The 576,716-nt window shown below is 44.8% G+C and overlaps 7 protein-coding genes and 1 long non-coding RNA gene across 19 annotated transcripts; 5 read left to right on the top strand and 3 right to left on the bottom strand.

The window, feature by feature from the left end:
• Nucleotides 1-24,537: 24,537 nt before the first annotated feature.
• Nucleotides 24,538-32,970, bottom strand: TYW3 (tRNA-yW synthesizing protein 3 homolog). The gene is made up of 6 exons (XM_077276690.1): nucleotides 32,310-32,970; nucleotides 30,621-30,701; nucleotides 30,127-30,225; nucleotides 27,451-27,522; nucleotides 26,546-26,679; nucleotides 24,538-25,080 (listed from the first exon to the last, which is right to left on the bottom strand). The coding sequence occupies exons 1-6, from the start codon at nucleotides 32,523-32,525 to the stop codon at nucleotides 24,879-24,881; spliced, it is 804 nt and encodes a 267-aa protein (XP_077132805.1). The 5' UTR covers nucleotides 32,526-32,970; the 3' UTR covers nucleotides 24,538-24,878.
• Nucleotides 32,971-33,006: 36 nt separating this feature from the next.
• CRYZ (crystallin zeta) lies at nucleotides 33,007-43,847 on the top strand. 2 transcript variants are annotated; one of them, XM_077276688.1, is made up of 9 exons: nucleotides 33,007-33,111; nucleotides 39,073-39,184; nucleotides 39,728-39,880; nucleotides 40,279-40,442; nucleotides 40,561-40,612; nucleotides 41,364-41,513; nucleotides 41,651-41,752; nucleotides 42,166-42,261; nucleotides 43,054-43,847. In XM_077276688.1, exons 2-9 carry the CDS (start codon nucleotides 39,074-39,076, stop codon nucleotides 43,213-43,215), a joined length of 990 nt encoding a protein of 329 aa, XP_077132803.1. In that variant the 5' UTR covers nucleotides 33,007-33,111; nucleotide 39,073; the 3' UTR covers nucleotides 43,216-43,847. The 2 variants fall into 2 exon arrangements, with proteins under 2 accessions (XP_077132803.1, XP_077132804.1); XM_077276689.1 differs by lacking the exon at nucleotides 33,007-33,111 and adding an exon at nucleotides 33,133-33,360.
• A 1,617-nt stretch (nucleotides 43,848-45,464) lies between these two features.
• LOC143788155 (quinone oxidoreductase-like) lies at nucleotides 45,465-61,166 on the top strand. The gene is made up of 9 exons (XM_077277580.1): nucleotides 45,465-45,886; nucleotides 49,475-49,588; nucleotides 50,139-50,291; nucleotides 52,911-53,074; nucleotides 55,294-55,345; nucleotides 56,358-56,507; nucleotides 56,645-56,746; nucleotides 59,284-59,379; nucleotides 60,256-61,166. The coding sequence occupies exons 2-9, from the start codon at nucleotides 49,481-49,483 to the stop codon at nucleotides 60,415-60,417; spliced, it is 987 nt and encodes a 328-aa protein (XP_077133695.1). The 5' UTR covers nucleotides 45,465-45,886; nucleotides 49,475-49,480; the 3' UTR covers nucleotides 60,418-61,166.
• Nucleotides 61,167-62,767: 1,601 nt separating this feature from the next.
• On the top strand, nucleotides 62,768-114,794 carry ERICH3 (glutamate rich 3). 5 transcript variants are annotated; one of them, XM_077277450.1, is made up of 16 exons: nucleotides 62,770-63,037; nucleotides 82,200-82,293; nucleotides 82,930-83,055; nucleotides 84,554-84,625; nucleotides 87,656-87,781; nucleotides 90,614-90,775; nucleotides 91,673-91,882; nucleotides 92,442-92,622; nucleotides 94,259-94,445; nucleotides 94,575-94,873; nucleotides 98,982-99,203; nucleotides 100,789-100,893; nucleotides 101,714-102,130; nucleotides 109,342-109,464; nucleotides 109,805-113,320; nucleotides 114,301-114,794. In XM_077277450.1, exons 1-15 carry the CDS (start codon nucleotides 63,018-63,020, stop codon nucleotides 113,272-113,274), a joined length of 5,814 nt encoding a protein of 1,937 aa, XP_077133565.1. In that variant the 5' UTR covers nucleotides 62,770-63,017; the 3' UTR covers nucleotides 113,275-113,320; nucleotides 114,301-114,794. The 5 variants fall into 5 exon arrangements, with proteins under 5 accessions (XP_077133567.1, XP_077133568.1, XP_077133565.1 ...); XM_077277449.1 differs by having other exon boundaries at nucleotides 62,771-63,037; nucleotides 109,805-113,308; XM_077277452.1 differs by lacking the exon at nucleotides 87,656-87,781 and having other exon boundaries at nucleotides 62,768-63,037; nucleotides 109,805-113,308.
• Nucleotides 114,795-133,385: 18,591 nt separating this feature from the next.
• On the bottom strand, nucleotides 133,386-135,997 carry LOC143788081 (uncharacterized). Its single transcript, XR_013218549.1, has 5 exons — nucleotides 135,789-135,997; nucleotides 134,930-135,003; nucleotides 134,410-134,444; nucleotides 133,924-134,158; nucleotides 133,386-133,604 (listed from the first exon to the last, which is right to left on the bottom strand). It is a non-coding gene; the product is annotated as an uncharacterized LOC143788081 (long non-coding RNA).
• A 238-nt stretch (nucleotides 135,998-136,235) lies between these two features.
• On the top strand, nucleotides 136,236-203,120 carry LRRC53 (leucine rich repeat containing 53). Of its 2 annotated transcripts, XM_077277327.1 has the most exons (4): nucleotides 136,236-136,455; nucleotides 190,970-191,776; nucleotides 194,562-195,041; nucleotides 200,631-203,120. In XM_077277327.1, exons 3-4 carry the CDS (start codon nucleotides 194,735-194,737, stop codon nucleotides 202,883-202,885), a joined length of 2,562 nt encoding a protein of 853 aa, XP_077133442.1. In that variant the 5' UTR covers nucleotides 136,236-136,455; nucleotides 190,970-191,776; nucleotides 194,562-194,734; the 3' UTR covers nucleotides 202,886-203,120. The 2 variants fall into 2 exon arrangements, with proteins under 2 accessions (XP_077133442.1, XP_077133443.1); XM_077277328.1 differs by lacking the exon at nucleotides 136,236-136,455 and having other exon boundaries at nucleotides 190,937-191,776.
• LOC143788012 (serine/threonine-protein kinase TNNI3K) lies at nucleotides 155,582-335,078 on the bottom strand. Of its 4 annotated transcripts, XM_077277332.1 has the most exons (27): nucleotides 334,855-335,052; nucleotides 332,450-332,613; nucleotides 330,727-330,819; nucleotides 305,723-305,831; nucleotides 295,908-295,993; nucleotides 295,393-295,490; nucleotides 287,760-287,870; nucleotides 285,047-285,145; nucleotides 271,551-271,689; nucleotides 270,568-270,712; nucleotides 270,148-270,252; nucleotides 268,554-268,648; nucleotides 267,615-267,764; nucleotides 267,207-267,293; nucleotides 263,894-263,950; nucleotides 261,506-261,598; nucleotides 261,363-261,420; nucleotides 256,700-256,894; nucleotides 253,499-253,603; nucleotides 231,250-231,302; nucleotides 227,812-227,864; nucleotides 223,922-224,054; nucleotides 209,953-210,062; nucleotides 183,152-183,211; nucleotides 179,531-179,700; nucleotides 157,135-157,214; nucleotides 155,582-155,973 (listed from the first exon to the last, which is right to left on the bottom strand). In XM_077277332.1, exons 1-27 carry the CDS (start codon nucleotides 335,001-335,003, stop codon nucleotides 155,897-155,899), a joined length of 2,874 nt encoding a protein of 957 aa, XP_077133447.1. In that variant the 5' UTR covers nucleotides 335,004-335,052; the 3' UTR covers nucleotides 155,582-155,896. The 4 variants fall into 4 exon arrangements, with proteins under 4 accessions (XP_077133447.1, XP_077133444.1, XP_077133445.1 ...); XM_077277329.1 differs by lacking the exons at nucleotides 330,727-330,819; nucleotides 332,450-332,613; nucleotides 334,855-335,052 and adding an exon at nucleotides 307,430-307,500; XM_077277330.1 differs by lacking the exons at nucleotides 183,152-183,211; nucleotides 330,727-330,819; nucleotides 332,450-332,613; nucleotides 334,855-335,052 and adding an exon at nucleotides 307,430-307,500.
• Nucleotides 335,079-337,061: 1,983 nt separating this feature from the next.
• LRRIQ3 (leucine rich repeats and IQ motif containing 3) lies at nucleotides 337,062-385,662 on the top strand. 3 transcript variants are annotated; one of them, XM_077277334.1, is made up of 9 exons: nucleotides 337,062-337,199; nucleotides 339,332-339,610; nucleotides 342,723-343,046; nucleotides 345,307-345,440; nucleotides 364,802-364,955; nucleotides 366,434-366,523; nucleotides 373,950-374,088; nucleotides 382,240-382,948; nucleotides 385,312-385,662. In XM_077277334.1, the coding sequence occupies exons 2-9, from the start codon at nucleotides 339,356-339,358 to the stop codon at nucleotides 385,514-385,516; spliced, it is 2,010 nt and encodes a 669-aa protein (XP_077133449.1). In that variant the 5' UTR covers nucleotides 337,062-337,199; nucleotides 339,332-339,355; the 3' UTR covers nucleotides 385,517-385,662. The 3 variants fall into 3 exon arrangements, with proteins under 3 accessions (XP_077133449.1, XP_077133450.1, XP_077133448.1); XM_077277335.1 differs by lacking the exon at nucleotides 337,062-337,199 and adding an exon at nucleotides 337,209-337,245; XM_077277333.1 differs by lacking the exon at nucleotides 337,062-337,199 and adding an exon at nucleotides 337,216-337,352.
• Nucleotides 385,663-576,716: the final 191,054 nt, after the last annotated feature.

Here is a 576,716-nt window from a genome sequence, read left to right on the forward strand (position 1 = left end):
ACCAAAATCTCTGAGGAATGCTTCCAGCACCTTGTTGAATCTATGCCACGAAGAATTGAGGCAGTTCTGAAGGCAAAAGGGGGTCCAACCCGTTACTAGCATGGTGTACCTAATAAAGTGGCCGGTGAGTGTATATATATATATATATATATATATATATATATATATATATATATATATATATATATATATATACATATATATATACATATATATATATATATATATATATATATATATATATATATATATATATATATATATATATATACATATATATATACATATATATATATATATATATATATATATATATATATATATATATATAGTACAGTACAGATCAAAAGTTTGGACACACCTTCTCATTTAAAGATTTTTCTGTATTTTCATGACTATGAAAATTGTACATTCACACTGAAGGCATCAAAACTATGAATTGACACATGTGGAATTATATACTTAACAAAAAAGTGTGAAACAACTGAAATTATGTCAGTACATTATGTCATGTATAATTTTGGTCTGTACTATATATATGCAGCACCCCAGAGTCCTGGTCGTTGCAGTACTGATGCTCCGCCGCTAAGGGGGGCTATGGTACGTCTGATGGCACTGAAGGAGTTCACCTGACCAGGTATCACAGACACCAATACACTTCACAGTCTGGCCTCCAGGGGGAGCTAAGGGTGCTATGTATTAGGCCACTCCTCACAGTCTGGTAAAACTGGGGGTTAGATAGGAAGTTAGACAGAAGCTGACTGGGTTGGAACCAGGCAACATCCTGTGGCAGAGGGTGTTGCAGGGGAAGATTCAGGGGGGTCCCTGTCAGGGGTGGGATCCTGACAGAGGCCTAGCGAACAGGAAAGAACGTTACGGGACCGCGCCTGCACTTCATCGCGGCGGTACCCCAAGAAAAGACAAGAAGCGAGGTTTATTGTGCTGAGTCAGAAACGAGATCAACGCAACAAGGAGAAACACCAGTAGGAGTCGTGCTGTAAGACGAGGCAACATCCTACTGAGGCGCGCAGCCGGTGGCCGGAACGCCGAGGAAGTATTGAGCTCCAGGCCTTACTTCAAACCTACGGCAGGACAGTCAGTTATAGGCGGGCTGTCTCACTCAAATCACCTAAGAAGACATAGGGGGCAACAGTTGGAGAGGGGCGACACTAGGGTCCCGGAAGAGCTCCGAGCCTACCCGTCATACGGGTGCGTCCTAGCCATATCATCTGGGGGATGAAGAAGAACATCATAATCGAGTTGATAGGGAACTTCAGAAACAGACACAACAGGGGAGGACCACAACACACAAGCGCTAGAAGGTAGGCACAGATTTCCACCTGCAAAGGGAACTCTGGAGGTGCTATCGGACCGGCCGGACTCCCGCAGCCCGGTTAACCGTATTCCGGACTGAGGATCCTGAAGCCTTCAGTAAAGAGGTAAAGAGACTGCAACCTGGTGTCCTCGTTATTTACTGCGACCTGCACCACACCACAACCTTATCACATTCTCAACTTTCACTGGACGCCCCTCAGCAGGGTCACGGACCGGGCCCAGCCACCGTGACAATCCCAGAACCGAGACGTAGCGGCCCGTTACCGGGTGCCCCTCGGCCCTGCGGCAGTGGGGGCGCTATATATATATATATATATATATATATATATATATATATATATATATATATATATATATATATATAGCAGAGGGGAGTGGTCAACACTGAACAGCTGAGACCATCAAGGCAGGAAAGCTCTAGGAGCTCTCAACTGAACAGATCAACCACTATGCTGTTAGCAGAAACCTGCACTGTTTAATATGAAGGTGCAGTGCTTCTAATCAGTGCAGGAGTACAAGAAATCAGACACCGCAGCCTTCTATCCCCTTTGTGTAGTGGCAAACCTGTGACAGTACCCAACCTTCTATGAGGGACCTCCAGAATCTAAGGGCCGGGTCTATCAGGGTGTGCTGTGTGAAAAGACTTAATCAACCTTACCGTATGGACATCAGATGCTGGTACCCACATCCTCTCTTCAGGACCCGTAACCCTTCCAATGTACCAGATACCGAAGCAACTGACGAACCAAGGGAGAATCAGCATTCTTACCTATCTGAAACTTCAAATTCCCATCGACAAGGATCATGGGTGGAGGTGCTGTTGATGGTTGGAAGGACACAATGTATTTTTTGAGTAGAGACCAGTGAAACACATTACTCGTAAAGAATGATTCATATTAAAAGAGCAAAACAGAGGATGAAATCTGTTTACTCCGAAAAACGGGGACTTACCAGTAGACTCATGACAACGATTATTTAGCTAGAGGTAAGTAACCCAATCCTCCTGATTCTCAGACACAAAACACCTAAGATAAGTGTGAGGTTTACCTGCGGAGACTACTGAGTGAACCCACTGGACCGCAACAACGAACCTCCCACGGACGAGCTGACCAAGTGCACCACCCCCTATACAGGGAGCATTAGGGGCAGGCCCGAGGGAGACTATCGCCACGGCAGCTGGTAAACAAGGACGGGCAAGAAGGCAACTAATAGGGTATAATAAGAACTAACGAGGAGACAGAAGCAGGGGGAGAGTGGTAATGCGCACTGGACGGAGGAGACGAACAGGAGGACTAACCACGAGAGCAGGAACCGGAGGAAGGACACGGAAGACAGACTGGAGACTGGAACACGGACTAGGAGGAAGACGGAGGCAGGCAGGCAGGCTGGCACACTGGAACACGGAAAGGAAGGAAGACACCGGAGGACTGGCAGGCAGGGTACACTGGAGAACAGGCACTAGGAGGGAGCAAGGAGAAGACCAAGATTAGTACAACAACGGAGGTGAGCGGTGAGCAGCCAGACAGAAACGCCGAGAGGACGTGGAGCCAGATTCACTTGAATTAAACAAATTACAATCAGGCACTGCCGACAGGAAGAGGCGGCCTGATAAAGAGAGTAGAGGCATACCTTCCGGGTCAGAGTGCACAGGGCGGTGCAGAAGACACGGCCAGGCTTCAATGAAAGACGTGTGCGCTTGCGCCGAGGAATCCAGAGCGCGCGCGCACCCGAGGAGGAGCGGGAGCCGAGCGCGCAGGGAGAGAAGACCGGAAGCAAGCAGGGACGCGCCGGGACGCCGCAACGAGGTGAGTATGAGGTACATGCGGCGAGGCAGGCGGGACCATAACAATAAGTCTCAAGATTCTGGTTAACATGTTCAGTTTGCCCATTAGATCAAAGGTTAATGAAAATGACACATGGATCCCCAAACGATCGCAAAATGCTTTCCAAAATTTGGAAATAAACTACACCCCCTGAACAGAAACACTATCAGTAGGAATGTTATGTAATTTTACAATCTCTCTGATGAAAATTTGTGCACAGGTTTTGGCGTTGAGTAAAGCAGGTTGCGCAATGAAATGAGACATCTTGCTTAATCTGTCCACCACCACCAAAATTACTGTATTACCTGCAGATACGGGTAGATAAGTGATATCTGCCAATAAATGAGTCCAAGTTCTACTGGGAATCGCCAATGGTTGGAGAGACCCAGACATACGAGTATCTAAAGTTTTTCAAATGCGCACAAACAGGCAGGCAGCTACATACTCCCGAACATCCTGGTGTACACCAGACCACCAAAATTCTGAGTAAGAAGATCTGCGGTGGCTTTACTACCAGGCTGTCCGGCCAAGACCGAATCATGATGTTCACTTAAAACTTTAAGACAGGGATTCACAAGTACGAACAGTTTACCTAATGGACAAGCAGCAGGGGCGTCCCCCTGAGCCTCAACAACCTCTGTCTCAAGATCAGAGCAAATAGATGCAATAACCATCTCATTTTGTAGTATAGGCATCGGTTCACAATTATTTCCACCCCCAGGAAAACAATGAGATAAGGCATCCGCCTTAATGTTCTTGTTCCCAGGCCTATTTGTCACAAAACAGTTAAGTGTGGTGAAGAACAACGACCATCTTGCCTGTCTGGGCATCAGATGCTTCGCAGATTATAAATATAAAAGGTGTTTATGATCAGTGATTACCATGACCAGATGAACTGCCCCCTCCAGAAAATGATACTACTCTTCAAAAGCCCACTTAATTGCCAAGAGTTCCCCATTACCAATGTCATAGTTTCTCTCAGCAGGCGACAGTTTCTTAGAAAAACATGCACACGGACGCCATTTTAGCAGGAGATGCACCCTGCGACAATAATACATAACCCACCTCTGACGCGCCAACTTCAACAATAAATGGCTGAGTGACGTCAGGCTGTATGAGAATCGGTTAGATGCAAACCACTCTTTCAAGATTTCAAATGCCTCCCTGGCCAGACTCGACCATTTGGAAAAGTTTGTCCCTTTCCTGGTCATATCAGTCAGAGGTTGGCCCCTACCAAAAAGTTTTTGATGAACTTACGGTAGGAATTGGTGAAACCCAAAAACCTGTACAATGCTCTTAAGTCCTCAGGATGATCCCAAACCAGTGCCACCCGGATTTCCGCCAGATCCATACATTTCTCTGGTTTGGCAAACAATTTATTGTCTCTGAGTATCTGTAAGACCTGCCTGACCTGTACCTGATGTGACTAGAGGTCAGGTGAATAAATTAACATGTCATCAAGATAGATCACAACAAATCTACCTGCCAGTCTAACTTTAGACCACCACTAATAGCCAGAATACAGCAGTTGGGTTCACCCTTCTGAATGAATTCTGGGTGATGTCCATTCAGTGTCTATAGACCTGCTGGAGGTATCTGAGATTGAACACAATAGAGAGGCGGCACGAGCAAGTGACTGGTGCCGTACATGCCGGTGATCGGTGGCGGTCTCATCAGCTATCAGAACTCATGCTATACTGTCAATGTACCACGCTCAGTGATAATAGAAGGTCTCAGGCTTGGACCATATCCCCTAAATTGTATTTTTTTTCAGTTCCCTCAAAGTAGATTGTAGTAACGACACCGACCCCCTCCACCACCTCCCCGAGCCTCTGTGTCATCAATTGCTCACTTCATCTACACCTTGGCAATTATTGCTCCGCAATGTCGATGCTTAACCCCGTGACATCCATTTCCTCACATTCTGTATTCAAATTACACACGGAGTAATTGAAATCAAAAAGTGACAGGAGCCATCCTCTCAAAAAGTTATGCAAATCCGTCCTCCGAGATCACAGATTATTTTTTCTACGCTTCATTCTTGATATCTGTTATCATTGTCTTGATTTATTTAATGAGAAGATCACATATTAAAAATCCAATAAAACACATTAAAAAGTCCAGAAAATCGACTTTTCTTAGCTCCTTATTTTACAGGTGGCAATAAATACTTTTCTGCATGTTTAAATCGCGTTATTTTTTTCATTGTTATTATTATTATTTTATGATTATTACTTATTATTCTGCTATGTATTATTCTATTATGAATTATTACAATTCATTTTTATTTATTATACTTATTTTAATTATTGCTATTCTTTTTCTATTCTATTATTATTTTGAGCTTTACTTTTATTAATAATTATAATTATAACTATTTAGAATTTATATTAACGTATTAGATTATTATTTTTCTGTTATTGTGGTTGACTATTACTTGATCTATTATTGAGTATTGTTTCTTTGCAGATTATTTTATTATTAATTATTGCCATCATTAATTATTATAGATTATGGTTTATTTATATATCAATAATAATTACAAAATTAATAAATAACTAATAATTAAATATAATATATAACCCCAAATTATTACTATGAATAACAACTGTATGCAATCATTTAGATATTAGATGTGATCATTACTTACAGGTTTATTATGCCATTAGCTCCAAATTAATCTGTATCATTATACAAGAAATAGATATCAATTTAAATAAATCATGTCATATATAATTTACCCTATACCTGATATTATTGTATTATTTTTGTAATACAGAATATTATTAAACCTTTCCTGACATAGGACATATTGGCACGTTCTACATTGGATGCTGGTGTATGGAACAGGCTCAAAGTGTTGGTTGCATTACACAGCCAGCACCTGCGCCTTACAGCAGCAACCGGCGCTACCTCTGATTGCTGCTGTTTAACTACTTACATACCGCCATCAATCTCTATAGAATCTTTAGCGTTAAGTCTCCATTTAAGACCTCCATCGCTGCCATTACTATGCCTAGCCTATGGCTGGGCTTTAAAGGAGACCATCATATTTGCTATGTACTGCAATTCTGCAGCATTACAATGCTTAGTGCAATCGATCAAATATTACTGGTTCAAGTCCCCTATGGGGAATAAAAAAATATATATAATTGATTAAAGAAAAATGCGAAAAAGTATAAAAAGTTTGATTTACACCCCTTTCCCCAATCCAAAAATGAAGAAGTAGAAAAGATAGGCAAACAATCAAGCATATTTGGTATCACCACTAAAGATGAGCGGATGAATTCACCGGATTCTAGTTGGGCGTTCAGGTCATTAGTGCTCGGCCTGAGAATCTCTTACCTTCTGATGTCCCCAACGTGGCATTTGATTTATCAGGGATGGCATGACGTCATCTGTGCGTCACATTGCACAGATGATGTGCTGCCAGCCCTAATCAAGAGCCGCGCCGGGGACGCCAGAAGGTAAGAGATTCACAGGCCTCCCGTCTGGCCACCAAGCACCATTGACCTAGACACTGGACCAGGGTCCCGCAAATCGATCCACTCATCTTTAATATCTGATCTACGAAAACATCAAATTAACCCGTAAAGAAACGCACTAAGATAAAAATAAATGAAAAGCATGAAGTATTGTTTTTTTAATTAAAAATTAGATAAAAAGTAATCAAAATGTTATATCTACCCCAAAATGGTTCCAATGAAAATACCAGGACACCGCGCAAAACACAACCCCCCACTGAGGTCCTATGACGGAAAATAAAGAAGTTACGGGTCTCAGAAGATGGTGACAACCCCCCCCCCCACATTTTTTAAGCACTAAAATAAAAAAACCTTATGAATTTGGTATCACCGTCATCGTATGGACCTGTAGAATCATGTGACCACATCATCCTTACCGCACGATGAACGCTGTAAAAAACAAAACCCAAAAGACAATAGCAGAAATGTAATTATTTTTACCATTTCACCCCACTTGGAATTTGTTTTTCAGTACATTAAATGGTAAAATGTCATAGTAAAATAACTAATTCCGCACAAAAAAACTCTCAAAACACAAACTTCCAATATGTCAAAATAAAAAAAGTGACTCTTGCAAAAAGAGGAGGAAAAAAAGTGAATATTTGGAGGAAAGAATTAATTTAGAAGAATTTTAGATTTATATATATATTTATATTCACACCCTATATACCACATACAGACATACATAGTTATACATTATAATCATTAGTTACATTTCAATTATTGTTATACAATAATAAAATAATGATAAATATAATTATATATTAATGCAAATATTGAGACTACTGTATACATGATATGCGTTATTATATGATGTCATATATGATTACTATTATATGAATATTAATACAATAAACGTGATTAGAATTAAATTAAGCTGCAATAGTTTAGATATTTCAATCAAATTAGATATGTGACTGTATTAAGGTGATGTATCCCTAAACGAGGTTACTATGTATCAAAGCAAACAAGTGAAAAGAACATAGAGCTCCCTCCCACACATCGGTCGTCGCTCTGCGTGAAAGCAATTACTTAGCCGATATCTACGTTACATTCGTTAACTCATCAATATTCCGCGTTGTGAATTTTAACGTTCATCGCTCGATAAAGAAAACAAAAGGCCACATTTTAAAAATGTATTTAATGATGGGAGATGAAAGGTGGCAGCTGCAAAACTAAGTAGTGGACTCTAAATCGTTAAGTAGGAGAAATAGTGAGGAAATCACTGATTGCTTGGAATACAGTAGTGAATATGTTCTTTCGACTGCAAATCAAGCCCCCCGGCTGAAAAAAAAAAAAAAGAAAAAAAGAAAAAAAAAGGACACAATCAAGACTATAATGGCCTCCACTTCACAATCAGACAAGTGATTCTTACTTTAAAAATCCTACCATTGAAGGCTGATTGCTAACCCTGGCCCCATTTCTAATCTGAAGGGCGAGTAATAATTTGGAGAAGGAATTATAACAACTTCCCAACAATTTAGCAAATGGTTATTATTTTATGGGGCAGAGAGAGAGATAGAGAAGCCGTTTCTGCTTGTGAGGCATTTCTCTCTTTATTCCTTTACATACTTAATACCTTCATTTTTGAGATCATGGCATATTAATGAAAAATTCAGGTAAGTGCTTAAAAAAAAATAGGAGAAAGATCTGGACTTGATGGATACAATCCACAAATAAGTAGCCGGTAAAATTGTCATTTTCAGATCAGACAATATTTAGCAATTAAATAGTTTGTCTTTTTTTTTTTTAAACCAAAACATTGCATCTTATTTTCAAAAATGTTGTAATTTACTGTACTATTGCTAGCTATTTAAAAACATTTTTTGCCTTTTTGTTTTGTTTTTTCTTTAAATTTGCATTGTTCTGATTCATGTAGCTGGAAAGTCTTTAAAAAATTTTTCAAAAATGTTAAGTATTTAATTGTAGTTTTATATAAAAGGATGTTGTGTTTTGGAAGAAATGGGTCATATTAGAAGATGATGACGGAACAATGAAGGAAATGATTCATTTTTAAAATGTTACTTAAAATCAACAGAAATATATATTAACTTTATAGCGCTGATTAAGACCCTGATCTATCTATTTTATTTTTTTTTTTATCAGCAACGTAATCATTTTTTAATTTTTGATTTTGAGGATTTTTTTTTTTAAATTGTCAATTTAGCAATTTATAAAAAATTCTTGAAAATAAAAGTGTTAGAAAATGTACATAATAAAAATCTATATTCTGTTTATGCTCATGTAAAATTAATTGCTGAAAAAAAAAAGAAGAAAAAAAGTATTTTCTTTTTTAATTAATTTCTTTTTGTGTTGTGATACGATTGCTTCAAGATTGTTTTTGCTTTTGGCTTTCTGGGGTTAAGAAAAGGAAGCCATGGAAATTAGAGGATTATTAGGAAGCCTTGTGTGACCTTGTTCATGTGTTTCGGCCTCTGACCTTCCTCCAATCCCTCCATATATTTGTGCCAGGAGTACTTAGGTGGAACATTTAGTAAAAAAAAAAAATGGGAAAAGCAAAGAAAACTCATATAAAATTATCAAATCGTTTAATACTTTTTAAGTGCCTCCTTTTTTTCCATTTGTCTATGGATAAAAAGTTGCATTTCAAAAATAAGACCTGAATGGTGACTTTTTGTAAAAGTGTTAGAAAACGAAAAAAAAAGCAGCTGAAAAGCGTGAAATAATAAAAACTTTAAAATAATAATAAATAGAAGTTGTTGGGAAATCAGTTGAGTGTCACAGATCAGAGATCCGTCTCCTGTAACCTCTGGCGATCCTCTGTTATCAGCAGGGGCCGCCATGTTTGGCCATACACAGACAGAAATGGATGGCCGATGATGATGAACTATGGACCACTCTTGCATGCGAGGCTTCCAGTTTAGAAGCATAGAGGGGGGTTCCCAAAGAAGGAACATAGGCCTGAGCAAAACTTCACAACTTAGGAATGCTGCAAACCTTGTGATCCACTACAGCCAATGATTTGCTGCAGCAGCCACGTGTCCGGACATCATAGCAGGAGCAGGAAGAAGAGCGCGGGGGGGAACCAGGAAAAACAGTGTAACCAAAATGGAGAGGGATCACGAAGGTGAGTTTGGCTTTTAAAAAGGCCAGCATCAATAAAGGGATTTGGAAGAAGATAAAAACTTTCTTTTTCTTCACAGTTCACCCCTGATTTTCCTGCACATTTGCACTGGTTTTGGGAATTACACATGTTCTTCAATCATCTCAGCTCAAATCCTTGATATATGGAGGCGGCGGAGGCATTCTGGCAAAGACACATTTCTGAAACCATCAGGAGGCTCCTGGGATAACGGTAGAGATCCTGGACTCTAGGAAAAGTCACCAAATCTTCTGTTACCAGCAAAACCTGCCCAAAACCTTCTGGAAACCAGGGATTCGGGGGGGGGGGGGGGAGGTGGAAGGTTCTTCATTCAGGAAGGCAGGGGATGGTATTAGAGGTGACATGGCTTCAGAAAGGATGTAGATATTGTCAAAAACTACTGTTAATGAAGTCTCCTCCTGGATACTTGCAAAAGTAGGCAAGTAGGAGTTAAGGTGCTGGTGTTAGAGAGGAGTCCCTTCTACAAAGAACATCCCCTCGTTTGCCGAGCTGGGCTCGCCCATCCATGACACAGACAGACCACTGAGTCTCATGGGAAGGGGATTTTAACCTCTTTACAACCTTGGTATAGGTACGTCCATCATCATCTACTCCCCTTTGATGCGGGCTCTGACACTGAGGACACATCTTTCCCGGCACATGACAACTGATTAAATCACCTGTCATGTGCCACTAACAGCCACAGGTGGAATCATGATCCACCCGCGGCTAATAACATGTTAAATAATAACTGACAGTGGCATTTCACACAAGCGCATCGGAAGGGCATCACCCATTGGTACCTCTGTCATGTGATGGGTTGGCATGACAGCGGTACCCCCATGACTGTCATTGCAGAGCTCATATAATGATTTTTGATACACATAGCAGGGCTGAATGCATACCGGGGTTGGTGCACTACTGATGATTGACAGTTCAGGCCACTGACATAGTCAAGCCGCCAGCTGAATACTGTGCCGTCTGATGTAACCAGCAGGCAGATTTGCCTCTGCAGCATCGGAGCAGTGATCCGGCCAACTTCAGAGTAGTGCTGAAAAACTGGACAGCAAACATCTTGCAAGATCATGCTTGAGACTTAAAAATCCCACCCCCCCGTTCTTGACATATTTTAATAGGAGATAAATTGCGAAATTGTTTGTTTTTACAAGACCTTTACAATTTTGCTCATCCTTAATGACTGCCAATAAAACTTTTTACTGACATGAGTGACCATGCGCTCTGATGTGCATCGTTTTCGGGCATATATACCTGCTGGAGGCGGACACTCAGACGTAGTAGACTGGATCTGGGTGTCCATCTCCAGTAGGCGTAAATGCCCGAAAACGATGCACATCAGAGAACACGTTCACTCTGTCGCCACCATTATAGTCTATGGCAACATCGGCGCATATGCCTGAATCCCATTTTGCAGGGGGGTCCGGACCTAAGCCCCGGTGGGACCATCGAGCACGTGACAAAATGCAATATGAAAGCTCCATAAGAAACATAAAAGTACGTTTGAAAATGAGGTCGTAGTGAAATGTTATTTGTTAACTTTTGCATATGGGGTGACTCTCTTCAGGGAACAAACATCCAAAGTTTAAAATGTGCAAATGTTTTTAATTTGGCAAATTTCCAATATTCCATAAACAAACTCAAAACATATCGACTTACATTTTACAGGAGCATAAAGTGCAATGTGTCACAAAAAATAGTCTCAGGATCAGTGAAATATGTTGAAGAATGTGTAGCGTTATTGCCACATAAAGTGACAACTGCCAGATTGTAAAAATGGGGCTAATCACTAAGGGGTTAATAAGATGAGCCGACCCCCAGAATTTCAACAGCAAATCTGCATTTATTTTCCTTAGAACACTCCATAAGTGGGGCAGCTCTGCCTGTCTGCTGGTGATTTCTGTGCCTCCCAGCTATGTTCCCCCATGTGATCTCTCTGCCTTCTGTGATCTGTGCCCCATAGCCATATGTCCCCCTTTTATCCCTGTGACCCCAGCTATGTGTCCCCTGTGATTTCTGTGCCCCCAGCTATGTGCCCCCGTGATCTCTCTGCCCCCTGTGATCTCTGTTCCCTCCAGCTATATGCCCCAGTGATTTCTGTGCCCCCCAGCTATGTGCACCCATGTGATTTTTTGCAGAAGGGTAGTGTGTGTATGTATGTTTTACAGAGGGACTGTGTGCGTGTGTGTATCTGTGTGTATAAGGGGGAGTATTTTGCAAGTCTTCTGTGATGTGATGTTAAATTGCCATTTTGGCACTTTCTGATAAGTGGATTTTCGGTTGCCGTTTCGGCACTTGGTCTCTAAAAGGTTCGCCATAACTGTTCTAGATCATGGAGTAGCCACACCTCAGTGTTCTAGATCATCGAGTCGTCGCACCCCAATGTCCTAGATCATCGAGTCGTCGCACCCCAGTGTCATAGATCATCGAGTCGCCGCACCCCAGTGTTCTAGATCATTGAGTAGCCGCACCCCAGTGTTCTAGATCATCGAGTAGTCGCACCCCAGTATTCTAGAATATCGAATGTCTGCACCCGTGTTCTAAAACATAGAGTAGCCACACCCCAGTGTTCTAGAACAGAGTAGCCGCACCCCAGTGTCCTAGAACATCGAGTCGCCGCACCCCAGTGTTCTAGATCATTGAGTAGTCGCACCCCAGTGTTCTATAACAGTGTAGCCGCACCCCAGTATTCTAGAATATTGAGTGTCTGCACCCATGTTCTAAAACATAGAGTAGCAGCACCCCAGTGTTCTAGAACATTGAGTCGCTGCACCCCAGTGTTCTAGATCGGGTTGCCACACCCCAGTGTCCTAGAACATCGAGTAGCCACAACCCCAGTATTCTAGAACATCGAGTGTCTGCACCCCAGTGTTCTAGAAAATCAACTACCAACATCACTTTGTGACTTAAATTTTTATTTTTCCTTCTTGCTCTAGGACCTTACGTATCGTTCGCACAGGACCACATCCTTAATGTGATACATGCAGAAATACACGTCTCTGATCAGAACAGCTAGTGGCTCAAATGACTGATCATACACATCACTCAACATAGGCAACTTTCAGTTGATTAAAGGGGGTCGTCCGACTTCGAAAATTCCATTTTGTCATAAAAAGTAAATATTGAGTGAAGCTTCATCTGTAACTTTTATCCATTACCCTAAGCAACAGAGATACAAAGAGCGCCTCTCACTGGAGGACCAGAGATGTCTGCGCATTGCAATGCTTCATTTCCCCTGGAAGGGCGCTGTAGGGAAACTGATCACTTGTCACTGGGTTCTCCTACAGATTACAACTGATGGCTGAGGGTCTCACCAGGATAGCCAGAAATCATCCTATTTTCAGGGGGGCCGTTATACCCAAATTGATTGTCCCCAGCTTCCATAAAACACACGCCCACTTGATTAAATGAATGAAGGTTCTTTCTGAGCACGAGAAGAGGCAGCGTTCTCAGACCGGTCGGATGTGAATAAAAATAATCACTAACCCTAGGAAAACCTCTAAATCCTATTATTAGAGTCTCAGAAATATCTACGACCTCGAATGCCAGGAGACATCGCAGACAGCCGGGTCACAGAGGACGCCAGTACGATCCCTTATGGATGAAACCTCCGGGACTTGGCCACATCGGAGTAAGGAAACAACGGCGACTTCCCCCAAAATGGATATAGAGCTAAGAGTAAATCTTCATAATGGGAATAGGACAAATGCCCGAAACTAAGAGCGTAAGTGTCAGAAAGAAACCGCTGCAACTATACGAAGGGTTATTAAAGGGGCAGGCGACCTGTACAGATCGCCGCCCCTGCGATCAGATGATTTGGGGTATATGGGCATCACAGAGAAGGGTCCTCTGCTCGAGAAGACCCCCTCTATGAGCCAGAAATCGCTCTGTACAAATGGCTGCTATTCCGGAAGCCTTCATCTGATTGGCCGCCGTTAATGCTACATTGTATACACGGAGAATGTCCGGACGGCCACTGCTTTCTGCAGCATATTCAGCCACTTACAAGACATGGTTTAAGGTTTATCTATAATATTTTTTTCCCTTTTCTTTTTTAAGAAAAGACTTCTGTCTTGTAAACACCTAAACACGACACTTTTACATTTTTTTTTTGCAACAATTTAAAGAGTCAGGTGTTGATCTTGACCCCCTTATCCAATTGATTTGCCCAATTACAGGTCAAATTGGAGAAAATCTAAACATTTAGAAAGTCAGTTCCTGGGAAATTAGGATCATAATGTATTTATAATGGTCTCGCCAAAAAAACCCTCCAAAAACTGAAACTACAGGAAAGTTTTAACAGATCACAATTCGGTACAAAAAAAAAATAAAATAATTTTATGATTCTGAAATTAGCAAAGAAGCACAAAAAAAAGATTTTTTTTTTTGCACAATTTTTGTTGTTGTTGATCGGAAATGTACTTTAAATTGCTGGGAGATCACAGCAAACTTCTAGGAGGAATGTTTGTTTTCTGCTCTATTATTGGGTTATCCCCCTGTGTTTTGTCATCATGTGTATTTTTTACTTTCAGCTGTAAATTGGATGAGACAAAATAGCAGCAAAGTAACCGCACTAAATGCAGGCGGCGTGCGGAGCGAGAGCGCAGACTGGCACTAATCAGACCAGACTGGAATTAAGTGCAGCAGTTAAACGCTGGTGACAAATAAATTGTGTAAACAGCGACGGCTCATCTGCTCGCACCGGAACAGACGAACGCCGCCGAGCAGTTAGCCTAAATGCCGTAAATTGCTGGTAATAACTCAATGTGCCGGCAATATGCTGCCGGAGAAGAGCCGAACAAGCCAGGAAGACGGGTATGAATAGGAAAAAAGAAAGAAAAAAGAAATGATAGAAAATAAATGGCAGAATAAACTGCAAGTTCAATCACAGAGTGCTCAGAGTCACAGAGAGGCTGATAAAGCACGTTGTGACCTCCTACTGCAGGGCGAGCCAGAGGGGGCCTACTTTTCATTTCTCTTTTTCTTTGTTCTTTTGTTGCTTTAGTGAAAACTATTTAACTTTTTAATTATATATATATATATATATTTAAAAAGTTAAACGTCACCAAAACTACAAAAAAATAAATAAATTAAAAAATAAATTATATATATATATATATATATATATATATATATATATATATATATATATATATATATATATATATTATCATGATTAAATCATATAATATATATATATATATATATATATATATATATATATATATATATATATATATATATATATATATAATTATGATATATATACAATTATGGTTATAATTATATAATTGTATATAAAATTATACATATATAGATATATATATTTTTTAACACAATGTATATATGTGTACATAAAAAGTATAATAGTTATATATAACTGATTATAATAATTCTATATAATTATTTAAGTATACATTCAAAAAATATACACATATATTTAAAAATATCAAATATATATATATATATATATATATATATATATATCTATCATAAAATAGGCCAATATTCAGTTATGTTTTTAATGTAGTTATAATTTTATAATTTGCTATGATCTATGATGTGTGCATATACACACACACACACATACATACAGGCATCTTATGTCAAAGTATCAATATATATGGAATACATATAGAAAAAAAGGATGTAATATACAAGGTGCTTTTTACACACAGATATATATATATATATATATATATATATACATATATTTTTTTTAAATAAATTTTAGCAATACTGATCAGTCTATTTTCACTACTTTAATATTACTGGCACAGATTATATTCAATATTAAATTTTCAAATGTATCCAGAAACTGAAATAAATTGCAGGTAAAACAACAAGCAGTAAAAAGACAAAAAGAAAAATTAAAAAATTCTTGCACAAAAGCATCTCACATTGAACCGGTGATTTCTATTATTTAACGCAGGCAGAAACTAATTTGCAAATACAAGTGTTTTGCACGTGGAAGGAAAAGAAAAAATCATCATGAATTAATTAAATTAATTTGCATAAATCACTGCGCCTTTTAGTTTCTTGGAATTAAACATTTAAACACCGAGCATGGATTTCTATAATTGAATTTTAGGATTATGTTTCTTGAGATGATAATATTTAACAATTTATAAAAAAAAAATTGAAAAATTCTGCAAAAAAAAAAGTTACACCTACCTGAGGATCGATTGTGTAGATGACATAATGGTAAAAACAGGAAAATGGTAAAATTAAGCAAAACTCTAAAAAAAAAATTAAAAAAACAAAATAAAAAAAGTTGCAGTAAATCCAAGTGGTTAATAAAGAGCGTGCGTTTGTTCTTCCTTGGGCTGCTGCGGGAGTTCAGCTCATTGTGTGGATATCAGTGAGATAAATACATTTTCCCGTCGCTTGCCTTTTATACATATAGCTTTATATTTAAAATGCTTCCCAATTCAAGGACCTGCTTAAAATCCCAGCGCTCAGCTGGAGACCGGCTCACAGATAACTCAATTTCAATTTTCATATATTTTTTTTTGCATATTCCTTTTTTTTACTTTGACATTTTAGCAGATCTTATGGTTAACCCTTGAAAGCTCAGGAAAAAAAAGAAAGTATATATAATAAATCAGATTGAATAAATCCAAAAGACATTTTGGGGGTTCATTTATTTTAGATTCAAAATATTTGTCATATATGAGTAATTTTAAGGAGCGTCTTACCTGTGATTAACCCTGTAGGGTAAAATTGTCACCTAACACATGTAGAAGATTAACATAATGGCAGCATGGGGGTGACGGTGTAACTAAACTTACCAGGAAAGAAGGAGTCAATCGTCTATGGATCATAGACTTAAGCAATATACGAGAGGTGTTAATAAATATAATAAATATATATGTTTGGGTTTTTTTTTTTTTTTTACTTAAATGCATATATTTGGGGTTAAAAAATAATTTTTGCAAAAAGGATTACTTAAAAATCTTGCACGGTTTGTCCTTTACAGGCTCAACTTTGATGCGGTCTGTGAGGAGCTCAGAAAAAGACAGATAAGAGAGATACAAGTGTTCTATTAAAGATCATCAGAACGAGCTCTCCGATGGTTTCTCATTTAACTCATTCTGCAACCTGCAGTACAACAAAGAAGGGAATCAATGAAAAATATTCAATGAAAAACAATTGCAAGAGTGATTTTACATGGATTTAAGTAAAAAGAAATAATGGTCCCGAAAGGTGGACAGCCCCTTGGGGGGACCAGAGTGACATCATTTTGAAAAGAAAACAATAAGGCCTGAAAAAAAATAAATAAAATAATAATTGAATATCTGAACTCACATTACAATATAAATGTATACATTAAAATTTTTTTCTTTCTAACAATGCAAAAAATAAAATTACCAAAAATTTCAACTACAATCAGGTTTAAAAATGTCACCTTGTGACAATAATGATCCTAAAAAATAAAGCAATGTAGTGCTCGGCCTTTCGCCTGTCCCTGTGTCTTTCCTCCTTCCAGTTAGGAGGTGATACATTTTGTCTGATCGTCTATATTCTGATTTTTTTAGGGGAAAATGAGGTAAATTTAGAGGCATTTTTTAAGCTAATGGGATAATTTTATAATTAATAAGCGCAATAAGAGAAAAACTAAATATTAATAAGGGCGATACAATTGTAAATGCGATGTGATACATATTATTGATCAGCTTCAATTTTTATAAAAAAAACCATAAAACAATTTTTTTTTTACAAAGTTCACAATTACATTGTAGCAGGAGGAAATCTGACAAAGTCGTCAGCTACTGTTTCCTACAGAACAACCCAGGACACCTCTCCTCCCCCCGGCCCAGACCGCCACGTCTCGTCCAACGCACTTTTTGCTTGGTTACATCTTTATGTATTATTGTTACTTAATGGCCCCTATCTAATCTTCCCGATGTTGAGTCAGGACGAAAATGTATCAAGCAAAAAAAAAAAAAAAAGTCTACGTTAACCAGGGAGCCCTTAACTAAACGGAGAAAGACGAAGCCAAATAAACAAGTGGAACAGACCACGAACGTAATCTGCAAACACTAAATAAATGTTTGTGTTCTGCGAATTTATTGTACAAAAACGGCTGCTAAACAAGAAATATAGAAATATACACAATCTATACGGCCGGGCTTTAGTGGTTCCAGATCCCGCCGAGGAGGAAATCTACTGGCGCATATTTCGGGACGTCGAACGCCCAAGTATCCAAACACACATGCAACTTATTACATGGTCTTAAAGTAACCGTCGTCTTCTGTACTCCGACAGCAGATTACGGCCAACGCTAATTGAACATGTTAATCAAATGTTGAGTTATTAGATTTCATAAGTTCCACTTCAGAAGGGTCAGGACGGCCCCGCTCCCTCCGCAGACATCCACAGCGGAGCGCACGTGATCTATATGATTAGCTCCATACATACATATGGCGCTTGCATTCCTGGCCTATCATTTAGATCCTCAAAAAAGAAAAAAACATGCCGGCTATATTTAAGTTAAACACTTTCCCTCTGTAACGCGACACCGTGGGCTTGTATAGGCATCCGCAATCTTTAATTTCATCAGTATACGCCATAAGACAAACAAGGCCGCCATTAAACGTTTATTACGGGCAGCAAATGAACACGACGGCAACGGTTAATTGTGTCCGGAGGCTGAAAACGTGTTATAGTGTGCCACCTGGTGGTGGACTGCGAGACTGCGGATTAGGAACTTTTTGTACTATATCAATAGTTCCTAAAGTTTGTTGTTTGGGGGTTTGTTTGTTTTATAAATGGGGGATTTATGTAAACTTCAGTTTATGCAACTTTCACTAGCATGCACAGTGGCAGCTCGTCTCCAATGATCTCTTATCTGTCGTTTGAGTTCACTTTTGTAGTCTAAAGTACATGTAGTTCATGAGCAATACTGACGCATTGGTTCCATGGGTACTTAGAGGTGCGTGCCTTATATCAAGGGATGGGGAACATCAAGTAAAATGTGTTTTCGGTTTTAGTGACTAGTAATCTATTTTTGTGCCACAGTGGCAGATACGGCTGGCACCGGCACCTATCCAGCCCCACTCTACAATTTGCAACATCCGCCATTCATGCATGACATATATGCACAGTGCAGCATGGGTGCCGGCCGTGTTATACAGAAGGCACCGGAGTCCAATTGCAGCAGTGTAACCTCTGACTATTGCAAAATTTAAGAAGTTGGAAATGGGGTAAAGTGACCCTACCGATGGCCAACGGCTCCTCGCCACAATATGATTGCAGGGTGCCAATGCCATGATCATGGTAGTTGATGGGTTACTGAAGGCCCCCATTTCTGCCATGTTTGTACACCTATAATATAGGAGTGTAATTGCAGGTTCAACTCCTCTAGGGAAACCAATAAAAACAAAGAGGAAAATAAAAAGTTAAATATTTTGAAAAATTCACAAAAAAAGACCCCATAAATAGATCTAACCATAAACCTAACAATTATTTTATTTAAGAATTTACCAGTCAGTAATGTGCCCATGTATATGAGAACTCATACATTAATCATAATACAGGAGAATACCGAGCCAAACAATTACCAAAAATTCACAATTTATTAAATAAATAAATAATTTACATAATCAAATGTTGATTACATGGGTCAAATATACAAAAACAAGTGAATCAATCCTCAGGTGTGAAAACTGACCGAGGGGTACATCAGGATCTGGGACTTGGGCATACATAAATCATTAATCAGTAATGGCCCAGTGATAGTATGTAACATTGGTAATATCAGATGAAAGTATGACTCCAATTCGCTCCTTTCAGATTTCAGAGTACCATGTCACCACCATGTAGATGGCTCAATGCGCCCATATATCCCATTCTAAATGCAAATAAGTAAATAGAGGTGATAATTACCCATTGATATAGCAAGTTCCCATCCGAACCTCGGTCAGACCCCAACGCGCGTTTCGCGTGCTAACAGCCTCGCTGATATTTATTTATTTTTTAATTTTTTGTAATTTACCATGATTGGTATTTCTGCATGCATAATATCAATCTCATATGGTAAATGCCAAAACAAAATCTAAAATCGAAATAACAGAATTGCTGTTTTTTGTTCCCTTTGCTTTCTAAAAAAATTGGATAAAGAGAGATCAGAAAGTCATATGGACCCCAAAAGGGTAATGATAAAATCTACAGGTCATGCTATAAAAAACAAGCCCTGATACAACGTTATTGACTGAAAAGTAGAAGTTATACTCTTGGAACCCGAGGAGGAAAAATCTAAAGCGAGAAGGTGCCCACTGGGACTGTGTCGCCCAAGGACCCGTCCAACCCTGGAGCTGGCAGAGGTAATGTCTGTGTAATGACCCCGATCACCGCATGTGCAAATCCTTTACACCAAAAATGGCGCACGCCTTTCACAGACCCCCATGGAGACCCAAGTTCACTTCAGGCGGTGGCTCCGGGTGTTACCTGTGTGTCCAAGCTGTAAAATGAGGCCATATTATGGACGGGCAGCAATTACCCAGCAGGTTCACATCTCGGCGGTGGCAGCGGATCGCGTCTCCATAGGACTCCATGTTCTCTCGGCTCTCCGTGGGCAGTAATCGCTGCGGATACCTTTTACTTTTAATGCCAGTGAACTTTTGATATATATAACACCTCACAAAGTCATTAACTCCACACGGCCCAGATCAGCAATTTGTATGTTCTTTAATCCCTTCATTTATAAAACCGTAACTTTGCTGAATTTCCTTTCGATGTCGCCGTGAGAATTACTTGTTTTTGGGGGATTGTATTTTTTATTTTTTAATCGGCAGAGTTTTGGGGATGATATATTGTATTGTACTTTTTTTTTTTTTACAGATGTTTATGTTTTAGTCATCTTGCAGAATAAAAACTATTTTCTAAAATAATTATATATATATTTATTTCGCTGCCATATTCCAAGACAAGGAACATTGTTTATTTTTACAATGAAATCTCTGTGCCAGGGCTGGGTTTTTTTTGTGAGAAAAGCTGTAATTTGCTGTTTGATCACTTTTTATGACCTTTTTTATTGGGGGAAGAGAGAAGAGCAAAAAACAGCAATTCTGGCGGACTTCAGATTTTTCTTTTCAGCAATTCTGGCGGATTTCAGATTTTTCTTTTTACGGTGTTCACCATGGAGGATAAATATCAGGATCATATTACAGCTTCGGTCTTTACACGTGCGGCCATACAACATTTAATAAAACACTTTGTATGGGGGGGGTAAAGTTTTGGTTTCAATTTTTTTTTTTTTAAGTCCTATTGGGGGAGTCGACTAGGTGATCGTTTCTATAACATATTGCAGGACTTCAGGATCAGTGTACAAGGGGCCTCACAGACTCGTCCATGCTGACTTGGGGGCTTCCCTGAGGTTGCCATGGTAAACCACATGGGCGGGCATGAAATTGGGGGACCAATATGACTAACCACACCCCCCCGTGTATTCTGGTGCGGGGCCGGAAGGGGTGAAACCATAGTTGCCATGGATTTCCCAGGACTCCTGGACCAACAGGAGGCCGTACGTATGTAAATCCCACCTAAAAGTGGGCATTATGTAAACCATGCACACGAGTGACCCTTATGTAAACCCTGCCTAAAAGTGGGCATTGCTGGGGGGCAAGTACGGGTTAACCCAAGGCCGGGCTGCTCTACCCCCCCTCATCACTGCTTCCTTTTCCAGTTAGGTGCAGGAAGTACCTCAACAGGAGCGGCCATTTTGAACAGCAGTGTCTTATTTGGTCACCGAGTCAGCCAGACTTCCTAGAAATGCACAGGCCGAGAGGTCTACGGAAATCTTTTACGACCAGTAGGACAATTCTTCGCAGATTATCGCTGCGATTACCCAGCATTCCCTGCTCATCTAACGGCCGCGCTCAGTGTCTGACTACACGTCTGTTTCCATCAGTAACTAAAAAATGTCGGGTTTCTGGATTAGGATGTAGTGTAAGTGATTTACTGGGAACCTGATAAGCTGAGGAGGGCGAGTGTTTACACAAACGTTGCCCCATAGTCGGCGTCTCCGCTTGGTTTATGGACTGGTCAGCGGGGCTGTAGTACTGCAGACACATTACTGCCATCTGGATGAGGCCTTCAGCTTCTGTCTCCATGGTAACCGAGCACAGACATGGCCGCTGTCTCTGAGCCACCATTTTTTCTCCATTTGTCCTACTAACCTTTAAATTTTACCTCAGCAAAACATTGGCGACAGAAAGTACGGACCCGGCCAAATCCTACGAGACGGCTGCCGGCCTACAAAAACCGTGTGGAGTGGTTGTTTGAGCAGATACTGAGGCCTAAGCTGTCGCCATAGAAACCACGATGGCAGCTGCTTCCTCCATGTAAGGCCTCATTCAGATGTTGGTTTATGACAGACCGAGTGCTGACTGTAATTTCTGGACCTGAATTCAGCAGTCTGATAGGTACACGGGAGACTTGTGTTCGGTCAGTCCTAAAGTTATGGCTCGTGATATACTGAGGTCTGAACGACGCCATAAACTGCAGGATCAGACTACACACAAGTGCTGTTTGTAGCCTGTAACCATGGAGACGCATAGGCCTGCACAGAAGCTGCGTACACAGAACGGTAGAAGAAATTTAATGAGGACTACGAACATTTTTTATTTTAATGAAAATATTCTGTCAGTCGGTGCTGGATCTCGAAGTGCCGCTTCAGGCTGCTAATGGCACAGATCGTGATCCTGTCCACATCCAGGCGGGAGCCGCTCCAGGGTGAATGTCGCTCCTAATGGGTTCAGCTGTGGCGATACGTGATCCTCGCCTCTGTGCAATCAGTGGATGAAGGTGACCTGATCTCCCGGACACGGAGCGCAGCCTGCAATTATTTATTTTGCAGAAATGTAATTAGCTCGGCCTGAAAAAGTAAGTGACCCCCCCCCGACATTATCATCTTCTAACCTGAATAAGAGTTACACCAGGTGCCGCAAAACAGGTGGAAATGATCAAGAAATCATCCGAGATTATAGATAGGACGCGGCCGAACATGACGGAGAGGAGTAAACTACAGTTACCGCTTCACAATGTCACCGCCAAGATCAACAGACGGGCGCCCACCGAAAGAAAAGGCCCGGCGATGCCCCCAGGAGGAGTCACGAGGTAATCTAACTCCCCAGTAATATAATATATATATATAGACATTCTGGATTATCGGACAGTATGGAACATTTGCATTTAATGTTTCATCATTGGTTGTTTTATATTTTTTGCAGTAACAGGATCAATATACATTCCATGTACAAAACTATGTGCTCCCTCCACAATCCCCCAGGAGCTTTGCTGACCCACCATCCACAGACATTAATATGGAGTCGTTCCTCTGCAGATATAACGGCTCTCGCTCTCCTAAGAAGGATTTCTACAAGATTGTGGAGGAATATGGGGGAATGTTTGCCCCTTAATCCATAGCATTTGTGGGGTCAGACCCTGATGATGGGGGTCCGGGCTCACAATCTCCATTATAGGATGGGGCTGAGGTCCATGTTCTGTGCGGCCGCTCATGTTCTCCCTCCAAGTCTGTATGGAGCTTGTGCGCTGGGCTCAGTCATGGGGGGCAGATAACGGTCTTTCCCAAACCTGAAGCTACAATTGTCCAAAATGTTTTGGGCTGAAGATGAAGATTTCCCATCACTGTAGCCGAGGGTCCGAGGCCGCCCCCTGATAACAGCCCCTAGCATTATCCTCCTCCACCTTCTGTAGAGGGGGCACAATGCAGTCAGGGGGTAACATCCTCCTGGAATCACCAAACCCAGCCTCCTCCGTCAGCCGCAGATAGAGAAGTGCGATCCATCACTGCACAGAACACGTCTCCTCCAGAGTCCAGTGGTGGTGACTTTACACCACTCCATCCGACGCTCGGCATTGTGCTTGGTGATGTTGAGGGCGCTGGTATCAGTGAGGTCTGCACCACCAGACGTTCTGTCACAGGGTAGTAAAGGCAGAAGGCATGGGTGGGGAAGAGTGGAGGCTATACACCGGGGGTCGTGGGGGGTGTAAGCAAATTTCTGCAATCAGTTCCATGCAGGCAGCGGGTTCTTCCTGCAACATGGATGTCTACAAACTCTCTACAAATTAGGCAAATGCAAATTGCAGAAATTTGAGCACCAAACTTTCCAAATGTGAATGCTGCAAGACTTTTACCAGACTCGTGTGTGTGAACTGCAGTCAAAGTGTGCTCACAAGAATCAAGTAGGAGGGGTGAAGTGAATAAGTGTAATGAAAATCTCGATGGTGCTGATCCGACAGATCAGGCAAAGGCTTTAGTGTGCACAATGGCCAAAGCAGCACAGAAATAAAAGGGATTTCCAGGTAATAATGAATAATGTCAATATATGCAAATGATTTAGATAAAAACTGTAATGCCGAGGTCACTCAAGCATATGTTCTCATGCGACTTTGTGTCAAATTTATCAAGCAATCGTGCACCATTTTAATGCAATTAGTGCAAAATGTGACAGCGCACAGGGCAAGACGAGGATGAACATTACAAATGAAGAATCAGGAATCATGAACAATAAGTGGAGCAACGCCACCTAGTGGCCACAGAGAGTATGTCAGTAAAATCCGTAGCTGGATCTGGCCACAGACTGCAGCACGCGCCTGAAACTAAATGTGCCGACAGTTCTAGGAGATGGGGACACGCGGCCTCCACACACATTTAGGAGCCAGTTACCACTGAAGAAACAAAGGACTGGATAACTAAAAAAAAAAGATTCAGTCTTGTTATAGAAATTTATATGAATAAAAACAAACAATTTTTTTTTTTAATTTTCCTTTTTCCCTTAGAAGAGGCAACCATCCGGCTGCTGGCCGTATCACACACATTTCCTGACAACAGGAGATAAAAAAAAAAAAAAAATTAGATTCACCAGATTTGCGCCCCAATGACGAGCTCAGCTCTGCTACATCTGGCCCACAGCAGCAATGTCACCTGCCTTGTATTGTCCCGTGGACAGCGCCACCTGCTGGGGATGGGATGCATTACTGATAGAGCAGCCCTGCACGGCGGATCCTGGATCGCTCAGTTCTTTGCTCAGTTTATGACTTGTTCCCATATTATCACAAATCCTGCAGCGTCAGATCGTGAAATAACGAGACACTGCTCCCCTCATCGTCTGCAGACTCCTCACACTGGCTGCTGAGCTTGCTTATGTCCCGTCTCCTCCGGCGACTATACACCAGCCGCTCAGACTTCTGGTCACCGTCTGTGCCCCTTACATGGTTCCTCTGGTGTAAAGCCTTCTGGAGGCAGCGGTAAAATCTGCAGAGACAGAGAACACATCAGGGCTGTTTGTGGGATAGAGCACAATGCTGATTCATTCTAACCCATCGCAAGCAGCCATTTGTCATTTCTGCTCTTGATTTTGTTTCTTCCCCTTTTTTTCTTCCCTCTTTTGATTTTTTTTCCTCCCCTTTTTCCAAAAGCAAGAACTTTTTTCTTTTCTCGTCTGAAGCAACATGAAGACTTGTACTTTCTAGGACGAGTTGAAGTGTTAAATAAGACCATTCATTTTAACATATAATGTACTGATTGAAGGTGTAAACAATTACAAATCCGGAAAACACACACAAAAAAAAAAAAAAAAAAAAAAAAATCAGAAAAAAACCCATCCCTTCCTCTTTCCTTGTGTACGAAGACAACAAATGCCCCCAAATTATCTTACTTTCTAGCTGTAATCCTTACCCCATGATCAGTTCCTTATATAATAACAAGGTCACCAGGACACGAATACTGCACCTCCCTATGATTATCGTGCTTTGGTCAGACGCTTGCAACCAAAAAGAGGATTATTTACATCTCATTTAGCAAGTGCCTCGTATGATCAGTGGGATCCAACATCCCAGACCCCATCAATCCTCAGAAGGAGATGGTTGCAGCTGCGTCCATTAAATAAGTTGTCCACTACTTTTACATTGATTGTCTATCCTTAGGACAGGTGATCAAGGTCTGAAAGGCAAGGGTCTGACATCCAGCACCCCGCCGTTACGGTCGCTGGCTGGAAGTACTCCCTTACAGAGTAGCTCCATCTACTTGTAGAGGATGCCGCAGAATACTGCACATCCGCCTCCTAGTCATAACAATAGCAGGCGTATGTGTAATACCAAGCCCCAGCCACTACAAGTAGACAGTGCAGCTCTATAAGGGATTACCAGTAACAGCTGATCGGTAGGGGTGCCAGACCCTGGCTGATCAGACATTGATCACCTAACCTAAGGATAGACCATCAATGTAAAAGTAGCGGACAACCTCTAACTTGAATAGAGCTGCGCTGCAGTTAACTCTGTGCAGCAGGTGGTTGAGGTATTGCTGTCCATCCCGCTGACCACCCCGGCGGCGACTCACGCTCCATCCCGCTGACGACTCACGCTCCATCCCGCTGACCACCCCGGCGACTCACGCTCCATCCCGCTGACCACCCCGGCGACTCACGCTCCATCCCGCTGACCACCCCGGCGACTCACGCTCCATCCCGCTGACCACCCCGGCGACTCACGCTCCATCCCGCTGACCACCCCGGCGACTCACGCTCCATCCCGCTGACCACCCCGGCGACTCACGCTCCATCCCGCTGACCACCCCGGCGACTCACGCTCCATCCCACTGACCACCCCGGCGACTCAAGCTCCATCCCGCTGACCACCCCGGCGACTCACGCTCCATCCCATTGTCCGTCACTCTTCCCCGATATACAATGCATAGATCCCACATCCACATGGAGCAGCACCTGACAATCCTCTTCTTGTTCTCTTCCATCTTCTGATTTGCGGTTTGCACTAAGAAGTCGATGTATTCCTCGCTCACCAGACACTTCGCCTTGTGACTTAAGGGCACCTCCAGACAATGTGTGCTCCGCACGGCCTGCAATACAGGAAGAGATCTCACCCAAATAGGATTGAAAGGCAAAAAAAACTATTACAGCAGCGGCAACAACAGACCTCTCTACACACTTGCATCGCGCAGGGCGAAACCTGGAGCAGATTTTCTCCATCACATGTGAACGCATCTCGGAGTCACAAGATCCTGGGAGATTCAGCTGCTCTGCGATAACTCACCCACTATAGAGACAGGGCTCTTCCGTGCTGCTGCCGGGGTCCCCTCTGGTCTTTTGACTTACAGTGGGGGGTGTCAGGTGACCAAATATCCAGGGCCAAAAGACCATTTATCTGGTCAGCTGGAACGTAACCTCAGTAGCCGGCACCCCCACGACCGGAAGAGAAAGCCAGAAAAATGACAGGGATCACACCAGCAGCAGTATGGTGACAAGGCGTGGGCTGGGTGGGTTAGCTTTATTTTAACACCGCCATGTTCCCATCTCTACAAGTTATTTTGCTAGTGGACAACCCTTTGAAAGGAAAGATCTGAGCAAAAACTGATAATAGTGCTATGTGTTCAGCTGCTCCAACCACGTCATACAGATATCAAAACATAAAATCCAGTGGGGTTTTATGCAACTTGCTGGTGACAAAGGGACGACATTAACCTACATCATGCTGTGATTTAGGGGGGCAGAGCCCGACGATTGGTGTTACCAAATTGCAGCCCCAGCCTAAAGGTGACGTTTTTATTCCCCATCTGATGCTGTATTTCTCCATTCTTCTCCAATACATTACTGCAGAGACAGATACTCACCATTATAATTTTACCTTTCTTGCCGACCGTTATTCCCGAATTCCTGAACCCCGAATCAATGGCGACCCCGTGCTGGAGGAAGTGCGAGACACAGCGTCAATATCAGAAAAGATTTATGCCATAATTTGCATTGGTTGCTGCCTGTAGTGGAGTTTCTCTACCTCTAAGGCCGGCGTCACACTCAGCGTAAGACAATACGGTCCGTTTTTTACGGCCGTAATACGGAGAAATGTTCCCAAAATAGTGGTCCGTATGTCATCCGTAGGCAGGGTGTGTCAGCGTATTTTGCACATGGCATCCTCCGTATGTAATCCGTATGGCATCCGTACTGCGATATTTTCTCGCAGGCTTGCAAAACCGACATCTAATGGATTTATGTGCTCAAATGTTCGGGAAAACATATATATATATATATAGTCTGTATTTATATTTACTACGGCGCGATATCTGTGAAAAGCCTGTAATTCAATTGCCGGCTTTTCATTTCTCCTTCCCAAACTCGACAGGATATGAGACATGGTTTACATACAGTAAACCATCTCATATCCCTTTTTTTTTTGCATATTCCACACTACTAATGTTAGTAGTGTGTATGTGCAAAATTTGGGCGCTGTAGCTGCTAAAATAAAGGGTTAAATCGCGGAAAAATTGGCGTAGGCTCCCGCGCAATTTTCTCCGCCAGAGCAGTAAAGCCAGTGACTGACGGCAGATATTAATAGCCAGGAGAGGGTCCATGGTTATTGGCCCCCCCCTGGCTACAAACATCTGCCCCCAGCCACCCCAGAAAAGGCACATCTGGAAGATGCGCCTATTCTGGCACTTGGCCACTCTTCCCACTCCCGTGTAGCGGTGGGATATGGGGTAATGAAGGGTTAATGCCACCTTGCTATTGTAAGGTGACATTAAGCCAGGTTAATAATGGAGAGGTGTCAATTATGTCACCTATCCATTATTAATCCAATTGTTGGAAAGGGTTAAAAAACACACACACACATTATTAATAAGTATTTTAATGAAATAAACACACAGGTTGTTTTAATATTTTATTTTTATTTTATTGCTCTCTCAATCCACCTAAGACCCTCGCTTGGCAAAATAATAAACCCACAATATACATACCTTCAGATGAACTGTCACGTCCCACGAGGTAATCCATCTGAAGGGGTTAAAATATTTTACAAGCAGGAGCCCTGCTAATGCAGCTGTGCTCGTGCTTGTAAGCCCCGGCGAATGAAGGAAATGTAGGTCAATTACCTATAGTTACCTTCAGTCGCGGTGATGCGCCCCCTGGTGGATGTCCTCATATGACCTGGAGCGTGGGAAAAAGTTCCCAGGCTGCAGTTCGTGAGGACAACCTGCAGGGGGCGCATCACCGCGACTGAAGGTAACTATAGGTAATTGACCTACATTTCCTTCATTCGCCGGGGCTTACAAGCACGAGCACAGCTGCATTAGCAGGGCTCCTGCTTGTAAAATATTTTAACCCCTTCAGATGGATTACCTCGTGGGACGTGACAGTTCATCTGAAGGTATGTATATTGTGGGTTTATTATTTTGCCAAGCGAGGGTCTTAGGTGGATTGAGAGAGCAATAAAATATTAAAACAACCTGTGTGTTTATTTCATTAAAATACTTATTAATAATGTGTGTGTGTTTTTTAACCCTTTCAGACAATTGGATTAATAATGGATAGGTGACATAATTGACGCCTCTCCATTATTAACCTGGCTTAATGTCACCTTACAATAGCAAGGTGGCATTAACCCTTCATTACCCCATATCCCACCGCTACACGGGAGTGGGAAGAGAGTGGCCAAGTGCCAGAATAGGCGCATCTTCCACATGTGCCTTTTCTGGGGTGGCCGGGGGCAGATGTTTGTAGCCAGGGGGGGGCCAATAACCATGGATCCTCTCCTAGCTATTAATATCTGCCCTCAGTCACTGGCTTTACCGCTCTGGCGGAGAAAATTGCGCGGGAGCCCACGCCAATTTTTTCCGCGATTTAACCCTTTATTTTAGCAGCTACAGCGCCCAAATTTTGCACATACACACTACTAACATTAGTAGTGTGGAATATGCAAAAAAAGGGGGTTATGAGATGGTTTACTGTATGTAAACCATGTCTCATATCCTGTCGGGTTTGGGAAGGAGAAATGAAAAGCCGGCAATTGAATTACCGGCTTTTCACTAACACCGCTGCGTATTTCTCGCAAGTCACACTGCTGGTCCGTGTGGAATCCGTATTTTTCTCGCCCCCATAGACTTTCATTGGCGTTTTTTTGTGCAATACGCTGACAAACGCAGCATGCTGCGATTTTGTATGGTCGTAGAAAGCCGTATAATACTGAACCGTAATATACGGCTGATAGGGGCAGCCCCATTGAGAATAATTGTGCCGTTTGTTTGGCGAGTTTTACGGACGTATTTTCTGCACTCTTACGTCTGTAAAACTCGCTAGTGTGACGCCAGCCTAACACAAACCCACAGGTTTATATAAGGTAAATTACAGATGTAGCAGAGCTGTGCTTGTCATAGAAACACTGACTTTTCAGTAAGTTAAAGGGATCGTCAAGGTTGAAGGGCCAGTTCACATGACTGTAGTGGACATTTTCCTGTCTAGTCTGACCAAAGATCTCCTACCCCAAACTACATCTGATCATGTGCACCTGTAATTACCAGTAACTGTGCATCCTGCAGCTCACGACACTGTACATGGAGGACGAAGGGTTCAAATTTCAGCACCGCATCTCCTGTCGCCTTCTGAAGACCTGAAATCTGAGCACAAACAGGGATTAGGTTTATGAACGTATACCTATCTCTTTGGCCCGATTCCAGGACACCTGTCGATCAGCCGGATGCAGCTGTGATCTACCCAAGCTCAGGACTAATCTTATAACAATCAGTGTGCGTACCAGGGGGTCAATATAACAGACACTGAAGAGACCTGCAACACAGTCCCATTAATGTGAATGGAGCTGAGCAGCAGTGCCCTGCAGAGCGAGTATACGAGAGCGCTGCTCCGCAGGGAATCCCGTGATTGAGCTGTAGCACTTACATTAGCATGGTGAAGGCTATGGTAGTTGAACTCCCAGAATCCATGATCGCATATTGCTAGAATGGTCACCAGGACATATACACTCCCTGCCCCGTACCGCACGGCACACACTCACCACATCTTCTCTCATGCAGAAATCATGAGTTACAAAGAGCCACGAGCAGTTCTGCTTCTGAACTGAGGACACATCAGGATTCTGTGGAAATTTAATAGAAAAATGTACAATCAGCAAAATGTAAAGAAAATCGAAAGACAAACAGGAGCTCAATTTATGAACCAATAAAACATGCACGTCACACAACAGCCGATCCCGCAAGAGCAGCCGTCGCACGCCGGCCGGTCCCTCAAGAGCAGCCGTCGCACGCCGGCCGGTCCCTCAAGAGCAGCCGTCGCACGCCGGCCGGTCCCTCAAGAGCAGCCGTCGCACGCCGGCCGGTCCCTCAAGAGCAGCCGTCGCACGCCGGCCGGTCCCTCAAGAGCAGCCGTCGCACGCCGGCCGGTCCCTCAAGAGCAGCCGTCGCACGCCGGCCGGTCCCTCAAGAGCAGCCGTCGCACGCCGGCCGATCTCCCAAGAGCAGCCGTCACACGCCAGCCGATCTCCCAAGAGCAGCCGTCACACGCCAGCCGATCTCCCAAGAGCAGCCGTCACACGCCAGCCGATCTCCCAAGAGCAGCCGTCACACGCCGGCCGGTCCCTCAAGAGCAGCCGTCACACAACAGCCGATCCCGCAAGAGCAGCCGTCACACGCCAGCCGATCCCGCAAGAGCAGCCGTCACACGCCAGCCGGTCCCTCAAGAGCAGCCGTCACACGCCAGCCGGTCCCTCAAGAGCAGCCGTCACACGCCAGCCGGTCCCGCAAGAGCAGCCGTCACACGCCAGCCGGTCCCTCAAGAGCAGCCGTCACACGCCAGCCGGTCCCTCAAGAGCAGCCGTCACACGCCAGCCGGTCCCTCAAGAGCAGCCGTCACACGCCAGCCGGTCCCGCAAGAGCAGCCGTCACACGCCAGCCGATCCCGCAAGAGCAGCCATCACACGCCAGCCGATCCCTCAAGAGCAGCCGTCACACCACCGCCGCTCCCGCAAGAGCAGCCATCACATGATCCTACAAGAGCAGCCGTCACATGACAGCCAGTTCTATCATACAGCTGCTGTCAGATTCTAGCTGCTCTGTTCATTCCTTCAGGAATCACAATTATTGCCTGATGGAAACTTTCTATCTGTAGAACAGAGTGAGGGCAAAGCATGCGACCATAAGAAAGATCACTGGACTGCATCACTCTAGGAAACATCCAGAGATCAGAGTCATCAGAAAAGTTTATAGTTAGAAAAACAGGTCACTGGACGCTAAATTTTCCAGAACAGTCTATTCCGTGGGTCCGCAACCTATCAACAGCCAATAGCTGCAGTTGAGTGCAGTCTCAGTGCTGCGGAATAAAGTGGATTCTGTAGCACTGACTGAACACGGGCAGCTCGCCAAGCCCCCCCCCCCCACCCCCAGCGGGAACAGGTCACAGCCCTCGAGGACAGGACGCAGCATCTGCAGGTCGGGGTGGAAAGTGATAACACCAAGAAAAGGTGATGGAAGACTCCAGCAACAAAGTGACGGCAGCAGACGGGTAAGCGCCATCGCCCCTTCTCTGCAGGGCAGCAGCTCAGTTTCACCTCCGATGTCTGCACTATGTATATAGTGAGGACACATCTGTAAGGAGACGTCCTCCACACAGCTGACAGTACAGATAATGTGTTGGACCTTGGTCATCCTCCTCGGACGCCGCCGGGGTTATAAGATGTCGGCCCTTTCACCTCGTCTCTGAGGAGGATCCTCCCGGAGCAGGAGCTGGTGGTGAAGTAGCAGTTCTGCAGGTTGAGGTCCCGCACCATCTCCTCTATGTCCGCGTCCACACTGCCCTTCTTACTGAGGTCGGCCTTCCGCGAGGCCTGCTGCTTCCAGTGTGTGAACAGTCCCCAGGACGCTGCGGACGGCGGATCCTCCTGGTTACCTGTCGTCACCTCCTCCATACTGTGGGATCCCTGCAGATTAGGTGGAAATCTCCACGACAGATTATTGGGGGCTGACGAGGACCCTGCAGCCGGCCCCAGTCCTGAGTGGGGTCCTACACGACCCCCTACAGCGGTGTCTGTCACAGTCTACTGTGGTCCCGGTAAGAACCGACCAGGGTAACATGAGAGGACTGGGACGGTCACCGGATCCCACACAGCAGGTCTTCATCAAGAGCAGGGTCCATTGATCGGGGGCTTCTATCCCCATATAGGGGGTCACACACGTTTATCCGCTGCTCAGTCCTGAGGGAGCAGCTCGCACACTTCACGCTTCGATCTTCTTTAGAAATGCAAGATCAATCACGTGACGCCCTGGAGGCCGCCATGTTAGCTACGGAAGCCTCAGGTGGGTCAAAATTTCTCCATTCCGCGCATCATTACGTGAACCACGTGACGGCAGCACGCCGAGACTACGTTTCCCTTAAGAAATATGGCGACGCGTCTGTGCGTGCGGTCACCTGACACCAGAGGACACGCCCCCCGGGGCAGAGTATAATGACAGGACCCTGACGGGGACCGGGAGTCTGAGAGGTGACAGCTGGAGGTGAGCGGCGGAGCAGAGACTGAGGGGGAGGCTGAGCTGCTGGGACTTGTGGTGCTATGCACAGCACGCATGGAGCCTTATACTGATAGGACATAGTGTGGACATGTATGTGTAGAACTACAAGTCTCAGCAGTGATTAAGTAGCAGACTGCACATACAGGGCTATATCTCAGCTGAGGGCATGGAGGAAACTCCTGAGATTCTTCTTCCCAGGTCCTGAGAGAAATGGCGGACAGACGGGGCGACCAGGTGCGGAGTAAAGGTCGTGTGTGCGAGCGAGTAACTGATTGATGGACGGCGCCCCGTGACATAGCAGAGCCGAGTGCCCCGTGTGCCCTGGGACATAGCAGAGCCGAGCGCCCCGTGTGCCCTGGGACATAGCAGAGCCGAGCGCCCCGTGTGCCCTGGGACATAGCAGAGCCGAGCGCCCCGTGTGCCCTGGGACATAGCAGAGCCGAGCGCCCCGTGTGCCCTGGGACATAGCAGAGCCGAGCGCCCCGTGTGCCCTGGGACATAGCAGAGCCGAGCGCCCCGTGTGCCCTGGGACGTAGCAGAGCCGAGCGCCCCGTGTGCCCTGGGACGTAGCAGAGCCGAGCGCCCCGTGTGCCCTGGGACGTAGCAGAGCCGAGCGCCCCGTGTGCCCTGGGACGTAGCAGAGCCAAGCGCCCCGTGTGCCCTGGGACGTAGCAGAGCCGTGTGCCCTGGGACGTAGCAGAGCCGAGCGCCCCGTGTGCCCTGGGACGTAGCAGAGCCGTGCGCCCCGTGTGCCCTGGGACGTAGCAGAGCCGAGCGCCCCGTGTGCCCTGGGACGTAGCAGAGCCGTGTGCCCTGGGACATAGCAGAGCGGAGCGCCCCGTGTGCCCTGGGACATAGCAGAGCGGAGCGCCCCGTGTGCCCTGGGACGTAGCAGAGCCGAGCGCCCTGTGTGCCCTGGGACGTAGCAGAGCCGAGCGCCCCGTGTGCCCTGGGACGTAGCAGAGCCGTGCGCCCCGTGTGCCCTGGGACGTAGCAGAGCCGAGCGCCCCGTGTGCCCTGGGACGTAGCAGAGCCGTGTGCCCTGGGACATAGCAGAGCCGAGCGCCCCGTGTGCCCTGGGACATAGCAGAGCCGAGCGCCCCGTGTGCCCTGGGACGTAGCAGAGCCGTGTGCCCTGGGACATAGCAGAGCCGAGCGCCCCGTGTGCCCTGGGACATAGCAGAGCCGAGCGCCCCGTGTGCCCTGGGACGTAGCAGAGCCGAGCGCCCCGTGTGCCCTGGGACGTAGCAGAGCCGAGCGCCCCGTGTGCCCTGGGACGTAGCAGAGCCGAGCGCCCCGTGTGCCCTGGGACGTAGCAGAGCCGAGCGCCCCGTGTGCCCTGGGACGTAGCAGAGCCGAGCGCCCCGTGTGCCCTGGGACGTAGCAGAGCCGAGCGCCCCGTGTGCCCTGGGACGTAGCAGAGCCGAGCGCCCCGTGTGCCCTGGGACGTAGCAGAGCCGAGCGCCCCGTGTGCCCTGGGACGTAGCAGAGCCAAGCGCCCCGTGTGCCCTGGGACGTAGCAGAGCCGTGTGCCCTGGGACGTAGCAGAGCCGAGCGCCCCGTGTGCCCTGGGACGTAGCAGAGCCGTGCGCCCCGTGTGCCCTGGGACGTAGCAGAGCCGAGCGCCCCGTGTGCCCTGGGACGTAGCAGAGCCGTGTGCCCTGGGACATAGCAGAGCCGAGCGCCCCGTGTGCCCTGGGACGTAGCAGAGCGGAGCGCCCCGTGTGCCCTGGGACGTAGCAGAGCCGAGCGCCCCGTGTGCCCTGGGACGTAGCAGAGCCGAGCGCCCCGTGTGCCCTGGGACGTAGCAGAGCCGAGCGCCCCGTGTGCCCTGGGACGTAGCAGAGCCGTGCGCCCCGTGTGCCCTGGGACGTAGCAGAGCCGAGCGCCCCGTGTGCCCTGGGACGTAGCAGAGCCGTGTGCCCTGGGACATAGCAGAGCCGAGCGCCCCGTGTGCCCTGGGACATAGCAGAGCGGAGCGCCCCGTGTGCCCTGGGACGTAGCAGAGCCGAGCGCCCCGTGTGCCCTGGGACGTAGCAGAGCCGAGCGCCCCGTGTGCCCTGGGACATAGCAGAGCCGTGCGCCCCGTGTGCCCTGGGACGTAGCAGAGCCGAGCGCCCCGTGTGCCCTGGGACGTAGCAGAGCCGTGTGCCCTGGGACATAGCAGAGCCGAGCGCCCCGTGTGCCCTGGGACATAGCAGAGCCGAGCGCCCCGTGTGCCCTGGGACGTAGCAGAGCCGTGTGCCCTGGGACATAGCAGAGCCGAGCGCCCCGTGTGCCCTGGGACATAGCAGAGCCGAGCGCCCCGTGTGCCCTGGGACGTAGCAGAGCCGAGCGCCCCGTGTGCCCTGGGACGTAGCAGAGCCGAGCGCCCCGTGTGCCCTGGGACGTAGCAGAGCCGAGCGCCCCGTGTGCCCTGGGACGTAGCAGAGCCGAGCGCCCCGTGTGCCCTGGGACGTAGCAGAGCCGAGCGCCCCGTGTGCCCTGGGACATAGCAGAGCCGAGCGCCCCGTGTGCCCTGGGACATAGCAGAGCCGAGCGCCCCGTGTGCCCTGGGACGTAGCAGAGCCGAGCGCCCCGTGTGCCCTGGGACGTAGCAGAGCCGTGTGCCCTGGGACATAGCAGAGCCGAGCGCCCCGTGTGCCCTGGGACATAGCAGAGCCGAGCGCCCCGTGTGCCCTGGGACATAGCAGAGCCGAGTGCCCCGTGTGCCCTGGGACATAGCAGAGCCGAGCGCCCCGTGTGCCCTGGGACATAGCAGAGCCGAGCGCCCCGTGTGCCCTGGGACATAGCAGAGCCGAGCGCCCCGTGTGCCCTGGGAAGTAGCAGAGCCGAGCGCCCCGTGTGCCCTGGGACGTAGCAGAGCCGTGTGCCCTGGGACATAGCAGAGCCGAGCGCCCCGTGTGCCCTGGGACGTAGCAGAGCCGAGCGCCCCGTGTGCCCTGGGACGTAGCAGAGCCGAGCGCCCCGTGTGCCCTGGGACGTAGCAGAGCCGTGTGCCCTGGGACATAGCAGAGCCGAGCGCCCCGTGTGCCCTGGGACATAGCAGAGCCGAGCGCCCCGTGTGCCCTGGGACGTAGCAGAGCCGTGTGCCCTGGGACATAGCAGAGCCGAGCGCCCCGTGTGCCCTGGGACATAGCAGAGCCGAGCGCCCCGTGTGCCCTGGGACATAGCAGAGCCGAGCGCCCCGTGTGCCCTGGGACATAGCAGAGCCGAGCGCCCCGTGTGCCCTGGGACGTAGCAGAGCCGAGCGCCCCGTGTGCCCTGGGACGTAGCAGAGCCGAGCGCCCCGTGTGCCCTGGGACGTAGCAGAGCCGAGCGCCCCGTGTGCCCTGGGACGTAGCAGAGCCGAGCGCCCCGTGTGCCCTGGGACGTAGCAGAGCCGTGTGCCCTGGGACATAGCAGAGCCGAGCGCCCCGTGTGCCCTGGGACATAGCAGAGCCGAGCGCCCCGTGTGCCCTGGGACATAGCAGAGCCGAGCGCCCCGTGTGCCCTGGGACATAGCAGAGCCGAGCGCCCCGTGTGCCCTGGGACATAGCAGAGCCGAGCGCCCCGTGTGCCCTGGGACATAGCAGAGCCGAGCGCCCCGTGTGCCCTGGGACATAGCAGAGCCGAGCGCCCCGTGTGCCCTGGGACATAGCAGAGCCGAGCGCCCCGTGTGCCCTGGGACATAGCAGAGCCGAGCGCCCCGTGTGCCCTGGGACATAGCAGAGCCGAGCGCCCCGTGTGCCCTGGGACATAGCAGAGCCGAGCGCCCCGTGTGCCCTGGGACGTAGCAGAGCCGAGCGCCCCGTGTGCCCTGGGACGTAGCAGAGCCGAGCGCCCCGTGTGCCCTGGGACGTAGCAGAGCCGAGCGCCCCGTGTGCCCTGGGACGTAGCAGAGCCGAGCGCCCCGTGTGCCCTGGGACGTAGCAGAGCCGTGTGCCCTGGGACATAGCAGAGCCGAGCGCCCCGTGTGCCCTGGGACATAGCAGAGCCGAGCGCCCCGTGTGCCCTGGGACGTAGCAGAGCCGTGTGCCCTGGGACATAGCAGAGCCGAGCGCCCCGTGTGCCCTGGGACATAGCAGAGCCGAGCGCCCCGTGTGCCCTGGGACGTAGCAGAGCCGTGTGCCCTGGAACATAGCGGAGCCGAGTGCCCCGTGTGCCCTGGGACATACTAGAGTCGAGCGCCCCGTGTGCCCTGGGACGTAGCAGAGCCGTGTGCCCTGGGACGTAGCGGAGCTGAGCGCCCCGTGTGTCCTGGGACATACCAGAGTCGAGTGCTCCGTGTGCCCTGGGACGTAGCGGAGCCGTGTGCCCTGGGACGTAGCGGAGCCGAGCGCCCCGTGTGCCCTGGGACATAGCAGAGCCGAGCGCCCCGTGTGCCCTGGGACATAGCAGAGCCGAGCGCCCCGTGTGCCCTGGGACGTAGCAGAGCCGAGCGCCCGTGTGCAGCGCTGCACCCAGTTATCTTCCTCTTAGACAGACTTGTACAGACCGGGGACACTCAGGTGCGGTGACAAACAGCCACATGTATGACAGAGGTGAGCGCAGGCTCAGGGGACGCTCCTGCGGGCTCTTCTGATGCGTCACTTGTTGTGGATTCTGCAGCAATGTCCTCACAAGTCATTCAGATCTGCTTGTAACAAACGTTCCCTTTCTTTAAATGAGGGGGATTAATGCGTCTGTAGCGCAAATGTTTTTTGCAGCAGAAATCTGCCTCATGAAAAGTTACTGGATTTCAAAGCCTCTTTTAGATGAGGAATTTTCAGCCAGAAGACAAAAATAAATTATCCGTGAGATTGCAGTCTGCAGTGTTGTTAGTGTCTTTACGTCCGTACATCAGGGCAGTATATAGGTGGATTTTATAGTGTCGCAGATCACAGGCAGGGGGGTCTTCTCAGATCCAACCCCCTGTTATCTTTGTCATGAACAGCCCTCTACGGCCCCCTATCGTCTGGACAATTACACGATTAACAGGAGGCCGCAGGCTGTTTCCACTAATAGGCCAGTTATCTGGAAATGAACAGTGAGTGTATGGTATATACACCTCCGATTCCAACACATGGGATATGTGTTATATACCCCGGGTACATTCACTGCTAGCTCCACAATAACGCAAGACTACTCGCTTCCACCACCAGTCGTTTGTACCAGCTGACTGGAGGCCTGCTATGTAACGTATGGCTTTCACGAGTGTGGTTTACAGAACAAAAGGAACAGAGATATTACATTTTCATTTTAATCCAGAACTATAGGCAGTATTAATAAAAAAATACGAAAGAGTGTACAAAGGGGACAAAACAATACAACATATACAGTTACATACAATAAAACAGGTTTAACAAAAGAACTTACTACGCCGATCACAGAGATGATTCAGTTTAGCAAAGGAGAACACTTCAATTGGAGAAGTTCAGTGAACGGGATTCATGCATATACAACGTGTATCTCTCTACAGGAACACAGATCATAATATGCCTTGAACTTTTATCATCACCTTTGTTTTGCCAACCCCCCACCCCGTGATGACCTCACGTGGGCCGGGTTGTGGGATGTCCGCAGCCCTTCAAGATTTTATGACATTCCCAATATTAGTAATAACTTCACTCCTCATGATCTCAGAAATTTGAGATCGCCGTCATACTTTTTTATTGGGATTTTACCTTTCCATAGATGGTAAACTTGACATGGCTGACGCCCGTTATCTGGCCACTATTGATTTTGGGCTTATAGGCCAGTGTTGTGAGAAAACATGCATATTCTTCCCCTATTAGCCCTGAAGTTGAATATGTATGTCCCATCACTATCTCATCTATAAACAGTCCAATATTTCTATCCGGAACCAGGCTGACTATTGTAGATATAACTTTTCCCCTCTGAGAGGAGGGGGTGAATGCCCCCCTCATTAGTGGCTCCAGGGATCTTAATATTTTCTATAACATATAGATTTGTCTTTCTGACCAGTATGGCTTCTATGGGAAGACTCATGCGGGTGATTCGGGTCTCGGAGTTTGGGAAACCGGAGGTTCTGAAGCTCCTCACTGATGTCCCGGTGCCTTCACCAGGAGAGAAGCAGGTAAAGATGTCTTTCCTAGAGCAATGTTGAAGTGTGGAGACTTTCTTAAAGTCTATTTCTAGGACTTTGATTTAGCAGATGGGTGGGGGTCCGACTCCTGGCACCTCCACCGAACAGCTGATTAAAGCGCCTTTTTTAGAGTCTGTCCTTGGAATTGCAGCTCCGTCCTATTCACTTCGATAGGAGCTGAGCTGCAGTACCTGAGAGCGGCCACTGAATGGTGCTGTGATGTTTCAGGTCTATTTATTGATCATATTCAGCCCCCCAATTGGAGCTTCAGACAGCTGATGTGTGGTGGGCAACGGACCCCAAAGATCTATTATTTATCACCTCTGCTAAGAATTGGTCTTCACTGTCTAGCTCCTGAATTACCCATTTTAAGAAGTTTGGCCCCCAGAGTTGTCAGTCACCTTGTGCATGAAATGCCCAGACAAAGGAACGTGGCCCCTGATGGAGACCCTCCGATCCTGTCCTTGTCCATTATAGCTTTGACTCTTTTTTTTTTTTTCTTTTTTTTTTTTTTCTTTCGTCATTCCATAAAAGGTTTTAATCCGAGTGCACGCCTGCGGAATTAACCCCGTGGAGACATACATCAGAGCTGGCACCTACGCCCGGAAACCAAACTTGCCCTACATCCCTGGCTCTGACGTATCGGGGGTGGTGGAGGATGTTGGAAGGAACGTGACCGCATTTAAGGTAACTGATTTTCTTAAAGGGGCTTTCTGCTTTGACAGTCTCCCTCGATGATAAGCTGATCACTTTCCAATGCGGATGTGCGCGGTGCTGGACAACCCAACCCTTTTAAAGGATTTTACATGACTCTAATATTGATGTCGTGTATCAGCCCATTAATAACTGGGGGGGGGGTCAAAATCCAGAGACCCCCAAGATGATGATCTCCTGCAAGGACCGCATCTCCTCTAGCGCCACACATAGATATGTCTGTGCCTGGTACTGCACCTCGGCCCCATTCACTGAGGACTGAGCTGCAGCATCGGACATGGCCGCCTGTATGGAGGTGCCGCCTCACGTAGCCCCCATAACCTTTGGGTCCCATTTTATTAATATTTATTTCCCTTTTTCATGTTGTGCAGAAAGGAGATCGCGTGTTCACCACCGGTACAATCACAGGGGGATACGCGGAGTACGCAGTCGCCTCTGAGGAGGCCGTGTACTCCCTTCCCGAGCAGCTGAGCTTCAAGCAAGGAGCTGCCATATCCGTCCCGTATTTCACTGCCTACAGGGCCCTGATCACAAAGTGAGCTCCATAGGTCAAGTATGAAGCGAGAAAACTTCTGAAACTTTCTAAAACTTTTCTAACACCGTATTGTGCAGTCAGTCTGCAGAACTTCACAGCTTTGTCTTTTGTTTCATAGGGCACAAGGCAAACCCGGGGAGGTGGTCCTCGTACATGGTGCCAGTGGTGGGGTGAGTAATGTGATCAGTGAATGTTGGGAGTTCTCCTCTTCTACCGAGGAACTTTAATATTGTATTATCTGTTTTAACTTTCTTCATTTTCTTAAGAAGTATGAGCTGCGATCGTGGTTTCCATAGTGGGTGGGTTTGAGGGGTTAGGATTGCCATGTGGTGCTCTGTGGAAAGAGGACGGGGCTAGAGTATGCACCCAATTGTACACGAGAAAATAGGTGGGAATTCAGAAGAAGGCGTTCAATGGCCTCGTCCCTGGAGGCCTGGGGAAGGGTTTGGGTGGCCTCGTCCCTGGAGGCCTGGGGAAGGGTTTGAGTGGCCTGTTCCCTGGTGGCCTGGGGAAGGGTTTGAGTGGCCTGGTCCCTGGTGGCCTGGGGAAAGGTTTGAATGGCCTCGTCCCTGGTGGCGTGGGGTAGGGTTTGAATGGCCTCGTCCCTGGTGGCCTGGGGTAGGGTTTGAATGGCCTCGTCCCTGGTGACCTGTTTTTGTTGGTCTAGTGCAATGGAATGGGTTACTACTATCCTGGTGGTCTATGGCAATGATGGGTTAATACCAGCATTGGTGGTTTAGGAGCGGTCTAGAGTAGTGAAGACGTTAATGCCAGCGGCCATGATGGTGCAGGGTAGTCGGGGAGTAATGGAGATGTGGATTGTAAGACTTCAGTCCTTCTTTGTCAGGTAAGTGGATGTTTTTTTTCTAGATGTCGGGTGGTCCGTGCTGCTCCGCTTACCTCTCCTTCTCTCCCCTATAGGTGGGGATAGCAGCTTGTCAGATCGCAAGAGCCCATGGATTCAAGGTATTCGGCACCGCCGGCAGCCCCGAGGGGCTAAATCTGGTTTTACAGAATGGAGCCCACAAGGTGTTCAACCACAGGGAGAAGGATTACATCGAGAAGATCCGGGTCAGTGTCCGCATTGTGACCGCCATATACGCTTATGTCAGACGTACAGTACAATACTCCCCCCGGTATAAGTGACGTCCGGGAACAGGATGACCCCATTTATTATGGAGAGATGCATTGTGCTTTCTAATATTTAGGAGGCTGCCGGGGAGGACGGGGTTAATGTCATCCTGGAGATGTTGTCCAATGTGAACCTGAGCAATGACCTGAAACTTCTATCATACGGCGGCCGAGTGATGGTAAGTGCCCCCAGTCCTGACATGTCCGCCCCTCACAGCTTTGAGCAAATAGGATCCGTAATCGGCTGATTTGGGGGCGAGGGGCCGGATGTGTACGGAGACTCACCGCTAATATTTCATAGGGGAAAATCATGCACATGAGCTCTTCAGGGAGGAAACATAAAAGGGTTAGTGCCACGGGATGGAGGTAGTAGTCCTACACCATTGGGTCCATGACATTGGTACTTCTCCATACTGGACTAGTCCTGCTCCAGCGGGGCCGCATCCCCTCTGTAGGGTGAATTATGGGGGCAGCGGCTGTGGGCAGCTCTGATAATTGCTCCTAAAAAGTCCAGAAAATCAGCTTTTCACTGAATGCAACGTTTATTTACCCCACAACATGGTTCTGTCTAATAACAGCTGCGTTCTTCTAGATAATCGGCTGCCGCGGTCCTATCGAGATAAACCCCAGAGACACAATGATGAAGGAGTCCAGCATCACCGGAGTCGCACTATTCAGCTCTACTAAGGTAACGGCAGGAAGCGATCGGCATCAGTATGCATAGCGTCTTCTATCCACGTATGAGAGAAAAGCCAAGATCAGCCTGAAAATGCTGCAAGCACAGATAGTACTGCCTTCCTGTCTCTCCCTGTGAATAATGTAGGTACAGATAGTACTGCTGCTTTGTAAATGAAATAAGCACAGATAGTACTACCTTCCCCTCTCTATGAATAATGTAGATTGTAAAAGATGTAGGCACAGGTCATATTGCATTTGTGTCCCTCTTTGTAAATGATACACACAGATAGTACTGCTTTCCTGTTTCTCCCTCGTAAATAACAGTAGTAGTACAGTATTTGCTCTGGTCGGTACAGACAGTACTACTTCCCTCTTTTTTTCACATAAAGCTGAAATGGTTGTGCCCCGGTGCCTGTTGTAGGCACAGATAGTACTGCCTCCCCGTTGTCCCCCGGCGCCTGTTGTAGGCACAAATAGTACTGCCTCCCCGTTGTCCCCCAGTGCCTGTTGTAGGCAAAGATAGTACTGCATCCCTGTTAAGATTACACATCACTGTAAAGGCTACATTCATATCTGCATCGTGGGCTCCACCGTGAGTCTCCGCTGGTGGGAGGCATAGTCTGCGGCAGTGGATCCGGCCTGTGGTTCTCCGGACCATAAGCTGCTGCCAGAGCAGTCTGGAGGGGGCAGAGGTGACTTTCCTCTGCCCATTGTGATCACATGTTCGTCCATGTACATGGGGCTGGCGGCCATCTGTGTCCTTGTACATGAACTATATTAAAAAAGATGTTTTTGGTTTTAGGCGGATTGGAAGGAGGCCGGAGCCGCGCTCCTAGGGGGCATGGAGAGCGGATGGCTGAGGCCACTGATTGGTCCTGAGTATCCGCTGGAGAAAGCAGCACAGGCCCACGAGGACATCATCCAGAGCAGTGGCGCCACCGGCAAGATGGTGCTTGTGATCTGAGCCCGTTTCTGATTGGCTGTGATTATAGATCCCTGATCACTTATGATTCTTGGGGGAGGGGGTTAACTGATCACTTCCTGGTTCCTCATCACTGGATTTTACATGTTACAGAAAAACCTTTAAAACAAAGGCAGGAGGCTGCAGCCATCACCCCCCACCCCCACCACGATATGTCTATGGCATCTACGGGGGGAGTTTTCTGAGACACTGGTGGCAGAGAAGGGGGTCTGCAATATATCAGAGACACTTTGTATCTCCCTCATCTTTGAATTGGTACAATATCCTTTGGTTGTACCTGGGCTTGTCTGATGCAGCGCTGCCTAAAATCAGCTGAACGGTGGGGTGCTGGGAGTCGGACCACCACTAAGCTTGATACAGATTGCAGAACCAATATCAATTCTCCGGCGCCATGTTTTTCTAGCACTTTAGACTAAGCCCCGCCACCCTCGGGTGCGCTCGTAGCTGCCAGCGTTGGGGACCGGCCTTACAACAAATAAGAATATTTTGTGTGAAATCCCTTTTGTATGTACAGGAGCCGTTCACACTGCAGCAATTACCGGGGACAGGATTATCACAGGATTACATGTCAATCAGCACTATAATAAAAGCACTGGCACAGCAGCTTCCCTCCATGTTTGCACTTTTTGGTGATTCTTCATTATTACTGATAAACAATTCAGGAAAAAATAAAAACTTTCCACAACCATAATAGGAAAAAATACATTATGGCTGCTGCTAGGTAGTGCGGCCAAAGAAACATCTCTGCAAAGAGGCCGGGCAGTGGTGGCCATCTTGTGTGTGGTGCCAGTCCGGGCTGCGGCGGGCCATCCTGTGCGCGGAGTCGGACCGGGCAGCTGTGGCCATCCTGCGCGTGGTGCTGGTCCTAGGACACATGATTCCAGGGACGGCTGCATCTCAGGCTGACATAGATCTTCACCAAACCTCATCTTGGGGCTTTATAAAAGAAGTGAAATCTAAAGTTCTGGAAAAAAAAAGGCTAAAATTTGCAACTTTTTGACTGTAAACTGCGGCATACAAGTTTTTCATGATTCCTTAAAAAAGGGATCTCAATGCTAAAGATTAATAATCTGCACCACATATTTACATGTTATTCCTATTTTTGCATAATAGTAACATTTTTCATGGGAAAAAAATACCATAAAATGCAGGACACGCAGATAATCGCTATGGTAGAATGTGTCGGGACACGCAGAGCATCGCAGCTATGATAGAATGTGTCAGGACACACAGAGCATCGCAGCTATGATAGAACGGTGTCAGGACATGCAGTGTATCGCAGCTAACATACAATGGTGTCAGGACACAGAGCATTGCAGCTACAGTATGATAGAATGGTGTCGGGACACGCAGTGCATCGCAGCTACAGCATGATAGAATGGTGTCAGGACACGCAGTGCATCGCTGCTATGATAGAATGGTGTCAGGACAAGCAGAGCATCACAGCTATGGTAGAACGGTGTCAGGACACGCAGAGCATCACAGCTATGATAGAACGGAGTCAGGACATTCTGAGCATTGCAGTTATGATAGAAAGGAGTCAGGACACAGCATCACAGCTATGGTAGAACGGTGTCAGGACACGCAGAGCATCACAGTTATGATAGAAAGGAGTTAGGACACACAGAGCATCACAGCTATGACAGAAAGGTGTCAGGACACGCAGAGCATCACAGCTATGATAGAAAGGAGTCAGGACACAGCATCACAGCTATGGTAGAACGGTGTCAGGACACGCAGTGCATCGCAGCTATGATGGAATGGTGTCAGGACACGCAGAGCATCACAGTTATAGAAAGGAGTTAGGACACACAGAGCTTCACAGCTATGACAGAAAGGTGTCAGGACATGCAGAGCATCACAGTTATGATAGAAAGGAGTTAGGACACACAGAGCATCACAGCTATGGTAGAACGGTGTCAGGACACGTAGAGCATCGCAGCTATGATAGAAAGGAGTTAGGACACCCAGTGCATCACAGCTATGATAAGAGTCGGGACACGCAGAGCATCACAGCTATGATAGAAAGGAGTCAGGACACACAGAGCATCACAGCTATGATAGAACGGTGTCAGGACACGCAGAGCATCACAGCTATGATAGAACGGAGTCAGGACATGCTGAGCATTGCAGTTATGATAGAAAGGAGTCAGGACACAGCATCACAGCTATGGTAGAACGGTGTCAGGACACGCAGAGCATCACAGTTATGATAGAAAGGAGTTAGGACACACAGAGCATCACAGCTATGATAAGAGTCGGGACACGCAGAGCATCACAGCTATGATAGAAAGGAGTCAGGACACGCAGAGCATCACAGCTATGATAGGAGTCGGGACACACAGAGCATCGCAGCTATGGTAGAACGGATTATAGCCTTCACATTAGCAGCTTCCGCCCGGCTTTTCCCAGTCTATTTGCTGTCTGCAGCTGCACTGCCATCAGTACTCATTTGGAGTACAGAAGATGATAGTGACAGGAGAAATAAATCACCAAAGTCATCTGAGGATTCTACAACCTCTGGGCAGTCCGATGAGCTGGGGAAGGATAGAAGAATTTGCAGAGATACTTCATCCGCCTCCTGGAAAATCTTGGAAAGTTGCCCATTGAAGAAGTGCGCACTTCAGACTGGACGGAAGGAGCAAGAAGAGCGGTGAGTACAGATGTCTCCTCCATGATCGTCTGGAAGAGGCGGCTGGTAAGACACAGCTTCTGCACCCGGACTTTCTTTTCCTCTTTTATGAGTTAGACATCAGAAAAGAAATTGAGGAGAAACACCTAATCACAGGTAAATACCTCTAAACTTAAAGGGGTTCTCAACCTTTGGGGACACATTGTTTCTGCCTAAATGCATGTAATTGGGGCTAAAAATATTTTTTTGCAATTGGGTTTCATTAAAAATTCTGCTCCATTTCTCTTTTATAGACTCTTAGTTTCTCTGCACATTTAACTTTGATGTGGTCTCTAGTCATAAATCTTGGAAAAAAGTTACAAAGTTGCAAACTCTCCATTAGAACATCAGATTGAGCTCACTGATGGATTCTCAGTTAACTCATTCTGCAGCCAGCAATGGTTAGTGCAGCACTGAAAATATAGAAAGCAAATGGTGCAACATTTTTAAAGAAAAGAAAAATACTTTTTAGTACAAATTACTTGCATTTGAGTAAAAATTAAAAAAACAAGCTTGAGTGTCTGTGCAGGGTACTGTAAGTGCACCAATGGGGCAGGAGGGGACGTGGACGCTGGTGTTGAAACCTTACAGCGAGCGTGGGGCTGGATCACACTGCTCTATCTGTAACCTGACGGCATCTTCATACAGCCGTGGAGCAGGTGGGCTCGCCGGGCATTACTATTGGAATATAAGTGTGCACAGAGTAGGACGATGATTGTATACAGGCAGGACAAATGTCAGTAACTGCTATCTCCTGCCTAAGATTTGCACTTGTTCGCAGGGAGGCAAAGAACCAGGTATACAGTACTGAGGGGTGCAGGAGACGTCTTATATCCAGAGAAGAAGGGAAAATACAACGTCTGAGGATTCTCCATTACATTATATCTGGATTTATTTATTTTTGTATTTTGCTTAATTGATGTTGTTTCACTGCTGGTTTTCAATCAAGCAATTGAAAACAAAAATGTTAAATGGTAGCTATCCTCAAAAAATTGCTTAAATCACACTTTTTTTTAGACTCCTACCTACTTCCTGCCCTTTCATGAAGACCTATCAGCAGTTTCCTTATCATCATAGGCAGGATTTTACAATGACATGTAACACTTCTATACAAGACTGATAACACAGGATCCAACATTCACAATAGATGATGTCACAGCTCACCTCCTCCTGTACAATGACTGATAACACCTCTATATACAGTAGATAACACAGGATCCACCATTCACAATAGATGATGTCACAGATCACCTCCTCCTCCTGTACAATGACTGATGACACCTCTATCTACAGTAGATAACACAGGATCCACCATTCACAATAGATGATGTCACAGATCACCTCCTCCTCCTGTACAATGACTGATAACACCTCTATCTACAGTAGATAACACAGGCTCCATCATTCACAATAGGTGATGTCACAGCTCACCTCCTCTTCCTGTACAATAACTGATAACTCCTCTATATACAGTAGATAACACAGGATCCACCATTCACAATAGGTGATGTCACAGCTCACCTCCTCCTCCTGTACAATGACTGATAACACCTCTATATACAGTAGATAACACAGGATCCACCATTCACAATAGGTGATGTCACAGCTCACCTCCTCCTCCTGTACAATGACTGATAACACCTCTATATACAGTAGATAACACAGGATCCACCATTCACAATAGGTGATGTCACAGCTCACCTCCTCCTCCTGTATAATGACTGATACCTCTATATACAGTAGATAACACAGGATCCTCCATTCACAATAGGTGATGTCACAGCTCACCTCCTCCTCCTGTACAATGACTGATAACATCTCTATATACAGTAGATAACACAGGATCCTCCATTCACAATAGGTGATGTCACAGCTCACCTCCTCCTCCTGTACAATGACTGATAACACCTCTATATACAGTAGATAACACAGGATCCACCATTCACAATAGATGATGTCACAGCTCACCTCCTCCTCCTGTACAATGACTGATGACACCTCTATCTACAGTAGATAACACAGGATCCATCATTCACAATAGATGATGTCACAGCTCACCTCCTCCTCCTGTACAATGACTGATAACACCTCTATATACAGTAGATAACACAGGATCCACCATTCACAATAGGTCATGTCACAGCTCACCTCCTCCTCCTCCTGTACAATGACTGATAACACCTCTATATATAGTAGATAACACAGGATCCACCATTCACAATAGGTGATGTCACAGCTCACCTCCTCCTCCTGTACAATGACTGATAACACCTCTATATACAGTAGATAACACAGGATCCACCATTCACAATAGGTGATGTCACAGCTCACCTCCTCCTCCTGTACAATGACTGATAACACCTCTATATACAGTAGATAACACAGGATCCTCCATTCACAATAGGTGATGTCACAGCTCACCTCCTCCTCCTGTACAATGACTGATAACACCTCTTCATACAGCAGATAACACAGGATCCACCATTCACAATAGGTGATGTCACAGCTCACCTCCTCCTGTACAGTGATTGATAACATCTCTATATACAGTAGATAACACAGGATCCTCCATTCACAATAGGTGATGTCACAGATCACCTCCTCCTGTACAATGACTGATACCTCTATATACAGTAGATAACACAGGATCCTCCATTCACAATAGGTGATGTCACAGCTCACCTCCTCCTCCTGTACAATGACTGATAACATCTCTATATACAGTAGATAACACAGGATCCTCCATTCACAATAGGTGATGTCACAGATCACCTCCTCCTCCTGTACAATGACTGATAACACCTCTATATACCGTAGATAACACAGGATCCACCATTCACAATAGATGATGTCACAGCTCACCTCCTCCTCCTGTACAATGACTGATAACACCTCTATATACAGTAGATAACACAGGATCCACCATTCACAATAGGTGATGTCACAGCTCACCTCCTCCTCCTGTATAATGACTGATAACATCTCTATATACAGTAGATAACACAGGATCCACCATTCACAATAGGTGATGTCACAGCTCACTTACCCCACCTCCCTTCACAATGACCTTTCCACACGCTCATTAGATGCTTCAATACAATAGATAGGGTCAGAATGTCATTGCTGCTAATCAACATGTGCATTTCCTGAAACACCAGGACATTATTGACAGAAAAATGAAATCTTGCAGTTTTCACATCGATTTTTAATACAGAAAAATAATATTGCCAAAAATATTTAAAAAATATATTTATTATAAAAATCTGATTTTATCCATTGGGCCATTTTCTGACGATCGCTTCCATTTTTTAAAGATGAGTTAATCCAGGGACATTTTGTTATTCTGGAATCTTCCTGCCGCCCGTCATATGATTTGGATCAGATCTTGCGCCATTAACAGGCTCGCGTGGATTGGGGAGAATCTGGAGTGCAGTGTATGGGACATTTGGTCAATAACGAGAAAGTCCGGGGGGCATTACAGCATACAGTCGGGGTCTGCTCTCGTGCCCTGTGCTCGTGCTGTGTGTGACGCCTGTATTATAGGGGGATACATATATTTATGTGTTTCAGACCAGTATGGCTTCCACAAAGTTCATGCGAGCTATTCGGGTCTCAGAGTTTGGGAAACCGGAGGTTCTGAAGCTCCAAACCGACGTCCCAGTGCCTTCACCGGGAGAGAACCAGGTACACGTTTGCATGGAGCAAAGCTGCAGTTTAGAGCATGGTGGAGAATTGCTTAAAATGCAAGTCCACTCATGAAATAGAAATTTAGGACATTTTTTTTAAAACCCACTTTTCTCTTTTTTGCCTTCATTGACATATTTAGCTCCAAACTGCACAAAATGGTGCACACAATTCAAGAATTTTGTGCAAAATCAAAAAATGCTCTTTTGCCCTTTAAAATGCACTGCGGCTTTAAATGTGTAGGGTCTGCGAAAATGTCGCAAAATTTGTGGTGAAGAAAAAAATTCAGAAAATCATTCCAGAGGAAAATGGTATGCACATAGGCGCCAAAATGTTACATTTGATGAATCGTCTGCAAACGTCTGGAAACCCTGAAACGCGCACACCGCGAATATAAAAAAATAGGCAAACACGTAAAAGCCTTAAAAAAGTGCAAAGCAAAAGAAGAATGTGGCACAAAATCACCAAAAACGAAAAAAAAAAAAGGCGAAAATGTACTAATCAATCAGACTTTTTGCTTTGTATCTTTTTTTCCTGTCTTTCTTTACAGGTTCTGATCCAAGTGCACGCATGCGGAATTAACCCAGTGGAGACTGATATCAGATCTGGCAGCTTTGAATGGAAGCCGAGCTTACCCTACACGCCCGGGTCTGACACCTCGGGGCTGGTGGTGAATGTTGGCACGAAGGTGACGGCATTTAAGGTAATTGAAGTGTTTTTTATATGCTTTTTTATGCTTATTTGGCCATTTGGTGGCGCTATTACTTATACTTTCTCTATTTCCTATTGTGGAGCAGAATAAACATCCCGCTGAATCCGTGATGGTCATTTCCGTAGGAGCATTCGTCATACAAGTGTCGCCATATTTAATGCGCTAAGCCACAGCAGTGTGACTATTCCTGCAGCGATACTGATGGCGATGATCTTTATGATGGCGGGTCAACTTCACTACACAGGCGTTCCACAATGTTATAGTGGGCACGTCACCAGACGATAATGTCAGCGCTGAACATAAGACGCTATGTATTACCGCCATGTAGTGGTAGACACCAAAGCGTTCCCTTTCTTCTCCTTACTGACCCAGACCTCCATGACAACTTCTCCCATACTCAGTAAAAGTATCTAAAAAATTCAATCCTGTGCATTTTTTTCACAAACACGGACCCCATAGGTTTTTCCTCACCATACTTTGAGCCCCTTTGCATGACCTTTGGTGGATGATTCTGGTGTCATTAGATTGGTTAGAAATTAATTGGCGCTGTGATGCGATTGGCTGCTGGGAGCAGAGAAGATTTCCTTAACCCGGCTTCCAAATAGTGTGGTAGTGTCCATAGCATCCAATCAGAGCACAGCTTTAATTGAACCTCAGCAGTATAAGAAATGAAAGCTGCGTTGTGATTGGTTGTTATAGGCAGCAAAGACAGATTTTTTTTGTTACAGCTTTGAGAATTTAGACCTTATTCTTGAGAAACTTAACTTTCCGATCACCACATATTGACCATCCTTGATCCTCATAGTTATCTCTTTACTCCTTGGGCAGCAAGGAAGATACATGAAGTAGCCATGCTTATTGTGTGAATGGGACAGCCGGGATAGGAGTCATCACCGAAGCCAAAAAAGTTGGCCAACGAGAAGATCTGTGCAACCTGAACTCAAGAACATAGTTGCAGAAAGTTTAGTTGATCCCACTGAAGATCTCCTGCCACCTCTACACATTAGGCTCTGACTGATGAAACAGTTTGTGAAATCTCTACCGAAAGAAGGAGAGAGTTTTAAATTACTTGTATGCCAAGTTTCAGGTGTTGGCCGACGCAAAACTGAAGGAAGGTATTTTTATGTGTCCGGATATTCAGAAACACATGAAGGCCGACATGTTCAAAACAAAAATGAAAGCTGTTGAGAAAAAGGCTTGTGATTCTTTTTAAGAAGTTGTGAAGAAATTGCTAAGTGACAACAAAGATCCATTAAGTCCATGGTGGAGAAGATGCTGAAACGTTTCAGAGCCTCGGGTTGTCTAATGAGTCTGAAGTTACATTTTTTTACATTCCCATTTGACGACTTTCCTGAAAACCTCGGAGCTGTTAGCAAAGAGCAATGAGAAAGATTTCACCGGATATCAAGGAGATGGAATGACGACATCAAGGAGATGGAACGACGACATCAAGGAGATGGAATGAAAATATCAAGGCGATGGAATGACTACATCAAGGAGATGGAACGACGACATCAAGGAGATGGAACGACGACATCAAGTAAATAGAACGACGACATCAAGGAGATGGAATGAAAATATCAAGGCGATGGAATGACTACATCAAGGAGATGGAACGACGACATCAAGGAGATGGAACGACGACATCAAGGAGATGGAGCAACATCAAGGAGATGGAACAACGACATCAAGGAGATGGAATGACTACATGAAGAAGATGGAATGAAGATATCAAGGAGATGGAACGATGACATCAAGGAGATGGAACGACGACATCAAGGATATGGAAAGACGACATCAAGGAGATGGAACAACTGCATCAAGGAGATGGAACGACAGCATCAAGGAGATGGAACGGTAACATCAAGGAGATGGAAAGACGACATCAAGGAGATGGAGCGACGACATCAAGGATATGGAAAGACGACATCAAGGAGATGGAACGACTACATCAAGGAGATGGAACGACGGCATCAAGGAGATGGAACGGTAACATCAAGGAGATGGAAAGACGACATCAAGGAGATGGAACGACAACATCAAGGAGATGGAACGACGATACCAAGGTAGATGGAACATGAAGATGATGGGGACTACTGCTAGATGCTTCACACAGGAGATCCACAGGCCTTCTAGAAGAGAAAAGAGATCAAAAGATGAGAAAAGGAAAAGAAGCAATAATTAATTTCAAATAAAGTTGCAGAATGAATGTTAAATAACTTTTTATATATGATACTGTGTAAATTTTTGGCTACAATACAGATTTTTCTTGTTATCTTGTACGTAATTTCCCGAGTCTTTTGTGCAAAAACCATACATGATGGTTTAATTTTTTTGTTTTTGAAATCATGGCATAAAGAAACATAAGAATCAGTCATTGGATTTGAAACCATTTTCATAAACCCAAATCTTGCATACCTGTGTTAGTTCAGTTACATTTGGCATACGGCTGTGGCTGTGCCTGGTTCTGCAGCTTTGTGCCATTTTCTTGAGTAGGACTGAGCCTCAGAACCAGGCACGGCAGGCCGTGCATTGTACAATGCTATCAGTTTTGTCCAGGATGTTGTTTTATTTTTATTATTATAATTTTTTATTTTAAAACTTGTACAGAAAGGAGATCGTGTGTTCACCACAGGAACAATCACAGGAGGATATGCGGAGTACACAGTCGCCTCAGAAGATACGGTCTACCCACTTCCAGAGCAGCTGAACTTCAAGCAAGGAGCGGCCATTGCTATTCCATACTTCACTGCCTACAGGGCTCTATTCCAAAAGTAAGCGCCATAGGTGTCTGCAAGGATCGGCCAAACTAAGGGTAGAAAGGACTCCAATTTCTCACTACAGAACCATGACCAGCAAGCAACACTCTAGACAGGCTGCAATGCACATCACAACCACTGGGCGGCAGTATGCAGACACATATAACATAAACATCTCCCGACATTACTGCTTGAATAGGAATATTGTTATGTGGAGACAAGGAGGGTCGGCAGGCACCCTGGTCCAAGCCAAAGCCAAAACCGCATGGACCAGGGATCGTCCCACTAAACGACGGCTCTCCTTTTAATGTGGGCATAACGCTACTCAGACAACTTAGGGTGAGGATAAAACAATGTGCAATGCTTTATTTAACCACAAAACACACATATTACACATTGGAGAGTCACCGCAAAATACCTAATGATGGTGCACACTATAGAGCATCACCCTTCCGATGACTCGCCGGGATAATAGCAGCTGTTACTTCAGAGCTCCCAGGGTTGACTACCCCACCTGTGGCATGCACACTGAGAGGAAGTAATGACAAGCGTAGGAAGAAGACAGTACATTGAGGTACAGGGCCAGTTGACCCGAGGGTCACAACCTGGCTTCTCCAAAAATCTTCATGGAGCCAGGCAACTGGCAGGTCCCAATCCCGGCTTTCTCCAAATGTATCCATGGTTCAGTGATGGTCACTGGAGCAGATCTGTATTCTTCCAACCAGGGCCTAGGTCCCGTAGGTTGTTTCCTGTAGAATGATAGATCCGTGTCCCTCGTGATGGAACCATGATAAATTGGCATCAGTCCTGTAGGGTCTCCTGGATGTTTGGATGTCTTGGCAGAATCTCTGGCTGTCTCTCAGTCTCTCTGTACAGAGTTATTTAACCTATTTTATACAAGTGTCCTTCATTCAGTATTGACATAAAAAGTAAGAATGTAGATGCGATCAAGTAGCATTACTTGATTATTTCATCCAATTGCATAGTTTTTCCTCCTCTGTTTTCGAAGTCACCAAACTATCTGACCTACCGAATGCATAATTAGCATATCACTAAACATCACTAGTCTTGAAGGATAAGCACAATATGTTATATGAAATGTCAATATTACAGGCTTACACAAGCAGAAGTTTGTTTTCTTGACCAACACATAAATTCAAAGTCAACATACAGATGACAGTCTATTCTTCTTGGTTTGCTAAAAATAGTCGTCTGGTTATTTAAGATACAATGCTGTGTCTCCACATTTTTTGTTTGGGATCTTTTTTTAACCCCTTATTGACCAGTCTATTTCAAGCCCAAATGACCAAGCATTTTATTTCCTTGTCAATTCCTAAAGTCATATTTTTTTCACCATTGTAGCCAAATGGAAACCCCGTTTGTTTTTTTTATTTTGTTTTTTAATGTTTATTTTTTCCATTTTTTTTTTCTAACAGAGCCATTTATTTTTTTAAGGAGGGGTAGGAAATAAAAACAGCAGTTGTGCCATTGTATTTTTGGGGTTTTCTTTTTATAGCATTCAATGTTTTGGTTGAATGACATGATACATTTATTCTTTGAGTCGATAGAGGGGCAGCGATGCCAATATATATATATATATATATATATATATATATATATATATACATATATATATATATATATATATATATATATATAATTTTTATTTATTTATTGTTTTAAATGATTTAAACTTTTGAACAATAAAAGAGTTGTGTTTGTGTCTCTCCAAGACCTGTAACTTTGAAGCGCCATAAACACGAAGTTGTTTTTTGCTGGACGAGTAGTTCATTTCTAATCTTCTGTGGGATACGGATGAACAATCAGTTAGGGCAAATGTGACATCGGTTCTTTTAGTTTGTACTTTCCGGTGTTCACAGTGCGGGATAATTAATGCAATTATTAGAAATGTGGGTTGTTACAAATACGGTGATACCGTGACATTGGTTTTTGTTTTCCTTCTTGTTCTTTTTTTTAAAGCATTTTCTAACACTTTTTATTTTTAACTTTGGACTTTTTGTCATAAGACTTGATTAAAATGTTATTTTCGACATTTATTAATCCCACAAGTAGACTTGTACATGGACCTTTGATCGCTTGCATAACGCACTGCGTTAATTCTGGCAATATAAACCTCACAGGCCTCCTATTGGGCCGAATCAGCCCTGAGCCCCGTAGATGTTGGGGTCATTATCGATTAAGCATCTAAGAAATCTGTCTCTTTTGTTACATAGGACACACGGCAAACCCGGGGAGGTGGTCCTCGTACACGGCGCCAGTGGCGGAGTGAGTAATGTGACCTTGTAGCCTGTGATTAGAGGACGTCCTGTTGTGATAAAAGCTCATTTTAGGGACTTTAAAATGTATCCTGGCAGCGGCAGTCAGTGATCGGCTGCAGCGGTCACAGGGGACGAGCTGTCACTGCAGGAGACCGGAGGGATACAGAGACCAACAGACGAGCAGGGAAGAAACACAGGGAAAAAAAATGTGATAAAATACTTTTTTTCCCCAGGACTTGCAGAAAAAGTGTAAGTTTGTTGCGGATTTTCAACTTTCTACATTGAATTCAATGGGGACAAATCTGTAACAAATCCACAAGAAGAATCCATTTTGCCGGACCGAACACACATTGAAATTCCTTAGGTCGTGTTCCCATGTAGCAAAAACCCTGCATCTTTTATGGTGCAGAAAATTTGCTGCATTTAACAGTTTAAGTAAAGTCAATGTGATGAAAACTCCGGCGCCTGGGGATTATTTTTAGCGTTTTATTCTCTGTAGACTTTTCAAAACACAAATAAAATGTCAATTTTTTTTCACAATGTTTCTAAAAAAAATGCTGTATCTAATGTGCACCAAGGCCGTGTGTGTACAGGACGCATTTTTTTTTGTACTTCAGTTTATTGTATAGCCAAGAAGGCAATCAAAGGGTTAAGTCTGTTAGTAAAAATGTAAAAAAAACAAAACAGTAAAAAATATAAAACTCGGCATCACCACAATTGCCACAAGTCAAACAGAGAAATCTATAAAATAACACAAGGTAACATATTTAGTGCCACCACATACGTGAGACTGTGCCCACCCCGGAGGAGGGTGATAACTGAACCTTGTACCCCCAGACTGTAACCATTAAGCTCGTGCACTACATAAAGTGACTGCAACCATAAAGATGACGGCGCCTCTGCGGAAGAGCGGGAAATGATAAAAAAGAAGTGTCTGCGCGGTTCCGGCAGCGAACAGCGCAGCCATGATGTCGGGTGGTCCGCGCTGCTCCGCTTACCTCTCCTTCTCTCCCCTATAGGTGGGGATTGCGGCTTGTCAGATCGCCAGGGCCCATGGATTCATGGTATTCGGGACCGCCGGCAGCCCCGAGGGGCTAAATCTGGTTTTACAGAATGGAGCCCACAAGGTGTTCAACCACAGGGAGAAGGATTACATCGAGAAGATCCGGGTCAGTGTCCGCATTGTGACCGCCATATACGCTTATGTCAGACGTACAGTACAATACTCCCCCCGGTATAAGTGACGTCCGGGAACAGGATGACCCCATTTATTATGGAGAGATGCATTCTCCTTTCCAATATTTAGGAGGCTGCCGGAGAGGACGGGGTTAATGTCATCCTGGAGATGTTGTCCAATGTGAACCTGAGCAATGACCTGAAACTCCTATCATCCGGCGGCCGAGTGATGGTAAGTGCCATGTATCCTGTCTGCGCACTGGTCTCTTCTGTCATTTCTTTCCCCCCATGCAGCCTTTTCTCCTATTAAAGGTTTTCTAGGTTATCGATGGAATATGTTTAGGATCCGTCGTCTATACCACATTTGTGAGGGTCCAGAACCCCCCATGATCAGCAGCTTCCAGGTCCTGTCTGCCCGCAGTATACAGTGTACGGAGCTGTACCAGCGCGGCTCTGTGCACCCTGTAGTGACCAGAACACATTTACTTCTATAGGAGCTGAGCTGCAGTACCGAGAACGGACACTAGATGGTGTACGGTGCTGTTCAGGCTGTGCCCCATTATACCTGCACAAAGCAAAAAAGAACTAAAGGAGCAAAAGGGAAACTGTAATTACAGCAGTATTTTCCTGAAGACATGTATTTGAGAAATAAAGAGTGTAACGCTGGCCCGGGGGCACAAAATGCTCTCTTCCTGGGCACTGGCAGCTCTCGCTGGGTCTCAGGTTTAAGTTAACAGCTCCACTTCCAGTTTGTGAAACAGGACGTCACTACCAGTGCTGTGTGTGATGAGGGCTGGCAGGTCTCCAGTGCTGTGTGTGATGGGGGCTGGCAGGTCTCCAGTGCTGTGTGTGATGGGGCTGGCAGGTCTCCAGTGCTGTGTGTGATGAGGGCTGGCGGGTCACCAGTGCTGTGTATGATGGGGCTGGCAGGTTAGCAGTGCTGTGTGTGATGGGGCTGGCAGGTCACCAGTGCTGTGTATGATGGGGCTGGCAGATCTCCAGTGCTGTGTGTAGTGGGGGCTGGCAGGTCTCCAGTGCTGTGTGTGGTGGGGGCTGGCAGGTCTCCAGTGCTGTGTGTGATGGGGGCTGGCAGGTTACCAGTGCTGTGTGTGATGGGGGCTGGCAGGTCACCAGTGCTGTGTATGATGGGGCTGGCAGATCTCCAGTGCTGTGTGTAGTGGGGGCTGGCAGGTCTCCAGTGCTGTGTGTGGTGGGGGCTGGCAGGTCTCCAGTGCTGTGTGTGATGGGGGCTGGCAGGTCTCCAGTGCTGTGTGTGATGGGGCTGGCAGGTCTCCAGTGCTGTGTGTGATGAGGGCTGGCGGGTCACCAGTGCTGTGTATGATGGGGCTGGCAGGTCTCCAGTGCTGTGTGTGATGGGGCTGGCAGGTCACCAGTGCTGTGTATGATGGGGCTGGCAGATCTCCAGTGCTGTGTGTAGTGGGGGCTGGCAGGTCTCCAGTGCTGTGTGTGGTGGGGGCTGGCAGGTCTCCAGTGCTTTGTGTGATGGGGGCTGGCAGGTTACCAGTGCTGTGTGTGATGGGGGCTGGCAGGTCACCAGTGCTGTGTGTGGTGGGGGCTGGCAGGTCTCCAGTGCTGTGTGTGATGGGGCTGGCAGGTCACCAGTGCTGTGTGTGATGTGGCTGGCAGATCTCCAGTGCTGTGTGTAGTGGGGGCTGGCAGGTCTCCAGTGCTGTGTGTGGTGGGGGCTGGCAGGTCTCCAGTGCTGTGTGTGATGGGGGCTGGCAGGTTACCAGTGCTGTGTGTGATGGGGGCTGGCAGGTCACCAGTGCTGTGTGTGGTGGGGGCTGGCAGGTCTCCAGTGCTGTGTGTGATGGGGCTGGCAGGTCACCAGTGCTGTGTGTGATGTGGCTGGCAGGTCTCCAGTGCTGTGTGTGATGGGGCTGGCAGGTCACCAGTGCTGTGTGTGATGGGGGCTGGCAGGTCTCCAGTGCTGTGTGTGATGAGGGCTGGCGGGTCACCAGTGCTGTGTGTGATGAGGGCTGGCGGGTCACCAGTGCTGTGTGTGATGGGGCTGGCAGGTCTCCAGTGCTGTGTGTGGTGGGGGCTGGCAGGTTACCATTGCTGTGTGTGATGGGGGCTGGCAGGTCTCCAGTGCTGTGTGTGATGGGGCTGGCAGGTCTCCAGTGCTGTGTGTGATGGGGCTGGCAGGTCTCCAGTGCTGTGTGTGATGGGGGCTGGCAGGTCACCAGTGCTGTGTGTGATGGGGGCTGGCAGGTTACCAGTGGTGTGTGTGATGGGGGCTGGCAGGTCACCAGTGCTGTGTGTGATGGGGGCTGGCAGGTCTCCAGTGCTGTGTGTGATGGGGCTGGCAGGTCTCCAGTGGTGTGTGTGATGGGGGCTGGCAGGTCACCAGTGCTGTGTGTGATGGGGGCTGGCAGGTTACCAGTGCTGTGTGTGATGGGGCTGGCAGGTCTCCAGTGCTGTGCGTGGTGGGGCTGGCAGGTCACCAGTGCTGTGTGTGATGGGGGCTGGCAGGTTACCAGTGCTGTGTGTGATGGGGGCTGGCAGGTCTCCAGTGCTGTGCGTGGTGGGGCTGGCAGGTCTCCAGTGCTGTGTGTGATGGGGGCTGGCTGCTCACACCAATAGCTAAGCCATATACAGAAAGGGTGCGCTCTCTATAGGCAACATGAAAGAAGCTAGGATCAGCAAGCAGCAGCTAAAAACTCCAGAAAATCAGATTTTACTGACTGCAACATTCATCTTCTCCAAAGCACAGTTCTAGCCGTGCGCTGTGTTCTCTTATTCTAGATAGTTGGATCCCGAGGTCCCATCGAGATAAACCCCAGAGACACAATGATGAAGGCGTCCAGCATCACCGGAGTTGGACTTTACCTCTCCTCTAAGGTAACAAAATGGAGCGATATCAGAACGTTGTATGAAATGCAGGGTGACATTATATATCATTATATATATATAATGTTTATATACACGTTATATAGTGTAACAAACTGAGAACGTATCCGAGATCAGGGACAGTTCACTAATCTCTTCCTGTAAATGATGTCAGTTCAGATAGTGCTGCCTCCCTGTCTCTCCCTATTGGTTCATATATTGCTGCCTCCCTGCTGTTTTAGATAGTGCTGCTTCCCTATCTGTCTCTGTAAATTACATTGGTTCAGATAGCGCTGCCTCACTATTTCTCATGTAAATGATGTTGGTTCACAAAGTGCTGCCGCCTCCCTATTGCTCCCTGTAAATGATGTAGGTTCAGATAGTTCTGCCTCCCTTTCGCTTGCTCTCCGTTCAGATCATGCTGCCTCTCTGTCATTGCCTCAGATAGTGCTGCCTCCCTGTCCAGATAGTGCTGCCTGTCTGTCTCTCCCTGTTTGTTCAGATAGTGCTGCCTCCCTCTCTCTCCCTGTAAATTACATTGGTTCAGATAGTGCTGCTTCACTGTCCATTCAGATAGTACTGCCTCCCTGTTTCTGGTGTTCTTCGGTAAATGTTCTCCTGTTTGTTGACTATAGCGTTGTGACCTCAGTTATACAATTATAACTGCGGCTTTTCTAGAATTCACAGTCCTCTTCTAAGCCCCAGTGACCAGCGTGAAAATTGTGAGATTTCTTTTTTAATTTGTGATACAGATTGTGACAGGGAAGTAATTTTTTGTTGTTGTCAAACTTAAAAAAAATGTCTCCAGCACGGCCCCCTCATCATCAGGCCAGTCTAGATGAGTCGGACCCTCAGAGCATTAACAATAAAGATCTTGTTTGGTTTTAGGATGAATGGAAGGAGGCCGGAGCCGCGCTCCTCGGGGGCATGGAGAGCGGATGGCTGAGGCCGCTGATTGGTCCAGAGTATCCGCTGGAGGAAGCAGCTCAGGCCCACGAGGACATCATGCAGAGCAGCGGCGCCACCGGCAAGATGGTGCTTGTGATCTGATTGAGATTATTAATCCCTGATCTGAAAACCTAATCACTGATGATTCCTGAATACAGACTGAGCATGTGGGGGGGTCAGTCACTGCACACTGTATGGAGAAAAGTATGTGCCCCCCACATCCCCCTCCGGGGGCTTTCCTCATCTCCCATCCTACACCATAGATATTAATATGGAATCGCCCCTCTGCAGATATAACGGCTCCGCTCTTCTGGGAAGGATTTGGGGGCAGTCTTGGATGAGGCGGAGGTCCGGGCTCTGTGCGGCCCCTCACGAGGAGGTCTGGACTCTGCAGTTATGGGGTCTGCAGAGCTGTGGTGACTTTTCCGCCCTTGTTGCCCCTCTTTGTAACGTTACGGGGTCTCCACTTTGTGGCTGAGCTGCTGCGGTTCCTTCCACTTCTCAATATTATCAGTCACAGGTGACGGGGGAAGATTCAGGAGGAAGAAATGTCCTGGATGGACTTGTGACCCCGGGGGCTCCTATTACAGGACGCGGCTGTATCTGTGAGCCCTGCACCGCCAGCCGCTCTGTCACATGGTAGTAATGGCGGATGGCATGATGAGGGGCCGGATGTTATACACTGGGGGCAATGGAGGGGCCGAATATAACACAATAGGGGCAATGGAGGGGCCAGAAGTAATACACCAGGGGCAGTGGAAGGGCTGGATGTTATACACCAGGGGTAATGGAGGGGCCGGATATTATACAATAGAGGCAATGGAGGGGCCGGATGTTATACACCAGGGCAATGGAGGGGCCGGATGTTATACACTGGGGGCAATGGAGGGGCCAGAAGTAATACATCAGGGGCAATGGAGGGGCCTGATGTTATACACTGGGGGCAATGGAGGGGCCGGAAGTAATACACCAGGGGCAGTGGAGGGGCCGGATGTTATACACCAGGGGCAGTGGAGGGGCCGGATGTTATACACCGGGGGCAATGGAGGGGCCGGATGTTATACACCGGGGGCAATGGAGGGGCCGGATGTTATACACCAGGGACAGTGGAGGGGCCGGATGATATACACCAGGGGCAGTGGAGGGGCTGGATGTTATACATCAGGGGCAATGGAGGGGCCGGATGTTATACACCAGGGGCAGTGGAGGGGCCTGATGTTATACACTGGGGGCAATGGAGGGGCCGGAAGTAATACACCAGGGGCAGTGGAGGGGCCGGATGTTATACACCAGGGGCAGTGGAGGGGCCGGATGTTATACACCGGGGGCAATGGAGGGGCTGGATGTTATACACCGGGGGCAATGGAGGGGCCGGATGTTATACACCGGGGGCAATGGAGGGGCCGGATGTTATACACCAGGGGCAGTGGAGGGGCTGGATGTTATACACCAGGGACAGTGGAGGGGCCGGATGTTATACACCAGGGGCAGTGGAGGGGCCTGATGTTATACACTGGGGGCAATGGAGGGGCCGGAAGTAATACACCAGGGGCAATGGAGGGGCCGGATGTTATACACCAGGGGCAGTGGAGGGGCCGGATGTTATACACCGGGGGCAGGTTGAGAGGCCGGATGTTATACACCAGGGGCAATGGAGGGGCCGGATGTTATACACCAGGGGCAATGGAGGGGCCGGATGTTATACACCAGGGGCAGTGGAGAGGCCGGATGTTATACACCAGGGGCAATGGAGGGGCCGGATGTTATACACCAGGGGCAGTGGAGAGGCCGGATGTTATACACCAGGGGCAGTGGAGAGGCCGGATGTTATACACCAGGGGCAATGGAGGGGCCGGATGTTATACACCAGGGGCAGTGGAGAGGCCGGATGTTATACACCAGGGGCAGTGGAGAGGCCGGATGTTATACACCAGGGGCAATGGAGGGGCCGGATGTTATACACCAGGGGCAGTGGAGAGGCCGGATGTTATACACCAGGGGCAATGGGGGGAGGGGGGGCGGATGTTATACACCGGGGGCAATGCTATAAACTGAGATATCAGAGTTCAGTGGTCAGGACGTGCGGCTCCGGATGTTTCTCCATATTCTGCAGTGTTTTGTTTTCCTTGGATTAAAGAAATTAAGAAGAATGGAAAACGTTCTAGGAGGTTTTGTGAAAATGAGAAGCCTTAACAGAACTGTGTATTAATGATTTCTCTAATAATGTGCAGATAATCACCAGATAATCACCAGATAGCCGCAACTGAATATTACAAGCTCCTATAGAGTCGGGACGGGGTGAGGGCGGAGGGCGGACCCGCTAATACCGGACACCGGCAGATTTTGGTGGTTTTTTAATGGAAGTGAGAAGTAGATCCAGAAAGAAAGAAAACTATGACGGAAAGTCGGACGTTTCTCCTTTTTGGGGGGGATTTGCTTCCTCCCCGTGTATCCCCGTCCTCCCCGGTGGTCGCATCTCGTTGCAGGGTGTGAGCAGCCCGTTGTTGTGACTACCGGCTCCCGGGGAACAGCTCGTGCGGCGGGAGGCTCCGCCCACAGGCGGCACACGGCTGCTCATTGGACGCCGCCTCCGTGAGTGCGGGAGGGGCCGGGCGAGCTCCTCATGTGTCTGCGCCTAGCAACCGGGGCGCCATCCGTGCCGAGCGCTAGAGCGAGGGCAGGAGCCGGACACACCGCGCACCATGAGCCGCCCGTACCCCGGGTAAGTGAGGAGCCCTGACATGGCCCACACTGTGCGGAACATGGGGGTCTCCTCCTGCAGACGCCATCAGCGCGTTATTCCAAGGTCACTAATGATCTAGTGCGCAGCTCGGAGGAACTACAACACCCAGCATGCCATACAGTGGAGAGCAGCACCTGCGCTGATGAATAGGAAGTTCTGTGACTGTATGATGATGTATGATGGCCGTGATCTGAGGTTAAAGTGACAGCGCCCATCTTTACATGTGGAGAGCCCGTTGGAGCCTGTACCTTTAACTGCGTTCATCCCTTTAAATAGCGCCTTTTGTGGTCACTATTGCTGCAGTGCTGGGTAACTTAGGCTGGTTTCACATTTGTGGTTGTGTCCGCAGCGTTTCTGATGCAGCTGCATGCGTCTTGATTTCCTATCTTTTACATTGTGGACCATGCGTTTCCATGCGTTCGCCCGCGTTTCCATGCGTTGTTCCGCGGTGTGCGGCGGGGCGCGGCTGACGCACCATGTTGGAATTTTTGAGGCGGCAAATTTCTGTCAAATATGCACAGGCATGCGGATGAGTGCGTTAAAAAAATGCATTACTGTCTATGGGAACGCACGCGTACTTCCGTCTCTGCCTGCGCATGTGTTCGCTGTGCTTGTGTACTCCGGACTGCGCATGTCCAAGAGCTGATTTAGACACGTCCTCCTGGAAATATCGAACGCATGCGCATAAAAAGCGCAAACATGCAAAACCGCAGCTTTTTTTGCCGCCATGCGTAAGCTGATGCGGATAAAGCACTGTGTTGCCGTGCATTGTGCTGTGCATTTTGCATTTTGCAGTTGTGGACAAGAAGCTGAGGACTCGACCACAAACGTGAAGCTAGCCGAAATCTCTTAGGCTAGGTTCACATTGCGTTAGGGCAATCCGTTTAGCGATAGCGCTAGCACAATGTTTTTTTAGGGGCCGCGTTAGGGGTCGCGTTAACGTCCCCGCTCTCGCAGATCCCCGATCTGCGAGAGCGGGGAACGGACCTCGGGCGCGCCGCGGACGCTGCAAGCAGCGTCCGAGGCGCGCTACAAAAGACCGGCACATCGCTAGCGCGAGCCGAAAAATGGCACACGCTTGCGATGCGCTAGAGGGAAACTTCACATTGCTGTCAATGGGCACGCTAACGGACCCGTTGCATGGCGTTAATTGCGACATTTTCGCCGTGCAACGCTGTCCGTTAGCGTGCACACATTAACGCAATGTGAACCTGTTACATATAGGTTTTTGCTTTACGTTTTTTTGCTAACCCCCAATTTTTAGGGGCTATGTTGGACCGGTGCGAAGGCAGAAGCTGACAGGCGATCACTGAGGAATCAGGTTATAAAGTTGAATGTTCCCTTTAAGGCGACGTTCCCATGATGAGGTTTTGACGCTGCAGATTTTTAAAAAAATGCAATTATTCTATTTTACTTAATTTGTGCAGAAAATCTACAACATCAAAAACTCCACAAAAGCCTGATCGTGTGAACGGAGCCCGAGATACACTGCAGGATGTATCAGGAAACTGCTTAAATACCAATTCCCTGATCCAGTGAAATGGGAGAAATCGGCTAATACTGACAGTGTAGATGGGAGCGGAGTGTGACCCCTGAACCCAGAGACGTCTGCTCCAACCTGCAGCTCGTGTGTGGTTGTAACACTACAAGTCCCAGCAGCTGGAGGGCCACAGGTTGGAGCGGAGGCGTCCATAACATGGTCGTCGTTCTGTTGGATTTACTATAAGAGGTAATTGCTATATAAGCATTTGCCCTACATACACCGCCTGCTGCTTCTCAGTACTCCTCCCTACCCCAGGACATTTGGGGGGATGTGGATACTGAGACTTTTTGTTGAGTTTTTGGAGCAGAACCGCCGATTTTTTTTAGATTGATTTACAGAGTTTGCGCTAAATTTCTGATCCAAAAAACCCACATTAAATCCATTGAGCTTCAGCAGCGGATTTCTTCTCCAGTAACAAAATAATTCTTCCCAATATTGTTATATTGCTATGATATGTCATCCCTTTCTGATTAGTGGGGGGCTCACAGTCCTTTAGAATAAGGGGCCTCGGCGATGACTTCCATGCGCAGCGGCGCCCCCAGACATCATGTGCCGGAACTGCAGCATGGATCCATTGAAGTCAATGGGAGCGGCTGCATTTCCCTGCACAGCCGCGAGCCTGCAAACTCCTCAGAATAGCGGGGTCCGGAATCCTATTACGATTGTATCCCTTCCATTGTTTATTGCTAGAGCAATCATTATTTAGATTTATTTTATATACTTTTCTGTTTGTACTTTACAGATATTTCTTTTAGGTTTTGTTTTTTAATACAATATGGATGAACGCGCGCCGGGGTTCAGATGTCGCCGATGACCTGTGATGTCTCAGCAATAAAATTTGCGATTTTAATTCATAAGTTGGCAGAAGAGACAAAGTTTAGGTCAAATTTCCAACGTGGAGTAGGAGAAAATTGCGCACTTTGCTTATAGCCGGTGTCGTCTCTTTGTCTTCGTTTTAGGCTGACATCACAAGTTGCATCTTTGGCCTCGGTGCATTTTATCCCCCACTAAGTTCTGAGATTTGGGAAGATCTCACCTCTACATTACAGATATTTTCTGCTTGGACGTTGAGCAACGAAAGACGCGCCACATGTCCGGTTATGCTGTAACATCTGGATGCTGCAGGTTGGACGCTGAGGCTGGCTTCTTAGCCAGTGTGTTATTCTGAGGGGGAGGAGGAAGGAACATCATACTATACAGGGGGGCACAATGGGGACGTAACTGAGCATAGAGGGCACTTAGATGGGCAACATACTGTGTGTGGGGCACAATGAGGGCATTACACTGTGTGGGGGCAACATACTGTGTGTGGGGATTACACTAGGCGGGGGGCACAGGCCCTGTGGAAGCATTATATTGTGTAGGGGGCATTACACTGTGAGAGGGGGCATTGCGGAGCACCATACTGTGTGGAGGCATTCCTCTTTGGGGGGCAATGTGTGGTCATCATACTGTATGTGTGGAGGGCATTTTGGGGGCATTACACTGTGTGAGGGCACTGTGGGGACATTTGTGTAACGGACACTGTGGGTGTGATACTATGTGGGGGCACTGTGTAGCATTACAGTGTGTGTGTGTGTGTGTGTGTGTGTGTGTGTGTGTGTGTGTTTGTGTGGGGGGGGGGGACATCATACTGTGTGTTGGAACTGTGTAGGTGTGATACTGTGTGGGGGACACTGTGGAGGCATTACATTGTGTGGGACACTATGTGGTGGTCACTGTAGGCCATTAGTGTGTTCTAGCACTGTGGGCGCACTACACTGTGTGGGTATGATACGATGTGGGGGACACTGTGGAGGCATTACATATTTTGTGTCGGACACTATGTGCTGATGACTGAAGGCCATTACAGTGTGTGAGGGGACTGCGGGGACATCATACTGTGTGGGGGGGGACTGTGTAGGGGGCATTGTGGGTGCATTTCACTTTGTGGGACACTGCGTGGGCGTCATACTCTGAAGGGACACTGAAGCATTACACAGTGGGAGGCATCTTACTGTGTGGGGTCCCATGTCCTTGTTACCTGTCGTTATAGACTGGGAGGTTTGCGGATGGGTTCCCCTTTAAAAAAAAAAAATACCATAGTGACAGTCTGCAGTCACCGCTATGTATACTGAGCATACACTGAGCTCAATAGTAACTCTGTGTGCAGTGTGCTCCTGAGCTCCCCCTAGTGGTGCCTGCAGGTAGGCAGAATGAGAGACCTTTTTTTGCCTATGCAGAGGATTTGGAGCTCTGACATTTCCACAGATGTATTGAGTCACCTATTTTCAAAGAATTTTGGATCTACAGATGACGACAAGATGATAAAAAGCTTCTGTTCAGCTTATATAATCCGGGAGAGACCATTACCCCCATCGCCAGAGCCGTAGAGCCTGTAGGGAATTGCTGCGGATACTTTCTTCTTGTGTTCTCATTTCTCATATCAGTCTGGAGCCGGAGGATCGATATGTGTTTGTTACATGTGTCGGGTGACACCTCCCTATGTTCCGTGCACTGATATTCCGAGGATCCGTTACCGGTGTACCCACAGATGGTGCAGGTCACCGTACACATTACATTACATCACTTCTGGCGTTTGTTTGAGTTTTCTGCTCTGTGTATAAGTGATGATTAGATCGTCTCCTGTTACCAAAGGAGATAAGCGGCGTCACAACTTCATGATCGCCGCTTATCCTCTTTGCTTTATTGCAGCTTATCAGTTACAAAGCTGCAGACACCAGAGCGTCACAGAACCGGACCGTCCTGCTCTAAGAAGTCCATCAAAGTCTGGAAAAAGAGGAAAAATGGCTCCTTATAGTTCCACTAAGGAACTTCTCCACTTTATGTAGAACAGGCAGATCACGGGGTAACTGGGGGCTGGGACCCTAGGTAGGCAGCTGTGATCAGCAGGTGTTCAGTTCCCCCACAGCGCCTCCGCAGGGAACAGAAGGAATTACAAGGTGGCTATAGAAAGCAATGGGCTTCTGTGTAATGAGCAATCAGGTCGGTCCTCCAGTGTAAGAGAAGCTGCTGCAGCCACTCTCATTTTTTTTTAAATTTATTTATTTTTTTATAAACCATCTTTATTGAACTATAAACAAACAAAGTACAAAAGTTGTACAAAAACATTAGAAAAGATCTGACTGATAAATTTTCACCGTACATTGAACATTAGACGCCACTCTTATTTTTAATCTGTTCGGTCCAGAATCACATTTTCTTTTCTTTTTTTTTTTTTAAATTAAAATAGATAACCCCCTTTAAAGGGTTTGCACAGGATCAGAAAAACATGGCTGCTTTCTACCAAGAACAGCACCGCTATGTCTGTTACTGTGTATGGTTTTATAGCTCAGTTTCCATGACGTGAATGTGGCTGACCTGCAATACCACACACAACCTGAAGACAGGTGGGGGTGCTGTTTTCAAAATAAAGTAGCCATGTTTTTCTAATCTTGGATTTCAGCCTTCCGTGATGTAGGAGCTTCCAATTTTGGTGGCACGAATGTATTGACTGTTCAAGTTCCTGCAGAGCCCTATGGGGGTTAGTGGTGCGGTGCCAGAGCTTCCAGCCTCCGCTCTGATACGTCTCTATATCACAGTGTGTATTGTATATCCGTGATCTCGGTGTTTGCTTTGAGTCATCAGCTTTATGCCGTCGTTACAGCAGCGCCACGTTATATAATGGGGCAGCTCAGGATATAAACATGTAGCCGGGTTACATAAAGCTCCGCAGAACGTACCGGATACCGGAGTACGACGAGGACAGGAATCAAGATTATCACTTTCACCTCTACTATAGAATTTGCGGAAATGTTTTTATTGTCCCCCCCCCCATTTCGTGATATTTTTTATTTTACTATTAGATATGTCTATATGAGGATATATAGGCTCCTCGCCTGTAACATAAGTATATAAATCAGGCTACTATACTGTATCAATATGGGTTGGAGAATCTTCATATTTTGGTATTGTTGGATAGTGCTCGTCAGTACAAGCAATTTTGCAATTTACTGCTTATTAAAATTGTCAGGCGTTTTTGAGATATTTAACATTTTTCTTTTGTTTACAGCTCGTTGCCTTGGAGACCGGCCACCATTGCTACACAGCAGAACATGCGCAGTGCTTACAAGCTCATTTCTATTGGGACTGTAAACACTGTTTGGAACATGGCGCTGTCACCTCCTAATCCTGACCATTCAATGTAATGCTTCTAACAAGCTAGATGGCGGCAGCGGTGGTCGGTCTCCTAGGCAACGCGTTGTAGACAGAAAACAAATATTAATATCTCAAAAACTGATGCAAATTTCAATAAGCAGCAAATTGCATAAGTGCTTGTATTTACAAGCTGTATCCGACAACATCCCTCTATGAAGATGGGAAAAACCCTTTTAAGAACTTTGTAATTTTTTTGTCTTTACGCTTTTGTTTTTGTAGTTATGTGGGACTAGTTGTAATTTTTATTTTATTCATTTTTTTATTTTTTTTATTCATGTAATATACTGAAAAAGTTCCCAGTGCGGTGCAATGCTGCTGGAGTTGTTGGGGCTTTATTATTACAATGTTCACTTTACGGTAAGAGAATTACAAGATACATTGTTGCAGGATGCAGGGGTCAGTTGGGTTATGGCATTATTGCTGGGTGAAACACTTTCCTTGGCTCCGGGTGCTGACAATCCACATGTGCCACAGTCTCCAACTCCATTGCATGTTTTCTATGGAACAGAAATCTCTAGGCGCCAACTTCTAGAGAGAAAGAGGTGGTGCAAATACACAGAGGTTATCTGAGCAGATTGAGCTGCAGTATAAAGCATGGAGGAGAGACAGAAAAGAAGCAGAGCCTCTGTTGTGCCAGGAGTGGCTGGCGGTGATTTACACATGATATTTAGGGCTCTTTTATATTAATACATCAGGGCTCCTCTCCATGAAACACGACAGGGGACACCACTACCTGGAAAGCCGCTCTCCAATGTCACTCGATCGGCCATTAATCAGTAAGGCGATGCCGGTGACATCAGGATGGTAATTATACGTTCTTTTCCCGTACGGCTCTTGTACCTCTTCCAATAGGTTCATTAAACTTGTAGCAAAGGAAGTTCCGGCAAATATAAATATATAATGGACACGTTCATTCTAACTAACCATGGAGACTATATTTAACGACGGCTTTGATGTTTGTTTGTTCTTTTATTATTTGTAAACACTTGTAGACACATTATCGTCTGTAGGCAGCAAATATAAAGTCCAGCGTTTTCTTAATATATTTTTATTGCCTTTTCTGCTGTTTTAAATACAAAAGAAAACTATTATTGTTACCTGGAAACAGTCAACAAGGTGCTGATGACGGACCTGGACGTTTTGCTTTTCCTAATGCTTAATATCTAGTGGTGTCTTGGTATGCATGAGCTGAACGTCTGATAGGCTCTATAGTGTCCTGAATATATGGAGCCCGTCCCTGGGATACAGCAGGTTGTGCCTGTGCGGGGCAGGATCGGCCTTCAATCCTGGCTGAAATAAGTTGTCATATTGGTCTTATCACACAACTTGACGATAGATTTTCCACGTTACTTTTATCCTAAAAATGCGGCTCTTCACCAGATTATATCCGTCTTTCAAACAGCGCTACTTACACACTGTTAGACCAGTTCTGTGACGGTACTTAACAATTAAAGGGGTTGTCCGCTTTGGATGATCCCCTTGAACTAGAATAAACCTCCAACATCTAATAATCGGTGGGAGAATATAACAGTATGTGTTACATTTCTCTGTAGTGCGTCCGCAGGAGAATTGAAGAATTACAGAATTCTCATTCAAAGGGTCCTCAATAGAAAGCTGCTGATAGGCGAGGCTTCGGAAAGGGAGAGAGCTCTCTATTAGCTCAAATACTAGCAAGGAGGATTACAGATGTGAGACTTAGAATTTATCGAATTTTAATTTGAGAACTTTCTCTATAAGGGTACCGTCACACAGTACCATTTACATCGCTACGACGGCACGATTCGTGACGTCGCAGCGTCGTATGATTATCGCTCCAGCGTCGTAGACTGCGGTCACACGTTGCAATCACGGCGCTGGAGCGATGCCGAAGTCCCCAGGTAACCAGGGTAAACATGCAGGGTCGCGCTTAGTAACCTGATGTTTACCGTGGTTACCAGCGTAAAAGTAAAAAAAAACAAACAGTACATACTCACCATCTGATGTCCGTCAGGTCCCTTGCCGTCTGCTTCCTGCTCTGACTGAGATCCGGCCGTACAGTGAGAGCAGATCACAGCGGTGACGTCACCGCTGTGATCTGCTCTCACTTTCCGGCCGGCCCTGCGCTTAGTAACCCGATGTTTACCCTGGTTACCAGCGAACGTATCGCTGGATCGCTGTCACACACAACGATCCAGCGATGACAGCGGGAGATCCAGCGACGAAAGAAAGTTTCAAACGATGTGCTACGACGTACGATTCTCAGCTGGGTGTCTGATCGCAGTAGCGTGTCAGACACTGCGAGATCGTAACAATATCGCTAGAACGTCACGAATCGTGCCGTCGTAGCGATAAAAATGCCACTGTGTGACGGTACCCTAAGGCTAGCTGTGGAAGCGCCGCACAACGGGGGCAGCGGATGCTGTTTTTCAAGGCATCCACTGCCCCATTGTGAGGTGTGTATATACATATTAGTGATTGCACCTGTGCTGGAATGAGACCGGGATCTATATTGTAAATCTCTCCTTGATTGGACCTCTGCCTTGGATACTATACAACGGTGGCTCCATCCTGAACACACAAAACATATTCATTACTTTTTGTTCTGCACTCAACTCTGCGGCAGGAAAGAAGTTTAATTATCTGTAATTATTCTTATTAATTATTGCTCAAAGCTGTCCATTCATTGTATTAGCTAATCCTTCTATAATAAACAATAAACTCATAACCTGTACAAAGAGTACTTTTCCCATATATGAAAAAATAAAACTGCATATTTATAATAGTATAATACTATAATACTTCTCATGTACAAGAACATAACTACTATAATACTGCTCCTATGTACAAGGATATAACTACTATAATACTGCCCCTATGTACAAGAATATAACTGCTATAATACTGCTCCTATGTACAGGAACATACCTACTATAATACTGCCCCATGTACAAGAATATAACTACTACTAGATGGCAGCCCGATTCTAAAGAATCGGGAGTCTAGAATCCATATATACTTTATTTATTCAAATGTAAGAATAATACAATTAATAAATAATAGTAAGAAAGAACAAAAAATGGCTGCACTCACCAGCTCTTGACAATTCTTGTTATTTAAGGTACAGTTACACAGGATCCATGAACATGCTTATGAGGGGAGTGATGAAAGACATCAGACAACAACTTTGCGTGTTGTGGCAAATGCCACAACAACGGTTCTTTGCTTAAGAACAATAATGTAAATAATAAATAATATGTATCAATAACTATGTATATTGGTATGTTCTTTCTTGGCACAAATTGCAGGAAGTAGTATTCTAGGCAATTATATATTAGATGGGCATTTCCTGAAGGAAATACATGGTGCTTGAACAGCGCTACCAGCTTTACAGCAGCACTTTTCACACACGGGACTGGGGGGCGCGCTTACTCTTGCACCCGGGGCCGGGGGCGCGCTTACTTTTGCACCCGGGGGCGCGCTTACTTTTGCACCCGGGGGCGCACTTACTTTTGCACCCGGAGGCGCACTTACTTTTGCACCCGGGGGCGCACTTACTTTTGCACCCGGGGGCGCACTTACTTTTGCACCCGGGGGCGCACTTACTTTTGCACCCGGGGGCGCACTTACTTTTGCACCCGGGGGCGCACTTACTTTTGCACCCGGGGGCGCACTTACTTTTGCACCCGGGGGCGCACTTACTTTTGCACCCGGGGGCGCACTTACTTTTGCACCCGGGGGCGCACTTACTTTTGCACCCGGGGGCGCACTTACTTTTGCACCCGGGGGCGCACTTACTTTTGCACCCGGGGGCGCACTTACTTTTGCACCCGGGGGCGCACTTACTTTTGGGGCCGCACTTACTTTTGCACCCGGGGGCGCACTTACTTTTGCACCCGGGGGCGCACTTACTTTTGCACCCGGGGGCGCACTTACTTTTGCACCCGGGGGCGCACTTACTTTTGCACCCGGGGGCGCACTTACTTTTGCACCCGGGGGCGCACTTACTTTTGGGGCCGCACTTACTTTTGGTGGGCGGGGCTCCTCGGCCTCCGATTTGGTTGGTGGGGCCCCTCGTCCTCCGATTTGGTGGGTGGGGACCCTCGGCCTCCGATTTGGTGGGCGGGGACCGGCGGCCTCCGATTTGGTGGGCGGGGACCCTCGGCCTCCGATTTGGTGGGCGGGGACCTTCGGCCTCCGATTTGGTGGGCGGGGACCCTCGTCCTCCGATTTGGTGGGCGGGGACCCTCGGCCTCCGATGTGGTGGGCGGGGACCCTCGGCCTCCGATTTGGTGGGCGGGGACCCTCGGCCTCCGATTTGGTGGGCGGGGACCCTCGGCCTCCGATTTGGTGGGCGGGGACCCTCGGCCTCCGATTTGGTGGGCGGGGCCCCTCGGCCTCCGATTTGGTGGGCGGGGACCCTCGGCCTCCGATGTGGTGGGCGGGGACCCTCGGCCTCCGATGTGGTGGGCGGGGACCCTCGGCCTCCGATGTGGTGGGCGGGGACCCTCGGCCTCCGATGTGGTGGGCGGGGCCGCTCGGCCTTCGATTTGGTGGGCGGGGCTCCTCGGCCTCCGATTTGGTTGGCGGGGACCCTCGGCCTCCGATTTGGTGGGCGGGGACCCTCGGCCTCCGATTTGGTTGGCGGGGCCCCTCGGCCTCCGATTTGGTGTGTGCTCTGCCTGGGGCCACTGTGCTCTGCCTGGGGCCCCATATGCTGCCTGGGGCCCCTGTGCTCTGCCTGGGGCCCCATATGCTGCCTGGGGCCCCTGTGCTCTGCCTGGGGCCACTGTGCTCTGCCTGGGGCCCCATATGCTGCCTGGGGCCCCTGTGCTCTGCCTGGGGCCCCATATGCTGCCTGGGGCCCCTGTGCTCTGCCTGGGGCCCCTGTGCTCTGCCTGGGGCCCCATGTTCTGCCTGGGTCCCCTGTGCTCTGCCTGGGGCCACTGTGCTCTGCCTGGGGCCCCATGTTCTGCCTGGGGCCACTGTGCTCTGCCTGGGGCCCCATAAGCTGCCTGGGGCCCCAGTGCTCTGCCTGGGACCACTGTGCTCTGCCTGGGGCCCCATATGCTGCCTGGGGCCCCTGTGCTCTGCCTGGGGCCCCTGTGCTCTGCCTGGGGCCCCTGTGCTCTGCCTGGGGCCACTGTGCTCTGCCTGGGGCCCCATATGCTGCCTGGGGCCCCTGTGCTCTGCCTGGGGCCCCATATGCTGCCTGGGGCCCCATATGCTGCCTGGGGCCCCTGTGCTCTGCCTGGGGCCCCTGTGCTCTGCCTGGGGCCCCATATGCTGCCTGGGGCCCCTGTGCTCTGCCTGGGGCCCCATGTTCTGCCTGGGGCCCCTGTGCTCTGCCTGGGGCCACTGTGCTCTGCCTGGGGCCCCATATGCTGCCTGGGGCCCCTGTGCTCTGCCTGGGGCCCCATATGCTGCCTGGGGCCCCTGTGCTCTGCCTGGGGCCACTGTGCTCTGCCTGGGGCCCCATAGGCTGCCTGGGGCCCCTGTGCTCTGCCTGGGACCACTGTGCTCTGCCTGGGGCCCCATATGCTGCCTGGGGCCCCTGTGCTCTGCCTGGGGCCACTGTGCTCTGCCTGGGGCCCCATATGCTGCCTGGGGCCCCTGTGCTCTGCCTGGGTGTAGGACACTGGTGACGTCACTTATCTCCGGACATTAGCTCCGGACATTAGCTCCGGACATTAGCTCCGGACATTAGCTCCGGACAAAGCCACGGAAGTTGGCACAAATTGCAGGAAGTAGTATTCTAGGCAATTATATATTAGAAAAGTGCTAAAACATTAAAAAATGATATAAATGAGGTATCGCTGTAATCGTACTGACCCGAAGAATAAAACTGCTTTATCCATTTTACCAAACGCAGCACGATATAAACGCCCCACCCAAAAGAAGTTCATGAATAGCTGGTTTTTGGTCACTCTGCCTCACAAAAATCAGAATAAAAAGCGATCAAATGTCACGTGCCTGAAAATGTTACCAATAAAAACGTCAACTCGTCCCGCAAAAAACAAGACCTCACATGACTCTGTGGACCAAAATATAGAAAAATGATAGGTCTCAAAATGCTTTTTATTGTAAAAAATATTTTTTGCGTTACCACGTCTTTTATTGTGTGACGGCTACCAGTCATAAAATTCTGCTAAAAAACCCGCTATAAAAGGTAATCAAACCCCCTTTCATCACCCCCTTAGGGAAAAATAAAAAAATGTATTTATTTCCATTTTCCCGCTAGGGTTAGGGTTGGGGCTACTGTTAGGGTTAGAGCAAGGGTTAGGGCTAGGGTTAGGGTTGGGGCTACGGTTAGGGTTAGGGTTTGGATTACATTTACTGTTGGGATTAGGGTTAGGGGTGTGTCAGGGTTAGGGGTGTGGTTAGGGTTATGGTTGGGATTAGGGTTAGGGGTGTGGTTAGGGTTAAGGGTGTGGTTGGGATTAGGGGTGTGTTAGGGTTAGGGTTTCAGTTAGAATTGCGGGTTTCCACTGTTTAGGCACATCAGGGGCTCTCCAAACGCGACATGGCGTCTAATCTCAATTCCAGCCAATTCTGCGTTGAAAAAGTAAAACAGTGCTCCTTCCCTTCCGAGCTCTCCCGTGCGCCCAAACAGGGGTTTACCCCAACATATGGGGTATCAGCGTACTCAGGACACATTGGACAACAACTTTTGGGGTCCAATTTTTCTTGTTACCCTTGGGAAAATAAAAATTTGGGGGGCTAAAAAAACATTTTTGTAGGAAACAAATGATTTTTTATTTTCATGGCTCTGCGTTATAAACTGTATTGAAATACTTGGGGGTTCAAAGTTCTCACAACACATCTAGATAAGTTCCTTGGGGTTCTAGTTTCCAATATGGGGTCACTTGGGGGTTTCTACTGTTTCGGTTTATCAGGGGCTCTGCAAATGCAACGTGACGCCTGCAGACCAATCCATCTGACGCCTGCAGACCATCCAAGTCTGCATTCCAAATGGCGCTCCTTCTTTTCCGAGCTCTGTCATGCGCCCAAACGGTGGTTACCCCCCACATATGGGGTATCGGCATACTCAGGACAAATTGCACAACAACTTTTGGGGTCCAATTTCTGTTACCCCTGGGAAAATACAAAACTGGAGGCTAAAAAAAATTTTTGGGGAAATTTTTTATTTTATTTTCACGGCTCTGCGTCATAAACTGTAGTGAAACACTTGGGGGTTGAAAGCTCTAACAACACATCTAGATAAGATCCTTAGGGGGTCTACTTTCCAAAATGGTGTCACTTGTGGGGGTTTCAATGTTTAGGCACATCAGGGGTCTTCAAATGCAACATGGCGTCCCATCTTAATTCCAGCCAATTTTGCATTGAAAAGTCAAACGGCGCTCCTTCCCTTCCAAGCTCTGCCATGCACCCAAACAGTGGTTTACCCCCATATATGGGGTATCGGCGTACTAAGGACAAATTGCACAACAACTTTTGGGGTACAATTTCTTCTGGTACCCTTGGGAAAATAAAAAATTGGGGGCGAAAAGTTCATTTTTGTGAAAAAATATTATATTTTATTTTTACGGCTCTACATTATAAACTTCTGTGAAGCACTTGGTGGGTCAAAGTGCTCACCACACATCTAGAAAAGTTCCTTAGGGGGTCTACTTTCCAAAATGGTGTCACTTGTGGGGGGTTTCAATGTTTAGGCACATCAGGGGCTCCCCAACGCAACATGGCGTCCCATCTCAATTCCATCCAATTTTGCATTGAAAAGTCAAATGGCGCTCCTTCCCTTCCGAGCTCTGCCATGCGCCCAAACAGTAGTTTACCCCCACATATGGAGTATCGGGGTACTCAGGACAAATTGTACAACAACTTTTGGGGTCCATTTTCTCCTGTTACCCTTGGTAAAATAAAACAAATTGGAGCTGAAGTAAAAATTTTTGTGAAAAAAAATTAAATGTTCATTTTTTTTTTAAACATTCCAAAAATTCCTGTGAAGCACCAGAAGGGTTAATAAACTTCTTGAATGTGGTTTTGAGCACCTTGAGGGGTGCAGTTTTTAGAATGGTGTCACACTTGGTTAATTTCTATCATATAGACCCCTCAAAATGACTTCAAATGTGATGTGGACCCTAAAAACAAAATGGTGTTGTAAAAATGAGAAATTGCTGGTCAACTTTTAACCCTTTTAACTCCCTAACAAAAAAAAATGTTTCCAAAATTGTGCTGATGTAAAGTAGACATGTGGGAAATGTTACTTATTACGTATTTTGTGTGACATATCTCTGTGACTTAAGGGCATAAAAATTCAAAGTTGGAAAATTGCAAAATTTTCTAAATTTTCGCCAAATTTCCATTTATTTCACAAATAAACGCAGGTAATATCAAATAAATTTTACCACTATCATGAAGTACAATATGTCTCGAGAAAACAATGTCAGAATCACCGGGATCCGTTGAAGCGTTCCAGAGTTATAACCTCATAAAGGGACAGTGGTCAGAATTGTAAAAATTGGCCCGGTCCATAACGTGCAAACCACCCTCGGGGCTTAAGGGGTTAACACTGCTTCCTGTTTACTTGTTTATAACTTCTATAATACTACAGATAGAAGTGAGGATTGGATTCAATATTCTTTGCCTTTGTTTGCACGGTGTATTTATCCCCGGACTGCAGAGATTGGGGGATCATGTGCTGACAATGATGGGATTACCTCTGCACTATGAGCCCTGCAGTTCTGGATGGAGAATTACTGCCTTGCATTTCTAGAATTGTGTCTTGTTTAATTAGATACATTGTAAACAGATTGGTAAATTCCCAGCAACCTGCAAACAGGCACCAAGGAAACTCTATACTGTTGCTATAGTGTGAGCGATCCATACACAATGCAGAGCAAACATTGTGTATTATTAAAGGAGAGGATAAGGTCACAGCCACACAGGACTCTGCCACCATCCATGATACACCGCATCCAGCCAGGTCACTGTCAAAGCAGAAGGAAAACCATCTCAGGGGAATGTCATATTCACACTCCATGGTTATTGGAGCAGATGAATGATCTGATCTTTACTGCTGCAGTAATTTAACCCCTTCATGACATGTGCCGTACTAGTACTGCGCATATCGTGTGTCTCTCCCTTTAATATTATCTCCGGTGCTGAACTGTTTTGAACAGCTGACATGTGCCCGCAACAGCGGCAGGTGGAATCGCGATCCACCCGCAGCTATTAACCCGTTAAATGCCGCTGTCAAACTTGACAGCGGCATTTAGCATGCGCTTCCAGCAATCGCACTGGAAATCCGCCCATCAGTGACCCCCCCGTCACATGATCGCGGGTCACCGATGGGTTGGTATGACAACCAGTGGTCTCCAGCAGACCTCTATGGTTGTCAATGCCGGATTGCTTTGAGCGCCGCCCGGTGGTCAGCGCTCATAGCAAGTAATTCTGCTACATTCAGGCAATCTAATCATCGCCTGTATGTAGCAGAGCCGATCGGGTTATAACAGCTTCTAGTCTCCCATGGAGACTAATGAAGCATGCCAAAAGTAAAAAAAAAAACAGTTTTTAAAAATATAAAAGTTAAAATCGCCCGCCTTTCTCCCCATTCAAAATAAAACAATAATAAAAAAAAATCAAACCTACACACAGCAATGAATCCCTGGGGAAGCTGGTGACACTTATGTTGCATTATATGATGCCAGATTTTAAAGTATTGCTTCAATAAATGATGGATGGTAAAGGAACAAAGAGTTGCATTATCACCTTTTTCATACACTTCTTTGATATTGCCCGATCTATCAATATAAAAAAAAGAATTAACCCGATCTCTAAACGGTGTAACGAGGAAAAAAGTAAAAATGGCAGAATTACGTTTTTTTTTGGTCAACACAACATTGCATTAAAATGCAATAACGGGCGATCAAAAGATCGTATCGACACTAACATGGTATCATTAAAAACGTCAGCTCAGCGCACAAAAAAATAAGCCCTCACCCGACCCGAGATCATGAAAAATGGAGAGGCTACAGTTATCGGAACATGGCACAATTTTTTTTTTAACAAACTTTGGATTTTTTTTCACCACTTAAATAAAAAAAAAAAAAAAGAACCTAAATATGTTTGGTGTCTATGAACTCGTAAAGACCTGGGGAATCATAATGGCAGGTCAGTTATAGCATTTAGTGAACATGGTAAAAAAAAAAAAATCCAAAAAACTATTGTGGAATTGCACTTTTTTTGCAATTTCACCGCACCTGGAATTTTTTTTCCTGTTTTTGAGTAGACAATATGGTAAAATCAGTGGTGTACTTCAAAAGTACAACTTATGCTGCAAAAAAGAAGCCCTCACATGGCCATATTGATGGAAAAATAAAAAAGTTATGGTTCTGGGAAGAAGGGAAGCAAAAAACAAACGCAAAGACGAAAAAGGGCTCCGTCTTAAAGGGGTTAAAGGGATCATTCCATTTCACGAAGATGAAACTTAATAATTGTACAATGAAACGTTCAGCAACTTTTCAAGTTTCAGTTCCTTTTTGTTTTTTTTAAATCTCTTATTTTCAGTGAATGGAACATTTTTCATCTAGGGACGTTCGTATTGTGTAGTACAATATCTTTCTAAAAACACCCCTGCGTGCCCCTTCTTAAAAAAAATAAAATAAAATAAAAAAATACCCCTTTACTGATCCACCTCCATACCACTCCTGTTACATCACATCATACAAAGTTTGAGTACGACATTTACCTCCATTTTCTGAATATGAAAATCCTACAAGCCAATGTGGAGTGATGCTAATGCACAGGAGAATCCAGATACCGGCAAATGTATCTGAGAAATGTTACATAATGTTTCCTGTCAAGCTGTACTTAGAAAATATCATTTCCTCTAGCTTTCTAGAAATCGTGATTGCCTAAAATAACCTTCATTGCGTCAATGATAACAAGACAGATAATATCCCACCTCCACATTCCTGGCTCACGATTCTCTGATGGAACTGATGACTCCTGATCTCGGAAGAAACATCAGAATGTACGAAAAGGAGAATTCTGCATGTGCCAGTCTAACGTATGCTATAATACTGCCCCTATGTACAAGAATATAACTACTATAATACTGCCCCTATATACAAGAATATAACTACTATAATACTGCCCCCTATGTACAAGAATATAACTACTATAATACTGCCCCTATGTACTAGAATATAACTACTATAATACTGCCCCTATGTACAAGAATATAACTACTATAATACTGCTCCTATGTACAAGAATATAACTACTATAATACTGCCCCTATGTACAAGAATATAACTACTATAATACTGCTCCTATGTACAAGAATATAACTACTATATTACTGCTCCTATGTACAGGAATATAACTACTATAATACTGCCCCTATGTACAAGAATATAACTACTATAATACTGCTCCCTATGTACAAGAATATAACTACTATAATACTGCTCCTATGTACAAGAATATAACTACTATAATACTGCCCCTATGTACAAGAATATAACTACTATAATACTGCTCCTATGTACAAGAATATAACTATTATAATACTGCCCCTATGTACAAGAATATAACTACTATAATACTGCTCCTATGTACAAGAATATAACTACTATAATACTGCTCCTATGTACAAGAATATAACTACTATAATACTGCCCCTATGTACAAGAATATAACTACTATAATACTGCTCCTATGTACAAGAATATAACTATTATAATACTGCCCCTATGTACAAGAATATAACTACTATAATACTGCTCCTATGTACAAGAATATAACTACTATAATACTGCTCCTATGTACAAGAATATAACTACTATAATACTGCCCCTATATACAAGAATATAACTACTATAATACTGCTCCTATGTACAAGAATATAACTACTATAATACTGCCCCCTATGTACAAGAATATAACTACTATAATACTGCCCCTATGTACAAGAATATAACTACTATAATACTGCTCCTATGTACAAGAATATAACTACTATAATACTGCCCCTATGTACAAGAATATAACTACTATAATACTGCCCCTATGTACAAGAATATAACTACTATAATACTGCTCCTATGTACAAGAATATAACTACTATAATACTGCTCCTATGTACAAGAATATAACTACTATATTACTGCTCCTATGTACAGGAATATAACTACTATAATACTGCCCCTATGTACAAGAATATAACTACTATAATACTGCTCCCTATGTACAAGAATATAACTACTATAATACTGCCCCTATATACTAGAATATAACTACTATAATACTGCTCCTATGTACAGGAATATAACTACTATAATACTGCCCCTATGTACAAGAATATAACTACTATAATACTGCTCCCTATGTACAAGAATATAACTACTATAATACTGCCCCTATGTACAAGAATATAACTACTATAATACTGCTCCTATGTACAAGAATATAACTACTATAATACTGCTCCTATGTACAAGAATATAACTACTATAATACTGCTATGTACAAGAATATAACTATTATAATACTGCTCCCTATGTACAAGAATATAACTACTATAATACTGCCCCCTATGTACAAGAATATAACTACTATAATACTGCTCCCTATGTACAAGAATATAACTACTATAATACTGCCCCCTATGTACAAGAATATAACTACTATAATACTGCTCCTATATACAAGAATATAACTACTATAATACTGCCCCTATGTACAAGAATATAACTACTATAATACTGCTCCTATGTACAAGAATATAACTACTATAATACTGCTCCTATGTACAAGAATATAACTACTATAATACTGCTCCTATGTACAAGAATATAACTACTATAATACTGCTCCTATATACAAGAATATAACTACTATAATACTGCCCCTATGTACAAGAATATAACTACTATAATACTGCCCCTATGTACAAGAATATAACTACTATAATACTGCTCCTATGTACAAGAATATAACTACTATAATACTGCTCCTATATACAAGAATATAACTACTATAATACTGCCCCTATGTACAAGAATATAACTACTATAATACTGCTCCTATCTACAAGAATATAACTACTATAATACTGCTCATATGTACAAGAATATAACTACTATAATACTGCCCCTATGTACAAGAATATAACTACTATAATACTGCCCCCTATGTACAAGAATATAACTACTATAATACTGCTCCTATGTACAAGAATATAACTACTATAATACTGCCCCCTATGTACAAGAATATAACTACTATAATACTGCTCCCTATGTACAAGAATATAACTACTATAATACTGCCCCCTATGTACAAGAATATAACTACTATAATACTGCTCCTATATACAAGAATATAACTACTATAATACTGCTCCTATGATTTAGTGATTTGTGGTTTTCTTCTCTTTACGATTTCTATCTGTTACAGACCTTTGTCCGGTTATAACAGCCTTACAGATAAACATCTAACAGGATATTTTAACAATACCAGGATAAGGAAACAGCTTCAGAGAGCTGGACTGGTAAGAGACTTTTATGTACTAAAATTTAACAATTAATAAAAAAAAAAATTGATGTCTAATTATTGATGATGTGTTGATAATCTGCAGGAGAATTATATAAGATACATAACAGTAATTATAATGTTTTCCTGAGAAAATACTCAATTTGATACAATTCATTGTTTATCAGAGAAAAACGCTTGATGTTTCTGCTGAGCCTGTAGTGATCCATCCTGACATCTGCCGACAGGCGTACACATGAGATCGCTGGTGCTGCAGAAATTGGTGGATTTGAGAAGTTCTACAGATTTCTGTAAAATGTTTTAATAGTACAATATCAGTATAGGTAGTGCCCTGCTGGGATCTTCCTCCCTAATTAGATTCCTATAATATCTAGGTAGTGCCCTGCTGGGATCTTCTTCCCTAATTAGATTACTTTAGGTAGTGCCCTGCTGGGATCTTCTTCCCTAATTAGATTACTTTAGGTAGTGCCCTGCTGGGATCTTCCTCTCAAATTTGGTTATTATAACACATTATTTTCTCTTTTCTTTGTGTGGGGATCGTCTTCATTCCTGCATTTTATGGACTTTGCTGCATACCCCCTAATAACGAGAATCACTTCTGTAATTGTTGCTTTACCCTGATTTTATATTCCAGATCACAAGAAGCGGGAGAATACTGACGGAAAATGAATACCGGATCAATGCCATGAGACGAGACCATCAGAAATACATCCGGGAATGTCTGGCCCAGGCGATATTCCACAAGGTCCTTGATCTGGAGGTGAGCACTTCACCTGCTCCTCGGGGGCGGTCCAATAGCAGCCATGTGTCCGGCCCATTGATGTGCTTGTTTCCACTTTCCAGCACCTCGTCCGACTCCTCCATACAGAGGTCCTTCCACTGTGACCAGTGTCTCTGGGGCGGCGTCTCTGCTGGATTACAATCCTCAGTATAGATTAGGAAGTCCTTAGTACCAGCGCTCAGACAAGTCACACATGAGCGCTGATGGCCAAACCTCCAAGGAACCTCCACCATCAACATGAAAGCTTGGCTGGAAAAACGTTCTAACTTTTTTTTTTAAAATTAAAAGCGAGAAGAAGTCAGTGATTATGTCTGTACTGCGCTCGGCAATATGATGGCGCCATATCAGTACAATAAATAAATGTCACGTTAGTTACAGGCACAGAGATGTCATTTTACTAGTAGGAGCCGAGCTTCGCCGCACACACGGATATTGTCATCGGCAGCCGGGTACCGTCCTCTCCTCGGACACTTTGCAGCTTGTGATGTGAGACAGGAATGAAGCGTAACTTTACTCCGCAGTCAGCGAGCGCTCGGAGAAGCCTCATTATCCCGTCCGTCACTGGGCGATTGTTCTTCCTCTAAATAGGATCTATTATTGGACCCTAGTGAATAATACATTGGTGGAAACCATCGCTCCACGTCGATCTCACTGCACCTGATTTACATCTCAAGAAGATTCGATACTCGGAACTTATGTCAAATTATTCGGAAGGGAACTTAAAGGAGTTGCAGCGATTGTATTCCACATTACCCGACTTTGTAGCGCTGAAGATGCTGGTTACAACAATAGGTTAATGGCGTCTGGGAGGGACCGCGTTGTGACGATGGCGCATTGTGAAGATGGCGCACTGTGACGATGGCGCATTGTGAAGATGGCGCGTTGTGACGATGGCGCATTGTGACGATGGCGCACTGTGACGATGGCGCATTGTGAAGATGGCGCGTTGTGACGATGGCGCGTTGTGACGATGGCGCGTTGACGATGGCGCGTTGTGAGGATGGCGCACTGTGACGATGGCGCGTTGTGACGATGGCGCGTTGTGAAGATGGCACACTGTGAAGATGGCGCGTTGTGACGATGGCGCACTGACGATGGTGCGTTGTGGCGATGGCGCGTTGTGAAGATGGCGCACTGTGAAGATGGCGCACTGTGACGATGTTGCGTTGTGACGATGGCGCACTGTGAAGATGGCGCATTATGACGATGGCGCACTGTGGCGATGGCGCACTGTGACGATGGCGCATTATGACGATGGCGCATTTTACAGTGTTCGGTCTCGATCACAGATCAGATCAGTGCTGCATCCTTGTCTCTTACTGCCACTGGTGGTAGAAAGCGGTATTACATGTAATTTGTAAAATGATTTCCATGCAGCAGTCACAAAATTTCACCGATGTAAAGTTTTTTTGTTTGTTTGTTTGTTTTTGCTACACATGTTAAACTGACATTATTTTATATCTTTTTGTCTTCCAAGCGACGTCACCAAATTGACATAAAGAGAAAACTGGAAACGTTCGCCAGGAAAGAACGAGTGCAAAGACTGAAGGTAATAATCTGTTATATCCCCTGAGCTGCGTAACCTTCTAAGATGATGTGATTATCCGGCAGGATCTCTTGTGCGCCCATGTATTAAGTGCTATACCCAACAATAATTGCTATTGAAGCAACAGCCCAGAAAGTGACACATCGCTGGAATCAGGCTTTAAGCCCCTACACAATGATTTCCAACTTTTGGCCAGCATGGTGCCGAAATGGGAAATGTGCAACTTTTTTTGCTAGATTTATTGCAACAAATGACTTTTGTGGCTTAGTTTACACCAAAAGCTGAAGTAAGCATCCCTCCATAGGTGCAGTCTTACCATGGCGGCAGAGAACAGGAGCACGATACTTTCTGTAGAGCTTCATGGTGACTTTTGATTAAGGCACTCCAGTGTGTTTTTTTTTTTTTTTTTTTATTGCACCGTTGGAGAGGTGCTTTAAATGTAAGTCCCCGGTCCTGTGTCTCATACCTCACCTGCTGCCATCTTCATAATTTTCCAGCATTGCTCCCGTCTGTCTCCCGCTGGAATGGTGCTTTAACCAATTGTAAGTTGTAGTATAAGGATGCAAGCTCAAATTTTCATTTTTTGACCAGTAAAAAAAAAAAAATCCTGAGATTTTTGCTGCTTTCAAGTCTCCTTTTACCTTGAGTTCATGTTGCAGTTGTAGTAATGCCTTGTGTGTTGCAGTCTCTGTCCTTATATCGGTCCCTAACGTTGCAGAGATTGTTTATTAGGGGTTACTCTTGTTTCCCTTCCACAGACCCATAGTAACTATCTGAGCCGCCTCTATAACATTTAGTAAAGACAGGCACAATTTTATGATCTGATTATGAACCGGTAGCATCAATCTGTAGAATAGAAGGAAATGTCTTCATACCCATAAAACATGACAATAAACAGTTGTCATCTAAAATGTCTTATTCTCCTCCCTGTCTGCAGAATGTGGTTACATAACGGGTAATCCCACATACTTCCACTAGGGGGCGCTCTTGCCACGCATTAACCAAAAGTTGCAATTTTTCACTGTTTCACAGTCCTCAGTGGTTGATACATTTTAATGGCTACATGAAAAATGGTAACAAATTCCAGCTTTGGAGACTCCTCAGGTCTCTTCATCAGGCAGAGAGTAATACAAAATCTGAAGAGTCACATATTTATACACAGCAGGGAACATAAATAATGCCATAGAGGAGACGAGTGACGTGAAGCAGAACTATAGGCCCCGTCTCACACAGCGACGCTGCAGCGATACAGACAACGATGCTGATCGCTGCAGCGTCGCTGTGTGGTCGCTGTGTGGTCGCTGTGTGGTCGCTGGGGAGCTGTCACACAGACAGCTCTTTCCAGCGACCAACGATCAGGGGAACGACTTCGGCATCGTTGAAACTGTCTTCAACGATGCCGAAGCCCCCCTGCAGCACCCGGGTAACCAGGGTAAACATCGGGTTACTAAGTGCAGGGCCGCGCTTAGTAACCCGATGTTTACCCTGGTTACCAGCGTAAATGTAAAAAAAACAAACAGTACATACTCACCATCTGTTGCCCGTCAGGTCCCTTGGCGTCTGCTTCCTGCTCTGACTGAGCCGCCGTACAGTGAGAGCAGATCACAGCAGTGACGTCACCGCTGTGCTCTCACTTTACGGCGGCTCAGTCAGTCAGAGCAGGAAGCAGACGACAAGGGACCTGACGGGCAACAGATGGTGAGTATGTACTGTTTGTTTTTTTACATTTACGCTGGTAACCAGGGTAAACATCGGGTTACTAAGCGCGGCCCTGCGCTTAGTAACCCGATGTTTACCCTGGTTACCAGTGAAGACATCGCTGGATCGGTGTCACACACACCAATTCAGCGATGTCAGCGGGACCTCAACGACCAAAAAAAGGTCCAGGCCATTCTGACACGACCAGCGATCTCGCAGCAGGGGCCTGATCGCTGGTACGTGTCACACATAGCGAGATCGCTACTGAGGTCGCTGTTGCGTCACAAAACTAGTGACTCAGCAGCGATCTCGCTATGTGAGACGGGGCCTTAAGTCTCTGCCAGGATTGATCTCGTTTTACATCACCTAAGGAATCTGCTCCTCAGACTATTTGGGGGCATCACAATCATTGACCAGACCTCAATCACAGGACAATAAAATGTTCACACTCCTTATCCATAAACTGTTCCAATATTTATGGCCACAACTGTTTCTCCCTCTCCCATGATGATCGTTCTGCTTCAGGTCACCTGTCTTATCTATTGCATCATTCCTGTGCCCTGTTGTGCATAAAATGTGACTCTTCAGATTTTGTATTAGTCTTTGCCTGATGAAGAGACCGGAGTAGTCTTGAAAGCTGCAAATTGTTACCAAATTGTTACTTAGCCATTAAAAGGTATCAACCACTGAGGACTCCCAAATTGTAATATTTTTCTATCTACTGGCGAACATGGTACAAAGATATAGATTTTTTCCTGTATCAGTTTTCACTGACAACTTTTTCTGAGCAGATAACACAGTTAATGCTGAAAACGTTGCACCTCTGTTGCACCTCTGTTGCACTTGTTACACTTCTGTTGCACTTCTGTTGCACTTCTGTTGCACTTCTGTTGCACTTCTGTTGCACCTCTGTTGCACTTGTTACACTTCTGTTGCACTTCTGTTGCACCTCTGTTGCACTTGTTACACTTCTGTTGCACTTCTGTTGCACCTCTGTTGCACTTGTTGCACTTCTGTTGCACTTCTGTTGCACTTCTGTTGCATTTCTGTTACACTTCTATTGCACTTCTGTTGCATTTCTGTTGCACCTCTGTTGCACTTGTTACACTTCTGATGCACTTCTGTTGCATTTGTTACACTTCTGTTGCACTTCTGTTGCACTTCTATTGCACTTCTGTTGCATTTCTGTTGCACCTCTGTTGCACTTGTTACACTTCTGATGCACTTCTGATGCACTTCTGTTGCATTTCTGTTACACTTCTGTTGCACTTCTGTTGCACTTCTGTTGCACTTCTGTTGCACTTCTGTTGCACTTCTGTTACATTGCTGTTACAGGTGGATCATTCCAAAAGGCCTGAAGGAGACACCTTCCCAGCCTTCTCCCCTCGCCCTCCTACAGGACCTAAGAGTGGCACCAACAGACGTCTGGGGAATCATGAACGTTCTGATTCCTCTGAATCTGTAAGTGAAAACCTGAGTGTAAGCAGTGATCATCGGTGCGGTATCAGCACGTCCCAGATCTTCCCCCGGGTCTGTGAGTGCTCAGTATTTGGGATGTGTTCATTATGAGTGATACATGTGCCCAGCATGTGAATGGTCAGTATTCAGGATGGTGGCGCTTATGTGGCATATATCCACTATGTTAATGGTGCCTGTGTGGCATGTATGACATGCGTGACAAGTATATGTGCAGCATACGCTGAGCATGAGATCAATGCATGTGTCCAGTATATGTGAAGTGTGAATGTGGCACCTGCCCAGTATAAGTCTAGTGGAAGTAGTGTTTATCCGGCATGTGACTTGTGTGTAGTATGTGCCTAGCATTGGATGAGTGACATGTATCCTGTGTGTGTTGCATGTGTGCTGTATATCTCGTGTGTGAACAGTATCTAATGTGCATGTGTCCATCATGTGACTAATGTGCATGTGTCCAGTATGAGTAGTGCATCTATTATGTAAATGGTGTATGTGTCCATCATGTGGCAGAGGTATAGCGCAGTATAATAAGCCCCCATGCACCGCGGCGGGCGCCCTATGACGGCATTGTGTTGTACCACTGCATGCATGACCTCAGTGTTAACTCCAATCTTTCTTCTGAAGTCTCCATGTGATTTATGACCAGATTCATTGCTTCCCGTGCCAGACTATTGCAATTCTCCGTCCCCTGCTCTAGTTATGGAGCAGCGGAGGTTAGAGACAGTCGGCGCCAGTTTATTATTGTTTTTGATTACTCCCATCAGAGCGCGACGATAAAAAGCTTCACAAACAGCAACAATCTCCACGTCCCGGCCTCTTCCCTGATACATTCTAATTCCCCTGACCTCGGCCTGTTCACATTCACAACAATACCCAAATATTTACTGCTCTCCTGCGAGTCCGAAAGGGAACGAACCGCGACGAGTCCGCAACATAATAGTAATAATTGCACAATGTCAACACAGCGATTATTCCAATAAGCAGCATTATACAATAAGACCGCTGACAAGTATTCACATCCCCAACCTACCGCCATAATGTGCCGGGAAGATTTCCATGCCGTCAGATACTATATCGCAATATCACAAAGTCCGTGCACCCCTGGTCAAAATGATTGTTCTTGTGAACAGTGAAGCAAGTTGAAGATTAAATTATTATTATTATTTATTTATATAGCACCATTGATTCCATGGTGCTGTAAATGATCTAAAAGGTCTAAAGTTACAGATGACACATTTCATTTGTACTTTAGAAAAAAAAAATCTTCTACATTTTGAAGAATACAAAAAGGAAAATGTGTCGATGCAAAAGTTTGTGCACCCTGCATGGTTAGTACCTAGTAGCACCCCCTTTTGAAAGTGTCAGAGCTTGTAAACGCTTTTTGTAGCCAGACAAGAGGGATTTTTCTCCATTCTTCCTTGGAGAATTCTTCCAGTTCTGTGAGATTTCTGGGTGTCTTTCATCCTGTGCTATTTTGAGGTCTAGTCACAGATTTTCAATGATGTTCAGATCAGGGGACTGTGAGGGCCATTGTAAAACCTTCATCTTGCACCGTTTAAGGTCTATTGTGGATTGTGACGTGTGTTTAGGATCATTATTCATTTGTAGAAGCCATCCTCTTCCACTTTTCACCTTCAGCTTTTTTACAGATGATGTTATATTTGCATCTAGAATATGCTGAAATTTCATTGAATCCATTCTTCCCTCTACCCGTGAAATGTTCCCCCAGCCATTGGCTGCAACACAACCCCAAAGCATGATTTATCCACCCCCATGCTTAATGGTCGGCGAGTTGTTCTTTTCCTGAAATTCTGTGCCCTTTTTTCTCCATAAATGTCTTTGATCGTTGTGGACAAAGAGTTCTCTTTCAATGTCATTGGTCCACAAGACTTGTTTCCCAAATTCATCAGGCTTGATTAGATGCATACTTCTAATGCTGAATTTTATGTTGAGGACACAGGAGAGGTTTTCTTCTGATGACTCTTCCATGAAGGCCATATTTGTGCAGGTGTCTCTGAACAGTAGAACAATGTACCACAACTCCAGAGTCTGCTAAACCTTTCTGAAGGTATTTTACAGTCAAGCAGGGTTCTGATTTGCTTCTCTAGCAATCCTACAATCGGCTCTCACTGACATTTTGCTTGGTCTTCCACACCTTATCTTGACCTCCACTGTTCCTGATAACTGCCATTTCTTAATTGCATTTTGAACTGAGAAAAAGGCTACTTGAAATCGCTTTGCTATCTTCTTCTAGCTTCTCCTGCTATGTGGCCTCCACCATTTTCATTTTCAGAGTGCTGTGCAGCTGCTTAGAAGAACACATGGCTGCTGTTTTTTAGCACAAGGTCATAGGAGGTTGGGATTTTATAAAATTGGAAATTTTGCATCATCTGACCTTTCCTAACGATGATAGTGAAGAAGCCATAACCCTAACAGGATAATTAAGATCTGAAACCTTGGTCAAAGTTGTTGAGCACAAAAATCTCCAAGGGTGCCCAAACTTCTGCATTGTCCCATTTTCCTTTGTGTAATTTCTAAAATGTAAAAGATGCAAATATATATATATATATATATATATATATATATATATAATGTATATTTTTGCCAAAAATAAAAAGGAAATGTGTCATCTTTAACTTTAGTCCTTTAGATCATTTCATCTTCAACTTGCTTAGCTGCTAACAATAACAGTAATTTTGACCAGGGGTGCCCAGACTTTTACAAGCCACTGTATGTGTGAAAACAAATTGTACATTGAGTATTAATGCTGAATGTGTGTAAATAACAATAATTCATTCTTTCTTTGCAACTGTAAAGTCTTCATCTCTTCGTCCAAACACCGCCCCCGGTAATATGCAGCGTCCCGTCCGCCTCCAGCCGCTGCCAGTGAACTCCTCTTCTGGTAATGTACCCAAAATGTCCACAGCTCCCCGGCAGAAACACTCGGCAGATGAGGACGATCAACGCTGCGCCCGTACGGTGAGATGAGTATGAGATAGTATCTATCCACTCAGGGGCTCACCAGTAATGGCGATCTCGGGGGCCCACTCTTCAGCCACATACAAATATTATTGGCCGTGGATGGAGGATACGATGCGATTTGCTCCTTTTTTGTTATTTCAGCCCATACGTCCATAAAGTAATGAAATGTCCAGTCCAGTTTGTTAAATAAATAACGTTGTCTGCATATAGTGCCCTAAGTGTACTGTGCCAGGCTCTGCTCGTCTGGGGGGGCTCTGCTCGTCTGGGGGGGCTCTGCTCGTCTGGGGGGGCTCTGCTCGTCTGGGGGGGCTCTGCTTATCTAGGGGGCTCTGCTTATCGGGGAGGCTCTGCTTATCTGGGGGGCTCTGCTTATCTGGGGGGCTCTGCTTACCTGGGAGGCTCTGCTTATCTGGGGGGCTCTACTTATCTGGGGGGCTCTGCTTATCTGGGGGGCTCTGCTTATCTGGGGGGCTCTGCTTATCTGGGGGGCTCTGCTTATCTGGGGGGGGCCCTGCTCGTCTGGGGTTGCCATGCTCGTCTGGGGGGCTCTGCTCGTCTGGGGGGCTCTGCTCGTCTGGGGGGCTCTGCTTATCTGGGGGGGCTCTGCTTATCTGGGAGGCTCTGCTCATCTGGGGGGGCCCTGCTTGTCTGGGGGGGCTCTGCTCGTCTGGGGGGGGGGGCCCTGCTCATCTGGGGGGGCCATTCTGGGATTGACCTGTTTCCCACTAGGCCAGTCCGAGCCTGCAGTACTGAATAGATTGAAGTAAGAGATAGATGGCTTTATATTAGATATACTGTATCCAGCTAACATAATAAGCAGATCCACCAACAGCAACTTGCTGATGGTTTCTGAACATTTCTTAGCTTTTTTTTATTTCCCTTTTCTTTTTCCAGACAGACAAGGAGATCCTGAGAATCCTGCACAGCACCGAGCACACCTCAGGGATATCGCCTTATCGACTTCCTATCATTAACAATTTCGTGACGCCGGTTCCACCACCGCCCCAAAAGCACCCGAAACTGACCATGAGCTCAACCTCCAGAGGGAGGCGATACCGGCCCACCACCACCACCACCCCAGATGGGCCTGGCGCCCCTGCCAAGGTGAGAAGAAAATGAGATATCTCCTCTCGTATCTCTGTAGAGGAAATGTAGCACTGACCTCCATGTACTGCACGTTTGGGGGCGATGTATGTAGTGGCCTGAAGAGCTGCGGTCAGTCGCTGCAGCTTAACCCCTTAGATGCTTTGGTCATTTGTGACTTAAGTGGTTACACAGAGGAGGAACACATCTCTATTTTTCTTAAAATGAAAATGAAATCCGAACAAAAATGGTGGAATTTTTTTATTTTTTTTTCACCATTTAATGCTTAGTGCTACTCTTTTATACCTTTGATATTTACCACTGATATACCGCCACTTTTTTTCTCCACAGCAGCTGTTTTTCGAGCGCCCCCCTTTAAAAAAAAAAACAAAAAAAACCTTTAAGAAAAATAAATCAAGAGAATTGTATGACAAGAGCTGAACACGATTATTAAAGTTCCCCGGAGGCGGTTATCAGGGACAGACCCCGGCGTGTGACACGTTATGGTGTTATACGGCGGTGTCAGCTACCGCGGTGATTTACCGGAGAAATCATCTGATTTATTTCCCGTTCTCTCCAGGACACCGTAAAATTTCATAAAACGTCCTTGCACAGTAACGTGAAGATTACCATGGTTTACCGGGGAAAAAACGTGCATTTATCACACGAGGTTGACGACTACAAGGACGAGATAAAAGTCTTCCAGCAACACTGCGGGGGCGAGAACCTCTGCGTCTTTAAAGGAAAACTCCTGGAAGAAGGTGAGGGAAAGCAGAGACCTAAAACATGGGCGCCTTTGTGACCTGACCCCCTGCAAAATTAAAACCATTATGTATGATCATGTGTTAAAGTAATTTGCAAATACGAAAATAATCGGGCAATTTTCATTTATGCTATTTAATTACCATAAATGAAGTGTTCACTATATAGTATGGGTTGTTATAACTGATATGTCCACGTTCTTTACTAGTTTGTGACAGTAACTTAAAAAACTGTATTACAAAAATGTGTTTATCGTAATTTTGTTGCACCATTATTTTTCTTTTTTAGTTTTTAAACTTTTTTTTTTTATATATAAAGTACTGGCATATAGAGCTCTATCTGTATAATGTAGCAGATTAAGAAAATTAAGATTAAGAAAATTAAGATTTTTAGGCAGAGAAAATCCTCTCCTGCACAACGGTGAAGCCTTTAGCTCACTGTTTGAGTTTCTGCCTTTTTATACCACAGTTCCCGAGCTTGAATCCCAGTAGGGACCACTAGGGATCACCTAAGACCGCTAAAATACTTTGTTTTGCAGTTTTAGGTAGCCTAAAGTACTGATTGACTGCTGTGTACAAGCCCGAGCCCAGCACAATCTCAGTAGTCAGTGTAAGGAGATCTGATTCCCTTTAGTTGACATAGTTCCTGTGCTGCTGGTGACCAAGGTTTCGCAGAGATTCTTATCGCTGTGCAAAATTCATGCAGCATCACATTAGTGATAACAATAGTTGTCCGGGAAATCTCGTAACTGTGCTAACGGCATTATAACTGAAGACGACTAATGCAAAATTCATTATTTACCATGTTAAGCCGATAGGTTTCAATATTCTCATGTTTCCTGCTATATAAGTAGGAGCGACAGAAAACAATCTAGTGAAAGAGAGAGGGGAGTCGTCTGTACAGCAGTCGGAAGTTAGTGTGACCAAATGAGCAAATGTTTTTGAAGCCGTACAGGAAATCAGGTAGATTAAAAAAAAAAAAAAAAAAAAGTTCTGATTTCTTAGTAAAGAGTCTTTTATTATATGTACCTCTAAGTAACTTCACAGCTAAAGGGTGCTGTTCTGGTGATAACATTAATGTACATGCATTGTACAATAATTTATAATCCCCTTCTAATATATTAGACAATTATCATTCCAGCAATTTCTAGGATGTGCCTCTGTCCTATATGTCACATTCTGTAGATAGATAAGTGGAAGGGACCTAAAACAAGCTAGTGAGTGGGTGATGGAGTCTCCTGTGCAACAGACAGATGTTCCTGTGGCTAAATGAGTTCATGTTCTCACTAGGTGGTGGTAATACAAACAAAGTGAAGTGGTTTCTTGGAAATCTGAAGTAAGCAGTCCTTAGAGTATTGTTATAGGTCTGCAAGTCATCCAAGTACCTTCATAGCTAAAGGGTGGAATTCTGAAAATTACATTGGAGAAGATTCAAATGACAACCAATGAAACATCACTGAACGACCTGCCCCAATATATTAGGCAATTATTATTCTAGAACATGCCTGTATCCTATATGTCTCTTTTAATGAATTATTAGTGTTTGAAACTGTGGAAATGTGTAAACTGTATAAATAATCTCCTAGCAGATCTGCTGTTACTGTTTTTTTTTTTTTTTTTGCTTGGTTTGTTGCAGACAGCTTCAGTTTGGTCTCTAGACGTCACCGCGGTTTTCCGTTCAGCCTCACGTTTTACATTAATGGGATCCAGGTGGACCGGCTTAGCTCTTGCTGCGAATATAAACATCGCAAGGGAGCGCGGCTCGGGGGCAAAAATGGATATTTTGGATTCATCAATATTGAGGGAGCTTCTCCTTGTTACAGGTATGATCCATAGAGCTCCTGACATCCAAACTCTGCAAATACCAAGGTGGTGCGGATTTGGGCAATTAGGCCAGAATTCTGCTGCATTTGGTTTTGTAAATCTGTTATCTTAATGATGTCCCTTCCTAGGTGCATCATTTCAATGGGCCTGGATAAAAAGCCATCTCCTCCACCAAAGAGTAAGACCAAGGAAAAAGACAAAAAGGACAGTGACGAGGACGATGGTGATGAAGAGCATAGCGACAAAAAAGAACAAGAAGAGGAGGACAGCAAGGAGAAAGAAAAGAGGAGCTCAGCATGTGATGAAGATGGTGACGAGGACGACCAGAAGACTGAGGAAAAGTCAATCATGGACTATGAGGAGGAAGGAGAAGAGAATAAGGACTACAAGACGGATGACTATGAAGCTGATGATGAAGATAAGGATGGTAAATTGTGCAGGAGATGAAATGTTCATGTCATATCTTTACAAGTCTACATATACATGTTTTATTTCACAGTATACACATGCTATTGCCACACAGGTGTCTAAACAGCTTCTTAACCTTTCTGCAACTTTATATAATTTTCAAAAAAAGTTTACTCACTGTGTAAACTCCAGAGCTGCACTCACTCTTCTGCTGGTGCAGCCACTGTGTACATACATTACATTACTGATCCTGAGTTACATCCTGTATTATACTCCAGAGCTGCACTCCCTATTCTGCTGGTTCAGTCACTGTGTACATACATTACATTGCTGATCCTGTACTGATTCTGAGTTACATCCTGTATTATACCCCAGAGCTGCACTCACTATTCTGCTGGTGCAGTCACTGTGTACATACATTACATTACTGATTCTGAGTTACATCCTGTATTATACCCCAGAGCTGTACTCACTATTCTGCTGGTGCAGTCGTGCAGTCACTGTGTACATACATTACATTACTGATTCTGAGTTACATCCTGTATTATACCCCAGAGCTGTACTCACTATTCTGCTGGTGCAGTCACTGTGTACACACATTACATTACTGATCCTGAGTTACCTCCTGTATTATATTCCAGAGCTGCACTCACTATTCTGCTGGTGCAGTCACTGTGTACATACATTACATTACTGATCCTCAGTTACATCCTGTATTATACCCCAGAGCTGCACTCACTATTCTGCTGGTGCAGTCACTGTGTACATACATTACATTACTGATTCTGAGTTACATCCTATATTATACCCCAGAGCTGCACTCACTATTCTGCTGGTGCAGTCACTGTGTACATACATTACATTACTGATCCTGAGTTACCTCCTGTATTCTACTCCAGAGCTGTGCTCACTATTCTGCTGGTGCAGTCACTGTGTACATACATTACATTACTGATCCTGAGTTACATCCTGTATTATACTTCAGAGCTGCACTCACTATTCTGCTGCTGCAGTCATTGTGTACATACATTACATTACTGATCCTGAGTTAGCTCCTGTATTATACTCCAGAGCTGCACTCACTATTCTGCTGGTGCAGTCACTGTGTACATACATTACTGATCCTGAGTTACCTCCTGTATTATACCCCAGAGCTGCACTCACTATTCTGCTGGTGCAGTCACTGTGTACATACATTACATTACTGATCCTGAGTTACATCCTGTATTATACCCCAGAGCTGCACTCACTATTCTGCTGGTGCAGTCACTGTGTACATACATTACATTACTGATCCTGAGTTACATCCTGTATTATACCCCAGAGCTGCACTCACTATTCTGCTGGTGCAGTCACTGTGTACATACATTACATTACTGATCCTGAGTTACATCCTGTATTATACCCCAGAGCTGCACTCACTATTCTGCTGGTGCAGTCACTGTGTACATACATTGCTCTGGAGTAGAATACATATACAATAAAATGGTGCACAAAGGTGGATATATTCCTTAAGGGGGTCTTCGGGGCTTTTAATATTGATAGTCTGATATTCAGGACTTAAGGACTATCTGACACCTGACAAACTCCTTTGTTTTAGCCACCGAATATAAACAATAAATGGCGGCAGAACATTACGCAGTGATATATCGCGTCCTGGCCGATGTCAGGCGCTGCAGCTCATAATTTAGTTATATTAAAAAAAATGATATTAATCTGTAAGACTTCCCCGTATATTCTGCACGGAGCCATTGTAAGTGGCACATTGGGACATTTGTTGGTAGTGGAGGCGCAGTGACGAATAACGTTCCTGTGTAGCTATAGAGGTAGTGGTCAGACATACTGGTCCTCGTGAGGGGCCAAAGGTCCCTGTGCCACATCAGAAAGCAGCATTGATGCCGATGGCGTATAGCAGGAGGGGCCCTATTACTATAGCAGGGGGGGCCCTATTACTATAGCAGGGGGGGCCCTATTACTATAGCAGGGGGGGCCCTGTTACTATAGCAGGGGGGGCCCTGTTACTATAGCAGGGGGGGCCCTATTACTATAGCAGGAGGGGCCCTGTTACTATAGCAGGAGGGGCCCTATTACTGTAGCAGGGGGGGCCCTGTTACTATAGCAGGAGGGGCCCTGTTACTATAGCAGGAGGGGCCCTATTACTATAGCAGGAGGGGCCCTGTTACTATAGCAGGAGGGGCCCTATTACTATAGCAGGGGGGGCCCTATTACTATAGCAGGAGGGGCCCTGTTACTATAGCAGGAGGGGCCCTATGACTATAGCAGGAGGGGCCCTATTACTATAGCAGGAGGGGCCCTATTACTATAGCTGGAGGGGCCCTATTACTATAGCAGGAGGGGCCCTGTTACTATAGCAGGAGGGGCCCTATTACTGTAGCAGGGGGGGCCCTGTTACTATAGCAGGAGGGGCCCTATTACTATAGCAGGAGGGGCCCTGTTACTATAGCAGGAGGGGCCCTATTACTATAGCAGGGGGGGCCCTATTACTATAGCAGGAGGGGCCCTGTTACTATAGCAGGAGGGGCCCTATGACTATAGCAGGAGGGGCCCTATTACTATAGCAGGAGGGGCCCTATTACTATAGCTGGAGGGGCCCTATTACTGTAGCAGAGGGGCCCTATTACTATAGCTGGAGGGGCCCTATTACTATAGCTGGAGGGGCCCTATTACTATAGCTGGAGGGGCCCTATTACTATAGCAGGAGGGGCCCTATGACTATAGCTGGAGGGGCCCTATGACTATAGCAGGAGGGGCCCTATTACCGAGTTTGCATTGGGGGCCCAGGAGCTTAGAGGGGAATTTAAGAAGAACCTCGATAGAGGAGGAAATCCTTCAAAGTGATCGTATCCACCACAGATCTACATGATTGCTTTGCGGATGAGGCCATGGAAGGCCGAGGCTCTAGCACAGTTTGGGGCCATCACTTATTTGAAAGGACGGCAAAAACAGGAGCTGAACTCATCTATACACCGGCCGTACAATAACTGAATTCATTTACTAGAAATATTTCCAAACAAATGGTAAGAAAACATTTTATCACCATTTTGCGATAGTTATTTTACACAGTTTTTAAAGGTGAATGACATTGGGGTCTATTTATGGAGACTGTCTTAACTGTCCCTAGAAACCAATCAGAGCTCAGCTTTCATTTTTTAAGCTGCTGTGGTAGATTGAAAGCCGCTCTATGATTGGTTGTTATGGACAAGAAAGCGCCAGGCTTTATAAATTTACCCTGCTAGGCCTCATTTATCAAAGCTTCAGCCCAGAGAAACCAATCACAGCGCAGCTTTCATTTTACCACAGCAGTTTAAGAAATGAAAGCTGAGCTCTGATTGGTTGCTATGGGCAACTGAGGCACTTTATCTGTTTAGACAATCTTGATAATTTCGGCCCAATTATTTCACGTGTTACCTGTAAAATCGCAATCTCGAAACCACAGAAATTAATGGAAAAACTGTGTAAAGGTTTCTGATGTGGTTTTTGTTCATGCAGCCAAGATATTTTATGGAAATAGATGATGTTGCAAAATAGCATTGACATTATGTGGTGGGTTGTCAGGTGGTCGGACCCCCTCAGATCCTGTAGAAGACTAGTTAGCTAGACTTTTTCTGCACTCCATGCCACCATAAACAGGTAACCAGGAGGGCCTCAACCGTTTTTGTCCCCACCTTTACAAGTATTTAGTAGCGTGGTGGCACCAGCAGGTTGCCCTGTTATAATCCTTGCTACGGGGCCCCCTTCCTCTATATACACTTTCCGCCATTGATGTCACTGATATTCAGCATTAAAGCCTTTAAGGTGCTAATCTAAAATCTCCTTTGCGATCCTACAGTACATCCTAGCCATAGATAAGCCTGAAGATAAGGAGCAAGTGACCTGGCACTAGATAACGATCTTATTAATACGTGAGAGCTGTATATCAGGGTATGGTATATATCGTGTTCTTTTGCGAATATGACAAGAATACTTTTTTAATAATTTCAGTATCTACATATATTAGTCCTTTATTACGGTCCTACATGAGGCAGGTACAGCGCCTTCTGCTGTGAACTCAAATGAGCCTCAAAACATGTAAAATATACGATTTTTTTTTCTTGCTTTTCCTGTAGACTATGATGAAGATTTTGAAGTCGAGGAAAACAAATCTGGTGAGAAATATAACGAAGACGGAAGGTTAGATGATGAAGAGCAGGACATGTCCAAGTCCCCCTCGGATGGTGAGAAAGACGATGTAAACCAGGAATGGAGAAGCGGCGTGCCATCAAACGCCGCGCAAGAGGCTTCTGACAGAGCGGTGGATGAAAGGGACAGCGACCACGAGGATGAACAAGGTTCGTTACCATCTTACTATTTATTCTGTCGCTTGCTCCTCATGATTAATCATCTCCTAAAGTTTGTTTGGTGGGGGGGTAATGGAGATACCTGTAATGGAGTTATAGAAAAAAAAAGGACTTTTTAAGGTAGGGAACCTCTTTCCTCAAAAGAAGCATAGCTGTAGTCCAAAATCTGTGGCAATGATTTTTGATATAATATGCAAATTAGACATTCTGTGCATTGTAGGCGGTCCAGGGCACCATCCCTCAACCTGGCCACCTAGCTCTTCCCTCCGCTTCATTGATTGACAACACTGATGTCCCACTTAAGCTAGCGCTATAGAAAAATGAATCCGTGAGGAGCTGGCTTCATTTGCACCTGTGCTGTCAATGGACTGAGAAATAGTGTTATGGACCGCCCACAATACACCAAGAGCCTAATTTGCATATAACTTCTTTCTTTGAACAATCTTGGAACTACAGCTGTGCGTCTCAGGAAAAGCTTCCCTACATGAAGGTGTGCTCACTATATAGGGCATAATGTACCCCGAAAGACTCCGTGTGACCTCCTGGTATAGGACGTATCCGTGGTGTAAAGACATGAAAAATCAAAACACCAGAATTGCCTCTTTTTTTTTTTTTTGGTCACTCCCACCAAAAATGTAATAAATATCGATCAAAAAGTTGTATGTACCCTAAAATGGTACCAATAAAGTAATCTAGCTGCACAAAAAACAAGTCCCCACGCCGCTCCATGGACGGAAAAATGAAAAAAAATACGTGTCTCAGCAAATGGAGACACACAAACTTTTTTTTTTTTTTTACAAAGTTTAGAATTTGCTTTTACCTCTATCAAACATAAATATATCTATACAATTTTGGTATCACAATAATCCACTGACGCATTTTGACCACATATTGAACACCATAAAAAATAAAACCCCAAAATAATGGCAGAATTGTGTTTTTATTTTTTTGACATTTCTCCCTATCTGTAATTTTTTTTTTCCTGTTATTCAATATACTATATAGTAAAGTGAATGACATCATTCCGAACTGCAACTTCTCCCACAAAAAACAAAACAAAAAACAAGCCCTCGTACCACGATATGGCTGGTAAAAAAATGTGTTGATACTTGGGAAGATAATAGGAAAAAACGAAAAAATGAAATATAAATCGTTTGCAAGGGGGTAAATAATGACAAAGGTTGATCTGAAGAGTCCGGGGGTGCTAGAAGAAGAATGAATGATGTCATCATGACAGTGATGTCAGTTAAAGGGGTTTTCTGCGTAATTCAATCCCTTTATGCAGTACCATGGTATATTGGTGTGATGCAGGAGGCTCGCTCATTTAGAGCCTGTATATCCGTCTGTGCGATGCTACACTGCGCAGCTCTTATTTTGGAGGATGCAGTGTATCGTAGCATCAGTTATCTGTATTCTCATCATTATTACCATATTTATTGCAATCAAGGTTCAGTATTGAAGCATCGAATAATGAAGGGTTCACAGACCGCCAATTTTTCCTTCATTACCTCCTTACGGAAATTCTTTCCTTTGAACTCGGCGGCTTCTTTGATATTGTATTTTCCATATTGAATAGGGAAACATAGCGCAGCTGACGAGGAAATGAACTCGGCTGCGAGAAAAATCCAGAACCTTTATAGAGAACATAGAGTACTGCGACAGAACAGTCGGACGAAGAAAGGTTTGAAATAAAAAATCAAGAAGCAGAATCGGCCGTTAATTGCATTAACTAATTGACTTGGAGTTTGGGGGCCAATCTTTTAATTTTCCTAAATTTCTGATCTAAGATGACTAAATCTGCATGTTCTACAATCAGCATTTCTGTGTGATCAATATTACCTTACTTTAATTATTCAGTTAATTAAATGCCCCATCATAGCTGGAAATGGCACTGAGAATTAGTACTGGTGTAATTCATGCTTCTAATGCATTTACTATACCTCGACATCCTTTCTTTGATTGACTGTTTAAGGTAAGTTACAGTAAAAGAATTATGTTGTGAAGCCGATAGACTGTGATAAGCCAAAAAAGGACCTCATGGGCGGAGCAACACAGCCATGCCCCACCCTCGCAGAGCTTAAACTTGGGAAAAGACAGTGCGCCAGTTCTGCCTTTATTGTTTTTTATTTGTTTTTTTATATATTTTAATGCACTGGTGGTCATGTTTATCTAGTGCACCAATCATATCTTTGGGACGGTCAGGTTGGCTATCTCTGATTCGTAAAGAGTAGATTGGTGGTTGAGCATACTCACGCAGATTGAGATCAGTTGGTATAACAGCCATAAGAACTTAGAGGGTCATACATTTATCGCATATCTTATGGATAGATGATGAATCCATTTAGTGGGAAGACCCCTTAAAGATGGCACTCAAACTTGACCCAAATCAGACATGATTATATATAATGTGGCCAAGATATTCCATGTTACTGATCTTTGACACATTTTGGTGCGTTGGTTGAGCGCACATTAAGATTTGACATTTTTTCTTCCCGTTGTAGATAGGGAACGCAAAGAGTCATTCTCATCTAGCAGTTCAGTAGACCGTTCCTCAAGTGAAGATGACTCCGACCATGACGACAGTCAAGAAAGAAATGGAGACCATGAGAAGGAAATGAACAAAACTAATCCAGACGCGGACAACCATGACTTAGACAAGGACCTTGAGCTGAAAGAACCAGAAGAGGAAGACAAGGACATTCTGGAAACACTTAGTGAGGAACATGAGAATATTGAAGGTCAAGATGATGTAGATGAACCACTGTCAGATAGACCAGAAGGTGATAGAAAATCAGACTCTGTGAGTCCTGACAACGAGCAGGTAAATGATGGTGGAACATTAGGTCATGTGGAGGAGGAGGACAAGTCTGAGGCAGAAGATGACTTGGAGAGTAAGATCACGAGTGATGAGGAGGGTGGTGAGTATAGGAAGAGATCTGCAGTGTGCACCTGACCTGCATGCCACCTGTGCCGTGATACCAGTGTGTCTACCCAGCCAAGCATGCAGAATATCATTCTTTCTCTACTCTTATTTGTAATAAATATAAAATAATTATTGTACTATGGAAAAAGATGTTCAAAGATTTAGAAAACCCATTTTCAAATCTCCTATTAGTGAATTCTGAGTTGACAAATGAGGGACCTTAATAATAATAATCTTTTTTTTTTTTTTTATATATAGCGCTAACATATTCCGCAGCGCTTTACAGTTTGCACACATTATCATCGCTGTCCCCGATGGGGCTCACAACCTAAATTCCCTATCAGTATGTCTTTGGAGTGTGGGAGGAAACCGGAGAACCCGGAGGAAACCCACGCAAACACGGGGAGAACATAGAAACTCCTTGCAGATGTTGTCCTTGGTGGGATTTGAACCCAGGACTCCAGCGTTGCAAGGCTGCAGTGCTAACCACTGTGCCACCGTGCTACCCCAGTGGAATAGGTAGACCACCCTTATTAGCCAAAGCAGAGTGACTACAAAAAAGCAGAACCTTGCGTCACACAGACAATCCACCGATATTAATGAGAATTGTGTGATACTTCATTTCACCTGGGGTGGCGCTGCAGGTAAACTGAACACTTGTTATTAGATCCACCATAGAGCGGATCTCTGAAGGTTCCAGTAGGATAACTCTTTCCCATGGTCAAACCCTGCAACTGTCCAAAAATCTAACCGCACTCGGATGATATCTGAGCGCTGTCTGATCTTCATGGACTGTCAGAATGGAGGTGGTGGAGAAACTTTCTTTTAATTTCTCTACATAATAGAAAAAAAGAGAACGCTCCAACCACACTCTGATCCAAGTCTAATCGGAATATTCCGTCTGGTTTTCAGACTTTTGAGTGGGGTTGGATACAGTCCTAGGAGTGTTACATCCATGTTTTTCAGGGCAATTGGAGGCTTTGGAGTAATTTTTTTTATGTTTTTTTCACTGAATTGAAGCTGCTGGCAAAATTTGGCAAATTCAAATTTCTAAACATTCACTTATCCTTAGACATTAAAGAGAGTTTTTACAATTGAAAAATAAGTGAAAACAACAAAAATGTAATAAAAGTAAAGTAGAAAATTCTAACAATGGAGCTAATGTTAATTCACAGTACGCTTTTCCTTTACTGCAGAGTAGGCAAATATGGTTTATATTTACTGTAGATTGTAAGCTCTTTGGAAAAAATATTCTTTAAGAATGTTTAAGTTTTTTTTTTTTTATTCTCTCAAATAATAAATCTTCCAATTAGGATTCATCACTTCGCATATTCACTGTTTCTGAATTGTTGTGCAGACGTCATGTAATCAGCAGCTTTGTGTTGTTGTTGCTACTTTGTATCGCTTCTCCCTTTCTTTGCTCTTTTGTGTCTTATTGTTCTTGTCTGAATTAGTATAGCATGTACAGAATAAATTATTGAGTGTCGTGCCATTCTCTTGCCATCAGTTTTTCAAGCCTTTAGAAATACCCTGGTTTAGGGAAATAGGGGAAAAAAAAAGAGACAAGTGCGGCGCTTCCTCTGAGCGTAATACGTTTTTACCAACAGTAAAAAAAAATTCTTTTAATTGTGGTTATGCTCACCTTCAATCGGTAAGAAGTGCACATTGAGATTCTCAAGAAATCAATTCTTTAGGCAACTCTTCTCCGCATCTTGTATAATCCAATAAGGTGTGCAGCTCACTGTGGAGAACTATGTGTTAATCCTGCTTCGGATCCACATAGGTGGCGAATGCAAAGGGAAAATAAACTCCAAGCAAATGTGGCGCTAAGCACCTTAGGATTTTTTTTTACTGCATCCACTTCTAGTGATAAAATGATAATAAATGTTCATTTATTTTCTCAAAACAAAAAAAAGGAAAAAATATATATATTTTTTTCTTTTTTTGTTTTGAGAAAATAAATGAACTTTTTTTAACATTTTTTTCACTGGAAGTGGATGCATTCAAAAACTCCTAAGGTGCTTAGCGCCACATTTGTTTGGAGTTTATTTTCCCTTTGACATCAGTTTTTCAAGTAACACATTCAATGTTCTATAAAAAAAAAAGTAAAAATGTTAAAGATTTGCCCAAAATTGCATTCTAGAATTATCAAATTATGCCAATAATAATGTATCAATATGGGATTATATATTTGAGTATAAAATAAATCATTAGTTACAGTGATTCTTGCCAGTCATCTCCTCTCTTGTTAACCCATTAAACCTGAAGTCTGATCTCTGATTCCTTAAAGGGTTAGTCCTAGATTAGGAATAGGTGATAACTACTAAATCGGTGAGGGGCCGACCGATAAAAAAGAAATAAGAATGTACAAAGGGCACCGCCTAAAGCATGACAGGCAAAATCAGAAATGTGGGAGAAAAAAAAAGCATGCCAAAAGAAAGGGATCACCTTAAAAATACACTTATTAAAACATTTCCAGGCAAAAGACAGATCACGTACAAAATTAAAAGCAATGAAAACAGCCAAAGGGCTACATGTGCAAATCGCGACATGCCCATAATGAAGCTAATGTCTAACCTCTAATGCCTGTCTGATGCCCTGGACATAAGATAATATACTAGCGGCACAATAGCAAAGATCGCACATCTGTAAGCTTGTAAAGCTAAGAATTGAGCATGAAATAGAAAGCAAAAAGTCTGAGCATGCAGGCAAAAATATAGAGGAGGGAAAACCTCATGCGTTTCGCCACTAGTGGTGTGGCTTCCTCAGGGGTTACATGAGTTCATCAGAAACAAAAAGGAAACCGGTTGAATAGAAAGAAACAATGTCCAGAGAAAGAACTGTGACACAGGAACATGGGGAAGGATTAGCTGGTGTCCATCCAGACATTGTAGGCGTCCAGCTGTGCTTCCAGTTCTTCTGCCAATAACTGTTCCTTTGTGTTTCTGCCAGGGAACCCCTGAGGAAGCCACAACATGTAGAATTATACCGATCTCTTCTACACATAGTTGAAAATTTATGTGCTGAAATCTGCAGCATGTGAATAGAAAGGGGTTAATCTGAGACGAGTCTGCAACAAAACCCACAACAAAATCTGCAAGTAACAAGCGCAAATTTTAAGGCACTGGAAAAATCCTCATCAAAACTGCAACATTGGTATTTACCATAACGGATGCACAACGCTGAAATATTAATTAATATGAATTCACTAATTACAAAGAAGTTGGTTGGGTTATTGTTGCAAGGATTTGCACTTTGCTAAATTGTCAAAGAGGAAACAAAAAGTTTTTTTTAATTTGTTTTACTGAAACCATTTTGCTATTAAACACAGAATACTGCCTAAATGGCAATTACCTAATATATTGTTATCAGAATTAGCACCTGTGGATGCTCCATTAATAATATGCTGCCTTTTGGCATTTTGCATTTTAAAGTATATAAAAAATGATGCAACTTTGCAAAAAAATAACAAATGAATGGAACTCTCTCCTATTGTTTTGTCTATGCAGCTCTTATGCAGATCATTTTATCTCTGTAGTCACCTTGTGTGTAGTCGGATCCTGCATTTGTCCCTCATTCTTCTACCCTCTGTATAAGGGCAGCAAGAGAATAACCCAGATGTTCAAGATCTGACTACACACCGGATGTATTTGTAGTCTGTAACCATAGTGACACATAGATCAGACAAAACATTAGGAGATTTATGACTTCATTTTTAGTAAATTCATAGACACACAACCCATTGGTGTTAATAGAAACAGTGTAATGCCTCATTTCTCCTGTGGGGGAGCTGCAGGGAAACTGAACACTTACTGGCAGGTTCCTCCACAGATCACAGCTGATCGCTGGGTATTTGGTGAATTACAGCTACAGTTAACCCTTTCAAACAAGCTTCCTACAGCATACTGGATGTATTTATTACATGCGAATGTAGAAGTTTTTTACTCATCCGGAATGGAACACGCTGACCAAATCTTGTGACATTTGCAAGGCATTTCTATTAGGGAACAACCCTTAACTACCAGAATTCTCACACATTTGGATTACCTTCTTTGTGATTCTGAGCTGTTTGCTTTAGGCCGGCAGTCCTATGTAAAGTTTCATTTTTCCAGGTTGAATTAACATCTATGTGGATACCTCCTACTAGCACTTCAGCAAAATGGATTTCATTCTGTGTAAGACTTAAACTGCCCCATAATCATAGGGAGACTAACATCTGCTGGCCGCTTATCTCCTACAGCTTTGATATGTAATGTGAGCACCTGAACATGTGAATGATCACGATATAATGACTTGTCATTCAGCACTGCTCCGTCCATATACTGCTATATAATATATATTATCATGATGTCATTGCTATCTGTGAAGATCTGAGGTGTCATAATCGCCTAGACAGGGTAACTATGCAACTATTTTTTATTCCTTATGTCCATGGTTTATATGGTCAAAATAGATTGCCTCCAGTCCACAAGATCCCCTCCCTGGGACCAGTAATTCCACTGCACCCGTACCAGGCGATACTATCTCCAACCATTGGTTGGCCCACAGATTCAGTATAGTCTGTAGTCACAGTCCACGCTCCTCCAGATGACAGATAACACGACTGTAGCACATGTATCCAACATCAACAGTCCTTAAGATAGTTCCTTAAATCCAGACGACAGATCCCAAGACCGTAGCACGTGTATCCAGCTCCGCCGGCAACCGATCTCCATAGGCCATCCATATAGAGGCACCAGAACCTCATAGATCCTCGCTGGTCGACCTCACTAAACATGTGGCTTATTGTTCTCCATGCATTGGCGGAGGTATTGTCCTCAGGCAGAACCCATCACCTGGGACTGTATGTGAGACCCCCTTGTGGTGACTGCTCCGCCGGGTCTATGATCCCATCCAAACAATGGGACTAGTGGCTGGGAGAACAATAGCTTGAGGCCCCCGAGGCACTAACGAGAGTAATGGAGTGATTGCTTTCCTTGATTACCAATCTTAGGTCTGACCTTAGGTATACATAAGATCCAGCCTGCCTGTCTTCCTCTGCTTACTGTCACTGAATGGAAACCTTGATTCCCAACACTGAGCTGACGAGCAAGCAAATCTCTAATTGAACACTACAATTAGGATCGGCGTAACCGGTGCCCAAGTTGGAAAAAGTCTGCAACCCTTAGAGCCGTGGATTCTGCTCTACGTCCATTTGTTCAATAGTCTTAGAACCAGGCCAGCTCCTCACACTATCTATGGGTTTACATAGGACTGCAAGTAACTGACGATTCTGGCCCGTACAGTCGTTAATCCTTCATAGAGATGTCTGTAAACTAGGACTTATAGAACTGGCAATTATGTGCTTGGAGAAAAGGCTTCTGGCGAGGACGCGGATTTTTGGAGAAGGATAATAGATAAAACTGGAGCGACCGTTTTGTAACCGTCGGCTCTGACCTTGATTTACTAAAAAGTCAATGAAAGCATCTAAGTGCACGAGCGTTGTGTGCGATATCATTCACCGGACACTGCTTACAGTAAGATTCTAAATTATTAAATTATATGGGTTAACATTAAATTAAAGGGGATGAAAATGTTTGGATCTATCTTTTATATTGATCCAATGCATAGAAACCTTATAAAAAGTGATTTTTTTTTTGTCATTGTTAAAAATCTTTTTCCATTTTACGTATACAGCACCTGTGCGGACCTATGAGTTTCCATGGTTACATGCTGTATCCCTGCATGGAGTCTGATTCCTCAGTCCTGTGTTACTCTCTTTCATGTTTTTGAAGTTTACCAACAAGTAAAGGCAGAGTGACGGTAACGAGTCGCTGTAGGATCAGACTACACGAGGTTTGTTTGTAGTCTGGAACCACTGAGACGCATAGCTCTGCGTAGGAGCTGTGTACACAAAACGGTAGGAGATGTTTAGCTAAATGTGGCTTCACTTTTTTTTGGTAGTTCATCGATTCTCTAGAGGAATTGGCATGTTTATGGATTAGCAGGGGTGAGGAACCTCAAGCCCACGGGCCGTTTACGTTCCTCGATGACCTTTTATCCGGCCCCCGGGCAGATTCCTTGGGACCACGGAGCTTGGGCTAGCAGCTGTATTTTGCCGGCCGCTGGACCATTAATTTCTTCATTCTCTGTGAACACGTGCACGCATCATCCACTATTGAACACTGAGGAGCGTGCATCTATAGAATCTGTCCTGACACCTGGGCCAGCGTCAGGACGTAGTTTTTGGGTGGAGTTAGCGCACAATTTGTATGACCCCCAAAGAATGATAAAAATATCCAAATAACCCTTGGCAGAAAAAGATTCCCTACCCCTGCATTACAGGAACAGATCACTGATTTTACTAGAACAGTGTAATGCCTCATTTCTCCTCTGGGGGAGCTGCAGGGAAATGGAACACTTACCGGCAGTTTCTTCCACAGATCACAGCTGATCGCTGGGGATTATGTCCCTCCATTCTCGCTGCCCTTATACCAGAGTAAAAGAGTGAGGGCAACAGGAAGAGAATAACCCAGAAGTTCAAGATCTGACTACACACAGGATGTATTTGTAGTCTGTAACCATAGTGACACATAGATCAGACTAGGAGTGTTATAAGTTAGGAGATTTACATAACTTCATTTGTAGTAAATTCATAGACTCATTAGACACATAACCTTAATAAGCTTAATAGAAAGTGTAATGCCTCATTTCTCCTCTGGGGGAGCTGCAGGGAAACTGAACACTTACCGGCAGTTTCTTCCACAGATCCTAGCTGATCGCTGGGGATCTAAAGGATCAGACACTCTGGAATCAGCGTATTTTAGGGAAACCTTCTTACGGGTTGTGGACAACCCGTCTTGAGTTACTTATTTGTTACCTACATTATTAAATTGACTTTCTCTTCACAGTTCTCTCTATGTGCCCACTGATAACCCTATAGGAGGAGCAGATTCCCGGATCTCCTTTATAAACCAAATCTTGTCACAATTATAAAAAAATACTCAGTCCTATGAATCAGTAGGCTGTCCCGGGGGGAAAGGCGATGATCCTGGAGATTCCCGCGCATGGCTTGTGCATGAATTTGCTTTTGCTTCCTCCCCTGCATGGATGCACGTCCCCCGCAGGGCTGCGTTGATGCTTCTGGCTGCGCGCATTACGTGCATTTACTCTTGACCACTTCTTATCCTTTTTTGCCTCCTGAGAATTTGCTGTTTTTTCTTAAAGACTGCAAATCAGTCCAGGAAAAGATAGCAGAGGCCATTGACCATAAACAGAGTCTGGATTCTGAGCCCGAACCCAGTGACTCCAGTACAGATGAAGAGGACCATTGTAAAGGCAAATTGACAAGTAAGATCCAGTGTTTTTACATTAAGTCTTGGTGTTCTACATCCCCACAGCAATGTCACACAGAGCCCACTTAAAACTGCTATCCAGTACCCCTAAAATACTGCCATACAATGCCTGAAAAGTGATGGTGGTCTTTGGTAGCTAATGGTAAAACCAATGAAGGTTCAGGCCAGTAAGAGCCTACATACTCTAGTCTGGCTTCTAAGGATGTTGTCTTTGGATCTACCCCAATATGGGGCTATTGTTATCCCACAGGGCAGTTGTCCATTATGCTGGTGTGGAGTTGGCTGGAATCTTCCTCATTGATATGTAAAGTAATGATGTGATCTGTATTTTGCAGGCTTGGTGGATGCTACGCTACATGATTCACCTGGAGGAGCTCTTCATCATGAACCAGAGCAACTGGGAAATGACGCAGAACAGATGAAAATGTTGGATTCCTCAACAGATGTAGAGATACTGACTGAAAGTAGATCCAAGGCAGTGGAGGGCGAAAACCCTAAAAATGAACCTGATGAAAGAAATGCGTGTGAAGAGGAATCATATGTTGGCACTGTTGAGGAGATATGTGAACCTGAAAGTGTAACTGCTAAAAAAGAAGATGCACCTGGTGATGGGACTGCTGAGAAAGAAGATGCAACTGTTGATGGGACTGCTGAGAAAGAAGATGCACCTAGTGATGGGACTGCTGAGACAGAAGATGCACCTGGTGAAGAGTTTGCTGAGAAAGAAGATGCAACTGTTGATGGGACTGCTGAAAAAGAAGATGTACCTGGTGATGGGAATGCAGAGAAAGAAGATGCAACTGTTGATGGGACTGCTGAGAAAGAAGGTGCACCTGGTGATGGGACTGCTGAGAAAGAAGATGTAACTGTCGATGGGACTGCTGATAAAGAAGATGTAACTGTCGATGGGACTGCTGATAAAGAAGATGCACCTGGTGATGGGAATGCAGAGAAAGAAGATGCACCCAATGATGGGACTGCCGAGAAAGAAGATGCACCTGAGGATGGGACTGCTGATAAAGAAGATGCACCTGATGATGGGACTGCTGAGAAAGAAGATGCACCCAGTGATGGGACCGCTGAGAAAGAAGATGCACCTGGTGATGGGACTGCTGAGAAAGAAGATGCACCTGAGGATGGGACTGCTGATAAAGAAGATGCACCTGATGATGGGACTGCTGAGAAAGAAGATGCACCCAGTGATGGGACCGCTGAGAAAGAAGATGCACCTGGTGATGGGACTGCTGAGAAAGAAGATGCACCCAATGATGGGACCGCTGAGAAAGAAGATGCACCCAGTGAAGAGACTGCTGAGAAAGAAGATGCACCCGGTGATGGGACTGCTGAGAAAGAAGATGCACCCAGGGAAGAGACTGCTGACAAAGAAGATGCACCCGGTGATGGGACTGCTGAGAAAGAAGATGCACCCAATGATGGGACTGCTGAGAAAGAAGATGCACCCAGTGAAGAGACTGCTGAGAAAGCAGATGCAACTGTTGATGAGACTGCTGGGAAGGAAGATGCACCCAAAGATGGACCTGGTGATGGGACTGCTGAGAAAGATGCACCTGGTGAAGGGACTGCTGAGAAAGAAGATGCACCTGGTGATGGGACTGCTGAAGAAGATGCACCCATTGATGGGATTACTGTGGAAGAAGATGCACCAGGTGAAGGGACTGCTGAGAAAGAAGATGCACCCATTGATGGGATTACTGTGGAAGAAGATGCACCAGGTGAAGGGACTGCTGAGAAAGAAGATGCACCTGGTGAAGGGACTGCTGAAAAAGAAGATGCACCCATTGATGGGATTACTGTGGAAGAAGATGCACCAGGTGAAGGGACTGCTGAGAAAGAAGATGCACCTGGTGAAGGGACTGCTGTGGAAGAAGATGCACTCATTGATGGGACCTCTGAGAAAGAAGATACACCAATTGATGGGACTGATGAAAAAGAAGATGCACCTGGTGATGGGACTGCTGAGAAAGAAGATGCACCTGGTGATGGGACTGCTGAAAAAGATGCACCTGGTGATGGGACTGCTGAGAAAGAAGATCCTCCTGGTGAAGAGACTGCTGAGAAAGAAGATGCACATGGTGATGATACTGCAGAGAATGAAGCTGCACCAAGTAATGGGACTGCTGAGAAAGAAGATGCACCTGCTGATGGGACTGCTGAGAAAGAAGATGCACCCATTGATGGAACTGATGAAAAAGAAGATGCACCTTGTGATGGGACTGCTGGGAAGGAAGATGCACCCCACAATGTGACTACAGAGAACGAAGACGCACCTGGTGAAGGGACTGCAGAGAACGAAGATGCACCTGGTGAAGGGACTGCTGAGAACGAAGATGCACCTGGTGAAGGGACTGCTGAGAACGAAGATGCACCTGGTGAAGGGACTGCTGAGAAAGAAGATGCACCTAGTGAAGGGACTGCAGAGAAAGAAGATGCACCTAGTGATGGGACTGCAGAGAAAGAAGATGCACCTGGTGAAGGGACTGCTGAGAAAGAAGATGCACCTGGTAATTTAGCTGTTGAGAATGAAGTTTCACTTGACAATGCCACTGCCAAGGATGAAGATGCACCTAGTGATGTACCTGCTGAGAATCAAGTTGCATCTGGTAATGCGCCTGCAGAGAATGAATATGCAGCAAATGATGTTGTAACTGAGGATGCAGAAGCACGTAATGATGAGACTGCTGAAAATGAAGATGGACCTAGTGATGTACCTGCTGAGAATGAAGATACACCTGGTGATGGGACTGTTGAACAAGACATTGTAAATAGTGATGGGACAGCTGAGACAGAAGATGCAACAATTGATGAGACTGCTGATAATGTAAAAACATGTAGTGATGTACCTGCAAAGAATGAAGATGCAGCAAATAATATTTTTCCTGAAAATCCTGAAGCGCCTAGTGAAGAGACTGCTGAAAATGAAGATGCTTCTGGTGAGATACCTGCTGAGAATAAAGATGCGCCATGTTGTGTGTCTGTTGAGAATGACGGTGCATCTAGTGATATTGCTGCTGAGAATGAAGATACTCCTAGTAATGGGACTGTTATCCATGATGGTGCAACTAGTGATGAGACTGCTGATAATGTAAAAGCACCTGGTGATGTCCCAACTGAAAATGATGATTTGTCTGTTGGTATCAATGTGGATGATGAAGATGTTTCTGGAGCATTAAACCTTGAAAATTCTCCAAGTTCTTCAGCTGTAGAGAAAGTAGGTCCAACTGGTGCTGAAAATGAAGACACACTAGACGTAGTAAGTCTGGTTGGAGAAGATGCCTCGGGGGGTAATCCAAGTCCTCCAGGTGATGTGAACACCAAGAGCGACAATGAAGTGCAGACTGAACAGGATGATATTAAGCCTTGTGATGATGGTGGAAACATGGATCATGTTGGCGTTGAGCACACGGTCACCTTAGTGGAATCTATAAGTAATGAAGCTGACGATGCGCAACCAACTAGTAGACCTGCTGAAATGAAAAATGAAGAGGGAGCTCCGGAATCTACAGGAATAGAAGACAATAGTACTAAAGAGCTCGATGAAGGTCTTGATTTGACAGCGTCAAGCGAAGAACTTAAAGATAATAAGCCACAAGATCTATCTCAAAAGGAGATGATAGATGAAGTTGAGGAGTTCTCGTCACTATCCCTGAAGGAACCGGAGGAGACATTGCCCAATGAAACGGACATTAGTAAGCACGATGTGGTGGAAGAATCTGGTACTGAAATTCTTCCTGTCTTGGCCGGATCTGGAGAAGAAATGACTAAGGTGGAACAAATCAGGGGATGATCAAAAAAAGAGAAGACGTCAAGGTGTGAAGAAAGTGAGTATTTAGGTATCTACAATCAGCGATGCTGTAGGGTTGTCTCATTTACTGTAGAAGACCCATCCATTATCACATTCCCGGTTAGAGATGTTCCTCTAGGGTCTACTACAATTACACTTGGCCCTCTCAATGGAAGTTAGTTAATAGAAGTTATGGAAAAACTTGAGCAAGTAGCACTCGGCTCTTCCTACAATTCCCCTAGACTTCAATGGCCTTTCTATTGAACCCATTGGACAGGAATTCCCAAGGGTTTCTCAGTGCCTCCCATTTTTTAGATAGAGGAGAACTTCAGAGGGATGGTGAACACCTATGACAAATGCTGAAGATGGGAATAACCCTTTACAGTAGATCTGTCATCGGCACAGTATGAGGACAGGTCCCCTTGCCCGTTAGTCAAACACGTGCCATTTGGCTAAATGATGAAGCAAGCCTAACTATACCATACTCCTTCATTATATTGTCTTACTAATGATCTATTCCTATATAGTGAACAGGATCTGAGTTGCAGTACCTGGGAACGACCACTGTGCTATCCCAGCTCCGTACACTGTTTACAACTGGCCAACACCATAGATAATAACCGCTGATAGTAAGGGAAGTCGGACCCATAGATATCTGATATTGATAACCAGGTCATAAATATAAATGAAGTGGACAACCCCTTTAAAATATTAAAATCCCCCCCCCCCCCCAAAACCAGTAAATTCAATCAATCTTCAGCCACCACTAGTGGGAGCACGGTGCATTCTCTATCCATTCAGCTCTACAATGTAACTGTATGCAGTAAGCTCCCAAGCTCCCTCTAGTGGCGGAAGAAGACTGCCAGAATTTCATCCTTCATCTTCTATTCATGTATAGAATTATATTTGCATAACCAACACCAATCACTTTAAATAGGAAAAAAGCTTTTTATTTATTATGTTTTCTATGTTTTGCTGCCTTATTGTCCTTTAAAAATGTGTCTAAAAATATTATTCATTTATCTGCAGTTACAAGAGCAAAACCATCAGAAATAAGATACAGAAGAACAAGGAATCTTCATTTGGTGTTTTTTTTTTTTTTGTAAACTCCGCTTATACTATGCAGATGGTAAAAGTACAACCAGGAAAAAGTCTATTTTTACTACGTCTTATAGATGGCTCCATTTACAGGGAATCGAAGAAATTCTATATTTAAGTTCAGCTTTCTTTGTATGAAACCTTGGCCTCAAAGCAACGCACTTTCTATATGTTTACAAATCCTCATGTGTTTTTCTATAATGAATCTATATCTGGGTCAAATAAAAAACATAAAAGAATAAATGCATTATTTTTAATGAACAGATATTATAGTCTCTATAATCAGAATAATATTTCCTTGTATTTAAAATGGATAATCCCAAAAGTCAGATAAAGCAGTATGTTTCCAGCAAATATCTGACATTTTACAAAATCAGAAGAAGCAATCCTATATTAAATGGCTCTGATTAAAAGTTGATATTATACTAGTAGATTTGGTGTACACATTTTATTTTGCGCTTTCTTCCTGAAGGATTCATTCGACTCTTAACTGTGGCCATACTACCAATATTAAAAGCTGAACATATTTGAAAATAATATCATTACTTCAACACTTCACCTTGTGGACAAGAACTACTATAATACTGCCCCCTATGTGCAAAAATAAAACTACTATAATACTGCCACTATGTACAAGAATATAACTACTATAATACTGCCCCTATGTACAAGAATATAACTACTATAATACTGCTCCTATGTACAAGAATATAACTACTATAATACTGCCCCCTATGTACAAGAATATAACTACTATAATACTGCTCCTATGTACAAGAATATAACTACTATAATACTGCTCCTATATACAAGAATATAACTACTATAATACTGCCCCTATGTACAAGAATATAACTACTATAATACTGCCCCTATGTACAAGAATATAACTACTATAATACTGCCCCTATGTACAAGAATATAACTACTATAATACTGCTCCTATATACAAGAATATAACTACTATAATACTGCCCCTATGTACATGAATATAACTACTATAATACTGCTCCTATGTACAAGAATATAACTACTATAATACTGCTCCTATGTACAAGAATATAACTACTATAATACTGCCCCTATGTACAAGAATATAACTACTATAATACTGCTCCTATGTACAAGAATATAACTACTATAATACTGCCCCTATGTACAAGAATATAACTACTATAATACTGCCCCTATGTACAAGAATATAACTACTATAATACTGCCCCTATGTACAAGAATATAACTACTATAATACTGCCCCTATGTACAAGAATATAACTACTATAATACTGCCTCTATGTACAAGAATATAACTACTATAATACTGCTCCTATGTGCAAAAATAAAACTACTATGATACTGCACATTTGCACAAGAATAGAACTACTACCGATGGCTGAGCAGTGAAGCCTCAAGATTCAAGCAGTGGGGTCCTTCTGTAAGACTCCGACTGACATGATAACCCATCGGTACCCACAATTACATTATCGACCTGTACATCATAGTTCAGTAAGGAGATAAAGGGAATCTATTAGGAGATTTTTACTATTTAATATGAGAGCAGTATAATATAAAGCAAGAGATTCTGGTTACAATGATGTGTCACTTACAAAGCTTTGTATTGTAGTTTCAATACAATCAGTGCTTTACCAGCAGGAGATTATCACTAGGTCTCAGTGCACAGCAGTCTGGTCTGTGTAATCCCGCCCACAGCACTGGCAGCTTCCTGTGCTCATTGTGCATTGTCTGCACGCTGTCAATCAGTGGTGTGGGCGGGGCTATACACAGCTCAACATTTGAGCACTGCTACATCTACAGCAGATAAAACCGGGATTCTGTCAAAACTGCACCAAGCGGCCCGGTACGTGACACATCGCTGGAATCAGGATTTCTTGTCCTATATTTTGCTGCTCCCGGATTCCATGCAGAAATCTGCTGAAAGATTCCCTTTAAGTGTAAGGAGTCGGGGTGTGGAGTCTTCCTGTGGGTGAGTATCAGGCGCGTGGTCCCAGGAGCTGAGGATACAATATATCTGCTGTGTGGGTGAGAAGAAGATGAAGGTCCCCGATAGTCAGGAGTCACGGTCTGGGCTGCCGACCATTGTGGGCTATGCTGGGGCACAGATGAGAGGCGCCAATACATCACTAGAGAAAACGACGACTCCCTGGATAGTAAATGTTTGCAGCCGTCCGTGGAGTGCACGTTATGCCCCACTATTAGGAGCGGAGGGTAAGTGCGTGCGCCCTGGAATCACAAACCTTCCCTACATCACTGCCATGTGGGATGGTAACACTCACCAGCCACATCCACCCTGTGTAATGCCTGTCAGAGTCCCCACATTGACCGTCACAGAGCGTGGCGCCTCCACCAGTGGTTGTTAAAGATCATGGGGACCCATAGCAAAAGTCATAATTGGGACCCCCATCTTTGTTCCACCCCCTTAAAAATCAAAAAATAAATGTTAGCAGAGTAGCCGGGCTCAGCGCAAAGCCACAGAGGAACGCACCCCCCAACATCTATAGATCGGGAGAGGGATATGTCCTGCGACAGACCGTAATTGTGCCCTTAGTGACACCCCGCAGTGTTCTCACCCACTGCAATACCCCTGTCATGGCGCTCATAGAATACTATGCCCCCAAAATGTCTCCTACACACATTATTATACCAGCATAGTGAATTACCACGTACAGTATGATGCCCCACAGCTCCCCACAAAAGGATGACGTCCAAAGCTTCCCAACTCTGAATGATGGTCTCCACGGTCCCCCTGCACACAGTATGATGACCCCCCACACACACAGTATGATGCCCTCACAGCCCCCACACACACAGTATGATGGCCCCCACAGCCTCCCACACACAGTATGATGACCCCCCACAGCCCCCACACACACAGTATGATGGCCCCACAGCCTCCCACACACAGTATGATGCCCCCACAGCCTCCCACACACAGTATGATGCCACACACAGCTCCCCACAAAAGGGTGACGACCAAAGCTTCCCAACTCTGAATGATGCTCTCCATGGTCCCCCTGCACACAGTATGATGACCCCCCACACACACAGTATGATGCCCTCACAGCCCCCACACACACAGTATAATGACCCCCCACAGCCCCCACACACACAGTATGATGACCCCCAGAGCCTCCCACACACAGTATGCTGGCCCCCACAGCCTCCTACACACACAGTATGATGGCCCCACAGCCTCACACACAGTATGCTGGCCCCACAGCCTCCCACAAACAGTATGATGGCCCCCACAGCCTCCCACACACACATTATGATGCCACACACAGCTCCCCACAAAAGGGTGACGACCAAAGCTTCCCAACTCTGAATGATGGTTTCCACGGTCCCCCTGCACACAGTATGATGACCCCCCACACACACAGTATGATGCCCTCACAGCCCCCACACACACAGTATGATGACCCCCCCACAGCCCCCACACACACAGTATGATGACCCCCAGAGCCTCCCACACACAGTATGCTGGCCCCCACAGCCTCCCACACACACAGTATGATGGCCCCCACAGCCTCACACACAGTATGATGGCCCCACAGCCTCCCACACACACAGTATGATGGCCCCCACAGCCTCCCACACAGTATACTGGCCCCCACAGTCTCCCACACACAGTATGATGGCCCCCACAGCCTCCCACACACACAGTATGATGGCCCCCACAGCCTCCCACACACAGTATACTGGCCCCCACAGTCTCCCACACACAGTATGATGGCCCCCACAGCCTCCCACACACACAGTATGATGGCCCCACAGCCTCCCACACACAGTATGATGGCCCCCACAGCCTCCCACACACAGTATGATGGCCCCCACAGCCTCCCACACACACAGTATGATGGCCCCACAGCCTCCCACACACAGTATGATGGCCCCCACAGCCTCCCACACACACAGTATGATGGCCCCCACAGCCTCCCACACACAGTATACTGGCCCCCACAGTCTCCCACACACAGTATGATGGCCCCCACAGCCTCCCACACACACAGTATGATGGCCCCACAGCCTCCCACACACAGTATGATGGCCCCCACAGCCTCCCACACACAGTATGATGGCCCCCACAGCCTCCCACACACAGTATACTGGCCCCCACAGTCTCCACACACAGTATGACGGCCCCCACAGCCTCCCACACACAGTATGATGCCCCCATAGCCTCCCACACACACAGTATGACGGCCCCCACAGTCTCCCACACGCAGTATGACAGCCTCCCACACACAGTACGACGGCCCCCACAGCCTCCCACACACGCAGTATGATGGCCCCCACAGCCTCCCACACACAGTATACTGGCCCCCACAGTCTCCACACACAGTATGACGGCCCCCACAGCCTCCCACACACAGTATGATGCCCCCACAGCCTCCCACACACACAGTATGACGGCCCCCACAGTCTCCCACACGCAGTATGACAGCCTCCCACACACAGTACGACGGCCCCCACAGCCTCCCACACACGCAGTATGATGGCCCCCACAGCCTCCCACACACGCAGTATGATGGCCCCCACAGCCTCCCACACACGCAGTATGATGGCCCCCACAGCCTCCACCCACAGAGTATGATGGCCTCCACAGCCTCCCACACACAACACCCTAATGCCCCCGCTCCTGAGCCCCCTCCGTCACATTCACACATCCACTTACATCTCCGGCAGATGTCACCACGAGGTTAAATATTGTTCATAAATATTTATTAGAACGTTGGGATGATGAAAAGTGAGAGGAGTAATGTGATGACTGTTACGATTCTAAATCTTCTGGACTTCACTGAGATCTCAGCAATGATTCTCCGAGTGTCTGATGGTCGTGAGTGACAGATCTCAGGACATCTTGTGACCAAATCTGAAAACTGCAGAAACTTCCTATTAGTTCTCATAGAGAAGAACACTGGCGACATCTTGTGCCCAAATGGCATCATTACAATGTGGATAACACCAAAAACAAATACTGTACAAAAGACATAAACGTTTGCTCTTTCCTTGTTTCCAAATTTTTGAATGTGTGATATAAGAAAACTGGAAGTCTTCTTCCGTATAATTTTCTAAAAAACAACTGTTTCTTCCAACGCAATTATCGTCATACGTCATTTTCATTCTCATAATGCAATGCTTTAGTTACAAATCTGTTTCATATGTGTGAACTTTTGTCCTTCTGTTAAGTTTTTTATTTGTTTTTACCCGTCTTATTCATGCATTCAATTATTAATTGTACTTTTATGTTGCACCCCCTTATTTATAAGTTTATCTGCTAATATTATGTTTTTCCTCTGACAATTTTTCATGGGGTGAATTGGAAAAGAAACAGGTATATCGCCAAATGCACATTCATTCTCAGCAGGTAAATCAGTAGGTGCGCTTTAAATTTTAACAGGTCCAACATCAGGTGGACTTTCATTTTCAGCAAATACATCACAAAGTGCAGCTTGATTTTCAGCAGATGCATGTCACGGGTGTGCCAGGTACGACAGACAGTCATTTTGGATCTGGCTGTAGAAGGTCAATGCGCTTGGCTTTTCAAGCAACTTCTTGATTTTTATCTCTGTTATCGAGTGATATCCTTCTCCTTTTAGGACCTAGCAGCAACCTCCACCTTCTGCTGCTTATTGACACACCCTTGCTGGATGAGTCCCTTCAGTAAGGCGCCGGACGCCGGTGTTAGTTTTATTTACCTCTGTCTTCTGCAAGTGCTAGAAGTCGACTAGTTTCTTCTTGGAGCCTCTTGGAGGATTGTTGGTGGGTGCTCTCTGGTGTCGTCTCAAGCTAAGTGTATTCCGTCATCTGTGTTCATGCTTTGTCTTAAACTATAATGGGGGCTGACTAGCTCTCACCCCGCCCCCTCCCTATCCAGGGCCTGTCACTAGGGGCAGCAGGTACATCACTAAGCGCAGCTTGATTTTCAGCAGGTACATCACTAAGCGCAGCTTGATTTTCAGCAGGTACATCACTAAGCGCAGCTTGATTTTCAGCAGATACAGCACTAAGTGCAGCATCATTTTCAGCAGGTACATCACTAAGTGCAGCATCATTTTCAGCAGGTACATCACTAAGCGCAGCATCATTTTCAGCAGGTACATCACTAAGCGCAGCATCATTTTCAGCAGGCATATCACTAAGCGCAGCTTGATTTTCAGCAGGTACATCACTAAGCGCAGCTTCATTTTCAGCAGGTACATCACTAAGCGCAGCATCATTTTCAGCAGGTACATCACTAAGCGCAGCATCATTTTCAGCAGGCATATCACTAAGCGCAGCTTGATTTTCAGCAGGTACATCACTAAGCGCAGCTTCATTTTCAGCAGGTACATCACTAAGCGCAGCTTCATTTTCAGAAGGTACATCACTAAGCGCAGCATCATTTTCAGCAGGTACATCACTAAGCGCAGCTTGATTTTCAGCAGATACATCACTAAGTGCAGCATCATTTTCAGCAGGTACATCACTAAGCGCAGCATCATTTTCAGCAGGTACATCACTAAGCGCAGCTTGATTTTCAGCAGGTACATCACTAAGTGCAGCATCATTTTCAGCAGGTACATCACTAAGAGCAGCTTCATTTTCAGCAGGTACATCACTAAGCGCAGCTTGATTTTCAGCAGGTACATCACTAAGCGCAGCTTCATTTTCAGCAGGTACAACACTAAGCGCAGCATCATTTTCAGCAGGTACATCACTAAGCGCAGCTTCATTTTCAGCAGGTACAACACTAAGCGCAGCATCATTTTCAGCAGATACATCACTAAGTGCAGCATCATTTTCAGCAGGTACATCACTAAGAGCAGCTTCATTTTCAGCAGGTACATCACTAAGCGCAGCTTGATTTTCAGCAGGTACATCACTAAGCGCAGCTTCATTTTCAGCAGGTACATCACTAAGCGCAGCTTCATTTTCAGCAGGTACAACACTAAGCGCAGCATCATTTTCAGCAGGTACATCACTAAGTGCAGCTTCATTTTCAGCAGGTACATCACTAAGAGCAGCTTCATTTTCAGCAGGTACATCACTAAGCGCAGCATCATTTTCATCAGGTACATCAGTAAGCGCAGCTTGATTTTCAGCAGGTACATCACTAAGCGCAGCATCATTTTCAGCAGGTACATCACTAAGCACAGCTTCATTTTCAGCAAATACATCACTAAGAGCAGCTTCATTTTCAGCAGGTACATCACTAAGAGCAGCTTCATTTTCAGCAGGTACATCACTAAGCGCAGCTTCATTTTCAGCAGGTACATCACTAAGCGCAGCTTCATTTTCAGCAGGTACATCACTAAGCGCAGCTTCATTTTCAGAAGGTACATCACTAAGCGCAGCATCATTTTCAGCAGGTACATCACTAAGCGCAGCATCATTTTCAGCAGGTACATCACTAAGCGCAGCTTGATTTTCAGCAGATACATCACTAAGTTCAGCATCATTTTCAGCAGGTACATCACTAAGCGCAGCATCATTTTCAGCAGGTACATCACTAAGCGCAGCTTGATTTTCAGCAGGTACATCACTAAGTGCAGCATCATTTTCAGCAGGTACATCACTAAGAGCAGCTTCATTTTCAGCAGGTACATCACTAAGCGCAGCTTGATTTTCAGCAGGTACATCACTAAGCGCAGCTTCATTTTCAGCAGGTACAACACTAAGCGCAGCATCATTTTCAGCAGGTACATCACTAAGCGCAGCTTCATTTTCAGCAGGTACATCACTAAGCGCAGCATCATTTTCATCAGGTACATCAGTAAGCGCAGCTTGATTTTCAGCAGGTACATCACTAAGCGCAGCATCATTTTCAGCAGGTACATCACTAAGCACAGCTTCATTTTCAACAGGTACATCACTAAGAGCAGCTTCATTTTCAGCAGGTACATCACTAAGAGCAGCTTCATTTTCAGCAGGTACATCACTAAGCGCAGCTTCATTTTCAGCAGGTACATCACTAAGCGCAGCATCATTTTCAGCAGGTACATCACTAAGCGCAGCATCATTTTCAGCAGGCACATCACTAAGCGCAGCATCATTTTCAGCAGGTACATCACTAAGCGCAGCTTGATTTTCAGCAGATACATCACTAAGTGCAGCATCATTTTCAGCAGGTACATCACTAAGCGCAGCTTGATTTTCAGCAGGTACATCACTAAGTGCAGCATCATTTTCAGCAGGTACATCACTAAGAGCAGCTTCATTTTCAGCAGGTACATCACTAAGCGCAGCTTGATTTTCAGCAGGTACATCACTAAGCGCAGCTTCATTTTCAGCAGGTACAACACTAAGCGCAGCATCATTTTCAGCAGGTACATCACTAAGCGCAGCTTCATTTTCAGCAGGTACAACACTAAGCGCAGCATCATTTTCAGCAGATACATCACTAAGTGCAGCATCATTTTCAGCAGGTACATCACTAAGAGCAGCTTCATTTTCAGCAGGTACATCACTAAGCGCAGCTTGATTTTCAGCAGGTACATCACTAAGCGCAGCTTCATTTTCAGCAGGTACAACACTAAGCGCAGCATCATTTTCAGCAGGTACATCACTAAGTGCAGCTTCATTTTCAGCAGGTACATCACTAAGCGCAGCTTCATTTTCAGCAGGTACATCACTAAGCGCAGCATCATTTTCATCAGGTACATCAGTAAGCGCAGCTTGATTTTCAGCAGGTACATCACTAAGCGCAGCATCATTTTCAGCAGGTACATCACTAAGCACAGCTTCATTTTCAGCAGGTACATCACTAAGAGCAGCTTCATTTTCAGCAGGTACATCACTAAGAGCAGCTTCATTTTCAGCAGGTACATCACTAAGCGCAGCTTCATTTTCAGCAGGTACATCACTAAGCGCAGCATCATTTTCAGCAGGTACATCACTAAGCGCAGCATCATTTTCAGCAGGCACATCACTAAGCGCAGCATCATTTTCAGCAGGTACATCACTAAGCGCAGCTTGATTTTCAGCAGATACATCACTAAGTGCAGCATCATTTTCAGCAGGTACATCACTAAGCGCAGCTTGATTTTCAGCAGGTACATCACTAAGTGCAGCATCATTTTCAGCAGGTACATCACTAAGAGCAGCTTCATTTTCAGCAGGTACATCACTAAGCGCAGCTTGATTTTCAGCAGGTACATCACTAAGCGCAGCTTCATTCTCAGCAGGTACAACACTAAGCGCAGCATCATTTTCAGCAGGTACATCACTAAGCGCAGCTTCATTTTCAGCAGGTACAACACTAAGCGCAGCATCATTTTCAGCAGATATATCACTAAGTGCAGCATCATTTTCAGCAGGTACATCACTAAGAGCAGCTTCATTTTCAGCAGGTACATCACTAAGCGCAGCTTGATTTTCAGCAGGTACATCACTAAGCGCAGCTTCATTTTCAGCAGGTACAACACTAAGCGCAGCATCATTTTCAGCAGGTACATCACTAAGTGCAGCTTCATTTTCAGCAGGTACATCACTAAGCGCAGCTTCATTTTCAGCAGGTACATCACTAAGCGCAGCATCATTTTCATCAGGTACATCAGTAAGCGCAGCTTGATTTTCAGCAGGTACATCACTAAGCGCAGCATCATTTTCAGCAGGTACATCACTAAGCACAGCTTCATTTTCAGCAGGTACATCACTAAGAGCAGCTTCATTTTCAGCAGGTACATCACAGAGCAGCTTCATTTTCAGCAGGTACATCACTAAGCGCAGCTTCATTTTCAGCAGGTACATCACTAAGCGCAGCATCATTTTCAGCAGGTACATCACTAAGCGCAGCATCATTTTCAGCAGGCACATCACTAAGCGCAGCATCATTTTCAGCAGGTACATCACTAAGCGCAGCTTCATTTTCAGCAGGTACATCACTAAGCGCAGCATCATTTTCATCAGGTATATCAGTAAGCGCAGCTTGATTTTCAGCAGGTACATCACTAAGCGCAGCATCATTTTCAGCAGGTACATCACTAAGCACAGCTTCATTTTCAGCAGGTACATCACTAAGAGCAGCTTCATTTTCAGCAGGTACATCACTAAGAGCAGCTTCATTTTCAGCAGGTACATCACTAAGCGCAGCTTCATTTTCAGCAGGTACATCACTAAGCGCAGCATCATTTTCAGCAGGTACATCACTAAGCGCAGCATCATTTTCAGCAGGCACATCACTAAGCGCAGCATCATTTTCAGCAGGTACATCACTAAGCGCAGCTTGATTTTCAGCAGATACATCACTAAGTGCAGCATCATTTTCAGCAGGTACATCACTAAGCGCAGCTTGATTTTCAGCAGGTACATCACTAAGTGCAGCATCATTTTCAGCAGGTACATCACTAAGAGCAGCTTCATTTTCAGCAGGTACATCACTAAGCGCAGCTTGATTTTCAGCAGGTACATCACTAAGCGCAGCTTCATTTTCAGCAGGTACATCACTAAGCGCAGCTTCATTTTCAGCAGGTACAACACTAAGCGCAGCATCATTTTCAGCAGGTACATCACTAAGTGCAGCTTCATTTTCAGCAGGTACATCACTAAGCGCAGCTTCATTTTCAGCAGGTACATCACTAAGCGCAGCATCATTTTCATCAGGTACATCAGTAAGCGCAGCTTGATTTTCAGCAGGTACATCACTAAGCGCAGCTTGATTTTCAGCAGGTACATCACTAAGCGCAGCTTCATTTTCAGCAGGTACATCACTAAGCGCAGCTTCATTTTCAGCAGGTACATCACTAAGCGCAGCATCATTTTCATCAGGTACATCAGTAAGCGCAGCTTGATTTTCAGCAGGTACATCACTAAGAGCAGCTTCATTTTCAGCAGGTACATCACTAAGAGCAGCTTCATTTTCAGCAGGTACATCACTAAGCGCAGCTTCATTTTCAGCAGGTACATCACTAAGCGCAGCTTCATTTTCAGCAGGTACATCACTAAGCGCAGCTTCATTTTCAGAAGGTACATCACTAAGCGCAGCATCATTTTCAGCAGGTACATCACTAAGCGCAGCATCATTTTCAGCAGGTACATCACTAAGCGCAGCTTGATTTTCAGCAGATACATCACTAAGTTCAGCATCATTTTCAGCAGGTACATCACTAAGCGCAGCATCATTTTCAGCAGGTACATCACTAAGCGCAGCTTGATTTTCAGCAGGTACATCACTAAGTGCAGCATCATTTTCAGCAGGTACATCACTAAGAGCAGCTTCATTTTCAGCAGGTACATCACTAAGCGCAGCTTGATTTTCAGCAGGTACATCACTAAGCGCAGCTTCATTTTCAGCAGGTACAACACTAAGCGCAGCATCATTTTCAGCAGGTACATCACTAAGCGCAGCTTCATTTTCAGCAGGTACAACACTAAGCGCAGCATCATTTTCAGCAGATACATCACTAAGTGCAGCATCATTTTCAGCAGGTACATCACTAAGAGCAGCTTCATTTTCAGCAGGTACATCACTAAGCGCAGCTTCATTTTCAGCAGGTACATCACTAAGCGCAGCTTCATTTTCAGCAGGTACAACACTAAGCGCAGCATCATTTTCAGCAGGTACATCACTAAGTGCAGCTTCATTTTCAGCAGGTACATCACTAAGCGCAGCTTCATTTTCAGCAGGTACATCACTAAGCGCAGCATCATTTTCATCAGGTACATCAGTAAGCGCAGCTTGATTTTCAGCAGGTACATCACTAAGCGCAGCATCATTTTCAGCAGGTACATCACTAAGCACAGCTTCATTTTCAGCAGGTACATCACTAAGAGCAGCTTCATTTTCAGCAGGTACATCACTAAGCGCAGCTTCATTTTCAGCAGGTACATCACTAAGCGCAGCTTCATTTTCAGCAGGTACATCACTAAGCGCAGCATCATTTTCAGCAGGTACATCACTAAGCGCAGCATCATTTTCAGCAGGCACATCACTAAGCGCAGCATCATTTTCAGCAGGTACATCACTAAGCGCAGCTTGATTTTCAGCAGATACATCACTAAGTGCAGCATCATTTTCAGCAGGTACATCACTAAGCGCAGCTTGATTTTCAGCAGGTACATCACAAAGTGCAGCATCATTTTCAGCAGGTACATCACTAAGAGCAGCTTCATTTTCAGCAGGTACATCACTAAGCGCAGCTTGATTTTCAGCAGGTACATCACTAAGCGCAGCTTCATTTTCAGCAGGTACAACACTAAGCGCAGCATCATTTTCAGCAGGTACATCACTAAGCGCAGCTTCATTTTCAGCAGGTACAACACTAAGCGCAGCATCATTTTCAGCAGATACATCACTAAGTGCAGCATCATTTTCAGCAGGTACATCACTAAGAGCAGCTTCATTTTCAGCAGGTATATCACTAAGCGCAGCTTGATTTTCAGCAGGTACATCACTAAGCGCAGCTTCATTTTCAGCAGGTACAACACTAAGCGCAGCATCATTTTCAGCAGGTACATCACTAAGTGCAGCTTCATTTTCAGCAGGTACATCACTAAACGCAGCTTCATTTTCAGCAGGGACATCACTAAGCGCAGCATCATTTTCATCAGGTACATCAGTAAGCGCAGCTTGATTTTCAGCAGGTACATCACTAAGCGCAGCATCATTTTCAGCAGGTACATCACTAAGCACAGCTTCATTTTCAGCAGGTACATCACTAAGAGCAGCTTCATTTTCAGCAGGTACATCACTAAGAGCAGCTTCATTTTCAGCAGGTACATCACTAAGCGCAGCTTCATTTTCAGCAGGTACATCACTAAGCGCAGCATCATTTTCAGCAGGTACATCACTAAGCGCAGCATCATTTTCAGCAGGCACATCACTAAGCGCAGCATCATTTTCAGCAGGTACATCACTAAGCGCAGCTTGATTTTCAGCAGATACATCACTAAGTGCAGCATCATTTTCAGCAGGTACATCACTAAGCGCAGCTTGATTTTCAGCAGGTACATCACTAAGTGCAGCATCATTTTCAGCAGGTACATCACTAAGAGCAGCTTCATTTTCAGCAGGTACATCACTAAGCGCAGCTTGATTTTCAGCAGGTACATCACTAAGCGCAGCTTCATTTTCAGCAGGTACAACACTAAGCGCAGCATCATTTTCAGCAGGTACATCACTAAGCGCAGCTTCATTTTCAGCAGGTACAACACTAAGCGCAGCATCATTTTCAGCAGATACATCACTAAGTGCAGCATCATTTTCAGCAGGTACATCACTAAGAGCAGCTTCATTTTCAGCAGGTACATCACTAAGCGCAGCTTGATTTTCAGCAGGTACATCACTAAGCGCAGCTTCATTTTCAGCAGGTACAACACTAAGCGCAGCATCATTTTCAGCAGGTACATCACTAAGTGCAGCTTCATTTTCAGCAGGTACATCACTAAGCGCAGCTTCATTTTCAGCAGGTACATCACTAAGCGCAGCATCATTTTCATCAGGTACATCAGTAAGCGCAGCTTGATTTTCAGCAGGTACATCACTAAGCGCAGCATCATTTTCAGCAGGTACATCACTAAGCACAGCTTCATTTTCAGCAGGTACATCACTAAGAGCAGCTTCATTTTCAGCAGGTACATCACTAAGAGCAGCTTCATTTTCAGCAGGTACATCACTAAGCGCAGCTTCATTTTCAGCAGGTACATCACTAAGCGCAGCATCATTTTCAGCAGGTACATCACTAAGCGCAGCATCATTTTCAGCAGGCACATCACTAAGCGCAGCATCATTTTCAGCAGGTACATCACTAAGCGCAGCTTCATTTTCAGCAGGTACATCACTAAGCGCAGCATCATTTTCATCAGGTATATCAGTAAGCGCAGCTTGATTTTCAGCAGGTACATCACTAAGCGCAGCATCATTTTCAGCAGGTACATCACTAAGCACAGCTTCATTTTCAGCAGGTACATCACTAAGAGCAGCTTCATTTTCAGCAGGTACATCACTAAGAGCAGCTTCATTTTCAGCAGGTACATCACTAAGCGCAGCTTCATTTTCAGCAGGTACATCACTAAGCGCAGCATCATTTTCAGCAGGTACATCACTAAGCGCAGCATCATTTTCAGCAGGCACATCACTAAGCGCAGCATCATTTTCAGCAGGTACATCACTAAGCGCAGCTTGATTTTCAGCAGATACATCACTAAGTGCAGCATCATTTTCAGCAGGTACATCACTAAGCGCAGCTTGATTTTCAGCAGGTACATCACTAAGTGCAGCATCATTTTCAGCAGGTACATCACTAAGAGCAGCTTCATTTTCAGCAGGTACATCACTAAGCGCAGCTTGATTTTCAGCAGGTACATCACTAAGCGCAGCTTCATTTTCAGCAGGTACATCACTAAGCGCAGCTTCATTTTCAGCAGGTACAACACTAAGCGCAGCATCATTTTCAGCAGGTACATCATCAAGTGCAGCTTCATTTTCAGCAGGTACATCACTAAGCGCAGCTTCATTTTCAGCAGGTACATCACTAAGCGCAGCATCATTTTCATCAGGTACATCAGTAAGCGCAGCTTGATTTTCAGCAGGTACATCACTAAGCGCAGCATCATTTTCAGCAGGTACATCACTAAGCACAGCTTCATTTTCAGCAGGTACATCACTAAGAGCAGCTTCATTTTCAGCAGGTACATCACTAAGAGCAGCTTCATTTTCAGCAGGTACATCACTAAGCGCAGCTTCATTTTCAGCAGGTACATCACTAAGCGCAGCATCATTTTCAGCAGGTACATCACTAAGCGCAGCATCATTTTCAGCAGGCACATCACTAAGCGCAGCATCATTTTCAGCAGGTACATCACTAAGCGCAGCTTCATTTTCAGCAGGTACATCACTAAGCGCAGCATCATTTTCAGCAGGTACATCACTAAGCGCAGCTTCATTTTCAGCAGGTACACCACTAAGTGCAGCTTGATTTTCAACAGACATATCACGTGGTGACGGTGGGCTCTTTTTTTTTCTTTTTGTATGTTATGGCTCCTGCTTTTGGAAAGAGGGATTAAAGCTGAAATCAGATGCTGGCATTTTTCTATCTACTCTCCTGTTTCAAGTATTATCATTGATACGAAAAATGGTGAATTAAATTGTGTAAGGCATTGTCCCAAATGGTGCAAACTTCAGGGCACAAGCGACAATTAATCAGAACATAATGTACATTAAATGCCCAATATCATTTTGGGATATTGCATGAATCTGAATCGCAATATGACGGTTATGAAAAATAAAAATCTTCTCTTCTTTTAAGCCCTAATCCAGACGTCCATTTTTTCATGTATGAAACAGATTATTTTTCTTCTGTGCTTGATTTGATTTTCAGCCATTGGTTCAGACATTGGTTTTTCTCATGTGTGGGAAAAAAACGTTTCCAAGTTTCTTTTATTCATGACACAGTGAATATCAGACCGCACACAGATTATAGCCATTTTTTTTACTGATTCATTTATTTAAAGTTTGATCCACAAATTTGCATACATTTTTTTTTAAATTATTTTTCGGGGGAAAATCGTTCCACAAAAAATCCCCAAAATCAGACATGAGACAAGTGTATAAACATATTCTATCTGTGAAAAACACACAATAAAATGAGAAAAATGGCCGTCTGCGTGAGGCCTGACAATTTAGTGACAATCCTTATAACATCAGAGTATCTTTTTATTTTTACGTTTTTCGCGGTATTTTAAGGCTTCATTTGTTTACAACTTGTTGCATCTTTTATGTGTTTATTTAGTTGGCAAATTCTGCAATATAAAATTGTTTCAAAGAATGAGTCAAAAATTCAGGGTTTAATGAGATTACCTAAAGGAAGACTTACAAGACTCATTCTAATTAGAGATGCGTTTTATTATTAAAGGGAACCTGTCAGCACATTTTTACAAATGGAAATAGTGGCATTGGTGCATATGTGCTTGTTCCCTGATACAAATTACACCTTTATCATAAATATATATTGTGACTATATGAGAAATCCAGTGTAGAAGACGTATGCAAATCAGGCTTGAAGTGCACTGGGGGCGTGTCTATGTACTTGGCCTGCATCTTTTAAGTTTATTGACACGCCCTAAGTGCACTTCATGCCTCATCTGGGTGTGGCTTCTTCCCTAGATTTCTCATGATTGTCGTCATATCAGGTCTCTACAGAAAAGTGTCATTCTTAATGATGAAAAAAAGCCTATATGGCCATACCACTGCGTCCATAGTAACACCATGCTGACAGGTTCAATTTACACATTATTTTTTCTTATCACGTTGCCATTTTTGTACTCTATTATTTATTTATTTTTTTTACAATTTTTCTTTTCGATTTTGTTATTTATTTAAAACCCATGAAAATGTTGAACAACTTCTTCCATTGCTGCTGAACAAAGGAAGGCAGAACACGGAACGTGTAATCTGAGAAACCCAAGGCAAGGAAATGGCACGACGCTCAATAATGTATTCTGTGCCTGCTGTACTAATTCAGAAACGCTGCGAGAACAATACGACACAAAAGAGCAAAAAAAAAAAAACAGGGAGAAGCGATACAAAGTAGCAACAACAACACAAAGCTGCTGATTACACGACTGCAGAGCAAGTTCTAAACTGTCACCCTGAACACGATAACAAGCGACAAGAACGAATGGATCAGAATTATTACTTTGGGAAACAAAATGAAACATTTTAAAATAATTTTTTATCAAAGCGCTTAGAATCCACAGCAAATATCTACCATTTTCTACACTCTCCTGGAAATGACCCAATATTTTTTATCACATTTTTATTTTCATTTTTTGCTTTTGCGTGACTGTGATAATCAGACAAGTGATATCCATCATTTTGGCAGATAGCACTCGACCACATGTTATCCTACAGGGCCGTGTAAAACCGAAAAGAAAGAGCGCAAAAATAGTGCACACACAGCATATACCATGCATGAAAAAAGGCTTTATTGATACAAAATGCCAAACAGACAGAAAACAACAATTAAAAACCATTAAAACCATGTGTAGAGCGGCATGCACAACAATGGTGAGCAGACTGGAGAAATCTCCTTAATAGTGAAATATTATCAGCCACGTATATTAAAAAATACAACACACCAAGGAAATTGAAGTCAAAGTTACCAGATCACAATAGATCCCATATACACTGCTCAAAAAAATAAAGGAAACACTAAAATCCCACATCCTAGATATCACTGAATGAAATATTCCAGTTGCAAATTTGTATTCATTACATAGTGGAATGCGGTGAGAACAATAAAACCTAACAATTATCACTGTAAATCAAAGTGAATATCCCAAAATGGTATCATAAAAGAACTGGTGCATGATTTTATTCCCAATCTAGGTTCTGCAGGGGTGGAGAGCAGCAGATGGATTTTCTCTTCATTGTACTGTGTTAAGCTCCGCCCCCGAGGATCTGCTCCACCCCCGAGGATCTGCTTTAGGTAAATCACATCATATTAGTATGACTGTTTATTGCTGGTTACAGTAAACAATCATAAAAATGTCACAGTGTCATATATGCAATACCAGACCCATTTATTACCAGGAATTTCACTTTCTGCATGTGTGAAGCATACATTACACCGGTATACACTCAGCATCATTTCTTGCATGCTTTCTCCAGCTATGATTGGGCTTTTAGTTAACTGAATAATTAAAATAAGGTAAGACTTGATCACATAGAAATGTTCATTGTAGAACAAGCAGATTTAGTCATCTTTGATCAGAAATTTAGGAAAAATGGTGAGATTGGCCCCCAAACGCCAGGTCAATTAGTGAACCTAATCAAAAGTGGATTCTACCGCGTGAGTTCTGATTCCAAACCTTTCTCCGTCCGACCGTTCTGTCGCAGTACTCTATGTTCATTTCCTCGTCAGCTGCGCTGTTTCCCTATTCAATATGGAAAATACAATATCAAAGGAGCCGCCGAGTTCAAAGGAAAGAGAGTTTATGTAAGGAGGTAATGAAATAAAAATCCTTCATTATTCGATGTGTCAATACCGAGCCTTGAGGATTGCAATAAATATGGTAAAGAGATGCAAATGGGAAAATCTGTAGAATATACAGACGACCACTGAGGGACACTGGGCAGTGTAACAAATCACCGTGCCAGTAACTTATATAAGCCGTGTTATATAGCCGTATATATCGCACTATTGCTGTACTTTACTCGTCGGACCAGTGCATAGACGGCCTCCATTAAATCTGTATATAGAACATTGAACTGGTTTTATGCCTTTTATTATGGGGTTGGTTGGTTTCGAGACTTTTTTCATTAGCGTTGACTCCTAACAATCTGCAGCAGGAGCCTCTCCCCGTTACCCACCATTAGTTGTCACCAATGGAGGAAGCCACCGGTCGGCTTAGCCATTATTTCATGATGACATGGCTCCTTGGAAATAAATGCAGTGCCATGTGCAATACCGCAATATACCGCGTCCTCCAAGGTAAGGAAGATGCTCGGAGTAGTGTCGTGCCCAGGGTGATAAGATGGAGTCACGAAGCCTGTGGTCTGAATGGACAGGTTATAGGCTGAAGGTCTGCCATGGTGAACAATGGCTGCACAACGGTGTCTCGCAATCATGTGGCTGTTGGCGAACCTTGGGGGACAGAGCTCCGTCCACACTGCATCGTCTGGCTGCATCATTGAGCATCACGGACAGTGGCCCTAATGCACAGGGTAGATGCGTCTCTAACGGTGTGGGTGTAAGTCGTATACGGGGGTGATCCTCCGGATACATTGAAGTCTCACGCGAAAACACCCGACCCCTACACAGTGGATACCTGGATGTAGCAGAGCTGAGTAGCAGAACTGGAGTGGTGGAGACTTGGATGAAGCAGAGCTGAGCAGCAGAACTGGAGTAGTGGAAGCCTGGATGTAGCAGACATGATTAGGAGACCTGGAGTAGTGGAGACCTGGATGTAGCAGAGCTGAGTAGCAGAACTGGAGTAGTGGAAGCCTGGATGTAGCAGACATGATTAGGAGACCTGGAGTAGTGGAGACCTGGATGTAGCAGGGCTGAGTAGCAGAACTGGAGTAGTGGAAGCCTGGATGTAGCAGACATGATTAGGAGACCTGGAGTAGTGGAGACCTGGATGTAGCAGAGCTGAGTAGCAGAACTGGAGTAGTGGAAGCCTGGATGTAGCAGAGCTGAGTAATAGAACTGGAGTAGTGGAAGCCTGGATGTAGCAGAGCTGAGTAGCAGAACTGAAGTATTGGAAGACCTAAGTTAAATGCAAACTCTGATTTCCTGCAGTAAACAATACAGGAAGTGAATTACTATATATCACCTTATATATATACTTTGAAATAAATACTAATAGAGTGTGCAGTGAGCTCCCCCTAGTGGTGACTGCGAGAGGTCAATTTTGTATCAATCACTGTGCGGAGGATTTGGAGCTCTGTATCCGGCACATGATGTTATACAGAGATATTGGGAAATGAACGCTACAATGAACTTTACACCTGAATATTTTGGTGCCTTACAATAAACAACATCACAATGCAAAGATGAGTGTAGAATAGGCAATCTTAGTAATGAAACGCTAAATAGTAAGAAAGTAACTAACTTTGTTGATCCTGGCAGTCGCTGTCACAGCGCCCGTCCCTTTCATCTGCTGCTCTGCCAGAAGCCTCTGGTGCAGCGTTTGATGCCGCACTACTTCTCCATCCCTGGTTTATATCATCTTTTTCATCATCCGAGAGGGAACTTTGACTTTTCTTTCACTTGATCATCTACCCGTCCTCCCTCATTATGTTTCTCATCAGGTTTGTATTCCTCAACTTCAAAATCTTCATCAAAGTCTACGGGAAGAACACACAGAAAAAAAATATATTTTAAAAGACTTGAGGTTCATTTCAGTTGAAAGCATCAGACGCCGTATTGGCCTCTCGTATCAGATTGTAATAAAAGACTAATATATGGAGATGCTGAAGTCACCTGTGAGAAATCCTCTTATCATATTTTTACATCCATGTCACACAATATATACCATAACTCATTGACTCAGCTCTCACTTATTAATATGATCATTAGCGAGTGCCAGGTCACTTACTTCTTATCTTTAGACTGTTGTATTGCTATGCTGTACTGTAGGATAACAAACAAGAGTTAAAATGATTAGAATTATTATTAGAATGTAACATAATACTAATTATCAGTGTGGGATCATGTTTGTTAGTATCGAATTTGGCTAATATGATCCTAGGGTGGACTCACCGCACCCTGATTTACCAAAGGTACTTACACATTTTAACTGCATGGCTAAAAACTGCTAAAGAAAATGTGCTGTAAATTGCTGTGGTTCTATGATTCTGGTTTTTTTTTGCAGGTGGAATATGTAAAATAAAAGGGACTCATTTATCCAAACTTTATAAAAGTAACAGAGACAGCTTTTCATTTGTTTAGACAGAATTCCTAAATCTACGCCATTCTGCTTTATCAGGGAAAAGTAGCAAAAATACTAGTAATATTTTTTCCATAGCGTCAACATATTCCGCAGCACTTTACAATTCAGTGGGACTTGTACAAAGAAGAACAGATATTATAGAGCAGGGGTCCCCAACCTTTCTTACCTTGAGAGCCACATTCCGCTATGAAAGTTGGTCGAGAGCCACAATGCAGATAAAGACATAGTCAAACCAATTTACTAGTAAAAAAAAAAAAGAAACAAATGGAAACTAACATGTAGTTAGTAGTAGAACTTCAACAGTGCAATGAAACTTGAAAATGTCCAACTTAATAGTTCAGTGTGAAATCTGGCACTGCATGTTTTCGGTTTAGCAGGCAAAAGGGAATATCTTGGCAGGATTTATTTTAAATGAATTCTGACATCACAGAATGACTGTTGAAAATAAGTCCTGCCACTTGGAGTATAAGGCCGGGGTCAGACACAACGTAGAAAAATACGGTCCGTATTTTACGGCCGAGATACGCAGAAATGTTCCCTGAACAGTGATCCGTATGTCATCCTTAGGCAAGGTGTGGCTGCGCATTTTGCGCATGTCATCCTCCGTATGGCGAGATTTTCTCGCCGGCTTGCAAAATTGACATGTAATGCATCCATGGGCTCAAATATTGGTGAACATTGACATGCTACGCAGCTACGGAAAAAAAATGCTGCGTTTCCACGTGGAATTTTCCGCAGCATGTGCACAGCGGATTTTGTTTGCCATAGGTTTACATACAACTTTACATGGTACTGTACACTGCATGGAAAACTGCTGCGGATCTGTAGCCAAATCCGCAACGTGTGCACATACCACAGGATAATTTTTCCGTCACTTAAGAGAACCTGTCACCCCCCCAGGGCCTTTTAAGGTAAAAGAGCCACCTTCAGCAGTACTAGGCTGCATTCTGTGAAGGTGGCTGTCATGTTTTTTTTTTATCCCTATTACCCCAGAAATACTGAATTTTATAAATTTCGCGCCATACCTGTTTTGAGTCAGGGAGGTGTTTTCTCTCCGACTCAAGCGCCTTGCATCCATTCATCATGCCCCTCTGGCCCCCGGGAGCCTCTGTCTCCTCATGTCAGCGGCGCCTGCACTGTACAATCATTATTTGGGCATGCGCCATCCACTGATGTACTGATATCGCGCCTGCGTGTAGCAGAGGCCCCAGATCCCGCCCTGCAGTGTGTTATGATTTTTTTCACACTGCGGGGCTGGAAATCTGGTGCCTGCACAGCGAGTCTCTCTGCACCTGACCCCATCTCCCTCCACCTCTTTCCGACATATTACAGGTGCAGAGATCCGCACTGGACAGGCAACAGATTCAGCCCCGCAGGAGGGAGATGGGGACAGCCGCAGAGAGACTTACTGCGCAAGCGCCAGATTCACAGCCCCGCAGTGTGCATAAATCATAACCTACTGTGGGGTGGGATCTGGGGCCTCTGGTACATGCAGGCCTGATCTCCATACATCAGTGGATGTAAGTTCCAGGGCAGCGCGCACGGTGCATGCCCGAAAAATGATTGCACAGCGCAGGCGCCGGTGACGTGAGGAGACAGAGGAGGCGGCGCCCGGGGGACTGAGGGGGATGATGGATGGCAGCGAGGCGCTTGAGTCAGGGGGAGAAAACATACCTCCCTGACTCAATACAGGTATGGCGCGCAATTATATTTGTATTTCTGCATTACTCGTGATAAAAAAAACCATAACAGCCACCTTCAGAGAATGCAGCCTTAGTGCTGCTGAAGGTGGCTCTTTTACCAATAGGTAATGGGGGGGTTGACAGGTTATCTTTAAAATGCTTGTTAGGACACTTATATATACTTATGCTAAGACTTAGCTAAGTGCGTTACTTGAACTAGCCTGCCCTTCTATCCGGATTCCGCAATCAGTGACTGCATTCACACCTGCGCAGAGGCGCGGGTCACTGTGCTCTATAGAAGCTGCAGTAACCAAAGTCTTGCGAGATTTGTGAAGTCTCGCGAGACTTTGTGCGACTTTAACAGATCACAGTGACCCGCTCCACTGCGCAGGAGTGAATGCGGTCGCTGACGCTGGAGGAGCGGCAAATTACGGGGCAGGCATTGCAAGCGTCGGGGCGGCTCCTTTCACACATAGCAGGAGCAGGTGGTGGGCGGGTAATACAGCCGGCAGGGCGGCTCCTTGGGGACTTTTTTCAGTGACCGTCGGCGAGCCACATGCCTGGAGCAGGCGAGCCACATGTGGCTCGCGAGCTACGGGTTGGGGACCCCTGGAGTAACGCATAGTTCAACGCATACCAAGAAGACTGAGGGCCCTGCTCACAAGAACTTACAATCTATGGGGACATCGGGGTAACACAAAAGATAAACATAAAATGCTTGTCGTGTAAGGTGCAGCCATTAGTATAATAAATAGGGGAATTTAAATAACGCATCAAGAACCGGTCACCGAACAGCATCTGTACAAGTACAACTACAAAGTGCTACCAAGAGAGAAGAGAGAACACGGGAGAGTTAGTTAGATTTAGCGAGGTAAGGTCTAAGGCCAGTCTAGCGAAATGTGTTTTAGGGAACTTTTGAAATTGTGCCTACTGGGAATTAACCAGATTGTCTGGCAGTAGTAGGGTGGTAGACAGAGATGAGGAGGAGATGTAGGGTGGTGCAGCACTGTGGAGAGGATGGGTAGGGTGGTAGATAGAGATGAGGAGGATATGTAGGGTGGTGCAGCACTGTGGAGAGGATGGGTAGGGTGGTAGACAGCGATGAGGAGAGGTAGAGTGGTGCAGCATTGTGGAGAGGACGGGTAGGGTGGTAGACAGAGATGAGGAGGAGATGTAGGGTGGTGCAGCACTGTGCAGAGGATGGGTAGGGTGGTAGACAGAGATGAGGAGGAGATGTAGGGTGGTGCAGCACTGTGGAGAGGATGGGTAGGGTGGTAGATAGAGATGAGGATATGTAGGGTGGTGCAGCACTGTGGAGAGGATGGGTAGGGTGGTAGACAGATGAGGAGGAGCTGTAGGGTGGTGCAGCACTGTGGAGAGGATGGGTAGGGTGGTAGAAAGAGATGAGGAGGAGATATAGGGCGGTGCAGCACTGTGGAGAGGACGGGTAGGGTGGTAGAAAGAGATGAGGAGATGTAGGGCGGTGCAGCACTGTGGAGATGGGTAGGGTGGTATAAAGAGATGAGGAGATGTAGGGTGGTGCAGGACTGCGAAGAGGACGGGTAGGGTGGTAGACAAAGATGAGGAGATGTAGGGTGGTGCAGCACTGTGGAGAGGACAGGTAGTGTGGTAGATAGAGACGAGGAGGAGTTGTAGGGTGGTGCAGCACTGTGGAGAGCTTTGTGTGTAAAAGAGATACGTTTATATTGAATTCTATAGTGGATGGGTAACCAGTGCAATGTCTGTCACAGGGCAGAGGCATCGGTGAAGCGGCTGTACCGAAACATGATCCTGGCTGCTGCATTTGTGATAGATTGGAGTGGAGAGACTTTAGTAAGAGGGAGACCAATCATCAGAGAGTTGCAGGAGTCCAGGAGAAAAATAATCAAAGCGACATTAAGATTTTTTGCTGAGTCAAATGTAAGAAGAGGTTGAATTCTAGAGATGTTTTGAGGCGCTGGTCACATGAACGAGTCTTCATACTCGTATATCTAACCCAGTGTGTTTTAACTGGAAAAGGTAAAAAAAAAACATGAAAAAGTGCAGAAAATCAAAAGCGGTTTTCAATATGGTTTTACTGTGTAAATGTTCACTAATATTGTAGGGACAAGCGAGAGATGATTCCTGCCCAGTTTACCACCACCCAACCCAGACATGGTAGCACAGCCGTCTGTGCCCACCTGAGCAGCGGCCCCCTCCTTCCCAGCGCCTTATAGCGGCTGCATGGTTTGTCTCTATGAAACGTTCACCCTTGGATTTCATCAAAATTGTAAATGAATTCTACGTTTTTTCAGTACATAATAATAAGCACATTGTCGGCTGTTATAATATTCCATGTGAACAATCATCATCACTGTAGAATGATTGACACAAAAGCCCAATCTACTCCACAAAGGGGTCACCTCCTCAGATGGGGGTCAGTAAATACAACCAGAGATCCCCAGACCCCCAGACGAGGGAATACTATGCGCGAGTCGAATAGTATTCGAGCATGCCGAAAATGTCCTACTAGCGCTCGAGCATGCTTGCATATCACCTTATCTAAGCGGGTTCACTCATCACTAATGGGGACCTAAAACTTTAATTGGCAGAACAACTAAAGTTACTCGAGCAAACCGCGAATGTATCTTTCTCCCCGCTGTGTTTCTGCAACACTTTTCGTGTGATAAATACACATTTTTTCACCAGTAATCATCCTACATCCCTCTATATATACTAAATGAGTAGAATATATACATTATTGTGCAAGGACGTTTTATGAAATTTCCGGTGTCCTAGTGAGAACTAGAAATAAATCAGATGGTTCCACTGGTAAATCACCGCGGTAGTTGACACCGCTATATAACACCATAACGTGTCACAGTTCGGGTTTTGTCCCAGATCACCGCCTCTGGGGAACTTTAATAATTTTGTTCAGCTCCTATCAAACACTTCTCATAAATTATTTATTTTTAGGAGGATTTTAAGTTTTTCAGAGCTGAGACACATGGCTATAAGATATGTTGTAGCTATGGATGGGTAATTTCTGTTTGTCTGTCTGACTATAAACGAAATACAAATACATTTTTTATTCTATCTCCTTAATGTTGGCTATCTTTACCAATAGAAGTAAAGCTATATGCAATATGGTATATGTAATAAAACTACTATAATACTGCCCCATATGTACAAGAATATAACTACTATAATACTGCCCCTATGTACAAGAATATAACTACTATAATACTGCCCCTATGTACAAGAATATAACTACTATAATACTGCCCCTATGTACAAGAATATAACTACTATAATACTTCCCCTATGTACAAGAATATAACTACTATAATACTGCTCCTATGTACAAGAATATAAATACAATAATACTGCCCCTATGTACAAGAATATAACTACTATAATACTGCCCCTATGTACAAGAATATAACTACTATAATACTGCCCCCTATGTACAAGAATATAACTACTATAATACTGCTCCTATGTACAAGAATATAAATACAATAATACTGCCCCTATGTACAAGAATATAACTACTATAATACTGCCCCTATGTACAAGAATATAACTACTATAATACTGCCCCTATGTACAAGAATATAACTACTATAATACTGCCCCTATGTACAAGAATATAACTACTATAATACTGCCCCTATGTACAAGAATATAACTACTATAATACTGCCCCTATGTACAAGAATATAACTACTATAATACTGCCCCCTATGTACAAGAATATAACTACTATAATACTGCCCCTATGTACAAGAATATAACTACTATAATACTGCTCCTATGTACAAGAATATAACTACTATAATACTGCTCCTATGTACAAGAATATAACTACTATAATACTGCCCCTATGTACAAGAATATAACTACTATAATACTGCTCCTATGTACAAGAATATAACTACTATAATACTGCCCCTATGTACAAGAATATAACTACTATAATACTGCCCCTATGTACAAGAATATAACTACTATAATACTGCTCCTATGTACAAGAATATAACTACTATAATACTGCTCCCTATGTACAAGAATATAACTACTATAATACTGCCCCTATGTACAAGACTATAACTGCTATAATACTGCTCCTATGTAGAAGACTATAACTACTATAATACTGCTCCTACATACAAGAATATAACTACTATAATACTGCTCCTACATACAAGAATATAACTCCTATAATACTGCTTCTATGTACAAGAATATAACTACTATAATACTGCTCCTATGTACAAGAATATAACTACTATAATACTGCCCCTATGTACAAGAATATAACTACTATAATACTGCCCCTATGTACAAGAATATAACTACTATAATACTGCCCCCTATGTACAAGAATATAACTACTATAATACTGCTCCTATGTACAAGAATATAACTCCTATAATACTGCCCCTATGTACAAGAATATAACTACTATAATACTGCTCCTATGTACAAGAATATAACTACTATAATACTGCTCCCTATGTACAAGAATATAACTACTATAATACTGCTCCTATGTACAGGAATATAACTACTATAATACTGCTCCTATGTACAAGAATATAACTACTATAATACTGCTCCTATGAACAAGAATATAACTACTATAATACTGCTTCCTATGTACAAGAATATAACTACTATAATACTGCTCCCTATGTACAAGAATATAACTACTATAATACTGCTCCCTATGTACAAGAATATAACTACTATAATACTGCTCCTATGTACAAGAATATAACTACTATAATACTGCTCCCTATGTACAAGAATATAACTACTATAATACTGCTCCTATGTACAGGAATATAACTACTATAATACTGCTCCTATGTACAAGAATATAACTACTATAATACTGCCCCTATGTACAAGAATATAACTACTATAATACTACTCCTATGTACAAGAATATAACTACTATAATACTACTCCTATGTACAAGAATATAACTACTATAATACTGCCCCTATGTACAAGAATATAACTACTATAATACTGCTCCTATGTACAAGAATATAACTACTATAATACTGCTCCTATGTACAGGAATATAACTACTATAATACTGCTCCTATGTACAAGAATATAACTACTATAATACTGCTCCTATGTACAGGAATATAACTACTATAATACTGCTCCTATGTACAAGAATATAACTACTATAATACTGCCCCTATGTACAAGACTATAACTACTATAATACTGCTCCTATGTACAAGAATATAACTACTATAATACTGCTCCTATGTACAGGATTATAACTACTATAATACTGCTCCCTATGTACAAGAATATAACTACTATAATACTGCCCCCTATGTACAGGAATATAACTAATATAATACTGCCCCTATGTACAAGAATATAACTACTATAATACTACTCCTATGTACAAGAATATAACTACTATAATACTACTCCTATGTACAAGAATATAACTACTATAATACTGCCCCTATGTACAAGATTATAACTACTATAATACTGCTCCTATGTAGAAGACTATAACTACTATAATACTGCTCCTATGTACAAGAATATAACTACTATAATACTTCCCCCTATGTACAAGATTATAACTACTATAATACTGCCACCTATGTACAAGAATATAACTACTATAATACTGCTCCTATGTACAGGAATATAACTACTATAATACTGCTCCTATGTACAAGAATATAACTACAATACTGCTCCCTATGTACAAGAATATAACTACTATAATACTGCCCCCTATGTACAGGAATATAACTAATATAATACTGCCCCTATGTACAAGAATATAACTACTATAATACTACTCCTATGTACAAGAATATAACTACTATAATACTACTCCTATGTACAAGAATATAACTACTATAATACTGCCCCTATGTACAAGATTATAACTACTATAATACTGCTCCTATGTAGAAGACTATAACTACTATAATACTGCTCCTATGTTCAAGAATATAACTACTATAATACTGCCCCCTATGTACAAGAATATAACTACTATAATACTGCTCCTATGTACAAGATTATAACTACTATAATACTGCTCCTATGTAGAAGACTATAACTACTATAATACTGCTCCTATGTACAAGAATATAACTACTATAATACTGCCCCTATGTACAAGAATATAACTACTATAATACTGCTCCTATGTACAAGAATATAACTACTATAATACTGCTCCTATGTACAAGATTATAACTACTATAATACTGCTCCTATGTAGAAGACTATAACTACTATAATACTGCTCCTATGTACAAGATTATAACTACTATAATACTGCTCCTATGTACAAGAATATAACTACTATAATACTGCCCCTATGTACAAGAATATAACTACTATAATACTGCTCCTATGTACAAGAATATAACTACTATAATACTGCTCCTATGTACAGGAATATAACTACTATAATACTGCTCCTATGTAGAAGACTATAACTACTATAATACTGCTCCTATGTACAAGATTATAACTACTATAATACTGCTCCTATGTACAAGAATATAACTACTATAATACTGCCCCTATGTACAAGATTATAACTACTATAATACTGCTCCTATGTAGAAGACTATAACTACTATAATACTGCTCCTACATGTATGTACAAGAATATAACTACTATAATACTGCCCCCTATGTACAAGAATATAACTACTATAATACTGCCCCTATGTACAAGAATATAACTACTATAATACTGCCCCTATGTACAAGAATATAACTACTATAATACTGCTCCTATGTACAAGATTATAACTACTATAATACTGCTCCTATGTAGAAGACTATAACTACTATAATACTGCTCCTATGTACAAGAATATAACTACTATAATACTGCTCCTATGTACAAGAATATAACTACTATAATACTGCCCCTATGTACAAGAATATAACTACTATAATACTGCCCCTATGTACAAGAATATAACTACTATAATACTGCTCCTATGTACAAGAATATAACTACTATAATACTGCCCCTATGTACAAGAATATAACTACTATAATACTGCTCCTATGTACAAGAATATAACTACTATAATACTGCTCCTATGTACAGGAATATAACTAATATAATACTGCCCCTATGTACAAGAATATAACTACTATAATACTGCTCCTTTGTACAAGAATATAACTACTATAATACTGCTCCTATGTACAAGAATATAACTACTATAATACTGCCCCTATGTACAAGAATATAACTACTATAATACTGCCCCTATGTACAAGAATATAACTACTATAATACTGCCCCTATGTACAAGAATATAACTACTATAATACTGACCTCTATGTACAAGAATATAACTACTATAATACTGCCCCTATGTACAAGAATATAACTACTATAATACTGCCCCTATGTACAAGAATATAACTACTATAATACTGACCTCTATGTACAAGAATATAACTACTATAATACTGCCCCTATGTACAAGAATATAACTACTATAATACTGCCCCTATGTACAAGAATATAACTACTATAATACTGCTCCTATGTACAAGAATATAACTACTATAATACTGACCTCTATGTACAAGAATATAACTACTATAATACTGCCCCTATGTACAAGAATATAACTACTATAATACTGCCCCTATGTACAAGAATATAACTACTATAATACTGCTCCTATGTACAAGAATATAACTACTATAATACTGACCTCTATGTACAAGAATATAACTACTATAATACTTCCCCTATGTACAAGAATATAACTACTATAATACTGCTCCTATGTACAAGAATATAACTACTATAATACTGCTCCTATGTACAAGAATATAACTACTATAATACTGACCTCTATGTACAAGAATATAACTACTATAATACTGCCCCTATGTACAAGAATATAACTACTATAATACTGCCCCTATGTACAAGAATATAACTACTATAATACTGCTCCTATGTACAAGATTATAACTACTATAATACTGCCCCTATGTAGAAGACTATAACTACTATAATACTTCCCCCTATGTACAAGATTATAACTACTATAATACTGCTCCTATGTACAGGAATATAACTACTATAATACTGCTCCTTTGTACAATGTCGTTGTCTTTGGTTTCCGTGTGATGGGTCTATACGGACACATTTGAAGCTCTTGCAGTTTCAGGATTGACCTTGCTTGACTTTCCCCCTTGCTACGAGCGCACAGGACACTTTTGACACTTATGTTTTATTTCCTAATTATAATAAACAAGCATTTGCTAGAACTGCCGTCCTGTCACTTTTTATACAATTATATGAAGTGTAATCCATCCCCGGCATATTCATTAGCAGCTGTCACTGTTTCATATCTTGGACGGGGTCCAATCTTCTGTTGTTTGTTTAATATAAAGCTCCAGAAATAATTTCCAACTTTATATAAATTGTTTTCTTTTAGAGTAATTAAAAATTAGATATATGCAGAACAGAAAATGAATGAAGCTCTTAAAGAGCCGCTACACCTGAAGTTGGCGTTCAGTGAAAGTTTGTAACATTATCTCATTTCCACCTCACTTTAGAAACTGAAATCAATGAGCAGATCGGTTAGATGTGTTGGGCAGCTATGTCTATTTGTCCTGACCTTCCCATAGGTGCCGGGAGTCATATAGATGACCAGAGGTTAGCACTTGGGCAGCATGATGGTGCAGTGGTTAGCACTGCTGCTGTCCTGGGTACAGCTCCGACTGAGGACCATGAGATTCCTCCTCTCAGACACATCTTAGAAAATGAAATCAGAGACCTCAAATGAAACCTGCTCTTCCTTTTCATGACCTGTCGGTGGACACTGATAGACATAGTGATGACCTAGCCATCAGGTAATACTATGGTGGCTCAGTGGTTAGCTCCCTTACCTTTCAATACTTGGGTCCTTAGTTCTTCTCTGACTGAGGTCAGCGTAATTCCTCATCACAGGTCTACTTTAGAAATTGCAAATGGACCTGCTCTAGTTTTTCATGACCTGTCGGTGGGCACTGATAGGCATACTGATGACCTAGCCATCAGGTAATTCTCAGGCAGTGCGGTGGCTTAGTGGTTAGCTCGATTACCTTTCAACGCTTGGGTCCTTAGTTCTACTCTGACTGAGGTCAGAGTAATTCCTCCTCACAGGTCTAATTTAGAAATGCGAATGGACCTGCTCTAGTTTTTCCTGATCTTCCCATTGGTGCTGCGAGTGATATCAATGATTTTGCCAAAGGTTATCTTCCGAGCAGCACGGTGGCTCAGTGGAAAGCACTGGTGTTTTGCAGCACGGGAGTCTAGGGTTCAAATCCCACCATGGATGACATCTGCAAGGAGTTTTGTATGTTCGCCCTGTGCTCAGGTGGGCGCGCGCCCCCCCCCCCCATGCTCCAAAGACCTACAGGTAGGGGCCAGTGATGGAAGTGCTGTGCTAAATGATGGTGTTACCTGTATCAAGGAGGTATCAGCTGCTATCCTGTGTTTTTGAGGGTTGGAGGAGCATTTGGATTTAGGGACAAAAGCTTGAAAACTTTTGTTAAGTCCAAAAAGGACTTTTCACAGCTCAGTCACAACTGAGCTGACTATACACTGCTCAAAAAAATAAAGGGAACACTTAACAGATTATAACTCCAAGTAAATCAAACTTCTGTGAAATCAAACTGTCCAGTTAGGAAACCACACTGATTGACAATTATGAATGAATTATTGGCAATTATCAAGATACCCTCAATAAAGGAGTGGTTCTGCATGTGGGGACCACAGACCATATCTCAGTACCAATGCTTTCTGGGTGATGTTTTGGTCACTTTTGAATGTTGGTTGTGCTGTCACACTCGTGGTGGCATGAGACAGACTCTACAACCCACACAAGTGGCTCAGGTAGTGCAGCTCATCCAGGATGGCACATCAATGCGAGCTGCGGCAAGAAGGTTTGCTGTGTCTGTCATCGTAGTGTCCAGAGGCTGTAGGCACTACCAGGAGACAGGCTAGTACACCAGGAGACATAGAGGGGGCAGTAGGAGGGCAACAACCCAGCAGCAGGACCGCTACCTCAGCCTCTGTGCAAGGAGGAACAAGAGGAGTACTTCCAGAGCCCTGCAAAATGACATCCAGCAGGCCAGAAATGTGCATGTGTGTGCACAAACGGTTAGAAACTGACTCCATGAGGATGGTCTGAGTGCCCGACGTCCACAGATGGGGGTTGTGCTCAAAGCCCAACACCATGCAGGACCCTTGGCACTTGCCACAGAACACCAGAATTGGCAAATTCACCACTGGCGTCCTGTGCTCTTCACAGATGAAAGCAGGTTCACACTGAGCACATGTGACAGATGAGACATGACCGCTTTGGCAGTGGGTCAGTAATGGTGTGGGGTGGCATTTCTTTGGAGGGCCGCACAGCCCTCCCTGTGCTCGCCAGAGGTAGCCTGACTGCCATTAGGTACCGAGATGAGATCCTCAGACCCCTTGTGAGACCATATGCTGGTGCGGTTGGCCCTGGGCTCCTCCTAATACAGGATAATGCCAGACCTCATGTGGCTGGAGTGTGTCAGCAGTTCCTGCAAGATAAAGGCATTGAAGCTATGGACTGGCCGCCCATTCCCCAGACCTGAATCCGATTGAGCACATCTGGGACATCATGTCTTGCACCATCCACCAATGTTACGTTGCACCACAGACTGTCCAGGAGTTGGCGGATGCTTTAGTCCAGGTCTGGGAGGAGATCCCTCAGGAGACCATCCACTGCTTCATCAGGAGCATGCCCAGGCGTTGTAGGGAGGTCATACAGACACGTGGAGGCCACACACACTACTGAGCATCATTTCCTTGTGTTGAGGCATTTCCACTGAAGTTGGATCAGCCTGTAATTTGATTTTCCACTTTGATTTTGAGCATCATTCCAACTCCAGACCTCCGTGGGATATTAGTTGTGATTTACGTTGATCATTTTTAGGTTTTACTGTTCTCAACACATTCCACTATATAATGAATAAAGATTTACAACTGGAATATTTCATTCAGGGATATCTAGGATGTGGGATTTTAGTGTTCCCTTTATTTTTTGAGCAGTGTATAACAAGTCAATTTCTTGCTACTTGTATCAGAACATTCACCCAATCAGGATACTTGCCCAATGAAGTAGACAGGCAGGCAGCCCTCCTTGATGCTGCACAGGTAACACCATCATTAGCTACAGCACTTCCATCACTAGCCCCTACCTGTATGTCTTTGGAGCATGGGTGGAAGCCCACCTGAGCACAGGGAGAACATACAAACTCCTTGCAAATGTCATCCATGGTGGGATTTGAACCCTGGACTCCCGTGCTGCAAAACACTTTCCACTGAGCCACCGTGCTGCTCGGAAGATAACCTTTGCCAAAATCATTGATATGACTCGCAGCACCAACGGGAAGATCAGGAAAAACTAGAGCAGGTCCATTTGCAAATTCTAAACTACAACTGAGAGGTAGAATTACTCCGACCTCAGTCAGAATTGAACCAAGGACCCAAGCGTTGAAAGGTAATTGAGCTAACCACTGAGCCACCGTGCTGCTCCCACCTGTCTCCTCTCTTCCACTTCTGGCAATGGCAATGTGCAAGTGTGGCAGCCAATAATTTCCCAGCATTGGTCAGACTGTCGTGTAGTGACCTGTAGGTCAGTGTTCAACAAGTTAATACCACCCCTATTGGAAGCTTCAGGGAAATCTGCACTTTTATCCATATGTAAATTAGGCTACACGTGAACTTGCAGACAGTCCACGACCACCCTCCAGTTCGTGCTGACTGACGCCGAGTCCGGCTGCTTTATTGACAGAGGTTGTTGTCTGTAGATAATGCCACAGAGAATATCCTCCGTCTCTGCTGCCAATCAAATGCCGGGGGCGGCACTGGGTGGGGAACGCTGACGAGAAAACATGTACTGCAAGTGGTAACGCCCAGTGCACTTCTAACGCCCAGTGCACTTGTAAGGCCCAGTGCACTTCTAACGCCCAGTGCACTTGTAAGGCCCAGTGCACTTCTAACGCCCAGTGCACTTGCAGCCTAAATTACATGTAACTTAGGCTACTTTCACACTAGCGTCGTTTGCAATACGTCGCAATGGGTCATTCAGGAGAAAAAAACGCATCCTGCAAAATTGTCTGCAGGATGCGTTTTTTTCCCCATAGACTAACATTACCGACGCATTGTGACGTATTGCCACATGTCGCAACTGTCGTGCGACGGTTGCGTCGTGTTTTGGCGGACCGTCGGCACAAAAAAAGTTACATGTAACTTTTTTTGCGCGTCGTGTCCGCCATTTTCGACTGCTCATGCGCGGCCAAAACTCCGCCCCCTCCTCCCCGGACCTTACAATGGGGCAGCGGAAGCGTCGTAAGACTGCATCCGCTGCCCACTTCGGGCATTTATTTCACAGCATGCGTCGGTACGTCGGCCCGATGCACTGCGACGGGCCCGTACCGACGCTAGTGTGAAAGCAGCCTAAAAGTACATATTTCTCTGCAGTGAAGCAAAGGATCTATTTGATAAGGTATTAATTATTGACAGTGATCTATACCAGTGTTCCTCAACTCCAGTCCTCAAAGCCCACCAACAGGTCATGTTTTCAGGATTTCCTTACCGCCTAGATGCTGTGCTTTGCTGTTCACTGCGCCACCTAAGGGGTTAATCAGCCACGATCAGAGTTCTCTCCCATTATACCTGGTACTGGGATGGTCCAGTAGAAACTTGCCGGGAGCATCATGGCTTGTACAGTTTAGTGGCTTCAAATGTCACCAAATTGCATCTTCCCGGAGCCGGTGAATGACCCATTTTGCAGCTTATCTGCAGGTGTTTTCTTCAGTCCTTTTACAGCTTCAGGACTCAGCTATGAGCAGTGACTCCAGCTGCAGTGTCCATGGGAGTCTTCGGTAGTCTGAAAATAGTTTCATGCTCTCTTAATATTGTAGCTTTCCAATTTGTTTGTTTTTACTATGTTTTACCCTGCAGCTTTGGTTCTTCTGTGATAACAGAATGTAACTGGGGTGAAGATGTCCCAATACACGGGGGTGGAGGTCTGCTGTAAACATGTTACTTATTAATAACATTTGATTCTTATATATTCGGTTCCCTGTGTTTCTCTGCACATTGTCAGCCTGAAGATATCTGATTAATTACTCTTTCTCGATATATTTTGGCATATGTGTGTGTAGGAGGAAGCGTAGGAGAACATATTGTAGTGTTCAGTAGAAGTGTCAAGTAATCACGTCTAATTTTGAAAGCCGCCTCATTATTTATGCAACTTCATCTTTAGGGATTTATAAAATCTTGTCCAAAAACTTACCAGAAAAAAAAACAACTTCAAAAACAGTTTTTGTTTCACAAGCAATAATTTATATGAAACCAACAATGATGGAAAAATAATAAAAACTATTTTTGTAAAAAAGTAAATGGAAAAGAAACTCACATATTTGGTACAGAGGTAAACACAAGTAGTGAAGTTTACTATGGGAGGTGGAGCCGCATATTCATCCCTGTAATGAGCGGCACCACAGGACCGCTCACACAGGACAAGCTGCCGGCGCTGACAGGAAGCATCGCGGGAGCTGGGTGAGTATTTTAATGCAAGCGGGCGGGCGCACAGGGGGTGAGAGGCGGGAGGTGACCACGAACTTTATTTTAAACACACACAAAAAAAAAACCTTGATTTTTCATTCCTTCTCTCCAGCGAATGCTGCTGGGGAGAAGGAATGAATGCCGACTACAGAACCACACGCAGGGGGGACAGCGCTTACTGTAGTGCTGTTTCTCCTGTGGCGGTACATGCACAAGGAGGAGAGTGCACACTGTTCTCCGTGTGCACGACGCTTTGCGGACCATGCTGCCAGAGAAAAACGGACATGTCTCCGTGATTTGCACACAGACACACGGTCCGTGAAAACACAGAGACATGTGCATAGACCCATTCATTTGAATGGGTCTACGTGTGTCAGTGTCTCCGGTACGTGAGAGAACTGTCAGTACACGTACCGGAGCCACTGACGTGTGAAACAGGCCTTATGTGAAATTGTTATGTAATGAGACCGCTGCAGCCAATCTCTGACAGCTGAAGTGGTGTTATTAATAAATACAAAATAACAAGCCGGCATACAGCTTGTATAAGTTTTCCTCTTGGATAAAAATGAAACAAACATTTCTGCCCACCAGGGACAAGGTGCTTCGCAGAGATTGTTATGGACATTGTTTGCACATGCGCCACCATTTCCGGAGCCTAGAGGGCGCTATTGATGTGAGACACGTGGAGCCTCTTCCCGTCTTCCGGACACCTCGAGACATTTGGTTAATTAAATGTGAATGATAATAAGAGACAGGAAAACACAGAATTCTGGGGGCGTTTGTCGCGCGGCTTTCATGTTACGTAATCAATCATGTACAGTAAATGTGTCTGTATAGATAGCTGTGCAGCGGCGGGGGATTCATAAAAGCAAATAAAACACAGGATTCAAATGAGGTTTCTTGTAAAAGAAGGAGTGAGGGTACGTGCCCACCGGACCGACCATGAGGGAAAAACGCCGGAGATTCCGTTACAGAAATTGTGCAGAGTTGATGAACATTTCGCTATTTTTTCGAAAAACAACCTTGGCAAATTTGGGACAGGAAAGGTTGGAGCATATGTGAACTTTGCCCTAAAGTCCAGCAAAGTTTGTGCTCATTGCAGGTGGGTTGTGGGAATTCCTGGGTGGAACCTAAATGTCTGCACACTGACACCAGCGCCATGTCATGCCGGTCCTGGCCCCAGCACTAGGCTTTGCTTCCGGCTTCCTCTGGTTATTACAGTAAGCAAACGTGCACCTCTGATGGACGGCAGCTCAGGTTGGTGCATGCAGCCTGAGTATTCAGGTAGAAAGTGCAGGCAGCCATCATGTGATTCCAGGTGTGTAGGTAAACTTCCCACTCACTTATGCTCCAGCCAGGTACCCGATTGTCTACTCAGGTCAGCTGCTCCTGAGTACTATCCACACATCCGACTCTGCTACAACGGCTTCAGTCACAGACAGCCGTCTAAAACATCCGGCTCAGCTATAAAGTGCCTGATTACCGACTTGGCTCTGCTGTCCCTGAGCGATACCCACACATCCACCTCTGCTACAATAAAGTGCCTGATTGTGTACTCAGCTCTGCTGTTCCTGAGTGCTAGCCACAAATCGAACCCTGGTACAAACGGGTACTTGATTGCCTTTTTTCTTTGCCGATTCAAGGTGCAATTGTGTGCATCAAATTATCGGCCTGCCTACTCGACTCTGCGGATTCAAGGTACTGTCTGCACACTCAGATCTGCTGCTTCTTGCACTTCCAGCTCTGCTGATCCATGTGCTGTCCTTCATCACGTGTTCCACATGCCATCAGATTGGTTCTGCTCAGATGCATGAATGCCTCCTGCGCTGCTTAGAGAACCCACCTCATCCATAACGGTAGGTAATAAGTATGGGCTCAGGCAGCAAACTGAATGTTGCCTTTGATGAAACTATCAGCAAGTAAATGGGGACTGCTCAGATCCTCCTCCCTCTCTGCCCAGTGATCTCTGCACACATCACCGAGCATGCTCATTACACTTTCCATGAGCCATTATCTGACTAGTAGCAGAGTACAGACTACCTAAAGAAGCTACATCGCTGATTTCTGAATCATTTATACCTCAGTTTTTCATGTCCTTTCCCACAATGAGGTCAGACTACTCCGATCCGTTCTAGCAATAATCCATACAGTGTAACACAACCAAGCACATGAATCCCATGAAGTGTGTGTTATTGTCTGTGAGATAATTTGTATCAGCCGCCATCGGCAGGGGACTGGTTTTATGGACGTGCCAGGCAGGGTTTATCGGATCATTACTTTTCTTTATTTCAGACTTCGTCTTCTTTTATTTTACATGGGAAGAGGAGTAAGAACATAATGATCTGCTCTGGATGTCATGTTTAGAACAAGGTAAGTCTGTCCCTCTATGGTACCATCAATACAGTGTATGTGAGAACCTGATCCTACGGAATAGGTCCGGCAGGTAAATCCTGGATCACGTGCAGCATTCGATACCGGCTTAGACAGAAGTGTAGTACACGACTCTCCTCCGCTGGCCTCTAAGTGTCCGCGCACCATCTACATTCACCTCGCACACGAGTATTCGCAGTCAGGAAGGGCTGGACGTACAAAGCTCGATGGGCACAAGTACCCCTCTAAGTGAGGGTCTTACAGGGAATACCGACAGTTTAAATCAGGTTTAGTGTTACATTTATTTTTTCTAAAACACGTTGGCAAAGTTATTTTTCAGATCACAATCTTTTTTCTTTTTTAATAAAAATTAGAAATGTAGCAATTCTTACATTAAAGGGATCCTGTCAGGTCCCCCATGCCTCCAACCCAGCATGGTTCACTTATTTATGAGTAAATTCCCTGCCTAACCAGCCCTGGATAATGCTTTTCTGTACAAATGAGGTTTAAAAAGCAGTTATATTGCCCCTGTTTTCTATGCTAATGATGGCTTTGATTAGTTGATGGCGCGTTAGTCCCCCAGACTAGTCAGCCCTCTTTCTTTAAATAACTAAAAATGGCTATGCAGCGCCCGAGTCCTGGTTGTTGCAGTATTGTCATTCTTCCACCAGGGGGAGTGATGGTACGTCTGATGGTACTGAAGGAGTTCACCTGACCAGGTATCACAGTCACACACTACACTTCGCACTCTGGCCACCAGGGGGAGCAAAAGGTTCTATCTACTAGGCCACTCCTCACACTCGGGTAAAACTGGTGGGTTGGATAGGAAGTTAGGGAGAAGCTACCTGGGTTCGACCCAGAGAGGACCTGTCAGGCAGACAGGGGGAGAAGGAGGAACATCTGAGCTGTAGACAGAGGTCCCTGTCAGGGGTGGGATCCTGACAGAGGCCAAGCACGAGATAGAACGTTACAGAGCTGCGCCTGCACCTCATTGCGGCAGCATCCTAAGAAAGAACAAGAAGCGAAGTAGATTGTGGAGAAGTGAGAACTGAGATCACAGCACAAGGAGATAACACCGGGAGGAGTCCTGCCTTAAGATCGGCAACATCCTTCTGAGGCGCGTAGCCGGTGGCCGGAACACTGAGGGAGTAATAGGCTCTACGCATTACTTCAAACAACGGCAGGACAGTTAATTCCAAGTTGGCTGCCCAACCTTTAACCTAATGTAGACAACGGAGGCAAATTGTGGGAGAGGGGCATCTCTAGGGTCCCTATAAAATAGCTCCAGGCCTACCCCGTCATACGGGTCGTCCTATCCATATCATCTGGGGGACAGAGAGAAAGATCATCAGAAATAAACACGACAGTTGTGAGGACAATCCCGTGGTGCTTAGCAGGGAGTGTTGTGAATTCCGTTCTTGGGCTCCATCCTGTGGTTGCGAATGGTATTTTTGGGAGTTCTGCTCTTGGGCTCCCTCTGGTGGTTTCAAGTGGAACTTAGCAGCTGCGTTCACTAATCGGTTTCCTGGCCTTGTTATTTAACTGGGCTTTTGGCTTTAGTGGATGCCAGCTGTCAATGTATTTCCTGTGGATTCAGTCCTTTCCTGGAAGTTCTCTGTTGGCCAGTCCATTTTCAGCTTAAGATAAGTCTGCTACTTTTTGGGTGTTTCCCTGCTTATGACCTTCTGTTCAGTTCAATTTATGTCTCTTTTATCCAGCTTGTCATTATGAAATATTCCGGCTAGTTGGAAGCTCTGGGGTCGCAGATTTGCCCCTCCACACCGTGAGTCGGTGTGGTGGTTATTTTTGTAAACTCTGCGTGGACTTTTAGTTTTTATACTGACCGCACAGTAGCCTTTTCTATCGCTGTCTATTTAGGTAGTATTGGCCTCCTTTGCTAAAAAATCTAGTTTCATTTCTGAGTTTGTCATTTTCCCTCTCCACTCACAGTCAATATTTGTGGGGGGCTATCTTCCTTTGGGGGTTTCTCTGAGGCGAGATAGCTTTCCGTTTCCATCTTCAGGGGTAGCTAGTTCTTAGGCTGTGCAGAGGCGTCTAGGCAGAGATAGGAACGCTCCACGGCTATTTCTAGTGTTGGTGTTAGGAGTAGGGATTGCGGTCAGTAAAGTTACCACCTCCTCAGAGCTAGTCCTATTTTTGTTTTACCCACCAGGTCATTTCAGTGCTGCTCCTTAGCGAGTTCATGATTGGTTTTGCCCACCAGGTCATCTCAGTACCGCTCCGTACCCACCAGGTCATAACAAGGGAGGTACTACAACACACAGGCGCTAGTAGGAAGGCTACTGATTTCCACCTGGATAAGGGAACTCTGGATGTGTCTTCGGACCGGCCGGACTCTGCCTGCCCTGTGAACGGTACTCTGGACTGTGGACCCTGAAGTCTTTAGTAAAAGGTAAAGAGACTGCAACCTTTGTGTCCTTGTTATTCATCGCACCTTACAACATCCACCATTACCACCTACTCATCAAGGGAAGCCCTGGGGACATACTTCACCTGTGGGAAGTTATACCATCTAGCTGCCATTCCATCACCCCAGCGGACCCCTAGCAGCGTCGGTCACCCTGACCGAATACCACAGGTGGTGTCACGAACACCAGACAAACTACACCTTTAATTGGGCGCCCCTTAGCAGGGCCACGGACCGGGCCGGGCCACCGTGACATCCCCATAACCGAGACAGAGGGTCCCGGTACCGAGTACCCCACTGCCCTGCGCCTGGGGGCGATCCAGCTACGTAGAAGCTGCTATTCGCTATGTCCAATAATGGACCCTTTCCAATCTATTACATGGGGCTCCATAACCACTGAGTTAAAAGGGAAATTTACTTCTGGATTTAAAGGGTAACTATGAGGAAAAAGAGAGAATCTGCAGTTGCATCGCCTCCTCTCCCCTCACCTCTCCTCTCCTCCCTGACTTCTTAGCACTGTGGAGATTTTTGATAAATGAAGTCTGAGCATTTACAGAGGAACGTAGACAGGACCGGGGAACTAACGGCTTCTGGAAGGTGAGGAAGATGCATCTAAGAAATGTCACAAATGTATCTTTTATGTACCTGCTGATGTAACAGGTGAAGTACAGTTTATCACAGGGGAACAAAGGACGTAAAGCAGAAGATGGAGCAATGTTTTATATTTTTAATGCATTAATGATTTAACAAACGTCAAGAAAGTGAGGACTCGGCGGTAGGAGAGCGCGGCTCGTGTGCGGTAACGTTCTGGGGAACGGGTGGTTTGGTGCCAGGTTACATTGGATATAAACTCACAGCCGAATCATGTAATGAAACAAGAGCAAAACAAAGCTATAAAGATGAATTATCCCAGATCAATGAAAACTAAAGCTGACGGCTGTGTGTGAACACTCCCCTCCGGGCTGTCAGGTGGCGGTGCGCTCGCCCTTTTCACCGGGATATCGTCACAGGCAGTACCGGCTCCATCTGTCAGTTACCGTCTTCGAAGCTGCTGCTCCTGCAGCAAGAATGAAATCGCATTGTGCTCATGGGATCAGACACATAACCTGCGAAACGAAGGGAAATAAAGTAAATGCAGCAGAGGCGAAGCATCATGTCCACGACACGCGAGAGACCATCCGTCTCCCATGACCGTGGCTGCTTTACACATCGACTGATGGTGTGAGATGCGAAAATTGGGACTTCTAGTTTCAAGATTATCGGTCTGTCTAAACAGGCTGTCAATCACCCGATGAACAATCGACCATCGTTTGTTTTGTGAAATTATTTTTATGCTTGATTAAAAATCATTGCTCTCGGCAGCACATCACTCTGTGTTCACATGTGCTGCCGAGAACAATGGCATTCTTTGTATCAGTCGTTCTGTGTAACTAGGCTATTAAATGACCGCCGATCCGCTACATGTTATATTTACACAAATGCTCGGACTGGCCCATAGGGGAACAGGGGAATCCCCCGGTGGGCCCCTCTGCAGATCTGGGCCCCCAACCCCACTGTATGGGCAGTACTCGGCATAATTCACTCTGTACAGAAAAAAGCAGCATCTCATTCATTAACCAAACTACCCAGTGTATTATTATATAGAGATATAGGTAGATTTGTGAACAAAGGTAGTATAATATTTGTATCCAGGTGAAAAGTGGCCCCGAAAAGTCAATGTTACTGGTGGACCACTGGCACCCCAGTCCGACACCGTTTATCTCATACTTTGTGCTGCAGACAATCATGGATTTTAAGCAAATTTACAAATCATTTCACCTGACGAACGAGCGTTTTATGTTACAGAGAAGGGTCCAGTCTATGCATTGATTTTATTACCAACTGTGTAATACTTTATTCCCCCTGCGGGGGCGCTGCAGGAAAAATAAATACTTGTGTCCACGTTCTCCCACCAACTGCAACTGATCTCAGCAGAGGGACTCAGGGTCTTTTTATTTTGGGGGAGATCTTAACAGTGATAATGAATACCTTCTAGAAGTCAGTAGTAAGTCCTCATATCTATCTGTATCTATCTATATACACAAGTTTTTAAAATCAATCTTCCAGATAACAGCTCCAGCCGTGTATTTAAGGGTTAAAAGTCCAAGCTTCCGCTAGAAATAACACATTGTACTTGTCTTAAAATAAACGTTCAGATTTTCAGCGTCTTGCAACGAAGAACAACGCGGTGATTATGTGATTACTGGTGGGGAGACATCTGTACTTACCATTCTTGTCTACTGGTGGGTACTGGAAACTTTTCTTCATTTCTTCTAAGGTTAGACCCCGTCCGGGGGCGGCATCTGTGCTGCAAATACCAAGAGGAGATAACAAAAAAGCTAAAATATTATCTTATATGCAAAATTACTTCTCAAAGGCTTTTTAATGGCACGTTCACCTTTCAGCAACATAATCTACATAAAGAGCTGATTTAACTTGTAAATACATTATATGATATGTACTGATCCGGAGTTACCTCCTGTATTATACTCCAGAGCTGCACTCACTATTCTGCTGGTGCAGTCACTGTGTACATACATTACATTACTGATCCTGAGTTACCTCCTGTATTATACTCCAGAGCTGCACTCACTATTCTGCTGGTGCAGTCACTGTGTACATACATTACATTACTGATCCTGAGTTACCTCCTGTATTATACTCCAGAGCTGCACTCACTATTCTGCTGGTGCAGTCACTGTGTACATACATTACATTACTGATCCTGAGTTACATCCTGTATTATACCCCAGAGCTGCACTCACTATTCTGCTAGTGCAGTCACTGTGTACATACATTACATTACTGATCCTGAGTTACATCCTGTATTATACTCCAGAGCTGCACTCACTATTCTGCTAGTGCAGTCACTGTGTACATACATTACATTACTGATCCTGAGTTACATCCTGTATTATACCCCAGAGCTGCACTCACTATTCTGCTGGTGCAGTCACTGTGTACATACATTACATTACTGATCCTGAGTTACATCCTGTATTATACCCCAGAGCTGCACTCACTATTCTGCTGGTGCAGTCACTGTGTACATACATTACTGATCCTGAGTTACCTCCTGTATTATACTCCAGAGCTGCACTCACTATTCTGCTGGTGCAGTCACTGTGTACATACATTACATTACTGATCCTGAGTTACCTCCTGTATTATACCCCAGAGCTGCACTCACTATTCTGCTGGTGCAGTCACTGTGTACATACATTACATTACTGATCCTGAGTTACATCCTGTATTATACCCCAGAGCTGCACTCACTATTCTGCTGCTGCAGTCACTGTGTACATACATTACTGATCCTGAGTTACCTCCTGTATTATACCCCAGAGCTGCACTCACTATTCTGCTGGTGCAGTCACTGTGTACATACATTACATTACTGATCCGGAGTTACCTCCTGTATTATACTCCAGAGCTGCACTCACTATTCTGCTGGTGCAGTCACTGTGTACATACATTACATTACTGATCCTGAGTTACATCCTGTACTATACCCCAGAGCTGCACTCACTATTCTGCTGGTGCAGTCACTGTGTACATACATTACATTACTGATCCTGAGTTACATCCTGTATTATACCCCAGAGCTGCACTCACTATTCTGCTGGTGCAGTCACTGTGTACATACATTACTGATCCTGAGTTACCTCCTGTATTATACTCCAGAGCTGCACTCACTATTCTGCTGGTGCAGTCACTGTGTACATACATTACATTACTGATCCTGAGTTACCTCCTGTATTATACCCCAGAGCTGCACTCACTATTCTGCTGGTGCAGTCACTGTGTACCTACATTACTGATCCTGAGTTACCTCCTGTATTATACTCCAGAGCTGCACTCACTATTCTGCTGGTGCAGTCACTGTGTACATACATTACATTACTGATCCTGAGTTACCTCCTGTATTATACCCCAGAGCTGCGCTCACTATTCTGCTGGTGCAGTCACTGTGTACATACATTACATTACTGATCCTGAGTTACATCCTGTATTATACCCCAGAGCTGCACTCACTATTCTGCTGGTGCAGTCACTGTGTACATACATTACATTACTGATCCTGAGTTACATCCTGTATTATACCCCAGAGCTGCACTCACTATTCTGCTGGTGCAGTCACTGGGTACATACATTACATTACTGATCCTGAGTTACATCCTGTATTATACCCCAGAGCTGCACTCACTATTCTGCTGGTGCAGTCACTGGGTACATACATTACATTACTGATCCTGAGTTACATCCTGTATTATACCCCAGAGCTGCACTCACTATTCTGCTGGTGCAGTCACTGTGTACATACATTACATTACTGATCCTGAGTTACATCCTGTATTATACCCCAGAGCTGCACTCACTATTCTGCTGGTGCAGTCACTGTGTACATACATTACATTACTGATCCAGAGTTACATCCTGTATTATACACCAGAGCTGCACTCACTATTCTGCTGGTGCAGTCACTGTGTACATACATTACATTACTGATCCTGAGTTACATCCTATATTATACCCCAGAGCTGCACTCACTATTCTGCTGGTGCAGTCACTGGGTACATACATTACATTACTGATCCTGAGTTACATCCTGTATTATACCCCAGAGCTGCACTCACTATTCTGCTGGTGCAGTCACTGGGTACATACATTACATTACTGATCCTGAGTTACATCCTGTATTATACCCCAGAGCTGCACTCACTATTCTGCTGGTGCACTCACTGTGTACATACATTACATTACTGATCCTGAGTTACCTCCTGTATTATACCCCAGAGCTGCACTCACTATTCTGCTGGTGCACTCACTGGGTACATACATTACAGTACTGATCCTGCGTCAGGCGTCTTAGGACAGGTCTCATTCCTGTGCATTGAGCAGGACGGCCATTCTGTGATCAGTGCTGCTCTTGTTCTTTTTCGGTGTTGGATATTGCAGTTTATCCCAAATGACCCTAATGAGACTTAAAATCATTCCCAGGCACAATCTGTCGTCAGGAGTGTTGCAGATTGAGAAAGTATAACTTTATATTTTTTATCATACACAACCCTTTGGAAAGTCGGGATTTACTTTTTTCTCTTTTTATTTTCTCCTTTGTACTTTTTTAATTGGTGCCCAATCATGGACATAAAAGTCGGTGTAATTACCGTAACCTGCGAGGATCTGTCAGCAGAAGCAGAAATGTTTTTATTATTTGCAAATCAAAAGGAAAGTAAATTATCATAAGTATCTTAAAATATCTTCAGTGATTAATTAATCAGGCTCAGGAACTTAAGTCACTTGTAATAATGAGCGACAAAGCTAATAATAATGAGCACATCATAGAAAACAGGGAAGGAAATGTCATTGGTTGTAATCGGGTTATAAAAACACTCACAAATCTACCCGGGCTCCGTGCGGGCGTCACTTTCATCTTGTCAGGAGCCTAAATTGGGCTCTGTGGCGATTAGTCCCCGTCTGCGATGTGTTTGTAGTTAATTTATTCGTTTTCCCATTGAGGGTCTTTGTGTATTAATTGCAGTTCTGGGTCCGGACCACTATGATCGGTTCACACTTTGTATAGCTTCATGCAGCTTTTCTGCAGCAAAATCTACAGTGGATTTGATGGAAATTTTGTCCTTTTCATTGTAAGTAGCGAAATGTGCAGAAAGAATTGACCCTCTGTGGATTCAACCGCACATCGATCTTCCCGGCTGCTGCAGATCTTCTGCCTGGTCCGCTGTAAGGCTCAGTACACACACGGAGGTCACGTATCAGAACTCATCTTCACGTTTTGGTTATTATCTGCATGTAACTTGCCGACTCTCTAACCCGCAGCATGCTAATTGTTTGGGTGGGATTCTGTGCAATGCACGGGGTAAAGTCTGCAGCAATTCTCTAACAATATTTGCTGCAAAACCCACACGCCAATTCTGCTGAATATTTGTGGCAATTTTGCCTTGAAAATTGCCCCTGGTTTCCTTGCTCCTGATTTGCAGCAGCCTTAGAAATATATAATAATGTCTGCAGACTGCAGAGAGAAATCAGACGACAGATCCGCTTTAAGTATCTCTGACTCTTGGAGTGATTTAGGGCTTAATATTAGAGGGGGCTTCCAGTATTAGGATTCTGATAAGCTATCCATCAATATCAGGTAGTTGGGGTCCAACACCCGGTGCCCCCACTGATCAGCAGTTACCAGCTCCAGCTGGATATAAACACTACATGGAGCAAAACAGCACAACTCTCGACACCGTGTACTGGCCACTCTTGGGTACTGCATCTCTGCTCCTATTCACTTAGACCCCCTCAAATCACTGCTTACAGAGACCCCACTTTTCTTTGTAGCACAATCACAGTAGCTAAACATGCATGCTCAGCATGAGCGTGCACGTATGCTGTATATGTGGAATCAGTTGCTGCCAGGTTCCTCCCTGGAGAATTAGAGGATTGGGGGTCTCTCCTCTGACATCATCCTTTAGGGAGAGGTAGGGGCCACATTTTGGAACACATATTGGAGACTTAAAGGGGTTGTCCAGTGAAAATAACTTTTCTTCTGTCCACAGGATAGGCGACAAGTTATTGACCCATGGGGGTCCAGCCGATTGGCAGAAGGGGCAGTTTTATCCCCATTAGAATGAAGTGGCAGAGCACCTGTTGGACCGCCGCTCCATCAATTCTTTATGCGGACTGCTGGAAAAAGCGGAGACAAAGAATGGAGCTGCAGTCGAGCATGTGCACTGACTTAGTGCATCATTATGCTGATCGTGCGGCCCCAGTGGTTGGAGCCCCCCAGATGCACTAGTTATCACCTGCTCCATGGATAGGTGTTCTTGTCTTTTCACCGGCGACCCTCTTGGATGGCGTACATGTAACACCCCAAGTAACTGGTTGTTACAGTGATATTGCCTTCCTTTTGTGGAGGACGATATCATGCTTGGAGGCAAGGAGGATTCTCTTTACCAGGTAAGCCACTACATTCAACACATTCTGAATCCAGGCCAGAAGGGGGAGCTCTGAACCCGGATTCAGGGGAGCTTCCATCAGATATATGTATTCTGGTATGGAGGAGGAGCCAGTTAGTCTGTTGGAGGGAGAGATAGTAGAAAGAAATCTGTAGCAGACAGTGCAGATGTGCAGCCAGGACTGAGCTGCCACTCCAAGAAAGAAGGATAACCCGAGGGGTTGAATGTTAGTGAAGCATCAGAGGAAAGGAGCACAGAAGAAGGAAAGGGGCTCCGAGGGGAACTGTGACCGGGCACCCTCAGAGCCGAAGCGCAGGAACCGGGCACCGGGAGCCCGAGGTCGTGTTGTACTCCAGGTCACACGGCAGAACCGGAGGGCTTAGAACTGTATGTGATTTGCCCACACCACACCTGGAGGTGAAGCAGTACTGCAGCGCCCCAGAGTCCTGGTCGTTGCAGTACTGTGGCTCCGCCACTATAGGGAGCTATGGTGCGTCCGATGGCACTGAAGGAGTTCATCTGATCAGGTATCACAGACACCAATACATTTCACAGCCGGGCCTCCGGGGGGAGCTAAGGGTGCTATTCATTAGGCCACTCCCCACCATAGTGGGTAAACTGGGGGTCAGGCAGGAAGTTAGATGAGAAAGCTGACTGGGTTGGAACCAGGCAACACCTTGTGGCAGAGGGTGTTGTAGGGGAAGATACAGTAGGGTCTCTGTCAGGGGTGGGATCCTGACAGAGGCTTGGCAACGAGAACGAACGTAACGGGACCGTGCCTGCTCCGGGTAGTGGCGGTGCCCAAGAAAGGATTAGAAGAGAGATAGATTGTGCTGAGTGAGAAACGGGATCACGCAAAGGAGAAATACCAGTAGGAGTCGTGCTGTAAGACCGAAGCAACATCCTACTGAGGCGCACTACCGGTGGCCGGAACGCCGAGGGAGTAGAATAACATTCAGCTTCAAGCACTACTCCAAACAGCGGCAGGACAGTCAGTCTCAGGCGGGCTGTCTAACTCAAATCACCTATGAAGTCTTGGGAGGCAATTGTGGGAGAGGGGCGTCTCTAGGGTCCCGGAAGAGCTCCAGGCCTACCCGTCAAACGGGTGCCGTTCCTACCCGAACCTCAGGGAGGGACGGAGGATTAGCAGAACATCATCTAGTCGAGTTGTGAGGGAACTTAAGAAACAGACACAACAGTTGTGGGGTACTTTCCGTAAGCACAGCAGGGAAGGACTACAACACATAGCGCTAGGGGGAAGGCACAGATTTCCTCCAGTGAAGAGAACTCTGGAGGTGTCATTGGACCGGCCGGACTTGCGCAGCCTGGTGAGCCGTATTCTGGACTGAGGACTCAGAGATCTTCAGTAAAGAGGTAAAGAGACTGCAACCTGGTGTCCTCGTTATTTACCGCGACCTGCACCCCACAACTGCACCGTTACAACACCACTTATTGCACCGGACGTCCCCCACTGACAGACAGGGCCACGGACCGGGTCTAGCCACCGTGACAACCCCAGGACTGAGACCCAGAGGCCCGGCTCCGGGTACCCCTCGGCCCTGCGGCGGTGTGGGGGCGCTCCAGTACTCTATGAGCCCGGGTCGTGATAGAGACCCTATAAAAAGGCTCGAACTGCCCATCATACAGGTAACTGTCCCAGGACAGGAGAGAGAGGATTTTGCACGGAAGCCACAGGCAGCAAGGACCTCGCATACGAGCGCTAGCAGGAAGGCTTACCTCACCTGAGAGAGGGATCCACTATTGCCTCCAGGCCGGCCGGACGTTATCACCACCTGTTGCTGGTATCCTGGACTGTGGCCTGCTACCACCAGTAACCCAGGTAAAGACGTTACAACCCTGTGTCCTCCATTTGTTTGCCGGCATCCACCACACCATCTGAGCCATACACCTTGGGAGCCCTGGGGACCCCGCTTCACCTGTGGGAAGTGTCACCATCTTGCTGCAGTAACATCACCTCAGAGGACCCCTTCAAGCAGCGTCGGTCACCTCTGACTGAGAGCCACAGGTGGTGCCACGAATACAGACTATATTAAACCCCCTTTAAAGACCTTTCCCCCTTGAGCTTGAGCGCCCAGGGCCACGGACCGGGTCGCAGCAACCGTAACATCCCCTTTAATTGCGACCGGACCCAGTACCAAGTACCCCACTGCCCAGGCGGGCGACTCTCCCTCTGCTTTCCGTGCACTCCCCATCTCACTCCTCTTTCCTGGGAATGAATGTAACAAAACTGGTAAGAATTCTTTGACTTCCCTTACATACGGTGAGGACCCCGCAGGGTCAGTGGTAACGCTCCGTGTGAACAGTGTCTTATTGCACATTCTTGGCTGTATACATGGCGTCTGCACGTAGGACCAGCCTGTATAGCAGCAGCTCCCGGACACGTGGCGCCTTTGTCCTTACCGTATAAATATTTGATGGGCTGCTCCGCTATCAGGTTCCGGGCAGACTCCTTATGGCCGGAGGGCGGGCGTCTTCGCCGTGCACAAGTGTCGCTCTCATCTTCTAGAAGGTTTATCTGCTTTTTCCAGGTAAGACAAACCTTAATCTTGATTCTTCCTTCCCCTCTCAAATAGCAGAACATCATCCGGGCATATAAAGAGAGGAGAGGAGCCGCTCGGCGCGTCCCGCAGGCTCCTCGCTCAGGTCTGGTCCCATCAGTCCTTATAAGCTCGTCAGTCCTTAGGATGTAATCCTCCGGCACATGGAAGGTGAGTCCGGATCTCTGCGCTAATAATCCTATCAATTTGGGGCTCAGATCATTGGAGATATTAACATTTAAAGGGGCATTCCTGTTTTTTTTTTGCCTGTCGAAAAGTTCTGAAACTTTATAGTATAACTTCTACTTGGATATTTCCCAGATGATTGATAGCAGCCAGTGACTGAGTATATTTATGCAGGTGCTGACAACCTGTATGGATCTCATGTATCTCACAGCTGCGGGTTTGTTACAATTGTATGCAGTCTCCGATCTCCTCTGTGTTCTAAACAACATTTCTTACACGCTGATACATTGTAGCAAAGTATCAGAGCAGGAGACGGATTTCGTTTGTGATCACCTTGCAGCCATGGTGGGTTTATTTTGGAGGCGATAACGCATCGTTTTGTGCGATTTTCCAAAATCTGGCAAAATGTCGCGGTTCTGCCGGCAGCAAAAAGAAAACAAGTGAAAAGCAACGGCCTCAGGTTATTGATATTAACAGAAATGATCTCATTCCCTGACAGCAACCAGAGATTGTGAAAATGGGGAGGAATGAAACACAAGGGCGGGAATGTGACGGAGCCTCTAATTACACAGAATGTATATAAAACTAGTGACGACAAACTAAGGGGGCCGTCATAAGGAAACGCAACGCTGCGCACCCCCCGCTCCAGGGAATGGCCGCTACTTCTTAGCAACTCAATATTGCAGCTCATATAGGAGGGTCCCGAGCGAGCGCCCCCTTTATGCCAGTCATATGCGCTAATATAACATTTGTAATGAGGTGGTCATTGTGAGAAACCCCCTTTAAGTAATAAAATGTCAGAACAATTGGTAGCAAAATGTGGCTGGATGGTGTTCTAGGATGGAAAGGGTTGTGCAGTATAATGAGGTCCAGCAAGATAATAGGGTTCATACGGACCAGCAGGATAATGAGGTCTATAGGGACCAGCAAGATTATGGAGTCTATAGGGAGCAGCAGAAAAATGGGGTCTATACAGACCAGCAGAATAATGGGGTCTATATAGAACCGCAGGATAAGGATGTCTATAGGGACCAGCAGAATGATGTGGTATATAGGGACCAGAAGGATAATGGGGTCTATAGGGATCAGTGGGATGATAGAGTCTATGGGATCCAACAAGATAATCCTTTATAACGGGATAATTGAGATAATTAAAGTCAGCAGGATAATAGGCTCTATGGGGGCCAGCAGGAAGATGGGGTCTACGGGGGCCAGCAGGATAATAGGGTCTATGGGGGCCAGCAGGAAGATGGGGTCTACGGGGGCCAGCAGGATAATAGGGTCTATGGGGGCCAGCAGGAAGATGGGGTCTACGGGGGCCAGCAGGATAATAGGGTCTATGGGGGGTCAGCAGGATGATGAGGTCTACAGGGGTCAGCAGATGATGGGGTCTATGGGGGCCAGCAGGATGATGGGGTCTACAGGGGTCAGCAGGATGATGGGGGTCTACAGGGGTCAGCAGGATGATGGGGTTTACGGGGGGTCAGCAGGATGATGAGGTCTACTGGGGTCAGTGGGATGATGGGGCCTATGGGGGCCAGCAGGATAATAGGGTCTACAGGGGTCAGCAGGATGATGGGGATTATGGGGGCCAGCAGGATGATGGGGGTTTATGGGGCCAGCAGGATAATAGTGTCTATGTGGGGTCAGCAGGATGATGAGGTCTACTGGGGTCAGTGGGGTCAGTGGGATGATGGGGTCTATGGGGGCCAGCAGGATAATAGGGTCTACAGGGGTCAGCAGGATGATGGGGTTTATGGGGGTCAGCAGGATGATGGGGTTTATGGGGGCCAGCAGGATGATGGGGTTTATGGGGGCCAGCAGGATAATAGTGTCTACGGGGGCCAGCAGGATAATAGGGTCTACAGGGCGTCAGCAGGATGATGGGGTTTATGGGGGTCAGCAGGATGATGGGGTTTATGGGGGCCAGCAGGATAAGAGTGTCTACGGGGGCCAGCAGGATAATAGGGTCTACAGGGCGTCAGCAGGATGATGAGGTCTACTGGGGTCAGTGGGATGATGGGGTCTATGGGGGCCAGCAGGATAATAGTGTCTACGGGGGCCAGCAGGATGATGGGGTCTATGAAATTAAGCGTCTGCACAATCTCCCGTCCTCCGGATCCAGAGCCCCGTTTTCGGGTTTGCTTCGGGTCTGACGGGTGGGACTAGGAGCCAACTACTTCCTGTATGTAAAGAGAATATAGACTTCTGGAGCGAGTTCGGATAATTGCTCAGTGAAGATTCTGCGCACAGTGTCTGCTCACACGTATCCCGGGTCACTGGCGGGTGTTCAGCTTTGGGCAGGAGGGGTGTCACCCTATTAGGGTCCGGTCGGTTAGTGCGGCTCCGGCGTGGCTCACTGGCTGCCTATAGTGCTGGTTATACACTGTATCCCCCAATTACTGCGGAGCGATGCCATTGTTTGCGTTCAGCTAGAAATTAGCATTTTCACATTTACAGTTCCGCTATGTTAATGCCGATGGCTCCTCCGGGACACTTTCGCTTCCCAGCTCTTGATACTTTTGCAAACGAAATATTTCCACAACATCAAAAGAAAGAGAGAAACAAAGTGCAATAAATGAGAGCGATGCTTTTATTAGGGCGTCCGGAAGGCCGTCTCGCGGCCGCTCCATCAGACCATGTGCGGCTCTTTTGGTTAGGACTGATACTGAGGGCTATTGACTTTAATGCTCCATAAAGCTGATGTGAATATTGCGCTTCTTGCGGCTGCCTCTGCCGATAATGCCGACATTAACCTTGCGGAGCTTCGGAGTAGAGCGGCATTAGTCATGGTTTTACCGTCCTAATGCTCATTGCAGATTTTAATAAAAAAAGCCGAATAATCAACATAAGTTTTCAGAACGTAACGGCACAACAGCGAGACTGCGCAGACCGACGCTGCGCCATATTGTCAGCCAGACCGGACGGGGCCGCAAGAGGCATTATTGGGTCTGCAGGACGTGACATGGTGCCACCGAGACCCGCCACAGATCCCGGCACCGCACACTCAATTCTATGTATCCAAACTCCAAGATCTCTCTTCCTACATTTACATATAATGTAGCAAATACAGGAACCCTCCATTCCAGGGACCAAATGTAACATGTGCTGGAGTTTAACCCCTTACTGACATTTACTGACATAGGACGTACTGGCGCATCTTACGCTACACCGGACAAGTGCTGGAACCATCCATGTTAATATCAGACCCCAGATATTCTGTTAAGTGGCACTATGTCCACCCATTACTCCTAGGAGTAGGAATATACGCCTTAAAAATAAGACTATATGATACATTTGGTGCTTAAAGGGAACCTATTAGCAGATTTTTACGTATAGAAAATTTGGCAATGATGAGGAGCTTCTTCTACCCCAATAAAAATGACACCTATTTTGTAGAGATCCAATGCTCCAATCATGAGAAATCTAGTGTAGAATTCAAATGCAAAACAGGCTGGGAGTGCACAGGGGGCGTGTCATTAAGACGCAGTCAGAGTGCACAGACACGCCCCCAGTGCATTTCCAGGTGATTTCTCATGATTGACTCATCGGATCTCTACAAAATAGGTGTCATTTTGATTGGGGAAGAAGCGGCTACTCAGCCATACTGCTATGTACATACGTAGCAACGTGCTGACAGGATCCCTTTAAGTGTAAAAAAATGGGAAGTGGAGAATTCTTGTGACTGTCAGTGTCGCCACACACGGCAGCGTTCTTGTGTGTTCCAGAACTCCATTGTGATAAACAATCACTTATTTCAATTATCAGTGGGTAAATGTTGATATATTCCAGTGTCAGTATTCGGAATGTCTCCATCCCTCTTCTGGGCACGTCGGCCTGGCTGGATATCACGGACTGCTTAGAATAATCTACAGCACAATCTGCCTCTGACGCGCCACTTTGCCAGAATCCAAAATGACACATCTGCCAGTTGGGAAATTGCTTCATGTTATAATAAAATTATACAAAGTAACGCGGCACTCAGCGGCTGAGACGGCACATTAATATTTACAGCGGGATGTGAAGCCATAATCTCCGGGAATAGATATAATGATGGGGAGATGAGAAAACAATACAAGCACGGCTGCGGAGCTGAACGCAGCCGGAACAGGGGGACGTAGAGAACCCGCCTGTCCCTGGTGCAGGACAACAATAACCACGACACCTCAAGGTGCAGTAATCCGACGTGTCAGCGCCGAGAAGCTAATTTGCATGAGACATCAGAGCTTGATTTCATATTTTTTGTTGTTTTTCTTTTTGTTTTCTTAAAAGAGTTTTTCAGTTTTTCTAGCCTTTTAAAAAAAAAAAAAAAAATAAACTCAGTGGCCACAGGAGCGGAGCCTGCAGCAAACACAGTGGGTGTAGGCTGTGTTATACAGGCAGCATCGTCCTCTTATCTCTGCTGTTTAACCACTTAAATGCTGCTGCAAATCTCTGAGCGCAGCATGTGAATGATTGCGATCGGCACTGGCATCTGTTTGGGCACCCACTGGCCTGTTTGCCATTTGACTGATGGGCTAGCCTGATAGCCATCGGCCTCCTGAAGCCACCCGACAACGCCATCGTTGTGTCCCTGTGCAGGCCGCTCCAGCCCTCAGCGGCCGTCTGGAGAATGATTGGAGCAGCAATGCACATGCTCAACAGCAGCTCCAGCGCTCTGCAGGCCTCTAGACAAAGAATGGAGCAGCAATGCACATGCTCAACAGCTGCTCCAACACTCGGTAGCCCTCTAGAGAATGAATGGAGCCGCAATGCACATGCTCAACAGCAGCTCCAGTGCTCGGCAGCCCTCTAGACAATGAATGGAGCAGCAATGCACATGCTCAACAGCTGCTCCAGCGCTCGGCAGCCCTCTAGAGAATGAATGGAGCAGCAATGCACATGCTCAACAGCAGCTCCAGTGCTCGGCAGCCCTCTAGACAATGAATGGAGCAGCAATGCACATGCTCAACAGCTGCTCCAGCGCTCAGTAGCCCTCTAGAGAATGAATGGAGCCGCAGTGCGCATGCTCAACAGCTGCTCCAGTGCTTGGTAGCCCTCTAGAGAATGAATGGAGCAGCAATACACATGCTCAAGAGCTGCTCCAGTGCTCAGTATCCCTCTAGAGAATGAATGGAGCAGCAATGCACATGCTCAACAGCTGCTCCAACGGTCGGCAGCCCTCTAGAGAATGAATGGAGCAGCAAGGTACATGCTCAACAGCTGCTCCAGTGATTGGTAGCCCTCTAGAGAATGAATGGAACCGCAGTGCGCATGCTCAACAGCTGCTCCAGTGCTCGGCAGCTCTCTAGAGAATGAATGGAGCAGCAATGCACATGCTCAACAGCTGCTCCAGTGATTGGTAGCCCTCTAGAGAATGAATGGAACCGCAGTGCACATGCTCAACAGCTGCTCCAGTGCTCGGCAGCTCTCTAGAGAATGAATGGAGCAGCAATGCACATGCTCAACAGCTGCTCCAGTGATTGGTAGCCCTCTAGAGAATGAATGGAACCGCAGTGCACATGCTCAACAGCTGCTCCAGTGCTCGGCAGCTCTCTAGAGAATGAATGGAGCAGCAATGCACATGCTCAACAGCTGCTCCAGTGATTGGTAGCCCTCTAGAGAATGAATGGAACCGCAGTGCACATGCTCAACAGCTGCTCCAGTGCTCGGCAGCTCTCTAGAGAATGAATGGAGCAGCAATGCACATGCTCAACAGCTGCTTCAGTGCTCGGCAGCTCTCTAGAGAATGAATGGAGCAGCAATGCACATGCTCAACGCTGCTCCAGCGCTCGGCAGCCCTCTAGAGAATGAATGGAGCAGCAATGCACATGCTCAACAGCTGCTCCAGCGCTCGGCAGGCCTCTAGAAAATGAATGGAGCAGCAACGCACATGTTCAACAGCTGCTCCAGTGCTCGGCAGCCCTCTAGAATATTATTGGAGCGGCACTGGCACATCCGCCTGATTCTAACAGGGATACAAGTGCCCCATTCGGGTGATCAGTGCAGATCCCAGCGGTCGGGCCGCCACCGAATTATAAGTTATCATATAGGTGATAAATTCTTCCACCCGGAATCCTCCTTTACGTGTATCTCATTTTCCAAAAGTCGGATTTTTCCTGTTTCAGTCCATTTCGGGACACATCTCTTGGTCATTATTGATGATTTCTTGCCCTGAATATACGCACAGATTTTTCTTTGTCCGGCAGAGTAATGTCTTTGTTGCTGTCGCCCTATAAAATAAGTCTAATGGTCTCCGTTTACGAAGTAATGAAGCCGGCGATGTATATTATTAAGCGGCTGAGGTGCGGAGTTATCTCTCCTTCTCAGGCTCGCACATTGCTTGTTGTGAAGCCGCTCTCCTCCTGCTCCACAAGATTAAAGATTCATTTATTTCCACTGACTAAAATGTAAATCACTCCGACCTGGCGGGGAAGAGCAAAATGAAGCAGCGGAAGAAACACCCCGAGTCAGGGAGCGTGGCGGGAGCGGCCGATGCTCCGCCATTACCACTCGCTACACATAGGGGGTCATAAAAGCCCATAGGTAGGGGTCCCCCTATAGAGAAAGGGGCACAGACTCAGGCGGAGACGACACAGAGGCCAACAAATCTGAACCCATAAGGGTCATTATCAATTTACAGCACAAAACCACTTAGCGACCTGGCGAATTTTAATTTTTAGCGCTTTCATTTTTTCTTCACATTTCGCTTTACAGCACCATAAAATGGACTGGAAAATGGGAAAAAAAACCAAGTGAGGTGGGGGGGCTTGCCATTGTTTTTTGAGTTTTGCTTTTACGGCGTTCAGTATGTGATAGAATTTACCCGGGAGCATGAATCTCCAGATTAATACAATTATCGAGATACCAAACTTGCATATGTTCATTTAATTATTTTATTAATATTATTTATGTGCTGAAACTAAATTCAAAACTTTGTAAAAAGTTAAAGAAAGAGAATCCGATATCCAGCTAGGCGAAAGTCTGGAGAAAAAGGGGCAGCGCAGGGAATATTGAGGCGTCACAGAAACTTCATGGATCCATCAAAAATATGTAACAACGCACGGAATGTTTATTTTTGTACGTCAGTCACCATAGAAACGTCCGACTAAAAGAGCGAAAAACTTGTGTCAGTCTCAAAACTTTTGGCCACGACTCTACATCCCATAATAATCGCCTTCACGGGGTAATTTCCAAAATAGAAATATTCGAAAAGAACAGAACTGAGTCATTAAAGGGTTAAGACGTCCTATTCTAGACACAAAATAAATGAAATCATAAAATAAAATAAATAGAGGACCCCCTTTAAGGCAAAAGTGAAATTTCTCAGGAAACTTTCATAACTTGGATAATTTGAAATAATACGAGACAAATTTATAGAGATTGTTTATGTGTAATGGGAAGAAGCGGAATCATTCTGCCTCATTTTCTGCCTAATTTTCTGTGTAATGAAAATTTCATATCCTTACAAATAGATGTAATATATCCATTGTGAGGGAGTAGACGAGCTCTCGGGATGAAAAGAGAAGAAGGTCGGGAAACTCAATCAGAAGTTCTGGGGCCTACAAAAAGTTTTCAACCAAAAACTGATACTTATATATATATTTTTTTTATTGGGGGGGGGGGGGGGGGGGTAGAGGAGGGTTTGTGTAAGGTTTTCTGCTTTCAGAAGTGTTACAGTGCTTAGGTTGGAGCAGATTCCATAAGGATCCTCCTCAATGACATTTTCCGAAAACCTGAAATGGGAAAAAAAAAAACTAAAAGACCTCTTTAGATGCACAACAAAGTGGATCTCCCATAGAAATGAATAGAAAGAGTTTTCCAAACTGTTTTTAGGATAATTTTTTGCTGTGGTTTTAGAGCAGATCTGCTCCAAAATAAAAAAAATCACATAGAAGACTAAAAGGAAAAAAAAAGTGCATGAAAAAAATGAACATTTCTACAGCGTCTTTAAATGCACAGAAGACAAGTGTCGTCCTGAAATCCCATCCATTCTGCTGGAACTATTGAATGCTGATGATTTTCTGCCCAAAAAAGCATTTACCCTTAATATAAAACATATTCTGCCATGTTGAGCAGAAGTGGGGGCTTGTCTAGCAAAGTATCACCCTGTATCAGGATGCGCTGCCCGCTACTCCATCTGTTATTATGTAACAAATACATAACAGACTCAATTGCTATCTCCACGTCTGCTTCTTTTCATGGGTTAAATAATATTTGGGGTTGTAGCAGAGCCAGAATTTCTGTTTTTTTTTTTTTTAATTATATTTTTGTGTTTATTGTGAAAAATTAGCCAAACATAAAAAAGTGGCTTCACTGTAATCGCACTGACCTGCAGAATAAAGTTTATTGTATTTTGCTTATCCTGCAAAGTGCACGCAGTAAAATAACAATAATAATGAAGAATAATAAAATCACATTGTTGTTGTTTTAATTTCACCCTCTCCATCGCCACAAAAAATTGTAAAAAAAAAGTATCTCAAAAGGGTAAACAAAAGATAAAAATAAGGAAATAAGTAGTATAAAAAATTGCAATCAAGTCAATGGGTGCGTGCCGGTCTGCACTCGGATGTCATCTGTAGCATCAGAGGAGCGCAGAGGGATCTAGTGATCTGGCCAGCTTCTGAGCAGCGTTTGCAAGCTCTATAGCACACAGCTTGTAAGCGCTCTGCACTGCTTGCCTAGGAATCCGGCCACCTCTGATAGATTGCAGAGGTAGCCTGTAATTTGGACACAAGCTACAAACTGCAGAATTAAAGATCCCTCCTTTCCCCGTAGGTTAATTTCAAGGTTGCTTGATTTAACAAACACTTTGAAAACTTTCCCTTCTGTTATGTGGAGACAACTCCTTTAAAGTAAAGTACGGCTGACCGCTGTCCGAAGAGCGTCACTGCCCAAGAAGTTTTTTTCAAAAGTAATATCGCCCCTGCCTTGGTACCTAAAGTCGTGTTCACACCAAGTTTTTTCAGACGTTCCAATAATTTTTTTTTCAAATTTACAGAAGTTTTTCTTTTCCTAAAAAAAGTTTTGAAGAATCTTAGAAGTTTTTTTTTTTATTATTATTTTTAGTTTGGAGAGGTTTCCTTTAGCATTATCTTCAAAATGTGTGATTTGCACTTATTTCGTTCAAACTCTCAAAAAAAAAAACATTTAAAAAGCTACTCACAAACAACAAAGTGGATTTCCCATAGAAGTGAGTGGGAAGAATTTTTTAAGTGTTTTTCTTAACAAGAATTTGGAGAGGATTTGCTCCTCATAGAACCCGACCGGGCAGCTAATATTCGCTTGATACTGAGTAACCTAAAAGGATATGTTACAATTAGAGCTCCCCTGTAATAAGCTGCCGAGAGATCAGAATTCAGCGATGTCGCCTCTTACCCGCCGGCCATGAGCGCGGTCCCGTGTAACCAGCTCCACATGTCACAGTCTCTCCTATTCTTTTTTTTTTTTTATAGTAGAAATACCGAGGGTTTCAGTAAATTACGGATGGTATTTATAATATGAAAGCGCAAAAGACGTTGATGAAAGGCGCTGAAACATTCCTCCCGGCTATCTACGGCGCTGTCTTAACTGCTATTACTATGCTAATGTCTCTATTCTGCTTCTTTATAAGCGCAGGTAACGTATTGTCAAGTGTCTGCTTCATATAATAATACAATTAGATCCACAGAGCCTCCTCCTCCTCCTCCTCCTCTTCTTCTTTATTTTCTGTAGCAGAGAATCCATTCCAATTATCTAGAAACTTCCTAGCTGATTCTCGCACCTTAAAAATAAAAAAATAAAATAAAAAAATAAAATAAAAGTTTTGGGGTCGTTTAAAAACTTTCTGCACTTAGCACTAAATTTGACACATTCAGAAAAAGATTTGGATGAAGTTGGAGAAGTTGTTTTTATTTATTTATTTTTTATTTTACAACTTTACTGACCAGGTAGTGTCTATGAAAGCTGGGAAAAACTGACAGAAAAATGCAAAAGGGAAAAGCGAAAACCTGTGCTGTACACCGATTACATTAAACGGGATGCCTGGTGAACGCAAGTGACCGCTTACAGGTGCTGCTCACAAAATTAGAATATCATCAAAAAGTGAATTTATTTCAGTTCTTCAGTACAAAAAGTGAATCTCATATATTATAGAGTCATTACAAACAGCGTGATCTATTTCACGTGTTTATTTCTGTTAATGTTGATGATTATGGCTTACAGCCAATGAAAACCCAAAAGGCATTATCTCAGTAAATTAGAATACTTTATAACACCAGCTTGAAAAATGATTTTAAAATCTGAAATGTTGTCCTACTGAAATGTATATTCAGTAAATGCACTCAATACTTGGTTGCGGCTCCTTTTGCATCAATTACTGCATCAATGCGGCGTGGCATGGAGGCGATCAGCCTGTGGCACTGCTGAGGGGTTATGGAAGCCCAGGTTGCTTTGATAGCAGCCTTCAGCTCGTCTGCATTGTTGGGTCTGGTGTCTCTCATCTTCCTCTTGACAATACTCCATAGATTCTCTATGAGGTTAAGGTCAGGCGAGTTTGCTGCCAATCAAGCCCAGTGATACTGTTGTTTTTACCCCAGGTATTGGTACTTTTTGCAGTGTGGACAGGGGCCAAGTCCTGCTGGAGAATGAAATTTCCATCTCCAAAAAGCTTGTCGGCAGAGGGAAGCATGAAGTGCTCTAAAATTTCCTGGTAGACGGGTGCGCTGACTTTGGTCTTGATAAAACCCAGTGGACCTCACCAGCAGATGACATGGCTCCCCAAACCATCACTGATTGTGGAGACTTCACACTAGACCTCCAGCAGCTTGGATTGTGGCCTCTCCACTATTCCTCCAGACTCTGGGACCTTGATTTCCAAATGAAATGCAAAATTTACTTTCATCTGAACACAACACCTCGGACCACTGACAACAGTCCAGTTCTTTTTCTCCTTGGCCCAGGTAAGATGCTTCTGGCGTTGTCTATTGGTCATGAGTGGTCTGACACAAGGAATGCGACACTTGTAGCCCATGTCCTGGACACGTCTGTGTGTGGAGGCTCTTGGAGCAATAACTCCAGCAGCAGTCCACTCCTTGTGAATCTTCCCCACATTATTGAATGGCCTTTTCTTTCCAGGCTGTGGTTATCCCGATTGCTTGTGCACCTTTTTCTACCACACTTTTTCTTTCCACTCAACTTTCCATTAATATGCTTGGATCCAGCCCTCTGTGAACAGCCGGCTTCTTCAGCAATGCTCTTTTGTGGCTTCCCCTCCTTGTGGAGTGTGTCAATGACGCCTTCTGGACATCTGGCAGGTCAGCAGTCTTCCCCATGAGTGTGGAGCTACTGAAACAGACTAAGGGACCTTTATAAACACTTAGGAGCCTTTTCAGGTGTTTTATGTTAATTATTCTAAGATAATGACTTTTGGATTTTCATTGGCTGTAAGCCATAATCACCAACATTAACAGAAATAAACACGTGAAATAGATCACTCTGTAATGACTCTATAGAATATATGAGATTCACTTTTTGTATTGAAGAACTGAAATAAATTCACTTTTTATTATTATTATTATTATTATTATTTATTATTATTTATTGTTATAGCGCCATTTATTCCATGGCGCTTTACAAGTGAGGAGGGGTATACATAATAAAAACAAGTACAATAATCTTGAACAATACAAGTCATAACTGGTACAGGAGGAGTGAGGACCCTGCCCGCGAGGGCTCACAATCTACAAGGGATGGGTGAGAATACAGTAGGTGAGGGTAGAGCTGATCGTGCAGCGGTTGGTTGATCGGTGGTTACTGCAGGTTGTAGGCTTGTCGGAAGAGGTGGGTCTTCAGATTCTTTTTGAAGGTTTCGATGGTGGGCGAGAGTCTGATGTGTTGTGGTAGAGGGTTCCAGAGTAGGGGTGATACGCAAGAGAAATCTTGTATGCGATTGTGGGAAGAGGAGATAAGAGGGGAGTAGAGAAGGAGATCTTGTGAGGATCGGAGGTTGCGTGTAGGAAAGTACCGGGAGATGAGGTCACAGATGTAAGGAGGAGACAGGTTGTGGATGGCTTTGTACGTCATGGTTAGGGTTTTGTACTTTTTGATGATATTCTAATTTTGTGAGACGCACTTTGTACCTACAGGGTAGGCGATAACTTGCTGATCGTTGGGTGTCCCACTGCTGGGACCAGCAGCAATCAGCAAAATGGGATTTTTTCCCCCATTATAAAACGGAGTTGTAGTTCAGATGTCTGACAACTGTTCCATTCATTCCCTATGGACTTGTCGGAAAAAAAAGCAGGGAATGAATGTAGTGGAGGTGGAACATATGGAGCATATTCCCTGCTGTTCCATTCTGCCGATTGTCGTGGGTCCCAGTAGTGAGATCTCCACCAATCAATAACTTATCATCGACCCTATGGATAGGTGATAACTTGTTATTGTTTTGGCTTATGTAATTGTTCACGGGGGATTGTGACACGAGTAAAAGCCCTGGCAGAGCCGCCATCAGACAGCACCGCCATTGGGGTGTAACGGGGAATGCTGGATGTTGAAACGCTCTCAATGGTGAGGACAGAACACTACACTGGGAACCCAAACACAAAGCCACGAAAAGGAAAAACAGTCCATGGAGTTGTGCGCATGACGGCTTCCACCAGGAGACTCATCGCTGGGAACAGTTCCACGTGATTGCGTCTAGATCCACCCAGGCCGCTCAACCAACCATTCCACCAGACTCAACCATCGCCCTCCATCTCCTGCAGAGACATTACTACACCCACTGGTTGCTCCTCGACAAGCGACCATCTGGGTGTACGACGTGGACATGTCCTCAATCAACTCTTTGTGTCTCCACATCTCTACATCACGGACGTGACTCTCCCCGCTCTCAGCAGCTACGGAACGGTCCTTCTCTCTTCTGGTGGTGACCTCTCGCTCCAGTCCCATGCTCAGACATCTTGTGTGAGGGGCAGTGTGGTGTAACACTGCAGCCAAATGTTAACTATAAGGCTGTCCACAAACGTATGCATGGCGACCAGACGAGGACTGATCGGTATAATAGAGCACCTTTAGCCCGAGATATTTCTGTGCCCAGAAGCCTCTACAATTAGAAGTGTTCCCCCTCTCAGTCTCTACGTGTGGTCTGTGCTAAACATTGTACTTCCATATGTAAAAAAAAAAGTACTGACAGGCTCCCTTTAAGGAGGGTCTGTCATCAGGCCAGAAGTGGACTGTTTTTGCTCTTATTTTATTCCCACTGATCCACTCAGTAATCTGTTTTTGGTTTTATATAAATCCGCCATGCGGTTTCAGAGTTATGGGCCTTTTAATTTAGTGCTGATTTTTATGGACTTTCAACGGTGACATGGCGCACATGATCCTCGGGGGCGTGTCTAGCTTAATCTGCATAATTATTTTGTGAGCCACGCCCCTCATGACCATCAAAGTTAGCACTAAATAAAAAGGCCCAGATCTCTGGAACCGTAAGGCGGATTTATAAAAGACAAAAAGCGGATTACTCAGGGGAGCAGCGGGAATAAAATACATGGAAACACTGGATACTTTTGATCTGGTCACAGGTTCTCTTTAAATCCTTTTTAGGTGTATGGGCCGCATTATTAGGGGCCTGTAGCAGCTCCATGTACTTACATCCATGTCAGGAGATATATGAACTACAAAAAAAATACAGATAAAATAATAGGACTGAGAATTATAGCAAAAAAAAGAGAAAAATCTGATAATGCAGCGGCACAAAACAAAACCTAAAATGACACACAGATAAAGCGTCTAGACAGAGAGAACTATGGGGCGACGGAGATGGCGAGGAATGAGGATCCGTGTTGTGCTGTCACGCGAGGGGCTGATAAATTAGTACAGTAATCATCCCGGTGTCAGTCCGCTCTGTTCTGGCATAAAGGGCTTTTTTTTTTTTAGAGAGAGATGAAAACAGGAACCGTCTGGGGAATTTCATTTTTAATTATGTGGCGAGAATAAACAGAAGCAACAGAAAGTACAACGTGAATAATTGATATTATATGAAAACCAAAACACTGCAGGTAGGAATTATTAACGGGATTATTCATCGAAAATTGAGTGACCCCCGAGACGTTACCTCCATATAACCCTGCGCCTCCTCTACATACAGCGCAGCCTTACATTTCACACTGGTTGTTTGATCTTTCTCGTGGTTGACTGTAGCAAAAATGAGTAGTAATCAAAAAATAATAAGATCATGTATTAAATAATCCCTGCAAATATAATGTGTACACACACACACACACACACATATAAATATACACACACATATACATCAAGCTGCTATGTAACATTTAGGAAATCTGTAATTTTGTATTGTTTATTGATATTTTTAGTACTTTGCTTTTTTTTTACTTGCAGTACCATGCCAGGCCACATGGTGCGCTGTGTGGAAGAACCAATGTGCATTATCTGTACATTATCATATACAATAATGATGCTCAGAATAACTCAATAGTCGCAGACTAGAACTTTACACTTTGCGGTCTACAAAGCCCCAGAGTAATTGACTTATTGCGATGTGTTCCGTTAATGTGACAATATATTAGTCAATGCATTGTATGGGCAGGATGTTTTATTGGGGCTCTGTACTGCTGCTGCCGACTGAATCGGATGATTGCAGGCTGCACGATACACATGGCTGCCATGATTGGAGAATGGGGCGAGTGTTCTTAATGGGGAGAGGGGAGCCGGTCGCTGTCAGACACCTCCCCTGACAATAAATGCCATATGAAAAATAATGATTGGTTTCATCCTAACTATCAGCGATCATATGGTGCGCTCCCATCGATGCACATGTAAATGTGTCACCCCATATACCACATGTGACCGCTGCAGCCAATCACTGCTGAGACCAGCGATCGGCTATGACACTGTAGAAGGATTGTCCACGGAACCCAACGTCGCAGTCCACTCACCTCTGAGGGCAGCCCGAGTAAGCCCTCGAATTTAAGGCATACTCTAACTCAAAGCGAGTACGAAGAGCCGCAACATGGCTACGACCAGGGCCACCACGGGCAACCAGGCAATCCGATGAGGCCGACGGGGAAAGGGAACCGCTGCTGTTACTGGATCCTGGGGACATCAACTGCGATCAGAAGAAAGGAGAATGAATTATTTCTGGAGCCCCATAAAGGGGAGGATTTCCGACTCCTCGGGATGTTTCCTGAAGTTCCGCTCATTTTACAAAATGTAACAATTCCAACATTGGCTGAACTTTTACATCACATTTCACTCATGGCGTTTTTTTCTGCACAGATTTATCGCAAAACCTGAATGATTTCTTAATCCCTGCAAAGTCAATCAGATTCCTGGAGTCTCACGCACACGCCGCTTATTTTTCCTTGCAGTTTTGATGCAGATTTAAATCTGCAGGATGTTGATTCTTTCTGCGTTTTTTCCTGAAGTTTTCAATTACCCTAATGAATGGGGAAAAATCTGTAACAAAAGCTAAAAAAAAAATGTGAAAAAAGTGACAAAAATGTAACAAAAATGCGGCTAAAATGTGCTTATTTTACGCTGCGTTTTTCCTGCCCAGAAATGCAGAAATAGTGTAGAAGACTCTGCTGGAAATACTTTACATGGACACAGACCCTAAGAGTTGTGCAGTCTTATGTCCGACTTTCTTTTATGTTTTCTATTCTCCGATTTTTGGAGCACAAATTTTCAAACATCTAAAGCTTCCAATGCTCATCCTGCAACAAAAGAAGTAATAGAAAATGGATCCCTTTAAGGGCATTAATGCTGCGCTGAGCACAGATGAGTCCCGGCCTCGGGCCGTACGGCTGACGCTCTGCGCCGGATAGAATAATGATCAGAACGGCGGCAGAGTCCCGTTATCTAACGATCAGCCGCCCAAAATACACAAAACACCACAAGATCCGGACAACAAGAAGGAGACTACAATCTACCCGGAAAGAAGAGGCGGCCGTGAAAAACGAGGGGGGAAATTAAAGAGATTTTTCAGTTCACCTAATTTGACCGTGAAGCAATCTGTGGCGCCATTAATTTACCGCGGCTGCTCTCGTCGCTCTTCATACAAGTGGCGGCCGTTCATTTTTATGGCTGAGCTCCGTTCACACCAGGGACATCGCGCGATGAGGGTTATAAATGACAGCCGGCTGCAATAATGTATCTCCATGCTGCTGTCAATCAGGTGAATCCTCCTGCTAGGTTCTTTTATTGTTTCCTTACGCGGCAGCATGTTACTCCATTAGTTTGGTCAATATGTTACTCTTTTAATTTCTTAAATGTTGCTATTTTCATTTGAGAAAAAGAGGTAATATAAACTTTTATATATATTTGTTATTTTTGTAAATATTTTTTACAAATATTTTATTGGTTCCTTTAGGGGATTTGAACTTGTGATCTCTTGATGACGTAAACTATGCAGTGAAATACTTCAGTATCGCAGTGTATAGTAAACGTCAAGGTCTCCTATGAATTGGGCTTGGTCCGAATAATATCATTGCAGACACAGAGCTTTTCTGAAGGTCCCCGGCTGTAATGGCAGCCTCCCCTCGGCACCTGCGACTCTGTAAGGGACCGATGGGCTCCGGTCTGATAGCTGCCATGTTGGAGGTCTTTTAAATGCCATTGTCACGCTTGACAGGAGCACTCAAGAGGTTAAATTGATGTGATCAGAGCCGGCTATAGTGATGGTGTGAGTAGGGTTAAAGCCAGAAACATGTAATCTTTAGACCTGGTGTAAATGCCGCTGTTCTCCTGAATCCGGCGATGTTTTTCTTTTCTCCCTGCGCCTTGCCGTTCCTGAGATATGGCCCCTTTTTACCTGTATATAAATCTAGCCTTATTCCAAGTAGGCGTGGTCCCAAAGGAGAAAATATAAGAACCACGCCTACTTGGCTAACAAGAGGAGATTTATATATAGGAAAGAGGAGGGCATATCTCAGGAATGGAGAGGCGCAGGAAGAAAAGGAAAACATCTCCGGAATCAGGAGAACAGCGGCATTTACACCAGGTAAGAAGAATTCGATATTTATGGCGAGTGACGGATTATCTTGCCTCCATATTGCTGAGTATTATGGGCTCGTCCGACCCTCGGCCATGTAAGGACACCGATACTGAGTAGTTGTAGCTAATGAGATGACATTATCAGGTATCACATATAATTCCTCTTCCCTTGTACAATGGATGCCACAAGGAGCAGCGCACCTCCAGCCGCCATGTATAATGACAGCGTCTAGTACAATGGCGGCTGCAGCATAGTCACAGCACTGGTTAATATCCCGCTGCCGCACCGCCGTCCTGCGACTTGATATATGTGGCTTGTGCAGAGACCTCAGACTATATTCATCACACGGCGCAGACACTAACAAAACACACAATCCCCTGCAAACAGCGAATCTCCACCTGATTATTTATCTGCCGTGACATCGCGCTGCTGCTGGATTTTCTTAAGCCTCTTCTGCTGTCAATTTTGAGATGTTTTAAAACAAACAACTTTCGATAATGCAGATAATACAGGACGGAAGAAAATAATTTTTTTTTCACTGGTTACATAGGAATTTACCCTAAAAAAGTCTGTGTATAAAATAACAGGACCCGTAGTGATGGCCTATGGTGACCTCAAAGCCGATGTCTAACCTGAAACACAGTTTTTTTTGTGAAGTCTAAAATTCTATAATAATAAATTTCTTAAAATATCTTCATAGCAATGAGATAGAACTTCCTGGACAGACATGATGATCACATTGTGAGTGCCTGCAGCCGCCACCAGGGGGAGCTCAGGAGCCAACTGTGTATACACAAAACTCAACATCAGAACAGTGCGCAGAGAGCTCCCCCTAGTGGTGGCTGGAAACAGGCAGCAGTTTATCATTTAACAGGATTTTTTTAGACAGTTATTCCTGCATCGCTATAAAGATTTATTTAATAGAAATAATAATCACTAGAACATATTGGATCTGAAAAAAAGGGGTAGCTCCACCTATAAATGTATATCTTATAGACGTATGGGGGGAGGGAGAGTAAAAAAAAAAAAATCATTACAGTCCCTTGCCCCATACCAGTCCTGGTGCAGTAGGACTCCCGGTGGATCACTTTGCTCCTGCAGCTGCGGTCTTTAGCGCCCCCAATGGTGGGAGTGAAAAAGACTATAAAGCGGAGATAAGATTGGAGCCAAAGGAGTAAGCGAGCCAACAGAGGGCCGGTCAGTGAGCGGATAGGACAGCGTTCTCAGGGGAACAAGAGCAAACACGTTCCCGGCCGGCAGCGCAGGGCGGCAGGCAGCGCAGGGCGGCAGGCACATGAGACTCCACTGCGCTGCTGCCTGGGCATGTGCAGAACGATCTTCATCTACCTAGTGGGGCTCAGTGTATCTAATACTGAACATCCACCAACAGCTTCCGCCATGACCCATCGTGTAGGACAGAATGGGAATCGCCATCTCCCACGATACGATGGGACTGGAGTAACTACCTCTGGCCTCTCATTACAGCCTTTGTGTTAAAAACTTTTTATTAAAAGTTTATAAACTTTATGGAACTTTGGGAGAGGTTTAGGAGGCGCACAGTTACCTCGATGTTGCAGAGACATTCTTCTAACTTGGACACAACTTCTGAGAACTCCGGCCGTCCCTGCAAATGATAAGAAGTGCAACAAATAACGATCACCACAAGAATGGTCACAGATCGTCACTTCAAGGGTCAAGGACAGAATGTAAAGGGATCTGTAATTGTAACCATTGTGAAAACTATTTGCCCAACAGACATCATTATTGGCCCCAGGTGGTCTCTATAGGGGATCTGTGAGCACAAAATGACTGGAAACCAAACACAGGAGCTCGACCTTCACGCCGGAGAATCATCGCTCCTTAATCTAGAAGGGTCAAGCGTCACACCCTGATTTTGGGGGGTCCACTCACAATCTCCATTATAGGATGGGGCGGAGGTCCAGGCCCTGTGAAGCGGCTCATGTTCCCCCCACCATGTTTGTATGGACCTCATACACTGGGCACAGTCATGGGGGGCACAAAAGGGTCTTCCCCAAACTGTTCCCACACAGCTGAAGCTACAATTGTCCACAATGTCTTGTGCTGAAGATTTCCCATCACTGGAGCTGGGGGTCCGAGGCCGCCCCCTGATAACAGCCCCTAGCATTATCCTCCTCCACCATCTGTACAGGGGGCACAATGCAGTCAGGGGGTAACGTCCTCCTGGAATCACCAAACCCAGGCCCCTCCGTCAGACGCAGATAGAGAAGTGCGATCCGTCACTGCACAGAACACGTCTCCTCCAGAGTCCAGTGGTGGTGACTTTACACCACTCCATCCGACGCTCGGCATTGTGCTTGGTGATGTACGGCTCTGTCATGGAAAGGTAGTTATATTATAAAGGGCTAGAACTGCATCGGGTGAAGCAAAGTACATCATTTGATGAAGCTCCCAGTATGTGACATGTTGGTAGAAGCGGCGTCGCCCTTTAAACCGTTTCCGCTTTCAGCCACCATAATTCTAGGACACAGAAGCGTCTCGTCCTTCCACGGACGGAGCAGGGATGAGATTACATGATGTAGTGCTCTCGCCAACGCCGCGCCATGAATAAGGAGTCCTCACAGATCCATTTGTAAAGCGGAGAGACGTGGCCGGGTCCTCCGAGCGTTAATCCATCATTAGCGGCGTCTCACTAATGGCCGCGGTGACAGCCGTACTTGTGTCCCCATTGTGTGTTGCAGGTGCCATCGTCCTCCTGCTCGGCGCCTCCCTTTATTTAGTGGAGAGCTGTCCTTCTTCCTGTGCGGTTTGCTCAGAAGAGGCGACTGTCTGTCAAGGCCTCGCGTATATAATAGGTAAGAGTCCTCGCCGGCGTGGAGATCGCCGATGGCACCGGAGAGCTCTGGGCTCGGCACCGGTAATGAATCATCAAATGTCACAAATCAGGAGCGAAACGCAGCGGTAGAATAAATACTTATCCCCCCAAAGCCAAGGAAAGCCAGAACTGGACCCTCACTATAGGAGGTTTCTTTATTAGCACCGCAATAGTCAGTAATGAAAATATTTCCAATTTATATGAAGCTGGAAAGTTATAAAAAAAAAAAAACAATTCCTTTAACACCACACAAAAATCCAAAAAGTCTAATAATCCAGAGTTTATTTTCAGGACAGAAATGCAACATAATGAGGATTGCAGAATGAGATTTGCGGTTTTATTTATTATTTTGGACACTTCTGGACTTTTTTCGGGATGTTCTTTATTCCTGTGAATCAGTTATATTCTATTCAATATTCAAATAGTTTTTTGTTCGGATCTTCATTCATAAGTAAAATTGAGAATTTACTCTAATTAACCATCTTCTTCATTCTCAAAAACTGAGTGATTTTTTTTATACTATAGTTTACAGTTCCTTACCAAGGTTACCGGTCACCGCTGCAGTCTATATCAGAGGTGGCTGATTTCCTAGACAAGGAGGGAATGCTTGAAAACCGATTGCTATTCTGCTTCCAAGCATTGCTCTGAAGCTGGTAAGATCTGTGGCCAACATCAATGTCCCTGAACTTCTTCAATGCTACAGAGGTAAAGTTACCTCTGACAGCTGAATGAGAGAGCGCAGAGTTTGGGCTGCTGGTCTATATATACTGCCTGCCAAAACTCAGTGTCTCCGAGGAATATAAACTGGTTGTGAGGTTTGTCTCTCCCAGTAATATAGGCTGGATGTGAGGTCTGTGTGTTTCTCCCAGTAATATAGGATGGATGTGAGGTCTGTGTGTCTCTCCCAGTAATATAGGCTGGATGTGAGCTCTGTGCGTCTCTCCCAGTAATATAGGCTGGATGTGATCTCAGTGTGTCTCTCCCAGTAATATAGGCTGGATGTGAGGTCTGTGTGTTTCTCCCAGTAATATAGGATGGATGTGAGGTCTGTGTGTCTCTCCCAGTAATATAGGCTGGATGTGAGCTCTGTGCGTCTCTCCCAGTAATATAGGCTGGATGTGATCTCAGTGTGTCTCTCCCAGTAATATAGGCTGGATGTGAGGTCTGTGTGTTTCTCCCAGTAATATAGGATGGATGTGAGGTCTGTGTGTCTCTCCCAGTAATATAGGCTGGATGTGAGGTCTGTGTGTCTCTCCCAGTAATATAGACTGGATGTGAGGTCTGTGTGTCTCTCCCAGTAATATAGGCTGGATGTGAGGTCTGTGTGTCTCTCCCAGTAATATAGGCTGGATGTGAGGTCTGTGTGTCTCTCCCAGTAATATAGGCTGGATGTGAGCTCTGTGCGTCTCTCCCAGTAATATAGGCTGGATGTGATCTCAGTGTGTCTCTCCCAGTAATATAGGCTGGATGTGAGCTCTGTGTAACAACCCTGCCGGCATCACTGCATGGTCTTCCATTCCCCACCTGCCTGTTACATCAACTCACTCACCCAGTGCCATGCTGTGAGATCTGTCTGCTGCCGGCTCCATGCCATGTGCTTCATGGCGGCTTGCTCTGTGTACACTTCCTGGCTGTGTGCATAGGGGGGCGGCGCCAGCCACTCCGGATTCTCCTCCCTTGGGTGTTCCTGGCCAATAGCCTTGAGGCCTCTGATACTTCAGGCATCCTCACCCATTGGAGGACGCCTGAGCAAACTATTCCCCTCAGTTAGCACTTGCTACTGAGCTGCCAGGTCGTGTCTGTTCCGGTCTCAGAGGGCTGCAACTAGCAGGCCTTCATCTGTGTTCTGTTTGTGTATCCATGTCTGTTCTTGTCTTAACTCTGGTCTATGTCCGTTCCTGTTCCTTCTTTGTCATTTGTCATTTCCCACTCTGCTGTGTGTACCTCCGCCTTATCTCTCTGCTCTGCTTGCCACTATCAGTGGTTCTGCATCTCTCTGCTCAGTTCTTCCACAACCTGTGGATCTGTGCCTCTCAGCTTTCCTCGCCACAACCTGTGGTTCTGCACTCTCTTGCTCTTGGTGTTACCTCCTGCGGTTCTGGCTCTTGGCTCCGCCTCCAGCATCTCCGCTCCTGGCTCCGCCTCCAGTGTCTCCGCTCTTGGCTCCGCCTCCAGCGTCTCCGCTCTTGGCTCCGCCCCCTGCGGCTCCGTGTTTGGCTCTGCCTTCTCTTCTCTTAGCTCTGCCTTCTTCTTCTCTACTCTTAGCTCCACCTCCTGCTCTTACTCCGCCTCCTGTGATTCTGCTTTGCATCCACTCTTGCTCTACCTTTATTCTGTATTCTGCAACTTGCCGTACGGGTCTCTACCTGTTTCTTTATGTTCTCCAGTCTGAACAGGTTCTTACCTGTTTCCATACATCCACCTGAATACCGGTTCCTACCAGAGTATCAGCCCTGTCTGCCTGTATCTCCGTCAAGCCAGTCTGCCATACCCGTCTGTCCGCCAGTGTCTGCCTGTGTCTTGTCCCCGGTGGGATCAGCATCCACAGTCTGACTCCACCCTGGAGTGGTACCTGGTAGCTTCCTATTGCACAAGTCTGTCCTCACCATCAGAGGCTCCAGTGAACACCTAGGAAGCTACTTAGTTACGCCCCTTCCAGGGAAGTTCGGTCTGTGGTCCAGTGGGGCCGCACCCCCAGGCGCCCGCGCCAACCAGTCTCGGCTCGGCGCGAGCGTTACACTCTGTGTGCCTCTCCCAGTAACTTTCTTCCTTTTCTGGAGCCTGCTTTCTCTGCTCTTCCTGACACTGTACATACTTTCTTCCCTATAAACACTGAGTAGATTTGTACATAACCCCTTCCTGCTGCTATTTTTTTTTACTCTGAGAGGAGGTGAAGGGAGAGCAGAGAGAGTCATCAGAACCAGATTTGTAACATTTTTGCAGAGCACTCAGCTAGATAACTGACTGAGAGACAAAATTCTAGAAAATTATTAATGAAGACTCGAGAATGTGGCTAACTGGACATTTAGGAAAGAAATTCTGCATGACAATGCACTTGGCCTTTGATACTTTCTTTATTAGCCAGATAGAAAAGTCACTGTACAGTATGACTCCAGGACTCATAGCGGCCAAGTATCATACGTCCGTTGATTTGAATGGAGTGCAATTACTGCAGTGAGCACCGGGGATAATGACCACCGGGGATAACAACCACCGGGGATAACAACCACCGGGGATAACAACCACCGGGAATAACGACTACCGGGGATAACAATCACTGAGGATAACGACTACCGGAGATGACGACCACCGGGGATAACAACCACCGGGGATAACAACCACTGGGGATAACGACCACTGGGGATAACGACTACCGGAGATGACGACTACTGGGGATAACAACCACTGGGGATAACAACCACCGGGGATAACAACCACCGGGGATAACAACCACCGGGGATAATGACCACTGGGGATAACGACCACCGGGGATAACGACCACCGGGGATAATGACCACCGGGGATAACGACCACCGAGGATAACAACCACTGGGGATAATGACTACCGGGGATAAGGCCTACTGGGGATAACTACCACTGGGGATAATGACCACCGGGGATAATGACCACCAGAGGATAACAACCACCGGAGATAACGACCACTGGGGATAACAATCACTGAGGATAACGACTACCGGAGATGACGACTACTGGGGATAACAACCACCGGGGATAACGACCACCGGGGATAACGAACACTGGGGATAACGAACACCGGGGTCAATGACTACTGGGGATAACGACCACTGGGGATAACGACCACCAGGGATAACGACCACTGGGGATAACGACCACCGGGGATAACTGGGGCCATTGGCGTCGTGGGACGATGAACCCCACAATAAGGGCCGGTTGTGACTCCTATTTCTGTGTGTCCTCCAGCCCCATCACTGACTGTGCTCCTCGGAGGAGGGGGCAGGGATAGATGCCGGCTCTGCTCCATGGGTTAGTTTGTATCGGGATAGTTTCCAGGTCAGCATACGGATATACTCGTGCTCGCTCATGGTTCAGGGTCGTGCATTACTACGTGCAGGTGACAGATCACATTGTGCAGATTGCCTCCCGCATTGTCCGCACGGTCCGCATTATGGCTGCAGGCGGCACGTTCCGCAGAGCGACGCTTCGTAGCGATTACATATGGACATTCAGTGTTTTCGGGAGAGCGCGGCTTCCATTTAATGACTTATATCCGTGTCTTTAAAAACCAATCTGCAGCATCGTTAGTACAGTTGGTGCGGCGGCTTATATGACTGGCGTCTGGCGCATTATGGCCGATGCTGGATTTTTAATGCCAGTCTATTTTTTTTTGCCTTTGTCTAAATGAACATACTGAGGAGAGGCGATTTCTATCTGATTACAAGTAATTTTCTTCACTACCATTAACTCCTTTCATAAAACACATATGCCAGGAACGAAGGCTAAAAACATCTGAGGAGGACAATTGTGGGCGCTTCTAAAAGGGGATGGATGCAATTAAATAAAAACAGAACTAGCGCCACTCTTGTATTTAGTCCGTGTTGGGTATTGCAACTTAGCCCAATTATAAGAAATGACTTAGTTTCTTTAAGAAAGTACCGTACCTTTTACTTTAAAGGGGTTGCAGAGGACTTTTATATCAGTCCCCTTCTTGCCAGTCATCTGTTGGCAGGTTCAGCAGCAGATGAATGTGCACAGTGCACAAAGCCAGCACAGCGCCACCCACCGTGTAGTGGCCACTCCAGGTACTGCAGCTCAGATCTCATTCTTTTTCAATAACCCTTTCATGACCGGGTAATTTTTCTGTTTTCGTTTTTTTCCTCCCTGTATTTTTAATAACTTTTTTTCATTTTTCAATTGATATAGCTGCTTGTTTTTGTGGGACGAGCTGTAGTTTTGCACGACATCATTCATTTTACCATGAAAAATGGGAGAAAAGACACAAGTGCGGTGAAAAAGAGATAAAAAATACATTTCCGACATGGTATAATTTTGGGTTTTATTTTTACTGTATTCATGGTCCAGTAAACATGACCTGATAACAGAATTCTTCAGGTCAGTATGATCATTGCGATACCAAACTTACAGGATTTTTTATTTTAAGTAAGTGGTGTAAAACATTACAGAAATTTGTAAAAATAAAAATGGATTTTGTGTCACCATATTCTGAGACCTGTAATGTTTTCATTTTTCTGTTCATGCATCAGTGTGAGGGCACTTTTTTATTTTTTTTATTTTTTTTTTTAACATTTTTCTTTTAGCGCTTTTGGGAGACTTGAATTTGTGATCACTTGATCGCTTGTGCTATATACTGCAGTACTACACTATAGCAGTATATTGCTAAAATGTCTGGCCTTCACAGGAGTACCAACACGCAGCCAATGGAGCCTTCAGCAGGCCCTTGGCAGCCATGGTAAATCACTATCGAGCTCTTTGTACTGCACGCCTTAAATGCCATCGTCACAGATAGACAGCAGCACTTAAGGCGTTAACTGCCTGCTCCAGATGGCGGATGATGACTGATACTCTTCCAGCATCTCCTCGATACACAAGGCTCAGTCAATAGACAGGCACCTGGCATAGGATGTTGTCTGTCAGGAAGGTGCTGATATCAGAGTTCTGCACAACTCGTCTAATCTCATGCAGCTCCCTTAATGTGCTCATTAACAGCAGCACTTAAGGCGTCAACTGCCTGCTCCACATGGCAAATGATGGATGTTACTTATCAAGCATCTCCTCGTTACAGGAGGCTCAGTCCATAGACAGGCACCTGGCATAGGATGTTGTCTGTCAGGAAGGTGCTGATATCAGAGTCCGGCACAACTCGTCTAATCTCATGCAGCTCCTTTAATGTGCTCATTAGTATTTTACATTTTTTAAGTTTTTTTTATTTCCTTTGTATCTTTTGCTTCTTGCCCTTTTGCTCTACATTTATTTGTAATAGAACATAGGACCCTGAGCAATAACCAAAGCAGGGGCTTCTCATAGTCTCATCCTCCATAATACCAACCTCCTCCCATATTGTGCCCAAATAACAACTCCTCTAGTCTACATAATACTACAATTCCATTCCCTAAAAGTTACCACCATAAACGAAATAATACTGGGTGTTTTTTTACTTTGCTCTAGGAGTTGTCCCAAGTGATCCCACAGGAATATCTCCAGGGTTTCCACGTGGATTTGCTATGTCACATTTCAGACCTATGCCATGGTATGATCCATTGGTTTGGCAGAACAATGAACATACAAGCTATATATATTTTTGGCTTGAATAACCATGTGATTGTTCGAGCTGTTGAAGACTCCACCAGTAGAAATCCATTTCTGAAACTTTATGGAATATGAAGAGATGTTGAGTATTTGTGGCAGGGGTGGCGGGGGTTGGAGAGGCAGCAATCACACATGAGTCAATGTGGTTGTAGAGCTGATAATTATCTGTATAGGTGGAGCAGCTTGAGCAGAACTTAATTACCTCTCCCTATGATATTACAGCTTTTCCTGGCAGCACCAAGCTCCTGACTATCACAGATGGCAACGTATCGGTCATCGGCGTCCACAACTTCTCTCATCTCGTAGACCTCACATTGCTTAAATTAAGTGGTAACAAAATCTAAAAGATCCAAAATGGAGCCTTCACCAATCTCACCAAACTGCAGACCTTAGCATTGGACAACAATCAGATCTCGTCCACGTCCATCACTAATGGAACCTTCTTCTCCCTTCAGAATCTCGAAACTCTGCAGCTGAACAGTAATGACCTCGGCAGCATCCATGGGACTTGGTTTGGGAGCACAAAACATCTCTTCAGACTGGAGATCAACAAGAACCAGATTACAAACCTGACACACGACAGTTTGGCATCCAACGCTCTTCACCGTCTACAGCACTTAGACCTTTCCAGCAATTTTATCAATTTTATCCACGAAGGGACTTTTCGAAGCCTCCTGCAACTCAAGCAACTGGACCTGTCCAAGAACAGGCTGACCAAACTGCCGGACGTCTTCTCTTTATTGCCCAGTCTCACCTTCTTAAACTTGGGCAATAACCATTGGAACTGTAGCTGTGAACTTTACGGGTTGGCTGATTTTTTAAGGAATTACACATATTCCACAAGACGAGTCCTGAAGGGTAGAAACGGTCTTCAGTGTAGTTCCTCCAGTAACCCGGCAGTCACATCTCTGCTGCAGCTAACGGATCGGAACTGTGGAACCAAATCTTATAACATCACAGTCCTCACAAGGGAGAAGAACAGAGGACCCTCCAGAGAAGGTCTGCTGATATCAATCCTGGTCATCACAGGTAGGGCCACTCACAAAATGTCGCCTTGTGAAAAGATCATTAGTGATTTATTACAGATAATATTGAGTAAAAGGAACATTAGTAAAGCGAATAAGGTCATAGCCTTAGATTGGCCAAATCTGACACTTATGGGGGAACCTGCCGATCTAATGCACATGGAGGACTGGGAATCGGGCACGTTTAATTTTGTGTTCTTTAAGGGTTTATGACAAGATCTTATGTCATGTCCTATCCAGAGGGTAATGGATAAGTTACTGATCGCTGAGGATCTGACCGCTGTGACCCTAGAAATGTGGCTCTGCAAAGCTCTGTCCGAATAGTGTGCACCTCCGCTCCATTCATTCTCTACGGGACTACCGAAGATAACCGATGGGTTTTTCTGAACTTAGCAACTTATTGCTTATGCACAACTGGGGGTCTGACTCCAAGAGACCCCATAGATCCTGAAAATGGGGCTTTGAAATGGTCAGAGAATAAATGGAGGGGTGGCTGCACATGAGATCCTGAGAGCAAGACTCTGAAAAAACCTGTTGGAACGGAGCAGTGGCCGCTCCACTCATTGTCTATGGTGTGGCTGATGATAACCGAGTGCTACACTCATTGTCTATGGCACGGCTGAAGATAACCGAGTGCTACACTTTGCTATCTCTGACCATTCCAACAGGACAACTTAGGGTCCTGCTCTCTGGGGTCCCAGTGATTGAACACCCAATGATCTGTAACTAAAAAAACTCTTTAAAACTCTAGGTGTCTTTTAGAGGCTTACACCACTTTCCGCACATGCACGCTCAGCCGAGTCGAATGTACATGTACGGTACAGACCAAAAGTTTGGACACACCTTCTCATTTAAAGATTGTTCTGTATTTTCATGACTATGAAAGTTGTACATTCACACTGAAGGCATCAAAACTATGAATTAACACATGTGGAATTATATACTTAAAAAAAGGGTGAAACAACTGAAATTATGTCTTATATTCTAGGTTCTTCAAAGTAGCCACCTTTTGCTTTGCTGACTGCTTTGCACACTCTTGGCATTCTCTTGATCAGCTTCAAGAAGTAGTCACCAGGAATGGTTTTCACTTCACAGGTGTGCCCTGTCAGGTTTAATAAGTGGAATTTCTTGCCTTATAAATGGGGTTGGGACCATCAGTTGTGTTGTGCAGACGTCTGGTGGATACACAGCTGATAGTCCTACTGAATAGACTGTTAGTATTTGTATTATGGCAAGAAAAAAGCAGCTAAGTAAAGAAAAACGAGTGGCCATCATTACTTTAAGAAATGAAGGTCAGTCAGTCCGAAAAATTAGGAAAACTTTGAAAGTGTCCCCAAGTGCAGAGGCAAAAACCATCAAGCGCTACAAAGAAACTGGCTCACATGAGGACCGCCCCAGAAAAGGAAGACCAAGAGTCACCTCTGCTTCTGAGGATAAGTTTATCCGAGTCACCAGCCTCAGAAATCGCAGGTTAACAGCAGCTCAGATTAGAGACCAGGTCAATGCCACACAGAGTTCTAGCAGCAGACACATCTCTACAACAACTGTTAAGAGGAGACTTTGTGCAGCAGGCCTACATGGTAAAATAGCTGCTAGGAAACCACTGCTAAGGACAGGCAACAAGCAGAAGAGACTTGTTTGGGCTAAAGAACACAAGGAATGGACATTAGCCCAGTGGAAATCTGTGCTTTGGTCTGATGAGTCCAAATTTGAGATCTTTGGTTCCAACCACCGTGTCTTTGTGCGAAGCAGAAAAGGTGAACGGATGGATTCTACATGCCTGGTTCCCACCGTGAAGCATGGCGGAGGAGGTGTGATGGTGTGGGGGTGCTATGCTGGTGACACTGTTGGGGATTTATTCTAAATTGAAGGCATACTGAACCAGCATGGCTACCACAGCATCTTGCAGCAGCATGCTATTCCATCCGGTTTGCGTTTAGTTGGACCATCATTTATTTTTCCACAGGACAATGACCCCAAACACACCTCCAGGCTGTGTAAGGGCTATTTGACCAAGAAGGAGAGTGATGGGGTGCTACGCCAGATGACCTGGCCTCCACAGTCACCAGACCTGAACCCAATCGAGATGGTTTGGGGTGAGCTGGACCGCAGAGTGAAGGCAAAAGGGCCAACAAGTGCTAAGCATCTCTGGGAACTACTTCAAGATTATTGGAAGACCATTCCCAGTGACTACTTCTTGAAGCTCATCAAGAGAATGCCAAGAGTGTGCAAAGCAGTCATCAAAGCAAAAGGTGGCTACTTTGAAGAACCCAGAATATAAGACATATTTTCAGTTGTTTCACACTTTTTTGTTAAGTATATAATTCCACATGTGATAATTCATAGTTTTGATGCCTTCAGTGTGAATGTACAATTTTCATAGTCATGAAAATACAGAAAAATCTTTAAATGAGAAGGTGTGTCCAAACTTTTGGTCTGTACTGTATATGGAAAGGCCAATCATAGGATCTTTAAAAGGGAAGTTCCCAGTACGTTACGGCTTATGTGGAAGACGGCAAAATCTTTTAATAAGAGGTGAAGTTGCTTGTCTTTACGAGACATTTGCAATTTTACCCATTTAACAAGATGAGAGAACTTGGAAAGAACAAGGAGAGAGACCCTCTGCGGAACTTGCTGAATGCCTTCCCTCTTGGCGCCATCATAGCGGCCATGATATTTGTTCCTCGTCTTTGGCCTCTGTTTCTTGATTGCCCCACAATTGTCTGTGATTTTTTTGTGCTACAGTTTGGCTGTTGCTCGTGTTAATCCCGTCCCTCATTGATTTGCAGGATTCATTGCGGTCACGCTCCTCATCATCCTCATTGCAAAATGTGCCCTAAAGCCGAACAAGTCGAATGAACGGGGTCCAACAAGGTGCTCATGCGAAGGAGCCCAACAGTTCCCAAGAATACGAGGCCCCGTCTGTAAAATCGACTTCACCCCAGAAGATCTCCGTGATGTCATGTCCTCTGTGGATTCTGCCAGGAACGGTAAACCACATATGGGATGTAATGTGCAGAAATCAGGCAAGTGTGTGAGCGGCGGTGGCGGCACGGAGAGCCTGCCAGGACGGTATTACATCTGCTTCCACTGTCGGCTGGTGCAGTGGCGTCCTCCCTCCCCTGCAGCCATGTTTGACACTAATGAAGTCGGCTGCATTTCAAACAGCATTCAAAGGATTCCCGATAATCCGCACGACTCTGTGCGCGCTGCTCCGCGGGAAGGCGCCAACACAACTGTCTTACAGGAGTTGTCAAGATTTAATAAAGGTAAAGCTTTCTGAGAGATAACCCTTTAAGATTTTTATATTTCTGCCTTTGTACTGAAATCCGAGTGTCAAAAGAGCCGCGATCCAGGGCGGCCGCTGCGCTCCTCTTAAACCGACGGGGTTGAGAGAACACAAATTAGTGTCAATGGCCAAAGACGAATCTACGAGGAATTAGCTAAAATGTAGGAAAATAACAGATAATTTTTGGATTATTTCTGGATTCTCACGACTGGCACACACCTGACAGCGCCGGCCAAACACTATAAGGATGATGCCCATAACGTACCGCCATACACTGCTTATATAATATCGCTAAGTAGGTCTCATATACAGTGGTGGGTAAAAGTCTGGGCACCCCTGGTCAAAATTACTGTTATTGTGAACAGTTAGGGAAATTGTAGATGGAATGAGCTCTATAAGGCTAAAGATACAGATGACACATTTCCTTTGTATTTTAGGCCAAAAATATATATATATTTTCATCTTTTACAGTTTAAAAATTACAAAAAGGAAAATGGGCGAATGCAAACATTTGGGCACCCTGCATGGTTAGTACCTAGTAGCACCCCCTTTTGCAAATGTCACAGCTTGTAAACACTTTTTGTAGCCAGACAATAGACTTTCAACTCATCTCTGATGGATTTTCATCTGTTCTTCCTTGGAGAATTCCTCCCATTCTGTGAGATTCCTGGGCCGTCTTCCATTCTCTGCTATTTTGAGGTCTAGCCACAGATTATCAATGACATTCAGATCAGGGGACTGTGAGGGCCATTGTAAAACCTTCAGTTTGCGCCTTTTCAGGTCATCTATTGTGGATTGTAACGTGTGTTTAGGATCATAATCCATTTGTAGAAGCCATCCTCTTCATCTTTTCATTTCCAGCTTTTGTACAGATGGTTTTCAGTTTGCATCAAGAATTTGTTGACATTTCATTGAATCCATTCTTCCCTCTACCCATGAAATGTTCCTTATGCCATTGGCTGCAACACAAACCTAAAGCATGATTGATCCTCCCCCCATGCTTAATGGTTGGCAAGATGTTCTTTTCCTGAAATTCTGTGCCCTTTTTTCTCCACACATACCTTTTATCATTGTAGCCAAAGAGATCTCTTTTAACCTCATTGGTCCACAGGACTTGATTCCAAAATGCACCAGGCTTGTTTAGATGTTGTTTTGTATACTCATGATGATTTTTAAGGGGAGGACACAGGAGAGGTTTTCTTCTGATGACTCTTCCATGAAGGCCATATTTGTGCAGGAGTCTCTGTAAAGTAGAACAATGTACCACAACTCCAGAGTCTGCTGAATCTTTCTGAAGATCTTTAGCTGTGAAGTGGGGGTTCCGATTTGCCTATCTTGACCTCCACTGTTCCTGGTAACTGGCATTAATTACATTTCAAACTGAGGAAAGGGCAACTTGAAAACGCTTTCCTATCCTATTTTAGCCTTCTCCTTCTTTGTGGCCTCCATCATTTTAATATTCAGAGTGCTCTGCAGCTGCTTAGAAGAACCTATGGCTGTTGTTTTTTGCGCAGGGTTAGAGGAGGCCGGGTTTTTATAAAGATGGGAAGTTTGCATCACCCGGCCTTTCGTACCGATGATGGTGAACAAGCCATAACCCTAAGGCTAATTAAGGTCTGAAACCTTGGTTAAAGCTATCTGAGCACACAGATCAGCAAGGGTGCACAAACTTTTGCATCGGACAGTTTTCTTTTTGTATTTTTAAAATAAGACAAATATATATATATATATATATATATATATATATATATATATATATATATATATATATTTACCTAAAATACAAAGGAAATGTGTCATCTTTAACTCTAGACCTTTTAGAGATCATTTCATCTTCAACTTGCTTAACTGTTCACAATAACAGTAATTGCAAACTTGCACATGCCACTGTATGACTGCCATAATCTGCTCAAGTAATACAGGGATTACATAAGACTGACAAATAGCAGGTAGAACTAGCACCACAGCAGCCATGGTGCTGTAATCTAGCCCTTTTTTTACTGAGAAAATAACCAAAACTCTTTTTGGTTTTGATTACTATAACATGCTAGTAATCAGTCATCCAATCTCAAAACGCTTCTATTTTCAATCAACAGCATCCTTAATGCAGTAGCAAAGCCTATCTTTCTATTCAGCTGCTACACTGAAGTCTCAACCCTGTGCCAGGCACTGCACTGGTTACCCACTTATTATAAAATACAATATAAAACGTATTATTCTCAACTACACAGCTCTCCACACTGCTGCTCTGCCTTACATCTCCACATCTCTGTCTACCACCCTACCTGTCCTCTCCACAGTGCTGCACCACCCTACATCTCCTCCTCATCTCTATCTACCACCCTTCCTGTCCTCTCCACAGTGCTGCACCACCCTACATCTCCTCATCTGTCTACCACCCTACCTGTCCTCTCCACAGTGCTGCACCACCCTACATCTCCTCATCTCTATCTTCCATCCTACCCATCCTCTCCACAGTGCTGAACTAGACATAGCTGAACTAGAGCGGGTGCAGAGAAGAGCGACCAAGGTTATTAGAGGACTGGGGGGTCTGCAATACCAAGATAGGTTATTACACTTGGGGCTATTTAGTTTGGAAAAACAAAAACGAAGGCTAAGGGGCGATCTTATGTTAATGTATAAATATATGAGGGGACAGTACAAAGACCTTTCTGATGATCTTTTTAATCATAGACCGGTGACAGGGACAAGGGGGCATCCTCTACGTCTGGAGGAAAGAAGGTTTAAGCATAATAACAGACGCGGATTCTTTACTGTAAGAGCAGTGAGACTATGGAACTCTCTGCTGTATGATGTTGTAATGAGTGATTCATTGCTTACATTTAAGAGGGGACTGGATACCTTTCTGGAAAAGTATAATATTACAGGTTATATATATTAGATTCCTTAATAGGACGTTGATCCAGGGAACTAGTCTGATTGCCGTATGTGGGGTCGGGAAGGAATTTTTTTCCCCATGGTGGAGCTTACTCTTTGCCACATGGGTTTTTTTGCCTTCCTCTGGATCAACATGTTAGGGCATGTTAGGTTAGGCTATGGGTTGAACTAGATGGACTTAAAGTCTTCCTTCAACCTTAACTATGTAACTATCCTACATCTCCTTCCTCATCTCTGTCTACCAGTCCTCTCCACGTTGCTGCACCCCCTACATCTCCGTTAACCACCCTACCTGTCCTCTCCACGGTGCTACGCCACCCTACATCTCATCATCTTGATCTATCACCTTACCCGTCCTCTCCACAGTGCTGCGCCACCCTACATCTCCTCATCTTCGTCTACCACCCTATCTGTCCTCTCCAGTGCTGCACCATCCTATATCTCCTTCCTCATCTGTCTACCACCTATCTGTCCTCTCCACAGTGCTGCGCCACCCTACATCTCCTTCCTCATCTCTGTCTACCACTCTTACCTCTCCTCTCCACAGTGCTGCACCACCCTACATCTCCTCATCTTCGTCTACCACCTATCTGTCCTCTCCACAGTGCGGCACCACCCTACATCTCCTTCCTCATCTCTGTCTACCACTCTTACCTCTCCTCTCCACAGTGCTGCACCACCCTACATCTCCTCATCTTCGTCTACCACCTATCTGTCCTCTCCACAGTGCTGCGCCACCCTACATCTCCTTCCTCATCTGTCTACCACCTATCTGTCCTCTCCACAGTGCTGCGCCACCCTACATCTCTCCTTCATCATCTCCGTTAACCACTCTTACCTCTCCTCTCCACAGTGCTGCACCACCCTACATCTCCTCATCTTTGTCTACCACCTATCTGTCCTCTCCACAGTGCTGCGCCACCCTACATCTCCTTCCTCATCTCTGTCTACCACTCTTACCTCTCCTCTCCACAGTGCTGCACCACCCTACATCTCCTCATCTTCGTCTACCACCTATCTGTCCTCTCCACAGTGCGGCACCACCCTACATCTCCTTCCTCATCTCTGTGTTCCACCCTGCCCGTCCTCTCCACAGTGCTGTATTACACTACCATCCTCCCAATGCCATGGATAAATCATGCTTTGGGGGTTGTGTTGCAGCCAATGGCATAAGGAACATTTCATGGGTAGAGGGAAGAATGGATTCAATGAAATTTCGACAAATTCTTGATGCAGACATAAAACCATCTGTAAAAAAAGCTGAAGGTGAAAGAGGCCCATGATCCAATGCAATGACATCACAGCTGACTATTTTAATTTTTCCTTCCAGATACAACTTCTGCCAGCGACTAGTAATGACCATTTTTAATTTCTTTCCGTGCGGCTGCAAATCACGAGCTGCCGAGTGACCTGCTACAATCCATTGTTCCGGTGTGTGTCCTGCCCTCTGCGCTGCCCTCATTAGGAAAGCTGTTACACTTTACAAGCAATTTAGCAAAGTTTAACCTAACACCTGCGAGACGGAGCGAGTGTATTAAAGAGTATTCTTCTCCCTCGCTTCACACGCCTGATAATATCATGATATGGAAACATCGCTGCTCGTCTTCTGCCTGTAAGGGAACAAGACAGACAGTAGCACTGCACTCGGGACAGATTTCCGCAGATTCAGGGATCCAGTATCTGGTGAACACACGTCGCCTCCATCATCTGTGTCTGGTGACCACCTATCCCCTCTATTAACGGTATCTAGTGACAGCCCGCCATCTCCATCATCAGTATATAGTGACCACCTGTTGCCTCCACCTTCAATATCTGGTAACCGCCCGTCGCCTCCATCATCAGTATCTGGTAACCGCCTGTCTCAGTATCTGGTGACTGTCAGTCACCTCCATCATCAGTATCTGGTAACCGCCTGTCTCAGTATCTGATGACAGTCTGTCACCTCCATCATCAGTATCTGGTAATCACCCATCCCTTCCATCATTATCTGGTGGCTGCCTGTCGCCTCCATCATCAGTATCTGGCAGCCAGCCATTGCCTCCATCACTTCTTTTTGTCACTTGTACACAGGTTATGGAGGATCTTGGCAGGAAGTTGCATCAAGCATCTTGGAGAACTGACCCCAGATCTCCTGTGTATGAGGCTTGTGCGGATCCTTCTGTCTCTTCATGTGATCCCAGACAGACAGGATGATGTGAGATCAGAGCTCTGATTTTAAATCTCAGGGTTCTGAGTTGATGGCACTGCTGGACATCTGATTTCGCAGGGAAGTAACATGATGTGTCCTTCATCTGCTGCACTAAGTTTCTTGGCCAACCATTGCATCTACACTCAGTGTTGCCTATTCCTTGGTGTTTCTTCAGTAGAGCATGAACAGCACATCATGAAATCTTTGGGACAGACCTTGCTGATGCAGTATAACTGCCTTCTGTCTTGTTGCTGTGCTCAGTCTTGCAACCTCACCATTGTAGCAGAGTTTGTTGACCTCCAAGGTTTAGGCCTCCTACACAGCTGATTCAGTTAATAACAGTGTTTGCTATAGTGTTAAACCATTAACACTTCTATATTTGAGAGCTTCTTACTTTGCAGCTCTATTCTTCACCTGCATAAAAATGTAGCACTGTCCTGTGACTGATTATCCACCATCTAACGTCCATGTTTTCCCTCATAGGTGAGACGAAGATAAGAAGATCCTTTCACCTTAAACCTGATATGATGAGACTCAAATCCGATACCATTCCTAAAGCGAATCTGTGTTCCAACTTTCCAGAGACATCACAGAGAAATATAGTTCCTTACAAGCAAAGTGCTGATGTCATGAGTCGTTTAACAACAAAGGGATCGGTGGAAATGAAGATGCACGCTGCGAGACCGCCGCTGTGCGCCCATCGATCACAAAGAGGTGGCCCCAGCGTTCTTCTGAATGAGAGAAAAGATATTTCTTCGCAGACAGACAATGGCCTTATCTGTAAATACATGGAATGTGATAAATTAGAGGAACCCAGAAGACAAATAACTGAACCGGAGACACAAAATGTAAAATTTGAGGATCAGAAAATTCAAACTCTTGTCACTGAAGAAAATGGTTTTGTGAATAATGACAGCGTGCTTCTGTCAGCCAGGATACGGAAAGTGAATATTCCGAAGAGTGTTGGTTTTTATATACCACACATTCGGCACAAGTCAGACATAGCGGTAAACATACCTCAACCACGGCAGGAACAGATCTGCCGTCCGCACCTCGGGAGCAAGTATCTACTGACTATAAATCACAAGGACTATGAAGCCAGACAGACGAGCTACACTGGCACCTTGGTGGATACCTTCAAAGATGTATACATCAACAGCAACACGATGTACACAAGGCAAAAACAAGACTACCTAAGGGTGAAAGTTAATCTGCATCCATTTCGGAAAGTAAGAGTCCACCCTCAGCAAACTATGGAGGCCATGAAAAGAGGCAAAAATTCTAAAAGTTTCCCACCACAGTCATCCAGGGAGAAATCAAGACCAAGAAATTCATCTTCGTCTACTGCCGAGACAAAGGCGATGAGCCAAGTGGCAGATAAACCATCTCACGTTGACCACCCAATGAAAGTAGGGACTGTCTCGAAAGATTGTCCAAGTTCAAAAGCTAAAGATGCTCCTGATAAAAAGGAGAAAGCGGAAAAACTCAATAATACGGATGATACATCTGGTAAAGAAGCCATGACACCCCTTACAGAAAGGGATCGTAGTCTTGAAGGTCTACCCAATGGGACAGTTGAAGGCTCCTCATCAATTGTTGATGAAGATCAAGGTTCAAAAAGAGCCTTCAACTCATACGAGTCTTTAAAATCTAACGGAAACCTTTCGACAGACCACAGTCGGGATCATAGCAAGCTTAAAGATGAGAAGATTCAGGGAGAGAGCGAGGAGTTAACCGAAAGTGAGCTGCAGGCACAGTTGGAAAGTCGAGATAACACCAGTGCTCTCTGCGGAAATGTGCCTGATCCAACGCCGTCAAATGTCACCGGTAATTCTGGAGGAACAGGCTCTCTGTCATGTGGAAATAACATTAACTGTGAAATAGATATTGCTGGTTCATCATTGCCGGGTAATAAGGTCAATGGCCATTTAGAGGGCAATAGAAAAGATGAAATTCCTGAAGTGGGTCATTTACCCGGACCTGATAATTCAATTAACACCACCACAATCAATGAAGCCACAGATAGAGAGAAGAAGGAGGCCGCTGACAGCTCTCCTGCCGATTCCCAGGCAGGCAAAGCAAGGCGTCTTGAAGGAAGCGAAAAGGAACATGAACAATTCGAAGGAAATGAGAAGGTTACGGATCATGTGGACCACGGAAAAATATTGTCTGCATCTTGTTTACAAAGCACCCCCGGAAGAGATGATCCACCATTAAGCACAGTCATTGACCTTCAGTGTAGCATTAGTCAGCAGGTGGAGAAGACACCACGCCACGATCATAAACCTGATCCACAAGATGTAGTGTCAGAACAGAACCTGCCCCTCAAGTCTCATCCATCACGAGAAGCCGGGTCTTCTGTAACCAATGACATCCCTTTAACTCCATGGCAAAATAACGAGGCTTCAGAAGGTTCGGAGGCTCATACACCAGCGTTACCCCCGCCGCTAAACAGGCAAAATAATGCAAATAACAATCACTCCAAAGCCGGTGCGGAGAGCGGGAGGAAACGGCTCAGCCTGTCCGACAGCTCCAAAGTCATCATAGTCGTCGAAAGTCTAAACAAAACAATCAACATACAAAAATATCTGAGCGAACGCAGCACGAGACACCAAACCTGGCAGACGGCAAATCCCTCCAGCAGCGAAAGCGGCAGCCAGAAGAAGAAAATCTGCCTGATCCTCCCGGAGAAATCTGGAACCGGAGTCCCAAAATCAGCCAGCAAAAAAATTAAGTGACTTCTGTTACAAGATATCCAAAAACATTCTGGAGAAGTAGTCGTCCCGAGTCTCCATGACTGACCCGTTACTAATAATTAGGTTACAAGCGTTGCCTCAACGTCTTAAAATTACAAACTGCTTCTAAAAACAATCAATGGACCTCTGAAGAATGGACAGAGTGTTAATAGTCTACTCCTCATTGCCTCGGTTATCGGCCACTTCTGGAGTAAGAGTGGTCGGTTTCCTAGACAAGACGTGCTCATGTAACCTGTTTGGTACACATTTTGCGAGCGCTGCTCTGAAGTTGGCCAGATTTGCTGGATCCCTCGAGCGTTAGGACTAGTGATGAGCGAACGTGCTTGGATAACGTGGATTGGAGCATGCTCAGGAGTTATCTGAGTGTCCGGGGCGTGCTCGGTAGTATGTTCGATTTCCTGCGGCTGCATGTCTCGTGGCGGGTAGACATGCCTGTTTGTTAGGCAACTGCAGAGACTTGGACATATTATCCGGCACGCCCCCGATACTCTGATTACACCCGAGCATGCTCGGATCCACGCTGTCCGAGTACGGTCGCTCATCACTATTTAGGACCCCAGCGCTCGCCCGATGATTGACAGACCAAGCTGCCTCTGCCCGCAGCATCTGAGGGAGGGCACAGCCGGACCAGCGGGGCGACCATGCCATCTTTAGTGGATCACCGTCACTGGGCAAGTGGGAAGGACATTACAACAACCCTATAAGATGTTTTGGCAAATGAATAAAAGCCAACATTTCCTAACGGGATTGTGGGGAATGTGAGTAAATGGAGGGGTCCTAGGCATCCTCATCTCTGGGCCAAAGTAGGGGGCAGTTACCAGGAGAGCCTCTCTCTGGAGGACCCGTCCTGTCCTGCGTTACACAGATATCCCACTGATATAAAAGGACACGGTGTAATGCTTCACTTCCCCTATGGAGGCGCTGCAGGGAAATTGAACACATATTGCAAAGTTTTCCAGCAGATTACAGCTGACCGCTGGTGGTCCCATCAAGGAAAACGTTGTGATCAGCTTATTATGGGGGGAACCTTCTGATGAGTACCGAATGTCTAAGGCAGAGAATCACTCTAAGCAACGATACATGGACTGAGGGTGAATGACTGTACATCTAGGCTCAGGGTTGGATCGGCCGCGCAGCAGAACCGGTGATCATCTGCTGGACCAAAGGGTTAACAGAGGTGGCCCCATATAGGAGAACCTGAACTGAGGCTGAAGGGTTCGTCCTAGGCCCGAGCACCCATCCTGTACGCCGTATGTCTGCCCCAGCACAGAGCCAGCTTGGAGAGGATCCAACATACGATGGGGAAACCGCTGCGGTATGGCTGCGGCTTTATCAGCGAGCGCGTCTCGAGGTGATCAGACCACGTGATCAGGACAACCCCAGTGATGGCTCTCATTGTGGAGCTTCCTGGTGAGGAGGCACGGTCACCTCGAGATGTAATAAACTAATAAAAACACATCTGATTCCCTATCGTGTACTGGATCCTCGGCAGCGCAGGTTTTATACTCACATTCATCTCCACGTTTGCTTACTATCATTTTGGCGGATCCTTTGCACAAAAGCTAATAAAGGGTTATGACTTTCACAACCCCCCAGGTGAGAAAATCCTGTTTTACTCTTTACTCTGTAAGTCTACGTTCACATTTGCGGTCTGCGCCGCAGCGTCGGGCGCCGCAGCGTCATGTGCCCCTATATTTAACATGGGGGCGCATGGACATGCGTTGCACTTGCGTTTTGCGCCGCATACGTCACTGCGGCGCACGCGTCCGGGCAGAGCGCGCAGCAAGTTGCATTTTTGCTGCGTCCAAAATCAACCAAAAAAAGGACGCATGCGGCGCAAAACGCAGCGTTGTGCATGCGTTTTGCTGCGTTTTTGTTTGCGTTGTGCGTTGCGGCGCCGACGCTGCGGTGCACAACGCAAATGTGGACGTAGCCTAACCCGGATAAGACTCTATTGCACTTATTGTCATTCCAGTTTTTATCTAAATATTAGTACAAGGCCAGACAGCCCCAGAGTACTGTGGTACCGGCTCTGCCAGCACCATATGTATGGAGACTCTCTCTGGTTTAACACCATATGTAAAAATACTACCTCTCTACCAGCACTAAATGTAGAGAGATTACCTCTGTACTAACATCAGAGACTACCTCTCTCCCAGCACTACATGTACAGAGATTACCTCTGTACTATCATACAGAAATAGAGACTACCTCTCTACCAGCACTATATGAGCAGAGACAACCTCTGTACTGACACCAAAGGTATGAAGACTACCTCCATACCGGGACCATATTTTTGGGAGCACAGGTTTGTACTGACACTATATGTACAGAGAATACCTCCCTACCAGCACCATATGTACAGATACTATCTCTGTACCTACATCATATATACAGAGCATTCCTCAGTATCTCAGGTGGGCCCAAGGTACCCCCATGTAGCATAGGTGCTATAATAAGGGGCATTGTGAAGGTCACCCAGCTTTCCCAGAAACAGACTTTTAACAACTGGACAGAAAAGAGAAAAGTAAAAGGCAGATGTTTGCTGATCATGCTTAAAGAGGTTGGCAAATGCTTTCTGCAATGTAAAATAACACGATTAAATAGTACTCGCCCTCCCCCCACCATCATGATTTCTACCTCTGTTTTTGACTGCAGCGTTAACATCATGTTGACAATGTGCATCACCGCTGCAGCCAATCACAGAGACAGAAGCATCAGTGGAGAATGAGGAGTGTGACTACTAAATGTTTGGGGTCCACTTTAATAAGAATTAAAGGGGTTTCCCCAATCATTTGCTATAATATAATCCACGGATGACGTCACGCCAAAGGTCATGAGAACATCGGGCGCAGTGCAGGGTCCAGGCACCAGGGATACAGAGAAGGAACAGGAGGAATGCAAATGAAGACCTTTGTCAAGTAAAACTGGATAAACAGGACAACCCCTTTAAGGTGGAGTCGCTCTTAAAGGGACACTAAACCTTAAGTGCATATTAATTACATTTGCCATGCAGCTATTTTTCCCAGTTATCAGCCATCACATTATCACTGTTACCATAACTTATCTCTAGAGTCTCCATAAACACACGTATTCTTGGCAGACACAGCTCTTCCTATTACCAGCAGCAGTTTTAGGTTTAGCGGCTTATTTCGGATTATACCGTATGATCAGTTCATTGATAAATATGGTAATTTAAAGGAGAAGTCAATAGCAATTATTAAAACAAAAACTTCTTATTTTTTATATTTTGCATATTTTATTCTGAAAAAAATGATAAATGATGAAAAAGTGATGAGTAAATTCACCAGACGACCACTAGGTGGAGACATTTCATCTCTTATTATCAATCATTTTTATTATTTTATTTATTTATTTTTTTTGCAAAAAGCAATCACTCCAGACACAAAGACACAAGAAAGCAATCCTTATCTGCTGCTTAAAGATGATTTTATTTTTGTGGATGCGCCTTGTTATCAATGTCACAAATAGGTTAATTGTGGTGCATAAATTACAACATTGTGAACAAAATCCAATGCCGATCTCCAAAACTTCAGTTTCTGTAAAATGGAGGTGGTAATTAACAGAGGAAACCAGATACAAAAATGATCTGCCCCTGCTCAGTGTCCTGCTGATAAGACCCCCAGCAATCAGCAGCGATCAGCAGGTAACCTGGCAGTAAGTGTCTGATATTCCTGCAGCACCACCGCAGGTGAAATGAGGAATTACATATAAAAGGTATGGACAATGCTTAGACATTATGGGTCAGAACTGGGAACATCTTACATATTAATCAGGGGCGTAACTACTGCGGTCGCAGCATTGACCACTGCGACCAGGCCCGGAGGGTGAGAGGCCCGCTGACGCCAGCAAATACTTCACCCGGATGGGACGCACACTCAGCTGTAGTGTATTGCAGCGCATAGACCCATCAAATCCGTGTGCGGCAATACAGGCTGCCGACCAATCAGAGACCAGCAGCTGACGTCGGCCTGCACGTGACCGAGGAGCATGCCAGGGACGTCATGCGCTACAGCTGCCGGGTTCAGCAGAGGACGCAGGGGAGCGGAGGTAAGGTGAGTGTTTCAAATCAGTAAGTACAGGGTGGTCATACTACTACATGGAGGACTATGAGCTGCGCATTATACTACATGGAGGACTATGGGCTGCGCATTATACTACATGGAGGACTATGGGCTGTGCATTATACTACATGGAGGACTATGAGCTGCGCATTATACTACATGGAGGACTATGGGCTGTGCATTATACTACATGGAGGACTATGGGCTGTGCATTATACTACATGGAGGACTATGAGCTGTGCATTATACTACATGGATGACTATGAGCTGCGCATTATACTACATGGAGGACTATGAGCTGCGCATTATACTACATGGAGGACTATGGGCTGTGCATTATACCGTATGAATGACTATGGGCTGTGCATTACACTACATGGAGGACTATGGGCTGTGCAGTATGCTACATGGAGGACTATGGGCTGTGCATTATACTACATGGAGGACTATGAGCTGCGCATTATACTACATGGAGGACTATGGGCTGTGCATTATACCGTATGAATGACTATGGGCTGTGCATTACACTACATGGAGGACTATGAGCTGCGCATTATACTACATGGAGGACTATGAGCTGCGCATTATACTACATGGAGGACTATGAGCTGCGCATTATACTACATGGAGGACTATGGGCTGTGCATTATACCGTATGAATGACTATGGGCTGTGCATTACACTACATGGAGGACTATGGGCTGTGCAGTATGCTACATGGAGGACTATGGGCTGTGCATTATACTACATGGAGGACTATGAGCTGTGCATTATACTACATGGAGGACTATGGGCTGTGCATTATACTACATGAATGACTATGGGATGTGCATTATACTACAAGGATGACTATGGGCTGTGAAGTATATGCTACATGGATGACTATGGGCTGTGCATTACACTACATGGAGGACTATGAGCTATGCATTATACTACATAGAGGACTATGGGCTGTCCATTATACTACATGGATGACTATGGGCTGTGCATTATACTACATGGAGGACTATGAGCTGTGCATTATACTACATGTATGACTATGGGCTGTGCATTATACTACATGGAGGACTATGAGCTGTGCATTTTACTACATGGATGACTATAGGCTGTGCATTATACTACATGGAGGGCTATGTGCTGTGCATTATACTACATGTATGACTATGGGCTGTGCATTATACTACATGGATGACTATGGGCTGCGCATTATACTACATGTATGACTATGGGCTGCGCATTATACTACATGGATGACTATGGGCTGCGCATTATACTACATGGATGACTATCAGCTGCACATTATACTACATGAATGACTATGGGTTGTGCATTATACTACATGGATGACTATGGGCTGCGCATTATACTACATGGATGACTATTGGCTGCACATTATACTACATGAATGACTATGGGTTGTGCATTATACTACATGTATGACTATGGGCTGTGCATTATACTACATGGATGACTATGGGCTGCGCATTATACTACATGTATGACTATGGGCTGCGCATTATACTACATGGATGACTATGGGCTGCGCATTATACTACATGGATGACTATCAGCTGCACATTATACTACATGAATGACTATGGGTTGTGCATTATACTACATGGATGACTATGGGCTGCGCATTATACTACATGGATGACTATTGGCTGCACATTATACTACATGAATGACCATGGGTTGTGCATTATATTACATGAATGATGATGGGTTGTGCATTATACTACATGGATGACTATGGCTGTGTATTATACTGCATGGATGATTATGGGCAGTGCATTATACTACATGGAAGACTATGGGATGCATTGTACTATATGGAGGACTATTGGGAGTGCATCATACTATATGGAGGACTAAGGTGGGTGCATTATACTACATGGAGGACTATGGGATGCATTTTACTATATGAAGGACTATGGTGCTTTATACTGTACGGAGGACTATGGGGGTGCATTATCCTATATGAAGACTATGGGGTGCATTATACCATAGGGAGGACTATGGGCTGAGCATTATACTTTATGGAGGACTGTAGGCTGTGCATTTTACTATATGGATGACTATGGAGGGTGCAATATATATGAAGGACTATGGGGGTGCTTTATACTATATGAAGGACTATGAGTTGTGCGTTTTATTATATGGAGGACTATGGGGAGTGCATTATACTATATGGAGGACTGTAGACTGCATTTTACTACATGGATGACTATGGAGGGTGCAATATATTATATGAAGGACTATTGGGGTGCATTATACTATATGAAGGACTATGAGTTGTGCTTTATACTATATGGAGAACTATGGGGAGTGCATTATACTGTATGGAGGACCGTAGGCTGTGCATTTTACTATATGGATAACTATGGAGGGTGCAATATATTATATGAAGGACTATGAGTTGTGCTTTATACTATATGGAGGACTATGGGGAGTGCAATATACTGTATGGAGGACTGTAGACTGTGCATTTTACTACATGAATGACTATGGAGGATGAAAAATATTATATGAAGGACTATGGGGGTGCATTATACCATATGGATGACTTTGAGTGGTGCGTTATACTATATGGAGGAATATGGAGAGCGCATTGTGCTTCTGCTATGGGGCCCCATGATTTTTATGAATGCCCCTGATGAGTATAATGGTTTATTTTTTTCTGTACATAAAAGAACAGCGGCTGAATGGGGGACATATACCAGGGTGAGGGATATATATACCAAGATGGGGCCAGGGTGATATATATAAAATCAGGTTGGGGCCAATCCAAATCTTGCACTGGGGCCCATCAGACTCTAGTTAGCTAACTGGTATTAACTTAGAGTGTCTTGTGCAGAAGTAAAAAGCCCCTTAAAGGGGTTGTGCAGATCTTCTCTGCAGCCTGATCTCACATTAGGTGGAGAAACAACAACTGCGGCTATAAAGAAAAAGAAAGTCACTCACTTCAGGGCAGGCGTTCCATCCTCTCATCAGCAGCGAGGATATCGTCTTGGGTATGGAATATCCTATAGGTGGTCTGATATGATGATACGCCATGTCCGCCGCTGCGGCAGCTGCAGGAAGACCCCGGAGAGAAGCGTCAGAACTGATGTACGTGGAGATATGGGGACATTACACCTCCCCTCCATTGCACGGCTACTCACAAATATCATTACCGGTCTTTTCGGACCAGGCTGAAACAGGAGAACATTTTATACTCAAGAAGTGGAGGGTGAAAGGATTATTAGAAAAATATTAGGTTATTCCGGGAGCCCAGGAACTAAGTACTTCAGCCTCGTAGTGAATAAAGGGAAGATGCACATCCTCGACCTCCGCACCTCATTGTCTATGGGACGGTAGGAGATAAGTACAGCGCTGCACCAGTCCCATAGACAATGAATGATGAGGACGGGGGTAATCAGTGCCGGAGCAGCGGCAGTGTGCAGGATGGAGGATGTGTCTCTATCTGATCATGAAGAACATAGGCCAAAAGGGCAAGCGGAGCCGGTATCACCTGATGGCGGACTACAACATGCAGAAACATCACCGCCACTGCAGATTCGGTGCCGCTAATCCCTGGATTTCCAGTCAATCCTTTTTGTAGAAAAAATAAGGTTGAGATAGTTTCCATACAGGACCAAAATGTGGCGTCGTTACATGTAAATAATCCGCTCTCATCACTTCAATTTAGCATTGTTGCAGTGTTGCAATTTTTTATTTTAATTATTTAGATAAACAGAGAGAAAGAAAAGAACAAATGTGATCAGAAGATGATCTGTCAGAACAAGTGTGAACAGGAGCCGCTGCTGTGACTGTAGTATACACACGCCAGAGACCCCGGCCGCCGCTGTGTGCGCCAGAGACCCCGGCCGCCGCTGTGTGTGACAGAGACCCCGGCCGCCCCTGTGTGTGCCAGAGACCCCGGCCGCCCTGTGTGCGCCAGAGACCCCGGCCGCCCCTGTGTGTGCCAGAGACCCCGGCCGCCCTGTGTGCGCCAGAGACCCCGGCCACCCCTGTGTGTGCCAGAGACCCCAGCCGCCCTGTGTGCGCCAGAGACCCCGGCCGCCCTGTGTGCGCCAGAGACCCCGGCCGCCCCTGTGTGTGTCAGAGACCCCGGCCGCCCTTGTGTGTGCCAGTGACCCCGGCCGTCCCTGCTGTATGCTCCACAGACCCCGGCCGCCCCTGGGTGCGCCAGAGACCCCGGCCCCCCTGTGTGTGTCAGAGACCCCGGCCACCCCTGTGTGTGCCACAGACCCCAGCCGCCCCTGTGTGCGCCAGAGACCCCGGCCCCCTGTGTGCGCCAGAGACCCCGGCCACCCCTGTGTGTGCCAGAGACCCCGGCCGCCCCTGTGTGTGTCAGAGACCCCGGCCGCCCCTGTGTGTGCCAGAGACCCCGGCCGTCCCTGCTGTATGCTCCACAGACCCCGGCCCCCCTGTGTGTGTCAGAGACCCCGGCCACCCCTGTGTGTGCCACAGACCCCAGCCGCCCCTGTGTGCGCCAGAGACCCCGGCCCCCTGTGTGCGCCAGAGACCCCGGCCACCCCTGTGTGTGCCAGAGACCCCGGCCGCCCCTGTGTGTGTCAGAGACCCCGGCCGCCCCTGTGTGTGCCAGAGACCCCGGCCGTCCCTGCTGTATGCTCCACAGACCCCGGCCCCCCTGTGTGTGTCAGAGACCCCGGCCACCCCTGTGTGTGCCACAGACCCCAGCCGCCCCTGTGTGCGCCAGAGACCCCGGCCCCCTGTGTGCGCCAGAGACCCCGGCCCCCTGTGTGCGCCAGAGACCCCGGCCGTCCCTGCTGTATGCTCCACAGACCCCGGCCGCCCCTGTGTGCGCCAGAGACCCCGGCCCCCTGTGTGCGCCAGAGACCCCGGCCCCCCTGTGTGCCCTGAGATGTGGGAAAACAGTGAATATATGAATTTGAAGCTGCAAGGCTGCCATATACTCTGTGCTTACAAAATTGAGTCAATTTTTGCAGTTTAACTTTCACAAGTTGATTGTTTGCATACATCTCGGTGCACAGAGCCGCCGCTGCGCTGCCTGATACCTGCACGCTCCCGCACTGCACCTTCTACCTGGCCATGCTTGCTTCATGCTTCAAAACAATACTTAGACTTGGGAACTTACAGTAAGTAAACGAACAATGACAGCCTGATACAGAGGGGCGAGGACCCTGCCACCACGGGCTTACGTTCTACAGGATGGTGGGGAAGGAGACAATACGTTGAGGGTTGCAGGAGCTCCGGTGTTAGGCTGCTTTCACATTAGCGTTGTACGACGCACGTCGCAATGCGTCGTTTTGGTGAAAAAACGCATCCTGCAAAGTTGTCTGCAGGATGCGTTTTTTCCCCATAGGCTTTCATTAGCGACGCATTGCCACACGTCGCAACCGTCGTGCGACGGTTGCGTCGTGTTGTGGCGGACCGTCGGCACCAAAAAAGTTACATGTAACGTTTTTTGATGCGTCGTGTCTGCCATTTCCGACCGCACATGCACAACCGGAACTCCGCCCCCTCCTCCCCGGACATCACAATGGGGCAGCGGATGCGTTGAAAAACTGCATCCGCTGCCCCTGTTGTGCTGCGCTTTCACAGTATGTGTCGGTACGTCGGCCCGACGCCCTGCGACGTGCGTCGTACAACGCTAGTGTGAAAGTAGCCTTAGTGAGGCGGTAGCTCCGGTATTGGTGAGGCGGTAGCTCCGGTAGTGGTGAGGAGGCAGCGGGGTCAGTGCAGGCTGTAGGCTTTCCTGAGAGATGGGTTTTCAGGTTCCGTCTGAAGGATCCGAATGTGGTTGATAGTCAGACGTGTTGGGGCAGAGAATTCCAGAGGATGGGGGATATTCGGAGAAGTCTTGGAGGCGGTTGGGTGAGGAGCGGATAAGTGTGGAGGAGAGAAGGAGGTCTTGGGAGGACCGGAGATTACGTGAGGGAAGATATCGGGAGATTAGTTCAGAGATATATGGAGGAGACAGGTTATGGATGGCTTTGTAGGTCAGTATTAGTAATTTGAACTGGATACGCTGAGGGAATGGGAGCCAGTGAAGAGATTTGCAGAGGGGGAAGTGGAGGAGTAGCGAGGAGAGAGATGAATTAGTCGGGCAGCAGAGTTAAGGATGCACAGGAGAGGTGCAAGGGTGTTAGCAGGGAGGCCACAGAAAAGGATGTTGCAGTAGTCAAGGCGGGAGATGATGAGGGCATGCACAAGCATTTTAGTAGATTGACGGTTGAGGAAAGGACGGATTCTGGAAATATTTTTGAGCTGGAGGTGACAGGAGGTGGACAGAGCTTGGATGTGCGGTTTGAAGGACAGGGCAGAGTCAAGGGTTACTCCGAGGCAGCGGACTTCCGGTACGGGGAAAGTGTGATGTCATTAATTGCGATAGATAGGTCAGGTATGGAAGATCTGTGAGATGGAGGAAAGATGATGAGTTCAGATTTGTCCACATTGAGTTTGAGGAAGTGAGAGGAGAAGAAGGAGGATATGGCTGATAAGCACTCTGGGATTCTGGACAGAAGAGAGGTGACATCTGGGCCAGAAAGGTAGATCCGAGTGTCATCATCATAAAGGTGGTACTGGAATCCATGGGACTTTATGAGTTGTCCCAGGCCAAGGGTATAGATTGAGAAGAGTAAGGGTCCTAGAACAGAGCCTTGGGGGACTCCAACAGAGAGAGGGTGGAATGAGGAGGTAGTGTGGGAGTGGGAGACGCTGAATGTGCGGTTGGTAAGGTATGAGGAGATCCAGGATAGGGCGAGGTCTTTGATGCCAAAGCAGGAGAGGATCTGTAGTAGGAAGCAGTGGTCAACTGTGTCGAAAACAGAGGACAGGTCTAGGAGGAGGAGTACAGAGTATTGTCTGTTAATATTAATAAGTTACAATGTTACTCAAAAGTATCAAAGGAACCAACAAACAGGGATAAAATTAGAGGCGGAAAGTCCAGGTGACCCGCTCAGTGCTGCGCCAGCGTCTTCAGCAGGACGATCTTTGGTTTTCTTTGCAGCACCCATCGGAGGTAGTCACCGTCTGCTTAGTTTGCTGCGCTGCTCCCATCAGTCTAAACGTCGTTCAGACATCAGTATTTTTCAAGCACGAAAAAAATGGTGCTTGCGTCATTAGTATTCTATATGTTGGAATAAATAAATTCCAAGGCTTCTCCAAGTCTTCGCAATGTTAAATACGTGCAGCTCACAGGCGGTACTGATCCATCCGCATGCTGTCCGAGGTTTTTATGGACCCATAGACTTGTGGTGGCGCTGCCAGGAAAAAAATGGACGTGAACAGCCCCATAGACTATAATGGGTACGAGTGGTATCCGTGAAAAATATGGATAGAGCCAAGTCTATGTGTGCGCTCTTCCTGTGGAGACATCATTACACCCGGCCCCCAGGACAGCACCTTACACCCGGCCCCCAGGACAGCACCTTGCATCCGGCCCCCAGGACAGCACCTTACACCCGCCCCCGGGACAGCACCTTACACCCATCCCCCAGGACAGCACCTTACACCCGGCCCCCAGGACAGCACCTTACACCCAACCCCCAGGACAGCACCTTACACTCATCCCCCAGGACAGCACCTTACACCCGGCCCCCAGGACAGCACCTTACACCCGGCCCCCAGGACAGCACCTTACACCCATCCCCCAGGACAGCACCTTACACCCGGCCCCCAGGACAGCACCTTACACCCGGCCACCAGGACAGCACCTTACACCCAGCCCACATGACGGCACCTTACACCCAACCCCCAGGACAGCACCTTACACCCAGCCCCAGGACAGCACCTTACACCCAGCCCCCGGGACAGCACCTTACACCCATCCCCCGGGACAGCACCTTACACCCGGCCCCCAGGACAGCACCTTACACCTAGCCCCAGGATAGCACCTTACATGTCCTCCTTTGGAGATTATCCTCTGGACCCCATATTTCTCTTGCGGAGCATACCAGGCACTTACTACCTTCTTTTTCTATTAACCCAGGTTGGGTCTCCGCGAGTGCGGCTGTCTTATAATCTCTGATTTTACTCCTCTCGCAGACAGTGGTGAACACATGAGCTGTCTAGAAAGTCTCACACCTCTCCTCAGCCGCGATAGACATTGTCTTTATCATTTCTTTACCTACTTACAGTATTTACAAATAACTCTGAATTACTCCGTTCTGGGGTCTCTACATATTTAGGGGATCCGGTCTGGAGTCTCAAATAATTTAGGTATTTGGTTTGACATCTGAATTAATTTGGGGATCTGGAATCTGAAATAATGTAAAGGTCTGGAGTCTAAATATAATTTGGCATCTGGTCTGGAGCCTACACAGGTGACATGGGTGCTGAGAAAGTGATCAAGGATAAGGTCCCTGGAAGTCTGGGGGTAGTAAACGCATTAATGGTAATGTCTGTGGTGTTCAAGAAAAGTAACTGGACTGATTATAAGGTCCTTGCTGATTTACGATAGTGGTTGGGTAACGGTAATGGTCCTAGTGGGTAGCAAATGCATTAATAATAAAGTCCCTGGTGGTCTAGGGTAGCAAATGCATTAATAATAAAGTCCTTCGTGGTCTACGGTAACAACTGGGTAATAGTTATGTTCCTGATGATCTGGAGTAGTAAATGTATTAATAATAACTGCCCTGGTGGTCTTACATAGTAACTAGGTAATGGTTATAGTGAAGGATAGTAAATGCATTAATGCTAATGGTCTTGATAGTCTTTGGTAATAACTGTGTAATGGTTACATCCCTGGTGGTCTAGGGTAGTGGCCGGGTAATAATTATGTCTCTGGTGGTTTCGGTTAGTAAATACGTTAATGATAAAGTCCCTGATGGTCAGGAGCATTGACTGGGTAATGGTTATAGCCTATGGTGGTAAACGCATTAAAGGTAATGTCCCTGGTTGTCTAGGGTAATAACCGGATGATACTTATGTCTTTGATTGTCTAAAGATGTAAATTTAATGATACAATTCCCGGGGGTCTAGGGTAACGAATACAGTAAGTACGGTAACTAGTTGGCATCTAGAGGAGCACAGAGGCTGTGCGGGGAAGGACAGGCGAGGAGCGGGGAAGGACAGGCGAGGATCGGGGAAGGACAGGCGAGGATCGGGGAAGGACAGGCGAGGATCGGGGAAGGACAGGCGAGGATCGGGGAAGGACAGGCGAGGAGCGGGGAAGGACAGGCGAGGAGCGGGGAAGGACAGGCGAGGATCGGGGAAGGACAGGCGAGGAGCGGGGAAGGACAGGCGAGGAGCGGGGAAGGACAGGCGAGGATCGGGGAAGGACAGGCGAGGATCGGGGAAGGACAGGCGAGGTGCGGGGAAGGACAGGCGAGGTGCGGGGAAGGACAGGCGAGGATCGGGGAAGGACAGGCGAGGATCGGGGAAGGACAGGCGAGGATCGGGGAAGGACAGGCGAGGATCGGGGAAGGACAGGCGAGGATCGGGGAAGGACAGGCGAGGATCGGGGAAGGACAGGCGAGGATCGGGGAAGGACAGGCGAGGATCGGGGAAGGACAGGCGAGGATCGGGGAAGGACAGGCGAGGATCAGGGACGGGCAAATATTAGATTTTTTTTAACCCCTTCCCAGTCATACAGATCCAGCATAAAGCATAATGGCAGACGCTATTTTGTGGGAATTGTCCAAATTGAATCGAATCGCAAAACAGTAACGGTTCACATTTTTTGTAAAATTCAAAGCTAATTAATTATTTCATTAGCGCCACTTCTGATGTAACAGTGATTGGCGCCCGATAACCCCTTTAATATTTCCTAGACAGGACACAGACATTGTGGGAGATTTCCCTTTAAGATGGTGCCGTCCTGGTTTTAATTAACTCAATCATGACTAAGTTATCCATCGTCTTCTTTGCACTAAAATTAACTATGCAGAGAAAATTGCTAACGACGCCTCATTTGCATCTATTAGGAGGCGAAAAACGTGCACGAGGCTGTAAGGAGAGGAGAGAGCGGCCGGTAACGTGGCCCTGGAAGCAGCACAGCCCGGTATACAGGCGGCGGTCCCGCCGGCATAGTAATACCCAGCACTGGTCACAGTCGGATCTGCACCATTCACTTCTATGGAGCCGAGCGCTAACACCACGCAGCCAGACCAGGCTTCTCTAACCTCGGACAAACCCCTTTAATTGAAAATGGTTGCGAAACATTTTCAAACTGGAAAATCCCTTTAAATTAGCCAATCTTTAAATTGCCCCAATCTAAGCAGTTATGTTAAAATTATCCTCCAAAATTATATTCTAGCTCAAGATTAATTCTCCTGCACACGAGAACCCTAGAGATCCCGAGCGTAGATCCGAGCAAGGCCACCTCAGGGGCTCCGGCAGGCTGCAGGGTGGGGTGTTGGCTGCTGGACTTCTCCCTCTACAGAAGCTGCGCTGCAGCAGCAGAGGTTACAATGCAGTCCTGCTCCTTAAAGGGGATGGATTTTATGGACACCTTTGAGAACATGATTGTTTTTTATCTTATCCCATCTATTTTGGGCTAATAATTATTTTTGCAATTGGGTTTCATTAAATAAATGTGCACATTTTCCTTCCATAGCCTCAGCTGCTGGCTGTTGAAGAGTTTTTAAGAATCCACCAGCGAGCTTATTTCTGGGGGGTTTTAATGGCTTTTTTCTTCGCTCTTCGAGGCTGATTTATCACCGTATCAAGTTTGGCTGAACAACAAATCTGGTCTGTGATCACAAGTCGGGCGGACGGAGGAGTCGGAAAAAGATGCGAGTTACGGCCTCCCTGTAACAATGAGCTCACTGACAGTGTCACTGTAAACTCATTCCGCAGCCAACAAGAAACATCTACAAAAAGGGAAATAGTGCAACATTTTTAATAAATCCCAATAATAAATCCTTATATATTGGGTTAAAAATCACTTTTAAGTAAAAAATAAATAACTGTATCGCATTGATGGTGTTCATGTCCTTCAAAAGAGGTCGCTGGAAAGCAAAAAGTGAGAGAATATCTGAATGAAGGCAGCAAGGGTAAAGGTACAAGAGCCACAACCCTTGTACACCACATTGCACCCGAGGACTGGCGGAGGCATTATGTCGATGATACACAATGGCTTTAAATAAAGGGAAAGGCCTTCTGATCTTTTTTTTTTTGCTAATTTTTTTTTTTTTTATAAATTCCCATACAAATGGAAGATGTATTAATAATGTTCCATTAAAGCACCAAATCCATCAATGCAAAATAAGGCTCGCTAAAAGCTTCCAATTACTGCACCCAAATTAGTGTGGTATAAATATAGCGGCCCCATCGATAGCTGTCATCAGATAGTGATGCTAATTAGCGAGATATAAGATACACCGCACACTCCCTCTTAATTGCCCCCATGCTACTTGTCCGTGAGTGATTCCCAGCAAGGGCCCATTACAAGTTCACCGTGACCTCGCCGGGATGGATCTGATGGATTGTAAAATGAAACATTTATTACAGACATAAAATTCACATCAAAGAAGAGGTAACATGGCGGATAATGTATACTGCAGATAGTAGGCATACCACTGAGGCGGGATAGATGGGCAGGTAGCACTGCGTGAGACAAAGGATCACGCTACTGATGTATAAAGGCTTTAGCGGTCCTATTGGCTCAGTGCCCATTAATGCCTTTAACTTGGGGGTGCCTTAAAAATATTTATTTAAGGAGAACCTCCACCTGGTTTAAAATGTCCAATGTTTGTTCCTATTTAATTCCTGCCATTACCCTGAGTATTCCACTTTTCGTTTCTTACAAATCCGCCATACGGTTCCAGAAATATGGCTTTTTTTGTTTTAGTGTTATTTATTATGGTCTTTTTCATGGCTTACAAGAATCTCTTGGGCGTGTCTTTAGGCTGCTCTGCATAATTATCCTGCGAGCACCGCCCCTGAGGATAGACCATAAAAAGCAATCATTGAAAAAGGACCTTATCTCTGGAACTGTACATCGGATTTTTAAAAAACAAAAAGTAAAACACTCACGGGAACAGTGGGAATAAAATAAGAGCACAAACTGGCCACTTTTGACCTGGTGGCCGCTTCTCTTTTAGCAGCTACCAGGGTTCTCATAGGGGAATTAAAAAAATATTAACACAAAATGAAAATCTCTAACAAAAACACATTCTAGTTCCCCCCTACCAAAATACTGCAAGATCAAAAATAACTATCTACAGTCAACCATGGGACGTGGGCTACGGTAGTGAGTTAGTTGGCATCCCTGCCGGGGGAGAGGAGCAGGGACGCTGGCGCTACACTACCCATGGCGGTAATGTATGGGTCACAAGAGGGTTGGCTTGGTCTGAAGTCTGATGCTGACTTATTGTTGGGGCCTGAGCAGGAATTGTAGAGTTTTGACTTCTAAACAGATTTTGTGTTGGGGTTCAAGGTCAGAAAATAAGTTTTAGGGGTTGCATATAGTAAGGAGGGGTCTGGTTTGGGGTCTGTACATAAAGAGGAGCTGGTCTGGAGTCTGCAGTAATGGGCGCTCTAGTACATTGTATTTTATTATGTGTGAACGGATCAAATGAACTATGTCTCTAAAATATCAGAGGTTCGGGTCCTATGAAAGGGTGGGCAGTGCGGTAAAAGTTTGTTGCTTTATTGCAAACTTTGGAAACTTATAAAAAGTTGGAAAGTATGAAGAGACATGACAGTGGGCATAGGATCATGATGACGAATATCTCAGGATAGAAATATGCGAGAGCCGACAGCAGACCTGGGCTTCTCCTCCATCACATATTTGATTTGTCGCATACACACATGCGGATGGGCCGTAATGGCAGCTGGGGTGTTGTGACGGTCTATGTCAGCCACGGTATGATTCCTATGGAGTCCATCCTGCGGATTGATGACTTAAGGATCAGTATTTTAACGATACTCTCAAATACCACAGTATTGCCGTGTACTGAATAGCCGATCAAGTGATCGTTGGTTGAAGTTCCCCTAAGGGACTGATAAAAGTGCAAAACAAACAAAAACAAAAACCATAAAAAAAAAACCAAAATATGAAAGTCTAAATCACCCTCTTTTCCACCAATGTAAATAGCAAAAAATAAAAAAAAAGTGCTGACGAAACACAAAAGTGCAAAGATAAAAATGGGGTTAAGATAAAACCATCCTACAGACATCTGCGTTAGCCGCCTGCAGCGGAGGTTGAGGGTCCTGTATGTAGGAACGTGTCCCCTTTAATATATGACTGGCGTACATCTGCACTCCCTTTAATCCCTTTGTAACTGTTCCATTATTTATTCTCTTTCTTCCCCTCAGATCGATACATTTATAAACTTGCGCGACGTCGTGGTCCTGTGATCAGACGATATTGCTCTCATGGAAGTTCATTTGCTAATTGGCGCCATCCTTTTATCAGAGAGAAAATCCTCCGCGTGTCATCGAACGCTTTCATCTTTAAGATTCTTTTTTTTGCATCCTGTTTTTTTTCCTTATACACATTCATATCTTCTCACCCAAATCTCAATTTTTCCTTTTAACTTTCCATCTACAAAAAATCTCCCCAAAACTTTGTATCCCACATTGCCGGACAATGATTGGATAAAAATCAATTGCTATGTGAAACTAAAGATTTTTTTTTTGCATTTTTTATTTATGCAAATTTGTCCTCAAATTCAATTTCAGATGCCGGTTTGAAAAATCTCCGGTCGCTGAATCGGCCGCGTCTCTATTTAGCCTTCACTTTGCGGCTTTGACCTTCTTTTTCTAATAATAATCCGAGTTCAAAAAAAATATTTTTTAGTCGTTGTTCATCACAAATATTTAAAATTGGTAAGAAAGGGAAAGACTGAAGAAAGGAACGTGGAATCGCTCGTCTCTACCCCTGCCGGACTATGAAAGGGAAGAGAAGAAAAAAGTGGAGAGAAAGCTTCTTTTCTATTACACAGGGAATCTAATTTATTAGCTGCCTATATTGAATCAAATATCAATCATCCATTGAATTATGGAAACATTACCGACTAAATCACAGTCACCAAATAGGAATAGAATGGAAAATGTATTCATGTGACCGCATCACGAAATCTCATCAAAAGAAATCAGACCGGGGGATACTGAAGGTTTATCGCTTGTGAGACAGTCAGCAAAGGTCAGGAACGAGAGCAGACGCGGTACCAGCCGAACAAACGAAAGGGAGCGACAAAAACTAGTGAAGACGTTCAATGAGCTGCCGATGCCTGAGAGGCGATGTACACCTTTACACACAATTTATAGTTTCTTGTTAATATTCTTTCCAATAGCAAAACCTTCTAAATAGTCTTCATAAAAAAATATATCATTTTGCTGCTGCTGAGTGACAGTAAATCTAACTGAGCGCTCTGCAAAACTGATACAAGTCACTCAGAACTCCTGCAGGCTGGATGTGAGGTCTGTGTGTCTCTCCCAGTAATATAGGATGGATGTGAGCTGTGTGTGTCTCTCCCAGTAATATAGGATGGATGTGAGCTGTGTGTGTCTCTCCCAGTAATATAGGCTGGATGTGAGCTCTGTGTGTCTCTCCCAGTAATACAGGCTGGATGTGAGCTCTGTGTGTCTCTCCCAGTAATACAGGCTGGATGTGAGGTCTGTGTGTCTCTCCCAGTAATATAGGCTGGATGTGAGCTCTGTGTGTCTCTCCCAGTAATACAGGCTGGATGTGAGCTCTGTGTGTCTCTCCCAGTAATACAGGCTGGATGTGAGCTCTGTGTGTCTCTCCCAGTAATATAGGCTGGATGTGAGGTCTGTGTGTCTCTCCCAGTAATATAGGCTGGATGTGAGCTCTGTGTGTTTCTCCCAGTAATACAGGCTGGATGTGAGCTCTGTGTGTCTCTCCCAGTAATATAGGCTGGATGTGAGCTCTGTGTGTCTCTCCCAGTAATATAGGCTGGATGTGAGGTCTGTGTGTCTCTCCCAGTAATATAGGCTGGATGTGAGGTCTGTGTGTCTCTCCCAGTAATATAGGCTGGATGTGAGCTCTGTGTGTCTCTCCCAGTAATATAGGCTGGATGTGAGCTCTGTGTGTTTCTCCCAGTAATACAGGCTGGATGTGAGGTCTGTGTGTCTCTCCCAGTAATATAGGCTGGATGTGAGCTCTGTGTGTCTCTCCCAGTAATATAGGCTGGATGTGAGGTCTGTGTGTCTCTCCCAGTAATATAGGCTGGATGTGAGGTCTGTGTGTCTCTCCTAGTAATATAGGCTGGATGTGAGCTCTGTGTGTCTCTCCCAGTAATATAGGCTGGATGTGAGGTCTGTGTGTCTCTCCTAGTAATATAGGCTGGATGTGAGGTCTGTGTGTCTCTCCTAGTAATATAGGCTGGATGTGAGCTCTGTGTGTCTCTCCCAGTAATATAGGCTGGATGTGAGATCTGTGTGTCTCTCCTAGTAATATAGGCTGGATGTGAGCTCTGTGTGTCTCTCCTAGTAATATAGGCTGGATGTGAGCGCTGTGTGTCTCTCCTAGTAATATAGGCTGGATGTGAGGTCTGTGTGTCTCTCCTAGTAATATAGGCTGGATGTGAGGTCTGTGTGTCTCTCCTAGTAATATAGGCTGGATGTGAGCTCTGTGTGTCTCTCCTAGTAATATAGGCTGGATGTGAGCGCTGTGTGTCTCTCCTAGTAATATAGGCTGGATGTGAGGCCTGTGTGTCTCTCCTAGTAATATAGGCTGGATGTGAGCTCTGTGTGTCTCTCCTAGTAATATAGGCTGGATGTGAGCTCTGTGTGTTTTTCCCAGTAAACAGCACCATATAACCAAACTTCCAATGCTCCTGGGTTGGTCTTAGGCGGTAAAGCGTGGGTGATTGGTCTTCATTGCACTCTGTGTAAACACTTGTTCAGGGCATCCTCTTATTAAACTTAAAAAAAGTATCTTAACATCTCAGGAAATTCATCATAAAAATAAAAAGCCAACTGTATATGGAAGAGCGTGGGTGTATGTAATTAAGCATAGAAATTGTAGGTTAAAATATGGTAAGCATATAATTATGGCAGAGTGCCAATCAGCCCTCCATTGGATTAAATGTGCAGAGAAACTTTTTTTTTTGTAAGTATAAATATGTATGCAAATGTATCTCATCCAAAATATTGATACTGTTCTCCTCTGTGAAGCGCATGATCGCTCATTTGCATCGTCTCGGAAATTACTTTTTAATGTTTAATAGATAGTAGAGTAAAAGTAAAGCTAAAAACAACAATACCTCGACATACCCCCCTCCATACGATGGCATTTTGCAGAGTTCCTGACATTTTTGTTCTAGAATTTATTCCTAACATAACATGGCAGATCTTGACACATGGAATCGGCTGACTGATATCTGGCATGAACCCGCAGACTGGCAGGGAGGTTGGTCAGGGGCGCAGAGGGTCAAAACAATTCTAAACAAAATCTAATTCAAATTCTAAGAAATCCTAATTTTTTGGGGATTCGATTTGCGTGAATCTGGTAAAAGTTGTCTCAGTCTCGTGAGCAGCTCGTCGCTCTGCAGTCTCCTTTCTTCCTGGCTGCTTGGAGGATGGGCACATCTCTGAGTGAAGTCCTTTAAGTAACAGAGAGGGAGGGGAGCAGATAGCTGCTATATAGAAATCAATGGTCTGGGATGTTAGGAGTTAACTCCTCTCCTGTAATTTATCTCTATGCACACTGCAGGCTCTGGTGGCCGACCTCCATGGGTACCAGCTGTGCACTATGTAAGATAATAGCTCTCACAGGAGGAGAATCAATTACAAACGTTCTTATTTACATGCTGTCTTACGGAAGTAATTTAATAACAAAACATTTGTTATAACAAATTGTTAAAACAACAAAAAAATCATACTTGTCTTCTCCAGTGGACCAAGACTGGTGAGATCAGCAGAGTGCTTTATCCACACTTACGGTTTACTTTAACTGAAAATTACACTTTCATTTTGGGGTAAAATTCCAATGTAATGTTGGTATCTAGCACTTCCATCAGACACCTACCTGGTTTTAGATGAGCAAAAGGGATTTCTCCAGTGAGCAGCTCCCAGAGACACAAGGCATAGCTGAAAACGTCAGCCTTGATGGTATACCGGGTGGACTGACTGAAGACTTCTGGAGCCATCCATCGCAAGTTCTATGGATATATAATGCTACATTATTTCTATTCAGGGATACTTGGGTCTTCTGCTCTACAAAGGCACGGAGTCAGCTACTCTACTGTATATAGAGGTGTTATCAGTCATTATACAGGAGGAGGAGGTGGTGAGCTGTGATATCATCTATTGTGAATGGTGGATCCTGTGTGATCTACTGTATATAGAGGTGTTATCAGTCATTGTACAGGAGGAGGAGGTGAACTGTGACATCACCTATTGTGAATGGTGGATCCTGTGTGATCTACTGTATATAGAGGTGTTATCAGTCATTGTACAGGAGGAGGAGGTGAGCTGTGACATCACCTATTGTGAATGGTGGATCCTGTGTTATCTACTGTATATAGAGGTGTTATCAGTCATTGTACAGGAGGAGGAGGTGAGCTGTGACATCACCTATTGTGAATGGTGGATCCTGTGTTATCTACTGTATATAGAGGTGTTATCAGTCATTGTACAGGAGGAGGAGGAGGTGAGCTGTGACATCACCTATTGTGAATGGTGGATCCTGTGTTATCTACTGTATATAGAGGTGTTATCAGTCATTGTACAGGAGGAGGAGGTGAGCTGTGACATCATCTATTGTGAATGGTGGATCCTGTGTTATCTACTGTATATAGAGGTGTTATCAGTCATTGTACAGGAGGAGGAGGTGAGCTGTGACATCACCTATTGTGAATGGTGGATCCTGTGTTATCTACTGTATATAGAGGTGTTATCAGTCATTGTACAGGAGGAGGAGGTGAGCTGTGACATCACCTATTATGAATGGTGGATCCTGTGTTATCTACTGTATATAGAGGTGTTATCAGTCATTGTACAGGAGGAGGAGGAGGTGAGCTGTGACATCACCTATTATGAATGGTGGATCCTGTGTTATCTACTGTATATAGAGGTGTTATCAGTCATTGTACAGGAGGAGGAGGAGGTGAGCTGTGCCATCATCTATTGTGAATGGTGGATCCTGTGTTATCTACTGTATATAGAGGTGTTATCAGTCATTGTACAGGAGGGGGAGGAGGTGAGCTGTGACATAATATATTGTGAATGGTGGATCCTGTGTTATCAGCTGTACATTATATAGAGCTGCTATCTGTCATGGCAGTCATTCCTGTTGTGATAATGAGACTGCTGAAAAGTTATCTGTACAGAATATGAAACAGAAGTCTAATATATGGCCTAGTGATCAGTGTTAAAATTGCAGATTTTATACATATAGTAATGCAGAAAATTCAAAACACACAAAAACAAACAAAATGGCACTAGCAATCAGAACAATACATATAACAGAAAAACTTGAATTAAATAATCCAGCATTTTCTGGTGACACATTCCCTTTAAGGACGTGTTTACCTCTCTGGGGAAAGTAAGGCTCTTAACATAACATGTTCCTATTTAAGCTGCGGATTTCAGGAACAAGCGGCAGCTATTGGGCCAAATATGGGATTAGCATCCCGAAGAAACGCTTCCATTATTACCAGCCGCTCCTCATCATTATTCCTGCGATTGTCAGCGGGTTCTGCCCGCGATTAGCGGCAGCTGCTAAGGCGACAATACGGCTTGGCTCTTGCCATGAGATTTATGTAACAAGCAGGACGTGAAACGACAACGACAAAATCTGCGAACACGAGGCGCAGACTGGAGACCCCGCGCTGCCGAGAATTCCGGGAATGTTTTTATACCTAAAAGGGGTTCACCAAATAAGGGGTTAAAATGCTAAAAACATCAACTCTCAGTCCTCCGCGGTGGTTTCTGGTTCTTCTGACACTGAGGCTCATGCTGCCAAGTGGAGGAAAAGGGCCGTGAACGTTCTTGTCATCAATGAGATAAGTCGCCAAACAATGGCCACAGCATCGGAGGAATCTAATGCCAGCATGGAGGACCGGGGATTCTGGGGGGAAGGAGCGGGGATTCTTGGGGGAAGGAGAGGGGATTCTGGGGGGAAGGAGTGGGGATTCTGGGGGGAAGGAGAGGGGATTCTGGGGGGGGAAGGAGAGGGGATTCTGGGGGGAAGGAGTGGGGATTCTGGGGGGAAGGAGAGGGGATTCTGGGGGGAAGGAGTGGGGATTCTGGGGGGAAGGAGCGGGCATCCTGGGGGGAAGGAGAGGGGATTCTGGGGGGGGAAGGAGAGGGGATTCTTGGTGGAAGCAGCAGGGATTCTGGGGGGAAGAAGCGGGGATATAGGGGGGAAGGAGCGGGGATTCTGGGGGAAGGAGCGGGGATATTGGGGGGAAGGAGCGGGGATTCTGGGGGGAAGGAGCGGGGATTCTGGGGGGGAAGAAGCGGTGATATTGGGGGGAAGGAGCGGGGATTTTGGGGGGGAAGGAGCAGGGATTCTGGCGGGAAGGACCACGGATTCTGGGGGGAAGGACCGGGGATTCTGGGGGGAAGGACCGGGGATTCTGGGGGGAAGGAACGGGGATTCTGGGGGGAAGGAACGGGGATTCTCGGGGAAAGGTCTGGGATTCTGGGGAAAGGACCGGGGATTCTAAGGAAGTACTGAGGGACTCTGGAAGAGGACAAGGAATTCCTTGAGAGGACCAGAAAATTTGAGAAATGACCTGGCATTCTGGGAGATGACTGTTGATTCTGGGAAATGATTGGGGATTCTGGGGGGAGGACTGGTGATTTGGGGGGGGGGGGGAGGTCAGAGGATTCTGAGGTAGGACAGAATTCTGGGGGAGGGCCGGGGATTCTGGGGCGAACCAGGGGAGCTGTGGAGGATCGGGGAATCGGTAATTTCATCGGATGCAGTGTACAAACAGTTGAGGAATTATGATTGAAATGAGTAAAATAAATATTATTTTAACACCTTCTAAGCCAAAAACAGAAGACAGAAAAGTGTCAGCCAACGGGGAACTATTTTGATCGAGTCATGCATATCAGATCTCAAAAACTTTAGATACACCAGAAATTGGTAATACATTTGATTAGCGATGGATAGAGGTGAGAGAATAGATTCACAGAGCCCTGGTCCAGCGGCCAATGCCAGTATATTATGGCCACTGGACCAGAGCGAACCTCCCGGGAGAACCTCCTCCTACCAGAGCAGCACGGGATGTTGGCAAACATTGTAAACCTTAGATTTTTATTGATAGATTTTTATAGTGATGGGGTTTATGGTGTTATGTGAAAATACGAAAAAATTATCCTTTCTTCCCCATAAAAGCACCGCTTGTGTCTGTGGGCTGTGATTAGAGATTAGCTTCATGCACAGAAATCTCCAGTGTCAGACACGCGCTAAGGACAAGGGGACCAGTTTTTGGAGTAACGGACGAACCTTTCCACTCAACTCCTAATTTTGTAAAACCTCTTTAACCCTTTTAAGCCTAAGACTAAATGTTCACTCTTTGGAGTTGCAAACTCTAATGGTGAATATTATTTTGATTAGATTAAACTTTGCTCAATTTTTGTATTTTCTTTCACAGATATCTATTTATATTCATTTTTTTATTTAAAGGGACCACTGCAGGCAATCAGAGGTCGCTGATCAGCTGCAGCCTTCGCACTTCCGTCAAAGAGGACGACCATTCTTAAGACATCCTGAAAGGCTGCAGCCAATCATGGGATCAGTGGGAGCCATCCGTAAAACTCTGAACTATCAACGTATAAAATTATTGAGGCTTCTAGGGGCTGATAGCAGCAAAGTCACAATGTAACGCTGCGATGGAGGAGAATTCCACCATCCTAACATAACCGCACAGCAGGGAACGGGTAAAAGCAGAGAAGGTGCCGCACCCCGGGCTGCTTGGTCATGTTGTCTTCGTCCATTGACTGAAGAAATCTCGATTCTGCAAGAAAAAAATAAATTACAAAGAATAAAAATTGCTTTTTTATATGAAATCCTGAACATCTGATGAAGAACAAAGTTACAAAAATGAATGGAAAGTCAGTGAAGCGTGAAAACCGCTCAGTCCTCATATTTCACCCACTTTACTGATACCAAAAGAAATGTCTGCGGAGCGCGGAGATGTTTTCACGAACAAGACATCTTATCACAAGAAAGGTCGGGGTCTTATGTCTACATGGAGCCAAGGTGAAGAACAACAAGCTCGGATTATTGACCGATGAGAAATTCCCGGATTGGTTGAGGTGACAAACAAACACTGCGCCGCTCTGCTATTCCGTCACCACAAAGCGCGCAAATCTACATGTCACAGCACACGGAGAAACAGTCCAGAGGAGCCAGTAGAGCTGTGCTTGATTTCTCCTACTCCAGCACTGACTAAAAGCACTTCACCTTCAGATTAAATGGTGTAAATTTATTTTAGCAGTGCAGGGGTCAAACGGCTCTGTTGACAGCTCCTAGAAGCTTTCCTGCATTAAGGCTCTCAGCTGTTCACTGTTAGCCACTCCCATCCTTTATATTATCTGGATCCTGACTATCACTCATTGTCAGAGGTAGCTTATGCTGCATGGCTGGAGGTTGTTAGTGGTTTTTATTGGAGAAGGCGATTGGTGGATTTAGCTGTGACTTTTGCTAGCTATTGATTCTGTGACAATTCCCTTTCTTCTCCTATTTTGGTTTATCACATCCTCCACTTCACGGTATTTACCTTTGTTATATGTGTGACAATATTTGTATGATTGGCATTTTCCTTTATCCCTGTTCATGTTACCTTGTTAGTCTGGTTGGTGTACTACAGTACACTTCTACTCCCCTCTTCCCTGGGTGGGGGAAGGGTACAGACTGATGGCGGATTCAGGAGCTAAGGCAAGGTACGTGAACCCTGGCTTCTTCACCATCAAAAATAAACAGGGGAATAGGGCGAGCTAAGGAAGTTGCCCCTGTCACGGGACACCTGACAACAGAGTTGTGACAGCAGAATTGCCCCTGAAGTATAATATTTGGCCCCTCACCTCCTGTGTATAGCACCTGTGTATAGCATCTAACCCCTTGTCTCCCTGTGTATAACATCTGGCCCCATTGCCCGGGTATATAAAATCTGGACCCTCACCCCACTGTGAATAATATCCAGACCTATTGCCCCCCCCAGTGAATAAAATATGGCCCCATTGCCCCCACTGTATAACTTCCAGTCCCAGTATAGAACATCCAGCCCTATTGCCCTTGGTGTATAACATCCAGCCCTATTACCCCCAGTGTATAACATTCAGACCCACTGGCCCTGGTATATAACCTCTGGGTCCGTGACCCCCAGTGTTTACCATGCAGACCCATTCCTCCCCTAGAATATAATATGTGACCCAGTTGTCCACAGTTTAGAACATCTGGCCCAGTTGGCCCCTGGAGTATAACATCTATAACTCGTGCTGCTGCAAATTAGGGTCTACTGTGAAGTGAAGGTTTCTCGAATGTTCTTTTTTTTCAATGTCACTTCTGTACTAATTAATGATTTCATGTATATTATATACGAGATGGTAGCCCGATTCTAACGCATCGGGTATTCTAGAATATGTATGTAGTTTATGAAGATTTTACAATAATACATTGAATACACAGGATTTGGCTGGCCACGACCAATTAGCGAAGCGTGGTTCAAATCCCGCGCCAACTCGCGGCCGGACTGCGCCTGTCGCTGATTGTTCGCGGCTGGCCACGTAGTATATTGCACAGCCACGTAGTATACTGTATAACAGCCCACATAATAAATAGCACAGCCACGTAGTACATAGCACAGCCGCGTAGTATATAGCACAGCCACGTAGTATATAGCACAGCCCACGGAGTATACAGTACAGCCACGGAGTATATAGCACAGCCTACAGTGTATAACAGCCCACGTAGCATATAACACAGCCCACGTAGTATATAGCACAGCCACGTAGTATATAACAGCCACGTAGTATATAACAGCCACGTAGTATATAACAGCCCACGTAGTATATTGCACAGCCCACATAGTGTATTGCACAGACCACATAGTATATTGCACAGCCCACGTAGTATATTGCACAGCCCACGTAGTATATTGCACAGCCCACGTAGTATATAGCACAGCCCACGTAGTATATTGTACGGCCCAAATAGTATATTGCACAGCCCACGTACTATATTGCACAGCCCACGTATTATATTGCACAGCCCACGTATTATATTGCACAGCCCACGTAGTATATTGCACAGCCCACGTAGTATATTGCACAGCCCACATAGTATATAGCACAGCCCACGTAGTAAATAGCCATATGGGCATCATATCCCTGTTAAAAAAAGAATTAAAATAAAAAATAGTTCTATACTCACCTTCTGTTGGCCCCCGGATCCAGGCAAAGTGTTTACCGACGCTCCTCGCGCGCTCCGGTCCCAAGAGTGCATTGCGGTCTCGCGAGATTATGACATAGCGGTCTCGCGAGACCGCTACGTCATCATCTCGCGAGATCGCAATGCATGGAGCGGTCACAGGAGGGTAGCGAGGAGCGGGAAAGGCCTGTTCCTGATCCGGGGGGCCGACGGACGGTGAGTATATATCTATTCTTTATTTTTTTTAATTATTTTTAACATTAGATCTTTTTACTATTGATGCCGCATAGGCAGCATCAATAGTAAAAAGTTGGTCACACAGGGTTAATAGCAGCGGTAACGGAGTGCGTTATACCGCGGCATAGCGCGGTCCGCTAACGCTGCCATTAACCCTGTGTGAGCGCTGACTGGAGGGGAGTGTGGAGCGGGCACTGACTGCGGGGAGGAAGGAGCGGCCATTTTGCCGCAGGACTGTGCCCGTCGCTGATTGGTTGCGGCAAAACAGCCACGACCAATCAGCGACTTGGGATTTCCGTGACAGACAGAAAGACAGACAGACAGAAAGACGGAAGTGACCCTTAGACAATTATATAGTAGATGCAGAAAAATGACATATGCCAATGATAAATATAAGCGCTGCCTACTATTCTTGTGATGTGTGACCTCTGCCCTCTATTATAGGGAAATATAACACAATTCTGGCTTCCTGCAGTCACCACTAGGGGGCACACACACACAGCAGATGTTACATTGACTAATGTTCTAGCTCCCTCTAGTGGCGGCTGCAGAGACACAGACTTTTACATCTGCAGTAGAGTCACGGAGTCCTCACCTCTACAAAGACACAACCTCCGAGGCAGCGCGAGAGTTACACTAAATCTACACATTTAGGAACAGGAACGCTGCTGTGACGAATCATAGAGAATAGTGTCAGCAATCGGTGCGGTGTTTATTATCTATGTGGTTCTCACCTCCAAAGTCAGCGACCACAGCGTGACCATCTTCATACAGCAAGATGTTGTGACTGAAAGGGAGAAAATGGAAAACCAAATATTAATAATATATATATTAACATAGTTCTAAAACAAAGTAACAGTAATTTCACAGAGATCTGAGGCAGTTACAGTATATCAAATCCTGTAAGCAGCATGCAGCTCTGGGGTATAATACAGGATGTAACTCAGGATCAGTAATGTAATGTATGTACACAGTGACTGCACCAGCAGAATAGTGAGTGCAGCTCTGGGGTATAATACAGGATGTAACTCAGGATCAGTAATGTAATGTATGTACACAGTGACTGCACCAGCAGAATAGTGAGTGCAGCTCTGGGGTATAATACAGGATGTAACTCAGGATCAGTAATGTAATGTATGTACACAGTGACTGCACCAGCAGAATAGTGAGTGCAGCTCTGGGGTATAATACAGGATGTAACTCAGGATCAGTAATGTAATGTATGTACACAGTGACTGCACCAGCTGAATAGTGAGTGCAGCTCTGGAGTATAATACAGGATGTAACTCAGGATCAGTAATGTATGTACACAGTGACTGCACCAGCAGAATAGTGAGTGCAGCTCTGGAGTATAATACAGGATGTAACTCAGGATCAGTAATGTAATGTATGTACACAGTGACTGCACCAGCAGAATAGTGAGTGCAGCTCTGGGGTATAATACAGAATGTAACTCAGGATCAGTAATGTAATGTATGTACACAGTGACTGCACCAGCAGAATAGTGAGTGCAGCTCTGGGGTATAATACAGGATGTAACTCAGGATCAGTAATGTAATGTATGTACACAGTGACTGCACCAGCTGAATAGTGAGTGCAGCTCTGGGGTATAATACAGGAGGTAACTCAGGATCAGTAATGTAATGTATGTACACAGTGACTGCACCAGCAGAATAGTGAGTGCAGCTCTGGGGTATAATACAGGATGTAACTCAGGATCAGTAATGTAATGTATGTACACAGTGACTGCACCAGCAGAATAGTGAGTGCAGCTCTGGAGTATAATACAGAATGTAATTCAGGATCAGTAATGTAATGTATGTACACAGTGACTGCACCAGCAGAATAGTGAGTGCAGCTCTGGGGTATAATACAGGAGGTAACTCAGGATCAGTAATGTATGTACACAGTGACATCACCAGCAGAATAGTGAGTGCAGCTCTGGAGTATAATACAGGATGTAAATCAGGCTCAGTAATGTATGTACAGTCATGGCCAAAAGTATTGACACCCCTGCAATTCTGTCAGATAATGCTCAGTTTCTTCCTGAAAATGATTGCAAACACAAATTCTTTGGTATTATTATCTTCATTTAATTTGTCTTAACTGAAAAAACACAAAAGAGAATGAAGCAAAAAGCAAAACATTGATCATTTCACACAAAACTCCAAAAATGGGCCAGACAAAAGTATTGGCACCCTCAGCCTAATAGTTGGTTGCACAACCTTTAGCCAAAATAACTGCGACCAACCGCTTCCGGTAACCATCAATGAGTTTCTTACAATGCTCTGCTGGAATTTTAGACCATTCTTCTTTGGCAAACTGCTCCAGGTCCCTTATATTTGAAGGGTGCCTTCTCCAAACTGCCATTTTTAGATCTCTCCACAGGTGTTCTATGGGATTCAGGTCTGGACTCATTGCTGGCCACCTTAGAAGTCTCCAGTGCATTCTCTCAAACCATTTTCTAGTGCTTTTTGAAGTGTGTTTTGGGTCATTGTCCAGCTGGAAGACCCATGACCTCTGATGGAGACCCAGCTTTCTCACACTGGGCCCTACATTATGCTGCAAAATTTGTTGGTAGTCTTCAGACATCATAATGCCAGGCACACGGTCAAGCAGTCCAGTGCCAGAGGCAGCAAAGCAACCCCAAAACATCAGGGAACCTCCGCCATGTTTGACTGTAGGGACCGTGTTCTTTTCTTTGAATGCCTCTTTTTTTCTCCTGTAAACTCTATGTTGATGCCTTTGCCCAAAAAGCTCTACTTTTGTCTCATCTGACCAGAGAACATTCTTCCAAAACGTTTTAGGCTTTTTCAGGTAAGTTTTGGCAAACTCCAGCCTGTCTTTTTTATGTCTCGGGGTAAGAAGTGGGGTCTTCCTGGGTCTCCTACCATACAGTCCCTTTTCATTCAGATGCCAACGGATAGTAAGGGTTGACACTGTTGTACCCTCGGACTGCAGGGCAGCTTGAACTTGTTTGGATGTTAGTCGAGGTTCTTTATCCAACATCCGCACAATCTTGCGTTGAAATCTCTTGTCAATTTCTCTTTTCCGTCCACATCTAGGGAGGTTAGCCACAGTGCCATGGGCTTTACACTTCTTGATGACACTGCGCACGGTAGACACAGTGACATTCAGGTCTTTGGAGATGGACTTGTAGCCTTGAGATTGCTCATGCTTCCTCACAATTTGGTTTCTCAAGTCCTCAGACAGTTCTTTGGTCTTCTTTCTTTTCTCCATGCTTAATGTGGTACACACAAGGACACAGGACAGAGGTTGAGTCAACTTTAATCCATGTCAACTGGCTGCAAGTGTGATTTAGTTATTGCCAACACCTGTTAGGTGCCACAGGTAAGTTACAGGTGCTTTTAATTACACAAATTAGAGAAGCATCACATGATTTTTCGAACAGTGCCAATACTTTTGTCCACCCCCTTTTTTATGTTTGGTGTGGAATTATATCCAATTTGGCTTTAGAACAATTCTTTTTGTGTTTTTTCATTTAAGACAAATTAAATGAAGATAATAATACCAAAGAATTTGTGTTTGCAATCATTTTCAGGAAGAAACTGAGTATTATCTGACAGAATTGCAGGGGTGTGAATACTTTTGGCCATGACTGTACACAGTGACTGCACCAGCAGAATAGTGAGTGCAGCTCTGGGGTATAATACAGGATGTAACTCAGGATCAGTAATGTAATGTAATGTATGTACACAGCGACTGCACCAGCAGAATAGTGAGTGCAGCTCTGGAGTATAATACAGGATGTAACTCAGGCTCAGTAATGTATGTACACAGTGACTGCACCAGCAGAATAGTGAGTGCAGCTCTGGGGTATAATACAGGATGTAGCTCAGGATCAGTAATGTAATGTATGTACACAGTGACTGCACCAGCAGAGTAGTGAGTGCAGCTCTGGAGTATAATACAGGATGTAACTCAGGATCAGTAATGTAATGTAATGTATGTACACAGCGACTGCACCAGCAGAATAGTGAGTGCAGCTCTGGAGTATAATACAGGATGTAACTCAGGCTCAGTAATGTATGTACACAGTGACTGCACCAGCAGAATAGTGAGTGCAGCTCTGGGGTATAATACAGGATGTAGCTCAGGATCAGTAATGTAATGTATGTACACAGTGACTGCACCAGCAGAGTAGTGAGTGCAGCTCTGGAGTATAATACAGGATGTAACTCAGGATCAGTAATGTAATATATGTACACAGTGACTGCACCAGCAGAATAGTGAGTGCAGCTCTGGGGTATAATACAGGATATATCTCAGGATCAGTAATGTAATGTATGTACACAGTGACTGCACCAGCAGAATAGTGAGTGCAGCTCTGGGGTATAATACAGGATGTAACTCAGGATCAGTAATGTAATGTATGTACACAGTGACTGCACCAGCAGAATAGTGAGTGCAGCTCTGGAGTATAATACAGGATGTAACTCAGGATCAGTAATGTATGTACACAGTGACTGCACCAGCAGAATAGTGAGTGCAGCTCTGGGGTATAATACAGGATGTAACTCAGGATCAGTAATGTAATGTATGTACACAGTGACTGCACCAGCAGAATAGTGAGTGCAGCTCTGGAGTATAATACAGGATGTAACTCAGGATCAGTAATGTAATGTATGTACACAGTGACTGCACCAGCAGAATAGAGAGTGCAGCTCTGAGTTATAATACAGGATGTAACTCAGGATCAGCAATGTAATGCATGTACACAGTGACTGCACCAGCAGACTAGTGAGTGCAGCTCTGGAGTATAATACAGGATGTAACTCAGGATCAGTAATGTAATGTATGTACACAGTGACTGCACCAGGAAAATAGTGAGTGCAGCTCTGGAGTATAATACAGGATGTAACTCAGGATCAGTAATGTAATGTATGTACACAGTGACTGCACCAGCAGAATAGTGAGTGCAGCTCTGGAGTATAATACAGGATGTAACTCAGGATCAGTAATGTATGTACACAGTGACTGCACCAGCAGAATAGTGAGTGCAGCTCTGGGGTATAATACAGGATGTAACTCAGGATCAGTAATGTAATGTATGTACACAGTGACTGCACCAGCAGAATAGTGAGTGCAGCTCTGGAGTATAATACAGGATGTAACTCAGGATCAGTAATGTAATGTATGTACACAGTGACTGCACCAGCAGAATAGAGAGTGCAGCTCTGAGGTATAATACAGGATGTAACTCAGGATCAGTAATGTAATGTATGTACACAGTGACTGCACCAGCAGAATAGTGAGTGCAGCTCTGGAGTATAATACAGGATGTAACTCAGGATCAGTAATGTATGTACACAGTGACTGCACCAGCAGAATAGAGAGTGCAGCTCTGGGGTATAGAGGATGTAACTCAGGATCAGTAATGTAATGTATGTACACAGTGACTGCACCAGCAGAATAGTGAGTGCAGCTCTGGGGTATAATACAGGATGTAACTCAGGATCAGTAATGTAATGTATGTACACAGTGACTGCACCAGCAGAATAGTGAGTGCAGCTCTGGAGTATAATACAGGATGTAACTCAGGATCAGTAATGTAATGTATGTACACAGTGACTGCACCAGCAGAATAGTGAGTGCAGCTCTGGGGTATAGAGGATGTAACTCAGGATCAGTAATGTAATGTATGTACACAGTGACTGCACCAGCAGAATAGTGAGTGTAGCTCTGGGGTATAATACAGGATGTAACTCAGGATCAGTAATGTAATGTATGTACACAGTGACTGCACCAGCAGAATAGTGAGTGCAGCTCTGGAGTATAATACAGGATGTAACTCAGGATCAGTAATGTAATGTATGTACACAGTGACTGCACCAGCAGACTAGTGAGTGCAGCTCTGGAGTATAATACAGGATGTAACTCAGGATCAGTAATGTAATGTATGTACACAGTGACTGCACCAGGAAAATAGTGAGAGCAGCTCTGGAGTATAATACAGAATGTAACTCAGGATCAGTAATGTAATGTATGTACACAGTGACTGCACCAGCAGAATAGTGAGTGCAGCTCTGGAGTATAATACAGGATGTAACTCAGGATTAGTAATGTATGTACACAGTGACTGCACCAGCAGAATAGTGAGTGCAGCTCTGGGGTATAATACAGGATGTAACTCAGGATCAGTAATGTAATGTATGTACACAGTGACTGCACCAGCAGAATAGAGAGTGCAGCTCTGAGGTATAATACAGGATGTAACTCAGGATCAGCAATGTAATGTATGTACACAGTGACTGCACCAGCAGAATAGTGAGTGCAGCTCTGGAGTATAATACAGGATGTAACTCAGGATCAGTAATGTAATGTATGTACACAGTGACTGCACCAGCAGAATAGAGAGTGCAGCTCTGAGGTATAATACAGGATGTAACTCAGGATCAGCAATGTAATGTATGTACACAGTGACTGCACCAGCAGAATAGTGAGTGCAGCTCTGGAGCATAATACAGGATGTAACTCAGGATCAGTAACGTAATCCCCATAGTAAGTTTTGAAATAAACACACAGCAAAAGTAAAATCTTTTACTTGAAATAAACCAGAACACCATGTTTTTTTTTATTATTAAATAAATGTGTAAACAGGAGGGACACAGCAGGTGCAGAATACAACTCTCATCGTTGTCTCCTGGTCGCGCTGATCTCAGGGAGACAAAGCGACAATGATGAGAGCGGCCTTCAGCAGCCGGTGCCAGGGATCAGCGTGAATTGCACCGCTTTTCCCAGGCACCGGTACATCACACTTGGATGTGACACATGGACGGCACACGGATACACGGATCTCACCAGTACTGTTTTTTTCCTGTACAGGAATCACCAGGACGTGTGTGAAGGAGGCATAAAACAGTGTTTTTTGGGGGGAATCTTTGTGTTGGTTCTTCTGTCCACAGTATAAACCTTTTTTTGTGAGTACTTCAGAAATATTTACCAATAAGATCCATAGAGAAGATCAATAACTGCATCACGGAGGCTTAATGGACCTGAGCAGCCACCGCAGCCGCGTCGTCTCATCTAACGATAATGTGATAGATCAGTAGCTCCAGCAGTTTTATAAATGGTCGTCATAGCAATTAATTATCTGATAACCGGCCACGAATAAATTCAAAGCAAAAGTTCAATGTGTTCAAAAGAGTAAGGAGAGAACAGGAGGACGGACGGAGACGATCACAGGAACCATCAGCAGAATTTCCACTGAGAAGCCTGAAGGCCCAAACAGGGACGTACGGGAGACGGCGTATTCACCAAGAACCCGCCGGTAAGTAACGAAACATTGTATCGATACTGAATCCATGACTCACAGTTTATTCCAGCCACGTTACTTTAGCCCATTACATCCAGACGTCCTGTCTCATGCCATAAATGTGCTTTTTTTCTTCAGCTGGTGTAAATGCTGCTGTTCTCCTGAATCCGGCGATGTTTTTCTTTTGTTCCTGCTCCTCTCCGTTCCTGAGATATGACCCCATCTTCCCTGTATATAAATCTACTCTTATTAGTCAAGTGGGTGTGGTCATCGGATCTTCTCTGCACACGTGTGCAGCCCCGTTGGCTAAAACACTAAATTTTATAAACAAAAAGAGGAGGCCGTACCTCAGGAACGGAGAAGAGCAGTAACAAAAGAAGAACATCGCCGGATTCAGGAGAACTGAGGCTTTCTTCATTTTTATGGTAAGAGTCAGCTCCTCTCTAAGTTAAAGAAATAAGATGAATATTGGAGGAGAAGAATTTACAGCAAAAGCAAAATGAGAACTGCGATGCAAAAGATTGCTCTGAGATCTGCGCTCAATTTTACCCTCATTCCTTGTTGTACAGCACCTCTGTATAGAGTCGCCTGCTAAGCTGCCGAGTCCTAGAAGCTGCCGAGTCCTAGAAGCTGCCATTGCCTGCCACCCTGCATCATTAACTGTGTGTATTGTTCCCAGGAGCCCGACTTCTGCCCATCAGTCCTTTACTGAAACTGGAAAACGCCAAACGAAACGGCAGAAAAAATAATAATAATGGCAAAACGTCCTCGCTTCATTGAATATTATGGTTCAGATTAAAATAAGATATTTATATAGAAATGTATGTAGAAATCCACATATGCTAGGAAATTAACCACGTCCCCTACCTCCTCCTCCTCACTGTCCTGTACCTGGCTGTAGAGAACTGCCTGCAGCAGGAGCCTCCCCCCACTGCCCTGTCTCCAGTAGGACAAACTGATGTAAAGTCCCTCCTCGGTGGATACACAAATTACCAAACCTTTAACAGATTGCCAGCTAAAATGGAACAGATCATCAGGATTTTTCTTCTTCAGGACTTCTACAAGATTCTTTATTTTAGAAACATGAAAAAACGACTTAAGGCTGCGAAACAGCAGTGGCGGGATTGTGCGCCATTATTTTCCATCATTTAGACCTCTTTCACACGTCTGATATTTCCGGTACTGGAGTAAACAGCAGCGGTACTATCCATGTCCATGTGTAACATCCATGTGCCATCCGTGTGCACCATCAGTGTGACACATACAGGCATCTGGGAAAGCAGTACAGTTAGCGCTGTCCCCAGGTGCTGAATTCAACTCTCATCATTGTCGCCTGGTGTCCCTGCGATCAGCACAACCAGGCGACGCTGATGACAGTTGTGGTCAGCACAGTCCGCCTGGGAATAGCATTAACTACAACTCTCATCATTGTCGCCTGGTGTCCCTGCGATCAGCACAACCAGGCAACGCTGATGACAGTTGTAGTCAGCACAGTCCGCCTGGGAATAGCATTAACTACAACTCTCATCATTGTCGCCTGGTGTCCCTGCGATCAGCACAACCAGGCAACGCTGATGACAGTTGTAGTCAGCACAGTCCGCCTGGGAATAGCATTAACTATAACTCTCATCATTGTCGCCTGGTCTCCCTGCAATCAGCACAACCATGTGACGCTGATGATAGTTGTAATCAGCACCCGCTGTTTTTGTATCACGCGTATTTAATTATTTTCCTAACCAGCTGAGGGAAAGCTGACAAGCTGGGGGCTGGTGTTATTATTCTAGGAAGGGGCCAATGGGCTGGGAACCTTTATGCCTATTATTAACAGCTCATAGCTGTTTGCTTAGCCTTTACTGGTTAGAAAAAGGGGGGAGCTCCTCAAAAAATGATGTGTGGCCCCCCTTATCTTTACTAACCAGCAAAGGCTAAACAGACAGCTGAGGTCTCATGATGCTCCCCATCAGTAATGTGACCCCCTTACCACGCCATCTGGAGCACATAGACTTGAGTGCGAGAAAACTGACGTGTCATCAGCGTCGCCTGGTCTTGCTGGTCGCAGGGAGACCAGGTGACATTGAAGAGAGCTGCCTTCAGCACCCGGCGACTGGGAACAGCGACAACTGTACAGCTTTTCCCAGCTGCCGGCACGTGTCACACTGACGACACATGGATGTGATTGGTGGGTCATCAGTGCACATGTGCGGGACGTATTACGGCCCGTGCTTCCGACAAACAATGGACATGTCTTCATGTTTTGCACACGGTCCATGAAAACACACTGACCTGTGCACCGATGGGTCTACGTGTGTACGTGTCTGCGGTACGTGTGAAAACGGTCACCACACGTACCCGACACATTGATGTCTGAAGGAGGCCTAATGCTAAGTCTGGCGGTTTTTTAAGGTTCTGTGAAATTCATATTTCTTTACGAAAAGTCAGCGGTGACCTCAAATTATCAAACCAACGCCAACGTGTTACAATTCTAGGCTCATTGAGCAACTTTTTTTTTACCCTGAATCTTACAGTAAAATCACAATGAGACGGGTGATAAACATCTGATTATCGGGGTCCGTAAGGAGCTGCGCAGGGCTTAGCGCTGGGGCGACAGGACAGGTAGGCGGAGATGATTATTTTTTTCTACACTACATTTATCGCGATCTCGAGTCCGGAGACAACATTCGATAATCATTTGGATGGAAATTCGTGCCAAAATTTGGGCGAACTGCTGGATTCAAATTTCGGAAGAATCGTTCATCACTACCAACAATGGCCAAGTGCAAACCCCTCTGCTCCATCCCTTGTCTGTGGCTCTGTCGTTAGCAGCCGGCACACAACCACCGCCCGTCATCAAAAGTGACAGAACGGAAACCAAAAGCTGCGTCTCCCGGAGCAGAAATCTGCATCTCCCCATCCTCCGCCATCTCCATACACAGCGGAGCGGTCAGACGCCGCCAAACTGCAGCCGCATTCAGCCGCCGGGGAAACGTTTGCAGGGGAGGGGGGCAGGGTTAAATTTATCTAAATGAATGGGGTGTAAAATGCGAATTTCTACATGATAAAAAAAAACAAAAAACCAAAAAGACAAAATCCTTCTGGTTTAAGCAGAACGGCCTTATCTGAAATCAGATTATGCAAATGACTTTGTGCGCGAGCGTTTCCAGCGCTGCGATATGTAAAATGATTCGTTTTATTACGAGCCTTTGAAGTCATGGAAACAGAAATCTTAATAAACGGAAAAAGATTTTAGGCATCGGCCGCATCAGACCGCAGACAGTGGCAGCGGATGTGAGGGAGCGGGCTTTGTGTTACCGCGCACGGGCGATGCCGATGTCGGCTAGTAGACGTATTTGCATGTAAAGCATTAGGAACAATTCCTAACAAAAATTTCTTGCTAAATTGTAGAGAACAAAATGGTGGAAAAAAAAAAAATATATATACTACCTTGGTCGCTATCATGTCCCACCGCGGCAGCGCTCCGTCCGGTGATCCAAGTGTCAGTGCATCCTCCTATCAACTTCACTCGGCATCGGGTCATTTGTCGTCTTCACTTTGTTGCCGAAATGGACTCAGACGTCATGACGTGCGTCGCCAGAGGCGTTGACTAGTCCTTGGGTGCCGCACTTCGTGTTATTGTGGCGTCATGATGCAACACTTTTTCGGTCTCACGTATTCATTACAAACAAAGCGAGGACACGGAGCACCGGATGGGAGGCTGCACTTTAACTCCCTAACGACGTGGGTATTTTTCCTTTTTTGCGCTTACTTTTTCCCTCTCCTTCCTCCAAGAGCCGAAACTTTATAATTTGGCCATTTACATCGCAGAACAACGGCTCGTTTATTTCTGTGACAATTTGTAGTTTAAAAATGACGCCAATCATTTTACCAAATAATGTGCCGTAAAACGGGTAAAAAAAATTGCAAGTGCAGTGAAAAAAATAGCCATTCCGCCATTGTTATTCCCCAGGTGAGTGTGATTATGGAAAATGCAAACTCTTATTGTATTTTTTTTTTTTTTTTATATATATCTATCTATATCTATATCTATATATAGAAAAAAATTGGAACAGCATCCAGTGTTACCTCCAAGTGTGCAGCGCTTTCCTGGCCACTGAACCAGTGGTCCCCAAACATAAAATCAAAAAAAAGGAAAACAGCACAAAAAATTACTAAAGAAAAGTCATAGTTACTCACCGTTAACGGTGTTTCTCGGAGCCCATGACAGCACTACGGAGAGAGGGGATCCGCCCTTCAGGGACAGGAAACCTACAGATAAAAGGGCGGTACCTCTCCCTCGCATCAGTTGGTTTACAGAGCATCAGAGGACCTCCAGGTTAGTTGCAACAGAGAGAACATTATTTTATAACATTTCTTAATAGAGGAACCCCGTGCCTAAACTATAGTATATACATCATATAAATTATATAAATTATATTTTAGAAAAAGTGCTCACCGCACTCGTGATGGGAGGGAATAAGCAGGTGCTGTCATGGGCTCCGAGAAACACCGTTAACGGTGAGTAACTATGACTTTCTCGGTCTCCCATGACAGCACTACGGAGAGAATTGCAGAGATTAAGCTTAGGGAGGGACCACCGCCTCAAGGACCCTTCGTCCGAAGGTTAAGTCAGATACAGAGGCTAGATTTAGTCTATAGTGCCTAAAAAAGGTTGATGGTGATGACCAGGTGGCCGCCTTACAGATTTGCTCTATTGATACCTCTGACCTCTCAGCCCATGAGGTAGCTACTGCTCTTGTGGAATGCGCTTTTATACCATCCGGGATTATATTCCCCGAAGATGAATATGCCAAGGCTATTGCCTCCTTAATCCATCTGGCTAAGGTCCCCTTGGACGCCCGGAATCCTTTTCTGGGACCCTGAAAACAGATAAACAAAGAGCCTTCCTTCCTAAACTCCCTGGTGGAATCTAGGTATTGGACTAGGCATCTTCTAACGTCTAGATTATGGAAGTTTAGTTCTTTCTCGTTTTTTGGGTTTGGACAGAAAGATGGCAGGGATACTTCTTGTGACCTATGAAATTTTGATGCCATTTTTGGCAAATAAGCTGGGTCGGGTCTAAGAGTGACTCTATCATCCAAGATCTTAGTGAAAGGTGGATTAGAGGAAAGGGCTTGAATGTCACTTATCCTGCGTGCAGATGTTAAAGCAACTAAGAGAATAGTTTTGAGTGATAATGTTTTTATCGGAATCGTCTGTATAGGTTCAAATGGAGGGCCCGTTAATGCTGAAAGGACTAAATTTAGGTCCCATGAGGGTGTTTTTTGAATAACTAAGGGTTTTGATCTTGTAACCGCCTTAATAAATCTTATTACCCATGGGTTAGCAGCAATGTTTTGGTTATATAAGGCTCCTAAAGCTGCTATTTGTACCTTCAGGGTACTGACTGCCAGCCCCTGCTCCAGACCTTTTTGTAGGAACTCCAGAATTTTAGGAATTGAAGGCCTGTCCTGGATCTTTACCTTGGAGACAGATAGGAATTTCCTCCATGTCTTCCCGTAAATTTTAGTGGTGATGGGCTTTCTACTTTTTAAGAGTGTAGCCACTAAGTTATCTGAGAAACCTCTTTGTCTTAATAGTCCCCGTTCAAAAACCAGGCTGTCAAATGGAGGTTCGACTCCTGTGGGTGGAAGATTGGACCTTGATGTAGAAGGTCTGGCATGTCCGGTAGAACCCACGGGTCTGATATCGATAGTATCCTTAGCCAGGAAAACCATGCTCTTTTTGGCCAGAATGGGGCAATCAGGATCATTTTTGTTTTGTCCTCTCTGACTTTCCGAATGACTGCTGGAATCAGAATGGTTGGCGGAAAGGCGTATGTCAGTTTGTGTGTCCATGGAATCAGAAAAGCATCCAGAGCCTGGGGATTCCCTTCTGGGCTTAGAGAACAAAATTTGCCTACTTTTTTGTTTTTGCAATTGGCGAACAGGTCTATTGTTGGTGTCCCCCACATTTTTGTGATCTGATTGTAGATGGATTGGTTTAGGGACCACTCGCCTTGTTTTAACTGAGTCCGGCTCAGGTAATCTGCCCTTTCGTTGTTTGAACCCTGGATGTGTAGTGCCGAGAGGGATAGTAAGTTTTCTTCCGCCAGTTTGATAATTTTGGCTGAAGAACTCATCAGTGAACGAGACCTTGTTCCCCCCTGGTGGTTTATATAGGCTACAGTCACTTTGTTGTCCGAAAGAACTCGGACATGGTGTCCCTGAATATCGGCTAGGAAAAAAAGAAGAGCATGATATACCGCCCAAAGTTCTTTTTGGTTTGAGGATGCCAATAGTATTTGATCTGACCAATTTCCCTGGGCTATTTTGTCCCCCAGGTGGGCCCCCCACCCTTTGGGGCTCGCATCGGTTGTTATTATCCGAGAGATGTTTGGTACCCAAGGGACTCCCTTTGACAGGTTTTGGTCTTTTCCCCACCAGAGAAGGGAATGAATAACTGATGAATCTAGGGTGAGCCGGCTTTCCAATTTGTTTTTTAGTAACAATTGCCATTCCAGGATATGCCACTGAAGCTCTCTTGTATGAAATTGCGCAAAGGGTATCGCTGGTAGGCATGAGGACAGAGAGCCCAGAAGCGACATTACTCTCCTTAGAGTCATTGAGGGATTGTGTAACGTTCGCGCTATCATGGACAATATGTTGTCTTTTTTGGGACCCGGAAGCCGGCATTCTTGGACCCGAGAGTCCAATGTCAGTCCTAGGAACTCTTGTACTTGACAGGGTTCCAATTTCGATTTTTTTTATGTTTATAAGCCATCCCAAGTCCGTCAGGATGGTCATCACTTGGTCTCTCTTTTCTCTGCAACTTTGTGCTGAGTTGCTTGCGATAAGAAAGTCGTCCAGGTAAGGGACTATTAGTATATCTTGTTCCCTCACGTGGGCCATCATTTCCGCTATTATTTTCGTAAATATACGTGGGGCTATTGAAATCCCGAATGGAAGAGCTTTGTATTGAAAAAACCTTATTTGGCCCTTTATGGAGACTGCCATCCGGAGGAATTTTTGGGATTGATTGTGGATGGGCACATGATAGTATGCGTCGGTTAGATCTATTACGACCATGTAGCAGTTCGGGAAGAGAATCTTTATAGTGGACCTTATCGTCTCCATTTTGAATTTGTGATTTACGACGTATCTGTTTAGGTTTTTTAGATTTATGATTGTCCGAAAGGACCCGTCGGGCTTTGGTACTAAAAATAGAGGGGAGAAAAAACCTTCCCCTATCTCCTGAGGAGATATTTCCCGAATCACTGATTTTTGTAGTAGGGACATAATTTCCTCCTCTAATGCAGTTTGTTCTGCAGCCGAAGATCTTGTTTTTGTTGTTACATAATTCCGGGGAGGGAAAGAGACAAAATCTATTTTTAGACCATACCGTATGATATTTAAGATCCAGATGTTGTTGGAAATTTTTTCCCAGGCGGGAAGGAATGATGTCAGCCTTCCTCCCACCGGAGGGTAAATGTCATTTGGAGAACTTTATCACGGGAGGTGTTGCCAAAGAGGTAACCCTTATCCCTTCTCCTTCCTTCTTCCCACTTATTCTGCTCTCTGGGGGGTCTACGGCGAAAAAATCTGCGGCTCCGAAAAGACTGTTTAAATGGAGTCGGACCCAGATTTGGAAACCCCTTCTTCTTATCTCCCGCCTTTTGGAGAATGTCATCCAGGGTTTCTCCAAATAAAAAATTGCCCTCACATGGGATAGAACATAATTTTAATTTTGTTTGTAGATCCCCCGGCCAGCTCTTTAGCCACAAGGTTCTTCTGGCAGCGTTGGAAAGAGCAGCGGCCTTAGATGTTAGGCGTACAGAGTCCGCCGAGGAGTCCGCCAGGAACGCTGCTGCTGCTCTCATTGCAGGGAACGAATCCAGCAATTGTTTTCTGGGTAACCCGTCTTTGATCTGACTTTCCAGCTGGTCGATCCACACCATAAGGGATCTTGAGGTGCAAGTAGCTGCAACTGCAGGTCTCAGGCTACCCCCAGCTGATTCCCATGCCCCCTTGAGGAAAGTGTCCGCTTTTTTATCTAATGGGTCTTTGAGGGTACCCATGTCCTCGAATGGCAGCGCAAATTTTTTCGAGGCTTTGGCCACTGCAACATCTAGTTTTGGTGCCTTATCCCAGAAAGAGGAAGCCTCATCCTCGAAGGGATATTTTCTTTTAAGGGAGGGTACCGAGGAATTTCTTCTATCTGGTTTCTCCCATTCCCTTTTAATTAATGTTTGGACATTAGGATTTAGGGGAAAAGTCCTTCTCTTTTTTTGTCCCAGACCTCCAAACATCACATCTTGGGCCGTTTTGTCGGGTTTGGGTTCCTCTACCCCCATAGTAGCCCTAACTGCTCTCACTAAGGAATCCACTTCTTCTAGTGGGAAGCAATGTCGGCCAGACTCTTCCTCAGAAGAGGATAGGGGGGATTTTGAATCGTCCGAATCAGCATTTTCGGATGACGATCGGGCCGAGTGGGAATGTACTGATTCCTTCACCCTCTTCACCTCTTTTTTGGAGGATAGAAGGGCATTCTGAACCTCAGACCTGATTACATTTTTAAGTTCAGAGGCGAAGTCGGGGGTCTCCTCACATAGTAAGCTCTGGATGCATGACTTGCAAAGCTTTTTCTCCCAGGTTACTGGTAAAGCTTTGTCACAGGTAGGGCAGACCCTATTTTTCCTTTTCTCCAGGCTCTTCTTACCCTAGTAAGGGAGAAGAGGGAGCCCCATTATAAAATATGTACATTCACGAAGGTCACTCACCACTCGGATATGGAGGCAGGTACCGGTTCTGGAGGGGGCGGGCCTGTTAAGGAAGGCGCTTGAGACGGAGTATCAGTCTTCGTAGCTGATCTGCTACGCCGTGTGGAACGGCTGCTGGATCCACTCCTGGTGCTCTTTGTGCGGCGCTGCTGTCCTGGCTGCAGCTCCTGTGGATCGCTGTCCTCCATGGTTACAGGAAGAAAGTGCGACCCCCATGTGCGCACAATCTCCCTTTTTGAAACCGGCGCCAATCCCCCGGCGTCTGCCGCACTTCCGGTTCCTGCGCTCCCAGGGAGAAGATATTACTGCGCATGCGCGCGCGATGACCCGGAAGTCCTGCCGCATTTCCGGAGCGGTGGCCATCTTTGTGCACCCGGAGTGTGCGCTTGTCGGCGCAGGAGCTCCGGTGATCCAGCGCCCCTCCTCATTTGATTCGGCGGCGTTCTCCCCTCGCTCACCCTGAAGGACCCCTCGGTCCCAGCGGTGGCGGCTTCGGGAGCCGGACAAGCCGCGGCAGGAGCCTCCTCGCTGCCGGTACTCGACCGCCCGGTCCCGGTCCCGGTCCATCGGTCTTCATGCAGGTACCGTCCGAAGAGAGGTTCCCTGTCAGGGACAGGAAACCAACTGATGCGAGGGAGAGGTACCGCCCTTTTATCTGTAGGTTTCCTGTCCCTGAAGGGCGGATCCCCTCTCTCCGTAGTGCTGTCATGGGAGACCGAGAAAAGTGAATTTTAATGCCTGAATGGCGTGGCGACGTTTCGGATATACTATCCTTTCTCAAGCTTGAGAAAGGATAGTATATCCGAAACTTCGCCACGCCATTCAGGCATTAAAATTCACTTTTTCTTTAGTTATTTTTTGTGCTGTTTTCCTTTTTTTTGAGATATATATATATTTATTAGTAGTTGAAAAATATAGAACTTTGAAAAAATAAAAATATTTGTATCGCCATATTCTGAGACCTGTTACTTTTTAATTTTGAGAGGCAGGAGCTGCGTGCGGGATTATTTTTGGGCTTAGAGCTGTACCATTTTATTGATAATTTTTGGGGTAGATAATGTGTTTGTATGTATATATATCTGCGCTGCAGGTATAGTCCAGGACACAATTCACCAAATAGTAATAGAAGGGTGCCGTATGTTTACCTTTCTGGTGTAGTCACAGCGTTATTAATAGAAGCACTTGTCCGAAGGTCCTGTTGGTTTTCAGATGGTTACATAAAAATGTCCATCGATTCACGATATTTCCAAGACACAGGAAGTGGGGTATTAACCTGTCCCGGCCGGTGACAGTCCCCTATTCCATTATAGATAATCCACTAGCTTTAGTTAGAAGCAGCACATGCTTGCTGTAATAGCTTACCGGCGAGGTGCAGTAAAACTGCAGGACCTCGCGTGACGTCACAAGCACGTGATGTATCACGTGATCGGCTTTCAAAGAAGGTACGGAGCGCACCACAGACCAAGATTCATCCGACGCGTTTCGGAGTCAGCAGACTCCTTCCTCAGGGATAGATAATGTGTTTGCATTACTTTTTACTGAATTGGTGAGTTGTGCAGTCATTAAAAAAATGGCAATTCTGGCGTTTTGATTTTTTCCATTTGGATTTTAACGTACAGGTTAAATAATTTTCAATTTCGGTAGATCAGGCTTTGATTTTTCCAGCGATAAGAAATATATATATATATTTTTTTCTTTATTACCTTATATTTTTGATCACAGCGATCGGCTGTAATCTGTAGATGAACCTGAAGACAAGTGGTACATTTTCTAGCAGTGCCTCCGCAGGCGAGATGAAGCATTACATGGCGCCATAAAGACAATGTCTATGTAATGCAGGCACTTGATGGGTCTTTCTGAAAGAGACACTTTTTGCAGCTGATCTCTTTTACAGCCATTTCATGTGTAGCGAGTCATTAATAGAGTATATTAATAAATTCAAAGGGGATGACTAAGATTAGAAAGACAATTTAGCATTTTTTCCCAAAACACCGCCACCTCGTTCCACAGGTTGTGTGTGGTACTGCAGCTCTGCGCTGATTATTTCAAAGAAGCGGAGCGGCAATTCCACACACAGAACTTGCTGCTGTATGCCGGGTCCTTACAACAAAGGATACGTTTAGTCAGCGGGTTGAGAGGCCCCCCATATGGCTACTTTTGGATCGCTGGTTTTACAAGGACCATCATGCGATGAATCCAGTATGGAAAGCATGGAGGAACAAACACACCATAAGCTGGCGCTTTCGGGGTGTTACCGAGTGGTCCTGCAGACATTTGTAGAGAGGCGGTCCGGCTCTGATTGGTCCAATCTCCTTTGCTACATGTTGGAAAGAACCTGTGAAGACTCCGCTCTGTAGACAATGTATCGCTAGAGATGAGCAAATCTTTTGAAAATTTAATTCTTTGTAAATATTTGATAAGCGGCAAATTGCGGTTGTGCCGACACACACTATGTGTATTGTTTATTCAGTGTGTTAAGGTTTTCTATCCCAATCTCTATTGGTGAGCTCTGACGTCCTCTCATTATCCAGGTTTGCTACAACTTGGCTGCTGCATTTCCTGCCTTGGCTTTTATACAGGCTATGATGGTCCTTCCTATACCGTGTTTGTTATTTGACAGTCGCATGGTATTATGTAGACTCCTGAGATGACTGCGCCTTCTCTGACCCTTGCAACTCTTTGTGTAAAATGGCGGTGGGAATTTTTTTTTACCAGTTGGCGCAAATCTCACAGATTTGCTCATCTCTGATTGCTAAGCAAGAAGCGGATGAGATTTGGTCTGAGCGTCATGGAAAGGTTTCGGAAAAAGAATCCACCACCTGCCCCTCTAGGTGACAAACCCCGGCCCCATAACAGGAGGGCTCCCAATCTTTGCTCTCCTCCATCTTCACCATTGGTCCCAGGTACCTTTAGATCCATTGTAATAAAATGTCTTCTGCACATAAATATATCCTTTAATCCATATTAATGCCTCCTATCGCTGCTTACTGCAAATGTAATGGTGAAGTTCTCCCTCCCACCACAAATGAAGAAATATCTCCAGTAAGACGCTTTTTATGCTGCGAAACCTTATGGGGACATAAAGCGATTCACACGTGGAGGCTTATTACTCGAGAGCGTCCCATTGCGAGTGCTACTGCTTAGCCAGTGCAGATTCTACAGCAGACGATAAAACAAATGTGCTTCCTAAGCTCGGGAAACAATAAAGCCTATAAAATACTAAATGATACAGCAAATAAAGCAGAGACGGAATGAAAAAAAAACCTAATTGTTCATACAGTCGGAATTGATCCGTGCAGAATCAGAAGGTTAGAAACATTCAAGAGAAAATAAAAAAAAATGAAGTATTTAAGCTACGGACGCATAACAAATGGAAATGGGAAATTGTGTTGGTATCTGCTGCACACAGATGAAGAAGATCTCGGAATTGTTATTAAGCAAAATGGTTACATTCTGTAATAAGCGGAAAGCACTGCCGGAATATAAAGGACCGTTCTAGTTACAATTCAGATTAACATCAATGGTGCAGCAAGTTCTAGGGTAAAGACATAAAAATATAAAATATAGGGATTTCACTCAACACAAATTTCATGTTTTGGAAAAATCTTTGTTTTCTGTTCATTGTGGCCTCCTGTTCACCATTACATTTATCTAATAGTCGGTGAAACCTGAAAAATATAGAAATTATCTTTACACTAAAGAGAATATTAATATTGTACCCACAATTACTGCTAGCTAAAAAATATACCTACTATAATACTGCCCCTATGTACAAGAATATAACTGCTATAATACTGCCCCTATGTACAAGAATATAACTACTATAATACTGCCCCTATGTACAAGAATATAACTACTATAATACTGCCCCTATGTACAAGAATATAACTACTATAATACTGCTCCTATGTACAAGAATATAACTACTATAATACTGCCCCTATATACAAGAATATAACTACTATAATACTGCCCCTATGTACAAGAATATAACTACTATAATACTGCCCCCTATATACAAGAATATAACTACTGTAATACTGCCCCTATGTACAAGAATATAACTACTATAATACTGCCCCTATATACAAGAATATAACTACTATAATACTGCTCCTATGTACAAGAATATAACTACTATAATACTGCCCCTATGTACAAGAATATAACTACTATAATACTGCCCCTATGTACAAGAATATAACTACTATAATACTGCTCCTATGTACAAGAATATAACTACTATAGTACTGCTCCTATGTACAAGAATATAACTACTATAATACTGCTCCTATGTACAAGAATATAACTACTATAATACTGCTCCCTATGTACAAGAATATAACTACTATAACACTGCTCATATATACAAGAATATAACTACTATAATACTGCTCCTATGTATAAGAATATAACATCTAAATTAGGGTCTTGTTATATTCCCATGGTGCATTGCCAGTAGAGTGCCATATACATCTGTTCTCCTTAAGGATATCCAGTACCTTTCAGCGGGGCGAGTCCTGCTCTGTACCGATGGGTTCAACCCTCCCGAAACAGCTGTCTGCAGGTCGCTTACAAATCTGCCTGGGTCATGCTGCAAGGCTCTGTACATGGACTGATTTATGGAGCAGCTTTCTCCACTAGGGGGCAGTAGTGAGACTGGGAGAGAGCTCACTTTCATGCTGCCATCACTGACATTGTGTCGCCCTAGTGTTAGCAATAGCGCCATCTGCAGTCCGTAAGATGAAAAATGCAGTGTAGATGGAGCCAATGCACGTGAAGGGGTAACTGCCAATAAAGGGTCCGCGTTTATACTCATTGTGGCTATAAATGACCCGGCGTCCCACTTCTGCACATTCATTATAGACGTTGTATCCCGGACACTGTGCTCATCCAGATGCAGAATGCCGCCGCCACTTTCCATCATGCAGCGCCATAGATTGGAATCAGATATGGAAACTTAACAAGATATTAACTTTTAATTAAGGCGATGTTTAACCCTCGCCACTTGAGCTTTCCGTTTAGAAATAATTACGCATATCATGTGTAGGAGAAAACCCAATTCTAAGTGGTACAATGTAATTAAGCAACACGAAGTAATACGGAGCCTGCGTAATTATCACAGGGACGGGGCGTGGGGCGCGCTGTGCTTACATAATGTGACACACCTGATAATGGCCTTTTTTTATTTATATTTTTTCAGAAGTGAATCTTCTCAAACTCCTACAGAATTAGGGAAACAGCGCCACTCTGTACACAGGCTGTGAGCGGTATTGCAGCTCAGCACCATTCACTTCAATGAAGCTGAGCTGCAATTTCAGACACAACCCATAGACAGGTGTTGATGCCCTTTCTCTGAGGTGGCTATTTTTAGGCTGGGGGGCCAATATCCTTGGCCCCTTAACATCCTTAGAATACCAGCCCCCAGCTGTCTGCTTTAGCTTGGCTAGTTGTCAAAAATGGGGGAACCCCCATGTCGTTTTAAAAACCAGTGTGGGGACCCCTCTATTCTTGATACAACTCTCAGCATTCTCCCTTGGCCGCGGTGATTGCCAGCAGAGCAGGGACAATGATGAGAGTTGTCTTCAGCACCCGGCGCCGGGTAACAGCTCTAACTGCACCGCTGCTTCTCAGGTGCCGGTACATGTCACATTGATATCATCCATGTGTCATCAGTGTGCCCGTGTGCGGGACGTTTTGCGACTTGTGCTGCTTTTAAAAAACGGACATGTCAGAGTATTTTACACACGGACACACGGTCCATGGAGACACACTGACATGAGTGCAGACTCATTCACTTGAGTAGGTCGCTGTGTGTAAGTGTTTCCGCACGTACAGGAGACACTGATGTCTGAAAGTGGCCTAACATAGACTCTTATTTTTCCGCTTTTTTTTAATTTTCTTTCCTTGGTTTCGTCTGTTTTTCTTTCTCCTTTGACAACGTGGCTGTAAGTTTTCCCCGTGTTTCGTCAGGATGTTGTTTTCTCCTAATTCAAAATTTGCAACATTTCAAACTGTGACAATTTTTTGGAGCAAATTTTCCTCTAATAAAAGGACAAAATTATTATTTTTTCTTGCGCAGTTGAAGACTAACGTGCAACATTTTTGAAGGATCACAAAACTTTTTGTTCTAAAAAAAGAGGTGCAAGAAAGAAAAATAATTTTGCATTTTAAATTTGGTAAACTTTTAAAGCCAAAAGTTGAAGAATTCTTTAAATTGTGTCGATTTGTGCAAGAAAACAAAAAAAAAAAAAAAGAAAAAAAAAAAAGAGATTGTGCACTCCACCAGTGTACTGGAGCACAATTGCGCAAACATTTTGCGTCATTATGAAATAACACAAATGATTAATTAGACTGATCTGTCAGCAGATTTTTACACGTGGGCGAAGTGACAAGGCCGATACCTTTTTTCCTTATTTTGGAGAGATCAGATTTACTGGTCATGAGAAATATAGAGTTGAAATCATATGCAAATCAGACAGTAAGTGCACTTGGGGCGTGTCAATGCACTTGGAAGTAGCACTTCGATCATAAGGACACGCCCCCAGTGCATTTACAACCTGATTTGCATAAGACTTCTAATCTAGATTTCACATGATCGGATCTCTACATAAAAAAGCGATCAGCTATGTCACTTGTAACCATATACCGACAGATTCCCTCTAAAGTCCAAACCAGCCGAAGTCTGCAGGTGTTAATTGTGGGCTCAGCTCTGCTACATCTGTATTACCGCTCCATAGCCGTGATACTCACATGGAGTAATATAAACATTAATAACTCTGTATATCAGGTCTGCAAAGATTATATTATCCATATAAACTCTGTTGGGGGAGGGGACGTGAGATCCTCACATATGGCGCCATACAATGAATCTCATATTTATGACACTTCACAGCCTATAAACAATCATAGAGAAAGCATTGCCCCTGGCTACCTGTTCAGATCCCGGTGGATGATGGGGTAGGTCAGGTTGTGAAGATATTCCATGCCTTTGGCGACATCCACAGCAATAATCAGCTTCGATTGCAAGTCAAGATTCCTGCAGCAAAAATGCAGTAAAAACAATTACATTCCATATAGAATGTCCTCGGACTTACCCTATCTATAGGTAAATAACATGAGCGCAGAATATAAGCATAAATGGGGTGTGAGGAAGTATCTGCCCCCTTCTGGCTGCTCACTTCTATTACACACTCACATTTCTAAGTTACTTAGGCTAGTTTCACACTAGCATTAACTGCATTACGTCGCAAATCCGTTTTTTTGCCGAAAAAACGGATGCGTCAAAAAAGTGAAAAACGGTGACAAACGTATGCCACGCATCCAGCATTTCGACGGATCCGTCGCAAATCCGCTAAACGTTTCCGTCGAAAATACTGGATGCGTTGCATACGTTGCATCCGTTTTTACCATCCGTTGCATCCGTTTTTACGACGGATCCGTTTTTAAAATGGGAGGCTCCCAAATTTGATTGGCTACTGGAAAATATGGAAAACTATATAATTACTGTTTTTACAGCCCATCTTTGAGGGTTTTAGTTTTGTGGCAGCGATGGAAGGTGTTCTTGTGAGGATTGCACTTAAATACGTGGCACTTATATACGTGGCACTGAAATATGTGGCACTGAAATATGTGGCACTTAAATACGTGGCACTTAAATACGTGGCACTTAAATACGTGGCACTTAAATACGTGGCACTTAAATACGTGGCACTTATATACGTGGCACTTATATACGTGGCACTTATATACGTGGCACTTATATACGTGGCACTTAAATACGTGCCACGTATATAAGTGCCACGTATTTCAGTGCCACGTATTTCAGTGCCACATATTTCAGTGCCACGTATATAAGTGCCACGTATTTAAGTGCCACGTATTTAAGTGCCACGTATTTAAGTGCCACGTATATAAGTGCCACATATATAAGTGCCACGTATATAAGTGCCACGTATATACGTGGCCATATATGTGGGGTTGAAGGCCCAGGCCAGGTTTATATAGATTTGGGGGTGTCTGGCCATTTGGCAACAAAATCCAGCTTCTGAGCATGCTCAGTGTAAAAAAACGTATTGCAGCGCTGCATTGCGTCGTACGACGTGTCCCGACGCATCCGTCGCTCATAGGCTTCCATTGTAGCCAACGACGCATGCCGCAGGATGCGTCGCGACACGTTTTTTAGGCGGAGACAAAAAACGCTACAAGCAACGTTTTTTGCCGACGACGTATCGCCAAATTTCGACGCATCCGTCGTAAAACGTACACGACGTATGTCAATCCGTCGCAATACGTCGCCAATACAAGTCTATGGGGAAAAAACGCATCCAGCAAAAACTTTTGCTGGATGCGTTTTTTCGGAAAAAAGACGTTTTGAGACGTAATGCAGTTAACGCTAGTGTGAAAGTAGCCTAAGCTCAAGTTTTCTGCTATTGCGTTCCAAATCCTCTGTTTTCCTTCAGCTGGCATGAAAGTAAAATGTTTACTTTTTACTTTTTTTCCGAGAGTAACTAGACTTTTTTTAAATTTATACTGAAAGAGCTGCCTAGTTCATGCTCTTTTACAGGCTGCTTTGAACTGCTGCTCTAACAAGAATCTGTAAAGACACAATTTACAGACACAATTCCTATCCGAGCATAGAGGAAAGGCGCAGAGAAGCTTAGGCAGCAAGAGTGCTTGTAAATGGTGTTTCACAGATTCTTGCTAGAGCAGCAGTTCAAAGCAACTTGTAAAAGAGCATGAACTAGGCAGGTAAAACAGCATTTTCACCATCGTATTGGGGAGAGAAGGAAGCAAAATAAGGTTAAAAACTCTTTGTTAAAGTTTTATCAAACCTTGTACAATGTTCATTTACTATGATATCGGCATGCATTTATTAATATGTTTCCATCAGTTTGATGGTGCTAACTGGGCCCAAGAATTGAGCAAAAAGTAGCAAGTTGGAGTGTTTCAAACTGAAAGGGATGAAGTTTATGTAACCCCCCACCCCAAAGTAGGTACTACTGGTAAGGTCGGGGCTGGGACAAGACTTAGAAATCCCTGTTACTCGAGCAGAAATGTTGCTAAGTATTTATTTAGCCAATTAGACACAATTAATAAAGCAACTTTCAAAAAAAGTTGCAAACTTTTTGTGCACTTTCAAGTAAAGATCAAAGATACAAATCTAGAGTAATCTAATGTATCAAAATGTTGCATAAGATCTGATTGCATTTGTTGCAGCACTGCTCACAGCAAAACAGCCTTTAAAAAGTTACATTTCCCTCTTTACCTGCAAAATAAAACCTAGAAAAACTTCAGGCGCGCATAAAATGTCCCTAGGGAGAGGATTGGAGGACATATGCGCAAAAAGTTTGTAGTTTTTTAAAAAGTTGCAATTGATGAATCATGTGAAAATATCTGAGAACCCCAAACCTCACCCTGCAAATTAAAAGAATAATAAGGTGCAAATGAAAAACGTGAAAAACGGTAAAACAAGACAAAAAAGGCATAAAAGAAATAATGAATTGGGCTCAATATTTTGGAGTAAAACACACACACAAAAAAAGTGCAAATATATTGATACACGTGGGCTGATTTATAACAAGATTTTTTGCGACTGGCATATTGCAGCCAGTCTTAGTGACGGGACCGCTGGAGTTAAATGCGACAAACTCATTAAGAGCCACTGCCAGAAATGTGACTTTAGTCAATGACGGGAGAACATTTCAGGGGAAATTTAGGCTTCTTCCGGGATCTACATCACACCAAATGTGTCCGGTGTTGCCCTGCTCCTTCCCAGTTATGACAACTTTTCAAAATGTTTTCAAAGCTGGTATAAAAATAGCAAAAGTTGCAAATGGTTGTGAAATTTTGATTTGTGCAACATTAACTCTGTTTTATGATAACATTTTAGGGCAAACTATTTGCTGAATCGTGGCATCCAGGTCTTAAATTTTACAAAGGTATAAGGTACAATTGTGTCTGCCTCCACCCACCACTAGAGGGAGCTGAAGAGCTAATTGTATACAGATTTATTATGGAGCCCAATGGGACGTGTGTGACTGCACACGAAGCTGCAGAAATCATCCGCTCTTGGTCTCCTGGAAGGCGTCATAGTCATGGCTGAATTTTTTTTACCATCGTCCATATAAATTACCTTTTTTGCTCATGCAGAAGTGAAAACAAAGACCCTCCTGAGACGTATTGAGTAACAATTGCAAACTGACTGGGGTCATCCAGACAAGCCCCCACAAACTGGATGACGCAGGGGTGATTGAGGCGACACAGAATGGAGACCTCCCGGCAGAACATGTCCACGTCAGATTTGGAACAGTAGGTGTTGGCTCTGTATCTAAGAGAAACGAGGGAAGAATAAGAAGGAAAGAACCAAAATGAATAGACGAAAGGTAAATAATAAAATCCCATCACCACCAAATGGCAGAAATTAATTCTTATAGAAAAAGTGTTGAGAAATAGACCTTTGTTTAGTCTAAACTCGTATTTTAGACATATATTATACAATTTGGTGATATTTTTGCTAATTTTTCATATCACTATTTACATTAAAAAAAATAATATCACAGCTCACCTCCTCCTCCTGTACAATGACTGATAACACCTCTATATACAGTAGATAACACAGGATCCACCATTCACAATAGGTGATGTCACAGCTCATCTCCTCCTCCTGTACAATGACTGATAACACCTCTATATACAGTAGATAACACAGGATCCACCATTCACAATAGGTGATGTCACAGCTCACCTCCTCCTCCTGTACAATGACTGATAACACCTCTATATACAGTAGATAACACAGGATCCACCATTCACAATAGGTGATGTCACAGCTCACCTCCTCCTCCTGTACAATGACAGATAACACCCCTATATACAGCTAATAATACAGGATCCACCATTCACAATAGGTGATGTCACAGCTCACCTCCTCCTCCTGTACAATGACTGATAACACCTCTATATACAGTAGATAACACAGGATCCACCATTCACAATAGGTGATGTCACAGCTCACCTCCTCCTTCTCCTGTACAATGACAGATAACACCCCTATATACAGCTAATAATACAGGATCCACCATTCACAATAGGTGATGTCACAGCTCACCTCCTCCTCCTGTACAATGACTGATAACACCTTTATATGCAGTAGATAACACAGGATCCACCATTCACAATAGGTGATGTCACAGCTCACCTCCTCCTCCTGTATAATGACTGATACCTCTATATACAGTAGATAACACAGGATCCACCATTCACAATAGGTGATGTCACAGCTCACCTCCTCCTCCTGTATAATGACTGATACCTCTATATACAGTAGATAACACAGGATCCACCATTCACAATAGGTGATGTCACAGCTCACCTCCTCCTCCTGTATAATGACTGATACCTCTATATACAGTAGATAACACAGGATCCACCATTCACAATAGGTGATGTCACAGCTCACCTCCTCCTCCTGTATAATGACTGATAACACCTCTATATGCAGTAGATAACACAGGATCCACCATTCACAATAGGTGAAGTCACAGCTCACCTCCTTCTCCTGTACAATAACTGATAACACCTCTATATACAGGAGATAACACAGGATCCACCATTCACAATAGGTGATGTCACAGCTCACCTCCTCCCCCTGTACAATGACTGATAACACCTCTATATACAGTAGATAACACAGGATCCATCATTCACAATAGGTGATGTCACAGCTCACCTCCTCCTCCTGTACAATGACTGATAACACCTCTATATACAGTAGATAACACAGGATCCACCATTCACAATAGGTGATGTCACAGCTCACCTCCTCCTGTACAATACAATGACTGATAACACCTCTATATACAGCTGATAACACAGGATCCACCATTCACAATAGGTGATATCACAGCTCACCTCCTCCTCCTGTATAATGACTGATAACACCTCTATATACAGTAGATAACACAGGATCCACCATTCACAATAGGTGATGTCACAGCTCACCTCCTCCTGTACAATGACTGATAACACCTCTATATACAGCAGATAACACAGGACCCACCATTCACAATAGGTGATGTCACAGCTCACCTCCTCCTCCTGTACAATGACTGATAACACCTCTATATACAGTAGATAACACAGGATCCACCATTCACAATAGGTGATGTCACAGCTCACCTCCTCCTCCTGTACAATGACTGATAACACCTCTATATACAGTAGATAACACAGGATCCACCATTCACAATAGGTGATGTCACAGCTCACCTCTTCCTCCTCCTGTATAATGACAGATAACACCCCTATATACAGCTAATAATACAGGATCCACCATTCACAATAGGTGATGTCACAGCTCACCTCCTCCTCCTGTACAATGACTGATAACACCTCTATATACAGTAGATAACACAGGATCCACCATTCACAATAGGTGATGTCACAGCTCACCTCCTCCTGTACAATGACTGATAACACCTCTATATACAGCTGATAACACAGGATCCACCATTCACAATACAGGTCCTTCTCAAAAAATTAGCATATAGTGTTAAATTTCATTATTTACCATAATGTAATGATTACAATTAAACTTTCATATATTATAGATTCATTATCCACCAACTGAAATTTGTCAGGTCTTTTATTGTTTTAATACTGATGATTTTGGCATACAACTCCTGATAACCCAAAAAACCTGTCTCAATAAATTAGCATATTTCACCCGTCCAATCAAATAAAAGTGTTTTTTAATAACAAACAAAGAAACCATCAAATAATAATGTTCAGTTATGCACTCAATACTTGGTCGGGAATCCTTTGGCAGAAATGACTGCTTCAATGCGGCGTGGCATGGAGGCAATCAGCCTGTGACACTGCTGAGATGTTATGGAGGCCCAGGATGCTTCAATAGCGGCCTTAAGCTCATCCAGAGTGTTGGGTCTTGCGTCTCTCAACTTTCTCTTCACAATATCCCACAGATTCTCTATGGGGTTCAGGTCAGGAGAGTTGGCAGGCCAATTGAGCACAGTAATACCATGGTCAGTAAACCATTTACCAGTGGTTTTGGCACTGTGAGCAGGTGCCAGGTCGTGCTGAAAAATGAAATCTTCATCTCCATAAAGCATTTCAGCCGATGGAAGCATGAAGTGCTCCAAAATCTCCTGATAGCTAGCTGCATTGACCCTGCCCTTGATGAAACACAGTGGACCAACACCAGCAGCTGACATGGCACCCCACACCATCACTGACTGTGGGTACTTGACACTGGACTTCAGGCATTTTGGCATTTCCTTCTCCCCAGTCTTCCTCCAGACTCTGGCACCTTGATTTCCGAATGACATGCAAAATTTGCTTTCATCAGAAAAAAGTACTTGGGACCACTTAGCAACAGTCCAGTGCTGCTTCTCTGTAGCCCAAAAGTGGCTTTACCTGGGGAATGCGGCACCTGTAGCCCATTTCCTGCACACGCCTGTGCACGGTGGCTCTGGATGTTTCCACACCAGACTCAGTCCACTGCTTCCTCAGGTTCCCCAAGGTCTGGAATCGGTCCTTCTCCACAATCTTCCTCAGGGTCCGGTCACCTCTTCTCGTTGTACAGCGTTTTCTGCCACATTGTTTCCTTCCAACAGACTTGCCATTGAGGTGCCTTGATACAGCACTCTGGGAACAGCCTATTTGTTGAGAAATTTCTTTCTGGGTCTTACCCTCTTGCTTGAGGGTGTCAATGATGGCCTTCTTGACATCTGTCAGGTCGCTAGTCTTACCCATGATGGGGGTTTTGAGTAATGAACCAGGCAGGGAGTTTTTAAAAGCCTCAGGTATCTTTTGCATGTGTTTAGAGTTAATTAGTTGATTCAGAAGATTAGGGGAATAGGTCGTTTAGAGAACCTTTTCTTGATATGCTAATTTATTGAGACAGGTTTTTGGGGTTTTCAGGAGTTGTATGCCAAAATCATCAGTATTAAAACAATAAAAGACCTGACAAATTTCAGTTGGTGGATAATGAATCTATAATATATGAAAGTTTAATTGTAATCATTACATTATGGTAAATAATGAAATTTAACACTATATGCTAATTTTTTGAGAAGGACCTGTAGGTGATGTCACAGCTCACCTCCTCCTCCTGTACAATGATTGGTAACACCTCTATATACAGTAGATAACACAGGATCCACCATTCACAATAGGTGATGTCACAGCTCACCTCCTCCTCCTGTACAATGACTGATAACACCTCTATATACAGTAGATGAGATCCACCATTCACAATAGGTGATGTCACAGCTCACCTCCTCCTCCTGTACAATGACTGATAATACCTCTATATACAGTAGATAACACAGGATCCACCATTCACAATAGCGGTCACAGCTCACCTCCTCCTCCCACACTGCACAGTGGTCTCCGCACAGGTCGCTGGGCATGCCCACAACACTTCCCACATAATCACTTACAATCCACATAACTATCTTAAAGCAGATCTAGTAATATTGTTAGCAGAAGCTCTGGCAACATGATGGACTCCCCCATAATTATGTATGGAAAAAAAATCCCTTAAAATCAGGAACTAACAGATTAGAAAAAATCATCTGGGTTATGAAACCGTCCAATAATCCGTCATATCTGATAATCCATCGCTTGTGTCACTGCTGCACGGAGACGGCTGCATTGTAGCAACAATAAGAATATAATTTAGATGAAGAACTTTTATAATGAAGAAATATCATTTTCCGCTCGTTTCCTTCGTTAGCCGTAATGTGGGATTGTAATAAACTTCTGAGACTTTTCACCTCTTAACGGCGACGATTTTATTTCTGCATCTTCCTTTGTATACTTTTCCGAACGACCCTGCGAAAATATCAAAGAATTGTTAACTGCTGCGGCTAAATAATTAACGGTGCTTCAGGGGCCGCGGCCGCGACGCTTCTCACACCTGAGCCAATTATTTCGTGAAATTCAATTTCTGACATCTGAAGGTGAAAGTGTGAGGGCAGGCCGGCACGCAGGAGGAGGACGTCGGCCTTCTCTGCAAGAAAATAACAAAAAAATAAGATAAAGTAGCAAAACGCCTGTGAATGAAAATGAAGCGATTATCTGATTGCTACATGGAATACAAAGGAGAAGCGTTAAAGGGGACAGACCCTGCATGCGCCCCCCAGGAGAAAACTGACATGGGGGTCTTGTGTTGGCGTCTAGTCCAGTGGGCAAATAAGCAGCACTATGGTGTATAGGAGCCATCATTTCTGACTGCAGGGTCCAGGGAGGTGAGAGTTAACTGTGGAGGAGACCTTGGTAGCCCACTACAGTGCCAGGTGAAAATGTGAGAAAGATTATCTAGTTTGTATTTCCATTGTCTTCAGTTTTTAGATGGAGAAGTTACAAAGAGAAGTTCCCCATGACAACACTTCTCGCTTCTGAGCTCTGACTGCTTAGGGTTAAGATATACTTGCAGCAGCCAATAGGATATCTTCACCCCTGGAGGTCCCAGGCAGTAGATTTTGTCATCATGATTCTTATCATGATTTTACCTCTCTATAGTGATGAAGCATGGCATGGATAGCATCATCCATCTGACTGATATTAAGCTAGAGGGGTTAGAGTGGTCTTATGGTGACGAAAGTGAATGCATCATGTTTGTCACAATGCAGAAAATGTATCTCCTATAAATTTCAGATAGATGAAAATCCAATATTAATCACCGTCTACTAGATCCAAAACATCTGGGGACCGATGCTTTGAACAGAGGAGGCTCTGGCCTCAGTACTGTACTTCTCCTCATCTGAATAAACAAATTCCAGTCCTGGTGTCTAGTTGTCATAGCAGATCTCCTGCTGTAATTACCTGGTCACTGCAGGAGGTCTCTACTTCATTGGAGGTTGACATATCAGCTTTCTCTCTTCCCCAGTTACAACTAGTTTCTTACTGCCCCTGTTATAATTAATCCCATATGATCGATGTGAGGGTGATATGTCCCCTCTCTGGAGAGGTCTTTATGGATTTACATTTTTTTTTCCTTGATCATCATCTCATGGAGAATATTCAAAAAAGTCACCTAAATCGAGCGACCAGATCGAGGCTTCCGTAAGGAGAAACAGAAAGAAAAATCCCCCGGCAGTGAAGGGGTTAACCAGGCTTCATAGTTTGTCATTGTAACTATTGGACTGGTTCCATATTTATTTACTTCTCAGGAGGAAGGAGCTGAATTATTCCAGAAAACAGCCCTTTATATAAAAAAAGCATTTTTCCCTTTAAACGCGGATATCTGAGCGCTCTCTGCAGATTGGAACTTTGCCCATGTTATATCTATCAATGTGCTTTTTGGGGGCGATTTATTTTTTAAGTGCATCTGTTGCGGTTGCAGGGAACATTTAATGACAATCTGTTTGGAATGGGCTGATATAATATTTATGCCGCGGAGGATTAAAAGCATTTGTCGATGAAGAGACCTTCTTGGAAGATTAATCCGGAGGAAACTTCCCTTCACCTGAATACTGTAAACCTAGAATCAACTGCAAGGAATTAACCATTTATTTCCATATATAGAAAGATTAGTACTCGGGGATACAAAGATCAATGATAGAAACAAACCTGGTGCATAAATCAGAGGGTGAGTACAAGTGTGTTTGGGTTTTGGGATTTAAAGGGTAACTCCGATTTGTACCATCATTTCATTTTTCAGGTTTAAAATGATAGGTTGATTCATTCTATATATTATCTTTATGTGTTCGGAGCTCAGTTTTACGGCTGTACAGCTTTAAATCCTCTACACAGACATATGATTGAAATATACAATTTTCCACCACTAGGGGGAGCTCACACAACATGGATTAGCGGGACAGCTGTATACATTAATATGTAGTGAGCTCCCTCTAGTGGTGGCTGAAGGAAGTCAAAGTAATATAGCATTACAGCTGTGTGAAAGGAAGGAGGCGATTCGAAGCTCCGTAGCAATAAAATGAAGCCAGACCCAAATAAATATTATAATATTAATTAGCAAAGATGTTTGGTCCAGAAACAAAACAATATTCACGGTTGGAGATGTGATCAGCTGTGATCTGTGGGGAAATCTGATGGTAAGTGTTCAGTTTCCCTGCAGCGCCACCACAGGCGAGATGAAGAATTACATGATGTCCATTCACATCAATGGGCTGTGTGCAATTCAGGACTGGACTGGTCCTATAGAGCGAAAGATGCTCCTGCAACCACTCTGATCAAAAGAGGAGGATCCTGCGGACCCCCACAATATTCTTCAGGATTACTCAGAATATATCAAAATTGTTTTTCTAAACTTAGGATAGTCCCAAGAACTTTCTTCCAATACCTTTTGTCATGCTTTTAATCTTCCCCAGAGGAGATGGGACAGACACGTAGGAGCCATCTAAGAGACATAGAGAATGTTACCACCCATCAGATATACGGGAAATGCAATAATAACTTTATCTTTCTACACAGAACCTGCAGTGGAGCCGACCTCCCTCTACACAGAACCTGCTGTGGAGCCGACCTCCCTCTACACAGAACCTGCAGTGGAGCCGACCTCCCTCTACACAGAACCCACCGTGGAACTGGCATCCCTCTACACAGAACCTGCTGTGGAGCCGCCATCCCTCTTCACAGAACCCGCCGTGGAGCCGCCATCCCTCTACACAGAACCCACAGTGGAGCCGCCATCCCTCTACACAGAACCCACCGTGGAACTGGCATCCCTCTACACAGAACCTGCTGTGGAGCCGCCATCCCTCTACACAGAACCCGCCGTGGAGCCGCCATCCCTCTACACAGAACCCGGCCGTGGAGCCGACATCCCTCTACACAGAACCCACCGTGGATCCGACCTTCCTCTACCCAGAACCCGCCGTGGATACGACCTAACTCTACCCAGAATCCGCTGTGGAGCTGACCTCCCTCTACACAGAACCCGCCGTGGACTGACATCCCTCTACACAGAACCCGTCGTGGAGCCGACATCCTTCTACACAGAACCCGCCGTGGAGCCGACATCCCTCTACACAGAACCCGGCCGTGGAGCCGACATCCCTCTACACAGAACCACATCCCTCTACACAGAACCCGCCGTGGAGCCGACATCCCTCTACACAGGACCGGCCGTGGAGCCGACAGCCAACAAAGGTTCTGTCTCAATATTAAAGCATTTAGCACATTCACTAGCACCATCCCTAGTCCCATCTCTCTTACCACATCGCTCCTCATCCAGGTGATCACTTCGTCCTCCATCTGCTTCCATTGGGTCTCTTCCCCCTCTCCAACTATTTTTCCAGGCTCTGGTGGCTGCACACTGCCTGAGTATTCGGGCGGGTGGTGTTTATGACCCTTCACCATCATACTGAGCTTATAACTGACTCAGCTCTGCCACATCTGTCGCAGCACTGTCATTGGACTACAATGCAATCTCAGCTCTGCTACACTGCAGTCAGCTCTGCTATGCTGTTATGCCAATGTCACAGCTCCGCTCAGCTCAACTCTGCCACATCAGAGAGTAATTTCCAGTTCTACCTTTGAACCTCAGCGAGTCTACTCTGCACCCTCGAAGTCTACAACTCTGCTACACCTGCCGTTTCCCAGCTCCTATTTGACCGACGGCTCCTTTGTCTGAGGTCACACAGCAGAGAGGCCGTCAGTGAAGCAGGCGGCACTGGGCGGGGCTAGAGCTGGAGTGGCGGAGGCTTCAGATCTACCATAGCTCTTCAGCCTCATTTGCATATCAATCCCAACGCTGATTTCTCAGTCATGGAGGAACAGACCGGCCATGTACAGACATCGCTGGACTTGCCTGTGAAAGAGCTACATGTACATATTAATAGTTTGAGGGGTAAAACCCTGCTGACAGGTTCCCTTTAAGTGTATAATTTATGACTAGGAATATTAATATTAACCCTTTATCTTTCTACTAGATGGTGGCCCGATTCTAACACATCGGGTATTCTAGAATATGTATGTATGTATGTACGTCGCACTGTGAGTGGGGGGTTAAAATCCGCGCCAATATCGCTCATTGGTCACGCCCGGCTGGCCGATCAGCGAAGCGTGGTTCAAATCTGATGCCAATTCACGGCAGGACTGCGCCTGTCACTGATTGGTCGTGGCCGGCCGGGCACAACCAATGACAGAAGCGGTGTGTAAATCCCGCGTCAATTCGTGGCTGGACTGCGTCTGTTGCCGATTTGTCGCTGGATGTTGGGGTTCGGGGTGCAGGATATAGTAAAGCCACGTAGTAAATAGCACAGCCATGTAGTATATAGCACAGCCACGTAGTATATAGCAGCCACGTAGAATATAACACAGCCCACGCAGTAAATAACACTGCCCACGTAGTATATAACACTGCCCACGTAGTATATAGCACTGTGGGCACCATATCTCTTTTAAAAAATAGAATTAAAATAAAACATAGTTATATACTCACCCTCCGGTGTCCACCGAAGTTGTCCCGACGCGTGCGAGGCTGCCGCCAGGTTCCGTTCCCAGTGAAATTACCCAGATGACTTAGCGGTCTCTTAGCGGTCTTAGCGGTTTAACGGACTGCTAAAACGCTATGTGGGCGGTGGGCGCTGACTGGGGGGGGGAAGAGTATGGAGGGGGCACTGACTGCAGGGGAGTAGGGAGCGGCCATTTCACTGCCGGACTGTGCCAGTCGCTGATTGGTCGCGGCTGAGATTTCCGTGACAGACAGACAAACAGAGAGACAGACAAACAGATGGGAGTGCCCCTTAGATAATTTTACATATATATATATATATATATATATATATATATATATACACATACACACACACACACACACACACACATTATATATTACAGATTAACAAATCTTTTAAAATTCTAATTCACCAGCTTTGTGGAATTTTTCCCGAAAATTAAAAATTTGCAGCAAATTGCAAGTACTTCAAAGCCTGCGATTGCCCAGAAAACACGTAACACTCTGACGTCTGCTAGGACTGTATCACACACACCGTAAAGAGCCTTAGTAATGACCGTGTGACCTCAACCTATAAGGCTAAGGGTAACGGTTTATCATTGCTGCGCTGTCACACTCTCTGTATAGTTTATTCAGTGTTTTATGACTTTCTCTTCCTATCTGTATGGCTGAGCTGTGACGTCCTCTCACTATCCAGATTCACCACCATTTGGCTGCTGCATTCCCTGCCTCGGCTTTTATACAGGACACGATAATCCCTCCTGATTGGCTGCATTATTCTATGTGACGTGAAATCTACAAGGTATTATGGGGAAGCCTCCGCGTCTGTGCCTGACGTCATCTTTGTGGTGATTTGCAAATTGCTCGAATTCGATGGGTCCAGAAAATTTCCCAACAATTCGACATGAGATCGATCTGCTTCGATTGGCTCATCTCTACTAAATACATTTATACATACACGGACAGAAAAGTTCCTCTGATATTTAAATAAAATAACAAAAGTAAAACGGAAAAAACTTTAAAATTTCTTTACATAAAAAAACAAAAAAAAAATCTTCCTAACTTTTGTTAAACAGCAGTCACCCATCGTCATGCATGGACTCTGCTTACAGAAGGGCGTTACCGTCCCCCCAGGAGCCTGCGGCCATCTCTGAGCTCCGGCTGGACTGTAATGAAACATCTGAATGTTAGCTACCTCCGCCGGGCTGCGAGTATTCGTTACAGGGGGACTCCTCCTGCGGGCGCTTGTAATGCTTCAGCAGGGTAACGATGCCGTCATGACCTGGAGAAGGAGCACACAAAACTTGAGATCTGGAGTAAAACTGAACGAAAACATCATAAAAGTGAACTGGTTCTACGTGCGACATTGTGATCTGTGCCACAAATGGTGCCGAGAACCAAGGAGCAATATTGTCACGGAATGTTGCTATTAAACGATACTTTGTATCACAGGCGATAACTCGCGTGACCTCGCGGTATTTGGTGCCGTCACAGCTCCCACTTACAAATTCTGTGTCTGGTGTAAAATTAAACTCATAGTTCAAAGATATAAAATTGGTTACAAAATTGGAATTTCGTTACGTGCAGTTACGGGGGCTGTTACCTTTCTCGTAAGCCCACATTAGACACGTCTGCTCGTCTTTTTCCCCGCTCGATCTGCTGGGATCGCTGGCGACTAGATTCATGTCGGCTCCGTTGTCGAGCAGGAACTGAACCAGGCGGATGTGTCCGTGGAAGCACGCGCAGTGCAATCCTGCAAGAGAGGCGATACATGAGCACAATACAAGTGCAGCCAATAATCATAAAGCCGCGAGTGATATTCTTCCCGGGGAAATATGTTATGCCGAAAATTACCAAGTGCTGAAAGGACAAGATGATTTCATTTTATTACAACCAACAGGCTGGTGCTTATCCTGCCAGCCGAGAAGAATGATCAGCTCCAAACAAAAATGAATCCATAAGAAAGAGAGGAGAGAAGAACTGGAAGCGCTGGGAGTGCGGAAAGGACGGGAGCATCCGTCATTCCAAGACGTTAACGTTTCTTAATCTAAATTAATTGCTACCCGGTGCCAGATGGGTAACCCTTAAACTACCTCTCCGCCGTCACTCAGAAAACTCTCCTGTATTCTGCAAAGTATTTCACGAGAAGCAGCGTTACGACACTTCCTAACTGTAACCATGGTCAGCCATATTGGAGGCTGCGGGGAACGTCTTAGGACACCGGGTCACCCAGCTCGTTCCACTTCTACCAGTCTTATGTCTGGGAAAGGAAAGGCAAATTTTCATCCAAACTTTCTCCTTTGCTCTTGACCCCGTTTTAGTGCTCAAATCACCGCCCCGGCGCAGGAAGGAGAGGATAGAGATGGCGGGAAAGGCTGCTCAGCGCAGGGGCGGACATATCAATGGTGCAACCTGTGCAGCCGTCCGGGGCCCAAGAGGGGCGGGGGCCACTATCTCCTCCCAGGCAGGTGGAATTGTGCACTATGAGGAGTCCCATCTATTGTCCGTGCACAGGGGGTCTCCTTCTGCCTCCTCGTCTTACCTGTGTGTCCGTCTCTTCCCTGGTGATTGATGTTTAGGACATTTTGATCAAGAAGGAATTTAATCAGCTCCAGATTTTTGCCGTACGTGCAGGCGCTGTGGGGAAGCCCAGAAAATATCATCACGATGCAACGAAACAAGCCCAAAGCATCTCATGGTATCACAATCCATCGCATCAAAGCCTCGCACCGGTTCACACCAGCGCTGGAGGCGGCACAGACTGCACCACAAACACAGCAGCGTGCGGCTCTATGGCGGACACCATGGCGGCACACAATGGGCTTCCACCCTGTGACGGTTCCGGCACTAACCGTAATATTATTGTTCTGCCCCAATGACGGAGCAAAAAAAAAAAAAATGGAATTAAGAAAACGCAGGTGTGAACTTCTCCCCAGGATGTGACTATCTAGTTATGGGGCTGTAGGTTCTGCTCAGGATCGCAGAGCGGATAGAGGGGAGCATCGCTAATCTCCCGCCATCTCCAGCGGTTGGCAAAACTCCCATAGACTTTAATGGAAAGAGCAAAATGCTCGGCCAAATATATCGTGTATAATGTATCACATGTCAGATGCAATAAGTGTATTATGTATCACACATTATAATGTTCGGCATATTCTGTATTACAATGTATCACACATTATGTACAGTATAATATATAACATATCAGATACAATAATTATGTGATGTAATATACCAGATATATTCATGTGTGATACATTTGTACAGTATGGTTTATGTTACTCTGTATCACACATTATGTACATTATAATGTATAACGTATCAGATACAATAAGTATCACACATGATTATATCTAGTGTATTAGATGGGTACAGCTTGGTTTATGTTACTCTGTATCACACGAATGTATCTACTACGGCATATTAGATGGGTACAGTTTGGTTTACGTTACTCTGTATCACATGATTATATCTAGTGTATTAGATATTATGTACAGTTTGGTATACGTTACTCTGTATCACATGAATGTATCTAGTACGGTATATTAGATGTGTACAGTTTAGTTTACGTTACTCTGTATCACATGAATGTATCTAGTGTATTAGATATTATGTACAGTTCGGTTTATGTTACTCTATCACACGAATGTATCTAGTACGGTATATTAGATGGGTACAGTCCGGTTTACGTCACTCTGTATCACATACCAACAAAACCGCAGCAACTAGGCGATAAAATACCCAAGGAATCAATTGATATTTCATACAAAATTCACTTTATTAGAAGAAAATGGATCAAGACAGGAGACATGAGGAAGCAAGGCTTACATCGTTACACACATGTTTGGAAACGCTAGTACGGTATATTAGATGGGTACAGTCCGGTTTACGTCACTCTGTATCACATGAATGTATCTAGTACGGTATATTAGATGGGTACAGTATGGTTTACGTTACTCTTATCACATGAATGTATCTAGTGTATTAGCTATTATGTACAGTTTGGTATACGTTACTCTGTATCACATGAATGTATCTAGTACAGTATATTAGATATTATGTACAGTTACTCTGTTACTCTGTATCACACATTACCATCCACACCATATTATATATTATCTGTGACTTCCTATTACCTATGGAACGCCGTTTCGCTGAAGATGTTCTCCTTGCTCAGACTCTCTGAACCGGACAGCTCAATCAATTCTTTCACGACCTGAAATTTTCCATTGTAACAGGCGCTGTGAGAAAGAGAGAACCGTCATCCAGCGGCGGCCCCTTGTGCAGTGTACAGGGCCCCGGCTCAGGTCGGCTTCATCCTCCTGGACGCATCTACCCAGAGGAGAGGTGGGAGACACCAGATATTTTATGCTTTCTGGTCAAACTGACTGAGCAGAGGACCCGTCTGTGACCCCATAACCCATAATCCGCACTAGACCCCTCTAAATCATTCCATAGATGTGGGGTCTCCGGTCTGACTCAGATCTTGGGACCCCTTTTGTAGACTGTGCCCCTACAGCCGGTGGGGCCCATGACCGGTGGTCCTGTATACTCACAGGTGTAGGGCCGTGTCCCCGTATATATTCACCACGTGAGGCTGCACATCGGCGTTATCCTGCAGAAGATATCTGACAATTTCATGGTGTCCGAACCGTGAGCAGAAATGCAGCGGAACGTGATCTTCATTATCCTGGGCGTTGACTGTGGAAAAGATGCTTCATTACCCCAAGGTCTAAGTCTCATCTGTAGAACAGACACTTTCCGTCTGAATTTTTCTCTTTATAAAATAAGAAAAATACTTGGAAACAAGCAACAAGCAGCTGTTGACAGATCCCTTATAATATGGAAGTGACAGGCTGCAATTCACTTCACAACCACTGGGCGGCAGCATAGAGACACATATAGCGTCAACATCTCCCTACAGAGTATCACAAAATTATGTTTGTTTTTTTTATTTCTCAAAGCCGATTACCTCTCCTAAGATGAGTGGTGCAAGATAAAGGACAGGCCTGTATAATGAGCGTTCCCAGCAGCCCCTGGTCCCTCCTGCTCTCCTAATGCTATAAGTATTCCAATATTTAAGGATGTTATCAGACAATATGGAATTTATTATGTAAATAAACTGAACTGATAATAAATATAAGACAAAAAACACCTGGAAAAAAATCCATCAAAAGCAACTCGCCTGCTTGTTGATGGTTTCCATGTACCAGACAGTAAAAAAAAAAAAAGAAAAAAAAAAAGAACTTCGGTCGTCAGCAAATATTTGTAAGAATTTAGGGCTGACTACATGTGGCCAATGTTAATGAGGGGCAGAACGGGACTTTCAGGAGTGTTTCCACCGAGTGAATCCATAAAGAATAAGATATTAAAGGTCTAATAGATTCATGTCCGACCACTGGAAACAAACCCTACATGGAGCAGCGACCACAACCTGCCGGAGTGACCACTCAGCGGAGAATGGAGGGCGGTGGCCGCACATTTATATGGCCGTCTCTATAGATCCCATATAGGAAAATGCAAAGAGCTGAAGTGTTACCATCTGCCTTCACGCCTTCTTCCATCAGTAATTGTGTGATGGTGAGATATCCTTTGGCTGAGGCCAGGTGCAGGGGTCTGTCCCCCACCTCTCCGCTCATATTAACATCTGCCCCAAACTTCAAGAGGAGACGAGTGACCTGTCACATATCAAGAAAAAACAGACACATTACATTACAATTATTAAAAAGAGATAGAGGTTTGTATCCGGAGTTACATCTTGTATTATACCCCAGAGCTGAACTCACTATTCTGCTGGTGCAGTCACTGTGTACATACATTACATTACTGATCCTGAGTTACATCCTGTATTATACTCCAGAGCTGCACTCACTATTCTGCTGCTGCAGTCACTGTGTACTTACATTACATTACTGATCCTGAGTTACATCCTGTATTATACTCCAGAGCTGCACTCACTATTCTGCTGGTGCAGTCACTGTGTACATACATTACATTACTGATCCTGAGTTACATCCTGTATTATACTCCAGAGCTGCACTCACTATTCTGCTCGTGCAGTCACTGTGTACATACATTACATTACTGATCCGGAGTTACATCCTGTATTATACTCCAGAGCTGCACTCACTATTCTGCTCGTGCAGTCACTGTGTACATACATTACATTACTGATCCTGAGTTACATCCTGTATTATATTCCAGAGCTGCACTCACTATTCTGCTGGTGCAGTCACTGTGTACATACATTACATTACTGATCCTGAGTTACATCCTGTATTATACTCCAGAGCTGCACTCACTATTCTGCTCGTGCAGTCACTGTGTACATACATTACATTACTGATCCTGAGTTACATCCTGTATTATACCACAGAGCTGCACTCACTACTCTGCTGGTGCAGTCACTGTGTACATACATTACATTACTGATCCGGAGTTACATCCTGTATTATACTCCAGAGCTGCACTCACTATTCTGCTCGTGCAGTCACTGTGTACATACATTACATTACTGATCCTGAGTTACATCCTGTATTATATTCCAGAGCTGCACTCACTATTCTGCTGGTGCAGTCACTGTGTACATACATTACATTACTGATCCTGAGTTACATCCTGTATTATACTCCAGAGCTGCACTCACTATTCTGCTCGTGCAGTCACTGTGTACATACATTACATTACTGATCCTGAGTTACCTCCTGTATTATACTCCAGAGCTGCACTCACTATTCTGCTGGTGCAGTCACTGTGTAAATACATTACATTACTGATCATGTTACATCCTGTATTATACCCCAGAGCTGCACTCACTATTCTGCTGGTGCAGTCACTGTGTACATGCATTACATTACTGATCCTGAGTTACATCCTGTATTATACTCCAGAGCTGCACTCACTATTCTGCTGGTGCAGTCACTGTGTACATACATTACATTACTGATCCTGAGTTACATCCTGTATTATACCCCAGAGCTGCACTCACTATTCTGCTGGTGCAGTCACTGTGTACATACAATACATTACTGATCCTGAGTTACCTCCTGTATTATACCCCAGAGCTGCACTCACTATTCTGCTGGTGCAGTCACTGTGTACATACATTACATTACTGATCCTGAGTTACATCCTGTATTATACCCCAGAGCTGCACTCACTATTCTGCTGGTGCAGTCACTGTGTACATACATTACATTACTGATCCTGAGTTACCTCCTGTATTATACCCCAGAGCTGCACTCACTATTCTGCTGGTGCAGTCACTGTGTACATACATTACTGATCCTGAGTTACCTCCTGTATTATACTCCAGAGCTGCACTCACTATTCTGCTGGTGCAGTCACTGTGTACATACATTACTGATCCTGAGTTACCTCCTGTATTATACTCCAGAGCTGCACTCACTATTCTGCTGGTGCAGTCACTGTGTACATACATTACATTACTGATCCTGAGTTACCTCCTGTATTATACCCCAGAGCTGCACTCACTATTATGCTGGTGCAGTCACTGTGTACATACATTACTGATCCTGAGTTACCTCCTGTATTATACCCCAGAGCTGCACTCACTATTCTGCTGGTGCAGTCACTGTGTACATACATTACTGATCCTGAGTTACCTCCTGTATTATACTCCAGAGCTGCACTCACTATTCTGCTGGTGCAGTCACTGTGTACATACATTACTGATCCTGAGTTACCTCCTGTATTATACTCCAGAGCTGCACTCACTATTCTGCTGGTGCAGTCACTGTGTACATACATTACTGATCCTGAGTTACCTCCTGTATTATACTCCAGAGCTGCACTCACTATTCTGCTGGTGCAGTCACTGTGTACATACATTACATTACTGATCCTGAGTTACATCCTGTATTATACCCCAGAGCTGCGCTCACTATTCTGCTGGTGCAGTCACTGTGTACATACATTACATTACTGATCCTGAGTTACATCCTGTATTATACCCCAGAGCTGCGCTCACTATTCTGCTGGTGCAGTCACTGTGTACATACATTACATTACTGATCCGGAGTTACATCCTGTATTATACTCCAGAGCTGCACTCACTATTCTGCTGGTGCAGTCACTGTGTACATACATTACATTACTGATCCTGAGTTACATCCTGTATTATACCCCAGAGCTGCGCTCACTATTCTGCTGGTGCAGTCACTGTGTACATACATTACATTACTGATCCTGAGTTACATCCTGTATTATACCCCAGAGCTGCGCTCACTATTCTGCTGGTGCAGTCACTGTGTACATACATTACATTACTGATCCTGAGTTACATCCTGTATTATACTCCAGAGCTGCACTCACTATTCTGCTGGTGCAGTCACTGTGTACATACATTACATTACTGATCCTGAGTTACATCCTGTATTATACCCCAGAGCTGCGCTCACTATTCTGCTGGTGCAGTCACTGTGTACATACATTACATTACTGATCCTGAGTTACATCCTGTATTATACTCCAGAGCTGCACTCACTATTCTGCTGGTGCAGTCACTGTGTACATACATTACATTACTGATCCTGAGTTACATCCTGTATTATACCCCAGAGCTGCACTCACTATTCTGCTGGTGCAGTCACTGTGTACATACATTACATTACTGATCCTGAGTTACCTCCTGTATCATACCCCAGAGCTGCACTCACTATTCTGCTGGTGCAGTCACTGTGTACATACATTACATTACTGATCCTGAGTTACCTCCTGTATTATACCCCAGAGCTGCACTCACTATTCTGCTGGTGCAGTCACTGTGTACATACATTACATTACTGATCCTGAGTTACCTCCTGTATTATACCCCAGAGCTGCACTCACTATTCTGCTGGTGCAGTCACTGTGTACATACATTACATTACTGATCCTGAGTTACATCCTGTATTATACTCCAGAGCTGCACTCACTATTCTGCTGGTGCAGTCACTGTGTACATACATTACTGATCCTGAGTTACATCCTGTATTATACCCCAGAGCTGCACTCACTATTCTGCTGGTGCAGTCACTGTGTACATACATTACATTACTGATCCTGAGTTACCTCCTGTATTATACCCCAGAGCTGCACTCACTATTCTGCTGGTGCAGTCACTGTGTACATACATTACTGATCCTGAGTTACCTCCTGTATTATACTCCAGAGCTGCACTCACTATTCTGCTGGTGCAGTCACTGTGTACATACATTACTGATCCTGAGTTACCTCCTGTATTATACTCCAGAGCTGCACTCACTATTCTGCTGGTGCAGTCACTGTGTACATACATTACATTACTGATCCTGAGTTACCTCCTGTATTATACCCCAGAGCTGCACTCACTATTCTGCTGGTGCAGTCACTGTGTACATACATTACTGATCCTGAGTTACCTCCTGTATTATACCCCAGAGCTGCACTCACTATTCTGCTGGTGCAGTCACTGTGTACATACATTACTGATCCTGAGTTACCTCCTGTATTATACTCCAGAGCTGCACTCACTATTCTGCTGGTGCAGTCACTGTGTACATACATTACTGATCCTGAGTTACCTCCTGTATTATACTCCAGAGCTGCACTCACTATTCTGCTGGTGCAGTCACTGTGTACATTACATTACTGATCCTGAGTTACCTCCTGTATTATACTCCAGAGCTGCACTCACTATTCTGCTGGTGCAGTCACTGTGTACATACATTACATTACTGATCCTGAGTTACATCCTGTATTATACTCCAGAGCTGCACTCACTATTCTGCTGGTGCAGTCACTGTGTACATACATTACATTACTGATCCTGAGTTACATCCTGTATTATACCCCAGAGCTGCGCTCACTATTCTGCTGGTGCAGTCACTGTGTACATACATTACATTACTGATCCTGAGTTACATCCTGTATTATACCCCAGAGCTGCGCTCACTATTCTGCTGGTGCAGTCACTGTGTACATACATTACCCCCTGACGAAGGAACTTGTTGGGTCCGAAACACGTGTCGGGGAGCACATTATCAAATTTTGTGGCGGTTCTGGAGACAATTCCCTAGCTTCATATGTAAGTAGTATTGGATCATATGCTCATTTAGCACCCTCTCTGTGAAATATTTTGTCTTTGCACATTGTAATTGCACTAGTTGACACTATTTGCACTTTTGCACCGTTTTTTCCTTATATGCTACAAGCACATGGTTGCTTATATATATTTTTTAAAAATTATCTTTTTATATATTCTCACTTTTTATAACTTTTTATATATCTTTTTATGGTGCATGTGATCCCTACTCTATTTATCTATTTATTTCTATGATAGGGATATCCAGTATATATTTATAAACCAGCCCTTAAGCAATGATATATTGTATTATACACAAAACATGTATTTATAAAAGCAACATCCTTTTTGATATGTGCCCGTGAAAAAAATTAAAAAAGTATACATATATATATATATGATTATTTCACACTTTTTATACTGTTTTTATATTGTACCTCTATTCTTACCATTAACCCCTTCACCCCCAAGGGTGGTTTGCACGTTAATGACCGGGCCAATTTTTACAATTCTGACCACTGTCCCTTTATGAGGCTATAACTCTGGAACGCTTTGACGGATCTTGGCGATTCTGACAATGTTTTCTCGTGACATATTGTACTTCATGTTAGTGGTAAAATTTATTCGATATAACTTGCGTTTATTTGTGAAAAAAATGGAAATTTGGCGAAAATTTTGAAAATTTTGCAATTTTCCAACTTTGAATTTTTATGCCCTTAAATCACAGACATATGTCACGCAAAATACTTAATAAGTAACATTTCCCACATGTCTACTTTACATCAGTACAATTTTGGAACCAAAATTTTTTTTTGTGACGGAGTTATAAGGGTTAAAAGTTGACCAGCAATTTCTCATTTTTACAACACCATTTTTTTTTTAGGGACCACATCTCATTTGAAGTCATTTTGAGGGGTCTATATGATAGAAAATACTCAAGTGTGACACCATTGTAAAAACTGCACCCCTCAAGGTGCTCAAAACCACATTCAAGAAGTTTATTAACCCTTCAGGTGTTTCACAGGAATTTTTGGAATGTTTAAATAAAAATGAACATTTAACTTTTTTTCACACAAAATTTATTTCAGCTCCAATTTGTTTTATTTTACCAAGGGTAACAGGAGAAAATGGACCCCCAAAGTTGTTGTACAATTTGTCCTGAGTACGCTGATACCCCATATGTGGGGGTAAACCACTGTTTGGGCGTATGGCAGAGCTCGGAAGGAAAGGAGCGCCATTTGACTTTTCAATGCAAAATTGACTGGAATTGAGATGGGACGCCATGTTGCGTTTGGAGAGCCCCTGATGTGCCTAAACACTGAAACCCCCTACAAGTGACACCATTTTGGAAAGTAGACCCCCTAAGGAACTTATCTTGATGTGTGGTGAGCACTTTGACCCACCAAGTGCTTCACAGAAGTTTATAATGCAGAGCCGTAAAAATAAAAAATCATATTTTTTCACAAAAATGATCTTTTCGCCCCCAATTTTTTATTTTCCCAAGGGTAAGAGAAGAAATTGGACCCCAAAAAATGTTGGCCAATTTGTCCTGAGTACGCTGATACCCCATATGTGGGTGTAAACCATTGTTTGGGCGCATGGCAGAGCTTGGAAGGGAAGGAGCGCCATTTGACTTTTCAATGCAAAATTAACTGGAATTGAGATGGGACGCCATGTTGCGTTTGGAGAGCCCCTGATGTGCCTAAACATTGAAACTCCCTACAAGTGACACCATTTTGGAAAGTAGACCCCTTAAGGAACTTATCTAGATGTGTTTTGAGAGCTTTGAACCCCCAAGTGTTTCACTACAGATTATAACGCAGAGCCGTGAAAATAATTTTTATTTTTTTTCTCAAAAATGATTTTTTAGCACCCAGCTTTGTATTTTTACAAGGGTAACAGAATAAATTGGACCCCAAAATTTGTTTTCCAATTTGTCCTGAGTACGCTGATACCCCATATGTGGGGGGGAACCACTGTTTGGGCGCATGACAGAGCTCGGAAGGGAAGGAGCGCCATTTGGAATGCAGACTTAAATGGATTGGTCAGTAGCCGTCACGTTGCATTTGCAGAGCCCCTGATGTACCCAAACAGTACAAACCCCCCACAAGTGACCCCATATTGGAAACTAGACCTCCCAAGGAACTTATCTAGATGTGTTTTGAGAACTTTGAACCCCCAAGTGTTTCACTAAAGTTTATAGCGCAAAGCCGTGAAAATAAAAATTCCTTTTTTTTTTCACAAAAATGATTTTTTAGCCCCCAGTTTTGTATTTTCACAAGGGTAACAGGATAAATTAGACCCCAAAAGTTGTTGTCCAATTTGTCCTGAGTACGCTGATACCCCATATGTGGGGGAGAACCACTGTTTGGGTGCATGACAGAGCTCGGAAGGGAAGGAGCGCCATTTGGAATGCAGCCTTAAATGGATTGGTCTGCAGGCGTCACGTTGCATTTGCAGAGCCCCTGATGTACCCAAACAGTACAAACCCCCCACAAGTGACCCCATATTGGAAACTAGACCTCCCAAGGAAATTATCTAGATGTGTTGTGAGAACTTTGAACCCCCAAGTGTTTCACTACAGTTTATAACGCAGAGCCGTGAAAATAAAACATCTTTTTTTTCCCATAAAAATGATTTTTAGCCCCCCAAATTTTTATTTTCCTAAGGATAACAAGAGAACTTGGACCCCAGAAGTTGTTGTTCAATTTGTCCCGAGTACGCTGATAACACATATGTTGGGGTAAACCCCTTTTTGGGCGCACGGGAGAGCTCGGAAGGGAAGGAGCACTGTTTTACTTTTTCAACGCAGAATTGGCTGGAATTGAGATTGGACGCCATGTCGCGCTTGGAGAGCCCCTGATGTGCCTGGACAGTGGAAACTCCCCAATTCTACCTGAAACCCTAACCCAAACACACCCCTAACCCTAATCCCAACGGTAACCCTAACCACACCCCTAGCCCTGACACACCCATAATTCTAATCCCAACCCTAATCCAAACGTAAATGTAATCCAAACCCTAACCCTAACTTTAGCCCCAACCCTAACTTTAGCCCCAAACCTAACTTTACCTCCAACCCTAGCCCTAACCCTAACCCTAACCCTACCCCTAACCCTAACCCTAAACGTGACTGAAATACGTGGCACTGAAATACGTGGCACTGAAATACGTGGCACTGAAATACGTGGCACTGAAATACGTGATACGTGGCACTTAAATACGTGGCACTGAAACACGTGGCACTGAAATACGTGATACGTGGCACTAAAATACGTGGCACTGAAATACGTGGCACTGAAATACGTGGCACTTAAATACGTGGCACTGAAATATGTGATACGTGGCACTGAAATACGTGGCACTGAAATACGTGGCACTGAAATACGTGGCACTGAAATACGTGGCACTTAAATACGTGGCACTGAAATATGTGATACGTGGCACTTAAATACGTGGCACTGAAACACGTGGCACTGAAATACGTGATACGTGGCACTGAAATACGTGGCACTGAATACGTGTCACTGAAATACGTGGCACTGAAATACGTGCAACTGAAATACATGGTACTAAAATATGTGACACTGAAATACGTGATACGTGGCACTGAAATACGTGATACGTGGCACTGAAATACGTGGCACTGAAACACGTGGCACTGAAATACGTGATACGTGGCACTGAAATACGTGGCACTGAAATACGTGGCACTGAAATACGTGGCACTGAAATACGTGGCACTGAAATACGTGGCACTATGACTGTCAGAAAATGTTCATTAAACGGTTAGGGGTGAGGTTAGGGGTAGAGTTAGGGTTAGGGTTTGGATCCCTTTATCACCTTGATGGTGGTGGGTGGCTTTTCAGTGTGTTTTCTGTTTTTTTTCGATAAAAATGCATGCGTTTTTAACGCAAACAAACGCATGTGCTTAAAAACGCAAGAAAATACTGCAGGTTGTATTTCTGAAAATGAACGCATGCAGAAAAAAACCGCATGCGTTTGAAAACGCGACCAAACGCGTACAAAAAAACCGCATGCGTTTTCAATGTTAAATATAGGGAAAAAACGCATGCGTTTTTTTGTGCAAAAAACGCTGCAGACAAAAACGCAAGTGTGAAACCAGCGACGCTTTTTATAGCAAAAAAGTTTTTGCGTCTCCACATTTTGAGACCTATAATTTTTCCACATTTTGCTCCACAGAGTCATGTGAGGTCTTGTTTTTTGCGGGACGAGTTGACGTTTTTATTGGTAACATTTTCGGACACGTGACCATTTTTGATCGCTTTTTATTCCGATTTTTGTGAGGCAGAATGACCAAAAACCTGCTATTCATGAATTTCTTTTGGGAGAGGCGTTTATACCGTTCCGCGTTTGGTAAAATTGATAAAGCAGTTTTATTCGTCGGGTCAGTACGATTACAGCGATATCTCATTTATATCATTTTTTTATGTTTTGGCGCTTTTACACGATAAAAACTAAAATATAGAAAAAATAATTATTTTGGTATCGCTTTATTCTCAGGACTATAACTTTTTTATTTTTTTGCTGATGATGCTATATGGCGGCTTGTTTTTTGCGGGACAAGATGACGTTTTCAGCGGTATCATGGATATTTATATCAGTCTTTTTGATCGCGTGTTATTCCACTTTTTGTTCGGCGGTATGGTAATAAAGCGTTGTTTTTTGCCTCGTTTTTTTTTTTTTTTTCTTACGGTGTTTACTGAAGGGGTTAACTAGTGGGGCAGTTTTATAGGTCGGGTCGTTACGGACGCGGCGATACTAAATATGTGTACTTTTATTGTTTTGTTTTTTTTATTTAGATAAAGAAATGTATTTATGTGAATAATATATATATTTTTTTTATTATTTATTTAGGATTTTTTTTTTTTTTTTACACATGTGGAAAATTTTTTTTTTTACTTTTTTACTTTGTCCCAGGGGGGGACATCACAGATCATTGATCTGGCAGTGTGCACAGCACTCTGCCAGATCGACGATCTGCTGTGCAGGGCTGCAGGCTTACCAAGTGTCTGCTCTGAGCAGACACTCGGTAAGCCACCTCCTTCCCTGCAGGACCCGGATGCCGCGGCCATCTTGGATCCGGGACCTGCAGCCAGGAAGGAGGTAGGAGACCCTCGCCGCAACGCGATCACATCGCGTTGCTCCGGGGGTCTCAGGGAAGCCCGCAGGGAGCCCCCTCCCTGCGCGATGCTTCCCTATACCGCCGGTACACTGCGATCATGTTTGATCGCGGTGTGCCGGGGGTTAATGTGCCGGGGGCGGTCCATGACCGCTCCTGGCACATAGTGCCGGATGTCAGCTGCGATATGCAGCTGACACCCGGCCGCGATCGGCCGCGCTCCCCCCGTGAGCGCGGCCGATCGCGTATGACGTACTATCCCGTCGGTGGTCATACGGGCCCACCCCACCTCGACGGGATAGTACGTCTGATGTCAGGAAGGGGTTAAATAAAATATATATATATCAATAACATTTCTCTGCTATTCCTTCCACTGACTGGGTCCATATTTGGTGCATGTTATTCTTTGTATTACTAGTGGGTTCACTATATTTCTCTACACAGATGGTGACCAGTCTTTATTTTATTTTATTTCAGCTATATTTGATGAGATATTAGAATATATATCAGTTTATTATATAGACTGGTTCTCTCCACGTCTGTGTTGATTCTGGTGCAGTCACTGTGTACATACATTACATTACTGATCCTGAGTTACATCCTGTATTATACTCCAGAGCTGCACTCACTATTCTGCTGGTGCAGTCACTGTGTACATACATTACATTACTGATCCTGAGTTACATCCTGTATTATACCCCAGAGCTGCACTCACTATTCTGCTGGTGCAGTCACTGTGTACATACATTACATTACTGATCCTGAGTTACATCCTTTATTATACTCCAGAGCTGCACTCACTATTCTGCTGGTGCAGTCACTGTGTACATACATTACTGATCCTGAGTTACATCCTGTATTATACCCCAGAGCTGCGCTCACTATTCTGCTGGTGCAGTCACTGTGTACATACATTACATTACTGATCCTGAGTTACCTCCTGTATTATACCCCAGAGCTGCACTCACTATTCTGCTGGTGCAGTCACGGTGTACATACATTACATTACTGATCCTGAGTTACCTCCTGTATTATACCCCAGAGCTGCACTCACTATTCTGCTGGTGCAGTCACTGTGTACATACATTACTGATCCTGAGTTACATCCTGTATTATACCCCAGAGCTGCGCTCACTATTCTGCTGGTGCAGTCACTGTGTACATACATTACATTACTGATCCTGAGTTACCTCCTGTATTATACCCCAGAGCTGCACTCACTATTCTGCTGGTGCAGTCACGGTGTACATACATTACATTACTGATCCTGAGTTACCTCCTGTATTATACTCCAGAGCTGCACTCACTATTCTGCTGGTGCAGTCACTGTGTACATACATTACATTACTGATCCTGAGTTACATCCTGTATTATACTCCAGAGCTGCACTCACTATTCTGCTGGTGCAGTCACTGTGTACATACATTACATTACTGATCCTGAGTTACCTCCTGTATTATACTCCAGAGCTGCGCTCACTATTCTGCTGGTGCAGTCACTGTGTACATACATTACTTTACTGATCCTGAGTTACCTCCTGTATTTTAGTCCAGAGCTGCACTCACTATTCTGCTGGTGCAGTCACTGTGTACATACATTACATTACTGATCCTGAGTTACCTCCTGTATTATACTCCAGAGCTGCGCTCACTATTCTGCTGGTGCAGTCACTGTGTACATACATTACATTACTGATCCTGAGTTACATCCTGTATTATTCTTATACCTTTTTCGTTGTTCTGTCGTTTCTCCTGGACAGTTTGTTGCGATTCCTCCTTTTTAGAAGGATTTGTCCACATGCTCTGGTCAGTACTTATTACCATACACCTTAACCAGTAACGCCCAGTTGCCAATTTACTCAATGTTTTTCATGCTGGATAATAGAAGAATGGCAGGACACGGAGGTTTCTTAGGTAGTTTGAATAACATGTTGCAGAGTAAGAATCTTCTATAATAGAAATGTTAATCGTTTACTTTTATCAATTAACTATATGCAAAGTGAACGATCAAAAGAGAAATGTAAATCCCATCAATCTCGGTGGCTGCATTTCTGCCATGTAGTTGTGGATTTGGTCAGGATTCCTGGTGTCCTCAACGGGGAGAAATCCCGGCAGATACCGACCATCATGTAATGTCATCAGGAGGCGTCTGATCGGCTCCAAATCTATTCTACAGCCGGACAACAACCCCCAACGTCCAGCCAATGTCACTAATAACCAGGAGTCCTGGGGGGGATGATCCGGACCCCTGATCCCACATCATCCCGTCTGTCTGGGATCACATGAAGAGACAGAAGGATCCGCACAAGAATCAAACACAGGAGATCTGGGGTCAGGTGTCCAAGATGTTTGGAACAACCTCCTGCCGAGATCCTCCATAACCTGTGTACAAGTGACCAGAAGAAATGATGGAGGTGACGGGCAGTCACCAGATACTGATGATGGAGGTGATGGGCGGTCACCAGATACTGATGATGGAGGTGATGGGCAGTCACCAGATACTGATGATGGAGGTGATGGGCGGTCACCAGATACTGATGATGGAGGTGAAGGGCGGTCACCAGATACTGATGATGGAGGTGATGGGCAGTCACCAGATACTGATGATGGAGGTGATGGGCGGTCAGCAGATACTGATGATGGAGGTGATGGGCGGTCAGCAGATACTGATGATGGAGGTGATGGGCGGTCACCAGATAATGATGATGGAGGTGAAGGGCAGTCACCAGATACTGATGATGGAGGTGATGGGCAGTCACCAGATACTGATGATGGAGGTGATGGGCGGTCAGCAGATACTGATGATGGAGGTGATGGGCGGTCACCAGATACTGATGATGGAGGTGATGGGCGGTCAGCAGATACTGATGATGGAGGTGATGGGCGGTCACCAGATACTGATGATGGAGGTGATGGGCGGTCACCAGATACTGATAATGGAGGGACGGGCAGTCACCAGATACTGATGATGGAGGTGATGGGCGGTCACCAGATACTGATGATGGAGGTGATGGGCGGTCACCAGATACTGATGATGGAGGGACGGGCAGTCACCAGATACTGATGATGGAGGTGATGGGCGGTCACCAGATACTGATGATGGAGGTGATGGGCGGTCACCAGATAATGATGATGGAGGTGATGGGCGGTCACCAGATACTGATGATGGAGGTGATGGGCAGTCACCAGATACTGATGATGGAGGTGATGGGCAGTCACCAGATACTGATGATGGAGGTGATGGGCGGTCAGCAGATACTGATGATGGAGGTGATGGGCGGTCACCAGATACTGATGATGGAGGTGATGGGCAGTCACCAGATACTGATGATGGAGGTGATGGGCAGTCACCAGATACTGATGATGGAGGTGATGGGCGGTCAGCAGATACTGATGATGGAGGTGATGGGCGGTCACCAGATACTGATGATGGAGGTGAAGGGCAGTCACCAGATACTGATGATGGAGGTGATGGGCGGTCACCAGATACTGATGATGGAGGTGATGGGCAGTCACCAGATAGTGATGATGGAGGTGATGGGCGGTCACCAGATAGTGATGGGATTTACATTTCTCTTTCTTCATTCAGTTTGCATTTGATATAAACTATGAACACTTCTATTTTTGCAGCATTTTCCTCCCGTGTATATAACGTTGGCGCCTCCTGTCCTCCGCTGTGTATGCAGGCGAGGGACAGTCCGTGTGTCGGTGGGACGGTATTGTTCAGTCCTCACTCTTGGAAGAACCATGACATATTTTCGGCCCCGGACTCCATAGTCTGATATAACACATTCAGCTCTGCTACATGCCGACACTCCGTTACGTCTCACCTGCTCGTGGCCGTTGTACGCGGCGATGTGTAACGGGGTGAAGAACACGGCGTCCTGAACGTTGACGTACGCCCCGTGTTGTAGTAAGATGTCCACAGCCTGAGTGCAAAACATTAAACATTTCATGTATGAGAAGGAACGACGCGAGGGCGATCGGAGGTCATCAGCGGATCCACTACGGACAGCGCAGAACCGCAGGAGACCGATGTATACAAGGTGGAGAGGGGAGAATATGTCCTGCCTGGGACTGGACCGTGTGGACTCGAGGGGAGCAGCGACCCCTGCAGGCCTGCACCTGGTATTACAGCGCTGCGCTGCAGAGCGTCGCCCGAGCTGCTTCCCACATCATATACCTTTTATGTTTTATATTTCTGCACTATCAAACAATTATTATTTTGGTGATAATATGATAGAGTCTTTTTCTACATTGCAGAAAATTATTACACTCTCATGACTCATTTTATCCAAGTTGGTTGACTACCGAACGGAAAGGTGTCTCACTCCATTGAAGTCTATGGGAGTCACTGAAATAAAACCATGCAGGGAGTGTGGATACCGATAACTTGCAGAATGGGCAGGTAGGGGGAAGAAACACCAATTATTGAGACCCCCACCTACAGATGTGCCCAATAGCGGCCACTTCATGCCAATCACGGCTCAGTAAAGTCATAAGTGAACCCTTGATTATACATTACAATTTTGGGGGGCAAAGGAGACCGCCTTCCTTCTTACATTTCAATAAATTTGCTTAAGAATCCTAATTTCTTACAATGTAATTCAATGCATTGTCAAGACATGCTGGAAAGACCCTCGACATGCTGGAAAGACCCTCGACAGGCTGCAGTTCACATCTGAACCACCAGGTGGCCACACAGACACATATAGCAGAAACATCTCCAGACAGAGTATCAGAATCATGATTTTTTTTTTTTATTGCAGGTCATTGGACTACACAGAACTGAGAAGAATTTCAAGGGTAAAACTATTTTCTGCGAATAGATTGGCAGGACGCTGCTCCGGCGGCCTCATCACTGGTCCATGGCCACCGGACTAGAACTCTGTGAACCGCACCCTACCGGTCTCTTCTTCTGATTTGTAGGCCCGACACAATGTCATGATTACAAAAGTGCCGCACACATGAGACTGCTCCGAGGCTGCTGGTCAGAATTGGCACTGGAGATGCCGGCAGGTGGGAGGCGGATTGCAGGGCTCCGGTGAGGCGGCCATGGGCTACTGAGACCCCACTGGAGAAAGGTCCTGCCAGTCTAGTAACTCATCTCTAATATTTTTAGAAACCCCCTTGCTCTACCATCGTGACTTTATGATGAACAATGCAGAATCCATAGTGGTGGACATTAACCCTTTATCTTGACCCAATCCTTGGGCAACATTTGGCTTTAGAGCTTTACTGGGACATTTCATTTCTTACATAATATGATTAATAACTTTTTTATTTCTTAACTGAAGCAGCCGGGGATCCAGTTTCTAAAAATCCCTGGTGATCGCCAGATTCAATCAGCAGGTGAAGTTGTGCGATTCCCCTACAGTGGCCACTACAGGACAAATGTAGAACTGCATCCCTCCCATTAACATGAATCAAGTCCTTATGGACAGGCTGAGTCCTCCAGAGCAGAAGACCCTCTTACCTAAGGGCCTGACATTGGAGACACCCATCATAACATCCAGGAATCATAACATGGACACAAATACGACATTTATTCTTTTCTAATGATGCAAAAACCTGATATTAGCCCAGATAACTGCAGACAAATCACAGACGCCCCCAACCCACATAGGAGTCCTTGAGGGATTTATGTCGAGACCACAAGACATCGACAAATAATTGAGACGGTGAAATATATTGAAGTCTAGTGAAGCCTTTTAGAAGAGAATGGAAAAGCGGTGACCTCGGCATTTGCTTTTAAATAGAAGTCTATATCAATTTCTCTGGATGGGAAAACATTCGGGGTCCGGGTCAGAGTCGGGGTCTTGTTTACATCCACATGATTTAATACAAGGGTCTGAGACTGAGGGTATCTCCGAAGAACACGCTGTGTGCTGACAAATGAGAGGCTTCTCTGGAAGCTTCTTTAGGGGGAAAAAAAAAATAAAAAAAAATCAGCAGACCTCTCACCTCTCCGCACGCCTTCATCCCCAGCACTAAACACCTACAATTATTATTGTTATGAACCAATTAAACTTCACGGATACAATGGAGCCGCGGCTCACACGCCGGGCGCTGTTCACATTGATTTTTCTGCAAAGTGCTTCATGAAATAAGAAGAAAAATGAAAAAATAAAAAATCAGAAGAGGAGAAGGTCTAAATTGTGCTGCAATTTTTGAAAAAAAGAAAAACTCCACTGCAGACTATCGCACCAATGCTGAACTGCAGAGAAGTGACGCTGAATGACCCAGACATCACGCGTCCACCTCACAGAGTGACTACATCACAACTGCATTGTACCCCAGAACCCCCCCCCCCAAAAAAAAAAAATAGAAACAAAATCCTCCTTATTTTCAAAAACTCTACTCATCCTTATAGAAATCTCCGTAGTTTATAGACGTAGAAATTCTCTGCTCTCCTGATCCTCATATAACAACGATTCACGACGATCAGTCTGGTGACAGCAGCGGCCGAACCCAACTGATCAAACAACCACCTCTCATAAGAAAGTAATCAACTATGGTCCATTAAATAATTACTGCACTCACTTCATGATTCCCTGCGATTGTTGCAATGTGAAGAGCGGTGAGAGCGCCGTAGCCGACCTGCTGAATATCTGCTCCGCCATGGAGCAACGCGGTAAGAAGCTCAGAGCTGTCCTAAAAGGTGGAACACATGTCATTAGGTTCCTGGGAAGGAGAAAGCAACATTCATATTACATTTATTATAGTACTTATATTCTTGTACATAGGGGCAGTATTATAGTAGGTATATTCTTATACATAGGGGCAGTATTATAGTAGTTATATTCTTGTACATAGGGGCAGTATTATAGCAGTTATATTCTTGTACATAGGGGCAGTAATATAGTAGTTATATTCTTGTATATAGGGTCAGTATTATAGTAGTTATATTCTTGTACATAGGAGCAGCATTATAGTAGTTATATTCTTGTACATAGGGGCAGTATTATAGTAGTTATATTCTTGTATATAGGGTCAGTATTATAGTAGTTATATTCTTGTACATAGGAGCAGTATTATAGTAGTTATATTCTTGTACATAGGGGAAGTATTATAGTAGTTATATTCTTGTACATAGGGGCAGTATTATAGTAGTTATATTCTTGTACATAGGAGCAGTATTATAGTAGTTATATTCTTGTACATAGGGGCAGTATTATAGTAGTTATATTCTTGTACATAGGAGCAGTATTATAGTAGTTATATTCTTGTACATAGGAGCAGTATTATAGTAGTTATATTCTTGTACATAGGGGCAGTATTATAGTAGTTATATTCTTGTACATAGGAGCAGTATTATAGTAGTTATATTCTTGTACATAGGGGCAGTATTATAGTAGTTATATTCTTGTACATAGGAGCAGTATTATAGTAGTTATATTCTTGTACATAGGGGCAGTATTATAGTAGTTATATTCTTGTACATAGGAGCAGTATTATAGTAGTTATATTCTTGTATATAGGGTCAGTATTATAGTAGTTATATTCTTGTACATAGGGGCAGTATTATAGTAGTTATATTCTTGTACATAGGAGCAGTATTATAGTAGTTATATTCTTATACATAGGAGCAGTATTATAGTAGTTATATTCTTGTACTTAGGGGCAGTATTATAGTAGTTATATTCTTGTATATAGGGGCAGTATTATAGTAGTTATATTCTTATACATTGGAGCAGTATTATAGTAGTTATATTCTTATACATAGGAGCAGTATTATAGTAGTTATATTCTTGTATATAGGGTCAGTATTATAGTAGTTATATTCTTGTACATAGGAGCAGTATTATAGTAGTTATATTCTTGTACATAGGAGCAGTATTATAGTAGTGATATTCTTGTACATAGGGGCAGTATTATAGTAGTGATATTCTGGTACATAGGGGCAGTATTATAGTAGTTATATTCTTGTACATAGGAGCAGTATTATAGTAGTTATATTCTTGTATATAGGGTCAGTATTATAGTAGTTATATTCTTGTACATAGGAGCAGTATTATAGTAGTTATATTCTTGTACATAAGAGCAGTATTATAGTAGTTATATTCTTGTACATAGGGGCAGTATTATAGTAGTTATATTCTTGTACATAGGAGCAGTATTATAGTAGTTATATTCTTGTATATAGGGTCAGTATTATAGTAGTTATATTCTTGTACATAGGGGCAGTATTATAGTAGTTATATTCTTGTATATAAGGTCAGTATTATAGTAGTTATATTCTTGTACATAGGGGGCAGTATTATAGTAGTTATATTCTTGTACTTAGGGGCAGTATTATAGTAGTTATATTCTTGTATATAGGGGCAGTATTATAGTAGTTATATTCTTATACATTGGAGCAGTATTATAGTAGTTATATTCTTATACATAGGAGCAGTATTATAGTAGTTATATTCTTGTACATAGGAGCAGTATTATAGTAGTTATATTCTTGTACATAGGGGCAGTATTATAGTAGTTATATTCTTGTACATAGGGGCAGTAATATAGTAGTTATATTCTTGTACATAGGAGCAGTATTATAGTAGTTATATTCTTGTACATAGGGGGCAGTATTATAGTAGTTATATTCTTGTACATAGGGGTAGTATTATAGTAGTTATATTCTTGTATATAGGGTCAGTATTATAGTAGTTATATTCTTGTACTTAGGGGCAGTATTATAGTAGTTCTATTCTTGTATATAGGGGCAGTATTATAGTAGTTATATTCTTGTACATAGGAGCAGTATTATAGTAGTTATATTCTTGTATATAGGGTCAGTATTATAGTAGTTATATTCTTGTACTTAGGGGCAGTATTATAGTAGTTCTATTCTTGTATATAGGGGCAGTATTATAGTAGTTATATTCTTGTACATAGGAGCAGTATTATAGTAGTTATATTCTTGTACATAGGGGCAGTAATATAGTAGTTATATTCTTGTACATAGGAGCAGTATTATAGTAGTTATATTCTTGTACATAGGGGCAGTATTATAGTAGTTATATTCTTGTACATAGGGGCAGTATTATAGTAGTTATATTCTTGTACATAGGGGGCAGTATTATAGTAGTTATATTCTTGTACATAGGGGTAGTATTATAGTAGTTATATTCTTGTATATAGGGTCAGTATTATAGTAGTTATATTCTTGTACTTAGGGGCAGTATTATAGTAGTTCTATTCTTGTATATAGGGGCAGTATTATAGTAGTTATATTCTTGTACATAGGAGCAGTATTATAGTAGTTATATTCTTGTACATAGGGGCAGTAATATAGTAGTTATATTCTTGTACATAGGAGCAGTATTATAGTAGTTATATTCTTGTACATAGGGGCAGTATTATAGTAGTTATATTCTTGTACATAGGGGCAGTAATATAGTAGTTATATTCTTGTACATAGGAGCAGTATTATAGTAGTTATATTCTTGTACATAGGAGCAGTATTATAGTAGTTATATTCTTGTACATAGGGGCAGTATTATAGTAGTGATATTCTGGTACATAGGGGCAGTATTATAGTAGTTATATTCTTGTACATAGGAGCAGTATTATAGTAGTTATATTCTTGTATATAGGGTCAGTATTATAGTAGTTATATTCTTGTACATAGGAGCAGTATTATAGTAGTTATATTCTTGTACATAGGAGCAGTATTATAGTAGTTATATTCTTGTACATAGGGGCAGTATTATAGTAGTTATATTCTTGTACATAGGAGCAGTATTATAGTAGTTATATTCTTGTATATAGGGTCAGTATTATAGTAGTTATATTCTTGTACATAGGGGCAGTATTATAGTAGTTATATTCTTGTACATAGGAGCAGTATTATAGTAGTTATATTCTTATACATAGGAGCAGTATTATAGTAGTTATATTCTTGTATATAGGGTCAGTATTATAGTAGTTATATTCTTGTTCATAGGGGGCAGTATTATAGTAGTTATATTCTTGTACATAGGGGCAGTATTATAGTAGTTATATTCTTGTACATAGGAGCAGTATTATAGTAGTTATATTCTTATACATAGGAGCAGTATTATAGTAGTTATATTCTTGTACATAGGGGGCAGTATTATAGTAGTTATATTCTTGTACTTAGGGGCAGTATTATAGTAGTTATATTCTTGTATATAGGGGCAGTATTATAGTAGTTATATTCTTATACATTGGAGCAGTATTATAGTAGTTATATTCTTATACATAGGAGCAGTATTATAGTAGTTATATTCTTGTATATAGGGTCAGTATTATAGTAGTTATATTCTTGTACTTAGGGGCAGTATTATAGTAGTTATATTCTTGTACATAGGGGCAGTAATATAGTAGTTATATTCTTGTATATAGGGTCAGTATTATAGTAGTTATATTCTTGTACATAGGGGCAGTATTATAGTAGTTATATTCTTGTACATAGGAGCAGTATTATAGTAGTTATATTCTTGTACATAGGGGCAGTATTATAGTAGTTATATTCTTGTACATAGGGGCAGTATTATAGTAGTTATATTCATGTACATAGGGGCAGTATTATAGTAGTTATATTCTTGTATATAGGGTCAGTATTATAGTAGTTATATTCTTGTATATAGGGTCAGTATTATAGTAGTTATATTCTTGTACTTAGGGGCAGTATTATAGTAGTTATATTCTTGTATATAGGGGCAGTATTATAGTAGTTATATTCTTGTATATAGGGGCAGTATTATAGTAGTTATATTCTTGTACATAGGAGCAGTATTATAGTAGTTATATTCTTGTACATAGGGGCAGTAATATAGTAGTTATATTCTTGTACATAGGAGCAGTATTATAGCAGTTATATTCTTGTACATAGGAGCAGTATTATAGTAGTTATATTCTTGTACATAGGGGCAGTATTATAGTAGTGATATTCTGGTACATAGGGGCAGTATTATAGTAGTTATATTCTTGTACATAGGGGCAGTAATATAGTAGTTATATTCTTGTACATAGGAGCAGTATTATAGTAGTTATATTCTTGTAAATAGGGGCAGTATTATAGTAGTTATATTCTTGTACATAGGAGCAGTATTATAGTAGTTATATTCTTGTACATAGGGGCAGTATTATAGTAGTTATATTCTTGTACATAGGAGCAGTATTATAGTAGTTATATTCTTGTTCAAAGGAGCAGTATTATAGTAGTTATATTCTTGTACATAGGAGCAGTATTATAGTAGTTATATTCTTGTACATAGGGGCAGTATTATAGTAGTTATATTCTTGTACATAGGAGCAGTATTATAGTAGTTATATTCTTGTACAAAGGAGCAGTATTATAGTAGTTATATTCTTGTACATAGGAGCAGTATTATAGTAGTTATGTTCTTGTACATAGGAGCAGTATTATAGTAGTTATATTCTTGTACATAGGGGCAGTAATATAGTAGTTATATTCTTGTACATAGGAGCAGTATTATAGTAGTTATATTCTTGAACATAGGGAGCAGTATTATAGTAGTTATATTCTTGTATATAGGGGCAGTATTATAGTAGTTATATTCTTGTACATAGGAGCAGTATTATAGTAGTTATATTCTTGTACATAGGGGCAGTATTATAGTAGTTATATTCTTGTACATAGGAGCAGTATTATAGTAGTTATATTCTTGTACATAGGGGCAGTATTATAGTAGTTATATTCTTGTACATAGGAGCAGTATTATAGTAGTTATGTTCTTGTACATAGGGGCAGTATTATAGTAGTTATATTCTTGTACATAGGAGCAGTATTATAGTAGTTATATTCTTGTACATAGGGGCAGTATTATAGTAGTTATATTCTGTACATAGGAGCAGTATTATAGTAGTTATATTCTTGTACATAGGGGCAGTATTATAGTAGTTATATTCTTGTACATAGGAGCAGTATTAAAGTAGTTATATTCTTGTACATAGGGGCAGTATTATAGTAGTTATATTCTTGTACATAGGAGCAGTATTATAGTAGTTATATTCTTGTACATAGGGGGCAGTATTATAGTAGTTATATTCTTGTACATAGGAGCAGTATTATAGTAGTTATATTCTTGTACATAGGGGCAGTATTATAGTAGTTATATTCTTGTACATAGGGGCAGTATTATAGTAGTTATATTCTTGTACATAGGGGCAGTATTATAGTAGTTATATTCTTGTACATAGGAGCAGTATTATAGTAGTTATATTCTTGTACATAGGGGCAGTATTATAGTAGTTATATTCTTGTACATAGGGGCAGTATTATAGTAGTTATATTCATGTACATAGGGGCAGTATTATAGTAGTTATATTCTTGTACATAGGGGCAGTATTATAGTAGTTATATTCATGTACATAGGGGCAGTATTATAGTAGTTATATTCTTGTACATAGGGGCAGTATTATAGCAGTTATAGTCTTGTACATAGGGAGCAGTATTATAGTAGTTATATTCTTGTACATAGGGGGCAGTATTATAGTAGTTATATTCTTGTACATAGGGGGCAGTATTATAGTAGTTATATTCTTGTACATAGGAGCAGTATTATAGTAGTTATATTCTTGTACATAGGAGCAGTATTAAGGTAGTTATATTCTTGTACATAGGAGCAGTATTATAGTAGTTATATTCTTGTACATAGGAGCAGTATTATAGTAGTTATATTCTTGTACATAGGGGGCAGTATTATAGTAGTTATAGTCTTGTCCTGGCTTCATATTCACCACTAGGTGGCGATTTTCTTATCTATTTCATGACCATTATTTTTCAGCAGTCTCTTTTTTTCTGCTTTATCCCAGCACAATCCTCTTGTTTGCAGTGAGTTGTAAACATAAGACACTGGATTAACTGGATTTTGATTAAATATCAAAACTAGTGAGTGGAACCTCATTTAATAGACAGGATGCAGTTTTGTTAAACTTTTCTTTGTTGATGCATTGACCTGCCATTTACTTAATTGCGGGGGAATTAGGCTGTCTAAGAAACATTTAAACTGTCAGAGATGCGGCAGCGGCGGCTCTGTAGTCAGATGTGATGGTGATAAGGGAGAAGCTGCTGTAATTGGTTTATGGGCGCAGTGATGCATGCGGTGTCAGGGAGGCAGCCGTGGTCCCCCGGGAGAGGAGCCATATCAATGTACCCGGAATGTTATTTAACCATAAGGATCAGACAAAAATCCAAAAATATTGGATACATTTAAAGAGAAATCATCATCTGATACTTCATGGAGAAAGTATAGAGGGGGAGAGGATCTCAAGTCATCTCTGGATAAAAAAAAAAAAATCTGAGATTGTGGAGGAAAAGCTTGCAATGTCTCCTATTACAGTGAAGGGTGAATATTAACATTTATTGTAATTAATTGGTTAATGTAATTTTCTTAGGACCTGTCACTTGCCATAAATATATAATATTTCTAGCCTGGCTTAATTGCCGCTGTTCTCCTGAATCCGGCGATGTTTTTCTTTTCTTCCTGCTCCTCTCCGTTCCTGAGATATGGCCTTTTATTTCACTATATATAAATCCACTCTTTTTAGACAAGTGGGCGTGTTCCCCCATAATCGCTGAGGACCACGCCTATTTGGTTAAACATAATAGATTTTAAACATATCTTAGGAATGGAGATGCGCGTGAAGGAAAGAAAAACATCGCCGGATTCAGGTTATCAGCGACATTTCCACCAGGTACAATAACTACATATTTATGGCGAGTAACGAGTCTTGGTAATACTGGGAGTCAGTGCTGATATTCCTGGCGATGTACGACCGAGGCCGTAGCAAGAAAACCCTGGTGAGCTATAGGCGCCCAAGGAGTAAAGCAGTTTTCCAGGATTAAGTAAAGATCGTTCCTTCCTCGGCTTCATGTTTAGTTGGCTGCTGAGATATCACAAATCAACTGAACCGCTGCAGCCAATCACTGACCTCAGCAGTACACCATTAGAGTCTAGAACCAGGTTCAAATTAATCACTTGTGGTCTACGACCAGGTTTATTACAATAATCCCTGCTGGTGTTGGGCATGGGGTAATGACAAGGTGCAATGGGCGCCGCCGCACTGCTACAGTGCGAGGAGCAAGCGGCTCCAGGGAGAATATAAGTTCTTGTTCTCCCGCATTTCTGCACAGATCGCAACTGTATCCGCAGGTAAATACAGTATTCATTACTCACAGTTTCCCTTTCAGTGTTACCTTGTATGCCGCCATATGGAGCGCGGTGAAGCCATTCTTCGTCAGCCTCGATGGCCGTAACCCTTTCAGCATCAGAGTCCTAACATGCGATTTATTACCTGCAGATAAAGCAGAGCTGAATCCACCGACATTGCAGCATTCTGAACATCTGCGGAGCCTTATAAGAAGCATCATATATTGGTATGGGGCCTACAAAGTAGTAGGGAAGGGAGCGCGCCAGAAAGAGCTCACTGGATTTAAAGGGATATTGCACTATTTCCATCTTTTGGTTCTATGGCTGTTCAGCAGTGTTTCCTGGCTTGTGGCTCTCCAGGTATTGCTAAACCACAAATGCGACCATGTTCCAACATCCTGCGGCCGTCACGTCCCGATGACATTTGTAGTTTTGCAACAGTTCGTGAACCAACAATAGGGGAGCAGAGGAGCAAAGCTAAAGTACAATCTACCATGTCATGCGCAGGTATCATTTCTTACACGGAAGTTGTGTATTCCAGAGTCTGAAGTCGTGTACTCACCGCCGCAGATGCTGCACAAGTGCAGGAGAGACAGGCCGCTCTCTGTGCGATAGTTTAAATTCACTTTGCCAAAGGCTTCGTCTGAGCTGCGGAAAAGATTTTACAGCTGATCACATCGGCGTCATCGCTGCCGCTACTTTATGTAGGTTTGTGACTTTTAATCAGACAAGTACAAAAAAAGAGACGTGCTGATAGGATTAAAGTGATTGACGGCACAATAATAACGGAGAAGTGAACTTAATAAGTAGTTTTACAGCTTCCATATGTGTTACTCCTAGTCGTACAGCAGAGATGTAGCAGAGCTGAGATTGATCAATGAAATCAATGAGAATTATGGAAACACCCTAGAATGAACAATCCACTGTCCCCAATGTACAAGAATATAACTACTATAATACTGCTCCTATATACAAGAATATAACTACTATAATACTGCCCCTATGTACAAGAATATAACTTCTATAATACTGCTCCTATGTACAAGAATATAACTACTATAATACTGCCCCTATGTACAAGAATATAACTTCTATAATACTGCTCCTATGTACAAGAATATAACTACTATAATACTGCTCCTATGTACAAGAATATAACTTCTATAATACTGCTCCTATGTACAAGAATATAACTACTATAATACTGCCCCTATGTACAAGAATATAACTACTATAGTACTGCTCCTATGTACAAGAATATAACTTCTATAATACTGCTCCTATGTACAAGAATATAACTACTATAATACTGCCCCTATGTACAAGAATATAACTACTATAATACTGCTCCTATATACAAGATTATAACTACTATAATACTGCTCCTATGTACAAGAATATAACTACTATAATACTGCTCCTATATACAAGAATATAACTACTATAATACTGCTCCTATGTACAAGAATATAACTACTATAATACTGCTCCTATGTACAAGAATATAACTACTATAATACTGCTCCTATCTACAAGAATATAACTACTATAATACTGCCCCTATGTACAAGAATATAACTACTATAATACTGCTCCTATGTACAAGAATATAACTACTATAATACTGCTCCTATGTACAAGAATATAACTACTATAATACTGCTCCTATGTACAAGAATATAACTACTATAATACTGCTCCTATGTACAAGAATATAACTACTATAATACTGCCCCTATGTACAAGAATATAACTACTATAATACTGCCCCCTATGTACAAGAATATAACTACTATAATACTGCTCCTATGTACAAGAATATAACTACTATAATACTGCCCCTATGTACAAGAATATAACTACTATAATACTGCCCCTATGTACAAGAATATAACTACTATAATACTGCTCCTATGTATAAGAATATAACTACTATAATACTGCTCCTATGTACATGAATATAACTACTATAATACTGCTCCTATGTACAAGAATATAACTACTATAATACTGCTCCTATATACAAGAATATAACTACTATAATACTGCCCCTATGTACAAGAATATAACTACTATAATACTGCCCCTATGTACAAGAATATACCGTATTTTTCCGACTATAAGACGCACTTTTTTTCCTCCAAATTTGGGAGGAAAGTGTGGGTGCGTCTTATAGTACGGATATAGCATGTGGGGAGGGGGGCAGCAGCGAGTGGGATGGCACTGTTATCCTAATTCAGGATGTCCCACTGCCCGGAATCAGCTGCTGTGGAAACCACATGGCCCCGCTGATTAAGTGCAGTGAATATTTATTAGCTGCTCCCCACCCACCGATCAGCTGAGCGGTGAGCCGGGAGCAGCAAATGAATGCTGCACTTAAGCAGCGACACACAGTTTCCCCAGCACTGATTCCGGGGAGAATCTGTGTGTCCGGGGGAGGAGGCAGCAGCAGGGGCCAGGAGATCGCTGCGTACCTGCCTGTGCTGGACGAGTGCTGTGCAGGAGGACCTGTGTGATGTCAGAAGTGGGCGGGCTGGAGCATCACATGGCAGCCCAGAGCCCTCCCTCTTCTGACATCATCACAGGTCCTTCAGACTCCCACCTAGAATCTGCAGCTTCCTCTTATGTCCTGCGCTGTGGAAAGGCAACAACAACAGGGAGGGCTCTGTGTGTGTGCAGCCATGGGATGCTCCAGCTTTTACCTCACCACAGTGTGGCTGGCTGCCACAATTAAGAGGTCAGTCTTTACAAAACACAATAAAGCACTCTGCCACTCCTTTGGTGAACTATAACTCCCAGCATGTCATAGGATCTGCAGGACATGCTGGGAGTTATAGTTCTCCCATGGGATTTTAAAGCAGCACTCCAGTGTTATTTTGCAGTGCTGGAGTGGTGCTTTCACTATAAGCCCTGTGCACCCATTCTTAGGGCTCATTTCCACATGCGAGGCACACGTCCGTATCTCGCATGTGGAAACCAAGCTGTGGAGCAGGCACTCCAGAGCGGAGCGTGCGGCCGCATAGGAACACATGGAGCTGCACAGCTCCGCTCTAAAGTGCCGGCGCCAGAGCTTGGTTTCCACATGCGAGATACGGACGTGTGCCTCGCATGTGGAAATGAGCCCTTATACTCACCCTCCAGCGTCTTCATATCGTACTTCACAGACACCACACTGGTCCCGCAGCTTCCAACATAATAACATACTATTATATATAATAACACCACATATAATAGTATGTTATTTATGTTATTAAATATTTTACCACATCTTTTTTGCTTCAAATATTTTTTTCCCTATTTTCCACCTCTAAAACCTGGGTGCGCCTTATAGTCCGGTGTGTCCTATAGTCCGAAAAATACGGTAACTACTATAATACTGCCCCCTATGTACAAGAATATAACTACTATAATACTGCTCCTATGTACAAGAATATAACTACTATAATACTGCTCCTATGTACAAGAATATAACTACTATAATACTGCCCCTATATAGAAGAATATAACTACTACAATACTGCTCCTATGTACAAGAATATAACTACTATAATACTGCTCCTATGTACAAGAATATAACTACTATAATACTGCCCCTATGTACAAGAATATAACTACTATAATACTGTCCCCTATGTACAAGAATATAACTACTATAATACTGCCCCTATGTACAAGAATATAACTACTATAATACTGCTCCTATGTACAAGAATATAACTACTATAATACTGCCCCTATATACAAGAATATAACTACTGTAATACTGCTCCTATGTACAAGAATATAACTACTATAATACTGCCAATATGTACAAGAATATAACTACTATAATACTGCCCCTATGTACAAGAATATAACTACTATAATACTGCTCCTATGTACAAGATTATAACTACTATAATACTGCCCGCCTATGTACAAGAATATAACTACTATAATACTGCCCCTATGTACAAGAATGTAACTACTATAATACTGCTCCTATGTACAAGAACATAACTATTATAATACTGCCCCTATGTACAAGAATATAACTACTATAATACTGCTCCAATGTACAAGAATATAACTACTATAATACTGTCCCTATGTACAAGAATATAACTACTATAATACTGCTCCTATGTACAAGAATATAACTACTATAATACTGCCCCTATGTACAAGAACATAACTACTATAATACTGCCCCTATGTACAAGAATATAACTACTATAATACTGCTCCAATGTACAAGAATATAACTACTATAATACTGCTCCTATGTACAAGAATATAACTACTATAATACTGTCCCCTCTGGAGAAGAATGTGTAACTGTATTAACATTATTTTTATTTAGCACATATAAGTTATTCATTTGATGTATCACTTTGTGACTATGGTGTTTCCTCTCTGTTTTCTGTCCGGGTCTGAGGCTTTGTTATGACTCCTCTCTCCATGTTTGGATAATTAATTCATCATACACAGTAGCGCAGTTCATGTCACATTTTCTATAAGTGACATTTTCCACAAAAAGACAAATGTACCAACAAACCCTCCTGGGACAGGACATTATCACAGAACCAGTGGCTTCAGGATCCTTCCTCCTTTCCAGCATACATATGTATTCACTTCCCATCACACATACGGCAGTGACTACCCACATCAGCCGGCGGCTGCCATTTCCAAAATTACGCAGTCAAAGTTGAGGAGTTAACCATTTATTGCCTCTGAGTATTTGATCTATCTACATCTAATGACAGAATGTGCGTGAACCAGGAGGTCCAGGATGAACAGATGAACATTGTAGTTCCACATAGATTAGAGGTTAGAAAACTTCAGCTTTTTCCATTCAGAAAAAAATTTATTATCCTGTACCCAGATGGTGACTGGAAATGCAGCAAGTTTTTCAAGGGTGTCAAGTTGCAAAGCCATACCCGGCCATTGACCAGGAGTGGCGCTGTTTCTGCATATTAACCCTGTAAAATAGAATAACTAGACGGATAGTCCGCCTCCATGACTTTAAGATTCTCCATCTAACTGTATTAATGCTAATGTAAGTTCTGAACAATAAAAGTTGCAGTTTCTGCGAGACATTGTGTGGAGAATTCATGGTGAACCTTTAATAAATTTCTTTGCAATATTTATCTGCTTGCCAAGAAGGATTGTTTAGATAATGTTAAATCACAATCTGCATCAGCGCTAATGGAAATAATATCTCACTGACATAATTACAATGTAATTAACCATGACATTCCGCAAATCTCTCCTCGCATATCGCCCCGCGCTTGTAAATTCTGTGCAGAAAAGACAAATACAAGCAATAAATAATCAATTTGCCAAATCTCAAGAATTGTCTTTATTTGTGTTCTTAGACGGTCGCCTTATTTCTGCCAGAAACATAATTACTGAAAGCTGAGAGCAAAGGTTCATATACAGATCACAAATAGAAATATTCTACAAAATGAGTGTGCAGTCACCGTGTACATACATTACATTACTGATCCTGAGTTACATCCTGTATTATACTCCAGAGCTGCACTCACTATTCTGCTGGTGGAGTCACTGTGTACATACATTACATTACTGATCCTGAGTTACATCCTGTATTATACTCCAGAGCTGCACTCACTATTCTGCTGGTGGAGTCACTGTGTACATACATTACATTACTGATCCTGAGTTACCTCCTGTATTATATCCCAGAGCTGCACTCACTATTCTGCTGGTGCAGTCACTGTGTACATACATTACAGATCCTGAGTTACCTCCTGTATTATACTCCAGAGCTGCACCCACTATTCTGCTGGTGCAGTCACTGTGTACATACATTACATTACTGATCCTGAGTTACATCCTGTATTATACCCCAGAGCTGCACTCACTATTCTGCTGGTGCAGTCACTGTGTACATACATTACATTACTGATCCTGAGTTACATCCTGTATTATACCCCAGAGCTGCACTCACTATTCTGCTGGTGGATTCACTGTGTACATACATTACATTACTGATCCTGAGTTACATCCTGTATTATACCCCAGAGCTGCACTCACTATTCTGCTGGTGCAGTCACTGTGTGCATACATTACATTACTGATCCTGAGTTACATCCTGTATTATATTCCAGAGCTGCACTCACTATTCTGCTGGTGCAGTCACCGTGTACATACATTACATTACTGATCCTGAGTTACATCCTGTATTATACTCCAGAGCTGCACTCACTATTCTGCTGGTGCAGTCACTGTGTACATACATTACATTACTGATCCTGAGTTACATCCTGTATTATACTCCAGAGCTGCACTCACTATTCTGCTGGTGCAGTCACCGTGTACATACATTACAGATCCTGAGTTACCTCCTGTATTATACTCCAGAGCTGCACCCACTATTCTGCTGGTGCAGTCACCGTGTACATACATTACAGATCCTGAGTTACCTCCTGTATTATACCCCAGAGCTGCACTCACTATTCTGCTGGTGCAGTCACTGTGTACATACATTACTGATCCTGAGTTACATCCTGTATTATACCCCAGAGCTGCACTCACTATTCTGCTGGTGCAGTCACTGTGTACATACATTACATTACTGATCCTGAGTTACATCCTGTATTATACTCCAGAGCTGCACTCACTATTCTGCTGGTGCAGTCACTGTGTACATACATTACATTACTGATCCTGAGTTACCTCCTGTATTATACCCCAGAGCTGCGCTCACTATTCTGCTGGTGCAGTCACTGTGTACATACATTACATTACGGATCCTGAGTTACATCTTGTATTATACTCCAGAGCTGCACTCACTATTCTGCTGGTGCAGTCACTGTGTACATACATTACATTACGGATCCTGAGTTACATCTTGTATTATACTCCAGAGCTGCACTCACTATTCTGCTGTATACAGACTGCAGAGCTACCCCATTACCGATAAAGTGCATAGATGTAAACCAGCTCACCTGTAATGGCTCAATGTGCAGGAGTTTTGTCCTGACCAGGTGAGAGGCAACAGAGAAGAAAATTGTGGATGTTTCCAGCTCCAGTTCAAATGGCTGTTTTATTGAAAAATTAAGATTAAAATATCCTTTACATGGAACAGAAGGCCATGGGGTCAAGGGTATAATGGACATAATGCAACAGGTTTCAGAATCTCTCCGGCGTCCCTTGACAAATAACGTCAGAGTGCATCTGAAAAGCATTGCATTATGTTCATCATGACCTTCCCTCCCATGGAAAGCATATTCTAATCTTAGTTTTTCAGTAAAAGAACCATTTTAACAGGAGCTGGGAACATCCCCTCTTTTCTTCTCAGCTACCCCAATACTGATTGTCAGAGATAAAAATTAAAATCGTTACAGACATCTTGAGAGAAGGGAGAAAAGTGCTTGCAATTTAGCAAGGTACATTCAACTGACCCCCTATGCAGCCTACATCCTTTGGAAACAGGTAACTAAGGAAAATCCTAATAGCTAGAAGATGTTAGGTCAATCAGTTTGAATACGTAGGAATCTGGAGAAGGGCAGATTTATGATCGGTAGAAATAAGATCTAACTAGAAAATGTAAAATCTCTTTGTCTACACAGACATTATGAAGTGAGGTTTTTATGAACTGCGTTGATATAATAGATAGGCAAGTCCTATTTTCAGAAACGTGATGAAATGGGAAATGGAAAACACGGTTTCACATCGCTGTGCGATGGCCGGCATAACGCCAAATGGAGATCTGCCAGATAGACGACAATATTTATGGCATGTCTCCCATCTATGAACAGATAAATTTGTGATAGGAAACATGACGGTGATGTCTTTCACCATGGATCTTCAAGGGCAAAGATGTCAAAAAAGCGGAGAATCTCAATGTTTTAAGACTAAGATGCATCCTATAGCTTTCTGTACGCTACCTGTAACGGGTGTCCAATTGTCCTGTATAAATGATTGGTGGTGGCAGCTAGTAGTCTTTTTGGTTATTACGGAGTTGAGAGTGACCGTACCGGTGTATATGGATATAAATATATATCCCATGCGTTGGCATCAAAGGTGTATATACCATACGCTTACTGTGATTTCCTCAATAACCGATCCAGCAGTGGAAGCATCCACAGCGGCGGCCATCACTCGTCAGACTATTACGTAATTGTCCTGAGGATTGGAGGCGGTGGAGTGCGTTCCTCTAACCAAGTGATAACACTGATGTGGCTTTGTTGATCATCCTGGCTGTGTATTCTTGACACTGACGCTCCATTACTTACCCCTCCGCTCCGGGCAGCACCGTGCACAGAATATTCTCTGTATCAGCACTGAGGAGCAGGGGAAGTGCAGATACGAGGAGAGGTGACAGTATTTGGGCGCAGGACATACACTACTGTTCCAAAGTTTAAGGTCACTTAGAAATGTCCTTATTTTTGACAGAAAAGCACAGTTTTTTTTCCAATGAAGCTAATATTAAATGATTCAGAAATACACTCTATACATTGTTAATGTGGTAAATGACTTTTCTAGCTGCAAACGTCTGGATTGTAATGCAATATCTTCATAGGTTATAGAGGTCCATTTCCACCAACCATCACTCCAGTGTTCTTATGGTACTTTGTGTTTGCTAACTGTGTACGAAGGCTAGTGGATGGTTAGAATACCCTTGAAAACCCTTGGGCAAGTATGTTAGCACAGCTGAAAACAGTTTGGCTGATTAGAGAACCTATAAACCTGACCTTCCTTTGAGCTAGTTGAGAATCTGGAGCATTACATTTGTTGGTTTCATTAAAGTCTCAAAATGGCCGGAAAAAAAGAACTTTCATGTGAAACTCGACAGTCTATTCTTGTTCTTAGAAATGAAGTCTATTCCATGCGAGAAATTGCCAAGAAACTGAAGATTTCCTACAACGGTGTGTACTACTCCCTTCAGAGGAGAGCACAAACAGGCTCTAACCAGAGTAGAAAGAGAAGTGGGAGGCCGCGCTGCACAACTGAGCAACAAGACAAGTACATTAGAGTCTGTAGTCTGAGAAATCGACACCTCACAGGTCCTCAACTGGCAACTTCATTAAATAGTACACACAAAACGCCAGTGTCAACGACTACAGTGAAGAGGCGACTCTGGGATGCTGGCCTTCAGGGCAGAGTGGCAAAGAAAAAGCCATATCTGAGACTGACTAATAAAGGGAAAAGATTAATATGGGCAAAAGAACACAGACATTGGACAGAGGAAGATTGGAAAAAAGTGTTATGGACAGATGAAACCAAGTTTGAGATGTTTGAATCACACAGAATAACATTTGTGAGACGCAGAACAACTGAAAAGATGTTGGAAGAGCACCTGACGCCATCTGTCAAGCATGGTGGAGGTAATGTGATGGTTTGGGGTTTCTTTGCTGCTGGTAAAGTGGGAGATTTGTACAAGGTAAAAGGAATATTGAATAAGGAAGGCTATCACTCCATTTTGCAGCACCATGCCATACCCTGTGGACCGCGCTAGATTGGAGCCAATTTCATCCTACAACAGGACAATGACACAAAGCCACCTCCAAATTATACAAGAACTATTTAGGGAAGAAGCAGCAGCTGGTATCTACCTGTAATGGAGTGGCCAGCGCAGTCACCAGATCTCAGCCCCATTGAGCTGTTGTGGGAGCAGCTGGACCGTATGGTGCAAAAAAAGTGCCCATCAAGCCAAACCAACTTGTGGAGGGGCTTCTGGAAGCATGGGGGGAAATGTCTCCAGATTACCTCAGCAAATTAACTGCTAGAATGCCAAAGAGGTCTGCAATGCTGGAATTGCTGCAAAGGAGCAAAGATTGAAGGAGAAAATTATTATTTCAAATAAAAATCATTTTTCGAACCTCGTCAATGTCTGGACTAGATTTTACATTCATTTGGCAACTCATTGGATTAATAAAAGTATGAGTTACCATGGAAACACAACATTGTCTGGGTGACCCGAAACTTTGGAACCATAGTGTATTTGCTGCTTTTTAGGGAATCTTTCAGATTTATTTTTTTCCAGGGTCGACACAATAATTTGGAATAGTTGGGAAATCTGTGAAGCCGATTGTCCATTCTGGTTACATTTCCTCAACATCCGCCGCCTGCAGCCTGTGAATGAGGAGCTCCATTACTTCTAGAAGAGCAGATCATCTCCCCATGGGATGATCACAGCTTCACAAAACTCAGGATGCCCCCTGTGGGTGTGAGATGAGACATTGGGAGGCAAGAACCGATATTAATAACCACACGCTGTGTACAACACTGTGGAATATGTTGGCGCCACTGTGTATGATGAATAGGGTTGCTGGCAGTCCCATGTAAAGCCAATACCTCATGGTGAGGGGCTGTGTGAAAACAAACTCTGCTACATCTGATAGTGGAGATTTCACAGAAGGACTTTACCTGAAAACCATTTGTAGCTCCGTCTGCTCCAGCTCCTTCAGGTGAAGGTCGTCCTCCAGCCGCTCCACAATCACCTGATACGACTCGCTCACTTTTTTCTTCCACTCATCTATAATAAGCCGGACATTATAATGGTTAATAAGCCCCTCGTTATCTCTGGATGCAGTTGTGAGGTGAAGGTAATGTGCCCGGGTCACCTCGAAAAATGGGGGATTGGGAACCTGATTTTCAGGAGTTCCCCTTTTCCTGTCCATTAGTTTGAATATATTTTCCGTGCAATATGGAGTCCGGACTTCTTTATATTACAGCGTCTACGGTGGTTCATGTGCCACCATGTGCTGCCCCCCGACAGCGTTTATTGGCAGGACCATCCTGGGGATCAGTCATGGCGCTGGATCCTATACAGGAGCAGCCAAAAGATTTCAGATTGACTCAACTATTTACACTTTAATGAAAAATCCATGAAGTTTCTGTAACGCCTCAATATTCCCAGCGCTGCACCTTATTCTCCAGACTCCTGCCCCTCATTCTCCGCGCTCCCGCCCCTCACTCTCCGCCCTCCCGCCCCTCACTCTCCGCGCTCCCGCCCCTCACTCTCCGCGCTCCCGCCCCTCACTCTCCGCGCTCCCGCCCCTTACTCTCCGCGCTCCCGCCCCTTACTCTCCGCGCTCCCGCCCCTTACTCTCCGCGCTCCCGCCCCTTACTCTCCGCGCTCCCGCCCCTTACTCTCCGCGCTCCCGCCCCTCACTCTCCGCGCTCCCGCCCCTCACTCTCCGCGCTCCCGCCCCTCACTCTCTGTGCTCCCGCCCCTCACTCTCTGTGCTCCCGCCCCTCACTCTCTGTGCTCCCGCCCCTCACTCTCCATGCTCCCGCCCCTTACTCTCTCCCGCCCCTTACTCTCTCCCGCCCCTTACTCTCTCCCGCCCCTTACTCTCTCCCGCCCCTTACTCTCTCCCGCCCCTTACTCTCCGCCCTCCCGCCCCTTACTCTCCGCCCTCCCGCCCCTTACTCTCCGCCCTCCCGCCCCTCACTCTCCGCCCTCCCGCCCCTCACTCTCCGCGCTCCCGCCCCTCACTCTCCGCGCTCCCGCCCCTTACTCTCCATGCTCCCGCCCCTTACTCTCCATGCTCCTGCCCCTTACTCTCTGCGCTCCTGCTCCAAGTTTTACTCTGCGCCACTTAGTTATCACTTTTGCTGTGTGACCTGGTCTTCATCAAAATATCTGTCCCCCGACCTCTGCTGTGGGTCCCTGAACTTCCTGCAAAGTTATTTTCACCTTAAAAATAAGGGTCGGCGCCAGGAATATTGAGGTTTCACAGAAATTTCATGTATTTGACAATAAAAGTGTAAAAACTTCTGAGACGCTTGAAGCTGTAAACTTTGTAAAGAAAATAAAACTTGGGTCAGTCTCAAAACTTTTGGCCACGACTGCAGACATCTCATTTCTGTAGAGCGGTGAGCCCAGTGTAGGACTGCTTCACCAATATTAGTGGGGTTTTTGCACAGATCAGATTTTTTTCCGAAATATGACTCAGGCGACGTCCCAATTATTCCTCCCCTGGCATCTGTGACAGCGGGGTACATGAGTTATCAGTGCCCAATAGTGGCCATCCGCAATAATCCACGGTGGGGTCACACGGTGTCCATACACTGTAATAGTAAGCGTCCCTGCCACCCACTAGGGACATATAGGATCCTATACATTACCTGTGCAGGTCTGGCTCGGCCTAGATTTATAATTCCCCATAACTTTATAGGACGTTTCCTCTGTAGCAGCCGCGGATCCCAGGAATACGAGTCGCAGATATCACAACTGCTGAACACAAAGCAATGACGGCCCCCAGCTAAAAATATCCCTCCTGCCCATGGAATGCCAGACAACAATGCCAGGAGAGGAGCTAATCAGTCCGCAGATGTAGCAGAGCCGGCCGTGTGCACAGCAATGACTGGCAGGCAGAGGATGGCACTTATGATCTGTCTGCAACTTTCTCATCTGCTTAGGGTGCGGGGCATCAGGGGCATCAAGGATTTTGCAGATGTTTTCTGGAGTCAGAAAGTTGCAAATTTTGGAGCAAGCTATTTTTTGGTGCAAAAAAAAAAGTAACTTTTTGCTATATTATTTTGTTTTGGGCACTTTTCAACAGTGGATATGTTTATTTATATGAGGTTTTAGATTGGTTTATGAATTGTTACTTAAAAAAAAAGTTGCAAAGTCACTGTAAGAAACCAAAACCCAACATTGGGAACTGACAACGATCTAAGAACAGATGCAGGCGTTTCTGGGTTGAGGCAGGAAGGTGCAGATACAATGGCTTAACCAAAAAAAATCAAAATCGGAACTGTTGGTTTATAGTTTTGATTTAATACCCAAGTATTATAGCAGTATTATTATAACACCAGCACACCCAAGTGTCAGTATTCCTGGGAAGATCCCAAATTTAGCATCTCAAATAAATGCACCCATCATGTGCCATGTAAAATAATGGTGTTTTCTTAGAAGGCATAAGGGCCTTGTCACCACTTACACAAAATTTCCACAGTTCCTATGTGATTATCATAAACATTATTAAAAGGGTATTTAGTATTAGACAAAAACATTATATATTAAAAAAAAAAAAAAAAAGAAAACTGCGCCGCCCATGTCCAATGGTTGTGTGTGGTATTGCAGGTCACCCTCATTCACTTCAATGCAGTTTGGCTGCAGTAACAGTCACAAGCCATGGACGGGTGTAGAGCAGATTCGGAAAGAGGTGGCCTTGCTTTTGTAATCCTGGACTACCCCTTTAAAGAGTCAGAACTAAGTTATTATTCTGGGAAATAAAGGAGAAACACATAGAAACATCTTAAGATAATATTTATCTGCAGCCCTATGTAAATCACGAATGACACATTAAGGACTCGCTAGACATTTAACCAGATGACATTTCCGCTACATCTGTATGTAAAATCTGCAGCTACTCAGAAAATCAGTCAAAAGCCCGATATTCGCTCGTTCAATATAGGATTTTATTTAGGGTGATAAATATCCGTCCGGTGACACTTTAGAGGCAGAATATCCAGACTTTTCATCAGCCGCCACAATTAATCTATACATCATTCGGCGTAATAACTGACCTACTTTACATGCGTTTAATGACAAAAACTGAAATACGGCCGAGCGAGGCGTCAGATTTTCAATCAGGAGCTGGAGCTGTTTATATGTGCGAGCGAACGATAAATCACACAGCTGGAGATGCGTTATTGTATCATTACTGTATTAATAATAGTTATTTGCCGGCTGGATTCAGGTACAATGAATGCCTGGTGTCTGCAATAACAAATGCATTTATTCCAGGCAGAGCATATTTTAATGTCTGTCCAACATTATATTTACATATGTTTAGAAGATGGAAAGAGATAATGTTCTGCTCGATAAATAAAATGCGACAGACAGGGACATAAAGAAAATCGAGCACCAAGAAAATCAAGCACAGCTACACGAAATTACTATAATACTGCCCCCTATGCACAAGAATATAACTACTATAATACTGCCCCTATGTACAAGAATATAACTACTATAATACTGCCCCCTATGTACAAGAATACAACTACTATAGTACTGCCCCTATGTACAAGAATATAACTACTATAATACTGCCCCCTATGCACAAGAATATAACTACTATAATACTGCCCCTATGTACAAGAATATAACTACTATAATACTGCTCCTATGTACAAGAATATAACTACTATAATACTGCCCCTATGTACAAGAATATAACTACTATAATACTGCCCCTATGTACAAGAATATAACTACTATAATACTGCTCCTATGTACAAGAATATAACTACTATAACACTGCCCCTATGTACAAGAATACAACTACTATAGTACTGCTCCTATGTACAAGAATATAACTTCTATAATACTGCCCCTATGTACAAGAATATAACTTCTATAATACTGCCCCTATGTACAAGAATATAACTACTATAATACCGCCCCTATGTACAAGAATATAACTACTATAATACTGCCCCTATGTACAAGAATAGAACTACTATAATACTGCCCCCTATGTACAAGAATATAACTACTATAATACTGCCCCCTATGTACAAGAATATAACTACTATAATACTGCCCCTATGTACAAGAATACAACTACTATAGTACTGCTCCCTATGTACAAGAATATAACTACTAAAATACTGCTCCTATGTACAAGAATATAACTACTATAATACTGCCCCCTATGTACAAGAATATAACTACTATAATACTGCCCCTATGTACAGGAATATAACTACTATAATACTGCCCCTATGTACAGGAATATAACTACTATAATACTGCCCCTATGTACAAGAATATAACTACTATAATACTGCTCCTATGTACAAGAATATAACTACTATAATACTGCTCCTATGTACAAGAATATAACTACTATAATACTGCCCCCTATGTACAAGAATATAACTACTATAATACTGCCCCTATGTACAGGAATATAACTACTATAATACTGCCCCTATGTACAGGAATATAACTACTATAATACTGCCCCTATGTACAAGAATATAACTACTATAATACTGCTCCTATGTACAGGAATATAACTACTATAATACTGCCCCTATGTACAAGAATATAACTACTATAATACTGCCCCTATGTACAAGAATATAACTACTATAATACTGCCCCTAAGTACAAGAGTATAACTACTATAATACTGCCAATATGTACAAGAGTATAACTACTATAATACTGCCCCGTTGCATTATTATGTAGCTATAGTATTTCCTATGATGTACGTGAGTATAGCACATTCTGTCATTTCTCTTTCGGATACAGATATAATGGTGTAATAAGTAATTTACACTCGCCGGCTCTTTGTTTAGGTATAATTTCCATGAAATGATGAATTTATTTCTCTGGCGATTAGCCAAGTGAGAGATCTAAGCTTTGCCCACAGGGGAATTGTGTTGTATGAAGTGATAATGTTCATAAGTCAGACATTATACTTTATCTAATGTCCGCAGCCGGGATGGAGAAGCCGTATTAGAATCTAATGAAGGAAATTGATCGTTACTTTTTATGAGATTTAATAATTAGCCAATTTTACGACCGTTTCCGCTCCACATTTCTGTTAGTTTTATGTTTATATTAACACAAAAGCTTTAAAACTGAAATGTTCCTGGATGAAGCATTATGGTGAAGTGTTTCAGCGCCGGGTGGAATTAATTTTGCCATTTTGAATGGGCATAATGGACCCCAAAGATCCCGTACTGTAAAAACAAGCCTGGATTTTTATTACTTGTGATCGTGCCTCCTGGCGAGGGGGTAGCACCCACGGGAAGGGATCAAATGAAGTTCACGAATCCGGACTTTCTCATCTGTCAGCAGCGGATTTGAGGTCTCCAGTGTAAACCACCCGGGTATATAAAACCATCAGTGTGTGCTCCATGTAGGAACGTTATGTCACATAAGAGACTGCAAGACAAGCTCTACGATAATGGCGCCGCCTCGAAATGTGAAAATTACAGCGATTTAAGAGTTGGTAAAAACAATGTAAACTTTCTTTTTTCAGTAAAACATGGCTTTATTTTTCTCCAGAAGCAGCGTCACACTTGGCCAGAAGTTGTCTGGAGGACCCAACACATCCAATCAGCACAAACCATTGGTACCAATGGCTGCATGTAATACTTTATATCACCTGTGGGGGAGCTGCAGAAAAATTGAACCTTTGTAACAGATCCTCTCCCAGATCGCAGCTGATCAATAACAGAAGGGGACCAACTGAAGCAGAGGACCCTGTTATCTCCTACTCACAGGACAAAAGATGTATGGTCACTGGTGATGTGACCCATAGGTGTCTGACCACTTGTACCCTAACTTAACCCCAAAACAGGCGTACCAAAGTCCCCTTTGTAAGCGCAGCGGTGTGAGCAGGGCTTCTTTCTCTTCCTTTATCAGTCCCACAGAAGTGAATGGACCAGCATTCACATACTCTGATGATTAATGGGGGTCTGAGTAATCATAGACGTATTTACAGGGAAAACACCTTTTAGACCCTCTACCAGTGACTAGGCATTAGTGATGAGCGAGCATGCTCGTGTGCTAATCAAGTGTCATCGGCGTGCTCGTGTGCTAACCGAGTGTCATCGGCGTGCTCGTGTGCTAACCGAGTGTCTTCGGTGAGCTCGTGTGCTAACCGAGTGTCATCGGCGTGCTCGAAAACTATGTTCATTTCCTAACAGACAGGCAATCCCTGCATGTGTTACAGCTGTCAAACAGACGCGGGACTTGAACATAGTTTTAGAGCACACCGAAGACACTTTGTTAGCACACGAGCACGTCGCAGACACTCTGTTAGCACGCAATCACGCCGCAGACACTCTGTTAGCACACGAGCAGACACTCGGTTAGCACACGAGAACACCGCAGACACTCAGCACGCCGCAAACACTTGGTTAGGGTACAAGCACACTGAAGACACTGCTAGCACATGAGCAAACCTAAGACACTTGGTTAGCACGCGAGTGCAGCCCCCCAGGTATCCGGTTGTTGCAGTGATGTTGCCTTCCTTTCGGGGAGGGTGATTCTTTCTATCAGGTAAGGCACTCACATTCAACACATCTGAATCTAGGCCAGGAAGGGGAGCTCAGGACCCAGATTCAGGGGAGCTTCCTTAGACTTTATGTATCCTGGTCTGGAGGAGGAGTCAGCCAGTTGTAGAGGAGTGAGTAGAGGAGGATGTCTGGAAAAGACGGAGGGGTTGCACAGCCGCGTAGGAGCTGCGACCCCTGGAAAGAGTGAGAATTTGAAGGAGTCGAATAGTGGAGGATCTTAGAGCGAAGAAGCACAGAGGAGGGAGAGGCTCAGGAGGGGAACAGCGGAAGGACACCCTAGGAGCCAGAGCGCAGAAACTGGTTACCGGGAGCCCGAGGTCGTGTTGTTCTCCCGAACCGGAGGGCATAGGACTGTACGTCAATTGCCCGCATCAAGTCTGAGGTGAAGTAGTATATGAACATAAGGATGAATGACCTCGGGGAGATCAAAACATCCAACACCGCGGAGACACCATCACGTGTTTCTCAATGCAGTGATCCAGAACACTGCCCCCATCCCTTATGGGAAATATGCAAATGCATGTAGAAAAGCCGCGGAGACACCATCACGTGTTTCTCAACGCAAGCAATGAATAGCCAGGCCTTTCTCCGGGAAGGAACAACCATGGGAAGGGCAGCATCCAATAAAGGAAAACCACCTATGCCAAAACATGGTATCCATCCACAGACAGCTTGAATGGAAGAAAAGATCATGTCCATAAAGATGGGAGCAAAACCCAAAAATAATAAGATATTCACAAAAAGGTAAAGCTTTTATTCAATATAGCACAGCAAAAAACACTGACACATGAACAACACAATTTAAAATCAATTAAAATGCAAAATGCAACACACAAAAAACAAAGCAGTCATCTCCTAATATGGGGAAGATGACAGACCACATCCCTGCCCTCTCCAACAGATGGTAATAAATATAAAGTGCAATAGACTGGACTGAGGTGTAACAGCCCAGGCCCCTAATGATTGAGAATGCAGACAGTCAAATAAATGTTGCCAATAAATAAGATAAATAGATATCTATGTATATATTGGGCCTTAAGCATATAACTAAAAGCACAACACTGAGAGCGAAACCCGCCTGTTAGAAATTATATAACAAGACCAACCTGTATCACAGTACCACCTTACTTACAGAATGGGTCAAGGAGGAAGGTATTTTCCTTGCAACAGGATAGACAAAGATACACAAAATGGTGATCCGAGCCTAGGTGGAAGTATGCATATGCCCTGTGGATCCCAAACTGGACATGGTAAGTAGGTTGTGCAGGCACCAATAGAGGACAAAGCAATCAATTGTAAATCATGGGAGAAGGAAAGGGGATGTGGGGTGCAAACCCACGCGTATCGCCGCAACGGTGGCGGCTTCCTCAGGGAAAAAATAGCATGCTGTAGTAGTGGCTGTGCAGATCTTATATACAAATTAGTAATGGAATAAATGGTGTTCACCTGTGTAAAGCAATCGCAGAGGAACACGAGGAGTCAGCTGGCGGCCGCCATATTGTTGTATGCAGTGTATAACCGATAAAGTTTTCTTTGTTGTGCCAGTAGCCGGGCCTGCGCATGCGCGGTGCAGGCACCGGCCACCGCACAGACAAAGTGTATTTACGGACCAAGGAGGCAGAGAAATAAATAAATAAAGCGCTAAGACGCCAAATAGAAGTCAAAGTGTGTGTGTATATAGGTGATGAACATCCATATGTAAACGGGCAAGGTAAAGTTGGAACGCCGACAAATGCGCATGCATTGCAGTTTACGGAAAGGCACTTCACTTCAGTCCACATGAATGGGGAATCTGAGCATGCGTAGTGGGAGCAATACAAAGTAGAGATGAAAAAGATGCCCCATTAGCGCAACTGTCCAGTAAGAAGTGTGGATAGTGGTGGTGAGGAACCAAAATAAACTTACTGGGCACACATAACATGGTGCCAAATTAGTAAGTATATTTATTAATCAGCAAAATACAAAGTGCACAAATGGTGCTATATAGAAGCTGATGTGATCAAACACCCGCACGAATACACTAGTAATATATTACAGTATAGAGCACTTATATGCCCATTATCTCTGATTACTGACGGAATCCAAGCATACACACTGGCTATCCCTTGGCTGAATATGTTCTGACCTAGTCATAATGGAATTTAAAAATAAAAATATACACAAAAAATGAAAATAATAAATGATGGATAATAGATCGATAACTCAAAAGAGTGTCACCGCACCTACACAAAAAAGGGGGGGGGGGTATTTGCCCCTCATCAGTGTGGACATGAACATAAGGGGGCAGTGTTCTGGATCACTGCGTTGAGAAACACATGATGGTGTCTCCGCGGTGTTGGATGTTTTGATCTCCCCGAGGTCATTCACCCTTATGTTTATAGCCTTTTCACCAGGCACTGCTCCTAATAGCCAGTTTCCTACTCCACACTGATGAGGGGCAAATACCCCGAAACAGCTGTCTGTGGATGGATACCATGTTTTGGCATAGGTGGTTTTCCTTTATTGGATGCTGCCCTTCCCGTGGTCGTTCCTTCCCGGTGAAAGACCTGGCTATTCATTGCTTGCGTTGAGAAACACATGATGGTGTCTCCGTGACTTTTCTACATGAGGTGAAGTAGTAAACTGAGAGCCCGGGTCATGATAGAGACCCTATAAACAGGATCGCACTGCCTATCGTACAGACAACTGTCTTAGCACAGGAGAGAGAGGACTTTGCAACCAAGCTTAAAAGAAGTAGGGACTTCGCCAACTAAAGTTGCGCAGGTAGGAAAGGCTTACGGACCTCACCTGGAAGTGGGATCTCCTATTGCCTCCAAGCCGGCCGGACCACAGCTACCCTGGACCTGGTACCCTGGACTGAGGACTGCTATCATCAGTAAACCAGGTAAAGACTGCAAACCTGTGTCCTCATTCTTTGCCATACCATCCATCACACCATTGGTGCCCTACACTTGGGAAGCCCTGGGGACCCAGCTTCACCTGTGGGAAGCATCACCATCTTGCTGCATACCATCACCCCAGAGGACCCCTTTAAGCAGCGTCGGTCCCCACTGACCAAACACCACAGGTGGCATCACAAACATAGACATTACAAATCCCCTTAAAGACCTTCCCCTTTAGTTGGGCGCCCAGGGCCACAGCCACTGTGACATCCCCTTTCAGACCGGACCTGGTACCGAGTACCCCGCGGCTCTGGTGGGTGACTCATGAGCACGCCACAGACACTCACGTTAGCACACGAGCACGCCGCAGTCAGTTAGCACGCCGCAGACACTGTGTTAGTACGCTGAAGACACTTGGTCAACACGCGAGCACGTCTCATTCACTCAGCACACGAGCACGCCACAGACACTTGGTTAGCACACAAGCACGCCACAGACACTTGTTTAGCACACAAGCACGCCACAGACACTTGGTTAGCACGCTGAAGACACCCGGTTAACACACGATCACGTCTCACTCGGTTAGCACACGAGCACGCCGCAGACAGTCCGTTAGCACACGAGCACGCCGCAGACAGTCCGTTAGCACACGAGCACGCCGCAGACAGTCCGTTAGCACACGAGCACGCCGCAGACAGTCCGTTAGCACACGAGCACGCCGCAGACAGTCCGTTAGCACACGAGCACGCCGCAGACAGTCCGTTAGCACACGAGCACGCCGCAGACAGTCCGTTAGCACACGAGCACGCCGCAGACAGTCCGTTAGCACACGAGCACGCCGCAGACAGTCCGTTAGCACACGAGCACGCCGCAGACAGTCCGTTAGCACACGAGCACGCCGCAGACAGTCCGTTAGCACACGAGCACGCCGCAGACAGTCCGTTAGCACACGAGCACGCCGCAGACAGTCCGTTAGCACACGAGCACGCCGCAGACAGTCCGTTAGCACACGAGCACGCCGCAGACAGTCCGTTAGCACACGAGCACGCCGCAGACAGTCCGTTAGCACACGAGCACGCCGCAGACAGTCCGTTAGCACACGAGCACGCCGCAGACAGTCCGTTAGCACACGAGCACGCCGCAGACAGTCCGTTAGCACACGAGCACGCCGCAGACAGTCCGTTAGCACACGAGCACGCCGCAGACAGTCCGTTAGCACACGAGCACGCCGCAGACAGTCCGTTAGCACACGAGCACGCCGCAGACAGTCCGTTAGCACACGAGCACGCCGCAGACAGTCCGTTAGCACACGAGCACGCCGCAGACAGTCCGTTAGCACACGAGCACGCCGCAGACAGTCCGTTAGCACACGAGCACGCCGCAGACAGTCCGTTAGCACACGAGCACGCCGCAGACAGTCCGTTAGCACACGAGCACGCCGCAGACAGTCCGTTAGCACACGAGCACGCCGCAGACAGTCCGTTAGCACACGAGCACGCCGCAGACAGTCCGTTAGCACACGAGCACGCCGCAGACAGTCCGTTAGCACACGAGCACGCCGCAGACAGTCCGTTAGCACACGAGCACGCCGCAGACAGTCCGTTAGCACACGAGCACGCCGCAGACAGTCCGTTAGCACACGAGCACGCCGCAGACAGTCCGTTAGCACACGAGCACGCCGCAGACAGTCCGTTAGCACACGAGCACACCGCAGACACTCAGATAACACATGAGCACACTGAAGACTCGGTTAACATGCGAGCACGCCGCAGACACTCGGTTAGCACGCTTGCTCATCACGAATAGGCATTCAGTGACTTAAGGAGGAATATATTTGATAAACCATGTTCCAGCCGCTCATTACAATTTGTTACACTTGTTCAATTTTTATCAGGAATTTCAAATCTAATCATCATGTAAGATATAAAAAATAAAAATTCCACTATGAAAAATGAAATTCTTAAAAATCTGGAATTTTGGGGGCTGAACATAAATTGAAGGAAATCTGCTCTTATTTATTTTTCCAGTAAGAGTCACCATCATATCTGAGGTTTAATTTTCTGGATGATTTTATTCCTATTAAATATCGGACGCGAGAATCAATCGAGGCAGTATAGCTGTGAGGACTGGAACATCGTCGCCCTTTCCTTACTCTCCTGCCATTAACTTGATTAAAAATAAAATTAATTACCTGCCGTCCGGCCATTAGAATTATCAGTGCTGTACTTGCACAGACCACTAATCTGCACAAACACCTTTCTAATGAAAGCCCGGGTGCCATCCTGCTGGTAATCCATCACCCGATATTAGACTGACATGACAGCGCAGACAATTCTACACCAATTACTACTTTTTTTTTTTCTCTGCAAAATCCATTACAGAAGTTCAGGCCGACACAAAGGCTCGGAGACGGCAGATTAATTCCTACACTACTTTCTTAAGATCTCGGCTCTCCAGCAAATGTACGATACCAGTCCGCACGTGTATAGACCAATATCTAGGTGTTCACCAAAAACGTGCAGGACCCCACCCCGGGAACATCAGATTGCAAGCTCCGCGGCCGCGATTTCCATTTGATTAACCCCTTTCCACCATGCACAATTTTTATTTTTGCACTTTAGTTTTATTTTATTAGTTTTATTTTAGTTTGTAATGTTTTGATCGATTTATGGACGTGTCAATATCAAATGTGTTCATTTATTTATCGCTTTATTTTTTAAAGGGGGGAAATGGGGAGTTGTGAACTTTTATGTTTTTATAAACTTTTTTGTTTTGTCTACTTAGGCAACTTGACCTGCGATCATCTGATCACTTGTTGTACACAGTACCAATGTCCTACTGTGGCTCGGCTTCTCCGGAGTACCAATATGGCCGCCTATTGGCTCCGTACGATCACCTCCAGCCTCCTTACACCAGCAAGATCTGCGCAAGGAGAACTCCTGCCCCTTAAAGGGGTTTTTCAAGATTAACTTTGGTATTTTTACACTAGTCAAGACTATGTGGTTCAAAAACAAAGCAATCTGTCCATCTGCTGCCACCCCCGGTCTTTGTCGACAGGCTGCAGTGGTCACGTCACAACTACAGCATAGATATGACCACTGCAACCAGTCCCTGGGAATGCTTTGTTTGACTGCAGTGGTCACGTGCTATAGTCATGACGTTCTTGAAGCCTGGAAACAAATACTGGGCCAGAACCAGGTTCCCCAGGCAAAATGAAAAATTCATCAGTGGTTTATAGCAATAGCAAACCCCCCCCACAAACAACAAATCAAGTGATACTCCCCTATTAGCACCCACCTGGATCCAGTGCAGTCCGCTCTGTGGTCTGTGCTTACACAGGAACAGAAGAAGTCACCTTTCCACCAGCAAGACCGCTGCAGCCAATGACAAAATGGCCACGAATCGCACTGTGTATATGTGGAATTGTTCTATCCCAGAAGTGAGGGTTGTAGACAAGCAGCAGAAGGGTCATGGGAAATTCTCATCAATCAAAACATCTACTAAGAGTTTGTAATTTTGCACTAGACTTGTGTTTTCTCCTACACCCCTTAAACATATTCTAAATGGTTAAAAATTATGGAATTCTCCAGCATCAAAATAATTATTTTTAGAAGTCACTGACCTCACGTGAAACTACTTTTCTGTTCTGAGACAGCCGAACATATCCTGAAAATCGTTAGGTCCCTTTCTATGTACTCTTTTTTTTTTTCATTTACTAGTCATGTTTTACAATTTTGTCTGTCTCAAAATGTTTTTGAGCACCTTAGGCTACTTTCAGACTAGCGTCGTGCACTGCACGTCGCTATGCGTCGTTTTGTAGAAAAAACGCATCCTGCAAAAGTGCTTGCAGGATGCATTTTTTCTCCATTGACTTGCATTAGCGACGCAGTGCGACGGTTGCGTCAGACTGTCGCCACCAAAAAACATTGCTTGTAACATTTTTTGGTGCGTCGTTCCCGTCTTTTCCAACCGCGCATGCGTGGCCAGAACTCCGCCCCCTCCTCCCCGCACCTCACAATGTTGAAAAACAGCATCCGCTGCCCCCGTTGTGTGGCGCATTCACTGCTAGCGTCGGTACATCGCAATGACGCAATTCGTCGTGCGTCGTCCGACGCTAGTGTGAAAGTAGCCTTAGGATGCCTCGTGACATCACGTTATGATGGCATTTCATGACTTGTCACAGTTGTGTGATTTTGTTTACTAAAATGTTCAAATAAAGAATTATTTAAAATAATCTTTTACAGAAGTTAGTAGTTACTTTAAGTTAATGAAATAGCACAAAATTTGAAGCTATAATACAGGATGGATGTGATCTGTGTGTCTCTCCCAGTAATATAGGCTGGATGTGAGCTCTGTGTGTCTGTCCCAGTAATATAGGCTGGATGTGAGCTCTGTGTGTCTCTCCCAGTAATATAGGCTGGATGTGAGGTCTCTGTGTGTCTCTCCCAGCAATATAGGCTGGATGTGAGCTCTGTGTGTCTGTCCCTGTAATACAGGTTGGATGTGAGGTCTTTGTTTCTCTCCCAGTAATATAGGCTGGATGTGAGGTCTGTGTGTCTCTCCCAGTAATATAGGCTGGATGTGAGATCTGTGTGTCTCTCCCAGCAATATAGGCTGGATGTGAGCTCTGTGTGTCTGTCCCTGTAATACAGGTTGGATGTGAGGTCTTTGTTTCTCTCCCAGTAATATAGGCTGGATGTGAGGTCTGTGTGTCTCTCCCAGTAATATAGGCTGGATGTGAGCTCTGTGTGTCTGTCCCTGTAATACAGGTTGGATGTGAGGTCTTTGTTTCTCTCCCAGTAATATAGGCTGGATGTGAGCTCTGTGTGCCCCTCCCAGTAATATAGGCTGGATGTGAGCTCTGTGTGTCTCTCCCAGTAATATAGACTGGATGTGAGCTCTGTGTGTCTGTCCCAGTAATATGGGCTGGATGTGAGGTCTGTGTGTCTGTCCCAGTAATATGGGCTGGATGTGAGCTCTGTGTGTCTCTCCCAGTAATATAGGCTGGATGTGAGGTCTGTGTGTCTCTCCCAGTAATACAGACTGGATGTGAGGTCTGTGTGTCTCTCTCAGTAATATAGACTGGATGTGAGCTCTGTGTGTCTCTCCCAGTAATATAGGCTGGATGTGAGCTCTGTGTGTCCCTCCCAGTAATATAGACTGGATGTGAGCTCTGTGTGTCTGTCCCAGTAATATGGGCTGGATGTGAGGTCTGTGTGTCTGTCCCAGTAATATGGGCTGGATGTGAGCTCTGTGTGTTTCTCCCAGTAATATAGGCTGGATGTGAGGTCTGTGTGTCTGATCCCCATAATATAGGCTGGATGTGAGGTCTGTGTGTCTCCCAGTAATATAGGCTGGATGTGAGGTCTGTGTGTCTCTCCCAGTAATATAGGCTGGATGTGAGGTCTGTGTGTCTCTCCCAGTAATATGGGCTGGATGTGAGGTCTGTGTCTCTCCCAGTAATATAGGCTGGATGTGAGGTCTGTGTGTCTGTCCCAGTAATATGGGCTGGATGTGAGCTCTGTGTGTTTCTCCCAGTAATATAGGCTGGATGTGAGGTCTGTGTGTCTGATCCCCATAATATAGGCTGGATGTGAGGTCTGTGTGTCTCCCAGTAATATAGGCTGGATGTGAGATCTGTTTGTCTCTCCCAGTAATATAGGCTGGATGTGAGGTCTGTGTGCCTCTCCCAGTAATATAGGCTGGATGTGAGGTCTGTGTGCCTCTCCCAGTAATATAGGCTGGATGTGAGGTGTGTGCCTCTCCCAGTAATATAGGCTGGATGTGAAGTCAGTGTCTCTCCCAGTAATATAGACTGGATGTGAGGTCTGTGTGCCTCTCCCAGTAATATAGGCTGGATGTGAGGTCTGTGTGCCTCTCCCAGTAATATAGGCTGGATGTGAGGTCTGTGTGTCTTTCCCAGTAACAGTCTGGATGTGAGCTCTGTGTGTATTAAAGGTGCTGCTGTATTCATTAGCTTACATATCAGTACAGTGTCTATCTTGCACGCATTTCATCTTCAAGTACTTTCCTCATCATCTGCAACCCGTTTTATCCGCCCTCCCTGATACTGTAGATGCTTTCTTCCATGTTCAAACTGAGGAGATCTGTGTACCCCCCCCCCCCCCCTTTGCTGTTTCTTCTAACAACAAAACAAGGGAAGGCAGAGAGAGCTGTGAGAACCGGGAGCTCTGATGGATTTCGTAACATTTTTGCAGAACAGTTATCAATATACAGAACTTGCAGACACTTTGGAAAAAGGCTGGAAATAAGAAAACTTTCTGACTAATCTTAAATTAACTCTGCACTTAGGAAGAAAATGAACAATTAAAAAAATAAATTAAAATAGGTGAATCTCACCTTTATTAGGGTCTGGTATGTGTATGACAGGGAATCAGATTGTGGGCGGCCCCAAAATGATAACTTTTTCTGTATAGATACAAGAGGCAAAAACATTGTTACCAAATGGTATCTTATATCACAAAACGGGCTGAGGATACAGAATCTGTCAAAGCACATGCTGCCACAGGCCGGCTCAGTGAGCAAGGCGCTTAGGTACCAATAGTCTGGCGTTGACTAATGGGAGAGTTGTGGGAATGCTCTGGACATTGTGCAGAGAAGGGGAGAGAGTGAGCTGTGACCATCACCAACTGATTTCCTTGTGGGGATGCTCTGTGATCTGTGCAGAGGTCACTGTGCAGGGAGGAGGAGGAGAAGGTGAGCTGTGACATCATATATTGAAAATTGGAGATCCTGCATCATCTTGTTATAGATGTGATCCTGTCTGTGATGATAATGAGATGACTGTGAGGAGTGCGGTCTACCGAACAGAACTTTTTCTTTAACACATTCCCCTTAAGTGTTGTAATACCAGACCCAACCTGTGGATAGAAGGGGCACTGTCTAATAATAAAAATACCTGTGATTTTCTAATCTTGTATATTATTTCTTATCGTCGGTTTCCCAGAATGTTCTTGTTGTTCAGTTTCTAAGGCTCTTTCCCCCAGGCTCGCCAGAGGACACAGCCGAAATGTGTGTATAAGAAGTGCAGAGGTGGCAGACGTCATCCCGGTGTCTTCATCCATTAGATGATAATTGTGCAGCCGACACGGACACTGATCCCGAGGTGGATTTATTGTCAGAGGCACAAACAGATAAAAACAGCGTAAGTAACCAGCGCCATGAAAGACACGAGATGTGATGGAAGATCCCGCATAAAACCATACAGAAAGAAAAAAAGATCAACGTCCAAAAGTGCAGGATACATGTTACCAATAAAATAATAAATAGCTGGAAAAAAAAAAAAATACAAAAATGCAGATATTTATAATATTCTTCTAATGTTTTCAAACCCCACCTCCCAAAATTACATTGACCACCCCCTAAACCGTTATGGCCGTCCGAAGTCTGGGCCACCGCTTTCGTCACGGCCGTCCGCAACCTGGGTCGCCCTCCCGTCACAGCCATCGGCAGCCTGGGTCACCCCTCCCTTCACGGCCATCCGTAACCTGGGTCGCCCTCCCGTCACGGCCATCGGCAGCCTGGGTCACCCCTCCCTTTACGGCCGTCGGCAGCCTGGGTCGCCCTCCCGTCACGGCCGTCGGCAGCCTGGGTCGCCCTCCCGTCACGGCCGTCGGCAGCCTGGGTCGCCCTCCCGTCACGGCCGTCGGCAGCCTGAGTCGCCCTCCCGTCACGGCCGTCGGCAGCCTGGGTCGCCCTCCCGTCACGGCCGTCGGCAGCCTGGGTCGCCCTCCCGTCACGGCCGTCGGCAGCCTGGGTCGCCCTCCCGTCACGGCCGTCGGCAGCCTGGGTCGCCCTCCCGTCACGGCCGTCGGCAGCCTGGGTCGCCCTCCCGTCACGGCCGTCGGCAGCCTGGGTCGCCCTCCCGTCACGGCCGTCGGCAGCCTGGGTCGCCCTCCCGTCACGGCCGTCGGCAGCCTGGGTCGCCCTCCCGTCACGGCCGTCGGCAGCCTGGGTCGCCCTCCCGTCACGGCCGTCGGCAGCCTGGGTCGCCCTCCCGTCACGGCCGTCGGCAGCCTGGGTCGCCCTCCCGTCACGGCCGTCGGCAGCCTGGGTCGCCCTCCCGTCACGGCCGTCGGCAGCCTGGGTCGCCCTCCCGTCACAGCCGTCGGCAGCCTGGGTCGCCCTCCCGTCACAGCCGTCGGCAGCCTGGGTCGCCCTCCCGTCACAGCCGTCGGCAGCCTGGGTCGCCCTCCCGTCACAGCCGTCGGCAGCCTGGGTCGCCCTCCCGTCACAGCCGTCGGCAGCCTGGGTCGCCCTCCCGTCACAGCCGTCGGCAGCCTGGGTCGCCCTCCCGTCACAGCCGTCGGCAGCCTGGGTCGCCCTCCCGTCACAGCCGTCGGCAGCCTGGGTCGCCCTCCCGTCACAGCCGTCGGCAGCCTGGGTCGCCCTCCCGTCACAGCCGTCGGCAGCCTGGGTCGCCCTCCCGTCACAGCCGTCGGCAGCCTGGGTCGCCCTCCCGTCACAGCCGTCGGCAGCCTGGGTCGCCCTCCCGTCACAGCCGTCGGCAGCCTGGGTCGCCCTCCCGTCACAGCCGTCGGCAGCCTGGGTCGCCCTCCCGTCACAGCCGTCGGCAGCCTGGGTCGCCCTCCCGTCACAGCCGTCGGCAGCCTGGGTCGCCCTCCCGTCACAGCCGTCGGCAGCCTGGGTCGCCCTCCCGTCACAGCCGTCGGCAGCCTGGGTCGCCCTCCCGTCACAGCCGTCGGCAGCCTGGGTCGCCCTCCCGTCACAGCCGTCGGCAGCCTGGGTCGCCCTCCCGTCACAGCCGTCGGCAGCCTGGGTCGCCCTCCCGTCACAGCCGTCGGCAGCCTGGGTCGCCCTCCCGTCACAGCCGTCGGCAGCCTGGGTCGCCCTCCCGTCACAGCCGTCGGCAGCCTGGGTCGCCCTCCCGTCACAGCCGTCGGCAGCCTGGGTCGCCCTCCCGTCACAGCCGTCGGCAGCCTGGGTCGCCCTCCCGTCACGGCCGTCAGCAGCCTGGGTCACCCCTCCCTTCACGGCCATCCGTAACCTGGGTCGCCCTCCCGTCACGGCCTGGAGAAAACTGTGGACAATTTTGGAGATACTATTTGGATACTAACACGGCATGCAAAACCATGTCACCTGTAAAGGGATGTACACGGGGTGCAGCGCGGCCGCACAGTTTGCACATCAGATTTGTCCACGGTAAATCTATCCAAAACTCTGCTTGTATCACATCGATTTTCGGGAAGATATAGGTGCGGACTTGTTGCAGATGTCAGATGCAAAGGGTGAGCTCGTAACAAGCGTGCGGCCAATCTGCATGTAACACGCGGAGCTCTGCAGCACCTTACAATGGACGTCGTATGTGATGATGTGAGCCGCTGCCGCCGGGCCCTGAATGCCGCTATCCCCGGGTTTGGGCGGTGAACACTCCCCTCCAGCAGCGGAGTAATTAGTGCTGCAGTCACATTACGGAATGGTGATGGTTATCACAGCCGGACGTGCCGTCTACATTTCTGACTTGGTAATTATTGAGAATTATCACTCCATCCTCCGCCGGCGGCCTCACTCCTGCCTTATATACAGGCACTATTTAGATAAACTTGGCACACACACGTGATGAGATGCTTGTGAGAATATTTAATTTTAAGGAGAGTACATACACTAGACGTTTCGGTCATAGACCTTCATCAATGTACCTCTCTTAGAGATACGTTTGTTTACTGGATTTTAAGGAGATTTTAACCCCCTCTGAGTGTCAGGATCAGCTTAGAAATAAACCATATATGGCGCCAGAGGAGTATGGTCCTGGACGGGCATCCACCGCTCGTCTAGTGTATGTACTCTCCTTAAAATTAAATATTCTCACAAGCATCTCATCACGTGTGTGTGCCAAGTTTATCTAAATAGTATATGGTTTGGGCACCTACTTGTGCACCACCATCAATAGTAGTGCCTACGGCTATCTTTCACATATTATATACAGGCACGTCTGCTATGGGAAGACGCCACGTCGGGCTCCATTGTCCTATGGAAACCCACATAGCGGTGTTGACGGCATGTGGACTGGTTAGGATACATCATTAATACGCTACCATTAATCCCGATGTCCTGGGTCGCGGTCCCAGCTGCTCCACACAGGACGGCGTATCTTATGTCTGGCTGTTACTGGCACATTGCCTGAAGGAGACCGTCTGACCGCTATTTTTAATAGCTAAGCCGCCAATAGGTCGGAGAAGGGGTCTGGCTTAGCTATTACAATCGTACGCTGCTACAGTCAGAAGAGAACGGTGACCGGCGGATTGAAGCAACGGGGCTAACGAGAGAATGTTCATAGGTTATCAAATAAATGTCCTTTTTAAGTTGGAAAGATACTATGTAACCCCACATAAAACACAGATTGGCATCAATACAAAGCCGCGTGATACAATGTATGAAAAAGTCTACAATCCCGGGACAGACATAGTAACATACAAGGCACAAGTCTCCATCTTGGACATTTTTTGCACGGTGGTGTGTATATAATATATCATAAGAGAAATCTGCTCCTTTCACCACTTATGAGCCACTTCTTACCACCTTCCCAGCGCCGCCTGAATTCATCATTCACTTAAAAATTCTTCTAAAATCTGCCTTGGTTCAAACAAGACAAACAGACTGCCAACTCACCGGGACATCAGAATAGAGCTGCCTATTAAAGTCTATGGAGAGGAGGAAGAAACTGATAGAGAGAGAAGCCAAAAGACACAGTAAAAAGCAGCAGCTGGGATGACACAGCACTGAGCAGAGTAGCTGAGAATCCAGCTCTGGGGCAAGACTAAAAAAAAAAAATAAACAACTTGCATACCTATGCTGCTACTTACTGGCAAGTTTTTTTTCTTATCTCTATTCAGAACTTGATACACAGCTACAGTGCTCAGTACTGTTGTGTAATGCCCTCTGTGCAACAGAAACTGTATAGTAAGTGTTTCTCACCTTAGAGCTGAATTCACAGCAACACTGCTCAGTACTGCTAAAGATACAGGAATCCCTAATTTCTGTGTGCTGTGTATTGGAGACATCATAACAGCTTGTCTATACCCACTAGCTCAGAGACAAGTGAAAATGAAATATGCAGTCTGAAAAGGGGAATAATGGAGAAAAATGCAGGCTACAAGTCAGATAATGGCCAGAAAAGGAGTTATTCCTCATGTACAGATTATTCTGAGCAGTCGCCTACTAGTACCTTTAAGTCCATTTCAACAACAGACACGACGTTTAATTAGCGGCTTCTCTTTGCCGCTGAATCTGGATTTCTTCATGAAGGAGCCGTCTGAAGTTTAACATTTCATTAATGTTTTTGTAAGCCAACATCTCCTCGATGGAAACTCTCCTGACGCCTCCTAGATCCACCGCCGCCTTGCCGCTCATAGCCTCCAGCATCTCCACCGAGGCCCGAGCAGACTCCTGCATCGTCGCAAAACACGGAAAAATGCGGGCGTTCCATAAACTGAAAGACTTCTTATCGCCAGAGAAAAGCTCTTCACAAACTTTTATCCCCCAGAGCTGGAAGCGCAGAACGAGGCTGGATCGGAATATCTGAAGCGCGTTCAGATCCGTCAGGGAAGCCACGCTCTTCTTCAAGTCATCCTCAATCCCAAACAGGACGGTAGCAAACATCACTCGGCCGTCAATCTTGAGACTGAAGGAACTCACGAAAGACTTGTCTGGGACGACACATCTGAGGTTTATGGACGAGCCGCTGATAACGCAGGATCCCCCCACGGACACGTCGGGGCCCAGCCTGGAATATTCGATGACTGCTCCAGGTGAGACTCTGCACTTGGCATCTAATCGGCTGTGGATGACGCACGCCTTCTCGCTAACATCTCCATCATGATCCGGAACAATGCTAAAAACCTTCGACTGTAACCCAAGTTCTGCCCGGAGCGAAGCGTCGGAGGTGAAGTGGTGGACGTATTCCTGCAAGGTCCCGATGTGGTAGAACTTGGACTTGTTGAGGGCGATGACCGTGAATTCCGTACCTCTAAGTAGATGGAAGATTTTTCTTCTCACTTCCGTGAGCTGGGATTCGATCTTGGACACGTTGGCCGTGTTCTCGGTGTAGTCCAAGGTCGCGTCGGGTCCCAGGGCTTGCAGAAAATCTCCGTAGGCATCGATTTCACAAGTAACAACTCCTAATTCTTCGAAGAACTGGAGAAACAACGCCATGGTGCCGTGATCCATGTAATACAGGCTGTCCGTATAAACCACCTCAGACGTGGACTCGGGACCGGAAATGGCCCCTGCCTGGCGCATTGTCTCAATGCTGGGCTTGTGGAGGTACGATCGGCACGTCCGGTACTGCAAGTCTGCATATTCAGAGGGGGGATTCTCCAGCACAAACACCCCATGCGTCATTCCTATTTCCAGGGTGGACGGGTGAGCGAGCGCGGTGATGCCTGGTCTATCGAAGGTGACCGCCAGCCCGCCACTGCTGTACAGCTCTATGTCGTCTGCGCACGTCACCAGCACGCCCGGCTTCATACAGGAGGGGAAATCTATGTAGATGGCCAGCTTCAGGTCCAGCATCTGGTACACAGGGTCACCGCACGGCAATGCTGTGAAGATCTTGCCCAGAGCACTCGCATTCGGCAATCGTTGGCTGTAGCCGCCTATATTATGGGGAAAAAAGGAAAGACAAAGTATATAAACAACTTGTAGCAAGTCCGTCTGCAGAACGAAAGAGGTGCCGGACAGAGACGAGCATTTGTACCGGATAGAGGAGGAGGGGGACCAGAGGAGAAGGTCGACAGAGGAGGAGGAGGGGGGGGGGGGGGGCGGAGGGGAAGGTCGAAAGAGGAGGAGGAGGGGGCCCAGAGGTGAAGGTCGAAAGAGGAGGAGGAGGGGGCCCAGAGGTGAAGGTCGAAAGAGGAGGAGGAGGGGGCCTAGAAGAGAAGGTCGAAAGAGGAGGAGGAGGGGGGCCTAGAAGAGAAGGTCGAAAGAGGAGGAGGAGGAGGAGGAGGGGGCCCAGAGGAGAAGGTCGAAAGAGGAGGAGGAGGAGGAGGAGGGGGCCCAGAGGAGAAGGTCGAAAGAGGAGGAGGAGGGGGCCCAGAGGAGAAGGTCGAAAGAGGAGGAGGAGGAGGGGGCCCAGAGGAGAAGGTCGAAAGAGGAGGAGGAGGAGGAAGGGGCCCAGAGGAGAAGGTCGAAAGAGGAGGAGGAGGGGGGCCTAGAAGAGAAGGTCGAAAGAGGAGGAGGAGGGGGGCCTAGAAGAGAAGGTCGAAAGAGGAGGAGGAGGGGGGCCTAGAAGAGAAGGTCGAAAGAGGAGGAGGAGGGGGGCCTAGAAGAGAAGGTCGAAAGAGGAGGAGGAGGAGGGGGGCCTAGAAGAGAAGGTCGAAAGAGGAGGAGGAGGAGGGGGGCCTAGAAGAGAAGGTCGAAAGAGGAGGAGGAGGAGGGGGGCCTAGAAGAGAAGGTCGAAAGAGGAGGAGGAGGGGGGCCTAGAAGAGAAGGTCGAAAGAGGAGGAGGAGGGGGCCCAGAGGAGAAGGTTGAAAGAGGAGGAGGAGGGGACCCAGAGGAGAAGGTCGAAAGAGGAGGAGGAGGAGGGGGCCCAGAGGAGAAGGTCGAAAGAGGAGGAGGAGGAGGAGGAGGAGGAGGGGGCCCAGAGGAGAAGGTCGAAAGAGGAGGAGGAGGGGGCCCAGAGGAGAAGGTCGAAAGAGGAGGAGGAGGAGGGGGCCCAGAGGAGAAGGTCGAAAGAGGAGGAGGAGGAGGGGGCCCAGAGGAGAAGGTCGAAAGAGGAGGAGGATGAGGAGGGGGCCCAGAGGAGAAGGTCGAAAGAGGAGGAGGAGGGGGCCCAGAGGAGAAGGTCAAAAGAGGAGGAGGAGGAGGGGGCCCAGAGGAGAAGGTCAAAAGAGGAGGAGGAGGAGGGGGCCCAGAGGAGAAGGTCAAAAGAGGAGGAGGAGGAGGGGGCCCAGAGGAGAAGGTCAAAAGAGGTGGAGGAGGGGGCCCAGAGGAGAAGGTCAAAAGAGGAGGAGGAGGAGGGGGCCCAGAGGAGAAGGTCAAAAGAGGAGGAGGAGGGGGGGGCCCAGAGGAGAAGGTCGAAAGAGGAGGAGGAGGGGGGCCTAGAGGAGAAGGTCGAAAGAGGAGGAGGAGGGGGGACTAGAGGAGAAGGTCGAAAGAGGAGGAGGAGGGGGGCCTAGAGGAAAAGGTCGAAAGAGGAGGAGGGGGCCCAGAGGAGCAGGTCAAAAGAAGAGGAGGGGGCCCAGAGGACAAGGTCAAAAGAAGAGGAGGGGGACCAGAGGGGAAAGTCGACACAGGAGGAGGGGTGTTGTGAATTTGCTTTTTGCTCCCTCTAGTGGTTACTAGTTTTTTGACTCTGGTTTTTCTGTCATTCCTTTTATCCGCACCTGGGTCGTTAGTTAGGGGTGTTGCTATATAAGCTCCCTGGACCTTCAGTTCTATGCCTGGCAACGTAGTTATCAGAGCTAGTCTGCTGTGCTCTTGTCTACTGATCCTGGTTCCAGTTATATCAGCTAAGTCTGCCTTTTGCTTTTTGCTATTTGTTTTGGTTTTGTATTTTTGTCCAGCTTGTTCCAAATCTGTGTCCTGACCTTTGCTGGAGGCTCTGGGGGGCTGGTGTTCTCCCCCCGGACCGTTGGACGGTTCGGGGGTTCTTGAGTTTCCAGTGTGGATTTTGATGGGGTTTTTGTTGACCATATGGGTTACCTTTCTTTATTCTGCTATTGGTAAGCGGGCCTCTCTGTGCTGGACCTGGTTCATTTCTGTGTTTGTCATTTCCTCTTACCTCACCGTCATTATTTGTGGGGGGCTTCTATCCAGCTTTGGGGTCCCCTTCTCTGGAGGCAAGAAAGGTCTTTGTTTTCCTCTACTAGGGGTAGCTAGATTCTCCGGCTGGCGCGTGTCATCTAGAATCAACATAGGAATGATTCCCGGCTACTTCTAGTGTTGGCGTTAGGAGTAGATATATGGTCAACCCAGTTACCACTGCCCTATGAGCTGGATTTTTGTATTCTGCAGACTTCTACGTTCCTCTGAGACCCTCGCCATTGGGGTCATAACAGAGGGGGCCCAGAGGACGAGGATGGGGTTTGGTAACAGTTTAGCTTACTCCCCTCTCCCTATTGAGAACACATGTACACTAGGCCTGACCATGTCTGGAGTATGTGAGGGTGCAGGGGGAACGTCTCTCAGGTGAACCAGCCTGCAGCCAATGTCTACCTATGTTATATCGGCAGCTCTCCTATAGACATTTCCCCACAGATCGGCAGCGGTACATGTGGATAGATGTGAATCACTTAGCAGACATTGACCCCAACAGAGACCATTACACAAACTCTTCTTGACACGGGGAAGGATGTTTGGATAATTGAGAATCATTAGTAGAGCCGCCGCATGTAAGCGCATTGATTATGTCTAATTAGTTACAACACGATGAGTGGAGATTATCCATCGATTATCCCGGCTGCTAATTATTCCTCGTATAATGGGAAAATTATCAGAGAAAAGCTGCGACGTACCGGCATGGATGAGGATCACCGTATAGGAGGAGAGCACGCCGGGGTACAGCTGCTGCAGCCGGTGCAGGGCGCACAGCGTCGAGCCCCCGTTACCTGCATTTACAAAGAAAAAAAAGAGCAAAATTATTAAATTACAATAATCCAGAAAAAAAGGTAACGAGCACGAATACTGTAATATGTAAAGCAGCACAGATCGATTCTATTGACTTATTGAATAAATTCTTCCATTTCCCACAAAATGACAATCCTGGACTCTGTAGTGCGCCGCTCCTCTTGGAGACGTATGAACGAACATCAGGGTGTTGCCGGATGAGGATGCGTCCCTACACTGTGCGCACGGTCAGACACACGCTCACGGGCTACAGAAATGGCCCCCAGGAGTCAACAGCAGAGGACGTCAGAGGTTGTGATCAGCAGGGGGCCAGGTGTATCCCCCATGTGTGCCAGAAAAATGGTTCCCCAATGTGCGCTGAAAAAGAGTTCCTCGTATGTGCAAGCCAGACTACCACCCCCCGCATGCGCCAGTGACACGGACGCCTGTGTGCAGCAGACGATTATTAGATTTGGGATTTGCATTCGGTCCCGGGCGAATATTTACAATTTGGCAGAAACTTTAGTAAAATTTGGGTCAGATAATATGGCAGCTGATCACACAGGTCCGGACCCCTCGCTGACTGCGGTAGAGAAGTCTGCGCAGCCCCCAGCCCCCCGCTGAGCCGCCTGCAGCTGCACAGCGGCGGGGGACGAGCGGCGTCACTATCTATCAGACAACAGGAGGAGCAGATTAGTCAGATGTTACACTCATCGCATTTTGGATGAAGGCGAGAAAACTGCAAAGATTTTAGAAGTTTAAAAGGGAAATTGTCATCTCAGCCTCAGCGATGTGAGGGGCCGCACCGGGGAGACCGGACAGAGGTCATGTCGCGCTGCACCTGTTCGGTCATCTGTGCGGGGGCAGCACTGAGCAGCCACAACTGTCCCATTAATGCAAATAATAGTTTATTATGGCAAGAAGAAAAAATTCAGTAACAAATACAGCAAGTAAATAAAAACTAAAGTAATAAAAACCTCCTCTCGGAAGATTCCGGCAGGTAGGAGGAGGTCCGCAGGGCTCCGGTCCAGCAGCCATAGACCAGAGCCGTGCAGGGTCTTTGTCTGGGGGGGTCTGGATGGACAGCAGTCAGCTGACAGACCGACATGCCTTGCACCCCTCAACTTTCATGTCTTTAAACCAAAACCTATGTACATCGTCAGCTGGCAGGAGGCAATGCACAGGATAAATACGAGGCCGATATAACACGGCCTCAGCACATCCCATGCAGTTCTCTGTCCAATAATCCAGAATATCTGCTAAACTGTCAGAGGATTCCAGATTAGAGGACTTCTGCAGTGTGGATGCCGGCAGAGAGGAGCGGTGCGGCCCGTCCCTGCCGGCAGAGAGGAGCGGTGCGGCCCGCCCCTGTCGGGCGACATGCTCATTAGGGGGCAGCACCCGGTGGGCAACACCGCGGCTGTTTGGGAAGTTAAGTGTTGTGGGGAGAAGATTAGAGGGGACGCCGGCACTTCTCCCGCTAACAATAAGGTGGAGGAACTGACGGATATTTATAGGCTCAGATCAAACACTAATTGGCAGTCCGTGTGCTCGGCGGAGACACAAAGCCACAGATGGGAGCGCTGCTCCAGGTGTAAGGCTACCAATTATAACGATAGCTGAAGAGCTCACCTATTTTAGGTCCCGGCGGATCAGAGAAAACGTGATAACGAACTCCGAGAGGAAGTTCTCTCCTCGCCAGTTTATCAGCGATCTGCCGGTGATAAGCTCGCTCCTGCTGTCTGTCAGCTGCGGTAATGACAACCACATCCCAGAACTCCCCGGCCGGCGCCTCTCTACCTGTACGGGGGAGCAGAAACAAAATCAGAGCACAATTACCTGGGATAGGAGAGGCGATTCATCCCGAGAGCGCTGCACACCGACACCGTGCCTCAAGTAGGAGAGTCCATCTACCACACACTCCTAGGGAGGGAAATGAGACAACACCTCTGGCACCAAGAAACTGAGGCCCCAGGACAAAATCTAACAACATAATGACACCTTTCTATCATAGCTGTGATGCTCTGTGTGTCCTGACATCTTTCTATCATAGCTGTGATGCTCTGCGTGTCCTGACTCCGTTCTATCACAGCTGTGATGCTCTGCGTGTCCTGACTCCGTTCTATCACAGCTGCGATGCTCTGCGTGTCCTGACTCCGTTCTATCACAGCTGCGATGCTCTGCGTGTCCTGACTCCGTTCTATCACAGCTGCGATGCTCTGCGTGTCCTGACTCCGTTCTATCATAGCTGCGATGCTCTGCGTATCCTGACTTCGTTCTATCATAGCTGCGATGCTCTGCGTGTCCTGACTTCGTTCTATCATAGCTGTGATGCTCTGCATGTCCTGACTTCGTTCTATCATAGCTGTGATGCTCTGCGTGTCCTGACTTCGTTCTATCATAGCTGTGATGCTCTGCGGGTCCTGACTTCGTTCTATCATAGCTGTGATGCTCTGCGGGTCCTGACTTCGTTCTATCATAGCTGTGATGCTCTGCGTGTCCTAACTCCTTTCTATCATAGCTGTGATGCTCTGTGTGTCCTGACTCCGTTCTATCATAGCTGTGATGCTCGGCGTATCCTGACTCCGTTCTATCATAGCTGTGATGCTCTGCGTGTCCTGACTCCTTTCTATCATAGCTGTGATGCTCTGTGTGTCCTGACTCCGTTCTATCATAGCTGTGATGCTCGGCGTGTCCTGACTCCTATTATAGCTGTGATGCTCTGTGTGTCCTGACTCCGTTCTATCATAGCTGTGATGCTCTGCGTGTCCTGACCCCTTTCTATCATAGCTGTGATGCTCTGCGTATCCTGACTCCGTTCTATCATAGCTGTGATGCTCTGTGTGTCCTGACTCTGTTCTATCATAGCTGTGATGCTCTGCGTATCCTGACTCCGTTCTATCATAGCTGTGATGCTCTGCGTGTCCTGACCCCTTTCTATCATAGCTGTGATGCTCTGCGTGTCCTGACTCTGTTCTATCATAGCTGTGATGCTCTGCGTATCCTGACTCCGTTCTATCATAGCTGTGATGCTCTGCGTGTCCTGACCCCTTTCTATCATAGCTGTGATGCTCTGTGTGTCCTGACTCTGTTCTATCATAGCTGTGATGCTCTGCGTGTCCTGACTCTGTTCTATCATAGCTGTGATGCTCTGCGTGTCCTGACCCCTTTCTATCATAGCTGTGATGCTCTGCGTTTCATAACCTTATTAAAAACTTAAGTTTGTTTTTTTGTGTTGGTTTTTTTGAGACCTGTAACTGTTTCACTTTTCTGTCGATGGCGCCGTGTGATAATTTATTTTCTTTCGCTCGGAGCTGTAAGTTTTCATTGATCAGTTCTGGGCTACATGTGGCGTTTTGGCGTCTGCGCTCCGGCCGATGACGGGTTGGATTAGGACACAGTAGCCTTATCCTGGGACGACTGAAGGAGGTGGAAGAAAACCTGTTCATTAACACCTGGGCCTGGCGGTGGAGGCAGCGCATGGGGCGATTAGTGTTAACTCCTTACTGCCAGGTGAGGAGGAGTCACGTCACTGATCGGCTGCAGCCTTCTCCAGGCACCTGAACGACGCAGCCAATCACAGGCCTTATCCTCTGGGAGATAGGCTGCGGCGGTGGTGTACGGCGGATACACGTGCGCTCTGCGGCTCCGCGGGGGCCGGATCACATGCCTGACTCTGATACATACAATACACAGAACAGACCCTATGACAACACTTCCTGGCACAGCACATGGGTGGGAACAGTTCTGTATTTTCATCGCAAATAAGAAAAAAAAGTCACTGAAAATAGTGGAAAAAAAGCAAAAAAGTTAGAGATTCTTTCAGAAATAATAAAGTAGATCCGGTCAGTGTCGGTCGTGGCCATTGTGTCAGAACTCTGCTTTCTGTCAGTGAATGGACACCAGGTGCAAATAATGGCTGCGTCCATCACAGCAGAGACCCTGACAGCTCAGGTCACGTGACCCCAAAGTAAGACCAAGAAGTGAGGCTACAGAGCGCACTACAAGTCCCAGCATGCTGACTGCACAGCGCACACCTACCTCTCAGGGCGCTGTACCGCGCCAGCCTCCGCCGGGTCTCCCCCTGCAGACCGCCGGCTCCCGGCTCACACATCCCGGAGCCGGTGCAGGGACAGGTGACTCCAGCCTCTGACGTCAGCGGACACGTGTCCTCCGCAGCCGCCATGATTGTTCAGGGCGAGGACCGAGCACGTCTCAGCTAGGAAGGTCCGTGTGACGTCATTGAGAGGGCGGGGCTCCCGTGTGAGGGGCGTGGCCTGCGTCCCATATAGACCCCTCCCTCACTCGGGTCAGGTCGTTTCTTTCTGCTTTTCTCTCATATAAGGATGAAAATAAAAACAACAACTTCCTGAAGCTGCAGCAGCGCGATCATAAGAGAAAACGTCAAAATCAACTGGATTATACAACTATAAAAAAAATTGCAAATGAAAGAAAAAATGTCCTGAAGCCGCTACAGTCTGTGTTTCGTAATTCTACAACTAGTGTTTCTAGGCGACGTTCACACGAGGAGGTTCTGGTGACGTTTTTACACTGCGTAGCTTATTGTACTTAATGGTGCGGACACAGCGCGGAACGGCACGAAAACCACCAAGGGGTTAATTACCGGCATCAAATCATGAGAGATCGACACAATGCGTCTTTGGGGAGTGTTTGAGGCTCATTATTTTTGGAAAAATGCAAATAATTTACTTAATTGGTGCAGAAAATGTGTAACATCGAAACCTCGTGGTGTGAACGCAGCCTTATTAGAGATCCAGCAGACGGGATCCGTAGAGATCTGATTCTGCTTTCATTGTGCTCAGCGGACACTCACCTGCGGGTCGTGGCCCCAATCCGCCACGTGTCGACTTCTTTGGCAGATTTGCTGCGTTTTCTGTGGCGATTTTCCCATAGACTTGTATTAGATGCCGAATATCTGCAGGTAAACACACGTGGGGTTTTAAGTGCGTTACTGCGTCGTAATCGCATCGTAATCTGCACCGATGTCAATAAAGTTTTGTCAAAGCCAAATACCCACAAGTAACAAGAACAAAGTAGCCGAATATAAAACACTAGACTGTGGCCCGATTCTAATGCATCGGGTATTCTAGAATATGCATGTCCCCGTAGTATATGGACAATGATGATTCCAGAATTCGCGGCAGACTGTGCCCGTCGCTGATTGGTCGAGGCAACCTTTATGACATCATCGTCGCCATGGCAACCATTATGACATCTACGTCGATACTGTGCCCGTCGCTGATTGGTCGAGGCCCAGGTGGCCTCGACCAATCAGAGACGCGGGATTTCCAGGACAGACAGAAAAACCCTTAGACAATTATATATATAGATGAACGACCAACAAGAGTCAAAAATGCAATAATAAATCATGTAAAAAAACACAATGAACAAAATGCAATAATAACATATGAAAAAAATCACACTGAAAAAATGCAATAATAACGTATGTAAAAAAACACAAATGAAATACTGCAATAATAACATATGTAAAAAAACACAATGAAAAGAATGCAATAATAACGTAAAAAACACAAATGAAAAAATGCAATAATAACATATGTAAAAAAACACAATGAAAAGAATGCAATAATAACGTAAAAAAATGAAAAAATGCAATAATAACATATGTAAAAAAACACAAATGAAATACTGCAATAATAACATATGTAAAAAAACACAATGAAAAGAATGCAATAATAACGTAAAAAAACACAAATGAAAAAATGCAATAATAACATATGTAAAAAAACACAATGAAAAGAATGCAATAATAACGTAAAAAAATGAAAAAATGCAATAACATATTTAAAAAACACAAATGAAAATATGTAATAATAATATATGTAAAAAAAATGAAAAAATGCAATAATAACGTTAAAAAAATGAAAATATGCAATAACATATGTAAAAAAAACACAATGAAAAAATGCAATAATAACATATGTAAAAAACAAAACAAATGAAAAAATGGAATGAAAGAATGAATGTAGCCCCATATAGGAAGAGAAAATCTGCAACATCAAAATCTGGTGTGAGCGCGGCCTTATAATTAATGACCGATTGCATGAAATGATAACCTGATGTAACAGCAGCACAGCCTCATACAACCTGTTACTGGGAAGCAATCATCACAATATCACCTATTGTTTAAATCTAATTTTTGCTTTAAATGCATTTTTTTTAATATTTTGGGTGATTTTTCCCCATGTGATAGATCTGGCTTTGCTGTGTGACAGTGTAGAGGCAGCGCAGGCCTGGTGGCTCTGGCCCTTTAAGGCTTGTTGTGGTTTCTATGGCAACAGAATGTAGCACGCAGTCCTGTATCTGAACATTCCATTGTGAGACAAGCGTCTGAGCGCAGGTAATTGTGGGCGATTCTCAAGAAGCCGCCACCTGGGAATAGCCGGGTATATACTGTATACCTGCCTGTATATAATGGGCGCTGCCAGCAGCTGGCACCCTGATTAACCCTTCATCTCCCTCCAGGACAGAGGCAGCCTGGAAAAAAGTCTGAGTAAGGGCTTATTCACACCACTGCATACTGTCCATACAGCTCATGGGTATTAATGCTGCAAATTCCTCCTTGTCGTGGCTTTTCTTTCATTAAATCTGATTTTTCATTGTATTTTTGTGCTTTTTAACATTCCGCATGCTCTCGGGATGGCTTTTTTTGGCACTTTTCCGTTAAATTTCTTTATAGAGCTTGAGAAACTCCTGTAAAAACAAGTTACAATGTAAAGTAAAAAATGTGAAAAAACCCATAGTATTTTTACAGGTGCATGGAGGAGTCCCAAGGTCTAATTTTTGGGGGGTTGCCCATGAATGTGTGGCCCTTCATATATGCTGCTGTTGTACAATTCCCATAGACTTGAATGGAGCAGTGCAGCGGCCTCTATATACAGTAATTCTAATGTAAAAGTGATGTCCACACAGCGAAAACAATATTGCTTGATATTTACACTAACATATACAGCAATTGCTTAAATAGCAATCTCCTCATTCAGAATTCTTTCCAAATAATGTACCTCCTTAGGGGGTCTCCTGGGGCAGATTTACATTCTTTCTGAGTTTTTGCTGCAGATTTCGATCAAACTAATAATTAGGGAAAAATCTGTACCAAAAACGTGCATATTTTACGCTGCATTTTTTTCTGCCAAGCGATAATAATAATAATTATAATATCGTAATAATAGTTATATTTATATAGCGCCAACATATTCTGCAGCGATACAGAAATGTCTGCACTAAATATTTAACGCGCACATACCCTTAGTTTAAACTGTAACTTATTTATGGGCCAGGGGTCTCTATATAGAAAATGGGTAACCGGTAATGTAGGGCACCCTCCATTGTCATTACTATATTATTTCAGCCCACAAATTATGCCATATAATGCCAAAACAGTAGTCATATAGTGTTAATATGATACTGCTAGAAAGTGCAATGAAGTCCTGCTATATAGTGTCAAGATAATACTGCAATATACAAGTATATAATACCTCTAAAAGGTGACATCATAATGCTGCCATATGGTTACGTTGTAGTGCTATAAAGTGCCAATATATTTCAGCCAAATACAGAGCGTAATATTGTTACATAGTATTTACATAATATTGTTATAAAGTCCCAAGATAATATTGCCTAACAGAGTTACATAATACTGTTGTTTACTGTCAAAATAATGCTGCCATATAGAGTTTACATAATACAGTGTCAAGATATTATTGCCATATAGATACATAAAACTACTGTAAAGTGCCGAGACAATACTGCCACATAAAGTTACATCATTCTTTTTCGTGCAAAGATAATACTGCCATAGAGTGATTATATTATACTGTTATAGGGTGCCGTGTCACTCACATATACCCAGTACTATACAGTACATTACCCAGATAATAATGCGTTATCGTGGCCATATAATAATGCCATATAGATACATAAAACTACTGTAAAGTGCCGAGACAATACTGCCACATAAAGTTACATCATTTGGTTTCGTTCAAAGATAATACTGCCATAGAGCGATTATATTATACTGTTATAGGGTGCCGTGTCACTCACAAATACCCAGTACCATACAGTACATTACCCAGATAATAATGCGTTATCGTGGCCATATAATAATGCCATATAGATACAAAAAACTACTATAAAGCGCTAAGACAATACTGCCACATAAAGTTACATCATTCTGTTTCGTGCAAAGATAATACTGCCATAGAGCGATTTTATTATACTGTTATAGGGTGCCATGTCACTCACATATACCCAGTACCATACAGTGCATTACCCATATAATAATGCCATTTAGTCCCCACATAATGCTGCACCTCAATCCCCAAATAAACCCCACCCCACTAACTAATCCTACATCGTTTTTGTTTGGTGCCCCCTGTGAAGGGGTACCTTGACAACTGCCCAGTTTGCCCCCCTCTAGCGCCGGCCCGGCTGCCCTTTGTGGCTATGTCTGACCTTCTGGATCTTTTACAGGATCCCGACCGATGATCTGACAACATGGAGGAACGATATCTGGTGTCGGCCTCGGAGGACATGTTACTTGCACATGGGCGCTCCCTGGATAATTGTCGGACCGCGGAGCTCGAGAAACTTGTGATTTTAGATTTAAGTAAGCAGCTGTTAAGGCAGGTGAAGGTCCTGGACTCCTGCTCGGCCCTCAGGTCCTGCACCCTGGCTAATAACTACCTGACGGACGTCGCAGTGCTGAGGAGCTGCGTGCAGATGGTGACCTTAGACCTGCACGGGAACCAGGTAAGGCGTCTTATAGCCGTTGTAAATATTTTTCAAAATGATGTTTAAATACAACGTTGTTACTTTCTTTTATAAACAGCGCCCCCCTTCTTCATTGGCCGTTCTTGGTATTGCAGCTCGGTCTCATTCATGTGTTTAATTTCTATTGAAAATGTCTCTTTATTTAAAGGGGCCGTCCCATAACCAACATTTATCAGCTATCCACAGTACAGCCGATAACTGTATCGGTCTGGAGCCGTACTGAGCATGTGCAGCCGCTGCTTCCGTCACGTCTGTAGGAATGGAGGTTGCAGGCGCTCACTATCGCTCCATTCACACAGTGCACTTTGGGCCTCACGTTCTCATGGCCTCACCGGGGGTCTTAGCCATCAGATCCCCCGGAATCACATATTTATCATCTAGTCTGAGGATAGGTGAAAAATGTTGTTTATGGGATCAACCCTTTAAGGGTAAAGTCATCTTAAAGGGATGCTTGAGATTGGAAAAATCTTTTCGACTTTCTCCCAAAATAGTCCATAGGCCAAGCTCAGATTCGCATCTTCTGTACCACTTATGTTGTATTATATATTTTTTAAATGATTTCAACACTCCAATTAATTAATATGAATGATAGAGATATTGATTGGTTTTGTTATATAATATACAGTATATATGTATTTTCAATGGAGTCCACAGAAAGCTAATTGAAAACTTGTCCAGCCACAAGTTAATTGTCCAGATAGTCAGTACCTAGTTATTTACATTCAGTGTACACTTTACATTTATCTTCAAAGATGAGAACCAGGGGAATATCATGTAAATGCTAATTAGACACATACTTGTTAAGCCCCCAGGGGTGCCAGGTGGTGTTCTTATCCATTTGGCCTGAAGGCTTCAGTACACATACCATGATATAGATCAAAAGCCTTTAACAGATAAAGGGAGGTATTGCCTGAGACAGGGGACACAGACAGACAGAGGGAGACAGATTTGGATGAGAGAGGACACTGAGAGAGCAGGCTGATTTGACTCCTACCATTTCCAATGTAATGTATGACTTATGACTTTATTGATTATTTGCTATTTTGAGTGACTGTTTATATTTATTATCTTTATTAAGTAAATTCATTTTAGTTTATTCAATTGTCGTGTGAGCATTTATTTATTCATCACAATTCTTTGAACCTTAACAGAACGCCACTTAATATTTAAAGGGGAATACACGTTGACAGTTTCCAGAGGCATCATTACTCCGACTACTCCTATTCTTAGGTTAATCAGATATTGCACTTTAGCCTCATTGAAGTGTTAAAATACAATGTGACCAATTTATTAAAGAGGAAATGCATCCTAAAAACGGGGGTTTTAGAAATAAAAAAAAACCATGGTTAATTACTTCCAGAAACAGCGCCACTCTGGTCCACAGGTTGTGGCTGATATTGCAGCTTAAGCTCAATAAAATGTAAAAACGCTACAGAGCCATGTTTTACCTAAAGGTGAGTGACTTGTTGTAGATGGCAGACCGGACAGTGTGTTTTTTTTTCTACAAATAGCGCCACTCTTCTTTATAGGCAGTGCCTGGTATTACACGTCAGACTCGTTGACGAATGTTGCAGACCGCTCATTGACAAGAATGACCATATTGTTTTACTCTTGTAGAAGCCCTTAAAGAGGACCGGTTACCCGGTCACAAGTGTCCAGTTTTTTGCTATTTTATTCCTTCGGCTCCCCTGAGACTTTGTGTTTTTCTTTTTATTTATACAGATCATAGAAATATGGTCATTTTTACTTAGCGCTAATTTTTATGGTCTTTACCATATTCTCTGGCTGTCAGACACATTTTTTTTTCTATCAAATACATTACAATACGTATAGAAAACAAAAAAAACCCTACACAATTTAGGTATCAATACGTCCGTAATAAACTGGAAAAAAAGTCACAGCAGGTGATTTTATATGAAAGGCGCATAGTGAAAATATTAAAAAAAATAATAAAAAGTACAAAAATAAAAACATAACAAAAATTCATTTTTTTATTTATACAACTACAAAAAATAATCTAAATTGCACAGTAATTTATTTGTACCCCCAAAACAGCGGCAAAAAAAGAAAATAATCAGTCTTGCATAAAACAAGACCTGGTATTCCCACATTGATGAAAAATAGATGAAAAACATTGACTGGTTGTTAAGGGATTAAAAGAATTGACGTCAAAGGAGCAACAATGTGTCAATTTCCTCACATGTAAAGCGCTATGGAATCAATGGCGCTATAATAATAAATAATAATAATAATTTCCAGTAACCGCGCCCCGGACTACGTAAACTTTCCTGACTCTGGACCCATGAGAAACGTTGCACTGATTCCAGGAGGGTCACCTGTACTTTTTAGAATAGTCAGAAATACCCATACAATGGCCAAAATATGACCCAAAGAGTCGCCCAGGACAAATAGCACAGCGCAAGATACAAGAACCTATTATAAACAACCTATAATTAAAATGAGGAAGTTGTGGAGACCCGAGAACTTTCCTCTAACTTTCCTCTAACTTTTGGATTTGCGACTCACTTAGAAAACAGATGATGAAAAGAGTTCGCAGCGTCTCATTTATTTTTAGTGAAGTAACCCGGGAAGCTTCCTGTTGAAGTACAATAAGGACAATTTAATTGCAAGAGCATAATTTATCTTCTCGCCACTTTCTCCCAGCTGACAGTGCTTTTAATCAGGTCTATAAGTGCCATCAGGTGACCGCGCTGTCCATTGTTGCATGAACAAATGAATGTTAAAAATAAAGTCATTTAAATATACAGGGAATCTGGGGAAAATGGTTTTTCGTGATGAGCATCGCCAAAAATATCTTTTTTTAAAATGTAGAAAATTAAATGTAATTAACTTTAACATAATTCGTCATTGTCAAGAATACTTTGGGCAGGACAATATGATAAAGAAACAAAAGTAATGTGAGCATTCCTAATTAGGTAGTCCACACCATCCACCATATGCATCCACATACTTTTCTTGGTTCACCAGTTCCTCAGGGGCGGAGCTTCGTTATTGTAACAGAGGACAGAGCAGAAGAGTGAGGGTTGGATTACATCTCATTTAAATACCAATTTCACACTGTTTCTTTCAGATTCAGAATCTTCCAGATCTGGAGTTTTGGAGGCAATTAAGGAGCTTGAAGCTGCTGTATCTGCATGACAACCGCATCAGAAGTGTGGATAACATCGAATCCCTGTCCTCCTGTCCAAATCTCACTGGACTGACTCTGTATGACACGCCGCTGAGCCTGCAGAAGAGTTACAGGCATATAGTCGTCAATAGCATATGGTCGTTAAAAGCCCTGGATAACTTTGTTGTTTCCGATGAAGAAATCATTGAAGATTGGAAACTCGGGGGAAGGTTCAAGGCTCTTAACCCTGAATTATACATCAACATGTCACCTGTACCCAGCAAGGTAATGTGAGATAGAGATGTCACGGCCTTAGAAAAGAAGTATATACGGTATACAGCGCATCACGACTTCTAAGGAACCTAGGGTCCACCATGAGAAATCATTTGAGGGTCCATTCTGAAGTTTTGCAGAACAGGTGCACATCCACTTTTAAGTGCAGTGTCCATTCTTTTGTTATCATGACACACACAGGTCAGAACGCCCAATGGTTATTATATTAGGAGCCCCAAAAAGTGATAAAGCCAAGATGAAAATGGGGTTGTCTGCCCCAATAACTCATGGTCTCCTCCCGAATGTGTGGATAAGCCCCAATATAATGATCGACCAATAGGAAATCACTTTTGCTAATAAGTGATTGATCACATGGGCACATATAATGTTAAAGGTGAAGGTACACTGTCACGTAAGAAGATATTATCATGGTCCCACCGGCTGTTAGAGCAAAGTTGCCTTCAAACATTATCATTTGGAGGTTCCCTTATCTTCGAGCTTTATTAATTGGTTCCTTTGAACCAATCTGGGATTTTTATAATGATTGTTAGTCTTAAAACAGACAATATTTGATCTATGGTTCCGACTCCTGGCACCACTGCCGATCAGAAGAATGATGGAGACAAGGACTCACTGCCCACATTGTCTACTTCTTATACGGCCAGTAGCACCTAAAACCTTTGAATTCATCTTACGGTTCTAATTCTCCCCGATCAAATCTTGATAGCCTATCGGTCAGGAAGTGAATCCATAAAAAGTCCTGGATTGATATTGCTTTCAATAAGAGACTGGTCAACACAGCTGCGAAACGAGCAATCGAAGTTAGTATGGAGTATGGGGGGTATTGGTTCTAGCAGTTAAAGGGGGGGCTAAGCTGAGAAGACCCTACCGGATTCCAGGAATGGCAGACCAAAGTCTTCTTGTATACTGTAATACAATAGTATTGTAGTATATAGCCTAAGGGGTCACATGTTCAAGTCCCCAAAGGGGACTAAAAAATTAGGGTAAAAGAAAAATATAAAAATACAAATTCTTCACTTATTTTTTCCCTTTAAAAATAAAGAAATGAAAAATATTTGTTTTTGCCAAATACTTAAGTCTGATTTATCAAAATATCAAATTAATTAACCAATACGGAAAAAATAAAAAGCCATGGGTCTCAGAAAAAAATAATCAAAAGCCACTTTTCTTTTCTTTTTTCTTTTTTAATATCAAATTTTTATTTTACCACTTGAATAAAAAATAAAAAATATACAAGTTTGGAATTGTTGTAATCATACAGAAGTGAATAATGAATTATGTTATCAGGTTATTTTTTCTGAATAATGAATACAAAAAAAGCCAAAACACAACAGTAGCGGTGAGACCCGGGTGTTTGCCACTCCCACAGTTGGGAAATGATTAAAAAAAAAAAAATGGAGTGTTGACAAAAATATCTACAATGTTATAAATCTTTTTAAATAAAAAACAAAGATAAAAGCACAACGCGTTTCGGCTGCTAACATCCTTCCTCAGGTGCCTATATAGTCTCATCACTGAAGGGGTAAATGGCACGTATGTGGAGGTATGTGGAGAGTCCCCATTCCCGGGTGCGGGCGTCATTAACCCCTTCAGTGCTGAGACCATTTAGGCACCTGAGGAAGGCTGTTAGCAGCCGAAACGCGTTGTATTTGTTATCTTTGTTTTTAATAGTGGTGTCATTCAAAGTATAAATCGTCTTACAGAAAAATGAGCCCTCATCATACGGCTGGGAAGATGGAAGAATAAAAACGTTATGGGACTTGTAAGAAGGGGAGGAAATAAGAAAAGTAAAAAATGAAAAAGTGTCCGATTGGGAAAGGGATTAAACCTCAGAATCTAGAACCTTCGCTGTAATCTTTGCAATGCAAATGTAAAGAATAAGTCTGCATCTCATCTGCTGAGAACTCGCATGATAAATCCAGCAGTGAAGATTCTTCTCCCTCTTTCCGGCATTTCCTTTAAGATGCCGGAAGCTGGTGGCGCGTGCGTTACGTCTTGGGCCTCCGGCAATCGAGTTCGTCCTTTCGGGAATCCTTGTGGCCTTCCTTTATGGCCCACGTACCGGAGGCTCAGGCTGTAACACATTAATGAGACGATACTTTGTTTATTGGAAGGCGAAGTTACGAACGTTCCGTCTCCGCGGCGAATCTTCAATGTTTCATGCGTGATCCTGAAACGAGCGCCTGTGCGCGGCATCGCTCCTTTTTTAGGAATCGCGTGCGCCATTGATTGTGCTCTCCTTATGTTGCAGGTTTTCAGCCTGGAGAATGAAATGAAAGCGGTGGACAAAATCATTAGAGAAATCGATCGCATTCTGGCGACTTGTTCCCCGGTGCTAATTGTCCAGAAATGGATCCGCGAATATTTACTGCGTCGGAGGATGGGGTGCGTGCCGCACGGTCACTCTCGGTTTACGTTTGTTTTGAGCAAAATTGGCAACAAAAAAAAAAGAAAATCATGTTTGAGAAAGTGGTTTATGTTCCCATAAAGTGTGTGGCCCCAGCGTGCCGTGAACATGCTGCTATGTAACAGTAATAGGCTCCATAAAGCGCCCGCACCTCTCTGAGCTCCGATCTTCAGGGTGAAATAAACGCTTAAGTAGCAAAGTCTGGAGGGCAGAGAAAAGAGGCCTCTCCAATGTTCGGTGGACTGAGAAGAAAATGCAGCCGCGGCGTTCAGAGGCTCGATGCACAATATCCTCCCATAAAATAAGGTGACCGGCCAGAGAGCATGGCCGCAACCTGCAGACACTACATGGAGGTCATAATATTCACAAGATGACAGTCCAGCCACTACCACCCAGCGTCTGCTACATGTAATGGCACCGAGGAGACCTAGAGAGTGCAGCTCTGGGGTATAATACAGGAGGTAACTCAGGATCAGTAATGTAATGTATGTACACAGTGACTGCACCAGCAGAATAGTGAGGGCAGCTCTGGGGTATAATACAGGATGTAACTCAGGATCAGTAATGTAATGTATGTACACAGTGACTGCACCAGCAGAATAGTGAGTGCAGCTCTGGAGTATAATACAGGAGGTAACTCAGGCTCAGTAATGTAATGTATGTACACAGTGACCGCACCAGCAGAATAGTGAGTGCAGCTCTGGGGTATAATACAGGAGGTAACTCAGGATCAGTAATGTAATCTATGTACACAGTGACTGCACCAGCAGAATAGTGAGTGCAGCTCTGGGGTATAATACAGGAGGTAACTCAGGATCAGTAATGTACTGTATGTACACAGTGACTGCACCAGCAGAATAGTCAGTGCAGCTCTGGAGTATAATACAGGAGGTAACTCAGGATCAGTAATGTATGTACACAGTGACTGCACCAGCAGAATAGTGAGTGCAGCTCTGGGGTATAATACAGGAGGTAACTCAGGATCAGTAATGTAATGTATGTACACAGTGAATGCACCAGCAGAATAGTGAGTGCAGCTCTGGAGTATAATACAGGATGTAACTCAGGATCAGTAATGTAATGTATGTACACAGTGACTGCACCAGCAGAATAGTGAGTGCAGCTCTGGGGTATAATACAGGATGCAACTCAGGATCAGTAATGTAATGTATGTACACAGTGACTGCACCAGCAGAATAGTGAGTGCAGCTCTGGAGTATAATACAGGATGTAACTCAGGATCAGTAATGTAATGTATGTACACAGTGACTGCACCAGCAGAATAGTGAGCACAGCTCTGGAGTATAATACAGGATGTAACTCAGGATCAGTAATGTAATGTATGTACACAGTGACTGCACCAGCAGAATAGTGAGTGTAGCTCTGGAGTATAATACAGGATTTAACTCAGGATCAGTAATGTAATGTATGTACACAGTGACTGCACCAGCAGAATAGTGAGTGCAGCTCTGGAGTATAATACAGGATGTAACTCAGGATCAGTAATGTAATGTATGTACACAGTGACTGCACCAGCAGAATAGTGAGCACAGCTCTGGAGTATAATACAGGATGTAACTCAGGATCAGTAATGTAATGTATGTACACAGTGACTGCACCAGCAGAATAGTGAGTGTAGCTCTGGAGTATAATACAGGATTTAACTCAGGATCAGTAATGTAATGTATGTACACAGTGACTGCACCAGCAGAATAGTGTGCACAGCTCTGGCGTATAATACAGGATGTAACTCAGGATCAGTAATGTAAAGTATGTACACAGTGACTTCACCAGCAGAATAGTGAGTGCAGCTCTGGAGTATAATGCAGGATGTAACTCAGGATCAGTAATGTAATGTATGTACATGGAGCGCCCCCACACCGCCGCAGGGCCGAGGGGTACCCGGAGCCGGGCCTCTGAGTCTCAGTTCTGGGGTTGTCACGGTGGCTAGACCCGGTCCGTGGCCCTGACTGTCAATGGGGAACGTCCAGTGTAATAAGTGGTGATAATGGTGCAGTTGTGGGGTGCAGGTTGCGATAAATAACGAGGACACCAGGTTGCAGTCTCTTTACCTCTTTACTGAAGATCTCTGGGTCCTCAGTCCAGAATACGGTTCACCAGGCTGCGCAAGTCCGGCCGGTCCAATGGCACCTTCAGAGTTCTCTTCACAGGAGGAAATCTGTGCCTTCCTGCTTGCGCTATGTGTTGCGGTCCTTCCCTGCTGTGCTTACGGAAAGTCCCCACAACTGTTGTGTCTGTTTCTTAAGTTCCCTCACAACTCGATTAGATGATGTTCTGCTAATCCTCCGTCCCTCCCTGATGTTCTGGTTGGGACGGCACCCGTTTGACGGGTAGGCTCGGAGCTCTTCCGGGACCCTAGAGTCGCCCCTCTCCACAAGTTGCCCCCCAAGACTGCATAGGTGATTTAAGTTAGACAGCCCGCCTTAGACTGACTGTCCTGCCGCTGTTTAGAGTAATGCTTGAAGCTGAATGTTATAATACTCTCTCGGCGTTCCGGCCACCGGTAGTGCGCCTCAGTGGGATGTTTGTTGTGAATTTGGATTCTGGGCTCCCCCGGTGGCTACTGGTGGAATTGAACTTGTGACATCATCTTCCCTGTTCACCTGTTCTGATTAGATCTGGGTGTCGCTATATAACCTGGCTTCTCTGTTAGATGCTTGCCGGTCAACAATGTTATCAGAAGCCTCTCTGTGCTTGTTCCTGTTCCCAGACATCTACTAGATAAGTTGGACATTCGTCCATGTTTTGTTTTTGTATTTTGGTTCCAGTTCACAGCTGCAGTTTCGTTACTGTGTCTGGAAAGCTCTTGTTGATCAGGAATTGCCACTCTGGTATTATGAGTTAATGCCAGAGTCCTAAAGTAATTTCTGGATGTGTTTTGTTAGGGTTTTCTACTGACCATGAAAGTATGCTTTCTGTCTTCTGCTATCTAGAAAGCGGACCTCAAATTTGCTAAAACTATTTTCCTGCTGCGTTTGTTGTTTCATCTCATATCACCGCCAATATATGTGGGGGGCTTCTGTCTCCTTTTTGGGTATTTCTCTAGAGGTGAGTCAGGTCTTATATTTCCCTCTGCTAGCATTATTTAGTTCTCCGGCCGGCGCTGGGCATATAGGGATAAAAAGTAGGACATGCTACCTGGCTACTTCTAGATGATGCGGTAGGTTTAGTTCATGGTCAGTATAGTTACATCTTCCAAGAGCTTGTTCCTATTGAGGCTTATGCTAGTTCTCTGGCCATGGAGATCATGACAGTTTGACCGGCCCACTAAAGGGTTAAAATCCTTGGCTGAGAAAGGAGAGAAATAAGAAGTCTGCTGAAAATTTTTTTTTTTTTTCTTCTTTTTTTTTTTTCTCTAGTAGTTAGTGTGCTCTTAATTGGATCACTTGCCAGTCTGTCTATGCTGCAGTCTTTCTTTTTTTTCTCTCTCCTTCTAATCTTTGAATGGCTCTATGTTCACCTGTCTATAATGGATCTACAGAGTGTAACTGCAGGTTTGAATAATCTCGCCACGAAAGTACAAAGTTTGCAAGATTTTGTTGTTCATGCTCCGGTATCAGAGCCGAGAATTCCTTTGCCGGAATTCTTCTCAGGGAATAGATCTAGCTTTCAGAATTTTAGAAATAATTGTAAGTTATTTTTGTCCCTGAAATCTCGTTCTGCTGGAGACCCTGCACAGCAGGTTGGGATTGTGATTTCCTTGCTCCGCGGCGACCCTCAAGATTGGGCTTTTGCATTGGCACCAGGGGATCCTGCGTTGCGCAATGTGGATGCGTTTTTTCTGGCCTTGGGCTTGCTGTATGAGGAACCTCATTTGGAACTTCAGGCAGAAAGAACTTTGATGTCCCTATCGCAGGGGCAAGATGAAGCTGAAATTTACTGCCAAAAATTCCGTAAATGGTCTGTGCTTACTCAGTGGAATGAGTGTGCCTTGGCGGCTACTTTCAGAGAGGGTCTTTCTGATGCCATTAAGGATGTTATGGTGGGGTTCCCTGTGCCTGCAAGTCTGAATGAGTCCATGACAATGGCCATTCAGATCGATAGGCGTCTGCGGGAGCGCAAACCAGTGCACCATCTGGCGGTGTCTACTGAGAAAACGCCAGAAAACATGCAGTGTGATAGAATTCTGTCCAGAAGCGAGCGGCAGAATTTTAGACGGAAAAATGGGTTGTGTTTCTATTGTGGTGATTCTACTCATGTTATATCAGCATGCTCTAAGCGTACTAAAAAGCTTGATAAATCCGTTCCCATTGGCACTTTACAGTCTAAATTTATTTTGTCTGTGACCCTGATTTGCTCTTTGTCATCTATTACTACGGACGCCTATATCGACTCTGGCGCCGCTTTGAGTCTTATGGATTGGTCCTTTGCCAATCGTTGTGGGTATGATTTAGAGCCTTTGGAGACTCTTATTCCTCTGAAGGGGATTGACTCCACCCCATTGGCTAATAATAAACCACAATACTGGACACAAGTGACTATGTGTATTAATCCGGATCACCAGGAGACTATTCGTTTTCTAGTGCTGTATAATCTACATGATGATTTGGTGCTGGGATTGCCATGGCTGCAGTCTCACAACCCAGTCCTTGACTGGAGAGCTATGTCTGTATTGAGCTGGGGATGTAAGGGGACTCATGGGGACGTACCTTTGGTGTCCATTTCATCATCTATTCCCTCTGAAATTCCTGAGTTCCTGTCTGACTATCGTGACGTCTTTGAAGAATCCAAGCTGGGTTCACTACCTCCGCACCGTGAGTGCGATTGTGCTATAGATTTAATTCCGGGTAGTAAATACCCAAAGGGTCGTTTATTTAACCCCTTCACCCCCAAGGGTGGTTTGCACGTTAATGACCGGGCCAATTTTTACAATTCTGACCACTGTCCCTTTAGGAGGTTATAACTCTGGAACGCTTCAACGGATCTTGGCGATTCTGACATTGTTTTCTTGTGACATATTGTACTTCATGATAGTGGTAAAATTTCTTCGATATAACTTGCGTTTATTTGTGAAAAAAATGGAAATTTGGCGAAAATTTTGAAAATTTTGCAATTTTCCAACTTTGAATTTTTATGCCCTTAAATCACAGACATATGTCACGCAAAATACTTAATAAGTAACATTTCCCACATGTCTACTTTACATCAGCACAATTTTGGAACCAAAATTTTTTTTTGTTAGGGAGTTATAAGGGTTAAAAGTTGACCAGAAATTTCTCATTTTTACAACACCATTTTTTTTTAGGGACCACATCTCATTTGAAGTCATTTTGAGGGGTCTGTATGATAGAAAATACCCAAGTGTGACACCATTCTAAAAACTGCACCCCTCAAGGTGCTCAAAACCACACTCAAGAAGTTTATTAACCCTTCAGGTGTTTCACAGGAATTTTTGGAATGTTTAAATAAAAATGAACATTTAATTTTTTTTCACACAAAATTTATTTCAGCTCCAATTTGTTTTATTTTACCAAGGGTAACAGGAGAAAATAGACTGCAAAAGTTGTTGTACAATTTGTCCTGAGTACGCTGATACCCCATATGTGGGTGTAAACCATTGTTTGGGCGCATGGCAGAGCTTGGAAGGGAAGGAGCGCCATTTGACTTTTCAATGCAAAATTTACTGGAATTGAGATGGGACGCCATGTTGCGTTTGGAGAGCCCCTGATGTGCCTAAACATTGAAACCCCCTACAAGTGACACCATTTTGGAAAGTAGACCCCCTAAGTAACTTATCTAGATGTGTGGTGAGCACTTTGACCCACCAAGTGCTTCACAGAAGTTTATAATGCAGAGCCGTAAAAATAAAAAATCATATTTTTTCACAAAAATGATCTTTTCGCCCCCAATTTTTTATTTTCCCAAGGGTAAGAGAAGAAATTGGTCCCCAAAAAATGTTGTGCAATTTGTCCTGAGTACGCAGATACCCCATATGTTGGGGTAAACCACTGTTTGGGCGCATGGCAGAGCTTGGAAGGGAAGGAGCGCCATTTGACTTTTCAATGCAAAATTGACTGGAATTGAGATGGGACGCCATGTTGCGTTTGGAGAGCCCCTGATGTGCCTAAACATTGAAACCCCCTACAAGTGACACCATTTTGGAAAGTAGACCCCCTAAGGAACTTATCTAGATGTGTGGTGAGCACTTTGACCCACCAAGTGCTTCACAGAAGTTTATAATGCAGAGCCGTAAAAATAAAAAATCATATTTTTTCACAAAAATGATCTTTTCGCCCCCAATTTTTTATTTTCCCAAGGGTAAGAGAAGAAATTGGTCCCCAAAAAATGTTGTGCAATTTGTCCTGAGTACGCAGATACCCCATATGTTGGGGTAAACCACTGTTTGGGCGCATGGCAGAGCTCGGAAGTGAAGGAGCGCCATTTGACTTTTCAATGCAAAATTGACTGGAATTGAGATGGGACGCCATGTTGCGTTTGGAGAGCCCCTGATGTGCCTAAACATTGAAACCTCCTACAAGTGACACCATTTTGGAAAGTAGACCCCCTAAGGAACTTATCTAGATGTGTGGTGAGCACTTTGACCCACCAAGTGCTTCACAGAAGTTTATAATGCAGAGCCGTAAAAATAAAAAATCATATTTTTTCACAAAAATGATCTTTTCGCCCCCAATTTTTTATTTTCCCAAGGGTAAGAGAAGAAATTGGTCCCCAAAAAATGTTGTGCAATTTGTCCTGAGTACGCAGATACCCCATATGTTGGGGTAAACCACTGTTTGGGCGCATGGCAGAGCTTGGAAGGGAAGGAGCGCCATTTGACTTTTCAATGCAAAATTGACTGGAATTGAGATGGGACGCCATGTTGCGTTTGGAGAGCCCCTGATGTGCCTAAACATTGAAACCCCCCACAAATGACACCATTTTGGAAATTAGACCCCCTAAGGAACTTATCTAGATGTGTTTTGAGAGCTTTGCACCCCCAAGTGTTTCACTACAGATTATAACGCAGAGCCGTGAAAATAAAAATTCTTTTTTTTTTTCACAAAAATGATTTTTTAGCCCCCAGCTTTTGTATTTTTACAAGAGTAACAGAATAAACTGGACCCCAAAAGTTGTTGTCCAATTTGTCCTGAGTACGCTGATACCCCCTATGTGGGGGGTAACCACTGTTTGGGCGCATGACAGAGCTCGGAAGGGAAGGAGCGCCATTTGGAATGCAGACTTAAATGGATTGGTCTGCAGGCGTCACGTTGCATTTGCAGAGCCCCTGATGTACCCAAACAGTACAAACCCCCCACAAGTGACCCCATATTGGAAACTAGACCTCCCAAGGAACTTATCTAGATGTGTTGTGAGAACTTTGAACCCCCAAGTGTTTCACTACAGTTTGTAACGCAAAGCCGTGAAAATAAAAATTCTTTTTTTTTTCACAAAAATGATTTTTTAGCCCCCAGCTTTGTATTTTTACAAGGGTAACAGAATAAATTGGACCCTACAAGTTGTTGTCCAATTTGTCCTGAGTACGCTGATACCCCCTATGTGGGGGGTAACCACTGTTTGGGCACATGACAGAGCTCGGAAGGGAAGGAGCGCCATTTGGAATGCAGACTTAAATGGATTGGTCTGCAGGCGTCACGTTGCATTTGCAGAGCCCCTGATGTACCCAAACAGTACAAACCCCCCACAAGTGACCCCATATTGGAAACTAGACCCCCCAAGGAACTTATCTAGATGTGTTGTGAGAACTTTGAACCCCCAAGTGTTTCACTACAGTTTGTAACGCAAAGCCGTGAAAATAAAAATTCTTTTTTTTTTCACAAAAATGATTTTTTAGCCCCCAGCTTTGTATTTTTACAAGGGTAACAGAATAAATTGGACCCTACAAGTTGTTGTCCAATTTGTCCTGAGTACGCTGATACCCCCTATGTGGGGGGTAACCACTGTTTGGGCACATGACAGAGCTCGGAAGGGAAGGAGCGCCATTTGGAATGCAGACTTAAATGGATTGGTCTGCAGGCGTCACGTTGCATTTGCAGAGCCCCTGATGTACCCAAACAGTACAAACCCCCCACAAGTGACCCCATATTGGAAACTAGACCTCCCAAGGAACTTATCTAGATGTGTTGTGAGAACTTTGAACCCCCAAGTGTTTCACTACAGTTTACAACGCAGAGCCGTGAAAATAAAACATATTTTTTTCCCACAAAAATGATTTTTAGCCCCCCAAATTTTTATTTTCCCAAGGATAACAAGAGAACTTGGACCGCAGAAGTTGTTGTTCAATTTGTCCCGAGTACGCTGATAACCCATATGTTGGGGTAAACCCCTTTTTGGACGCACGGGAGAGCTCGGAAGGGAAGGAGCACTGTTTTACTTTTTCAACGCAGAATTGGCTGGAATTGAGATCGGACGCCATGTCACGTTTGGAGAGCCCCTGATGTGCCTGAACAGTGGAAACTCCCCAATTCTACCTGAAACCCTAACCCAAACACACCCCTAACCCTAATCCCAACGGTAACCCTAACCCTACCCCTAACCTCACCTCTAACCGTTTAATGAACATTTTCTGACAGTCATAAGTGCCACGTATTTAAGTGCCACGTATTTAAGTGCCACATATTTAAGTGCCACGTATTTAAGTGCCACGTGTTTCAGTGCCACGTGTTTCAGTGCCACGTGTTTCAGTGCCACGATATTTCAGTGCCACGTATTTCAGTGCCACGTACTATAAATACTATAACTATGTGGTTATACGTGGCACTGAAATATCGTGGCACGTAAATACGTGGCACTTAAGTACGTGGCACTTAAATACGTGGCACGTAAATACGTGGCACTTAAGTACGTGGCACTTAAGTACGTGGCACTTAAGTACGTGGCACTTAAGTACGTGGCACTTATATACGTGGCACTTATATACGTGGCACTTATATACGTGGCACTTATATACGTGGCCACTGAAATATCGTGGCACTTATATACGTATATAAACGTATATTTTAGTGCCACGTATTTCAGGTTAGGGGTAGGGTTAGGGGTAGGGTTTTTTTTTTTTGTTTGTTTTCTTGTGTTTTTCTATAAAAACGCATGCGTCTAAAAACGCATGCGTTTTACCACGTTTACATGCGTTTTTTCACACATGCGTTTTTTAAAAAAACGCATGCAGATAAAAACGCAAGTGTGAAACCAGCCTAAAAGACGCTTTTTATAGCAAAAAAGTTTTTGCGTCTCCACATTTTGAGACCTATAATTTTTCCACATTTTGGTCCACAGAGTCATGTGAGGTCTTGTTTTTTGTGGGACGAGTTGACGTTTTTATTGGTAACATTTTCGGACACGTGACCATTTTTGATCACTTTTTATTCCGATTTTTGTGAGGCAGAATGACCAAAAACCAGCTATTCATGAATTTCTTTTGGGAGAGGCGTTTATACCGTTCCGCGTTTGGTAAAATTGATAAAGCAGTTTTATTCGTCGGGTCAGTACGATTACAGCGATATCTCATTTATATAATTTTTTTATGTTTTGGCGCTTTTATACGATAAAAACTATTTTATAGAAAAAATAATTATTTTGGTATCGCTTTATTCTCAGGACTATAACTTTTTTATTTTTTTGCTGATGATGCTGTATGGCGGCTCGTTTTTTGCGGGACAAGATGACGTTTTCAGCGGTACCATGGTTATTTATATCCGTCTTTTTGATCGCGTGTTATTCCACTTTTTGTTCGGCGGTATGGTAATAAAGCGTTGTTTTTTGCCTCGTTTTTTTTTTTTTTTTCTTACGGTGTTTACTGAAGGGGTTAACTAGTGGGGCAGTTTTATAGGTTGGGTCGTTACGGACGCGGCGATACTAAATATGTGTACTTTTATTGTTTTTTTTATTTTATTTAGATAAAGAAATGTATTTATGGGAATAATATTTTTTTTTTTTTTCATTATTTTGGAATATTTTTTTTTTTTTTTTTTTACACATTTGAAAAATTTTTTTTTAACTTTTTTACTTTGCCCCAGGGGGGGACAATACAGATCGGTGATCTGCCAGTTTGCATAGCACTCTGACAGATCACCGATCTGAGGAAAGTGCAGGCTGCTTCACAGTGCCTGCTCTGAGCAGGCGTCTGTGAAGCCACCTCCCTCCCTGCAGGACCCGGATCCGCGGCCATCTTGGATCCGGGTCTGGGAGCTGCAGGGAGGGAGGTAAGACCCTCGCAGCAACGCGATCACATCGCGTTGCTGCGGGGGGCTCAGGGAAGCCCGCAGGGAGCCCCCTCCCTGCGCGATGCTTCCCTGCACCGCCGGCACATCGCGATCATGTTTGATCGCGGTGTGCCGGGGGTTAATGTGCCGGGGGCGGTCCGTGACCGCTCCTGGCACATAGTGCCGGATGTCAGCTGTGATAATCAGCTGACACCCGGCCGCGATCGGCGGCGCTCCCCCCGTGAGCGCCGCTGATCGCGTATGACGTACTATCCCGTCGGCGGTCATACGGGCCCACCCCACCTCGACGGGATAGTACGTCGGATGTCAGGAAGGGGTTAATCTGTCTGTGCCTGAACATACTGCTATGCGAGAATATATAAAGGAGTCCTTGGAAAAGGGACATATTCGTCCATCGTCATCTCCCTTAGGAGCCGGTTTTTTCTTTGTGTCAAAAAAAGACGGCTCTTTGAGACCATGTATTGATTATCGGCTTTTGAATAAAATCACGGTTAAATATCAATACCCATTGCCGTTGCTGACTGATTTGTTTGCTCGCATAAAGGGGGCCAAGTGGTTCTCTAAGATTGATCTCCGTGGGGCGTATAATTTGGTGCGGATCAGGCAGGGGGATGAGTGGAAAACCGCATTTAATACGCCCGAGGGCCACTTTGAGTATTTGGTGATGCCTTTTGGTCTTTCTAATGCCCCTTCAGTCTTCCAGTCCTTTATGCATGATATTTTCCGCGATTTTTTGGATAAATTTATGATAGTGTATCTGGATGATATTCTGATTTTTTCGGATGATTGGGACTCTCATGTCCGGCAAGTTAAGAGGGTTTTTCAGGTTTTGCGGTCTAATTCTCTGTGTGTCAAGGGTTCTAAGTGCGTTTTTGGGGTTCAGAGAATTTCCTTTTTGGGATATATTTTTTCTCCCTCTTCCATTGAGATGGATCCTGTCAAGGTTCAAGCTATTTGTGATTGGACGCAGCCCTCTTCTCTTAGAAGTCTTCAGAAATTTTTGGGCTTTGCCAACTTTTATCGTCGATTTATTTCTGGTTTTTCGGATGTCGTTAAGCCATTGACCGATTTGACTAGACAGGGTGCTGATGTTGCTAATTGGTCCCCTGATGCTGTGGAGGCCTTTCAGGAGCTTAAGCGCCGTTTTTCTTCTGCCCCTGTGTTGCGTCAGCCTGATGTGACTCTTCCTTTTCAGGTTGAGGTCGACGCTTCTGAGATCGGGGCTGGGGCAGTGTTGTCGCAGAAAAGTTCTGACTGCGCCGTGATGAGGCCTTGTGCCTTCTTTTCCCGTAAATTTTCGCCCGCTGAGCGGAATTATGATGTTGGGAATCGGGAGCTTTTGGCCATGAAGTGGGCGTTTGAGGAGTGGCGCCATTGGCTCGAGGGGGCCAGACATCAGGTGGTGGTATTGACTGACCACAAAAATTTGATCTATCTTGAGACCGCCAGGCGCCTGAATCCTAGACAGGCGCGCTGGTCATTATTTTTCTCTCGGTTTAATTTTGTGGTATCGTACCTACCGGGTTCTAAGAATGTTAAGGCGGATGCCCTTTCTAGGAGTTTTGAGCCTGATTCACCCGGCAACTCTGACCCCACAGGTATTCTTAAGGAGGGAGTTATCTTGTCAGCCGTTTCTCCAGACCTGCGGCGGGCCTTGCAGGAGTTTCAGGCGGATAGACCGGATCGTTGTCCGCCTGATAGGTTGTTTGTTCCTGATGATTGGACCAGTAGAGTCATCTCTGAGGTACATTCTTCTGCATTGGCAGGTCATCCTGGAATTTTTGGTACCAGGGATTTGGTGGCAAGATCCTTCTGGTGGCCTTCCCTGTCACGAGATGTGCGAGGCTTTGTGCAGTCTTGTGACGTTTGTGCTCGGGCCAAGCCTTGTTGTTCTCGGGCTAGTGGATTATTGTTGCCCTTGCCTATTCCTAAGAGGCCTTGGACACACATCTCGATGGATTTTATTTCAGATCTGCCTGTTTCTCAGAAGATGTCTGTCATCTGGGTGGTGTGTGACCGTTTTTCTAAGATGGTCCATTTGGTTCCCCTGCCCAAATTGCCTTCTTCTTCCGAGTTGGTGCCCCTGTTTTTTCAAAATGTTGTTCGTTTGCATGGTATTCCTGAGAATATCGTTTCTGACAGAGGAACCCAATTTGTGTCTAGATTTTGGCGGGCATTCTGTGCTAGGATGGGCATAGATTTGTCTTTTTCGTCTGCTTTTCACCCTCAGACTAATGGCCAGACCGAGCGGACTAATCAGACCCTGGAGACATATCTGAGGTGTTTTGTGTCTGCTGACCAGGATGATTGGGTTGCTTTTTTGCCATTGGCGGAGTTCGCCCTCAATAATCGGGCCAGCTCTGCCACTTTGGTGTCCCCGTTTTTCTGTAATTCGGGGTTCCACCCTCGATTTTCCTCCGGTCAGATGGAATCCTCGGATTGTCCTGGAGTGGATGCGGTGGTGGAGAGATTGCATCATATCTGGGGGCAGGTGATGGACAATTTAAAGTTGTCCCAGGAGAAGACTCAGCTTTTTGCCAACCGTCACCGTCGTGTTGGTCCTCGGCTTTGTGTTGGAGATTTGGTGTGGTTGTCTTCTCGTTTTGTCCCTATGAGGGTCTCATCTCCTAAGTTTAAGCCTCGGTTCATCGGTCCGTATAAAATATTGGAGATTCTTAACCCTGTTTCCTTCCGTTTGGACCTCCCTGCATCCTTTTCTATTCATAACGTTTTTCATCGGTCGTTATTGCGCAGGTATGAGGCACCGGTTGTGCCTTCCGTTGAGCCTCCTGCTCCGGTGTTGGTTGAGGGTGAGTTGGAGTACGTTGTGGAAAAAATCCTAGACTCCCGTGTTTCCAGACGGAGACTCCAGTATCTGGTCAAGTGGAAGGGATACGGCCAGGAGGATAATTCTTGGGTCACTGCATCTGATGTTCATGCCTCTGATCTGGTTCGTGCCTTTCATAGGGCCCATCCTGATCGCCCTGGTGGTTCTGGTGAGGGTTCGGTGCCCCCTCCTTGAGGGGGGGGTACTGTTGTGAATTTGGATTCTGGGCTCCCCCGGTGGCTACTGGTGGAATTGAACTTGTGACATCATCTTCCCTGTTCACCTGTTCTGATTAGATCTGGGTGTCGCTATATAACCTGGCTTCTCTGTTAGATGCTTGCCGGTCAACAATGTTATCAGAAGCCTCTCTGTGCTTGTTCCTGTTCCCAGACATCTACTAGATAAGTTGGACATTCGTCCATGTTTTGTTTTTGTATTTTGGTTCCAGTTCACAGCTGCAGTTTCGTTACTGTGTCTGGAAAGCTCTTGTTGATCAGGAATTGCCACTCTGGTATTATGAGTTAATGCCAGAGTCCTAAAGTAATTTCTGGATGTGTTTTGTTAGGGTTTTCTACTGACCATGAAAGTATGCTTTCTGTCTTCTGCTATCTAGAAAGCGGACCTCAAATTTGCTAAAACTATTTTCCTGCTGCGTTTGTTGTTTCATCTCATATCACCGCCAATATATGTGGGGGGCTTCTGTCTCCTTTTTGGGCATTTCTCTAGAGGTGAGTCAGGTCTTATATTTCCCTCTGCTAGCATTATTTAGTTCTCCGGCCGGCGCTGGGCATATAGGGATAAAAAGTAGGACATGCTACCTGGCTACTTCTAGATGATGCGGTAGGTTTAGTTCATGGTCAGTATAGTTACATCTTCCAAGAGCTTGTTCCTATTGAGGCTTATGCTAGTTCTCTGGCCATGGAGATCATGACAGATGTTGCTTCGGTCTTACAGCACGACTCCTACTGGTATTTCTCCTATCGCTTTGATCTCGTTTCTCACTCAGCACAATCTATCTCGCTTCTGGTCCCTCCTTGGGCACCGCCGCTATCCTGAGCAGGCACGGTCCCGTTACGTTCGTTCAAGTTGCCAAGCCTCTGTCAGGATCCCACCCCTGACAGAGACCCTACTGTATCTTCCCCCCACAACACCCTCTGCCACAAGGTGTTGCCTGGTTCCAACCCAGTCAGCTTCTAATCTAACTTCCTGCCTGACCCCCAGTTTACCCACTATGGTGGGGAGTGGCCTAATGAATAGAACCCTTAACTCCCCCCGGAGGCCCGGCTGTGAAATGTATTGGTGTCTGTGATACCTGGTCAGATGAACTCCTTCGGTGCCATCAGACGTGCCATAGCTCCCCATAGTGGCGGAGCCACAGTACTGCAACGACCAGGACTCTGGGGCGCTGCACTCCCCCCTGGTTAAACACAGTACTCCGGGACTGGGAAGAAAACAACAATACAAGTTAGCAAAAAGACATACAGTTTTGTTGAGTGCAATAACAGTAAGTATACTTGAACAGGCTTCCCTTTATGGGAGGTAAGGACACTTGAACGTTACAAACATGGCTACATGCTATAAATAACTCTTCTTACCCAACCGGGTATTCTACTTAGTACAAAATTGTTGAACAATAATTTAACATTGCCTTTAAGGACATACACTCTGAATCCACTAAAGACCTTCCTATAATCACATTATAAGGTAATTTAACTTTTTCATTCTCCTTTAAATCTGCAGGACCGCCTGTCCTATCAGCACCAGACCTACTGCCTCTCCTTTCTTACAGGACCGCTCCTTTCAGCCCGAGCCTTCTGTCTTTTCCACTACTATACACAGTATAAAACATAACATTCTTTCAGTTTAGGACTACTGAGCCTTCTTCAGATGGCTCCTAGGAGGACTCACTACCTAACCCCTACGGGTTCACTTTCTGTCCTCGGTAACACATTATTAACTCTTTCTTTCAATAAACTATCTTTCCACGGAGGACTCAGGGTTTACCTTCTATCCCCGTTTTCTATCAACATTATCAACATTTCTTCTACAGTTAACCAGTTCAATACATATAACTTTTACATGTAGACAGTGTCATTTTCTTTTAAAGCATCATCATCACTTTACTGTTTTAAGGCAGTATTACTCATAAGTACGTAGATGAACATCCCCTTTAAGAGGGGATCAAGTCTCCATGAGGTAGCGTGTCTTCTCAAGCTACCAGTCCATACTCAACAAAGGTTCCAGTGTGGTATCTTCACAAAGAGTCCTTTTTTAAGTAAAACCAGTAGGGAGCACCTTTAATAAGGTGCAAACTATGTACAAGAAGTTTGTATCATGCACTGTTCATGATTGCGGCAGTTTTTAAGACTTGTGCAAAAACTTAGAAAAAATAAACAAAACAACAATAGGGATCCCGGGTCAACAAAGGGATCCATAAAGAATTAACCCTGGACGGGTTTAGCAAACAGTAAACAAACCGTTAAAGGAAGAACTATTTACATTGTCAAAGCATTCATGCTTACTTAAACCACTCAGGGGGCAGCACCGGCGGAGGCAACCCCTTTGGGTATTGCGATCCACCTGGTACTGCATAAGGGGGTCTGTCGTCCCAACTGGGGGTCTGTGTACCCACAGTCTTCAGCTCCGCAGCAGTACGGGCACCACCCTCCGTAAGCGGTGTCTCCTTGGCTACGAGGGTGGTGGAGGTGACGATGCTGCATGTCGTGGTTTTGACCATAGTGCACGTGGGAGTATCTTCGGTGGTTCTGGCCACGACCACGGGCTGACCACAAGGGGACACTTTTGCTACAGGGGTCAGCTTTACTGGCACCCTAATCGGAGGCATCACAGGGGTTGGCTCCTTGTAGACATTCAGGGCAAACCACCCCTTTTCCCCAAAGTGCCTGGTGTAGGAGACTTTATCCCCCGGATAGAGATCCCGGCCTGGGTGGCCCTCCCTGAGGTGCGATTCAACATCCCTCCGGTTCACAAACACCTCCGCATACAGACCCGGTTCCTTGATAAAGCCCCAGCCCCCACGGAGCTTAAAGGTGGTAATGATGCCCTGCCTGCGCAGGGCCTGGTGGGCAGTGGGGTCCTTGCGGGCCCGGTCCTTCACCGCCAAGTCTTTCCGATGGCAGGCCTCCAGCCCGGCCTGGTACTTGTCGTCTTGTTCCTTCCACTGCTGCTGTAGCTGGGCCTGATATTCTCCCCAGCTTAGGGCCTGCACCCTCTCTCCCTCCTGGGTCTCCACCCCAGGGAACCCCATAAGATCGGACCCGGGGTTCACCCAGCGGCACACCGTGCGCTCCGCGTGGATCTCACACAGCAGGGGAGTAGGGGTGATTGGGGCTCGCATACGGTGTTCCATGCCCGTGGCTTCCTCCCACGGTAGCAGGCGCTGGAGCGCTGGAGTCGATGGGTTCCCGGGGGAGGGGGTGCTGCTACGGGACCCACCAGCAAACCCTCGGCCAGCGGGACGGGGTCGGCAGACTCACCGGCCAGTGTAGGTTCTTCTTCCGCAACGGGTTCCTCCGGCGGGGTCAGCAAGGGTCCCAGCGGCTGCTCCGGTAACGGTGCAGGATCCGGCGCCCGAGGACCTTCTTCCGGCGCTGCCTGGTGCGGAGCCTGGGCCTTTATGCTCAGCTGAAGGAGCTGGTCGAGTAAGCTCTCCATCTCGACCCGTAGGAGTTCGGTGCTGTCCGCGGAGAACGGGCTGCTGTGCTCATCCGGGTAGTTGGGGGAGATCTCCACTTCAACCCCACTGTCGGGTTCAGAGCTGCTGGCCATGGCGTCCTCCACGTGGGTCGCTTCCTGGTCTCTTTCCCGCTCTCTCCTTCGTGGGCGGTGTCGTTTTCTCGGTCTCCGCCCTCCATTGAGGATTAGGAGGCGGATCTCTGCTGCTGACGGACACGTCCTCACAGTGCAGAAATATTTACACTGGGCGGCAATTGTTTTTCGCGCTCTCCAGCTTGCCTACGCCCACTCCACGCCCCTCTTCTCTTCAAGTGGCGCAGCACACAGTCTTTGTAATAAAGTACAGTCCAAGCACAATAAATCACAGTTCCAAGGCACACATGACCTGATTCTTCAGGCTTAAGTAGATCCTGTTCGTGACGCCAAGTTGGAGCGCCCCCACACCGCCGCAGGGCCGAGGGGTACCCGGAGCCGGGCCTCTGAGTCTCAGTTCTGGGGTTGTCACGGTGGCTAGACCCGGTCCGTGGCCCTGTCTGTCAGTGGGGAACGTCCAGTGTAATAAGTGGTGATAATGGTGCAGTTGTGGGGTGCAGGTTGCGATAAATAACGAGGACACCAGGTTGCAGTCTCTTTACCTCTTTACTGAAGATCTCTTGGTCCTCAGTCCAGAATACGGTTCACCAGGCTGCGCAAGTCCGGCCGGTCCAATGGCACCTCCAGAGTTCCCTTCACAGGTGGAAATCGGTGCCTTCCTGCTTGCGCTATGTGTTGTGGTCCTTCCCTGCTGTGCTTACGGAAAGTCCCCACAACTGTTGTGTCTGTTTCTTAAGTTCCCTCACAACTCGATTAGATGATGTTCTGCTAATCCTCCGTCCCTCCCTGATGTTCTGGTTGGGACGGCACCCGTTTGACGGGTAGGCTCGGAGCTCTTCCGGGACCCTAGAGTCGCCCCTCTCCACAAGTTGCCCCCCAAGACTGCATAGGTGATTTAGGTGAGACAGCCCGCCTGAGACTGACTGTCCTGCCGCTGTTTAGAGTATTGCTTGAAGCTGGATATTATAATACTCCCTCGGCGTTCCGGCCACCGGTTATGCGCCTCAGTAGGATGTTGCTTCGGTCTTACAGCACGACTCCTACTGGTATTCTCCTTGTTGCTTTGATCTCGTTTCTCACTCAGCACAATCTATCTCGCTTCTAGTCCCTCCTTGGGTACCGCCGCTATCCTGAGCAGGCACGGTCCCGTTACGTTCGTTCAAGTTGCCAAGCCTCTGTCAGGATCCCACCCCTGACAGAGACCCTACTGTATCTTCCCCCCACAACACCCTCTGCCACAAGGTGTTGCCTGGTTCCAACCCAGTCAGCTTCTAATCTAACTTCCTGCCTGACCCCCAGTTTACCCACTATGGTGGGGAGTGGCCTAGTGAATAGCACCCTTAACTCCCCCCGGAGGCCCGGCTGTGAAATGTATTGGTGTCTGTGATACCTGGTCAGATGAACTCCTTCGGTGCCATCAGACGTACCATAGCTCCCCATAGTGGCGGAGCCACAGTACTGCAACAACCAGGACTCTGGGGCGCTGCATACACAGTGACTGCAACAGCAGAATAGTGAGTGCAGCTCCTGAGTATAATACAGTATGTAACTCAGGATCAGTAATGTAATGTATGTACACAGTGACTGCACCAGCAGAATAGTGAGTGCAGCTCTGGGGTATAATACAGGAGGTAACTCAGGATCAGTAATGTAATGTATGTACACAGTGACTGCACCAGCAGAATAGTGAGTGCAGCTCTGGAGTATAATACAGGAGGTAACTCAGGATCAGTAATGTAATGTATGTACACATTGACTCCGCCACATATTTCTTAATTAAGTATACTGCATCTCCTTTCGACATGGAGATTTCCCTGAATAGAGACCTTGATCACGATGGCCGTGCCTAGACTGTGACAGAATTGCTATGTAGATTGCTGTATGAATGACTGAGAGCCGTATCTGTGTATTTGTGCAGAGGTCGAACTGTCAATCATGAAGTACAAGCAGCACCGGGGACGTAAATCCCACAAGGAGCAGGGATTACACGGGTTACACTGAATTCTTCCCCATTATATTGTGTCATCCTGCTCATCTGGGCAAATTTCATAATTTTGACATTTTTTTAAATTTTTTTTTTCCTTCCTTCCAGCCTTAGCTCCACACACACGTTTTCAGTCTGCGGCCTTCTTTTTCTGCAGTGTCGCTGCCTCTGCTGCTGTTTTCGCCCCACTGTCCACTCATCCCCTGATCTGGATAACGCGCTGAGTTTTCCTCCGGGAGATATACCTGTCTGGGTGAAGAGTAAGGGAGCGCGCTGCGCAGGTGGCTGAGAGATAGCTCACAGCTAAAGAGGGCGCTGGGACTTAGGGAGAAGTGATGGCGACATAAAAAAGAAAAATGAAGTATCCATATACAAAATAAAGTAAGATACAGAAAATCCAATCTTCACTATGGCGGCGACGCGAATCACCGTTATTAATGTGCAGGGTCACAATGCGACTTTCCATCCTTCATATATTACCCCGGGCTTAGAATATTTGCAAAGTATGCTAGAAATAATACGCTGGGTCTATATTCACAGCTTTACTCCTCCGCTGGAGACCAAGAGGGTGAAATTACATTACTGGCAAAGGGGAAGTCGGGAGCGGAGGGCGAGCCCGCCTGCTAAAGCTGTGGTGGAACCGAACTTGTGGGACCTTCCGTTGAACCGCGGACGACTCCTGGAGATTGTACAGGTAAAAATGAAAAAAAAAAAAAACCTTAATGGGGAAGTGTATATTATATATAGGGTCAAATTAGCAGGACGTCCGTCCACCTATTAGTCAGTTTCTTGCTCTGGAGGACCTGACGTGTGTAATGCTTCATTTTTCCTGCGGAGGCGCTGCAGCAGATTTACTTTTGCTTCCAGGATCACCCGTTACTTACAGCTGCTTCCTCCACTTGGGAACATGGTTTAAGACCCCAGTAAAATGTGTTTAGAGTACGTATTTGACCCGTGTGTTGCTCATATAGAGCATGCACCCTTTATAGTTGACAGGGCTGTTCATACTTCTTTTTTCAAACCTATTGTCTGAAAAAAAATAGGTGACATCCATTTTTCATCCAAGTCAAACTTGGCCTTTAAATGAACGGATCAGTATAAAGAAAAAAGCAAAAAAAAACCCCACAGCAGACAGACGCCATCTATGTGTCATCTGGTTTTATTACGTGATCTGTAAGGCTATGTGCACACTCAGTGTTTTTTTTTCTGTAGCAAAACATGATCTTTTGGCAGGAAAGAAGCTGCAGAAATAAAAGCATTTTTCCTGGCTTTACGTGTTTGTTTTTTTTCTCGAGTTTTTTATGCGTTTTTTGCTGCGGTTTTGGCATGCTAGATTTGTCTCTTGTGCATGCTGATAAAGTTTAGTGTTAAAAAAAAAAAAGGTCCTATTCCGTAGAATCGGGTTTTGGCACAAAAAATGCAGCGAAACCTGATACCCAAGTTTTTGGTGCATTTTTTCAGCAGTTTTTCACTGCCCATTCATTTCAATGGGTGAAAAACGTGGAAAGAAGTGACATGCTCCATTGTGCAAAAAACCACGCAAAGCACAAAATACTGAAGACAAAAAAACCAATGTGTGCAGGAGATTTCTGACATCTCATAGACTTTTGCTGGTGCTGTAAAACGCAGCTAAAAATTAGCAGCATGAAAAAAAAAATTCATTAAAAAAACACTGCAAAAACACCCAGTGTGAACTTAGCCTAAGAAAAGCATCGGGAAATGTATTTATTTTTTGCACTGAGCAAAATAGATAAGACACTAATACTAAAAGAGGACACACTGCCGCCCGTGCCGAAAATACATGAAAAACTGACGAAACTGATCTTGTTTTTTCTTTTGTTTTTTTTTTTTTCTGTGCAAAAACATAATTGACGTTTGGGCGAGGCCGAAAGCGAAGGATTTTCCCAGATGTAATTTCACTGTGTATTGTAAATTATTGCCAGAAAGTAGAGTTTCCCTTTAATCGCGGATAATGGCAGCGATGTGGCTGGCGACAGCCCTGCTTTATGGAGGACGGGGGAGGTTATCGTCACTGCAGGAGTTAAATGCCGCACAGTGTGCCCCATAAAGTGCCCGGGGTGACCGTGGTGAGACAGGACGGTGGCGCGGTGACTTTGCGGAGCAGGAGGACGCGATTTCATGAGGCTTTTTTCTATTACTGATATTTAACAGCCTGTGAGAAGAGGAAGCAGCGCTCCGGACCTGCCGCCGGTGACGCACATTACGGTGGATCTGTGGAAGCTGCAGCGAGACGTTCTGCAGGTGAGGAGCAATAAAACTCAGAGAACCAGCGGCGACATTAGAGAATTACCCACGAGGCTCAATGTGCACAAATAATCTCAAGGCTGAAATGACCGTTTTAGGTACAATGAAGTCAGCCTTGTTATCTCTGTTGCTGCCTATGCAGAGTGCAGCACCCAACAACCAGCACATCTCCACTGCTGCGCTCTGCATAAGCAGTGACCGAGATGGCAGAACATGGGCGGCTAGTGACACACGTGCTGCTTTTACGTTTTCACTAAGAACTGCTTTTAGGTTTTTACACTTTTTCTAACCTTAGCTAGGGTTAAAGGGAATCAGGTTTTTGCTATTTAATCTGATAGCAGCATAATGTAGGGCCATTACCCGCACCGTGCCCACGCACACAACTGGACTGTCACCCCCTGGCCTTTAGTGCTGTCACCCCCACTAACACAAGCAGCCCCCTCCAGGTCACTTGTTCTGCACCTCAGGGCCTTGTCCTCACCGTGCCCACTCACACAACTGGACAGTCACGCCCTGGTCAGGAGCACCATTCAGGCCCTCACCAACTCACAAACCGGACTCCTGGTCCCTTGTTCTGCCCCTGAGGCCCTCATCCTCACCATGCTCATTCACACTGCTAGATGGTTTCCTCCTGGTCACTAGTGCTGTATTCCAGGCCCCCGTCCCCACCATGCTTACACTACTAGATGGTTCCCTCCTGGTCACTAGTGGTGTTCTCCAGGCCCTTGTTCTCACCATGCTCACTCACACTGCTAGATGGTTCCCTCCTGGTCACTAGTGCTGTACTCCAGGCCCTCGTCCTCACCATGCTTACCCTACTAGATGGTTCCCTCCTGGTCACTAGTGCTGTATTCCAGGCCCTCGTCCTCACCATGCTCACTCACACTGCTAGATGGTTTCCTCCTGGTCACTAGTGCTGTATTCCAGGCCCTCGTCCTCACCATGCTCACTCACACTGCTAGATGGTTTCCTCCTGGTCACTAGTGCTGTTCTCCAGGCCCTCGTCCTCACCATGCTCATTCACACTGCTAGATGGTTTCGTCCTGGTCACTAGTGCTGTACTCCAGGCCCTCGTCCTCACCATGCTTACACTACTAGATGGTTCCCTCCTGGTCACTAGTGCTGTTCTCCAGGCCCCCGTCCTCACAATGCTTACCCTACTAGATGGTTCCCTCCTGGTCACTAGTGCTGTTCTCCAGGCCCTTGTTCTCACCATGCTCATTCACACTGCTAGATGGTTTCCATCTGGTCACTAGTGCTGTACTCCAGGCCCTCGTCCTCACCATGCTCACTCACACTGCTACATGGTTTCGTCCTGGTCACTAGTGCTGTACTCCAGGCCCTCGTCCTCACCATGCTCACTCACACTGCTACATGGTTTCCTCCTGGTCACTAGTGCTGTACTCCAGGCCCTCGTCCTCACCATGCTCACTCACACTGCTAGATGGTTTCCTCCTGGTCACTAGTGCTGTACTCCAGGCCCTCGTCCTCACCATGCTCACTCACACTGCTAGATGGTTTCCTCCTGGTCACTAGTGCTGTACTCCAGGCCCTCGTCCTCACCATGCTTACTCACACTGCTACATGGTTTCCTCCTGGTCACTAGTGCTGTACTCCAGGCCCTCGTCCTCACCATGCTCATTCACACTGCTAGATGGTTTCGTCCTGGTCACTAGTGCTGTACTCCAGGCCCTCGTCCTCACCATGCTTACACTACTAGATGGTTCCCTCCTGGTCACTAGTGCTGTTCTCCAGGCCCTTGTTCTCACCATGCTCACACTGCTAGATGGTTCCCTGCTGGTCACTAGTGCTGTTCTCCAGGCCCTCGTCCTCACCATGCTTACACTACTAGATGGTTCCCTCCTGGTCACTAGTGCTGTTCTCCAGGCCCTCGTCCTCACCATGCTCACATGCTCACTCACCCTACTAGACGCTTCGCTCCTGGTCACTAGTGTTGTATTCCAGGCCCTCGTCCTCACCATGCTCACTCACCCTACTAGACGGTTTGCTCCTGGTCACTAGTGCTGTACTCCAGGCCACTCTTACAACTAGACAGTCACCCCATGGTCACTAGCGCTGTATGGGACGACCTAATACACGCAGTGCTCACTCACAGAACTGGATGGTCACCCCATGGTCACTAGCGCTGTGCCTCAGACCCTTGTCCTTGCAGTGCCCACTCACACAACCGGATGGTCATCCCCCTGGCCACTATTGCCATTCAGGCTCCCGTCCACACTGTGCCAACTCACACAACCAGTCCTCACCTGGTGACTTGTTCTGCACCTGAGGCCATCATCCTCACCATTACCACTCACACTACCAGATGATTCTATCCCGGTCACCACGGCTATACCCCAGACCCTTGTCCTGACAGTGCCCACTCGCACAACCAGATGGTGCTCTTCTGGTCACTTCACAGCTTTTTCTTTTCTTTGGTACTCTGGCTACTTTACTTAGAGATTTTCGTGTCTCTCGTTACGTGGACTGACCCCTCGCAGGAATTAGTTCATGCCCACGTCAACAAGGTGGTGAATCAGAGCAAGCGCACACATATATATCTTTCTGCCGAGGTCGTTCTGCCCCAACACATCAAAAATACAATTGTTAAGAAGGTGCCCGACGTCCTCCACCCTCTCTCCGCAGAGTCACACGGCCTTTGTCCTGTACTCAGAGGGTGTATCTGGAATATACCTGTCACACTGTCACTTTCTGCTCACAAAGAACATAAACACCAAATAATCCGCGCAGAGTCGTGCCGCGCCGTGATTGACGTTATCTGCTCCTGTCAGATTTTCCAAGGAATAGAAGATTCAGACTGTAATATAAGAAAAATCTGCCATCTTAAGAGCCTCCAGTGACTCACCGCCCAGGAGAAGCAAAATACATTATTATTAGCCAGCTAAGTGGGAATTCAGCAGCCGCTCTCCATGGGATTCAGCATCTAGTTCACTTTCTTGATTACTTTCCCTTCGGAGATAAAACTAGGCAAAAGTTAACAGCGAGACGGAACGTGTGAATCATTCCCAGCAGTCGCCGCTTCATCTGCTGTTTATCCAATCACCAGCAAATATTCTGGACTGAGACCGGCGTCTCAAAAAAAGCCCCCAAAATAGTCAAGAAGCCACTGAGTCATAATCTCTCAAGTTTAATACAGGTTCTCTGTGTCTGGAGGATGCAGGATTAAAAGCATCGTCCATCGATTTCAGCTCACCAAGCAAGAGTATGTTTACCCACGGCTGATATGCTGCTGATTTTTCATCTTCTCGGCAGAAAACTCCAACAAATCCACTTCAAAATTATCATCAAAAACTGCTTTATATGCTCTTTGAATATTCTTTGATGTGGATTCTGAAGTGTATAAGAAGAGTCACTGTGAACCGACCAGTACCACCTAATAGACTTACTGCTGGATAATTTACCTGTGGATTCCATTCTTAGTAATCTGTCGGAAATCTGCACCGAAATCCGCTACAGATCTGCAAGTAACTCTCACTACTGTTGCTGCAGATTTTCTGCACATTCCCAAAAAACGAACATTATCACCAATCCAAAAGATGGAATAACTGGGGTCCAATGGCTGTAATCCTGAAAACAAGGCTCTGAAATATTCTGAATGGCGCGGGATTAGTATGAGGACCTCCACTCCACTCACTCTATATAGGACTTCCGGAGATTGTGGGGCGCTGTACTCGGAGGCAGTCTCATAGACAATGAATGGAGTGGAGCATGGGCTCCTCTGCAGGGCTCCGGTCCTGGGATATATAGCCCCATTTTTGGTATCACTGGGGGTCCCTACATATGGACCTCCAACACTCAGAACATTTATACCTATCCTATTGATGGGGATTATGTTCATTTCTGGGAATAACCCTTTAATGTCCTTTATATGTATTCATTACTAGATATGTATTTTCCAGAGTTTTTCATTCCTGCAGCCTGTAGACCATTTCTCCAGCAATGAGAATAAGGAATTCATTGCAAAAAAGCGATTTAAGCTTCTAGGATTTATCAGCTTAGCTTTAAATACTCATTCTGCTTGGTGGCGCGGAACCGGCTCTCAATCTATAAACAATAAAATGATGATGAGAGTAGGAGTCATAAATTCTACATTGTACAGTAAATCGGAGAAATTAATGCCGACTTCTGCATATCTGGAAATGATCTCCCGTAACTGCTCCCCCTTCCTTGGGAGCGCGCCATCTGTCCAAATATTGACACGGAAACAGATAGATGTCCTGTACATTAAAAGCCTCTCTTCTTACAGGGGAAGGGAATGAATGGACTCTGTCAATACAACATATAGGCGGCCAAAGAATAGGCATCATGTGGCCGTATATGCTCCCCCCATTCCATTCATATGCCCCCATCCTTGTATATGCTCCTCCATTCCATATATATGGCCCCTAAACCATGTATATGTCCCCCATCCTGGTATATATGTCCCCCATCCTGGTATATATGTCCCCCATCCTGGTATATATGTCCCCCATCCTGGTATATATATCCCCCATCCTGGTATATATGTTCCCCATCCTGGTATATATGCTCCCCATCCAGGTACATATGCCCCCATCCTGGTATATATGCTCCCCATCCTGGTATATATGCCCCCATCCTGGTATATATGCTCCCCATCCTGGTATATATGCTCCCCATCCTGGTATATATGCCCCCATCCTGGTATATACCATATGCTCCCCATACTGGTATATATGCTCCCCATCCTGGTATATATGCTCCCCATCCAGGTATATATGCTCCCCATCCAGGTATATATGCTCCCCATCCAGGTATATATGCTCCCCATCCTGGTATATCTGTTCCCCATCCTGGTATATAGTGTATGTCTCCCATCCTGGTATATATGCTCCCCATCCTGGTATATATGCTCCCCATCCTGGTATATATGCCCCCCATCATGGTATATATGTCCTCCATCCTGGTATACATGTCCTCCATCCTGGTATATACATCCCCCATCCTGGTATATATGCTCCCCATCCTGGTATATATGCTCCCCATCCTGGTATATATGCTCCCCATCCTGGTATATATGCCCCCCATCATGGTATATATGTCCTCCATCCTGGTATATATGTCCTCCATCCTGGTATATACATCCCCCATCCTGGTATATATGCTCCCCATCCTGGTATATATGCCTCCCATCTCGGTATATATGCTCCCCATCCTGGTATATATGCCCCCCATCATGGTATATATGTCCTCCATCCTGGTATATATGTCCTCCATCCTGGTATATACATCCCCCATCCTGGTATATATGCTCCCCATCCTGGTATATATGCCCCCCATCATGGTATATATGTCCTCCATCCTGGTATATATGTCCTCCATCCTGGTATATACATCCCCCATCCTGGTATATATGCTCCCCATCCTGGTATATATGCCCCCCATCATGGTATATATGTCCTCCATCCTGGTATATATGTCCTCCATCCTGGTATATACATCCCCCATCCTGGTATATATGCTCCCCATCCTGGTATATATGCTCCCAATCCTGGGCCCCATCCTGGTATATTTGCGGCACCCCAGGGTCCTGGTCATCGCAGTGGTATTGCTTTCCTCCAGGGGAGAGTGATGCTATGTTTGGAGGCAAGAAAGGATAACTGCATCCAGGTATCACAAACATGCAACACATTCACACTCCAGGCCACCAGGGGGAGCTTCTGCTCCTATTTATTAGGTCACTCCCCACATATATATAACTGGTAGTCTGTAGGGAAAGTTAGTCAGTTCCAGTTAGGAGAAAGTTCCAGACAGTAGTCTGAGGAAGACAGAGGGTCAACGGAGCTGTGCATGCCCTCAGAGCTGCAGCTCCCAGAAAGAGACATTGGAAGGCAGATTTGTATTGCAGCGAGCGTGAAGGAAGTCGAAGCAAAGGAGAGGATACCAGAAGGGGACCAGCCCCGCTCAGGCTGCCTCCTTCTGAGGCACAGAACCCCGGTAGCCGGAACACCGAGGGAGCAAGGACCTCTACGCCTTATTTCAGAGACCGGCAGGACAGCTAATTGCAGGTTACCTGTCCGCACCTACACCCAGTAGGCACGGTGACAGCCACAGAGCCGGGTTATCTAAGAGACCCTATAAACAGGCTCAAGTCACCAGTCATACGGGTTTTGTCCTATCCTATACGGGGGACAGAGAGAGTGAAGTTTATGACAGATTACATTTCTGAGGGAGGACATGATGTTGGAGACAGCGGAAAGACAATCACTGGTGTTTTGTAATAATGCAGGTGTGATGTCAGAAGACAATGTGTGGAATTGGGCGTATGTACACAGTGACTGCACCAGCAGAATAGTGAGTGCAGCTCTGGAGTATAATACAGGAGGTAACTCAGGATCAGTAATGTAATGTATGTACACAGTGACTGCACCAGCAGAATAGTGAGTGCAGCTCTGGAGTATAATACAGGAGGTAACTCAGGATCAGTAATGTATGTACACAGTGACTGCACCAGCAGAATAGTGAGTGCAGCTCTGGGGTATAATACAGGATGTAACTCAGGATCAGTAATGTAATGTATGTACACAGTGACTGCACAAGCAGAATAGTGAGTGCAGCTCTGGAGTATAATACGGGAGGTAACTCAGGATCAGTAATGTATGTACACAGTGACTGCACAAGCAGAATAGTGAGTGCAGCTCTGGAGTATAATACGGGAGGTAACTCAGGACTAGTAATGTAATGTATGTACACAGTGACTGCACAAGCAGAATAGTGAGTGCAGCTCTGGAGTATAATACGGGAGGTAACTCAGGACCAGTAATGTAATGTATGTACACAGTGACTGCACCAGCAGAATAGTGAGTGCAGCTCTGGGGTATAATACAGGATGTAACTCAGGATCAGTAATGTAATGTATGTACACAGTGACTGCACAAGCAGAATAGTGAGTGCAGCTCTGGAGTATAATACGGGAGGTAACTCAGGACCAGTAATGTAATGCATGTACACAGTGACTGCACCAGCAGAATAGTGAGTGCAGCTCTGGGGTATAATACAGGATGTAACTCAGGATCAGTAATGTAATGTATGTACACAGTGACTGCACCAGCAGAATAGTGAGTACAGCTCTGGAGATGCTATTTATGATCAGTAAAGGATAACTATCTCACTGTTGTGTGAATGTGATGCACTATATTTTGTGGTTTGTTTTGTATTTTTGCTCATCAGTATTTTCGTTGTTCCCGACGTTAATGCCAGTGGCTCATTAGACAGATGACTCTTGCTCTGGGCATTGGACTTGTGTCCTTGTAACTAAACCTTCTGTAAGTCATGATGGGTTTAAACAATGTGACATTAACAAAGCCGAACATCTATTGTATCAGATAAGAGTGTTTAACGTCATGTGTCCACAATTGAAGCCGAATGTCTCTTTTATGAGCAGGCTTTGCCCGAAGCAGAAATTGTTTATGATCTGGGGAAGCAAAATCAGCCGCTGCCACCTCCTCCCAGATTAGAAGGGTTACATGGAGAAAAAAGAGCAAAAGATGTCAAATTAGCAGCGTGTACACGAAGAGACCAAGGTTAGTGTCCTCTCCTCTTTTACTGACTGATTACCTGACTTATGAACATTGCACCTCCGTGTGTGGCCAGAAGGCAGAATCATTACAACATTATTAAATGAAATGTTAATATCTTCTTCACTATTCGTGGGCAGGAATTGTGTATAAAATGATTGATGTGCAGAAATTACCGGGGATGATAATTAACAGAGATTTATCTTGAGCTCCAATTAAAAGTATGTAAAAGAGCCCCCACCTACTAAATGCCCTAAAGAGGGGTCCTTGGATCCATTGAAAAACTAGGGTGTGTACGGTATGTGTGATTCCACACGTGCTCCCTATATCTATAGGCCTCATGATCATGTACAAAGTGGTAAACTGGCGGTGCTCCCAGTTTAATGCTTTGTACATGATCAAAGGCAAACGACGCTGCAGTCAGTCAGCAGCTCTGACCAACAATTAGCAGTCACTGATTGGCTGCAGTGGTCACGTAACATCCACCTCATCCAGAAGAATGTTGTGAATTCTGTTCTTGGGCTCCCTCCGGTGGTTATAAGTGGTAGCGCTGCTGTCTGTCCTTCACAGCAGTCATCAGGTGTGTCCACTCTGGACTGGGCTATTTAGTCTGGCCTCACCCTTCAGTCAGTGCCAGTTGTCCATTGTATTCTGGAGGATTCACATCCCTTCATGGTTTCTCCTGCTTCCTGGTCTTTTCACCAAGATAAGTTCTGCTTGTTTTGCAGCCCACATGTTGTGGGCCTCATTGTTCAGTGCATTTCTTTTTTTTTCTTGTCCAGCTTAATCTGTGTAAGGATTTATGCAGTCAAGCTGGAATCTCTGGAGAGGCAGATATACCCTCCATATCTTTAGTTAGATGTGGAGTTTTTTGTATTTTCTGTGGTGGATATTTGCTAGTATTTTAATACTGACCACATAGTTCTCTGTCCTATCTTTCCTATTTAGCTAGATTGGCCTCCTTTGCTAAATTCTGATTTCAGTCTGTGTATGTTTTTTCCTCTCCTCTCACAGTCAATATTTGTGGGGGGCTGCCTATCCTTTGGGAATTTTCTCTGAGGCGAGATAGTTTTTCCTTTTCTATCTATAGGGTTAATTAGTCCTCCGGCTGTGTCGAGGTGTCTAGGATCAGTAGGTACATCCCACGGCTACTTCTAGTTGCGGTGTTAGGTTCAGGGTCCACGGTCAGTATAGATACCACCTTCTCCAGAGTACGTCTCATGCTACTCCTGGGCCACCAGATCATAACAGTACAACTGGCCAACAATGAGTTAACTGCGTCTCAGAAGAAGGGAAAGAAAGTGCTGAGCCATTTTTTTTTCTGTACTCTGTTGTGTTTTTTTTTCCTCTTTACCTCTGGGTGGTTCAGGAGTTTGGCGCTGGTATGGATGTTCAGGGACTTGCTTCTCGTGTGGATCAACTTGCTGCTAGAGTACAGGGTATTTCTGATTATATCGTGCAGACTCCAGCTTTAGAGCCTAGAATTCCAACTCCTGATCTGTTTTTTGGGGACAGGTCTAAATTTCTGAGCTTTAAAAATAACTGTAAACTGTTTTTTGCTCTGAAGCCCCGTTCCTCTGGTGATCCCATCCAGCAGGTTAAAATTGTCATATCTCTGTTGCGTGGCGACCCCCAGGATTGGGCATTTGCCCTGGAACCTGGGAATCCGGCGTTGCTTAATGTAGACGCCTTTTTTCTGGCGCTTGGGTTATTGTATGATGAACCTAACTCTGTAGAGCATGCTGAGAAAACCTTGTTGGCCCTGTGTCAGGGTCAAGAAGCGGCAGAATCATATTGCCAGAAATTTAGAAAATGGTCTGTCTTGACTAAATGGAATGAGGATGCTTTGGCGGCAATTTTCAGAAAGGGTCTTTCTGAATCCGTTAAAGATGTTATGGTGGGGTTCCCCACGCCTGCTGGTTTGAGTGATTCTATGTCTCTGGCCATTCAAATTGATCGGCGCTTGCGTGAGCGCAGAGTTGTGCACACTATGGCGTTGTCTTCCGAGCGGAGTCCTGAGCCTATGCAATGTGATAGGATTGTGTCTAGAGCTGAACGACAAGGATTCAGACGTCAGAATGGGTTGTGTTTTTACTGCGGCGATTCTGCTCATGTTATTTCTGATTGCCCTAAGCGTGTCAAGAGAATCGCTAGTTCCGTTACCATCAGTAGTACTGTACAACCTAAATTTCTGTTATCTGTGACCCTGATCTGCTCATTATCGTCATTTTCTGTCATGGCATTTGTGGATTCAGGCACCGCTTTAAATTTAATGGACTTAGAATTTGCCAGACGTTGTGGTTTCCCCTTGCAGCCTTTGCAGAGTCCTATCCCTTTGAGGGGCATTGATGCTACACCGTTGGCTAAAAATAAACCTCAGTTTTGGACACAGCTGACCATGTGCATGGCGCCAGCCCATCAGGAAGATTGTCGTTTTCTGGTGTTGCATAATTTGCATGATGCTATCGTGCTGGGTTTCCATGGTTACAGGTGCCTAATCCGGTATTAGATTGGAAATCTATGTCTGTGGCTAGTTGGGGTTGTCAGGGGGTTCATAATGATGTTCCTTTGATGTCGATTGCCTCCTCCCCCTCTTCTGAAGTTCCTGAGTTTTTGTCAGATTTCCAGGATGTCTTTGATGAGCCCAAGTCCAGTTCCCTTCCACCGCACAGGGACTGTGATTGTGTTATCGACTTGATTCCAGGTTGTAAGTTCCCTAAGGGTCGACTTTTCAACCTGTCTGTGCCAGAACATGCCGCCATGCGGAGTTATGTTAAGGAGTCCTTGGAGAAGGGGCATATTCGGCCATCTTCTTCTCCATTGGGATCAGGTTTCTTTTTTGTTGCCAAGAAGGATGGCTCTTTGAGACCCTGTATTGATTATCGCCTCTTGAATAAGATCAGGGTCAAATTCCAATACCCTTTGCCTTTGCTCTCTGATTTGTTTGCCAGGATTAAGGGTGCTAGTTGGTTTACTAAGATTGATCTTCGAGGGGCATATAATCTTGTTCGTATTAAGCAGGGCGACGAATGGAAAACTGCGTTCAATACGCCCGAGGGCCATTTTGAATATCTTGTGATGCCATTCGGACTCTCTAATGCTCCATCTGTGTTTCAGTCCTTCATGCATGATATATTTCGGAATTATCTTGATAAATTCATGATTGTGTATTTGGATGATATTTTGATTTTTTCGGATGATTGGGAGTCTCATGTGAAACAAGTCAGGATGGTATTTCAGATCCTTCGTGATAATGCCTTGTTTGTGAAGGGGTCTAAGTGCCTCTTTGGAGTACAGAAGGTTTCTTTTTTGGGCTTCATTTTTTCTCCCTCATCTATAGAAATGGATCCAGTTAAGGTTCAGGCCATTTATGATTGGATCCAGCCCACATCCGTGAAGAGCCTTCAGAAATTTTTGGGCTTTGCTCATTTTTATCGCCGTTTCATTGCCAACTTCTCCAGTGTGGTTAAACCCCTGACTGATTTGACGAAGAAAGGCGCTGATGTGACGAATTGGTCCTCTGCGGCCGTTTCTGCCTTTCAGGAACTTAAACGCCGATTTACTTCTGCCCCTGTCTTGCGTCAGCCGGATGTTTCTCTTCCTTTTCAGGTTGAGGTTGACGCTTCTGAGATTGGGGCAGGGGCCGTTTTGTCTCAGAGGAATTCTGATGGTTCCTTGATGAAACCGTGTGCCTTCTTCTCTCGAAAATTTTCGCCTGCGGAACGCAATTATGATGTCGGTAATCGTGAGTTGTTGGCTATGAAGTGGGCATTTGAGGAGTGGCGACATTGGCTTGAGGGGGCTAAACATCGTATTGTGGTCTTGACCGATCATAAGAATCTGATTTACCTCGAGTCTGCCAAACAGCTGAATCCTAGACAGGCCCGATGGTCCCTGTTTTTCTCCCGTTTTGATTTTGTTGTCTCGTATCTTCCGGGTTCTAAGAATGTTAAGGCTGATGCCCTCTCTAGGAGTTTTTTGCCTGATTCCCCTGAGGTCCTTGAGCCGGTCGGCATTCTAAAGGAGGGGGTGATTCTTTCTGCCATCTCCCCTGATTTACGACGGGTTCTTCAGGAATTTCAGGCTGATAAACCTGACCGCTGTCCAGTGGGGAAACTGTTTGTTCCTGATAGATGGACTAGTAGAGTGATTTCTGAGGTTCATTGTTCTGTGTTGGCTGGCCATCCTGGGATTTTTGGTACCAGAGATTTGGTTAGTAGGTCATTTTGGTGGCCTTCTTTGTCACGGGATGTGCGCTCCTTTGTGCAGTCCTGTGGGACTTGTGTGCGGGCCAAACCTTGCTGCTCACGCGCCAGTGGGTTGCTTTTGCCTTTGCCGGTCCCCAAGAGGCCTTGGACGCATATTTCTATGGATTTTATTTCAGATCTTCCGGTTTCCCAGAGGATGTCGGTTATCTGGGTGGTTTGTGACCGGTTTTCTAAGATGGTTCATTTGGTACCTTTGCCTAAATTACCTTCCTCTTCTGAGTTGGTTCCGTTGTTTTTTCAGCATGTGGTTCGTTTGCATGGCATTCCGGAGAATATTGTGTCCGATAGAGGTTCCCAGTTTGTTTCCAGGTTTTGTAAATATAATTTGGCCTGCACTCTAAATTTAGATCGGGGTGCTGGTGAGACAGACCGTAAGGTCTAGTATCAGTATTATTGAAATCCACCGCACTCCCTGTGTGGAATATCTTAGAAACAAAAGGATTTTTTTAAATTTGCTAATTTATTCAAGTGAAAAACAGAAAATCAAATGTGACAGATCAAATAGTAGACAGTATAAGCGACTGAGTGATTTGACGTTTCGACCCTCCCGGGTCTTACTCTAAAGTTGCACTTAATCCAGGATTTATGAGAGGATGTTATCCCTGTAGTGTCAAGGGGCAGGTACAGTCTTTTTGATACCAAGTATGGCCTGATAGTTGATTTCTCTCTGAGTATGACCTTGCTGAGGAATAGCAGCGGTGCATCAGCATCTTGCTGCTGTTTGCATACGCGATTCAAATAGAAAGTTGGTATGTCACTGCATGCCTTCCCACAGGACGCAGGAGCGCTATCCCCCATCCACTAAGGGTACTAAGCCTACATGTCCACCAGCAAGACGCAGTTGCGCCGCTGTTACCCCACTACAAGGCTTTATCCAGAACTGGCAAATCCATTAAACCACATACAACTTACCAGCAATTTAAGGCTGATACATTGGCACCTGCAAAAAAGGTTGTCTCCAGTGACATACCAACTTTCTATTTGAATCGCGTATGCAAACAGCAGCAAGACGCTGATGCACCGCTGCTATTCCTCAGCAAGGTCATACTCAGAGAGAAATCAACTATCAGGCCATACTTGGTATCAAAAAGACTGTACCTGCCCCTTGACACTACAGGGATAACATCCTCTCATAAATCCTGGATTAAGTGCGACTTTAGAGTAAGACCCGGGAGGGTCGAAACGTCAAATCACTCAGTCGCTTATACTGTCTACTATTTGATCTGTCACATTTGATTTTCTGTTTTTCACTTGAATAAATTAGCAAATTTCAAAAAATCCTTTTGTTTCTAAGATATTCCACACAGGGAGTGCGGTGGATTTCAATAATACTGTTTCCAGGTTTTGGCGGGCCTTTTGTGCTAGGCTGGGCATTGATTTGTCTTTTTCTTCCGCATTTCATCCTCAGACAAATGGCCAAACCGAGCGAACTAACCAGACTTTGGAAACTTATTTGAGATGCTTTGTGTCTGCCGATCAGGATGATTGGGTGGCTTTCTTGCCATTGGCCGAGTTTGCCCTTAATAATCGGGCTAGTTCTGCTACCTTGGTTTCACCTTTTTTTTTGTAATTCTGGGTTTCATCCTCGTTTTTCTTCGGGGCAGGTTGAGCCTTCTGATTGTCCTGGGGTGGACTCTGTGGTTGACAGGTTGCAGCAAATTTGGGCTCATGTTGTGGACAATTTGGTCTTGTCTCAGGAGGAGGCTCAGCGTTTTGCTAACCGTCGGCGGCGTGTGGGTTCCCGGCTTCGGGTTGGGGATTTGGTCTGGTTGTCTTCCCGTCATGTTCCTATGAAGGTTTCTTCCCCTAAGTTCAAGCCTCGGTTTATTGGTCCTTATAGGATTTCTGAGATTATCAATCCAGTGTCTTTTCGTTTGGCCCTTCCAGCCTCTTTTTCCATCCACAATGTTTTTCATAGATCTTTGTTGCGGAAATATGTGGTACCTACTGTCTCCTTCCCCACAATCCTGTAGATTGTAAGCCCGCAAGGGCAGGGTCCTCTTCCAGCTGTACCAGTCTGTCATTGTTAGTTTTGTTTACTGTAAGTGATATTTGTATTTTGATGTAACCCCTTCTCATGTACAGCACCATGGAATTAATGGTGCTATATAAATAAACAATAATAATAATAATAATAATAATACCTGTCGTTCCCTCTGTTGATCCTCCTGCCCCGGTGTTGATTGATGGGGAGTTGGAGTATGTTGTTGAGAAGATCTTGGATTCTCGTTTTTCAAGGCGGAGGCTTCAGTATCTTGTCAAGTGGAAGGGTTATGGCCAGGAGGATAATTCTTGGGTTGTTGCCTCTGATGTTCATGCTGACGATTTGGTTCATGCCTTCCATTTGGCTCGTCCTGATCGGCCTGGGGGCTCTGGTGAGGGTTCGGTGACCCCTCCTGAAGGGGGGGGGGGTACTGTTGTGAATTCTGTTCTTGGGCTCCCTCCGGTGGTTATAAGTGGTAGCGCTGCTGTCTGTCCTTCACAGCAGTTATCAGGTGTGTCCACTCTGGACTGGGCTATTTAGTCTGGCCTCACCCTTCAGTCAGTGCCAGTTGTCCATTGTATTCTGGAGGATTCACATCCCTTCATGGTTTCTCCTGCTTCCTGGTCTTTTCACCAAGATAAGTTCTGCTTGTTTTGCAGCCCACATGTTGTGGGCCTCATTGTTCAGTGCATTTCTTGTTTTTTCTTGTCCAGCTTAATCTGTGTAAGGATTTATGCAGTCAAGCTGGAATCTCTGGAGATGCAGATATACCCTCCATATCTTTAGTTAGATGTGGAGTCTTTTGTATTTTCTGTGGTGGATATTTGCTAGTATTTTAATACTGACCGCATAGTTCTCTGTCCTATCTTTCCTATTTAGCTAGATTTGCCTCCTCTGCTAAATCCTGTTTTCAGCCTGTGTATGTTTTTTCCTCTCCTCTCACAGTCAATATTTGTGGGGGGCAGCCTATCCTTTGGGAATTTTCTCTGAGGTGAGATAGTTTTCCCTTTTCTATCTATAGGGTTAATTAGTCCTCCGGCTGTGTCGAGGTGTCTAGGATCAGTAGGTACATCCCACGGCTACTTCTAGTTGCGGTGTTAAGTTCAGGGTCCGCGGTCAGTATAGATACCACCTTCTCCAGAGTACATCCAATGCTACTCCTGGGCCACCAGATCATAACAGAAGAAGTCAGGAGTCTTGCGAGGGATGTAAGGAGGCACAGCGCTAATCCGGTAATTTAATCTCAATTTTTTCCCTCCACCTTGGGTCTATTTAGATTGCGTTTTAAAATAGCCTAAAACCCCTTTAATTAGAAGAGACTCATTAATTGGTCTGTTGCCTTTATTTCATGTTAAAGTATTACAGTCAAAATGTTTCGAGCAAGGATCAAGCAGTGGATTGTTAGAATTTTTGAATAGTTGGACCAAACAACTGTATCTTTAGTTAAAGGTTTATTCCGAACATTTAAAGTCATCACCTGCCTAAAGAATAGTTGATAAATTGCAGATCAGTGGGGATCTTAACACTGGGACAGTTGTTTTTTGAGAACATGGCTCTGAAATACTCCCTTAGAAAGGATCGGTGGTCACACATGGGCTCTGTACTCTATCTTTGGCAGACCACGAGAGAAATAATAGATTAGTCATCACCGGCCACCACACCTTCCTTTGGGACATTTCAGAGAACTGTTTTTGAGATGGGTAGGGGTTCCCGTAGTTGGACACGTTCCCATCCACAAGTTATCACATATTCTTTAGATAGGTGATGACTTTTAACGTCGGGAATAACCCGGGACCTTGATGAATAATTGGTAGAACATTTATAAAGAGATTGGTGGGTGAAAAGAATCTTTTTTTACGGACTCTCACAAACATATTCACACTCAAAACTTTTCTATCTCATTAGGCACCTTAGAGCCTGACCAAGAAAGTGATACAGAATTTGGTGTTTTTGGAAAAAAAGTAATCGTCTACGTATCTGACCCATCAAAAGACGACACGATATCCAACGAAAAGTCAGCAGAGGACATCCGCCGCTCCATTCAACACATCCACTCCGCTATACAGGCAAAGAGAGAAGCTGCAAAGCTTAGAAAAGACCAGCCTTGTGCGAGACGTTCAGCAAGCGGCAAACATTTAATGAAACTGTTACCCTTGTGTGCCGTAGACAAGGCTTATGAAAATCGGGAGAAATATGACAGTCTCATGAAGAACAGGAATCTGGTGATTAAGATGCACGACGACAGAAAACGAGCGAAATATAACATCGGAGAGTTTCTGGCAAACAAAACTAAAGGGGTCGTAGAGCAGCATGCGATGGATTCTCTGACCATACAGCAGCAAGCACAAGGCAACATCTTGGACAATTCCAACTTCATGGACAAAGTCAAATATAGACACAGACAATTCTGTAAGCAAAAAGAGGCAAAGAGGTCGGAACATCTACTGGCTAAAGAGTTTAATCTACACCACTTGTCTGTCACCAAGACTTTGATCAGACATGACCGGATGATCAGAAGCCAGGAGGAGATGAAGGAGAAGATCGGACAAGTACAAGCTTTGAAAGAAGACCATGAAAGGCAAAAGGAATTTACAAAGTGTATCCAGGAGCACAGGTAATGCTCCACACCCACCTGCTTGACCCACGGTGAAAGCAATGGTGTCAGTGATACCATGAATGTTGACTGATCGCCCAAGACCAAGGAAGGGTAGCGCAGTGGTTGAGTGATGAGAACAAGGTCATTGTAAATTAGGCCAAAAATTACATAACTTTAAGGGATGAGGAAGTGGCGATCGCACCATTATCCACCCAAAAGACCCTTCTCCAAAATAACAGTACTATCTTGGTGAGGAGGGCTTGACCCATAAACAACACATATGACTTACCCACATTAGCAGTGATAATTATATGATCGTTCGGTTCTTACTGCTAGGGTCCCACCAATCTACGAGAATGACCCAGTGGTCGTGCATGAACACTACTGTTCCATTCATACTCTATAGGACCAACAAAGAGAAAAGTGGTTGTGCTCATGAATGACCATCACTCCATTCAAATGGGGTACCGGGACCCACTTTCTTCAGATTGATGTGAGTCCAGGCAATGGGACCCCCATTTTCTTACATGTATCGCCTATCCTTTTAGTCAACCCTAGCCCTAATCCATTGAACATCTCACCACTGATATATCATACAGATAAAACGCTTCAAGGGATATTAACCACCTACCAAAGCACAATCCATGTTCTCCTGGTGTCTCCCTCCAAAAGGGCATCCAGTGACACGACCATGTAGACGGGTCCGGTTAGTAACATTGACAAGACTTCACCAACATTTCCCAGGAATCTTGATGATCCACATGAACGGATAAATGACGGGACTTTACTCTTAAGGTACTGACTCTTCACCCGGTGTGTGTGATCAAGCTGCAAGTGTGCAGCGTCTTAACTGTTCCTTTTTTATACAAAGTCTGTTATTTTAACATAGTGTACTATTTAGCTAACTATTGAGCTGACTATCTGGACTATACACCTATCTGAATATACAACTATAGGGTTTACCAGCGCGAAATATACCTATATTTATTGTTTGCAACATTGACAGGACGGTTAGAATCCTCTTTGGTTCTACTGATTTTTCATTAGTGGTCGGGCGTTTTGTACTATGTCCTCGCAGTAATAATGGAAATGTGTATTTTTTTTGGACTCAATGTCATTGTTCTGTTTCCATCAGTATTCCCTTTTTTACTCTTGTGAATTTTGGCATCCAAGGGATAACCTGGTAAAACTATTCTGTAAACTTGAGGAACTGTGAATTTTTTTAATTCTTGCTTTTCCTTAATTATTTCCTATTTCCTTAATTTTTTATTGCTTTTCTTTCCTTACTTTTCCTTATTTTTTTTTTCCTTACTTTTTCCCTTATTTTTTATTGCTTGCTTTTCCTTACTTTTCCAGCCACATCCATTTATTTGTAACTTGGATAAATGAAGGTGTTTCTAGGCAGATTTCCTATTTAAGGGCTGTAAATTCCGTTTGACAGCCTCTCTGGAACATCCATTAACATCCATACTGGTTGTCACCCAGCTTTTTCAGACTCAGTCATAACTGGGTGCCCATGTACCATGGTTCCTTATGGTGGAGGATGCCATCTGGGCGGTTTGGCTACCTCATTTCAGTCCAGGAGGCCCCACTTTTTACAGGAGCCTTCCAGTTGTTGGCACGTATGAATGTTGGCCAGAGACACATATGAAACATCAATATTTATTTGGTGGCTTCCTGATTCTCCCACGACTTGAGATGTTTGGAAAAAGAAGGATCGGACATGTTAAACTCCAAAATGCCTGATCTTTTGCTGTCAAGGCAGAATAGCCACTGCCAGCCTTCTTTGATAGCGACTTACACCACAATGTGCATCCGAATGTGCATGTGAATAGAGGATCAGGAGGAATAATAAAGCTGTACAAAGTGCGTCACCACCTTGAAATGCACTTAATTTTTAACAATTTGAACAGACTGGTTTGGAAACCTTCTAAAATCCACTATTAACACATTTTGAGTTAATATCTCCATCAATTAGCCAAAAGTTGCAACGAGTGTGTCCGGAGGACCCGACACATATGCCACCATGTAATGCTCCATGTCTCCTGTGGGGGTGCTGCAGGAGAATGTAACACTTTCCTTGGAGATTACAGTTGATTGCATTAGAGGGGACTCTTCTCAGTGGACCATAAAAGCAGACAAGTTTTTAATTGTGAAGAAATACTTTTTTGTACCTTTTTACATTAAATTTTCTCTTATATAAAAGTCGTTACAGGGGCGAAATGAAGAAATGTCAATGTAATTTACTAAATATTGCAGAATATTAGATCCGGCCGGGCCTGAGCGCTTCATGTACATGGTGCAAAAGGAAATCAATTGTAGTCCTTGAATGTGGAGACAAAGGTTTTACATTTTCAATCTTTCTTTTTTGTTGTTTGCAGGCAGCTGGTGCTCCAGATTGAAAACGCTTCTGAAAAGGTCGCGCTGGGGTCTGCTGTTCTGCAGAACGCTAATGACAGGTTACACGAAGCCCGGGCTCATGTCACAGCCATGAAGGGTCAGCGCGTCACCACCGAACCTATGTACAAAGTGCCCGTGAAGCAGCCGCTTTCCAAGGGGATACAAATAAAGCACGGCTGCACTTAACATAAGCGTAGGCCGACGCCGACAGGACAGCGGGCACCCGAGGACACACGGGAATTTTACATTGAGGATTTTATTTTTATGGTTTTGAATTTTTTTTAATTGCCAAACTGATTAAAATTACTAGATTTTCAATAATCCGAAGCCTGACACGTGTCTGACCTGTATGTTAAGACTTTTGTGTAGCAAAAGGAAGTGCAAAACAGCAGCTAAAAATGTCACACGGTGGGCTGCGCCTGTTACTGTTTTTTTGTATTGGGCCTTGGAGCTTTAAATGGGATTATCTGGGACTTTAACATTGATGGCCTATCCTTAGGGTACGTCATTAATGTCTGATCGGTGGGGGTCCAACACCCGGCACCACCGCCAATCATCTGCTCTCTGTATCGCCATGGTCGGAGCCGCACAGCACAGCTCCGTCTACTGTGTAGTGGCTGCGGATGGGTACTGCACATTCAAACCAAGAGAGGCTGGGTGTAGTACCTGTCCGCGGCCACTATGGAGTAGACGGCGCTGTGCTGGGCGGCTCCGGCCGCTGCCGATCCTGGAAACAGCTGATTGATGGAGGTGCCGGGTGTCGGACCCCCACCAATCTGTTATTGATGAACTGTCCTAATAATAGTTAAGTGCATATAACCCACCTGTGAGTGTGGAGATGCTGCCTGGTGACAGCCAGGATGCGATATTAATATAACATCTCCTACTATTAATGTGAACTGCAACAATACAAATCCAAGGTAAAAGTATTTGCCCCTTGGAGGCGTCGGGATTTGGTTACCATCTGCATCACTCCAGTGGTCTACGATAATTTGTGATCTCCGAGTCTCTGCTGTCTGTCAGTATTTTGTGGGGGGAGACGCTTTTCCCAGAGCAGACGATTAATTTAGTGACTACGTGCAACAACGTATTCCTCTGGGAACGGTGTATACACAATTATACTCACGGCCATACAGATATCCTGCCTGACGCTGACAGGGGGAGGATCTGGACGAGCCGTCGTATGCATTCAGAGGAAGGTTGGCAGCTCTTCAGAGGGCTTCCTTGGACAGACTTTGTGCAAGTCACTCCATTTACCAGCTCCCAGGAAAAACCCGGACCTCCCAGGAATCTGGACTTATGCTGGTCCCCCTGGGCTGAGTGCACAAAGTGACTGCTTGCCGGTGGAGCGGACTGGCAGAGGATAGTCGGAATGATGGGTCAATAGTACCAAAAGGCCAGGTTCAGAAACAGAGTCGTATGAAAGTAGATTAGTCAAAATATAAGCCAAGGCCTAAGATGGTAATAGATAACTACGTGCAAAGAAGTGAACTAGACGGTATAACTTCCCACAGGTGAAGTACATCCCCAGGGCTCCCGGTGTGTAGATGGTGGATGGTGAGAGGTGCAGTAAAGAACGAGGACACAGGTTTGCAGTCTCTTTACCTTGTTTACTGAAGACTTCAGCATCCGCAGTCCAGAGCACCAGAACACAGGGCAGGCAGGATCTGGCCGGCTTGAAGGCAAGTTAGGAGTCCCCTTACCCAGGTGGAAATCAAAAGCGCCGTGGTGTTGTAGTTCCTTACGGCTTAAAGCTCCACATAAGGTCCTCACAGATGTTATCTCTCTCTCTGTCCCCGGGTAGGATAGGACATAACCCGTATGACTGATGGCTTGAGGCTGTGTATAGGAACTCTAGCATGCCCCGGCCTCTGACGGGTGCCACCGTGAATCCTGGGTGTTAGGTCGGACAGGTAACTTGGAGTTCAGCTGTCCTGCCGGTCTCTGATGTAAGCCATAGAGGTCCTTACACCCTCGGTGTTCCGGCTACCGGTCTCTGCGCCTCAGAAGGAGGCAGCCTGCTCGGGGCTGGTCTCCCCCTGGTATTCTCTCCTGTGCTTTGCTCTCCTGCACGCTCTCTGCAATGTATTCGGCTTTCTCAATGTCTCTTTCCAGGAGCTGCTGCACTGCGGCTACACCGCACCGTAAACCCTCTGCTGCCTCAGACTGATCCAGTCCGTCTCCTGACTGGTCCTGCCTGGAACTGACTCACTTTCCCTCCAGACTACCAGTTATATATATATGGGGAGTCACCTAGCAAGTAGGATCAAAAGCTCCCCCTGGTGGCCTGGAGTGTGAATGTGTTGCATGTTTGTGGTACCTGGTTACAGTTATCCCTTCTTGCCTTCAAACATAACATCACTCTCCCTGTGAGAAAAGCAATGCTACTGTGATGACCAGGTCCCTGGGGCGCCATACTAGCGTATGTACCTGGTACTGCAGCGCAGCGCCAATCCATTGAATAGGACTGAGCAGCAAAAAGCTGCAGTACCAGGCACAGGCAATATCAAGGCTTTGCCTGAAAAACAATGTAGTGGATGCTCAATGTTTGGTCGGGAAGCCAATCTATCTGGGGTCTATGCTAAGGAGTGATCATCTATATATATATAATCGTCTAAGGGGTACTTCCGTCTGTCTGTCTGTCTGTCTGTCACAGCACAGTCTGCTCGCAAATTCGCCCCTTCCTACTCTCTGTCAGTGCCCCCTCCAGTCAGCGCTCACACAGGGTTAATGGCTGCGTTACACCGCGTTATGCCGCAGTGCTATTAACCCTGTGTCACCAACTTTTTACTATTGATGCTGCCTATACAGTATCAATAGTAAAAAGATCTAATGTTAAAAAAAAATAAAAAAAATAAAAAAATCATTATATTCTCACCTTCCGGCGCCTTTCCTCGCGACGCTCCGGTTCAAAGAATGCATTGCGGTCTCGCGAGACCACTACGTCATCATCTCGCAAGACCGCAATGCATTCTAGGGACCAGAGTGTCATGAGGAGCATCGCTAAACGCCTGGCCTGGATCCGTTGGCCGCCGGAAGGTGAGTATTTGACTTTTTTATTTTAATTCTTTTTTTAACAGGGATATGGTGCCCACATTGCTATATACTACGTGGGCTGTGTTATATACTGCATGGCCTGTGTTATATACTGCGTGGGCTGTGTTTTATACTACGTCTCTGTGCTATATACTACATGGGCTGTGGTATATACTACATGGCTGTGCAATATATTACTTGGCTGGGCAATATACTACGTGGCTGGGCAATACACTACGTGGCTGTGTTATATACTGCGTGGGCTGTGCTGTATACTATGTGGCTGTGTTATATACTATGTGGGCTGTGTTATACACTGCGTGGGCTGTGCTATATACTACGTGGCCTGCGCTATATACTATATGGGCTGTGCTATAAACTATGTGGATTTGCAATATAATACGTGGCTGTGCTGTATATTACGTGGCTGTGCTATATACTACGCGGCTGTGTTATATACTACGTGGGCTGTGCTATATACTATGTGGCTATGTAATATATGTGGCTGGGCAATATACTACGTGGCCATGCTATATACTACGTGGGCTGTGTTATATACTGTGTGGGCTGTGCTATATACTACGTGGGCTGTGCTATATACTACGTGGGCTGTGCTATATATGTGGCTGTGCTATACACTGTGTGGGCTGTGTTATATACTACGTGGCCTGTGCTATATACTACGTGGCCTGTGCTATAAACTACGTGGACTGTGTTATATGCTATGTGGGCTGTTATATACTACATGGGCTGTGTTATACGCTACTTGGCTATGCTATATTTCTCTGCTGTATTTGTGCATCATGAATCGTGGTATGTGTTAAAGAGGGGGGCGCACTGAGACTCTTTCACTCGGGCCCTCAAAAACCTGGAGCATGGAGCAGGCCCTGGCTTCACTGATTGGTCACGCCCGGCCGCCTGGGAACAATCAGCGACAGATGCAGTCTGCCCGCATATTGGCGCGGAATTTGAACCACGCTTTGCTAATTGGTCCCGGCCGGCCGAATCCTGTGTATAAACTGCATTATTCTGAAAACTTCATAAGTAAACTACATACATATTCTAGAATACCCGATGCATTAGAATCGGGCCACCATCTAGTCTATGTATAAGTCCCAAGATCCATCATACATGTAGAGCAGATGTCCTGTGCTCCATACATGATGGATACTGACTACACAAGTGACATCTCCAACAATCACAGTTAATACTAGCTCTGATCCCTGCAATTTAACCAAGTGAATGCTGTTGTCTATTTCTTTAAGTGGTATGATTTAGGGAAGAGACATGTACTCGCCCACTGGTCCACCACGCCGCGATCATGGGTTGCTGATGGCTTTAAAAAAAGTAAAAAAAATTCAATTTTTGGAACAATTTCACGGGTACCAACGCTATCGGCCATGACTGTATGTGTATAACTATACTACTTTGGAAATGCCGTAATCGCCCTGATCTGGAGAATCTGGTTAGCGGTCATGTTTACTGCACAATGAACGCCGTAAAAACAAAACCCAGAAAGCAATGGTGGTATGGCATTTTTTCCCCACTGTTTTACCCCACTTAGAGTCTTTTTTTTTTCTTCAAGTTTTCAGTACATTATATGGTAAAGTGAATGGAATCATTGAAAAGTTCAACTCATCCTGCAATATAAAAAAAAGTTTCATAAAACTGTGTCTAAAGAAAAATAAGAAAGAAGGAGGGGAAACAAGGAAAGCACAAAGACGACAATTGGCGTAGTGCTGAAGGGGTTAATATGTGAATTGCGGAACCATCAGGGGCCATATTGTACCTGTGATTGCAGGGATATTGTGTGTCACCATGCAGGCTCCATGCACCGCTCTGCTGTGTGAATAAAGCCTTAATGAACGGTGACGCAGCCCTCTGCGCAGGTTTTTTTTTTACCAGCGTTTCTTCCTCTGCTTGCTGCGATCCTAATGGCTATGCTTCAAAAACAAATCAGGTTGTTTGTGTAATAAATCAGCGTCGGTGCATCTAATGCCGGCTGTAGATCCCGCTGACAGGCCCGCACATTATCTCATTTCAGGTTCTCCCGGCTCTGGTAGTGAAGCAATCCAATTAATGAAGAAAGCAGCGATATTGAGTGACAGGGCGACGGCTGAACGCGGCATCATCAATGTTGATGCTTTTTTTCCCTTTATTTGTTATTTTACATGAGCGCACTGCCATCTATGAAACGTGTGTGCACTGAAGACAAGCAGATTTCAGCCCTTTGGGGGGTTTATTTATGTATTCATGAGATCCACCATCATTATTTCGCTTAGTGTCCCTTATTACCATAAAATAGTAATTTCATCTTACAGGTGGGAGTTTATACTTTTGCAACCTTTTTATTGCTTCAGTGCCTCTAAAATAAAAAAAACGATGCAGCCATGCTAATAGTCTTGAGTAAAATTTAAACTACCGTTTTGTGTATTCAGCTCCTATGCAGAGCTATGAAATGTCAGGCATGACTATATGCATATGGATATTAAACAAACCCTGATCATGCATTCATATATTATTTTGATGACTTATAGACAGCAGATGATGAGACAGGGGGAGTGGGAAAACACCTGACTACAGGATCAGACTAAAAGGACTTTGTAGTCTGTTACCATGGAGACACAAAACTCTTTCTAGGGGCTGCAGACACAAAATGGATACAACTCCCCTGGAGAGGTGGTTGTCATATTCTGGATGAGCAGTTCTTTAGGCAGCATGGACAAGTGGCGTAGGTACAGCAAGGCAAGCTAGATGGAACAACGGAGGCAGATGTGGCAGAAATGGAACAATGGCATCCGGTCTAGTGGAAATGGAACAACGGCAGAAGAGCTGGAACAGCAATGTAGCAGAGTTGACCTGCAGAGCTGTCCAACTTGATGTAGCAATGTTGGAACCATGGAATAGCATCGTTACGCACCAGTCGCGGGATCTGCTCCCCTCTCCCTGGTTCGCTGAACTCTGGTGTGCTCTACATCGTGTGTTGCAGATGGCCCGGCGCTCTCCTATGTGATCATCTGCTAAAGCCTATATTAGGCTCCCCAAGACACGCCTGGGTCTTGGTATTAAGACTTTTAGTGTTCCTGAGTCCTGTCTGCCTGCAACCTCCAGTATTCCTGCTACCTGTTCCTGGTCTTCCAGGACTTTTGTTACCTGTTCCCTGTCTCCTGCAGCGTCCATTAAGTCTCCTGTCAGCCTGTGACTTCCAGGACCTCTACTACATTTTCCCGGTCTTCCAGGACTTTTGGTACCTGTTCACTGTCTCCTGCAGCTTCCATTAAGTCTCCTGTCAGCCTGCGACTTCTAGGACCTCTACTACATTTTCCTGGTCTTCCAGGACTTTTGTTACCTGTTCCCTTTCTCCTGTAGCTTCCATTAAGTCCCCTGTCTGCCTGCGACTTCCAGGACCTCTACTACATTTTCCCGGTCTTCCAGGATCTCTACTACCTGTTCCCAGTCTCCTGTTTGCCTGTGGATTCCAGGACCCTGGTTACCTGTCTGCGGTCTCCAGGACCTCTGATATCTGTTGCCCACGTGCCTCAACCACCTGCTGCACCGATGCCTATGGCCCGTGTGCCTTCCCAATCCTAGAGCTATGAGGATCCACCTCACCTAGTGAGCCTAACGATCACATGTAGCTAGGTAGCAGATGATCTAGATGTAGATGACATTTCAAAGGCTAAGTAGTGGCAACATGCCAACGACCTGAATACTCAGGCAGAGTGACATAGGACGAGTTTGCTGCAAAGGAGCAGAGGGACCTGTGTCAGACTGCAGAGGATGCACCTGTGCTGGAACAAGGAGAGGTGAGTATATGGTAAGACATTTTTTAATCAAGACTATTTACAAAGTTGTGTCATTTTTTTATAATTTTAGACTCATGTAGTTAAGCTGTTTCTTCTTATTAAGTATGACAATACATAGATTTTCATTGGAGCTGTAGGCACATAATGGTCAAATGTTTCTTAATCAAACGATTTGCCAAGTTGCTTCATTGCTTTTTTTAATTTTAGATGAATGAAGATTGAGTCGAAATGCAAAATCTAATACACCCAGTACCGAGACATTCATAAATCTGGTCTTATATAGTGGGAGAGCCATTGGGTCCCCGTCAAGCTCAAAGGCCCGGGTGCAACAGCTGATTCAGATCCTTCATGAAAACAAACTCCTGCGCTTGGTATAATAAAGTTAATAATTCATGAGTTTATAATTCCTCAAAATATGCCCAAATCATTTGACTAGAATTTCCGCTGCTGTTATTTTTTTGTTTTTAGCTCTTTTTACAAACTGCATTTTTACATATTTTCTGGTTCTCGGCTGGCAATACCAGGAAGTGTTGTCCTAGATAGACGTAAAAGTGAATGCAATTATTTCAAGCGAGCACTTTGAAGTCTCTGCGTCTTTTTTTTTTTTTCCTGCTCTGAATTCATAACTATCTAATTGATTCCAAACCTAATATGTTTGTAGTTATTTTTATATTCCCGCTCGGTAGTTTTGCTTTTTTTTTTTTTCTTGTCATTTACACTGTACTTTAAATAATATGCGGATAAGGCTGGCAATTAAATACTACAGTACAGAGGAAAGACTTTGTAGATTAATTTTAACTCCATGTTTTGAACTGTGTTTAAATAAGTTTATTAATGTTTATTACGTTTTCTATATTGTGTTTTCCTGTTTTCTTTTTTTTTTAAATCAGTCATTTCAAATAGACAAAACTATTTTGAAAGTGTTTCTGGGACTTCAATAGGAAATCAGTGTATGATCTGTTCCCCCAGGACCCCCCAAATGAAAGCACTGAAAGCACACTGCATCCCGTACACAGGTACAGCACCATACATATCAGTGTGCCTGTGCCGGGTTCTGTAGCTTAGTCTCACTCAGCTACAGTACAAGGCGCAGCAACAGGACCTGTCCTAAGCATGTGTGCCGACACGTGACAGCAGTTTTGATAAAACTTCATCTTTAGGTATTGGGGGCTGAAATAAAAGATAAAGCAACATGGTGGAAAAAAACACAAGATATCTATGACTACAAAATAATCTATTCTGAGTTATTGATAAGAGTGATTGGCATAATCTGCAGAGAAACCGGGCTGCAACGGTTAATTTTCCCCTAAAAGTGTCATCATAGGTGAAATTATGTATTACACACTTGTTACCACGCGGTATTGTAGTATGGCATGGCCCCATGGATGGTTACATTTAGTGAAAAATCCCAAAATAAGTAAAAAAGTAAAAGTTATGCCGAAGATTCATTGTGCACTTGTCCTGGACTTTGGCCAGGTGCCCCCCAATGTCTGGACAATGACACTTTGAACTATTTCGGTGTCAAAATTTATTTGGATCCTGTGCCGAAGGCTTCCTATGCCACCGGTGACCACCATGGAGGCGACATACAAGATAGTGCTGACTGCGCTATGATGTCACTGCGCTGCGCCAACTGTGCTGCCCGTCTTTGTAAGCAGCAGAGAAGAGGACCCTGTCACACCGATTAGGTCTGTAAACTTTATTTTTTGTGGAGGTGACATTGTTACTTTTGGAGGGGGCACTATTTAGTTTAAGAGGGCTCTCGAGGAGCATTATTACTGGGTAAGGAGGCGCAGCACTTGTCCCGGTCGCTAACTCGCCATGCCGCACTGTGGTGTCCATGTAATCCATAGACATGTCGGGCGCTCCGCAGAAAGAGAAGTTCTTTGTAGACTTAAGCGGGGGTGGGGTGGGGGTGGGGTGGTCTCCCTTTTATAAGTTCTTGAATTCCCTAAAGTGAATACGTTTTGTGTACAGACCCATCACACAATCTTTTTTGCATGCGGCCAGTTAACAGCAAACGGATGTGAGAAATCGATGTCTTAAAATATCTATAGTTCCTCTAGAAATATTGATTATCAATCTTCTTGTGGAAAAAAAAAATCCATATGGTCTTCAGCTAAAGGTTGTTATAATGTATCAGGAGGCCACACATCTGGGGATTGTGTAATATTGTCTGTGAAATGGGCGATTTCTGAACATTTTAGTTAGGTATCTGTATTACTGAGGAAGGATGGTTGTGTTCTCCATATCTTCTCCCAATGCGGCCAATATGCCTGCTGGACAGCACTAGCGCCCAGTCTGTGACCGAGCTGCTGTCAAAAGCCTTGGGTGTGCAAATGGTTCCTCTAACACCTGGAGCATATTCATCACCTTCACATCCATTATTCCTGTCATTGTTAGAATGACTCGGTTCTGCCTCACTCAGTCCTATATCTTCACCACAACTCAGTGTTACAGTCCAATTAGTGAGAGTCCTGCACTCAACCTGCGGGTCCACATCCTCTCTCCCTCTTAAAAGGAATCATTTTCCACTATGGCCGGTCCTTAGGTTCTCTGCTTCTGACGCTCTGAGTTATAAACTTGGGGCCGTACTGCTAGGTGTCCTGTCCCGTCCCAGGACCCATTTCCAGTGCATCATCTTTCCTTCGGGCACTTCTCTTTTCCTCTCTCGCTATTCGACCCCTTGGTCTCCACTCACGTCAGGAACAGTCACGCCATGCTCCTCGGCTCACTAGCCAGACCATAAGTCCATTTCTACTGCACGCGGTGCCCTGTCTGTTTTCCTGACAGGAAACTGTCTCTGTCTCTTCACCATGGCCCCTACCACTGTGGGCTAGTCCCAAATATTAACCATAACTCTCCCTACTGTTGGGCAGAACACAACATTATCACTAATAATGCATATCACAATACACATTAGAATACACTACAACAATACATGTGTCTTCAAGGGGTGATGTGGGCAGCATGTCCATCTTCTTACATCCCCCCCTCTTTAATGATGGTCGTCCTAGGCCATCTAAAACCTGGAAGACACCAAACAGTTTGCCACACACATAAAATTAAACACTATGGAGTCCTTTTCTTTTCCGAGACCAACTCAGGCCCAGTCCTGCTTGGTTAGGACACTGGAACTGCAAGCATCTGAGTCTCTTTTTTTCGTAACCCATCACCAATACTTTGGTTTGATTTCGCTCCTCTTAGCAAGAACTCTAAAGCCAATACAACATGACAAAATCCATCCCTTTAAGGGTAGCCCCTTGTGTCAGGAGCACAGTCTATTAACCCCTCCATCAGTCCTTAGGATGGGAACACTGGGGCAATGTTCATCTTCTCCCATGACAAAGAGACCAGGAGGCCAAACTGCAGCTCATCTTTCAGGTCACCATTGTGCCCAAGACCCTCTGCTACTTTTACAGTTGTATTTAACATTTTTTTTTTTTAGGGAGAATGCCCTTTAATTAAAAAGAAAAAAATATCAAGTAACATTTGATTTTTGGACCTGACTTGTGTTGTTTTCTTTTCGCTGTTTGTCTTTTCCGCCGCCCGTTTTTCATTGTAATTATAAATCATGTACAAATGTAATCCCGTAAAGCAGACAGTTGTGTAAATGAAGATATATATTTAAATATGAAGCTAAGAGGTTTTAATGGGTATTTTAATGAGAATCTGAGAAATTGCAAAAATAATTTATATAGCAATTATAAACTAATCATCAGGGTCGCTAATTAAATTTACATCCTCTTTGCTTTCTGTAAAACCTGTTTTGCTGCCATCCTAAATCTTGCTGTTATATACACTCGATGCGTGCCTGTCCTTTCTACCTAATTAGGTTTCATTTAGATTTTCGGCTCTTCTTAGAAGTGGAGTTTTGGCAGGTATTTTGCTAATACAATAAAATTGTGAAAAATTGTGAAAAAAACGTTATACATTCCTTAAAGGGGTTTTAAAGGAATGAGCTATGAATGGTCTATGTTTAAGATACCTGGGTCCCCACGATCAGGTGTTTGCCCCTTTAGTGATGGCCGACTCTATACATGGTGTAGTAGACATTCTCGGAACTGCACCTCAGATCATATTAATGAATCTAATGATGTATCCTAAGGAAATCTCATCAATATCTCACTTTTGGAAGAAACCCCTTTAATAAGAGCTGATGCATAACTTCACTCAAAACATGAAAATTCAGAACCTCCAAAAATGTTCTCGTAGGGGTTAAGGAAACTGTAAGGGTTCTCATGGTGAGGTGGGTTGAGGAGGCTCACGAACAGCAGAGCTGGAAATGCGGGACGCCACTTGCAGAAGGTGTGGAACAGCAGAGACTAGTGTGCGGATAGCACCTGGATGTGAAAGGGCAGAGCTGAGCATGCAGTATGGCACTTTCAACATGGAAAAGCAGAGCTGAACATGCAAGTTAACACCTTGGATTTGGAATGGCGGAACTGAGAATGCAGGCTAATGCCTGAGAGGTGGATTGACAGAGCTGAGTATGAAGGACGGCACCTTAGACGTGGAAAAGCCAAACTGTGTATGTAGACAGGCACCTTAGACTAGCAGAGAGGAGTATGTATACAGGCACCCTGGAACAGTAGAGCTGAGTATGCAGACAGGAACCTCAAAACCGTGTAGCTGAGAGGCTGTAGCATAGCTGGCTTTTTCTGAATCCTACTTTTGGAACTGTAGTAGAGCGCTGCAGCAGAATAGCAGAGCTGTAAAGGCTGAGAGTACAGTGTGTAGATGCATAACACCCCGAATACTCATACAGCATATCACCGCCTTAGCTGGGCTATGGTGACATCAGAGGCGTGATGGTGCGTGCACAGGAGCAGAGACAAACAGCCGTTGCAGAGGGAGAACGTCACCCAACACTAGAGTCAGGACAGGTTAGTAACAGAGGCTGGGATATGGGGAGCTGTTGTTTGGCTCCTCACACTATAGAGTTTTTACACTTGTTTACTTGTGATTTGTAGTGAACTGAAAGGATTTTCTTTCCCTGAGAAAAAAAACAAAAAATTGCATCACCTACAGGTTAACAGAATTCAGCTTTCAAACTGTGACCGTAACAAGCAAATCACACACAATATTGTGACTTTCTTTGTCCTAGCCGTGATAACATTCATTAGTATTATGATGCAATGCAGCAGCAACACAGTGGATCTATGTAGCCCTAGTCTAAGGCCACGTTCACACGGTCAGTATTTGGTCAGTATTTTACATCAGTATTTGTAAGACAAAACCAGGAGTGGGTGATAAATACAGAAGTGGAGCATATGTTTCTATTATACTTTTCCTCTGATTGTTCCCCTCCTGATTTTGCCTACAAATACTGATGTAAAATACTGACCAAATACTGAGCGTGTGAACGTGGCCTTATTTAGAGGATCCTCTTAGCCAGAGTGGCAGCAAAGAGCGTCTGTAATCCCGGGGGACCCAGCGTGCCCAAGCTTTACCAGGACTGTATGATGAACATCTTTGGAAACTCTTCTAACAGTTACTGTGAAAGTGAACAACCTCTTGAGACTGCATCATCCTCCCACAGACACATGTGAGCTCCGTGCCACGGTCAGTGGGCTCCTGGGGTTACGGTACGCAGGTCACCACATGCAGCACGCAGAATCTCCTGTCATCTATCTGCAGCCTCCGTATCCACCTTCACCTGAAAGTCTGGGTTACACCAACCATTAATATCCCCGTGATTAGCATAAAAATCACACATTTATTCCATGACCCATTTCCAGTTGTTTATCACGTTACCGCTGCTATTTGTGTTTCTCCAATTAATATTTCTTTCTCTGTTAATGGTGGTTATTCCTGAATGTGTCATGTAATGTGGCAAACCAACATCAGGATCATTCCTCTTATCTGACAAGTGCTGGATTATTGGAGAGTCATAAAAAATTCTATAAATTATCTATCTATCTATCTATCTATCTATCTATCTATCTATCTATCTATCTATCTATCTATCTATCATCTATCTAGCAATCTATCTATTATCTCTCTATTATCTATATATTATCTATCTATTATCTCTCTTTATCTATTATCAATCTATCTATTATCTCTCTATTATCTATCTTTTATCTATCTATTATCTATCTGTTGTACCTATCTATTATCTATTTAATATCTTATCTATCTATCTATCTATCTATCTATCTATCTATCTATCTATCTATCATCTATCTATCTATCTATCTATCTATCTATCTATCTATCTATTATCTATGTTTTACCTATCTATTATCTATTTAATATCTATTATCTATCTATTATATATCTACATATTTATTATCTATCATCTATTATCTATTTCTCTATATTTATCATTCTCATAAGCAGCACATATGGCCTGAAGTGTAAAGATCATGTTCACAAAGGGTGTGTGAGTGACCACAACTGGGTCCGGAGTTTCGGGGGTCCTGCTGGAGCTAATGCTGCTTTCTGCTCCATGTACTTCTTTGGACACATCTCCAGTTGAAGACTATTGCAGAGCAGAGAGCAACTGGCTTCCCACCGCCATTATTACCAGTGTCATCCTCTGATCTATCAGAGGCCGGCTGCAGCAGGTGAGATAAGATCATTTATAGCAGTGGACTGAAGTACTGCTCATCAAAAGAGTGGGGACAGGTGAGTGAATTTTTTTTGTTACTTTCTATATGAAGAGGATCACTATAGGGACATTACCCGTATATGTGGGTTACAATGGTGGGGCATCATTCATTTATAGGACCACAATGGGAGACATTATTAAAGGGAGTCTGTCAGCATAGAATGTTCAAACCCAGTACAGGCATATTATACAGTATCATTTGGTCACTATGTGGTGGTGACATATGGTCTGGTTATGGTGTAGCAATATTTTCCCCCTATATGCCGTATTATTTGGTCACTATATGGTGGTGATATATGGTCTGGTCATGGGGAAGTGGTATTTGTCCTCCTATGCGGTATTATTTGGTCACTATGTGGTGGTGATATATTGTCTGGTCATGGTGTAGTGGTCCTTGTCCTCTGTATGCAGTATTATTTGGTCACTATGTGGTGGTGATATATGGTCTGGTCATGTAGTAGTACTTGTCCTCTGTATGCAGCATTATTTGGTCACTATGTGGTGGTGATATATGGTCTGGTCATGGTGTAGTGGTACTTGTCCTCTGTATGCAGTATTATTTGATCACTATGTGGTGGTGATATATGGTCTGGTCATGGTGTAGTGGTACTTGTCCTCTGTATGCAGTATTATTTGATCACTATGTGTTGGTGATGTATGGTCTGGTCATGGTGTAGTGGTACTTGTCCTCTGTATGCAGTATTATTTGGTCACTATGTGGTGGTGATATATGGTCTGGTCATGGTGTAGTGGTACTTGTCCTCTGTATGCAGCATTATTTGGTCACTATGTGGTGGTGATATATGGTCTGGTCATGGTGTAGTGGTACTTGTCTGTTATGATCCTTAGTGGTTGAGGATCACAAATTACTCCAGCAAGGTGACTAAACATAGGACAAGCTCTAGGGAGGTGGAAAACTGGACTGACCGCAAAACTGAACCTATCCAACCACACTAGAGGCAGCCGGTGAACGTGTCTAAAATCCTAGACGTCTCGAGCCAGCCTGAGGAACTAACTACCCCTAGAGAGAAAGAAAGACCTCTCTTGCCTCCAGAGAAATAATCCCCAAAAGATATAGAAGCCCCCAACAGCTAATAACGGTGAGGTAAGAGGAAGGCACATACACAGGGGTGAAAGCAGATTCAGCAAAAGAGGCCCACTAATTCTAGATAGCAGAAAATAGAAAAGGGGTCTATGCGGTCAGTAAAAAACCCTTACAAAATATCCACACTGAGATTTCAAGAACCCCCACACCAACTAACGGTGTGAGGGGAGAAACTCAGTCCCCTAGAGCAACCAGCAAGTAAGAAATCACATTTTAACAAGCTGGACAAAAAACATGATGAACGCTGATAATCAGAAACTGAACAAACAAAAACTTAGCTTGTCTTGGAGAGACTGGGAGCAAGGTAGTCACCAGGAATCTGAAGAGCACTGAAAACATTGATAGCAGGCAAGGAACTGAGTATCCAGGTGGGCTAAATAGGAAACCAACCAAGGATAACGAACCAGGTGATGAAGCCAACCTGCAGAAAGACAACACTACACAGTACCGCTTGTGACCACTAGAGGGAGCCCAAAAATAGAGTTCACAACACTTGTCCTCTGTATGCAGTATTATTTGATCACTATGTGGTGGTGATATATGGTTTGGACATGGTGTTGTAGTGCTTGTCCTCTGTATGCAGCATTATTTGGTGACTATGTGGTGGTGATATATGGTCTGGTCATGGTGTAGTGGTACTTGTCCTCTGTATGCAGTATTATTTGATCACTATCTGGTGGTAATATATGGTCTGGTCATGGTGTAGTGGTACTTGTCCTCTGTATGCGGTATTATTGGTATTGTGGACTTTGCTCAGTAATAATATGGTGATACTATGTTATTTGGTATAACAATTATTTAGAATGTCTTTGGAGGCTCTGGCAATGTTACTGAGTCTCTAGGGCCTATGCAGCTGGTGGGTGGGGATGTGCCCCAGGTCCTTAACTCTAGTTACGTCACTGCATAGAGCGGTAATGGTATAAATGAACATGACTAAATTAATCCACCCCAAATAATAAACACACTGTTGCTTCAGCACCGGGTGTCAGTTGCCCTCCTGGTGAGACGGTGTTTGCATATAACAGTATACAGCTTGCACATCACACATCCCTTCCATTTAGGATGCACTGGATGCAATCAATACTTTTGCTTCCAGGCCGGTTGTATTTGGGTCGTGAGAGTGGCACTAGGTGGCAGTAGAGATCCAGTCCATCTCCGCACCTATCTGCATCTCATGTCCAATAGATAATTCTAATTATTGCTTCTTTATAAACATTTTGTCTCCAGCCAGTGACTGACAACCACACCCAGCTGCTCAGACCCATACATATAATTGGATATGTCACGCTCCGCGGCCCTGATTGATTGCTATGCAGATTTCATCTCAGGTCCACAGGCAGATATTAATATGCATTTTATTCTCATGGTGGTTACTATTGTCCAGGATGTAAATGGTTACATCAGGAGCAAAGCGATGAATGCACTGGGAAATTGTGCAGGGAGGGACCTATCCTGCCAAACAGCTTTCCCATGTGATCTATTACAGACAAGACGGAGTGCCCAGATCTAGTAAAGCCTAGAACTGTGCCATCTATTAGTGCCACACAGCTGTGTCTCTATGGGGATCTTGTAGAACGCTGCCAGCTACGCCACCAGTATGACAGCGCCAGTTCCAGTATCCCCACTAATCACAGTGCCGCTGGGGCTCAGTACTGGGAATTTATTAACTCACCTCTACTATCTAGAATACGACAAACTCATCTCGCCTGCTACGCTCTGCATAGGCAGCAACAGTATTAAACCATTTGTATTGCACATGTGCTACACTGATCCCCTGCAGTTCTTTGACTATACTCTTACATTTTCTAACCATAGCTAGGGCAAGGATTAGATTTAGGGCTAGGACTATGGTTAAGGTTAGGGCTAGAGTTAGGGCTAGGACTAAAGCTATTACTATGGTTATTACTAGGAATAGGATTAGGGCTAAGACTAGGGTTACGGTTAGAATCAGAGCTAGGACTGGGGTTATGGCTAGGTCAAGGATTAGAGTTAGAGTTAGGACTGTAGTTATTACTAGGACTAACGTTATGGCTAGAATTAGGGTTAGGACTAGGGTTAGAGTTAGGGCTAGGACTAGAGATATTACAAAGGTTATTACTAGGAATAGGGTTAGGGCTAGGACTAGGGTTATGGTTAGAGTTAGAGCTAGGACTGAGGTTATGGCTAGGTCAAGGATTAGGTGTTAGGTTTAGGACTGCAGTTATTACTAAGACTGGAGTTATAGTTAGGATTAGGGCTAGGACTAGGGTTAGAGTTAGGGCTAGGACTGAGGTTATGGCTAGGTCAAGCATTAGAGTTAGGTTTAGGACTGTAGTTATTACTAAGACTGGAGTTATAGCTCGGATTAGGGCTAGGACGAGGGTTAGAGTTAGGGCTAGGACTGAGGTTATGGCTAGGTCAAGGATTAGAGTTAGGTTTAGGACTGTAGTTATTACTAAGACTGTAGTTATAGTTAGGATTAGGGCTAGGACTAGGGTTATGGTTAGAGTTAGGGCTAGGACTGAGGCTATGGCTAGGTCAAGGATTAGAGTTAGGTTTAGGACTGTAGTTATTACTAAGACTGGAGTTATAGCTCGGATTAGGGCTAGGACGAGGGTTAGAGTTGGGGCTAGGACTAGAGATATTACTATGGTTATTACTAGGAATAGGATTGTAAATAAATAAATTGAGATACTGATTTGGCTTTTATCCTAAGTCATATTGCACGACTCGTTAAGGGGTTGATTGTGACTTGTAGGATCGCTGCTTCCAACAGGTGGCGCTATAGAGTTTAAGTCCTCTTTTTCTCTCAAGAGGCAATTTGCATATTATATTTCCCAGAGGAGCATTGCACGGTGAATAAGCCTCCTAAACGTGACAAGCCAGCGCTGGTATGTCACTCTCCATAAGGAGAAACGTTGCCCCTTAGACCCCATGGAGATGGAGGCAGAGATGTCCCTACCGGCCGGATGCAGCCGTACTCCATGTGATCCATGAGTGTTGCATTACTGGATGTAGGGCCAGGACTCCTCAGCGTCAGCGCGGCTTCAGCTTCCTATAAGCCGGTGACATTGAACATTCGCCTTGGTCTTAGAGAAGCTACAATTAGCTCCAATCATGTGAGCAGCAGATGGATCATTGCCGCTCTTTACTGTGCACAGCCTCCAAGAGAGCGGTCATCTTCCTGAGCAGGAGGAGGCATCTCCTAACATTTCGCTCTTCACAATGAGGCCTTTCTTCATATAATAACTCAGATCGAGATTTAACTGCTCAACCGCTCGAGAGCTTCTTCTCTTTGCCGAGCTTTATTATCTAATTTCTCGAGTCTGTGCCATATTCAGCGCAGAATGCAGATACTTCAGGACATTCCGGTTGAAATCTCACGCTCGATGGTAGTGGAGCACCAAAAACCTTCACCATGATGGGAGGAGGCCTCCTGGAGTTCCCCTAGGGAATCTTCTAGAAGCCTATGCTGGGCAAGGGTCAGCGTCCTCCGATTCACGCCCATCTGATCCATTATTATTTGACCGTTCCACTCAGCAGTCAGGAATCCTTCCTGGTCAGTTCAACAGCATAAGTCCAAGCTGATCTCCAACCGGGCTGAAGGTTAAACCCTGTTCTTCGGAAAATCTCTCCATCAAGCACATAGACTTAAGCCAGCAACGTACCCCCAAGGTATGGTAACTTCTATATCCAGCACGTTAATGAAACGGATGGGCACACAGTTGTCTTTCACAGTGGCTAGGGAATGGGCCACCAAAGGTTTTGTGTGGGACAACTCCTCACATACCATTTCGATCAGCGCTTCCAGACTATTCAGCCTCCGATAGGCCCCTGTAGACAACATCAGCAGGTGTTCTTTCTTCGGTGCATGGGAGGGAACCCTGATCAGGACCACGGTCGAAGGAATGAGGCACTTTTCTGAAAGCTGTAACCTCTTGACCCTCTGGGTTGGCTGGTGGCTTGTAGTGCTTTGCCAGTACATCAATCTCGTAATATGTTCATCCCCAAGCTCACGTCCATTCCCCTCCTTGGTGGATTCCACCAGGACCATTCTTTTGTGCTGATGTCTTGGCCGTATAACCTCACTCTCATCCACACAATTCCTTTCATGCTGTAAGAGGAATAATGCTCCCATGTACGGGTTCCATCATATATCCAAAATAACTCTCGAGGACCTCTAGGGGCATGATTGTGCACTTGGAGCCGTTATCCACCAAACGCCTCACTTTCTGTCCTTCAAAATCAGCCCCTATCACTGGACTGCATGAATGCAAATCGTGTTCTCTACATGAAGGGCTTCTGCGAATCAGAGGCCACTGCAGGATGTCCGTCTGGCATCACCCTCTAGGGCATTCAATGCTATCTCTGCTCGTAACTCCAGGATCAAGATGCACATTTTAATAGCACTCAGCCCCCTTTCTGTCCAGTCTTGCAATGTCATAATTTTGCCATCATATTTTGGCAAATTCTGTAACGCCCCGGCCGGAAGGTATCCTGCTTGAACTGAAGCAGTGGTCAGTGGGTTCGTGACCTAAGCTGGGGCCACCGGCAATCAGGGATTGTTTCCCTCCATGTCCCCGTCCATGGCAATTGCTGTATTCTGCCGTCTACGCCAAGTTGAAGACCGTGTACCTGGGTGGTGTCTCCCAGAATACAGTGAGCCAAGCACAAATACACACTTTCCCTGATGAAGCTGTGTTCCACAGCGAAACGCTTGGAGAGTCTGGGTTACCCCGTACCATGACCTCTTATGGGTGATATCACTTACTCCTCCCATTATTATGCATCTTGTATTGACATATTATATAGGATAATGGTTTTTAGACTGGGAATGTCTATATCAGACTTACATTTTATGGTACTGTAGGACACTTTGATTATTATCATTTTATGATCTGTGTTTCCTTTATGCCTCATTGTTTCCTGACATACATCTTTTAGTGTTTAATGTACACTCTCTTACGTACAACTATTGATTATTTATGGATTGAGTAGTGGACTGGTATTAAACATGCATTATATATCACCATGCGATAACTAAATCATCGGCCTGTATTTGCACTTTATTGTAATGGTTTCAGGTTTGTGTTTTTGGTTTTAGTGTTTTCTTTATGGCGTCTTAATAAAATATCTATTTTTATACGTAATTTTTTCATATTGAGGCGCACGCATCATTCTTGCATTCCTTGTTTTTCCTCTATAATTGCTTCCTATGATTCATGATGACGCACCCTATGTTGTTATACAGGCTGTGCATCTTTTCTGTGGTTTTGAAGGACAAAGAACCCGACCAGATAATTTGTCAAGGAACTACTTTTTAACTTTTTACCAACAACGGAACCTGAGTTACCCCAACAACGCGAGAAAGAAACAGTTAAATTTCACATAGACTAGCCTGGGTTGGCTAGGACCCCCGTGCTGCACAACCAATAATCCCAGGATGTTCTCTTGGATACTTCATAATTTGCCTGACATGTGGTTCTGCCTAATCCGGTAACTGGGAATTAGCCAAGGACAAGGGTGTAATTAGATGGGCGGCCCCTGAAGCGGTACAGCACACAAACTTATCAATTCTGTAAGATTACAATTCTGTTGGGCTATCTGCATACAAGTTCCCCCAAATGAGGTATTTAGCGCTGGTCCATTCAGTCCTAATGGTATGAAATGTCTGTAGCTGAGAATTTATGGTTGGCACCAAACTATCTCCAAGTATGTGAGTGGAGCGCCCCCACTGCCGCAGGGCCGAGCGGTACCCAGTATCGGGCCTCTCTGTCTCAGTTCTGGGGTTGTCACGGTGGCTAGACCCGGCCCGTGACCCTGCTGAGGGGCGTCCAATAAAGGTGGAGAGTGATGCTGTGGTGGTGTGCGGTGCCGGTCGCATTAAATAACGAGGACACCAGTTTGCAGTCTCTTTACCTCTTTACTGAAGGCTTCAGGATCCTCAGTCCGGAATACGGTTAACCAGGCTACCTGAGTCCGGCCGGTCCGATGGCACCTCCAGAGTTCCCTTTGCAGGTGGAAATCTGTGCCTTCCTTCTAGCACTTGTGTGTTGTGGTCCTCCCCTGCTGTGCTTACGGGATAGTCCTCACAACTGTTGTGTCTGTTTCTGAAGTTCACTCAAAACTCGATTATGATGTTCTTCTTCGTCCCCCCAGATGATATGGCTAGGACGCACCTGTATGACGGGTAGGCTCGGAGCTCTTCCGGGACCCTAGTGTCGCCCCTCTCCTGTTGTTGCCCCCTATGTCTTCTTAGGTGATTTGGGTGAGACAGCCCGCCTATAACTGACTGTCCTGCCGTAGGTTTGAAGTAAGGCCTGGAGCTCAATACTTCCTCGGCGTTCCGGCCACCGGCTACGCGCCTCAGTAGGATGTTGCCTCGGTCTTACAGCACGACTCCTACTGGTGTTTCTCCTTGTTGCGTTGATCTCGTTTCTCACTCAGCACAATAAATCTCGCTTCTTGTCCTTTCTTGAGATACCGCCGCGATGAAGTGCAGGCGCGGTCCCGTAACGTTCTTTGTCATGATCTCTGCAGGCAGAGATCATAGCAAGCCTATAGAGGGACAAGCTCTCGGAAGATGGAACTATACTGACCATGAACTAAGCCTGCCGCGCAACTAGAAATAGCCAGGTAGCATTTCCTATTTATCGCTAGATGCCCAGCTCTGGCCTAAGACCTAAATAGCTAGCAGAGGGAAATATAAGACCTGGCTCACCTCTAGAGAAATATTCCAAAGAAGACAGTAGCCCCCCACATATAATGACGGTGAGTTCAGATGAAACAACAAACGCAGCAGGAAAATAGTCTTAGCAAATTTGAGGTCCGCTTACTAGATAGCAGAAGACAGATAGTATACTTTCATGGTCAGCATAAAAACACTAACAAAACACCATCCAGAGATTACCTTAAACTCTGGCATTAACTCATAACGCCAGAGTAGCAATCCCTGATCAACGAGAGCTTTCCAGACACAGTAACAAAACTTCAGCTGTGAACTGGAACAAATAGGCAAAACAAAAACATGGACAAAAGTCCAACTTATCTAGTAGTTGTCTAGAAGCAGGAACAAGCACTGAGAGGCATCAGATAACATTGTTGACCGGCAAGAAACCACCAGAGAAATGAGCTTAAATAGCGACACCCACTACTGATGGAATCAGGTGAAACAGGAAAGAGGATGACAAGTCCAATTCCACAAGCGGCCACCGGGGGAGCCCAGAATCCAAATTCACAACAGTACCCCCCCCTCAAGGAGGGGGCACCGAACCCTCACCAGATCCACCAGGGCGACCAGGATGAGCCCTATGGAAGGCACGAACAAGATCAGAAGCATGAACATCAGATGCATTGACCCAAGAATTATCCTCCTGGCCGTAACCCTTCCAGTTGACCAGATACTGGAGTTTCCGTCTGGAAACACGAGAGTCCAAAATTTTCTCCACAACGTACTCCAACTCACCCTCAACCAACAGCGGAGCAGGAGGCTCAACTGAAGGTACAACAGGTACCTCATACCTGCGCAATAACGACCGATGAAAAACGTTATGAATGGAAAAGGACGCAGGGAGGTCCAAACGGAAAGAAACAGGATTAAGAATCTCCAATATTCTATAAGGGCCGATGAACCGAGGTTTAAACTTAGGAGAAGAGACCCTCATAGGGACAAAACGAGAAGACAACCACACTAAATCTCCAACACAAAGCCGAGAACCAACACGACGATGACGGTTGGCAAAACGCTGAGTCTTCTCCTGGGACAACTTCAAATTGTCCATAACCTGCCCCCAGATGTGATGCAATCTCTCCACCACCGCATCCACTCCAGGACAATCCGAGGATTCCACCTGACCGGAGGAAAATCGAGGGTGAAACCCCGAATTACAGAAAAACGGGGACACCAAGGTGGAAGAACTGGCCCGATTATTGAGGGCGAACTCTGCCAATGGCAAAAAAGCAACCCAATCATCCTGGTCAGCAGAGACAAAACACCTCAGATATGTCTCAAGGGTCTGATTAGTCCGCTCGGTCTGGCCATTAGTCTGAGGGTGAAAAGCAGATGAAAAAGACAAATCTATGCCCATCCTAGCACAGAATGCCCGCCAAAATCTAGACACAAATTGGGTACCTCTGTCAGAAACAATATTCTCAGGAATACCGTGCAATCGGACAACATTCTGAAAAAACAGAGGAACCAACTCAGAAGAAGAAGGCAACTTGGGCAGAGGAACCAAATGGACCATTTTAGAGAAACGGTCACAGACCACCCAGATGACAGACATCTTCTGGGAAACAGGCAGATCTGAAATAAAATCCATCGAGATGTGTGTCCAAGGCCTCTTAGGAATAGGCAAGGGCAACAGCAGTCCGCTAGCCCGAGAACTACAAGACTTGGCCCGAGCACAAACGTCACATGACTGCACAAAGACTCGCACATCTCGTGACAGAGAAGGCCACCAGAAGGATCTTGCCACCAAATCCCTGGTACCAAAAATTCCGGGATGACCTGCCAATGCAGAAGAATGTACCTCAGAGATGACTCTGCTGGTCCAATCATCCGGAACAAACAGTCTATCAGGCGGACAACGATCCGGTCTATCCGCCTGAAACTCTTGCAAGGACCGCCGCAGATCAGGAGAAACGGCCGACAAAATTACTCCCTCCCTAAGGATACCTGTGGGTTCAGAATTACCAGGAGAGTCCGGGTCAAAACTCCTAGAAAGGGCATCTGCCTTAACATTCTTAGAACCCGGTAGGTATGACACCACAAAATTAAAGCGAGAAAAAAATAAAGACCAGCGCGCCTGTCTAGGATTCAGGCGTCTGGCAGTCTCAAGATAAATCAAATTTTTGTGGTCAGTCAATACCACCACCTGATGCCTAGCCCCCTCGAGCCAATGGCGCCACTCCTCAAACGCCCACTTCATGGCCAAAAGCTCCCGATTCCCAACATCATAATTCCGCTCTGCGGGCGAAAATTTGCGAGAAAAGAAGGCACAAGGCCTAATGACGGAGCAGTCGGAACCTTTCTGCGACAACACTGCCCCAGCTCCGATCTCCGAAGCGTCAACCTCAACCTGAAAAGGCAGATTCACATCAGGCTGACGCAACACAGGGGCAGAGGCAAAACGGCGCTTAAGCTCCTGAAAGGCCTCTACAGCATGAGGGGACCAATTAGCAACATCAGCGCCTTGTCTGGTCAAATCAGTCAGTGGTTTAACGACATCCGAAAAACCAGCAATAAATCGGCGGTAAAAGTTGGCAAAGCCCAAAAATCTCTGAAGACCCTTAAGAGAGGAGGGCTGAGTCCAGTCACAAATAGCTTGCACCTTGACGGGATCCATCTCAATGGAAGAGGGAGAAAAAATATACCCCAAAAAGGAAATTTTCTGGACCCCAAAAACGCACTTAGACCCCTTCACACATAAAGAATTAGACCGCAGAACCTGAAAAACTCTCCTGACCTGCTGGACATGAGAGTCCCAGTCATCAGAAAAAATCAGAATATCATCCAGATATATTATCATAAATTTATCCAGAAAATCGCGGAAAATATCATGCATAAAAGACTGGAAAACTGAAGGGGCATTAGAAAGACCAAAAGGCATGACCAAATACTCAAAGTGGCCCTCGGGCGTATTAAATGCGGTCTTCCACTCATCCCCCTGCCTGATCCGCACCAAATTATACGCCCCGCGAAGATCAATTTTAGAGAACCACTTAGCACCCTCTATACGAGCAAACAAATCAGTAAGCAATGGCAATGGGTATTGATACTTAACAGTGATCTTATTCAGAAGCCGATAATCAATACATGGTCTCAAAGAGCCGTCTTTTTTTGAGACAAAGAAAAACCCAGCTCCCAAGGGAGAAGAAGATGGACGAATATGTCCCTTTTCCAAAGACTCCTTTATATATTCCCGCATAGCAGCATGTTCCGGCACAGACAAATTAAACAAACGACCCTTTGGATATTTACAACCCGGTATCAAATCTATGGCACAATCGCACTCACGGTGCGGAGGTAACGACCCAAGCTTGGGTTCGTCAAAGACGTCTTGATAATCAGAGAGGAACTCAGGGACTTCAGAGGGAATGGACGACGAAATAGAAACCAAAGGTACGTCCCCATGAATACCCTTACATCCCCAGCTCAACACAGACATTGCTCTCCAGTCCAAGACTGGGTTGTGAGACTGCAACCATGGCAATCCCAGTACCAAATCGTCATGTAAATTATACAGCACCAGGAAACGAATAATCTCCTGGTGATCCGGATTGATACACATGGTTACTTGTGTCCAGTATTGTGGTTTATTATTAGCCAATGGGGTGGAGTCAATCCCCTTCAGAGGAATAAGAGTCTCCAAAGGCTCTAAATCAAAACCACAACGATTGGCAAAGGACCAATCCATAAGACTCAGAGCGGCGCCAGAGTCAACATAGGCGTCCGTGGCAATGGATGACAAAGAGCAAATCAGGGTTACAGACAAAATAAACTTAGACTGAATGGTGCCAATGGAAACAGACTTATCAAGCTTCTTTGTACGCCTAGAGCATGCCGATATAACATGAGTAGAATCCCCACAATAGAAACACAATCCATTCTTCCGTCTAAAATTCTGTCGCTCGCTCCTGGACAGAATTCTATCACACTGCATACTTTCTGGCGTCTTTTCCATAGACACCGCCAGATGGTGCACCGGTTTGCGCTCCCGCAGACGCCTATCAATCTGAATAGCCATTGTCATGGACTCATTCAGACCTGCAGGCAAAGGGAACCCCACCATAACATCCTTAACGGCATCAGAGAGACCTTCTCTGAAAGTTGCCGCCAAGGCGCACTCATTCCACTGAGTAAGCACAGACCATTTACGGAATTTTTGGCAGAAAACTTCAGCTTCGTCTTGCCCCTGAGATAGTGCCATCAAAGTTTTTTCTGCCTGAAGTTCCAAATGAGGTTCCTCATAAAGCAAGCCCAAGGCCAGAAAAAACGCATCCACATCGCGTAACGCAGGATCCCCTGCTGGCAATGAGAAGGCCCAATCTTGAGGGTCACCCCTGAGCAAGGAAATCACAATCCTAACCTGCTGAGCAGGGTCTCCAGCTGAACGAGACTTCAGGGACAAATAAAGCTTACAATTATTTCGGAAATTCTGGAAGCTAGCTCTATTCCCTGTGAAGAACTCCGGCAAAGGAATTCTCGGCTCAGATACCGGAGCATGTACCACAAAATCTTGTAAATTTTGTACTTTCGTGATGAGATTATTCAAACCCGCAGTTACACTCTGGAGATCCATTATTGTCAGGTGCACACAGAGCATACAGAGATTAGGAGGAGAGAGAGAAAAAAGACTGCAGCAAGGCAGACTGGAGGAAAAAAAAAAAAAAAAAAAAAAAATTCCAGCAGACTTCTTATAACTCTCCTTTCTCAACCTGGGTCTTTAACACTTTACTGGCCGGTCAAACTGTCATGATCTCTGCAGGCAGAGATCATAGCAAGCCTATAGAGGGACAAGCTCTCGGAAGATGGAACTATACTGACCATGAACTAAGCCTGCCGCGCAACTAGAAATAGCCAGGTAGCATTTCCTATTTATCGCTAGATGCCCAGCTCTGGCCTAAGACCTAAATAGCTAGCAGAGGGAAATATAAGACCTGGCTCACCTCTAGAGAAATATTCCAAAGAAGACAGTAGCCCCCCACATATAATGACGGTGAGTTCAGATGAAACAACAAACGCAGCAGGAAAATAGTCTTAGCAAATTTGAGGTCCGCTTACTAGATAGCAGAAGACAGATAGTATACTTTCATGGTCAGCAGAAAAACACTAACAAAACACCATCCAGAGATTACCTTAAACTCTGGCATTAACTCATAACGCCAGAGTAGCAATCCCTGATCAACGAGAGCTTTCCAGACACAGTAACAAAACTTCAGCTGTGAACTGGAACAAATAGGCAAAACAAAAACATGGACAAAAGTCCAACTTATCTAGTAGTTGTCTAGAAGCAGGAACAAGCACTGAGAGGCATCAGATAACATTGTTGACCGGCAAGAAACCACCAGAGAAATGAGCTTAAATAGCGACACCCACTACTGATGGAATCAGGTGAAACAGGAAAGAGGATGACAAGTCCAATTCCACAAGCGGCCACCGGGGGAGCCCAGAATCCAAATTCACAACAGTTCTTTCTGTTCACTAGGCCTCTGTCAGGATCCCACCCCTGACAGGGACCCCCCTGAATCTTCCCCTACAACACCCTCTGCCACAAGGTGTTGCCTGTTTGATTCCCAGTCAGCTTCTCCCTAACTTCCTGTCTAACCCCCAGTTTTACCAGATTGTGAGGAGTGGCCTAATACATAGCACCCTTAGCTCCCCCTGGAGGCCAGACTGTGAAGTGTATTGGTGTCTGTGATACCTGGTCAGGTGAACTCCTTCAGTGCCATCAGACGTACCATAGCCCCCCTTAGCGGCGGAGCATCAGTACTGCAACGACCAGGACTCTGGGGCGCTGCATGAGCACGCTCCCACCATGATCCCTGTGGTGGAACATGAGCTCAGGAATTACCGAGAAAAACCTGATCGTGGAAGAGGGCAGCTGATTGTCGTTCGTCCGTTAGTTGGGAGGCCAAGGTGTGGATTCTGGACTTGCCACTTGGAGTGTAGTTTTAGCCCGATTGGCTAGACGGGGCCCTCCAGGTCAAAGCAGATACCTTGAGTGGAATCCAGCTCTGCATCCAACCGTAGTCATCCCCCCCCAAAGTATTTCTTCCTCTCTAACATAAGCCATAGGAACAGGTCCACATTTCTCCAGTACTCTGATCAGTTTCTGGAGCACAGCTAATTCTGAGCTCCCAGGACGGCAGAGGATAGTCCTCCTTCAGTCAGCTCTCTCCATGAGCTCTGCAGCAGAGTCTATCCAAGAGTCAGATACTGCAAGTCTATACACCAACATCTCACACCTGCACAGCAGGCGACAGGAGGAAGGAGCAGCAGCAGCAGCCAGCAATTCTCACACCTCACTCTAGGGATTGGTGGGGGTCCCAGTGCAGACCCCACTGGTCAGTTATTGATGGTGTGTCCTTTTGCTATGGCATCACTTAGATTACTGCTGATCACTTGTGTCGGTTTATGTTCATTGGTGCAGAATATCCACAGGACATTTGCAGATATTTCTGAAGGTTTTTATTTATTTCGCAGTCTAGCTTTCTCACTACGAAAAGTGATAATGGAGAAAGCGGCTGCAGTACACGGGTATTGTGGACTCCGCAATAACTCCTTAATGGGGTCCATGATTAAGGATTACGGCAATGGGTCAACCCCTTAAACAGCCGTGATCTGAGTCTTCTCTGTGCCCGCAGGATCATTCTCATATTCTTTGCATCCTCCATTTACGGCGCTTGCTCCGTGTGCAGCTTCTTGCTTCGCCCCTCAGTGGCGCCCCCTAGTTAGACATTATTGTGCATCTGTTGTTTTCTTGCCAGGGACTTTCTCCAGTGACAGGTTCTTTAATAACGGAGCCTGTTTCTGATTGCCTTTTGATTATCTGGTTAGTAAATTATCATCATCACATAAAAGCCGCCATATACTATGATACAGCGCGACGAGGCGACAGTAAATGTTCTCTCTACGAGCAACAAAAGCAATGAAATTCTGACAAGACCCAAATCTTGAAGTGCGCACTTGTAAAGCCGCCTAATCTTGTTTCTGCACATTACAGACCCACTGAATGCTTTGTGAGTGCTGACCACTAGACGCACACGGATGTCAGTCAGACCTTGACAGCGGCTGGCGGGGAGCCAGCGCTGCCGCCACCAAAATGTAGGGAAAAATATGGAGAGCAGTGATTCTTCTAAGCTTGTAGCAAAGCAGATGGGAAAACAACAGTGTATCCGACTCCTGTGGGTCTTACAAGAAGCGCAGCCGAACCGGGGAGATAACTGCGGGCTGCCTGTAGCTGTGATATTCACAAATCTGTGCACGGCATGGCGGTATGTGACTAAGGGAAGGTGAACGCGCCGTATTTCTCCACGAGATTAGGAAACTCCTTACATTCGGTGATGATACTTTATTCATTAGATGACTTAACCCCTTCCTGCAAAATGGCGAACATGTATTTAATGATTGCACCAACATCACAAAGTGTTCATTGTATCCACATCACATTGTAACCAGTGACATAATCAGAGTCTCATGGGCCCCCGCCTCCATGTTGGTCAGGTGTAAGGGCATTTGTAGCGTTCTAGATGCTATAAAGACATACGCGTAATAATGTCCTCCATCCTGGCCCCCAACCTGTAATAATATCCTCCATCCGGGGCCCCATCCTGTAATCATGTCCTCCATCCAGGCCCCATCCTGTAATCATGTCCTCCATCCTGGCCCCCATCCTGTAATAATGTCCTCCATCCAGGCACCATCCTGTAATAATGTCCTCCATCCAGGCCCCATCCTGTAATAATGTCCTCCATCCTGGGCCCTATCCTGTAATAATGTCCTCCATCCTGGGCTCCTTCCTGTAATAATGTCCTCCATCCTGGCCCCATCCTGTAATAATGTCCTCCATCCTGGGCCCCATCCTGTAATCATGCCCTCCATCCTGGGCCCCATCCTGTAATCATGTCATCCATCCTGGCCCCCATCCTGTAATAATGTCCTCCATCCGGAGCCCCATCCTGTAATCATGTCATTCATCCTGGGCCCCATCCTGTAATAATGTCCTCCATCCTGGACCCCATCCTGTAATAATGTCCTCCATCCTGGCCCCCATCCTGTAATAATGTCCTTCATCCTGGGTTCCATCCTGTAATAATGTCCTCCATCCTGTAATAATGTCCTCCATCCTGAGCCCCATCCTGTAATAATGTCCTCCATCCTGGGCTCCATCCTGTAATAATGTCCTCCATCCTGGGCCCCATCATGTAATAATGTCCTCCATCCCTAGCCCCATCCAGTAATAATAATGTCCTCCATCCTGGTCCCCATCCTGTAATAATGTCCTCCATCCATAGCACCATTCTGTAATAATGTCCTCCATCCTGGGCTCCATCCTGCAATAATGTCCTCCATCCTGAGCACCTTCCTGTAATAATGTCCTCCATCCTGGACCCCATCCTGTAATAATGTCCTCCATCCCGAGCCCCACCCTGTAATAATGTCCTTCATCATGGGCCCCATCCTGTAATAATGTCCCCCATCCTGGCCTCATCCTGTAATAATGTCCTCCATCCTGGGCCCCATCCTGTAATAATATCCTCCATCCTGGGCCCCATCCTGTAATAATGTCCTCCATCCTGGGCCCCATCCTGTAATAATGTCCCCCATCTTAAACCCCTTCTTGGTATAATGTTACTTGTCCTGTGCCTCTTGTAATAATATATTCCATTCTGGCCCTTTGCTGTAACAATGTCCCCCATTCTGGTATAATGACCCCCTTCTTGATATAATTAAATCCGTCATGGTCTAACACCCCCACCCTGGGCCCCTTTCTGGTATAATAACCCCTTTCCTGGACTGCATTCTGGTATAATTACCCCAATCCTTGGCCCCTTCCTGGTACAATGACCCCCATCCTGGACCCAGGATAGGGGGGTCATTAGTTCAAAATTATCCCATTTGTTTCCTTTTGGCCTCTGTTGGGCTCCTGAACATCAGGACAATCAAACACTTTGCTTTTTAGTTGTTTATAAGACTCCCCCAGTGTCTTCCACCTACTTGATGTTAGTGTTGTGTCTACTCTGTAGCATTATGTGTCTGCTATCTCATGCATTTTGTATTGTCTTTGTTAGTTATTTGGTGAGATTTTACTTTTTGGCAGTATTATTTAGTTATATTACGCTATGTGATATTTGGTGGTATTACACAATACGGCAGTAATGCTTGGTGGCGTTCATTATTTGGTGGTAATACACTATATGGTGGTATTACTTAGTGATGTTATACTATATAGCAGAATTATTTAGTATTACACCATATGGCAGTATTATTTGAGGATATTCCACTACACAGTAGTATTATTTGGTATTATGTAGCAGTATTATTTACTAGTATTATAAAATATGGCAGCATAATTTGGTGGTATTTCAATACATGTCAGTATTATTTTGTGGTATTACACCATATTGTGGTAATATTTAGTAATGTTATACTATATAGCACTGTTATTTAGTAGTATTACACAATATTGCAGCATTATTTAGTGGCATTACACCATACTGTGGTATTATTTAGTAATGTTATACTATATAGCACTGTTATTTAGTAATATTACACAATATGGCACTATTATTTAGTGGTATTACAATGTGGCAGTATTATTTAGTGGCATTACACAATATTGTGGTATTATTCAGAAATGTTATACTATTTAGCACTGTTATTTAGTAATATTACACAATATAGCACTATTAGTTAGTGGCATTACACCGTATTGTGGTATTATTTAGTAATGTCATACTATATAGCACTATTATTTAGTAATATTACACAATATAGCACTATTATTTAGTGGCATTACACCATATTGTGGTATTATTTAGTAATGTTATACTATATAGCACTATTACTTAGCAATATTACACAGTATGGCAGTATTATTTAGTGGTATTAAACTATTATTTAGCAGAAGAGTTATTTGGAGGCACTACACTGTATGATGATATTATTTCAGCACTATATGTCACTTTTATTCGGTAAGTATTCTGACATGATATGGCGTTGGCACTGTCAGAAATCGTGCAGGACTCCCTAATAAATAGCTGCGCTGTGAACCTCGGGTTTGCTATACACAAGCCCTGGTTGACAATGCAGCTTCAATATTTATTTATGATTTTTCCAGTGACCTCGGGTCGCGGCAGAACTTGGAAGGTCATGAATTTTTTATACGGTATTTTTATTGAATTTGTCTTTTGATGACATCTCCGCACAACAATATGGAGGCATCATGACTCAAACTGATGGTAAAGGGGAAGATGCATCATATAAAGTGACAGCAAATGTGAAGTCAAGAATCAAGATTGTCAACTAAAAACAAAAAAAACAAAACCCTAAAATGTAACTTTTATTCAGTGAAGGTAAAATTACCCATAAGTTAGGAATAGGATCATAGAGATTAAAATAAGACAATGTTATCCTAGATAGAAAAGATAAACTGAGAGAGGGGGGGTACTGAACTGTCCCTTCCTTACCCTACCTTACCGCGGGGGTTGGAACTTGGCACCCTAAGTTCGATATGGCGCAGAAATATACGAATCACCGGAAGGAGTCCTTCAGTTTGAGATATTTTAGAAGTCTCTGAGTCTGGTGGATGTAATGAACCTGACGATAAGGAGAAAGCACAAAATAGAACATTAATGACATTATATAGAGCGAATGGTAAGATACTAAATATCACTCCATGTTACATTGTTGTGAACACTCAGTTACATTGTGCATTCTCTTTAGCTGGTGGATTTCAGTGATTGTATCATTCTGGAGTTCCCCTGTAAGTCTATTAGTTTTACTCTATCGCTGATAAGTTAAACAAGATTTTGTCATAATATTTCCTAATATCCCCGCCACCATAAGTAAATGCGCCCCCTCTGCGGCTGCAAACATAAAGCGGCATTGTTCACACATTCTCTCATTTTGCTTTGTTTAACCAATTGAACCTATAGATTTAGATAATTGCTGAGAACGGCAGAGCGCTCCTTATTGTGGAAACTTCCCCGGCTCTATTCATGTAACATAACCGATAGTTTCCATACAAAGCTGAAAATAAGAATTCAGTAAAGGAAAAGGACAATTAATGGAATGATTAGTGTAACATGCACGTACGTAAAAGTGTCGGCTCATTATAGCTACAATGGCAAAACTGAGAATCAATTACCGATAGAAACAAGAAAAACTTCACCTTCCACAGCGTCTCACTCCGTGTCTCAGGATCTCTTACAATGCGAAAGGCCCGCAGTATGATATTGATCAGTCACAAAGTGTTCTAATTATGCTAACAATGATACATATGTGCAAGAAGATTCCCATATTCAGCACATATCCTCCAAGATTACAAGACTTTTTACATTGCTAATTGAAAGACACTATTAGTATTATTAATAAACCTATCTCTTTACTTGCTGTGTGTTATACTCCAGAGCTGCACTCACTATTCTGCTGGTGCAGTCACTGTGTACATACATTACATTACTGATCCTGAGTTACATCCTGTATTATACCCCAGAGCTGCACTCACTATTCTGCTGGTGCAGTCACTGTGTACATACATTACATTACTGATCCTGAGTTACCTCCTGTATTATACTCCAGAGCTGCACTCACTATTCTGCTGGTGCAGTCACTGTGTACATACATTACATTACTGATCCTGAGTTACATCCTGTATTATACCCCAGAGCTGCACTCACTATTCTGCTGGTGCAGTCACTGTGTACATACATTACATTACTGATCCTGAGTTACATCCTGTATTATTATCCAGAGCTGCACTCACTATTCTGCTGGTGCAGTCACTGTGTACATACATTACATTACTGATCCTGAGTTACATCCTGTATTATACCCCAGAGCTGCACTCACTATTCTGCTGGTGCAGTCACTGTGTACATACATTACATTACTGATCCTGAGTTACCTCCTGTATTATACTCCAGAGCTGCACTCACTATTCTGCTGGTGCAGTCACTGTGTACATACATTACATTACTGATCCTGAGTTACCTCCTGTATTATACTCCAGAGCTGCACTCACTATTCTGCTGGTGCAGTCACTGTGTACATACATTACATTACTGATAGTAAGTTACATCTTGTATTTGTAATGGTATAGGACATGGTTCATGCCCTGCTCTCTCAGGGTTAATATTGCTGGCCTCTCTTTGGATCTGGGAGGGGTATTTATACACACTCCAGACTAGGATTCCCTGTCAGCTTTACTTTTGTTTATTCTGTGTGTCTGAACCCTTGAGTGTGTGCTCGGTTTGCATTGGCTTGTTTTGTTCTCCATGCTTTACTCTGCTTGTTTGTTCTGTTGGCTTTCTGAACTTTGGCTTCCCTTTCTGACTAGCCCTCTGCCTCACCCCTTGGTTACCTCGATATCTCTTGGTTTTGACTTTGGCACGTTTAACTACTCTCCAGTGTACATCGTCTCCTCTGCACCCCGGCGTCTGGTGCTGCCCTCAACCACCTCCTTCCCTGTCACGTGGTTCAGATCCTGTTTGCTACCTGCCGCTCTGCTCTCAGCTCCCTTGCTGCGGCGCGCCGCTCGCCCTGCAGCTGCACTCACTATTCTGCAATCCTTACTTTGCTTTATCAGAGTCTGTATAAATATAAACTTCCCCTGGAGCCGTAAGCGGAGAAGGGAACATGACAGGGGATGGGGCAGGCCTGAAGTTTTTGTTTTGCATAGCAGTGTAGTTTTTAGTAAAGGGGTTCTATGTTGTAGGGAGGAGCTCAGGATCTGTGCTTGTTGCTTACTTTGAGGTGGAGAGTTTATCAGAGGATGGATTTCCTTTCTTATCCCTTTATTCTCTCTTTTTGGTACCTTAAGGAAATTGTCACGACACAGCTATCGGGTGACCCGTGACCAGGGGCTCCTTCCCTGACCCTACCACTAGGGGGAACCCTAGCTCGCCCTATTCCCCGGGATACTTCTGAAGGTGAAGATGCTGGGGCCACCACCCTTTCCTTATCTCCTGAGTTATCCCTTCGTCTGTTCTCTTCCCCCCCATGGAAGAAAGGCGCTATTGTGCATTGCAGTACACTAACCTGACAAACAAGACTATATAAAGGGTTAGCAGAAAACTCCAGGCATACAAAATACTCACTCACACATAACAGAGGAATGCACCGGGACGTGGAGGTAGGGGAATAAACAAAAGTTGAGAAGAGAAGGGAATTACCACACTTACAAACCATGCAACAGTCACAGATAACTCTGCCAACTCTCCTTCTCAGATGAACACCTCTTCCTCCTGAAGCCATGCAGCGAATGCTAGCTCTGACATGGATTTGCATTAAAGCCCGATTAACCCCTGTTCTGCCAAAAGGAATAAACACCATTAAAATGAAGAAGTGCTTCTTCTCTGTGCTGCAGTAGGAGCAATCAGACACTGCGGTCTTCTGGCTCCACACTGTCACGGTAACCCTGTGACAGTACGAGGGACCTCCGGAACCTCAGGGCCGGGTTTATCAGGGTGTGCCACGTGTAAAGACCGGACCAATCTGACCACATGAACATCAGATGCTGGTACCCACATCCTCTTCTCAGGACCGTACCCCCTCCAATGTACCAGATACTGAAGCGACCTACAGACAAAACGTGAATCCAAGATTTTTGCTATCTGAAGCGACACGTTTCTATCGATAATGACAGGAGACGGTTATAGAGGTGATGGTGGTGAAGATGCAACGTATTTTTTGAGGAGAGATCGATGAAATACATTATGGATCCTAATGGTAGGCGGTAAAGTAAGATGGAATGCTACGAGATTGACAATGGCTATGATCTTATAATGGCTGATAAACCAGGGACTCAGTTTCCAAGATGGAACCTTCAACTTAATGTTCCTAGAGGACAGCCACACCAAGTCACCAACACACAGGTCCGGACCCACCAAACCTCTCCGATCAGCCACACTCTTATAGTTGGATCCCATTTCCCTGCCACACGGATGAAAAACCGTTCTTCTTCAGTTAATCCAGAAGGATGATCCTTATGAAAAGAATTGAATTGAGGATGGAACCCATATGCCCTGAAAAACCGGGGACTTCCGGTCAATTCCTGACAACGATTATTCACAGCAATTCAGCTAACGGTAAATAGGTAACCCAGCCCTCCTGATTTTCAGATACAAAACACCTGAAATTAGTGTTGAGCATTCCGATAACGCAAGTATCGGGTATCGGCCGATACTTGCCGTATCGGAATTCCGATACCGAGATCCGATACTTTTGTTGTATCAGGAATCGGTATCGGGACCATATTAATGTGTAAAATAAAGAATTAAAATAAAAAATATTGATATACTCACCTCTCCGACGCAGCCTGGACATCACCGCTGGTAACCAGCAGCCTGCTTTGTTTAAAAATGAGCGCGTTCAGTACCTTCCATGACGTCACGGCTTCTGATTGGTCGCGTACCTCTCATGTGACCGCCACGCGACCAATCAGAAGCCGTGACGTCATCCCTCAGGTCCTAAATTCCTAGAAGGGAATTTAGGACCTGAGGGATGACGTTGCGGCTTGTGATTGGTCGCGTGGCGGTCACATGAGCGGCACACGACCAATCAGAAGCCGTGACGTCATGGAAGGTACTGAACGCGCTCATTTTTAAACAAAGCAGGCTGCTGGTTACCAGTGGTGATGTCCAGGCTGCGTCGGAGAGGTGAGTATATCAATATTTTTTATTTTAATTCTTTATTTTACACATTACACATTACACATTATTTTACACATTAGTTTCCTCTCCTTCAGACCCTGGGAACCATCAGGATACCGTCCAATACTTGAGTCCCATTGACTTGTATTGGTATCGGGTATCGGTATCAGATTAGATCCGATACTTTGCCGGTATCGGCCGATACTTTCTGATACCGATACTTTCAAGTATCGGACGGTATCGCTCAACACTACCTGAAATACGTCTCCAGTTTCTGGTTAACCCGTTTAGTCTGCCCATTAGGCTGCGGGTGAAACGCAGAAGAAAATGATAGATGGATCCCCAGATGGGTGCAAAATGCCCTCCAAAACTTAGAGACAAACTGCACCCCCGGTCAGAAACAATATCGGTCAGGATCCCATGTAATCTATTTCCCTGAAGAAATTTTGCGCCAAGGATTTGGCGTTTGGTAAAGCTGGTAAATCGATAAAATGAGACATTTTCCTGAATCTATCTACCACCATCAGAATTACACTTTTCCCTGTCGACATGGGAAGATCTGTGATAAAATTGACTGACAAGTGAGTCCAAGGTCTACTGGGAATCTGCAATGGTTGGAGAGCCCCCGAAGGATGAGTATAAGAGGTCTTAGAACGCGCACAGACACTGCATGAGGCTACATACACCCGGTCATACTGATGAACCTCTGGCCACCAAAAACACAGAGTAAGCAGATCAGTGGTGGCCTTATTACCAGGGTGTCCAGCCAACACTGAATTGTGATGTTCATTAAGGACTCTAAGATGGAGATTTACCGGAACAAACAATTTACAAAGTGGACAGGCAGCAGGGGCGTCCTCCTGAGCGTCAACAATCTCCCTTTTCAGATCGGAGCATATAGACGCCATAACCTCCCATTTTTAAGATTAGGTACCAGTTCACACCTATCTCCTCCCCCAGGAAAGCAACGGGATAATGCACCAGCCTTAATGTTTTTGTTCCCCGGCCTATATGTGACAAAAAAATTAAACCTTGTAAAGAACAATGCCCATCTTGCCTGTCGAGGTATTAGACGTTTCGCCCTTTCCAAATATACCACATTCTTATGATCCGTGATTACCATAACCGGATGGCCGGCTACCTCCAAAAAATGCCTTCTCTTCTCAAAAACCAATTTGATTGCTAAGAGTTCCCCGTTACCAGTGTCATCACTGATAAAAGGCTGAGTGACATCAGGCTGTACAAGGATCGGCGAAGATAAAAAACCACCTCTTCAACATATCAAAAGCCTCCCTGGTGGGACTGGACAACTTGGAGAAGTCCATCCCCTTCCTGGTCATATCCTTAAGAGGTTTGGCTACTATTGGAAATTTTTTTATGAACTTACGCCAATAGTTGGCAAAACCTAAAAACCTTTGTGACGCCTTCAAATCCTCAGGATGATCCCAATCTAATACTGCCCAGACTTTCGCAGTGGAAGACAACACATATTCAAGGAAAAGGATTTCCTCAACTGAGAACATAGACTTCTTGGGTTTGACAAATCATTTATTGACTCTGACGAAGGCAGATTACCAAAACGCGCGTCGGGGTGGATGCCATCCAGGAGAGGGAGCTTTCCTTTTCCTGTAAGTACACCCTTTCACTTTAGTGTACATTATTGGATTACTGTCTTTATATACCCTTGTGCTACCCTCTAGTACTGTGACTATACCTAATATTTTCCTGTAATAGTTGTGACACTCACTACAAATACTTTGCACTAGCACTTTACGAGTTACTACTACTACTTCAACTTTGTTTCTCTACAGTTATTCCTATGTGATAGAATTTCTTTACCTATCCTACCATATAGTTCTCAGTACACTGATTGTATCAGTGAACTACATCAAGTGTTGCTCCCTCCTGACTATGTCCTCTATATACCTGAGTGTGGGCCCTGTTTTTTTATCATAGTTTTTTACTAGTTTTTTGTCTTGTACATTGTTTTTTATTTATCTTTTGCCACCTGATATAACCCAATAAATGCATTATTAATTCACCATAATCTGTATGCACGGTACACGCCAGTGCTCTTTACACCACACTGAAGGACAATCCCGTTTTGCAGAATGATGTGATGTCCGGTACGTGGGCCGATCTTGGTAAGGATTTCGGGATGTCCTAATCATGATGAGCGGTGGCGTGACTTCTCCGCGTACCAGCGAGTGGCCCAGATGGTGGCGGTTCATGTAAGGTAACGCTGTACACATAGGTCAGCATTATTATGGAGAAATCCTTTAAACGAGCATCGCCTCCTGCGCTCCGTCTTCTGAGATTGTGTCCAACAAAGTTATGGCTCCCGTTATGTGAAGCAATTTGGTGAATGATTACGCGATAAACTCTGACACAATTGCAAAAAAAATCTTAATTCCCTTTGACTCCTGCCAGTTGGCGTTAAATTTACGAGGCATGAAATAATCTCATTCTCAATAACATGTTTTGCATGAAGATTTCAGCAAGGAGACAACAGCACGCTTCACGCTAACGGCGCGGCCCGGGCCTCCACCGGCCGAGGGTTTTATGAAGCTTCCCGGGAACGTTCACATCCACAGAAAGGCACCTGATTAATGGCTCCTGCATCTAATGAATTCCTGTCCATCTGTCCGCGAGCAGCTGTCATTCTTCCCGTTACATATTAATTCCGCGTAATAAAAATGTATCAGCGGAAGAAAAATAACTAAATTACCCCAAAAATAAATAAGAGAATGCCATGTTTAACATTTAAAGGAAAACCACTATTCTACCACTATTAAATCCTCTTTTTTTAAAATGTTTTAAAAGTAAAGTTGTCCCTATGATAACACTGCCTGCTCTGGTGCCGCAGGTTTGAGCTATGTAATCTGAGAGCAGCATGACACAGGTGTGTCACTTACTGGACTGCTTGCTGCAGTTTTCACAAAATCACAGCTTTCTCTGCTGCAGATCTAGCAGTGCTCTGAATGCTGAGCCTTGTGTAACCCCAGCCACACCACTGATGGGCAGCTTTGCATGTGCTCTGTGCATAGGCAGAAAGCTGCAAATCAGTGGTGAGGGAAAGGTTGTACTACCTGGTTTACTTGTCCTCTAGTGATAATCTCCTGCTAATAAAACAGTGATTTTGTGAGCACTACAGCAAGCAGCCCAATAAGTGACACATCACAGGAATCAGGGTCTCTGTCTCTATATTATGCTGCTCTTGGATTAGGAGGCAAAACCCTTGTGATAGATTCTCTTTATTAAGGAATGAGAACCAGCTGCCGCTATAAGAATAGCTAATAATTAAAAGGCGTCATTTCCGATCTGGTTTCTCCATCTCTTGCTCTCGGCATCTCAAGGTTACACATTATCCGTGTCTATTGTTTTATGTTTTATCAATATTTATGATTTAGTCGCTGTCAGAATTAATTGTACAGCACATTTTATACTGAGCAAAAGCCAAATGTTATCCTGCGCCCGGAATATCGGAGATTCTGATTCATCTGGTGCATTGGAATAGAATCTCGTCTATCAGTTCACAGACAGTGCAATGTATACACGTGTGCGTCCAGGCACTATCATCTATCTATTATCTATCTATCTATCTATCTATCTATCTATCTATCTATCTATCTATCTATCTATCTATCTATCTATTATCTATCATCTATCTATCTATCTATTATCTATCTATCTATCTATCTATTATCTATCTATCTATCTATCTATCTATCTATCTATCTATTATCTATCTATCATCTATCTATTATCTATTATCTATCTATCTATCATCTATCTATTATCTATTATCTATCTATCTATCTATCTATCTATTATCTATCTATCTATCTATCTATCTATCTATCTATCTATCTATCATCTATCTATTATTTATCTATCATCTATTATCTATCTATTATCTATCTATTATCTATCTATCTATCTATCTATCTATCTATCTATCTATCTATCTATCTATCTATCTATCTATCATTTATTATCTATCTATCTATCTATCTATCTATCATTTATTATCTATCTATCTATCTATCTATCATCTATCTATCTATCTATCTATCTATCTATCATCTATCTATTATTTATCTATCATCTATTATCTATTATCTATCTATTATCTATCTATTATCTATCTATTATCTATCTATCTATTATCTATCTATCTATCTATTATATATCTATCTATTATCTATCTATCTATCTATCATCTATCTATTATCTATTATCTATCTATCTATCTATCTATCTATATATCATCTATCTATCTATCTATCTATCTATCTATCTATCTATCTATCTATCTATCTATATATCTGTCATCTATCTATTTATCATCTATCTATTATCTATTTTCTATTATCTATTATCTATCTATTATCTATAATCTATTATGTATATATATATATATATATATATATATATATATATATATATATATATATATTATCCATCTATTATCTACCTATGTAACATCTGTCTTTTTTCATGTGTGTTAATAATAAATCTCCTTCGGCTTTTTCTCATCACATGTAGACTCCGGGGTCGTAGAAGGTGAGGATCACCGGGAGCACTTTTCAGAAGCAATAATAGAGAACATTATCGCAGATGAATGCCAATCGAGGCCACTATCCCGCCTGTTTTATTGTCCTCCATCTAATATAGTTGAACATAAAAAGAATTGTCTCTTTGTATCTATCATGTTTATTTTGTTATCCTGTTTTATGGCGGGAAGGAGCAGAGAAGATTGTCTCTCCTGTAAATCTCGCGGATTACTTATAAACACAGCCAGTTAGCGCTATCACTCATCAGGAAGGAAGTTTGCGTTCCCACATGATGGGGGTGAGCTCAGCCGAGCCGCTGCTGCACCATGAGACGGAGATTTTGGAATATATTTCCTGCTTATTCGTGAATTCGCTAAGAACAAGGAATCCAAAGATTGAACTGAACTTTCCAACAAGTGTATCTAATACCATTTGTGACATATTGATTTCACATAGGGGGTCTCACCTGGGACCTTCCATTAAGGGTGGTGTTGTGAAATTGGATTCTGGGCTCCCCCGGTGGCCACTTGTGGAATTGAACTTGTGTGCATCATCCCCTCTGTTCACCTGCTCCTATCAGGATGTGGGAGTCGCTATATAACCTTGCTCCTCTGTCAGTTTCATGCCGGTCAACTATGTAATCAGAAGCCTTCTGTGCATGTTCCTGCTACTAGACAACTCCCAGCTAAGTTGGACTTTTGTCCTTGTGTGTTTTTGCATTTTGTTCCTGTTCACAGCTGCTGTTTCGTTACTGTGTCTGGAAAGCTCTTGTGAGCGGAAATTGCCACTCTGGTGTTATGAGTTAATGCTAGAGTCTTAAAGTAATTTCTGGATGGTGTTTTGATAGGGTTTTCTGCTGACCATGAAAGTGCCCTTTCTGTCTTCATGCTATCTAGTAAGCGGACCTCGATTTTGCTAAACCTATTTTCATACTACGTTTGTCATTTCATCTAAAATCACCGCCAATATATGTGGGGGCCTCTGTCTGCCTTTTGGGAAAATTTCTCTAGAGGTGAGCCAGGACTGTCTTTTCCTCTGCTAGGATTAGGTAGTTCTCCGGCTGGCGCTGGGCATCTAGGGATAAAAAACGTAGGCATGCTACCCGGCCACTTCTAGTTGTGCGGCAGGTTTAGTTCATGGTCAGTATAGTTTCCATCTTCCAAGAGCTAGTTCTCATATATGCTGGGCTATGTTCTCTCGCCATTGAGAATCATGACAGTTTGACCGGCCCAAAAAAGGGTTAAATTACTGGCTGAGAAAGGAGAGAAAAAAGAAGTCTGCTACAATTTTTTTTTTTTTTTTTTTTTCCCTCTAGTTCTGAGTGTGCTCTTAATTGAATCACTTGCTAGTTTGCCTATGCTGCAGCCTTCCTCTCTTTCTCTCCTTCTAATCCTTGAATGGCTCTGTGTTCACCTGTTTCAAATGGATCTTCAGAGTGTAGCTACAGGTTTGAATAATCTCGCCACAAAGGTACAAAATTTGCAAGATTTTGTTGTTCATGCACCTATGTCTGAGCCTAGAATTCCTTTGCCTGAATTCTTCTCGGGGAATAGATCTCACTTTCAAAATTTTAAAAATAATTGCAAATTGTTTTTGTCCCTGAAGTCTCGCTCTGCCGGAGACCCTGCACAGCAGGTCAGGATTGTAATTTCCTTGCTCCGGGGCGACCCTCAGGACTGGGCTTTTGCATTGGCACCAGGGGATCCTGCGTTGCTCAATGTGGATGCGTTTTTTCTGGCCTTGGGGTTGCTTTATGAGGAACCTCATTTAGAGCTTCAGGCGGAAAAGGCCTTGATGTCCTTGTCTCAGGGGCAAGATGAAGCTGAAATATACTGCCAAAAATTCCGCAAATGGTCTGTGCTTACTCAGTGGAATGAGTGCGCCCTGGCGGCGATTTTCAGAGAAGGTCTCTCTGATGCCATTAAGGATGTTATGGTGGGGTTCCCTGTGCCTGCGAGTCTGAATGAGTCCATGACGATGGCTATTCAGATCGATAGGCGTCTGCGGGAGCGCAAACCTGTGCACCATTTGGCGGTGTCTACTGAGAAAACGCCAGAAAATATGCAATGTGATAGAATTCTGTCCAGAAGCGAGCGGCAGAATTTTAGACGAAAAAATGGGTTGTGCTTCTATTGTGGTGATTCAACTCATGTTATATCAGCATGCTTTAAGCGTACTAAGAAGCCTGACAAGTCTGTTTCAATTAGCACTTTACAGTCTAAGTTTATTCTATCTGTGACCCTGATTTGTTCTTTGTCATCTATTACCGCGGACGCCTATGTCGACTCTGGCGCTGCTTTGAGTCTTATGGATTGGTCCTTTGCCAAACGCTGTGGGTATGATTTGGAGCCATTGGAGGCTCCGATACCTCTGAAAGGGATTGACTCCACCCCATTGGCTAGTAATAAACCACAATACTGGACACAAGTGACTATGCGTGTTAATCCGGATCACCAGGAGGTTATTCGCTTTCTGGTGCTGTATAATCTACATGATGTTTTGGTGCTGGGATTGCCATGGCTGCAATCTCATAACCCAGTCCTCGACTGGAGAGCTATGTCTGTGTTAAGCTGGGGATGTAAGGGGACGCATGGGGACGTACCTTTGGTTTCCATTTCATCATCCATTCCCTCTGAGATTCCTGAATTCTTGTCTGACTTTCGTGACGTTTTTGAAGAACCCAAGGTTGGTTCACTACCTCCGCACCGGGAGTGCGATTGTGCCATAGACTTGATCCCGGGTAGTAAATACCCTAAGGGTCGTTTATTTAATCTGTCTGTGCCTGAACACGCTGCTATGCGAGAATATATAAAGGAGTCCTTGGAAAAGGGACATATTCGTCCTTCGTCATCTCCCTTAGGAGCCGGTTTTTTCTTTGTGTCTAAGAAAGACGGCTCTTTGAGGCCGTGTATTGATTATCGACTTTTGAATAAAATCACGGTTAAATATCAATATCCGTTACCACTGCTTACTGATTTGTTTGCTCGTATAAAGGGGGCCAAGTGGTTCTCTAAGATTGATCTCCGTGGGGCGTATAATTTGGTGCGAATCAAGCAGGGGGATGAGTGGAAAACCGCATTTAATACGCCCGAGGGCCATTTTGAGTATTTGGTGATGCCTTTTGGTCTTTCAAATGCCCCTTCAGTCTTCCAGTCCTTTATGCATGACATTTTCCGCGATTATTTGGATAAATTTATGATTGTGTATCTGGATGATATTCTGATTTTTTCGGATGACTGGGACTCTCATGTCCAGCAGGTCAGGAGGGTTTTTCAGGTTTTGCGGTCTAATTCCTTGTGTGTGAAGGGTTCTAAGTGTGTTTTTGGGGTTCAAAAGATTTCCTTCTTGGGATACATTTTTTCCCCCTCTTCCATCGAGATGGATCCTGTCAAGGTTCAGGCTATTGGTGATTGGACGCAACCCTCTTCTCTTAAGAGTCTTCAGAAATTTTTGGGCTTTGCTAACTTTTATCGTCGATTTATTGCTGGTTTTTCTGATGTTGTAAAACCATTGACTGATTTGACTAAGAAGGGTGCTGATGTTGCTGATTGGTCCCCTGATGCTGTGGAGGCCTTTCGGGAGCTCAAGCGCCGCTTTTCTTCCACCCCAGTGTTGCGTCAGCCTGATGTTGCTCTTCCTTTTCAGGTTGAGGTCGACGCTTCTGAAATCGGAGCTGGGGCGGTGTTGTCGCAGAGAAGTTCCGACTGCTCCGTGATGAGACCTTGTGCCTTTTTTTCCCGTAAATTTTCGCCCGCCGAGCGGAATTATGATATTGGGAATCGGGAGCTTTTGGCCATGAAGTGGGCTTTTGAGGAGTGGCGTCACTGGCTTGAGGGGGCCAGACATCAGGTGGTGGTATTGACTGACCACAAAAATTTAATTTACCTTGAGTCTGCCAGGCGCCTGAATCCTAGACAGGCGCGCTGGTCGTTGTTTTTCTCTCGGTTTAATTTTGTGGTGTCTTACCTACCGGGTTCTAAGAATGTTAAGGCGGATGCCCTTTCTAGGAGTTTTGAGCCTGACTCCCCTGGTAATTCTGAGCCCACAGGTATCCTTAAAGATGGAGTGATATTGTCTGCCGTTTCTCCAGACCTGCGGCGGGCCTTGCAGGAGTTTCAGGCGGATAGACCTGATCGTTGCCCACCTGGTAGACTGTTTGTTCCTGATGATTGGACCAGTAGAGTCATCTCTGAGGTTCATTCTTCTGCGTTGGCAGGTCATCCTGGAATCTTTGGTACCAGGGATTTGGTGGCAAGGTCCTTCTGGTGGCCTTCCCTGTCACGAGATGTGCGAGGCTTTGTGCAGTCTTGTGACGTTTGTGCTTGGGCCAAGCCTTGTTGTTCTCGGGCTAGTGGATTGTTGTTACCCTTGCCTATCCCGAAGAGGCCTTGGACGCACATCTCGATGGATTTTATTTCGGATCTGCCTGTTTCTCAGAAGATGTCTGTCATCTGGGTGGTGTGTGACCGTTTCTCTAAGATGGTCCATCTGGTTCCCTTGCCTAAGTTGCCTTCTTCTTCCGAGTTGGTTCCTCTGTTTTTTCAAAATGTTGTTCGTTTGCATGGTATTCCGGAGAATATCGTTTCTGACAGAGGGACCCAATTCGTGTCTAGATTTTGGCGGGCATTCTGTGCTAGGATGGGCATAGATTTGTCTTTTTCGTCTGCTTTCCATCCTCAGACTAATGGCCAGACCGAGCGGACTAATCAGACCTTGGAGACATATTTGAGGTGTTTTGTGTCTGCGGATCAGGATGATTGGGTTGCTTTTTTGCCTTTGGCGGAGTTCGCCCTCAATAATCGGGCCAGCTCTGCCACCTTGGTGTCCCCGTTTTTCTGTAATTCGGGGTTTCATCCTCGATTTTCCTCCGGTCAAGTGGAATCTTCGGATTGTCCTGGAGTGGATGCTGTGGTGGAGAGGTTGCATCAGATTTGGGGGCAGGTGGTGGACAATTTGAAGTTGTCCCAGGAGAAGACTCAGCTTTTTGCCAACCGCCGTCGTCGTGTTGGTCCTCGGCTTTGTGTTGGGGACTTGGTGTGGTTGTCTTCTCGTTTTGTCCCTATGAGGGTTTCTTCTCCTAAGTTTAAGCCTCGGTTCATCGGCCCGTACAAGATATTGGAGATTCTTAACCCTGTGTCCTTCCATTTGGACCTCCCTGCATCCTTTTCGATTCATAATGTTTTTCATCGGTCATTGTTGCGCAGGTATGAGGTACCGGCTGTGCCTTCCGTTGAGCCTCCTGCTCCGGTGTTGGTTGAGGGTGAGTTGGAGTACGTTGTGGAAAAGATCTTAGACTCTCGTGTTTCCAGACGGAAACTCCAGTATCTGGTCAAATGGAAGGGATACGGTCAGGAGGATAATTCTTGGGTCACTGCCTCTGATGTTCATGCCTCCGATCTTGTCCGTGCCTTTCATAGGGCTCATCCTGATCGCCCTGGTGGTTCTGGTGAGGGTTCGGTGCCCCCTCCTTGAGGGGGGGGTACTGTTGTGAAATTGGATTCTGGGCTCCCCCGGTGGCCACTTGTGGAATTGTACTTGTGTGCATCATCCCCTCTGTTCACCTGCTCCTATCAGGATGTGGGAGTCGCTATATAACCTTGCTCCTCTGTCAGTTTCATGCCGGTCAACTATGTAATCAGAAGCCTTCTGTGCATGTTCCTGCTACTAGACAACTCCTAGCTAAGTTGGACTTTTGTCCTTGTGTGTTTTTGCATTTTGTTCCTGTTCACAGCTGCTGTTTCGTTACTGTGTCTGGAAAGCTCTTGTGAGCGGAAATTGCCACTCTGGTGTTATGAGTTAATGCTAGAGTCTTAAAGTAATTTCTGGATGGTGTTTTGATAGGGTTTTCTGCTGACCATGAAAGTGCCCTTTCTGTCTTCATGCTATCTAGTAAGCGGACCTCGATTTTGCTAAACCTATTTTCATACTACGTTTGTCATTTCATCTAAAATCACCGCCAATATATGTGGGGGCCTCTGTCTGCCTTTTGGGAAAATTTCTCTAGAGGTGAGCCAGGACTGTCTTTTCCTCTGCTAGGATTAGGTAGTTCTCCGGCTGGCGCTGGGCATCTAGGGATAAAAAACGTAGGCATGCTACCCGGCCACTTCTAGTTGTGCGGCAGGTTTAGTTCATGGTCAGTATAGTTTCCATCTTCCAAGAGCTAGTTCTCATATATGCTGGGCTATGTTCTCTCGCCATTGAGAATCATGACAGGGTGGATACTTGAAGGACCACTCTACTTTTTCAAGCCGGGGCTTATGACCAGAAACGGCTCCCATGCTTGGTACAACTCTCCAAGATCTTTGAAGGAAAAATATAACAGGTGACCCCTGACAAGTAGAGATGAGTAACTCGATTCAAGACAAATCGGATTCACCTTGAATTTTCCAAAAACATTCATATTTGACCGAATCCGAATTTTTGATGATTCCCTTCAAACAAGTCTAGCAAAATGGTGGCCGTCTATAGATTCCCATGGGTCAGGATGGAGTTAACAAAAATTGCCACTCATCTTTTCCAACACCGAAGCCCTTGGCCTGGTCATCCAATCTCTAGCCCTGTGTCTCACGTGTCTTTGTGCTAGATCTTCTTCAGGATCTCACATTCACCGGTTCTTCCCGAACCTTGTGGCCTTTGTGCGACATGTCATGATGCTGTGATGTCATGGCGTGTGTCTCGCAAGGCCTAGCTGGTAAAGACCGGACATCTGACAGAGGACGTTCATTGGCAAATTAAAGAAAATAAGACACCAGAGGTTCAGAGAGAGATAAGATGACCGAGCAGGGAGCTGCGGTGATGGAACTGTCGAGCGTCCCGGTGAGCAGGTGTTCTTAGAACTTTATCAGAACTCAATGTATATTATGGCGTGAGGTCTCTCGAGACCCAAGAACATAATAAAAACACATTTGATTTACATCAAATAAATGCGATCTATCTCATTTCCTGGCCAAATTCAATTACATTTGTATTTCAGGTCTTTGAAGGATTTCCAAAGGAGCCCATGAGCTCTATTGCAAAGCCTACTAGGAAACACTCTGGGCTGCCTTTGGGGTGAAGAAGGTGCCAAATAACCCTACAGAGCTGCCCCTATGGTCTAGTAGCCATATTTGAATTTATAATAGTCTCCATTTGTTGTAATTTTTGGCGTTACTACTATTTACTTTCCTCTGCATAGGTGTAATGAGCTGCCTCTGTGTTCAAGGAGGCTTCAAAAAGCGACTTGGACTACCGATATATTAAAGTAAGTCAAAAGAAGCCAACTTAGCTGTTCTTATGTTAATTGAGACCTCAAAGAATCCACCTGAGCTACATCTATGGTCAAACACAAGACCCCAACATGAAACCTGAGCTCCTTCTATGGTACATTTGGTCAAGAAGGCTATAAAAATGAACACCTTTGTGGTCATCGAGACTCCAGAAAAGCCATCTGATATGACTGGATGGTCAAGGAGGCCTCACAAAGCCACTTGAGTTGCCTCTAATGTCAAGGAGGTCACATACATTGCCTTATGATGAATGAGTTCTCTAAGAAGCCTTCCGAGCTGTGTAAGCTGCCTCAATGTTCAATAAGACCCCAACAAAAAAAAACCTGAACTGCTTCCATTTTCTAGAAGACTAACCACTCAAGACCACTTGAGATTCTCCTAAGGTCTGAAGAAGTCATCTGAGCTGCTTTTACATTCAGAGACGCTGCAAAACTGTCAAATGAGCTTCTTCTACATTGAGGGAAATCCCAAAAAAGGAGACGATGGTGCCATTATATTCAAGGAGATGTTAAAAAAAATCCACCTGAGCTGAGTCTATGATTTGTGATGGAAAATACTCAAGTTCTCATGAAAAGTTGACATGTCCCTTGTTCCTACCCAAAAAATGTTCCCGTTTCTTTCAATAATTTATTAGTAAAGTGATATTGTGACTCTAAATAAACCTCAGAAATCCATTCAAACACGTGCAACACTTGCGAATATGAAGCTTTCTGTGTTAATGTTCTTGGTGTAGTCTGAAAGCTCAGAGTACGGCAACCTCGTAACCTCGTGTTTGACTTTCCTTATTGAAGTTTGTGCATTCAGAATTCCCCGCGGTCGGACTGTTAAGAGTCAGATCTTCCAACCCTGTGTAATATAACTATACCTACTTATTACAATACATATTTCTACGGCACTGAGTCATCGGCAGTAATATTCCGCAATATTCCGCAATATAGTAGATAGGAACTGAGCGAGTATCCTAAGTTCATATCCATAATTTCACGTTTGTCATTTATTTGTATTTGGGGCATATTAAGCAGGAGAGTAAATTGTATTTCCAGCTTATTCTAAGCTCAGCAGGCATTACATTAGTTATCGGGAGACTCACAAAGGAGCAATGAGGTTTATAGGCTAGGGGAGGTTTCATGGGCTCGTAAACTGATAAAGCAGCGGGAGGGCGTTATTGGGGAGTCATAGGGAAGATGGCAAACTATGCTCCAGAACATGAATACTCGGATCGGGCAGATCGAAGACCATTATCACCGAAACGCTACATCTCTACTACCACTTAGGGTGTGCTGAGACGTCAGATGACTTTACTCTAATAGGACAATTCTGCGAGCGTTGGCACATCTACAAGCCCCGTCAGACTTAGAGCCATGGACTTGATTTCGACTTGTTGATAAGGAATATTGAAGTGCATTACTGCTATACATAAAGATCCAGGCAGTTGTGGGAAAAATACTGCAAAATAAAAAGCTTTCAAAAATAAAATCATTTATTTTTTATCAATGAACACAATGCAAGGTGAGTGACGTGACTTTCCTTTATCTGCTGCACTAGGTTTCCTTGGTGGACTACTGCGTCTTATTAGGACAACATCTTCTTGATCAAAACGTATGGCCCCCATAATACAATAAAATCTATACTCACCTCCGGTGCTGGCTTCAAACCCGCGGTGTCAGCACTCGCGGTGCCAGGACTCTCTTGTGGTTGATGTGACACGTGACCCCGGTGCCCAATTAGCGCTGGCATCACTGTCTACGCCTTCGGACAAATCGAACATGAAGAGGAAGTCGGGGCTCTATCTGAATTCGGACTTCCTCTTCTTTCTCAAATAGACCGGAGTTGGGGACAGTGACATCAGCCCTGATTGGGCAACAACAGTACGGGAGACCCGAAACTACGAGTGACGACATTGCGGGGAAGGTGGCAGCACGGGAGGTGAGTATAAGCTCTATTATTTTATGAGGACCAAGCAAGAGGTATGAGAAGTAGACCAACTAGTGGACAACTTCTTTACGTCCATGTTGTTGCCTATTTCTTGGTGCTTCTTCAAAAGTGCGTAAACAGCACAACATGAATCCCCAGTTTGCTGTGAAGTCTTTATTTTTTCTGAGGAAGCCCCTTTGGACTGTTTGGGACTTCTGGTAGAATCATTGGAGAAGAAAAGCTGTACGCTAATCCTCCTCCAAGAGCAACTTCTCGTATCATCTAGGAGCAATGTGGTGATGATGCTTTAACGACCATGATGGACACCATGTCCTAAGGCAAAAGTGAATGGCTCGGTGAACAACTCATTGACATTTTTGGTCCATGGCTGGGAATCTCCCCAGATCTCATCTCATTGAGAACCTACAATCAATCCTAAAAAAGCGACAAACAAAATCCAGAAATTGTGATAATCTCAAAGCTCTCATGAGACAAGAACAAGGGGCCATCAGTCAGGATGTGGCCAGAAGCCGATATCCAGTTGCTGGGGAGAAGGGATGAAGTCTAGAGAATAAGGGGCAGCTCTGGGAATATTGAGGCTTTATAGAAACTTCATGAATTTATCAATAAAAGTGTAAAAACTAACATTTATAATTGTCCTTCAGTAACAATAAAAACGTTCAACTACAAAAGTCTCAAAACTTTTGGTTGGCCAAGACTGTATATATGAGGTTCTTTATGCACATTTTCATCAAACTTTGTGAGCCCTTTTGCAAAAACGAGGTAACCTAATCAGATGGCACCGTACAGTAAAGACTCTCAGGTCAAGTAGGACACAGATAAAGTTAAGATCTTGTCTTCTTAAAAACTGCCTTGAACATATAGGAGGAGCGGCAGAGCAACAAGAAGGCGCCCGCCATCCCAGAGTACAAAATGCAACAAAATACATAAATAAATAGATGTATCTAGAGCATCCAAGCAAAGTGAAAAATGTGTGCAGGATGTTGTGGCTCCACGGAAAAAAGCAAACAATCACAAAGGAACCTCGCATTTATATGGACAGAAAATGTAACAACTCGAATCCATATATTTTAGACCAACCGCTGGATAGATATGTTAATAACCTGGAAATATGACTGCAAATAGTGACAAAACTATTCATGATCCGTAAGACACAATTACATCATCAGGGAGAAAATAACCATTTCCAAAGCAAACAGCCATCAATCATTGATGTCATGATTAGATTTAGCGAGATCGCAGCCAACATGCGACTCTGTGATTTTACATAAAAAATAGAAAATGTAAATAATTTTTTTTCAGCAGCTGAATTATAAAAATAAGATGCATTCAGGTTAAAAATGAAATCATACTGCACCACAGGCAGAAATTCACAAAACTCCTTTTATTTATTTCATGCAAATTCTTGTACATAGGAGCAGTATCATAGTGGTTATATTCTTGTACATATGGGGCAGTGTTATAGTAGTTATATTCTTGTACATAGGGACAGTATTATAGTAGTTATATTCTTGTACATAGGGGCAGTATTATAGTAGTTATATTCTTGTACATAGGGGCAGTATTATAGTAGTTATATTCTTGTACATAGGGGCAGTATTATAGTAGTTATATTCTTGTACATAGGGGACAGTATTATAATAGTTATATTCTTGTACATAGGGGTGGTATTATAGTAGTTATATTCTTGTACATAGGGGCAGTATTATAGTAGTTATATTCTTGTACATAGGGGCAGTATTATAGTAGTTATATTCTTGTACACAGGAGCAGTATTATAGTAGTTATATTCTTGTACATAGGAGCAGTATTATAGTAGTTATATTCTTGTACATAGGGGACAGTATTATAGTAGTTATATTCTTGTACATAGGAGCAGTATTATAGTAGTTATATTCTTGTACATAGGGGCAGTATTATAGTAGTTATATTCTTGTACATAGAAGCAGTATTATAGTAGTTATATTCTTGTACATAGGGGCAGTATTATAGTAGTTATATTCTTGTACATAGGGGACAGTATTATAGTAGTTATATTCTTGTACATAGGGGTGGTATTATAGTAGTTATATTCTTGTACATAGGAGCAGTATTATAGTAGTTATATTCTTGCACATAGGAGCAGTATTATAGTAGTTATATTCTTGTACATAGGAGCAGTATTATAGTAGTTATATTCTTGTACATAGGAGCAGTATTATAGTAGTTATATTCTTGTACATAGGAGCAGTATTATAGTAGTTATATTCTTGTACATAGGGGCAGTATTATAGTAGTTATATTCTTGTACATAGGGGCAGTATTATAGTAGTTATATTCTTGTACATAGGAGCAGTATTATAGTAGTTATATTCTTGTACATAGGGGCAGTATTATAGTAGTTATATTCTTGTACATAGGGGGCAGTATTATAGTAGTTATATTCTTGTACATAGGAGCAGTATTATAGTAGTTATATTCTTGTACATAGGAGCAGTATTATAGTGGTTATATTCTTGTACATAGGAGCAGTATTATAGTAGTTATATTCTTGTACATAGGAGCAGTATTATAGTAGTTATATTCTTGTACATAGGGGGCAGTATTATAGTAGTTATAGTCTTGTACATAGGAGCAGTATTATAGTAGTTATATTCTTGTACATAGGGGGCAGTATTATAGTAGTAATTTTCTTGCATTTTGGGGAAGTATTATAGAAATTATGATACATATTTACAAGATAACATTACTGTAATGTATTTGCCCAATTTTTGGGGCTTGATGGAACAAATGTTCATATTTATTTTGCAGCAATGTATATAACGTTTTCTCTTGTATCCTTCTTTAATAACATATGTCATGGTTATTGACTAGTGTGACATATACAAAAAAAAGTTAAAAAATTGGATTTTTGGTTCTTATTTTAATAGATGCTATAAAATCTTTACCAAATACAATTCCAGTGTATTAGACTTTCTGGACAATCTCTCCTTACTGCTGACTATAACATTGACATCCTAGACTTTTAATACATATTATAGATGATATATAAATCTTTACCTCCTCCGGACATCACCTATAAATATAACGAGTAAAGCGCTCAAGTCGTGAAACCAGAAAGTGCTAAGTTCAGTTAAGAGAAGGTCGAGAAGTGTTGTTAAGGTCAGGGATAGCGTAAACACGTCCATTACTTTTACTCTCCAGCTTTCACCTATAAATTGGCTGTCCTATACATTGGGGCATACAGCAGATGAAATAAGTATTGAACACGTCAACAATTTTCTAAGTAAATCTATTTCTACAGGTGTTATTGGCATTAAATTATCACCAAATGTCTGTAAAAACGCATCCCATCCACACAGGGAAAGAAATAAAACCATAGATGTCCATAAATAAAGTCATCTATATATATAATTGTCTAAGGGGTACTTCCGGCTTTCTGTCGGCAACTTCCGTCACGGATATTCATTCGCTGATTGGTCTCGCCAGCTGCCTGTCATGGCTGCCGCGACCAATCAGCGACGGGCACAGTACGATTAGTCCCTCCCTACTCCCCTGCAGTCAGTGCCGGGCGGCCGCTCCATACTCCCCGCAGTCACCGCTCACACAGGGTTAATGTCAGCGGTAACGGTCCGCGTTATGCCGCGGGTAACTCACTCCGTTACCGCCGCTATTAACCCTGTGTGACCAAGTTTTTACTATTGAGGCTGCATAGGCAGTAAAAATATCTAATGTTAAAAATAATGAAACAAAAATAACAAATCATTATATACTCACCTTCCGCTGCCTTTCTGACGCTCCGGTGACCGGTCCATGCAAGCAGCAGGTTCCGGTGCTAAGGTTGGTGTGCGACAAGGACCTGCCGTGACATCATGGTCATGTGACCGCGACGTCATCACACCCTCGGACCGGAAGCTGCCGCCTGCACCGAACACAGGCGACAGAACTACAAGGGGCCCCTCGGAAGGTGAGTATATGTTTATTTTTTATTTTTTAACTTGTGACATACGTGGCTGGGCAATATACTACGTGGCTCTGTGCTATATACTACGTGGCTCTGTGCTGTATACTACGTCACTGGGCAATATACTACATCACTGTGCAATATACTACGTGGCTCTGTGCTGTATACTACGTAACTGGCCAATATACTACGTGGCTCTGTGCTGTATACTACTTAACTGGGCAATATACTATGTCACTGGGCAATATACTACGTAACTGGGCAATATACTACGTGGCTGTGCAATATACTACGTAACTGGGCAATATACTACGTCACTGGGCAATATACTACGTCACTGGGTAATATACTACGTCAATGGGCAAAATACTACGTAACTGGGCAATATACTACGTGGCTGTGCAATATACTACGTAACTGGGCAATATACTACATCACTGGGCAATATACTACGTCACTGGGCAATATACTACATGGACATGCATATTTTAGAATACCCAATGCGTTAGAATTGGGCCACCATCTAGTGTCTAATAATGAGAAATGACACAACGAAAAAGTATTGAACACATGAAGAAAGAGAGGTGCAAAAATCCTTGGTATGTCCTGACATCAGCTGAGATCTATCAGTAATTAGAAAGCAATCCTGCTACTTAGTGACAAATTAATATGATCTGTGTCAATTGGTGATGGTATATAAAAAGGTGTCTCATTACCAAGGTGCCACACAAGAAACATCTCATGATGGGAAAAACCAGGGAGCTGTCTCAAGACAATTGCAACCTTATTGTTGTAAGACTGTTATGATCCTTAGTGGCTGAGGATCACGAATAGACCAGCAAGTGAATAAACTAAGGACAAGCTCTAGGGAGATGGTAACTGGACTGATCGCAAATCTGAACCTATCCAACACAAATAGAGGTAGCCGGTGAACGTGCCTAAAAAATTCCTAGACGTCTCGAGCCAGCCTGAGGAACTAGCTACCCCTAAAGAGAAAGAAAGACCTCGCTTGCCTCCAGAGAAATAATCCCCAAAGATATAGAAGCCCCCAACAAATATTAACGGTGAAGTAAGAAGGCACATACGTAGGGATGAAATCAGATTCAGCAAAAGAGGCCCACTAGTACTAGAAAGCAGAAAATAGAGCAGGGGTCTATGCGATCAATAAAAAACCCTTACAAAATATCCATCCTGAGATTTCAAGAACCAACGCACCAACTAATGGTGTGTGGGGAGAAACTCAGTCCACTAGAGCATCCAGCAAGCGAGGGAATCACATTTTAGCAAGCTGGACAAGAAAACATGATAAACACTGCTGATCAAAAAATGAGCAAACAAAACTTAGCTTGTCCTGGATGGACTGGGAGCAAGGTAGTCAGAAGGAATCTGAGTAGCACTGATTACATCGACAGCCGGCAACAAGTGGAAGTAAAACAGAGCTATATAGGAACCTCCCAGAGGATAACGAACCAGCTGATAGCCAGAGACCAGCAGGATAACAAACAAAGCCACCAGGGGGAGCCCAAAGCAAAAGTCACACCATACCACCAGTGACCACAAGAGGGAGCCTGAAAACAGAGTTCACAACAAAGACATATTGATGGCATTAGTTACAGAAGAATTTCTAAACTACTGAAGGCTCCAGTGAGTACTGCTGGGGCCACAATCTGTAAGTGGAAAGAACATCATTTCAAAATTAACCTGTTACGCTGTGACAGTCTTTGGTAAGGAATGGGGGCCTCAAACTGTCATTGGAACTTCGACCTTAACTATCCCTGTCCTGGCGGTACTCTTAAAGGTGGAGAAGTCCGAGTCTCTGAACTTACTATGGCCCTGTTAATGTCCTCAGCTTTCCCCTCCCCCAGGAGGTCTGGGTCATATATGTAAAGGTACCTTCACACTAAGCGACGCTGCAGCGATATCGACAACGATGCCGATCGCTGCAGCGTCGCTGTGTGGTCGCTGGAGAGCTGTCACACAGACAGCTCTCCAGCGACCAACTATGCCGAAGTCCCCTGGTAACCAGGGTAAACATCGGGTTACTAAGCGCAGGGCCGCGCTTAGTAACCCAATGTTTACCCTGGTTACCAGTGTAAAAGTAAAAAAAACAAACAGTACATACTCACCTTCTGCTGTCTGTCACACGTCCCTCGCCGTCTGCTTCCTGCACTGACTGTGATTGCCGGCCGTAAGGCACAGCACAGCGGTGACATCACTGCTGTGCTCTGCTTTCACTTTACGGCCGGCGCTCACAGTCAGTGCGGGAAGCCGCCGGCGAGGGACGTGTGACAGACAGCAGAAGGTGAGTATGTACTGTTTGTTTTTTTTACTTTTACACTGGTAACCAGGGTAAACATTGGGTTACTAAGCGCGGCCCTGCGCTTAGTAACCCGATATTTACCCTGGTTACCTTTGTAAAACATCGCTGGTATCGTTGCTTTTGGTGTCAAACACGACGATACACGCCGATCTGACGACCATATAAAGTTCTGAACTTTCAGCAACGACCAGCGATATCACAGCAGGATCCAGATCGCTGCTGCGTGTCAAACACAACGATATCGCTAGCCAGGACGCTGCAACGTCACGGATCGCTATCGTTATCGTTGCAAAGTCGCTTAGTGTGAAGGTACCTTTAGTGTTTACACATGTAAGACAAACAGGGATAACAAAAAGCAATTTAGATACAAAAACACTCACAAAGGGTACAGAGGAATAAAGGGAAGGATAGGACGGGACAAACCAAATGGGAATAGGATAATGGAGAAGCCATACACCCAAAAACAGCGCACAACAATCTCCAGCAGCAACAACAAATTACAACTTCAGCACACCAACTCCAGCAAGCCAGGAAGTAAACTTTCATAGGCAGAGATAAGAAGGTCTGGCCAGGTTTTATAGAGCGGGAAAAGGAGCAGGTCACGCGCAGCTGTGAGATGGAGCTGCATGTCTCTAAGCAGCATACAAAGAGTCCTTAACCTCTTCATCGCCAAAGGAAACAAAGTCCATTTAATATGAGAAACAAAACATACAGGCTAAATGGAAGACCTGCTATTCACAGTATGTAAAGATCACCTAACCTCAGATCTCCCAGGAGGACGTGAGTCTCATGACACACTCGTAACAAAACCGGCCATGACCAGGTGCCCCCCACAAGATTTCAGGCAGAGCAGTGAAAATAATTGTCAGAATAGTTGTCCAAGAGCCACGGACCACCTGTAGAGAGCCACAGAAAGACCTGGAATCAGCAGGTACAATTGTTTCAAAGAAAACTATAAGTAATGCACTCAACCTCCATGGCCTCTATGCACGCTCACTGCGCAACCTCCATGGCCTGTATGCACGCTCACCACGTAACCTCCATGGCCTCTATGCACGCTCACCACACAACCTGCATGGCCTGTATGCACGCTCACCACACAACCTGCATGGCCTGTATGCACGCTCACCGTGCAACCTCCATGGCCTGTAGGCACGCTCACCACACAACCTGCATGGCCTGTATGCGCGCTCACCGTGCAACCTCCATGGCCTGTATGCACGCTCACCACTTAAATATTGAACACATTTTACTTAAATACATTTTAGTAAGTGCGTTCAACACTTTTTCCCAGTGTCAATTTATTACACATAATTTATGGACATCTATGGTGATTTCTTTCCCTGTGTGGATTAGATGTGTTGTTACCGATGTCTGGTGAGAATTTCATGTTAGTAGCACCTTTAGAAATAGATTTATTCAGAAAATTGTTGAAGTGTTCGAAACATATTTCACCCGCTGTGTGATAGTAGATCATCATTTTCTACTCATCATCTTTCTATGCTAACAATTATAACAAAAATGGCTACAGTCCTGCTCACCATTATTGACATCCATTAATTTTTTTTTCACAGACTTTACCATATCAGAAATAAATGGAAATGTACCAAAGTTATATCCTCAGGATTTTGTAATTACTGGTCCAAGGTAATTTAACAATAGAACATTGTTTTTCAACTTACCGTATTTTTCAGTTTATAAGACGCACCCCAAATTTTGAGGAGAAAAATAGGAGAAAAACTTTTTTTTAATAAAATGGTGGTGTCTCTTAGGAGGAGGCACGAGTGGAGTGTTTCTGCAGGCCGCAGGCTGCGATGAGGGGGTGTTTGTTCGTGGGGCGGGGTATCCGCTGACATTTTGTGAAAGCCCAAAGCCCCCTCACTTACATGGGAAAATGGCTGCCGGGGAGGCGCATGCGCAGATGGAGATCTCGGCACCAAGATCTCGAGAGATGAGATCTCATCCCAGCCTACGGCCTGCAGCATCGCTCCACTCTTGCCTCCTCCCACAGAGACCCTTGACCCTGCTCCACCGCGGCCGGTAAGATGTATCCGCATTATAAGACGCACCCCCATCTTCCCCCCAAATTTGGCAGAAAAAAGTGCGTCTTATAATCCGAAAAATACTATAAATGTTGCAATTTCAAAGAAGAACCAAAATATACAGCATGTGCAGCAATACAGGCACCCCTAATTAATACTTGGGTGCACACCCTTTGGCATTGATGACAGGCTCCAGATGTTTCGTGCGGCCATCTATAAGCTTCTTGCACTTCTCGCTGGTATTTTCTCCTACTCTTCCTTTGCAGTTTGTTCAAGCTCTTGAACGTTTGCAGGGTTCTTTTTCCCAATGACAGATTGCAGCTTTCCCCAAAGATTTTCAGTAAGATTGAGGTCAGGACTCATTACTGGACATTTTAATACAGTCCATTTTTTCTTTATCAACCAATCCTGTGTACCTTTGGATGTGTGCTTTGGGTCATCGTCTTGCTGGAGGACACATGATCTTCGACTCAAACCAAGTTTTCTTATACTAGGTAGGACATTTCGCTCTAAAATCTCTTGATAATTTTCTGATTTCATAATTCCTGTGATACAGTCATGGCCTCCAGTACCATAAGCAGCAAAGCAACCCCACAGCATTATGGATCCTCCACCCTGCTTAACTGTTGGTAGGGTGTTATTTTCCTTACAAGCTTCATTTTGCCATTTGTCAACAAACTGTTGCTTTGCATTGCCAAAAAGCTCTATTTTTGCTTCATCTGTCCACAGGACATTTTCCCAGAAGTATTGTGGTTAGTCAAGGCACTCTTTGGCAAAGATCAGTTGTTCCTTTAATGTCTTTTCTTCAGCAATGGTTTCTTCCTTGGCCTTCACCCACAAAGCTCTGCTTGGTTTAGTGTGCGGCATATGGCACTTGTTGAAACCATGACTCCAGACTGTTCCAGGTTGGCCTTCAGGTCTTTGAATGTTTGACGTGGTGTTTTTTCCACCATTTGCGCCAAACTTCGAAGACATCTCTTGTCAATTTTCCTCTTTCTCTCATGTCCAGGGAGGTTCTTGATAGTTCGATGCTTGGCAAACTTCTGAATTACATTGCGCACTGTTGAAATTGGGATACCAGGGTCTTTGGAGGTGGTTTTATACCCTTTGGAAGTCTTGTGTTTGATAATAATAGCAGCAGCTCTGATGTCCTCAGGCCGCTCCTTAGTCTTCACCATTGTGATAAAGGAACAGGGCCGACCATGTGGCTATATAAATCACTGAGGTCATCATTCATTGGCTAATTCATGTCACATGGACAGCGACAATCACAGGTGATTCTGATTTGTGATTTACCGCAGGCGAGTCCCAGTGCGTTTCCAGACTAATGTAAAGTAAAGGGGCCGATACCGGGGTCACCGCAGCTTCAGGTTTTTCTATTTTTTCCTCCCATTGTTTTTTGTTTTAAATTATTGTTTATCGTCTGCTCTTTTGTATTTACACGAGCGCTCGATACAGAAGATATTCCACGTTATGTACTTACACTTCATGGTGCCAATAACGGTGAGCAGGACGGTATATGCATAGTGTGTACAGTATCAGAAGCACATGTGCTGTACAGACACTGAACCAGCAGGGCTGCCCTGGAATTGTCTGAGCTGACCTATTTATCATGCACCATTCCGAAAAAGACCTAGAAATAAAAATTCACAAGACCTTTTATGTCACCGCACTGAGATATATTGGATTTGCACAAAGTCTGAAATAAAAAAAACAAAAAAACCCCTTACTGGAGTAATGAGGGATTGAACGTGTAATTTTTGCCTTTTTTCCTTTCTTTACATTTCCTGCTTTTAGCCTTTGGTTTAAAATCCCCCTCAAAAAAGTGTGAGGTATCAGAGTGCCACTCTATTGGGCTTAAAGATTGATGATGGGCGAGCGATCGAATACCGAGCAGTGCTGAGTATCGCCGCGCTGCACTGAAGCCGGGAACTAATCTCACTCTCTCTCTCTTCTCTTTCTTCTCTGTCTTCTCTCTCCTCGGTTACCTCTCTTTCCTCTCTCTCCTCTTTTCTCTCTCCTCTCTCTCGCCTCTTTTCTCTCTCCTCTCTTTTTCTCTTCTCTTTTCTCTTTCTTCTCTGTCTTCTCTCTCCTCTCTTCTCTCTTCCCTCTCTTTCCTCTCTCTCTCTCCTCTTTTCTGGCTCCTCTCTCCTCTTTTCTCTTTCTTCTCTGTCTTCTCTCTCCTCTCTTCTCTCTTCCCTCTCTTTCCTCTCTCTCTCTCCTCTTTTCTGGCTCCTCTCTCCTCTTTTCTCTCTCTCCTCTTTTTCTCGCTCTCCTCTTTTTCTCGCTATCCTTTTTCCTCTCTTCTCTGTCTCCTCTCCTCTCTTCTCTCTTTCCTCTCTCCTTTCTTTTTCTCTCTCCTCTCTTTTCTCTCTCTCCTCTTTTTCTCTCTATCCTTTTTCATCTCTTCTCTGTCTTCTCTCCTCTCTTCCCTCTCTTTCCTGCCTCTCTCCTCTTTTCTCTCTCTTCTCTCTCCTTTCTTTTTCTCTCTCCTCTCTCTCTCCTCTTTTCTCTCTCTCCTCTTCTCTCTCTCCTCTTTCCTCTCCTCTCTCCTCTCTCCTTTCTTTTTCTCTCTCCTCTCTCCTCTTTTCTCTCTCTCCTCTTTTTCTCTCTATCCTTTTTCCTCTCTTCTCTCCTCTCTTCCCTCTCTTTCCTCTCCTCTTTTCTCTCTCCTTTCTTTTTCTCTCTCCTCTCTCTCTCCTCTTTCCTCTCTTTTCTCTCTCCTCTCTCCTTTCTTTTTCTCTCTCCTCTCTCTCTCCTCTTTTCTCTCTCTCTCCTCTCTTTTTCTCTCTATCCTCTGTCCTCTCTTCTCTGTCTTCTCTCTCCTCTTTTCTCTCTCCTCTCTTCTTCCCACCTTGGCCGTTGAGTAAATGTGTGCCGGAATATTACTTGACCGCTTCATTCACTTCCATTATGCTTGATTCTCGAATTGAGCGCCCTAACACTCCAAAGTGCTCGATTCGAGTACCGATCATCCGATCAGTTTACTGCTCGCTCTTCACTACTAAAGATCCATTTGCCACACTAATTATGTAGAACGTGTAGAATTCCTGGTTCCCCTTGCAGAGACCTTAATGGCCATGCTCCATAGGAGAAAAGTCTGGAACTTAGTTTTCTAGCTCTCGATAGAAGTGTCACATAGCAGAGGGAGAGTTTCTGTCTCTGACTTTTGTCCAGGTCATGCTGTAACTCTTGTTATAGGCTCAAGCACTGATATTTCAGTTTGGCTGCCCCTCCTGGGCGGTACTGGAGCGATGGATAATCTGCATGTTCCGATCATTGTTACTTGACTGTCCGCTCTGCTACGTCTGGATGCAGCGTCAGACAAGTTTAGTCACTTATAAAAGTAATGATAAAATCTCATAAATGGAAAACTTACAATAACTTGTCTTTTTTTATACTTTTTCCCTCTTGTAAATCACTTCTTGTTGATCTTGATCCATAATGACGCTGGCCGAGCCCTCGTCTGACAAATTGATTGTGATGTGAAAATGACTTTGCATCTTCCACAGTTCTTCAGAAATCATTGTAGGAAAGGTTGTCAGATTTCATTCCACGTGCATTAAGTCAATCTCATTAGAAGCAAAATTCACAAATAACTCGATAGATAAGATTTATTTATTCCTTGCAAACAACTCAGAAGAAACACAAACATTTAACCATTGAACAAGCGAACCATTTTTGAACTTTTCGACCACGTACCAAAAAATCTTTAGACTTAATATCTCTATAGACCAAAGATTCTAACTTTTTTTTTAACATTTTTGCAGCAGCAGCATTACTCACCTGTCCAGCACATAGCGCTGCCTCATCCCTCTCCACCTGCAGCTTCCTTATGTTCTTCAATAATCCACTGAGGTCATGTAAAGCATGCTCAGGTGGTGGGATGACGCCTGAGTATTCAGGTCTTGGTTTTCTGCCTGTAACTTTTTCCTTCTCCACTAGTTCACTTAATCTAAAACCACTCTGCTGTTCCAGCTCCGCTTCATCCATGCCACCGCTCAAATTTTCGCTGTTTTGCTCTGCTACATCGGTGTGGCGTCACTACTATTGCTCACTATGTCTTTGCCACCGTGAGCCATCGACTTATCTGTCCTGCTGCACCAGCACTACCTGTCAGTCCAGATCAGTGGTCTCACGGATTGTCCTCACCCAACGAGAAGCTGAACCTTGTACTATTTTAATGCATGTGGACATCATTAAGGGCTTTATTTAATGTATTAAATTCACAGATTTCTTTTTTCTGTAAAGCATTTTTATAAATGGGTTTAATTTTAAGATTTAATTGAATAAAAATTTATTGTTTAAAAAACATTTTTTGATTATTTTAATGTTTAAATATTTAATAATTGAATTATTAGTGTGGCTAATATATAGAGGAAATCTCAAAGTGCCTATATACCCCAATGGACCAAATGGACAAAAGTTGTGCTAAGCAAAAAGAAAACTTTTTAACTTTATAGTCCATCAAGATCAATTGTAGCCTGCTGGAGACCAACTGGAGGGTCTTTCTAATGAAGCCCCCAAGTTGAGAGTTTTGTCCATGTAATACACAGAGGTGTCACATCTGACGGATATAGATGAAGGTGCAGACCCCTCGATGATCCCATATACCTTCGTGGACCAAATGGACAAGATTTCTCATAAACTTCCCTTCTTCATTACGGGGCTACATTAGATTACAATTACTACTAAATATAGTAATACTTCGACACCCCACAGTTTTGGTGGGAAAATATAATTCGTCCTTGTAATTGCAGCCTCTGCTCGGTCGGTTTATCGATAGACTGTCTGTTCGGCCATGATACAATGACGACATTCTCAGCCACCTCTCTTCCCCGGCAGATCTGCAGGGTGCTGATACCTAATGGTGATTCCGGGCAGAGTTTGCATCGTCTGCTCTCACCTGTCCACACTGTCAAATGCTCCTTAAGACTCGTAAATGATGTGTCTTCCATCCCCTACGCTTCCCGCCTATATGGCGCGGTGTCTGAGAACCTCTCCTCCGTCTCTGCTCCGCTGACTTTCAGATACGATCTGTCAAAGAAAAGGGGAAACTGTGAATAACAATTCATCGAGATGATCACAATGTCACTTGTGCTAACCACAGAGAACGCTGGATCACAAAACCAGCACTTGTCATGTCCTGACATCCACTTTATCATATTTTATTTTGCTGAAGAACACTCTCCTGCGAATAAACCCCGGCCGTGCGTGTTACAAAGGCTCCCCTGCACTAATTATTTGCGCCCCCTCTATATAAAACTTATTTACACCTTGCAAAGTTGTTTTTTTAAGCTTCTTATGACTTTTTTCCTCTTTTAGATAATAGGATAAAAAGTAAGCCTGCGTTTGTAAGGTGCCCGTGGGAGGTAGTCATGGGCGGGCTGCTGCTCTGGCACCCTATAGCCAACACGTGCCCCAGTCCAGGCGTGCTGCTGTGTGTGGGGTGCATCACACTTACTTGTGGCCCATAGGCCTCTATTGGCTCCAGGTTTTCATCTTCGTAGGGCACACAGAATTCATTCAAATAGTTGACCTTTAACTTGGCAGCTTACGGTCATTACAATCAGGCATATAGGATAGGACCCAATGGATTACAGTCTTTCCCACCGGTATCAGACTTCAGCCCTGGTACTCAGTATGGGTAGAGCATCCCTCTTGCTAACTCCTCTAGCACTAGGGAATCTTCTCCACCACAAGCAGAGCACTCTGATTCCAGCACCTCCCACTTCTAAAGGTTTGAGTCCATCTTTTCCTGCAGCTCCGTAGGCTTAGTACGCCCAAGGGCCCCCGATGTCTATCTCGAGGTTCCCAGACAGATGGACTTGCATGGAAGGGATCTTTGGTAATCCACTGCCCCGAATACAGGCCTATTGCCTGTGACCGATTCTGTCACTTCATCACTCTCTCTCTTAGCAGGCTCATGCTGTCCCTAGCAGCCTACTGTCTGTGACCGATGCTGTCACTTCATCATTCTCTCTCTTTGCAGGCTCATGCTGTCCCTAGCAGCCTATTGCCTGTGACCAATGCTGTCACTTCCTCACTCTCTCTCTTAGCAGGCTCATGCTGTCCCTAGCAGCCTATTGTCTGTGACCGATGCTGTCACTTCATCACTCTCTCTCTTAGCAGGCTTATGCTGTCCCTAGCAGCCTATTGCCTGTGACTGATGCTGTCACTTCCTCACTCTCTCTCTTAGCAGGCTTATGCTGTCCCTAGAAGCCTATTGCCTGTGACCGATGCTGTCACTTTATCACTCTTTCTCTTAGCAGGCTCATGCTGTCCCTAGCAGCCTATTGTCTGTGACCGATGCTGTCACTTCATCACTCTCTCTCTCTTAGCAGGCTCAAGCTGTCCCTAGCAGCCTATTGTCTGTGACCGATGCTGTCACTTCATCACTCTCTCTCTTAGCAGGCTTATGCTGTCCCTAGCAGCCTATTGCCTGTGACTGATGCTGTCACTTCCTCACTCTCTCTCTTAGCAGGCTTATGCTGTCCCTAGCAGCCTATTGTCTGTGACCGATGCTGTCACTTCCTCACTCTCTCTCTTTGCAGGCTCATGCTGTCCTTAGCAGCCTATTGCCTGTGACTGATGCTGTCACTTCCTCACTCTCTCTCTTAGCAGGCTTATGCTGTCCCTAGCAGCCTATTGCCTGTGACTGATGCTGTCACTTCCTCACTCTCTCTCTTAGCAGGCTTATGCTGTCCCTAGCAGCCTATTGCCTGTGAAAGATGCTGTCACTTCCTCACTCTCTCTCTTAGCAGGCTCATGCTGTCCCTAGCAGCCTATTGTCTGTGACCGATGCTGTCACTTCCTCACTCTCTCTCTAACTGTCCATGACACTTCCTGAGCTTGGCGCTAATTCTCAGCTGTGTGATTTTCCCCCCGGCTGTGTTCTCTTGACAAATTGGTGGCAGCATTGGGATTGGTGTGATCTCCCTGACATTAACCCATATGCATAAGTCGCTCACGTTATCGCTGTGCAGTCATTTTTGTTATGATTCCTCTAACAATACTTATGATGTTGCAGGAAGAAGGGACATCTCGTCAGGGTATTGGCCACCACCACCAGGCTCATGCCATCCGTACGATGGTACCTGTCCCATACTGTGGCCCTACAGTCCATATGGCGGGCGTGGCGAGACAGGTGATACATGGATTATGTTATTAGAGCCCCAGAAAGTCTAGATTTACTATTGTATAATTGATGGAGTTGTTGGGTTTGCGATGGCGCTTTTGTCAGTAGCGCGGGCCGCTGTCACCTCTTGGTGAACCTGCACCAGGGCAGGCGCTATGGGTAGACGGTAACTGCCCCGTGAGCGCGGATTCTAACTTTAATGGGATTTCCATCTTATTATAAATGATCTCTTTATGGCAATGTAATAACATTTGTAATTAGTTCTCTCTGTTTTATGGCTGCTCTCTGCGGTCCCCGAATGCTGAGCCGACGCAGCGCTGGGTACGGTACTTTATACTCCCGTCATTTATATTGAACTCTTTCATAATAAGACCTATCAGAAAATCAGCTGATTTCTTGCTCTTGGCTTCACCTGTATGAGCTGCACGGACAAAAAAAATCCTGAACAACACAACACTTCACCATAAAATGTGCGGCATGGGAGAATCCGCCCTTTATAACCGCTGACACAGCTGCTGTTTGTTACAGTGTAGCGGTCTAGGCAAAGGAAGAGAGCAACTCAAAATTCCAGGTCATCGTAGACCTTACCTACACTGATACATTGTAACAGAACGGGCAGGATCGGTAATCAATGATTCTCCTGGCTTCTTGTGTAATGGTGATAGGAAGGTATAGAGGGGCAGATAATGGCCACAGAGGAGAGGATAATGGGCACAGAGGAGAGGATAATGGGCACAGAGGAGAGGATAATGGGCATAGAGGGGCGAATAATGGGCATAGGGGGGAGGATAATGGGCATAGGGGGGAGGATAATGGGCTTAGAGGACAGGACAATGGGCATAGAGGGGGAATAATGGGCATAGAGGGGGAATAATGGGCATGGGGGAGGACAATGGGCCTAGGGGGGAGGATAATGGGCATAGGGGGAGGATAATGGCCACAGAGGGGAGGATAATGGGCATAGGGGGGGGGATAATGGGCATAGAGGAGAGGATAATGGGCTTAGAGGGCAGGACAATGGGCATAGAGGGGGAATAATGGGCATAGAGGAGGAATAATGGGCATGGGGGAGGACAATGGGCCTAGGGGGGAGGATAATGGGCACAGCGGGGAGGATAATGGGCATAGGGGGAGGATAATGGGCATAGGGGGAGGATAATGGCATAGGGGGAGGATAATAGGCATAGAGGGGGGATAATGGCATAGGGGGGAGGATAATGGGCATAGTGGGGAGATAATGGCCACAGAGAGGAGGATAATGGGCATAGAGAGGATAATGAGCATAGGGGAAGATAATGGCCACAGAGGAGAGGATAATGGGCATAGAGGGGAGGATAATGGGCATAGAGGACAGGATAATGGGCATAGAGGGGGGATAATGGGCATAGAGGGGCAGATAATGGGCATGGGGGAGGATAATGGGCATGGGGGAGGACAATGGGCCTAGTGCGGAGGATAATGGGCATAGAGGGAGGATACTGTGCATAGAGGGGCAGATAATGGGCATATAGGGGAGGATAATGGGCATAGAGGGGCAGATAATGGGCATAGAGGGGGGATAATGGGCATAGAGGGTTGGATAATGTGCATAGAGGGAAGATAATGGGCATAGAGTGGGGATAATGAGCATAGAGGGGTGGATAATTGGCAAAGAGAGGAGGATAATGGGCATAGGGGGAGGATAATGGGCACAGAGGGAGGATAATGGGCACAGAGGGAGGATAATGGGCATAGAGGGGCAGAGAGGGGCGGATAATGGGCATAGAGGGTCAGATAATGGGCATAGAGGGGCAGATAATGGGCATAGAGGGGCAGATAATGGGCAGAAAGGGGCGGATAATGGGCAGAGAGGGGCGGATAATGGGCAGAAAGGGGTGGATAGTGAGCATAGAGGGTAGGATAATGGGCATACAGGGGAGGATAGTGGGCATAAAGGGGCGGATAATGGGCATAGTGGGGCATGATCTCTACAAGAGGTGAGATTGTGACCGAAATGTTCCTACAGTGCCCCTTGTGCTCCATTTAGCCTGCCCGTCTCCATGATGCAAGTGATATAAACATGAAATAAATGAATATTATTGGATGCATTATTAGTGAATTTACTGGTTTGTTAAATCTGACGATCACAGGTTGGACGCACCCCGTGCAGAACCTTCTATTAAAGCCCCTTACTTTATGGTTTTCCAGATGAGCCCCAAATAAAAAAATAAGTTTATGTCCAAAAAAAGTTGCCATACAGTCCAGAGAAGAGATCCTGTGCTGCGGCTATACATTTGGGCACAGAGGGATCGATTCATCAAAACTTTTGCACCAGAAAAGTTAGGTAAAAACTTTGACAAGTCACAATCTTTTTGCGTAACAGGCAGTTGTGACATTGTGACTCTTGCTGTTTTCACCAAAGCTTGAATCATCTGCAATGAAATGAGTGCAGCCCCTGCCCGTGGCGGTGTAGTCATGTCCATTCGTCAAATTTATCAAATGTGCCGACATTTTATTCTACTATACTATTTCTGTGCAGCACACGGAGGCGCGTACCAGTCAGAAGGGGCACTGAATTCGTTAAGCAGCACGTGCTTCTTAGTGAATTTTGTGCCTTCTGCTCCAGCAGGACTGGTGAATACGAGCGTCTTTTATGCCAGTTTTGATGAATCGAGCATTAAGTGTAGGACCAACTGACGCTTTAGGCGCTCTATGTGCCGCCATATGGTGCTTCCGTCTCTATAAGACCAGGCATCTAGAGGAAAATACCTAATATTATGTGGTGACAGTACGGGCGCCGTCCACCGGATCCACACCAGATGAATTCCTCATATGGTGCCATGAGCCTGTAGGCTGGAAAATCCCTTCACAAGGACTGTAGAGGATTAGAAAAATATGTCTGTCCCATCCAAAAACAGCATCACCACTGCACAGATTGCTTGACGTATTGTAGCTTCATCCTCTGTAAGGGATATAGATACTTTTGGATACAAGTGTTTGTTTTTCTGCTTCATTTTATTTGCATTCCGCTAATATTAAATGGATTTTACAGTTTTGTTTTCTTGAACTTTCCTGGCTGCAGAATGAATTAACTACGGATCCCTCAGTGAGCTTCTATCCATAGGGAGTTTATCGCTTTTTCTGAACAACTCTTTGCTGATTTTGGTCCACAGACAACATCAAGGTTGATCTGAATTGTGTTGTGGTCAAAAATTAACTCAAAAGCTCACTGACAGACCCAACTCATTCTGCAGCCATCAATAGAGAGGTGCTACACAAAGGCTATAGAAGGTAAACTGGGCAACATTTTTAAAGAAACCCAATTGCAAAAATGATTTTTAGCCCCCGATCCATGCATCTAGGTAAAAAAAATGCTCCTTAAAGTGTCGTTATCCTTTAAGCTGCAATACCCGGCATAGCCAACAGACGGGTGCGGTGTGATTATTGGAAGACAGCGGCCATGTTTTTATAATCCCGATCCCCTTTACGGTGAACATGGTTTTTATTTTTGGACATTTTCCTTCCATATTGATTGTGCCGTAGTGTGTATCAAACCCAAAGGCTCCCAAAATCTGCGCCAACCTCTGCGCCATCTAGATCGAGCTTTTTATTTAAAAACGCTTTAAACTGCAACAAAGCCAAATAAATTCTAGAAAATGCGAAGCGGATTTGTGAAACGTCGGCGCGGATCTGATCGGCGGATCGCTCATCAATCAGCATTATCAGCCTTTTGTCATCCATCCGGAGCACTCCGCCGGCCGCCTGCTCCAGATCTCGCTTCCCTTCTGATCCGGCTCCTGATCCTGCCGATTCGCCGCTCTCTTCTCTTGGCTTCTATAACTGTGGATGGTGGAGTATGACAGCTCCTGCCCGCATGTGTCAGGATATTATCACAAGCTCTGACATTCTACTCTCATCTTTCTCAGATCATTGCCGCGCTGCACATTAATCAGCCTTCCGTATCGGAGACTCTGGCAATCTCCCGCATGGTGGAATCACTCACATTAATGATGAAATATGATATTTTTGTTGTGACATGCCGGATGTGATTGTCATAGCCGGGAACTTAGATAATAGCTGGAGACGATCCGGTAATATCGAGGCTTTACTCCGCTATAAGGGGCACATGTACAATGTAGCGCGGCGCCATCGAGAGGATCATGTGTAGACACTGCCAGTAATCAGCGCCGAGACGTTACAGTATCATATGGCTTCTATTGCAACATTGTAGCAAAGCCTGGAAGCCAGTGATGGGTGCGGGAGGAGCATTCACATCAATAGGGGGCGCTGCAGGGGAATCCATGCCCAGATGGTTTTCTGGCGCCCAGGACGTTCCGGTGGGCCGCATTCGGTCACAGTGAGGAAGGTACAGGGGGCTTGGGACCGGCATTGCTGTGGATACCGGATGTCCATTGTGGGACAACCCCTTTAAGTCAGTGATCTGTAGCTTGTAGTGCTGCGGTCTTGGCCGGCCCCACAGTCCCATTGGCCCCTATTTGCTCTTGACGTTTCCTTCTCCCCTTCCGAGAGCTAACATTTTTTTTCTTTTCCTGCTACATTGTTATATTGGGGCTCGTTTCCTTTATTTGTCGCACGAGCTATAGATTGATCATCACCGCTTTGGGCTCCTTATGACTTTCTGATGTCTTTTTATTCCATTTTTTGGGGGAGGCAAAGTGACCAAAAGACCTTGATTCTGGCATTTCAATTCTTTTTATTTCCGCAACGGGATAAATATTATAATATGTTATTGTATTTCTTCATTTTTTAGAGTTTAATTACATTTCTGGAAAGTTGGGTAATTCAGCTTTTACAGATTTTCTTTTCCAAATATTGTTCATTGTTTCTTTTCCATTTTTTATTAGTCCCCTTGGAGAACTTAAACCTGCGATCCTTGTACAATCCACTACCAGACTGTAACATTGCAATCTGTGGCAAAATCACCAACATCCTATGAAGCCCAATGACTAGTGTGTAAACATGGGGACATCGGGGATCTCCATAACCCGCCATGACGTTGCCATCAGCATCACGCTTATAACCTCTTAAATGAACCTCTTAAAAGTTGCTGATTCTGACTCCTGTGGTTGCAAAGCTGCTGTTCTCCCCATTCCTCGACAGCTGCAGGATGCTTTACAGTTCATGCAAGGATTGGAACCCTTCAAGGTGGAGATCCCTGCAGCCTGCGAGTCTTTTTGCCCCAGAACCACCTATTGACATTGCACCATGGTTATGAACGCAAGAAACGGCTCATCCGCCGGGCGACTTTAATCATGAAATCAATGCCGGCTCTTTTATATTTTCAGAGGACGATGAGAGAGCAGCTACACAATGTCACAAGAGCTATGGGCCTAATGCAGTGAATGTAATTTTCCTCCAGAAGTCCTCAATCACATATGTACAAGTTAATAGATTTCCCACCGTTGGCTGCCCATGGATGTATGACCCGGCGCGCGATGCCCATTCCTCATCTCACACAGTTAGAATGTGCTCGGCTGTAATTAATGTCCTCCCTTGTTGTGTAATTTCTTTCTGAATCCGGCCGGTGGATAGATAACACCTTTCCCGGCAGCCGTCCTGCACTTGATGAGCTTCAGTAAATCTGAGCCGTTATTTATACCCGTGCGCTCGGAATATGGCGTCTGAATGATATCCGCTGTTTGCCTGTCAATGTGTCGCTGAGGAAGGACGCTTTCATTCTGCCATTCGCTGAGACTTCTGGACACGATGACTTTATCATAACCCGAGAACCGGATCCAATAACTCGTATTATTGATCGGGCCGTAAATTGTGACGTAAATCCAGTCGCCAGCTGTGCAGAACCTTCTAGGATCTTATGGAAATCATCAGACAATGGACTACGTGGGCAGATGGCTGATCGATACTTAACCTCTTAGAGACTAGAGGCTCCAAAATGATCAAACTCTAGCGATGTTGCAAACATGCAGTCTTTACTCGGCTACAACATATCATTTTTACCCTTTTCTATCTTTTTTTATTACTATCTATCTATGGGAGTTGAGAAAATCAACTCAAAGGATACTTGTCTCTTCTTGTCTGTGGTCGTCGTTAGAGGCTACTTTGCAGCAATTCCACCATAAAAGCTGCTCCTCACAGGCTCTTCTGGATAGCTAATGTTGAGATGTGCTTGCTACATGATGTCTGTGTATCACTTATGAGGGCTGTTATCTGAGATGCTGACAGTTTGAGGTTTCTAAGGATTTTGACTCTGATGAACTTATCCTCTGCAGCAGAGGCCAGTTTTGGTCTTCCTTTCCAGATATGGTCCTCTTGAAAGCCAGGTTTATCATAGCGATTGATGGTTTTCATCTTGCACTTGAGGATACCTTCAAAGTTCTAGTAATTTTCCAAATTGACTGAAATTCATGTCTTAAAGTAATGTTGGAAGTGTCTACCAACACTATCTCTGCAAAACACACCTGATGTGTGCAAACACTTTTCTGAAGTACGATAATTCCACATAATAACTCTTCATGAGGCGTACCTGTTAATTGGAAGCCAATCCATGTGACCTGATCACGCTAATTGAGAGAAGCCAGTGGGGTGTAATGCTGTCATCAGAGTAAAGGGGGCACTGTGAATAATTTAAAGTGTAACACATATTCTGGTTTGTCTCACGCATCTTTCTTTACTCCTTCTTTCCATATGTTTTATTTCTTTTGTGGTTTTGTTGCCTTCTGTCAGAATCTAGAAAGTGCACAATACAATAAGAACCATGAAAATCATTGCATGAAAAAGTGGTGTTTCCAAACTTGTGACCTTATCTATATATCATCTATTATCTATCTATCTATCTATCTATCTATCTATCTATCTATCTATCTATCTATTATCTATCTATCTAATCTATTATCTATCTATTATCTATTATCTGTCTATCTTTCTATTATCTATCTATATTGATCTATTATCTATCTATCTATCTATCTATCTATCTATCTATTATCTATCTATCTAATCTATTATCTATCTATTATCTATTATCTGTCTATCTTTCTATTATCTATCTATATTGATCTATTATCTATCTATCTATCTATCTATCTATCTATCTATCTATCTATCTATCATCTATCTATCTATTATCTATCTATCTAATCTATTATCTATCTATTATCTGTCTATCTTTCTATTATCTATCTATATTAATCTATCTATCTATCTATCTATCTATCTATCTATCTATCTATCTATCTATCATCTATCTATCTATCTATTATCTATCTATCTATCTATTATCTATCTATCTATTATCTATCTATCTATCTATGTATTATCTATATCTTATCTATATATCATCTATTTATTATCTATCTATCTATCTATCTATCTATCTATCTATTATCTATATATTATCTATTTCTCTATCTATCGTTCTGTCTATTATCTATGTATCTATCTAAATATAAAAGTTGAAAAGCAGCACTAGCAAGCAGTATGTGAAAAATGTGTGACAGATCTTCCAGTCATAGATCAATCCTCAAAACAGTACAAAAAAGATGACGACAGCCCTCCTTAGAAAAAATATAGTGGTTTATTAGCTCATATGGGCTCCTGCGACATTTCAGCTCAAGTTGTGAGAAAGAAACGCACAAAGTATCACTTTTGTTTAGAATGCCAAGTATAGAGAGAATGGAGAGCTTACCTTGTCTGAGCCTATGTCCGGGGGTCCGTGGCCAGAGGGGACCCACAGCTCTTTGGCTATAGTACTTCCTATTTAAGTCTATCATGACTTTATTACTTGGTATTGGTAATGTCCAAGACAATTAATGGCTGCAGTTACAAGACTCTCTCATTCTGTAACTGAACAAGAAAAGTGCGAACCATTGATGAAGCTGTAACGTCGGCCATGGTATTTGTCACCCAGCTTTACATGCACCCAAATAACCTGTCAGGCTGGTGAACATATAGATCTGTAAAGACATTTTAGGCTGAGTTTTCCCTGTAACTGTGATTAATATTTCAACCCCAGTTACAGGAGAATTTAGCAATGATACAATGTATCAAAATGTTGATGAAATGTTCCTGAATGTATTTTATGACCCCATGTGGAAAAGCCACAATGTGTGAACTAATCAAAAAAACAAGTAAAACAAAATAGAAAAAAAAAAAAGAAAAAGCCACCAATGTAGTCTGAATTACAGTTTCTTATCCTTAATTAAATAAAAAATAGGGGAACACAATTTAAAATGTATTTTAGTTGTCATTAGTTAACATAAAAATAAAATAAATAAAAGTATGAAAAACGCAGATTTGTATGTCCTTTCTTTTCTTTACACTCCCTCAATATCAGGAAAGAAAACGAAAATGCATAAAAGCTTGTACTGACAAATCTTTCACACATTTTTTTAATAACCTAAGGAGGAAAAGGTTTAGACTCTGAACACTTCACATAAAAAAAGAAAAAGAAAATGTGCCTGGACATGAATACGGAGGATGACCCGGTCTAGAACCGGTTAATGAGAGTTTTCTTATTTAAAGGGGAAATACCCTATAAAGGGGCACAGGAAACAAACACAATGTATCTAATGGGTTATATTAAAGTTTTGCACTGAATTACATTTTTATAAATGACAGCCCTTCTGGGCTTCTCCGTTCCGTTTTTTCCTGTACATAGCGCGGCACCATAAGAATCATATAGTTTATGTTATTGCGGTCTTTGACAAGTGTGATTGATACATCAATTATCAATATGTATACAGCGCGGATCCATCTAGGCAAAAAATAAGGTTTGTTTGTTTATAGTTTTTTTTAATTAATTTCCCCTCCCCCACCCCTGTCCTGTCAATAAGAGACTATTATCACAAATCCATATGCAGTGGAGAGGGGTGATGTATTATGCATCCTGGTCGGCAGCCCGCGCTGGTTGGAGCTTTGAAATCTCTGCGAACTACTGAAAGATTAATGATGGCAGCAAATAAAATAACTTATGTATTTACATAGCGGCACGAAGCGAAGCCGGGAGATGAGAGACCGGTGATACTCCGCATCTCTATGTCGTGCTATCAGCATGGGAGCGAATCTGTGCACATTTGTACGACCGGAATGTGCCAAAAATATGATAAAATATTCACCTTCTCGTTATTAGTAACCCAAAGAAATGACACCGAGAAAATCCGCTTTGATCTGGTAGGTCCGGGGCAGCTGTGAAAATCCAAGTTTTACATCGCTTCAGTCCACCTTTGATGAAAAAATGAAGCAACTTTGCAAATAGTTTTGATTAAACATCACCTACTGTTTTGTGCACACAGCTCCTGTGCAGAGCTATGTGTCTCCATGGTAACAGACTACAAAAGAAGCGTATGTAGTCTAACCTTCAAGACCTTTTATCTATTACTTTTTCTTTTTTTTAATTTTGTATATTCAGCAGGTTGGTCTTATGTAGGAGGCAGATGATTTATTAAGACTACTGGAATTGTTTCTCCTTTTTTTGAGTGTTAGATAGATAGCGGTAGATTTTCATTTCATAGAGAAAACTCCTCCAGGATAGACACCTTTGTCTACATCTTGCATCTCTGGCTATGCAATCCTCCTTCCACTAGGGGTGCTGTTTTGCTGGGCTCTCATTGTGGATACACAAATATGTCCTAAAACACTCCAGGCCTAAGTACACCGCTTCAAACTAATGGGAGAGACAACCCCATATCAACAACTCCTTTTTTTGGCTATTTAGCCTTGTAAATGCTGAAGGATTGCTGAAATAAACATGTGGGAATGGTTTCCCTGAAGAAAGATGGTGACTGCACACATAGTGTGCCTACTGAGCATGCTCAAATTCCTTTGGGAGCTATGGACACAGGGATTGGCTAGATGATTGTGACATCACGGACATGTGCAGTAGTGCACTTCCTGATGCCATATATGGCACATGTATACTACAGAATGATTACACCATAAGTCCTAAACCAGTGTCACACTCCGCACTGTATGCACCGGCCCTGATGGACTAAAGGAATTGTGATAAGGTTCAGGTTGTAATAATCTGCGCATATCCTGATAGGAATCATGGATGGAGAACATGGGATGATGCACTTGTATTTTATGTGTAAAATTTCACTAATGATTGTATCAATTGATGATGATGATGTGATGCTCTATATATATCTGACGTTTGTATCTACTCACTGCTTGGTCACAGCCGGAACGTTGTCACACCATATGGGCTAATAAATGCCACGTTCTTCATCATTTATTGGAGTGCTGCCTGCTTTTATCTTTTTTTTACTATTTATACAAATGGATATTTGTTTGGAGGCCCTGCGTCCTGAATTCATCTATACGGTGCTGTTCCATTTTTTTTTCTATCTATTAGCAATCTATCTATCTATCTATCTATCTATCTATCTATCTATTTATTTTCTATCATCTATCTTATATCTATTTATTATCTATCTATCTATCTATCTATCTATCTATCTATCTATTATCTATCTATCTATCTATCTATCTATCTATCTATCTATCATCCATTATCTATCTATTATCTTTCTATATATTATCTATTATCTATTATCTACTATCTATCATCTATTATCTATTATCTATGTATATAATATCTATCTATCTATCTATCTATCTATCTATCTATCTATCTATCTATCTATCTATTATCTATTATCTATCTATCTATCTATCTATCTATCTATCTATCTATCTATCTATCTATCATCTATTATCTATTATGTATCTTACCTTACTGGTACATATTTAGATATTTACTTTCTCTGCCCATAAAGTTTACTTCCAGAACCATGCATGTTTTATCACTGGTGACAGTTCCACGGCATCTATAATGTTCCAGATTGAGAGAAAAGTAGCTGTCGAAGGAAGTAACTTGTGCCTGGAGTTTTTCCTCTTTGGAGATGCTTTCCTGTGAGATGATTTCACGTATTTATATGTGTCCAATCTCTATTTATAAACAACTTTGCATCCGCTGCCGATTCTTAAAGAGACGGTCTTTGAAAAGCCTTCTGTGTACTTAGGATTTAGCAGCACTTTCTGAAGATGGATTCTGCTGTCTCCTAAAAATATCTTCCCTTCATTGTAGTCCCTGACAAAAATCCAGAGCTGAAATGCTTCTTTTAATTCCAGGGATCTATGTTTGTCGGCAGCGAGATACAAGGTATTCTGTGCCGCGGCTAAGCCCGGCCGCCTCTTCCCCCTCTATCATAATTGATTGAATCATTGACAATGTTCCGCCGGTAACTGTAAGCATACTTGGAAATGAGTTTCCTTATCGAGATACATGAATTGGCTGTGTAGTCGGAGAAATTATTTATGAGCAAAAAATTCCATTTTAAGTCTTTACAAAGTAACTTTTTCTGATGTTTGTCAATGGAGCCGACGTTTTCCCTTTCCATTTTCATAGAGAAGCCAAAGAGAATACATAAAAAATATCTGTCAGCAGAAAGTGCCAAATTCCCCGGGAAAGTGTCACAATGTGCTGGAAATATCATCAAATAATGCATTTTTCAGAAAACGTGGAATCTCAAAAACAGGCAGAAGGGTAAAATGAATAATAATGATGCTAAAAATATTCAGAGCATAAAAATAACAAAAATAAGAAAAAATCACTACCCTCCGCTAGTTGAATAAGGACATATGTAAATTTTGAACAATAATGTAGAACATTACATACATATTACTAATACTGTCTACCACTCATAAGGCTCACACACCTTAGGCTATGGATTCTTTAGAACATACAAGGTTCAACTGTTAAAGTTTTATGCTTTAATACAAAAAGGTTCAGTGCTTACAGTAAAAAAAAGGTATAAAAATATGGTAATAAAAAGACATACAACTATGCAAAACAGTATGAAATAAACAGGAGAAAACTTACAGAAATAGCTAACTTGTAGTCTGCTTCTGCTTACTGAGGGGGGGTGAATATGGAAGGGATAACATCAGCTTCCCAGGCTGCCCTCACATGTGAACAATTTTGAATGTATACAAGCCAAATTTATAGAGTCATCCTGGAGGTCAGATTTCTAGACCAGCCCCTCAAGTTGATATTCTAATTGCTTGTTTTTGATTGGACCACGGCCGCACCCCCAATGAATATATTATTTTCTCTGAGATCCTTTGTGTAAAGCTTCCCACAGATAGTGTCAGGCTGTAATTGACATCTCTCTTCCAAAGAGCCAAAGGTGTGAAGCACTTCCTCTCTTTCTTGATCCTAGCTAGGCCCCCTGGTGAGATTGGAGACAGAAGTCTGCTGTCTCATGATAATACATATTAACACCTGGGTGAGACCTGCAGCCTTCAGGACAGATGTTAAATTATTACTAGTCACACAATAAACCTATATGTAGTTCACTGCACACATATATATTTATACATATTTCACTACAGGGTACTATGGAGGGAACTATCTATGTGGTGGTACTAAGTGGGGCACTATCTATGGTGGTTTACTATAGAAGGGACACTTTCTATGTTGGTGTACTATAGAGGGGACACTTTCTATGTGGATGTACTGTAGAGGGGGCACTATCTGTGTGGGGGTACTATAGAGGGGGGCTATCTATGTGGGGGTTGTATGGGGGGCACTATCCACAGTATGTGGATGCACTATGGGGGGCACTATTTATGTGGCCGTACTATAGACATTTTCTGTGTGGGTGTACTATATAGGGGACACTTTCTTTGTGGGTATACTATACACTTTTTTGTTTGGGGGTATTATGGAGGGGTTACTGTGTGGAATACAATAGTGGGGCAATATCTGTGTGGGGGTTCTATAGAGGGGCCACTTTTTCTATAATTTTCTTGACATGATTATGTTTGTTTTTTCCTCCATCATTTGATGATGAATTGTTGATTTCTTCCCGGGAGACGTCTTCACTTCTCTTCCAATAGTAGAAGCCCCCTTTAAGCGTCATGCTCGGCTCTGCTCCGTCTGCGCCTGTCAGCGTCCTGAACACCTAGTGAAGTGCAGGAAGCTTTATCTTCCAAAGCGCTCAGTTACATCCCTTCAAAGCCGCGTCGTCTCGTGTCACCATCGGCCTCGACGTACGGAGGAAGAAGCGTTTACGTTGTAGCCGCTTTTGTGTCATGTGAGACGAGAATAACACAAACTTTACACCTCATTAAAACTGATGCAGCACAAATCTGCTTACAGCGGGGGAAAAGCTGCACAGTATATATAACTTTTCCTTCCACAGCAAAATCTTGATGGAAAATTGGAACGTTTCGCCAAGAGATAAAAAGAAACGCCAGTGCGCCGCCGCTGATTTTCTGCATAATAATTGAAATTCATCAATAGAGAAATCCTGGTGTTAATGATACGGCTGGTGGATTAGACGCTTCACAACTGCCAACGTTAATGGCACTTCTTCTTACAGTAGGTTCAGCTGGATGAAAAATAGACCGTAATGGGCTCAATTTTATTCCGCATTTTTTCTGCCTTGGTTCAGCAGATGTTTCTTTTGGAAACCTTCACACCCAGTGCGACTCGTGCCGGGAATGCTGATGAGCGCCACACTAAACCCATGGGTATTTGCTCCACTTTTTACTATAAAAGATGATTTCAGTCCTTTGGTTTTCGTGGGGTTTTATCTTTACTTTTAAAGGGATTTTCCACTACTTAGAACGCTACATTTAAACCTTTATACTCGCCTCCCACATTGCTGTCGTTCCAGTGATGGTGCCAACTGGTCTCCTGCCATTGTTATATCACATGAACGCTGCAGCCAATCAACGGCTGCTCTTTAATTGTTTCACTCACATTTCAATAGGACGAAACGTTGACTTATGGGGGACCATATAAGTAGCCGCTGATTGGCTGCAGCGTTCACATGACATGATGCACCACTTGCCGACATCGTTGGAGCACCGCCGGTTTGGGAGACAATTCTATATATCTTTTGTTTTACTTGGGGAATTTCAACTCTTAAGAAGGAGATGTTCATTTAACTTTCTTAAAGGGAATCTCCATACAATAAAACCATAGATTAAACTTGCTCCATAGGTTAATCAATAATGAGCTAGGGAAGTGGTCAGGGTTTGGCTACTATGTTTTTTTTTACTGATTGAGATATTGGCATTTTGTAATTAGTTGTAGCGGCCATTTTGACTTTTGTGACAATAGGAAGTACAGCCTCATTGGTTACTTTTCAATTACCTGTTCAGTAATTGACGGTCTTTTATCATTTTTTTGGTCCCACCTCTTCTGGCCAAACGGTCCCCTCAAAAGAGGTGGGACTTCTCAAAAACACACCCAGGCTTGGGCGTTTTTGGGGAGTTTCCAGAAGTGGAGTTTAAATGTCCCAATTTTTTCATTGTATGTCTCATAGACGTAAGTGCAGAGAGTGGCTTCTTCTTCTTCGGAATCTTTTTGCAGAGTTTTTGTAGCAGAAACTGACCAAAATTTTTTTCATATTTTTGAAGTTTTGAGATTTGGAGAATTTCTGCTTAGTTTCTGCTCCAAAAACACCTTGATAAATGTCATGGATGTAGCACCCGGCAGGTTCAGCGTTGGAGGACACATATTCTGGAGATGGGTGTGGATCCAGACGTAGCATATCCTCTCAATCGGAGTTCCTTTAGTTTGCCATTTACATAATGTTATAGTTCTGATTCTTCTGCAACCATCCTAGAAAATGGAGTTCAAAAGAGGCGAGACCTGGACAAACCCTGACCCATTGTTGGGCATTCCCTGGCAATTTTCTGGGAAAGGAGTAAGTGGATTTTTCTTACTAAAATGTTGCTAAGTATGCATTTTGGTTTTAACATTTCCAACCAGGCAGGTTTGCACTTTTCTACTTTATAAATCTTGCAGAAAATTTGGAAAAAGATAAGACCTCCGAGATTTTGAGAAGTGTCAGTAAATCTCCTCCATCCAGTAAAATCTCCCAAAAATCAGTGTTACGAAAGCAAAGTTTTCTTTATCCTTGCCTTTCAGGGAGGAGGAGCCAAAATCATTTAAAAGGCGGAGATTAGACAGGGAGTGGGCGGGGCACAGTTATGCAGGGGAGGGGTCAGTGGCAACAATTTCCCGCAATCCTGCTGCTCTGCCAGATTCAGGGAGCTGGGCAGCATGGTGTACAGGTAGTTGGGCTGGGTGTCACCGCTACCTGCGCACCCCTATAGTTATGCCCTCATCTATGGCGAGGTTTGAAGTCAGCTCACCCAGAGGAGGAGGCTGCCATTTATTTTTTTTGCTATAGGGTCCTGGATGATAACATGACCCCTTCTACATCTAATCACCTCTGCCATAGAGCCGCCACCTATGGCCCGGAGACCACAGTTATTAGGGTCATCACATAGGGAATTCATTGTGCAGCAGATGGTAATCCCCATTATACTAATGAGATTGTGATATTGTATTGTAGAATTAGTGGTTATTAAGGCTTCTCCCGCCGATGCCATCTTGTAGCATAAAATGATCATTTTCTCATGTGTTAATCTCCAGATGTTGGTGTAGATTGAGGGATTTCATTATGGTAATTCTAGAAATATGTTTCTTCTTTTTTTTTCATTTACAATTTGGTTTTGTTCCAATTATTCACATTCAGGGACATCTTTAAATAATGACACAAACATATTTATACCTTACCCTCCAAAAACAAGGCTTTCTGCTATTATTTTGGTCTTCTGTTCTACACTTATTGGATAGACCCAGAGGAAGCTAAAAAGGTTCTCCGCCTTGGACAGCCCCCATTTATTAGAAGGACTTCATGGAAAAAGCTAATCACAAAGACGATGTGAGATACATAGTGCACCTTCATATGGTTAAGGGATCACCTGGGGAGATGGATTCTCTTAGCCATGGGTCAGAGTGACCAGCGCTGACCAGAGGATCTGGTGCAGAAGAAATGGACAGCACTTGGATCAGCAAGAACCAGAAAGACAGACAAGCAAAACTGGAAGCATTAGATGCAGCTAAAGGACAATGATATACAACGGGTGAAATTAGTATTGAACACGTCACCAATTTTATAAGTAAATCTCTTTCTAAAGAAGCTATTGACATGAAATTCTCACCAGATGTCGGTAACAACCCATACAATCCACACAGGCATAGAAATCATCCATAGAGGTCCATAAATTAAGTTTTGTGTAATGAGAAATAACATAGGGAAAAGGTATTGAAGACATGAAGAAAGAGAAGAACAAAAAGCCCTGGGAAGTCCTGACACCAGCTGAAATCTTTCAGTAATTAGAAAGCAGTTCTGCCACTTAGTGACAAATAATATCAGCTCGTTCAACTGATGGTCAATAGAAAGGTGTCTCATTACCAAGGTGCCCCTCAAGAAATATCTTGTGATGGGTAAAAGCAGTGAGCTGTCTCAAGACCATCACAACCTTATTGTTGCAAAGCATGCTGACGGCATTGATTACAGAAGAATTTCTAAACTACTGAAAATTTCAGTGAGCGCTGTTGTGGTCATCATCCAGAAGTGTAAAAATCATAATTTCACCATAAACAGGCCATGACCTGGTGCTCCCTGCAAGACTTCAGAAAGAGGAGTGAAAATAATTATCAGAAGAGTTAACCCCCCATGGCCTGTATGCATGCTCACTACACAACCTCCATGGTCTGTATCCACGTTCACCATGCAATCTCCATGGCCTGTATGCATGCTCACCACACAAGACTCTATTGCTGAACAAAACGATTTTTCAAGTTGCTCAACAACATTTAGACAAGTCTCTGAAAGACCAGTAAATATAGTCTGGTCAGTTGAGACCAAAATGTAACATTTTGGATGCCATAATAAATGCCATGTTTGGAGGTCAAAAGGCACTGCATATCCCCCCAAAACATCATACCAACAGTGCAGTGTGGAGGTGGGAACATCATGGTGTGGAGCTGGTTTGTCAGCATACGGCACTGACAAACTTCATATAATCAAAGGAAGGATGAATGAACAAATGTACTGATACATTCCTAATAACAATCTGCTGCCATCTACCAGGAAGATGAAGATGAAGCGAGGGTGGACATTTCAGCAAGACAATGACCCCAAACACATGGCCAAGGAAACTCTCAATTGGTTTTGAAGAAAAAAATAAAGCAGCTGGAATGGCCGTGCCGATCACCGGACCTGAATCCAAAGTAAATGTACAGAAGGAACTAGAGCTCAGAGATCATACAAGGAGCCACGGAAGCTTCAGGATGTGAAGAATGTTTGTGTTGAAGAATGGGCCAAAATCACAGCTGAGCAATGCCTGCGACTAGTTTCTCCATACAAGAGGTGTCTTGAAGCTTCATCATCAACAAAGGTGATGAATATGGACAATTCATTGAATTAAATAAAAGGAAAATAAATACATTATATATTATACAGCTCTGGCAAAAATTAAGAGACCATAATTTCCACTGTTGCCTTTCTATAGCTTTTGGGTTGCATGGTGTGTTGCTGGTTGCAGAATGAGTCAACTGAGAATCAGAATCCATCAGTGAGTTCCTTCTAAGAATCTTACAGGAAAGTTTTTTTTCTGCGCTCCCTTTAGCTAATTTATGACAACAGATCACATCAAAGTTGAATGTGCAGTGTTGTGAATTCTGTTCTTGGGCTCCCTCCGGTGGTTGTTGGTGGTATTGCAGCTGTCCCTGGCTTGCAATCATGGTCAGGTGTTCCTGCTGATTGCAGGCCTGACTGGGGTATTTAGGGCTGCTGGATTCATTAGTCAGTGCCAGTTGTCCATTGTTCTTGGAGGGATTGCTTCTCTCTCTGGTTCCTCATGCTCTGCTGCCAATTCATCTAAGATAAGTGTCTGTTTTTTTGTCTCTGTGCACACATGCAGTGTGCTTGTAATTCAGTGCAATTCATTTGTGTTTTTGTCCAGCTTAGACTTTGTCTAGATTTTTCAGTCATGCTGGATTCTCAGGAGTTGCAGATATACTTGCTATGTCTTTAGTTAGATGTAGTATATTTGTATTTTCTGCTGTGGATATTTTTAGGATTTTAATACTGACCGCTTAGAATTCTGTCCTATCCTTTTCTATTTAGCTAGAAGTGCCTCTTTTGCTAAATCCTGTATTATCTGCCTGCGTTTGTCTTTCCTCTTATACTCACAGTCAATATTTGTGGGGGGCTGTCTATCCTTTGGGGCTCTGCTTTGAGGCAAGATAGAATTCCCATTTCCACCTATAGGGGTATTTAGTCCTCCGGCTGTGTCGAGGTGTCTAGGACGGGTCAGGCACACCCCACGGCTACTTCTAGTTGCGGTGTCAGTTTAGGGTTCGCGGTCAGTACAGATTATTATTATTATTATTATTATTATTATTATTATTTATTGTTATAGCGCCATTTATTCCATGGCGCTTTACAAGTGAGGAGGGGTATACATAATAAAAACAAGTACAATAATCTTGAACAATACAAGTCATAACTGGTACAGGAGGAGTGAGGACCCTGCCCGCGAGGGCTCACAATCTACAAGGGATGGGTGAGAATACAGTAGGTGAGGATAGAGCTGATCGTGCAGCGGTTGGTTGATCGGTGGTTACTGCAGGTTGTAGGCTTGTCGGAAGAGGTGGGTCTTCAGATTCTTTTTGAAGGTTTCGATGGTGGGCGAGAGTCTGATGTGTTGTGGTAGAGGGTTCCAGAGTAGGGGTGATACGCAAGAGAAATACCACTTACTCCTGAGAACGTCTCTCATGCGGCTCCTAGGTCACCGGATCATAACAGTACAACTGGCCAACAATGAGTTAAATGCATCTCAGAAGAAGGGAAGAAAGGTGTTGAGCCATTTTTTTTTCTGTAGTCTGTTTTTTCTTTCCTTCCCTCTTTTCCTCTGGGTGACTGAGGAGACTTGTGCTAGCATGGATGTTCAGGGATTAGTTTCTCGTGTAGACCAGCTTGCTGCTAGGGTACAGGGTCTTTCGGATTATATTGTTCAGACTCCGCTTTTAGAGCCTAGGATTCCTACTCCTGATTTGTTTTTTGGGGACAGGTCCAAATTTTTGAGTTTTAAAAACAACTGTGAACTGTTTTTTGCTCTGAAACCTCGTTCCTCTGGTGATCCCATTCAGCAGGTTAAAATTGTCATCTCCCTGCTGCGTGGCGATCCTCAGGATTGGGCATTTTCCCTGGAATCTGGGAATCTGGCCTTGCTTAACCCCTTCCCGACCCATGACGCCACGTAGGCGTCATGAAAACCCGTGCCAATCCGACCCATGACGCCTATGTGGCGTCATGGAATGATCGCGTCCCTGCAGATCGGGTGAAGGGGTTAACTCCTATTTTACCCGATCTGCAGGGAGAGGGGGAGTGGTGCTTCAGCCCAGGGGGGGTGGCTTCACCCCCCCGTGGCTACGATCGCTCTGATTGGCTGTTGAAAGTGAAACTGCCAATCAGAGCGATTTGTAATATTTCACCTAAAAAACAGGTGAAATATTACAATCCAGCCATGGCCGATGCTGCAATATCATCGGCCATGGCTGGAAACACTAATGTGACCTCCCCCCACCCCACCGATCGCCCCCCCAGTGCGCCGTTATAGGGTCCGGTCCCCTCCGTCCGCCTGCCGGCTCCCCTGTCCTGCTGTCCGCTCCCCCGTCCTCCTGCCCGCTCCCCCCCTGCTCCTATGTCACCCCCCCGTGCTCCGACGCCCCCCTCGTGCCCCGATCTCCCCCCCCTTATACTTACCGAGGCTCCCGGTCCCCGTCCGCCTCCATCATGGGCGCCGCCATGTTCCAAAATGGCGGGCGCATGCTCAGTGCGCCCGCCGGCCGGCAGATTCTTAGAGGTACATTTTGATCGCTGTGGTAGGTTCTATCACAGCGATCAAAATAAAAAAATAATAAATAAACCCCCCCCCCTTTATCACCCCCATAGGTAGGGACAATAATAAAATAAAGAAAATATTTTTTTTTCTTTTTCCACTAGGGTTAGGGTTAGAACTAGGGTTAGAACTAGGGGTAGGGTTAGGGGTAGGGTTAGGGTTACGGGTAGGGTTAGGGTTAGGGGTAGGGTTATGGCATGTGCACACAGAGCGGATCCGCCGCGGATCCGCAGCGGATCGGCCGCGGATCCGCAGCGGATCCGCAGCGGATCGGCAGCGGATCGGCCGCGGATCCGCAGCGGATCGGCAGCGGATCCGCAGCGGATTGGCCGCGGATCCGCAGCGGATGGGCCGCGGATTGGCAGCGGATCCGCAGCGGATTGGCCGCGGATCCGCAGCGGATTGGCCGCGGATCCGCAGCGGATTGGCAGCGGATCCGCAGCGGATAGGCCGCGGATAGGCAGCGGATCCGCAGCGGATCCGCAGCGGATCGGCAGCGGATCCGCAGCGGATTGGCCGCGGATCCGCAGCGGATGGGCCGCGGATTGGCAGCGGATCCGCAGCGGATTGGCCGCGGATCCGCAGCGGATTGGCCGCGGATTGGCAGCGGATCCGCAGCGGATTAGCCGCTGCGAATTCGAAGCAGTTTTCCATCAGGTTTACAGTACCATGTACACCTAAGGAAAACCAAATCCGCTGTGCCCATGGTGCGGAAAATTCCGTGCAGAAACGCTGCGTTGTATTTTCCGCAGCATGTCAATTCTTTGTGCGGATTCCGCAGCGTTTTACACCTGTTCCTCAATAGGAATCCGCAGGTGAAATCTGCACAAAAAAACACTGGAAATCTGCTGTAAATCTGCAGGTAAAACGCAGTGCCTTTTACCTGCAGATTTTTTAAAAATCGTGCGGAAAAATCTCACACGAATCCGCAACATGGGCACATAGCCTTAGGGTTAGGGTTGGAATTAGAGTTAGGGTTGGAATTAGGGCTAGGGTTTGAAATAGGGTTAAGATTAGGCTTGTGGTTAGGGTTACGGATAGGGTTAGGGGTGTGTTGGGGTTACAGTTGTGGTTAGGGTTGGGATTAGGGTTACGGTTGGGATTAGGGTTAGGATCAGGGTTGGAATTAGGGTTACGGGTGTGTTGCGGTTAGGGTTGTGGTTAGGGGTGTGTTGGGGTTAAGGTTGTGATTAGGGTTATGGCTACAGTTGGGATTAGGATTAGGGGTGTGTTGGGGTTAGTGTTGAAGTTAGAATTGAGGGGTTTCCACTGTTTAGGCACATCAGGGGTCTCCAAACGCAACATGGCGCCACCATTGATTCCAGCCAATCTTGCGTTCAAACAGTCAAATGGTGCTCCCGCCCTTCCAAGCCCCGACGTGCGCCCAAACAGTGGTTTACCCCCACATTTGGGGTACCAGCGTACTCAGGACAAACTGGGCAACAACTGTTGGGGTCTAATTTCTCCTGTTACCCTTGCAAAAATAAAAAATTACTTGCTAAAACATAATTTTTGAGGAAAGAACAATTATTTTTTATTTTCACGGCTCTGCGTTATAAACTTCTGTGAAGCACTTGGGGGTTGAAAGTGCTCACCACACATCTAGATAAGTTCCTTCGGGGGTCTAGTTTCCAAAATGGGGTCACTTGTGGGGTGTTTCTACTGTTTAGGCACATCAGGGGCTCTGCAAATGCAATGTGACGCCCGCAGACCATTCCATCAAAGTCTGCATTTCAAATGTCACTACTTCCCTTCCGAGCCCTGACGTGTGCCCAAACAGTGGTTTACCCCCACATATGGAGTATCAGCGTACTCACAACAAACTGGGCAACAAATATTGGGGTCCAAATTCTCCTGTTACCCTTGTGAAAATAAAAAATTGCTTGCTAAAACATCTTTTTTGAGGAAAGAAAAATGATTTTTTATTTTCACGGCTCTGCGTTGTAAACTTCTGTGAAGCACTTGGGGGTTGAACGTGCTCACCACACATCTAGGTAAGTTCCTTGGGGGGTCTAGTTTCCAAAATGGGGTCACTTGTGGGGTGTTTCTACTGTTTAGGCACATCAGGGGCTCTGCAAATGCAATGTGATGCCCGCAGACCATTCCATCAAAGTCTGCATTTCAAATGTCACTACTTCCCTTCCGAGCCCTGACGTGTGCCCAAACAGTGGTTTACCCCCACATATGGGGTATCAGCGTACTCACAACAAACTGGGCAACAAATATTGGGGTCCAAATTCTCCTGTTACCCTTGTGAAAATAAAAAATTGCTTGCTAAAACATCTTTTTTGAGGAAAGAAAAATGATTTTTTATTTTCACGGCTCTGCGTTGTAAACTTCTGTGAAGCACTTGGGGGTTGAACGTGCTCACCACACATCTAGGTAAGTTCCTTGGGGGGTCTAGTTTCCAAAATGGGGTCACTTGTGGGGGGTTTCTACTGTTTAGGCATATCAGGGGCTCTGCAAACGTAACATGATGCCCGCAGACCATTCCATCAAAGTCTGCATTCCAAAACGTCACTACTTCCCTTCCGAGCCCCGCCATGTGCCCAAACAGTGGTTTACCCCCACATATGGGGTATCAGCGTACTAAGGAGAAACTGGACAACAACTTTTGGTGTCCAATTTCTCCTGTTACTCTTGCAAAAATAAAAAATTCTGGGCTAAAAAAATATTTTTGAGGAAAGGAAACACATTTATTATTTTCACGGCTCTGCGTTATAAACTTCTGTGAAGCACTTGGGGGTTCAAAGTGCTCACTACACATCTAGATAAGTTCCCTTGGGGGTCTAGTTTCCAAAATGGAGTCAATTGTGGGGAGTTCCTACTGTTTAGGCACATCAGGGGCTCTGCAAACGCAACCTGACGCCCGCAGAGCATTCCATCAAAGTCTGCATTTCAAAACGTCACTACTTCCCTTCCGAACCCCAACGTGTGCCAAAACAGTGGTTTACCCCCACATATGGGGTATCAGCGTACTCAGGAGAAACTGGACAACAACGTTTGGGGTCCAATTTCTCCTGTTACCCTTGGGAAAATAAAAAATTGTGGGCTAAAAAATCATTTTTGAGAAAAGAAAAATTATTTTTTATTTTCATGGCTCTGCGTTATAAACTTCTGTGAAGCACTTGGGGGTTCAAAGTGCTCACCACACATCTAGATTAGTTCCTTGGGAGGTCTAGTTTCCAAAATGGGGTCACTTGTGCGGGAGCTCCAATGTTTAGGCACACAGGGGCTCTCCAAACGCGACATGGTGTCCGCTAATGATTGGAGCTAATTTTCCATTCAAAAAGCCAAATGGCGTGCCTTCCCTTCCGAGCCCTGCCGTGCGCCCAAACAGTGGTTTACCCCCACATATGGGGTATCATCGTACTCAGAACAAACTGGACAACAACATTTGGGGTCCAATTTCTCCTATTACCCTTGGGAAAATAAAAAATTCTGGGCTAAAAATCATTTTTGAGGAAAGAAAAATTATTTTTTTATTTTCATGGCTCTGCGTTATAAACTTCTGTGAAGCACCTGGGGGTTATAAATGCTCACTATGCATCTAGATAAGTTTCTTGGGGGGTCTAGTTTCCAAAATGGGGTCACTTGTAGGGGAGCTCCAATGTTTAGGCACACAGGGGCTCTCCAAACGCGACATGGTGTCCGCTAACGATTGGAGCTAATTTTCCATTCAAAAAGTCAAATGGCACGCCTCCCCTTCCGAGCCTTGCCGTGCACCCAAACAGTGGTTTACCCCCACATATGAGGTATCGGCATACTCAGGAGAAATTGCCCAACAAATTTTAGGATCCATTTTATCCTGTTGCCCATGTGAAAATGAAAGAATTGAGGCTAAAAGAAATTTTGTGTGAAAAAAAAATACTTTTTCATTTTTGCGGATCAATTTGTGAAGCACCTGGGGGTTTAAAGTGCTCACTATGCCTCTGGATGAGTTCCTTGGGGGGTCTAGTTTCCAAAATGGGGTCACTTGTGGAGGAGCTCCAATGTTTAGGCACACAGGGGCTTTCCAAACGCGACATGGTGTCCGCTAACGATGGAGATAATTTTCCATTCAAAAAGTCAAATGGCGCTCCTTCCCTTCCGAGCCTTACCATGTGCCCAAACAGTGGTTTACCCCCACATGTGAGGTATTGGTGTACTCAGGAGAAATTGCCCAACAAAATTTAGGATCCATTTCATCCTGTTGCCCATGTGAAAATGAAAAAATTGAGGCTAAAATAATTTTTTTGTGAAAAAAAAGTACTTTTTCATTTTTACGGATCAATTTGTGAAGCACCTGGGGGTTTAAAGTGCTCACTATGCTTCTAGATAAGTTCCTTGGGGGGTCTAGTTTCCAAAATGTGGTCACTTGTGGGGGAGCTCCAATGTTTAGGCACACGGGGGCTCTCCAAACGCGACATGGTGTCCGCTAAAGATTGGAGCCAATTTTTCATTCAAAAAGTCAAATGGCGCTCCTTCCCTTCCGAGCCCTGCCGTGCGCCCAAACAGTGGTTTACCCCCACATATGAGGTATCAGCGTACTCAGGACAAATTGGACAAGAACGTCCCTGGTCCAGTTTCTCCTTTTACCCTTGGGAAAATAAAAAAATTGTTGCTAAAAGATCATTTTTGTGACTAAAAAGTTAAATGTTCATTTTTTACTTCCATGTTGCTTCTGCTGCTGTGAAACACCTGAAGGGTTAATAAACTTCTTGAATGTGGTTTTGAGCACCTTGAGGGGTGCAGTTTTTAGAATGGTGTCACTTTTGGGTATTTTCAGCCATATAGAACCCTCAAAATGACTTCAAATGTGAGGTGGTCCCTAAAAAAAATGGTTTTGTAAATTTTGTTGTAAAAATGAGAAATCACTGGTCAAATTTTAACCCTTATAACTTCCTAGCAAAAAAAAAAATTGTTTCCAAAATTGTGCTGATGTAAAGTAGACATGTGGGAAACGTTATTTATTAACTATTTTGTGTCACATAACTCTCTGGTTTAACAGAATAAAAATTCAAAATGTGAAAATTGCGAAATTTTCAAATTTTTTGCCAAATTTCCGTTTTTTTCACAAATAAACTCAAAAATTATCAACCTACATTTACCACTAACATGAAGCCCAATATGTCACGAAAAAACAATCTCAGAATCGCTAGGATCCGTTGAAGCGTTCCTGAGTTATTACCTCATAAAGGGACACTGGTCAGAATTGCAAAAAACGGCAAGGTCATTAAGGCCAAAATAGGCTGGGTCATGAAGGGGTTAATGTAGACGCCTTTTTTCAGGCTCTATGGTTATTATATGATGAAACAAATTCTGTGGATCAAGCGGAAAAGACCTTGTTGGCCCTGTCTCAGGGTCAAGAAACGGCAGAATTGTATTGTCAGAAATTTAGAAAATGGCCTGTGCTGACTAAATGGAATGATGAAGCTTAGGCTGCAATTTTCAGAAAGGGTCTTTCTGAATCCGTTAAAGATGTTATGGTGGGGTTTCCCACGCCTGTTGGTCTGAGTGATTCTATGTCTCTGGCCATTCAGATTGATCGGCGCTTGCGGAAGCGCAGAACTGTGCACGCTGTGGCGTTGTCCTCAGAGCAGAGTCCTGAGCCAATGCAGTGTGATAGGATTCTGTCTAGAACAGAACGACAAGGATTCAGATGTCAGAATGGGTTGTGTTTTTACTGTGGCGATGCTTCTCATGTCATTTCAGTCTGCCCTAAGCGTACAAAGAGAATCGCTAGTTCAGTTACCATCAGTACCGTACAACCTAAATTTCTGTTATCTGTGACCTTGATCTGCTCATTGTCATCATTTTCTGTCATGGCGTTTGTGGATTCAGGCGCCGCTTTGAATCTAATGGACTTTGAATTTGCCAGGCAATGTGGTTTCCCCTTGCAGTCTTTGCAGAACCCTATTCCTTTAAGGGGCATTGATGCTACACCTTTGGCTAAAAATAAACCCTAGTTTTGGACATAGGTGACCATGTGCATGGCTGTTGTGAATTCTGTTGTGGGTTCTGCTCTTAGGCTCCCTCCGGTGGTTATAAGTGGTAGTGCTGCTGTTTGTCCTTCACAACAGTCATCAGCTGCTTCCACTTTGGACGGGGCTATTTAGTCTGGCTCCTTCCTTTAGTGAGTGCCAGTTGTCCATTGTTTTCTAGGGATCCACATCTCTGCTTGGTTTCTCCTTCTGGATTGTCCAAATCATCAAAGATAAGTCCTGGCTCTGTTTTTGCAGTCCACATGCGGTGGACTTAATAGTTCTGTGAATTGCTATGTTTTTTCTTGTCCAGCTTTGTCTGTGTAAAGATTTATTCAGCCAAGTTGGAAGCTCTGGAGTCACAGAGTTACCCTCCATGCCTTTAGTTAGGTGTGGAGATTTTTGTATTCTCTGTGGTGGATTTTGTAGTATTTTTTATACTGACCGCACAGTACTCTGTCCTGTCTTTTCTTTCTAGGTAGCGTGACCTCCTTTGCTAAATTCTGTTTTCAGTCTGCGTTTGTAATTTCCCTCTCCTCTCATAGTCAATATTTGTGGGGGGCTGCCTTTCCTTTGGGAATTTTCTCTGAGGCAAGATAGTATTCCTGTTTCTTTCTTTAGGGGTAATTAGTCCTCCGGCCGTGACGAGGTGTCTAGGGAGTGACAGGAACATCCCACGGCTACTTCTAGTTGATGTGTTAAGTTCAGGGTCTGCGGTCAGTATAGAGGCCACCTACTCCAGAGCTCGTCCATGCTGCTCCTAGGCCACCAGTTCATAACAGTACAACTGGCCAACAATGAGTTAACCGCATCTCAAAAGAAGGGAAAGAAAGTGCTGAGCCATTTTTTTTTCTGTACTCTGTTGTGTTTTTTTTCCCTCTTCACCTCTGGGTGGCTTAGGAGTTAGGCGTTGACATGGATGTTCAGGGACTTGCTTCTCGGGTGGATCAACTTGCTGCTAGTGTACAGGGTATTTCTGATTATATCGTGCAGACTCCTGTTTTAGAGCCTAGAATTCCTACCCCCGATCTGTTCTTCGGGGACAGGTCCACAAATTGATCGGCGCTTGCGTGAGCGCAGAGTTGTGCACAGTATGGCGTTGTCTTTCGAGCGGAGTCCTGAGCCTATGCAGTGTGATAGGATTGTGTCTAGAGCGGAACGCCAAGGATTCAGACGTCAGAATAGGTTGTGCTTTTACTGCGGCGATTCTGCTCATGTTATTTCTGATTGCCCTAAGCGTGCCAAGAGAATCGCTAATTCCGTTACTATCAGTACTGTACAACCTAAATTTCTGTTATCTGTGACCCTGATCTGCTCATTATCGTCATTCTCTGTCATGGCATTTGTGGATTCAGGCGCCGCTTTAAATTTGATGGACTTAGAATTTGCCAGACATTGTGGTTTTCCCTTACAGCCTTTGCGGAGTCCTATCCCTTTGAGGGGTATTGATGCTACACCGTTGGCTAAAAATAAACCTCAGTTTTGGACACAATTAACCATGTGCATGGCGCCAGCCCATCAGGAAGATTGTCGCTTCCTGGTGTTGCATAATTTGCATGATGTTATCGTGCTGGGTTTCCATGGTTACAGGTACATAATCCGGTGTTGGATTGGAAATCTATGTCTGTGACTAGTTGGGGTTGTCAGGGGGTTCACGATGACGTTCCTCTGATGTCAATTTCCTCCTCCCCCTCTTCTGAAATTCCTGAGTTTCTGTCAGATTTCCAGGATGTTTTTGATGAGCCCAAGTCCAGTTCCCTTCCACCGCATAGGGACTGTGATTGTGCTATTGATTTGATTCCAGGCTGTAAGTTTCCTAAGGGCCGACTTTTCAACCTGTCTGTGCCTGAACATGCCGCCATGCGGAGCTATGTAAAGGAGTCTTTGGAGAAGGGGCATATTCGGCCATCTTCTTCTCCATTAGGAGCAGGTTTTTTTTTGTTGCCAAGAAGGATGGCTCCTTGAGACCCTGTATTGATTATCGCCTCTTGAATAAGATCACGGTCAAATTCCAATACCCTTTGCCTTCTGATTTGTTTGCCAGAATTAAGGGGGCTAGTTGGTTTACTAAGATTGACCTTCGAGGGCATATAATCTGGTTCGTATTAAGCAGGATGACGAATGGAAAACTGCGTTTAATACGCCCGAGGGCCATTTTGAGTATCTTGTGATGCCATTCGGACTCTCTAATGCCCCATCTGTGTTTCAGTCCTTCATGCATGATATTTTTCGGAATTATCTTGATAAATTCATGATTGTATATTTGGATGATATTTTGATTTTTTCAGATGATTGGGAGTCTCATGTGAAACAAGTTAGGATGGTATTTCAGGTCCTTCGTGACATCGCCTTATTTGTGAAGGGGTCTAAGTGCCTCTTTGGAGTACAGAAGGTTTCTTTTTTGGGCTTCATTTTTTCTCCATCATCTATAGAAATGGATCCGGCTAAGCTTCAGGCCATTCATGATTGGATCCAGCCCACATCCTTGAAGAGCCTTCAGAAATTTTTGGGCTTTGCTAATTTTTATCGCCGTTTCATTGCCAACTTCTCCAGTGTGGTTAAACCCCTGACCGATTTGACGAGGAAGGGCGCTGATGTAGCTAATTGGTCCTCTGAGGCTGTTTCTGCCTTTCAGGAGCTTAAGCGCCGATTTACTTCTGCCCCTGTGTTGCGTCAGCCGGATGTTTCTCTTCCGTTTCCGGTTGAGGTTGACGCTTCTGAGATTGGGGCAGGGGCCGTTTTGTCTCAGAGGAATTCTGATGGTTTCTTGATGAAACCGTGTGCCTTCTTTTCTCGAAAGTTTTCGCCTGCGGAACGCAATTATGATGTCGGCAATCGTGAGTTGTTGGCTATGAAGTGGGCATTTGAGGAGTGGTGACATTGGCTTGAGGGGGCCAAGCACCGTATTGTGGTCTTGACCGATCATAAGAATCTGACTTACCTCGAGTCTGCCAAACGTCTGAATCCTAGACAGGCCCGATGGTCCCTGTTTTTCTCCCGTTTTGATTTTGTTGTCTCGTATCTTCCAGGTTCTAAGAATGTTAAGGCTGATGCCCTCTCTAAGAGTTTCTTGCCTGATTCCCCTGGGATTCTTGAGCCGGTTGGTATTCTTAAGGAGGGGGTGATTCTTTCTGCCATCTCCCCTGATTTGCGACGGGCTCTTCAGGAGTTTCAGGCTGATAAACCTGATCGCTGTCCAGTGGGGAAACTGTTTGTTCCTGACAGATGGACTAGTAAAGTGATTTCTGAGGTTCACTGTTCGGTGTTGGCTGGCCATCCTGGGATTTTTGGTACCAGAGATTTGGTTAGTAGGTCCTTTTGGTGGCCTTCTTTGTCACTGGATGTGCGTTCTTTTGTGCAGTCCTGTGGGACTTGTGCGCGGTCCAAACCTTGCTGCTCCCGCGCCAGTGGGTTGCTTTTGCCTTTGCCGGTCCCTGAGAGGCCTTGGACGCATATTTCTATGGATTTTATTTCGGATCTTCCTGTTTCCCAGAGGATGTCGGTTATCTGGGTGGTCTGTGACCGGTTTTCTAAGATGGTTCATTTGGTACCTTTGCCTAAGTTGCCTTCCTCTTCTGAGTTGGTTCCGTTGTTTTTTCAGCATGTGGTTCGTTTGCATGGCATTCCGGAGAATATTGTGTCCGATAGAGGTTCCCAGTTTGTTTCTAGGTTTTGGCGGTCCTTTTGTGCTAAGCTGGGCATTGATTTGTCTTTTTCTTCCGCATTTCATCCTCAGACAAACGGCCAAACCGAGCGAACTAACCAGACTTTGGAAACTTATTTGAGATGCTTTGTGTCTGCCGATCAGGATGATTGGGTGGCTTTCTTGCCATTGGCCGAGTTTGCCCTTAATAATCGGGCTAGTTCTGCTACCTTGGTGTCACCATTCTCTTGTAATTCTGGGTTTCATCCTCGTTTTTTTTCAGGGCAGGTTGAGTCTTCTGATTGTCCTGGGGTGGACTCTGTGGTTGACAGGTTGCAGCAGATTTGGGCTCATGTTGTGGACAATTTGGTGTTGTCTCAGGAGGAGGCTCAGCGTTTTGCCAACCGTCGTCGGCGTGTGGGTTCCCGGCTTCGGGTTGGGGATTTTGTCTGGTTGTCTTCTCGTCATGTTCCTATGAAGGTTTCTTCCCCGAAGTTCAAGCCTCGGTTTATTGGTCCTTATAGGATTTCTGAGATTATCAATCCAGTGTCTTTTCGTTTGGCCCTTCCAGCCTCTTTTTCCATCCATAATGTTTTTCATAGATCTTTGTTGCGGAAATATGTGGTGCCCGTGGTTCCCTCTGTTGATCCTCCTGCTCCGGTGTTGATTGATGGGGAGTTGGAGTATGTTGTGGAGAAGATCTTGGATTCTCGTTTTTCTAGACGGAGGCTTCAGTATCTTGTCAAGTGGAAGGGTTATGGCCAGGAGGATAATTCTTGGGTTGTTGCCTCCGATGTTCATGCTGACGATTTGGCTCGTCCGGATCGGCCTGGGGGCTCTGGTGAGGGTTCGGTGACCCCTCCTCAAGGGGGGGTACTGTTGTGAATTCTGTTGTGGGTTCTGCTCTTGGGCTCCCTCCGGTGGTTATAAGTGGTAGTGCTGCTGTTTGTCCTTCACAACAGTCATCAGCTGCTTCCACTTTGGACGGGGCTATTTAGTCTGGCTCCTTCCTTTAGTGAGTGCCAGTTGTCCATTGTTTTCTAGGGATCCACATCTCTGCTTGGTTTCTCCTTCTGGATTGTCCAAATCATCAAAGATAAGTCCTGGCTCTGTTTTTGCAGTCCACATGCGGTGGACTTAATAGTTCTGTGAATTGCTATGTTTTTTCTTGTCCAGCTTTGTCTGTGTAAAGATTTATTCAGCCAAGTTGGAAGCTCTGGAGTCACAGAGTTACCTTCCATGCCTTTAGTTAGGTGTGGAGATTTTTGTACTCTCTGTGGTGGATTTTGTAGTATTTTTTATACTGACCGCACAGTACTCTGTCCTGTCTTTTCTTTCTAGGTAGCGTGGCCTCCTTTGCTAAATTCTGTTTTCAGTCTGCGTTTGTAATTTCCCTCTCCTCTCAAAGTCAATATTTGTGGGGGCTGCCTTTCCTTTGGGAATTTTCTCTGAGGCAAGATAGTATTCCTGTTTCTTTCTTTAGGGGTAATTAGTCCTCCGGCCATGACGAGGTGTCTAGGGAGTGACAGGAACATCCCACGGCTACTTCTAGTTGATGTGTTAAGTTCAGGGTCTGCGGTCAGTATAGAGGCCACCTACTCCAGAGCTCGTCCATGCTGCTCCTAGGCCACCAGTTCATAACACATGGCGCCAGCCCATCAGGAAGATTGTCGTTTTCTGGTGTTGCATAATTTGCATAATGCTATTGTGCTGGGTTTTCCATGGTTGCAGATACATAATCCTGTGTTGGATTGGAAGTCTATGTCTGTGACTAGTTGGGGTTGTCAGGGGGTTCATAGTGACGTTCCTTTGATGTCAATCTCCTCTTCCACTTCTTCTGAGGTTCCAGAGTTTTTGTCTGATTTTCAGGATGTATTCGATGAGCCCAAGTCCAGTTCCCTTCCACCGCATAGGGACTGTGATTGTTCTATTGACTTGATTCCAGACTGTAAGTTTCCCAAGGGCCGACTTTTCAACCTGTCTGTGCCGGAACATACCGCAATGCGGAGTTATGTTAAGGAGTCTTTGGAGAAGGGGCATATTCGGCCATCTTCTTCACCGTTGGGAGCGGGATTCTTTTTTGTTGCTAAGAAGGATGGCTCCTTGAGACCCTGTATTGATTATCGCCTCTTGAATAAGATCACGGTCAAGTTTCAATACCCTTTGCCTTTGCTTTCCGATTTGTTTGCCAGGATTAAGGGAGCTAGTTGGTTTACTAAGATTGACCTTCGGGGGGCATATAATCTTGTTCGTATTAAGCAGGGTGATGAATGGAAAACTGCGTTTAATACGCCCGAAGGCCATTTTGAATACCTTGTGATGCCATTAGGACTCTCTAATGCTCCATCTGTTTTTCAGTCCTTCATGCATGATATCTTCCGGAGTTATCTTGATAAATTCATGATTGTATATTTGGATGATATCTTGATTTTTTCCGATGATTGGGAGTCTCATGTGAAACAGGTCAGGATGCTATTTCAGATCCTTCGTGATAATGCCTTGTTTGTGAAGGGGTCTAAGTGTCTCTTTGGAGTGCAGAAGGTTTCTTTTTTGGGCTTCATTTTTTCTCCCTCATCTATAGAGATGGATCCGGTTAAGGTTCAGGCCATTCATGATTGGATTCAGCCCACATCCGTGAAGAGCCTTCAGAAATTTTTGGGCTTTGCTAATTTTTATCGCCGTTTCATTGCTAACTTCTCCAGTGTGGTTAAACCCCTGACCGATTTGACGAAGAAAGGCGCTGATGTAGCGAATTGGTCCTCTGTGGCTGTCTCTGCCTTTCAGGAGCTTAAACGCCGATTTACTTCTGCCCCGGTGTTGCGTCAGCCGGATGTTTCTCTTCCGTTTCAGGTTGAGGTTGACGCTTCTGAGATTGGGGCAGGGGCCGTTTTGTCTCAGAGGAATTCTGTTGCTTCCTTGATGAAACCATGTGCCTTCTTTTCTCGTAAGTTTTCACCTGCTGAACGCAATTATGATGTCGGCAATCGGGAGTTGTTGGCTATGAAGTGGGCGTTTGAGGAATGGCGACATTGGCTTGAGGGAGCCAAGCACCGTATTGTGGTCTTGACCGATCATAAGAATCTGATTTACCTCGAGTCTGCCAGACGGCTGAATCCTAGACAGGCTCGATGGTCCTTGTTTTTCTCCCGTTTTGATTTTGTGGTCTCGTATCTTCCAGGTTCTAAGAATATTAAGGCTGATGCCCTCTCTAGGAGTTTTTTGCCTGATTCTCCTGAGGTACTGGAACCGGTCGGCATTCTGAAGGAAGGGGTGGTCCTTTCGGCCATTTCCCCTGATTTGCGACGGGTTGTGCAGGAATTTCAGGCTGACAAACCTGACCGCTGTCCAGTGAGCAAACTGTTTGTTCCTGACAGATGGACTAGTAAGGTGATTTCTGAGGTTCATTGTTCTGTGTTGGCAGGCCATCCTGGTATTTTTAGTACCAGAGATTTTGTTGGTAGGTCCTTTTGGTGGCCTTCTTTGTCGCGTGATGTGCGTTCTTTTGTGCAGTCCTGTGGGACTTGTGCGCGGGCCAAGCCTTGTTTTTCCCGTGCTAGCGGGCTGCTTTTGCCTTTGCCGGTCCCTGAGAGGCCCTGGACGCATATTTCTATGGATTTTATTTCAGATCTTCCGGTTTCCCAGAGGATGTTGGTTATCTGGGTAGTTTGTGACCGGTTCTCTAAGATGGTTCATTTGGTACCTTTGCCTAAATTGCCTTCCTCTTCTGATTTGGTTCCGTTGTTTTTCCAGCATGTGGTTCGTTTGCATGGTATTCCGGAGAATATTGTGTCCGACAGAGGTTCCCAGTTTGTTTCTAGGTTTTGGTGGGCCTTTTGTGCTAGGCTGGGCATTGATTTGTCTTTTTCTTCCGCATTTCATCCGTAGACAAATGGCCAGACCGAGCGAACTAATCAGACTTTGGAAACTTATTTGAGATGCTTTGTGTCTGCTGATCAGGATGATTGGGTGGCTTTCTTGCCATTGGCTGAGTTCGCCCTTAATAATCGGGCTAGTTCCACTACCTTGGTTTCGCCATTTTTTTGTAATTTTGGTTTTCATCCTCGTTTTTCTTCGGGGCAGGTTGAGCCTTCTGATTGTCCTGGTGTGGATTCTGTGGTTGACAGGTTGCAACAGATTTGGGCTCATGTTGTAGACAATTTGGTGTTGTTTCAGGAGGAGGCTCAGCGTTTTGCTAACCGTCGTCGGCGTGTTGGTTCCCGGCTTTGGGTTGGGGATTTGGTCTGGTTGTCTTCCCGTCATGTTCCTATGAAGGTTTCTTCCCCTAAGTTTAAGCCTCGGTTTATTGGTCCTTATAGGATTTCTGAGATCATCAATCCGGTGTCTTTTCCTTTGGCCCTTCCGGCCTCTTTTGCCATCCATAATGTTTTCCATAGATCTTTATTGCGGAAATATGTGGTGCCCGTTGTTCCCTCTGTTGATCCTCCTGCTCCTGTGTTGGTTGATGGGGAGTTGGAGTATGTGGTTGAGAAGATTTTGGATTCTCGCCTTTCGAGGCGGAGGCTTCAGTACCTTGTCAAATGGAAGGGTTATGGCCAGGAGGATAATTCTTGGGTTTTTGCCTCTGATGTCCATGCTGCTGATTTGGTCCATGCCTTTCATCTGGCTCGTCCTGATCGGCCTGGGGGCTCTGGTGAGGGTTTGGTGCCCCCTCCTCAAGGAGGGGGTACTGTTGTGAATTCTGTTCTTGGGTTCCCTCTGGTGGTTGTTGGTGGTATTGCAGCTGTCCCTGGCTTGCAATCATGGTCAGGTGTTCCTGCTGATTGCAGGCCTGACTGGGGTATTTAGGGCTGCTGGATTCATTAGTCAGTGCCAGTTGTCCATTGTTCTTGGAGGGATTGCTTCTCTCTCTGGTTCCTCATGCTCTGCTGCCAATTCATCTAAGATAGGTGTCTGGTTTTTTGTTTCTGTGCACACATGCAGTGTGCTTGTAATTCAGTGCAATTCATTTGTGTTTTTGTCCTGCTTAGACTTTGTCTGGATTTTTCAGTCATGCTGGATTCTCAGGAGTTGCAGATATACTTGCTATGTCTTTAGTTAGATGTAGTATATTTGTATTTTCTGCTGTGGATATTTTTAGGATTTTAATACTGACCGCTTAGAATTCTGTCCTATCCTTTTCTATTTAGCTACAAGTGCCTCTTTTGCTAAATTCTGTTTTTCTGTCTGCGTGTGTCTTTCCTCTTATACTCACAGTCAATATTTGTGGGGGGCTGTCTATCCTTTGGGGCTCTGCTCTGAGGCAAGATAGAATTCCCATTTCCACCTATAGGGGTATTTAGTCCTCCGGCTGTGTTGAGGTGTCTAGGACGGGTCAGGCACACGCCACGGCTATTTCTAGTTGCGGTGTCAGTTTAGGGTTTACGGTCAGTACAGATACCACTTACTCCTGAGAATGTCTCTCATGCGGCTCCTAGGTCATCGGATCATAACAGTGCAGAGAAACAAAGAGCATGAAATAAGCCAACCGGTGCAACATTTTTAATGAAACCCAAATGCAAAAATGATTTTTAGCCTGAAATGAATGCATTTAAGTAAAAAAAAAGAAGAAATTCCCAAAGGTGAACAGCCCCTTTAATTCCACAAGATCACAAGTGTCCGCCGGTAGTGCACGCTCTCCTTATGATCATATACTGTCAGTTTATAAGGCTTTTTGTGGTTCTTGGAGGATTTATAAAACATCTAAGTGTGAATTCTTTTTTTCTGTGATCTTACCTTGGATCACGCAGCCGACAGTGCGCTCCCCGCAGTCTCCTCGCAGTTAACTGTTCCTCTTTACATCAGAAGAATCGATATAATTTGAGCTACACAACCTCGCGCTTTATTGTCAAGCCTTAAGTCGGTTTTGGGGTTCATTAAATTTTTTTTGTTAGCTGTAATAATTCTTTAAGGGTCTACTCTGAGATTTTATACGTCTCATCATTTGTGCATCTGTTCCAAAGACTTCACAGCTATCAAAAGTAATTTGCAAAGGAAGCAAAAGTATCTGTGGCTCTTACAAAGCGTTTGTACTTTTAAAGCTCGATTTTGGGTGATGACGAAGAAAACAAAACTCTGAAGACGACTCTTTAATCTGAGTCATTCTTTAATATCGATTTTTCGGTCAACTCTCAACTTTTTGCAAACTTCCTAAAGACTATAACTTCTCAAGATACAATTCATTACATTATTGTGACATAATATCAAAATCATTGGACAATTCACATCACATCCACTCGGTCTCCATGTAGAAAAAACATCTCTCAACAGAGGATCACAAAATGATTGTTTCTTTTTCCAAAGATTCCCACTTTTCACCACTCATCTTGGGATATGTTGAGCCGAGGGGAAAGGTAAAGAAGGACACGTGTACGGATATATTTCATGATGCATATGGATGATATAGAGCAAGACATCATGAGATCATTACATACAATTTCATCTGACACTGGACCTCCATTTCTTTTCTTCAACAAACTTTTTTTTTAATTCATCTGTTAATACGTGTTTAGAGCTGTTTTAACTTCATTTTTGGAATCCAGAGGTCCAAAGTTGCAGTTTTGCTAAGTTTGGAGGTATCTCCTATCCATGTATATTAGCTAGAGGATATTTTCCTGTTTACTGGGGTTCACACCGCTGGACCCCCACAGAACCTGAGATCCAGGACTTGAATTTTAATCACTCTGCTAACTCAAAGGAACTTGACTGCATACTTGGCTCTTCTGATTCAAAGTGCTTGTCCGCAAATTCAGAAAGGTTATATTAGGGTGCCTATCCAGCACTGCTGTTTCTGGGGGGTACCCGGACACTTGGCTCTGACTGCTTGTCAAACACTGCAGCTCAGAAATGCTCTCCGCACACGCAACACTTGTGCATCAAGGTGTCATTTCATATCCAGCTCCACTGTTACACACTGTTCCATGTGACATTCAGCATATCCAGCTTACCGTTCCATACTGTATCACATACCATTCAGCATATTCAGCTCTACTGTTCCATGCTGCTCCAGGTGTTGATCTGCTAGTCAAGCTCTGCTGCTCCATGTGTTGCTCTGCTAATCCGGCTCTGCTGTTATATGCTGCACCAGGTATTGCTCTGCTAATCCAGCTCTGCTGTTCCATGCTGCTCCAGGTGTTGATCTGCTAATCCAGCTCTGCTGTTCCAGGCTGCTCCAGGTGTTGAGCTGCTAATCCAGCTTTGCTGTTCCATGCTGCTCCAGGTGTTGCTCTGCTAATCCAGCTCTACTGTTCCATGCTGCTCCAGGTGTTGATCTGCTAATCCAGCTCTGCTGTTCCATGCTGCTCCAGGTGTTGAGCTGCTAATCCAGCTCTACTGTTCCATGCTGCTCCAGGTGTTGCTCTGCTAATCCAGCTCTATTGTTCCGTGCTGCTCTAGGTGTTGATCTGCTAATCCAGCTCTGCTGTTCCATGATGCTCCAGGTGTTGTTCTGTTAATCCAGCTCTGCTGTTCCATGCTGCTCCAAGTGTTGATCTGCTAATCCAGCTCTACTGTTCTGTGCTGCTGGTGTTGATCTGCTAATCCAGCTCTGCTGTTCCATGCTGCTCCAGTTGTTCATCTGCTAATCCAGCTCTACTGTTCCGTGCTGCTCTAGGTGTTGATCTGCTAATCCTCCTCTGCTGTTCCATGTTGCTCCACATGTTGATCTGCTAATCCATCTCTGCTGTTCCATGCTGCTCCAGGTGTTGTTCTGCTAATCCAGCTCTGCTGTTCCATGCTGCTCCAGGTGTTGATTTGCTAATCCAACTCTGCTGTTCCATGCTGCTCCAGGTGTTAATCTGCTAATCCAGCTCTACTGTTCCGTGCTGCTCTAGGTGTTGATCTGCTAATCCTCCTCTGCTGTTCCATGTTGCTCCACATGTTGATCTGCTAATCCATCTCTGCTGTTCCATGCTGCTCCAGGTGTTGTTCTGCTAATCCAGCTCTGCTGTTCCATGCTGCTCCAGGTGTTGATTTGCTAATCCAACTCTGCTGTTCCATGCTGCTCCAGGTGTTAATCTGCTAATCCAGCTCTGCTGTACCATGCTGCTCCAGGTGTTGATCTGCTAATCCAGCTCTGCTGTTCCATGCTGCTCCAGGTGTTGTTCTGCTAATCCAGCTCTGCTGTTCCATGCTGCTCCAGGTGTTGATTTGCTAATCCAACTCTGCTGTTCCATGCTGCTCCAGGTGTTAATCTGCTAATCCAGCTCTGCTGTACCATGCTGCTCCAGGTGTTGATCTGCTAATCCAGCTCTGCTGTACCATGGTGCTCCAGGTGTTCATTTGCTAATCCAGCTCTGCTGTTCCATGCTGCTCCAGGTGTTAATCTGCTAATCCAGCTCTGCTGTACCATGCTTCTCCAGGTGTTGATCTGCTAATCCAGCTCTGCTTTACCATGCTGCTCCAGGTGTTGATCTGCTAATCCATCTCTGCTGTTCCATGCTGCTCCAGGTGTTGTTCTGCTAATCCAGCTCTGCTGTTCCATGCTGCTCCAGGTGTTGATTTGCTAATCCAACTCTGCTGTTCCATGCTGCTCCAGGTGTTAATCTGCTAATACAGCTCTGCTGTACCATGCTGCTCCAGGTGTTGATCTGCTAATCCAGCTCTGCTGTTCCATGCTGCTCCAGGTGTTGTTCTTCTAATCCAGCTCTGCTGTTCCATGCTGCTCCAGGTGTTCATTTGCTAATCCAGCTCTGCTGTTCCATGCTGCTCCAGGTGTTAATCTGCTAATCCAGCTCTGCTTTACCATGCTGCTCCAGGTGTTGATCTGCTAATCCAGCTCTGCTTTACCATGCTGCTCCAGGTGTTGATCTGCTAATCCAGCTCTGCTGTTCCATGCTGCTTTAGGTGTTGATCTGCTAATCCAGCTCTGCTGTTCCATGCTGCTCCAGGTGTTGATCTTCTAATCCAGCTCTGCTGTTCCATGCTGCTCTAGGTGTTGATCTGCTAATCCAGCTCTGCTGTTCCATGCTGCTCCAGGTTTTGATCTGCTAATGCAGCTCTTCTGTTCCATGCTGCTCCAGGTGTTGACCTGCTAATCCAGCTCTGATGTACCACGTGTGGTCCAGCTTTACTGTAACTCGCTGACTCAACACTTTCAACCTGATCTGTTCATCCAGACATACGGCTTCTCCAATCCATCCCCCAGATGAGCCATAACACTAATATCCTATAGTAACCTATACAAATAATAACATATAAAATAATATAATAGCATTTTTTTTTAAATCACTGTGGAAAGTCAACAATGTGAAATTATCCTCCTCCATATTAAAAAGTTCCGCTCGGCAGTGAAGTGATTAGGCTCTTCAGATATCAATGATCCAGGAAATCAGAGCAGATTTGTAACATACCTGGGAGACAGCGGGGAACAATTAAACAATTGTATGGGGGCTGTATAATTAATGAATTCATTATTAATGCATCAGCATACATTTACAAAATTAATTTGTTGATAAGAAAAAAAAGTTTCCCGGTGACTCATTTAATCAATGCGCTTCTGCCCGTGGCCAATATGTACTAATGAGTTTTGTGAGTTCTGTTCTCATTTACTAGAATAAAGTGTCCGCTGATGTTAAACTCGAAATTTGCGAAATCTGCAGCGAACTAATATTTATTCATCAGATGAAAGGGAGCACGATACATAATTAATGAGGTTTTCTTTCTGTGCACCGTTAGGAGACATGGGGGAAACGCATCCAAAAATTCCAAAATCTGCAAACTGAGGGAATCCGCTCCTCTGTTAAAGGGGAGTTTATTTCATGACATTTCCCTTCATTTTCCCTTTAATGACCTGCAGCTTCCTAATCCCCCAATTTTCAGGAAGACTTCCAGATTTGTCCTTATCACCCTTCACCTAGTCTGAAGAATGCTAGTATTGGGCTGAATGTGTTGTAAAAATGAATATTAATAGAATAGCAGACCACCGCTGGGGACCGCCGCAGAGCATAGTTTCTCCAGCAGTCCCATGGAGAAGGGAGGGAGGCTCACATGGATACAGCATAACTACTTCACTTGGTACAATCCCTTTAATATGAACCATATAACTCTGTCTGCATTGAGCTCCCCCTAGTGGTGAGTACAGGCAGCCAGAATTGCATCCTTTAGATTGCATTCACACTTAAAGGGGTTTTCCTATGTTTGAAAGTTATGTTCTATCCAATGGATAGAGGATAATGTTCCAAATGCTGGGGTCCTGATGGCGGGGACCACCCAATCCCAAGAACTGGAACTCCATGTGAATGGAGCAGTGGTCAGTCATACACGCTGCTGCTATACTCATTCCTATGGGAGTGCCAAAGACCAGCCGAGTGCAGTGCTAACACTATTTCTGGCCATTATGTGACTTGCATCCTGCATTTTTCATCAGTTTTCACCCCTGCAATCTTTAATTTCCAGCTGACTCTTATCTACTGGGTGGAGACTAGCTGCCATGATGTCTCACAAACACAGCACACACAGACATGAGGGATTCCTGGTCTCCTGCCTCTATGTGGTACATGTGGAGGAGCAGCAGCACGAAAGGCATTATATAGAAAGACTGAGCTGTTTTGCTGTGAATCCAGCTCTGGAGTGCGATAGAACACTTTCTAGAAAGTAACATCAGCATGGAGAACAATATACAAAAGTACTGAGCAGTGTAGATGTGAAACCAGTACTGGGATGAGATTAACACTTACTAAAAGCAGGAGCAGTAGCATGGAGGAGATTATACAGCAAAGCTGAGCAGCGTAGCTGAGAGTCCAGCCCTGGCGAGAGAGAAAACACTTACTACAAAGCAGCAGCATAGATGACCTTATACAGAAGTACTGAGCATTGTAGCTGTAGAGTCATTTTTTGGTAGAATGCAGAAACACAAGTCTGTGTAAGTCTCTTTCGTTCTGCCCTTCCCCCCTTTTCATAGATGTCAATAAGCAACCTGACGTTGCAGAAATCTAGCAGTCTGTCTTGTTTTGCAGTTTAGCTTGTTTTTGCAGTATTTTACCAATTTTTCAGAGTCGATGATGAGTTTGATAGGCAGAGGGGAAGAAAAGAAGTGGCTCATAAGTGGAGAAAGAAGCTTATCTATCTGATCACATGCATTGCAAAGGTAGCTTGCCCTATTGATTTTGACGGTGAACGTTAAAAGGACCCCTTAGACTCCTAAACCGATTGTCCCGATTCCCCTTCTGCACCGTAGTTAAAATTTCCATTCACTAACATGGAATTTACAAAAATCCCTAATTAAAGTGTATTTCAATCTCCGCGCCGGCTTTAATGTTCTGAAATCTCCATACTGACGTCCCTCCGTCATATGTTCCATGGAGCAGTATTAGAAATAGGCGAAGTCTGTCCAATTTAGTGTAAACCTCTGTGTTATAGCAGAGCTCGGCGCACGTGCGGCAGCGAGCTTCATTAAAGTGCTAATTCCCCTTTAAGTTTACTCATTTGCAACAAAAGTAACTTTGCGAACATCTGCCGCATTCTATTTTATCGAGGGAAATCGTCATTTTCTGGGTTTTGTAATGCAAAATACTTTCCTTAAATCCTCGGCAGATTAGTACCTAGGTCACGAGGTATTAAAACTCAAGGAGAAGATGCCGCTTATTGTACGTCGGCGCCGGTGATATCTGTAAGCGATTGCTTTTATTTACATTCATTTGCATGGCGAAGAGCGATGTTACAGTTCCAGTCGGTCTTGATAGCCTCATGTCTAATAGTCTGGTGACTGGAAACAGACCCGGGAGCATTTAGCGGAGGAGAAGGAATCTCGTAAGGAAAAAAAACGGATATTTTTTTCGCACGGCGCGGGGCGTCCCGGTCTCTAAATATAGTCTCAGACGTCTTGATATCTCAAGGTGAATGTATGATCTTGTCGTAGATGGATACAAAAAGTCTCCGCCAGGCAAGGTCAAAGCCGATATTAAACCAGACTCTGCGCAATTTTTTTCGTCTCTCGCTCTCCCAGGATATTTTGCATGTTGACGACTTCCTCGACAAATCATTAAAGTAGCTTATAAAGCAAAGCCGTAAATCCAGCCCCCCCCAGCAGCCCCCCCCCCGTCCTATATACAAATCATCTCGAACACCAGTGGGACCCCATTAAGTGCAGTCGAGGCGGCGGAGGGTATACAATACATCAGTTTACACAAAGTTTTCTAAGTCGTGCGCAAGGTTGAAAAGCGTTCTGGATGCCGTTGTTGAGAAATATACAGAAATGTGACCTTTGCTGTGAGGGTAATCGTCACCCCCGGAGGGGGCTATGACAGCCTAATTATAAGTGGCATGTTGGGGTTTTTTGTGAGGCTGTCTTGGGGGATTAAGCCGCTTGGGTCACGTCTGTCAAAACTCTGGACATAACTAGGGCGAAGCGAACGCCGCTGCAAAAAATCCCATTGTTCTTTATGAAAGATTTCGGCTAATAAGTAGCAATCGACCTGTAACACTTGGTATTTACAATAGGTCGCAGAGGGGCTTATTAAAGGGAGGTCTCGGTGATTGTTCATAATTATTGTAATATGGGACGTCGTACTTTGCATAAACGGATAAAAAATGGAAAGTGCAGAGAAGGATTTTGCTTTCATAATTTTCTTAACTGCTTGCCGGCAGCTAAAATGTTGGAGTAGTCCACATGTAACTCCGTCTCTGCCTCCCTAATGGCTGTAAACAGAGAACTGAACAAGCGCTGGAAGAAACAATGGTGCAGCTAAAACGCCACCTCTGAGATCGACAGGTGCCAGGAAGGTGCCAGACCCGGAGCAGCTCAGCAGCGCAGGCAGGTGGCTGACATTGGCCTGTAACTGGGAATAATAGGTCGGCACCGGCCAATACAAAAAGATATTGCAACGTTGAAATGCCCTATTAATATAAATGTCTATAGATCCCTATAAATGCCTTTTATAGTCTTTTATGACCTTCTGGGTGATACAATGTGTGCAATAAATAGATGACTAGATAAATAACGAGAAACAGTAGCACAAAAAAAATATATATATCCTAATACCATCATGGCTGAAAGTGTTGGCACTCTTAAAATTGTTCCAGAAAATGAAGTATTTTTCCCAGAAAATTATTGCAATTATGCATGTTTTATTATACACGTTTAGTTTCTTTGTGTGTGTTGGAACAACACAAAAAAAAACAGAGAAAAAAAGACAAATTGGACATAAATTCACACAAAACCCCAAAAATGGTCCAGAGTAAATTGTTGGCACCTTTCCAAAAATGTGAGTAAATAAATTTGATTCAAGCATGGGATGCTCATTCAAACTCACCTATGGAAAGTAACAGGTGTGGGTAGAGATAGGTAAACCCGAACAGTAAAGTTCAAAGTTCATATCAAACATCTACTGTTCAGGCACGGACCCTGAACACGGACTTCTCCAGGATGTCCATGTTACTGTTGAGGTTCTGCAAGACAGCACGAAGAACACTGGCTGCTCTGATCGTCAATAATATCATTACCGCCGGTCAAGGTGCCAGCACTGTGACCTGCGGTAAAAAGTTTACCTCCAGTCACAGAGGCGTCAGATGATGAGAAAGTATTACTCCCATCAGCCTACACCTGCTGCTGCTAATAACAGTGAGAGCAGGAGCCGCTGATGGGAGTAAAAAAAAAAGACCGGCCGCTCTGATTGGCGGTAAGGTTATTACCACTGGTCAGAGCATTGCAGTTCCAGCAGCTGTGAATGGCGGTATTCCTCCTGTCACAGGATTCAGTTGATGGGAGTACTACTTCCATCAGCCTATGTCTGCTGTCATTGATAACAGTGAGAGCAGGCACCGGCTGATGAATATTTATAGCACACAGGCACCGGCTGATGAATACTCCCATCAGCCGATGCCTGTGTGCTACAAATAAATAAAAAAAAATTGGAGTGGGTTCCCTGTATTTTTCATAACCAGCCAGGCAAAACTGATAGCTGTCAGCTTTAGCAAGGCTGGTTATCAAGAATAGAGGGGTCCCCACGCCGTATTTTTAATTATTTAAATAAATTATTTTAAAAAACGGCGTGGGGTCCCCCCATTTTTGACAACCAGCCAAGCTAAAGCTGACAACTGGGGGCTGGTATTCTCTGGCTGTTAAGGAACATGGATATTGGCCCCTCAGCCTAAAAATAGCAGCCCACAGCAGCCGCAGAAAAGACGCATCTATTAAATGCACAAATTCTGGCGCTTTGCCCGACTCTTCCCAGTTGCCCTGTGGTGGTGGCACGTGGGGTTAATATTTGTGGAGTTGATGTCACCTGTTTATTGTCAGGTGACATCAAGCCCACATGTCTGTAATGGAGATGGTAGACACAGAGACATAAGAAAGCTAGACTGCAGTTTGCCAAAATTTACATTAGACAAAGTCCTCCTGGTAAAGTATCCTGTGGATAGATGAGACCAAAATAGAGCTTTTTGGTAAAGCACATCATTATTATTATTATTATTATTATTATTTATTGTTATAGCGCCATTTATTCCATTTACATGTGAGGAGGGGTATACATAATAAAAACAAGTACAATAATCTTAAACAATACAAGTCATACCTGGTACAGGAGGAGTGAGGACCCTGCCCGCGAGGGCTCACAATCTACAAGGGATGGGTGAGAATACAGTAGGTGAGGAAAGAGCTGATCATTCTACTGTTTACCAAAAATGGAATAAAGCCTGCAAAGATAAAAAAAATCAGGCCCAGTGTGTGACCTAAGAAAGAGGCAACATTTATGTGAACAAGAAAAAAACTTTAGAGTTCACTAAACTTCATTTACCAAAACAAATCTCAAATTGTGCCTGGCCATGAAGGTGGGTGACGGGGAATGATCCAGTCTTAAACTGATCAAAGGGATGGGGCCTGCCTTTAAAGCCTAAGGGTTAAACAACCTGTGATACTTCAGCTAGTGTGGAACTACAGTGGTTACCAGATGGTGCTGGGAGTTGTATTTTTACAACAGCTAGAGAGTCAACTGGTGGTGGAGACTTACTTGACCCATTATGATAGAAAGGTGTCAGTATACGCAGAGCATCAGTTCGTTGTGTATGAAGAATGTCCTTGCAGGGGCATATATGGCATTAATGGGGTGCCATTGCTGAACTCATAATTACTTCCCCCCTCAAAGAAAAATTAAATTCTGCGGGACCACAGAAGAGCAGGTCAGATCAACATTTTTTATACTAAAGTTCAAAGCCCGTAAATAGGTACCATAAAATGAAATGACAAGATTTTTGCTTCTTTCAGCCACCACTAGGGGGAGCTCGCTAGCTATAACTGAACCCAGCTCCTAAGCTCCCTCTAGTGGTGGCTGCAGGCAAACTGGATTTTATTTTTTATCTCTCATATCTATGAAGAGGATTTGGAGCTCTGTGTCTGTAACATGGGGTCCGATGACTGCACATGTTTAATAATATTAATCAGAACAGAATTTTGGATCTAAAAAATAAAACTTAAATGATTTTCAAAGGTGCAGATTCAATTTAAGCCCTGATTTTTATTAACTTTCAGACAAGAGACAATGACTGTGAAATTTTGATCGTTATTGATCGATACTTGTTAACCCTTACATTTCAAGGTGCGATGCACAGTCTCCAGGTTGCCTGTCGATCAGACGCCTCGTTACGTTAGGAGCGGAGTGCACATTATCAGACATCTCCCGGTATTCCTCCTTTGGGAGTCATTACTTCTTCCAAGATGATTAAAACAAGTGAAATGTAATATTTCAGACCTTAACCTATGTGAGAGGAGAGGAAATAGGATCCCATTCACTTTAAAGTGTTCACCTCCAGCGGGAGATGCAAATTTGCCTCTCTGACATTTCTGACATCAGATATTTCCGTTTGCAATTCCTTCTTGTCCGACACTTCTTTCTTTTACTTCAGGAGAGAATAATTTAAGATCTGGACTGAAGTGAGGAGAAGACGGTGATAAAGACCGCGGGGACCGGGGAACATTTCCTGACATTTATTAGAGACCCATCACCTCTAGTATAACATTACGACGGCCAAACTTACCCGAGGGGCAGTCTGGACGCAGGGGGCACAAAGATCTAGTAGTACAATGGTAACAACTACGAGCCAGTACTCGTAAAATAACTAAATCTGCTGTAAATTCAAGTCTTGGAATCACCATTTGTTCACTATTGAGGATAACTCTGGGCACAGTAATGGGGGCAAATCCAGCAGCATCAGGAGGATGTGGACTGTGTGTTATTTCAGACTAAACGTCAGGAGAAGTCGTCACTGTGATCAGGGCTGAACGGAGAAGAAAAGGAAAGTAAATGTGTAGAAATCTAGAAAACGAAACGTCACCTCTGAGCCACTGGTAAAGTCTTTGTTTAGTCGGTGGCTGCATCTAATTACAGGTGTTTCGGAAAACAACTCAATTTTTCAAACAAATTGCAGCCGGAGAAACCATAAAACCGCTTCATTGCTGTATTCTCTGTTACCTCGGCTCCTGTACCTGGCGCTCCGCCTGCTGCCGCCGAGTCCAGGTCAGCTGATGTCCTCGCTGCGTCCTCCTCACTCCGGGGCTCGGTGCTTACATCCCGGCGCGCGTCCTCCTTGCACTCAGCTGCGCGCTCCTGTGGTTTGCGTAGGCGCAGTAGGTTCTGACCGCGCACGCGCTCCCTCTGCTCTTCTCTCTTTCCATGACCTGACCCGGAATTACTTCCTGACAATCAGCGTCTGGCCTCAGGTATTTCATGCACTCCTCCCTTTGTGGAGGCGCCTGATTATCGTGTTTTCCTGCTTTAGTTAGGCCGCATAGTTATCCGGTGCCTTGCCTGTCTTGTGCTTCTCAGTTCTGTGCCTTGCCAGTCCTGCGCTGTTTAACCTCTTGTTCTCCATTCTTCTCTTTCAGTTCCTGCTCCCGTGTTCCGCAGTTCCTGTGTTCTCCCTTTCTTCAGTCCAATCTTCTGCTCCTTTACTTCTCACCCAGATTCCCCTCCGTCACCTTCTACCCTTTCTGTTTCTTCCCCGTTTTTCTCCCTGTTTCCTTTTCCTTGAGCCGATCCCTGGTCCTGTCTTCCGTGGTACTAGTTATCCCTGTGCTTGCCTTCTAACGGTCCCTGTATAGGGGTTGGTTCCACTCTGGAGTGCTCGCTCAGGGGAGGTTCGGTGCCATGGTCCAGTGGGTCCACTCTTTGTTCCCGTTGCCTTAGGCGTAACAGTATAATCAGGCCATGGACCCCGCTGGGGCCTCAGCCCAGAAGGAGTTGGTTTTCTTGCGAGAAAACCAGACTCGCATCATGTCTTTTATGAAGACAATGGATTCCCGCTTGTCTGCTTTACAAGCCGTGGATCCTGGGAATGCTACTCAGTTGGCCAGCCTCCAGCAAGAGCTGGTACAGCAGCATGATACCCAGTCGCACATCCTGTATTATATGGCGTCCGTGGATGATCGCTTACATTCTTTGCAATCGGCTTCTTCGCCAAGTTCTTCCCGGTCTCAGGATTCTGCCACAGCGCCTACTCCTCGTTTGGGTAAACCTCCTCGCTACAGCGGCGATCCCAAACTGTGTCGGGGTTTCCTCAACCAGTGTCATTTACACTTCGAGTTGTTTCCCCAACAGTACCCTACCGACCGGGCTAAGGTCGCCTTTATCGTGTCTCATTTGGAGGCTGAGGCCCTTTCCTGGGTGAATCCTCTCTGGGAACGTGACGACCCTACTGTGACCAGTATTGCCACCTTTTTGGACACTTTCAGGAGGGTTCTTGATGAGCCCGGAAGGCTCGCTTCCATGACTGAGGCCCTTTTTAACCTTCATCAGGGAACCCTCTCTGTGGGGCAGTATGCCATACGCTTTCGTACCCTTTCTTCTGAACTAGGGTGGAACAACGAGGCGTTGGTAGGTACTTTTTGACGTGGATTGTCGGGAAAGATTAAAGATGAGCTCGCAGGACGGGATACTCCTACTACCTTGGAGGAGCTCATTTCACTTGCTACACGCATTGATTTGCGCTTCCTAGAGCGCTCTAGAGAGACTGCTAGGGAGAGGAGGCCTATGCGCCCTTCCTCTTCGTCTGTTCAGTGTCCTCTCACTCTTCGGCCTTCGGTTTCTTCCGGTAGTACTGCACCTGAACCCATGCAGGTAGATCGGGTCAAGATGGCGGACCAACGCAGAAGAGAGAGGCTGGCACAGGGTCTCTGCTTGTACTGTGGTGGAGCATCTCATTTCCTCCGTTCATGTCCAGAGAAACCGGGAAATGCCTCCACTTAGGACTGGTAAGAGAGGCCTCCCTAAGTGTGTTTGAACCCTCTCCACCTCTTACTCTTTCTGTTCTTATAATTCAGGGTCAGAGACGTGGCTCTGAACTAGCATATTTGGATTCGGGTGCGGCAGGTAACTTTATACGGCTTAAGGAGGTGAAGAAATACCAGATTCCGGTGGTCGCCCTGAGATGTCCACGAATGATTGCTTCCGTGGATGGCAAGCCTCTGCAGGAGTCCGTCTCTATGGTTACCAAGGAGGTAACTCTGCAAGTGGGAGCTCTGCACCAAGAGAAGATTGCTCTCTACGTTTTGCCCAACCTTTCTCATCCCCTTTTGCTTGGTCTTCCTTGGATTCGGACTCACGAACCTGTCCTGGATTGGCGTTCTGGTGAGATTCTTCGATGGGGGCATCCATGCCAAGAGAGGTGCTTGGCTTCAGTCCGTCCTGTTACGGTCTCTCAATCCTTGTCTGGCCCTGTGGGCTTGCCTCCTGCCTATTGGTCCTTTTCTGACGTTTTCGACAAGAAAGAAGCTGAGACTCTTCCGCCTCATCGGCCCTATGATTGCCCTGTCGAGTTATGTCCCGGAACCACACCGCCCAGAGGTCGGATCTATCCTTTATCCCCTGCTGAGACGTCAGCCATGTCTGAGTACATCCAAGAAAATCTCGCCAAGGGTTTTATAAGGAAATCCTCCTCGCCTGCTGGTGCCGGTTTTTTGTTTGTGAAAAAGAAGGACGGCTCTTTACGTCCCTGCATTGACTATCGAGGTTTGAATGACATCACGGTAAAGAATAAATACCCTCTGCCGTTAATTCCGGAGCTCTTTGATCACTTGAGTGGGGCGCAGATTTTCTCGAAGTTGGACCTACGTTGAGCCTACAATCTCGTACGTATTCGCCCAGGGGATGAGTGGAAGACTGCCTTCAACACCCGGGATGGACATTACAAGTATCTTGTTATGCCCTTTGGTTTGTGTAATGCTCCCGCAGTCTTTCAAGAATTCGTAAACGACATCTTTCGGGATCTGCTTTACTCCTGCGTAGTGGTCTACCTTGATGATATCCTCATCTTTTCTCCGGATCTGTCTTCCCACAGAAGGAGCGTTCGTCTGGTCCTGCAGCGCCTCTGGGAGAATCGCCTTTATGCCAAGATGGAAAAGTGTCTCTTCGAACGGTCTTCTTTGCCCTTTTTAGGGTATATTGTCTCTGAGAATGGACTGGAGATGGATCCAGAGAAATTGCCCGCTATCCTACAGTGGCCTCGTCCGGTTGGAGTGAAAGCTATCCAACGCTTCCTCGGTTTTGCTAATTACTACCGACAATTTATTCCGCATTTCTCGTCCATCATCAAGCCTATCTCCAACCTCACTCGGAAGGGATCCAGTTCTACTGTTTGGTCTCCAGAGGCCGAAGAGGCTTTCTCTAGTCTTAAACAGGCTTTCTCAACCGCACCAGTATTGCATCGACCTGAGGCTAATAGACCGTTCATCCTGGAAGTGGACGCTTCTTCCATTGGAGCTGGCGCAGTGTTATCCCAAAGGTCTTCTTCCAGTCGATTGGTTTTCTGCTGATTCTTTTCTAAGGCCTTCTCTCCTGCGGAGAGCAACTATTCTATTGGGGATAGAGAGTTGCTAGCCATCAAGATGGCCCTTGAGGAGTGGCGCCATTTGCTGGAGGGAGCTGTTCATCCGTTTGTCATCTTCACTGACCACAAGAATCTGGCCTACATCCAGTCAGCCCGGAGGCTCAATCCCCGACAGGCCAGGTGGTCCTTGTTCTTCGCTCGCTTTGATTTCGAATTGCATTTTCGTCCTGGTCTGAAGAATGTCAAAGCAGACGCCTTATCCTGGTGTCTTCAACCTCAAGATGTGGAGGAGGATCTGTCTCACATCATTGATCCGCTCAAGGTCAGCTCTGTGGCTCCCGTGAGGTTGATTGCTCCACTGCCTGGCAAGACTTTTGTTCCTGAGACCAAGAGAACTCAAGTGTTGCGGTGGGGTCACTCCTCCAAAATCTCTGGTCATGTCGGGGTTAAGAAGACTTTGGAGCTCATCTCTCGGTTTTACTGGTGGCCCTCTCTCCGCCAAGATGTGATTGACTTCTCTGTTTCTTGCTCCTCTTGTGCCAAGGTTAAAGCTCCCAGAAGATTACCTTCTGGATTTTTGTTTCCGTTACCGGTTCCTTCTACTCCTTGGCAACACATCGCCTTGGATTTCATCACGGATCTACCCTGCTCTTCCGGTTTCACTACCATCCTGGTAGTAGTAGACCGCTTCTCCAAGATGGCACACTTTGTTCTGTTACAGCAACTACCTTCAGCTCATGAACTGGCTAAAGTCTTCGTTCAGCATGTTTTCCGACTTCATGGTTTCCCTTCACACATGGTGTCAGATCGAGGTGTGCAGTTTACTTCCCGATTTTGGAGGGCTCTCTGCAGTTTCCTGGAGGTCAAATTGGATTTCTCTTCCGCTTATCACCCTCAAACCAACGGGCAAGTGGAACGTGTCAATCAGGTGTTGGCGACCTATCTTCGCCATTTCTCTAATGAACATCACGATAATTGGTCAAGTCTTCTTCCATGGGCAGAGTTTGCCTACAATAACCACCCTGGCGAGTCTTCAGGCAAGTCTCCTTTTTTTGTGGTCTATGGCATGCATCCCAGGGTTCCATTGCCCATCTCTGCCTCTGCTGGGGTTCCAGCAGCTGACTCCGTGACTGTGGATTTCTCCAAGATCTGGCTGGAGGCTAAGGAAGCCCTGAAGAGGTCAGGTGAACGCATGAAGAGACATGCTGACAAGAGGCGTCTGGAAGCTCCATCTTTTCTTCCTGGCGAAAAGGTTTGGCTGTCTTCAAAATATATTAGATTGAAGATTGCTTCCTACAAGCTTGGACCTCGTTATATCGGTCCTTTTGAAGTCCTCCGGCGCATTAACAATGTTGCTTACAAGCTCAGGTTGCCTGCCTCACTTCGTATTCCTAATGTCTTCCACGTCTCTCTCCTGAAACCGGTCATTCTTAATCATTTTCATTCCTAGTTCTTCTCCTCCTCCAGTCTCTGCAGATAACGTTTTTGAGGTGGAAGATATCTTAGCTTCCAAAAGAGTCAGGGGCAAGACATTCTTTTTGGTTGATTGGAAGGGTTTTGGTCCTGAGGAGAGGTCTTGGGAACCTAGGGAAAACATTAGTGCTCCTCACATTCTTAAGAAGTTTTTGTCTAAAAGTAGTAGGAGGGGGTGTAAGAGAGGGGGTACTGTTACCTCGGCTCCTGTACCTGGCGCTCCGCCTGCTGCCGCCGAGTCCAGGTCAGCTGATGTCCTCGCTGCGTCCTCCTCACTCCGGGCTCGGTGCTTACATCCCGGCGCGCGTCCTCCTTGCACTCAGCTGCGCGCTCCTGTGGTTTGCGCAGGCACAGTAGGTTCTGACCGCGCATGCACTCCCCCTGCTCTTCTCTCTTTCCATGACCTGACCCGGAATTACTTCCTGACAATCAGCGTCTGGCCTCAGGTATTTCAGGCCCTCCTCCCTTTGTGGAGGCGCCTGATTATCGTGTTTTCCTGCTTTAGTTAGGCTGCATAGTTATCTGGTGCCTTGCCTGTCTTGTGCTTCTCAGTCCTGTGCCTTGCCAGTCCTGCGCTGTTTAACCTCTTGTTCTCCGTTCTTCTCTTTCAGTTCCTGCTCCCGTGTTCCGCAGTTCCTGTGTTCTCCCTTTCTTCAGTCCAATCTTCTGCTCCTTTACTTCTCACCCAGATTCCCCTCCGTCACCTTCTACCCTTTCTGTTTCTTCCCCGTTTTTCTCCGTCTCCTTTTCCTTGAGCCGATCCCTGGTCCTGTCTTCCGTGGTACTAGTTATCCCTGTGCTTGCCTTCTAACGGTCCCTGTATAGGGGTTGGTTCCACTCTGGAGTGCTCGCTCAGGGGAGGTTCGGTGCCACGGTCCGGTGGGTCCACTCTTTGTTCCCGTCGCCTTAGGCGTAACATTCTCCTTAATAGTCTGCAGTGTGTTAGTTCTCCGAAGAGCATCTGTACAACTGTGTATATGGTCACAATACAGGGAGCTCCCCCTAGTGTTGGCTGCAGACAGGATCTTATCATGTATCTCTGTATACAGGGAGCTCCCCCTAGTGGTGGCTGCAGACAGAATCTTATCATGTATCTCTGTATACAGGGAGCTCCCCCTAGTGGTGGCTGCAGACAGGATCTTATCATGTATCTCTGTATACAGGGAGCTCCCCCTAGTGGTGGCTGCAGACAGGATCTTATCATGTATCTATGTATACAGGGAGCTCCCCCTAGTGGTGGCTGCAGACAGAATCTTATCATGTATCTCTGTATACAGGGAGCTCCCCCTAGTGGTGGCTGCAGACAGGATCTTATCATGTATCTCTGTATACAGGGAGCTCCCCCTAGTGGTGGCTGCAGACAGGATCTTATCATGTATCTATGTATACAGGGAGCTCCCCCTAGTGGTGGCTGCAGACAGGATCTTATCATGTATCTCTGTATACAGGGAGCTCCCCCTAGTGGTGGCTGCAGACAGGATCTTATCATGTATCTCTGTATACAGGGAGCTCCCCCTAGTGGTGGCTGCAGACAGAATCTTATCATGTATCTCTGTATACAGGGAGCTCCCCCTAGTGGTGGCTGCAGACAGGATCTTATCATGTATCTCTGTATACAGGGAGCTCCCCCTAGTGGTGGCTGCAGACAGGATCTTATCATGTATCTATGTATACAGGGAGCTCCCCCTAGTGGTGGCTGCAGACAGGATCTTATCATGTATCTCTGCATACAGGAAGCTCCCCCTAGTGGTGGCTGCAGACAGAATCTTATCATGTATCTCTGTATACAGGAAGCTCCTCCTAGTGGTGGCTGCAGACAGGATCTTATCATGTATCTCTCTATACAGGGAGCTCCCCCTAGTGGTGGCTGCAGACAGAATCTTATCATGTATCTCTGCATACAGGAAGCTCCCCCTAGTGGTGGCTGCAGACAGAATCTTATCATGTATCTCTGTATACAGGGAGCTTCCCCTAGTGGTGGATGCAGACAGGATCTTATCATGTATCTCTGTATACAGGGAGCTCCCCCTAGTGGTGGCTGCAGACAAGATCTTATCATGTATCTCTGTATACAGGGAGCTCCCCCTAGTGGTGGATGCACACAGAATCTTATCATGTATCTCTGTATACAGGGAGCTCCCCCTAGTGGTGGCTGCACACAGAATCTTATCATGTATCTCTCTATACAGGGAGCTCCCCCTAGTGGTGGCTGCAGACAGAATCTTATCATGTATCTCTGTATACAGGGAGCTTTCCCTAGTGGTGGATGCAGACAGGATCTTATCATGTATCTCTGTATACAGGGAGCTCCCCCTAGTGGTGGCTGCAGACAAGATCTTATCATGTATCTCTGTATACAGGGAGCTCCCCCTAGTGGTGGCTGCAGACAAGATCTTATCATGTATCTCTGTATACAGGGAGCTCCCCCTAGTGGTGGCTGCAGACAAGATCTTATCATGTATCTCTGTATACAGGGAGCTCCCCCTAGTGGTGGCTGCAGACAAGATCTTATCATGTATCTCTGTATACAGGGAGCTCCCCCTAGTGGTGGCTACACACAGAATCTTATCATGTATCTCTGTATACAGGGAGCTCCCCCTAGTGGTGGCTGCAGACAGGATCTTATCATGTATCTCTGTATACAGGGAGCTTCCCCTGGTGGTGACTGCAGACAGGATCTTATGTATCTCTGTATACAGGGAGCTCCCCCTAGTGGTGGCTGCAGACAGGATCTTATCATGTATCTCTGTATATAGGGAGCTCCCCCTAGTGGTGACTGCAGACAGGATCTTATCATGTATCTCTGTATACAGGGAGCTCCCCTAGTGGTGACTGCAGACAGGATCTTATCATGTATCTCTGTATACAGGGAGCTCCCCCTAGTGGTGACTGCAGACAGGATCTTATCATGGATCTCTATATACAGGGAGCTCCCCCTAGTGGTGGCTGTAGACAGAATATTATAATGTAATTCTATATAAATCCAGGAAAGCAGGAAATGCTTTTTATAAGAAAACAATGAGCTTCAATCATTATGGGATTATGAGGATCCTGCACTAGATACTTATTAAAAGATTTTTCAAACTAAAATCCATCATGCTTTTTATGTTATTTTCCAGAATGTCTTTCCTCATTTTTAAGGAGGTTGATGATGATGTGTGACACCATTCCTGCAGAATTTGACAGATTTCGGTCACTCTGTTCATCAAGCACAATGCAGAGATGGTTTTGAACATGAATGAAGCCCCGATGGCAGCTCGTCTGTGCAGTTACTGACACATCTCCACACTATTAGCAGAAGAAAGGATGGCAGAGCTCTGTTATTTGTGACCTTTTGCTGTATATTTGAATACATGAGCGAGGCTTTCAGCTCCGTCCAATGTGTGCACATTATTATTAGTAATACTGTAATTACTCTACCTATCTGATTGTACAGAAGAAGACACAGGCGGTGAGTCATCAGATTGGCTGCAGGGCGGTCATAGCAAAGCCCACAAATCTGAGCAAAAATGATCATTAAATGCATCTGGACCTAAGCTACTAGAACATATTAGACTGATCCCTGCCTAAAGAGAACGTACTAAAACTCGTAAATAATGTGCCCAAAACTCCACAATGACTCATTGCATGTAGGAAAACTATAGTTCCTACATAGTAACATAGTAACATAGTAACATAGTTAGTAAGGCCGAAAAAAGACATTTGTCCATCCAGTTCAGCCTATATTCCATCATAATAAATCCCCAGATCTACGTCCTTCTACAGAACCTAATAATTGTATGATACAATATTTTTCTGCTCCAGGAAGACATCCAGGCCTCTCTTGAACCCCTCGACTGAGCTCGCCATCACCACCTCCTCAGGCAAGGAATTCCAGATTCTCACTGCCCTAACAGTAAAGAATCCTCTTCTATGTTGGTGGAAAAACCTTCTCTCCTCCAGATGCAGAGAATGCCCCCTTGTGCCCGTCACCTTCCTTGGTATAAACAGATCCTCAGCGAGATATTTGTATTGTCCCCTTATATACTTATACATGGTTATTAGATCGCCCCTCAGTCGTCTTTTTTCTAGACTAAATAATCCTAATTTCGCTAATCTATCTGGGTATTGTAGTTCTCCCATCCCCTTTATTAACTTTGTTGCCCTCCTTTGTACTCTCTCTAGTTCCATTATATCCTTCCTGAACACCGGTGCCCAAAACTGTACACAGTGCTCCATGTGCGGTCTAACTAGGGATTTGTACAGAGGCAGTATAATGCTCTCATCATGTGTATCCAGACCTCTTTTAATGCACCCCATGATCCTGTTTGCCTTGGCAGCTGCTGCCTGGCACTGGCTGCTCCAGGTAAGTTTATCATTAACTAGGATCCCCAAGTCCTTCTCCCTGTCAGATTTACCCAGTGGTTTCCCGTTCAGTGTGTAATGGTGATATTGATTCCTTCTTCCCATGTGTATAACCTTACATTTATCATTGTTAAACCTCATCTGCCACCTTTCAGCCCAAGTTTCCAACTTATCCAGATCCATCTGTAGCAGAATACTATCTTCTCTTGTATTAACTGCTTTACATAGTTTTGTATCATCTGCAAATATCAATATTTTACTGTGTAAACCTTCTACCAGATCATTAATGAATATGTTGAAGAGAACAGGTCCCAATACCGACCCCTGCGGTACCCCACTGGTCACAGCGACCCAGTTAGAGACTATACCATTTATAACCACCCTCTGCTTTCTATCACTAAGCCAGTTACTAACCCATTTACACACATTTTCCCCCAGACCAAGCATTCTCATTTTGTGTACCAACCTCTTGTGCGGCACGGTATCAAAGGCTTTGGAAAAATCGAGATATACCACGTCCAATGACTCACCTTGGTCCAGCCTATAGCTTACCTCTTCATAAAAACTGATTAGATTGGTTTGACAGGAGCGATTTCTCATAAACCCATGCTGATATGGAGTTAAACAGTTATTCTCATTGAGATAATCCAGAATAACATCCTTCAGAAACCCTTCACATATTTTACCAACAGTAGAGGTTAGACTTACTGGCCTATAATTTCCAGGTTCACTTTTAGAGCCCTTTTTGAATATTGGCACCACATTTGCTATGCGCCAGTCCTGCGGAACAGACCCCGTCGCTATAGAGTCCCTAAAAATAAGAAATAATGGTTTATCTATTACATTACTTAGTTCTCTTAGTACTCGTGGGTGTATGCCATCCGGACCCGGAGATTTATCTATTTTAATCTTATTTAGCCGGTTTCGCACCTCTTCTTGGGTTAGATTGGTGACCCTTAATATAGGGTTTTCATTGTTTCTTGGGATTTCACCCAGCATTTCATTTTCCACCGTGAATACCGTGGAGAAGAAGGTGTTTAATATGTTAGCCTTTTCCTCGTCATCTACAACCATTCTTTCCTCACTATTTTTTAAGGGGCCTACATTTTCAGTTTTTATTCTTTTACTATTGATATAGTTGAAGAACAGTTTGGGATTAGTTTTACTCTCCTTAGCAATGTGCTTCTCTGTTTCCTTTTTGGCAGCTTTAGTTAGTTTTTTAGATAAAGTATTTTTCTCCCTATAGTTTTTTAGAGCTTCAATGGTGCCATCCTGCTTTAGTAGTGCAAATGCTTTCTTTTTACTGTTAATTGCCTGTCTTACTTCTTTGTTTAGCCACATTGGGTTTTTCCTATTTCTAGTCCTTTTATTCCCACAAGGTATAAACCGCTTACAGTGCCTATTTAGGATGTTCTTAAACATTTTCCATTCATTATCTGTATTCTTATTTTCCCAGTCTACCAGTCTTATTGTCCCAGTCTACCAGATTAAGGGCATCTCTAAGCTGGTCAAACCTTGCCTTCCTAAAGTTCAGTGTTTTTGTGACTCCCTGACAAGTCCCCCTAGTGAAAGACAGGTGAAACTGTACAATATTGTGGTCGCTATTTCCTAGATGCCCGACCACCTGCAGATTTGTTATTCTGTAAGGTCTATTAGATAGTATTAGGTCTAAAAGTGCTGCTCCTCTGGTTGGATTCTGCACCAATTGTGAAAGATAATTTTTCTTGGTTATTAGCAGAAACCTGTTGCCTTTATGGGTTTCACAGGTTTCTGTTTCCCAGTTAATATCCGGGTAGTTAAAGTCCCCCATAACCAGGACCTCATTATGGGTTGCAGCTTCATCTATCTGCTTTAGAAGTAGACTTTCCATGATTTCTGTTATATTTGGGGGTTTGTAACAGACCCCAATGAGAATTTTGTTACCATTTTTCCCTCCATGAATTTCGACCCATATGGACTCGACATCCTCATTCCCTTCACTAATATCCTCCCTTAAAGTGGACTTTAGACAAGACTTTACATAGAGACAAACCCCTCCTCCTCTCCGATTTTTACGATCCTTTCTAAACAGACTGTAACCCTGTAAGTTAACTGCCCAGTCATAGCTTTCATCTAACCATGTCTCGGTTATTCCCACTATGTCAAAGTTACCTGTAGATATTTCTGCTTCTAGTTCTTCCATCTTGTTTGTCAGGCTTCTGGCGTTTGCGAGCATGCAGTTTAGAGGATTTTGTTTTGTTCCAATCTCCTCGCTGTGGATTGTTTTAGAAATGTTCTTACCTCCCTTCTGAGTATGTTTTCCTGGGTCTTCTTTGTTCGAGTCTAATGTTTTTCTTCCCGTCCCCTCTTCTTCTAGTTTAACGCCCTCCTGATGAGTGTAGCGAGTCTTCTGGCGAATGTGTGTTTCCCAGGTTTGTTGAGGTGTAGTCCGTCTCTGGCGAGGAGTCCATCGTACAAGTAATTCACACCGTGGTCCAGGAATCCGAATCCTTGTTGTCTGCACCATCGTCTTAGCCAGTTGTTCGCATCAAGGATCCTGTTCCATCTCCTGGTGCCATGCCCGTCTACTGGAAGGATAGAAGAAAGTGATGGGCGAACCACTGATGGGAGTATTCACTGGCCTGGCACTATAAATAAATAAATAAATGACGTGGGGTCTGTTCTATTTTTAATAATCAGCCAGGCAAAACAGGCTGCAACTCAACTGTCAGAGTTAGCAAGGCTGGTTATCAAGAATAGACGGGTCCCCACTCCAATTTTTAAAATGATTTAAATAAATAATTTAAAAAAACGCTGTGGGGTCCCTTCATTTTTGACAACCAGCTAAGCTAAAGCAGACAGCTGGAAGCTGGTATTCTCAGGCTGGTAAAGGGCCATGGATATTGGCACCTCCCAGCCTAAATGTAGTAGCGCACAGCTGATCCAGAAAATGCGCATCTATTACATGCGCCAATTCTGCCACTTAGCCTGGCTCTTCCCACTTGCCCTATTGTGATGTAATTTTTGTGGGGTTCATGTCACCTTTGTATTATCAGGTGACATCAAGCCCACATGTTAGTAATGGAGAAGCATCTATAAGACACCCCCATTGCTAACCCCATAGTCATATTGTAAATAAAAAACACCCAGAATAGAGTCCTTTATTTGAAATAAAAATCCACACCTTGTTTTAAAAAATAATACACAGATATATTTACCTTAAGCCCATTCCATTGAAGCCCATGTGACCTGTAAAAAAACATATCCCTCACCTGTTCGAAATGCAGCTAATCCATACTGTCCCACAACGATTCTGATGATCTTCCTGCCAGCCAACACACACTGACAGGAGTGTAATCGCTCATGTTAGTGTCTAGTGCTGAGCTCTTGCAGTGAGAAAGTTCACCGGAGTTCATAGCTGAACCCCAGTGAACTCACTGCACCACTCGCTGAATGAGAAAGTCCTCACGCAACGGTGTTGTGGGACATTATGGATTAGCTGGAATCTGGACAGATGAGGGATATGGATGTTTACTTTTCTTATTTTCAGGGAAAATAGGTATTGGTACATTAGGCAGAAGGTGAGTATTTTTGGTGCGTATTATTTTCTGCTTTTTTACAGGTGACATGGGGTTCAATAAAATGGGCGTAAGGTGAGTATAACTGTGTTTGTTATTTTTAAATACATTTATAAAGCAGGATGTGGATTTTTATTTAAAAAAGAACTTTATTCTGGGTGTTTTTTAGTTACAATATGACTATGGGGTTAGTAATGGGGGTATTTTTTAGACGCCTCTCCATTAATTAACAGCTGGGCTTGATATCACCGGACAATACAAAAGTTACATCAACCTCACAAATATTAACCCCACTTGCCACCACCACAGGGCAAGTGGGAAGAGCTGGCCTAAATGCCAGAATTGGTGCATTAAATAGATGCGCCTTTTCTGGGGCGGCTGCAGGCTGCTATTTTTAGGTTGGTAATACCAGCCTCCAGCTGGCTGCTTTAGCTTGGTTGGTTGTAAAAAAAATAATAATTACAAAAAACAGTGTAGGGAACCCTCTATCCTTGATAACCAGTCATGCTAAAGCTGACAGCTGAGGGATGCAGCCTGCAGCTGTCAGTTTTGCCATGCTGGTTATCAAAAATAGAACTTTTTTTATTGATAGCACAGGTACCAGCTGATGAATACTCCCATCAGCTGCCACCTGCTCTCACTGTTATCAGTGACAGCAGGCGTAGGCTGATGGGAGTAGTACACTCCCATCAGCCGACAACTCTGTGACCAGAGGTAAACTTTTTAACATCGGTCATAGCTGCTGGCTGTCAGATGCAGTGCTCTGACCCGCGGCAGAATGGGGTCCACGTTCAGGTTCGGGTACTGTTCTGGTAGCCAAGCCAAACTTTTTTTACATGTTTGTTCAAACCTGAGGGACCCTAACATCCAGGGGTTCACTCATCGCTAATAGTTACATTATTTTTGCACTTTATTTATCAAGTTTTTACAGTTTTCAGGATCTCTGCTTGCTGTCATTCAGCAAGAACCTTCATTATTTACTTCCAGACTATCTGGTTCTATCCTGGCCATATAATGAACATAGAAGTTCTTGCTCATTTACTGGAAAAGGGGAAAAAACATTCCCAGTGTGGTGAAATTGTGAAAAAACCCGCAATTTGGACATTTGTTTTTTGGGAGATGTTTTCACGGTGTAATTTTTGTGGTAAAAATGACCTTGTGATATAATTCTGCTTATCGGTACCATTACAGCGATATCTAACATGTCCAGTTTTTGTATTATTTTAGTGGAGAAAAAAGATCAAAATATTGCAAGAAAAATTTTTGTGGGTTGTATCGCCATTTTCGGACACCGTAAAATTTTTATTTTTTATCTATACGGTTTTTATTTATACCTTTTTTAGATAGCTGTGACGTTTTGAATGCTTGTTACAGCATATTTTGTATTATTACAGCAATAAAAAAAATGTAATTTTTTCGTTCTTGAATTTTTTTTGTTTACTGTGTTTATTGTTGGGGTTAATTATTTTTATATTTTGATTGATGGGACTTTTTTTGAATATTGCCACGTAACACCTATCTAGAACGGTGTCATATGATCTGATATAGTGCAGTGCAGAAGAAACAAGCAGAATTGTGAATGCAGCTCTGAGACTTTATTATAAGACTGGATGAACAGAGATCTATCATTCTTCTGTGCTATCTGTAGAGCGATTGCAAAGCTGCCGTTCCTTTAAGCCGACGCGTTGCACATTTAATCAGATATTTTGTAAACAATTTTGTCTCTTTGTTTTCTACTGTAAATGCTTTTTAAAAATAGACACGTGAAGCAGAAACAGAGCAGCGCAATACTCTGTGACCCGGAGAGCGAAGGTCGCCATCCCCCGGATCTCACCGCACAGAACCCCAATTACTTTTCACTATAATTGGATCTTGTTGTTCGTGTTTTTGAAAGATTGGATTTTAATTGAGTGTCTGCCGCTCGTCATCACTCATTCCACTAATTGTTTTGTTAAATATTATGGAAAATCCAGTTTTGTTTGTTCTGAGGAAAAGTAATTAATAAAAACAAAACAATCTATAATAAGTCACATGATGGCGAACCAACCGGGGGCTGATGTAAAAATCCAGACATGGGAGGAATGTAGGAGCTGATGCCAAATGCGGTGGTGAGAAATAGTAAAGGATGAAGGAACATGTGAAGATTATGGATCAGTGTCCAAAGCTCGTATATTCCCTAGATGGAGGCTGGCCCATGCAACCTTGGACCTTTTGGACCTTAGTTGGTCCATTCCACTTTGCTGTTGGATATTCCCTTTTCATCTTTGCTATGTGGCCACTTCTTTGCTGTGTACATGAATGATATTGAGTTAGGCTACGTTCACATTTGCGGTCAGCGCCGCAGCGTCGGGCGCCGCAGCGTCGCCGCATGCGTCATGCGCCCCTATATTTAACATGGGGGCGCATGGACATGCGTTGTGCTGCGTTTTGCACCGCATGGCCGCAAGCGTTGGACGCAAGAAACGCTTCAAGTTGCATTTTTTTTGCGTCCAACTTTCGGCCAAAAAGGACGCATGCGGCGCAAAACGCAGCGTTTTAGCGTGCGTTTTGCCGCGTTTTTGTTTGCGTTGTGCGCTGCGGCGCCGACGCTGCGGCGCACAACGCAAATGTGAACGTAGCCTTATGTCTCATATGCCGAGGGGGTATTGTTTAAAGTCCTGGACTTGAAGAACAGTTCTTGAGCAACATAGACTGGTGGCACTGGTGCAGCGGGATGGTTGAGTCGGGGTGAAGTGGTGTTGAAGAAATAATGGGCTGTAAAATGATGGCTGATGTAGCAGAGCATCAATGTAGCTGGATTGTGCCAGAGCTAGAATGCTGATGTAGCAGAGTTGTGACATTGCTAGAAAAATGATGCAGCAGAGTTGTGACAGTGCTGGAATGCTGGTGTAACAGATTTGAAATGTTCTTGGAACACTGATGCAGTAGAGTTGTGGCAATGCTGGAATGCTGATGTAGCAGATTTTGGCAGTGGTAGAGCGAAGATGTAGCAGTAGTGTAAGCCTAATGTAGCAAATTGTAGTAGTAGTGGAACACTAGATAGTGGCAGTGGTAGAATGCTGATGTAGCAGATTGTAGCAGTGGTAGAATGCTGATGGAGCAGAGTGTGGCAGTGATAGAAAGCTGATGTAGCAGATTGTGGCAGTGATAGAACGCTGATGTAGCAGGTTGTAGCCGTGGTAGAATGTTGATGTAGCAGATTGTAACCGTGGTGGAACATATATGTAGCAGACTGTGGTAGTGGTGGAACCCTGATGTAGCAGATTGTGGTAGTAGTGGAACACTAGACTGTGGCAGTGGTAAGACACCGATGTAGCAGTTTGTAGCAGTGGTATAATGCTGATATAGCAGATTTGACAGTGGTGAAACCCTGATGTAGCAGATTGTAGCAGTGGTAGAATGCTGATGTAACAGATTGTAGCAGTGGTGGAACGCCGATGTAGCAGATTGTAGCAGTGATGGAACCCTGATGTAGCAGATTGTAGCAGTGGTGGAACGCCAATGTAGCAGATTGTAGCAGTGGTGGAACCCTGATATAGCAAGTTGGGTAGTGGTGGAATGTTGATTCTAAGTAGCTGAAATATAACAACTACCTGAGTAGTTGGGTATGACTTGGGTGGATGACGTGGGTATGACCTTGGTGGATGACGTGGGTATGACCTGGGTGGATGACGTGGGTATGACCTGGGTGGATGACGTGGGTATGACCTGGGTGGATGACGTGGGTATGACCTGGGTGGATGACATGGGTATGACCTGGGTGGATGATGTGGGGGGTATGACCTGGGTGGATGATGTGGGTATGACCTGGGTGGATGTCGTGGGTATGACCCGGGTGGATGATGCGGGTATGACCCGGGTGGATGACGCAGGTATGACCCGGGTGGATGATGCGGGTATGACCCGGGTGGATGACGCAGGTATGACCCAGGTGGATGACGCGGGTATGACCCGGGTGGATGACGCGGGTATGACCTGGGTGGATGACGGGGGTATGACCTGGGTGGATGATGGGGGTATGACCTGGGTGGATGACGTCACTGGTACACATCGGTTTGTCAACATTAGGACAAGCGACAGAAATGGTCTCCGAGGATCAGGGTTGCAGCACTTGGCACGGGAGCTAAGTTTGATGACTAGCACAATGTCTGCTCAACAGTGTAGATTACATGCCATGATTCTGCAGCGCCCCAGGGTCCTGGTCATTGCAGTAATGTCATTCTTCCACCAGGGGGAGTGATGTTATGTCTGAAGGCAATAAAGGAGATCACTTTACCAGGTATCACAAACCATACAACACACTTCACACTCCAGTCCACCAGGGGGAGCTATGCTCCTATTTATTAGTGCACTCTTCACAATTAGATAAAACTGGTGGTCTGGATAGGAAGTTAGGCAGAAGCGAGCTGGGCTTCACCCAGTTAGCTGCTATCTGAGCTCCGCTCAGGTAGTGGGTCCCTGACAGGGGTGGGATCCTATCAGAGGCCTACACAGAAGGCCACGGAGCTGCGTCGGCCCGGCGTGCGGCAGCATCTTAAGAAAGGACACGAAAGAGAATTGTGTTGTAGAGGGTGAGAAACGAAGTCATAGCAAAAGGAGAGGAAACCAGAAGGAGTTCTGCCCTGCAAAAGGCTGCCTCCTTTCTGAGGCGCAGGATCCGGTAGCCAGAACACCGAGGGAGTAATTGTCTCAAAGCCTTGCTCCAGAGACCAGCAGATCAGCTAATTCCATATTATCTGCCCGATCCATACCCAGGAGGCACGGAGGCAACTTGTGGGGGCTGGGGTGTGATAGGGTCCCTGTAAAAAGCCTCAGGCCACCAGTCATATGGGTTTGTCCTATCCATCTGGGGGACAGAGAGAGACACATAACATCTAGAACATCTACCACAGTTGTGAGGACCTTATGAGAGGCTCAGCAGGGAGGTACTACAACACCCAGGCGCTAGAGGAAGGCTACTGATTTCCACCTGGATAAGGGGACTCTGGATGTGCCTTCAGACCGACCGGACTCTGCCTGCCCTGTGATCTGTACTATGGACTGTGGATACTGAAGCTTCCAGTAAAAGGTAAAGAGACTGCAACCTTGTGTCCTCGTTCTTCACTGCACTCTCACCATCCACCATCTACACACTGGGAAGCCCTGGGGACACACTTCACCTGTGGGAAGGTATACCATCTAGCTGTCATAACATCACCCCAGCGGACCCCTTAAAGCAGCGTCGGTCACCCTGACCGCATACCACAGGTGGCGTCACGAACATTTCCCCTTTAAAGACCTTTCCCTTTTACAACGGACCTCCCTAGGGCCACGGACCGGGTCAGCCACCGTGACATCAGCCTTGAGAACCGAAGGACCCGGTACCGAGTACCCCACTGCCCTACAGGGGCGCTTCAATTCCACTCCTGGAAAAACCAATCAATCGTCATTGATCTCACACGTCCAAGGTATTCCACGGATTGATATCACGTGACTTTAGTTGAGTCCTAGAAAGATCCATTTACAGTATTGTGGTCTTTTCAAAAAAACAGTGGGGCTTCTACATATAGAGAAAAAGCAATGCCATATTGTCATCCACAATGTATCAATCAGACAGACAAAATATAAATATAAAAAGCATCAGAAGGTTACCCGCGACATCAGCAGGGTGCCAACCAAGTGCCAACCAGGGTGACAAACGATCCCATCATTAAAGTAACGGTGCAGACTACGCCAGACCCCAATCATGTGATATAAATGAGCAGAATGGCCCCTCAATAATATCACATGTAACATACAGAAAAGTACTGGATACTTTGGGCACAAGGATCTCACTTAAAGTGACAGGGACACTTTTTGGACTCCGACATTATGACCCTTCGCAGTCTCTTATGGGGGCTTCTAATTTTGCACTTTAGTCTGTGGATGATAATTTATTAATTTTGGATATCACACAGAAGGATGTTCTGATTTTTTCCAAAATCCCTTGTACAAAGAGTCCTGGGAGCGGCCCTGCCAATCCGGGCATTACAATCTCCATTACTAAGTGTAAAGATGGAGCCGAGGCCAGTGCAGCCTTCTTCACTGCGCAGGATGCCGGTGACATGGACTGTAATACCAGGACTGCACCAGTCCCGAGGAGACTAGGACCGCCTCCTTGACTCTTTACAGGTAGCACCTGCTACTATATAACTTTGTTTTTTCACTTTCGCTCCAAAGGCGATTTCAGATTTAGCTCTTTATAAAGTCCTTCCCTTTCAGGATTACACTCTGGCGCCACTTTAGGGACGATATATTGGATGACGGTTTCCCTTTAAACATGACCCGAAGGCTTAGACATAGAATGCACTGATGGACAATAAATTCTGCGGTAACTGTTCTGTAAGTGGCTTCAGACGACTTCACATTGTGGCCTCTTCATTAATAACGTTACATTGCTGTAAATCTGCCAGTCCTGGATCCGCAGCATTAAAACATCTGGCGGCCATTTATATTTCCAGTTTAACGATGCTCAGAGCGTTCAATATATTTTTTTCTTCTTCTGAGCTGAAGATTTATCTGTTTAATTAATCTAATCTCAGTTATTAAATCCCGGCTTAATGAAATCAGCAGAAACATTACATATTGTTAACTTATGCAGTCATGAAACTGTTCTGCTGAGACATCCGGATGCTTCAATCTCATCCATACGGCAAAATCTGATATCGGCTTCAAAAAGTGGCAAAATAAGTCCAAAAGCAGAAATGCCTGCGCCCCCCCATGTCCTCAGCCGGCCTTAGGGGATGAGCAGAGGGAGGTATTGGGAGGCATCTAAAAACCATGAGTTTTTCCAGCAGAAATGGGTTCAGGAAACTCCGGTTTTGTAGGAGTTTTACTTTTCTTGAAGAGTTTTGGAAGAGTTTTTTTTTTTTGATTGGACGGTGCCTGGTTTGGAGCAGATTTCTTCAAGGTCCACCTTAAAGAAGTGATTGCACATTCTTTTTCAAAACCTTTTCGGGAAAAAAAGCTAAAACAAATCCTCCACTTATGAACATCAAAGTGGATTTACCATAGAAATACCGTAAATATTTTTTTTCCCCAATTCTTTGTGACAAGGATTTTGGAGAGGATCAGCTCCAAAAAAAGATCCTGAAAAAATTCAGTGTGAAGGTAACCTAAAGAATTATTCCCATCAGTAAAAGTTACCGCCAATCTAAAGGATCCGAAGAACATTCTTCCCCCCCCACCAATTCTGATGGAAAGAAGCTACATGTTCAAGTAGACATTTTTGTGTCCAAATTTTGGTCCTATCTGGCTCATGTGAGCACTTCTCCTATGTAAAAGTGCTATTAATATTAAAGACTCGTGATAGATGGGGCCCCATTGAAGCTTTTACACCAAGAACCACGAGCTACAAGTTACGTCACTGGCTACACTGCACTCCACTTGTACTCATTTTGTACTCTGCAACAGCAATACAAGATGTTCTGCAGCAGCCAAGCCTAGTGATAAGCGAACCCAAACAGAAGTACTCTTAGAGTCCGTGCATAGACCCCAAACACGGACTTTTTCCAGGAAGTCCGTCATAATGTTTGGGATTGCGGCTGAATAAAGCTTGTTGAAAGGCTCCTGCGCAGCCAATGAACAAGCTTTTAGGCTATGGGCACTTCCCGAGCCATCACAGCCATCCCAAGTAACCCTTACTCTGACCATTTTATAGCCATTTTACAGTTCTCACGTTCAGGTCTCCATTGACTAACATGGGGTTTGAGGTCCGGGGTAAAGTTTGGGTCAAGATCGCAACCCAAACAGAAGTTTAGAAAAAAGTCCACCTGAACCAGCTGAACACAGACATCCACAGGCCCGCTCATCTCTAGCCAAGCCTTGTAATGTCCTAGAGTAAGAATGTTATTTTTGTTTTCTCTCAACACTAGATCGACATCGAGCAGTAAATAAGGAGCAATGCAGAGACATGACATCTGGGTCAGAAAGGTCGTTCTTCCCAAAGCGTGCCACCGGCGGGTTCTGCAGAAATAATAAGGCGGATTATCTCTGGTCTAGCTATGTCCAAAAGAGATTAAGGCAACACTCTAAATTCCAAAAAGATTTTGTGCTTTATTGACACAAAGTCATAGTGGCGGCACTTCATTCCATGAGTGGAACTTCTCAAGATGTATTTTCAGACCTGCCAGTCGGAAATCTTTGATCCGGTCTGACACTGTCATCAAGCCTTGTGAATGAAACCGTACCGTAGGTGAGAGGCCCGGAGGAAAGCAATCTTGAAAGAGGTAAACAAGATGCTCCAGCTAGGAGCCTCTGAGGAGTCCAGGAGTGAGTGGGCGAGTCCCATTGTACTGATTCCAAAGCCAGACGGATCGTTACTGTTCTGTAACCATTTTTCGGAAATTGAATGAGGTGTCAAAATTTGACCTTAATCCAATGCCCTTGTAGATGAGCTGATTGAGAGACTGGGGCAGGCCCAGTACTTCATGACGCTAGATCTCAGCAGGGGTTACTGGCAGGTGCCTCTGACAGAGTCGATCAAAGAAAAGACCACCTTTATAACACCGGAGGGTCTGTACCACTATGTCGTCTTGCCTTTTGGGTTATATGGGGCATTGGCCACATTTCATAGACTGAAGGACATAGTGTTAGAGCCCCATCAAAAGTAAGCGTCTATGTACTTCGATGATATCATCTAGAGTAGCGACTGGCATATCCAATTGTCCCAGGTGCAAGCAGTAATGGATTCTTTCAGAGCCGCGGACTTGACGGCAAATCAAAAAAAAAATGTGCGATAGGTTTAGAGGAGATCGGCACTGCTGACCCAGCTCTTAAAAGTCCTTTGAGTCCATGAAGTTGGCGCTGTGAGGAGAGCCCATCCTGATCAATCCCAATTTTAGGAACGGATTTATCGTGCAACCGGGTGCCTCTGGGGTAGAGCTAGGAGCTGTGCTGTCGCAAGAGGTGAACAGAGAAGAACACTGTTATGATCCTAGTGGCTGAGGATCACAAAACGGACTAGCTAAGTTTATAAACATAGACACAAGCTCTAGGGAGGTGGTAACTGGACTGACCGCAAACCTGATCCTAACCAACACACTAAAGGAAGCCGGTGAACGTACCTAAAATCTTGGACGTCTCGACGCAGCCTGAGAAACTATCTACTCCTGGAGGGAAAGTAAGACCTCACTTGCCTCAAGAGAAATCACCCCAAAGATATAAGAAGCCCCCAACAAATAATAACGGTGAGGTAAGGGGAAAACACAGACGTAGAAATGAAAACAGATTAAGCAAATGAGGCCCGCTAATACTAGATAGCAGAAGACAGATAGGGAACTGTGCGGTCAGTAAAAAACCCTATGCAAAATATCCACGCTGATAATACAAGAACCCCCACACCAACTAACGGTGTGAGGGGAGAAACTCAGCCCCCTAGAGCTACCAGCAAGCAAGGAAATTGCATATTAGCAAGCTGGACAAAAATAAACCAAGAAACATGTGACCACTGATGGTCAAAAAATGAACCAAGCAAAACTTAGCTTCTCTTGAAGAGACTGATAACGAAGGACTGCAGGAGAGCTCCAAAATAGCACTGAAGACATTGACAGCAGGCAACAACTGAGAGTCCAGGTGAACTAAATAGGAAACCAGCTAAGAGATAACGAGACAGCTGATCCTGCCTCAGACCTGCAGAATGACACAAAGACCCACCAGAGGGAGCCCAAAGACAGCACTCACACAGTACCAGTTGTGACCACAAGAGGGAGCCCAAAAACAGAGTTCACAACAGTACCCCCCCTTGAGGAGGGGTCACCGAACCCTCATCAAAACCCCCAGGGCGATCAGGATGAGCCACATGGAAGGCATGAACCAAATCGGCCGCATGAACATCAGAGGCGACAACCCAGGAATTATCCTCCTGACCATAGCCCTTCCACTTAACCAAATACTGAAGCCTCCGTCTAGAAATACGAGAATCCAAGATCTTCTCCACCACATACTCCAATTCGCACTCAACCAGCACCGGAGCAGGGGGTTCAACAGAAGGAACCACAGGCACCACATACCTCCGCAACAAAGACCTATGGAACACGTTATGAATGGCAAACGACGCTGGGAGGTCCAAACTAAATGACACCGGGTTAAGGATTTCCAAAATCTTATAAGGACCGATGAAGCGAGGCTTGAATTTAGGAGAGGAAACCTTCATAGGAACATACCGAGAAGACAGCCATACCAAATCCCCAACAAGAAGTCGGGGACCCACACTGCGATGGCGGTTGGCAAAGCGCTGAGCCTTCTCCTGTGACAACTTCAAATTGTCCACCACATGGTTCCAAATCTGCTGCAACCTATCCACCACAGAATCCACCCCAGGACAGTCAGAAGGCTCAACCTGACCCAAGGAAAAACGAGGATGAAAACCAAAATTGCAGAAAATAGGCGAAACCAAAGTAGCAGAACTAGCCCGATTATTAAGGGCAAACTCGGCCAATGGCAAAAAAGTCACCCAATCATCCTGATCAGCAGAAACAAAACATCTTAAATAAGTTTCCAAGGTCTGATTAGTTCGCTCGGTTTGACCATTCGTCTGAGGATGGAAGGCCGACGAAAAAGACAAATCAATTCCCATCTTAGCACAAAAGATCCGCCAAAATCTGGACACAAACTGGGATCCTCTGTCAGACACAATATTTTCAGGGATGCCGTGCAAGCGAACCACATTCTGAAAAAATAGAGGAACCAAATCGGAGGAGGAAGGCAACTTAGGCAAGGGCACCAAATGGACCATTTTGGAAAAACGATCACACACCACCCAGATGACAGACATTCTCTGAGAGACTGGAAGATCCGAAATAAAATCCATGGAAATGTGCGTCCAAGGCCTCTTCGGGACAGGCAAAGGCAAAAGCAAACCGCTGGCACGAGAACAGCAAGGCTTAGCCCGAGCACAAATCCCACAGGACTGCACAAAGGAACGCACATCCCGCGACAAGGAAGGCCACCAGAAGGACCTAGCCACCAAATCTCTGGTACCAAAAATCCCAGGATGTCCTGCCAACACCGAAGAATGAACCTCGGAAATAACTCTGCTGGTCCATCTATCTGGGACAAACAGTCTCTCTGGTGGGCAATGGTCCGGTCTATCCGCCTGAAATTTCTGCAGCACTCGTCGCAAATCTGGGGAAATGGCAGACAAAATCACTCCCTCTCTGAGGATACCAGCCGGCTCTGAAACTCCCGGAGAGTCAGGCACAAAACTCCTAGAAAGAGCATCAGCTTTCACGTTCTTCGAACCAGGCAGGTACGAGACCACGAAATCGAAACGGGAGAAAAACAACGACCAACGAGCCTGTCTAGGATTCAGCCACTTTGCAGACTCGAGATAAATCAGATTTTTGTGATCAGTCAAGACCACCACACGATGCTTAGCTCCCTCAAGCCAATGTCGCCACTCCTCAAATGCCCACTTCATAGCCAACAACTCCCGATTACCAACATCATAATTTCGCTCGGCAGGCGAAAACTTTCTTGAAAAGAAAGCACAAGGCTTCATCACAGAGCAATCAGAGCTTCTCTGCGACAAAACAGCCCCTGCTCCAATCTCAGAAGCATCAACCTCGACCTGAAAAGGAAGAGGGAAGAGAGACATCAGGCTGACACAAAACTGGAGCCAAAGAAAACCGGCGCTTCAGCTCCCGAAAGGCTTCCACGGCCGCAGGAGACCAATTAGTCACATCAGAACCCTTCTTGGTCAAATCCGTCAAGGGTTTAACCACGCCAGAAAAATTAGCAATGAAGCGACGGTAAAAATTAGCAAAACCCAAGAACTTCTGAAGACTCTTAACAGATGTAGGCTGAGTCCAGTCATGAATAGCCTGGACCTTGACTGGGTCCATCTCAATAGTAGAAGGAGAAAAAATAAAACCCAAAAAGGAAACCTTCTGTACTCCGAAGAGGCATTTAGAGCCCTTCACAAATAAGGCATTAGCACGCAGGACCTGAAATACCATCCTGACCTGCTTCACATGGGACTCCCAGTCCTCAGAAAAGACCAAAATGTCATCCAGATACACAATCATAAATTTATCCAGATATTCTTGGAAGATGTCATGCATGAAGGACTGGAACACAGAAGGAGCATTAGAGAGTCCAAAAGGCATCACCAAGTACTCAAAATGGCCTTCGGGCATATTAAATGCTGTTTTCCATTCATCCCCCTGCTTAATGCGCACAAGGTTATACGCACCACGAAGATCTATCTTGGTGAACCAACTGGACCCCTTAATCCGAGCAAACAGATCAGACAACAATGGCAAAGGATACTGAAATTTGACCGTGATTTTATTTAGAAGACGATAATCTATACAAAGTCTCAGAGAACCATCCTTCTTGGCCACAAAAAAAAATCCTGCACCAAGAGGGGAGGAGGACGGGCGAATATGTCCCTTCTCTAAAGACTCCTTTATATAGCTCCGCATTGCGGCATGTTCTGGTACAGACAAATTAAAAAGTCGTCCCTTAGGGAACTTACTACCAGGAATCAAATTTATAGCACAATCACAATCCCTGTGAGGAGGCAGGGCACTGGATCTGGGCTCATCAAATACATCCTGGTAGTCCGACAAAAACTCAGGGACCTCAGAAGGAGTGGAAGAAGCAATTGATACCAAAGGAGCATCGCCATGAATCCCCTGGCAACCCCAACTTGACACAGACATAGCTTTCCAATCCAGAACTGGATTATGGGCCTGCAGCCATGGCAGACCCAACACGACAACATCATGCAAATTATGCAGCACAAGAAAGCGAATCACCTCCTGATGTACAGGAGTCGTGCACATGGTCACTTGAGTCCAATATTGAGGCTTATTCTCAGCCAATGGTGTAGCATCAATTCCCCTCAGTGGAATAGGGAATTCCAAAGGCTCCAGGACAAAACCACAGCGCCTGGCAAACGACAAATCCATCAGATTCAGGGCAGCACCTGAATCCACAAAAGCCATAACCGAGTAGGATGACAAAGAACAAATTAAAGTAACAGACAAAATGAATTTAGGCTGTATAGAACCAATGGTGACAGGTTTAGCGATTTTTTTAACGCGCTTAGAGCATGCTGAGATAGCATGAGTTGAATCACCACAGTAAAAGCACAACCCATTTTGACGTCTATGATTTTGCCACTCAATTCTGGTCAGAACTCGGTCACATTGCATAGACTCAGGTCTCTGTTCAGAAAACACCGCCAGATGGTGCGCAGATTTGCGCTCCCGCAAACGCTGATCAATCTGAATGGCCAAAGCCATTGAGTCATTCAGACTTGCAGGAGTGGGGAACCCCACCATAAAATTCTTAATGGCTTCAGAAAGACCTTCTCTGACATTTGCAGCCAGGGCACACTCATTCCATTGAGTAAGCACCGACCATTTCCGAAATTTTTGACAATACACCTCAGCTTCATCCTGGCCCTGAGAAAGAGCCAGCAAGGCCTTTTCTGCCTGGTTCTCAAGATTAGGTTCCTCATAAAGCAGTCCAAGCGCCAGAATAAACGCATCCACATTCAGCAATGCAGGATCTCCTGGCACCAGAGAGAAGGCCCAATCTTGAGGGTCGCCACGTAACAAGGAGATAACAATTTTAACTTGCTGAGCGGAATCACCAGAGGAACGAGGTCTCAAAGATAGAAATAATTTACAGTTATTCTTAAAATTCAGAAACCTAGATCTATCTCCAGAAAACAACTCAGGAATAGGTATTTTTGGCTCTGACATAGGGCTATGAACAACAAAATCCTGAATGCTTTGCACCCTTGCAGCAAGATGATCCACACTAGAAGTCAGACTCTGTTATGACCCCAATGGCAGAGGGTCTCAGGAATAATGCTAAGTCAGTAAATACAGAAAACCAGCTCATAGGGCAGTGGTAACTGGGCTGACCATATAACTAATCCTAGCACCACAAATACCAGCAGCCGGGGAACGTTCCTACGTTGATCCTAGACGTCTCGCGCCAGCCGGAGAGCTAACTACCCCTAGAAGGGAAAAGAAAGACCTTTCTTGCCTCCAGAGGAAATACCCCAAAAAGTTGGATAGAAGCCCCCCACAAATAATAACGGTGAGGTAAGAGGAAAAGACAAACATAAGAATGAGCTAGGAATTTAGCAAAGAGAGGCCCACTAGCTAATAGCAGAATATAGAAAGATAACTTATATGGTCAGCAAAAAATCCTATCAAAAATATCCACACTGGAAATTCAAGAACCCCCGAACCGTCTAACGGCCCGGGGGGAGAACACCAGCCCCCTAGAGCTTCCAGCAAGGTCAGGAATCACATATAGTACAAGCTGGACAAAAATGATAGCAAACAAATAACCCAAAAAACAAAGAAGCAAGACTTAGCTTAATTTAGCACGAACCAGGACCAGCAAACAGGAGCAAACAGAATGTGTCTGATAACACCGATGCCAGGCACTGGACTAAGGTTCCAGGAGGTTTATATAGCAACACCCCTGAAGTAATGACCCAGCTGGGTGCAAACAGAGGGAAGGAAATCCCAGAGTCATATCACTAGTAACCACTAGAGGGAGCCAAAAAAGTCTAATTCACAACAGTACCCCCCCCTTAAGGAGGGGTCACCGAATCCTCACCAAGACCACCAGGGCGATCAGGATGAGCAGCGTGAAAGGCACGAACTAAATCGGCCGCATGCACATCAGAGGCAACCACCCAGGAATTATCCTCCTGACCATAACCCTTCCACTTGACCAAATACTGAAGCCTCCGCCTGGAGAGACGAGAATCCAAGATCTTCTCCACCACGTACTCCAACTCGCCCTCAACCAACACCGGAGCAGGAGGCTCAGCAGAAGGAAACACAGGCACAACGTAGCGTCGTAACAAAGACCTATGGAACACGTTGTGAATGGCAAACGAAACCGGAAGATCCAAGCGAAAGGACACAGGGTTAAGGATTTCCAATATCTTGTAAGGACCGATGAAGCGAGGCTTAAATTTAGGAGAGGAGACCTTCATAGGAACAAATCGAGAAGACAGCCACACCAAATCCCCAACTCGAAGTCGGGGACCCACACCGCGGCGGCGGTTGGCAAAACGCTGAGCCTTCTCCTGTGGCAACTTCAAGTTGTCCACCACATGATTCCAGATCTGCTGCAACCTATCCACCACAGAATCTACTCCAGGACAGTCAGAAGGCTCCACATGTCCCGAGGAAAAACGAGGATGGAAACCAGAGTTGCAGAAAAATGGCGAAACCAAAGTAGCGGAACTAGCCCGATTATTTAGGGCAAACTCAGCCAACAGCAAGAAGGTCACCCAATCATCCTGATCTGCCAAAACAAAAAACCTCAAGTAAGCTTCCAGAGTCTGATTAGTTCGCTCAGTTTGTCCATTAGTCTGAGGATGAAAGGCAGACAAGAACGATAAATCAATGCCCATCCTAGCACAAAAGGATCGCCAGAACCTGGAAACAAACTGGGATCCTCTGTCAGACACAATATTCTCAGGAATGCCGTGTAAACGAACCACATTCTGAAGGAACACAGGAACCAGATCGGAAGAGGAAGGCAGCTTAGGCAAAGGCACCAAATGGACCATTTTTGAAAAGCGATCACATACCACCCAGATGACAGACATACCCCGAGACACCGGGAGATCAGAAATGAAATCCATGGAAATATGTGTCCAAGGCCTCTTCGGGACAGGCAAGGACAAGAGCAACCCGCTGGCACGGGAACAGCAAGGCTTAGCTCGAGCACAAGTCCCACAGGACTGCACAAATGACCGTACATCCCGTGACAAGGAAGGCCACCAAAATGACCTAGCCACCAGATCTCTGGTGCCAAAAATTCCCGGATGACCTGCCAACACCGAGGAATGAACCTCGGAAATGACTCTGCTGGTCCATTTATCAGGAACAAACAGTCTGTCAGGTGGACAAGAGTCAGGTCTACCAGCTTGAAATCTCTGCAACACACGTCGCAAATCAGGAGAAATGGCTGACAAAATAACTCCTTCTTTAAGAATACCAACAGGTTCTGTGACTCCAGGAGAGTCAGGCACAAAGCTCCTTGAAAGAGCATCAGCTTTCACATTCTTTGAACCTGGTAAATACGAGACCACAAAGTCAAAACGGGAGAAAAACAATGACCAGCGGGCCTGTCTAGGATTCAAGCGTATAGCAGACTCGAGATACATCACATTTTTGTGATCAGTCAAGACCACCACACGATGCTTAGCACCCTCGAGCCAATGACGCCACTCCTCAAATGCCCACTTCATGGCCAGTAATTCCCGATTGCCCACATCATAATTCCGCTCAGCAGGCGAAAACTTCCTAGAGAAGAAAGCACATGGTCTCATTACCGAGCAACCAGGGCCTCTCTGTGACAAAACGGCCCCTGCCCCAATCTCAGAAGCATCCACCTCGACCTGAAAGGGAAGTGAGACATCAGGCTGGCACAAAACAGGCGCCGAAGTAAACCGGCGCTTCAACTCCTGGAACGCCTCCACGGCTGCAGGAGCCCAGTTAGCAACATCAGAACCTTTCTTGGTCATATCCGTCAAAGGTTTAACAACGCTAGAAAAATTAGCGATAAAACGACGGTAGAAGTTAGCAAAACCCAAGAACTTCTGAAGACTCTTAACTGACGTGGGTTGAGTCCACTCATGAATAGCTCGGACCTTGACTGGGTCCATCTCCACAGCAGAAGGGGAAAAAATAAACCCCAAAAAGGGAACTTTCTGTACTCCAAAGAGACACTTTGAGCCTTTAACAAACAAGGCATTCTCACGCAAAACCTGAAACACCATCCTGACCTGCTCCACATGTGAGTCCCAATCTTCAGAGAAAACCAGAATATCGTCCAGATAAACAATCATAAATTTATCCAGATACTTCCGGAAAATATCATGCATAAAGGACTGAAATACTGAGGGAGCATTAGAAAGCCCAAAAGGCATCACCAAGTACTCAAAATGACCTTCGGGCGTATTAAATGCAGTCTTCCATTCATCACCTTGCTTAATGCGCACAAGGTTGTATGCACCACGAAGATCTATCTTGGTGAACCACTTGGCACCCTTAATCCGGGCAAACAAGTCCGACAAGAGAGGCAAAGGATACTGAAATTTTACAGTGATTTTATTCAGTAGCCGATAGTCAATACAAGGTCTCAAAGATCCGTCCTTCTTAGCCACAAAAAAGAATCCCGCACCAAGAGGGGAAGAGGATGGACGGATATGCCCCTTTTCCAGAGACTCCTTGATATATGAACGCATTGCAGCATGCTCAGGTACTGACAGATTAAATAATCTTCCCTTAGGAAATTTACTACCTGGAATCAGATCTATGGCGCAGTCACAGTCCCTATGAGGAGGCAGAGCACTGGATCTGGACTCGCTGAATACATCCTGATAATCAGACAAATACTCAGGAACTTCCGAAGGAGTAGAGGAAGCAATAGACACCGGCGGGGAATCAGCATGAATTCCCTGACAGCCCCAACTTGACACAGACATAGCCTTCCAATCCAGAACAGGATTATGGGCCTGTAACCATGGCAGACCCAAAACGACCAAATCATGCATTTTATGCAGAACAAGAAAACGAATCACCTCCCGATGTTCAGGAGTCATGCACATGGTTACCTGTGTCCAAAACTGCGGCTTATTTTCCGCCAATGGCGTAGCATCAATACCTCTAAGAGGAATAGGATTTACTAACGGTTCAAGAACAAGACCACAGCGCTTGGCAAATGACAGATCCATAAGACTCAGGGCGGCACCTGAATCCACAAACGCCATAACAGGGTAAGAAGACAAAGAGCCAATTAAAGTCACAGACAAAATAAATTTAGGTTGCAAATTACCAATGGCGACAGGACTAACAACCCTTGTTAGGCGTTTAGAGCATGCTGATATAACATGTGTAGAATCACCACAGTAAAAACACAACCCATTCTGACGTCTATGATTTTTCCGTTCATTTCTAGTCTGAATTCTATCACATTGCATTAAATCAGGTGTTTGTTCAGACAACACCACCAGAGGATTAGCGGTTTTGCGCTCCCGCAAACGCCGGTCAATTTGAATAGCAAGCGCCATAGAATCATTCAGACTTGTAGGAATGGGGAAACCCACCATCACATTCTTAATGGCTTCAGAAAGGCCATTTCTGAAATTTGCGGCCAGAGCACACTCATTCCACTGAGTAAGCACGGACCATTTCCGAAATTTTTGGCAATACACTTCAGCTTCATCCTGACCATGAGAAATAGCCAGCAAGGCTTTTTCTGCCTGAATTTCAAGATTGGGTTCCTCGTAAAGCAATCCGAGCGCCAGAAAAAACGCATCAATATTCGCCAATGCCAGATCTCCTGGCGCTAGCGAGAAAGCCCAATCCTGAGGGTCGCCCCGCAAAAAAAGAAATAACAATTTTAACTTGCTGAGCTGAATCTCCAGATGAACGGGGTCTCAGAGAAAGAAATAATTTACAATTATTCTTGAAATTCCTAAACCTAATTCGGTCTCCAGAAAACAATTCCGGAATAGGTATTTTAGGTTCAGACATAGGACTACTGGTAACAAAATCTTGTATACCCTGCACACGAGCTGCCAGCTGGTCAACACTTGTAATCAAGGTCTGCACATTCATGTCTGCAGCAAGCACACACCACTCAAAGGTAAAGGGGAGGAAGAGAAGGAAAGAAAAAAAAAAACTCAGAATTTCCTTTCTTATTATCCCACTTCTGCAATGCTTTAAACATTCAATATCGGCCTGGCATACTGTTATGACCCCAATGGCAGAGGGTCTCAGGAATAATGCTAAGTCAGTAAATACAGAAAACCAGCTCATAGGGCAGTGGTAACTGGGCTGACCATATAACTAATCCTAGCACCACAAATACCAGCAGCCGGGGAACGTTCCTACGTTGATCCTAGACGTCTCACGCCAGCCGGAGAGCTAACTACCCCTAGAAGGGAAAAGAAAGACCTTTCTTGCCTCCAGAGGAAATACCCCAAAAAGTTGGATAGAAGCCCCCCACAAATAATAACGGTGAGGTAAGAGGAAAAGACAAACATAAGAATGAGCTAGGAATTTAGCAAAGAGAGGCCCACTAGCTAATAGCAGAATATAGAAAGATAACTTATATGGTCAGCAAAAAATCCTATCAAAAATATCCACACTGGAAATTCAAGAACCCCCGAACCGTCTAACGGCCCGGGGGGAGAACACCAGCCCCCTAGAGCTTCCAGCAAGGTCAGGAATCACATATAGTACAAGCTGGACAAAAATGATAGCAAACAAATAACCCAAAAAACAAAGAAGCAAGACTTAGCTTAATTTAGCACGAACCAGGACCAGCAAACAGGAGCAAACAGAATGTGTCTGATAACACCGATGCCAGGCACTGGACTAAGGTTCCAGGAGGTTTATATAGCAACACCCCTGAAGTAATGACCCAGCTGGGTGCAAACAGAGGGAAGGAAATCCCAGAGTCATATCACTAGTAACCACTAGAGGGAGCCAAAAAAGTCTAATTCACAACAGTACCCCCCCCTTAAGGAGGGGTCACCGAATCCTCACCAAGACCACCAGGGTGATCAGGATGAGCAGCGTGAAAGGCACGAACTAAATCGGCCGCATGCACATCAGAGGCAACCACCCAGGAATTATCCTCCTGACCATAACCCTTCCACTTGACCAAATACTGAAGCCTCCGCCTGGAGAGACGAGAATCCAAGATCTTCTCCACCACGTACTCCAACTCGCCCTCAACCAACACCGGAGCAGGAGGCTCAGCAGAAGGAAACACAGGCACAACGTAGCGTCGTAACAAAGACCTATGGAACACGTTGTGAATGGCAAACGAAACCGGAAGATCCAAGCGAAAGGACACAGGGTTAAGGATTTCCAATATCTTGTAAGGACCGATGAAGCGAGGCTTAAATTTAGGAGAGGAGACCTTCATAGGAACAAATCGAGAAGACAGCCACACCAAATCCCCAACTCGAAGTCGGGGACCCACACCGCGGCGGCGGTTGGCAAAACGCTGAGCCTTCTCCTGTGACAACTTCAAGTTGTCCACCACATGATTCCAGATCTGCTGCAACCTATCCACCACAGAATCTACTCCAGGACAGTCAGAAGGCTCCACATGTCCCGAGGAAAAACGAGGATGGAAACCAGAGTTGCAGAAAAATGGCGAAACCAAAGTAGCGGAACTAGCCCGATTATTTAGGGCAAACTCAGCCAACAGCAAGAAGGTCACCCAATCATCCTGATCTGCCGAAACAAAACACCTCAAGTAAGCTTCCAGAGTCTGATTAGTTCGCTCAGTTTGTCCATTAGTCTGAGGATGAAAGGCAGACAAGAACGATAAATCAATGCCCATCCTAGCACAAAAGGATCGCCAGAACCTGGAAACAAACTGGGATCCTCTGTCAGACACAATATTCTCAGGAATGCCGTGTAAACGAACCACATTCTGAAGGAACACAGGAACCAGATCGGAAGAGGAAGGCAGCTTAGGCAAAGGCACCAAATGGACCATTTTTGAAAAGCGATCACATACCACCCAGATGACAGACATACCCCGAGACACCGGGAGATCAGAAATGAAATCCATGGAAATATGTGTCCAAGGCCTCTTCGGGACAGGCAAGGACAAGAGCAACCCGCTGGCACGGGAACAGCAAGGCTTAGCTCGAGCACAAGTCCCACAGGACTGCACAAATGACCGTACATCCCGTGACAAGGAAGGCCACCAAAATGACCTAGCCACCAGATCTCTGGTGCCAAAAATTCCCGGATGACCTGCCAACACCGAGGAATGAACCTCGGAAATGACTCTGCTGGTCCATTTATCAGGAACAAACAGTCTGTCAGGTGGACAAGAGTCAGGTCTACCAGCTTGAAATCTCTGCAACACACGTCGCAAATCAGGAGAAATGGCTGACAAAATAACTCCTTCTTTAAGAATACCAACAGGTTCTGTGACTCCAGGAGAGTCAGGCACAAAGCTCCTTGAAAGAGCATCAGCTTTCACATTCTTTGAACCTGGTAAATACGAGACCACAAAGTCAAAACGGGAGAAAAACAATGACCAGCGGGCCTGTCTAGGATTCAAGCGTATAGCAGACTCGAGATACATCACATTTTTGTGATCAGTCAAGACCACCACACGATGCTTAGCACCCTCGAGCCAATGACGCCACTCCTCAAATGCCCACTTCATGGCCAGTAATTCCCGATTGCCCACATCATAATTCCGCTCAGCAGGCGAAAACTTCCTAGAGAAGAAAGCACATGGTCTCATTACCGAGCAACCAGGGCCTCTCTGTGACAAAACGGCCCCTGCCCCAATCTCAGAAGCATCCACCTCGACCTGAAAGGGAAGTGAGACATCAGGCTGGCACAAAACAGGCGCCGAAGTAAACCGGCGCTTCAACTCCTGGAACGCCTCCACGGCTGCAGGAGCCCAGTTAGCAACATCAGAACCTTTCTTGGTCATATCCGTCAAAGGTTTAACAACGCTAGAAAAATTAGCGATAAAACGACGGTAGAAGTTAGCAAAACCCAAGAACTTCTGAAGACTCTTAACTGACGTGGGTTGAGTCCACTCATGAATAGCTCGGACCTTGACTGGGTCCATCTCCACAGCAGAAGGGGAAAAAATAAACCCCAAAAAGGGAACTTTCTGTACTCCAAAGAGACACTTTGAGCCTTTAACAAACAAGGCATTCTCACGCAAAACCTGAAACACCATCCTGACCTGCTCCACATGTGAGTCCCAATCTTCAGAGAAAACCAGAATATCGTCCAGATAAACAATCATAAATTTATCCAGATACTTCCGGAAAATATCATGCATAAAGGACTGAAATACTGAGGGAGCATTAGAAAGCCCAAAAGGCATCACCAAGTACTCAAAATGACCTTCGGGCGTATTAAATGCAGTCTTCCATTCATCACCTTGCTTAATGCGCACAAGGTTGTATGCACCACGAAGATCTATCTTGGTGAACCACTTGGCACCCTTAATCCGGGGCAAACAAGTCCGACAAGAGAGGCAAAGGATACTGACATTTTACAGTGATTTTATTCAGTAGCCGATAGTCAATACAAGGTCTCAAAGATCCGTCCTTCTTAGCCACAAAAAAGAATCCCGCACCAAGAGGGGAAGAGGATGGACGGATATGCCCCTTTTCCAGAGACTCCTTGATATATGAACGCATTGCAGCATGCTCAGGTACTGACAGATTAAATAATCTTCCCTTAGGAAATTTACTACCTGGAATCAGATCTATGGCGCAGTCACAGTCCCTATGAGGAGGCAGAGCACTGGATCTGGACTCGCTGAATACATCCTGATAATCAGACAAATACTCAGGAACTTCCGAAGGAGTAGAGGAAGCAATAGACACCGGCGGGGAATCAGCATGAATTCCCTGACAGCCCCAACTTGACACAGACATAGCCTTCCAATCCAGAACAGGATTATGGGCCTGTAACCATGGCAGACCCAAAACGACCAAATCATGCATTTTATGCAGAACAAGAAAACGAATCACCTCCCGATGTTCAGGAGTCATGCACATGGTTACCTGTGTCCAAAACTGCGGCTTATTTTCCGCCAATGGCGTAGCATCAATACCTCTAAGAGGAATAGGATTTACTAACGGTTCAAGAACAAGACCACAGCGCTTGGCAAATGACAGATCCATAAGACTCAGGGCGGCACCTGAATCCACAAACGCCATAACAGGGTAAGAAGACAAAGAGCCAATTAAAGTCACAGACAAAATAAATTTAGGTTGCAAATTACCAATGGCGACAGGACTAACAACCCTTGTTAGGCGTTTAGAGCATGCTGATATAACATGTGTAGAATCACCACAGTAAAAACACAACCCATTCTGACGTCTATGATTTTTCCGTTCATTTCTAGTCTGAATTCTATCACATTGCATTAAATCAGGTGTTTGTTCAGACAACACCACCAGAGGATTAGCGGTTTTGCGCTCCCGCAAACGCCGGTCAATTTGAATAGCAAGCGCCATAGAATCATTCAGACTTGTAGGAATGGGGAAACCCACCATCACATTCTTAATGGCTTCAGAAAGGCCATTTCTGAAATTTGCGGCCAGAGCACACTCATTCCACTGAGTAAGCACGGACCATTTCCGAAATTTTTGGCAATACACTTCAGCTTCATCCTGACCATGAGAAATAGCCAGCAAGGCTTTTTCTGCCTGAATTTCAAGATTGGGTTCCTCGTAAAGCAATCCGAGCGCCAGAAAAAACGCATCAATATTCGCCAATGCCAGATCTCCTGGCGCTAGCGAGAAAGCCCAATCCTGAGGGTCGCCCCGCAAAAAAGAAATAACAATTTTAACTTGCTGAGCTGAATCTCCAGATGAACGGGGTCTCAGAGAAAGAAATAATTTACAATTATTCTTGAAATTCCTAAACCTAATTCGGTCTCCAGAAAACAATTCCGGAATAGGTATTTTAGGTTCAGACATAGGACTACTGGTAACAAAATCTTGTATACCCTGCACACGAGCTGCCAGCTGGTCAACACTTGTAATCAAGGTCTGCACATTCATGTCTGCAGCAAGCACACACCACTCAAAGGTAAAGGGGAGGAAGAGAAGGAAAGAAAAAAAAAACTCAGAATTTCCTTTCTTATTATCCCACTTCTGCAATGCTTTAAACATTCAATATCGGCCTGGCATACTGTTATGACCCCAATGGCAGAGGGTCTCAGGAATAATGCTAAGTCAGTAAATACAGAAAACCAGCTCATAGGGCAGTGGTAACTGGGCTGACCATATAACTAATCCTAGCACCACAAATACCAGCAGCCGGGGAACGTTCCTACGTTGATCCTAGACGTCTCGCGCCAGCCGGAGAGCTAACTACCCCTAGAAGGGAAAAGAAAGACCTTTCTTGCCTCCAGAGGAAATACCCCAAAAAGTTGGATAGAAGCCCCCCACAAATAATAACGGTGAGGTAAGAGGAAAAGACAAACATAAGAATGAGCTAGGAATTTAGCAAAGAGAGGCCCACTAGCTAATAGCAGAATATAGAAAGATAACTTATATGGTCAGCAAAAAATCCTATCAAAAATATCCACACTGGAAATTCAAGAACCCCCGAACCGTCTAACGGCCCGGGGGGAGAACACCAGCCCCCTAGAGCTTCCAGCAAGGTCAGGAATCACATATAGTACAAGCTGGACAAAAATGATAGCAAACAAATAACCCAAAAAACAAAGAAGCAAGACTTAGCTTAATTTAGCACGAACCAGGACCAGCAAACAGGAGCAAACAGAATGTGTCTGATAACACCGATGCCAGGCACTGGACTAAGGTTCCAGGAGGTTTATATAGCAACACCCCTGAAGTAATGACCCAGCTGGGTGCAAACAGAGGGAAGGAAATCCCAGAGTCATATCACTAGTAACCACTAGAGGGAGCCAAAAAAGTCTAATTCACAACAGTACCCCCCCCTTAAGGAGGGGTCACCGAATCCTCACCAAGACCACCAGGGCGATCAGGATGAGCAGCGTGAAAGGCACGAACTAAATCGGCCGCATGCACATCAGAGGCAACCACCCAGGAATTATCCTCCTGACCATAACCCTTCCACTTGACCAAATACTGAAGCCTCCGCCTGGAGAGACGAGAATCCAAGATCTTCTCCACCACGTACTCCAACTCACCCTCAACCAACACCGGAGCAGGAGGCTCAGCAGAAGGAAACACAGGCACAACGTAGCGTCGTAACAAAGACCTATGGAACACGTTGTGAATGGCAAACGAAACCGGAAGATCCAAGCGAAAGGACACAGGGTTAAGGATTTCCAATATCTTGTAAGGACCGATGAAGCGAGGCTTAAATTTAGGAGAGGAGACCTTCATAGGAACAAATCGAGAAGACAGCCACACCAAATCCCCAACTCGAAGTCGGGGACCCACACCGCGGCGGCGGTTGGCAAAACGCTGAGCCTTCTCCTGTGACAACTTCAAGTTGTCCACCACATGATTCCAGATCTGCTGCAACCTATCCACCACAGAATCTACTCCAGGACAGTCAGAAGGCTCCACATGTCCCGAGGAAAAACGAGGATGGAAACCAGAGTTGCAGAAAAATGGCGAAACCAAAGTAGCGGAACTAGCCCGATTATTTAGGGCAAACTCAGCCAACAGCAAGAAGGTCACCCAATCATCCTGATCTGCCAAAACAAAACACCTCAAGTAAGCTTCCAGAGTCTGATTAGTTCGCTCAGTTTGTCCATTAGTCTGAGGATGAAAGGCAGACAAGAACGATAAATCAATGCCCATCCTAGCACAAAAGGATCGCCAGAACCTGGAAACAAACTGGGATCCTCTGTCAGACACAATATTCTCAGGAATGCCGTGTAAACGAACCACATTCTGAAGGAACACAGGAACCAGATCGGAAGAGGAAGGCAGCTTAGGCAAAGGCACCAAATGGACCATTTTTGAAAAGCGATCACATACCACCCAGATGACAGACATACCCCGAGACACCGGGAGATCAGAAATGAAATCCATGGAAATATGTGTCCAAGGCCTCTTCGGGACAGGCAAGGACAAGAGCAACCCGCTGGCACGGGAACAGCAAGGCTTAGCTCGAGCACAAGTCCCACAGGACTGCACAAATGACCGTACATCCCGTGACAAGGAAGGCCACCAAAATGACCTAGCCACCAGATCTCTGGTGCCAAAAATTCCCGGATGACCTGCCAACACCGAGGAATGAACCTCGGAAATGACTCTGCTGGTCCATTTATCAGGAACAAACAGTCTGTCAGGTGGACAAGAGTCAGGTCTACCAGCTTGAAATCTCTGCAACACACGTCGCAAATCAGGAGAAATGGCTGACAAAATAACTCCTTCTTTAAGAATACCAACAGGTTCTGTGACTCCAGGAGAGTCAGGCACAAAGCTCCTTGAAAGAGCATCAGCTTTCACATTCTTTGAACCTGGTAAATACGAGACCACAAAGTCAAAACGGGAGAAAAACAATGACCAGCGGGCCTGTCTAGGATTCAAGCGTATAGCAGACTCGAGATACATCACATTTTTGTGATCAGTCAAGACCACCACACGATGCTTAGCACCCTCGAGCCAATGACGCCACTCCTCAAATGCCCACTTCATGGCCAGTAATTCCCGATTGCCCACATCATAATTCCGCTCAGCAGGCGAAAACTTCCTAGAGAAGAAAGCACATGGTCTCATTACCGAGCAACCAGGGCCTCTCTGTGACAAAACGGCCCCTGCCCCAATCTCAGAAGCATCCACCTCGACCTGAAAGGGAAGTGAGACATCAGGCTGGCACAAAACAGGCGCCGAAGTAAACCGGCGCTTCAACTCCTGGAACGCCTCCACGGCTGCAGGAGCCCAGTTAGCAACATCAGAACCTTTCTTGGTCATATCCGTCAAAGGTTTAACAACGCTAGAAAAATTAGCGATAAAACGACGGTAGAAGTTAGCAAAACCCAAGAACTTCTGAAGACTCTTAACTGACGTGGGTTGAGTCCACTCATGAATAGCTCGGACCTTGACTGGGTCCATCTCCACAGCAGAAGGGGAAAAAATAAACCCCAAAAAGGGAACTTTCTGTACTCCAAAGAGACACTTTGAGCCTTTAACAAACAAGGCATTCTCACGCAAAACCTGAAACACCATCCTGACCTGCTCCACATGTGAGTCCCAATCTTCAGAGAAAACCAGAATATCGTCCAGATAAACAATCATAAATTTATCCAGATACTTCCGGAAAATATCATGCATAAAGGACTGAAATACTGAGGGAGCATTAGAAAGCCCAAAAGGCATCACCAAGTACTCAAAATGACCTTCGGGCGTATTAAATGCAGTCTTCCATTCATCACCTTGCTTAATGCGCACAAGGTTGTATGCACCACGAAGATCTATCTTGGTGAACCACTTGGCACCCTTAATCCGGGCAAACAAGTCCGACAAGAGAGGCAAAGGATACTGAAATTTTACAGTGATTTTATTCAGTAGCCGATAGTCAATACAAGGTCTCAAAGGTCCTTCTTAGCCACAAAAAAGAATCCCGCACCAAGAGGGGAAGAGGATGGACGGATATGCCCCTTTTCCAGAGACTCCTTGATATATGAACGCATTGCAGCATGCTCAGGTACTGACAGATTAAATAATCTTCCCTTAGGAAATTTACTACCTGGAATCAGATCTATGGCGCAGTCACAGTCCCTATGAGGAGGCAGAGCACTGGATCTGGACTCGCTGAATACATCCTGATAATCAGACAAATACTCAGGAACTTCCGAAGGAGTAGAGGAAGCAATAGACACCGGCGGGGAATCAGCATGAATTCCCTGACAGCCCCAACTTGACACAGACATAGCCTTCCAATCCAGAACAGGATTATGGGCCTGTAACCATGGCAGACCCAAAACGACCAAATCATGCATTTTATGCAGAACAAGAAAACGAATCACCTCCCGATGTTCAGGAGTCATGCACATGGTTACCTGTGTCCAAAACTGCGGCTTATTTTCCGCCAATGGCGTAGCATCAATACCTCTAAGAGGAATAGGATTTACTAACGGTTCAAGAACAAGACCACAGCGCTTGGCAAATGACAGATCCATAAGACTCAGGGCGGCACCTGAATCCACAAACGCCATAACAGGGTAAGAAGACAAAGAGCCAATTAAAGTCACAGACAAAATAAATTTAGGTTGCAAATTACCAATGGCGACAGGACTAACAACCCTTGTTAGGCGTTTAGAGCATGCTGATATAACATGTGTAGAATCACCACAGTAAAAACACAACCCATTCTGACGTCTATGATTTTTCCGTTCATTTCTAGTCTGAATTCTATCACATTGCATTAAATCAGGTGTTTGTTCAGACAACACCACCAGAGGATTAGCGGTTTTGCGCTCCCGCAAACGCCGGTCAATTTGAATAGCAAGCGCCATAGAATCATTCAGACTTGTAGGAATGGGGAAACCCACCATCACATTCTTAATGGCTTCAGAAAGGCCATTTCTGAAATTTGCGGCCAGAGCACACTCATTCCACTGAGTAAGCACGGACCATTTCCGAAATTTTTGGCAATACACTTCAGCTTCATCCTGACCATGAGAAATAGCCAGCAAGGCTTTTTCTGCCTGAATTTCAAGATTGGGTTCCTCGTAAAGCAATCCGAGCGCCAGAAAAAACGCATCAATATTCGCCAATGCCAGATCTCCTGGCGCTAGCGAGAAAGCCCAATCCTGAGGGTCGCCCCGCAAAAAAAGAAATAACAATTTTAACTTGCTGAGCTGAATCTCCAGATGAACGGGGTCTCAGAGAAAGAAATAATTTACAATTATTCTTGAAATTCCTAAACCTAATTCGGTCTCCAGAAAACAATTCCGGAATAGGTATTTTAGGTTCAGACATAGGACTACTGGTAACAAAATCTTGTATACCCTGCACACGAGCTGCCAGCTGGTCAACACTTGTAATCAAGGTCTGCACATTCATGTCTGCAGCAAGCACACACCACTCAAAGGTAAAGGGGAGGAAGAGAAGGAAAGAAAAAAAAAAACTCAGAATTTCCTTTCTTATTATCCCACTTCTGCAATGCTTTAAACATTCAATATCGGCCTGGCATACTGTTATGACCCCAATGGCAGAGGGTCTCAGGAATAATGCTAAGTCAGTAAATACAGAAAACCAGCTCATAGGGCAGTGGTAACTGGGCTGACCATATAACTAATCCTAGCACCACAAATACCAGCAGCCGGGGAACGTTCCTACGTTGATCCTAGACGTCTCGCGCCAGCCGGAGAGCTAACTACCCCTAGAAGGGAAAAGAAAGACCTTTCTTGCCTCCAGAGGAAATACCCCAAAAAGTTGGATAGAAGCCCCCCACAAATAATAACGGTGAGGTAAGAGGAAAAGACAAACATAAGAATGAGCTAGGAATTTAGCAAAGAGAGGCCCACTAGCTAATAGCAGAATATAGAAAGATAACTTATATGGTCAGCAAAAAATCCTATCAAAAATATCCACACTGGAAATTCAAGAACCCCCGAACCGTCTAACGGCCCGGGGGGAGAACACCAGCCCCCTAGAGCTTCCAGCAAGGTCAGGAATCACATATAGTACAAGCTGGACAAAAATGATAGCAAACAAATAACCCAAAAAACAAAGAAGCAAGACTTAGCTTAATTTAGCACGAACCAGGACCAGCAAACAGGAGCAAACAGAATGTGTCTGATAACACCGATGCCAGGCACTGGACTAAGGTTCCAGGAGGTTTATATAGCAACACCCCTGAAGTAATGACCCAGCTGGGTGCAAACAGAGGGAAGGAAATCCCAGAGTCATATCACTAGTAACCACTAGAGGGAGCCAAAAAAGTCTAATTCACAACAGACAAGGGGATGAGAGAAGCTGGACAGACTGCAGCAAAGATAGAGAGAAAAAAAAAAAAATTGTACTCAGGGCTTCTCTTATCCCACTTCTGTGATGCATTAAACACTTTTTTGGGCCTGCTGTACTGTTATGATCCTAGTGGCTGAGGATCACAAAACGGACTAGCTAAGTTTATAAACATAGACACGAGCTCTAGGGAGGTGGTAACTGGACTGACCGCAAACCTGATCCTAACCAACACACTAAAGGAAGCCGGTGAACGTGCCTAAAATCCTGGACGTCTCGACGCAGCCTGAGAAACTATCTACTCCTGGAGGGAAAGTAAGACCTCACTTGCCTCAAGAGAAATCACCCCAAAGATATAGGAAGCCCCCAACAAATAATAACGGTGAGGTAAGGGGAAAACACAGATGTAGATATGAAAACAGATTAAGCAAATGAGGCCCGCTAATACTAGATAGCAGAAGACAGATAGGGAACTGTGCGGTCAGTAAAAAACCCTATGCAAAATATCCACGCTGAGAATACAAGAACCCCCACACCAACTAACGGTGTGAGGGGAGAAACTCAGCCCCCTAGAGCTACCAGCAAGCAAGGAAATCGCATATTAGCAAGCTGGACAAAAATAAACCAAGAAACATGTGACCACTGATGGTCAAAAAATGAACCAAGCAAAACTTAGCTTCTCTTGAAGAGACTGATAACGAAGGACTGCAGGAGAGCTCCAAAATAGCACTGAAGACATTAACAGCAGGCAACAACTGAGAGTCCAGGTGAACTAAATAGGAAACCAGCTAAGAGATAACGAGACAGCTGATCCTGCCTCAGACCTGCAGAATGACACAAAGAACCACCAGAGGGAGCCCAAAGACAGCACTCACACAGTACCAGTTGTGACCACAAGAGGGAGCCCAAAAACAGAGTTCACAACAGAACACCCAATCACCTACTTGAGCAGGAAACACTCCGGCAGAGAAAACTGATAGCGTAGCGGAGGAGTGCTTGGCCATTAAGTGGGCCTTGGAGTCCCTACGCTATTATTTACTGGGGAAACAGTTCTGACTGGTGACAGACCATTCACCCCAGGTCTAGATGAGAAATGCCAAGGAGAGGAATGCTCGGGTCGCCAGATGGTTTCCTTTAATTGCAAAATGTTAGTTTTTCGGTAGGACATCGAGGTGGGAAGACTCAAGGGAAAAGAGAACTGTAATGTAATAGATAAACCATTATTTCTTATTTTTAGGGACTCTATAGCGACGGGGTCTGTTCCGCAGGACTGGCGCATAGCAAATGTGGTGCCAATATTCAAAAAGGGCTCTAAAAGTGAACCTGGAAATTATAGGCCAGTAAGTCTAACCTCTATTGTTGGTAAAATATTTGAAGGGTTTCTGAAGGATGTTATTCTGGATTATCTCAATGAGAATAACTGTTTAACTCCACATCAGCATGGGTTTATGAGGAATCGCTCCTGTCAAACCAATCTAATCAGTTTTTATGAAGAGGTAAGCTATAGGCTGGACCACGGTGAGTCATTGGACGTGGTATATCTCGATTTTTCCAAAGCGTTTGATACCGTGCCGCACAAGAGGTTGGTACACAAAATGAGAATGCTTGGTCTGGGGGAAAATGTGTGTAAACGGGTTAGTAACTGGCTTCGTGATAGAAAGCAGAGGGTGGTTATAAATGGTATAGTCTCTAACTGGGTCGCTGTGACCAGTGGGGTACCGCAGGGGTCGGTATTGGGACCTGTTCTCTTCAACATATTCATTAATGATCTGGTAGAAGGTTTACACAGTAAAATATTGATATTTGCAGATGATACAAAACTATGTAAAGCAGTTAATACAAGAGAAGATAGTATTCTGCTACAGATGGATCTGGATAAGTTGGAAACTTGGGCTGAAAGGTGGCAGATGAGGTTTAACAATGATAAATGTAAGGTTATACAAATGGGAAGAAGGAATCAATATCACCATTACACACTGAAAGGGAAACCACTGGGTTAATCTGACAGGGAGAAGGACTTGGGGATCCTAGTTAATGATAAACTTACCTGGAGCAGCCAGTGCCAGGCAGCAGCTGCCAAGGCAAACAGGATCATGGGGTGCATTAAAAGAGGTCTGGATACACATGATGAGAGCATTATACTGCCTCTGTACAAATCCCTAGTTAGACCGCACATGGAGTACTGTGTCCAGTTTTGGGCACCGGTGCTCAGGAAGGATATAATGGAACTAGAGAAAGTACAAAGGAGGGCAACAAAATTAATAAAGGGGATGGGAGAACTACAATACCCAGATAGATTAGCGAAATTAGGATTATTTAGTCTAGAAAAAAGACGACTGAGGGGCGATCTAATAACCATGTATAAGTATATAAGGGGACAATACAAATATCTCTCCGGGGATCTGTTTATACCAAGGAAGGTGACGGGCACAAGGGGGCATTCTTTGCGTCTGGAGGAGAGAAGGTTTTTCCACCAACATAGAAGAGGATTCTTTACTGTTAGAGCAGTGAGAATCTGGAATTGCTTGCCTGAGGAGGTGGTGATGGCGAACTCAGTCGAGGGGTTCAAGAAATGCCTGGATGTCTTCCTGGAGCAGAACAATATTGTATCATACAGTTATTAGGTTCTGTAGAAGGATGTAGATCTGGGGATTTATTATGATGGAATATAGGCTGAACTGGAAGGACAAATGTCTTTTTTCAGCCTTACTAACTATGTTACTATGTTACTATGTTACTATGTTAAGGGAATGTGGATGCACTGTCGTTGGCACCTTGTATGATGACCGGTGTTCAACCCCAAAAGTTTGACTGTGGAGACCTGGGTGTCGTAACCAGTGCTTTCCCCCCTCCCATCACTCCCGTAATGAAACACACACAGTCCTAGGTGGGTTGAACAGGTCGGTCACAGTTTATTAATTAAATAAGCTGAGAAGGGCAATTACATGTCGTAACGGCCGCTCGCGCCGAGCTCCTGTCAGTGATCGACAGGGGAATTGGACCAACGAGCGACTACGACCTTTGCCCTCCTCCGCTTCTTCCGCTGTGACTTAATAAAGGTTACCAGAGTTAGTTACATCACGTACAAGTATAATTTTTTTTTTTTTTTTTTTTTATAAAAGTAAAATATTACAATAGCATTTACCGATTTACATCGTCCCGCAGGTTAGTCTCATCTTTAGCCTTTAAAAAGGGAGGGCGGGTGGGACAATGCTTCCAGGTGTCCGCCGGGAGGAAAAGAGAAAGTTCCCGGCCGGACACCTGGATTTAACCCCTGTAGGAGTGGCCGTAGGACCCCTCCCCTCCAGTGCCCACTGGCCGGCCGGGGGTCTTCCAATTAGTGCATCACTAAAGGGGAGTGATGCCAGGGGGGGAACTGGCACTGATAACCTTTCCGTGCTGCTCTATCTAGGTGCTCCCCAGTCAGAGACGCGCACCTTATACAGTACCGCGTCTGCCAGACTGTGGAGACCTGGGTGTCGTAACCAGTGCTTTCCCCCCTCCCATCACTCCCGTAATGAAACACACACAGTCCTAGGTGGGTTGAACAGGTCGGTCACAGTTTATTAATTAAATAAGCTGAGAAGGGCAATTACATGTCGTAACGGCCGCTCGCGCCGAGCTCCTGTCCGTGATCGACAGGGGAATTGGACCAACGAGCGACTACGACCTTTGCCCTCCTCCGCTTCTTCCGCCATGGAGGATCCCGTGTATTACCTACGCGGGACTCCGACCCCACCCAACACTTTTAGGGCCTGTTCAACCCCATCCTGTAAACCAGACAGAAAAATATCGAGGCCAATGTCCGTTAGGTGAACTCCGTCCGGTCTTAATTGTGGCGTGTTTTTCTTTTGTAGGTATTGGTGATGAATCACGATACCGCCTCTTCCTCTCACATAATTTCCGATCCGAGCGTTGAATTTCACCCTTGTCCGCTCTATGGCTCTCATGTCTCTTGCACCACGCCATTCGGCCCGTGGTGTTATATCCGACCACACCAGAATCATGTTCCTAAACAGACTGCTGAACCGTTCCGTATCCGTTGTCACCCATTTGTACAACTCGGCCACCTTTTGTTTGCCCAGGTCATTGCCGCCCACGTGTAACACCAATATCACCGGGCGTTCCGCCATCCTTGCTATGCCAACCATCTCCTTGAACAACTGGTTCCACCGGAGGCCTCTGATACCCCTCCAGTTAACTGTTATTCCCGGGATGTAGAGATTTGTTCCTCCTGGCCGCAATTTGGCCCTCTTTTCGGCCCAGTGTACGTAGGAATCTCCTACCACCCAAACTTCAACCCCTGTAAGAGACAACACATGTTAATTAAGCAAGTCGGGTCTTATGTATCTAGCGAAGCATGCGGACTTCCAACGACCCATTCTCTGAACTTCGGCCTCCGGCACTCCCGCCCTGGCTGCCTCTGTGGCCGCCCCTATCCGGAAAGAATGTGTTCCGTACTCCTTTGGATTTGCGCCGGTTTTTTCCAAGCATAGCTTGAACATTGCCTGGAATTGGTACTTGGTCAGAGGGGACCCGTCCGTATGAGTGAAGAAAAATCTACCAGCGTGTCTTATCGCGGCGTATGTTTTAACCATTTTTAGCGGGCAAGCTGGGCCCTCTGTAGAGTTAACCAGGACCCATGTGCCCCTACCGGTGGGATCGCATTTGGATTTTCTGACCCTGATGCGCAGGGCGTCGCTGCATATAACTATGTCCTCGTTAATTAGGCCTCCTTCCGCCGCGTTTTTTGACCGCGGTAACAATTCGCTAATACGCATTGCTCCGAAAAAGACGGTCGCAAAAGCTGCTGATATGAGGGCCGCCTCATATTGCGATGAACAGACTGACGGGGATATCGCAATCAGGTCCTGCAATAGACTCAGAGAAATGGGGCGGCGACATTCTTGGCTTGGCTGTAGCCTTTTCCAACCTTTTATGGCTTGTCTTATACAGAAGGATTTAGTAACGTCTACCCATCCCAATAATTGAAAGAAAAATGCTAACCCCGATAATTTCCGTTGTGCCGTGGTGCCCGACGCCCCGCCTTCCCTCATCCGTAATAGGAAATCAGTTGTTACTGCGCTTCGCGCTCCGTCGCTTTCTTTGACTGGCCTACCCTGAATTAGTGAGCACCACTCCTCCCAAGCCTTACCATACACCTGCCAGGTAGCTGGCGAAACGGAGGCCCGGATTAAGGGCATCAATGATTGGCCACTGTGTCCCACAGGGACAGTGGACACAGAATACCCCGGGTTTGCACGTTGGGCTGCTGGATTCTGAAAGCCTGCCAATTGGAAAATAATAGAGGGTTAATGATATCATCATCTACTTCCGCCACCACAGTGGCTCTACACCAAATATTGTTTTCAAGGCAAATCAGCGCTAGCCGGCGCAAGAGAGCGAGTATGGGCAGGGATGAAGAAGACATGTGATTTAAACTCTTTGCCGTTTTCGTATTTTTTGTTTGGAAACGAATGTTCGTGTTCCTCAACTGAACGGCCCATATCTCCAATGCTGCTACCACCGCAAACAATTCCCATAGGGCCGGGTCTTGCCCCCATTTTGTTGTCGTCCATCTCTCTGGCCAACCCGATTTGCACCATTGGTTTTTATAAATTGCTGCAAATCCCTCTTTTTTGTTCCACCCTACAGTCAGCCCTAAATCCTTGCTTGCGATCTCTCTTGCCATAACACACGTGTGACCGTTGTACGATTGTAGGAACGTTTGCCATACTAGTAGATCTGCTTTCAGCGATCGAGTGAGCCTGATTCTATGGCCGGGCTGAGAAGCGCCTTTTGTTGCCAAGGATAGTCTGCGCGAGAATGCTCTGCCGACCGGCATTACGCGACAAGCGAACGTTAGTAGGCCCAGTAATGCCTGCATTTGCTGGAGGGTTACCTTATTAACCACGCGGAAGCCTTTCAACATTTGTAGGGTTTTTAGTATTTTATCCTTTGGTAATCTGAAAACAATTGAATTGGTATCTATTTCGATGCCCAAGAACGGCAATACATTACATGGTCCCTCCGTTTTTTCCGGTGACAATGGCACGCCGAATTCGAGTGAGATATATTTGAATTTTTCAAGTAGCTCGGAGCAGAGTTTAGAGTTTCTGGGGCCGACGAACAGGAAATCATCGAGGTAGTGAATTAGGGATTTACTGCCCGTTTCGTACCGAACTACCCAATCTAGGAATGTGCTGAATAGCTCAAAATAGTGACAAGAGATGGAACATCCCATCGGGAGACACATGTCGAAGTAATACAGCTGGTCCACTTTGCAGCCCAGAAGGTGGAAACATTCGGGGTGCACGGGTAATAAACGGAATGCCGATTCAATGTCGGATTTGGCTAGCAGGGCGCCGGGTCCGGCTGCCCGGACTAATTCCACCGCCTTATCGAAAGACGCGTATGAGACAGAGGCTTCTTCTGGGGAAATTGCATCATTAACCGAGTCACCCTTTGGGTGAGATAAATGATGGATGAGGCGGTATTTACCGGGTTCCTTTTTTGGTATAATGCCTAGCGGTGATATTTTCATGTTTTTGAAGGGGAGCGACTGGAAGGGGCCCGCTATTCTACCCAACTCGACCTCCTTTTCAATTTTTTGTCTAAGTATTTCGGGGAATTCGCGAGCAGATTTTAGGTTATGGGATAGGGTTGGCGTTCTTGTTAGCCTAAAGGGAATAAAAAACCCGTCGGAGAATCCTGCTTGCAGCTGCTGAGCCGCTTTCTTATTGGGGTAGAGTTTTAGCCAGGGGGCCATCGCGGTTACGCTCACTGGGGTTCTGCCTTGTAGGTGCTTTGTAAGGCTGACGAGTGCACCTTGACGCTGGGTGCCCCCCCCCGCAAGCGGAGCAATCATGTCTGAATTTGCATAATGCGTGGAAACGGCAGTTTCCCTCATTGAACAACCAGCAGGCCCCGGGTTTTCGCACGACCACTGAGTTTTGACCTGCGACTGCGGAGTAATTAGTGGTCGTGGCCGAAAAGGGGGGCTGCTTTTGGGACAGCATCAACCGCAACCATACGTCTGTTGCTTTAACTCCCCAGCCTAGATCGGGCTGTAGGGCCAGACGCCTGCGGAACTCCTCATCATACCGCCGCCAGGCTGAACCGCCATGCGACTTGTATGAACTATATATCATGTCCTGATATATAAACAATTCGGAGCAGCGTTCCGGATGTTTCTGGCCCATAATACAGCCCATTACTGCGAAGGCCTGGAGCCAATTATTCATGGTTAATGCAATTCTCGATCTCCCCCTATCGAAACCCCTCTCGTTAGGTTTATCCACCGTTTGTTGATCCGCTGATAACAGCGACCATATATCAATATAATCGTTGCTCCAGATTTTCTGTCTCGTTTCCTGGTCTATATGGGCGCCTAGCGGGCTGATCCCGCAGAAGAAGGCGTCTTTGTGTAGATTAGCGGATTGTGGTGTTGCATTGTTCACCACCTTTCCGCTCGAGTGTGACAGTTGTAAGATTAACTCCTTAACCGCCGAGGTTAGCTCCATTTCCTTTAAGTTAACACCGTAGTGTAACGCTTCCTCGCTACCCTTGTAACACTCACCGCTGTGTGACTCTGGACGAGTGTACTCCGATCCTGGAGGAACCCCTGCAGATGTAGACGGGGTGATGTCGCAGGACGGGGAAACTCTGGCTCCCGCTACAGCGTGGGACTGGCCGATGTGCTGGCCGATGCCCTGCGTATCGTGCGTTGGAGCCCGATTACAACCACATAGTGGCGGATTAGTGGCTCTGTCTTCGGCGCCTGCACGGTTGTTGTTGTTGTGGCTGGAAGCCGTGGGGGATTGTTCTTCCCGGCTGAAAGCCCTAGAGGGTGCGCATGATTTTGCAGTCTTGTCCCGTGCCCGATGCCTCCTATCCGGGCTCTGCGATACATCGGACCACTCAGATGTTGCAGATGACAGCCATTCTGAGGCCCGCGATCTGCGGCGGCTCCTATGGGAGCTGCGTCTACGTTGGTAACGGGAGGGGCGTTTAGAGGGGTAGCGCGAATGGCGACGGGAGTTATTGGAGGAAGTTTGGGAGGACGTGCGGCGTCTACGCCTTCGTCCGCCCTTACTATGCGGTGTCGTGGGAGGGATTCTTTCGGTAGCCGGAAGGGGATCATTGGCCGTAGACGGTACTGTAGTGCTACTTAGGAGGGGGGGCGTTAGGAGGCCATCGTATTCGGCCCCATTGTTGGTATGTAACCGGGCGGCAGCTATTAGATAATTTTTATTGGGCAAGTGGGCGCTGTGGGGTGGTATGAGTGTGTCCGTGTTTGGTGACGTTAACAAAACTTCACAGTAATTTTTGTTGTGCAGCTGTTGAGCGCCTTGATCGGTCCTTGCGGACCGAACAATGCGCTCCTCATCTGCCCTGTACCCTGTACTGCCCGACCCCTGATACCCCCGTGCAGGCACCAGTGCTGCGTCTGCCGGGGGTATGCTGGAGGTCGGGCCTGGTGGGGGATCTGCGCACTGATCGGTCAGATTTGCCCGATCAGAGCGTTCTGGGGGCTGCATGGCATTGATGCCAGCCTCCCGATTACCCCCTGCGAGCGGCGAATGTGTGCCCGCAGGGAAGGTAATGGAGAACCGGCCCGCTTCGCCATTGCTGGTGAGCTCTCGTGACCGGAAGTCAGGGGGCGGGGACCGGAAGTGCCCGGCCGGAGCCCCCGCAGAGCTCCCGGCCGCCGCCGAGAGAGCCGGAGGCCGCCGGCTGCTGCGAGGCGGCGAGGACGCCCCCTCCCCTACTTGGAGACGCTCCGGGGCGCGGGGTAAGCGGGCGGATCGCCTTCCCCCCGGCGCCGCCGGCAGCGACTCCTGATCGGCCAGGGAAAGGGGGGGTGCCGCGCAACGCCCGGCGCTGCCAGGATTAGCCCCACCAGCCCGGGACGGAGCAGCTGGCCGCACACCGCAACCCCCCGCCTCTGCAGGGGCCCGCACAGACGCCGCCGCTGATGAGCTGCCACCCACCCTCCGACGGGTGCGACGCCCGGCCCCCTAGTTAGACCGCACATGGAGTACTGTGTCCAGTTTTGGGCACCGGTGCTCAGGAAGGATATAATGGAACTAGAGAAAGTACAAAGGAGGGCAACAAAATTAATAAAGGGGATGGGAGAACTACAATACCCAGATAGATTAGCGAAATTAGGATTATTTAGTCTAGAAAAAAGACGACTGAGGGGCGATCTAATAACCATGTATAAGTATATAAGGGGACAATACAAATATCTCTCCGGGGATCTGTTTATACCAAGGAAGGTGACGGGCACAAGGGGGCATTCTCTGCGTCTGGAGGAGAGAAGGTTTTTCCACCAACATAGAAGAGGATTCTTTACTGTTAGAGCAGTGAGAATCTGGAATTGCTTGCCTGAGGAGGTGGTGATGGCGAACTCAGTCGAGGGGTTCAAGAGAGGCCTGGATGTCTTCCTGGAGCAGAACAATATTGTATCATACAGTTATTAGGTTCTGTAGAAGGATGTAGATCTGGGGATTTATTATGATGGAATATAGGCTGAACTGGAAGGACAAATGTCTTTTTTCAGCCTTACTAACTATGTTACTATGTTACTATGTTACTATGTTAAGGGAATGTGGATGCACTGTCGTTGGCACCTTGTATGATGACCGGTGTTCAACCCCAAAAGTTTGAACAGAGGGGGGAGATATGTGAGACAGTGAGGGGAATCATATGCAAGGGTCATTATGAGTCCCCCAGGGTGTGCTTAGAAGCATACTGAACCGCTGGAGTGCATTGTAATCACAGCCACAGCTGTGGTCACCATACAAAATAAAAGTAAGTGTGCACTGGGCCAAGTTATTTGACCGAGTCAGTTTAGAAAAACCAGTCTCGGGCTTATATTTTTGGAGAGATCTGTAGGATGGTGGTGGGATGGATCTCTCTCTCCAGTCCGAGTATTATAAGTGGCCCATGGCCACAGTTTTCATTTAAACCTGCAGTTAATGTTTGGGTGTATCAGTATGCACTTAACTTGCCCGGGTCACTGTCTCACTAAATTCACTGGTGGAAACGCTGCTGCCTTACACTATCTATCTTTTATCTTTTTAGCTATATTATCTATCTATCTATCTATCTATCTATCTATTATGTTTCTATCATCTACTATTTCTTATTAATTAAAGCACTGTTCACAAGTTTGGACCCCTGTTCCTGCAATGGAATACCTTCTTATCGGAATGTGCACATTGCAGATTCAGACTGAAGGCGGCAAAATCTGTCCTCCTCTTTACTTAGTTGCCTGCTTCTTGCCACGTTCTGGCTCAGGACAGATGTGGATTAGGGCTCTGTACTGTATGGAGCTGCGCACCAACACTGCTGCGAAACACACACAACACTTCCTGGAGGCCACCGATTCCAGTTAATGACCTGATGAAGCTGCAGACAGAAGCCGAGTAATAGGGGGCACATGAGGAATCTGGGGTGTAACACATATTCCTGTTTCTTTACTCCTTGGTTCCATATGTTTTTCTTCCTTTTGTAGTTTTGCTGCCTTCAGTCTGAATCTATAATGTGCACAATCCAATAAGAACCAGGAAAACCATTGTGTGAACGGGGTCCAAACAGGTGACTATCTCTGCATCTACCTCCCATTTTCTGCCTTTCCAGATGAGTCTTCCTCCTATTTCCAGGCTTCCTTACTGTCAGATACATTGTTACACCGGGGTTGGGATAATTTCACCCTGAGAAGCCCGTGGATCGGTCGGGGCTCTTCCCCTCGAGCCCTATGATGAGACCTGGAAACATCTTGTGGACGAGGTTAGGAAAATAACGTTACTGTAAGAACTACACAAAGTGCGGCTGCTCATTCCCATTACCCACATGCCGGCTTCATCAACATATAGATTTGCTAATTTCCCGCTCGGCTTTGTGTCCATCTGGTTTATAAGTTTGTATAAATCTACGGCAGATGTTCATGAAAAGCTAATCAGACTCTCGTTCTGCGCCCATCACCATGGACCGATATTTACACTGAAGGGCAAGACATCCTCACCTAGATAAACGTCCTCGGGTCTTCTTTTATTACAGTGCATGTCCCACGTGCCTCGTATTATTAATGGGGTGGACCAGGACTTATATATTGTAATAGGATATGTCCATAACACCAGATTGGTGCAGACCCGACACCCGGCCCCACCAGGAATCAGCTGTTGTCTGCACATTTTGCAGATCCAGAGCCCCACAGCACCGCACACTGTGTAGCAGCCATTCTTGGTACTGCAGTTCAAATCTCATTCACTTCAATAGGAGCTGAGCTGCAGTACCGAGAACGGCCACTGCACGGTGTATAGAGCAGAGGGGCTCTGGTTCTTTTCACTGTGTGCATCTGATCACTGCAGGAGCTGCAAAATGCTTGTCAGTGGGTGGTGCCTTGTGCCGAACCCCCGCTGATCTGATATTGATGGCTGATCCTTAAGGATAGATCTTCAATATATAGGTCCCAAACAACTCCTTTAAGTACATGTTAGTCTGTGTGTTCCTGTAATAAATAGAAATGAATGAACCGAAAAGCATCCATAGACCAATACAGTCTCTAGGACATGATTAAATGCAGCCCCCACCAGAGACTCCAGGGAAAATATTTTATCATTTAAAGGGGTGGTCGAGTTTAGAAAACCCAATCGTCATACAGTTTGTGTGTAAATACTGGATATTAGACAGAGGCCATCTGCTCTGAATCCTCTCAGTGAGAATGGACACTGGATATGAAGAGCGTCTCTCTGGAGGACCCGTCCTGTCCTACACTACACTAATGTGAATAGACACTGTGTAATACTTCTTTTCTCCTGTAGGGGCGCTGCAGGGAAACTGAAGACTTATGTGCAGGTATTCCTACACATGATTGTTCAGGGTTCCAGCATTTTATGATTAAAAGACTATTCTGTCAAGTGAGGAATTTCCAAAGTGGGGAACATCTTTAGGAAAGAGAAGAAATCAAAAGTTTATAATTATGTGTCATAAGGATGACTTTGGAGTAGGTTTGTAGAGATGGGGGCCACTGGGTAGTGTGAACTTCTTCTATTAAAGGTGTTGGACCATAGATGCAAATTATCTATTATTATAATCGTCTAAGGTCCATTTCCGTCTGTTTGTCTGTAACGGAAATCCCGTGTCGCTGATTGGTCTCGCCCGGCCGGCCAAGACCAATCAGCGATATTGGGGCGGGATTAAAACACCTCTTCAATTTTTAATATTGATGCTGCCTATGCAGCATCAATAATAAAAAGTTATAATGTTAAAAATAATAATAAAAAAAAAATCGTGATATTCTCACCTTCTGGCATCAGCTTTTCCCGCTCCTTGCGAAGCTCAGGTCCCAGTAATGCTTTGCGGTAATGACCCCAGATGACGTAGCGGTCTTGCGAGACTGCTACATCATCATGGGTTATTGCCACAAAGCATCACTGGGAACGGACCTGGCGGGAGCATCGCTAAAGGCCTGGGCTGGATCCACGGGCCGCCAGAAGGTTAGTATATAACTATTTTTTATTTTAATTCTTTTTTAAACAGGGATATGGTGCCCACACTGCTATATACTACGTGGCTGTGTTATATACTACGTGGGCTGTGTTATATACTTCGTGGTCTGTGCTATATACTACGTGGGCTGTGCTATATACTACGTGGGCTGTTATATACTACGTGGGCAGTGCTATATACTATGTGGGCTGTGTTATATACTACGTGGGCTGTGCTATATACTATGTGGCTGTGCAATGTACTACGTGGCTGTGCTATATACTACGTGGCTGTGCTCTATACTACGTGGCTGTGTTATATACTATGTGGCTGTGCTATATACTACGTGGTCTGTGTTATATGCTGCGTGGGCCGTGCAATATACTACATGGCTGTGTTATATACTATGTGGCTGTGTAATATGCTACGTGGGCAGTGCAATATACTACGTGACTGTGAAATATACTATGTGGCTGTGTTATATGCTACGTGGCTGTGCTATATGCTATGTGGGCTGTGTTATATACTACGTGGGCTGTGTTATACGCTTTGTGGCTGTGCTTTATACTGCATGGCTGTGTTACATACAACGTGGCTGTGCTATATACTACATGGGCTGTGTTATATGGTACGTCGACTGTGCTATATACTACATGGCTGTGTTATATGCTACATGGCTGTGCTATATGCTACGTGGGCTGTGTTATATACTACGTGGGCTGTGTTATATGCTACGTGGCTGTGCCGTATTTCTCTGCTGTATCTGTGCATCATGAATCGTGGTATGTGTTAAAGGGGGGGCCCACTGAGACTCTTTCACCCGGGGCCCTCAAAAACCTGGAGCAGGCCCTGGCTTCACTGATTGGTCGTGCCCGGCTGGCTAAATCCTGTGTATCATTGCATTATTCTTAAATCTTCATAAATAAACTACATTCATATTCTAGAATACCCGATGCGTTAGAATCGGGCCACCATCTAGTTATCTATAATTATTTATTTATTATGGTTACTTATATAGCGTCATTAATTTCCCAGCTCTTTACAGACATAATCATCATTACTGTCCCCAGTGGACCTCACAAGCCACATTCCCTATCAGTTTGTCTATGGAATATGGGAAGAAACCATGTACAGTGCTAACCACTGAGCCAACATGTACGGTGCTAACCATTGAACAACCATGTACAGTGCTAACCAATGAGCCACCATGTACATTGCTAACCACTGAGCCACCACTGAGCCACCATCTACAGGGCTAACCTTTGAGCCACCATGTACAGTGCTAACCACTGAGCCACCATGTACAGTGCTAACCACTGAGCCTCAGTGCTGCCCTCTAATCTCAGGACAGGTCATAAGATTCTGATGCATTGAACCCCACTGATCCTAAGAGCTTCCCACAAGTTCTCCATTGCTACATCCATTCTTTATGGGACCGACTCACAATCTCTGACTCAGACAATGAAATCTGTTGAGTAGAGTTGAGGGAAACCTTTTGAAATTAATCATAATCTTGTAGAATTTACGGAAATTCTTCGATTCAGGAAATTTGGTAAATTTGCTTTGTGATTATCCAACAAAGTGAGGTCGATCATCCATAATTTTTCTGAATCCTGATAAATAAACTTTTCTACAAACCTCTCCTCGGCTCTCTCCACACCATCTAGTCCCACAATCGGCTCCTCTTCCTTCCTTTCTCTCCGGCCATCCGCTCCTGACTAGGGCTTGTGCTACAGTATCTCGCTGGACGTGGCACACTTTATAAAGATTATTATTATTATTATTATTATTATTAAGAGTTACAGAGGGAGAAGAAGAAGTAAGAGGAGCCGGTTGTAGGACTGGACACTGAGCGACGATGGTGGGACATGTTTGGAGAGAGGAAAGTAGAAGAGAGATTCGATTTGTACCAAGTTTATTCAATGTGAATCAAATTTTTTCTATGAATTGAACAAATGTGTCCAGAACGAATTTCAGGGATCCGCTCAACTGTAGTTGTGTAGATGTTGGAGCATCACGTCTACCAAATAGTCCACTCCACGGCCAATTTTCCAGGACTGGTGGGGTCCAGTTATCAACAACTTATCACCAATCAATTGTTAGCCAGCAAGGGAAAAGGACAATACCCCAAGGATCATGGAGGGCAAAAATACATAGGTCCTTCGTTGGAGTTGGCAAGAGTGGAGCTTTGTTATTGGGACCATCACTGGATTTACTGGTGTGTTTTTTATGCTATATAGTAGTTAAAAACCTTTTATTAAAAAGAAAATGTAACAATTATTAGCTGTTTTTCAAAAAAGTTGCATCTTCAAAGTACATCTCAAGGGCCAACTAAACCAAGAACCTCTCCACCTGGAGGACAAAAACTCCATTAGAGCCTACAAAAATAATTCACTGGTCTGAGATTACATATGTGTATAAGGTGCACTCAGCCGACAAGCTCAACCGTAGGATTAAGCTCCATGAACTCCAATCTCTGGGACCCACTGACAAAACTAATTCAGCCACTTTGAGGACGGTGGTATCATTACACACCCTCCATCTTAATGCCGGGTCTGATGATCCAATTGCAAAAAATGAATTTCCTTGCTGACTGTATTATTCAGAACGCCGCGCTCTGACACATCCATTCCTTTAAGCTCAGGCTGACCAGTTTAAACAGCAAGTGAGCGCTATGAGGGAAATAGACTGCTCTTTTGCTAGAAATTGATGCCACCGAGTGAAACAAAACTGAACATTTTCAGAAGTAAATATGAAAATAGATCACGGAATACTGCGCAAATTACGCTTCACGATACAAACATCCAAATATGTCAGGTTTGGTTATCGTCTCCAGCTTTAAAAAAAAATAGTCACACATCGAGCCTGGATCTTGCGTTTTACGACACTACGTAGACCAGAAGTGTAGGATGTTTGTGTATTTCACAATTATGTCTCACATTTCCCCAGCAATCTACAAAAATACTTGGCTGCTTGACACCGAGGTCCCAGTAATGAGCTACACAAACACTGGCTCCATGTACTTGGCGATATTTAAACTGACGACTCCAGTCTTGATATTTCCCCCCATGTTCCCGGTCGGGGTCAGACTGCTTTATTACAATATTAAGGGATCCTCCAATCCGCCCAACTTTGGCCAAAATAATGGTCTCCAAAGGTCCAGCACATGTTCTGTATGGATGGAGGGTAGACATCAGAATCGTCTTCCAGGTCCACCACAAATGCATTATTTTATTACTTTACTCCTTTCTGAATATTAAATAAAATAGCCAGTAACATCCATATTGGTAAAAAAAAAAGCAAAGTTTTTTGTGCAATATTTTGTGTGGTAACCAATTAATACAAACTACAGAGGAGGCCCAAAGAGGCTCCAATGTCACTGCCAAGTTTTAGCACACGGAGCAAAAGTGACCGGTGTTTAGCTCAACTTTAGTGGCATCAATTTAGACACATGTCCTTGACTTATGGCTCTGAGCCCCAATTCCCCTGTAAGCACCACTTTCACCTGCACCCATAGCCCCAGGAAGCATAATTGAAGATTATGGAAGAGCAGAGAGCTTTTGGCTCCTTGCCACTTACTTTTTTTGACCACGCTCTGAGTGACAGCGGTCCAGCTCCATGACATCATTACACCGCACCGGACCACGCAGCCAAGCGGACTCATTGGCCACTCGTCGTGGGTATGGGATTATGTGATTATCAGTTTATTATATGAAAGGGCCCATGAGGATCACACCGATGTGCAGGATCGCATGAGGGCTTTGTGTTACACCTGACTTCTGCATGGTTAGCACAATGGGGCTAATGTACAATATATGGGGCACTATTATTGCATGAGGACCCTATTAATTTATGTTGGTACTAAAATTTGCACTATTATAGTTTGGGCCAAAAAAGGTCATTATTACCATGTGGAGCCTTCAAGGTGCGAAATTATTATTTGGGAGCTTATGAGTGGAGCACCAAAAAGGGCTCAATTACCATCGGGGTCAATGTGCATGGCAACAAACTCTGTAGAGATGATCTGTGACAGTAAGAAGCAGGGACCCAACTAGTATGGGTGCAGGGGCCTAGCAAGTAAGGGTGCAGGGATCCAACTAGTATGGGTGCAGGGGTCCAGCTAGTATGGGTGCAGGGGTCCAACTAGTATCGGTGCAGGGGTCCAACTAGTATGGGTACAGGGGTCCAACTAGTATGGGTGCAGGGGTCCAGCTAGTATGAGTGCAGGGGTCCAGCTAGTATGAGTGCAGGGGTCCAACTAGTATGGGTACAGGGGCCCAAACTAGTATGGGTGCAGGGGCCAAACTAGTATGGGTGCAGGGGTCCAACTAGTATGGGTGCAGGGGTCCAACTAGTATGGGTACAGGGGTCCAACTAGTATGGGTGCAGGAGTCCAGCTAGTATGGGTGCAGGGGTCCAGCTAGTATGAGTGCAGGGGTCCAGCTAGTATGAGTGCAGGGGTCCAACTAGTATGAGTGCAGGGGTCCAGCTAGTATGAGTGCAGGGGTCCAACTAGTATGGGTGCAGGGGCCCAACTAGTATGGGTGCAGGGGCCCAACTAGTATGGGTGCAGGGGTCCAGCTAGTATGGGTGCAGGGGTCCAGCTAGTATGGGTGCAGGGGTCCAACTAGTATGGGTGTAGGGGTCCAACTAGTATGGGTGCAGGGGCCCAACTAGTATGGGTGCAGGGGCCAAACTAGTATGGGTGTAGGGGTCCAACTAGTATGGGTGTAGGGGTCCAACTAACATGGGTGCAGGGGTCCAACTAGTATGGGTACAGGGGTCCAACTAGTATGGGTGCAGGGGCCCAACTAGTATGGGTGCAGGGGCCAAACTAGTATGGGTGTAGGGGTCCAACTAACATGGGTGCAGGGGTCCAACTAGTATGGGTACAGGAGCCCAACTAGTATGGGTGAAGGGGTCCAACTAGTATGTGTGGAGAGGACCAGCTAGTATGGGTGCAGGGGTTCAACTAGTATGGGTGCAGGGGTCCATCTAGTATGGGTGCAGGGCCTAACTAGTATGTGTGGAGAGGACCAGCTAGTATGGGTGCAGGGGTTCAACTAGTATGGGTGCAAGGGTCCATCTAGTATGGGTGCAGGGCCTAACTAGTATGGGTGCAGGGGTCCATCTAGTATGGGTGCAGGGCCTAACTAGTATGGCTGCAGGGGTCCATCTAGGATGGGTGCAGGGCCTAACTAGTATGTGTGGAGAGGTTGGAGACTCACCAGGACCGAAAAAGTCCCTTTAGGCGATATGAGAAGAACAATACTATAAAAGACCTGCGAACGTTGCTTATTTTGCATCTTTAGGAGACTTAGTATAGAGGATGCCCAGAAATAAGGCAGGAGGAGAACTACAAAGAGCCTAACTTCCACACGTGGTCCTATCCAGTGGCCCTCCAAGAGGTGCAAGACTACAAGGACTGTATCTGTGAGATTGCGCTGACAGTTAAAGTTTTCCAACAATTGAAAAGCGGCAAGTTAAAGACCAGCGGTATTGGTGATATTGTACCTGTAGGACCTGGGGCTGAAGTCAAGGCTACAACAAGGCAGATGACAATTTTTCCTAATGATGATGGTTTAGAAGTGGGTTCAAGAGGCGCACGTCCAATTTATGTTTCAGAGAGGTTTTTTTTGGTGAACTTTCTACTTTTCGTCAAAACAACAAGATGATTCTGTTTTTTTTCAGTTTACCTCCATTGACCCAGAGCTGCCAAGGTTTTACTTCAGCAATTTTGTCAATTTTGAAAATTTCGGATCATTGGGTGAATTATTTTTTATCTTTCACATTGCGCAACGGCAAAAAGGTTTAGTTGCCTTGACTACCTGTAATTCACACATGATGCAGCTCCAGGCAGAGAATTGGGGCATTTAGTGAGAGATCTGCTTTCTTTATCTTACTTGAATGTCATCGATTTTTTTACTCTTTTATACAATTTTTTTTAGAAAAGTTGCAACGTTTTATTTTTTTTATTTTTTTTTAATTTAAAGGCACAAAAGTGTTAGCGCCCTGCTGCCCTTACAACTCTCTTTGTCCCCATGAAGATCACAACAATTATTTTCCAAAAAATCATAAGGCCAAAACTATTAATAGGATTGTCTAAAGCAGGGGTGGGGAATCTTTTACCAGCTAGTGGCCCTTTGGAAATTTCTACCAACATTCGGAGGCCACACAAAAATTATCACCTTGAAAATTACCCCGGTATATTTAGTTAAACAATTAATTACGGTAACTCACCATTAATGTGACGGCTGGAGTTGCTTTTCTTTGGTGCAGCTGTGATGTTAGGTTATACTGATCATGTTGCTTCTCACAGCTGCTTTTCCAGATTTGTGTCGGCCAGGAGAGCAGTCAACTTTTTATCATAATAAGTTTTGTAAATCATATACAGTACATCACATAGGAGACACTGGGGCTACTGTATGTACATCACATAGGAGATGCTGAGACTACTGTATGCACATCACATAGGAGATGCTGAGACTACTGTATGTACATCACATAGGATATGCTGAGACTACTGTATGTACATCACATAGGAGATGCTGAGACTACTGTATGCACATCACATAGGAGATGCTGAGACTACTGTATGTACATCACATAGGATATGCTGAGACTACTGTATGTACATCACATAGGAGATGCTGAGACTACTGTATGTACATCACATAGGAGATGCTGAGACTACTGTATGTACATCACATAGGAGACGCTGAGACTGCTGTATGTACATCACATAGGAGATGCTGAGACTACTGTATGTACATCACATACGAGATGCTGAGACAGCTGTATATACATCACATAGGAGACGCTGAGACTGCTGTATCTATATCATATAGAGGACGTCGAGACAGCTGTATATACATCATATACATCACATAGGAGACACAGGGACTGTCGTATATACATCATACAGGAGATGCAGGGACTGCTCTATATACATCACACAGGAGATGCTGGGACTGCTGTGTATACATCATACAGGAGACGCTGGGACTGCTGTATATATATCACATAGGAGAAGCTGGGACTGCTGTACATAAATAACATAGGAAACACTGAGACTGCTATATATGCATCACAAGAGAATCTAGGGTCATGTAAATTACAGGAGGGGCTGGGGTGCATAGGCATCACAGGAGATGCTGGGACATATTCATCACCGGGGAGGCTGGGGTGAATAGACATCACTGAGGTGCGATATACATGTCCCTGGGGGAATATACATCACTGGTGGGGTCACATACATCACTGGGGGCTATATAAATCACAGGTAGGGGGATATAAAGTACTCAGGGGATATACAGCACTTTTGGGGTAAATGCAGCACTGGGGAATATACACATCACTTGGGTGCACATACAGCTGTGGAGGGATGTACAGCACTGGGGGAGTGGGGATATACATCACTGACGGGGACAGGCATCGCCGGGGAGGCACATAGATCACCGGGGTAGAGGGCTCATAGATCACTGAGGGGCACATAGCTGGAGGGGACAGAGATCACAGGGGGCACAGAGATCACATCGGAGCACAAATATCACAGGGGGTACATAGCAGGGGGCACAGGGATAGCAGGGGCACATAGATCACAGGGATCACAAAGCTGGGAGCCACAGATATTACAGGGGTGTACATAGCTGGGGGGCACAGATCACAGGGGGCATATAGCTGGGGGGCACAGATCATATGGGGCACATATCACCAGTAGAAAAGTACAGAGATCGCTCTGGACTCAGCAGCAGCTCCTCTTCAGGGACAGGAGGACAGGAGAGCATTGGGCGCTAACCCTGCCCACCCCGGCGCTAACCCCACCCACCCAGACGACGTCATCCATGTGCTAGGCAGGCAGCATTCTATAATGAACGCTGCGTACCCTGCACTTGGGGGTTAAAGGACCGGCAGTCGGCAGCATACGGCTGCCGCCCGAGCATTGTGGACTCTGGGGACCTGCCTGCGGGCTGCATGAAAAGTCACCGCTGGCCGCATGCAGCCTGCGGGGCTGAGGTCCCCCACCCCTGGTCTAGAGCATTATGAAATGGATCTATGATCAGGGTCTTCATCTACAAAGCAAAGTGGACAGAGAGTCTGTAGTCCGCGCATTGAGTCTCATAAGTAAATTGTAATAATTCATTTCTCCTGTGGGCCTGCTGCAGGAAATTTAAGAGAAGGTTTCCATATAGATTACATTGGATCACTGGAGATCTTACCAGCACAATCTCCTGTTAGAGCCTAAAGCCGGCCATACACATTAGACGGCGGTATGTTTGGCCGATCGTTTGGCCGAGAGCCATCTCAGACGACTCTCCCACACACAGGAGCGTTTGTTTGGCCGAGACCTCCTGAGATCTCTATGATAAAGCTGCTGACTGACACATCGGTTGGGGACTTATGTATGGGGAACAATGCAATCAACAGTCCAAAATCAGACATACGCTATCAACATGCGCCCGACCATCAGTTGGCAGAATCCTTCGATATCAGCAGGTTTGGCCACATTAGTCTAACGTGTATGTGAGTTTTATGTCTTCTTACGAAAAAAAAAAAAAATTCAAGTATACAACCTTTTGATGACGCATGCCGTCGTTACTTATTAAAGGCCGGGGTTCCCATTCTCCCGTTACTGTCGGTCCCATCAATCATAGACTGAGAAATCATTGTAACCCTGGATCTAATACAGACCATATAGGCAGCAGCTTATGGGGTAAAAATAATTACAAATAAAAAACAAAGTTATACAAATTAATAAGAATGATGTCACAACGTATTTGTTTATAAAAATACAGTATGTGTCTTTCAGTATTAAAAAAACACCCTCAAAACTACTTGCAGCCTCAAAAACTAAAAAAAAATGCTATCTGATGTACTGTAAGGGGGACAACAATTGAAAATGAAAGGCGGTTAATGTCTGCATTTTGTGAAAAAAAAATTCAGAAATTGTTACAAAATTTGCTTCATTTTGGCTAAATTTGTGAAACTGGGACAAAAAACAATGAGGGTTTGCAACTGTTCCAAAAAATTTGTGATAAAACCTAACTGTGTCCATAACCTGTAAACCCAAGCGACTGGGCCCATAATTTGCATATGGGATATCTTTAGCATATGGGACCTTTAATTTTTAAAAGTTTCAAAAAATTTGCTAAAAAATGCTCTAAGTGCCGAAAAAAAAATAAAAGGATTATTCACGTTTCCTGTCCCCAGCTGCTTCTTGTATGATCATTCATGGGTCACCTGTCAGTATCTGTGATATCCAGTAGTAGAGGTGATGTATTAGTTACTTTTGCAGCCAGTGATTGGCTGCAGCGGTCACATATCAGTCCAGTTGGAACAGAAAGTATCAAGACCGGGAATGGCAAGGGATCAGTAACTATTGCTTCTTATATTTACAGAGAAGAGGGATTTTTTAAAAATAAAATTAATTGACCAAACAACCTGTTAACACTTGACAGGTTCCGTTTAACTTTCCATCACTAAAATATATTAGGAACAGAAATTTCTCGCCAATCTGGCCCCACGTCAGTCAACGGCTTAAACTGCGCAAAAATAGAAGACGTTCTAAAGCATTGGCTCTGAAGGTCACTGACAAAGTTTATGGGAAATGTAGCAGGCTGCCGGGCAATGCATCATTAATTGGTTAATTACACGTAAATTAGAGAGGACCTAACACTGGCGAGTCATCGGAGATCTGTTCCGGAGAACATTGATATATAGAACAACATTTGTCTCTAAGGCAATAAACTTGGAACCAAATCTTGCAAGTCAATTCTCCGACAGACGAGTCTCCGCTTACAAAAAATAAATTGTTGCAAAGTTTTGATGAAATTTATATATCCAGGCTAGGTGATTAGACGCTAAAAGGACTTATTGACTGCGAATCTGTGAGGAACGTTAATGATTGATGGAATAAACCAGCTAAGGAAATTCCAATGAAACATAAGACTAAAGGTAGAAAGTTACCAACAACTAAAATTTTATTTGTTTCCAACTTAGTGGACAATTGTTGAAAATTTTCAGTGATTGCAATCTCGATGTATCATAACGCTCCTCTGCCGATGCGCTCACAACCAATGTATCAAAAACATTCCAAATGATTAATCAACAGGGGCCGCCTCCAGATGGAACGTCCTGTGCCGTAAGAGCCTTTGATCACTGATGATCTATCAAGGGTGATCTCCTTGGCCCCCGATTGTAGCCCACATAAAATTTGCAGGTTTCCTGATGGTCTAAATGGGCCAGAAGTTTGCAGAGGGACTCCTAAGATGTTTTTTTTGGGCCATCTCTCCCTGAGTGGTCTTCTGACGGTGCAAGGAATGGGCAATAGTAACAGAAATGCAGAATTGGCTGCACCGAAAAAGAGCTTGGTGCTAAGTAGAAACAAGGGGCACTGATACGCTGCACCATCATCTTGCCGGGAAGGACAGTGAAGGAAATTTGGTTGCAACCTTCATAGGATAGATGATCCACATGAGTTGCTAGACCTAAATGCTGTGGTTCTGTTGGGGACATGGTCATTTACTGTCCAAAAATGAGAACTTCTCACAATTCGTTTCACCAGCCACAATTTTTCTGGATTCTTTTGAGAGCCCCAAAAGGGAAAAAAATAGTAGAAATTATACTTACCTGTCCAGTCGCTGCAGCACCCTGCCTGGTCCTTCACTTGTTCCCTCAGGTCTTCAAATCTTCCAGTGCCAACAAGTCCTAAAGCCTATGACGTACGTTGATCTATGTGGTTACGTCAATGAAGGCAGTGACCTGCATCATGCCCTCCATAACTGTATGAGGACTAGTCCACGTAGGAAGATCTGAAGACCATAAGACGTAGGGGACTGCGACGCCAAGATAGGTGAGGGAGCGGCGTAGGAAAGTTAAGTATAATCTTTCAGTGTTTTTTAACCTCTTCTATCCTCTCTGTTTTCTACGCTATGGAGTTTGGAAAGACCTTGGAGAACAATTAACATCTTTTCAGGCCTTTTTTGGATTTGCATCTAATATAATCTCTTGGCCGATTTGAGCAAATCTGCTTGAAATTAATTTTGGGAGATTTTCTCATCTGTAATTGTAAACTTACATCCCGGCTCATTTTTAATCGGGAGACTCTTTCCTTTTTTTGTATCCTGCATGTTGTGTATGTGAATCATAATTTGTTTGATCATTAAACTTGTCAATCCGTTCCTGCTTTCAGCTGCAATAAAATGCACCGGCTGCAAAACTCATTACGGACACAGTCGCACCTTGAATACAGGAGCCGATATATCATGCTGTAATTATTGAGTATGGCGCACACACTAGAAACAAACTTAATTAACCAATAAATATGATTTGTTTCAGTAGTTGCCCAACAACTTGGCTTCATTACATTCTCATTTCCATGAGACATACCGTATGATCAGTCAAGCTAAACTCTCCATCGGTCAGCCAGCACGGATGGCTTCATCTCGGAGCGGGAACTGACAGCGCAGTGCGGACATGACACTCACAAAAAGGAATGAGGTCGGATTCCTATATGGCTCCAAGTTTCAAAATGCTTTAGATATAATCAGAGGCATTAATGCTTTCTGTCTTTTGTCCACCATAATGGGGTCTGTCACAAATAACAGTTGAGGGGGTCACGCTGATCCCACCACTGTTAGCACTTCATCACAGATGATTTTGGATAGATCACTGAGATCCCACCGCTGCCACCAGTTGTCAAGTAAACACAACTCTGCTGCCTCCAATTGACAGGGCAATTGTGCAATTGGCTGATGAGTGATGTACGAGACCACTTCCACTACTAGGAAGGTTATTGGGGAACTCACAGTGAGCGTATGTTAGAAACACCTCTGATTCCAATGCATGCGTAAACAGATCTAAAGATTACTGTCTTTTTCCCCAGCAGATATCCTGTTTTAATCACCTGTTCACTGCAGGAGGTCTTAGCTTCAAAGGAGGGTGAAGTATCATCTCTCTATTTCCCCTGCTTAAATTAATTCCAGTTATTATTAGTTTTCTTTCTTCCCCATATTTGAGGGGGACATGTTTTTTCCTCCCCGGAGAAGTCTTATGCATTTTAATTTTCCTCTATCAAAAGGTTATTCATACTGGACAGTGGCACCTGCATTGTCTGGTTTAGTTATCCAATCTCCAAATAATCTATTATGGCATTTGTAGTTTATAAAGGTCATCACCATGAACTAGCCATAAAAAGAGTCTCCCGCTCTGAAGGACCCATGTAATTCTTAATTTTTTCTCGGGTGGCACTACAGAAAAATGGACCCCATGCTGCCAGGGTCCCTGGCCTATCACAGTCTCATGTTAGGATCAGCCTACAATCAGTTTATTTTCAGGAGGCATAAAGGGATCATCTTGCCCCCACTTCCTGTAGAAAGACAAAGACTTTCTTCACTTCCTGTATAGAAGTAAATACCCACCCTGTTTCCTGTAGAAGGACAAAAACTATCCTCCACTTCCTGTAGAGACACAAAGACTCTCCTCCACTTCCTGTAGAGAAACAGAGACTCTCCTCCACTTCCTGAAGAGAAACAGAGACTCTCCTCCACTTCCTGTAGAGACACAAAGACTCTCCTCCACTTCCTGTAGAGAAACAGAGACTCTCCTCCACTTCCTGAAGAGAAACAGAGACTCTCCTCCGCTTCCTGAAGAGAAACAGAGACTCTCCTCCGCTTCCTGGACAAAGAGACAAAGGCCCACCCTCACTTCCTGTAGAGAAATAAAGATCCCCCACCTCCTGTAGAGAAACAAAGACCCTCTTACTGCAGAAAGACTGAACTTCTTGTACAAAGACCCTCCCTCCTTCTACCCCACTGCTAATTTCTGCCAGTTAACCCCTTGTATGCTTCAGTAACACTTAACTTGGTATAAAAGACCCACCCCTGTAGAGAAACAAAGACCAACCCCCGCTTGCTATAGAGATAAAGACCTGTTCCCAGTTAATTGAACACTTGAACAATGAAAGATATCCTCCTCCCACCTCCCCCAAAACCTGTGGATAATGTTTGGAAGGACAGCTGTGAGTATAAAAAGGGACATATCTCCAGAGAGACATGGTGAGATGCAGGGAGAGGGAGAGGAACGAAGGAGCTTACCATGCTGAGAATGTGTAGCTGGAAATTTGGCCCAAAGTTCCTCTTGAGGGTGCCATTTCCACTGGTCATCACAGGAAGGTAGACAAAAAATGGGGAAAGATTTTGGCACAACCATCCAGGGTGCATGGTTGTGCTGGAATCTTTCCCCATTTTTCATCTACTCTAGAGGACAGCAGCCAAAGCACCATGGCTCCAACCGGAAGAATATGGATTTGATCCACTGTCAGTCACTGAACCCATGGAGATGTTTGGAGAACCCAGGATGGAACAATCAGGTCACCTGCCCACATACCTCAAATGACTCAGCTTACTATGCTTGCTGCTACCTCCTCTCTGTGGGTGCCCACCAAAAGCGGGGTGCCACGAGTTAGGGTCGTTTTTCCCTGGAACCGTGAAGTCGTAGATGTTCTAATTCCCAGTGAGTCAGCGGAAGGGTGAGACTCTGTCATTTGCACCAGAAAATCAAGAAGAACAGCATCCAATCTGAGTGAAAAAACGAAAATACAGCTTTATTTTGCCATAATGCGACATTTCGACCAATTGTAGGTCTTTTTCAAGCCTACAATTGGTCAAAATTGCTATTGCATTTTGTGATCTGTCATTTGCACCATCTTGGGTATTTTCTGGGACTGTTCGATATGTTATTGTCTGTTGATGGTTCAATAAATTATTGCCACACTGTTACCCTCACCAGGTTTTGTCTGAGTAGAGTTCTGCCCACGGGGAAGGAGAGCGGGCGTTCATTGGGATGAGCCTTGGTCCATGTGATCTTTCTAAAGACAGCCAGGCCAGTGGACGAGAGCACCCACTGACCCTCGTGTCTCCACACCCACTCCCACTTTCTGTAGATTTTCCTGTGGCACAACGTCATTTTACACAAGACAATTTTCAGATTGTCTTAATATCACATTATCTTAAAAAATAGATTCAGGGGTCTAAAAGTTCAGGGACCCTTTAATGCTTGAAAAAGAATGTCTGCTGTTTTTTGTCTCCTAAAATAGCGCCACTCTTGTCTTGAGGCTGTGGGTAGTATTGCAGCTCCGTACCATTAACTCCCAGTTATTGTTTGACCCCGTAGACCTCTGTGGCTTCATTATTACAGTTCCATATAACTTGGTGGTTACGTATCATACAAAGTTTGGGTCCCGTGTCTTGCGCCTTGATCATGTCACCTGATGTCTCCCTGGAGCACAGCTCCCACCGGCGCTTGTGTGGTTGCGTTCTAACTAATGAATATTCATTATCCAGCAGATGGTTTGTTTCATGCAGACATAAAAAAAGAGGTGGAAACAGAAAAGAAATCTTCCCAGCTGCCGAATACATGAAATGTGCTTGTTTCTATGTATCTGCTCTGACATCTGGTGAATGTTCATTGCAGGTAGGTAATAGGTCTCCTGTAAAGCGAACCCGTTACCGCTGGGGCCTTCAGTATAGTATCACACAGCCATACTGGTGCCGCAGACACCGATACTATGGAAGTGTGAGCGCCGGAAACGCTGTAAGGAAAGGTCGCAGCCCTAATAGCTGAGATCAGAGAAACCGCCGATCTCTGCCAGTTAACACCTTGCGTGCTGCAGTAACACTGATCTCGGCATATAAAGGGTATCTATATATATAATAGTCTAAGGGGTACTTCCGTCTTTCTGTCCTCAACTTCCGTAACGGAAATCCCGCGTCGCTGATTGGTCTCGGCAGCTGCCTGTCATGGCTGCCGCGACCAATCAGCGACGGGCACAGTCCGATTAGTCCCTCCCCTACTCCCCTGCAGTCAGTGCCCTGCGCCCGCTCCATAATCCCCTCCAGTCACCGCTCACACAGGGTTAATGGCAGTGGTAACAAGCCACGGTGTAACGCACTCCGTTACCGCTGCTATTAACCCTGTGTGTCCCCAACTATTTACTATTGATGCTGCCTATGCAGCATCAATAGTAAAAATATGTCATGTTAAAAATAATTAAAAAAAACAAAAAACCGGCTATACTCACCATCCGCCGCCTTTCCCGCTCCTCGCGATGCTCCGGTGACCGCTCCATGCAAGCGGCAGGTTCTGGTGGCAAGGATGGTATGCGAGAAGGACCTGCCATGACATCATGGTCATGTGCAAAAGAAGAAACGGACAGCACCACAGCAATTGTGACAGAACAGCTTACGTGTTTATTCTGCCATCTGCAACGTTTCGGTCCTGAGACCTTTATCAAGCATCCAATTTATTATTAATCATGGTCATGTGACCGCGACGTCATCACAGGTCCTGCGTTCATACCAACCCTGGGACTGGAAGCTGCCGCGTGCACCGCACACAGGGCCAGGACTTCAAGGGGCCTTCGGAAGGTGAGTATATGTTTAATTTTTATTTTAAGTCTGTATACTACTTGGCTCTGTGCTGTATACTCCGTCGCTGTGCAATATACTACGTGGCTGGGTAATATACTACGTGGCTGGGCAATATACTACGTCACTGGGCAATATACTACTTGGCTGGGCAATATACTACGTGGTTGGACAATATACTATGTGACTGGGCAATATACTACGTGACTGGGCAATATACTACGTGACTGGGCAATATACTGCGTGGCTGGGCTATATACTACGTAACTGGGCAATATACTACGTGGCTGGGCAATATACTACGTGACTGGGCAATATACTACGTGGCTGGGCAATATACTAAGTGACTGGGCAATATACTATGTGGGTGGGCAATATACTACGTAACTGGGCAATATACTACATGGCTGGGCAATATACTAAGTGACTGGGCAATATACTATGTGGCTGGGCAATATACTACGTAACTGGGCAATATACTATGTGGCTGGGCAATATACTACATCACTGGGCAATATACTACGTCACTGGGCAATATACTATGTCACTGGGCAATATACTACATCACTGGGCAATATACTACGTGGCTGGGCAATATACTATGTGACTGGGCAATATACTACGTCACTGGGCAATATACTACGTGGCTGGGCAATATACTATGTGACTGGGCAATATACTACGTGACTGGGCAATATACTACGTGACTGGGCAATATACTACGTGGCTGGGCAATATACTACGTGGCTGGGCAATATGCTATGTGGCTGGGCAATATACTATGTGACTGGGCAATATACTACGTGACTGGGCAATATACTACGTAACTGGGCAATATACTAAGTGACTGGGCAATATACTACGTGGCTGGGCAATATACTATGTGGCTGGGCAATATACTACGTGACTGGGCAATATACTACGTGGCTGGGCAATATACTAAGTGACTGGGCAATATACTACATGGCTGGGCAATATACTACGTAACTGGGCAATATACTACATGGCTGGGCAATATACTACGTGACTGGGCAATATACTACGTGGCTGGGCAATATACTACGTCACTGGGCAATATACTACGTGGCTGGGCAATATACTATGTGACTGGGCAATATACTACGTGACTGGGCAATATACTACGTGACTGGGCAATATACTACGTGGCTGGGCAATATACTACGTGGACATGCATATTCTAGAATACCCGATGCGTTAGAATCGGGCCACCATCTAGTTCATGCATAAGCACTAAAGACTGCCTATATATTATTAGTGCACTGGTTATTGTACTGGCATTAAACGATCTACAATCCCACTATATCGTTATCGTAGCTTTGTGCAGCTATGCTGTGACCATAATGTGCTGTTCTTATAGTATGGGAGTAGAAAGACACATTGACACTATGTAGCCAAGAACCAGGCAGCAAAAGCTGCACTCGATTCTCAAAGAAGCCTCCAATGAAAATATATTTTTTCATTAAATGTGTATATATGTGTATGGTGTGTAGTGGGAACGTATTAATACACTCATCTACCACCACTGTCTCTGGGATTCTGTGCCATACTGCTACTCTTCTCAGAGACGTCACCACAATTCAGGCACTTGACTTGAGCACAAGCTGCTAATTGTGGGGGTATAATACAATATATGTACTTAAGACTGAAAACGCACCAAAAACGCGTCAAAAACGCATGAAAAATGCAAAAAAAGGCGTGCGGATTTCTGGCAGAAATGTCCGTTTTTTGTCAGGAAAATTTCTGCAAGAAATCCTGATGTGTGCACATACCCTGAGTGTTCACAGCTGCAGCCTCAGTGACAGAGGTACAAAGGTATAAATCTGAATGAAACAGTGTTTCATTTACTTTTCTGCATAGATACAAAATCATAGTAGGTGCACAACCAAAGAGGCACATAAAATAATGGTCACACATCCAAAGAGGCACATAACATAATGGTTACACATCCAAAGAGGCACATAACATAATGGTTACACATCCAAAGAGGCAAATAACATAATGGTTACACATCCAAAGAGGCACATAACATATTGGTTACACATCCAAAGAGGCACATAGCATAATGGTTACATATCCAAAGAGGCACATAACATAATGGTTACACATCCAAAGAGGCAAATAACATAATGGTTACATATCCAAAGAGGCAAATAACATAATGGTTACACATCCAAAGGCGCACATAACATAATGGTTACACATCCAAAGAGACAAATAACATAATGGTTACGCATCCAAAGAGGCACATAACATAATGGTTACACATCCAAAGAGGCAAATAACATAATGGTTACACATCCAAAGGCGCACATGACATAATGGTTACACATCCAAAAGGCACATAACATAATAGTTACACATCCAAAGAGGCACATAACATGATGGTTACACATCCAAAGAAGCACATAACATAATGGTTACACATCCAAAGGCGCACATAACATAATGGTTACACATCCAAAGAGGCAAATAACATAATGGTTAAACATCCAGAGAGGCACATAACATAATGGTTACACATCCAAAGAGGCAAATAACATAATAGTTACACATCCAAAGAGGCACATAACATGATGGTTACACATCCAAAGGCGCACATGACATAATGGTTACACATCCAAAAAGGCACATAACATAATAGTTACACATCCAAAGAGGCACATAACATGATGGTTACACATCCAAAGAAGCACATAACATAATGGTTACACATCCAAAGGCGCACATAACATAATGGTTACACATCCAAAGAGGCAAATAACATAATGGTTACACATCCAAAGAGGCAAATAACATAATGGTCACACATCCAAAGAGGCACATAACATAAGCAAAGAGGCACATAACATAATGGTTACACATCCAAAGAGGCACATAACATAATGGTTACATATCCAAAGAGGCACATAACATAATGGTTACATATCCAAAGAGGCACATAACATAATGGTTACACAAGCAAAGAGGCACATAGCATAATGGTTACACATCCAAAGAGGCACATAACATGATGGTTACACATCCAAAGAAGCATATAACTTAATGGTTACACATCCAAAGGCGCACATAACATAATGGTTACACATCCAAAGAGGCACATAACATAATGGTTACATATCCAAAGAGGCACATATCATAATGGTTACATATCCAAAGAGGCACATAACATAATGGTTACACAAGCAAAGAGGCACATAGCATAATGGTTACACATCCAAAGAGGCACATAACATAATGGTTACACAAGCAAAGAGGCACATAGCATAATGGTTACACATCCAAAGAGGCACATAACATGATGGTTACACATCCAAAGAAGCATATAACATAATGGTTACACATCCAAAGGCGCACATAACATAATGGTTACACATCCAAAGAGGCACATAACATAATGGTTACATATCCAAAGAGGCATATAACATAATGGTTACACATCCAAAGAGGCACATAACATAATGGTTACACAAGCAAAGAGGCACATAGCATAATGGTTACACATCCAAAGAGGCACATAACATAATGATTAAACCAAACAAAGGAGCGCATAACATGATGGTTACACATTCAAATGTTTTGGGTTATTGTATTGCTGGAAGGTGAACCTCCTTCCCAGTCTCAAATTACAGACTGACTAAAACAGGTTATGCTCAAGAAAATCACTATATTTCGTACCATCCATCTTCCCCTGGGACTCAGACCATTTTCCCTGTTCCTGCTGCCAAAAAACTTCCCCACAGCATGATGCTGCCACCACCATATTTCACTTTGGGAATGGTGTTCTTTGGGTGATGAGCTGTGTTAGTTTGGTGCCAGACATAGTGTTTAGCTTGGTGGCCAAAAAGTTTAATTTTGGTCTCATCTGACCACAGCACCTTCCTTTGGGGAGTCTCCCCTATGTCTTTTGTCAAACTCAAAACAAGTCTTACAATTTTGTGTGTAAGTAAAGGCTTTCTTTCTGCCCACTCTGCCATAAAGGCCACCTCTATTGGGTATACAGTTTATGTATGGACAGATACTCCAATCTCTGCTTGGGAACTCTGCAGCTCCTTCAGGATTACATGTGGTCTCTGAGCTACCTCTCTGATTAATGCTCTCCTTGCCTGGGCTGACAGTTTTAGTGGGCAATCTCTCTTGGCAGGTTTGTTGTGGTACCATGTTCTTTTCATTTGATGATTATGGACTTGATGGTGCTTCGGGGATCATCAGAGATTGGGATATATATATATTTTTAAAACCCAGCCCTGACTTGTAATTCTCCACAAGTGTGTGGTGTTGTTTGGAGATCTCCTTGGCCTTCATGATGTTGTTTGGATATCTCCTTGGTCTTTATGGTGTTATTTGGAGCTCTCTTTAGTCTTCATGGTGATGTTTGGAGATCTTCTGGGTCTACATGGTGTTGTTTGGAGATCTCCTGGGTCTTTATGTTGTTGTGTGGAGATCAACTTGGTCTTCATGGTGGTGTTTGGAGATCTCTTTAGTCTTCATGGTGTTGTTTGGAGATCTCCTAGGTCTTCATGGTGGTGCTTGGAGATCTCTTTGGTCTTCATGGTGGTATTTGGAGATCTCCTTGGTCTTCATGGTGGTGTTTGGCGATCTCCTAGGTCTTCAAAGTGGTGTTTGGAGATCTCCTTGGTCTTCATGATGTTGTTTGGATATCTCCTTGGTCTTCATGCTGTTGTTTGGAGATCTCCTTGGTCTTCATGGTGGTGGTTGGAGATCTCCTTGGTCTTCATGGTGGTATTTGGAGATCTCCTTGGCTTTATGGTGTTGTTTGGATATCTCCTTGGTCTTCATGGTGTTGTTTGGAGATCTCCTTGGTCTTCATGGTATTGTTTGGAGATCTCCTTGGTCTTCATGGTGTTGTGTGGAGATCTCCTTGGTCTTCATGGTGGTGCTTGGAGATCTCCTTGGTCTTCATGGTGGTGTTTGGAGATCTCCTTGGCCTTCATGGTGGTGTTTGGAGATCTCCTGGGTCTTCATGTTGTTGTGTGGAGATCAAATTGGTCTTCATGGTGGTGTTTGGAGATCTCTTTAGTCTTCATGGTGTTGTTTGGAGATCTCCTTGGTCTTCATGGTGGTGCTTGGAGATCTCTTTGGTCTTTATGGTGGTATTTGGAGATCTCCTTGGTCTTCATGGTGGTATTTGGAGATCTCCTTGGTCTTCATGGTGGTGTTTGGAGATCTCCGTGGTCTTCAGGGTGTTGTTTGGAGATCTCCTCGGTCTTCATGATGTTTTCTGGAGATCTCCTTGTAATTCATGGTATTGTTTGGAGATCTCCTCTGTCTTCATGGTGTTTGGTTAGTGGTGCCTCTTGTTAATGTCCTCCTTGCCCGGGCTGACAGTTTTAGTGGGCGATCTCTCTTGGCAGGTTTGTTATGGTAGCACGTTCTTTTCATTTAATGATAATGGACTTGATGGTGCTCCGGGGATCATCAGAGATTGGGATAAATATATGTTTTTATAACCCAGCCCTGACTTATAATTCTCCACAAGTGTTTGGTGTTGTTTGGAGATCTCCTTGGCCTTCATGGTGTTGTTTGGATATCTCCTTGGTCTTCATGGTGTTGTTTGGAGATCTCCTTGGTCTTCATGGTATTGTTTGGAGATCTCCTTGGTCTTCATGGTGTTGTGTGGAGATCTCCTTGGTCTTCATGGTGGTGCTTGGAGATCTCATGGGCCTTCACGGTGGTATTTGGAGATCTCCTTGGTCTTCATGGTGGTGTTTGGAGATCTCCTTGGTCTTCATGGTGGTGTTTGGAGATCTCCTTGGCCTTCATGGTGGTATTTGGAGATCTCCTTGGTCTTCATGGTGGTGTTTGGAGATCTCCTTGGCCTTCATGGTGGTATTTGGAGATCTCCTAGGTCTTCAAGGTGGTGTTTGGAGATCTCCTTAGTCTTCATGGTGGTGTTTGGATATCTCCTTGGTCTTCATGGTGTTGTTTGGAGATCTCCTGGGTTTTCATGGTGGTGATTGGAGATCTCCTTGGTCTTCATGGTGGTATTTGGAGATCTCCTAGGTCTTCAAGGTGGTGTTTGGAGATCTCCTTAGTCTTCATGGTGGTGTTTGGATATCTCCTTGGTCTTCATGGTGTTGTTTGGAGATCTCCTGGGTTTTCATGGTGGTGATTGGAGATCTCCTTGGTCTTCATGGTGGTGCTTGGAGATCTCCTTGGTCTTCATGGTGGTATTTGGAGATCTCCTTGGTCTTCATGGTGTTGTTTGGAGATCTCCTTGGTCTTCATGGTATTGTTTGGAGATCTCCTTGGTCTTCATGGTGTTGTGTGGAGATCTCCTTGGTCTTCATGGTGGTGCTTGGAGATCTCATGGGCCTTCACGGTGGTATTTGGAGATCTCCTTGGTCTTCATGGTGGTGTTTGGAGATCTCCTTGGTCTTCATGGTGGTATTTGGAGATCTCCTTAGTCTTCATGGTGGTGTTTGGATATCTCCTTGGCCTTCATGGTGTTGTTTGGAGATCTTCTGGGTCTACATGGTGGTGCTTGGAGATCTCTTTGGTCTTCATGGTGGTATTTGGAGATCTCCTTGGTCTTCATGGTGGTGTTTGGAGGTCTCCTTGGCCTTCATGGTGGTATTTGGAGATCTCCTAGGTCTTCAAGGTGGTGTTTGGAGATCTCCTTAGTCTTCATGGTGGTGTTTGGATATCTCCTTGGTCTTCATGGTGTTGTTTGGAGATCTCCTGGGTTTTCATGGTGGTGATTGGAGATCTCCTTGGTCTTCATGGTGGTGCTTGGAGATCTCCTTGGTCTTCATGGTGGTATTTGGAGATCTCCTTGGTCTTCATGGTTGTGTTTGGAGATCTCCTTAGTCTTCATGGTGGTGTTTGGATATCTCCTTGGTCTTCATGGTGTTGTTTGGAGATCTTCTGGGTCTTCATGGTGTTGTTTGGAGATCTTCTGGGTCTTCATGGTGATGTTTGGAGATCTTCTGGGTCTACATGGTGTTGTGTGGAGATCTCCTTGGTCTTCATGATGGTGTTTGGAGATCTTTTTAGTCTTCATGGTGGTGTTTGGAGATCTCCTTGGTCTTCATGGTGGTGCTTGGAGATCTCCTTGGTCTTCATGGTGGTATTTGGAGATTTCCTTTGTCTTCATGGTGGTGTTTGGAGATCTCCTTGGTCTTCATGGTGGTATTTGAAGATCTCCTTGGTCTACATGGTGGTGCTTGGAGATCTTCTTGGTCTTCATGGTGTTGTTTGGAGATCTCCTTGGTCTTCATGGTGGTATTTCGAGATCTCCTAGGTCTTCAAGGTGGTGTTTGGAGATCTCCTTAGTCTTCATGGTGGTGTTTGGCGATCTCCTTGGTTTTCATGGCGTTGTTTGGAGATCTCCTCAGTCTTCATGGTGTTTAGTTAGTGGTGCTCATGTTAATGTTGTTGTAGCCTCTGTGGCCTTTCAGAAAAGGTAAAGTGTAGATTGTGACAGACATGTGACACTTTGATTGCACACAGGGAGACGTCCTGTCACTAAGCATGGGACTTATGAAGGTAATTGCTTGCATTAGAAATTTTTAGGGGCTTCATAGCAAGAGTGGTGAACACATACGCACATGGAGCGGCCCCCAAACGCAGAGCAGCGGGGTACTCGGTACCGGGTCCCTCGGTCTCGGTTCTAGGGGTGTCACGGTGGCTCGACCCGGTCTGTGGCCCTGCTAAGGGGTGCCCAAATAAAGGTGTAGGTGAGAGTTTGTCAAGTGCTTGTGACGCCACCTGTGGTATTCGGTCAGAGTGACCGACGCTGCTAGGGGTTCACTGGGGTGATGGAATGGCAGCCAGATGGTGTAACCTCCCACAGGTGAAGTATGTCCCCAGGGCTTCCCTTGATGAGTAGATGGTAATGGTGTAGGTCGCAGTAAATAACGAGGACACAGGGTTGCAGTCTCTTTACCTCTTTACTGAAGGCTTCGGCATCCGCAATCCAGAGCACTGCTAACAGGGCTGGCTGAGACCGGCCGGTCCGAAGGCACATCCAGAGTTCCCTTTGCAGGTGGAAATCAATGCCTACCTACTAGCGCCTGGGTGTTGTAGTACTTCCCTGCTGAGCACCACGGGATAGTCCTCACAACTGTCGTGTATGTTTCTGTTCTTTCTCTCCATCCCCCAGATGGTTTGGATAGGACGCACCCGTATGACGAGGTAGGCCTGGAGCTATTTTATAGGGACCCTAGAGACACCCCTCTCCCACACTTGCCTCCATTGTCTTCATTAGGTGTAAAGGTGAGACAGCCAACCTAGAGTTAACTGCCCTGCCGTAGTTTAAAGTAATGCGTAGAGCCTATTACTTCCTCGGCGTTCCGGCCGCCGGCTACGCACCTCAGAAGGATGTTGCCGATCTTGGGGCATGACTCCTTCTGATTCTATCTCCTTTGTGCTGTGATCTCGTTTCTCACTTCTCCACAATATACTTCGCTTCGTGTCCTTTCTTAGGATGCCGCCGCAATGAGGTGCAGGCACGGCTCCGTAACGATCTGTCTCGTGCTAGGCCACTGTCAGGATCCCACCCCTGACAGGGACCCCCCTGAATCTTCCCAAGCAACGCTCTCCTCTCACTAGATGTTACCTGGGCAAAACCCAGTCAGCTTCTCCCTAACTTCCTATCCGACTCCCAGTTTTACCAGAGTGTGAAGTGTAATGTGTGACTGTGATACCTGGTCAGGTGAACTCCTTTAGTGCCATCAGACGTACCATCACTCCCCCTTGTGGAAGAGCGACAATACTGCAACGACCAGGACTCTGGGGCGCTGCACACATGCCAGTTTTTAGTTCTTTGATCCCATAAATGTAATTTATGCCTATATTTTTCTCACTTCACTCTCTTAGACTATTTAGTGCTGATGCATCACACACAAATCTGATTACAAAAATATTTACACACTGATTGTAAATATATCAAAATAGGTAAAAAGTCAAGGGAGTGAATACTTTCGCAAGCCATTGTATGGTGTTTTTTCTGACTTCTTGAGGGCACTGCTCAGCAACAAAGTGTCAGATCACACTACAGATACAACTAATGTGGTCTATGTCTAATATGCCCTCAGTAGTGATGTTAGACCCTGGATCCCTTCTGCTGGAGACCCCATTCAGCTGTCCCATATAACATTTTTCTCAATTCTCCTAGGCGCCATGCGCCTTAGTACCAATAACACCACTTAAAGGGAAAGGCACCACCATAGAGAGCGATAAGATAAAGTTGGACTATACATGTTATGCTTTACCATGACATACACATGTAAAGGGAAATACTATTAGCAACATGCTAAACACTTTTATTGGCGTCTATTAACAGTGGAGAAGGGCGGTGGGTTCCACACCCCACAAAGGCGTCCTAATCGCACCCAATGAAACCATGGATGAGTTAAATACCCGGTTAATAGTTGAGTCACAGCTGATTAGCTTCTCACTTCTCCATCGTGTGGAAATGGCAGTCAGCGCCATAACCCGGGGACTTTTCATGAAGCTTTTTATTTTTTATCTCGGTAATAAAAACATGTATTCCTCCGGATTCTCGGAAATATTTATTATGTCATATAGGAGTTCAATACAGAAGTGCCAAAAAATAACCTGAAAATTGGATGCTGATAACAGGATGATGTAGGAGGTCTAATAATGATGTCGCTCTATGGCTCATTATCTTCTCACAATGCTGGTGAGATAATGCGGTCTCATCTGCGGCGGAGGCCGACATTACCGTTCTAGGAAGGATCTCATTAGAACTTGGAAGCACTAATGGGAATAGCACCGGATTATGAAATTACTTCTGCATTTACATCAACTTAGCGGATGAAATTTGTAATAACTCGCATCTAAGAAAGAAAGATATAATTGTGACAAACTCAAAACTAAGAATGGCCTTCTATGATGCTAAGAAAGGAAATGATCTATGTTGGTGTGCCCATGACAACACTTCCTAGTGTTGTGCTCAGAGAGAAGGATCTTTGTCTGTGTCCCCATGACAACACTTCATTCCTGTTCCTGTTCTCAGAGAGAAGGATCATTGTCTGTGTCCCCATGACAACGCTTCCTGGTCCTATGCTCAGAAAGAATGATCGTTTTCTCCGATCCCATGACAACACTTCCTGTTCATGTGCTCAGAAAGAAGGATCTGTGTCTGTGTCCACATGACAACATTTCCCAATCCTGTGCTCCGACCCTCGGACCAAAATCGGACATGTCTCCACGATTTTTCACAGACCTCTCGCAAAAAAAAATCATGCACATGTGAATGGCCCCATAGACTATCACAAGGGCGAGTGCAAGAAAATCGGATGTGTGAATGAAGCCTCTGTCCATGCAAAAAGGCTGCTAAAAACACTTTAGGGAAAACTTTTCCATAAAGCTTCAAAACTTCTTTGAGAAAAAAAAAAACTCCTCTAGAACAGGAAACTTT

Source organism: Ranitomeya variabilis, chromosome 8 (genome assembly GCF_051348905.1).
Source record: "Ranitomeya variabilis isolate aRanVar5 chromosome 8, aRanVar5.hap1, whole genome shotgun sequence".
NCBI classification, from domain to species: Eukaryota; Metazoa; Chordata; class Amphibia; order Anura; family Dendrobatidae; genus Ranitomeya; species Ranitomeya variabilis.

Coding starts and splice junctions, on each gene's coding strand:
- TYW3 (XM_077276690.1), bottom strand. CDS start 32,525: ATGGAGGAGGTGACGACAGGTAACCAGGAGGATCCGCCGTCCGCAGCG. Junction 30,702..32,309: donor GGATCCTCCTCAGAGACGAG/GTGAAAGGGCCG, acceptor AAATTTCCACAG/AATCCTGATGTGTCCTCAGT. Junction 27,523..30,126: donor TGCAGGATGCACAGTTACTG/GTAATTACAGGT, acceptor CACTTCCTCCAG/CACGGGGTCGCCATTGATTC.
- LOC143788155 (XM_077277580.1), top strand. CDS start 49,481: ATGGCTTCCACAAAGTTCATGCGAGCTATTCGGGTCTCAGAGTTTGGG. Junction 49,589..50,138: donor CTTCACCGGGAGAGAACCAG/GTACACGTTTGC, acceptor CTTTCTTTACAG/GTTCTGATCCAAGTGCACGC. Junction 56,747..59,283: donor CATCCGGCGGCCGAGTGATG/GTAAGTGCCATG, acceptor CTCTTATTCTAG/ATAGTTGGATCCCGAGGTCC.
- LRRC53 (XM_077277327.1), top strand. CDS start 194,735: ATGTCCTCTGTGGATTCTGCCAGGAACGGTAAACCACATATGGGATGT. Junction 195,042..200,630: donor GTTGTCAAGATTTAATAAAG/GTAAAGCTTTCT, acceptor TTTCCCTCATAG/GTGAGACGAAGATAAGAAGA.
- LOC143788012 (XM_077277332.1), bottom strand. CDS start 335,003: ATGGCGGCTGCGGAGGACACGTGTCCGCTGACGTCAGAGGCTGGAGTC. Junction 261,599..263,893: donor GATTAAAAGCATGACAAAAG/GTATTGGAAGAA, acceptor ATTTTCTTGCAG/AGAAGGCCGACGTCCTCCTC. Junction 231,303..253,498: donor ATCCACCGGGATCTGAACAG/GTAGCCAGGGGC, acceptor TCTCCCTTTCAG/TCACAACATCTTGCTGTATG.
- LRRIQ3 (XM_077277334.1), top strand. CDS start 339,356: ATGGAGGAACGATATCTGGTGTCGGCCTCGGAGGACATGTTACTTGCA. Junction 339,611..342,722: donor TAGACCTGCACGGGAACCAG/GTAAGGCGTCTT, acceptor TGTTTCTTTCAG/ATTCAGAATCTTCCAGATCT. Junction 382,949..385,311: donor AAGTGTATCCAGGAGCACAG/GTAATGCTCCAC, acceptor TGTTGTTTGCAG/GCAGCTGGTGCTCCAGATTG.
- ERICH3 (XM_077277450.1), top strand. CDS start 63,018: ATGAGCCGCCCGTACCCCGG. Junction 83,056..84,553: donor ACAAGGTCCTTGATCTGGAG/GTGAGCACTTCA, acceptor TTGTCTTCCAAG/CGACGTCACCAAATTGACAT. Junction 94,874..98,981: donor TGATGATGAAGATAAGGATG/GTAAATTGTGCA, acceptor CTTTTCCTGTAG/ACTATGATGAAGATTTTGAA.
- CRYZ (XM_077276688.1), top strand. CDS start 39,074: ATGGCTTCTATGGGAAGACTCATGCGGGTGATTCGGGTCTCGGAGTTT. Junction 40,443..40,560: donor TACAGGGCCCTGATCACAAA/GTGAGCTCCATA, acceptor TTTGTTTCATAG/GGCACAAGGCAAACCCGGGG. Junction 42,262..43,053: donor CACTATTCAGCTCTACTAAG/GTAACGGCAGGA, acceptor TTTTGGTTTTAG/GCGGATTGGAAGGAGGCCGG.